At 43.5% G+C, this 576,716-nt stretch overlaps 3 protein-coding genes, 1 long non-coding RNA gene and 1 pseudogene across 11 annotated transcripts; 2 read left to right on the forward strand and 3 right to left on the reverse strand.

Moving 5' to 3' along the window:
* Nucleotides 1-6,811: 6,811 nt before the first annotated feature.
* EGLN1 (egl-9 family hypoxia inducible factor 1) lies at nucleotides 6,812-51,100 on the reverse strand. The gene is made up of 5 exons (XM_053298735.1): nucleotides 49,701-51,100; nucleotides 13,494-13,613; nucleotides 12,825-12,961; nucleotides 10,171-10,238; nucleotides 6,812-9,747 (listed from the first exon to the last, which is right to left on the reverse strand). The coding sequence occupies exons 1-5, from the start codon at nucleotides 50,670-50,672 to the stop codon at nucleotides 9,683-9,685; spliced, it is 1,362 nt and encodes a 453-aa protein (XP_053154710.1). The 5' UTR covers nucleotides 50,673-51,100; the 3' UTR covers nucleotides 6,812-9,682.
* A 6,546-nt stretch (nucleotides 51,101-57,646) lies between these two features.
* Nucleotides 57,647-68,604, reverse strand: LOC128345994 (acidic fibroblast growth factor intracellular-binding protein-like; annotated as a pseudogene).
* On the forward strand, nucleotides 68,351-100,529 carry TSNAX (translin associated factor X). Of its 2 annotated transcripts, none has more exons than XM_053298766.1 (6): nucleotides 68,351-68,659; nucleotides 71,355-71,462; nucleotides 72,487-72,601; nucleotides 76,408-76,538; nucleotides 92,257-92,384; nucleotides 97,952-100,529. In XM_053298766.1, the coding sequence occupies exons 1-6, from the start codon at nucleotides 68,644-68,646 to the stop codon at nucleotides 98,327-98,329; spliced, it is 876 nt and encodes a 291-aa protein (XP_053154741.1). In that variant the 5' UTR covers nucleotides 68,351-68,643; the 3' UTR covers nucleotides 98,330-100,529. The 2 variants fall into 2 exon arrangements, with proteins under 2 accessions (XP_053154741.1, XP_053154733.1); XM_053298758.1 differs by lacking the exon at nucleotides 68,351-68,659 and adding an exon at nucleotides 68,697-68,840.
* Nucleotides 100,530-109,308: 8,779 nt separating this feature from the next.
* DISC1 (DISC1 scaffold protein) lies at nucleotides 109,309-421,165 on the forward strand. 7 transcript variants are annotated; one of them, XR_008316745.1, is made up of 19 exons: nucleotides 109,309-109,438; nucleotides 142,693-143,738; nucleotides 144,884-144,953; nucleotides 177,790-177,937; nucleotides 182,892-183,021; nucleotides 187,970-188,205; nucleotides 200,643-200,697; nucleotides 209,519-209,621; nucleotides 219,105-219,293; nucleotides 282,526-282,586; nucleotides 309,027-309,297; nucleotides 339,670-339,786; nucleotides 348,881-350,716; nucleotides 387,082-387,249; nucleotides 389,215-389,316; nucleotides 389,963-390,059; nucleotides 417,161-417,307; nucleotides 418,875-419,066; nucleotides 420,125-421,165. XR_008316745.1 is itself a non-coding variant. In XM_053298880.1 (13 exons), the coding sequence occupies exons 1-13, from the start codon at nucleotides 109,360-109,362 to the stop codon at nucleotides 349,028-349,030; spliced, it is 2,655 nt and encodes an 884-aa protein (XP_053154855.1). In that variant the 5' UTR covers nucleotides 109,309-109,359; the 3' UTR covers nucleotides 349,031-352,684. The 7 variants fall into 7 exon arrangements, 3 of the variants coding, with proteins under 3 accessions (XP_053154855.1, XP_053154870.1, XP_053154879.1); XR_008316749.1 differs by having other exon boundaries at nucleotides 418,875-419,030; XR_008316750.1 differs by lacking the exon at nucleotides 417,161-417,307.
* Nucleotides 345,001-348,193, reverse strand: LOC128346065 (uncharacterized). The gene is made up of 2 exons (XR_008316762.1): nucleotides 348,109-348,193; nucleotides 345,001-347,367 (listed from the first exon to the last, which is right to left on the reverse strand). It is a non-coding gene; the product is annotated as an uncharacterized LOC128346065 (long non-coding RNA).
* Nucleotides 421,166-576,716: the final 155,551 nt, after the last annotated feature.

The following is a 576,716-nucleotide window of genomic DNA, read 5'->3' on the forward strand; positions in this document are numbered from 1 at the left end:
TGAGAAGCTTTGCATATGCCTCCGTATCATCTTTAAACATTTTTGTTTCACAGGATATTAATTCTTTTGTTTTGTACATGTGTTCTCATAGCCTTAGAGCAGAAAATGCATGTGCTGTTCAAAACACCTGTCCTGCGCAAAAACGACAAAAAATGGAGATGGTTTCATCTGGTATAGCTAGAGGTGGCTCATGCAAAGACATTGAGAGTTTGTTAACATTTGGAGCAGCAAATTTTGAGGAATCATCTGTAGTGTGAAGTTTTAACTTTTAAAATCCTTGTTTACGGAAAATGTTTCTACAAGTGTGGAAAAATGAGAGACCAATAGACACAAGAAGCTGCTTGCCTTGTCTGCTCAGACAGGGGCGTAACTACTATTAGGCAAGGGGAGGCGGCTGCCTGGGGGCCCCCATGCCTTGAGGGCCCCCCCAGAGGCAAGTCACATGTTGTGTGTGTGTGTGTGTGTGCGCGCGCGTGTGCGCGCGCGCGAGGGGCCCGTTTTAAAATTTTGTCTCTGGGCCCACTCCAGACTTGTTACGCCCCTGTGCTCAGAGGCATCTTCTCAGAGGCTTCAGGTGGGCCACTGTGGGAAACAGGATGCTAGCGGAGAAAGGTCTTGGACCTCATCCAGCAGGGATGCCATTGTCCTTGTCTTGACAAAGCTTTTAGTGCAGAGCAAAAAAGAACCAACCTTCTGTTTTGAAGAGCCCTCCAGTGCACATGTCTCTGCAGAAATGTTCTGAGTTACAATTTTCAATTATGCAAAGTGATTCAAGAAGCCTAGTCTGACTGGACAAAGGTAAAGTGTGCCGTTGGGTCCGTGTCGACTCCTGGCGACCACAGAGCCCTGTGGTTGTCTTTGGTAGAATACAGGAGGGGTTAACCATTGCCATCTCTCACGCAGTATGAGATAATGCCTTTCAGCATCTTCCTATATCGCTGCTGCCCAATATAGGTGTTTCCCATAGTCTGGGAAACATACCAGCAGAGGATTCGAACCAGCAACCTCTGGCTTGATAATAAAGTAGGCCAATGTAATTTGATTTCTTTTCTTTTTTTTAAGCTAGACTAGAATATGCAGCACTCCTACCTGCTTAGGTTCGGCTGAAAAAAATTAGTTTCCTTAGCAAAAATGACACACACAAAAAGAGATGTTAGCAAAAATGACAAAAGAATTGAGACCCTTTTGGCTCTTTGTACCAAGAGGGTGGAAGAAACCTGGCTTGAAAATATCTGTTCTGACAAAATGTTCTGCTAAAATGGCTAAAATCACCATATCTGCTATGTTCGGATATATTTTCATACTAATTAACATGGGTTTCACTGATATATCTTATGATAAAATAGAAGGTATAGGAAGACCTTTGAGGATGCCTGATGTAACTAAGGTCCATAGAAATGTCAGTTTTTGTCTAAACATTTCTACACAAAATGGCACCGTTTTAGACATGTAAATTGTGGCATCAGCCAAAGGAATGTGGGCATTCTTATAGTCGTTTTTGTTGGTTTGTTTTGAAGATCACATTTCTTTTGTACGCTTATACAAATGCGTACAAATCTGTTGCAACAACAGGAAAACTATCTTATTTTTTAAAAGTACAGATTCCACCCTTTCAGACACTACGCACAGGCTTCTCCAGCTGTGAGTATTGTCTTGTCTCAACATGCACCACAACTTGCTCTTTTCCTTGACTACACAAAGCATTGGAAGATAAAATGACATGCCCTTGTTTGAACCTTGCCTACCTTCCAAAATAAGCAGTGTTTGTTGGACAGTAAAAGAGCTATCAGTCTTTGGGTATAATGCATACGGCCAGATTTATCACTTGCCACAGGTTGACTTTGCATGGAAAACTAGCTCCATCCATAATAGCTGATCAGTAAGACTTACTTACTTAGCAAATACAGGGTCAGGCTGTGGGGGGAAACCACTAGATCACAATCTTAGCATATTATATTATTTTCTGCCTTGCTTCTTAGGGCCGATATGACTTATTGCGAACACAGCCATTCTGTATGTGCCAAGAACGAAGCAGCGTGTGGATCGACTTCCAGAACTCAACAGGAAGAGGAGGCACTACCAGTGTACATGTATCACACCAACAAACTAAAGTCGTGACACTTCAAGGAAAGACTGGTGCATGATCAACAGTCGGATGCATGAAGCTGAGAAGGGGTGGCTCACCAATGAGGTCAGGTGACAGCCTCAGGTGGCACCTGAGCCCAAGTTGCAGGCATCCGGCCCTGCCCCCACTGCCCAGGCTCAACATCTCATCAGCCTTGCCGCTCTCTGGCCTCACCACTTGCCACAATTTCCTAGCGGCTTAGTGCAGTATACGGTGGTTCAATGGGTTGTTTATTTTCTCTCTCACCCCTTCCCAATAACAAGACCCAGTGACAAGACTTTCTATTTGTCCAGAGCCCTTTAGTCCTACCATATAGTTCAGAAATTACCTCACAGTTGCCTCTTGGGCGAGTGCTGAGCATGCACATGAGTCATCTGCAATTGGAGCCAGCAGTGGTGTCCTGGTTCGAGTGCACACAGTATTTCACAACTATGAAAACCATCCCCTCTTTTGTGAAAATCTGCTTCAGTAAATCAGCGATGGAGTTTACATACATAGTATATTTACAAAGCAGCCTTCCAACATTTGCAAGGAATGAGGAGGGAAAGAGAGGGTGCTGAAAAGAGATCTTAATCTGTAAGAGGTATGTTTTACAGATTAAGACAGCTCTTCTTCTGGAATTGGTTTGATTAGAACTACTTCAGTCACCCTGTTATCAGGAAAAAGGTAGAAACTGATAAGAGCATTGCATGTGAAAACAGAAGCTCAAACTATATAGTTTGTATTAGTTACTGGATGTAATTTCTCTCACCGCTTCTAAAAAAAAACAGGTTTATTTTTTAAAATGAAGAAGTTATCTGCAACAATGTCAATTTCCACCCATCAGTGCTGGGTTCTGGAACTGCCTGATGGTTGGGTACGGGGGTGGGTGGGATGTTGGGGAAAAACTCAGCCATTTTAGTCAGTCTAGGACAGGTTTGCTCAACTTAGCCCCCCCCCCCTCCGGCCGCTGCTGTTTTTGGGTTACAGCTTCCATAATCCCCAGCCACAGTGGCCAATAGCCATGAATTCTGGGAATTGTAGGCCAACATCTGCAAGAGGGCCAAAGTTGAGCAGCCCCAATCTAGGATATGATGAAAACAGCAAGAACTTGTCCAGTATAGCTCCTGCTGAGAATATTCCATCCTAAGCACATGGTGCATGTGAAAAAGCCAACATAGTTCGTTTGGAAACACTGGTTAATAAGGAAACAATTTTATCCATCCAGATTCAGACACGACCTGCATCCTAGCAATTAAACTACTGGAATGCGGAAACCAGCATGCTGCTTATTCCCCAAGTGAATGGATTTGCATGCCAAATGAAGAGCAGCAAGGTGTGTTCAGCAACTACAATCACTTTACTTCTAATTGCCAAAAGGCAGGGAGGGAGTTGTTGGGCAGCCACAGCTCTTCCTCTTCCTGAAGCACTCTTGAGTGGGATCTTCTGCATCTGGGGGACCTTTCAGTGCCTCAAAGATTAAAGGCTGCTCTGATACCAGGATTGTGGGAGGCAGGGAAAGACAGGAAGCACTTATTTGGGAAGGGATATACAACACAGAAAGTCTCAACAGAGAAAGTTGGTTATGAATTGGGAGTTGAAGAACAAAATTCTTGATAATTCTCAGGGAGGGGAGAGATTAAGATAAAAAGGAAGGCAATGCTCAGCTGACACAAAGGGCAAATCTTCACACACATTGCTCAACTCAGAAGGGGTGGGGAGGGTGCGTCAAAGGTGGTTTAGCTGCCTCTTGCTTTTGTCCATGTACACATTAAGAGCATTGGCTGTCATAAGAAAATTACTCAAAAGTAGTCCCATTGAAATTAAAAGCAGCTAGACATTGCCTAACTTGCTGTTTTAATTTCAGTGGGGCTGCTTTGAGTAATGTTCATGTCAGCCATTGAGGATGGTTTTAAAAATATAAATGCTGATTGTAAAATGACACCAGAGGGACCCTTTGTCACACAACTGGCTTGTTTCCATGTAAGGCTTGGCAAAAACAGTGCTGAACACGAGAGAGTCCTCCCTCTTATGCTGAGTCATAAGTGAAAATGATAAAAGTAAGCAGAGAGAAAACTTTTCCAGTGTTTCCTGACCCATCCAGTGAAAGTTATGTCTCATATTTATACATTCCAACTACTAGTACATGTCACTGGTCATTGTTCCTACTTTGCCTTTGAGGGGTATCCAGTTGGTTTTACCTATTAGCATATGCCTGTGCAGAGACTTCTCTCCACCTATCCTGATAGCAAATATTGCTGAATGTCATGCTGGGGGGGGGGAAGATATAGAAGTATGCAAATATTAATCATATTTATATTCCATGAAAAGAGGGATTATAAACATAAGTGAGAGCCCATTTTCACTAGAGATATGGTGGAAGGTGTGTAATATGTTAGTTGTCTGGCCTTAGCATGGGCACCACAAATTTAAGTTCTGTAAGGAACTGTGGAGTGGCGGTGATAAACAATGCAGAAATTTGATTCCCATAGGAGGAAACTAGGCTTAAGGAGAGGTAAAGAGGAAAGTTGCTTATCTAACCCCAAGCCCAAGGAGTAATATTAAGGACTAGAAACATAACAAAAAGACCTCCCCACAGCATATGGGAAAGTTGTGGGAAGGGGGAACTGGGGTCAGGGAATGCATGCCCCATGGCAAACATTTCAAAAATTCCTTCCTTCCTGGATACTTAAGAAAAAGCAGAGTCCCTGACAGCTATTATTTTATTTATCCACTTCTCTAAGCTTTTGCAGTTTAGAATCCTTAGATTCTAAGAATTGAGTAGAAGCACAGGAAGTGCCCTCTCATAGTCCTAATTCTCTCTTTCACACTCACACACTTTCAAGATGACTGGAGCCCTTTAAGGTTTATAGCATCTTGGAGTGGGGAGGGAAGAATTAGGGTGGAGGTTGTATGTCTCAGCATGCATCCCTCAACTCCTATCCACCTCCATGATCAGGATTCCATGAAGTGTTAGCTCACTGAGGCAGAACAGGGTAATAATGGTCTACCTCACAGAATCATTGAAAAGATTAGCAAAATGATGGATGGGTTTATGGAGTAGTTAGAATGTTGACTAGTATTACATGCACTTCTTGAACTGGTAAATAAATGTAAGGACCAACAGATCATGCTGTGCTGAGACAGGCTCAAAGAACCATATGCACAATTGAGCTTTCCCATCCTATCTCCATTCTGCTCGTGCCCCGGCACCTCCTGAAAAGCTGTTGCTGATGGGCACAGGATCCTCTGGAGCAGTATGCAATGCATGGGAGGGGGGCACTTTCCCCTTGCTTGGGCAGAAGTGCTTTTCGCTCATCAACTCGTTTTTAGTAGCTAGTGTTTTCAGCAAACTGAGCACTTTTGCTGCAGTTAACATTTTGTGCGGATTGTGGTGCTTCTTAAGATAATTTGTCTATGATTTTTCAGAAAATATATCTATTGAAAACAAAATGATGTGGGCAATGTCACTTTAAAAATACTTAGCTTGAACACAGGCTTGTGTATATATTGTGGAATGTTAGTTAAGAAATTGCATCTTTCTATAGCAAACAGTCAAGGGGATTGGAGAGAAACTTGAGGAAGATTTAGAGGAACAGGTTTTACTTTTGAGCTGCTAATATCAGTAAGTACAGGTCTTGTAGTGAGTATGGAACACCAACAGGAAATGACCTCTCACAATCGCCCTACAGAGACACTGAGGCCGTTCACACAAGCAGCCCTACCTGGGTAGGGCTGCCCATGTGGAATGCCAGGATTGATTCTGGTACTGACCCACCAGGTAGCCTGGGTTTTTGGCCTGGGCTGTTACCGAGGTAGAAGGGCAAGAGTGCACCCTTCTACTCCAGCCCCTGGTCCTGTGTCTGCTCGGGCTGCCTGCAGTCTGAGCCGCCAGGGCTAGGCACCTAGAGAACCCAGCTTGTGAGGAAGTCTCCCCAAGCACTGTGCTCCTCATGCAGTGCATTGTGAGATTTCTGGAGGCTGGGCTGCATTTCTTTGGCCTCCAGTTTGTCATGCTTCTCCCAGCAGCACTGCTCACATGGGCAAGCAAGTGGTGCTAACAAGACAAGGCTCTTCTGGGGCAGAAGGTAGGTCCGATCCTGCCTTCCCATGCCCCGCGGTCATGTGAGTGACCTTATTCAGTTGTTAAAAGCAGGCTCAGGCAAGTGTTTTCCTTGCACTGCAAAGTAAGACGCTATGCATTGCAATGTGTACAGACTGCACTGGGTCCTTGTTAGAAGCGTGAACCAGAAAGGACCAATAGAAGCATCCTGCCATGTGTGCTACAAGGATCCAGCAATCTGAAACAATGTCTCTGAGCCCCAGAACTCAATCTGAATAGGGATGTTCTCTAAATGCCCTTCTGACACCCAATTATTCAAGAATGGACATTGTCTGCAGCAGGGATATATTGAAGTAGGCTATCCACATGAACAGGGAATAAAATGTTTACACTGGTAGTGCCAAATTACTAACAAGCTACAGTTAGCTTTTCCCCGCCCCAGGCGCAGCCTCTTCTCCTTTAAAAACAATCGCAGCTAGATAATTAAAAACAGAGTTTATAAATGAAACTAACAGGAGTACCTTGACTACAGCTGCAATGTCACTGACAGCTAAAAACAGACACAAACCAACTTATCAGATTACTAATTAGTTGCTGTGCAGTGGGCTTTAAAAAAAGTTACATAATTACAAATAACCACCACATTGTTTCAAGAACCTTTATACATCCTTTTAATTAGATTAGCTTTACAAGCAACTTGAGAGCTCTTTCAGTAATGAACACTGCTTTTCAAAAGTTACATGACTTTATAGGAAATCCGCAAATGAATCTTGAATTTTTTTGCCTGCTAGATAAAAGTCTTGTGTTTTGCAGCTGGCTAATGTCATGAAGTAAAAATAGCATTATGAAGCTTTATCTTTAACCAGGTCTAAACACATATACAGGCCATAAGACAGTTAAAAATAGTCTGAAACAGGTTCCTGCTTGGTGATGCCCAAGGCTGAAGATTTTAACGGACGTGAACAGTTTTCTAAACCAACATTAGAAGACCCAATTTGTTGACCTTCTGTAAATAACAAATTGAGAGATTTAAACACATTTTAAATCTCCCTGACAAGCACAAAAGTAAGACATTGATACTTTGAATAGAGGGACAAACAAAAATGTAAAGGCTTATGTTGTGCATTTCTAACACATTAAACATAATACAAAAGCAGTTAAGTCAGAAATGGTGTTTTTTTAGGCCTAAGGCAGTGCATTGCACTGCAGACCAGACAGTAAAGAAGATTTGCACTCCTTGGTCAGGCTTGCAGAGGCACTTACAGTAGACATGTTTTTTTTCCCAATTTACCAGTATGAAGAGAAGAACCAAACTGCTGACCTCTTGACAGCTAATCATATTGGGGGGTGGGGAGAGAATTCAAAAACCATATACTTTTGCCACAAGTTCCTCTAGTATCCTATCATAATAATGAATTCCCCCCTTCCGCCGGTTGTCACTACAGGTGGCCCTTGTTATCCACAGTTGCAGCACCCTCGGTTTTGTGTATCTACAGTTGGGCTCTATAGACCCGTCCCATTATATGCAGTTCAAAAACAATACTCAAAATTCACCTATCCATGGTACCTGGGTGGCTGGAAATGATTTTTTTGCATCACAAAGCCATTTTGTGGCTCGCTCTTTAAAAAAAAATAAAAAAATTCCTCCCTTTGATTTTTGGCCAAAAGTCAGAAGAATTGGATGGGGTTTTTTTGGGGGGGGGCAGGGGATTGCTGGACAGCTGGAGAGCATGGTGCACTTTATCTTATTTCTGCCTCCTCCCCACTTTTTAAGCCCCTTTTTAAGCTCTAGGAACCTCCCCCCCCATTCCCATTGAATCAAAGTCTCATCCACGGTTGTAGGGCAGAACCCCTGCGGATAATGAGGGCCACCTGTAAACACAATTTTTCTTCATGTTTTACATGAATAGTAAGGTTTTTTTAAAAAATAAAAATTACCAAGCTTTCCATAGAAAAGGTCTCTAATAAGAGTATAAACTATACAGATGCTAAAATTGTCAAATGTGTACATATGAAATATTTCTGTACACTCACATTGTTTTGATTAAGTGGGGAATGAAGGGACAAATGGTGGAACATTTAAGTGGGTGAGCTCAGGTTTTCAAGGCTGGTAGGATGTAGAAGCTTCCCTTCAGGGGATTTGAGCACACACCATCGCTTAAAACATTTTTTAAAAATCTGGTTGAGTGAACTTTATTTTCTATTGCTTCCTTGCCTAAAATATTATTTTTCCTTGTCAAACAGTATTGATCAGAGGTCAGTGCTTTTACTGGGGAAAAGTGTCTCAGGAGTATGAAAACTTTTATAAATTAAGCCTGTAGTGATGCACTTCAGTCTCAACAAACTGTAAATGAGAAGAAATGCTACTACTTTGAGAAAAAAACTATCTGTGATTTTAAATTCCATTACTTTACATGAAGTGGCAGAAAGTAAGCTTTTAAAAATGAGTCAAGACAGAAGTACCCAAGTAGAAAGCATCTTGGTACATCTAGGAAAGCCCTTAGGTTATAGGGATCTTATGGTGCTTATGGGCACAATCCACCTGGTAGTTCATCTGCACAAGCCCCAATGAAAGGAGTAGCACAAGAGAACAGCTGTGTTCTTCAATGATTCTCAATCTTGTCAAATGGCTTTCTGAAAAGAAGTTCCCTGGGGATGGCACCCACAGTTTCCAACACCAAGGACAGTACGGATAGCTAGCGTTAAGTTCACTTAGTGCCAGTCAGTCACTTAGAAAACCCAAATGAGACAGATACAGAACACTTGCTCTCTGGATTCAACATATAAAACCACAAAATTTAAGAAAGTAATTGACAGTAAGATAGGCATCTGTTTCAGTTAAAAAAAGTTTCATAGAGGACATAGTCTAACAATACAGCAGCAATCTCCTTAAAAAGATTCAGATTTAGTGTAAGATATGAAAATAAGAATAATTGGATTTTTAGCTGGTAATTAAAGTGCTCCATTTCAGACTTTAGGTGTAAATACAAAGTGATCAGTTACTGGCAATTCTCATTTAAATTCGGTTTTACATGGTAAGGAGAACTGTGTGAACGTCAGGTTTACAAAAATAGATAAATGCTGTTTGAGAATAATTTTTGTTTTGCTCAATCTTGATCAGCTGTACCTTTTATACAAAAATTATCCAAGATTCAAACTTTGACCACAAAAAGGGAAAGATGACTAGCATTGAGCTGGATGACTGATCAGCAAAATATAAAGGATGGAAAAATTCTATGTAGGGCACTTCATGTGTAAGCTGTTTCTTCTCAATGCTTATCTTCATATAAGCAGTCATAGGACTGGAGTCACAATCATGTAGTACAATGCTTCAGCAGTTAGAAATCCATTTGATACAACACTGAAACCCAGTATTTGTTTATTCAAAATGTTGATTGGCGTTGATTTTCCTTTATCTTATTATTCACATTCAAATGTTAACAGAGTCAAAGTCTGTTTGTGGGGAAGGAGAGAAGAGATAGGACATAGCAAAGGGAATTGCTAGAGCAAAGGCTTTATAAAATGTCTTTCCCATTTGAATCGGAAGGTTTATTAAGTTCAACCCTCACACCTTTTTCACCTGCAAATAAAGGGAAAAAATTATTAAGCACAGAAGAATTATGCAAAAACATGTTCTAGAACGGCTTTTTATTTCTGCTAATAGATATTTAATAATATATGCACTTTATTGACCCCCTAAATGAAGTTTCAATTCAGATAAAACACATCAAACTTTAGCATTTAACCAAATGACTCCTCGATACCTTTAATAACAATATTAAAATTGTTATTGAGAGCTCTGAGCCTCTAGGGGTGTGGCAGAAAAGGAAATTAAAGCTATATCCATTTCACTACTCAAGGTACATGTTCTGTTCAAGTTAATTAATGAACTACAACAGTAACATCACTGTTTTCAGAAAGTGTTGTGGTCAGTAACTTTCTCAGCTGCACTTAGTAAAATAGCCGAGTGAGCATGCAAACACACAAACACAAAGCAAAGTACCTGTTAAATATTTTACTTTAGCGCGTGCTCTTTCATCTGCATCAAAATACCACACTGTTATTGCGTACCTATAGAAGGAGAAAAAAGCAAAGCAGTAATACATTTTAAAAAATGCAACACATTTTAGCATTTTCTAGGGACCCTTCTCCTACTGCACAAAGCTTTACTCTAGGATCAGCTAAACAATTTGTTTTGTGTATATTTAAAAGAAGAAACCTGATTATTCTGTGTACTACTATTGTATTAATCACTTACAATAGTTCTTACAATATGTAATCATACTACTCTGAGCTGTAATTTCTCATTTTGTAAACAGATAGCTCAGTTCTTGACTAAGCTGTGCTTACTCCACTTACTGGGCAACTATGACTTATTCACAGGGAAAAGGAATTAAAATAACAAAGCTACTGTATACGCATTGCATACTGGAGGTACTGCATTGAAGCACAGCTGACAAGTAAGGTCCTTCCACCATTTCCCCTTTGAACAAATGCCCTTCTAGTTTTTGCAGTGCCAAACAGCTGACTCCACGAGGAAAAACAAACTCGAGTTTAGATAATTTCCTGATCGAAGAGAGAGATGAAGCTGCAATCCTAGGCACACTTACTTGGCAGTAATTATTTCTAAGTATGTTCCACTGAACTAGTGGGACTTACTACAGCAGAAGTATGCATGGGATTGCAGTCTAATGAATCCTGTGCATAATTACCTGACAGTAAGTCCCACTGAGCTCAACAAGACTCATTTCTGAATAAGCATGCACAGGAAAAGGCTGCACATTGTTATTTTACTTGAGAATAGAACTGTCTTTTAGCTTAAATACAGGCAAAGAAACCTCGTTATCTGCGGTTTCAGCACTTGCAGTTTCGCATATCCGCAGTTGGGGAACAGACATCTGACCTCGGCTTACGCAGGGGGGAAAAGAGGGGGGGAAAGGACCGACTTGCATATCTGCAGGTTGGCCACGGCCATACTTGTAAAGGGGAATCTGGCAAGGATTCCCCTTTACAAGTAAAGGGCTTGGGTTGGAGCAGGGGTGAGGGGAAAGGAGGCAACATTCAACACTTAAAAATCACTGTGGATAGCAGCAGAATTGTGGTGGAGGTGGTGCATTCTAAAATCGCTGTAGATGAGAGCACAGGCAGCAGCAATGTGCAGGTGCTCAGAGAGGCCTCAAATGGGCTCAAGACCATCCCCCACAATCAGATGGAAGAGAGGATAGGAGGGAGAATGAACTCCCATTTCTGCCTCCGCAACAATCCCTGCTGCTGCAACCACCTCCGAGGTGATTTGGTAATGCAAAATGCACCACCTCCTCTATGCAAGCCCCACTGTTACCGCTGCCTGTGCTGTCATCTGCAGCAATTTTAGCAGGTAAAATGTGCTGCCTCCATGGCAATTTTTTTTAAAGGTGTGGGGGGAAAGCCATTTTCACCTGATTTTTGGCCGTTTTATGGCCAATTTCTTTAAAAAACCAACCCCCAAATACAATTTTTGGCCCATTCTCCCCTGGAACCTAACCACGCGTTTCCATAGCCCCAATTACCCAGTATTCGCAGTTTCAGTATCCGCAGCACTAGCCGGAAACAGAGTCTCCACGATTACAGAGGTTTTTCTGTACAACATTCAAAATTTCGGGTGAAATAATAGTACCGTGTGGGAGTCTACATGTGTTTAGCATTGTAGAATATTTTCCATGTAATTATGACCAGATTTTTATAAGGAGAAGAAAGGAAGCAGCAACCTTTTACCACTGATATGGACTCCCTGTCTGCAGCAATTTGCATCTGCAGTAAGGGATGATATATATGCAACACGATCTCCTGAGCTACTCTAGGTGCCCAATCCTTCCATGTACAAGCTAACTGATTAGCAGACACATACTCTATAAATCTTGCCCTGTGTATCATCTCCTAGTCATGGTACCCAGGCATGAAAACCCCCACCCCCCTAATAATACATTTTTAGTGTAAAGAATGTTCCTCTGGGAACCTTTCCAGGTCAACTCCTGACAGCTGCCTTGCAAGCAAGTTCATACAAGTTACTAGCCTAGCCTATACAAATTAAATTTAAGCCAGAAGTGTTCTATGAATGGCGGGCAGCAGGAGAAGACCCAATGTACAAAAGCTTTCCAGTCTGGCTGCCAACTACTGACCCTTCTCACCATAAGCAACTAGTCAAGTAAAGATTTACGAGCCATGTCTTATTAGCACAGCTATACAGTTATTCATGTCCTTTTCATTTAAACGGCACTTGTGGCTGGTGACTGGGCCCTGTTGCAAGATACGAGCAAGCTAAAACTAGGATCCTCATTAACTATGGTTTCTGTTGGTTTGTGACCAATAACACAATATAATTATACTAATAGCTATATTGATAATTAATAATACTTAATTTAATAAAATTAATAATTACATTTACATTAATGATACAATACAATGGCAACCGGAGCATATCACTAATCCACTTGACTCCGTAGGCAAACACATTCAGAATACTTATGGAATCCTTGTTTGCTTATTGATTTCCAGAGATAAATCTTCAAAAGTATGACAACAGCAATGCAGTAAGTAACATTTTTGCTGGCTTCCGATTCCCTTCCACTCCTCTTATAAGCTTACTGAAGTCTGCATGCACACATTCATTCATCTTACCTTGTAGCAAATGCAGGCTGCACTTCATGAGGGTTGCGGCGGTCAGACCAGAAAAACAACAGTCTATCAAATTTAGGTTCAATGTCAGCAAACTGGGCTTTGCCTTCTGGAAATATTCGAAGAATACCTCCACTTACCTTAAAAAAAATCAATTTAAAAAACAGAACTTCACATTCATAGTAGCTATAAATCCAAGGCATTTACAGTATCTATAAATCACTTTCCTTAAACCCAAGAACTTCTAGAATAACTAAAGAGCAGCCAGTAAGGCCGCTGCCTCCTCCTCCTCCCAGTGATCAAAAGAACAGAACTTCATCAATGGAATCCTAACAAATTCATATAGTGGCTCTATATTCTAAAATGAACTAGTATTCATTTTAGTAGTATCATTCCAACACAACCAACTCAAATGTTTGTAACAGACATTAAAGACTATGTTTTAATGCACATTTAAATATTAAATGTTCTAAGGATAAACCTTTGCAATATCATACATTAGTGTTTTAGAAACAAAGACATCTGCTCTCGTGCAAGAATGTTTCTACTCAAGATCTCTGCACCAACACTGTTAACTAGAAATTAATGTCAAGTTATTCAGCTATTCAAATGAATTCCACAATAAATGCCTGTTTACTCAAGCATGCAAAAACTTATCTGAAATATAATTACCTTGGCATCCCAGTCTTTATTAAGGTAATATATACATGTGACACATCTTCCATCACCATTTGGATTGTCAACATGACGCACATATCCTGTTCCGTTGCCTGGATAACAAGCCACCATTGCCTGCAATTAAGAAAAATCAAATTTATGAACAAAAGCAACTTTTCCTTCTATACCCTCAACTACCTCTGCATTCAAGGATTATCCACTCCTTTTAATATCTATTCAAAAGGTGGAAACATTGCAGGCCTATATAGAAAGCCTGAACAGGGTGCAAACCAAATTCAGAGTTTATTTATCAACAGAGCTCACAAGAAGAAACCAACAACACTGTAAATGATTATTAAATACATTTCACTGATGTTCAAGAGGCTATTTCCAGTCTTGACCACCAGGTACTTAATTGCATCAATTTATATGGCCTTATATACAAACGTTAACATCACAAGAAGACAGGTCCCTGCCCCAAGGAGCATGCAATCTACATTTCAACAAAGTGGGGAACAGAGAGAGATTGGGGGAAGGGAGAGGCACAGGTGATACACATCAGGAAAGAGCATAGAGGGTCCCCCAAAAGTTCAAGCATCTACTTATTACATACTCTCTTTGCTCTACTATTATTTTGTGCCAAGCAGGAACTACTGGTCAGTCTCTCAAGCTAATTGCCAGGGAGCTGAACCAAACCCCAAAACCAATTCAGAGAGGGTTTTTTTTTCCAGCGAACCTGAATTGAAATCAAACCTAAAATTTCTTGGTTGTCTTTAATACTCTACACCACACCAAGAATGGCAACAGGTTTCATAATTTATTTTTATATACCACCCTAAGATCCCAGGACAGTTAACAAGAACCACTCTGGGACTTTTTTTGTATGGGGCAGTATATAAGTGTACTAAATAAAGATAAAAACAATTCCATAAAAACAGAACAATTACAGCTAAAACTTTTAAAAGAGCAAAGGACAGCTCATTGGCCAAAAGCCTGGATAAAAAAGGCAGTTTCACTTTCCTCCTAAAGGCTGGAAAGAGCAGAAGCCATGCAGGACTCAGCTGAGAGCAAGTTCTACAGCCTGAGGGTAACAACTGAGAAAGCCCTGTGCCATGTGCTCGACAAACGGGCCTCAGCAGGTATTGGCACCCGGAGCAGAGCCCTCCCAGCTGATCTAGACAAGTGGGTAGATTCAGCAGGGAGCAGACGGTCCCTACGGTACCAGCACTCAGGAGATTCTTTTGAGGAGTGGTGAGGGTTCCTCTCGGATTCATCTGTATTTGGAGAACCAGTGAGTCATCTGAAAATGGGGGGTGGGAGAGAAAGACTGGCAAGCTAAGGCCTAGGACTGAGTACTAATGCTCTTGTTGCCCACCCATAGGCTGCTGTCCAGCATCAAGGCCTCAGTATGGGAAATTTTTGAACTGAGGCTAGAAGTGTCTTCTTTCCTTGGCACTGCAATTCCTCCTTGCTGCCATACATCCTCAACAAGATATTTTCCAATAGCAGCAGAAACCCTTGCAAAAGCACCAGTCTCTCCCTGCTCACAAAAGGAACTCTCAGTGATGGAGCAACATTCTGTGAAAGGCAAGGACACAAGGCACTTTTTTTTTACAGTGCAACAGTTAAAAAATGACAAAAGTATGACTGAATTTCAAGGTTCAGTTTTCTCCCTAGAAAGAACACCAAGAATTTCAAGCAGCAGAGATGCATGTTCGTAAAATATTTGACAATTTCCATTGTGGAACATCCCGCAGTGTAACAAAGGGATCAGGGAATGGTTATATAACCACCACAAGCAACTGGTGAGCACATATATTGCTTTCAAACAGAGACACATTTAACTGCCTTGAACTTAAATTATGGGGAAAGGCAGATAAAGGAACTCTGCAGGCAGTGTGTCATTTAACAACCTGTTCTGTACTTTTGGAACTGGATGGAATTTTTAAAAAGTTTTAAATAAATGAATATTCTACTTGTTATTTGGAAAAAAGAAAGTCTCCTTACCATGAATTCCTGTTTTCTTAGACTCCTAGAGAGCAGTCCAGAACCTTCAGGATGGCCCTTCCCTCCTGGTGTAATTGGCAGGGCCAACAGCTTTTGATCCTCCACAGGGAGGGGTCTTCCAGACCAGTTGGAAAATCAGAGCACCCCTCAACCCAGAAAAAATACTAACAACAATGAATCTAACTCCCAGGCCTAAAATGGAAAAAAAAAACTGGGATGAAGAATACAGAAGGTGCAGATGGAGAAAGTCCCCAGGAATTATGTGCAGCGCAGGCAGAACCTGAAAACACAGAACAAAACAGAACACTGGTCTAGACACTGCAGAGGTGGGGTGCAATGCTCTCCAGGAGTCTACCATAACAGGAATTCACAGTAAGGAATTTTCCCTTTTCTCCACAGACTACAGAGGGCATTGGAACCTTCAGGATGTAGAACAGCAGTAACTTCCTAAGGTGGGCATCCTAACCGATCAGAATGGAGGAAGTGAAACTGAGGATGCAGATCCTGAGCCAAAGGATGATCCGGAACCTGAAAGAGAACTACAGGATTGGGACCGTCTGCCACACTTTTGCTTATGTCTGCCCCTGCCCTCAAGGAGTAGCTATGCTTTATCATCTTAGATTTTGGGGGAGGGGCTTCCTGTGGGAAGACCTAGAACTTCTTGGGATCCTTTTTATTCTCAGGGAGGGCTCCCCTTTGCCATCAATTGCGGATATGCCTTGTCCCCAAGGAGGTTAAGAAAGGACACCAATGTAGGCATATCATTTACCCCCTCACCACTTGTATTTGCACCATCAAAACATCTCTCCTGTGAAATGGCATTTGGGAGCCATTCCATAGGCCTGATGCTATGCCCTCCACTACGCACAGTTCTGTACTATGCCCTTGTTATCTATCTGACCTGTAAGAAGGGGATTCAGGAGGTATAACAAGGCAGATGGCTGTGGCCCAGAACCAGCCCGATTGGCCCTGGAGCTTTTGTCATGCTAAAGTCAAACAATGGAGCACAAGAGAGGACACACCACCTGCCGAGAAGAAGCTGCTGCAAAGGATGAGTGGCCTGAACCACCACAAGCCAAGCAGTACAGAGAAAGAAGGAGTGAGAAACTAGGGATGTGCATGGAAATGGTTTGGCGCTCCTTTTCTGGAGCACTGAACTGGTTCTGTCGACCAGCATTCAAGCCTGTTCGGAGGGTGCGCGGGGGGGGGGGTTTGCTTTAAATGAAAAGCACTGCCTACCTTTCAACCCCTGCCCCACCACTTCCCCCCCGCCAGCGCTTTCCCAAAAAGCCATGTTCCTCCTTGCAGCATCACCATGTAAATGGCCGACACGCATACAATAAAATTATAGCTGAGGATTCAGCAACATTTTGAGGCCCCCAGGTTGGGAACCAACGCTCTAGAGCAACAGAAGTTACTGGCCCTGCCTATTGCTCTCCATGTTATATGGAGAACCTGTATTTGTTTAAAACACACAAAACTTCAAGCTCTTAACAGCTAATCTTATGTTACATGGCTGATATCTAGAACAGATGTTGCATCTCCCCACTAGTGAAGTATAACCATTCTCAATGAGGTAATGGCAAAGAGGCACCTTTTAACGTGTCGATTCTCTATATTCAGCAGGCGGAGAGTAACTGGCCCTATCCACCCCCAGCACAGTACTTCCAGTGACTATTGCTGGTGTCTATCTTATGTTTCTTTTAGAATGTGAGCCCTTTGGGGACAGGGATCCATCCTATTTATTTGTTATTTCTCTGTGTAAACCACCCTGAGCCATTTTTGGAAGGGCGGTATAGAAATTGAATAAATAAATAAATAAAACTAAAATATCCAAATCATCCAATACTGTGTACATTTGCTTACTCTGTATGTACTTCAAGAAAACAGCACTGCCAAAGAGAGTAAAACACCCTAACAATGAATGGCATCCACTTTATGAGTACAGTTTCCAATCACAGAGCAGACATTTGAACATAGGGCAAAATTGTTATGCCATGTTATCTAGCAAAGCTCAACATCACAGTAATTGTGACTCAGCATAAAACTGTCACATGAAAAGGAAAATATCAGACTTTGCACACACTCTGCAAAGTTAGTTTACTACTTCAGGAAAACCACAGCAGAACTGCAGTGTCATGACTTTCCTTGCATACACATTTACACATACAGACTTCTATATTTTAAATTACAGCACACACTTAACAAAATGAAGTATAACAGGAACAAACAGATGCACCCACACATGAGAAATCACATTATATTCTTCCACTTCAGGCTCTATGTATGTGCGTGTTATAAATAAAAATGGAACACCTTTTAGTGACCATTTTAAAAGCTGCAACTCAGAAATCTAGCAGACTGTTTTTGATATAGGTTAACAGCCTGCTTTATTTCCTGCTTGACCATTTTGTAAACAATATATCAGACAGCATCAAAATTGCCATACTTATACATTTTGCAGCAGCTAAATTGCAGTAGCTAAATTCTGTAGATAGCTAAATGGCCATACTTACACATTTTGCAGCATGAAAGAGCACAGTTTATTCAAAATATTAATGGAAAGCCTACCAAAATGTCTTGGTGTTGTGAATATACACATTCAGTCCTGAAATGCTAATACCACCTTATCATAACTGCTGCACCTGCATAAAGCAGCCAAATATTACGAGAATACACAAGCTCTCACCACATTTGGAGTCATTTAGACCCCAATAGCTTGCATGTGCATTGTTTACTTTGAGGGATGGACACCAACAACCTTTGAAACAGGGTGAAACAACCTTCACTTTAGGGAAATAAGGACTATGGAGTGGAATGAGTTTTTATATACTTTGGTATGACCTCAGCTGCATAGAAGGGTTAATAGTCATACTCATTGCAGACATGCATCTGTCGGGAATGGCAGCAGCTTATAAAGTTTCAGAAACAGGGTGTCATGATCAGATTACTTAGCACTTCTTCCATTGCTACTAATCTTCCTATTCAATATCTCCATGTTTGTTTGCTTTTTACTCAATTTGCAATCTCTTCTTATCACACATTCTTTTTAAATGCACACTATAAACAAACACATTCAAAGTTTGTTTGTTTATTTATTCAATTTCTATACCGCCCTTCCAAAAATAGCTTAGGGCAGTTTACACAGAGAAATAATAAATAAATAAGATGGGTCCCTGTCCCCAAAGGGCTCACAATCTAAAAAGAAACATAAGATAAACACCAGCAACAGGCACTGGAGGCTATAAAGTTTACTGGCTAAACAATTTGTTCTCTGTTCAGACTGGAAACTTCCTAAACACAGGGTGGCTTCACATGATCTGCCGAAAGTAGGGAAGTTGGGAACCTCTGGTTCCCAGCAAGTGTGCGCTCCCACTGGGTGTGTCATACAAACCCACACAAGTTCCCAAGCTGTCTGCCCGGCATTCTACTGACTTCTTCTGCCCAACTTCAAATACTGGTTCCAAATGGGTGATGAATGTTGGGCGGAAATCAGTAGAGTGTTGGCTGGACGGCTCAGGAACTAAAAACTTAGGTGGGTTCACATGACATGTCCATCAGGAGTGCACACTCACTGGGAACCAGAAGATTCTGCCTTCCTTACTTTTGGCAGAGCTTGTGAAGCTGCGCACAGAAAATGAAAGGCATGTGGTGGTGGTGGCAGCAGCAGCAGCAGCAACAGCGGTGAGAGGCATGAGATGGTGAGAAAAGACAATAAATACATACAGCTCAGGCTACATTGCAGTATTTCTATAAGAAGAAATTTTCTTCAGGCTAGAATGACCCATACCTTAAAGCAATGCCAGGTAGAACACAAAAAAACCAAAATTTTTCCTACAGTTAATGTGTTGCTTTATACAAACTCAACATATCCCCAACCAAGTCCCCCAAATGCTCTGTTCTTCATAATAAGAATTAAATATCTTACTATATTGTAAACAGACTGGGGGGGGGGGAGGATACCAGAAATGCATACATGTATACCCTTTTTCTCAAGTCATTAAATAACTTTTAAAAAGTTAAAGGTTAATAACACAGAAACAGCTTGAAAGTACATGGGCAAACTTTCATTTCATATTAAAAAAGAAATACTAGAAGGAGCAACTGCCACAAAATGACTATTTAAAAATCTAGAAGATACAGGTGATTAAAGGAACAAGCACAGGATGTATTAAACATCAATCCAAAAGGAAGTTAGTACAAGAGTAAACTGAAGAATACGCTGCTACATGTAAACTAAGTAAAGTTTGATTAACCGTTAACTTGAAAAACCGAGCCCATATCCATGAATAAAAAGCAGAGACCAAGTGATTTTAACAGCTTAACATGTGTCACTATCACCTTCTGGGAGCAGAGGTTTGGTGGTTAAGAGTGTTGGGCTTTGGCCATGGAGGTCAGACTTCAAATCCCTGCTCAACCATGATCTGCATGACTCTGGCTCGGTCACTTTCTCAGCCAACTAGGGGTGTGCAAGCCGGCTCGGTGGGTTCAGAGTCGAAGTGGGTCAGAGTCCAAACCAGGCCCGGTTCGAACCGAGTTCCTTTGGAATGCTAGTGGTTAAAGAGGAATCCAGTGAGGATTCCCCTTTACCAGTAAAGGGGGATGTCTTAAGGGTAGAGGGGACAGGAGGGAAATAAATAACCCCTGCTAACTTGGCAAAGAGGCACTTTTTAATGTGGTGATTCTCTTTTATTTAGCAGGGGTAGAGTAACTGGCCCTATCCACCCCCAGCATAGTACCTCCAGTGACTGTTGATGGTGTCTGTCTTATGTTTCTTTTTAGATTGTGAGCCCTTTGGGGACAGGGATCCATCTTATTTATTTATTATTTCTCTGTGTAAATCACCCTGAGCCATTTTTGGAAGGGCAGTATAGAAATCAAATAAATAAATAGCAACTTGCAAGTGCTGCTGGTGTTGGCTGTGGGGAGGCTCCCCCCACCCCCACCGGCCTCCCCCAGAGGAGGCAGGGCTGGTGGCAGCCGGGTTTGGGCCTCTGCACATGCACCCTTCTTCACAGGGTTTTTGTGAGGCACCCGAATTCCTGTTCTACATTTGAGCTTAATGGAGGAAGAATGGCACACAAATTACATTTAGCAACTACTACAAATATTTATATTGTGCTCTTCAATCAAAGTTCTCAAAGTGGTTTACACAGAAAAAGAAATAATACATAAATAAGATGACCCCAAAGGGCTCACAACCTTTAGACTGAATCCTTAATCTTTAAACATAAGGAACAGCAGCCACTGGAGGGACGCTGTGCTGGGATTGGATAGGGCCAGTTGCTCTCCCCTTGCTAAATATAAGAAAACCATCACTTAAAAAAGGTTTCTCTTTGCTCTGTTAGCAGGGATAATAATCCATATGCGGCAAATCTACCACATTAGAACATAAACCGACACAATCATTTCAAAGATACAAACTTACAGCCACAGTCCTATGCATACTAACAAATAAGTCCCACTGAAATCAGTAGGATTTTGTTCCAAGTAAACATGTGCGAGATCAGGTTACAAGATGCTTAAAACATAATTTAGCCCTGTTATCTTCCTACTGATTATAGTAAAGTCTGCCAATATAATCCCTGGTCAGGTCAAATCCTCAAATTTCATGGATGGTGCTATTAATGTTGTCAAAACAACACAATGAGACATGATTGAGGAGCAGCAGCACAACCTCACTGGAACTAGCAGAAAGATCTAGGTGCTTATTGTTTCTAGTTTTAATGGGTAATCTGCCCAAGATGAGACATGTTAGAAATTAACAGAGTGAATAAATTAGTAAGACATGTCTTGTATTTGTATTCTAACATTCTAGTAAATTGGAAACCAAAATCACACCCCACCCATGAGTTAATACTCTAAAAGCTAGGACAAACAGGAAAGTTTTTAAAGAACGCCCGAAGACTGGAAGAGTGGAGGCAGTATGACTCTCGGGGTGGGGAGTTCCACTTGACAATAGGAGTAGCATGCAGAGCAGAGCATCCCCTGAGGACCTAACAGGCAGTCCTTAAAGTACTTGGAAGCACAAGCCATTTAGGGCTTTAAAAGGTCAAACACAGAACCCTGAATGACATCTGGAAACAAATAGGAAGCCACTGCAGATCAAACAGCACAGAGGTGATATGATCCAACGCAAGAGACTTCCAATCTGCTGCCAGTGCTCTACATCATTTGCAGTTTCCAAATGATTTTTAAAGACAGCAACATAGAAAGAGCATATTATGTTCCAAGTATTCAAAATTCATCTTCCAACTATTTTTGCTTTATTGAGATAACCTAAACTTTTAGAGGTCTGAAGATTTCATTCTGTGTTTTTCTGGGCTAAGTCCCACAAATATTTTGAAAAGACTGAGAGCAACACATTTATATATTTTCTATTCTTCCTTCTTTAAGGTTGCCATTACCAGAAATAAAGGGAGAGCACAGGTGCCTATAAGACATGTTAACAGTTCACTAGCAGATACTTCAATATGTGATTTTCATATATTTGGGATTGTTTATTTATTTATTAAACATTTCTTGTAAACTGCCTTCTCCAAAGACTCTAGGCAGTAAACATCTATCTATCTATCTATATAAAAGGGCAAAAGCCTGGCAAAAAAGGTGGGTCTTAAAAACCACTTAAAAGGGGGCTGAACAAATCAGGGGGGGGGTCAAAAAAGGGGAGGCAGCCACAGAGAAGGCCCTCCTATGGGCCCAGGCACCACACAATACACCAGGGCCCGGGACACTAAGGAGGGCCAACTCAGAGGACCTCACAGGATAGGATACAACTGGCTGAGAGGATTATGCATAAAAGGTACAGTTAACTTGTTTTAATGTAATACTAATTATCATGTTCCATTTGGCAAGTTGCATAGTTATTTTGCCTAGATCACAAGACCACACAAAGCAAGCCTCCGAAGCTTGTCAGTGACCATGAAAGCTTGAGTTACAGGGTGGAAACTGCAATTCGTTTCAATTGATCTGCATCTCTTTTTAGTGGTTTAAAAATATGAAAGTAAATTGTATACAATTTTAAAAATTTGTAGTACAGTCTCACTAAACTGTTGGCCTTGCTTCTGAATAAACATGCTTAGGATTGCACTATTGGTAACTGCAACCATATTTCTTGGACTTGTATGTTTCATGGAGATATACCTATAAATGGTTACCAAAAAGAATCTTACTTCCCAACATGTATTTATAGTATCAATGTTTGAGACTTTTCTACTTCTAAACAAATGTCTGATCACCACAAGATGCTACAGAACTGTTTCAAACAGTTCATATGTACAAAGACATCTATTAAGGAAAAATGACTGATGTTGAGGAAAATTACTCAAAGTAATCCCATTGAAAAGGACTAACTTGTCCTTTTAATTTCAATGGGACTACTTTGAGTAATTTTCCTCAACATATTAAGAACATAAGAACAGCCCTGCTGGATCGGGCCCGGGGCCTATCTAGTCTAGCATCCTGTTTCATACAGTGGCCCACTAGATGCCTCTGGGGAACCACCAGGCAAGAGGTGAGGGCATGCCCCCTTTCCTGCCATTGCTCCCCTGCAACTGTAATTAGCCAACGTAATTAAAGATTAACTGGTCAATTGAGAACATTTGTACAAACACTTAAAAGAGGTATGATAATTAGTTGCTATGTACACAAGACTGCAGAAGTTTAGGTTTCCAACAATGTTTTGCCTTGTTGAGGCACAGTTTGGAAGATGAACATAAAAGCAGAGTTCAATGTTTGTAAATAATAACCCACAGTAGTTTGAGAGAGAGAGCGAGAGAGCGCGCGAGCACACAAGCACAAAGAAACAGAACTCCATATCCTATGTTGTAAGCTTTAACATACCGTGGGAAACTGATCAGAACAATGTCTGGAATATTTCTGTAAGCCATTAAATACTATCTAAGCTTACTTAGAAAAGCCACAGGCCAAAGATTGTGTTTCTCTCTCAATGTTATCGATTCTACAAAAATAACTCTTATTCAAAATTAATATATACTTTTCTCAATATTTATGAAACAGGCAATATGCTACATTATGATCACATGATCCAAACATGTCAGAATTAGTGTGGTTTTAAAATATGAGACATGTTTATATAGAGAGCCATACAAAATCTAACTCAAAAGCTCTTTTCAATCTATGATTTTGAGTTGCTTATAAAATTAAAATTTTGAGTGTACATGATTATATAAATATACAAAAGTATTCCACTTCCTTTAAAATCCACATCTGCTACCACACCCCCTTTATGTCAAAATAAGCAGGTTTCCTTCCCTGTAGAGAACAGCTACAAGGCCTTTTCCTGTCAGGCACTGAGAAAGCATAGCAGTTGCTTAAACAAGTGTATAAAATCCAGCAGCATAGAACTAAGGAACTACCAATTAATTTTAGACCAACAATACATTGCTAGAAAGTCGGGGGGGGGGGGACACACATTTTTTTTTTGTAATGATCAACAAGGAAGATTGACTTGAACAGTAACTGTGTAGTATGAAAAGGACTCTATTTTAGTAAACGACTGTTAGATATATGAATACCTTTCAAGCTTCAAGGACCCTGTTCCACAGCTCTGATGGCAGGCTTCCCTCCTGGTTGACAGAGAAATCACAGGACATGAGGCGGCAAAGACAATTGCTGCAGCAGAAGTGGCAGAGCCGCTTCTTTAACACAAGATCTGAAATTATGCACAGAATCCAAAGGGCACATCATGGTGTGGCTGGCAATTAGAACCTACCCCACCCTTCACTGCATCTGTAGTATTCCATCAATGAAACTGCTTTTAGTAATTAAGATTGTTTTATATTCTTGTCTCTTCCTTTCTGTGTATGGTAACTGATAGTGCACCACTACTGTCCAATAAGAAGGGGTGTTTTTTAAAAAAACAACACCGTATCCTATGTAGTAAGCTTTAACATACCACAGTAATTTAGAAGGCCTACTAAACATTGAACCTTGAAAAGACATCACCAAAGCAGCTTAACTTTTCATCACAAGCAAATTATCTACTGAGTGAACAGCACACCTAGAATTTTCATTTAAGAATTAAAGAGTCAATTCCACCAAGATCGGGCTGTAAATTTGTTTTTGTTTCATGAGATTTTTATTGTATTTTGTGAAATGTTAACTGTTTTTATTCCTTTTTATATTGTGTTTTAAATCTTGTATACCACCTAGAGATGTACATATCAGGCGGTATAAAAATATGATAAATAAAATAAATAAAGGCACTTTTAATCTAGAAATAAAGGTTGCTACAAAATTCTCACTTTAAAAAAAGATAAACAGCATCTATTGATTCTGGTAAGTTGCAGGATAGTAGAGTTAAACTTTATACATGTTGAAATCACACACGTCAGGCTGTCTAGATAAGCTTTCCCTAGATATGCTGTTCAAGTGCATCAAAATCCTAAAAAGGAATCTGTCCTTTTCCTCCAAGTCCTGGGGTTTAGTTGATAATTTAAAACAAAGACACGTCTCTAGAATAAAAGAAAGCACTTGTGACATCAGAAAAGGAGGAACATAGGTCTCTGGCACCACCAAGTAGGATGCCTTATTAAAGCCACTCCTTTTGTTAAAATACAGAAGCAATAAATAAAAGTGACTGCGTTGAGCTGAAAATCTTTTAACATGAAAGCCAGTCTTTAGTTCAACTACAAAATAATTAACACATACAAATGCAAAAAGCCTGAGGAAGCAAGCTTTGGCATTTCTTATAAAGAATCAAAGTAAACACAAAACTAGAACACAACTTGTCAAATCAGATGTGGGCTACAACTGTTTGTCACACACCAAAACCTAATTTCTTTAGAGAAGCCCTCAGTCATTCCCTGTAAAGAGACAAAGGCAATGCTCATCATATATATTGGATGGGTATGCAACTTTGTGAACTGAATAACAAAACTGTAAAACATCATTCCAATGACTTGTGTTTTTATAACCTTAGATATTTTTTTACAAGTTGTCTGCACATAGCAGAATTACAAATCTAACAACTATGGCACAAAACCCATTTCAGGCTGGCTTTCGGGAGCGCTATGGGGTGGAGACTGCCTTGGTCGGCCTGATGGATGATCTCCAATTGGAAATTGACAGAGGAAGTGTGACTCTGTTGATCCTTTTGGACCTCTCGGTGGCTTTCGATACTATTGACCATAGTATCCTTCTGGAGCACCTGAGGGGGTTGGGAGTCGGGCGCACTGCTTTGCAGCGGTTCCGCTCCTACCTTTCGGGCAGGTTCCAGACGGTGGCCTTTCAAGACTGCTGTTCTTCAAAATCTGAACTTTCCTATGGTGTCCCTCAGGGCTCCATATTGTCTCTGATGTTGTTTAACATCGACATGATACCGCTGGGAGAGATGATCAAGAGATTTGGTGCAGGATGTTATCAGTATGCAGATGATACCCAAATCTATTTCTCCATGTCAACCTCATTGGGAGAAGGCATAACCATTCTAAATGCCTGCCTAGAGGTGGTGATGGGCTGAATGAGGGATAACAAACTGAGACTGAATCCGGATAAGACAGAGGTACTTATTGTGTGGGGTTGAAACTCGGGAGATGAGTTTGATCTGTCTGTTCTGGATGGGGTCACACTTCCCCAGAAGGAACAGGTGCACAGTCTGGGAGTGCTTTTGGATCGGAGCCTCTCCCTGGTATCCCAGGTTGAGGCAGTGGCCAGAGGTGCCTTCTATCAGCTTCGGCTGATACGCCAGCTGCATCCATTTCTTGAGACAAACGGCCTCAGAACAGTGGTACAGATGCTGGTAACCTCCACTCTGGATTACTGCAATGTGCTCTATGTGGGGCTGTCTTTGTATGTCGTCCGGAAACTACAGCTGGTTCAGAATGCGGCAGCCAGGTTGGTCTCTGGGTCATCTAGGAAAGACCATATTACTCCTGTATTGAAAGAGCTACACTAGCTGCTGATAAGTTTCTGGGCAAAATACAAGGTGCTGGTAACCTATAAAGCCCTAAACGGCTTGGGCCCTGCGTATTTAAGAGAACGTCTTCTTCGTCATGAACCCCACCGCCTATTGAGATCATCAGGAGAGGTTTGTCTGCAGTTGTCACTGGCACGTCTGGTGGCTACTCAGGGACGGGCCTCCACTGCTGCCCTGAAGCTTTGGATTGCGCTCCCTGCTGAAATAAGAGCCTCCCCATCTCTGACAATTTTTAAAAAATCTTTAAAGACATCTGTTCACCCAGGCTTTTAATTAAATACCATTTTAATAGTTTTAACATAATTTTTAAAATATTCTTTTAAGGTTTTAAATTGTTGTAATGTTTTAACTTTTTGCTGTCATTTATTTTAACCAATGTTTTAATTTCTCTGTTGTCATTTATTTGTTTTAACTAATGTTCTAACTTTTCTCTTGTCATTTTTTGTTGTAAACAGCCCAGAGACACAAGTTTGGGGTGGTATAAAAGTAAATAAAACCCTGCATGCTTGATTATCATTAATATTATTATACTGCTTTTTAATCAAAAACGTTCTTAAAGCAGTTTATATAGAAAAATAAAGAAGATAGTACCCTGTCCTGAAAGGGCTCACATTCTAAACAAAAACATAAGGTAAAACACCAGCAGCAACTACTAGAGGAATGCTGTACTGGAGTTGAACAGGGCCAGTTGCTCTGTCTCTGCTAAATAAAAGAATCATCACTTTGAAAGGTGTCTTTCTATCCAGGTAGCAGGGGTTATAGTGTTGAAAGTCTACCATTTTTACATCACTCCTATAAAATTTTTGCATAAGAATGTGAACATAAGAGCAGCCCTACTGAATAAGACAGAGGTCTATCTAATTCAGCAACTCACTTTACATAGGAGCCAACCACACTATAGACTCCCAAAATAGCAGATTCCAATACTTTCTTTAGTGCTCACACTACTGTGTTCTATTGTGCTTCATTTGGGATGTGCAGTGTTGGAGAGGACAAAGAAAAGGCAGTAAAAAAAACACACAACACAACACACACTCTCCAGTATAAGAAACAGTATAAGTACTATTGAATTTGTGCCCCACACTGGCTATAACTAACTTAGGTCTGTATTGAGATGGAAATGATTGGATAACATTTACTATATATTCTTAGTTTCCAAACCCTTGAAAACATCTTAATCTACAGTGGGGTTGCCTTGGTTCTTCCCAATGTCTGACCCAAGAAGGTCAGAAAAATCAGTCATGTATGGATTGAATACAAACAAACATGCTGCAGGAAAAGGAGAATGGGGGACTATTGTTTACAGATCTTCTATGGGGAAATCTGCAGTTTGTATTGTAGTGTCTCAGTGAAACATTTCTGACAAACCATATTTGTTGTAAACTGAAATTGAATTGAATGGATAAATTTGGACAGAGGTGCTCTCATTCTTTATATGCAAGGTGTGTTGACTTTTGTAAACAAATACAACATGCTGGGGGAAACACTAAAAAGAAATCCCCTTAAAACATTTTATCAAAAACTATTTTTTCTAATTATTGATTAGCATGCAGGACACTATCTCTCATCCAAGAACGAACAAGTATTTGACAGCTTCAAAAATAGAGCAAGCACTAATTAAGCTCTCTTATGAGCTGTGTGGTGTTGGAAGGCTGAGAACACAATGTTCTGGATTCTGTCCAACAGTATGGGATCAAGATACACTCTTCCATCCTCCCCCCTGATTTACTCCTTCAGGAAGAGGAAGTTGCTACTAAAAATCCAAATAGTAGGAGCATTTTCAAACAGCAAGATATTCTGGATTTTTCAATACAATGTAATTCTTCAAGAAACATTTACAAATTAGATTTCCAGTATAACAAAAAGCCCAGATATTTAGTCCAGTCCATATAACTAAGATAATTCATGCTTGTATTGGTTCCCCCTTAATGCAATAGAGATAATCTTAAATAAGAACAGGTTATTTGAGCTAATCTACCCCAAGTTTGGGCCAGCTGCATTTAAAGCAGTCTTATTTGGATGAGAGACTGTTTAGTTAGTGTTCCCTTATGTAGTGCCCCTGGTGGCGCAGTGGTAAAACTGCCGCCCTGTAACCAGAAGGTTACAAGTTCGATCCTGACCAGGGGCTCAAGGTTGACTCAGCCTTCCATCCTTCTGAGGTTGGTAAAATGAGTACCCAGAATGTTGGAATATGCTAAATCATTGTAAACCGCTTAGAGAGCTTCCAGCTATAGAGCGGTATATAAACGTAAGTGCTATTGCTATTGCTAGTGAACATCTAGAGCACAAAAGCAAGGTGAGAATCAAGGGAGAAGATTAAGAGAATGAATAAGATAGGAAGGAAGCCAAAGCTATGATTTATGCATGTTAGAGGAAGATACCAAGTTCCTTCCCTGGCATTTCCAGATAGGGCTGAGAGATCCCTGCCTGTAACCTTGGAGAAGCCACTGCCGGTATATGTAAACAATACTGGGTTAGATGGACCAATGGTCTGACACAGTAGAAGTTCCTATTGTTCCTATTTGTTCCTGTATGTTCCTATTACATACTAAAGTAGAATTCCTTTGTTAAAATGTTTGCTTATTTGAAGATAGTTATGACTACTTTGGGGAATAATTGCCCTTAAACCCCAACTAATCTCTATAAGTATGAAAGCTAGTATTAACATCCAAAAGATTAGAGAAAGGAGAAACAGAACATAAGAACAAATCAGGCCCAAGGCCTATCTAGTCCAACATCCTGTTTCACAGTGGCCCAACAGATGCCTCCGAGAAGCCCACAGACAAGAACTGAGGGGGCATGCTCTCTCTCATGCTGTTGCTCCCCTGAAGCAGGTATTGAGAGGCATCTTGCTTCCGAGATTGGAGGCAGCCTATAGCCACCAGACTAGTAGCCATTGATAGACCTGTCCACTATGAATCTGTCTAAGCCCCTTTTAAAGCCATCCAAGCTGGTGGCCATCACCACATTCCATGGCAAGGAATTCCATAGATTAATTATGCACTGTATGAAAAAGTACTTCCTCTTGTCAGTCCTACATTTCCCAACCTGCAGTTTCATGGGATGAGCCTCATAAGGAAGGTGCTCCAGGCCCTTGATCATCTTGGTTGCCCTCTTCTGCACCTTTCCCAGTTCTACAATGTCCTTTCTGAGACATGATAACTGCATGCAGTATTCCAAGTGTGGATGCACCATAGATTTGTATATGGGCATTATAACACTAACATTTTCATTTTCAACCAACTTCCTAATGATCCCTAGCATAGAATTTGCCTTTTTCACAACTACAGCGCACTGAGTCAAAGAGGTACACAAATAAAAGGTAAAAAATGGAGGTGATGGGATTTTGGTGGTCTGAAGCAGCAATATGACCCAAATTACTCATATCAGAGGAAGGTGGAAAGGGGTTCTGCTAGATTTCATACCTCACCAACTACAGAACCCACAGCTAGTAAGGAAGAAAGCCTGAAGAACCTATTAAAATTTTGTAATAAATTACAAATGACTAATCTCTCAAGGCTTAATTATGGCCATAAGCAGCTATGACCAATAGCAGCTTTTAGGACACATCTCTTCAGTCAAGCTTTTGAGTTAGTTGGTGTTTTTATGGATACTTTAATCTGGATTTTATATGTTTTAACTGTTACATTCTTGGTTTGTCTTCCTAGAGACTTCGGTAGTGGGTGGTATACAAATTTATTAAATAAATAAAGCTTGCCTCCCATTGTGACTAAGGAAAAATTTAATAAAGTACATTTATTTATATGACCACTTTTTGCTTAAAGGTCTATGGCCATCATTTGCAATACATTTATTCACAGCATTTATTACATTGCCTTTTTGTCAAGGCAGTTTACGGTTAAATAAATGCTAATACAACAAGAAAAATAAATGCTAATAAAACAAGAAGATAAAACAGAGTTGATTTGTCTCAGGCTGTTGGTAGCTCATTCATCTTGTGCCCAGTTGTGGTTTGGCATTACACCTGTACTGAACCGCTGTCACTACTTGTAGTCTTGCTTTGCTTATTGATGCTTTCAGCTCAGTGTAGAAAATACTAGTAGGGTTTTTGTTTTTTAAGTTTGCTAAGGTGTTGAATAGTAGTGGTGTGCACGGAACCACTGCAGCACGGTCCGACACTGAGGGGGGTCTACCTTTAAGGGCGGGGGGGGGGGGGTAGTACTTACCCCTCCCGCCCCTCTTCCCCCTCTGGCGCTGCATTTAGGATTGAAGTTTGGGGGGCGGCAGCGTTCCTCCCTGCCACCCCTGCCCCCATTGTTGCCCGGAAGTCGCGTAAATACGAGCACGCATGCGCCTGTCGCCGGCGCATGCATGCACGGCGGCGACAGGCGTTCGTGCACCAGGTGCATGCATGCTCGTATTTACACGACTTCCGGGCAACGACGGGGGCAGGGGCGGCAGGGAGGAACGCTGCCGCCCCCAAAACTTCAATCCTAAATGCAGCGCCGGAGGGGGAAGTACTAACCCCCCCCTTAAAGGTAGACCCCCCTCAGTGCCGGACCACCGGACCGCTCCGATTCCGAACTGGTTCGGAGGCCTCCAACATGGCCTCCGAACCGGTTCGTGCACATCCATAATGAATGGTTTTCAGTTGAATACTACCAAATATTCAAAATACTACAAAATAAAAGTGCAAATAAGTAAGCTTTATGCTAAAAGACTCTCAGGCTCTATAGCTCAAACAATTGGCTCCTGTAGTTGCTTCTGCACATTCTCAATTTGTCAAATGGGGCAAAACCATGCAGTTTTGCTCCACGACAGCACAACCTCCACTGAAGCCTCTTTACATATAAAAAGCAAGTCGGGGTGTTGCTCTAACAGCCTTAGGTTGCTGCATGGTCTTTCACTATCCAGTATGCCCAAAGTTTTCTTCTGTAGGGTAGGGAAGGAGAAGCCCTTACTTGAATCCTCATGAATACTGTCATGATCAAGCTATACAAATGGCTTCTAAAATTTAAACAGTGTCTTTTTCACAAATCTCTACACAGAAAGCAATGAGTGGTCCAGCTCCCAATTGATCACAACAGGAGGAGGCAGCATCCCTCAGTCTATTTTTAAATGAAATTAAACAACGAAGTATATATTTATTTTTAAAGAAAACAAGCACCCATGTTTGTTGATTCTTTGGCTAATTGTTCAGTAACAAATATCTGCAAAAAAGGGACTGTTTCAAAGAAATGGTTCTTACCTGGAACACAGTACTATATTTACTTGAATAAATCTGTGTGATTTGCCATGCAAGCATGTGTTTAATGTTTATATGAAACTTCAAAGCTGTCCAGATCTGTAAACCAGAAGTTCAAGTTATGTTTATGCTTTAACATAGTGAAGGTAAACCCCATGCTTTATTCATTAGAGCAAGACATCAGGTTAAATCCCATTTATAGCATATTTTTTGAAGAGGATCACTGAAGAATGTCAAGAAACAAGAATTGTGCAAAATTAATGGCAAACTGATTGACCAGACCACTCAAGCAACAATCTCAGTAATTGAGGAGGGTCTTGCCTATTTTCTAATATGATCAACAATTGTCAAGTTTCATCCTGCTGTACAACACAGAAAATGTGTACATAATCTGAGTCTAAATTAAATAAGATGGAGGTGTTAGTGCTTTATAGACAAGCAGAACAAAAAAAATATATCTTGCTGTTCTATAGAGAGCGCGAGTGAACTGAGAGTGCATCTGTGTTCCCCCTTCAGCTCCATCCTTACATGCCAATCCATCTGCTTTGAACTTCAGAAAGCATCTAATTAAGAGACAGGTATGCAGTGAACAATCAATAGTAAAGCTTCCCTATATCCTTCTCTGCCAATATTCCTCATTAAGACAAACAAATTCCTTATTTTCCATTTTGGGCTTTTATCAAAGGAAGACTATGCAATGGAGACATAAGAACAGCCCTGCTGGATCAGGCCCAGGGCCTATCTAGTCTAGCATCCTGTTTCACACAGTGGCCCACCAGATGCTGCTGGAAGCCACAGGCAGGGGTTGAGGGCATGCCCTCTCTCCTGCCATTACTCCCCTGCAACTGGTACTCAGAGGCATCCTGCCTTAGAGGCTAGAGGTGGCCCACAGCCCTCCAACTGGTAGCCATTGATAGACCTCTCCTCCATGAAGTTATCCAAACCCTTCTTAAAGCCATCCAGGTTGTTGGCTGTCACAACATCCTGTGGCAGAGAGTTCCACAAGTGGATCTCGCGTTGTGTGAAACAGTACTTCCGTTTGTTGGTCCTAGATCTCCTGGCAATCAATTTCATGGGATGACCCCTGGTTCTAGTGTTATGTGAGAGGGAGAAGAATTTCTCTCTATCCATTTTCTCCACACCATGCATGATTTTATATACCTCTATCATGTCTCCCTGCAGTCGTCTTTTTTTCTAAACTAAATAACCCCAGGTGTTGTAGCCTTGCCTCATAAGAAAGGTGCTCTAGGCCCCTGATCATCTTGGTTACCCTCTTCTGTAGCTTTTCCAGTTCTACAATGTCCTTTTTTAGATGTGGTGACCAGAATTGTACACAGTACTCCAGGTGTGGCCGCATCAGAGTTCTGAATAAGGGCATTATAATATTAGCAGTTTTATTTTCAATCCCCTTCCTAATGATCCCTAGCATGGAATTGGCCTTTTTCACAGCTGTCACACATTGAATCGACACTTTCAATGAGCTGTCCACCACAAACCCAAGATCCCTCTCCTGGTCAGTCACCGACAGCTCAGATCCCATCAGTGTATACTTGAAGTTGGGGTTTTTCATCCCAATGTGCATCACTTTACACTTGCCAACATTGAACTGCATTTGCCATTTTGTCGCCCACTCACCCAGTTTGGAGAGATTCTTTTGGAGCTCCTCACAATCCATTTTGGATTTCACTGCCCAAAAGAGTTTGGTATCATCTGCAAATCTGGCCACCTTGCTGCTTACCCTTACGTCTAGATCATTTATGAATAAATTAAAAAGCACCGGTCCCAATACAGATCCCTGGAGGACCCCACTTCTTACTTCCCTCCATTGGGAAAACTCTCCATTTATACCTACCCTCTGTTTCCTGTCTTTCAACCAGTTAGCAATCCACACATGTACTTGTCCCCTTATCCCATGACTGCTAAGTTTCCTCAGGAGTCTTTGATGAGGAACTTTGTCGAAAGCTTTTTGGAAGTCCAGGTATACTATGTCAACTGGATCACCTTGATCCACACACTTGTTAACACTCTCAAATAACTCCAAAAGGTTTGAGGAAAGATTTACCTTTGCAGAAGCCATGCTGGTTCTCTCCCAGCAGGGCCTGTTCTTCTAGGTGCTTCACAATTTTATCCATGAGGATGCTTTCCATCAATTTTCCTGGAACGGATGTTAAGCTAACCAGTCTGTAATTTCCCAGATCACCCCTGGATCCCTTTTTGAAAATCGGTGTTACATTTGCTACTTTCCAGTCCTCTGGTACAGAACCCGATTTCAGGGATAAGTTATATATTTTAGCAAGCAGGCCGGCAATTTGACATTTGAGTTCTTTGAGGACTCTTGGATAGATGTCATCCAGCCCTGGCGATTTGTTAGTTTTTTTAGTTTTTCCAGACTGTTTAGAACATCATCTCTTGTCACTTCTATCTGACTCAATTCTTTAGCCTCTATCCCCAAAAAGCCTGGTTCAGGAACAGGTATATGCTCAGTATCCTCTGCCATGAAGACAGACGCAAAGAACTCATTTAGCTTCTCTGCAACCTCCATATCCTCCTTAATAATCCCTTTCACTAACTCACTGTCTAATGGTCCAACTGCCTCCCTGGAAGGTTTCCTGCATCTGATGTATTTAAAGAAGGTTTTTCCCCTTCATACTTTTAGCTAAATGTCCCTCAAATTCTCTTTTTGCATCCCTTATTGTCTCCTTGCATTTCTTTTGCCAGAGTTTGTGTTCCTTTCTATTCTCTTCATTTGGACAGACCTTCCAATTTTGGAAGGAAGTCTTCTTCCCTTTTATGGCTTCTTTGATGGTACCTGTTAGCCATGCTGTCATCCTCCTGGACTTAGTGGTACCTTTCCTCCTTTTGGGTATACAATCGAACTGGGCTTCTAGTATTGTAGTTTTGAGTAAACTCCATGCACTCTGGAGCGAAGTGACTCTCCTGAGTTTCCCTTTCAGCTTTCTTTTCACCATACTCCTCATTTTGGAGAAGTTTCCTTTTCTGAAATTCAAAATGTCTGTTAGGGGTGTGCACGGAACCACGGAGCTGCGGTCCGGCACTGGGGTGGGGGGTTCCATCAAGGGCGGGGGAAGGCTTCCTAAAGACTTCTGCAGCCCGGCAGGGAGGGGGGCGGGAGGACATCCCCCTGCCGCCCGCCCGTTTCTAGAGAGCGAGCGGTCGGGTCCGGGGCGAGATTTAAGGGGGCGGCAGGGGGCTTCAAGGGGGCGGCAGCAGCAGGATCTTCAAGGGGGCGGCAGGGAAGTATCCTGCCGCCCGATTTTTTTTAACACGGAGGAGCCATCGTCTTCGATTGAAGCGAGCGGCGAGGGATCCTGCCGCTGGGTTTTTTACAATAATTACGGCACCAAAGGTGGAAAGCGCGGGAGGGGTAAGTAAAGCCCCCCCACCCTTAATGGAACCCCCCACCCTACCCTTCCAAACCCCGAACCGCCCATGTCCGGACCGGTCCGGAGGCCAGTAGAATGGCCTCCGAACCGGTCTGTGCACATTCCTAATGTCTGTGTTAAGACTTCCTTGGTGATTCTCTCCCCGCATGTATGCTGAATCTGATGGCCCTATGGTCACTGTTTCCTAAAGGGTCGATGACACTGACATCACGCACCAGGTCCTGGGAGCCACTCAGGATTAAGTCCAAGGTCACCTTCTCTCTGGTTGGTTCCAAGACCAACTGTTCCAGGGCATAGTCATTCAGCATATCTAGAAATTTGACCTCTCTGTCATTACCTGACTGTGAATTAAACCAGTCTATGTGTGGGTAATTGAAGTAACCCATTATTACAGCCCTGCCTCTCCTTGACGCCTCCCTGATTTTTTGCTACAACTCCTAGTCACCGTCAGTGTTTTGATGTGGTAAGTAATAGCACATTCCCAGTAGCATGTTTCCTTTCAGGCCTTGTATTGTATTGTCAGGGTTTCTGTGGAGGACTCCAGTCCACCTAGGTTTTCTACCTTGTTAGATTCTATCCCTTCTTTAACATACAGTGCTACTCCACCTCCAAGGTGCCCCTCCCTGTCCTTTCTATAGAGTTTATGTCCAGGGAGAACAGTGTCCCACTGGTTCTCACTGTTCCACCATGTTTCTGTTATGCCCACTATATCTGTTTCTGCGTTAGCAACCAAGCACTCCAGCTCACCCATCTTGGCTCGGAGGCTTCTGGCATTGGCACATAAGTACCTATACTCTGAATCTCTCACCTGGTGTATGTTATCTTTCTTTTGACTCTTTGACCAGCTGGCACAGCCTTCTGTCTGCTCTTTATGTGGTTCTGCTCTGTTCCCTTCTGTTTTATCTGAATTCTTTGCCCCCTCGCACGTAAGCACCAGCGGTTGGGTTCCATCTTGGTTCAAGTGCAGCCCATCCCTTTTATACAGGCCTTGCTTCCCCCCAAATGCCTCCCAGTGCCTAACAAATCTAAACCCCTCCTCCTGGCACCAACATCTCATCCACGCATTGAAACTCCTTAGCTCTACCTGTCTCACTGTACCTGCATGTGGAACAGGTAGCATTTCTGAGAATGCTACGTTGGGGGTCCTGGACTAATACAGCCTAAATTTGGCTACCAGGACCTCCCAACTACATTTCCCCACATCGCTGGTGCCGACGTGCACCACAACAGCTGTCTCCTCCCCAGCACTGCCTAAAAGCCTATCTAGATGCTGTGTGATGTCTGCAACCTTCGCACCAGGCAGGCAAGTCACCATGCAGTCAACACGTGTATCACAAACCCATCTCTCTATACCTCTAATGATCGAATCACCCAGGACAAAGAGGCCCCCACCCCCCCGGAGGAGTATCCCCTGTGCAAGAGGATATGGGCTCATCATCCACGGAAGGGGTACCTTCTAAAGGAGCATTTCCCGCTTCCTCAGACCGATGTCCTCCTTGCCCAGGACTTTCATTCTCCCTGACAGCAGAGGAGCTATCAGCCCTGGAGTGGGATGCCTCTACCCTACCGCGTCCCTGAAGGTCTCATCTGCAAACCTCTCTGTCTCTCTGAGCTTCTCCAGATCCGCCAACTTAGTCTCGAGGGAACAAATTTGTTCCCTGAGAGCCAGGAGCTCCTCGCACCGAGCACACACCCTTGACTTCTGCCCATGGGGCAAACAGTCATACATGCGACACTCTGTGCAATACACTGGGAAGTGCCCCCTCGTCTGCTGACTTTCTATCTTCATATTGGTTTTGTTGGCTGTTTACAGTATTTGGAGATAGTTTATTAGAAGGATAGGTTTCAGCTATAATGGTCAGCTATTTAACTGTCCAAACAACCTTTCTCAAGAATATGAGGGAGGGATTTGTACTTACGTTCTCTTCTCCACTGGGCTCCTTGTGATCAATGGGGCTTGTTCTAGGCTCCCCTGCACACTTCCTGCTAAACTCCAACATCCTGTTTGCTAACCCTGCTGGCTATGCTCTGTTATAGACAAACTCCTATATCAGTTTAGAACAATTCCTTAACAAAGATAATGAATCAAGCTACTATACTTTTTTTTAAATTTTAAAAATGCAGTTACTACTAATGCCACTATTTATGTTTAAGATTCTCTCTCTTAAATATTCCTTTAAGGGCAATGAAAGTCAACAGGCAACTCAATGACAAGTTCACATCCTGCTGTTTTTAAGAGTTAACTTTGCCTTCTGAATAGGAGCTCAAGTCTGGGTACTAGCCTAGTTCAGCAACACAACTACATAATAAAAAGTAGGTAGGGCATACTGATAAGTGTGAGTGGAGCTGTGCTAGCATAACCCATGGAACACCCACTACACACTCTGCACAAAGCACTTTGGATGGATTTGTAACAGGGGCCTCTATAATGCCACCTCAGCCACCCTTAACTAAACTTTTGCCCTCACTTCCATACGGCACGGAAGTTAAGATGGACATCTTAACTTGCAATTTCCATTCTTTTAAGAGCACGAATGAACATGTAAAGCATTTTAACTCTCATCTCAAACTGAAGGTTTTTGGATTACTGAATGTCCAGGCATTTTAAAAAGAAACTAGCTGGGCCGGATGCAGAGCATCAGTGCCTCTAGTTCTCCCCAATTCCCACCGCTGCTCCCTCCCTGGTGCTATTGCCACCAGACCCCTTCCTTTTGGCCGGCAGGCAGACCGGAGAGGGAGTGCGCTGCCCTCTCCTCCACCCTCCTGCCGGTTTTGCCAGCCCACCGCTGCCTTCTTCTGCCCGGCAGCTGGTCCATCCTTCCTTTTGGCCAGCAGGCAGGCTGGAGAGGGAGTGCGCCACCCTCTCCATCGCCCACCCGTTGCCTTCTTCCTTCTTCCACCCCCCACCAACCCGGCGCTGCTGTTCTCTCTTCCTGGTGGTGGCCAGCCAACACCATTTATCACTGTTTGCCCCCCACTGGCCGGCCATCTGCCACCACCATCTTCTTCCCCCCACCCGTACCCATCACAATCTGGCAGCTGCTCACGAACTCTCATGAGAGCTGCCATGCATGGGATTAGCCATGGGTACGCCTTAGAAAAATATATATATAAAGAAGAAGATAAATTTATTAAACAGGCACAATTAAGTGTTTTTAACAATAAATTATCTGCCTATGGTGGGTTTTAAAACAGCAGTAAACATAATGCTAGATTTAATCATGCACAGAGTCCCACTAAAATAAATGATATATAACTCAAGTCAGTGGGGCCATATATACAGTCGGGCATCAATGATCACATATACATTTGAAGACTGATTTCTTGTCATATGCCATTCTAGAAATGGAACTCTCATAATCACAAGTCCTTGATAGGAGAGGGACTTCATTTACAACAATCCCTGTATTACATTCTCATGGCCATTGCTGCATTGTTATCCCAAACTGTAGTGTCTACGCTTAAAAGATTAATGATATGACATGATAGCTACCAATTTAAATATCACATATACCATTAATACCATTAATATGTGAGGGTTCTGTCCAAGAGTGTTATTGCTTTCCATACTTGAGTTTTACAATGCCTGTGTCATATACACATTGAAAGGAGGAAGGTTAACACAACAAAAAATGATGTACACCAACAGGAATCTGAAATGTTCAGAAAACATCACACTTACAATTAGGTTCTATACATGCTTATTCAGAATTAAATATCACTAAGGTCAATAGATCTCACTTCAAGTAATCATGTATAGGATTGCATTGCTGTATTAGCTTTCAGGCCTGTGAGAGCCAGATCAGTTCATCTCAACCACAGGATGGCTTATCATTGCACTAGACAATGCTTAGAAGCGTCTCAATTTATCCACAAATGCCCTGCTAACTGTATTAATGGACAAGTCCTCAAGCAGATCATTTTGACTTCAGGATCACTGTGTCAGCAAGAAGCTTTAGCAAAACTTCTACACAGCAAATATAGGTGAAACTCGGAAAATTAGAATATCGTGCAAAAGTCCATTAATTTCAGTAATGCAAATTAAAAGGTGAAACTGATATATGAGACAGACGCATTACATGCAAAGTGAGATAAGTCAAGCCTTAATTTGTTATAATTGTGATGATCATGGCATACAGCTCATGAAAACCCCAAATCCACAATCTCAGAAAATTAGAATATTACATGGAACCAAGAAGACAAGGATTGAAGAATAGAACAATATTGGACCTCTGAAAAGTATACAGTGTACTGTGCTTGATTGGCCAGCAAACTCGCCTGACCTGACCCCATAGAGAATCTATGGGGCATTGCCAAGAGAAGGATAAGAGACATGAGACCAAACAATGCAGAATTGCTGAAGGCCGCTAATGAAGCATCCTGGTCTTCCATAATACCTCATCAGTGCCACAGGCTGATAGCATCCATGCCACGCCGCATTGAGGCAGTAATTGCTGCAAAAGGGGCCCAAACCAAGTACTGAATACATATGCATGCTTATACTTTTCAGAGGTCCGATATTGTTCTATTCTTCAATCCTTGTCTTCTTGGTTCCATGTAATATTCTAATTTTCTGAGATTGTGGATTTGGGGTTTTCATGAGCTGTACGCCATGATCATCACAATGATAACAAATTAAGGCTTGACTTATCTCGCTTTGCATGTGATGCATCTGTCTCATATATCAGTTTCACCTTTTATTTTGCATTACTGAAATTAATGGACTTTTGCACGATATTCTAATTTTCCGAGTTTCACCTGTATAGTTACAGTTTCTCTCCTGCTTTATAAATTAAGGTCTAACTCAGCAAGACTTGGCAACACATGACAACAAACAATTATCATGGGCATGGGGTCCCCTTCTCTTCAGATCTGTTAAGTGACCGGTTGCTGCTGTGGAAACCGTGAAGTCCAAACAACAGAAGGGTTTTTTAAATTTACCTACTGTGGGGGCTATAAGTGGGAGGCACAAGACGTTCTCTTTCCCCTCTCCTGCATAGTAGTGGTGGTGTAAGGTGTTTTTAAAAAAATATGTCAGCCAAGGGTCAGTGCCAGATTTTGGTCATTATAAAGCACCAGACTGGTTGCTGTCATAAAAGGCCAGGGGTGGGGTGGGGGTAAGAAGAGCATCAGAGTGCTGGAACACTGATGGACAACAGGAAGGAAAAGTGTCCCTCGGTCACAGGGCGAGCTGCTGCCCTGAGAGTTGGCTTGCAAGATGTCATTCATCCCATCCCAGAAAGGAATCAAGTTCTTGCCGAGACAGCCACCTGGATTCTGTCCATAAATCCCTAATGGTCGCACACCCTCCCACCCACTGCCCGCCCTTTAATGCCCTGCAGCTTCCCTCAACGACACCCGCCCTGTCACATCCCCTGATGGTGGCAAGGTCATCAGCTGGCCCCAGCCCACTTCGGAAGATAAACCAGATACAGAAGATGAAGCACATAAACCAGAGACAAGGAGGAGAAAAAAATGAGGCCACTGAGGGAGCTGATCCCTGGCTGAGGCGGCAAAGGTTCTTCTGTTTGAGTGTGGGGAACAGTGATTTTAAAAAAAGACAAATGCCTTTTTTGAATAGTCGTTTCCCTACCTTGGAGCATTTGGCCCCGCCAAAGCAACAGCAGCATCAGGCGAGTGAGCACAGGAGTGGTGGTGGTGGCCCAGCAGAGGCGAGTGAGCACAGGAGTGGCGGCCCTGAAGAGTGTCCACTGGTCAGGCAGCAGGGTCAGCGAGCCTTTGGCATTCCTGTAGCAACTGTGGCACCGGAATCCTGCTGTAAGAGCAGCTGCAAGGCTGATACAGAGAGCAGCTGCAACGCCACTGCATGGCATGGCCACCACAGTGGTGGCCCAGAAGAAAGTCCGACAGCAGCGAGAGTAAGGTTGGTGGCAACAACTACACTGGGCCAACACTGGAACACAGCAGTGTGGCTCTGAGGGGATTGAGTGGTCATCGGGCCAGAAGAGCAGGGTCGGGGCTGGGCACATGGAGGGGTAGAGCAGCAAGTTAGCCACAATATTTATTGTGGGCAGCGCTGTGGGCACTGTACTGTAATCTCAAACTTGCTACTGCACAGACTGTTTTAGAACTAAAGATCCATTTTTCTGCTTCTTAAAACTCAACTTTGAGGATTGATTGGGAAACAAAAATCAATTGGTCCCGGGGGATATCCAAAAGGCATTTTTCTGGCATGTAGTAAAGCATAGAACTATGCAAATAGACTACAAAACCATTTAAATACCACTTCCTCAGTCTGAAAAAAATGTCACCAACCCTTTAAACCCCTGTTCAAAAGAGAAAAACCTTAAACTGCTCTATCTAAGCCATTTTCCAACAAATCTTCACCAAATTTGCAGGGGAGGTGCCACTTAGTGAATGTGTGTTGATGGCTGGGCAGATCCGACAAATGGTTTTGATTTTATAAGCAACAGAATGTTCAGGGCTCATAATGGTGGAATGCTGAAAACACTCTACAGCTTAACTATACCAACACAATTGTGCCAGTATAATTAGTTTAAGATGTTCTTATCAACTTTCCCCCCCTACATTATGGCACAGCTAGATAGCAACTCTCTTAACAATGGAACTTTTAATTACAATAAAAGAATGGCTTGGTATTATCAAGCAAAGATAAACTGAACAAAAAGTCATTTCTGCATTTTAAATTAAACTGATCAATGGAGCAAGACAAAAGCTCTAGTGAAAGCTAACCATTGTTCAAATGTATACCCCAACTTTCAGCTTAAAAACCTATCAAACAGACTTACATATAATAATGTAAGCATTAACAGAAAAAAGAGAGGTGCATCATAAATAAAACCACAGAACCTAAGAAGCCAAGGCAAATGGAACAATTTTCCAGTAATACCTAAGTTACTATAAAAATGGCACTAGGCAAACTTTCTTGAGGAGGGAGTTCTGCAGACAGTGTGCCAGAAATGAAAAGGTCCTATCGCTGGTCACCACCCTCCTCATGTCAGATGAAGGACTCAGGTATTCAAGGACAATTTAGCAATAGCAATAGCACTTACATTCATATACCACTCTATAGCCGGAGCTCTCTAAGCGGTTTACAATGATTTTTAGCATATTGCCCCCAACATTCTGGGTACTCATTTTACCGACCTCGGAAGGATGGAAGGCTGAGTCAACCTTGAGCCCCTGGTCAGGATCGAACTTGTAACCTTCTGGTTACAGGGCGGCAGTTTTACCACTGCACCACCAGGGGCTCTTTAAGAGTGGCCCTGGTGGAGCCCCTGGAGAGCCCTCTTTATTTAAGAGAAGATGGCTCATTAAGCACCTTCAGCACTTTGAACTGTGCTCAGAAACAGACCAGGAACCAGGATAGCTGTTTCAGAATTGGCACAAAGCCATATTTCCAGTTAAGCATGCTGTAGTTTCAGAAAACTCTTCAAAGGCAGCCCCATTTACATCTTGCAGTAATTTGATCAAGATGTTGAGAGCCATTGGCCAGGCTATCTCTGTTTAGGAGGGGCTGTAGCTAATGCAGGGCTTGACAATTCCCAGGTACCAGGGAGCCAAGGCACCTAGAAATTTAACTGTGCTGCCTAGTCAGGATTTTCAGAGGTAGAGATTTAATATAATCTGCCTAGTCAGGATTTTCAGAGGTAGAGATTTAATATAATCTATCCCAGCCACCTAATGGCGCAGCGGGGAAATGACTTGATTATCAAGCCAGAGGTTGCCGGTTTGAATCCCCGCTGGTACTTTTCCCAAACTATGGGAAACACCTATATCAGGCAGCAGCAACATAGGAAGATGCTGAAAGGCATCATCTCATACCGCACAGGAGATGGCAATGGTAAAACCCTCCTGTATTCTACCAAAGACAACCACAGGATTTTGTGGTTGCCAGGAGTCAAAACCGACTCGACGGCACACTTTTACTTTTATGTTTGTCCCAGGCAGCCCTGTTTCTGTTTGAAGTATGTTACTTGTAAAGGGGATAAAGAGAAGCCCATTTACCCTCTCCCTCCACAATGTCTGCCACCACATCCAATAATTTTGTCCAGGGTCCTTCATCTGTCTCATTCATTTTGGGGCAGGTTCCTAGATCTATAGACATAGCGAGATACAATGTTGAGATCTGGCATAGCGGAACTTGTACAAAATGCAACAAAATCTATAAGCCAGGGCTGTCAAAGTCCTAGCAAATGGGCCGGATGTGGCCCGCGTAGCCCCACTGTCAGGCCCCCAAGCCCTGAGCTGTTTCTGTTGCTGCTGCTGCCAAGCAGCTATTGCTGCTGAGAAGAGGCATGCCCAAGAAGTGCTGCCCACAGCAAGAATCCACCGCAAGCCAGAAGCTTCAGCCGCAGAGGGACTGGTGACAGGCTGGCTAGGGCAGCATCCTATTGCTGCTGCTGGCCAAGAAGTAGCGTGGCCGAGAAGCACTGCTCACAGCAAAAAGCTGCTGGGGGCCAAGAACTTCAGCCGCAGCAGGGCTGGCAAGGACGGCATCATTCTTGGCAAGAAACCAAGAAGTGCCCAGTGAGCACTCGGAAGTGCGGCAGGGCTAGCGAGTGAGAGAAAGGGGATGCACCAGGAGCAGGAAGAAGTAAGGCTGCAACTTACTTATGGCAGGGCTGGCATATATAAAGGGATCTTCACTCCTTCCCAACCTCGGTGCCATGCTTCTCTCCTCCCTCCCCCACCCCCTTCCCCTCCACTCACTCACCCACAGGAAGGAAGACAGATGGCACTAGGTGGGTGCAAGGCAAGGCTAGGGCGGTGGAACGAGGTGGAAGCACGAGGCAGCAGAAGCCCCCTAGAAATGCACTGGAATCAAATATGACCCACCTCCCAATTAAGGTTCACACCCCTGCTATAAGCTATAGTGAATATTCCATCTGGACATGCCTCATTTACCCAAGCTACTAAAACCAAACTAAAGTATATTGGCTCCGATGCTATATAATAACTTGCATAAATTCACAGGTAAGTCTTGTAAAATCTAGGTGCCTCCAAACAAACTGCAAGGCCAGGGACAAGAAGCGACTTCACCTCTTGTTACAGAAGGTGGGCAGTGTACGAGAAAGCAGACATTTTAGGATGGGTACCAAGCTAGCAAAATAATGCTCAGGATCACCCAATGCAGATTAGAGCCCTACGTGGAAAGGGAAATGCTGGATGTCCAAGTTGGTTTCAGAAAAGGCTGAGGAACAAGACACATCATTGCTGATGTAGGCTTGATAATTGAGAAAGCCAAAGAATACCAGAAAGAAGTAAATATGAATACAGAAAAGCCTTTGATTGCGTTGACCATGTCAAGTTGTGGAATGTCCTTAGGAAAATGGGCGTCCCAGAACACCTCATTATTCTAATGAGAAACCTATACACAGGACAGAAAGCCACACTCCAGATAGAACATGGTGGTTCCAGATCAGCAAAGGAGTAAGACAAAGCTGTATACTTTCTCTTTCTTTATTCAATTTATATGCTGAACATATTCTGAGAGAAGCTGGACTGGAAGAAGATGAGTGTGGTTTTAAAGCTGGAGGAAGAAATATCAATAACTTACGCTATGCGGATGACATCACTCTGATAGCTGAGAATGTGGATGATCTGCAAGCTCTAGTAATGAAAGTCAAGGAGCACAGTGAAAAATGGGACTATGACTAAATACAATGGGTACAGCAACCAGCCTCAGAATTGATAATGAAGTGGTGGATAGCTTCTGCCTTTAAGGATTGACCATCAACAGTAAAGGATGTTGAGGATGCTTTCGCATCCGTACTGTCATAGTGTCGGACAATCGTCACGGGGAAAACAATTGTCCGAATGATTCTAATCTTAGTAGGTGTAGACACATCACAACATCTAAATATCCTTTCCAAGACCTTCATTGCAACCCTACCAAGTGCGAGTCTGCAGCATATTTCTTGACTGCTGGATCCTTTACTGTTGACAGTTGATCCTAAAAGGCAGAAGCTATCCACCACTTCAATGTCTTCATTGTCAATTCTGAGGCTAGCTGCTGTACCCATTGTCATTAGTTTAGTCTTCTTGACATTTAGTCATAGTCCAACAACCACCAACAAGATTGGGCAATTATTTGGATACGGGAAGAAAAAAAGATGCTAGAGCATTGAAGATTAACTCCAGGTTTGCAGGCCTCAGAGAGATGACAGTATATTAAACAGTAGCAGAGAATTAGAAAGCGGAGATGGCAGGGGAGATTTATATACCCCCACTCATTCCACACAGAAAGACTGCTGTTAGAGAAACAGGAGGAACCAGAAAGGGAGAGTGTCTTGAAAGCTCAAGAACATGTCAAAGAGTATGACTAAAGCATCAAAACTGACCAGGTTCAAAGAAAATGAAATTCTTCAACCTGGCCAACAGGCAATCACAGAAAAACATTATGAGTGGAGTTTCAGCAGAGTGGGAAGTGTAAAAACTAGGTCAGAGGAAGAGGTCAATCTTCAAGAAATGTGGAGGTGATGGGAATGATGGTAACTGGAAGCAGTTACAAAGGAAAACACCTGAACAAGTGGAGCTGGGAGTATATTGATACCCTAATGGCTCCCCCAGCCTTGTTGTTAGTGTTCATGGAAACAGACCAGTGCTGTACAAAAGAAATCTAGGGAGAAAAGTGATAGTGAAAAATCAGAAAAACAAATAAGCAGGTGAACATTACAACATACTAGGGAGTAGGATTTCTCATCATTATCTGCCCCAGACAAACTCTCAGATTCATGGAGTTCCCTTTCATATACAGAACAGGGAACACATTTCTGTATTCATGCAAAGACTAAATGAAAAGAAAGTAAAGTTTAGAATCTGAAAGTCTCAAAGTGAAGGCATCCCACCCCTTTCTCCACTATAAGTGACACAGAAGCACATACCACTCCATGCCCTGTTTGTTTCTACATAACTCTGAACACACTAAGTCCCAGAAGTGTTAGAATGACCAGAAATTTTCACCACTCCTGCTACAATGAATATCTGCCTACACCAACATGAAGCAACACTTACATCTAGGAGAAGGGAAGTAGGTCAATGTTGAAAAAAGCTTTGTAGTTCAAGAGCATATACTGTATGAGTGGTCAGTTTTAGGATACAATGGTATGCAGAGAATCATCACAGTTCATTAGACAATCACAAAATTTGGGCTAAGGGACAGAGTCTCTCACTTCATGGACTGAGATAGGACAGCACAGGATTGGACTATGTGGAGTTTTGCTGAGCATGCATCCACCAATCATAGATGCCAAGCTCAAACACCTTCATGAAAGGCTCAGTGCTTCACATCTGCTTACCTATATACACACCTTAGGCATACATATAGCAATAGCAATAGCACTTACACTTATATACCGCTTTATAGCCGGAGCTCTCTAAGCGGTTTACAATGATTTATCATATTGCCCCCAACATTCTGGGTACTCATTTTACCGACCTCGGAAGGATGGAAGGCTGAGTCAACCTTGAGCCCCTGGTCAGGATCGAACTTGTAACCTTCTGGTTACAGGGCGGCAGTTTTACCACTGCGCCACCAGGGGCTCAGATATCAGAATTTAACTGGCTCATGCTGACCATCAAACCAAAGCTTTTAATGCCAGAAACACTAGAGCACAGACTTCATAATCTAACAATAACCCCCCTACAGGAGTGCCCAGGTTTTGCTGGCTAACTAAAATCTGTGGTTGCCACAACCCTGCAGTTCATTAACAAGAGAAGAACAGGTCTTGTCTCCAACATCACACTGAGCTTTGAAAATGCTTTTGAAGCATCTCCAGGTACAGTGTGATGGCTGGGATGACTTCCTCCTCCCTACAGGTTTAAGATCAGTAGAAAGATGGTGATAGGGACACTTCTTCTCATAGTGAACACATTTGTGAGCTCTTTGTCATCAAAGTGAGAGTTCCAATGACTTAAGATATTCAGAGAAGGGTTGATAAAAAGCGATGATTTTTTTTTAAAACATACATCCTCATGAATATTAATCCTAACTTCTAATTGTATTCTATGAGCATGATCACAGCAGTATAAAGGGATGGAAGATCAGGCCTGATCAGTCCAATTCTGCAGGTGGTGTACATGCAGTGCGCACGCGCGCACATGGTCATCAAGCCCTTGCCCGCCCCTCCCCCCACCCAAAGTACAAAGACAGAGAAGGTTAATGAATGAATAGAGGATTTGGCAGGGGATGGAGTAGATCTGAGTGAAGAGGAGGAGTCTAGATATAAATGGGGCATGGGGAAGGGAGGGGAATAGAAAGTGAAACCAAAAGTGAACAAAACATATTCACGCAATCCTGAGGAAATATTTTCCAAGTGTATCCTCCACTGCAAAAGGGAAACATCTATCATGGTAGCAGGCCATAAAAGAGACCAAATTTAGGAATATTTTAATGGAATTCCTGTACTTGTGACTAAGAAAGACACATGTGCAAAAGGCAAACAGTGCAACAACGAAATGCAAGGCCCGGTTGCCAGAATTAAACAGCATTATGAGATGTACATACCAAGTTAGTTAGTTGTTTATTTACGATCTTAGATCAAACAGTACATACCTATTATGATGTGTAAAATTATACACTTCTAAAAATGAAACCTACATCTCTAAATATATATTAAGGTTATATTAGACAAAAAGAATATACTTTTATAGAAAATGATGATTAAATAGAATCTTCCTGAGTAGTAATTTAAATTGCAATTTAAATCAGTAAAATTGAGTTCTCCTGTGAAGTGATTTAAATTGATTTGATTTAAAATCAACCCTGATTCAAAGCACCCTCATGTCCTGTCTAAGCTTCTGTTCTAAAAGTTAATATTTGACTAAGTATTAACTGTTGCACATTTATCTCTTTTAACTGATATCAGCAATGATATAATTTTGTTAAACTAATAATGTAATTTCAAAGTTGGGTATATCATACTAGACAAAGTTCAAGCTTTCAAACAATTATATTTTGAGGCTTGATTACATGTTATTCAATAATAATATTGTTATATGGGATCAAAAAGTCTTCCTAGAGCTTAAATGGTGAATGTTCTCAAAATAAAAACAAATGATGAATTACTTCCCACTAAAAGGACCTTTGTACCGGCTGCTCTCAAGCAATAGAACAGTGTCCAATATTTACTCTCATCCAAGTTAGCCTCTCTCTCATCAGTCAGATATAGAGAAACAACCATAAAATGCAGTTCCTGCACCCTCAATTAAATTCTTAAGTTGGTGAAAATGTGTTTGTATTAAAAAATAAACATTGTTTTTTATGAAAATGCCCGGCTAACAGTGTACAAATCAATGCCATGCAGCTGCAATGCAAAGGAAGATTTATATAATAATATTCAATCAGAGTGCAGTTCAGCTAACAAAGAAATGTAAAGTTAACACTAAAAACTCTACTCCTGTATGCCAATATTATATGAACCAACAAATCATTGCCAAAATAGTTATTAATATGCCTACCATGATACCTAACTTAAATGATGTAACTTCAGTCTACAAGCAGATTTACAGCATCAACTAAATATCAGCAAATGTAGTTGTTCAGCCACATTTCTGGCATCAAGACTTTTGATATGAAACCCAACATGACCCATTCTGAATGCCAACTTATTGATATAATGAAGGAGGGGAAAGCAAGGGGAAGGGGGACCACCTTAGTAATGATTCTAATGTTAGTGGAGCAGTGCTGCATTATGAACATATTGGTGTTATGCTTCTGGTTATCAAGAGCTTTGATCTGATGATTAAATGTTGATATGTGCCTATGATACATAAATAGGGTGAGGAACATCAAGCCTCTAGGAATAGTTTCGTGATGATGTGCAATAAGTTGTCACAATTCAACAATACCACACACACACCACTATTATCACAAGCTGATTAGGACTATCTATTCCACAATATGTGCTCTTAGACTATGGGTTTCTGGAAAGCGTTATGATTTTCCTAAAATGTTTTAACATTAAAATGTTAAATAGAGCAGGGAACAACAATAAAACATCTTGCAATACTTCCACTGATAGCATGGAAGAAGTAAGCTACCAGAAGTTATCAGTACTAAAATTGCTACATAACAGCTTCAGTCAGGACTGAGATCTCTTCTTTAAGGGGTTTTAACATGACTGTAGGTCATAGATGCAGTTGATAGGAAAATAACAGCTCTCCGTCATGAAGGACTGATTCTACACTACTTTCTCCCTGACCACTTCCATTGTGACTTCCTTGATTTGACTAGAAGCACTGTCAACTTGCTGGGGCCTCCTACCAACCACTGGAACAGTGCACAACCAATCAGCTGTACTGGAGTAATCAACGGAGTAAACATAAATTTCTGCAACCTTTGTGTTTTCTCAGCATTCCTCCCTTGCAATCTTGAAAAGCACAACATGGATCCATCTGTTTGAGTTGTGCTCAAGATTTAAATGGTTCAGTTTAACACTTACTATACAGTCTGATCTTATACTAGAAGCAAGTCCCAATAAGTTCAATTTGGCTTAAGTAAACGTTTCTTATCATTTACCCCTCACCCACTATTTGAGAATCTTGCCTTTTTAAGTCACGATGACCTGAAATAAGCGTTTGTGACACTCAAAGTAGTGAGAAGGTGAAGCCCCCTGGCAGGTGGTGAACTGAGAGAGAGACCAGTATAGGAATGGTGAGAGGAAGGAGGGATTATCACTCACTTTCGTCCTGCCGTTGATTTTGTAGTCGCCCAGTTTGCCATTGCAGTGGCGAATGAGATCGTCCATACTGTTCATGAGCTTCCCGATGGTCTTGCAGCCGGGCTCTTTGCCTTCTACCCAGGTGATTTTGTCACCGCGAATGTCTCTGGAGGAATCGCTCTTCTGGCTGACAAGCTGCCCATCCGTGAAGCGGCCGGTGTCGTGCAACGCGCGCACCTCTTGCGCGATCTGCCCGCCCAGCTCCTTGCCCAGGAACTCGTCCACCACACAGATGCCATGCTTGTTCATGCAGGGCACGATGTATTCCAGCGCTAGCCGTTGAGGCACCAGCGACTTCATCTGCCCGTTAGGACGCAGAGACGCCTCGCCAGTCAAGTTGGACTTGTCCCGGTAGAGGAGCCCCGCCTCCCCGGCCGGAGCCGCCGCAGCCACTGCCGCTTCCTTCTCCTCCTCTTCCTCCCCTTTGGATTCTGGCGCCCCTTTGGCAACGTGGTTATTCGAGACCACCACGGCGGGCTCCTCCGAGTTGGCGTCCGGCTGCCTCTGGGCGGGCAGCGTCGTCACCTTCTTGCTTGCCGCGACGACGGCGGCTGCTGCTGCTGCGGTGGCCGCCAGCAGCGCCGCCGCCTCCGCTCCTTCCCTGCGGTCCCCTCCTCCTGCGGCGTGGTGGTGGCCGCCCCCGCCTCGGTGCTCGTCCGCGCCCCCTGCCGCCCCTCCGGCGCCACTGCCGCTTCCCCGGCAGATGAGCTTGTGCTTTTTCCAGTCCTGGCGCTGATGCTCTTTGCTACAGTAGAAGGAGCTGCGGCAGCGCCCGCAGCGCAGCAGGTTCTCCATCTTCCCGCACAGCTCGCAGTACTGCCGGTCCCGCTCGCTGCTGGCGTTACTGGAGCTGCTATTGCCGGTGCCGCCGCCTTGGCCTTGGCCTGCCCCGCCGCTGCTGGTGCCGCCACTCCCACCGCTGTCATTGGCCATGTTGATGCGCCCCTCGCCTCACTCGCCCTTGTTCCTCCGCGGCCTCCGAGAGGGAAACGAGCGGCTCACTGCATCATGGCCGCCCCCGCCAGGGCTCCGCTGCGGCCCCAGCTGCCTCGCCCGCCTCCCGCTCTGCTCCTGGTGGGCGGAGGACAGCCACCGAGTCCTCACGCCGCCGCCCTCTTGCCCCCCGCCTCGGAGGCTCACTGCTAGCACCGCCTCATGGCAGCTTCTCCCGCCGAGACTTTCTGCCTCCCCCCCTCAGCCTGAGGGAGCGAAGGGAACATCTCCCTTCTTCGCGGCGGCCGCCTCCCCCCCTCCCTCCTTTGCTGTAGCCTAAACTGCGGCGGAGAGGGAGGAGTTTGTGCCGCCGCCGCCACTCTCCGGCTCGGATTTGCACGTACGCCACTTCCAGTCAGCCAAGCAGGAGGGGGCTCTGCGCTCGCGAGGCGGGGCGGGGCGGCAGGCGAGAGAAGGGGGGGGGCGCTGGGGGCGGGGCTGGAAGAATCACCACGCGCGTGGCCAAGGGGAGTGGAGCTCCTTTCCCCCTTCTGTTTCTTCCTGGGAATGCGCGTTGCGTTGGGTAGCTGAGGGCTCCTATATGGCCCTGGTTTATAAAAGGCATGCATGTGTTGTTTGGGTGGGACGCTGGTCGTCCTGAGAATGTGGGGGTCTCGCGAATGTCTCCTGTTCTAACGACTTCCACCACCACAACCCCAGCATCGCACGTAGTGGACCTCCTTAATCGAAGCCCGGGCGGGGCACATCCTATGGCGCACGTGCTTAGATCTGCAGCATGGTGGTAGTCCATTGTTATCAAGTCGGTTGGCTGGCCACCCTTAATCTTCACTTTGCGCTTTTAGAGCCCAATGCACGAGCTAGCGGCTCAACTACACTATTTGGATTTGAACGGGTTGTTGTCATGTTTACTTGGCGATACAAATCCATTGAACCATTTGCCGTGTATTGCCCCTCTTGCAGTTCGACCCTATCAGTATTTAGTTTCGAAGTAATTGTCCAATCCTATGCAGCTTTGGCCAGAAGTAAGCCCAGTTGCTGCAAGGCTGTGGGCACGTTCTTGGAAGTAAGCCCCATTGAATGAATGTCTGTAAAACTTGCATAGATTTGGGCTGCATGACTGCTGCAATAGTACGTGCCTTTACCTTAGATTGGAAGGCAGTGTGCCTTTCCTCTGAGTAAGGATGCATAGGACTATAGTACTCATATGCATAGGATAGCTGGATACAAACATTCTGGTTGCTTCATGCCCGCCCTAGATTTTATTTCGGAGTCTTGCGTGCTCTACCCAGGCAGTAGAAGGGGCTGGAGAAAAGGATAGCACTTCTACTGACTGCAAGCGGGTGTCATTTTTAATCCTCCCCGCCGTGAAAAACTGCTTGCAAGTAAACATCTAGGAGAGCAGGACAATAATTTTAATCTAGTCTGTTCCGCTCCCTACTGTGCTAGACTTTTACTTTCCTTTTTAAACAATGAAATATGTGATTCCCCCCCACTTGAGATTATTCAGCTACCTCAGGTTTCTGCCACATAATTCCCATTTTGTGAGATCCCTCATCTCTGCTATCTTGGGAAAGTTCAACCTCTAGGCTGGCCTTCTCCTCTTACTTGCTACTTTTCAAGCAAAGAGATGCTGCAGAACATTCTGCACCTGCAGTTTGAAATGGTACAGTCCCAGGACTATGTAATTTATCTGCATGTGTCCATTAGCTAGGTGGCAATCCATAACATAGAAATAATAGTGACTTAGCACATTGTATTGTAAACACATCATAAAAGAGTGCAACTGACTGGCAATTTGAAATGAGTGATGTCATGTTCAGAACATGAGGGGGGAAGCCCAAATCCTCCATGCAGATTGACTGGTTGGCATTTCCTTATATTAGTCTTCCATGGAGAATTGAGAGAGCCAGCCTTCATGAAATCATCCTGCCTCCTCTTTAACAATCGGCTCAGTCCCTGCTGAAGAAAATAAAACACTATACTTGGTCCCTGGTGTCAATCAGGCCCTTGAGCACTAGATTCTAGGACCAATAAAGCTCAGACAGATTCTTGTGAAGTACCAAGTACTGCACAGAACCCATTGCTTCCTTAGTCATCACCAATGTGAAGTAAATATGTATGTTGGCAAAGAGGACATGTCCTAAGTTCCTGGGAGTTCCCCTAGTCAGAACCACTCTTTAGGCTGAAGCTGAGTGGCTTCAAAATAACTTTTAACACTAAAAAAAACAACCAACAACCAGCTGTTGAAGCTATGCCCTATATCAGTGAACTTCACTATTTTTCAAGTGGGGGCCACTTTGGCAAACAAACAAACAACAACTCTTCAATGTGAGACCCATTTTGCATGATGCTGACCTCTGCATAGTACTGTGCTTTTCTCAGTCTGGAAGGCCGTTTAAGAGACAGAGGAGCCCTCTCTCAAGAGCTCTAGGAGGAAAGCACTGGGGAAGGACTACGCTTCCCAGGATACTGTGCAGGCCTTCCAAGGTGGTGCAGGGGCTCAAGAGGACTCCATTTCCCTTAAAAGAAAGGAACCCAGCTGGTGCTAAGCAAAGTGCATGGTGGGAATGGTCGTTTCCACATAATGCCAGAGACTACGCAGAGTATTCAGCTTTGGCTGAAGCTTCACGCAGGCCCGATAAACAATGAGTCAGGAAGCTGTGCTTAGGGCTGCCTTTGGTCCCCAGGGCCTTACAGTGAAGAACACTGCCCTACGTGAGCGTGAAGGATAAACTTAATGACCACACTACCTAGAGGCTCAAAAACAGAAGATTAAAAATGAGAATTCCCAAGTGGCCATTTTGCAAGTTTCTTTATTTGAGCTCACCCTATTTTTGAAGAGTTGTGTTCAGGCTTTTTGAGACTGAAAATTAACTCCTCTAGAGGGGAAATGCATGCCATAGCTGTGGCTTCCATTGGGTTCACAGAAATGGCATTTACTAATTTTTGCATTTATATCTTGCTCTTCCTCCAAGGAGCCCAGAATGGTATACATGGTTAATTTTACCTCACAACAACCCTGTGAGGTAGGTTAGGCTGAGAATTAAGTGACTGGCCCAGAGTAACCCAGTGAGTTCTGTGGCTGAATAGGGATTTGAACCCGGGTCTCCCTGGTCCGAATCCAGCACTCTAACCACTACACTACACTGTAGATTATGTCAGTGGTGTATCATTAAACTAGAGTCCAGTTGGACTCCTAATCCTCAGTAGAGATCTCCCTGTTCATCTTTGATTGCAGCCTGCTTCTACACATGTTTACTAAGGATGTGCACAGAACCGGCTCGGAGGCCCTTTATGGGCCTCCAAACCAGTTCGACGCACATGTGTTTGTGCCAGCATGCGCAAGCGCATCTGGAACTTCCAGCCGTATCCAGGGAGGTACGCTGCCGCCCCGATTAGCTGTTAGAGAAATAGATGCCGGCGGGGGGGGGGGGGGAGCAGTGGGAGGGGTAAGTGTACCCTCCCCCGCTCTTAAAGTGGCACTCCCACTGCCTTCAAGCCTCCTCGCTGCAGTTCTGTGCACATCCCTAATGTTTACTTGGGACTTAAGGCACATATTTGGTTGTGTAGAGCTTACTCGCAGTAAGTATCCTTTACTGTTTGATTGCATTTTTAACTAGCTCTTCCTTCAAGGAGAGTCTAGAGCAGTGTTTCAGTCTTCTAGCAGCTATGTGCTTAGGGATGAGGAGAAGCTCAAGATCAACCTGTGAGCTTCTTTGATTAATGAACATTTGAATTAAGCTTCCCCTCACCCATCCTGGATGTTGTAGCCACTGCCCAAGGCTCTGTGATGTGATTTCCCAGCCTAGAAATGTTGCAGTGCTATTCTCTATTCTCTTTCTCCACCCTCTTTTGGGCTATTCTGACTGCTCTCTCCGAGCTTTAGAGGGCTGAATTGGGAATCCAGCATATAATAGTAGTACTGTGTTCTTTCCTTTTGGAAGAGGAGAGCAAGTGGGTTGGCAGTGAGAGGAGAGAGGTGGCTGGTGATAGATGGAAGAGCCTTGAGGCATACTTTTATCATCAATTTGCAATGCTGAATAGATCAACTTTGGGCTAAATGCTTGAAGTATGTGGTTTACAGAGAATGTATAAAGAAGGAAATTCCTGAGCTTGAATAGCCTTCAATACAGCAGGATTCACGCTTTGATAACATTTATTAATTATTTTATTTATTTATCATATTTCTATACCGCCTGATATGTACATCTCTAGGCAGTGTACAAAATTTAAAATATTTAAAAGTTACAAATTAAAATACATAAAAGGACAATAGAATAAAATAGATATTAAAACAAGTTTTAAAATTATTAAAATTAATTCTAATTAAAAGCCTGCAAAAACAGGAGAGTCTTGAGGTTCTTCCTGAAAACAGACAGATGCTCTTATTTCAGTAGGGAGCATACTCCAAAGCCCTGGGGCAGCCACAGAGAAAGCCCGGTCAGGGGTCACCACCAAATGAGCCGGTGGCATCCATAACCGGACCTCTCCAGAGGTAACAGGCTTGAGCTATATATACTCAAGCTAGTGAATAATGCTTTAGCCCTTCCTTGAATGTCCAAAAATTAATGTCTGAATACAGCTGAAGTTTTAGGGTACTAGCAAAATGTTGATCATTATGACAAGCAAGGGTGTAGGACCCAGGGGGAAGTACAGTTTGTACACACAGACAAAATGGATCATGAGGTGGGGGTGGGGCTTCTTCTTCATTGAGATTGGGCCACTTGGTGTTAAGGGCAAAGGACTGGTTTTGCCCCAATCACATTTATATTCTCTAGATGGGGAAGAATAGATGTTAAGGCTCTGTATGCTTCACCAAGGCCACATCGCCATCTCCCCATTAGTTCACTCCACTCTCATCTCAAAGCAGTTACAGCATGATGGAACCAGAAATGCTTGAGCACACAAGAAGTCGTTCACTGAAGTTCATACTTTTGTATCACAAGATGCCCACCATTACAGTGGGCAAGATGTGTGCAGGGCAGAATGGGTTGCAAAGCATCTATGCCCGCTGCATACAGGGACAGCTTTTGGGTGGGCCTGCCTGCCCCCTGAGTCAGATGAGGAACCAATTAGGCCTCATCACAACTGTTCCCACACAGCAAACTGTTTACATTACCCCGTGGAATTCAATGAGCCAACAACTCTTTGCAAGGCTTCATCTCTTCATCTGTCCTCCCAAGGTTCTCTTTTTTCCATGATGCTGGAGTGTGAATTTCTAAGGGCATGACAAGGAAGACGTTGAAAATCTTTAAGTCACTCTTCTTCCCCTCTCTCCCTCAGCATTTCGTTTCCCCCATAGGACTGAAAAGCATCCATTCATGTATAAGGGACAGTCAAGGGACATATCTGGGGGCACCCTTTGCATGGGAGGCTAAACATATCCCTGCCTATGTTGACCTCTGCCCTTGAGAAATGAACTACAGTTGGCATAGTTCTGTTTGCATGGCCCTGTCTGGGAATTTTCTTGAGTGGGATTTAGTTATGGGAACTAGATTTCATATTAACAGGTGATTATGACTGGTGAAGTGAGTATTGTTACAGTTAGTGCACTGAATGTACTTGTGTTTTCTTTTAAAGAATAAAACATACTGCATGTCATTGATATAGCTTGCTTTTGTAGTTACGTTTGTAGCTATTCTGATCAGCTGGTTGTTATATCTGCACCTCTAAAACAATGTTGGAGATTAGAATTTTGCAAAACCTCAAGGCATTCTCATACTGCTCTTGTCCTCATTTTATACTTTGTACAGTGAAAGTTCAAAGGCACACACCACATTGCTGGGGAGGTTTCTTAATTAGCTGTTGCTCTTGCTGTGGGGGAAAAGCCCAGCCTACATGTTTTTACCCTTTGGGGAACATAGGAAGCTGCCTTCTACCAAGTCAGACCATTGGTCCATCTAGCTCAGTATTGTCTACACAGACTGGCAGTGGATCTCCAAGGTTACAGGCCAGAGTCTATCTCTGCCCTATCTGGAGATGTCAGGGAGGGAACTTGGAACCTTCTGCATGCAAGCATGCAGAGGCTTTTCCCAGAGCGGCCCCATCCACTAAGGAGAATATCTGACAGTGCTCACATGTAGTCTCCCATTCAAATACAAACCAGGGTGGGCTCTGCTTAGCAAAGGGGACAATTAATGCTTGCTACCACAAGACCAGCTCTCCTTTCTTTGGCTGTGTGGCTCTCACTAACCCTTGAAAGTGTCTCAAATCTGGTGATGGGGCATGAGAAAATGCCTGTTAACATATGAGGAGCTTATGATTTTGTATGAGATACAACAGCAACAACTTTTAGTGTTGCTCATCTGCTAGCCTTTATCCTGTGGAAAACTGTTGAAACGTTCAAGTGAATGTTGCTGTAAGCAATGCTTACTAAGAGAGTGAGGCTTAGTTTTGGGGATGGGGTCATGGGGAATTTTGTGTGCTTCCTCTACTTTCAAAAATTTATCTTCCCCTGAGGGGAAGTGAGAATCATTATTTTTTGTCATACCTGATGTCAACTTTAGTGCTTTTAACACTCATACAACCACCTTATATCATCTGACAGTGACAGCCAACAATCAGAATGTTTAACTCCTTCAGACCCTGCAAGAATTCTTTGTCAGGGTTGATGATCCTATCATATGTGTGTACCAAGGTTGGAGTGGGCCCACAGATAAGATTTTAAAATGCCCCCCCCCCCGAAGCTCAGCTCATGAAGTAAAGAAATCTTAAATGAGGCTGAATAGTGGTAACAGTTTCAGAGAATGAATACAACTGAAGGAAGCCCGGGCGGGTGTGTGGCTGGGGGAGTCAGTCATGTGACTTACCTCTGGGGGGGGCCTGCAAGGCAGTGGGCCCCCAGACAACTGTCTCCCCTTGCCCTATTATTGTTACACCCCTGCACTGCCCCCAAAGTTCAGTTTTGAATCATGTACTCAGCACAATATGCAAGATCTTCAAATGTCAGGTACTGCTTCTTTTTAAACATCTTTAAGTAACTGCTGCAAAGAATACAATGGTCACATAATCCCTGGCTAGCTGGTCTGAGATCAGAAAGTTCTGTTTGATGTTTTCCACCAGGACCACAGAGCAATTCCACAGCTTTGAAGACCTACTCAACATTGTCAAACTGCCAATGGCAACTCTTGAGAATCACCCCAGTTCTAACACGGCTGTTGTCCAGTTCTTTCTTGACGTCCTTGGAAAATTTCTTGCCCAGTACCTCCTGCACAAAGGCATTATCAAAAGCATGATCAGCATGGTCTAGAAACAGTGAGGTATCTGGAAAAGTCAATGTTTCAGTAGCTTGGGGGCAAATGAAGGAGATGTTCTAGCATGTAGAAAGTACAGTAGTGGCCCATAGTGTTGCTCTGGAGAATGTTAATTGTGGTTCTTCTCAGCTCCAAAAGCCCACTGCACTGCACATATGAAGTGACATATGACATACGGCATAATTTGTTGAGTACTGAGAGCTGGTAGATCTTGTTGATCAGCTTGGTGTTTCCCACAAAGATATCTGGATTGTTAGTCATGGTTCACAAAGCTGGATCCTTTCAGCCTGGCCTCCATGATGAGCTCTGCAATGCCCAACAAAGACCTCAGATTAGAGAGGCAGTCTTTTCCCTCACAGGGAGCCGAGGTTTCTGAATCTTAGCCCCTCTCCCACTTGATGACCATTTGCCCTGTCCTAGCAAAAGGATCAATGCCTTCATTAGCATTAATGGCAGCAGTAGCGGAGAGAATTGTGTCAGCAGTAGCAATTTAAGTGCTATCTGTATGTGCCTTGTGTCCTTTTCAATAATAGAGCTGTTCTAGGTGCCTTTGCTGAATGAGTTTTGGTGAGCTATTAGGAGCAGAGTCTTCTTGGTGGCACCAGCATTGTGGAATGCTTACCCTGTTACCCTCCATCACTGTGTGTATTCAGGCATCGGCAGGTGTCACCCTTGGACAACTGCTGGGGCTCCAGCAGGGTCCCCTATTGACCTCTGCTGACACCTTTCCTTAAACTCCCTGGGAAATATGGGGTTTGGCTGCTGCTGGCTGCCATTTTTGTTCCCACAGTGCCCTGAAACCGTGCTATGCTGGGAGCATCGTGGAAAAGCATAGCTGCTGAGATGAACACTGCTGCCACCACCAGTCAGTCCCCCTCCTTAGGGGACCCACCAGAATATGGCATCTTGCCAAGGGCCCCTCAAGTCTGGAGCTGGTCCTGCTTAAGAAGGTAACTGGGCCCAGCCGATATTGTTTACTACTGTCTATATTAGTGGGGCGGGGGGGGGGCCCTCAAGATGTTTCTGAACTACAACTCCCATCATCCCCAGCCACAAGAAATTGGGAACTACTTGTCTATATATTTTATTGCTGCTCTGATTAGTTGGCTATAACAGTTTTAACCACAATTTTGGCTGACACTTTGTTTTGATTTTTTTTTTTAATCACTGAATTTTGTATATTGTCCATGGTGAGAATAAAGATCTTTTAAAGGATCTCACCATGATAATACAGATCTTTAAAAAGAAATAAATGAAACCTAGCAACCATGGAGGGAAGACATCTGTTTGGCCCACACCCAGAGTGACAGAGGCACAGTGATTTAGATTTTGATCTAGACAAGCCTGAGGAAGTACTGTTTTGGAAGGGGAGTACATTATTGAATGCAACTACAATTGGAAATTATTTTCTTGCTAGGTTATTTTCAAATACCACAGGATCAACAGATTTGTACTTTCCCAAATCTGATTCCAGGTGACTGTATATCACAGAATGCTTACAGTTTCAAAAAATGTAAAATAACTTCAGCAGTAAAGTGTTTTTCAGAGAGGTGCAAAGTGATCATAACATGACTTTCTTTGCATTGTGATGTTTACTTAATGCAGTTGCATCACCATGACTCAGCATATCAACATGTTGATGGTTCACCTTGTGAAAAAACAGTAATAGAATGCCAACCCCTCCTCTGACTTGTTTTTTGCATACATTTGTTTAATCATTAGCTTCTGTCTCTCACTTCCTCCTATAAGGTTGCTGCTCTGACCATGTTTTCTCTTTCTCTTTATATTATTAATTATTATTTCTTGTTTACACAGTCAGACAGGTGTTATTGACTGGTTTGTTTTATCCAGACATCGAGTCCTTCCCAAGGACCTGGGATGGCTGAATTTTATTATCAGTATTGTTGCTGTTGTTATTATAGATATCATCGCAGAATATAGGCTGTTCCCAGTAAAGTTGCTTTTTGTAATTGGCTGATGGTGATTTCTGTGGACCCTATGGTAGAATTAATAATAATAATAATAATAATAATAATAATAATAATAATAATAATAATAATGAAAAAAAATTCAAGTTACTGCAAAGAAAGGATAGAAATACTTTCTTGCTTTTACACTCCCCCCCGCCCCACTGCTACTGGAAGAAAATTGGGGGGGGGGGACACCTTGATGCACTCACTTGTTTGATGAGCAACTCTTGCTTTAACAAAACTGAATGTTGTGTTGAGCTCCAGTTACACCCAGGAAAAATAAGACATCCATATACAAGGACTCACTGATAAAAATGTGACACATAATTCACATCAGAGTTGCTTCAAAAGGCTCAGTTTTTCCTAACATAAAGATGCAATGGTGGGAAATGCTTCATCTATGGAATTTGTCTGTCTTGCAGCTTTTAAAGGTACAGAGGTCCTACACATATGGATGGATGTATTTATTGCATATTATCTCATGCTTTCTTCATGGTGCTCAGAGTCTCTCTTCCCCTTTTATCCTCACAACAACCTTGTGGGATAAGTTAGGTGGAGAGAGAGTGCCTAGCCCAAGGTTAGCCAGTGAGGAGCTTTACGACTGAGCAGAATTTGAACCCACTTCTCCAAGTCCAACCAAACTAGCTCTAAGCTCTGCATATAGGGAAATGATGAAGGCTGAATTTCTTAAGTGCCTTCTGTTTCTTAAGTGGCTATTTCATCATCTTCTGATGACTGGCATCATTAGCAGAGTACCACAATGTTTGTATGTGTTGTTGGTGGGAGTACTAGGGGCAGAGGAGGGTTTAATGTAGAATAAACCAATAACAATTAACCTTCCCATAGATGTTGACAGATTTCTACCTGTATATTTTGTTGAGGGGTGTGAGGAGAAACATTAAAACCCCCACACAGCAGAGTATGCATTGCTCTGGTGGTAAAGAAGTTCAGCCTAAGAAATTATCTGGAGACATTAGGTTGAGTAAAACAACAAAATAAATAAAGCTGTTTTAAGAAACTAAAACATCACTTACTGAGAGAGAGAGCCATTGAACAACATATGCAAACAAGCACTAGCCTTCAACAACTGAACAATTCTGACTCTTAATAGGGTTGTGCACGGAACAGGGTCCGTGCATTCCAGGGGGGACGGTTGCTTTAAATGGCAGGAAAAGCAATGCCTACCTGCCCGCCCCTTCCCTGCCACTTCCTGCCCTCCCCGGCACACTTCCAAAAAGCGGGCCCATGGAGTTCCAGCGTGCCTCCTTGCAGGCTGGACCAGTGTCGCCATGCAAATGGCTGATGCGCTTGCACAAGTGCATTGGCCGTTAGCGTGGCAACGCTGATCCTGGTTGCAAGGAGGCATGCTGCAGCCCCGCGTGCCCGCTTTTTGGAAGAGCGCTGGCAGGGGGAAAGCAGTGTGGCAGGGGCTGGTAGGTAGGCAGTGCCTTCCCTGTCATATAAAGCAACCCCCCGCCCTCCAAACAGGTTTGAATGCTGGTTGCCGGGACTGGTTCTGCGCTCCTAGAATGGAGTGCCTAATGGTTCCATGCACATCCCTAACTCTTAACTGACCAAGAGAGACCTATTAATATAATTCCTCATGCCTCTAATGGCCAGAAGAGGTTACTGGTGTGCTAAGAACAATGCTTTAGAATTCTCACTTCTAACTTTTTTTTTTTTTTAAGGGTCATTTTTTTGTTCTTAAAAACCAAAACCAAACTGGTGAACTATCCATCACAGCTCAATCTGACGGATCTGAACCTGAGAGATATATCCCGTTCTATATTTACTGCTGTATCTGACCAGGCTCAAACTATCATACTTTGGACACATAATGCGAAGATCCAGCTCCCTTGAGAAGTCCATAATGCTGGAAAAAGTTGAAGGAAAGAGAAGAAGAGGACGACCAGCAGCAAGGTGGATGGACTTGATTGCGACAGCAATGAATACACCACTGCAAGACCTTAAAGGCCAAGTTGAAGACTGGTCATCCTGGAGAGACTCTATCTATGTACGTAGGGTTGTGCGGTTTTTTCCCCTGTTTTGTTTTTGGCCTGAATCCAAAACACCCCCATTTTGTTCTTTGTTCGAGATCAGCCAATCCAAAACACCCCAATTTTGTTCTTTGTTCAAAATTGCAAAATCCGAATCTGAAATGTTTTGGATTTTTTAAAAATGGCCCTGGGGGAAAACTAGTGGGTGGTGGTGGTAGTGCCCAATGGGTGGAAACTACCACCCAAATTTCAGAGGAATTGGGCAAAGGGTTGATTTTTGGTGAATTTTTGAAGTATAGGATTTTTCCCATAGGGAAGAATGGAGGTTTCAGCAAAAGTATAGGTTCATATTGGGGGGAAAGGGGTGGCCCAGAGCAGAGTAGGGTGGGTGGTAGTGCCCAGTGGGGGCAAGGAAGCTGCCAGAATTATTTCAAAGGAATTGGGCAGAGGGCTGATTTTTAAAGATGCAATGGAGTTTGCGTGTCTGTAAAGTTCTTCCCCATAGGGAATGATGGACCTCCATAATTCCTGCCCCATAACTGCACTTGGGGGGCACCAAGGTGGCCCAGAGTGAGTGGTGGTGTAGAGCACATAGGGTGCCAACCACCTATGGTGGATACTGGGTTCTGTTGTTTCTGAGATGTTTTGAGTGTAGATTAAGATTCTCTGGTAGCATATGAGAATGGATTCATGGTTTGTCGTTGAAAATCTCATATGCTACCAGAGAATCTACACTCAGAACACCTCAGAGACAACAAAACCCAGCACCCTATGGGTTAGCAACCCATGGGGGTGGTTGGCACCCTATGTGCACTACACCACCACTCGCTCCCGGCTACCCCAGTGCCCCCCAGGTGGAGTTATGGGTCTTCTCAAACCTCCTTTATTCCCTGGGGGGGTGGACCTTAAAGAAGCGTAACCTTTGACAATTCCTAAGAAATCAGCCCTTTGGAATAGGGCAAGTGGCAGGCACCCTTTGGAGCACTGCCACCCAACCCACTGTTTTGCCCCTCAGGCCCCCTTTCTGCCCCAAATCTGCCCCAAAGACATGTCAACTTCAGAAATTCTTTAAAAATCAGCCCTTTCCCCAATTCCTTTGGAATCTGTGTGGCAGCAGGCACCCATTGGGGCACTACCACCTGAACCACTCTTCTGCCCCCAAAGCCCGCTTTCTGCCTTGAATCCACCCCAAATAACATCAACATCACACATCAACAACAGCAGATCTTTGGAAAATATCAGCCAGATTTCCAAAGGTCATGCACATCCACATCCGCCCCACCTGAAATGCAATTAATCTACACACAACAGTGAAACAACAATGAAATGCACACTGCCCCACTTGTCAGTGAGGGTAAATGCACACTGCCCCACTAGCCAATGAGGGTAAAATTTACCCTTAAATTTGCTTAAAAGGAATAAAGCGGCAATTGCCAGCAGATCAGCCCATGCTTTCGCTGGCCAGTCTGCGGGCTGGAAGGGCTGGAAATTCAAACAGATGTCAAAACTCAAAATGGAGACTGAAGGAGAAAGACTTTTTGTGATTGCAAAATGGAGTTCCAAAACAGCCGAAACAACAAAACATTTTGTATCCGAAGTAGGGACGTTTTGTTTTGGCTACAAAATTTTCTGTTTTGAGCATTGGGTGTTTTGTTTTGGCTACAAAACAGCCGGAATGGCCTGTTTTGTGCACAAAACGTTTTGTATCCGAAACAAAATGCACATCCCTACTATGTGGTCACTAACAGCTGACACCGACTTGACTGCACTTAATCAATCAATCAATCAATCAATATTTACTACTAAATTATCAGTTGATGGGATCAAACACATTCCTCTTGCTTATTTTTGCAGGATTAATTGTCCCTTTGTCTGATCTTTTCATTGTTATTGAGATAGTTGTTTTATCAAGTATTATGCAAATCTTCTGAAATCAATCCTTCCAGGTAAAAATGTCACTTCAACAGTTGTTATTTAACAAGAGGCAAACTGTGTGGTACACGTCTCTAGGACTGCTAGATTTTCAAGTGGCCACTAAAACTATTCCATTAAGAGGGCCGAGATAGGACAAGCTTAATGTAGCATGTAGTTTGGCCCTGGTTTGCCTTTTGCGCAGCACTTTTTCAGGCCAGCAATGCCTTTTTTGAGACATGACAATCAGAATTTTATCTAGTGTTCTAATTATAATCACAGAATAGATTTATATAATGGCATGATAGTTGCTGCTTATTTTCAGTCACTCTCCTAATAATCTCCAATGATGCATTTGCCTATTTGACTGTTGTCACACATTGAGCTGATGTTTTTGTTTAGCATTCCAAACTAAATTTATTTATTTATTTATTTATTTATTTATTTATTTATTTAACTGACTAACGTATTTTTATACCGCCCAAAACTTAGGTCTCTGGGCAGTTTACAACAAGATATTTATTTTGCTCCAAAGGCATGCCAGGCATTGCACAGAAGTTACACATGACACCACAGACTACAACAGAAAGACAAGAGAGGCTGAAGTTAGGGATTCACCACAAGTGTAAGGAGTAGAGGAGAGAGTCAAATGGCAATGGGGAGGAGCAGAGGAAGTTATGTTTAGGTCTGGTGATCAGCTAAGGCTTTGTTTAAAAGATGAGTTTCATAGAAGAGAGAATAAGCATGTGGATGGAGATTTAAGCACAGAGAACATAAGGTATGGGATGAGTAACAGAAAGGGATAATCTTCATGGCCAACAGGAAATAAATTTGGATAGAGGGTGTCAAAGGGAATATAAGAGGAGAGGTACAAACATATAGCCACTTTTGTTTCTGTTTGGGAGACTGGATAAAGATAAGTCTAAAATGTTCATAGGAAATAGAAGATATTTGTTTTCTAATAAATAGCATTAGCTAAACCCAATTTCTTCCAACTCTGAAAGCCTAGCTTAAACCATATCTGTCACAAAATTCCACTTTTTTCCACCAGATTGGTACTCTAGAGTGTGAATTCCTTTAGTAGATGAAGGATTTAAAACTGTACAATTAACCTACATGCAAAACATGTCTAGAACTATTATGCTGCTATTTACCTGCTATCTTGTTGGAAACTATCATTGTCAGTTTTCATAAACTGGGAAATTTGGGAATGTCCTTGAGGAAATGATGCAAAGCAGCTGAGTCAAGCACCGCAAGTGTAACCTGACAAGCCAGATAGGTGGGTGGGTGGAAGTGACAGATATATTTATCTGTTCAAAACATTTTGAACAATTATGTTTGGTGCCAAATAACAATGTATGTAACTTTCTTCAGGTTGTAGGTTTTTAGACTGCAACTGGGGAATTCTTCCTGTACTTTTAAATTTGCTTCTGCTTGGGGTAATAAGGAGCATCTTATATTTTTCCTCTGGTCTTTATGACTGAACCTTCCTTCCAGGGCTGTATTTAGTGGCAGCAGCTCTGACAACCACCTGGGTAACTGGACTTGGGATGGAGGGAATGCCAAGCATTTCAATTATTTAAAAGTTCCTGTAAGACTAGAGGAAACAAATTTGTTTATACCTGGTATGAATAAATGCAAACTTATAGATCTGTGTATGCAAATTAGCAATCATATATGACAGGAGTAAAACATTCATATAGATCTTGCATCAGAGTCCTCAAAGGGGCTACAAAGGTATTCGAGGGCTAAACAAATGAAGGACACATTGACTAAATATTAAACAAATAAATTCCTCTCATGTGGCACCATTTGGTCTAGAGCTTGCCCTGTCTCCTTCCTAGCCTGAGGCAAGCAAAAATCCAGGAGTGACATATGGCAGAAAGAGCTGTTAAATTATCTTCTGTTCCTGATAAGATTGCCAACTTTTATTTAATTTTTTACGGTGCCTTTAAAAGAAGCCTGACTAAAATAAATCTAGCTGGTGAAGCTTTTTCCTTCTGTGGAAATAAACTGATGAGAAGAGTTCACCTTCTTAATCTCTGCATAGCAGGTTGAAGTTGAGGGCACATTAAAAAAAAAAAAGAGTTGGCAGCTCTATCAGGGACAGAAGAAAATTTAACCATCAGCAAAGCAAGAGAAACCATATCTTCCTTCTTCACCATGTGAGGTGACCCATAGGGATTTTCAGATTGCCAGATTTTCAAAAGCTGGTTCTTGTCTCTAAACAGCTTTTAGGGACTGGAAGTTCTGGATACAAATCTTAAATTCCTGGGAAGTTGCTATCTTTATCTACATCTATATCTATCTCCTTGATTTGCTAATGAAATTTGATTATGGTTAATTTCCTGTTTGAACTTATTCCAGACATTCCTATATGGGGAGTTATTTCAGGACAGACCTGAGGAGGACTCAGCATAATGTAGGAAAACAAGTAGAGAAGGATAGACTGGGGTGGGGGGTGGGGAACAGACTATTTCCCGTCACACCCCATTTCATTCCAGTACTTAATAGCAGCATCCCTGGTTTTGTGGTGAGAGCTGGTCTTGTGGTAGCAAGCACGAAATGTTCCCTTTGCTAAGTAGGGTCCACCCTGGTTTGCATTCGAATGGAGTACTGTAAGATATTCCCCTTAGGGGATGGGAAGGCTCTGGGAAGAGCATCTGAATACTTGCATGCAGAAGGTTGCAAGTTCCCTCCGTGGCATTTTCAAGATAGGACTGAGAGAGACTTCTGCCTGCAACCTTGGAGAAGCCACTGCCAGTCTCAGCAGATAATACTGCGCTAGATGGACCAATGGTCTGACTTGGTATAAGGCAGCTTCCTGTGTTTCTATGGCAAGAAGAAGAAAACTTAGAAGCAAGATTGAGAGTCAGGAAGCCACAACATTATGAACTACTTTAGTCTTGAGCATCATATGCTGAAACAATGGTGATTTTTTTAGACATTGGACATGTCAGCTGCAACTTGCACATATATGGAATTATATCTGAGCATAGAGCTTTGCTGCATGTCTAAGGTCTTGGGTTCCAGTCCTGACAACTTCAGTTAAAGAATTTAATTTTCAAAAGGCAGAACTAGGAGTGATATTTGATATATGTAGAGCAGGGGTTCCCAACCTATGGTCCTTCAGATGTTGCTGAACTACAACTCCCTTCATCTCCAGCCACAATATTTGTGACTGGGGATGATGGGGATTGTAGTTTAACTTCTGGAAGACCAAGGGTGGGAACCTGTGATGTAGAGGATTGGGCTATGTGTGTGAGTGCACAACTAGCCAATTCCTCCTCACTTGCCAGGCATTAGCTCTATCTTTATCTGCAGAGGTGCAATAACTGTTTGTGCCATAGCACTTGATCAGAATCACAAAGCTTCAGAGAAGTGGTAAAAGGCACTGGGCAAAGGACTTGAAAGACTAGACTAGCCTTAATGGGACCTCTGTTCAGTCAATTCATTTGAGTTGCTTATTGAGAAGATCAAGATATCATAAGGTGGAAACATTTTAAAAAGTGGTGGATGTTTTAACAAACTTAACAGATGTCAGGGTCAGCCACCATTTTGAAAAGGAAACTTTCTGAGGTTGGTGGAACTGAACCAGGGGAACTTTGAGCTTCTAAGTCCACAGTCGTGATGAGCTTCCTCTTGTTTTATTGCTAACATAAAATAGGATCTTGTAGTACCTTAAAAACTGACATAATTACTGTGGCATAGACGTTTGTGGATTAGAGGCCGCTTTATCCTGAGTTGACTGATATGTACACAGATGGCTTTTATTGGGGTGGGGAGTGGGTAAATGAACAGTGGGGTCAAAGGAGTGGGCCATGAAATGCAAAAGAGCCAGCATGGTGTAGTGGTTAGAGTGCTGGACTAGGACCGGGGAGACCCAGGTTCAAATCCCCATTCAGCCATGATACTTGCTGGGTGACTCTGGGCCAGTCACTTCTCTCTCAGCCTAACCTACTTAACAGGGTTGTTGTGAGGAGAAACCTAAGTATTTAGTACGCTGCTCTGGTCTCCTTGGAGGAAGAGCAGGATATAAAATGTAATAGATAAATAAATAAATGGTACAAACTTATACCAGCTTTACTCAGAAATGTCAGTCTGTCAGCTAAGATTTATAGTTCACTAATCTGATATTGGACTGTCGCCTGTGAAAGCTGACACCACCACAATAGGTTTAGTCTTCAAGATGCTAGAATATGTTTTGTGGTTGCTTGCTGTAACAGACTAACACGGTTAATCTTCTGGAGTTCTATCGCTAATGGTCTAAAGAGCAGTCAAACCATAGAGAGATGGTGAATAAGACACACTTCTCGCCTAACTGTTGAGTTGAGGTTTCCATGTGATTTCCTTATGAGCTTAGCTGTTTAAGTCGTTTCCAGAGGTGAACTACATTTCCCATCATGCTTTGTCGGAGGTCTTGGAGAAGTAGAACACACGGGAAATAGCTCACTGCACTGTGCCTTTTTCGGAAAGTCAATAATTCCCCCCTAGCCACAGAGGTAGCTAAATATTCACCAAGGGCGACCCCTTTCTTTGCTGTGGCTAGGGAGGACATCAAAGCCAACGCAGAAGTACTTGGCATCCTAACGTCACATTCTGCTGTCAGGAACTTGTGCTGGACACCGAAGACGCAGGGGTCGGGGCCTGACTAGCCTGGTGGTGACCAAAGAGGGGCGGTGTGAGCCGCATTGAAGCGCAGCTTAGCCGGGCGGGAGCTGGTGACGTTTGGCGTTGGCTGCGCGTGGCGCTCGTTGAGTTCGGCAGGGGCGGGGTCGTTGCCGTTGCCTCCCCCGGTAGCGACTGGAGCGCCGGCAGCATGAGCGGCAAAGAAGGTGGCTGCAGGGCGGGAACAGGGATGGCAGGGGGAGAGAGGGGAAAGACAGGAGGCCGGCGGCCCCTTCCGCTGCTCCCCAGTCCATTGTTGTTGTTCTTAATATCGCACCATGCACATGCATGGTGCTTTTACAAAGATTGGGAGCACAGGTCCCTGCCCCGAGGGGGCTTACGATCTAGGTATCGGCACAAGGGAAATAACAGAGGAAGGGGAGGGAACTCTTGGCTATCTTAAGTGAAGTTTATCTTGACGTTAGTCTTCCCACCGCCTCCCGGCTTCCTGCTTGATTTTATTGCTGTTACTGCTGTTTCTCTAATTTTCCCTCACCATGTTTCATCCCCAAACGAGTGTCGGGAAGGTAGAGTATCAAAGAGGTTTTGCTAACGTGACTTCCACCTCCCGCCTGAATCTTGACTCTTAGAGGCCCTGGGCCTTTAGTAACTGCGTGACATGCAGGAGGTAAAAGCTCTTTCGAGCCCAGAAAGTGCAGTGAGGGGAGACAGTGGTAGCTGTTAAAGTAAGTGCTCGGGATTCTGCTAGGGGGAAAGTGGCAGCCTTACTGTTCCTGCTGTCTTCCTACAACCTTGTGGTGAAATAATAAGCTCGCCCTTAAAAGAAGGGATACCTGCCCCAAACACTCTTTCCCTTTGTCCTCTCTACCAGAACTGGTGAGTAGATTCCCCCCCATCCCTTGGTTGACCACTGCAGCTGTCCTCAGCCTCATAGATAAAAGGGTCAGTGGTATGTAGTGGTTCCTTTAGTGGGCCTCATTTTTCTAAATGTTGACTCATTTAAATAGGGCACTTGAGCAATGTGAGTTTTGTTTCATAATTTCAAGTGCTAAAGTGCCACAAATAGGCCTTGTAGAAGTTTAAAGGCCAATAGATTTATTGTGACAAAAACTATAACAGACTAGAGCTCATCTCTTCACCAGATGCATAAATGGTGTTCTTGGTTGAGAGACATATACAGCATAGGAGAAAACTGGGCCAAAAGCCCATGGAGAGTAAGGCACCCACGCCGATATTTCTGTGTGTTACCATTTGAAAGAATAAATTAACATCAGCACCTGGATTGTGGCCTTTCTATATGATAGGTTGCAGCTGTGTGCATTTGTTGCCCATTTGTTGCAAATGGTGCAGACATCACACTTTTGTTGCAGGATAACATTCTCTCAGCATGCAGCTTGTTATTTTGTGTGGGAGATGGCAATGATAAACCCTTCCTGTATTCTACCAAAGAAAACCACATGGCTCTATGGACGCCAGGATTTGACACCGACTCAGCGGCACAACTTTACTTTAAAGTCTGTTTATTTTAAGTTCACAAAATGGCAAGGCCATAGAAAGGGGCAGTCATGCTGATTTGTTACCATTTATGTCCCATTGTCCAATAAGAGTTCATGGTATTCCATGATCCATTGAACCCGTTCTTTGCTATAGCAATCACTAACTGGTGGATGAATTGTCTTTTCCTTGAGTGTCCAGAAGACAAACTCTTCTCAATGATTCTGTGCTGCCCAGGACATCACATTTACTCTGGACTACTTTTGTCCTAGTTTGAAGATCACTAAAGATATTCATTTGTTCTGCTAGCAATTTACAAATGTCTATTTGTAAGGTTATACTTTATTATCTTTTTGCTAGCTGTTCAACCTCTTAATGTACAAGGGGGTTCAACTTTACTGTACAACTAGTATGGGGGCATTTATCTAGGGGTGGGTGGGTGTGTGTGAGAGAGAGAGAGAACAGACTGTCTTTCTATGGGGAAAGGAAGCGATTTTATGCTGCTAGCTCTGGACTGGTTGTTGAATATAAGTTTTTAAAAATGTGTGGAGAAGCCCTTAGGTTTCTCTTAGCTTATGGAAGGACAGAACCCTTGACAGCAGCATTAGAAAGTGTACTAAAATCCAGAGAGACTTGCTCTCAAGTAACTGTGCACAGCATTATAGCCTCAAGCTGCTCTCATATGCACACTTAATTTGGAATAAGCCTCATTGAAATAATGTGTGTAGGATCTTGTATTCAGATTGATATCCCAGTAAAAGGTACTAGATACATATTTGTTATGACTGATAAGTTATAACTGTAACAAACTTTTATAGCCACATGGCCTGTTAGACACACAGACCACTTCTAAGATTATGTTGATTTTAGTTAGAACACTGTGAGGCCCCCTGTTTTCAAGCCACTTGGCTGAATTCAGTGTTTAAATTAATGGTACTGAGGCTGGATTTTTAGCTTCATGAATGCACTATTGACCTCGGTTGTAGGTGTGACCACACAACTTTTAAAACATATTGTTATCTTTGATAAGAGTCCACAGATGTGCTCACTGATGCTGAGTGTTATCTTCTGTTTCAATGCAAGTCTGGAGATCGGCAAGAGGAATCCCTCAGAGCGAACACTGAGTCTCTCTGTGCTAACCCTGACTCCTGTATCCCCTACCTAGCTTAAAGCTGGAGAGGAAGGCAGAGGTTTGCCCCTACAATTGTGCTGGGCTTTTAGAGGTGATTGAAATGCCTCTGATGCTCAGCAGGCTGTCATTACCCTACCCATTCCTCCTCTTGCAGGGGAGAATCAGGGTTGGTAGAAAGCACATTTTTTGCTTGCACCAATGCCAGCCAAGGTTCTCTGAGATATACATTACAATTTGATAATTTAATTCTCACTTATTGTCTCTTATCTTTATAGGAACAGGTGGTTTCAGAAAAAGAAAGCATGACAATTTTCCTCATGGTAATAGAAGAGAAGAAAATGACAACTGTAATTCTTCTTCAGCTGTAATTTTGTCTTTTAAGTGTAAGTAATTATTTGCAGGCCTGAGGACTGGTTCACAGAGGCAAACTGACTGCTCTTTCTCCATGCCATCCCTATCATGGAGTAGGGTGCATGGGCTGTCATGGAAGCAGTCGGTGACCATTTCTGCAGTTATGGCTACTGTGATAGTAAATGTGACTGCAGACTCTCTGCTTATTGCTTGATTCACATTGAGGGTTTAGAACTATATACAGGAGGACCTCGATATTTGCAGATTCAACATCTGCGGATTCGTGTATCTGCAGTCAAGTAATGGACACTTGACTGTGGCATACGCGGGGGTGGGGGAAGGGGAAAAGCACATCAACCTTGTGTATCCACCAGTCAGGGGTGGCCAGAAATGACCACGGAGGTAATTTCTGGCTGCCCTTTTGTATTTAGGAGCCTCAAAATGGCTCCACTTTTAAAAAAGAGAAAAATGGTGATTTGGGGCCAATTTGGGGCATTCTAGTGCACAATGGGACTCTGGGGAAGCTGTGTGTGGTAGGAACTTTTCCTCACATCCACCCCCCACCCCCATTTGATATCTTAACTATGTCCCCCCCGCCCCCCAGCCAGGAACCTAACCCCCAATTCTCCATTGCCACAATGATTCAATATTCATGGTTTCCGTATCTGCGGTTGTATTGTAGAGCGGAACCCTCACAACAATCAGGGAGAAAAGAAGCAGCAACTGATTTGCATTGTGAAGAAAAAACAAACATTTCAGAGTCAAAATAGATACAAGTCAGATGAATCAAAGCTGATAGTTTGTTTTACAGTATTAAGATAAGAACTGAAAGATCTCAGTAGTCTCATTGGTTCCACAAAAGAAACTGTTTGCTTTGAAACATCTGTGTGTGAAGAATACTTTTGTGTGACTTGAAAGTTCATATTCAGTATTTTAAATATCAACTGATCTATTAAAAAGTATTGTGGTATTTGCTAATTTAAGATTTAACTTGTGGAAGTCCCTTTGTGTTATTTACAGCATATGCTTGAATGATCTGCATTTTGCTCTATTTAGCATTTCAACTGGAGCTTGATACAAAACATGATAAATACGAGAGGCTCGTGAAACTTAGCCGTGATATAACTATTGAAAGTAAAAGGACCATTTTCTTCCTCCATAGGATTACTAGGTGAGTGACTATGTTAAATGTTCAACTTTTATGGTAGACTGTTTTGCTCCTCTGTATTTTACCCCTTTCCTCTCCCTTCCATGATAAATGCTTTGTACAGAGTGACCAGATACATGGGATGAAAAGGCGTCTGTTCTTTTTAATAGTGCATAAAAGAGAGAATTTGGGCAGGGTGGTGATGGTGGTAATAATGCACAAACAAACAAACACACTTTATATATGTTAGCCACCCCATAACAAATTGTTTTCTGGGTGGCTCACAACATTAAAAAACAGACAAAACAAAAAACAATACAAAATATTTTTTTAACTTGAAAAAATATATATTAAAAATCAGTTTTTGAAAGCCTGAGTGAACAGAGAGCTCTTCACCTGGCATCTAAAAGAACAAAGTGACAGTGCCGGGTGAGCCTCACTGGTGAGGCTATTCCATAAATGGGATGCCACGACCAAAAAGGCCCTCTCCCTAGCAGCCACCTGCATCACCTTGTTTGGCAGGGGCACTAGAAGCAGGGCTTCAGAAAAAGATCTTAAGGTCAGAGTCGGGACATGTGGGGCAAGCCACTCTCTCAGGTAACCTTGTCCCAAGCCATTTAGGGCTTTAAAGGTTAAAACCAGCACTTTGAATTGGACCCAGAAATGGACTGGGAGCCAGTGCAGCTGACAAAACGCTGGTGTGATATGATCAAAATGCCCAACCCCACTTAATAGTATACGGGGGTGAGAAAATCAACACTTCCTGAACTTTCCACTTCTTCACAACTATTAAAGGTTAAGGATTCCTATTTCCTTTTTCATCTGGTTGTCCTAGTCTTGCAGTGTTTCCTGTTTTTACTGTACAAGTACAGTGCTATATTTATTACACAAGTAGAATGGCTTATTTCAGGTTGGGGGTGGGGAAGAACGAAAAGGAAACTGGCAAAATAACCTCTCCATAAATTGGTTTCATTTGCTTTAAAAAAAAAAGAAGACGACTTGCAGCTATGAGGAGACTCATTATAACAAAGTTGAGGAAAAAATGAAGCTGGATGACAGTACTCTTGTTACAAATCTGAGGGCAATTGGATCAGTGAAAGAAGGGAAAAGCCAGGAACTTGCACCATCTGGGTGTTTCTTTAAGGGTGATATCAAGGGAAGCCAAAGGCCTATGAAACTTGAGTGGGCTCCTATTATGACGGCTGACAGCTCTATACAGTTGCCTCTGTGGAACTCAGCTTCATGACGCTTTAACCTCTAGCTTTGCAGGAAGGGACGAATGAGAGAGGAGCATAACACTGTGTCCCTTTGAACATAAGAACAGCCCTGCTGGATCAGGCCCAAGGCCCATCTAGTCCAGCATCCCGTTTTGCACAGTGGCCCACCAGATGCTGCTGGAAGCCACAGGCAGGAGTTGAGGGCATGCCCTCTCTCCTGCTGTTACTCCCCTGCAACTGGTACCCAGAGGCACCCCGCCCCCGAGGCTGGAGGTGGCCTACAGCCCTCCGACTAGTAGCCATCAATAGACCTCTCCTCCATGAAGTTATCCAAACCCCTCTTAAAGCCATCCAGGTTGTTGGCTGTCATCACATCTCGTGGCAGAGAATTCCACAAGTTGATTATGCGTTGTGTGAAAAAGTACTTCCGTTTCCTGGTCCTAGATTTCCTGGCAATCAATTTCATGGAATGACCCCTGGTTCTAGTGTTATGGGAGAGGGAGAAGAATTTCTCTCTCTCCACTTTCTCCACACCATGCATGATTTTATAGACCTCTATCATGTTTTCCCGCAGTCGTCTTTTTTCTAAACTAAATAGCCCCAGGTGTTGTAACCTAGCCTTATAAGAAAGGTGCTTATGATTTGTGCTTTGAGAGGCTTGTGATTCTTCAAGCAAACCTTGAGATGTGTAGTGGAAGAGTGGATGTCAGAGCCTACTTCATAAAAGAATTACCTGATTAACTGCACATCTGTGCAAATACTAGGCTTTGCTGAGATACCTTTCCCCCCTACTTTTGCACGGACATTCTAACCTCAGTTCTGGTGGCAGTGCTGCTGTGAACAGTGGTAGCTGTTGGCAGCTTTAACAGTACTGCTGTCTAGACTTGCTTACAAGCATCGCTGGACAACGCTGCGATTGTAATACAGTAGTTCTTTGATGCAATTGTCACTGGTGATGTATTTGAACAGATGATAGTTTTGAAATTCTAGACAAATAAAAGCTTGTGTGGAACTCTGTGATATATCACCATATTGTGCCCATATTTCCCTCCTTGTGTTTCAATAGTAGAGGTCTTGTGTTCTGTTGCATTTAGTAGTTCTTTAGCAGGGGAAGGATGAATTGTCCCCTTTGCTAAGCAGGGTCTGCCCTGGTTTGCATTTTAATGGGAGACTACATATGAGCCCTGTAGGTTATCCCTCTTAGGGGATGGGGCCGCTCTGGAAAGAGCATCCACATGCTTGCGTGCAGAAGGTCCCAAGTTCCCTCCCTGGCATCTCCAAGATAGGGCTGAGAGAGACTCCTGCCTGCAGCTTTGGAGAAGCTGCTGCCAGTCTGGGTAGACAGTTCTGAGCTAGATGGACCAAAGGTCTTACTCAGTAAAAAGCAGCTTCTTACGTTCCTATATTTTTAAAACTGCCAATCAGCTCACTTTGCTTTATAGTGTTTTTAATCATTCCTTGCCTCATTATGCTCTTAAAATCTTCCAAGGAGCCCTAATATTTTGATAATTAATAGGGGTGTGCATGGACTGGTTTTTGCAGTTTGGATCAAAAGAGAACTGCTGGTCCACAAACTGGTTTGGTTGAACTGACTGTCTGGTCCGTTTAATCGAACTGGTTCAAGGTGCATTCTAGTAAAGGGGAATCCACTTATTTTGGATTAATATTTCAAATAACTATCAGTCTCAACTTATATACTTGTGTGCATAAGCACTGTTTAGAATAACGTTTGACCCCTTGAACCACCAGTGAGTAGTTCACTCAATAATGGTGAGGGGTGGAGTAGATAAGGAATGTTCAGGAGTAGTTAATCTATACTAGCCGACCCCGCACAGAGCATCTGTACGGTGCTTTGGGGCCGGCTGTTTCCCCCTCCCTCTTCCTCCTGCCCCAGTCTCTCCTCTCTTCCCCTTCCCTCTGGCCCGCGCTCTTCAGCCCTCCTCCCCACACACAGAGCCTTGGCGGGTGGCCAAGAAGGGCCCCCGCCGCTGATTTTTTCTCCCTCCACTCCGCCCGCTGCCGCCTTTCTCTCCCCGCTGCCCGCCACCGCTTTTCTCTTGCGTGCCCGCCGCCGCCTTTCTCTCCCTCCCTGTTGCCGCTTTTCTCTCCCCCCCCCCCCCCCGTCCTCTGGCCAGCCACCGCCGGCACTTTCTTGCCCCTCTCCTTCTCACTCCGCCGGAACTCTCACAGAGTGTCGTGAGAGTTCTGCCGCCAAATCCTGGACACGTACCGGCTAAGAGAATTAATTATATAGATTGATCTTGAGTCTCTGCCCCAAATTGTTTGCCTTCCTTAGTTATATATATTCATATTTAATATTGATAGGCGTTTAGGGTTATAGGCTTTATGTATAGAAATACGATAAATAAATAAGGTTTAGATGCTCATATTTATTTATTTATCATATTTTTATACTGAGATATGTACATTTCTAGGCGGTAAACAAAATTTAATTGTGTATAAATTTAATTTAAATTTGTGATTTAGAAGTTAAAATTTTCAAACTAGCCATCTACAACATGCTTAAACTTAATTGAACATTTAGCTTCTGTGTTGCTGTTTTCACAGCTGACACTTTATAATTATAATTTGATTTGTTTTCTGTGATCACAGTGCTCCCAATGGAGAGGAAATACTAATGGAATCTGAGACCAAGTTAGATTTTGTGAGACAGAAGATTAAGCAAGTAGCACAAGAATTGATGGGAGAAGATATGTATCAGTTCCACAGAGCCATCTCTCCAGGTAAGTCCAAGAAATAAGGCATTCATCTGAAGCAAAATTCAGATAAACTCAGAGGACTTATGTGACGGGACGGTTACAACTTGGTTAGGTCTGCTTTTACTTATATGAAAGTCAATCTTTGATTATGTTCCTAGTGGATAATTGGCTAATATGCCTTGATCCTATTTGGGACTGGGATTTAAACAGTCATTGAATTGGACTCTTGTTGTAGAGATCTTAAGTTCTTAATGCTACTAATCTCCAGTTGGTTAGATGTGAGGCGGAACATTTTTATGTTGAAAAACTTTCATTTCTAAAATTTCTATTTGGCTACATGAAAAATATTGATACACAGTGAGGGGAAATCAGTGTGGTGGAGGTGGGTTTTTAAAACTATAAATAGGTCAAATAACACAAAATCTATTTATGGCATCAGGAAAATTTGTATAATTTTTTTTTTTGGTGTAGAGAATGAATTGAAATTTACACAAACAACAGGGAAATTTAAATGGGAAAATTTTCCAGAAACCCCCCCCCCCCGCATCTTTGATAACCAGCAGTCACTAGGGGTGGGCAGGACTGCTTCAAACTTTAACTGAACCAGCAAGAAAAAGGTGACCAGTTTGAACTGGGCTTGATCCGTTACAGACCAGTTTGACGGGCTATGCTTGTAAATGGGAATCCAGGCTTTAAAAGGCTTCTAAGGGTGACCGGTGGGGGTGGGGGGGGGAGAGGGCACCTTACTGGTGGTGCCGGCAGCTCCTCTAAACCCCGGTGCACCCCTACAGCATTGCCTGCGTGCCAGTGGCACGGTTTCTTCCTCCGTGCATGCACGGAAGTCACGGAAATGGCCTCTGTGCATGCGCGGAGGCTGGAACTGTTCCACTGCCACACAGGCCACACTGCTGGGGGGAGCATGGGCCTTTCGTACCACCCTCTTGTACCCTCCCCACCCTGGCCACCCTTAGAAGCTTTTAAAAAGCATAATTCCCTTTTACAAGCACAGTCCATCCAACGGACTGAACTACTGTTCAGTGTATGGACCACCGGTTTGGTTCAAATTGGAACCGAGCTGCAAAAACCTGTTCCATGCACACCCCTAGCAATCGCCACCACCTTTGTGCTAGTTGTGATTGCTGACACTGATTTGATCTAGAAGAGAAATGTACATGCCCACAAGAGATTTATATGAGCATTCAAAGTGGCTCAGCAGTATTTCTCTGTTTTGTGGTTCAGATGGGAGAACCACAAAAATTCTACGTGTGCACACACTTTGCACACTAAGTATAGAGATAACAGTTTCTTTTGTATTTTCTGTTGTTGTTTAATAGACATTTTGACTCTGAGTATTTGGAACCAGGTATCTGCATTTAATGTAGCCCATATTTAGCCCACAGGAACATAAAATGTGCATGGGCCTTTCATTCCTACTCCCTGCCTATTGCATTATATCTATTTGAAGCACGCTCTTGAGTTTAGAAAGGCATGGATGACTGTTCACAGATTTTTTGTTTCAGAAGAATGTCATTAGTTAAAAGCAATCAATATATTCATCTACCCACTTGGAAGTGATGGTCCAGCCACTATAAACTCTGTACTATCTGGATTCAGTTTCAGATGGCTTATTCTTCTATTCAGTCCATCACATTATAAGTCTATAGATAGGAATGGTCTCTCTCTCTCTTTTTTTTAAGGCTAGTGTCATTATTCATCTAGCTGGACCCTTGGTTATGCATTGGTATAGTATCAAGATCACTGTCTCTTAACTGGTAAAATAAACAACAACAATGTATCATTGACATATTGATAACTGCTAATGCCAGCCTTTCACACAATGCCTTCCACTGGCTTCATACAGTTGGGGAGAGAGAGAACAAAATTCTAGGGCATCCTACAGAATCATCACTGTGGTAAAACAGAGTTACCTTCTATGAATGCTATGATGACTAAGAGAAAAACTGTTGTAATAAAACAGCTGGAATCCCCACAAGCTTCTTCAGTTATTCCTATGGATCTAGTGGTCTGTTGTATTGAAACCTGTTTTGAAATCCAGTCATATCAACAAGGTAATATTACTTTGTTGAACTCTAGATGAAGATAATCTGCTCCAAACTGGGCAAAAGCCACACTGTAGCATATGGAAGTCTGTATCACTCATGTGTTCCTGGAGCAGAAGTCACCTTCTCCAAGAAAGAGAAGATGTTAGATGTTCGAATAACTATGTAATTCTTAAAAGAATATGCCTGATATCTGCTTCCTTGACAGATGTTGGCATCTGTCTGTTCCCTCCAGAAGCATTTATGGTGCCCAGCAGAAACCCTACCAATTTTATTTTAAAAATTTATATCCTGCCTTATCAAATTTGAAGCAGTTTACAAGGAAAAACTAAATTCATAATATAAAAAAATTAAAAATTAGAAGAACATCAGACCAGATGAAAATCAGTTAAAGGAAGGTCAGTATAAAAACTAGTGGGGTGAGGGAGAATGGCAACTGGAATAAAGATATCTTAATAAACCAGCAAAATACCAGCAAGGATGAAACTGGGTGGGTCTCCTGAGGGAAGGAGTTCCATGGGGCAGGATCTACCACTGAAAAGGTGCCCTGTTGCAATTTCTATTGACATGTTTTTATCAGCCAAGAAAGGCGAGGGTTGGTGGGGTCGTGTTGTGCACATATCTCAAGCAACTTTTCAACACCTGAGAAAGTGACAAAGTGATCTAAGCAATTGTGACAAGATGGTACTACTGACATATCCACCCTTTGACTCTGTTTTCATTTGTGACTTTTAGGATAGCTCATATCTGAAATATTTTACCTGCAAAATGTTTCAGAAATATATCAAGTTGGAATAATCAATCTTTGCAAAGAAAGATTGGGACTTAATCCATTTATCTACCCAACGGGTCCACTGGTTGACACTGCAGGCGCAACTGTAGTGTTGCCATCTTTTATTGCTTATCATTTACCACTATGCAAGAAATTAAAATATATGCTTTTGTCTTCAGTGTGCAAGTTTACAATCTAATTGATGCAAGAGGGAAGGGGAATTTAGGAGGGAAGAGAGTATATGCTAAATGTCAAATCAAAAGAAGACCAAAAGGATCATGGATAAGAAACAAGTAGATATAGACGAGTTTTCAATATTTCCTTAAATAAAGGAAGAGAATAAGCTATCCAGATTGTTTCAGGCATACGAAGCAAAAAGATTAAAATATTATATAAAGTTGAGAAATGGTGATGAGGTTTAAAAGCAGATTAGTATAATAAAGGCAAACAAATTGATGAGGAGAAATATGAAGGGATAGTAAGAACCAGGCATCTACCAATCTGCTTGCCAGTGATGAGTGCCCCCAGCCCTCTGGCGAGCAGGACACCCAGCACTACACAGCAATCCTTACCAGAAATCTCAGATCCACTACCATTTTTGAAAAGGTAAGAAACAGGAGGAATCCCTTTTGAGCAGTAGAAGAGAGCTCCTACTGTTCCTTAATCTTCATATTCCAGTGAAAATGACAGAAGACCTAGTTCTCTCCTTAACCCTCTGCCTGTGTGCCCGAAAAGGATTTGAGGGAAGGGATTGGTGGCGACCACAAATAATGGCTGGCAGTGAGCCAGGCCTAAATTTATGGATCCTTGGAAGAACTAAGATGATGAAGACACTTAACATGAATACCAGAAGCTTATACTTAATATTCAGGGTTGCCTAACAATGAAAAATCTTCCTTTGCTTTTCTGTCATGACATTGTCAACAAAATAAGCTTTACACTATATTCCATAGTTTTCTGCCACCTCTACTTTAGTTGGTACCCTTTCTGTGTTGTTTACTTTAACTCTTTAGAAAACCAAGGAGAGGTTGGCAAAGGCACTGAGAAGCTATGTTGATGGCCACAGTCAATATCTTATTCCAGAAATCAGGAAGGTCATTAACTTCTAAGGATTAATCTCCCAGAGAACGTTTTGGAGATGGATCAACAGCAGGGTTCTGCCATTATTTGAATATCCAATAAAACCACTGCAGGATTTTCATAGTTTAAGCATTGAGCTTTCACAATATTAAAAATCTATTCTGTTTCTTTTAAGGCCTAGATCCATTTCTTAACTGGAAAAGTTATTGCTTTGTAAAAAACAAAACACACACAACACAAATTTGCAAATGTTCTCAAATCAGTCATGTAGGCTTGAGACAGTAAAATACAAATCCAGGGTTCATATTCTAAAAGCAGCTTGCCTAATTAACCTCAGACTTCCTAAAAATGTTATCCGCCAGCCTGCCTGATTCCAGTAATAAAATATCCTCCTCCTCCTTCCCTTCCCCCATACATCCCTTTAAAATAGTTCAAGGGAGCTCATATCAGCCTTGCCTTGGAAAATGGTTTAATTTTTTAATGGAGTTATCAGTAGTGGGTCCATTTAAAAGTAGAGAGAGAAAAAGTCCAACAGTCAGGGAAGTGTTTGTGTTTGGTGCAATTTAAACTGTAAATCTATAAATAGAAGTGCTACAAGTATGATGCTTGGGAATATTGTTTGCCATTTGTAATTGTTAAATGCTTTTTTTGGGGTCACTCCAAGCTGTTGTTTTATTGTTAAATTGAAAGAACAATTCTGGCAGAGCACTAAAGAAGCTTCATGCTTTCCCTCATTAAGAATAGTGCTAATGGCATGCAGAATATTTCCCCAAAGGATTCTCATATGAGCTCAAACTAATAACTGAATAACAACAAAAAGGATTCCTGTTTTCCACACGTTTCTTAACAGTACAGATTGTCCCAAGGGATGATTATACAAGCAAACAAAGAGATACTGAAATAACCAGTTAAAAGAAAAAGAGCTGTTCTTGCATGCTGTTATGAAACCTTTTATGATGACGACTGTAAAAGGTCAAACACTTGTAGTATCTAATTCTTTTCTCCTAATTTATAGGAAACACATCTTTGTGAGGATGTGAATAATGTGACTTTAAAATTGAAGTAGTACTAGGAAAGCCAAAGACTGAATTTGGATCATAGGCATGATTTAACAACAGATGTCTTCCTTATTCTAATGATACTGTGACATAATGTTGTTGTTATGCAAATTGTATTCAACAAACTCAAGATAAAGGAATCATAGATGTGGAATGGTACACTTATTGAACAGGATCCATTGTACCCAAAACCTTCATAATGTATGAACCATGGGAACCACTAGTGCAGGGCTGCACAACTTTGGCCCTTAACAAATCCCAGCATCTCCAGCCACCATGGTCATTAATGCAGGGATGTTGGAAATAGTCCAATATTTGCAGGAGATCCAAAGTTGTGCAGTCCTGCACTAGTTTTTTTTAACAATCATTTTTTATATCCCGCTCTTCCTCCAAGGAGCCCATAGTGATGTACTGCATACTTAAGTTTCTCCTCACAACAACCCTGTGAAGTAGGTTAGGTAGAGAGAGAAGTGACTGGCCCAGAGTCACCCAGCAAGTATCATGGCTGAATGGGGATTTGAACTTGGATCTCCCCAGTCCTAGTCCAGCACCACTAGTACAAAAGAATTTAAGAGCAAAGAGCATATTAATGAGACTGCTCCGCAGCGTGGGCTACACTCAGATCAGGCTTTTGGGGCAAATGTGGAGAATCACTGTGATTATATGGAACAGTTCATTACAGAATAAATTTGTTTGTTTTGGTCTGGAAAATGAGGAGGAGATGGAAATGTGGTGCAATCAGATTTATTTAGGGATTATTGGGGTACAGGAAGTAGGCAAGATGAGGAGGTAATACAAAATCGTATTTACTAGGGTCTCACGTAGAGGCTTTTAAGCTTAAGGTCAGAATTAATTAAATCAGCTTAAGGCTTTGCTTGAGAAAGGACCAAAATATAAATTTAAAGTGGGGAGCAAGGAGATATAAAGGGATATGCAGTTAGTATTACCAGTCCTGATCCGTCGGTGTGTTTATTACACTTGCAGGTTGGAGTGTGCAGGTAGACTTCCTTGCAGGGAGAGGGCAGCAGAAAAGCAGGAAGAAGAAAATTTGAGGTGCAGAGCACTACAACTCGAACCCTTGAGAACCAGCAAGGCAAAGATCCATGTGGAGTCAGATTCCAAATCTGACCCAGAGTCTGATCTCCAGGCCATGTGGCCAGGGCATGGGTTTTTGTACTTAGAAACATATCCTGAGGCAATGCATAAGTCAAACGACCTGAGGCAATGCATAAGTCAAACGACCTGACTGCAGGGGCTGAAACTCACATGAAACAAAGAGGTTGTTGGTTTACCGTCCACCTCGCTGCCCAACTGACTCCCCAACTGAGCTGATGGAGCTGGTCTTGGAGTTGGTGTTGGAGTCACCCAGACTTTTAGTGCTGGGGGACTTCAATATCCATTGTGAGACTTACTTATCTGGTGTGGCTCAGGAGTTCACAACTATGTATCACAACTATGGGCCTATCCCAAATAGTTTCGTTGCTGGCCACACACTTGATTTGGTCTTTTGTTCGGATCAGGGGGGTTTTCCATGGGTAAGGTTGGTTTCACAGCGACAACCCAGCCCTGCAGGGGTTGAGGATCCATTAAGATGGTCCATGCAAGATGGCTGCTGGACCCAATAGGATTCCAAAAAGCCTTAGAGGGTTTTAATATTGGTCCTGCCAGTGATTCTATCGAGGCCCTGGTGGTGGTGTGAGCAAGCTACAGTGCCCCTCCCTGCAAGGGAGAGAGGGAGCACACAGCCCCTCCCAACTTAAGCCAGCAGAGGCTATCCCTGGTTCAGTTCTAAGGTCATGGGGCAGTCAGGAGGGAAGGGGGAGAAGACACATCACACACGATTGTAGCTTTAAAAGCGTTATTAAGGCAAAATGGTTACATCTAAGCAATTAAGTACACAAGCAAAATCAATCAATTAATTTCTTCCCCAGTGTAGTGTTTTCAGAGTACAGAGTGGTTTGTAATTGATGCTTAGCAATTGGAATTCATTTTCACTCACTAAAACCCAGTTCATTATCTTTATTTAAGGCTGCTAGCAAAACCCTGTCTCCTTAGCAACCGTCTGTCTTATCTCCCTGTTCCCATCACAGAATGAACACATTTTGTAGCTGGCTTCTGGTTAAGGGTCAGCTTCAAGCATGAGCAGAGGAAGGAGGGGAAGCGGATACACAGTCTGTCTTTTAATGAATGAGCTGAAAAGCAGTGCTCATTCTGATGCATTAATAAGCCAAAAGCAGAGGGAGAGAAAGATGGAGGGAGCAGGAAGTGGGCGGCAAGGAGAGCAAGCTGAGACAGGTATGCTGCTAAACCAAGTAAAAGGGGCAGAGAGAGACCTTTCTGGGAAGCAAGGAAAGAAGAGCGACAGTTGGAAAGGAGGGAAGACAAAGTGGGGGAGGTAAGTTAGTTCTGGAGGGCTGATCTGAAGGCATTTCTTGTAGGTAAATAATTACAGGTCACATCAGTTGTAGTCCTCAGGAGACCTTGAGGATGCGCAGATTGGCTGTGGGCTGTCCAGGCAGCGTAGGTGAGCTATGCAGGAGTGGAAGTCCCCCTGATGTAGGGAGCTGAATAGTATGGCAATCTATGAGGCACAGGTTGCCTTTACAGACTAAGGTTTACATACTACCTCAAAGGGTGAGAGCATGTGTCTCCCTTGATAGGGCCCACATACTACTTCTCCACTGGGGTCTGAATATGTTTTCCTTTTTGTGTGCGGGAGGGGTATGTCCTTTATACCCTCTCCCCAAGCCCGTTGTCATATCTCAAATCAAAGACAGTCACATCAATTCTTCTATGTCTCCATTCTAAGGTAAACATCCTCATCTCCCTCCCTGACTCACCATATCGGTCAGGAGCCTTTCTTGGGGGGGGTCCGAGCCTGACATTGTTTACTAAACCAGATGGAAACATCCCTGTTTATGCCCAGCTTGACTGGTTTGTGGTCACTCTCAAGACTTAGTAGGGGCCTTCCAGTCCCAAGAAACTGTTATTAAGAGATAGCATGCAAAGAGGTTAGCAGCTAACTATATGAATAATATCTACCCCTAAAATATATAGGTACTGATGTGTGCGGTTTCCTAAGACCTTCTAAATATGATTACTCTTAGCAAGTTTCAAGCTAGTTCCCATGATTACCCCTTAGCATAGCACAATGCACAAACAAGCTTCAAGGCAGGAAGGGGTGAGTCTCCCCTCTGGCCAGGCCTTGACTACAGAATAAACAACTCCATTTAGTTACTTTGGCTCAGCAGAACCAAAGTTCACACTACAGTTTCTTGCAAACCAGCAATCCCAGACACAGGCCTGAGCTTAGCCTTTTTAGCTAGCAAGGCTGGTCCCAATCCCATCAGTGTGCTCACCACAGTGGGAACCTGGAATAGGGAACTCACCAGGGCAGTAGACACGATCGCACCTAAGTGCTCCTCCTGACCTGCTTTAAAAGTGGTCCCTTGGTATACAGAAGAGTTGCAGGGCTCTGATGCAGCAAGGTAGGGGACTGGAGTGCAAGTGGAGGAGAACTTGGCTCGAAATTGACAGGACACAGCATAGAGCCCATTTGAAGGTTTATGCGGAAGTGGTGTGTGCAGCAAAACACCAATTCTGGTCTGCATGCATTGCTTCTGTAGGTTCATGTTCAGCAGAGCTTCCCGGGTTGTGAGGAGTTTGATTCAGGCTTCTTCAATTTCAAACCAGTCCCCGGAGACTTTGTTCTGCTGCGATGTTTTTAATAGGTTCTTTGGGGACAAAATCTCCTATATTCAGGCCGACTTGGACTCCACTGTTTTTGCAGAGTCTTGGTATCCAGTAATCCCTCTTACAGTATTAGATTGGATCAGTTTCAATCTGTGATGCCTGAGAATGTGGACAAGCTGCTTGGGGCGGTGCAGCCTACCATTTGTTCTCTGGATCCTTGCCCGACTTGGCTGCTTCTATCTAGCAGGGAGATTGTTGGAGATGGCCTAGTTAATATCATTAACTCTTCACTGAGGGATGGTAGGATGCCTCCTTGTTTGAAGGAGGCTATGATTAGACCACTTCTTAAGAAGCCTTCCCTAGATCCCTCAGTGATGGATAGTTATAGGCCGGTCTTCAATCTCCCATGGTTGGGCAGAGTGATTGAGAGAGTGGTGGCTAACCAGCTCCAGGCAGTTTTGGAGGAAACCGATTATCTAGACCCATTTCAAACTGGCTTTAGAGCGGGCTATGGGGTTGAGTCTGCCTTGGTTAGCCTGATGGATGACTTTTACCAGGGAATTGACAAAGGCGCGTGATTCTGTTGGTTCTTTTGGCACTCTTGGCAGCATTCAATACCATCGACAATGGTATCCTTCCGGATGTCTTGGGGGAGTTGGAGATAGGAGGCACTTCTTTGCAGTGGTTCCGCTCCTATCTCTCAGGCAGATTCTAGATGGTGGAGCTTGGTGATGGTTGCTTTTTGAAACAGGAGCTATTATATAGAGTCTCTCAGGGCTCCATTCTGTCACCAATGCTTTTTAACATCATGAAACTGCTGGGTGAGGTCATCAGGAGATTTGGTGCAGGGTGTTATCAGTATGCTGATGACACCCAAATCTCCTCCTCCTCCTCATCAGAAAATGGCATTCACTCACTAAATGCCTGCCTATGGGCAGTAATGGTCTGGATGAGGGATAACAAATTGAACCTGAATCCAAGCAAGATGGAGGTGCTCATTGTGGGGAATTTGAATTTGAGGGATGACTTAGATCTTCCTGTGCAGGATGGGGTTACACTCCCCCAGAAAGAACAGGTATGCAGCTTGGAAGTGCTTTAGGATCAACACTTTACCCTGGTATCTCAGGTGGCAGCTATGACCAAGAGTGCTTTCATTCAACTTTGGTTGATTCTACAGCTGTGTCCATTCCTTGATGAGAATGATTGCAAAGCAGTGGTACATCAGTTGGTAACCTCCAGGCTTGACAGTTGCAATGTGCTCTATGTGGGGCTGCCTTTGTAGTAGTTCGGAAACTACAGTTCGTTCAAAATGCGGCCGGACTGGTCTCTGGGTTAACCTGGAGGGACTGTATTATGCCTGTTTTAAAACAGTTGCACTGGCTGCTGATATGTTTCCAGGCAAAATACAAAGTGCTGGTTATTAAAGCCCCTGAACGGCTACCTTAGAGAGCACCTTCTTCTGTATGATCCCCATCCCACGTTGAGGTCATCTGCAGAGGTCCGTCTCCAGTTAACACTGGTACGTCTGGTGGCAACTTGGATCCGGGCCTTCTCTGTGGCAGCTCCTGGCCTATGGAATGCACTCCCAGCAGATATCCGCAGTTTAGGCTCGCTGTTGGCCTTTAAGAGAGCCCTGAAAACTTATTTGTTTGGCCTGGCCTTCCAAGGTTTTTTATTTGTTTTTGGATGTTTGAATTGTTTTTAAATGGTGTTTATATTGTTTTAAGTAGTGTGTTTTAGATGGTGTTTGTGTCTTTTAAAACTTGTGCAATGCCCAGAGCCTTTGGATGGGGTGGTCTGTAAATGTAATAATAATAATGAAATGATAAAGTTCATGTTTACATGAACCAATCAAGTGGGTGTGATCTTTAAGGAACAAGATCTGGACTAGCTGGTGGAGAGGTGTGTGTATGGTTACTGTATGGGTGAACTAAAAAGCCTCATTGGAGATCAAGGCATCTCTTCCAGAGCGAGAGAGAGAGAGGTTTCTTTTTCTGTTAATGGTCCTGACCTTGGCCTGGGCCAGCTCATCACTGAGGTGATAGGATGCTGGGGGTTTGCCATGCTTATCTGAGTAGTTGTGAAAGTGATTATTACATTTATATACCGCCTCAACCAAACGGCTCTGGGTGAAGCTAATTCCATTGTTAAGAGAGTTAGCTATTTCACTTGTGACTGTCTCATTGACCGAGTCTGCTTGCTTGCTAGCTTCCTCCCTTTCTGCAAAAGAGAGGCAATGGGGGTCACCCTACAGTTGTTTGCTAACCTGACCTTCGGCAGTGCTGCCCCATGTTTGCTTGTGCTAAGGCATCTCCAAACTGTGGCCCTCCAGATGTTGCTGAACTACAACTCCCAGCATCCCTAGATGCAATTTTTTGTGGCTGGGTATGCTGGAAGTTGTAGTTCAGCAACAACTGGAGGGCCGCAGTTTGGAGATGCCTGTGCTAAGCGACCAAACTTCTCATTTGCCAAATATGGGCACGTGCAGAGTTCACGATTCCATGAGCTTAAGTAGCCAAGATGGAGGTTGCAAGCCTGCAACTCCAAATCACATATAGGGGTGCTGTTTGCATCCCCGAGACATTGTTTCTGTAACAATGTGCAGAAAAGAGCAGTTAAGATCAAGACGACCATCCTATGAGTTCAGAGACTCTGCTTTTTCTTAAAGTCCTACCTGTGTTTGTTTGGAAGTGCCACTGACTTCAGTAAGACTTGCTTTCTACTGAAAGTACCCAACCCAATGTACTGTCTTGTAGTGTAATATGGTGTAGTATTTGTGAGAAGCCCAGGTTCAAATTGCTGTTCATCAATGAAGCCAGTATTGGGTGGTCTGGGGAAGTCATTCTCTTTTAACCTAATGTTTTTCAAAGGATAGCAGTGAAGCTAAAATGCTGCTGTATGCTCCTTGGAAGAAAGACAAGCTATATATGTAACATGCAATTGCTCTGTAAGTATGATAAGCAATAGTTTTATAATGTGCTTCCTGAACAGTATTTTGTGTGTGTGTGTGTGTGTGTGTGTGTGTGTGTGTGTGTGTGTACACAGGTACTGGTTGCTTCTATCTTAGTTTATAGTGGATGCATTTATTAAAAAACACTTTTTTTTAGTGTGTTAGTTTTGCTGTGTGCACACAGAGAAGAATCCTGGGGAAAAAAAGCAAGAGAAAAATACAGTTGGAGACTGTATAGAATAACATCTATGTAACACTTTGACTGGATGGCTCCTGAGGGTTCTCCTCAGTTCTTCAAAGACCAAATGTCAACATCTCTTTATTGTTCTTCTAGCCTTCCTAAATATGTGAGGAAGCACTGGCAGATGCAATCATCATGGATTTTAATTGGGCTTGTCAGGAAAAACTACACAAAAGCAGCCTTATAAATGATTCAGTTATTGGCAGGCTTTATACAAAAGTAACCTTTTCTTGGAAAGAACCCAAAACTAAGAGCAAGAGGAGGAACATACTGTTGGATGGAATTCTGAAATGGGATGGGATTTTTTTTCACCTTTGGGATTATTTGCTGAAAGTAACGGATGTCCTTCCATTAAGTTACCATCTAACATTTAAACATCCTTTAACCTGCTTATTAAAAACACCTTATGTCAAGGTCTGGGGTCATTTTAAATGTCATTTTCAAGCTGCTTTCTGAGAAGACGGTCTTCTAAAAGGCACGTATTTCATGTCAAGCATGTTTGATCGTAATGAGGAAAAGTTTGCAATGGTCATTAGTATGAGTCTAGGACTGCTTAGTTTGGAGCATGAAAACTCATTTTTATTTATTTAGTCACTATCCTGCCTTTCTCTTTGTCAAAGGGTTCAAGGCAAGTGTGACTCTAAAATAACACTCATATGTTATCTAACCAAAAGACTACTCATATTCTGAACAAGAAAGAGTCTTGTAGCACCTTAGAGACTAACAAATTTATTTTAGCATAAGCTTTGGTGGACATCTTATATCAAAGTATGGGGCCATTTTGTATTCTGAAGTCATAAATTCTGTCTTCAGACAAATAGAGGGAGGAAAGGACCGCCTGGGGTAGGTAACCACTCAAATTTTTATTTGGAAAGTTGGACTAGATATCAACACTAGAATTTTTACATGATCAAGAACCAAAAGTCAGTGTTTTACCTGTTGCCCTCTTTTCCCATTGTTCTCTTGCCACTACTTTTTCTTCTCTCCCTTCAGCTCATGTGCTCTATGCTTTGTCTCCACAAATAATTCTTCTTTCCCCATGACATTCTTGATGGCTAGAGGAGTCAGAAACATAACAAACAATAAATTTCAGCAGTGAAACAGTTTGAAAACATGAACTACTGCAGTTAAAACACAGTCATAAATATATCTGAAGAAAACAAGAAATCAAATCTACCTTCAACCAGTTCAAAACACCTTCAAAACATAAAAGAGCTATGTTTGAACCAGCAATTGAAATGCCACCAGAGAATGGCTAAATGTGCTTTCAGTTGGAGCTTATTGAAGAGCATTGCTGCCAACACAGAGAAGGCATTCTCTTTGCCCCTGCATTACCTCATACAAATCTAAGGAGAGGAACATATATAAGGAGTATTCAGATCATAGAATATGGAGACATTAGAGGTGAACACCAGCCCATAGAGGTGATCACATAGTATACTTGGATTTCCAAAAAGCTTTTGACAAAGTTCGCCACCAAAGGCTTTTGAGTAAACTTAGAAGTCATGGGATGAGAGGACAGGTTCATGTCTAGATTGGTAACTGGTTGTTGAAGGACCGGGAACAGAGGGTAGGAATAAATGGACAGTTTTCACAATGGAGGGAAGTAAGAAGTGGGGTTCCCCCAAGGAACTGTACTGGGACCAGTGCAGTTAATAGGTTTATATCATAAACTTATAGTGCCACAATCAGTATTAGTTGCAGCTTCTGAATTGGCTTCAAAGGCAGTGTCATGCCTTTTCAATAGTGTATGCATTGGCGTGAGTACATTGCAATAGTTAATAAAAATATCAAAAACCTGGATGACTGAGGCCAAATACTTGTTGGAGAGAAGCAGAAAAAACTGGTTCGTTCCCTGAAGGTGGTAAAAAGAAGTCTAGTCACTGCTGCCAGCTAAAAATCCAGTAACAAATCAAGGTTCTTCTGTGTGGAGTGTAACCTCAACCAGGATTGGTAGAACATTCTCTGGACCTAGTGTGACCCTCCATTCTTACCTCTGTCCTATCTTACTTAGCAGTGCAATCCCTACAAAGGTTGGAGGAGGCCAAAATCTGCACCGTAATCAGGTGGTGGTCTATTCACAACAGCACTATTACTGATACTCCCCATTAGATCAACATCATTATAGCCAGTGGAGAAGATCAGATCAAGTTATGTCCTGCTACATGAGGGGCACTCTTGAGAACTTAGGAAAACCCCATAGTTGTCACAGCAACCATGCAATCCTGAGCTGCATCTGAGAAAGTGGCCTTATTTATTTTAAGGTTCCCCAGAACCAGTGCTAGGGTACCACAATACAAGCTCTGCAGTCACCTCAGCAAGCTCACGCAGGGAATTGGGCAGCAGCATTGACTGGGCAGCAACAAAATGCCTAGGTTTTCCCTGGCAACTTCTGTTGGCACAAACACTTGCATCCTTTTTCTTCAGGCATTCACTTCTGGCATTATGGTGGACAGTGGCTTCCCTCCCCCACCCTCCTCTTGAGGTTTGTCTGCTCCTGAGCTGGTGGTACTTGGCCTCAGCTAGAACATAAGAACAGCCCTGCTGGATCAGGCCCAAGGCCCATCTAGTCCAGCATCCTGCTTCACACAGTGGCCCACTAGATTCTTCTGGGGAGCCCACAGGCAAGAGCTCAGGGCCCTCCCTCCTACTGTTGCCCTCCCTCCTACTGTTGCTCCCCTGCAACTGGTATTTGGAGGCTGGAGGTGGCCTATAGTCCTCAGACTAGTAGCCATTGATTGACCTGTCCTCCAGGAATTTGTCTAAGTCCCCTTTAATAATTAGGTTTCAGTAACACAGGCCAAGCCAGCAGCAGCTTTCACACTCCTTTCATGGCAGATAGCTATTTCAGGGCTAACCTTTATGTTAATTGCGGTTTGTTTTTTTCTGATGTGCTTATTTTTTTTCTTGTTTTAATAAGAACCGTGTTGGGGGCTGGGGATCCGATTGAGGTGTGTGTGTGTGGCTTTAACTCCCCCCCCCCCCCCGCCGCCCTATACTCCCAATCTGAATCATGCCCACCCTGGGAGGGAAGCCTTCATTGGCATCAATAGAGGAATGAACAGCCTGTTATGACTCTGGTCTTATTTTTTATTTGAAACACAATGTAACAAAAATTGCCAAAGAAGCAAAAATGCCTAGTACCCTGATCTCAAACTTCATATAGAAGAAACCACATTTTATTGTCATGATATTGAATTGCTCTGTACTCCTTGTCCTAAGTACATTCTGTAGGAGAAAGTTTTATTAACAGCTCATTCTATGCATATTTGTTCAGAATTAAACCATCTTTTATAATGGTTTAAAAACAGTTTAAGTCTTCTAACCAGCTTAAAGTTTAATCTCAATGCAGCAATAACTAAAGAAATATACAGTATGCGTGAAGTTATAAACAAAGGCCAGATTCCAGCACAGAACTAAACATATTTAGATCAGTTGTGTTCTTAGGACCTAGTCCCAACCATTTAACGTTGGAACAAGCAACATTAATTCGAATTGTCAGTACAATGTAACACCATGTGTGCAGCTCTTTCTTTCTTTTGCCTTCAGTGCAGTGTGAGTGATTTGTATTACTAAGTCCAGTTTGAAGGGTTAAGAATTGGCAGAATAGAGTGGTGGGCCAGTACCTGAAGATTATGCCTTTTTTGTTTTTTGTTTTTGTAGAAAAAGGTCTATTGTAGTAGGTGACTTCAAAAAAGTAACAAGAAATCCATAGATAATATGTTCTTGTATACTGTTTGACTAATGGAATATCCATATGCCTATTCTTGGCTCTGGAAATTATTTTCTCTTTGCAGATACCTTTCAAATATTGCCTCAATCATTGTCATTTTATTGTGAATGACTAGAGCAAAATGTCATTTATTTTGCTGCTTTCAACTTCAACAGGTCTTCAGGAATATGTGGAAGCTGTCTCATTCCAGTATTTTATCAAAACTCGGTCATTAATTAGCATAGAGGAGATCAATAAGCAGCTAATATTTGCAGAAGACAACAAAGAAGAAGAAACAAAAGTGGTAAGAACACTTGATGTGTTAATTTAATTATAAAATATGTTCACTATTTGGCATTTCTATCTTAAGTATGACTTAATTGGTGATATTGGTTAAGTCACATGCATCTTTTCTTATAGGAAAATAGAAAAATGTTTTTCTCTAGTCTTCATTGAGACACTCTAGAAGAGTATATTTTAACAGCTTTATTAAAGCTGTATGCAAAAATATTGATTTTGGGTATGTTATAGCCCTTTTGGTTATCTTGTATAGCCTCTCAGTATTTTTGACACTCAGTAATGGAAAATGAAACTTTATTTGGTAAAGGCACAGAAACTTGATGCTTTCTTAATGAAAAAGTCCGGTCTTGGAGACTTTTACCATCTGATAGCCAGCACTGTGGCCTCCATTATAAATTGAGCATTATGTGAATTACATAAACACAGTGTTGCACATTAACAGAGGAGACTCGGATTCAAATCTCAAATGGGTCAAGATGTTACTCAATATTCAGTGAGTAAGTGCCAATCTCTCAGCTTAAGTTCAGTAAATTCCTTATTTCCAGTTTACAAACTATCTTGAAAGGATGATGGATAAGATAAAGAGTATAAACAGTGGTTCTGCCAAAGCTGGCAGAAGCCTATAGTGCAGACCCATTCTGCCCCAAAGCAACTCTAATAATCACACCCACAGATACAAAATTGCAAATCACTTGTGAATCATGTCCCCTGACTATTCTGGAGCCTTGAAGGAATGGTCAAAGCAATTCTCAGCCCATACATCCCATTCTTTGGGCTTGGTCAGAAGTTAGATATTGTGGTTAAGTGAGATGATCAATTGTGTTTTTTTTGTGTTTAGAGAACTTGATTGACATAAACAGCAGTTGTGTGCTTCAGTTACAAAAGTATAGCATAAACATACTCATTATTGGCACTATCTTTTTCAACCTTTTGAAAAGCAAAATAAGTGGTGCAATACAGTAGTGTACTCCAGAAGAAAATGCGACCTTCAGAATTGAGTCATCAAGTGCCACATCCTCAAAAAAAGTGACCAGACTGGTTTGTTGTGAGGCAAAAGCTAGTTTGTTACTAAAATATTAACCAGAAGACTTACAAAAAAGCAAGCACGCTAGCTCTGATACTGGCAAATCACTCATGCAACCAGGTTGTTGCTTATATCACATAAACAGGGGTGTGTGTGTGTGTTCAATTATTCTGTGACTGACCTGCAAAAATGTAGGCATTGACTTGAATTAAGCATTCAGAGAACCACAACTTCTTAAAAACAGGAAGTTTCTAGCCCTTAAGACTGTGAAGATTTATTTATTTAACACATTTATATACCATCCTGTATAAAATCTCAGGATGGTTTACAAATCTCCTGATGATCTCTCCCAGCAGTTTCATGTTGATGTCAAAAAACATTGGAGATAGAATGGAGCCCTGTGGGACTCAATAAAATAGCTCTTGCTTTGAAGAGCAACAATCTCCGTCTGGAATCTATCCGAGAGGTAGGAGTGGAACCACTGCAAAGCAGTGCCTAGGGGTGTGCATGGACTGTTTGCCATGGTTCGGTCTGAATTCAGACTGAACCACAGGTCCCTATCAGCTGCGCCATTCAGGTTGAACCAGTTTGAAATGGTTCACGCTCAAACTGGCCCGGTTTATGGTGGACCGGTTCACAATCTAACCAGTTCTGCACATTCCTAGCAGTGCCTTCCACCCTCAGCCCCCTCAGGAGGCCCAGAAGGATCCAAGAAGACCAACAGGATCACACTCCCTCTATTAATTCCCAATTGGAATTCATTCGTCAGGTTGACCAAGGCAGTCTTTACCCCATAGCCCTCCTGAAAGCCGGTTTGAAATGGGTCCAGATAATCTTCTTCCAAGACTGTCTGGAATTGAGATGCCACCACCCTCTGTCATCTTGCCCAACCATGGAAGATTGAAGACAGGCCTATAATTGCCTAGCTCTGCAAGATCCAATGCAGGTTTTTTTCAAAAGTGTTCTAACAGTTGGCTTCTTAAAAGGTGGCATTCTGTCCTCCCTCAGAGAGGCACTGATGATACTAACAGGACCCTCTCCAATAATTTTCCTGCTAGATTGTATGAGCCATGTAGGGCAAGGGTCAAGAGAACAGTTGGTAAGGCGAACTTCTCCAGTAGCCAGACTCCTCAAGAGTCACAAAACTGATCCAACTTAACCATACAAAAGGAGAGGCTGGACACCTCCCTAATATTTTTTATTTTATTTTATTTATTTTTTATTTTTACATTTATATTCCGCTCTTCCTCCAAGGAGCCCAGAGTGGTGTACTACATACTTGAGTTTCTCTTTCACAACAACCCTGTGAAGTAGGTTAGGCTGAAAGAGAAGTGACTGGCCCAGAGTCACCCAGCTAGTTTTATGGCTGAATGGGGATTTGAACTCGGGTCTCCCTGGTCCTAGTCCAGCACTCTAACCACTACACCACGCTGGTAGCTGGAATCCAGTTTGGCTTGAATCCAAAAGACTTTGTCCCCCCCAAAATTCAATAAATCTGTCCAGTGTTCTCTCTACTTTTTTTAATATCTGTGCAGAATGAGTTTATCAAGGCAGTGTGTGTGCACATGCATTCGGAATGGGGCCTTCGTGATTCAACCTGAGTGGGATCTAAAATTAACTGAGAGGACATCACAAAACTTGTGAGTGCGCATATGTGCGCATGCCTTAGAGGGAACACTGAACGTGTCACAGCAGGTCACTGATGGCTCTTAATTCTGATTCAAGAAAGAAGGGGCACATACTAGTCTCCTCACAACCCTAGACAACTCTGCTGGACATAAGCTTGTGGATGCAATAAGTGCAGAAAAGAACTGCGTTTTTAATGCACTTATTAGGTGAACATAGGTCTTCATATGCGCTCTATGCTGTAATCTGTCAGAGTTGAGTCTTTCTCCACCTGTGCTCTAACTGCCTGCCTTGCCGCTATAGGACAGACATGTCCTTTCTGTGGACTTTCCAGAAGCATTTGGGAAACAGGATATTGAACCTTTTGGTTTCATCCAACAGGGCTCTTTTGGAAAGGTGCACATTAGTAGTCAGTTCTTTCACCAATCTTTATCTTTTGGAAATATCACAAAATAGATAATGTGAAAAGTATTTCAAAAATACTGTGTATTTCAAGTTGCAGTTTCACAAAAGAAATTCCAGTGCTCCTCCAGGTCCTTCACATATATTATCTTAGTTTAAGATAAACGGATTAAAGTTGATTGATTCATGAGGACTTGCATTCTGAGAAATATCTTTTGAGTTTGGAACTTGAGTAAGCAGCTGCTTAATGTCTTTGAAAAGCTAGAATTGAGTCATAGGTATAAGATAAGCACATTGAGTCATCTCAAAACCTGACGTTTGAACATCTTGATGTTTTCCAAATGGCTATGCTTAACTCCAAACATTAATCATAATGTTTGTCCAGTTTGAGCTGTTGACAAGGGAAAGGACATGACTCCTACTAGAATAAGCAGCATACCCAGTTCTGCTGCTGTTGAATTCATGGAGAGTACTTAGGCAGAAATTTTATTTCTGTAAACTCCGATATCTTCTGAAGAAAAGCACTTTAGGTATTTGCAGCTCCAAAAAATGAAGCCTCAGGTTGAGGATTTATTACTTCAGGAGCACAAAAATAGCAGAAGGAAAGAGATTCTTCTTTTTATATATTTTGAATATCCTTCCAAATACAGTATAGGAAGGAAGATTTAGGTAGGAATGTTGGTGGGATGTGAACCAGGAAATAAGATATTGGTTTATATTAGTAAACTGATAGAATGATGTGTTTGTGGGGAAATCCCATAGTAAAGACTGATAAGTGTTTCTTATACTATTAAAACTTTATGAAATTGTATTTCATTCCTATAATTACTAGATCTTTCAGGACCTGCCTTTGTCTCTCCTACCCAGCAATTTAATTGGATATTCTTAGAATTGTGTATGCCATGATTCAGATATCACATTATGCAAGTGCAAAAGTTGATAGAGGACTCAGAAATCCGCCTCCTCCACATCTTTGGGGATGTGGAAAGTAAATTTCAGGCCTGTAAGGCTGCAAAGATACATAGTCATTGCCCAATGAAATGTCAAGCTTCAGTGGGCAGGGTTACAGTGCATTTCATAGCGCTTTGCTTCCCCCATGACAAACAGAAGCAGAATAAATTACAAAACAAATATATACAGATTTGTTCCTGCATGATTTATGCAAAGGTTCATAATTCATGCATGTTTACATATGTTTACCAGTGCTTTCACTGGCTAACATCCAGACTAAAACCAAAAGTGACCAGCACCAGAAGAGTTCCAGACACAGCATTGGTGCTTGAGCATGGGTGTTGTGTGCCTGTAATTTCAATGACCTCCCTTCCCCTGGAAGCACTGTGTACCACTTGAAAATATGTTCCTAAGGGCTGCATACCCCTCAGGAACATATTTCTGGGTGGCACAGAGTGTTTCTGGGGGAAGGGGAGACAGTTGAGATTCTTCCAACCTCACTGCTTGAGCAGTGCAGCTGAGTTGGCTGTACTCTTCAGAAAGTATAAGAGAAGTACTTTCTCTTGTAGCAGCAGTGCTTTGTTAGTCTAGATGTCAACCACTGATTTTAATTTCTTGAGATTTTCATGAAATGTATTTGTTTTGCCATTTTAAGGGTAGAATATTCAGCAGTCTGGGGCTCAGGTTCCAAATCCATCACCTCAGCAGTTCCATTGGGATCACAGTTCCACCCAGCCCCAAACTATGAGCCTTGAATTAGGTTGCTATCAATAAGATGTGATCAGTTGTTTGGAGCCCCCACCTGCTGGTGTCCAGTGCCAACTAAAAGGGACCCAGCATCACTGTCAGAACTCTGGATTATTATATATTTAAGGAATAATGACTTATTTCTTAGTGGACTACATCTCCCCATTACCAACAATATCTCCTTGCATTTATTCTCCTCTGCCTCTGAGGGTTAACATCAGACTGTATATCCACAGTATTTATTGTGAAGGCCATCCACCTTGTTAACTAAGTCTGGCTGTAGGACTTGGGACATGATGGGGGTAGATCAGGGTGTTGTTAACCAATGGGAGGACATTGTAATGGCTATCAATACTGGAGACTCTGTGGGTTATATTAAATAAAAGTTTCAGATATTCTCTGAGCTATGCTTAATATATAGGATATATTCTACTATTTTTATGTAGTTAGGCAGGTATTACCCCTTGAATTGTACTTCCTGTTTACTAAGAGTTTAATAGAGCACCCAGATGGTGCCTTTAGATATAGAATCAGGCTCCACTAGCACTACACTGAATCTGGAACACTGACCAGCCTCTCTAACCAGCAGGTAGCTTCTCATGAGCGATCAGGATTCCTACCTTGTTTCTCTTGTACTACTACTTCTACTACTTAGCCCTGTATTAATTGGTGGTATTAATCTCAATGGTCTCATAGCCATGTATTAATTGGTTCAAAAGCAAGACTTATGTTTCTAATAATCTCTAATCACTGAACTGCTTAATCTTTATTCAGTGAAGTGCTTTAACTCTCTCTCTCTTTTTACTCTGTTTTGTTTTTAGCTGTCCTCTGACAGTCACAATAAGCAACCTCACATTTGGAGCTTGAAGGTGACTCCGGTAGACTACCTCCTGGGAGTGGCTGATCTAACTGGAGAACTTATGCGGATGTGCATCAACAGTGTTGGTAATGGTGACATAGATACTCCCTTTGAGCTAAGCCAGTTCCTACGTCAGATTTATGATGGTTTTTCTTACATTGGCAACACTGGACCTTACGAAGTTTCTAAAAAACTCTATACCTTGAAGCAGAGTCTGGCCAAAGTGGAGAATGCCTGCTACACTTTGAAAGTTAGGGGGTCTGAGATACCAAAACATATGCTAGCTGATGTGTTCTCCACCAAGACGGAAATAATTGACCAAGAAGATGGGCTTTCCTAAAATACTGAGAACCACCTGACCCAAAAGGGAGTGCAGAGCAATTCTGTATATAGGATTTGCTTATGAGAAATCAGAGAGAGAGAGTGTGTGTGTGTGTGTGCGCGTTTCTTTTAAACGTAGTCATGTTTTGAGATCAGCTGAAGAAGCAGGATAATTTGTTTCCCAAAACTACTGCTGCAAAATTTATTATTAAATCCATTGGGCTGATTGTTCAGTGAGATATTTGGTTTTTCATGTTGTTTGCTGCCATCAGTTTAATATTATATGCCTATATTTTTAATATGGGCCTATTTCAGTCTGCGTTGGTCATTAGACCAAGTATCAGTTAAGACCCTGGTGCGCACTATATTCTGAATGTTATATCACCTTTCCCCCTTAACACTGTTTCTTCTTTCTTTTAATATCTGAATGATTGATTTCTCTGACAGGTGATGGACAGCAAGTTGGGGTGGTGGTGGTCTTAATCAATATTTTGGATTCCAGGGGGTTGAAGAGAAGTGAAACATACTTGGATGAAGGGAAAACGTACTTTGGAGAGGTTAACTAAACTTATATATGTAATTTTGCGGGGGGGGGGGAGTTCCATACCACTGTTTGAACATCTTCCCTTAATGCTGGTTTTCTATTGCCTTGGTAGAACATAAAGCCAAGCAAAAATAAAAACTGGAAAACTTGTAATAATTTAGCATACTTTACAAAAGAAATTGTCAGTTTTTAATACAATTAATGCACACTTCTTGTTTCATAGTCTACAGTCTATGCCAGGGTTTTTTAACCTTGAGTCCCCAGATGTTGTTGGACTACAACTCCCTTCATACCCAGCCACAAAGGCCATGGCTGGGGATGATGGGAATTGTAGTCCAACATCTGGGGACCCAAGGTTAAAAAAATCCTGGTCTATGCAGAAACATCTTTTGGCATCTGTTGCATTGTGTTAAATTGTTTCTAACTTGTCATTAGGCTAGTATATTGCAAATTGTTGCTATAGCTACATGTAATCACTCAGCAATGATAAAGTAATGATTTTTGCTTTCTTATTGAGAACTTTTTATTGAAGCATAGTGTTAGTACAATGATCAGTATATGCTTTTTAGGATTATTTCATATGTTACCAAGGTTCGCTCTGTGCAAGAAGCTGAGGAATTTCCATATGTTCACATGTGCTGATCTGTCATGCAAATAAACTTTTGTGTATTCATATGCTGAGAAGCTACTGTTGGCAGCAGTTTCCCAATGTATGTACACACAGAAATTTACACATACAGACTTCTTGACCCATTATGATCCACATGGAGTAATTACTGTTTTCTGTAAGAATTTAATCACCTGTGCAATATGTCTTTAAGTACACAAAAGCCCAAGTCAGATTCAAAAGATCCTTCCTCAAAGAGCATTTGGTCTAATACATTTGAGAGATTAAGAAAAACTATTTCATGGTAAAATATTTGAAAGACAAGATTAAGCTTAATTTGGCAGTATATGTAAGGCACATACCCAAGTTTGTGCATCATTTGTGGTGTTCAAAAGAGTAGGATACCAATGGTAGGCAAGTTCAGTTAATCACTTGCTCAAAAATAAAAATGATTCTTGATTTTGCTGATTTATTGTATACATTATGGAAGGAGAAAAATGGAATGTTAAAAAAGGCAATTTAAATAAATATATATATATATATATATATATATATATATATCTTAGGTTGGATCCAAAGGTGGCTTATGCAAGTAGAAAAGCACTTCTGCTCACACAAGGAGGCCCCCTGATTTCTGCCAGCCTCCCAAGCCCCATCCCATGCTCTTCTGGAGGGTTTCTTGACCCCTAAGCAGACTTTTGGAAGAGCACAGGGAGCCTGCTGTAGGGAGGAAAGGGACAGAAAATCCTGTTGCATGACCTGAACTCCACTTGCATTTCTTTAAATCTAGCTCATTATTTTAAAGAAGTTCAGGAAACAGGTTTTTCTATTACACATGAAAATACTGAGATGTTCCCCCTAGTCTCATATACGTCTTAGCTGAAAATACTTCTCCTGTTAACATGGGATGTTCTACTTCATTTGAGATGTACTATATAATGAAAAGAACAGTTATATCTATATTCAGGGGTTTCTTGTGTAATAAAGAGTTTTAATAGGATGTTTTTTCTGTTGAATATAATGTTGGTGTTTCTACGTTTTTATACAATAAACTGATTTTAAAAAGTACCTTTGTCATGAATGTTAATTATTTGATATGCATATTGTCTGATTATTGTGATTATTCACATAGTTAAGCTAAAAAAAAAAAAGATTTACCCTGCATTTGTTACAGAAAAAAATTAAAATAAAATCTTTGAGGATACAGTAAGCCTCAGTAGTAGTATTTTGAACATTCATGACTTCAGCTTAAGTGACCAAGATAAGATAACTTATGTTGTCTGTAGTATGCTCATTTCCAATAAGTGTTGACAATATAGGAGGTATCCTTTGGGGGTGATAAGTGACATCTGTAAAATTGTAAAAAAGCAGTGTATTTCCTCCTGCAAAGATACAAATAATTGTATAAGCATGGAATCTGATGGTTATATTTTCTGATATTGCAGTGCAGCTCCAATTGCACAAGTTGAACTGACCTGTTGTAATGAATGGGAAAGAGCCCCTGGTGCTCCTGGAGCTGCATCTGCTCTAGCCAGAAGTGGGTGGTCTGTGTCTACATTGGGACCCTTGTCTTTCTGTATGGACATCTGAGAGCAGAATACTTTCTTCTGGTGGCTGCAGGAGAGCATCTTTTGGAAATTACATTTGAGTATAAATGTTTTGGATCCTACACAATCAAAACCATAGCCAGGAGGTCTAGGACCAACAAACGGAAGTACTTTTTCATACAACGCGTGATCCACTTGTGGAACTCTCTGCCACAGGATGTGGTGACGGCCAACAACCTGGATGGCTTTAAGAGGGGTTTGGATGACTTCATGGAGGAGAGGTCTATCAATGGCTACTAGTCGGAGGGCTGTGGGCCACCTCCAGCCTCAAGGGCAGGGTGCCTCTGAGTACCAGTTGCAGGGAGTAATGGCAGGAGAGAGGGCATGCCCTCAACTCCTGCCTGTGGCTTCCAGCAGCATCTGGTGGGCCACTGTGCGAAACAGGATGCTGGACTAGATGGGCCTTGAGCCTGATCCAGCAGGGCTGTTCTTATGTTCTTATAGCTAACTCCTAGCAGATAGTGGTGAAGGGCTTAGAAATGGTCCTGGTGGAACTAGCTAGGGATTTGGATGAGGTCTTGCCCCTCTCCCTGTCCACAGTTATTCAGACCTGCAAAAATCAAATTGTCTGGTGGTTGTGGACAACAGCATTTTCTTAAAATGTTGAGAATTGCATGTAGAGAGTCCTGAAAAAATAACTGTAGCATGTGTCCTAGGCAATCCTGAAATGCAGCCAGTTTTACGCTATACCACCTCCAAACCTAGCTTCTGAAGCAGTGCTACTCAAATCACAGCCCAAGTGTTCTTACCTTTACACTACATTGACTTTAATATTCCAATTAAGACAATTCTATAAAAGGAAATGCTTCTAGTGAAGAGAGTAGGGCTTGGACAGGGGAAGAAAGGATGGGGTAGGAGCAAATGGGAGGATTTATACATTTATTCTATTTGCACTTTCTCACATTAAGATTGTCACTCAGAATTCAATCAGTATTTTAAAAATAACTGGATGCACCCTCTACTTCCAAGCTTTCTGTAAGAGTGCAAAAGCAGTTTGGAAGGGGATCTATTTATGGGGGGGAGATATTACAGAAATGTTTAATCTGCACACACAGCACCACAGTCCCAATTCAACCCCTCCCAGATTTTTTTTTTTAATGTAGAGATGGGAGATCTGATCTTGAGTCACAACATCTCATCTAGTTTGGCCTTTGCTTCCAAGGAAATCCATGCCAGATCTGAGTTGCAAAAGTTAATTCTGTTTCCATAATAGCTGTGGATATTTAGAAAAGTGACATTTAGCCACAAACAATCAATGGCAGTGTGCCCATTTCTTAAGCAGTTTTAAAGTCTGGTAGCAGTCATATGCTTGGTATCGGGCCAAAACCAAAGCATCGTTAAAACAGATATCCTGCAAAGGCTGTCTTGCACGCTAAGATAATCTGTCATCATGATAAAGTTCTGCACATTGGACGTGGGCTTCCTTTTGAATCCAAATCAATTACTACTTGAAGATTGGAGTCACTGAGCTCTCATAGTTTAGGAGAGATATCTGTGAATTTATTCAAACTGTGTGATAGCCAGGAGTGTCTACTGCAACACATGTCACTAGCTTAATGTTTTACTTTGGAATGAGAGCCACTCATTCCAGGAGATGAGAACTGTGCACTGCATTCCTTGTATCATGTTACTGCCTGTTTAGGCCTGGCTTGCTTATTTTTACATTACAGAACCATCCCTGGAAGTTATTTCCATGTCTGCAAATATCACATCTGAAGGCAGGAAACATTTTCCAGAGTTCTATATTTTGATATTATAGCAGGGAAAACAGCTCCTGGATAAACATATAGTACACATTATGAGGTACAGCAATTGTATTTGATGCAGTTCAACACTGACATCTTGTGGACAGTATCATCTGCTGTCTCAATATGTCCCACTTCAGCCAACTTTCTGACCTTGGTGTACAATCATAGAATACTTCTACTGAGTCAGACCATTGGTCCATCTCGCTCAATCTTGTCTATACAGACTGGTAGCGGCTTCTCCAGGGTTGCAGGCAGGAGTCTCATTCAGCTCTATCTTGGGGATGCTCGGGCAGGATCTTCGAACCTTCTGCATGCAAGTGCTCTTCCCAGAGTGGCCCCATCCCCTGAGGGGGATATCTTACAGTGCTCACATGTAGTCTCCCATTCAAATGCAAACCAGGGCAGACCCTGCTTAGCAAAGGGACAAGTAATGCTTGCTACCACAAGACCAGCTGCTGCATACCAATTTATACAAAGCTAGCAGAGTGCCTGCTTTTTATGGCCACTCTAACCATAGATCTGTCAAAATCCAGTAATGCTGCCAAACTCAAAACTTCTGGGAGTGTTTCTGTATTTTGCACATTTTGTGAGACAAGTAATTTTATCTTTCCAATAATCTCTGTTGTCCTAAATATAACAAACAATATTTAATTAGTAATGAAAGTACAGACTACAACTTAAAATGTAAACCTCCTCCCTTTTTATTTCCTGAAGACTACTTTTGCTAGCAATTGACAAGACGAGGAGTGATTAGTTAGAAATATCCCGGAGGACATGCAAAGTGCTATGATCTTCAGGGACCTGCCTGTGTCTTACAAAATCCATCAAATGCCACCATTCCTTCATGGAACAACCTGCTCAATGTAAAACTTCCATGTAAAAAAGATGATCCTTCACCACAGTAGAATAAATTGTCTGAGGGAGGGATAATTTGATTTTTATGACATTTTAGTAGAAATAGTACCTAATTGCTTTAAAGAGTTTTATGAGAGGACAATTTTATCAAACGAGTGAAAGCATTCTTCTTGTTCCAAAAATGAGAGACCAGTGGTGCCTTAAAGATTTAACAATGTTATTGTGCTATAAGCATGAAAGGTAGTGTTTTTCGTGCTACTTGTCAGATGCATTGAATTGGTAGGGGAAATTGGTACATCATGACAGATGAAATTGGTGCATCATGACAGAGGGGATGGAATAAGCCCAACCTTAACATGGGCTCACATCCAGTGCAGTGTTAGGTATCCATAACATTGCGCTGCAAGCTGCTGTGCCCTTCAGAGGTAACGTCGGTGCTGTGCAAAATGGGTGGTTGTGCAAGAAGTGATTCCACAGATTCCCCTATTGTCTCAAATGGAGATATCAGCAAAAGTGCTGCTTGCACAACCACCCATCTGGCATAGCCCCAATGCTGCCTTTGATAGGGCACAGCAGCCTACAGTACCAACCTTACTGGATCAGGTCCAAGGCCTATCTAGTCCAATATCCTGTTTCACACAGTGTCCCATCAGATGCCTCTGAGAAACCCACAGGCAAGAGCATGCCCTCTCTCTTGCTTTGCTCCCCTGCAACTGGTATTTAGAGGTGGCCAATAGCCACCAGACTAGTAGCCATTGATAAACCTATTCTCCATGAATTTGTCCAAGCCCCTTTTAAAGCCATCCAAGTTTAGTGCCAAGGACTTCCATAGATTAATTATGCATGGCGTGAAAAAGTACTTCCTTTTGTACTTTTGTTGGTGCTAAATTTCCTGGCCTTCAGTTTCATGGGATGAGCCCTGGTTCTAATGTTGTGAGAGAGGGAGAAAAATCTCTGTCAGCTCTCTCTACTCCATGGATTATTTTATACACCTCTATCATGTCTCCTTGTAGTCACCTCTTTTCCAAACTAAGAAGTCCCAGATTCTGTAGCCTTGCCTCATAAAGAAGGTGCTCTAGGCCCCTGATCATCTTGGTTGCCCTCTTCTGCAGCTTCTCAAGTTCTACAATGTCCTTCTTAAGATACAGTGACCAGAACTAGTATACACAGTACTCCAAATGTGGCTGCACCATAGATTTCTATATGGGCATTATAATGTTACTATTTTTATTTTCAATACCATTCTGAATGATCCCTAGCATGCAATTTACCCTTTTTACAGCTGCTGTGCACTGAGTCAACACTTTCAACAAGTTCTCCACCATGACCCCAGGATCTTTCTCATGGTTGGTCACCAACAGCTCAAACCCCATCAGTGTATATTTGAAGTTGTGTTTCTTTGCCCCAATAAGCATCACTTTACACTTGCTTACATTGAACTGCATTTGCCATGTTGTCACCTACTCATCTAGTTTGGATAATTCCTTTTGGAGCTCCTCACAATCTCTTTTGGATCTCACTACCCTAAATAATTTAGTGTCATCTGCAAAATTGGTCATCTCACTGCTTACCCTAACTTCTAGATCATTTATGAACAAGTTGACAGCCAGCAACCTGGATGGCTTTAAGAGGGGCTTGGATAACTTCATGGAGGAGAGGTCTATCATCGGCTACAGGCCACCTCCAGCCTCAAAGGCAGGATACCTCTGAGTACCAGTTGTGGGGGAGTAACAGCAGGAGAGAGGGCATGCCCTCAACTCCTGCCTGTGGCTTCCAGCTATGCAAAAACAGAAGGAGAAAAACCCACCCATGACTAAAGCAAAAAATATATATGAATCATTTATTATGTTATAACAACTAAAAATGTATACTAATGACCAATCAAACAATGGTTAGAAGAATAATAGCTAGAACCATAAATTATAAATAACAACTTATACTGGAACATAAATGATCATTGCCAAAACCATCTAGTGGAGATACTACTGAACAAGACAGATGTGGGGCTGCAAAAGAACAAAACGAGGCAGGCAGGGCTCTAAGCTAAAAAACTGGAGAACTGGGGTAAATAACCTCAATACTGTGAACGTCTATAAAGCTCAAAAAGCAAAAAAACCATAGCATAAAATAATGAGAAACCTTAACATGAAGCAATATAATATGTAACATAACCAGTTACTAAAGAACTACATGAGCAGTATAACAATGAACAGTTAGGAACTAATGGCAGCCAGTACCGAGGGACAAAAAGAGGGCAATATCAGAGTGCGGCTGCCATGGGATAAAAATACTGTCAATGGCGCTGTCTCAGTTGCATCCATACAAGGGTTAAGAAGTGCAAACTCCAGAGATGAGTCCAGCTGTGGGTGTTGCCTCAGTAGAATGCAAGTTCCATACATCTCAGGCAGTAGCTGTAGAGTGCTATGAAATGAGTACGTTGCAAAAGCAGCACGTGTCAGCCTCCACATGCCATAGTAGATAAATCCAACCTTCATATGATAAGATATGTATATCCAATCGGGTATATGGCTCTGTCTGGATATTTAAACAAGCCATTTTGCAAATAGCTTCATCAGCCTCTCCTGACACCAATAACTCACTTCTCGGGCTAGCCAGAGCCTGTCTGTGGCTTCTAGTGGCATCTGGTGGGCCACTGTGTGAAACAGGATGCTGGACTAGATGGGCCTTGGGCCTGATCCAGCAGGGCTGTTCTTATGTTCTCTTAAGTTAAAGAGTCCTGATCCCAGTACAGATTCCTGGGGGACGCCATATCTTACTCCCTTCCATTGTGAAAACTGTCAGTTTATTCCTACCTTCTCTTTCCTGTCCTTTAACCAATCCACACGTGAACCTGTCCCCTTATCCCATGATTGCTAAGTTTACTCAAGAGCCGTTGGTGTGGAACTTTGCCAAAAGCTTTTTGTATGTCAACCATATCACCTTTATCCACATGTCTGTTCACACTGTCGAAGATCTCTGAAAGGTTAGTGAGGCCAGACTTGCTTGCCCTTGCAGAGCCATGATGATTCTCCTTCAGCAAGGCCTGTTGTTCTATATATTTCTATATGCAATGTTATGGAACCCTAACACTTGGAACTAAAAAGCTGTACAAACAGATTATATCACACTGTACAAATAAATTAAAAATCCAGCTTGAGTAGTGTGATCTGCTCCCACTACAGACAGAGGGTACAGTGATACATCTGCATAGCAAGATAGGTGGGCCATTGTGTGAAACAGGATGCTGGACTAGATGGGCCTTGGGCCTGATCCAGCAGGGCTGTTCTTATGTTCTCTTAAGTTAAAGAGTCCTGATCCCAGTACAGATTCCTGGGGGATGCCATATCTTACTCCCTTCCATTGTGAAAACTGTCAGTTTATTCCTACCTTCTCTTTCCTGTCCTTTAACCAATCCACACGTGAACCTGTCCCCTTATCCCATGATTGCTAAGTTTACTCAAGAGCCGTTGGTGTGGAACTTTGCCAAAAGCTTTTTGTATGTCAACCATATCACCTTTATCCACATGTCTGTTCACACTGTCTAAGATCTCTGAAAGGTTAGTGAGGCCAGACTTGCTTGCCCTTGCAGAGCCATGATGATTCTCCTTCAGCAAGGCCTGTTGTTCTATATATTTCTATATGCAATGTTATGGAACCCTAACACTTGGAACTAAAAAGCTGTACAAACAGATTATATCACACTGTACAAATAAATTAAAAATCCAGCTTGAGTAGTGTGATCTGCTCCCACTACAGACAGAGGGTACAGTGATACATCTGCATAGCAAGATAGGTGGGCCATTGTGTGAAACAGGATGCTGGACTAGATGGGCCTTGGGCCTGATCCAGCAGGGCTGTTCTTATGTTCTTAAAGATAAACTTAACATTTCAGTGGGAATATCACTTCTAGTCATGAGAATTTACTGTAATTTTAGAGCTGCTTCAGTTTTTGGCTATTGGTGAATGTGTGATGAAGAGGCACCTTTTAAACTGAGGCTCTCATATTGGGTAGGCAGAAAGCAACTGTCTCTATTTTATTTATTTATTTTATTTTTATTGTTAAATTTATATACCGCCTTTCATTAAAAACAATCCCAAGGCAGCCCAAAATAATGGCCCTCCCGGAGGCTGCCGCTTGTCCCCCCCTTTGAGTTTCTTTTTGGACTGTGAGCCCCTTAGAATCAGGGACTCTTCTCATCCTGAATGATCTTCTCATTCATTTTGCTATGTAAACTGCTTTGATAACTTTTTGGTTGAACTGTGGTATATCAATCTTTTAATAAAATGATTTTCTATAGTCACAGTGAATACAAAATGCAACTTTTTTACATTCTTCATCATCTTAATATAGTGCCTAATATGGTTTGAAAGCTTGCACAGTTTAAACAGTAAGTGCAAAATATTAGAGCTGCAACATTTAATTAATTGGCTAAGTGCTTTTTAAAGTTTGACTGATTAGGCAGATTTAAAAAAATATTTTAACACAAAATGTTTTAAAACATCAATTATTATGCACCCTTTTAGAAAGGGGATTTCTGTTTCTCTATCAAAGTGAAGATAATGCTTCTATTTACAAATTTATCAAACTTTAAACAACTAAGGTTTATTTAACTGAGTGCCTTGTAAGATATTGGATAGCTTTCAGAGTGAAAGTTGCAGGAGTGGAACACTTCAACTTGTGCAAGCGAGGTTGGGCTTTCTGGAATCCCCCTTTCCCTCCATAGCATTCATATGTTCCCTAAAAATCTATTAATTGCAGAAAATTACAACTCCCATTGCATGAGTGGGAAGCATTCTATTTGGGCAACTTTTACTGTGGATGTTACCCAGTATCTCAGTCTCTTCTGGGTTATTGAACACAATCAATACATCGATGGCACCACTAAATGCTGGTGTAACATGGTGGTTTGGTGGCTGTGAGCAAGAATGATCTTAGCTCATATCTGAAGGCACCTCAGCCATGAACGATTTCAGTAGCTTTAGGTAAGCAACATTATCTCTGCCTTAGCATTCATTCTACCTGCAATATAGAATGAATAATGCTAAAGACCAACAAGGATGTCCGTGTGAAATAGGCAAGATTTGAAACCCATCCATCACAGGATGGAAACAGGATCGACACTACAGCTGAACACAAGCTCAAATTCATACCTACTTCAACTCGCGCTTTTGGGCAACCGCCTGCATCTTCCTTAGTCCGTAGCCTGAAATATGCGAAGGGCAGGAGAGTCCGGTTATGTGTGTATGTGCCTGCGCACTTTTAACAGCTGCACGGCAGGCAGACTTTCCACGGGTGGAGTCGTTTCCAGCAGGGGAAAAGCCGCCTTCTGCTGAATGTCTGTCTGCTTGTCATGCATTTACTAAATTTATTTATTTTTTATTGATCTAGCACATTTCTACACCGCCCTAAACCTCTCTCTCTCTGTGTGCCCAAAAGCCCTGCTAGGGGGAGGAAGAAAACCGGCCGAAAATGGGAACAGGCGCCCTGCGAGCGGCTGCAGCCTGGAGGAGAGACCTCCCCCGGCTCGTTTCCTTGCCCGGCGGAGGCGGGCTGCCTGTGCGGCCTTGATGGGTCCCTCCCGTTTGCTCCAGCGGATGCGAGTCCCAGGCTGGGGGCGTGGAAGGGGCTGTCTGTGGCCCACGTTGGGGCGGCCCGAGAAGAACAGCTGGAGGAGGAGGAGGAGGAGGATGTGGCGCGGCGCCTCGGGGGAAAGAAGGCAGCCCCAGCGCGGCCCCCCCAGCTCGGGCAGTGCAGAGCTGAGCCCAGGTGAGGATTTCGGGCTTCTTGGGTCGAGGGGAAGCGGGCCCGCCATCCGTCCGCTCCGCGGGGAAGAAGAGGACTCTCCACTCAGGCAAGCGGCGTGTCCAGCCCAACTTTTGAAAGTGACCCCCAAGCCGACTGCCGCCGGGCTGGGCGAGGCGCCGCCTTCCGCCCGCTCCCCCGCCGCGGCGTTGCGGGTGGCGCTCACGCGCCCCTCCCTCAATTCCTCGGGCGACAACCGCACTCGCCGCTGGGCTGCTGCGCTACCGGGCAGGAAGGAAGCATCCTCGGCGTTGCAAAGTTTTGCTTTGCTGCTGAGGGGAAGTTCGCTTCTCCGTCCTTCCAGGCGCTCCTTCGCATCGCAGCCGCCGCCCGCTCCGGACAGAAGCTATAAAAGCGGCCCGAATGCGGCCGCAGATTAGGACGGAAAGTAGCTTCTTGCCTGACCCGCTTCCCCTCTCCCTACCTCTCGGGCCTCTAACAGTCGCGTGAAGTGCACAAGCTCAACCGGCGGAGTCTGGACTGACTGACCGACCATGCTGTGGTTGGGCTTGCGTGCGTCACCTGTTGAATTTCAGGCGGGGGAACCCTGCACAAAAGAAAAAATGCAACCCGTAACGGAGGAGGAGGAGGAGGAGGAGGAGGAGGAGATGCAGAAGAGTGACAATACTGAATTGACAATACTGAATGAGAAGGACTCGTGGGCTGACTCAGGACAAGGCAGCGTCCCAGAATGTTGACTCCTCTAGAATTCTTGCGGGTTGCTAAATACCATGACATTTTTCTGTTGATGTGCAATAATGAGAAGTAAGTGTCCAATCAGACAGACAAATCACTTGAAAAGTACCCTGTAGCTCTGGTGGTATTTCTCTAACTTCCCTGTCTTCTCCCGCAACAGGTCCCCCCCCCCCCCCACACACTTTACTGCACAAAAATGATGCGAGAAAGTTGCCATATGAGGACTTTATCAGGTCATAATGCCTTAATCAGCTCTTTAAATTATTATCGATAATAATTCCCCAAGCCAGTGAGCCAACTCTCAGGAGAGTCAGGATGCTTGATAGGTTGACCTAGGCAAGTTTGTCCACACAGATAATACTTTTTTTTTTTTTTTTGCAATTTCTTCTTTTAAAAAAAGGAAACTGTAGAGTTTCTTCTTTTGACAAAGAAAAGGGATCAATGTCTCAGTATCAAAAGGGATGTTGTAGAACTGGAAAAAACCACCTAATGGTGCAGTGCGGAAATGACTTGACTAGCAAGCCAGAGGTTACCACTTCGAAACATCTGTATCAGGCAGCAGCGATATAGGAAGATGCTGAAAGACATCATCTCAGACTGCGCGGGAGGAGGCAATGGTACCCCGCCCCCCGTATTCTACGAAAGAACAGGGCTCTGTGGGTGCCAGGAGTCGACACCGACTTGACAGCACACTTTACCTTTAGAACTGGAAAAGGTGCAGAAGAGGGCAACCAAGATGAGCAGGGGCCTAGAGTACCTTTCTTATGAGTCAATACTACAACACCTGGGCCTTTTTAGTTCAGAAGAAAGACAACGGCCATGATAGAGATCTATGAAATTATGCATGGTATGGAGAGAGAAATTTTTTTTGCTTTTCTCACAACACTAGACAGAACCAGGGGTCATCCTATGAAACTGATTGCCAGGAAATTTATGGCCAACAAAAGGAAGCACTTTTTCACACAGTGCATAACTGATCTGTGGAATTCTCTGTGACGGGATGTGGTGATGGCCACCAGCTTGGATGGCTTTAAAAGGAGCTTAAACAAATTCATGGAGGACTGGTCTGATGGCTAGTCTTGATGGCTATAGGCTGCCTTCAGGCTCAGAGGCAGATTGCCTCTAAATACCAGTTGCAAGGGAACAACAGCTGGAGAATGGGCATGCTTCATCTCTTGTTTCTGGGCTTCCCAAAGACATCTGGTGGGCCACACAATGCTGGACTAGATAGTTCTTATGTTCTTAGAGTGTTAAGCATGCAGACATTTTCAATAGCATCTTTGATGCATGTATGTTTCCCCCTCTGGAGCTATTTAAAAGAAAGTAGGGATGTGCCCAAAGTTGCTTCGGTGCCGGTGGGGGTAGTTCTTTAAGGGTAGGGGAGGAAGCACTCACCCCTCCCGCTGCATTTCCCCTGCCGGCGCTCCGTTATTTTCAAGTCCCTCAGGGCGGCAGTGTTCCTCCCTGCCGCCCCATTGTCCTCATTGGCTGGAAGTGGCTGGAAGTACCAATCGCGCTTGTGCCCGTCGAATGTGCACAGCAGACGGGTGTGCACACGTGCACGCATGATCGGTACTTCCGGCCAATGAGGTCGACGAGGCGGCAGGGAGGAACGCTGCCGCCCCGAGGGGCTTGAAAATAATGGAGCGCCGGCAGGGGAAATGCGGCGGGAGGGGTGAGTGCACCCTCCCCCACCCTTAAAGAACTACCCCCACCGGCGCCAAAGCACCAAAATGATCCCCGGAGTCGAAATGTTTCAGAGGCCTTTATAATGGCCTCCGAAACGTTTCGGGCTCAAACCTAAAAGAAAGTGTAAAAGTAGCCATGGGGCCCTAATTGGGTTGGGGCTGGGGGTGAAGTGGTTTAGCCCTATCACTTTGCAGCAGTTTCTGATTGAAATCCCGCCCCCCCAAAGGCTGAAGTTAGTTCAGCAGGGGAAAACATATTGATACCATGCAGGGTCTGCGATAAAGTGCTTGGCATTTTTTGGTTTTGGCATGGCTTGAGGTGTACTCTCTATGTCATTCTCAAAAGTTCAGGAACACTGAGAAAAAGATACCGGGATTGGCACAATGCTGTACCCTTGTTTGCCGTAACTCTCGAGGCCTATGCAGTTGTCATCTGCATGGAGAACCACCAAGGGGGAAGGGTGGAATGGGAGTGTGCCAGCAAGCCACATTCCTGTGCTACCATCTCAGTGGCCATGCCCCCTGGGCATACCCATGATCAGCATTTGTCTGCAGAGGAAAGCACTGAATGTAGGGAAACACCTTCAGCAGATGCTTCCATAGATAAGTGTTGAATTTAGGGATGCCTAGTTGTGTGACCAGTGGTATGGCTAGCTGGCACTCTCCTGTCACCCGCCACCTGCCACACACATACATTGGCTCGCCACAGTAATTTCTGCATAGGACTTTAGATAGAAAGGAATATTGTCATGGAAAGGCCAGAAGAGAACTTTGGCTGGAAAATGTTCTGCTGAGCATGTAAAATTCCTTGGGGAAATTAAGAAAAGCAAGACATGCTGGTTTATGTTGTTCTTTATGTGTTTCATGTACAGTAGCCGGTGCATTTCTGACCTTTAATGAAAATATAGATTAGTTCATTGTATATGTTGCGATAACCAATGCTTTTAGTGTCGGCTGGGAACTACATAATGTTCAACACAAAATTTTTGCTATATGCTAATTGGACAAGGGATGCTGTAAATGGTTACCAAATTCATTAGCTCCTCATCAAAGACGCTTGAGAAAACTTAGCAGTCATGGGATAAGGGGACAAGTACATGTGTGGATTGGTAACTGGTTGAAAGACTGGAAACGGGGTGGAGAGTTTTCACAATGGAGGGAGGGAAGTAAGAAGTGGAGTGCCCCAGGGATTCTGTACTCAGACGAGTGCTTTTAAATTTATTCATAAATGATCTAGAAGTTGGGATAAGCAGTGATGTGGCCGAATTTGCAGATGTCACCAAATTATTTAGGGTGGTGAAATCCAAAACAGATTGTGAGGAGCTCCAAAAGGATCTCTCCAAATTCGGGGGAGTGGGCGACAAAATGGCAAATGTGGTTCAATGTTGGCAAGTGTAAAGTGATACATATTGGGGCAAAAAGCCCCAACTTCACATATATGCTGATGGGATCTGAGCTGTCGGTGACTGACCAGGAGAGGGATCTTGGGGTCATGGTGGAAAGTTCGTTGAAAGTGTCGACTCAATGTGCAGCAGCTGTGAAAAAGGCCAATTCCTTGCTAGGGATTATTGGGAAGGGGATTGAAAATAAAATTGCTAATATTATAATGCCCTTATACAAAACGATGGTGTGGCTATACTTGGAGTACTGCGTACAGTTCTGGTCACCATCAGAGGTGCACATAGGTAATTTTGGAGCCTGAACCTAAAGGCCTTTGGAGGTCCCCCTCCTCCAGCAAATTAAGCATCATCATGCTTAGCCAGGCAACCACACCACCTGGGACAGACTAAAGAGGATTTGTGGGGCCCTAGGGGCTGTGGAGGCCCTGGACTTTGGCCCGGCAGTCCAGGGGTAAGAGTGCCTCTGGTCACCATACCTAAAGAAAAACATTGTAGAACTGGAAAAGGTGCAGAAGGGCAATCAAGGTGATCAGGGGCCTAGAGCACCTTCCTTATGAGGCAGGGCTACAACACATGGGACTTTTTCATTTAGAAAGAAGACGACTGCGAGGAGACGTGATAGAGGTGTATAAACTTATGCATGGAGTAGAGAGTGCAGACAGAGAGATTTTTCTCCCCCTATCACAACACTAGAACCATGGCTCATCCCATGAAACTGAAGGCCAGGAAATTTAGGACCGACAAAAGGAAAAGATAATCAATTTGTAGAATTCTCTGCCACAAGATGTGGTAACAGCCAACGACCCGGGTGGCCTTAAGGGCTGTTTGGATAACTTCATGGAAGACAGATCTATCAACGGCTACTAGTCTGAGGGCTATAGGCCACCTCTAGCCTCAGAGGCAGGATGCCTCTGAATACCAGTTGCAGAGGAGTAAGGAGAGAGGGCATGCTTCCAGCTCCTGCCTGTGGGCTTCTCAATGACATCTGGTGGGCTACTGTGTGAAACAGGATGCTGGACTAGATGGGCCTTGGACTTGATCCAGCAGGGCTGTTCTTATGTTTTTATTAGATTTTTCCAAAAGTGATGTCTGGTATATGTAAATTTAGTCCTGGTGTTCCTGCTTCTGATATGTGTCTGATGTTACTCTCATTGCAAGTTTCCTGTTTAGGTGTTAATCATGGCCATTTCTGAAATTTTGAATTTTCTTTCCCCCCCTCACATTTTATACCTTTGAATGCTAACCTGCAGATTACTAATTATGTGAATATGTCCTTGAGGGAGTTATCTCACATAACTCTGTGTGGTCATTTCTAGCACTGAAATAGTTACTCTTGCTTCTCTAGTCAGGGTAATTAGACATCCTAGAAGATCAATATGAGAGAGATCAGTATAAACATATACTAAAAAAGGCCATGACAAAGTATTTTCACATACATGAAATTATTCATGGGACACAATCCAACACAGAGTCTAATGGGCTTAGTGCTTTGAAATCAATGGATTTAGAAACATTTAATTGTTGGATTGTGGCCATGAAATACAGTGAAATCACAATGTCCATGCTAAAATCACCTTTTCTCTTCATGCCTTTCCTGTACTTCCTCCCTGCCACCATGAATTGGAGAAGTGCCTTTGGTTTCCTTTTTTGTTTTCTGGTACTTGATTTGATATTTATCATTGTAATCTAATGTGGAAGGGATGCCTTGGATTATATAGCTCTCTTCCTCAATAGTGCTTTTCATAATATTATTTCTGGCAAGTTGTGCAGCTAAGTAGTGGAGAAGGGAGTTCCCTCCTAAAACCTGCATTTCTTTTCTGTCTTCTTTCAACCTACTTTATATTACCTAGGCATGAGCCAGACTATGTTCACTGATTTGGAACACAGAGTAGCTTAAAAGAATCTTTTTGTGGGAGTTGTTTAGACATTTTGAAAGCTTTCCCACCTCACACATTTCTCCTAAGGCGTGGCTTGCAAATGGGAAAAAAAACCCCTAATGTTTTAGACTGGTGATTGGCTGCATGGACATGCTGTGGTGTGAATAAAGATTAAATGACTTGCACAAGATACTATACAAATTATAAAAGTGTTGGTGTGAAACATTTTGATCTTTCCCTTCCTTGCCTCTCTAACTCTTGTGCTGTATAAAACCATATGCTTTATCTGAAGATATTCACCAGCTGGAAGTCATGTTTGCTTATTCCTACAGAGGGCATTCTAACCTCACAATAATTCTGGTTACTGTCTTCTTTTCAGTCCTAGGTGTCTGGGACATTTATTGTGTGTCTGAGTGGAGAAGAATTTTTTAAAATCACATTTCTTACCTATTCTGAGCAAAACCAAAATGAAATTCTTATTTAAGAGCATTTTGAAGCAGTCACAGCAGACCGTAACTCAAATCTTCTCAAAACAAAAGTGTTAGCACTTTTACACATCTTCCTGTTTCTATAGTCATGTGAACTGTGCTTGCCAAGAGAGGAATTCTTTAAATAGTGGAGTCTTTGCAATCCTTTTTAAACCTTCTTTGGGTGTTCCTTTTTCACGTTCATTCATAGTTCCCACAAGAGTCAAAAGGCTTTCAGTTCCAAGATAATGCCTACACTGTTCCAGTTGAATTGGGGGGTGGGGGGACCTCTGTCAATAGATCTCTTTGTCTCAGCAGTGGAAGAAGCCCCAGGAAGTCCTTAAGCCAGACAGATACTTTATTAAATCTCCATCACCCTATCAAATGCCCAGCCCAGTAAAAGGGCATTATGCCTTGTTTCTCTGAACACTCTTCATAACAAAATATTGCCTAAGTGAAGAATCTTATTTAAATCAGTGATTAATAGAACAATCTTATGCATGCATAGTCAAAATAAAGAATTGCTGAGATCAAGGGGTTTATCCCAAGTAAAATAAATGTCTGTAAGGAAGGCCTGCTCAATGGATCCTTCCACTCAGTTTTTCACAGTGGAATAATTGGAAAAGAACCTACATATACAGGTTTCAGCTCACATTAAAAGTTATACACAAAGGTATGTGAGTCAGAGACTCGTGCTCTCTGCAGCATCTATAACCTTCATGCCTGCCCATGTGTGACCCATCACATTCTGAAATCCATTTAGTATTCCATACTTTGTGCACGAATTAAGATTCATGCACTGATTCGAAGGGCAGTTCAGGCACCTTTTAAAAGTGAGGAGAGCAGGTCCATATCTTCTTCTCTGCTGCTCCACTTCCTGCTGCAGTGGCATGTCCCCCAGCACTCCTCACGCAGCAGCACTCACATGGCCTCCATACATTTGCAGCCATTTGCGTAGTAAGCAACCATGCTCAATTCATGCACATCCCTACTTGATATTCTTATTTGCATACCAGCTTACAGGAATGAACAAGCAAGAGGTAGGAAAGCAACTACCAAGTATTATACAGTACAAGTAACTGGAGTTGCCAAATGCCAAGGTCTGACTATTAGTGTTCAGGATATTGCAGTTACTGCGGTCATGCAAACCAAGTGCATTGATTTAAATCAAGGAGATTTTTTTTAAAAAAATGATTTAAATCACCAAAAAAGTCTGGCTGACATCCTGACCAATGCAGCTGTTACAACAGGAGAAGTACTGGTGCTTCTGAAATGTTCAACCAACACAGCTCCATTGCTGCCTCAGTGGTGGAGGTAAATTTCAACATTCTCCCCGTTCACTTTGTGCCACCCAAAAAATATGCCCCTGAGGATCACAAAGCCCTCAGGCAATACTTTCTGGTGACACAGAAAGCTCAGGTCTCGGGGGAAATTCCAACACACTAGTGCAACATTAGCCCGGAACTCTTCAGAAGCACTGGTTTTGTGCTGTCAGGATGTATAGTTAGTCAGGTTGTCAGCCACTGATTTTAAATCACTGATTTAAAAAGTTTATTATTTGAGATTCATAGATGTAGACTTCAGATTGCAGAGAAGGATATAAGCATGATGGTGGAGTGTGTACAAGCCTGAGGCTCACTCCAGTGCCCTGTCATATGTGAACTGACCCTGAGTTACTCTGGAGTAAGGGTTACATAAGAGGGTTGAAGTGTAGCTGACATTGCTCCTTTACTGGGAGACATATCTTCCTTCTGATTCCTCTTTAGATCACTGATTGAAATCAAAGTGTTGCAATTTAAAAAAAATAATTGAAAAGCTAATTCAAAACTGGAATGCTGAGAAAAATGTTCAGCACTTTTTGTATTTGGTCTGTTTTTGTATTTTGGTCTACATCTGATCTTGAAGCTTCACTTAATCAAATGTTTATCAAACACAATATATTGTTTGGTCCATATAAAGGTATTACCAATATCTTCTAGTGTTTTTCTGATTATAGAAACTAATTGTAAAGCTGAGCAATATTCGGACAGGTGTACATGGCTCAAAAGACAGACAAATTTGTTTGGTATCTGAACTGTCTGCTACCTTGGAGCAAGAGGTTCCAGCTGGTGTTCGATGCTGACTAGCTGTTTGTGTTGACTGGCAACAGCTACTCTGCACTAAACCTGTGGAAAATACATGCCCTCAGGGCCAGGAGAGCTCTGTCTCAGCTGGGATTAAACTATATTCTGTCAAGTCTCGTATGCAACTGCTGTATGGGACGCAAATTGGGCCTTACACTGAACCCACAAAACTAGAAGCAGAATTTCTAAGGAGTTTATTCTAAATCCCATGTTGTGTTCCAAGTGCTGCACTTCGACTGGAGGTGGATTTAAGAACTGCTGGATAAGGCTGGAGGCCCATCAGCATCCTGTTTCACACAGTGATCCACCAGATGCCTCTGGGAAACCCCTAGGCAAAAGCTGAGGGCATGCCTTCTCTCCTGCTATTACTCCCCTGCAACTTGCCCCTGATGCTGGAGGTGGCCTAGAGCTCTCAGACTAGTAGCTGTTGATCGATCTGTCCTCCATGAATTTATCTAAACCCCTCTTAAAGCTATCCAGGCTGTTGGCTGTCACCACATTTTGTGGCAGAGAATTCCATGGGTTAATTATGCGTTGTGTGAAAAATCACTTCCTTTTGTTGGTCCTAAATATTTTGGCAATCAGTTTCATGGGATAACTCCTGGTTCTAGTGTTGTGTGAGAGGGAGAACAATTTCTCTCTATCAACTTTCTCCACACCAGGTATGATTTTATAGACCTTTTTTCTAAATTAAAAGGCCCCAGATATTGTAGCCTTGCCTCGTAATAAAGGTGCTCTAGGCCCCTGATCATCTTGGTTGCCCTCTTCTGCACTTTTCCCAGTTCTACGATATCCTTCTTAAGATACGGTGATAAGAACTGTACACAGTACTCCAAATGTGACCACACCTTACATTTGTATAAGGGCATTATAATACTGTATTCACACTTTTATTTTCAATCCCTTTCTTAATAATCCCTAGCATAGAATTTGCCTTTTTCACAGCTGCTGTGTACTGAGTCAACACTTTTAATAAGCTATCTATCACAACCCTAAGAACTCCTGGTCAGTCACTGACAGCTCAAGACCCCATCAGTGTATATGTGTGGTTGGGTTTTTTTGCCCCATTATGCATCGCTTGACACTTGCTAACATTGAATCACATTTGCCATTCTGTTGCCCACTCCCCCCATTTAGAGAGTTCCTTTTGGAGCACCTCACAATCTGTTTTGGATTTCACTACCCTAAATTGTTTAGTATTGCTCTTAGAGAGCGCCTTCTTTTACATGATCCCCACCGCACGTTAAGGTCATCTGGGGAGGTCCGTATCCAGTTACCACCAGTTCGTTTGGTGGTGACTCAGAAGCGGGCCTTCTCTGTAGTTGCTCCTGGGCTGTGGAATGCACTCCCAGCAGAAATTCGTAATCTTAATTCTTTACTGACCTTCAAGAGAGCCCTTAAAACCCATCTGTTTGTCCTGGCCTTTCAGGGTTTTTAATTAGTTTTAATTGTTTTAATGTTAACCTGGTTTTCAGGTTTTAATTGTTTTGATAGTTTAATTGTTTATTAAGATGTTTTTAAATTGGTGTTTGTATTTCTGTTTTAATTGCTTTTAATGATTTCTGTTTTTTAATTGTAAACCGCGCTGAGCCAGCTTGGAAGGACAGTATAAAAATCAAATTAATTAATTAATTAATTAATTAAATAGTATCGTCTGCAAATTTGGCCACCTCGCTGCTTACTCCAACTTCTAGGTCATTTATGAATAAATTAAAAAGCACTGGTCGCAGTACCAATCCCTGGGGGACCCCACTTCTTACTTCCCTCCATTGTGAAAACTCAGTTTATACCTACCCTGTTAGGGATGAGCGGACCGGTCCAGCGGTCCGGTCCGGGGTTTCGGGGTCGAACCAAACCACCACCCCCGGTTCTGTCGGACCGGAACCGGACTGCCGGGTCCGGTCTGGCCAGACCGCAAATTTTCTTTATTTTTTTAAAAAATTAAAGTATATTTAAAATACCTTTAACCCTTCAGGGGGCTTGCTGAGGCCGTGGGGTGTGTGTGTGTCCACGCGGGTTCCCTCTCCCCTCTTTTGAGCTATGTAAAAGCCAGTTTAGTGATTAGACAACAAATGATTAGGTTTGTGATTAGACAAACGATATGGGATGGCAAACAAATTTAAGTCATGTACCAAGAACTGTTATCCTAGAAAATTGAACTACAAATATCAGTCCTGCCAGGTATCTCAGCATGATAACTGTGCCGAAATATCGTGGAGCATTATCACTAGCTCATCTTGACGTGGTATATAAGGCAGTGCTTGAGGGAAGATGTAAGAAAGTGCTGTATGCTGAGCGTCATTGCCCATGTAACACAGAAAGCACCAAGACAACTGCCCATGTACTGCTCTATTGTAACTATTCTAGAGATATTCGCAATTATTTTCTCCTTCTTTTTTGAAAGATTGCCCAGGATGCTTGGCCAGTTTTTGTGTGAATTTTCTTTTATCAGATGAAAATGTTTTAATACATTTAAATGCTGCTAGGTTTTGTGCAATGGCAAGCAAAGTGTGTCACAAAATGACCACTTCACTTGATTATCAAACATTATGAGATCATTTTATGTAGGCATAGGTTGTTTTTTGTTTACCTTGGGTAATTTCTCTTGTGCTTAGATTCAATTTTCTGAGGGGTTATTAATTAATTGGTGGTAATTTGTAATTGTTTGTTCTGGTCGTTGACCGAAATAAAGATTCATTCGTTAATTCAGATACCCTCAGTTAACCTATGAAAGTGAAGAGAAGTGACTTCTGTCATTTCTGGTGGTGTCATGGCAGGACATCTGCTCACTTGTCTCCAAATGAGTATATTTGAAGCCTATTCTCAAGACACATTCAAATATTTGGATAATTGAGGTTTGCAATGGGCTTGTAATCTGCTAAAAGAAGACTCCTGCCTCTCTACTCTGCACAAGAATGTTTCTAATTCTACATCCCTTCCAAGGAACCATCAGAGGCAGGGAATAATGGCATAGGCAAAAAAGGATCCAGTTCCCACTTGTGGCCAGGCAGCCTTCCAGTGTCCCCTCTAACAGGGATTCCCAGATGTTGACTACAACTCCCAGAATCCTCAGCTGCAATGGCTTTTGCTTGGGGGTCATGGGAGTTGTAGTCAACAGCATCTGGGAATCCCTGTTAGAGGGAACTCTGCAGCCTTCTGGAGATCCTGCTGAAGTCTCTGCAGGGCCCAGGCTACAGCCTTAGAGGGAATGGGTCTGTCTGAGAATAGGGAGTTCATGATAGGTGGCTAGATGTTGGTGCTGCCAAAGATCAATGCCAAGATAACCCTTCAGCAGTGCTCTTTAGCAGTGTCAGAGACAGGAATGCAAGGGGATGTGAATTTAAATGTTTTAGTGTAGTGTGCGGGGGGAAAGGCTTTTAAAAAAACCTATACATGCTTAAAAACCTAATGTGTGAAGTGGCTCCCAGGCACAAGGAATGAATATGTAGGCTTTCAGTTTACATCTAGATATGAAGACCCAAACCAAAGCCCTTTACTCTTGTTGCAGCTTGTCTTATCCACTTGCATTAGCTTTGTCAGCTCATGGCTCTGTGTGGCTCATGTTGTCTGCTGCTTTTGCAGTTTATGAGAAACCAAGCCAGGGACAATCTTGAGCTACTTCTCCTTTGATGACATTGCAGCAAGACTGCCACTTCCTTTTTGTGATGCAAACCAGCAATTTGTCTGTCATGGGTTCCAGATATGGGTTTTGTTGTTCTCCAGTTTGAGTCCGTTTGATCTCTGTGCTCTTCTTTGTTTCTTAAAATGTCATCCCATGTTTTTGTTTCTTGTTATAGGAGGTCAGCTTTTTTCACAGCTAAGTGACAACAGCTAGCATACACATGATCTACAGCCTCCACTTCAGGCAAAGTTGCTTCTTTCCTAGAGAGAAACGTTTTGCGACTGTCATACTGAGTGCGCTTTGGAAATACAGAGAATATTTTCCTCTGTTTTTACTGAGTTGCCATTTCTGAACTGAACAGAATGTGCTATTTTGTCTATAGTTCCATCATTTGACCTCTCTATGGGTGTCTGCATCAAGCAGTTTTGACATAACCTTTGTATTATGTGTTTAGACATACATAGCTTGCTTTATTGTGTGCACAAAGTACATCTTCATGCTTTATGTGTGCTCTCAGTTAATGAACGATTGTAACTGTTTTTGATTTTATATATGTGGCTTTTGCTCTTAAGCCAATTGTTATCTGTAGCAATCCCACTTTGTTTCTTTTAATTAGAGGCATCTGTGGATACAAATGCTTTCTCCTAGGTCAGTGAGTCCTATGTCATGGCTGGGTGTTTAATTCAAAGTGGTAGTAGCGTGGGTCACCACACTGTTGTGTATTGGTGGAGCCAAGGTAGGAATGCTAAAAGAGGAAGTGTCTTTTGGGGCAGATCATGATGGTGGGATTGACAAGCTAGCAAAGTATCACATTTGTAGCTGAGTCCTGCATGCCATTTTCTGCTTTCTAAAAATTGTTCCAGCATTTTCACATCCCGTACAGTAATTAGCAGTTTTTACATGACATTCATTAATTACATGTAGACATGTAGCATTAGATCTGGGGTTCATTCACACATTATCTTTTCATGGGAACTGTTGCAGGCATGACTCCTGTGAATATTTATTGTGGCAGAGAATCTGTATGGAAAGGTCCACTCAAGGAGGCATTGAAGTTGATAAAATGAATACTTTGTGTACCAACCAATTCTCTTAGATAGGTTTCTGTGAGGAAGTCACCTTAAATGGCGCAGTGGGGAAATGCTTGACTAACAAGCAGAAGGTTGCCGGTTCAAATCCCCACTGGTACTATATTGGGCAGCAGTGATATAGGAAGATGCTGAAAGGCATCATCTCATACTTCGCAGGAGGAGGCAATGGGAAACCCCTCCTGTATTCTGCCAAAGAAAACCGCAGGGCTCTGTGGGCACCAGGAGTTGAAATTGACTTGACGGCACACTTTACCTTTACTTTACCATAAGGAAAAAACTGTGGAACAATGTTTGTGGGAGGGCGGGTGGAGGGAATGTAAAGCCTTTATATTTAAAACAATTTAAATTGTGTTAATTCTTTACACTGATCTATTCAGAAGCTTGAAAGAATAGCAAGGAACATAGGAATTGAACACAATGGAGCAGGCTTTGGAGGTTCTGAGTGAAAGTCTATCCAGGCAGCAAATGTAGTAGGAAGCAAAGATGCCACAGCAGGCTAGGAAATATGATAGTATCACAGGAAATAAAATATGGGTGCCAGGATCCCAGATGCAGAGCCAGTGAGAAAGAGAGACTGTGCACCATTGCTCAGCCTCAGAATTAATGCGGTCAGTGCAAGGAGTCACTCTATTACATGCAGAGTAATAATAGTAGAGTGTACTTCGCAATGGATGCAAAATGCATTATTGCACTCATTGCAACTTACCTCCACATACCTGGAAATATTGAGCACAGCTTCTGGATTTGTGATATGGCTTCCAGGCAGACTTGATCCTCAATTATGCTAATTGTAGAAAGTAATCACTGACTTTGTTCACAGACAAGGGCCCTACAACTGAGAAAAACAAGATACTTATTTGTATCAAGATATCAGGGGAAAATAATGGGACAGCAGCAAGCAGGCTGCTGTTTGAAGCTACCTGCAGGAGGTGGCTCTCAGGAAAAGGCCTGGATAGGCACTGGGTCATATATGGATTAAAAAAACCCTACACACCCTCTCAATATTTCTGGCAGCTGGAACACCTGTGAGGTAGAAGCAAGCAGGTGGCAGAATAGGTTGGATGTCATGGTGTTGCACTGGGGAAACTAGTACATGACAGGAAGAAAGGCTGAATTTCCACTGGAGGAGTAGTAGTTGTTGTTTTACCAGCTGATGAGCACCAGGATCAGGCAGACAGTTGGTTTGGGGGCCAGAACATGTGCAGCCCTGGCTAGAACTTCAGGCACACTCTGTAACTTTAGAAACTGATTCACTGCATGGAACTTCAGAATAATTGGACATTGTACAGAAACTTCTGTCAGAGTTTGTGGTCCATTGTGGACAGAAGTCAGTTGCTTAGCTGCCATTTTTCTAGGTTAGTAAATTGTTGAAGGTTTAATCATGCTGACTCTGAGCTGGTCAATGGCCACCTGTCCTTTAGTTTGTTTTGTAAGGTGATATTGGCAAGTTCTTACAGTCTCAAAATGGATAAGAATCATTCTGATTTGAAGGTATATCCAAAGTCAAAGTCACACTGGTCAAAATGGTGAATTCTGTAACTTATCTTTCAGGATGTTTTAGGAGCAACTTCACATATTTCTCTGTATCTAACTATAAGTTAATTTCCCTATCCAGCTCTCATAAGTAGTTTACTGGAGTAATCACACCACACTTTAGATGGATGTGTGTGGTATTTTTGGAGAAAGGAATCTATGCACATTTATTCAAATATCAAGGCTTTGGGCCGCTGAGCATTTCTTCTGTGGATTATGCCATATGTGAACCAAAGTATTTTAAACCTTCAGCTGATATGCCAACTGTGACCTTACCTGGATAGAGATAGCTTGGCCACAGTTACTCATGCTCTGGTAACCTCTTGCTTAGATTGCATTGTATGTGGGGCTACCTTTTGAAAATGGTCCAGAAACTGCAGCTGGTACAAAATAGGGCTGCAAGATTATCAACTGGGACTGGATATTTTGATCATATTACGCCAGTGCGTCATCAGCTGCACTGGCTCCCAGTCCATTTCTAGGCCCAATTCAAAGTGCTGTTTTTCACCTTTAAAGCCTTAAATGGCTTGGGACTGGGTTACCTGAGAGAGCGCCTTGCCCCATATGTCCCGACTCGGACCTGAGAATCTTCTTCGGAGGCCCTGCTCAGAGTGCTCCTGCCAAAGGAGGTGAGATGGGTGGGAATGAGGGAGAGGGTCTTTGGCTGCAACGCATTTTTGGAATAGCCTCCCCAGTGAGGTTTACCTGGCTTCATCTCTTTGTTCTTTTAGATGCCAGGTAAAGACCCATTTTGTGCACTCAAGCTTTTAAAATTTGATTTTTAAAAAACTGACTTTTAAAAAAAGTTTTGAAATTGTTTTGTATTTGTGTGTGTGTTGTGATTTCATGTGTTATGTGTTTTTACTTGATATTTTAATCTTTTGTTGTGAGAACAATTTGTTATGTATGGGGCAGCTAACAAACAGTGTTTATTATTATTTATTAAAGAGTAATTAATATAAGTTAAATGATTTGGAATACACATCCTTTTCTCATTCCCCCATTCCCATCGTTAAGTTTGGGGTAACTTGAACTGATTCCATCACATTATTTTTATGGATGACACTGTAGAGTATTTTTTAATAAACATCCTGGGAGAGCCAAAGTGGTATCATCTTGGTAGCCAGAAATCTGCTGCAAAGTTTGAGAGTATCTGGAATCTGAATCTTTATTAAATTAATCTGCTAAACTTTAGACCTATCTGACTTATTGCCCTTGGTGAAATGGTGGCTGCTGTGTTGTCTTATTCTCATTATGTGCAATCACTTTTGAGTTGCTAAGAGAAAATTACTTTCTATTTCAGTAAACTCAATTCTGGTTCCAAATGGACTGTGTGTCAGATGCTTAATTTGCAATATATTCCCTTGGTGAAATTAAAAATTCAAATAGTTGAGCTGGAACACTCAAACTGTGCTTGCCTCTCAAATTGGCTGCTGTCAGTGTGCTGTCATGCTGCCCTTTATTTGCCTGATGAGTCTTATACTGATGCACTCGCCAGGTGTTTTGACAGGACAAGGGGGTGGAGATAGGGCCAAAGATTTGTCACTCAACAGATAGAAGAAGATAAATAAAATGTGACTTATTAAATACTCCCTAAGAGGAAACAAACATACAAGCCCATCACTTTTACCTAGCCTATTAGACAGGGTTCCTCCCCGCCCCCCGCCCCCGGTAATGTTACCACTTAAAATATTGTTAAAAGTCCATTTTGAGTTTCAACAACATTAATTGTCCAGACCCTATACAATTTGACTCTGTGCAGATTTGAATTAGCCTAACTAAACTGTCTTGAAATAAATTAAAGTGCATATTTTTCAGGTCATTTTCTGCCTGGGTCTGCCACTGGCATATGAAGATGAATCATTTGGTGGAGGACAAGTAAAAGATGGAGATTCTTCATTTGGTTTTGTTAGGTTTATGCAACTGAGCAGAATGGTGTATCTATACTGTATTGAAAAATTAGGTGAAATAACTACTGTATTATGTACAGAGTTGGTCTTCTAATTGTGTGGAGCCATGTCTAAGGTAGATGGTGGAACCCCCTTGACACATTATTTAAGTAAGTGCTGTTATTTATTTAGTGCCTGTTTTAATAAGGTCAAAGATGTGGACCTTGACATTCAGAAGCAAGGACTGAAGTTTTCTTCCTTAATGAGGCCCCTACTTCTGTCAGTTTACCTGTATGTCTTCTGTATTTAGTTCTTCTAAACTAGATGTACATTTCTTCTAGACTAGATGTACCCCAGGTTTTTCTGCGACAAGAATCTTTTGTTTAAAAATAAGAGCAACTGTCAGCTCTTTATCTTATGAGAGATGAGGAAGGGGCTCTGTATGGCACATCTGCTGTATCACACATACAGTAGTTCTACATGTGTGGGTATACATCTTCTCTTCGTTCTCCCTACCCCACCCCCCCTTACATTTTTATGACTCTGCCTCTGAGGAAGCAACTATTTTTCCATCTTTGTCTGCTGCTTGGGTTTGCCGGGTCGGACTCTTCTGTGATGGTGGAAGGTCTTTCTTGGGTGTGAGAACATGCGGTGGAAACTTCGTAGGGAGAAGTGCACTTGTGTTTGTCGATACATACTGTATCATTGTGATTTGGTTGTGTCTAACTATAAATTTCAAATGCACAACGGTGTATATTTTGAAAAGTAAGTTAAAATATGTAAACATCCTTGTTCCTGGCCGTTGGTGCCTCTCTGTGGATGAGGAGCTGGCTCTGCCCTTGCTTTCTTTTCTCTCGGCATTCCATCCATTCACCTCTCCTTCCTACTCTAGGCACAAAGGCCCTCCTCTTATTCTGCCTTAACCTTTATTCCCTTTACTGCTGCTGGTTAGGAAGCAGAGGTTTTTCATTCTGCTGGGTGGGGTGGGGAAAGTATATTTTATTTGCTTATTTTTAAATTATGCCCATTTTTTCTACTTGTCAAAGGCACTTGGGGCAGCTTACAGTAAAACACCTTGGCTGCAGATTCTCATCCTTGCACAGCAACTTATGGCAGTCCAAGAAGAGGAAGGAGCCAATCGCTTTGTGTCGATTATGCCTGAGAGGCATGGCCACACTAAGGTGTGCACCTCTTGCAGCACTGGGGACTGTGCCAAATGTTCCATTTGTCTGATAGATAGGATGCGCCTATGGAAAAAGGAAACGGTGGGTGGCCAGTTTAATCGAGCTTTATAATTCAGAGAATTAATAGAAAATAGGGATGGGGTGGTGGGGAGTCAAATAACCCAGCTCTGAACTTAGTTTCTTAGGGCAGAACAGTTGAGAGGTGGGAGATCCATAATCAGATCTCCCATATTTTCATTGATGGATAAAAGTAAAGACATATAGTTTTGTTGTTTTTTAAAATGAGGATAATACGGAGATGTGTCGGCTCTTCTATGGATTCATTTCCTGAACCAAGGAAAAGCTGTTTTGTTCCATGGTATCATAGGGCCAGGGTGATAGGATATTATAGCATGATCCACAAATGAAGCTCTGGCCAATTGCTGGTGAGCCACCAAATTGTTGCTGGGATGCTTGCAAAGAATGCTGGATTGTATGACCCTTGGGCTGATCAAGTGTGGTACTACTTCTGCTCTGATCATAACACAGTCTGTGTTATGATCATGCAAATGTGCTTTGAAGGAAGAGGGCACATTTGTGTGATCATAACAGATTGTTATGCCTTAACTTTTAGGCATTCTGGATATGCAGACCTGCTTCGCAAATGTAAAAAAGAAAAAAAGAAAAGAGGAAACAACGAAAGACTGAAACCACTGTTTCTAGTATAGGATCTCTGAGGGTACAGTCCATTTTAGGATGCATTACATTACCATTTCCCTCCTTCAATATCAGTGCATACACAATAAGCACATATTTTGGTGCATGTATGCTTATGAATTAACCAAGATGTATTTATTTTAAATTTCACCTTTCCTCTAGGAAGCTCAGGATGATGTGTTTAGGTTTTCCAGGTGGTCTCCTATCAGGCACTGATCTCACCCAGAACTGTTGCCTCTGTATCATGCCTAGCACCAGCAGAGGAGGGGGGTGAGTGCTGGTGTAAACACAGAAGCCAGCACTGGACCCCCTTGTATCCAGAATTTCAGAATGTTAATGTAATTCAGAATTCAGTCTTGGCTCTGGAAGCATAATAATTAGCTGGGGAGGGCGGAATCTTTCAAGATACATCCAGAATGTTGCAAAGCAGCTCCTAGTGCAGATGGTCTTTCCTACTCAGGTCCTAGAACTCTGATCCCTTTAGGTACCTAGATGTCAAGCAAGATAAAATGAGTCCACATTAAAAAACCCCGTTTAGCTGGCTTGCTTAAACCAAAACTAATTACAGCAGATGGTTTCTTCTGGGAATAGGAAACTTATGAGCAGGATCTTTTCTCTAGTTAGAGTAATATGAATAACAGGAAGCCACTTGCCAGCTGGTGTTTCTCCTGTTTTCAGTAGTGTCCAGTGTCATTGCCTCTTGAATGTGTACTTTGCTACTGTAGAATACCAGAAGGACATGGTTCAAAGGAACCCGCTCCGCAGGAGCAAAGGATTTTCCAGTCTATCAGATGCTTATATTTCACAGTTATTGGGAACTTATTTCTACATGCTGTTTTATTTATGTATTTCCTTTTTAAAAAAGCATCAAATGGATATTGTTTTAGTTTTTGTAACAGCTGCTTTGTAGCAGCTGTTACTATAGGTGTGCTGACCTGTAGTATATGAATAAAGGAGCATTAGTCAGTTTATTATGCAACACATCCCTACGTTCTACATAAGAGGAGGCAGCCAGGGAGCTTTCCAACCAGAGATTAGTGAACAAAAATTAGCAAACAGGTATAATAGGAGTTTTGCATGGGGTTTAGTGGGGAAGTGTGCAGGAGCCCCTCTTGATCACATGGAGCCCAGCGGGAAGAGAAGGTAAGTACTACTCCCTCTTGTATATTCTCGGAGGGGCGGGGAATAGTTGACAACTTCAATTAATACCTAACTAAACTAAACAAGGTGAAGCTCAGATTCAGAGAGGTACATGGATGAGACCTTCTGGGATGTGATAGAGGGATTCCACTCCCAGGCTGACAGCTCCTCTGCTGCCATGGAAAATGGAGGTCTTGGGGAAAGAGGACATCATTCTGAGGAAGAAAGAAATGCTCCCCTAGAAGGGACCCTTTCTGTGAATGATGAGCCCATATCCTCTAGCACATGGGATACTTCTTCAGGGGGCAGAGGGTGATTTGATCATTAGGGTTATAGAGAAGTGAGTCTGTGACCTGCATGTAGACTGCATCGTGACTTGCCTGCTTGGTGCAAAGGTTGTGATCGCCACGTGGTGTCTAGATAGCCTGTTAGGTAGTGCTGCAGAGGAGTCAGCTGTCATGGTGCATGTCGACACCAACAATGTTGGGAAATGTAGTTGGGAGGTCCTGGAAGCCAAGTTTCGGCTGCTAGGTAGCATATTGAAGTCCAGGACCCCCAAGATAGCATTCTCAGAAATGTTACCTGTTCCACACGCAGGGCCAGTGAGACGGAAGTGCTTGTTGCTAATGAAAGAGAAACATGGTGGAACAGTGAGAACCAGTGGAGCATTGTTATTCCTGGATATAAACTCTATAGAAAGGACAGAGAGGGAAAATTGGAGATGTAGTAGCACTGTATATTAAAGAAAGGATAGAAGCTAATAAACTAGAAAACCTAGGAAGACCAGAGTCCTCCACAGAAACTCTGTGTGTGACAATACAAGGCCTGAAAGGAAATGTGCTACTAGGAACGTGCTATCGTCCTCCTAATCAAAACACTGACAGTGACTGGGAGTTGTAGAAGGAAATTGGGGAAGTGTCAAAGAGAGACAGAGCTGTAATAATGGGTGACTTCAATTACCCACACATAGACTGGGTACATTCACACATTCACACATTATTTAATTTAATTAATTAATTTATTTAACTTGTATGCTGCCCAAACTTTTGTCTCTGGGCGGTTAACAATGTTTCTTCTCTGGGAGGTTAACAATGTTAACAAGTAATAACAAAGAGGTCCAGTTTCTAGATACGCTGAACAACTGTACCCTAGAACATTCAGTCATGGAACCAACCAGAGAGAAGGCGACCGTGGACTTAATCCTGAGTGGTCCATAGGAATTGTTATGAGATGTCAGTGTCATGGAACCTTTAGGGAACAGTGACCATAGTGTGATTAAATTCAGCATACATGCGAGGAGAGAATCGCCAAGGAAATCCAACACTGACACTTTGGACTTCAGAAGAGGAATCTGGTCTAAAATGAGGAGTTTGATGAAAAGAAAACTGAAAGGGAAAATCAAGAGAGTCACCTCACTCCGGAATGCATGGAGTTTATTTAAAACCACAATAATAGAAGCCCAATATACCAAAAAGGAGGAAAGATACTACCAAGTCTTGGAGGATGCCAGCATGGCTAACAAATAAAGTCAAGGAAGCTATAAAGGAGGAGAAGAATTCCTTCAGAAATTGGAATATTTAGCTAAAAGCATCAAGGGGAATAACAAAAACTTATTTAAATACATCAGAAATAGGAAACCGGCCATGCAGGCAGTTGGTCTGTTAGATGATGAGGAAGTGAAAGGGATTATTAAGGAGGATATGGAGATTGCAGAGAAGCTAAATGAGTTCTTTGCATCTGTCTTCGCAGCTGAGGATACTAAGCATACCTGTGCCTGAACTGAGCTTATCAGGGACAGAGGCTAGATGTAATGAGAGATGATGTTCTAAACTGTCTGGAAAAGTTAAAAATAAACAGTTTTCTAGGGCCAGGTGGCATGTACCCAGTAGCCCTTAAAGAACTCAAATGTGACCTCCTTGCATATATGTAACTTATCCCTACAATCAGGCTCTGTACCAGAGTACTGGAAAGTATCCAATGTAACCGCAAATATGAAAAAGGGATCCAAGGGTGATATGGGAAATTACAGGCTGGTTAGCTTAATGTCTGTGCCACGCAAATTAATGAAAAGCATTCTCAAAAATAAAAGTGTTCTTTACAAAGAACTTTGTAAACTGCCCTGAGCCATTTTGGAAGGGCAGTATATAAATCAAATAAATAAATAAAAAATAAATAAATAAAAGTGATCCAGTTGATAGAGTATACTTCAAATTTCAAAAAAATTTCAAAAAAGTTCCACATCAAAGACTCCTGAGTAAACTTAGCAGTCATATGTATGATAAGGGGACAGGTTCATGTGTGGATTGGTAATTGGTTGAAGGACAGGAAACAGAGGGTAGGAATAAATGGACAGTTTTCACAATGGAGGGAAATAGGAAGTGGCGTCCCCCTGTACCGGAACCAGGGTTTTTTAAATTTATTCTTAAACATCTAAAAGTTGAGGTAAGTAACAAGGTGGCCAAATTTCTGGATGACACCAAACTATTTAGGGTAGTGAAATCCAAAACAGATTGCAAGGGGCTTCAAAGGATCTCTCCAAACTGGGGGAGTGGGCCACAAAATGGCAAATGTGGCTCAATGTAAGCAAGCATAAAGTGATGCATATTGGGGCAAACCCTGCCCTCCTGAGCTGTCGGTCACTGATCTGGAGAGAGAGCTTGGGGTTGTGATGGACAGCTTCTTGAAAGTGTCGACTCAGTGTGTGGCAGTTGTGAAAAAGGCCAATTCCATGCTAGGGATCATTAGGAAGGGGATTGAAAATTAAAATGCTAATATAATGACCTTATACAAATCTATCATGTAGCCACATTTGGAGTACTGCATACAATTCTGGTCACCACATCTTTAAAAGGACATTGTAGAACTGGAAAAGGTGCAGAAGAGGGCAACCAAGAAGATCAGGGGTCTGGAGCACCTTCCTTATGAGGCAAGGCTGGCTACAACACATGCGGCTTTTTAGTTAGAAAAATGATGTCTGAGGGGCAACTTGATAGAAGTCTATAAAATTATGCATGGTGTGGAGAGAGAGAAGTTTTTTCTCCCTCTTGCATAACACTAGAACACAGTCATCCCATGAAACTGATTGCCAAGAATTTAGGATCGACAAAAGGAAGTACTTTTTCATACAACACATAATTAACCTATGGAATTGTCTTCCATATGATGTGGGGACAGCCAACAGCCTGGATGGCTTTAAGAAGGGCTTAGACAAACTCATGGAGGACAAGTCAATCAATGTCCACTAGTCTGAGGGCTATAGGCCACCTCCCATCTCAGAGGCAAGATGCCCCTCAGTTCCAGCTGCATTGGAGCAACAACAGGAGAGAGGGCATGCCCTCAGTCTTGCCTGTGGGCTTCCCAGAGGGATCCGTTGGGCCACTGTGTGAAACAGGATGCTGGACTTTGGGCCTGATCCAGCAGGGCTGTTGTTATTATGAGGTAGGCCAGTGTAGCTGGCCAATGGTCTTACTCGCTATAAGGCAGCTTCTTATGTTCCTTTGTACCTGAGTTCTTACTAAGAGATCCTTCAGAAAATTCTGTGACCCATCCAACCCTTTCCAACCTCCTTTACCTCAAGGTGGGGCATCTTCTTGCTTATTGTCTTGTATGATGCACAAGCCCCATGCTTTTTAATGGCTTCTCATGGTAAAGGAGGCTTACCTTTGGCAAAATCTCATCCACTTCTCTATTACTAGTACCCTAGTACTAGAGAAGCAGATATATAGATATAGATATAGATATAGATATAGATATAGATATAGATATAGATAAAAGCAGATATATATATATATACACACACACACACACACACACACCCCAAAGATATATGCAAGTGCAGTGTCTCTTCCTGTCACAGCCATGCTATAAGGGAAGGGAAAGAAGGAAATAGCATTGGTTCACTGTTTCTCATAGTCTGGCAGAGGCGTATCTAGGGAAAATGGCGCCTAGGGCAAACACTGAAATTGTGCCCCCTGTCCAAACATCTGACACCCACCTTTCAGATAACTTTACCATACTATTAGCTGAAAAATACAAGTCAAGCTCATCAATCTATTAATATTTCAAAAACTATTTAGCAGTGGACATAGCCAGACCAAAAAATGCTGGGAAACTACAAATTTCAGGATGCTGGGGCTCATGAAATACCCAAATACTATGTGGAGGTGTACTTGGAAAACGAAACAGAAGTGCCTGTCTAATTCTCTACTATGCATTGTAGCATCACTATTACATAAGTTTTAAAAATAAATGGTGAATTTGACTTTTGCCAGATACTCTGAAAATAAAGGATATACAGAATAAACTGTGTCACTGCTAGAATATATTCTAGTATTTCAGAAAGACAGTTAAAATGAGAGAAAGAGAGCAAGAAATTCCCAGTGGGCCTTAATACTAAGGATTTCACACTGATTCAGAGACAAACTCACCATTAATAGCCATATTATTAAGACATCACATTTAACTCACTTATCACAAGAAGCAAAGTAAGAGCAAATGAATACAATCCTAGCTCATAAGCTTCAGCTCAATATTCACAAGCCCTGATTCTCTGTACATAGTGGCAATCTGAATATGTGTACAGTGACATATTATATTAAAATTTAAAAAAAATCTTTTACCTGTAGACCTTTCGGGGGGCTTCCTAAAGGCCATGGGGGGGTCTGCAAAGGTTCCCCCTCCCCCTGCTGCCCTCTAGGGCCTCACAGGGACCATTTGAGCATGTGCAGTGGCCATTTTAAAAACTTATTTTTTTAAATGGCCGCTGAAAACAAAATGGCCACTATGCATGCTCAAATGGCCTCTGCAAGGCCTGGCATGGCCTAGGGTCTCACAGAGGCCATCTGAGCATGCATGGTGGCCATTTTGTTTTCGGTGGACTTTTATTTTAAAAAATTGCGCCCCCCTTCAAGTGGCACCCGGGGCACGTGCCCTGACTGCCCTACCCTAGATACGCCCCTGTAGTCTGGTCCAAACTGGCAGGAAGTCTGGCGGTGTAGTACACTTGTTAGAGCACATTTTTTAAATGCAGAAGATTCCAGGCTCAATCCCTGGTATCTCTAGGCAGAGCCGGAGAAGCCTTTTTCTTAGATAAGGCCCTCTGCATGTCAGTGTAGACATTACTGAGTCTGATGAACCCATGATCTGACTCAGAATATGGTAGCTTCATATAAGAAAAGCTAATGTTGGATATTGCAGCAATTAGAGGGAAAAGTTGCAGTTGCACAAACCCTCAGTTTGTTTATTATTTATTCATTTATTACTTTTAGGGATGTGCACGAACGGGTTCCTGCACTCCTGGGAGGTGGGGGGGCCTTTAAGGGGCTGGGAGGGTGCCCTTACTTTCCCCACCACTTTCCCCCCACTGACGCTGTGCCCAAAACCACTGGTCCGGGGCTGCAGCGTAGCTCCCTGCAGCCCCGGTCAACGTCATGCCGGACGTGGCTGACACACGCGTTTGCCACTTCCAGTATGACACTGACTGGAGCTGTAGGAATCTACGCTGCAGCCCCATACCAGCAGTTTGGGGCACAGTGCTGGTGGGGGGAAAGTCGCAGGGAAGGGAAGCCCCCCCCTCCAAACCAGCTTGAATTCCTCTGTAAAAGGAGTGTCGAACCGGTTCATGCACATCCCTGGTTACTTTTATATCACCCTCTTTCTGAAAGGCTCAGAGTGGCTTACAGCGTTCTTTAGAATTAATAATCCTGCCCCAAAAGGGCTCAAAATCTTTTTAAAGAAGTCAAACAAAAGTTAGAAAGTGGGGGTTGTCAGAGGGGAGGGTCCAGAAGGGTCTCTCCTCAAGCCGACGGAGGGGCTTTGCTGCTTGCTTCACCCTCTGTTGCAGTCTGATGACAATGGCCGTTGTTGGACCTACAGGGAAAAGAAGGGAAAGTTGGGGTGGTGGGGGTCATAGAACTGTGAATAACTGGGGTTGACTGGGCATGTGTGACTGGCAGATTGACACTAGCTGGGTGTATAAACTGGGGATAGATAGGGGTTTGGGACATTTGGGGTTGGCTGAAGGCCTGGGATGGCCTCATTAGTCAAAAAGATCTCAGATAGAGGACTGGAAAAGATCTTTGCCGTGCCTGGTACACAGTGCATGACAATTGAACCTGTGGTCTGACTTGCTATGAGGAAGATTCATATTCATAAGTCCAGAGGAAAACTGAGAAAACCCAGGATCCTGGATGGATAATAATAGTAAAGGGGAACCTGAGAACAGGAAGCTAATTTGCTTATTTCATCTGAATGTTTTTTGTGTGTGTGTGTGGGGGCGTCTATACAGTTATTTGTAAAGCAATATAAGGCCTACAAAATTAGTGAAACAATGATAATAAAGTTGCATGATAAAAAATAGAGCAAGGCAACCAAAATATGTTACGGGGCTGAGGCTTATGTTGCAGTGGAATTGTCTGTGTCAAAGAAGTTAATGTGAATGGAGTAACAGCTGGACCATGAAACATACATGGGATTTTTGCGATTGTAAATTGAACAGAAGCACTCTTTGCAAGTTTCATGCTTCTCGAGTGAAGTGTGCTTGAAACTCTCTGTGTTGATGGCTGGCAGTCTGAGCTTTACTACTAAATCTGTGAAATAATTGACTAGTTGGGCACTACAGTTGGAAAAAATCACATTTAAGGCATTAGCTACAATATGCTGTCCTGCTCTTAGTTGCAAATTCAAAAATGTTCCTGCCTTCTGACTTAGAAGACTAAAATATTCTTGAGAGACTTTGGATTTGTTTATAAGATTGGGGGAGCCTGAGGCTGACTGAGAAGCTGTTAGCTGAGGTAGCTAATCTGAATCAGCAGTACCTGCTTTTCATAGACACAGAAATTAAGGGCATCTAAAGAGACATGTCAAGGACATCTGATTTTTATCAGTTGCATTTCCCTCCTGTTTTGATTAATTTTGGCTGTTTGTTCACCCCACAAACATATTAAAAATTAGAGATGGAAGTAAGTTTTAGTTATCTTGGGATAACTGTCTCTACTCCTATTCGATGCAGTTCGTTGTAAGAGGAGCCCTGCTGGCTGCAGTCCCACAAATGCAGGTAGGATTCTATTGTGCTCTGGTGAGGCCAATGTGGAGCGCAGCCATTTTTACCGTTGAGCATCAAGCTAATGGTGCAGTAGGAAAGTAACCTGCCTAGAGAGCAGGAGGCTGTTGGTTCGAATCCCCGTGGGTGTGTTTCCCACACTCCTATATCGGGCAGCAGTGATATAGGAAGGTGCTGAAAGGCATCATCGCATACTGCGCAGGAGGAGGCAATGGTAAACCCCTCCTGTATTCTACCAAAGACAACCACAGAGCTCTGTGGTTACCAGGAGTAGGGATGTGCATGGAACTGGCGGTTCCACTGGTTTGACGTCGGGGGGTGTCTCGCTTTAAGAGTGGGGGAGGGTGCACTTACCCCTCCCGCTGGTTTCCCCCTGTCGGCATCCATTTCCGTAAAAGTTCATTGGGGCAGAAGCGTACCTATCTACCACTCTGTTGCCCCCGTTGTCCAGATATAACCGGAAGTCCCCAATGTGCCTGCGTGTGCCAGCATGGGTAGGGGCATGTGCATGAGTGTGCCCGTGCTAGTGCACACAGGCGTGTCGGAGACTTCCAGTTATATCCGGACAAAGGGGCAATGGGGCGGCAGGGAGGTACGCTGCCGCCCCAATGAACTTTTATGAAAACGGATGCTGGTGGGGGGAAAGTGGCAGGAGGCGCAAGTGCACCCTCCCCCACTTTTAAAGCGGCACCTTTGCCACCTTCAAGCCTCCCCGCCACAGTTCTGTGCACATCCCTAACCAGGAGTTGACACCAACTCGATGGCACAACTTTACTTTTCTTTTCCAAGCACAGCATCCCACCTATTGCCGCAGCTGGCCAGATATTCATGGCTCCCTTTTTTCTGTAGGATCAGAGCCAGGGTACATGAAGCAGAACAAATAGTAACCACAGAGGTCCTGTGTAGCTCCCTAGAGTGGATGGGTGAATATTATAGCAGTAACTAAAGTGGCCCAGCTCAGATGCAATCCAGAGCCAAGTTTTCATCCTAGCTTCGGGCGATGTCCTCTTGCCTTGGGTACTCATGCTGCTTCCTCCGCCTTGTATACAAGCAGAGGAACAATTCTACATCTGATCCTGACAAGACAGGGACTGTTGTGTCTGAACCAGATGATTCTAATTTATTCTAGCCAGAGTTTCAAAGTAAACCAGGATCTGGAGCTAGTCCCAAAGAGTCAGTATTTCCTCCACATTCCATTTGCATCCCTTATCTTTCCCAACCAGTGAAACCTAACATGTATCCATCAAGACGACTGCCAATGGGAGAGAATGCGGAGCTAGCCTTGGGCATACTGAATGGAGGAGGATCTAGGTGATAACACCCTTTCTCATTAACTCATTCTGCAACCCCTACTGAACTAATCACTGAACTATCCATTGCTGCTTCTAGTTATTTATTTATGTTTATTTACACATATATACTTCTCTTCCTCCAAGGAGCCCAGAGCAGTATACATGGTTATGTTTCTTCTCACAACAACCCTGTGAGGTATGTTAGGCTGAGAGATAAGTGATTGGCCCAAAGTCACCCATTGAGTTTCATGACTGAGTGAGGCCTTAAACTTGGGTCTCCCCAGTTCTAGTTCAACACTAACCACTGCACCATGCTGCTACCCATTACTCATTATCATCCTGCTGTTTCTCTTGTCTTCCCACAGGCAGCCAGGTAGCCATTCAGTATGCATAGAAGCGAGGATGTTCTCCACCCCAGCGCCATGCTAACTACCATGAGTACTGGCAGTGACCATAGGAAGTCATTTGTCTGTGAGGTTGCCACCTTTTTTGTTCTGTCCCTTTCTATAGTGCATGGTGGACAGTAATATAGATGTGGTATTAGCCAGCATAGAGATATGAGGGTAGCTGACTCTGTTGTCCCTTCACCACGCACCTTTCAAAGGCATAGGGGCCCTGATCAGCATGAACAACAACAACAACAAAAAGGATGGCAACATCATTCTTCTGTAATGCTGTCAGAACTCAGTCCACAATGAGTTCAATATAATTTGAGAGTGTTCAATTGTGTGTTTGTATGCACATATACATTGGGATAAGGCAGTGGGTTCTCCACCAGAACATCACTCCAGGGCTGAGGGTCTGGCATCTTGATCATGACCTTGGCACTAAAGTACAAGGAAGGATGGTTTCCTTCCTAGTGCTCCAGCTTACTGACCTTCCTCCTCCTCCTCACCAGTTACTGCTAATGTGAAAATGAAACATCATGGAAGGGTGGGGTGGGAATGGATAACATACTGGGAAAATAACTAGCAGACCCTGACAATCATCCTGATGAACATGGATGGATAGGCTAAAGGTGGTGGTGCAAAATGACAATAATTCTGGGGCATGGATGGACAGTTACCTGAGAGAGGCTAGTGGTTCATATGTGATCCTATGATTGCTGTCCCGCTGTACTCTGGGTCACTGAGTACATGATTGTTAAATCATTGTTAAACATGATTGAGGCAAACCTGTTTGTTTTTATATAGTAATTAACAGCTGCATTGCACACCCCCTCCCTGCAGATCAGGATGTGGGGAAGGGGGTGAATTTAACTCTCTGTCCCGGCACAGTCTCTGGATCACACACCCTGTGGCTTCTATTCACCCTATTAATCTTGTCCATTTAATATCCATTGCAAGTCCTGGGTAGGAAAATATGCCTTTACACACAATTATGTTCAAGGATAAAATCATTGGCTGAGACGGAAAATTATTTAGAGTACTTCTATTGAAATTAAAAGAACAGGTTAGGACTACTCTTGAGTAATTTCCCTCCTGTCAGCCATCATGTATAAAATTGAACTGTTTTGTGCAGGGGATCTCGTGCCAGGGGATCTTCTATTACACATAGATGTATATTTAATTAATTTGTAAATACCAGTAGTAAGCCTAGTATAGTACAATGCATGTCAGCTTATAGTCTGTGATAGTATGCAGCCTATATAAAAATCGTTCAAGGATTCAGAATGTTTTAATGAGGCTTTTATGCTTCCTATTGCACTGATGATTAGGAAACAAAGAAAGAGATAACATGGATTATCCTAAGATTTGTGATCCAAAAATGTCAACCAAATAATTATGGGGTGTGTGGCCAAGATGGCGACAAGCTAGCAGCACAATCCACATGCTCCTGCCCTAAAATTGGACTTCTTCCTAAAGGTAAAGTGTGCCGTTGAGTTAGTTTTGACTCCTGGCTACCACAGAGCCCTGTGGTTGTCTTTGGTAGACTACAGGAGAGATTTACCATTGTTTTCTCCCGTGCAGTATGAGATGATGTCTTTCAGCATCTTCCTATATCGCTGTTGCCCGAAATAGATGTTTCCCATAGTCTGGAAAACATACCATTGGGGATTCGAACCAGCAACCTCTGGCTTGATAATCAAGTCATTTCCCCGCTGCACCATTAGGAGGACTTCTTCCTATTGGGGCTGAAATCCCCAACACAAACCCCCACTATGGCAAACCAAAGGAAGAAAAGAAACTGGAATCGTCCAAGTGGTCACCATTCAGCCAAGGGGAAGCACATGAGTATTGATTCCTTCCTCTCCACCAACAAAGCGAATGGAGCCATGAATACATCTTTTGCAATCCCTATGAAGAACAGATTTATGATCCTGGGCACAGAGAACTCTCCCTCTAAGAAGCCTGCTGATAGAGAGACTGCATTACACCAGGCATCTCCCTTGCCATTTAACAGAAAACCCCCTGAGAGACAGGAGAACCAAGAGAGCCATACGCATCCCCCGTAAATCCCTTTCAGAATATTTGGGCTTAGTCTGCCTCTTAACTGTGGAAACTGTCCTTCAAGTTTTGGAGCACCTAAACAATATTTCAGCAAAGGCAGATAAGCTCAGGCATGCCATTGATGCATTTGTAACTTGTAAAACAGTTCCCATCAGCGTCCAGGCAGCTCCTTCTTCACCTCCTGACAGAATTCTGCCAAAACTTCACACAGGGCTGCCAAATACAACTCACTTATCTATTTATTTTATTTATTTTTTATTTTTATTTTTACATTTTATATCCCACTCTTCCTCCAAGGAGCCCAGAGTGGTGTACTACATACTTAAGTTTCTCCTCACAACAACCCTGTGAAGTAGGTTAGGCTGAGAGAGAAGTGACTGGCCCAGAGTCACCCAGCAAGTATCATGGCTGAATGGGGATTTGAACTCGGGTCTCCCTAGTTCTAGTCCAGCACTCTAACCACTACACCACACTGGCTCCAGATCTAAGTACTCCAAACCACCCAGGTGGTGCTACAAATAGCAATGAATTACATTAATGTTCAGAGATAGTCATCCTGCAAAATAATAATAAACTCCCTAAGTCTACTTCTAAACTATCACCTCCGATTTATAGATCTGGACTTGTTTAAATTCCTTCCTAGCTGTTCAGAGACAAATAGAATTCTGCTCACTTTTAGCCAATCCACTCTTCCACTTACGTTAGTTTGTGTGTGTGTCTGTGTGTGTCTGTGTGTGTGTGTGTGGATCTTTTCCATAAATACAATATAAGAGCTACCAGCGTGTTTAATATTGCCTTTCGTTGCAGGCAAAGTTAGGAGCAAAACTGTTCCCTCAGAAAATGACCTTGTCAATAACATCTCCACAGAAATGAACTTAGTCAATAGTAAGCAACTAACAAATGGCCTCACAGTCATAGCTGATTAACCCGGTGTGGCCTGGAGAGGTTGAAGATTATAGGTCTATAGACAGAGGCCTTGCTGAACTTAAAAAACTACTTGCAGCAGCTCAATATGAAGTGCAGCCATTGACCACTCAGACCCCAAACTTTCAGAGAGCGATATGGAGGCTATTCCAGGACTCAACAGTGCTACTGCTGAGGCCCTCACCAACTCATGCTCCAAGGCTACCATCATACCCAGACCAATGAGGAAACTGTCAGTTCACTACTTGGACTTTAGTTCTGACTCTAACTCCAACTCTGACTCAGAGGCTGGTTACAGTGAAACCAGTGCACCCCACACCTCCACAGCATGAGTCAGAGGAGTGGGGTAACCTCTGAGCTTGCCCATTCCAGGCTTATAAAACCTGAATGCATGTTCCCTCACAATGCTGAAGAGCCCCAGGCAGATTACATAGATTCAGCAGCCCCAAAGGAAGGAACACCCACATCACTCATACCACCCGAAGAGCTGCAGTCACTGCATGCAAGCCCCTGGGGATCAAGGGACAGGGATACATGCCCACCATCTCCCCCACTGCTACAAGACACAGATACAGTAATTTCAAAGGAATCAGTCCCCACACCATCCACACAAACTCAAGACACAGCCCCCAGGAGTCCACTGGAGTCATAGACATCAGAAACACCCCATAATGATCCTGCAGCAATACCAACAAATGGGGCCACATGCCCATCAGCACCAGCAGAGCCACAAGGGCAGTGTCTGACTGCCAGTAATCTGGCCACCTGGTAGGGAAGTCTAGGATGATAGCTCACAAAAGACTGATTCTAGCTGTGCCTGCCACCTTGTGACCGGTCTCTGCTGTGGAGTCAATGGGGGTTTCCTGCATAGCTCATCCTCCAGTTCATCAGTCCCTGTCTCTGCTGCCTCAGACTGCTGTGCATGCTCTGAGACATCAGCTGGACCTGCCTCAGCCGTCTCTTGGGAACCGACAGCTGGGCTCTGCCCCTCAGGCACCCCTGCATCAGCTGAAGGGCTGTCAGCATCCCCTTCCTCCTCACTGTCTGAGAGCGAGGGCGTGACACTGACCAACGTGCCCTATGGAATACCTTCTGAGCCAACCGCATCAGAAACTACCCACTTTGATTCTGTGTCCTTGAACACTCAACCTATCAGTCCACAGGATACACCTCTGGGAACCCCTACACTGGCACACACTAATACAACCATAGATTGACTCTCCAAAGAACAGCATAAGGTCTCCCTTCTGACCTGGAACATGGTAGGTTGGCACTCCAGCTGCAGGGAAGTATCCTTAATAGACTTCCTATCCAAACACAACATCATAATGGTGCAGGAAACCTGGACATCCGAAGACCTCACACTCAGTGGCTTAAGTGCACACTCATTGGGAGCAGAAGGCAGAATGGGAAGGGGCAGACCTAAAGCTGAACTGGGAATGCTAGTTTCTACCACCCTGCATGCTAAGTCAGTAAGACTCTCATTTAAATAATACACCATGGCTGTAACAATATGAATACATCAAATATTTGTATACCACTTTTCAACAAAAAGTTCCCAAAGTGGTTTACAAATAAGTAAGTAAGTAAATAAGACTCCTTGTTCCCAAAGGGCTCACAATCTAAAAGAGAAACATAAGTTAGACACCAGCAACAGCCACTGCAGGGGTGCTGTGCTGGGGATGGGTAATGCCAGTTGCTCTCCCGCTGCTAAATAAATCAAATCCCCACTTTAAAAAGATGCCTCTTTGCTCAGTTAGCAGTTGAGTAGTGGCCAAAAATGAGTAGTGGCCAAAAATGGGAAACATGGAAGTCCTATATCAGAATGTGTAGAGAAACATGGGCATAATCTATCAGAGGAATTTATAGAAATGGCTCGTTGACTAGACGGGGAAAATATATACAGACATTATGAATTTACGTTCTTTCATTTGTCAGTCCCTTAGTCTCTGTATTTCAACAGAATTATGTTGCTCTAAACAAAGCCTATCTCAGTGTTTTGCAAGCCTCCTACAGTTTTTTTCCAGATGCTACTCCCCTTAATGCAAAATCTTTTTGTGATCGTTTTGTCTTTGGTTTATTTCAGAGATCCAGATTTGCTCGCTGCCTGCAGGCTCTCTTCACAAAAAGAAGCTGGCAAAGAGGCCAGGATACATGAGAACTGAAGTGCTCCAGCAGATAGAATTTCAGCCTCCTCCTGACTGTGAACCGGTCAGCCCAAGGGGGCTTGAGTATCATGGCAGAAAACAGCACAGCAATTTCGAGAATTGCTCTCTGAAGAGACAATGCCAAAATAACTTGGGATTACTTCGTTGCGATGCATGTGTAAACAGTACCACGGTTCACTCAAACGTAACAACTGGATCGGCTGAGGCTGAAAATACAACAGGAAGCCTCAGAAACCAGGTTGATCACAGAGTGAAGCAATCAGAAAACCCAGCTCACCCTGTTAGTTCTGTGGTTGCCATATCTAAAGAAGAAGTGTCGCCTGTGTGCAGCCTTTGTTCATGGCAAGCCAATTTGCTAGACCCGGTGACAATCCCTAACCATAAAAGTGAATCACAGGAGGAGGAGAAGAGAATGCATGCTTTGGGTCAGAAGGAAGTGAACAACAACCAGGAACCTGAAAAGAAAGAACTTGCTTTTGACCTTTTCAGTCCTCAGGATTACTTTAATTCAAGTTTTAGCTTCATTCAGCTCTCTTTAAATTCGACTTTTGAAACTAGGGATAGTAGAGGCCCATCAGACTGCAGTGAGGCTAAAGATTGTCTGCAAATATATGGAACAGGAAATGCAGAAAATGTTAATTTGCATGTACCTGGGGAGAGACAAAGAACTTCAGGGAAAGAACCTTGGGCTTCATCCAACTATATGTGTGGCGAAGATAGTCAGTGCCCAAGGGAGACTATAGAGGATGGTAAATTGCAGAATTGTGTGGCACGTTCACTTTTACATGCAAATGCTGCATTTTCGTGTTCCACTGATTCTTTGGAGGCAGCATCTGCTGGTTCTTCTTTGACCTTGGGCTACGAAAGTAGCAACACTGTTAGTGATCACAGCTGGGATTCTCTCCTGAGGAAATATGAACCTGTACTACAGGACTGCTTGCTGGGTAACCGACATATATTAAAGGTTGGAGTTTTCCTCGTGCCCATTGTGCTATGCAGTTTTAAACAAATTGATCAAAAGGTTATAATGGAAACTAGGAGGCACTTGTAGCTCTTGTTTGTAGCATTTCTGGTACAGATCTGAAAACATGGTTATGAAGTTTTTGTTGATTTGTTCTAATCAACCTGCAAAATTCAGCCTCAGTGCTGACCCACCGCTGCCTCTTTGGCCTTCTTCAGACCAAGCTGTATATGGCGGTTAAAGTGTTACTAGCTTTATTAGTTTAGTTAGTTTAGTTTTTCTTTAGTGAATAGTAGCTGGACTAAGGGCCCCTGTGAATCAGGACTGTGTTGATGGGGCTCTAACCCTACCCCACCACACTGTGGTCCCATTCCGTGAGCCCCAGATCTGGTTGCTGTTTACTCTGAACAAATGCTCACATGGATAGATAGCAGCTGGATCTGCTCCTCTATGGATTGGGACCATGGCAGGTCCCAATTGAGCTGCTATTTATTAAAGCAAAATTAAGCCTGTTGGGGTGAATAATATTTTAAACATGATGTGTTATTTCATCCTTAATTTCAAGATGCACATTCTCCTTTCCTCTGTCTATCTCTCGCCTGTCCGAGAGTACCCAGCCTTTTCTGCTCTGGACTTTATGTTACGTTTCCCCTCATCCCTTTCACATTTCTCCCTTCATATCTCTGTTACCCAGTTTCTCATTGGTCTTCTCTTCTTCCCTTAAGTCTTTGCTTCTTGGCTCACAGATGACTATTAATGTTTTTAACTCTGTTTAAAAACAAGGCAGAATTGCTGCCATCTGGGCTTGTATTTCTCAGTTGACGTGTGGAAGGTTTGAGATGGATGGAACTAGCAGCTTGTGCTGTACTTGTGTTTTCAGACTTGCATATGAGTGGACATTGTGATACATTTAAAACATGGAATGCTTCTCATTTACAGCTTCAGGAATGCTCTTTTAGTGTGCTGCAGCTTTTTGCTTCTTCCACTTTTGAAGTCAATGTGAATATCACATATATAAATATCTGCTGAGGTTTGTGAGTAAAGCATGGTGAAACTGACACATCCCCCATAGTCAGGATGATATTCGTAGATTCAAAATAACAAATAGATGCCTAGGAATATTGTTAATTGTCTTTTAATTAATGCAGATAGAATCCTTAATAAGAAAGCTTCAGAGGCTTCAAGAGAGAGCAGTAGCTGAGGATGACTATGAGCGAGGTAAGTGTTTTTCTTTTTCTGTAGGAATGCTTTACTTGCCTTCTCTCCTGTTTTCCACAATGGATAGAGTTGTGTAGAGATGACAAGGTCTCAGTCATCAGCTGGCTCTACCGTTTCTGTAATTTACCTCTCCACCGCCCCCAATCCAGGGCCTCAGGATGAATGACCATATTATCACAACAACTGAGAGAGAGGGAGAGAGAGAATGACTTGCTTCAGGTTGCCCAGCGGAGCTTGAGGACAATAGGAATTTAAACGTCGCTCTTTCATGTCCCCCAAAGAAAGAAGTCTACCCAAACAAACTGCCTAAAATTAACTATCTGTTACATCTGAAGTGGCCCATGAAGAATAACAGGAAATCATGGTTTTCATTGTATGAGCATGGCTTTTCACAATCCTGAGCCTGCACGCACCCTCCTCAGCTCTATCGGGGAGCTGTGACATCAGCATCCTGGTTTGTTTAAATCCCAGTTTGTGCGAAGCCAGGAACTCTGCTCTAACTATAACTTCCAAACCAGGATCTGAAGCCAACAGGGAGCATGTGGATTGGGAAGATTAGACATTGTGTTTATATAGTGCACATCCATAGTCCCCTGTGGTATTTGAACTCAGCCCTGTGATGGAGCTCTGACTTTTCTGTTCTGTTCATCCTATGCTATGTGCTTTGCTATGGACGGCCATTCTATCCATGCCATGTTAAGTCATCAGCATTTCTAATCTCCCCAGATCTGGATCTGTGGCCTTAGCATGGGACAAGGTCACCATTTTCTGAGGAGATGTTTATTGCATAATGTTTGAGATGCGATGGTTTGCACTCTGGAGTCTCATACATGTCTAAAGATCTGTGAAAATGCAATGTCGCAATGTCACACACTCTCTTGGAGGGAATTTTGGGTAATTTCCAGAGCGGCCTCTAAAGTTTTGTCTTACACATCTGTTCAGGATGCAGTATGTTATAGTTCTGACGTTACATTTTCATGGATCATTTTACTCGGGTGTAACTCCTGTCAGGATGTAGGTAAGAAGGCAGATTTAAGGCTGCAGAAGCAACATTATCATGACTTTCCCCTAAGTTTTTACTGCTTGACCTAGTTCTCTCTCTTCTTTCCTCCTGTTGCTGTTCTCTGCCAAGTTTTTGGGACTGATTTTTTAATTTTTTATTTTGCTGTCATATGAGCATACCTCTCAGGATCTTTTGTGAAATCCATATTGTTCATCTCAAGGGAAAGCTTCTGATCTTGAAAACTGAGAGCAGCAAGAAGAATTAAAATCCTGACCTTCCTTTTCCTTTGCTGTCATATCAGTTTCGACTCTGTTTTCAGAAACTACTTTGTACTTCATTGAAAATAGTAAAGTTGCACCTGGTGGGAAAGTTAGGTTTTAAAACTCAGCAAAATACTGAAATGATTACTTGCTACCAGTTTTCTTTGCAAAATGACTGATTTTCTGCAAATATTTTTGTAACGTGGATAATATGTTACTTGATGGAAGAAATGCCTGAATAGAACTTTTAGGCTCCATATAATATAAAGGAAACATTTTGGGGACTTGTGTAGTGAGAGGGGCATTAAAAAAACCCATAAGTATAGTGAGAAAAAGTGGGGGAGCCTACATAATAAAGTAGAAATGTGTTTAGAACAACATTCTGTTTCCTCTTTACTAATGTCCTTTACAAAATGTCATCCAAGGTGCTGGATTTCTTTTGCCTATGAACAATATTTTCACTGTGATCCAGTGTGGTAGGCATTCAGTTGGGTGATACTGCCCAACCTGCCCATTAAATTACATGTGGAAGAGTATGTGCACTTATGTCTGCCTTTTACCTGTTAGACCATTCCACAACCTCATAATTGTGTCCAAAGTGCCAATCACCACATGATGAAAATTTCTTTAAAGTCATTTTTAAATCATGTGATGCGGAGCAGTTCAGATGCTCCATTTGCGATGTGGTTATGTGGTGGCAGAACAGCATGCTGGGGTGGTGTTCAGGGTGCACACACATGCACATTATTGCACATTTAAGCAGACTTGTCAGGCAAAGTTGTCTGAATTGGCCCACTGCTGTAATACTTTTCACCCATGCTTTATGTGTTTGCATTGAGTTGGGTCACAGCTTTTGGTCCCCTTCTTGCTGTGGACTACATTGCATTTAAGACTGGCATGTTGGTCACAGAAGATCTCATCCATAGTGAGAATTGCTTACCAGAGAGAGGGAATGCAGCTTGGCCATGGCCATCAGAGATACTTCTAATCTTAGGGAGGGACTCCATCCTTGACCTTCCAGAGGCATGTCATGAGACCATATGTAACATTTCCCTGGGTCTGGTTTACTTCTTGAACTGTAGCCAAGACCAGTGGAATGAATTAACTCCATACCAGTGAGTTAACTGGGAAAAGCTATCTGCCTATGGTAAGGGGCCCACCAGCACTTGACTCATAGAGTTGGTTGCCTAGTGACTTGCAGGTCAAATTAGGGCTGTGCTCTCAGACACATTATGTTTTCTTTGTCAGACTTAGTAAACCTGACACCATGCAATTACAGAAGGCTCTGTTTTGTACTGTAGATTATATTTTTTTTGTATACTGCTGAATTAGTATGATTAATTACAGAATTTTTGGACCTATTTCAGTAATTAATTAAGGAAGGAGGACCATGTCAATAAAAGTAATATTTGTCCTTTTGAGGGGTACATTCATTAGAGCGTCATTTTTTTTTTACTGCATTTGGAAAACTAATTGTATTCACTCTAGTTCGTATTACTGGATCAATTCGGTAAATCCGATTTCAGATAAAATAATTCTGCCTTTCAGTAGCAGAGGAGTGCATTTGTTATAATGATTGACTGAGAATCCTCTTAATTACAAGATCCAATTCTCATCTGCTAAATACGGTGTCTAATGAGGAACTTATTGCAGAAGCTGATTCATTATATTCCTGTTGTCTAAATTCAGGGTTTATTTATTTTAACAATGTGAGGAGAAAATTCTATTCTTGAAATGGGTATTCATTCTATATAACTGATGTATGTCTGGAAATCTCTCTGGGTAACATGGTTATTTTCATTATGCCTTCTCAATTCCCCAGATGCTTCTGGCATATTGAATATTAGACTCTTTCATATCGGGATATCTTTCTAATCCAGATGCACACACACGTATTGTCTTCCAAAGATGTCTGGTCACATATCTTGGCATGATTTCCAAAGATGGATGAATTAAAATTGTTTTTACCTGGCTGGCCCGGGAGAGACCTTTTAATTGTTTCCAGTCTACTAGCTGTGCTTGACTTTCACAAGGAAGGGACTGATTCATTATTAAACATTTCTGGAAGAGGCTTTCCCAGGATAATAAACTGGGAATTAGGCAATACTGATTGTATAGAGATTCTGCTTTTTAACAATAGAGGAGCAATGCTTTCTGATGGATTTGTGCCACTGCTTCCAATTAGCAAGCAGCAAACTCCTTAGTATTATATGGCTTGATAGGATTTTCCCTAACGGTATTGTTTCATTATGGTGGATTTTGGGGTGATATTTCCCTCTGGGCTAGGTTATATTCTTTCCAGTGTTTATTATGCCCTATCTGGGATAGTTCTGCTGTAATATAAGGTAATGAATATATTTTGATTCATTCTCTCCTCCCTCCTCCCATTCCTGTCCCTAGTTTCCTTGGTGACGTTAATGGAGATTTGTCTTCTGGCAAGACCGACCCCATTGGCTATTACTTATTTATTTGCAATAAGATGCCATAGTAGTAAATGATTAATTCATTGGGGCTGATGTAAATAGAACTAGTTTCCCAGGGAATGTTGATGTACTGGTGATTGCCCTCATTGCAATACAAGACTGATTTGATTTGTTGGCAGCAGCTGCCTGAGTTTACATGGGGCAAGTTTGGTAGAGAACATTAGGTCTATGAGCTGTATCTAGCCACCAAGATTTTCCCCTTTTGCTTGCACAACCTTATACTGTTGCTATTCACTCATGGTGTAATACCCATGGTGTAATACTTCTGCTAGAAGTAGCAGAGACGGTAGGGAGAGCTTTTCTGGAGGCAAAGCTTTGGTGGGCCATGATAGCTTGTCTCAGTCTATTTTCTTTACCATCAAAAGAGCTTTGGGATCATGGACTGACATCCAGACCACTCAAACATGGTCAGAATGGAGAGCTGCATGCCCACAGTGACAGCCTTCCTGACAAAACAGCACTCAGTGTGCAATGGGGCATGTCAGGGTTCTGCTGCTGCTCTGGGGGGTGGCATGGGAGAGAGGGGCAATGCTTGGGGATTCACCCTTCCCAGGGAGGAGGTGTCAACCCCCCTCTGCCCTGCAGCCACCGATGCGGCCGTCTCCCTTGCGCCGGGAGCATCTGACCGGCCCCCGACGATCACTGAGATAATGCTGATTGGATGTGGCCTGATCTCAGTCCATTCTCTGCCCATAATCTTATGAGAGGTGGGAGTCTTGTGAGAGGTGGAAAACTTTGTGGCCACTGAATGTCCAGATGGTGGGTGGGGGAGTGGGAAGGATGTCCCGGGAGGACCCAGACAGCTAGGCCCATGGGGGCAAGGAACACCAAAAAGGCCATGTCAACCGTTGGTCCCAGACTGGCCGATGATGAGGGTCCAGTCCAGGAGGCAGGGGCGTAGCAAGGTTGGAGTGGGCCCAGAGACAAGATTTTAAAATGCCCCCCCCCCCTCGCTGAAGCTCAGCTCATAAAGTAAAGAAATCTTAAATGGTGTTTTGTAAATTGTGGACGATGCAAGTCATTTAATGGTACTAGAGAAAGACATGCTGTTCTGGTAGCTCCAGGTCTTAACACTCACATCAGTTTCGGAGGATGAATACAACTGAAGAAAGCCCGAGCTGGTGGGTGGCCAGGGGAGTCAGTCATGTGACTTTCCTCTGGGGGGGCCCAAGGCAGTGGGCCCCCAGACAACTGTCTCCCCTTGCCCTATTTTAGTTACGCCCCTGCCAGGAGGAGAGCTGCTGAGAGCAGGAGCTCTGTGACTCCCCAGGACTACCTGGAGCAGTGACTGGGCAGAGCAGCCAGTGAGGCTAACAGGCTGCTCACAGGGCAACACTGCATTCCAGGAGCCAGACCTCCAAGGCTGGCATAAACTGGGGCAGATGGCAGCCTCAGACCTGACAACTGGTGCTGAAACCAGGGATCCGCACAACCACAGGGAAGTACCCTGGGAGGTTTTTTCTTGGCATTGCCAGAAAGGGGGGGGGGCATGTTTTGCAATTTTGGATATTGCGCAGTTTGGCCAATGGTTGGTCAGACAACAGGCCAATTCTACCAGGGAGCTCATGCTGCAGCAGCAAGCGGCATAGGCAGATCTATCAAGAGTATCTGCGAAGGGCTGGTGGCCTGGCTGCTGGTGGTCACAGGAGACTCTGTGATTGAAGGTTGGTGCCCTTCCGTATTCCAGCTCAGCAAACTGATGGCGGAAGATGATGTGGAGGCCTTCTTGGTCACTTTTGAGCAAACAGTGGAAGCAGCATGCTGGCCCCACCCCCAGTGGGTGACCATACTGGGGCCGTACTTAACGGGCACAGCCCAAGCTGCCCTGCGAGTGCTCCCCACCCAGAACATAATTGATTATGAGGTGGTGAAACAGGTATGAGATCACAGAAGAAATGTACAGGTAACACTTCCAATCCCAGGACAGGTCATCGTGACAGAGTTGAAGGAAGCAGCTGTTAAGTGATGCTGGCCCCAGACAGAGGGGAAATCCACACTGGTCGATAAGGTGGTCATTGAACAATTGCTGCACATATTGCCCCAAGAAGCCTATTCCTGGGTATCTCAAAATAAGCCCAGTTTCTCCAAAGTCGCAATCCAACTTTTGGAAAACTTTGTGGCCACTGAGTGTTCAGATGGTGGGCGGGGGAGCAGGAAGGATGTCTTGGGAAGACCCAGGCAGCTAGGCCCATGGGGGCAAGGAACACCGAAAGGGCCAGGTCATCTCACAACCCTGCAATGTGGTCCCAGACCCATGCTAGTGACTGGGCGTGCCTGAGTAGGGGCAAGGGGGAGGACCGGCCCCCTTCCCCTGCTGGGAGATCTAGTGGAGGCAACCTCTCCCACACCAGGCTGCTTAAGGTGGTTAGCTAGCCCGCTGGCCCCTGAGGGGCCAGAGGAAGGCAGAAGCGGTGGCCTCTATTGGATGCAAGGACTCTGCTATTTGTGTGGGCAGAGGGACTGCCCCCAGATGGAGTGCGAATGACAGGACTGGGTCACCTGGGGACATGAAGAGACCATGGGAGAGAAGGCACATTTGTGGGTCCCAGTGGTAGTATTTGACATGATCCCTCCAACCTGGACAATTATAGACCTGTGTCTAACCTTCCCTTCTTGGGCAAGGTGATGGAGCGTGTGGTGGCGTCCCAGCTGCAGAGGGTCTTGGATGATACGGATTATCTGGACCCTTTTCAATCTGGCTTCCGCCCCAGGTATGGGACTGAGACTGCCTTGGTCACTCTAGTGGATGACCTACGCCGGGAACTAGACAGGGGGAGTGTGTCCCTGTTGGTTCTGCTGGACCTCTCGGCGGCGTTCGATACCATTGACCATGGTATCCTTCTGGGCCGCCTCTCGAGTATGGGAATCGGAGGCACTGCGTTGCAGTGGTTCCGGTCCTTTCTTGAGGGGAGGGTCCAGAAGGTGGTGCTGGGGGACTACTGCTCGGCCCCGTGGCCGTTGGCCTGTGGGGTCCCGCAGGGTTCGGTCTTGTCCCCCATGCTGTTTAACATCTACATGAAGCTGCTGGGAGAGGTCATCCGGGGATTTGGACTGAGTTGTCAGCAATATGCGGATGACACTCAGGTATATCTCTCCTTGTCATCTGATCCTAGGGAGGCGGTGGATGTCCTGAATCGGGGGCTGGAGGCCGTGATGGGTTGGATGTGGGCTAACAAACTGAAATTGAATCCGGATAAGACAGAGGTACTGTTGGTCAGTAGGAGAGCCAATCGGGATGAGGAGATTTTACCGGTTCTGGATGGGGTTGCAGTCCCTTTGAAGGAGCAAGTACGCAGCTTGGGGGTACTCCTGGACCCGGCTCTGCTTTTGGAGGCTCAGGTGGAGGCAGTGGCCAGGGGTGCCTTTGCACGGCTTTGGCTGGTGCGCCAGTTGCCTCCCTTTCTCGAGAAGGCAGATCTGGCCACGGTTACCCACGCCTTAGTCACGTCACGGCTGGATTACTGTAATGTGCTCTACGTGGGGCTGCCCTTGAAGAATATCCAGAAACTACAGCTAGTGCAAAACGCGGCAGCGAGGGTTCTGTCCAGAGCTGCCTGTTGGGAACATATCACCCCCATTTTGAAAGAGCTGCACTGGCTGCTGGTTTGTTTCCGGGTTCAATTCAAGGTGCTGGTTTTGACCTTTAAAGCCCTAAACAGTTTGGGCCCGGGGTATTTGAGGGACCGCCTGCTCCCAAGGGTTGCTGCCCGCTTGACTAGGACATCTGGGGGGGGCCCTGCTCCGGGTGCCGACAATGAGGGAGGCCAGGCTGTCGTGCACTCGGGACAGGGCCTTCTCTGTTGCTGCCCCTAGACTCTGGAATGCTCTCCCGGTGGCCATTCGTTCCTCGGACTCCATCACAGCTTTTAGAAAGCTTTTAAAGACTTGGCTTTTTACCCAGCTTTTACATAATCGTCTTTTACTGCTGTTCTTGTGTGTTTTTATCTGTTGTCTTGTTTTTATGCCTGTTTTTAGCTTGATGTTTTTACTGCTTTTTACTGTATGTTTTTAATTTTTGTAAACCGCCTTGGGGTTTTCTTTTAACGAAAGGCGGTATAAAAATGTAAAAATAAATAAATAAATAAATAAAATGCTGGTAGAGGCTCTGTTGGACTGCAGCAGTTTGGTATGGATGATCAGGGAGTCCCTAGTACCACTCCAGATGCCACACAATTGGTCGGGGTGAGTGGCCTGCATACATCTCCATTGACAACAACTAGACATAGTGCAGGTACCAGTGGTCCTGGGGGGAGACTTGTGAGTCCTGGCCCTTGTGGTGATGCCTGGTTTGCCGTGTGCTTTGCTGTTGGGGTGGGACACCCCGGGCTTCTGATCCATCCTGCATGAGGCAACACAAGCAGGAGCATCAGAGGTCCTAGCCACCGAAGATGAGGAAACAGAGGCCCACACGGTGGCAAACCAGCCCAGGGCCTGTCCCCACAATTCAGTGAAGACAACCTACCACCCCTAGCGGCCGATACAGGCTTTCAGCAAGCTCAAGATGGCGACCTTTCCTTACAGGCCCTCAGGGACTGCTTGGCCATTGAAGTCAGGGAGATCTGGGACCACTGATTGGCAGACTGACAACCCCAGATAGAATGAGTGAATAAAGCATGGTGGCGGATGACCCAAGATATAAATAAAGGGCCAGATGTGAGGCAGCTGTTAGTCTCAGAGGGGTACCGCAAGTGGATCCTTGAATACACCCATGACTCCCCATGGGCTGGCCATCAGAGATCCCGGGGTATGTTGGCCCGAGTGCTGGGGGCGCGCGTGTTCTTTTGTCCCTCAGTGTGTGAAGATGTCAGTGTCTACTGCTGATCCTACTCCATATGTCAAAAGAGCCACCAACTGACCTGTGTCATGCACCGTGCTGCAACCCCTCTCTGTGGTGGGAACACCAATTGACAGGGTTTTATGGATTTTATTGGTTTCCTACCAGGCACCTCAAGGGGTTTCAAGTTTGTCCAGTTTGTCCTGGTCTTGATGGATTATGCCACCTGATATCCCAAGGCCATGCCCATGAAAACCATGGCAGCTCCCGCCGTTAGGCTTTGCTGTCCTTTTTCTTGCAGGAAGGTTTACCCCGAGAACTATTGTCAGACCAGGAAATCTCATTCCAATTGGCTGTACTTCAAAGACTGATCCGGTTACTGGAGGTGATGGTGAAACAGTTGTTTACCTCAGTATATCATCCCCTGAAGGATGGGCTGACTGAATGCCTGAAGTAATGCTGAACAAAGCGGTGCTGGCGAAACCACATAAATGGGATCTGTACTTGGGCCCTCTGAAAGATTCCACAGGCCTCCTTAGGTTATACCCCATTTGAGCTGCTGTGTGGAAGGAAGCCCAGGGACATCTTAGACACCAAGAGGGAGTCCTTTGGCACGCTCAATGCACCTGCCCTGAAGCCCGTGGGGGTATACATGGAGCAGTTACAAGCACAACTGTGGGCCGTCCAGGTGGCCACATGACAGAACTTCTATGTGGCCCGGGAAAAACAATGGCAGTACTACGACCAATCTGCCCAAGATGTTTCCCCCCAGATTCCTAAGTCTTGGTATGAGCAGGAGCACTCCCTGGACCCCAGGCTAGCCAGTGGGTTGGCCCTTTTCGCGAAATACGGCAACTGGATCCCATCAACTATGAAGTTGCGTGTGGGCGAGGGAAGGGCTATGAAGCAGTTCCATACAAACCACTTAAAGCAATGAATAGAATGAAAGGGCAACAAGGCTGGCCTGTGTTGGCAGATGGAATGCGCCACCCCAGAAGCAACCCACCCCAGGGTGGACCCGGGGTTGATGGAGCCCCAACAAAAACAACTCCAAGGAGTGTTGGCCGAGTCCCCGCACCTGTTTTCTATCACCTCCAGCTGGACTACAGCGACCAGACATTGGATTATAACACCTCCAGGGGTAGTCATACTCACTGCCTGGTGACCTGTGCTGTGTAAGCATCGAGAAGTCATAACAAACAAAGTGCAGGCCATGCTAGCCCTTGGGGTCATTGAGCTGTCACATAGCCCATAGTGCAGCCCCATAGTATTAGTGCCTAAACCCGATGGCTCAACCTGCTTCTGCATAGACTTTCTGCATAGACTGCCCCACGCCGATCAGATGATCGAACCATTGGAAGCCTTGGCCTACTTGCCCTCTGTTGACCTCACCAAGGGTTTCTGGCAAATTCCCTTGCTAGTGGAAGACGGGGGAAAACGCCTTTGCCAGCCCTCAGGGCCTCTTTCATTTTGTGACTATTACATTCGGCCTCTGTGGGGCTGTGGCAACATTTCAAAGACTAGTCGATCGAATATTTTACCATTGTCAAGACTTTGCGCTCGCCTTCTGGGATGACATCATGGTCTTCAGCCTCTCCTGGACTGATAATCTAAAGCAGGGTTTCTTAACCTTGGGCCCCCAGATGTTGCTGGACTACAAATCCAAGAATCCTCGGCTCCATTGGCTTTTGCTTGGGGATTATGTGAGTTGCAGTCCAACAACATCTGGGGACCCAAGGTTAAGAAACCCTTATCTAAAGCACCTACAAACAGTATAACAAGCACTTATGGAGGCAGGCTTGACCACCAACCCTATGAAGATGTTACTGGCAGCTTGAGAATTAAACTACCTGGGGTATGTTGTAGGACAGGGTTTGATACACCCTCAGAATGCCAAAGTAGCAGCCCTCCAATGGATAGACTGACCACAAACCAAGTGACAACTCAGAAGTTTCCTGGGGATGGCCAGTTATTATCAAAAATTCATACTGCAATTCGCAACACGGGCCGCCCCACTAACCAACCTGTTGTGAAAAGGGATACCCTCTCAATTGCCCTGAACTGCCAAGGCTGGCCAGGTCTTTCTTGATCTGAAGAATGAGCGATGCCAATGCCCTGTACTTCAATGCCCAGACTTCGATAGACCGTTCATATTACAGATGTGTCAGTGTCTGGGATTGGTGCTGTACTCTTCCAAACCTGGGATGGCAATGAGCATTCCATTCTCTATCTGAGCCACAAGCTGCAGCAGTCTGAACAAAAATACTCCACTGTGGAATGGGAGGCGTTGGCCATGAAGTGGGCCATATTGTCCCTGCATTTGGATCATAATCCATTCGTCCTGGTAACTGACCATGCCCTGCTCCAATGGCTGAACCCTATGAAAGACAACAATCCATAGATTACGGTGGTATATTTCTTTTATGCCATACTGCTTTAAGGTATGTCATTGCAGGGGGCCAGACAACGCAAATGCGGATTTCCTTTCGTGCCTCTCTGAGGAGGCAGACAGACCCCCCAATAAAGGTCTATATGGGTGTGGGTGTCAGGGTTCTGCCATCACTCCAAGGGGTGGCGTGGGGGAGAGGGATGATGCTTGGGAGAGAGGCAATACTTGGGGGACCTTCCCAGGAAGGAGGCATCAAGCTTCCTCTGCCCTCCACTGGGAGCATCTGACTGGCCCCCGACAATCACAAAGACAACGCTGATCAGATGTGGTGCAGTCTTGTGAGATCTGGGGCAGTTCTCATGAGATCTCAATATGAAATCTCGCTAGAGGTGGGAGTCTCGCAAGAAGTGCCCCACATGTCAGGAGCTATTTAAACCCAGACTGGCTGATGATGAGGGGCCAGTTCAGGAGGAGGGCTGCTGAGAGCAGGAGCCCTTTGACTCCCCAGGACTACCTGGAGCAGTAACTGAGCAGAGCAGCCAGTGAGGTTAACAGCTGTTCACGGGGCAACACTGTATTCCAGGGACCAGAGCTCCGAGGCTGGCATAGTCTGGGGTGGACGGCAGCCCCAGACCTGACAGGGAGGGTGAATTTTAGGGATCCAGTTTTCTCTTCAAAGCACTCTGTGCCTGGTAGATATATGTCATTGAGGGTTGTGGATCCCTCAGGGACATACTTTCACGTGGCATAGGGTGCTGCTGGGGGAAAGAGTAATGAGGGTATTGACTGTTGCCCATTGCTTCTTCCCCTAGAAGTGCTCTGTGCCACATAAAAGGGTATCTCTGAGGGCTACGTGAGCCTCAGGGACATATTTCTACCAGCACAGGGGCACTTTGAGAGAAGGTAGGATCCCTAAAATTCACCATGCCCACTTTACTCTGGGCACTTCACAGCTACAATAGGTTTTCTGCAGTGGGTGCTCAGCTCATGTTTATGCCCACTTTGGTAGTCTGGATTTCAGCCATGGACAGCAAAATGGTTGATTACTGGGAGAAAACTCTCTGCTTAGTTGCAGAGACTCGTATAATAGAAATATAAATATACACACACACGTGTGTAAGCGTGCACACATATACATACATAAATTCTTAGTTTGGAGATATTTCATCTCGATGGTTCCATAGTCTGAAGGTATTTTATTCCAACCTGGAGCACTAGAATATGCCAAATGCTACAAATAACATGCTTACGTTTTTGCAAGACATGAGAAACTGCATTTAGGTATTTGGCATTGCATAAATTCAAATGTCATGCTTTTGCCCTAGTAATGCCTGGCTGTATTTGATATTACCCTGGAAAATGAAATGGCTGAAGTCTCTTCAGGATTGTATTACATGCATGAGAGACATCAAACCAGGCTATATGATCAGCAAAGGCAGATGGTAGGGCCCTTTCCTCAGCTATACTAGTCTGGTCTGCAGGGAGTGTAATGCTTTTCGTAATGCTCCACCACATTAAAAAAAATCCTTGCATATAGCTAGCTAGCACATTATTGAGCAAGATTGTGTGTGTGTGTGTGTGTGTGTGTGTGTGAGAGAGAGAGAGAGAGAGAGAGAGAGAGAGAGAGAATGTGGAATGCATTTAAAACAACAGTCATCCAGCTATATTCCATAGTGGTCATGTTCAGTAAGAACTACATGCTGAGCATGTGGTTATGCTAAGCATATAGATGAACTTATGGATGATAAAGAAAAAGGTAGTCACTTTCAAATGGAATGCTACTGATGTACAAAAGAAGTACTACTTTACACAAGACATATAGAGGTAATGTCCTGAATGCGTGGTGTAACTACACATATTTGAAATATGGGGATATTTGAAATCCCCCAAAATGGTGGCGATAGCTGGAGTTATAGAACACATACATTAAAAGATTGCAGACATCCTAGATCTTAACATCTTTGTGTGGAAGTTGATTCTCTTTATTAAAATGGAACTGACTTCCAAATAAGTGTGCTTAGTATTATCCATATTTGGAGATTTTGCCAAACAGTGGGGAAAAGTTAGCAGCATTAATTCATCAGCACAGGCACTGGACCAGATGCAATATGATGGTTTTGAGTTTGGCAAAAATAAAAATGTTTGAAAGAGAGCACTGTAACAGGGGTGCCTCTGTTGTTTATTATGATGCGGTGGTACAGGATGAACTATAAATGGGAATATATGACAAATATGATGAAAATTTATATACTTTTTAAAAACAAAATTTCCTGAAGCAGTTTACATATAAACAAACAAGCAAGCAAGCAAGCAAGCAAGCAAAATTAAATAAAATGGCTCCCTGTCTCCAAAGGGCTCACAATCTAAAGGACAGATATAAGAGAGACATCAGCAACAGCCATTGGAGGGATGTGGTGCTGGGGATGGATAGGGCCAGTTGCTCTCCCCCTGGTAAATAAAGAGAATCACCACTTTAAAAAGACATCTCTCTGCTCTGTTTTATCAGGGGATATAGCTACCTATATCCCCTGCTGAAACAGAGCAGAGAGACATCCTTTTAAAGTGGTGATTCTCTTTATTTACCAGGCAAGATCGGTAATATTCATTATCGCATTACATATTTTCACTACTCCCCACCCCCACCCCTCAAGGGATGGGCTGAACCACCCAGTTCTGGCTGTGCTGAGCTGGCAGAGGGTGGAATGAATTCATTCTGCTCCACCAAAACTATGGGGTAGATCATGGTTTTTGCAATGGCTTCCATAATTCACTTCACAACAATACCCTTGCCTGTATCTGAGACTGTCAAATGCAGCTAAGGGTACGGGTTTGTTTGTTTGTTTTACTTATCTCTCTCAGTGCACTTCTCTGTACTTGGAGAGGCAGCTCCTTGTTTTACTTAAAATGATGAGCTAAACAGTTCATTTAGGATGTAATCCATGGCCTTGCAAACCCCATTGAAGTGATAGATTGCATCCCTAGTAAACAAGTGCAAGTTAATTGGATTTTACAGAAAACCTCTATTATCAGGAGCTTCACAAGAGTGAGAATTCTTGCTTTATACTTTGCTGCATTAAGACAGTCCTTTCTTATAACATTTGTAAGGTTTGGAACACTGTGAACAATATGATTTAATCAGCAAGTAAATGGGATGTCTCATGCTGTTAGATGAATTTGGGTGTCAGTCATCATTGGTACATAGGAAGCTGCCATATACCAAGTTAGACCATTGGGCCATCCTAGCTCAGCATTGTCTGTCAATGGGCTTCTTCAAGGTTACAGACAGGAATCTCTTTCAGCCCTATCTTGGAGGTGCCAGGGAGGGAACATGGAACCTTCTGCATGCAAGCATGCAGATGCACTTTCAGTGCTCACATGTAGTCTTGCAGTGCTTACATGTAGTCTCCCATTCAAATTCAAACCAGGGTAGACCCTGCTTAGCAAAGGGAACAATTCATGCGTTCTACGACAAGACCAGCTCTCCTCTCCCTATCATGTCCCTAACTTACTTGCCTATCAGTGACCATGAAGTACCATAGCTATATATTTAATTCGCTTAGCCGGCATACGTGCCCAGGATTTGGTGGCGGAATTCTTGAGACAGGTTGCAAGAGTTCCGCCGCCAAAGGGCGAGAATTGTGGGCAAGAAAAATGGCAGCGGGCAGCAGTGGCGGGCCGCAAAACGACCCGAGGAGGCAGGCTCGGCTGGCTGCCAGGAGGCGGTGGGACGGCCTGGCCAGGTCAGGCTGTCCCAGGTAAGGACAAGGAGGCAGCGGTGGCCCAGCCTGGCCTGGCCGCGGGGAGTGGGAGGCAGCGCCGGCGGCAGGACAGCCAGAGTAGGCGCTGGTGAGAGGGGTGAGTGGGAAACAGGTGACGGCGCGAAGCTCTGGCTCCCATTGGAGGCTGGGGTGGGAGGGAAATGGGTGGTGGGACTTCGCCGCCTGGGAGAAGGTTCCCTGTTCGCCACCCACTGAGGTAAGATGGACAGTGCGGGGGGGGGAGGGGAGGAAGAATGGAATGGAAGGGGAGGGAGGACAAGAGAGAGGGGGGCAAGAGAGTGTGGGGCAAGAGAGAGGGAGCAGGAGGGAGGGGGAGAGGGGTGAGAGGGGAGGGCAGGGAGCAAGAGAGAGGGGAGCAGGAGGGAGGGAGCAAGGGGAGGGAGGGCAAGAGAGAGTGGGGCAGGAGGAAGGGGGAGGGAGGGCAAGAAAGTGTGGGGCAGGAGGGATGGGAGGGGGAAGGAGGGCAAGAGAGAGTGGGGCAGGAGGGAACAGCCGGCCTCAAAGAGCTCACAGATGCTCTTTGTGAGTAGACTAGTATGCATTATATTGCTGATTGTTTTGTAATGAGGAAATACACTACAGTTATATATATTACTTATAGGTTGTATGGATTCTATAAATATTTGATGCCAGTGAGAAGGGGGGTTATATATAGGCATAAAACCTGGATTATTTTAATAGACTACTTAGACAACAGTATTTTCTCTACTTTATGTGTGTGTGTATATTGAGCAGCATTTCCCAACAAGTGTGCCACAGCACACTGGCCTGTGTGCCATGCTGATTCGCTCTGAGTAAGCTCCAAAAGTGGGGTGTTTGTTCCCTGTGTTAGGAGCTGGCTTAATGTTCCCTGTTTTAGGAGCTTAATGTTCCCTGTTTTAGGAGCTGGCATAATGCACCAGGAAGAACATAACACTCCTGGTGCATAAGGGAACAAGTGAGCTCCAAAACAGGGTGCTGAAATCTCTGACTCAAAATAATGGAGCTGACTCAAAATAAATAAAAATCATGTGACAGCTTTGCTGCCACAACAAACACCCCCCCCCCCAACGAGCCAGCGTGGTATAGTGGTTAGAGTGCTGGACTAGGACCGGGGAGACCCGAGTTCAAATCCCCATTCAGCCATAATACTTGCTGGGTGACTCTGGGCCAGTCACGTCTTGCTCAGCCTAACCTACTTCACAGGAGAAACTTAAGTATGTAGTACACCACTCTGGGCTCCTTGGAGGAAGAGCGGGATATAAAATGTATAAATAAATAAAAATCAATAAATGTGTTGTGGGTGCAACATGCACCATTAAAAAAAAATTAAGTGTGTCTTGAGATGCAAAATGTTGGGAAACACTGACAAGACTCCTTGAAAAGCCTGAGAGTTCCACATGATCCTGCTGGATTATGCCCAACAACTTGTTATCACGTGTAGCTCCATCAGATTCCCCCCCCCCCGGCTTGCTACATGTAGTATAAAAGTGCATATAAGGGGAGATGGATTGTTTTGCTCTTTGCTTTAATTTTAAATGTAACATGTTTTAAGTGTTAAAAGTATTACACAGTTTATTACCCAATTTACAGTCTAGGTGATGAAACATAATGAAATGTCTCATTTGTCTTTGTATTTACTTGTAACTTCCTCTTGATGGCCACATTACCATATATTTTCCTAGCAGGTAGAATGCCAAATGAAAGTAATAACAACATTTTGCCTTACATAGCATAGAAGAGAAATTATTCTATTTTTCAGGGATGTTGGAGTGTTGTCACAGCTCATTATTCATGACAGAGTTTGACAGCTCCAAGGTTAAACTCGTTGCTGAGATTTTTTTCTTTTCTTTAAGCAGGATATCTGTGGGAAGTAGACAGAAAGGGTAGCTTGTATTTTTGTATCAGTTTGGACATTTGTATAAGATTCTTGTAGATTGAAAATATTTTAAGATTATTTTCTCTTCATTACGGGCTGTGGAAATATGTAAGTGTGAGGGGGCATCATTTAGAGGCAAGAGTGCTAGCTAGATTTTAAAGTAGGAACTCAGAATGTGGATCCCAGGAGGCATGGCCTACTATTTACTAGTGATGAGCAAGCTCCCCAGCTGCCCTGTAATTAGCTGCTCCTTCCAAGATTTCCTAGTAAAATCTCAGAGAAAGCTTTGGGTCTTTCTGAGAGTTTTCTGGTGAAACTTAAAGAGTTCAAGCTTGGAAGACCTTCTTGCCAGTCCTTGTCAGTACCTCTGTTTCTCAGTGTTTTACATACAGGTTGCCTAGACCTTTTCACTTCATTGTACCCTAAGATCCACACACATGTTAGTCATTTATTCAGCAAAATGTATTCTTTTTGTCAACCACGGATGTCACCCTTCTCAGGAAAGAGGAGTGGTCCACAGATAGCCGGTGGTCAGACCTCTGCCTGTTTGTATCCCAAATCCCATCAGTGTGTCTCTTCACCAAATTCCCCCGCTGCATGTACTTGTGTCTTGGCATCAGCTATTCCATCCAGCTGTGCCTTGGCCCTCGCGCCCATTCTGCTTCCAGCCTCCAGTTTGGACCTACCCCCAGCCCCAATCTGCACAGCCCAATCTTTGCTGCATTAGAGAACTGGTCTCTTGAGATCACACCAGCTTTAGACTTTTCCTGGCTTCTTGGCTTGCAAGTGGTATGCTTGCCTCCACACCTGCATCCTGTTTTCCTGCTTGTTCCTGGAAAGAGGTTCCTCAGCACCTGCTGAGCAACAAGTGCTCAATACACCATTGGAAGGATTCAGGTTTATTAACCAACCTATGCGCCAGACTCTTTTGCTCCCCTCCTTCCTTGCTCTCTTTAAAGTCTAAAACTCTTTTCTAAAGGCCCATTTCTCTGGCCAGCCTTGAGCTGATTTCAATTTGGGTCTCAAGCTAAAACACCTCTTCCTGAGATTCAGTTTATGCTTATTAGTCTTACCAGTTAATATTGTATTGCTTATAATCAGTTTTTACTTTCTGTACCTCTATTATCCTTCAATAAATTTAAATGTATTTTGACTCCAACTCTCTGCCCTTGATTTCCAAGACCAAAGCTTTGCACAAATTTATTCTGTAATGGACTGCTCACTTTAGAGTTGCTGATTCATCCACCTCAGTCCAAAGTTAGTCAAGAGTGCATAGCCAGCACTCCAGAGTAGTTTCATTAACAGCACTCATATGGAAGGCTGCAGTTAAGGCTTTAATGTTAAGGCCAGGATTGCTTTGTGGAGCATCTGTTGCCATCAGGGAGCCTGGGAAAAAGGAGTTCCCCGTGTCTCTCACCTCTCCATTAAGCAGACAAACTTTTTTTAAAAATCTGCCAACTTCTTTACTAAGAGTTTGTCAACTATTACTCTTTTCAAAATACTGATAAGGTAGAGAATATCCTGTCCAATATTGAACATATTATTTCCAATTTTTTTCTTTTTTCTTCTTAATCTTAATTGGGCGGGTCTGGATGATACTCTTATTGACCCAATTCAATGAGTAGGAGAGGAGCACGGGTGTGCATATCACCCATTGCACCACCCTCTAATTGCCAGAAATTCACTTGTGGCTTTGGAACAAGGATATTCAGAGCTAGAGTTCATTTAATAAAATCTTAATTTTATTGTTGCCCTGAAAATGTTGTTTCTATTCTAAGTATGTTACTTTTAAAGGGGTTAAAGAGAAGCCATTTTGCTAGGGATGTGCATGAATCACAATTTGTAACACATCCTCTGTACCTTTAAAACAGAGGAGAGCACGTATGTGCTGGAGAGTGCACATGCGTGCCAGCATCACATAGGGGCAGCTGAGGGAGAGTGCCCCTGGCGCACAAAGATAGCCGTTTGCAGTGCCGCGATTCAGGAAGTGGTGACGAGCGGTGGAGGAGCAGGTATATACCAGCTTTCCTCCATTTTAAAGGTGTAAGAGATCTGTTGTGAATTGTGATTTGTGCATATCCCTACAATTTACCCTCATGCTCTATAATATCTGCCACCAAGCCTGGTAATTTTAATAAGTGTCCATTGGCTGACTCCTAAATGTTTGGGCTGGTTCCTAGATCCAAAGAAATTGGTCAAAGTCGAGGTTTATTGAAACTGTTGGATTAACTAGGTTGATTGAAATTAATTGAAAGTACAAGGATGGGACCATAAGTCAGTGGCAGAACATCTGCTTGCATGCAGAAGGTTCCATCCAGGTTCAATCCCTGGTGTCTCTAGGTAGGGCTGGAAATATCCCTCAGACTGGGTGTGTGTGCTGTAACTGGGGGTTCAGAGTTTTCTGGCTCAAGGGCCTCCTGACTGATTGATTCAGTAGTGTGACCTGGATCTAGCATCTTTGTAGCTGGTGCTGTCTTTGAGTAGGCTAGCTGCTCCTCCTCTGTCTGAATTCTGACTGCATGACTTGGGGCCAAGGTCACAACAGAGTAGAAAGCATTTTCCCTATTGGCTTGGTATTTGGGGCAGCTTGGTTTGACTTGCGGCGGGAAAGGAATAAGAGCGTACTGTATTCTAATTTCTCGTAGAAGCATATTTCAGCATTTCCTATATGTCATCGTTAGATATTTTATATAAGTTTTATGGAACTTTCATTTATCTCATCTTTATGTTAATTGAGTTTGTTGCGTACGGTTTATCTTGTGTACTTCATGTCAGTGCGATCCTGAAGAAGCATAATTTCTGTTTATCCAGACTTCTGGCCATGTGAATATTTGAGATGACCCTAAGCATAAAGAAAGCAGTATTATAGTTTCAAATGGAAGTGTGCTCTCTTTGCTTCAAGGAGGGAACTTAAAAATTTGCTTGCAAAGATTGCTAACTACAGAGCCAAGGATCTGTTGAGAGTATGGGCGTCTCAGAACAGATGTTCTAACATCCTTTAATTATACTCTATAGAAATATTCAGTGATTTTATAGAAAAATATGCTGAGATTGATATCATAATCTATTTCAGCAAAAATTAGCGGTACATTTTTAACTGCTAGATAATTCTGCAGGTATTTTAATTGTGATTGATTGATTAAGTGACCTCAAGTCAGTGTCGACTCTTAGCAACCACATAGATAGATTCTCTCCAGGATGATCTGTCTTCAACTTGGCCTTTAAGGTCACTCAGTGGTGCATTCATTGCTGTCGTAATCGAGTCCATCCACCTTGCTGCTGGTCATCCTCTTCTCTTCAACTTTCCCCAGCATTATGGACTTCTCAAGGGAGCTGGATCTTCACATAATATGTCCAAAGTATGATGGTTTGAGCCTGGTCGTTTGTGCCTCGAGTGAAAATTCTGGATTGATTTGTTCTGTGATCCATTTGTTTGATCCATTTTAATAGTACATGATACAATTAAACTGAAATTTAATTGGTAACAAAAAGTGATTTAAGATTTGCAGCTGATAGATGACTTTCAGTGAATCTCTTTGCACAAATTAAGCAATATTTCTTATCAATAAAAACAGATTATCAGTGCAATTAAAAGGGAAGTGTTAGGGCTTATACCTTCTTGGCAAAATCTTGAAGCCCTCATTCTCCTTGATATGTTTGCTGTATTTGACACTGTTGGCCATAGCAGCCTTGAATCCCTCCTCTTCCCCACATTTTTTTAAGGCTCTGTGATACTGGTTTTTTGCAGCAGAAAATACATGTGCACAGTCAGCTTAAAATGTAAAGCAAAATGAATATTTCCTCAGGCTAGCAAAATTGCATACCCCACCTTCAGTATTTGAGTGGGAGTGGTGATGAATTAGCTGTAGTTCTCTGGACATGGTGCCTCCTGGCTTGAGGATGCCTGGTTTCTTTATCAACTGTAAACCATTATGTATGTGTGTGGTTGGGAGCAGGGGCATGCAGGACCTTCTGGGATGCTATCTCTTCAGACAGCACATTTTCTCATTTGTTGGTTTTCTTTCTTTCTACCTAAACAATTATGTTTCATCAAATGAAATAGATGAGGATAAACATGATGAATGAACAGATTGCTTGAATTCTTCAGGTCATGCACAGCTGATTGCGCAATTTGTCAAAGCTGTTCAGCAGGTGAGACTGAGAAATGAGCAAGTAAAGGCAGATATGGTGGTGCTTTGTATCATTTTGTCTGTAGACTCTTGCTAGGCATTAGTTATGTGTTGTGCTGTAATGCTGGGTTTCTCAGATTGGATACAAGACATATGAGAGTTTGCTGAGTATTTTGGAAATGTAGACTAGTGCATTGTTTATAGAACTATAGATAGGTGGGTGTGCATTCTCATCAACCCAGCAATGCTGGAAAACCCACTCTTAAGGAATGTGACAAACCAAAATAACTCCATCTCAATCCCTGCCATAGTGGGATCATGAATATAACATTCAGAACCAGTTTTGATGGACTAGGAGTGAACATGTCTGACCTAAATGGGTCAGCCGTATGACTTTGTGATTAGGTGATCATGTTGTATTTCTGGGTAAGTATTCTGACTTGCCTTTCACTGATGAGTACTTAACTTGTGTGACAAGAACATTTGCAGGAGCTAATTTTTGCAAGGAACATTTGCAGAAGCTAAACTTTTAAATCAATCAAGATTTTAAGTGTTACTGCTACTGCTTCTATATAACATGCCAAAGTTATGGAATTGGATTGCAGCCTGTTAATTCCAGTGAACAGAAGATGCTATGTGGTTGAAGCATATGAAGCTTCCTTTTACTGAGTAAAACCGCTGGTGTGTATCATCTGCTGTAAGTGGTAACAGTTCTCCAGGATCTTAGGAAGAGATCTTTCCCACAAGCATCTTTGCTGCCATTTAGCTATGGTTGCTTCCAAGCAAAACAGGTTTTGAATAAACTTGCAGAGAGAAATAATGTAGACAAGAACAGACTTTAGGTGCAGCAAGAAAGAAGGCAGACTGAAACGGGCAGAGCCACTATTGGGCGCACAGGTTCAAGGATCCCGAGCCACCACCAATTAGGGGCCATAAGCATGGCCCCAGATACGCCCAGCCTGCATCTGACGTCAGACACGGGGGGCATTATTTTGGTCCCAAATGTGGCTGCACAGCCGTGTTTGGAGCCAAAATTGGCCCATGCTGCATTGGCAGTGTGGCCGGAACGACTCTCCCTGCCTTAAAGGGAGGGAGAGCCGCTCCTGGTCTCACTGCCAATGCAGTGGGGCCGATGAATCTCCCTCCCAAATGGGGCCACGCATTTAGGAGAGAGATTGGCCCATGCTGCATTGGCATCGTGGCCGGAACTTTAAGGCAGGGAGAGTTGCTCCGGCCCACGCTGCCCAAAGCAGCACGAGCTGATCTCCCAAACGGGGCCACGCGGCCCCATCTGGAAGGGAGACCATGCACCCTGCATCTGACATCAGATCCAGGGGGCATGGCTAGCTGGGCCCCTGTGTCTGACATCAGGTGCAGGGGGCGGGGCCAGGGGGCTTCAGTGGTGGCTGCACACGGGCTGCCGCCAGCCTCCCTACGCTGCTGGACTGAAATGCCAAAAGGTGCAAATGATGAGGGATTTGTTTATTTGTTTATTTAACTAAAACATTTATACCCCATCCCTCCAGTACATTACTGCTTGGGGCGGCTCACAGCATTTATAAAAGAGTTACAATATAAAATCAGACTAATAAAATTAACTAAGTTAAACAAGTTATAAATCCAAGCTAAAACCACAATCAAAATTAGCTTTTAAAATTCCATATTAAAAATTTAAAGCTAAAAACTAAGAATTATAAAAACTAAAGACTAAAGAACCTACCAGATATATACAGCAGGTGAAACATTAAAAAACCTCTTTTAAAAGATGTGTCTTAAAAACACTGGGAGAGGAAGCATGGCGAAGCTCTTCAGGGAGGGCGTTCCAAAGCTGAGGGGCCACAACTGAAAAGGCCCTGTCTCTAGTCCCCCACGAATCACATCTCTGTTAGTGGCAGGGCCTGAGATGATGAGCAGAGGGCCCTGGCAGGTTCATATGGATTACAACACTGTTTTCTCTAAGTCCATTATGTTTCAGAAATTTGCCTTCTACAGGAGCACATAGATAATTTTTAACGGTATAAAAACTGTGACAATCCTGGTAGGTCTCAACTTTTGTGATCCCCAAAGTAGCTGCTGCTGGGTTTTTTGGGGGTGGGTAGGTTGGGGGCTTGTGCTCTTAATAGACACCCTTGACCTGCAAGAGGCAGGTGGAGTGGGCAAGCTGAGAAATATTTCACATTGCTTCTGATTTTTTTGGATACTACATGGGGCAATGCCTCTTTGATGGTTTTGGGACCATGGCAAAAACCTGGCCTTGACAACACCTGGAGCTAGCTCCAATTGACAGAATTAAATTTTCATTAAAGATGTCACAGCTGAGAGATAAGGCTCTCCTGGCTCATAAATCACATTGATAAAGATCTCTCTTTTAAGTGGTCAGAATAATATGTGTCCTGCTCCCCATCCCCTGCTTTGTCTCCTGAGTACTGGAGTGAGCAAATGCAAAGGAGAACTGGGCTTCTGTACTTCTACTGCAGGAGGTTCTGGAGCCTTTCATCCAAGCTGCCTTCTATACACCCATGAAAGGTACAGGGGCCTTGTCCTTCTTTGCCTCTGTTCAGCAGCTGGGGATTAAAAAATTAACTTTGTTGTTTTTCCAGAATAATGCATTACACTGGTCTTAGGAGAGGAGAGCTGGTCTTGTAGGAGAGGAGAGCTGGTCTTGTGGTAGCAAGCATGACTTGTCCCCATAGCTAAGCAGGGTCTGCCCTGGTTGCATCTGAATGGGAGACTTAATGTGTGAGCACTGCAAGATATTCCCCTCAGGGGACGAAGCCGCTCTGGGAAGAGCAGAAGGTTTCAAGTTCCCTCCCTGGCTTCTCCAAGATAGGGCTGAGAGAGATACCTGCCTGCAACCTTGGAGAAGCCGCTGCCAGTCTGCGAAGACAATACTGAGCTAAATAGACCAATGGTCTGACTCAGTATATGGCAGTTTCCTCTGTTCCTATGTTCCTACAGAGAACATGGACTCTAGGTAGGGATGTGCCCGAACTGGCTCGGGTAGGGATCAGTTCATTTTAAAAAGCAGGTAACCTGTTCCTCCACTGCCCCACTGCTTTTCCAGGCGCAGTGCCCGCTTTCCAAAAGGCCACGTGCGGCTGCAGCACTCTCCCAGGAGCCTGCACGGGCGTCAGCACGCATATGGTTGCTGCACATGTCTTTTGGAAAGCAGGCCCAGAAAAGCAGTGGGATGACAGAGGAGCAGATAAGGACCTGCTTACCTGCTTTTTAAAAGAACCGATCCCCGCCGAACTGGTTTGAATGTGAGTGCATGAGCTGGTTCGGTGCTTTCCTATGTAGGGACCGAACCGATTTGGGCACATCCAAAGGTGTGCTTTGGGTTTGCTCCCATAAGGGAACTGAGCACTTTTTAGTAGAACAATAAAGCATTTGGCCTTTTTTAATACAAGGTGGGGGTGGGTGGGAGACCATTTTGATTTGTAGCTCAAAGGAATAATGAATGAGGAGCTGGATTAAAGTTTTTCACACCGTGGAGAAAGGATTATCAGAAACACTCTGATGTAGGAGGAAAGACTTCTGCTGTAAAAGGGGGAGGTATAGGGAGGAATACTGAAAAGTGAAATTCTCAGCTTGTCATATGTTTTGGTTTTGGAATCAAATCCAGGAAATTAGAGATCTAATTACATTTTTCTTTCTTAAGAAAGGCTTTGCAGAATATTGAGAATCTGTCTTAAAAAACCCACTCTCCTAATGATGACAGTCATATACTTAAATAAGGAGGGTTGCCAGTGATATCTTTCTGTACTTTTACAGTGTTACTCAGGTAGTTGGCATTGACTCTAGTTTTGAGAGATATGTTTAGAATTTTAATATGACAGGACTGTACAGCCTGATGGAAAACCCCACAAACTTTTATAGGGAATCTTAAAGGACCGGGGGCGGGGGGGCTGGCGGCGGCATGCAGCTGCAGTATTACTGCAGTATCATTTTCTTCCAGGCTAAAAAGAAGAGTGCAGGGCTATCCTGGCTGCCTTCTGTCCTTTTAAAACACTAAGACAGGCAGATGGGATGGTGAGCAGCTGATTTGTATCAAGTCAGTCCATCTAGTTCAGTATTGTTTGCAATGGCTGGTATTGGTTTTCCAGGTTTTCAGACAGGCGTTGTTCCAACTTTATAATGAGACAGCAGGGATTAAGCCCCTTCTTACATGGGATTGCAGCAAACCACCTTTTCCAACTCAGTGTGTTGGGGATGCTGTTTGCTATTTATCTGCTCACCTATTCATCAACAAGTGTGTGGAAAACCACAAATTCATTGTACTCAGTGTGTGGAGGGTGTTACCAGGTTGGCCATAGATATGATGCTGCAAAAGCGGTACTGTAATCCTCAAGTTATGTAGGTTATTCAGAAACTTTTAATGCAGAAAGCCCTGTGGTTGCCTTTGGTAGTTAAATTACCTTGTTTACCTGAATCCAAGATGAGTGTTTTTCCCAGTTCTTTCCTGTTAAATATAGGGGAATTCATCTTGAATTTAGAATCCTCTTTCTTTTGGGTAAATATAGGTATAACTGTATTTGACCTCTCTCTTTTAAGGTATCATCTTACATTCAGAGTTGCCTTCTATTTGGGTAAATATGGTAAATTAAAATTTAATTGAATAACCAGTTAAAATAAATTGAATTTATCAGTTAAAAGGCTGGTGATTAATCAACTAAACAGTTCCTGTTGGTTCAATAGCCCTATAAACATATTTTAAAAATAAGTCTGCCAAAGAATGCTTATTGAGAAAAATAATCTGCTTGAGAAGCTATATTGTTGTACCCCGAAGATGAAACCAACAAGCAGTCAGACAATAGTAGTATCTGAAGATGATTTATTATTTTCGTTTTGTTTTGGGCCACTTTGCCGTAGGAAGTTAATTGCTTGGCTCACATATGGTTCCCCCCGCTTCAGATTCCCTGGATTCTTTGATCAGTTTTACAACTTTGGATATTCATAATTTAGGGTGTCATCTTACTGCCTTGAGGGACTGAAAATGAAATTTCCCACCAATAGCACCATGCAGCCTATTGCAGGAAAAGGCTCGTTTAATTGCTGGCATGGTTTCCCCCCTTCTTCTTCTGAAATATTGAGCATTCAGAACTCACTGCTGCTTTAGGCAGAATACTGAACTAGAGTGACCTGTAATCTGATTTGGAATGTCACCTCCTGTCATTTTAAGACTTGGGTATTTTGATCTTGTCCTTGTGTAAATACTTGCATGCAGTATAGTGTATTCTTATGCAGCAAAGCAATGGACTATACTTGCAGATGACAAAACACTCGGTGTGTTTTTGTTCTTGGTTTTTTTGGTGTGTGTGTTTGTTTTTTGCATTCTGGTAGATATCTGTTTTATAATAATAAAGCATCTGGACTTGAATGGTGCAACTGACCATGAAAATTTCTTGCTTAAGCCCCATTGAAATGAATGGGACTTTCATTGTTGTTCTCTTATACAAAACTCCCATTCATTTTTGTGTAGAAAAGTTCTTTGTGAATGATGTTCTAAGGAAAATGAATGTTTGGAAAACATCTGCCTATATTACTATTTAGACTTCCAAATAATAAAAGGTGTTGGGCTGGGCTCCACAGCTACCTGGACTTCATTGGGAATCTTGTATGCTTGGCAGCTATATAATGTTAGTGAAATGTTTAAGTGGGTATTACAATAGCCACCTCGGAGTACCTAAATTTGAAAATGTTGCCCCAAGGGAAATTTTCTTTTTTTGATAATATATTTCATTTAATTGCCTTCCCAAGTAAATCTTGATTTCTGTAGCAAGAAGAAAGAATAGTGGCTTGCTGTGGAAGCAATGATGCTGTTATAACCTGCCTCCTCCCATGTCTCTAGGGAAATTTTGCAAATGCAATTATAAGAGATCCTAGAAATCTGAGACTTTCTCAAGAAAATTCCATTCCTTGTTCTGCCATGTTAAATTGGAGGGAGGAAGAAAAGATTTTTTTTTTTTAATCTTGCAGATGCTGGGCCTGCATGCATGCTATTCCATTGCCTAATCAAGCAAACCAAACCACTAGGCTGTCAGTGAGGATCGAAAATGGCAGCTTCTCTTAACAGTTTCTAGGCTGACAGCACATTGATATTGCCATGATTAAGCCTTTATGAACACTCAGTTAACTGGTCCTTACTATAAACAGATGTTAGAGGGCCAAGCCTCCCACAGTAATGGATGTCAGATGTCCACATTGAACTTAGCTGATGGAAAAGTTCTATATTTATCTCATGGCATTCATTTTTAGATTTCTGGATCTTGTTATTGCTGATAAAGTTCCATGGAAATAGACATGGGTTACGGAGTAGTTCTGCAGTTTCAATTTGAACAGGGTATCAAACTAAGGAATCCTCAGTGCATCATGTTTTGTGGAGGGAAATTGGCTGACATCCATACTAATGTTGTGTGTGCTGGAAAAAAGTTTTGTGCATGCAGTGGTGGGAGAGCTACTTTCATCAGTCTCTCCTTTCCTCTGCAGCTCATTGTACCTCTTGAAATATGTCGCTGAGGATCCTACAATCCTCAGGGACATATTTCTGGAAAGCACAGTGGGCTTCAGAGGGAAGGGGAGATCTGTGAAAATAACCCCTCCCCATTGCACGTGTGAAATGTTTTATGGTGTGTGCAGCATTGTTTTGGATGTCAGCCACTGCATATATGAAAGACATACAATGCAATTCTTTGCATGTTTACATGAAAACCACTGTATTCAAATCCTTTGTGCCTAGGATTGCAACTTAGCCCTCAAAATATGGAATTGTACTAAAATTATAGATTTCTTAGGTGTTCACTGTTTTTTTTTTAATGAATCTTTTGTTTTGGTAGCACTTTAAGATGCATATAATTTGGCATAATTTTAAGAACAAATGACATCCCATAGCTGGAATGTTCTCATATTCATGGCATTAATGAAAATGCTACTTATTGGCTGAAACTTTTATCATTATCATAATGCGTGTTGTTCAGTCCTATGCTTCTTTACTAAGAACTGTGTTCAACAGGGTTTCATTTTAAAAATTCTTTTTTCAGTGTAAAACACTTTGAGAATTTTGTGTTGGAAAGCCATATGTAAATAATAGCAATAATAACTCCAATCCGGTGTGTGGGGGACTGCTGCCGTAGTGCTTCTGTAGCTATAAGGAGGGCCAGTATTATTGTCCGCAGTACAAGATAAGATCACATGGTACCGCCTCATAGTGCAGGTGGTGTGTGCCTTGAATCTCTGTGGGTTTTTGGTTTTTTTAAAAAAACTTGCAACTTAGAATGTGGTTTCAGAAACAAGCTGATGATTTTGATGTGAAGGTCAGTGTGAGTTGTTATAGTAGCAAAGGACGGAGAAATCCTCAGAATAGTTCTGTCCATGAATACATTGCTTTAAGGCAGGGTTGCACAACTTTGGCCCTCCAGCCCTTGTTGGACTATTGCTCCCTTCATCCTGACTGTTGGCCATTGTGGTTAGGGGATGATGGGATTGTAGTCCAACAGCTGGAGGGCCAAAGTTGTGCAGTCCTGCTTTAAGGCTTTAAACCATTTAAAGAACAAATCTTAAAGCAATGCAACATATTTGTGCTAACCATTGACGGGGTAATTCAGCCTTTTCCGCATCCATCCCTTCCCATGACCAGGTCTCTGTACAAGTGTAAGGATTCCTGTACACGTGATCTCTGCTGCATTGTGCACCCAGAGTACTGCTCAAGATGCACATTTCCCCATCTGTATGTGTGAGAGACTATTAGGTAAAGGAAACCTTTGACATTCTGTCAAGAAGGTTTTAACTATTACATACCCTAGATGCAATCCATTCTATGAAGGTTTATTTGATGTAATTAACTACACTTCCCCCAAAGGGGGAAAAAATATTAGCTTGGTCCTGAACAAACATTTGGATGAGACAAAAAGGCTTGGATAGTTTCCTCCTCATGTAGACTTTTGTTTTCCGTAGCAGCAACTATTGGGCGGAATGACCTTTACCAACTGAGGTTGATGATGTAGTGGAAGGGACATTTTTCCACTTGACCTTTACACAATGTGTCATCTTGTCCTGTAGCACAAAAAATGAGATGCAATTGACAGATTTGATGGAATGCTAACCTGACAGGAGCTTATTGTTTGGAAGGATATATGTGTTGAAATGTAGACCCCCATAGCTATAGCATGGCAAGTTTTTCATGTAGCAGTCACTACAAAGGGACTGATGGCATAGAAATGGCTGTTAGCTATATCCTGGTGGGACATTTGATTTTAATTAAGAAGCTCATCTTTTTAAAAAAATGGATCTCAGTATCCCCCCCACCCAATATATTTGACAGTGCTTATTCTATTTGGGAGGTTAACTGAGGAGCACTTGGAGCAGGTTAACTCCAGTTCTGCTGTAACTTCATTGGCCCCCAGTTGGTTTCTGGGCTCAATTCAAGGTGGTAGTTTTGCCCTTTAAAGTGCTAAATGGTCTTGGACCAGCATACCTTAAGGACCAGCTTCTCCCTTATGCACTCACCTGCACATTAAGTTCATCTTCAAAGGCTACTTTGTGTATCCCTGCTGTCTGAGGTATGATGGCTGGTTATGTGAGAGTGGGCACTCCCGTTCAAGTCTCCAGTTTACTGGGTAAACAAACAGTAGAACATTTTCAGATTTTCATCTGTAGATGTGATGGGAGGATTGATATGATAGGAGAGGATGTGAAAGAATACCTCCACTTTAACAGATGGCTAAAAACTTGGCACTGGGAATTGAAGAAGCAATTTTGGTGAGATGAGCAGCTAACCTCCAAAACATAGGAAGTAGGAACCAGTTCATATGAGCCTGGATTATTGTTGGTCAGCAGGTGAGAATTTCAGCAAAGTGTATGATGAAACAATTGTTTGATTACTTCACCAAGCACCCAAATGGCATCTCAGCATGTTACGAACTTCAGAACACAAAATTGCAAGTGGAAAATCCTTTGTTTTTACCATGTTGGGTGCGTTTTGCAGCCACTGTGTTTGGTGCCTGCCGCATCAGTGTCTCTCCCCCCTCCCCGCTTTTGATCTTTTCTTTCTGGTGGGCCTACTGGGGACTATCTAATGAATGTGCTGACGTTATTGAGGCAAATATAGTTGGAATGTGGGAAATGCGTTCCGGACTGGGTGATCCAAACCACCTGGGAGTACATTAACTCTTCTCCAAGCTGGCAAAGCACTTGCAATTGACAACAGAGAGGGAAGACTCACACTGTGCATTACACAGCAGATCACATTCTTTGAACTGTCAATTTACAAGGCCTTTGCCAAGAGAAAGGGGGAGGTGCAGAGTGGTGAGCTCCACACTGTGGAGTTCACTTCTTCACATTGACAAAGTATTTGCAAATGGACGAGAAAAGAAAGAAAAGCCTTCCTCATTGCTCTCTGGGTTTCTCTTGGCCGAACTAGATGAGAGGCAGAATACATGAACAGTTTTCTAACTTGTTTTTAAACAAACCTGAAATGGAGCTATGGGGAATTGTGATTTTTATTACAGCACAAGGCAGGGTAGGGAAAGGTGTTCTAATCATTTCCCTCCAGGCTGTTTTTCAGATAAAAATTGTTTTCCTGCTGCTTTCCCACCCTTAGGGGAAAAAAAGATTCTAGGACCCCATATCTGCCTGTGGAAAGGAGCAGCTGAGGGGGAAAATGGGCTAGAAAACTGTCCTTAAGGGTTAGGCATGCACTCTCCTGCCAATGCTCCAGTCAGATTTGCAGGCCACTGCAGATGTATTTCAGGTTTGTTTGTTTGTTTTTTAAGTTGGAAGAATGTCCATGCTTCTCCCAAATACTGTAGATTGACCTTCTCATTCTAGGTGAAATTTTTTCCTTCATCTTGCAGTGACCTTCTTGAATTCACCAAAACTGGGGACATTTTTTTTTTTTGCACCTGATGAAAATATTCACAATTCTTGTGCCACCCCCACCCCCCGCCTCAGATAAGCCCTAGTTCAGATGTCTTTTCATTTCCCCTAAGCACCTGGGCAGATTTACCTCTAAGAACGTAACAATAGTTCTGAGAAAAGCTTCAGAACTGAGCTGATAAGCATATTATCAAAATGAAAAAGAACTGATCGTGGTTGTAAATGATGAAAGAACTGGAGGATCTTTTGTTGCTCAAAGATGAAAAAGAAATGAGTTTTACTTTTATTTGAAAAGAGTATATTAAAAGGCATCCTGAAATTATAAAAGAACAAAAAGAGCAGTAATCTTCTAAAAGTGTCACTTACTAAAGGAAAATATGCACTTCCTTTTACAAAGAAACATTTATATATTTTTTTCAAGTATTCTTTTTATCAAGTTCTCAAAGTTTCATCAATGTTAATTCTGCCTAAGAGACAGAGATAAGTATTCAAACTGGGAATTTAGAGTTGACTTCCCCAGAGTGAGAAGACACAGTTAGAAGAGGGTCAGAGCTGAGAATATGTTTGTGAAATTTAACAAACAGGTGGAATAATGCAGTTCAGTTACATAAACTACCAAACTCTTAAAACTTCACATTGAAGTATTTACTGCAGTATCAATAACCATAGCTTGTTAGGCTAAGATTAGGGCTGCCAGATCCAAACTGCATATAATAGTGAAGCTACACAACCCTGGCATATATTATATGGGCACAAATGGAACATAGGAAGCTGCTATATATTAAATCAGACCATTGGTCTATCTAGCTCAGTATTTTCTTCACAGACTGGCAGCTGCTTCTCCAAGGTTACAGGCAGGAATATCTCTCAACCCTATCTTAGAGAAGCCAGGGAAGGAACTTGGAACCTAGATGCTTTTCCCAGAGCAGCTCCATCCCATGAGGGGAATACCTTGCAGTGCTCACACTTCTAGTCTCCCATTCATATGCAACCAGGGTGGACCCTGCCTAGTTTAAGGGGACAAGTCATGCTTGCTATCACATGACTAGTTCTCCTCCCTATGGAACTATGGACTCATGTTATCAGTGTTGTCTCTAAGGTTTTGTTTATGACCTTCATGGTTACAAAGTGAGAAGAACTGTGTTGTTTTTGTTTTGAGCCTTGCTGGTCTTGAGGACCCAGGTAAAAGGAGCATAGCAAGTTTGGTCCTAGAACAAGAAGTGAAGATAGGCCCCTTGCCCCCAGCTTCTTTTCTCTTCTCATGTCTTTGCTGTTGAAGAGAACTGTAAGGATATGGTGAAAAATAAACACTATTGGCACAGCTTTTCTCTTGTTCCTATGCAAATCATATTACACACTCCCCATGCACACACTTTTACACACATCCCTGCACATTTCCCTGGCTCTGAAACATTTTCTAATATGTACCTTCTACAATAATATACAGTCATCCCTTGCCAACTGCAAGGGTTCCTTTCTGGAAAAATCTTGCGGTTGGTGAATGTGTGGTTGGACAGCCATTGAAATCAATGGCAAATGGAGTTAGGGGAATCGTGGTCATGAAAGGACTGCAAAATACAGTGAAAAATAGGGAAGAAATCCCTCCAAATCACCAGGAGTCAGTAAGAGGAGTGAAGGGGACCCCCAAAAATGACCCTCCCAAATCATGAAACACCACCTCAAATTGCAAAAAATTCTCACCAAACTGTGGGTACTCAATTTTCCAGACGCAGATACTCAAAACTTTGATTGGGAAAGCCGCGGTTGGCGAGGGTTGACTGTATTCATACTGTTGAGATATGCGACAGATGAACATTAGCTAGTCAGGCATGAAGAGAGGCGGAGGGAGGGATGCTGCCTAATACTCCTTCTCTGATGGCTTCTAGAGGACTCCTCCCATTTGAAGTCCTCTGATAAGGAGCCAGCAGCATGTCAGTGAGTCCGGGAGATGGGAGAGCAAAGAGTGAGCAGAGAGCTGTTGCCCACATGGTGGGTCCTCACTTCCCTCAGGGGCCCAGGGACTTTTGTATTCCCCTTTGTTCAATTGTATCTATGCCCCCCTGCATTGCATCCTCTGGAACAGAATAAACTAGTTTTGGCAACCAAGGTGATTTTCATGCTTTGCAGATGTACTCTTAAAAATGTCACCTTGATTTAAAATATTTTAAGAAAGAAAGGTTTTTCTTCTGTAATACACCTCTTTGTTTTTCACACCACCAAACTTTCTTTAAAACAAAATATAGCCCTTTATGTTTTGGTAATGTGTCCCCCCCCCTTGTTTTCCTAGCTGATAAATTCAGAAGAAAATTTGAAGAGCTCAAGAAAGAGAGAAATTCATTAACATTTCAGCTTCCTTCACGGCATCCTTCAATTAGCAGCTTTTTGGACAGATTCAGAGCCCAGGTTCAAATGGCCTTGTGTGGGGATGCTATTCGGTAAGTTTGCTGGATCCTGACAGTGCAGGATAATCATTTTGGTTTTTTCAGAAACAATATAATTTGTAAACATAGAATGTTACCTAGCACACAATTATAGTCAAGAGGACTTGGTTAACTATGCTTATGTGATATTGAGATATGAATCGAAATCTTGTCTCTGCCATTACTCACTGGATAGATCTAAGAAAAACTACTGTTTCTTAGTTTCATTTGAAATATTGAGATAATGATCCCGACTTATCTTACATGGTTGCTAATACAAAATGAAGTGTTTTGAATACTTTAAAATATTATTTAAGTGTTAAGGATTTGTTTATCATTTATTTTATTACACGATTCCTCCAAGGAACTGTGAGTGTCATATATTTGTTCCACCCTTCCTCCAAGGAACTCTGAATGACATACTCTTCCTCCTCATGTTATTCTCACAAAAACTTGTGAGGTAGATTAGATTGAGAGATTGTGACTGCCCACAGTAACCTTCATGGCTGAGCAGGGATTTGAACTTGGGCTTCTCTGGCCCCAGTCAGACAATAATAACTAGGGCTGTGCATGCTGAAAAATGTTGGATGCGACCCAACTGTTGCCCTTCTTTCCCTTCCCTTCATTTTCCAGGATGCAGCCCCTCAAAACCACCCATGCCCCTCTCCTTTCTCCCAGCAGGAGACTCACAGAGGGCAGTGGGGTGGAGGAGGCATGTCAGAATTTTTGACAGAGTTCTACAGAGTTAAACAGAGTTGTGAGGAGTTTGATTCAGGCTCCTTTCAACTCAAACCGATCCCTGGGGACTTTGTTCTGCAGTGAAGCTTTTAATGGGTTCTTTGCGGACAAAATCTCCTGTATTCGGGCCACTGTTTCTGCAGGGTCTATTAAGGTGGTGTCCAGCAATCCCTCTTGCAGTATTAGATTGGATCAGCTTCAATCTGTGATGCCTGATGACATGGACAAGCTGCTTGGGGCGGTGTGGCCTACCACTTGTTCTCTGGATCCTTGCCCGACTTGGCTGCTTTTATCTAGCAGGGAGATTGTTGGGGATGGCTTCGTTAATATCATTAACTCATCGCTGAGGGAGGATGAGGATCATACCTTGTTTGAAGGAGGCAATGATTAGACCACTTCTTAAGAAGCCTTCCCTGGACCCCTCAGTGATGGACAGTTATAGGCCGGTCTCCACAATCGCCCATGGTTGGGCAAGGTGATTGAGAGAGTGGTGGCTAACCAGCTCCAGGCAGTTTTGGAGGAAACAGATTATCCAGACCCATTTCAAACTGGCTTTAGAGAGGGATATGGGGTTGAGTCTGCCTTGGTCAGCCTGATGGATGACCTTTACCGGGGAATTGACAGAGGGAGGGTAACTCTGTTGGTTCTTTTGGATCTCTCAGTGGTGTCTGATACCATCTACCATGGTATCCTTCTGGATCACCTGGTGGAATTGGGGATAGGAGGCACTGCTTTGCAGTGATTCAGCTCCTGTCTCTCAGGCAGATTCCAGATGGTGGAGCTTGGTGACAGTTCCTCTTTAAAATGGGAGCTGTTATATGGAGTCCCTCAAGGCTCCATTCTGTCACCAATGGTTTTTAATATTTATATGAAACCACTGGGTGAGGTCATCAGGAGATTAGATGCTTGGTGTTATCAGTATGCTGATGACACCCAAATCTATTTCTTCTTCTTCTTCTTCTTCTTCTTCTTCTTCTTCTTCTTCTTCTTCTTCTTCTTCATCCCTGAATGCCTGCCTACAGGCAGTAATGGGCTGGATTAGGGATAACAAATTGAAGTTGAATCCAAACAAGATGGAGGTGCTCATTGTGGGGGATCGGGATTTGAGAGATGAGTTAGATCTTCCTGTGCTGGGTGGGCTTACACTCCCCCAGAAGAAACAGGTACGCAGCTTGGGAGTGCTCTTAGATCCAGGCCTCACCTTGGTATCTTGGGTGGAGGCTATGGCCAGGAGTGCTTTCTATCAGCTTCGGCTGATTCAACAGCTGCATCCATTCCTTAAGAGAACTATCTCAAAACAATGGTGCATCAGCTGGTAACCTCCAGGCTCGACTACGGCAATCCACTCTATGTGGGGCTGCCTTTGTATATAGTTCGGAGACTTCAGTTAGTTCAAAATGCAGCAGCTAGATTGGTCTCTGGGGTAACTCAGAGGGACTATATAATGCCTGTCTTAAAACAGCTGTACTGGCTGCCGATATGTTTCCAGGCAAAATACAAAGTGCTGGTTATTCCCTTTAAAGCTCTGAATAGCTTGGGTCTGGGTTACCTTAGAGAGTGCCTTCTTTGGTATGATCGCCATCGCTCGTTGAGGTCATGCTAAATCATTGTAAACCACTTAGAGAGCTTCCAGCTATAGAGCGGTATATAAATGTAAGTGCTATTGCTATTGCTATTGCTATCTGAAGAAGTCCGTCTCTAGTTAGCACCAGTACGACTGGTGGCGATTCGGAACCAGGCCTTTTCTGTAGCTGCTCGTGGTCCAAGGAATGCACTCCCAGCAGCTATCCGCAGTTTATGCTCACTGTTGGCCTTTAAGATTGCCCTAAAAACCTATTTGTTTGTCCTGGCCTTCCAAGGCTTGTAAAGTGTTGTTGTTTTTGAAAAGTATTTTAATTGGTTTTAAATGGTTTTAATAGTTTTTGAATTGTTTTTATATTGTTTTTAGCATTGTGTTTGAATTGTGAGTTTTATGTCTTTTTAAAAAGTTGTTGTACACTGCCCAGAGCCTCTGGGTGGGGCGGTTTATAAATGAAATAAATACATAAATACATACATACATACATACAATGACAGGAGGGCATTTAATTGGTGTTCCAACTCTTGGGAGTCACTCCTGTCATTGAGGAACTCATTCTGCAAATGTCTAACAGAGGGTATATCAGGGCTGACATGGCTCTTGGGCCCAAGACAACACCCAGCCCTACTAATCACTACATCACATTGGCTCTTACAAGTGTGTTTGTTGATACTCTTGCTGCTGCTGTTTTATGGCACAGCCTTTCAGGAAGTGTCTTTGCACATCCCATTGAAAGACTGGGAATTGTGCACACATCCTATGTATTTCCATTCAGTTTGCACAAGAGAACATCTCAGTGGGTTGTGCCCTTGTGATATGAATGTAAAATGAGTTTTGTTTTTTGTTTTGTTTTTTAGTGGAAACTTACTTCCACTATCCCTTGATTTGATGTGCCTCCTCCGTAACCTCCCACTCCAGGAGATGAAAATCTTGTCCCTCATTCCATATGGCTGTTTTGTGTGTGTACCAGAATCATTTCAGGTCCTCTGCTTTCCAGCTGTATGTTATTGCTCTTGCTTTCCAAATTTGCTTAGCCAGCTTTCAGCAGATAAATCAAGAAACTGTAGTCTATAACATTTTAATCACGCATCTGTATGGATTCCCCACATTGTATTTTCAAGCCCTCTCAGCAGGTCAGGCAACTTACACTCTTGGAAACCTTGATCTGTTCAGGTCCACATGGCTTTATAGGTGTCTTTGGAAGGTATACGACTGAACCTTGAAATAGTAGAGCGAATTGTAGTTCTCTTTTAGGAGCAATGAAAGAACACTTATCTGCAAAGGATGTATCACCTTCAAGAGGATACTCTTGGAGTGATCTGCATTCTTGCTTTTGTGCCCAAGTAATGTGTTCAGCCTTACACAAACCACCAAAGTCTTTTATTTTTCATTTGCTAACAGCGGAAAAATAAAACCTTTAAAAGAAAGAGAGAGAGAGAGAGAGAGAGAGAGAGAGAGAATGGGAGAGAGAGAGAGAGACTGACTTGCGGCCAAGATAACCCAAGGGAATACACTAGTTTTTGTGCTTCCTGGGAACTCTTCTGCATAGTTTCACCCCCCTTAAAAAAAGTAGTGCTGCCATAGGGTGTTTAGTTAGCTAGTAGCATGTCCACTTTTAAATTCTGATTTCTTCATGAATGATTTTCCTGTCAAGAAAATCTGCCTTCTTACTATGGAGCTTGATATCTGGAAGTAGGATACAAGTCTTCCCCAATCAGAACCTCTTTTGAAAGCTGTTTAAAAATTTTAAACAAAAAGCTCTTCAGAGCTTCTGGTGGTGGGGTAATTGGTCATAATCACTGTGTGGTAGGGACAGCACACACCTGTTAAAGGGGCTGCATGTTGAGGAAAAAGCTGCATTTGGGTGATTTGTGGCATTTTTTTGAGATACAGTGCTTATTGCTGAGGATGGCTGGTGAGCACCCTGGGGAAGAGCCTTTTCCGTTCCTTTGCCCAGCCTATGGAAGGCCGTCACTTGGAAAATCTGAGCTGCCCTAACCCTCTTTGAATTTTGGTGATAATTGAAGACATGACTCTCTTGCTGAGGGCATTCAGTCTTTGATCTGTGTTGCTACTGATCTGCATTTTGTAGTTCTTGTTTTTGTAGCTGGCATCCAGACTAACAAAGCACTGGCTTTGTACTGCACAAATGCTCTAGGAGAGGGGTGATTTTTTTTGTCTATTTCCTCTTCCCTCTGAAGCAAACTGTGACCTCCAAAAATATGTCCCCAAACTCTCAAGGCAGCTCACAACATAAAACAACTAAACTACTACACAATTCAAACACATTTGGTAGCATCATCCAGAGTAATGGTGCCATCACATGAGAGTTTTAGATGTGCTCCGTAATGTGTGCTGATTCCCCCCTTTCCCCTGCAGCCCTTGATGTTTCCCCAAAATATGTCATTGGCGGCCGGAAAACCCTCAGAGACATACATTGTGGGGTAGCAGAGGTAAGGAGATTGGAGAAAATCATTGTGCACATGTAATGTATTAAAATGAGGGCATTAGTCTTGATGTTGCCCACTGTCAGGCTTGACACTATGCTATTTTAGGTAATGAGTTGTCATAACTTGGCAGGCAGTATGTTTTTCTAAATGTTTAAAAATTTACTGTCAACTTGTCAGTGTAAAAAATGTCATTTTTTAAAAGGTTTAACAAAGATGAAGCACAACCCTTGCAGAGAAGTGAAGAGAATATTTTAAATCTTCCTTACCGTGAAAAGATACAGGTTTCAGCTTCAAAACGAGAGCAGTTACTTGAAGAAAAAAAAAGGATACAGGTAAGAGGAATGCAGTGCCTTAGTTTGTGTGGAATAGCATTTGCACAGAGGTAAACAAATGGATAGTAAAGTCAAGTGGATCTGCTGCAGTGCAACAATTAGAGCCTTGTGTTTAGCCCAGCTGCTTGTATAAAAAAAATAATGGAGAACTGTGACTACAAGAGCTGTGTAAATCTCCTCAAAGGCAGGGTGATATTGAAGATTCAGTTTTTCATGAACGTATCTTGACTTTTCTACCTATTTTTCAAACATGTACTGGTGCCCACCAGTGTAATTTATTTTCTCTATTTTTAACCGCCCATTAGAAATGCGTTGGGGAGAGAAGTGAGTATTGAGGATTGTTGTTGCTTATTTGTTTCTTGTTGGATTTGAGTATCTGATCACCAGTTTGAATCCATGAAATAGTTATGTAAAAGTTTTGGAATGCACTGATTATTGTTAAAATGTCAGTATTGTCACCACTATTTCTCCGACCATGTTTCCATTGTTTCGACCACTATTTTTCCGTCAGGGTTCCACAATCTCCCAGATTATTAGAGCTACCAACCTTTTTGTTAGATAGAAAGTAAGGTTGTTCTCATGACCAAATGTGGGGAGCAGAAGGGAAGGCAGCCTTTTACCTTCTTGCTCCCACTTGACATGAACCTCCTCTGGGCTCTGCTGCTCGTGCACCCATACGGGTTACGTGGCAGTGAGTAGGGATGTGCACAGAACCGGCTTGGAGGTCCCTTTATGGGCCTCTGAACCGGTTCGAAGAATCGGCAGTTCCACCTTTTTGATGGCAGAAGGCATACCGCTTTAAGAGTGGGAGAGGGTGCACTTACCCCTCCCACCGCTTTCATCCCACCAGCGTTTGTTTCTCTAACTGCTAGTCGGGGCAGCAGCGTACCTCCCTGCCACCCCGTTGCCCCCATTGGCTGGATATGGCCAGAAGTTCCAGACACATCTGTGTGCAGCGGTGCACACATGCGCAGGGCAACATGCACACTCCTGTGCCAGCATGCGTGGGTACATCTGGAACTTCCAGCCATATCTGGGCAAAGGGGCGGCAGGGAGGTATGCTACCACCCCGATTAGCTGTTAGAGAAATGGACGCCAGTGGGGAAAAAGTGGCGGGATGGGTAAGTGCACCCTCCCCTGCTCTTAAAGCTGCACCCCCACTGCCTTTGAGCCTCCCCACTGCGGTTCCATCTGCATCCCTAGTGGTGAGCTCTAAACCTCAGATGGGAGGGGGAACACTCACACTGGGTCCTCTCAGATCCCACAATGCACTGTGCAAGTAGCGGACTGGCTGCCTTCAGCATTGCAGCCGTTCAGCTATGTCTGGCCCCTCTTTCCTCCCAATTCTCTGATTAACATGGCTGCTGGCTGCCCAGGAACAATTTTGCAAATGATGGCAGCACAGACTACCAGATGAGGAGGAAGGAAGGTGTTTGTTCTCCTCCTACCTCACTTTTAACCTGGGTAGCTGATCTGGGCTACCCAGTAATGGAGCTTCTGGGTCAGGTTGTCTCCTGGTACCCATATGGTTAGAGCTACCTGAGATAACCCTCTCCTACCCAGATAGTTCTGGTTGAGCGAGAGTAGCCCCAGTATTTTGTGGTCATAACTTGTAAATGTAAATATTAGTGTTGACTCCAAACATAACTTTTGTTGTAATGAGAATTAAAAAATAGGTACAAGCTTTTCACAATTTATGTATTCTTCTTAAAGAAGAATTTATAGGTAAGAAGTTGGTTTAGATTTCAGGAAGCCAGCAGGGTTGCATGCCCATGGGTCAGTGCAGTTATAAAGTAGCCTGCCCCTCCACCATGGTTCAAGGATTGGTAGTGGGGCAAGGGATTGCATACTCCCTGCTCTTTCCAGTGTGAATTCTTTCTACCTTCCCATCATCAGCCTTAAATAATAGTTGGCATCCACATTAACCACAGTTAACACTGTAACAACTAGGTTACAAAGTGATTTTTCCTGGACGTGAAGATTCTACATGGGAGAGATATGCCTTATGTTTCATGTTTTATGGCATGTTAGTCTCAAGCCATTGGCTAAGAACGTAACAGCCCTGCTGGATCAGGGCCAAGACCCATCTAGTCCAGCATCCTGTTTCACACAGTGGCCCACCAGATGCTACTGGAAGCCTACAGGCAGGAGCTGAGGGCATGCCCTCTCTCCTGCCATTACTCCCCTGCAACTGGTATTCAGAGGCATCCTGCATCTGAGGCTGGAGGTGGCCTATAGCCCTCCGACTAGTAGCCGTGGATAGACCTCTCCTCCATGAAGTTATCCAAACCCCTCTTAAAGCCATCCAGGTTTTTGGCTGTCACCACATCTTGTGGCAGAGAATTCCACAAGTTGATTATGCATTGTGTGAAAACGTACTTTGGTTTGTTGGTCCTAAATTTCCTGGCAATCAATTTCATGGGATGACCCCTGCTTCTAGTTTTATGTGGGAGAAAGAAAAATTTCTCTCTATCCACTTCCTCCACACCATGCATGATTTCAGAGACTTCTATCATGTCTCCCCACAGTCGTCTTTTTTCTAAACTAAAAAGCCCTAAAAAGCTTATGTTGCAGCCTTGCCTCATAAGGAAGGTGCTCTAGGCCCCGATCATCTTGGTTGCCCTCTTCTGCTCCTTTTCCAGTTCTACAATGTCCTTCTTTAGATGTAGTGTCCAGAATTGTACGCAGTCCTCCAATTGTGGCCGCACCATAGTTTTGTATAAGGGCATTATAATATTAGCAGTTTTATTTTCAATCCCCTTCCTAATGATCCCTAGCATGGAATTGGCCTTTTTCACAGCTGCCACACATTGAGTCTACACTTTCAATGAGCTGTCTACCACAACCCCAAGATCCCTCTCCTGGCCAGTCACCAACAGCTCAGATCCCATCAGCGTATACTTGAAGTTGGGGTTTTTCATCCCACTGTGCATCACTTTACACTTGCCAACACTGAACTGCTTTTGCCATTTTGTCACCCGCTCACCCAGTTTGGAGAGATCCTTTTGGAGCTTCTCACAATCTGCTTTGGATTTTACTATTCTAAATACTTTCGTGTCATCTGCAAATTTGGCCACCTCACTATATCATTTATGAATAAATTAAAAAGGACTGATCTGAGTACTGGTCCCTGGGGGGACCCCACTTCTTACTTCCCGCAATTTTGAAATTTTTGTACAACTGAAATAACCGTGGAAATTTCTTTCTCTAAGCAGTTCAATTTTATTTCCATATCAGCTATAGCCCATAACAAAAATACAGGACACAATACATAAAATAACAAAAATTGCTTCACTAAATTAGATTTTTACAAATTGAATGTACTTTTCTGATTTACATTCATGTGATATGAGAATTTTTGTTGAAAAGCGGAATATAACTAACTAAATAATTATAATTACTCATGTGCTCCACGGCCTTCATATTAACAATTCAATTATCAAATATTTTACTTTCTAACACAAGAAATACTTAAAACTGGGTTTCTTCCCAGAGACCAGGATTTCTTCTGGTTTCTGCCTGCCTGCCTTCTTTCCTTACTTCTTATTTCTGCCTGTACTTTCTGTACTTTATTTCTTTCTGAACTTTCTCCTTACGAGTTTCTTATTCCAACTAATGGTAATTAGTACACTTCAGTTTGGAGAAGGATTCGTTGTTAACTGATTGCTATTGAATTTCTGGCAGTATTCCCAAATCGGTAGTACAGAGAATGAATTGTTTCTGCTTACAAGCCTGATTTGACACTCAAAGTAACAAACCTGATGTTGTCCTGATGACCTTTGTTATCTCCTTGACAGATGCCTGTGTGTTCTGTTGAAACATTAGCTACCGCATCTTAAGGCAAGGGGAGTTTTGCAGTGAGTAACAGATCTTTCAGGCAGCATCAGTGTAAATTGAATTTCTTGGACCAGTTCTCTCAGTGGAGAAAGAGAAGTGTTTCTTCCCACACTAATGAGCAGAATTGCAAAGTGCATTTAGCATCTACAGCTTGACGTACCTTCAGAAATGTGTCTCCAGAAAGTGACCAACTGTTGCTGCATTGATTCACAGTGTTAGCTTGTATTTATTTAAACAATGGCCCCAATCCCAAGCAAGTTAGTAATGTCTAAGACCTCTCAAAATCAATGGGGCTCCTGCTAACCACACCCAACTTCTTGAATTTAGTAGGACAAATGCCAACTTGGTCCTTTTCATGCACATACTCAGCTGAGTGGGAGCCAGGGTGCTGCCTCATTTGGCTGTGATGGGTTTGTGCATATTACAACCATGTGAGTGGGGCTGGTCAGATGGGAAAGACCTATGCAATCAGCTCTGTCGATATTTACCAGTTGATTATGTCCATATGGGATAGTACCATGGAGAAGAGGTTCTCATGTGGCGAGCATGAGTAAGGAGGAGGAGGACTGGGTTTCTCTGGATCTGGGCAGAGGTGCACCTAGGTAATTTTGGAGCCTGGACCTAAAGGCCTCTGGAGGGCCCTCCCCGCCAAATTAAGTATCCTTCACACAATCACACACACACACACACACACACACACACACACACACACGAGTATTTTTAACACATAGGGCACAAACAGCAACTGAACTCATAAGAATGTAAGAATATAAAACAGGTATATTTATGCAAATGTGCATTAGTGAAGCATTTCAATACACAACTTAACATATTCCCATCCCACATATTTCTTTCCCCACTCCCCCCTCTGTCTCTAAAGCAGAGGTCATGCTTGGCCGCCCGGTGCAGATCACAGTCACACTGGCGGCGCAGTGACCTCATCACCTGGGACAGACTAAAGAGGATTTGGGGGCCCCCGGGGGAGGCCCTGGACCTCAGCCTGGAAGTCCAGGGATAAGAGCATCTTTGGATCTGGGCCATTTTATATTATTCATTGTACATTTTTTTCTTAAAAAGAACACGCAATATATTCTGTCTCCTTTTCATGCAGAAGGAAATTGAAGTTCTTAGAGCGAGGCTGGTTGTTCTGGAAGCTAAAGATCAACAATTAAGGAGAGCAATTGAAGGGCAAGATCAGTTCATTCAGGCACACGATTGTGAGTTGTCTACCTTGCTCAGCTGGGTATCATTTGGAGAATTACAGGCAATAAGTAAGGCTTTGGCTGATACTTCAGAGGCATCACAGCAAATTCCATGCAGTTTGGATTTCCCAGAGCCCATAAGAAGGTATTTATTATTGTATGATATTGTAGAATATTTTAAAGAATTCTGATATATTGCTTTACCACTGATTTATTTGCTCTTATACAGATGTATTTTGTGTCCCTTTGTTGTTTTGTGTTTGTGCTGTTTTATGAGCATTTGGGATCTGTTGTAATGGACAAACTGTTGTTTTAATGTTGTACTTATATGATTTTTTAAATAATTGCTAGCTGCCTTATGGACCCAATATATAACAAATATATTAAGTAACATAAATGAATGAATGAATTAATGAGTACACTGATTGTATGCTCCAGTGCAGGTCTTTGGTCTTGACGATGGCATTTAATATTTCTAGATCTTCCTGCCCCACCATCCAGAGAAATAAAGAAATTTAACCCTAGGATTTAACCCTGTTCCCATGTCTCGGATCCTAAATAGTATTGCAGTTGGGGACTCTCACAACTGCAGAAGAGCACAAATGTAATAGTGAGTGAGGTGATTCCACCTTGCCTGCCACATTCGAAGGCAAGGGTTACTCATTCATGCTGGAAAAGGATGCTGTTAACAGACAGCCTCCCCCCACCCCCCGCTTTGGGAAATGCTCTTTTTCTACAGCCACTTGGTGCCAAAAAGAAATTGGCCTCTGCTTGGATCAAGCAGCAGCGTTGTGCAAAGGCTGAACTGGTGCAAAATCTGCCTAGCAAAAGATGACGTTCCGCTGCCCCCACCCTGAATTCTGTGCATTCTGGAAGAAGCCAGTGTTCATGGCACAGCAAAAGGATCTTTAGCACTGAAAAGTATTTGAGGCTGGAGAGCCTTTGAATCGTAAAAGCACCCCAGAATGCAATCAGGCTCAAGTCCAAAGTCAGTTATACAGGTTTGGCATAAAATCGAGAAGGCAGATCTGGCCATGGTTACCCATGCCTTAGTCATGTTGCGGCTGGATTACTGCAGTGCATTCCATATGGGGCTGCACTTAAAGAATATTCAGAAACTTCAGCTGGTGCAGAATGCAGCTACAGCCTGCCAGGGTTCTCTGTGGAACTGCTCGCTCAGAACATATTACGCCTATTTTGAAAGAGTTGTTTCCGGATCCAATTCAAGGTGCTGGTTATTACTTTTAAGGCCCTTATCAGTTTGGGTACTGGATACCTGAGGGATCGCTTGCTTCCAAGGTTTTTGCCCACCTAACAAGGTTTTCAGAGGGGCTTTGTGCTGATGTTGAGAGAGTATGTGCTGATGTTGAGAGAGGCTAAATTGTGCACCTGAAACAGGGCCTTCTCTGTTTTTAACCCCAGGCTCTGGAATGCTCTCCCAATGAATGTCTACTCTTTGACATCTGTAGCTGCTTTTAAAATATCCACGAAAACCTTTTTTATTTGTTCATGCTTTTACCCCCTTAGGGACTGCAAGGTGTCTCAGCTCTCCTGCTTCTGTTTGTCTTTTTTATGGTGGTTGGTGGTTTTTGTGTGTGTGTTTTATGGTTTTTGTTGTTTAACTGATTTTAAGGTTTTAAATGTGATTTTTATGGAGTTTTATTATTTTTTAACTTTTGTAAACTGCCTTAGGATGCCTTATGAAAGGTGGTATAAAAATTGAACAATCAATCAATCAATAATAGAGCCCTTTTGTTCTATGCTTCCTCTGAATAGCTGACACCACACCCACACCCTCCTCGAGTCTGTTTGACCAATTTGAAACCTAAAGTTTTCCCTGCCATTGGGACTTTGAAGAGGTCAGAATGATATAAAAGTTCTTGTCTTCCAGAAATGTGTGTGAAATATTTTTGGAGACAGCTTTGCTGTTGCTGGTGGCCAAAGTGCTTGCTACTGCCCTAGAGGTTACTGCTATTGCTAACCTCCCATTGTGTACTGAAACCCTTTCCCTTTAAGCTGAGCCACTGGGCTGCTGAGCCCCAAGATGGAAGAACACTGAACAGAATAGTACAGAATCACTACTGAGTGGAAATCCCTATCCATAAGTGTTCTTTGCATGGGATTATTTTGAGAAGATTGCACTGGATTACCCTGGACACTTGTGGAAACCAGAGTCTTTGGGTCACTCTTTGCATGGCCTTGCCACTGGACTGTTGCTTGCCACAGGACTCCATGGGCTTGCCGCAGGACCCCAAAGGGACCTGAGAGCCCCTAGATTCCTGAGTAGAACCCTAGAGACCATGAGGCAGAGTTATTCCCTGTGTAGGCTTGCTGTGGACTAACCCCTGTGCCTGATGGCTTGGGAACGCCAGTGCCCCTTTAATTATTTAATATTTGTCCTAAGACCCCAGGGCAGTTAACAACAAGATAAAAACAATAATAAAATTTCAATAAAAACAACCTGAAAATACAGCTAAGCCCTAAAAAAGAGTCAGGGGCCACTCATTGGTCAAAAACCTGGATAAAAAGGGCAGTCTTCAATTCCTGTCAAAAGGCTGGGAGAGGGGGAGTTATGTGGATCTCAGCCACAAGTGGGTTCCACACTCTGGGGGCAATCTCTGAGAAGGCCCTTTTCTGTGTGCTTGACAAACGAGTCTTAGCAGGTGTCAGCACGTGGAGCAGAGCCCTCCTAGCCAATCCGGTCAGGTGGGTAGGTTCAGCTGGGAGCTGGTGGTCCCTAAGGTAACTGGGGCCCAAGCCATTTAGGGCTTTAAAAGTAATAACCAGCACCTTGAATTGTACCCAGAAACAAATAAGCAGCCAGTGCAGTGCTTCCAAGATCAGTTTTGCTAGCTGTGGGCCTAGTGCCACAGACCTTGGTGCCACCCCAGGACCTTGCTACCTCTCCGTGGTCTTGTTTGCAAGGGACCCCAGTCTTCTCCTAGTGGGAAGCCATTGCTTCTGGCATTACGTACAAAAGCAGCAGGTATGGACGGGTATTAAATTGCTATTAATTCTCCATCTCAGTGGTTCCCAACCAGGGTTCCTCCAGATGTTGCTGAACTACAACTCCCAGCATTCCCAGCCACAATATACTGAAGCTGAGAATGATGGGAGTTGTAGTTTAGCAACATCTGGAGGAACCCTGGTTGGGAACCACTGCTCTATCCCTTTCTCCTTCCCTTCTTCTGTCCACATTACAATGCCTGCCAGCTGCTAGACTATTAAAGCCTTCATTCCCCCACTCCCCTTTCTTCTCTCTCTAGTTCCTGAGAGCTACTTTCATTCCCAGCACAACTGTGACAATATCAGGGTTGTCAAATACTACTATTTGCATGTACCTCTGCCTTATCAATGCATTTTCTTTATTTGTTTCAAAAGCCTTGTCTCAGAGTCTGTTGCTCTTGTAGGGTACCCTAATGTTGGTATTTGTCTCTGTGGAGACTGCAGTTCATTTGTTATACACTTGGCAAATTAACTTTTGAGCTAAATTTCCCCAAGTCAGTCTGTGATACACACATGGGTAGTGCATGCATGTGTGGGGTTACAGTGCCTTGTCTTAGTGAGTACTGGATGGTCACATTTTTCAGTTTTTGTAGTCTCGATTAATTTTATGATGGTCATTGGCAGCAGTATTTTGTCTTATGTTTGCAGTAATAATCAGTCTGTTCAGCTGCAATAACACTTGTGGCCTTGTCTGATCAAACTTAATTCAGTGAGGAGCTTAAATGATCAGGGTTTGAAAGGATTATTAGTTGGAGTATTGTTAAGCCACTCAGCAATTCTGGTTGAAGACAGGGCCTGCTTGAGCTGACAAGTCTAATTTTTAGAAAATTTGCTTGAGGAAATTAGAGGAAAGAGAAGATTCTGATTGTTCAGTATGTTTGTTCACACAATGAAAACAGAGCAACCCTTTAGCCTGAACTCTGTAAATGTATTGTTTGTCAGTAGAAGGGTTTTGTCTCCATAGAACTTTTTTTGGGGGTAAAATATACAACATGCCACTTTCATCGGAGTCTGGCCACAGTTGTGTTCAACCAAATATGTGGTGTACAAGGAGATTAACCTGCCGTTCAAATAGTTGGCACTTTTATATTTAGCAGGAGGAGAACTGTCACAGCAGGTAGCCAGACCTTGTACGGCTGCAATTAAGATTTGCATATGGTGTGTTAGAAATGGTTAATTTAGGGGTTTTTAAGGGTTGTTTTAACTTATTTTATTTTACTTTTATATAATACCTTCTATATGTATTCACCCTTATATCTGTATTTACCCTTAAGGTTATTCTCATTTGGGTCTGAGCTGAAATCTGTATATTTGATCAAAGACTGCAATGAACTGAACGGAACTGAAATGAGCTATTCAGCCCTAGCACAGCATCCCCCCAGTGGCTTTTGCTGGTCTCTCTCTCTCTTTGTCTCTCTCAGACTGTGATCCCTTTCAAGACAGGGAACAATCTTATTCCTTTCTCTGTGTAAACTGCTTTGAAAACTTTGTTGTTGTTGAAAAGCACTGTATACACATTCTTGATAACAGAATAATAGAATATGAGGCTATTCTGACGATCAGGCGAAAGTGGGCTAAGAGAGCCTAGCCCGATTTTGCCTGGCCGAGTGAGCCACCGGGCTCAAAGGCGAGCCTGGTGGCTTCCAGGCAGTTAACCCGCCTAACTACCCCTCCCCTTAAACTGGGTTTGTGGAGTGAGCACTCCGCAAACCCGGTTTTCAAAATTGTGGGTAGCTGTGGTGCAGCTCCGCACAAGTAGACCGCCAGCCAGGAGGCTTAAAAGCAGCTTCCCGGCCCGGGGGTCTCTATACTGGAGCTTCCGGGGGCCATGCGGCCCCCGATCCTCCCAGCCCCTGCCGGCTCCATCATAGAGCCGGCAGTTGTGTGGGCAGCTGCTGCGGCCGCCCAGAGCAGACTATCTGCTCATCTGCAAGGAGAGCGGGACTAGCCCGCTCTCCTCACAAACCGCCTTGAAGCTCTTCTCACCAATCGTGAGAAGAGCCTCTAAAAATCTCATAACAGTATAGGTCAATACAAACCTGCAAAATCTAAAATATTGAATCAAACTAAATTTCCTTACTCTCATACCAGTGTAATTCCAGTCTCTAGCCAGAAAAAAATTAGAATAACTTGTAGTGCTGGAGGAAAATGTTCAGATTCATATTTTGGCAGATGTCCCAGGAAATGAAATTTCATTGTTATGGAGCAGTTAGGCTAGGATGTCCCTTTTTAATGCCATCTTTGTGCAGATCTGGGGTATGGATGATGTGAAAGAGCAAGGGTTTTCTCAGACATAAAGAGCTCAAGGCAGTCTTAGGTTTTGAGTGTCTGCTTTCTGGTTTATTGCTTTCTAGTTTATTGATTGCCACAAAGAAAGAAATGAGAATGAAAAAGCCCTATTCATTTCTCCTCTCTGTGGTTAGTCTATGGCCCAATTCAGACATAACACCAAACCTCAGGTACACGTAGCTGAGGTAGGTGTTTCTGATTGAATGTGTGAAGCTGCAGTTCCATCACCCAACCATGGCTCTATTTTTGCCTCCAGACCTAAGTTTGAACCCTCGGTTTGTAGTGAGTTTTGCTGTTGAAACCAGAGGTTCTAAGGCACCACTGTGTTGTCTGAATCCTGCAGCTGCTGTAACTTGGATTTCGTGAGGAAGCTCCTCCCACTACCAAAAAGAGGTCAGCTCAGAAATGCCACCACCTCACTCCTCTTGCCGCTGTTTGGCAACAGGGATGCTGCATCCCTTGAGTTCTTGCAGTTAAAGGGACAGATCTAGATCAGAATAAGCCTGCTTTCCCCTGCTTGCTTTGGACCTTACGTGCTCCTGAGCAAGAAAAGGATGTTTAACTTGAGTCTGTCATACCATCCAGATTGGAACCTATGTGCAGCAACCCTGCAAGTGGATACACCCTAGGGAGATTCCACTTGTTGTAGGCTCCTTTCCAATGTTTGGGTATGGGTTTGCATCACCATCCCTGCTGAGGGGTGTCTTGATGATTGCCTTCTGAAATCCAGGGAGCCTGCACTAATTCCATCAAGCCCCCTGCTCTTTGAAGTAGGGTGCATTGAATCCAGATTTATTCTCCTGACTGAACATGGTGCTCACCTGGCTGCCAGGCGCCACCTTCCTGGCCAGGTAACAGGTCCCAGAACCACCCACTACATTTACTGTGCATAGTATCTGCCTTAGACACTGGTAGCAGTTTTGCAGCTAAGTCATGGCATGAACTCTACTGAAACATTCCTTCTCTCATCCACCCACCCACCCACCACCACCACCTCCTCCTCCTTCCTATTTCTCAGTGAGTCTTCTGTGCTTCTCCCCCAAGCTTCCTTTCCCATCTGGAAGAATCCCTTGCCATCCTGGGGTATCACTAATTGTGCTTATATATGGATGTGTCGCTTAGGAATTCTGGGAAGGTCACTGCTATAAGGAGTGACAGGAAAGAGTTAATATGTTTTTTCTCTGCCAAGGGTGGGTGATCAATGTTGAGAAGACATGATTGCATAGAGCACATCCCTCTCATATTGTGGCTAATAGTTGCTGAGTGATTGACATGCTGACACAATGCCCACAGTCTGGCAATGCAATCAAAATGGGGATTTCGGGGATGGAGCCTTGGCAGACTAGGAAGAGGGAGGGGCTAGTCTGGCCAGCAGCCAGAAACATGGAAGTGTTTCTGGGTGTATAATTATGTGATGCCATTTGGATTAAAGAGTAGCTTTTTATAAGGTGATAAGATATACAGGCTGAGTGCAAGCATTTGCACATAACTCCGTTTGTTTGTTTGTTTGTTTGTTTGTTTGTTTAGAAGAATACATACATACATTACACTTACAATGTAAATACTTCCAAAAAATCAGACCAGATCACCTCATACTTTGAAGAACAAGATCTAGTATTAAATAAGGAATGTTCATGGGCTGCCAGAGTAAGTAAATCAAGAAACTATTTGTCAATATCTGGAGGATATTGTGCAATTTTGTAAAATAATGCATTTAGCTACCAGAAAGGCCCTAGTTAGCCATTTCCATTGATTAAGGGTTTTTCCTTCAGCATCAGGAGGCAATCCTAACAAAACTGAAACAGGGTCTAGAGGATAGTCCCTCGCTATAACTAAATTGACATAGTCACTTATCTTTTTCCGGAGTGGAGATATAACCTTACAATTAAGGAACAGATATAAGAGTTCTGCCTCTCCTTCCCCACATCTCCAACATTTATCAGATTTGCTCAGCCCATATTCATGGAGTCTAATCGGAGTCCATTAAGAATGATATATTATTTTTTGTTGAACTAACTAGCCTCAAATCATAAGATACTTTGGCAGTTTCAGCCAAAATCGTGTCCCATTGATGTTGTATAATCAGAACATTCAATTCTAAGCTCCATTTAATTCTTTCAGTATTGAATGGAGGTGCTACCTGGGCTTGGATAAAATTATAAAACATATTATGAGCCCGATTAAATTCACCAATATGATGATAGAATTTAATGATATTCAGAGCTTCCAAAGCACTAATAGTATCAGGACCAAACCTTTTGGATATGCTATGTCTCACCATAGGAACATAGGAAGCTGCAATATACTGTCAGACCACTGGTCTATCTAGCTCAGTATGGTCTTCACAGACTGGCAATGGCCTTTACATACATATGCCTTTAACTCAGTCTGCCTTTATCTCATGCTTGCTACTTTTTCACATTACCCAGTACAAAAGTTGTACAACAAGGATTATTTTTGGTCCAGCTTGTGGTGAACAAAAGTACACCTGAATCCACCAATAAGTACACAAGTGGTACTTAAATTAACATTATACATGTAACTTTAGTTGTAAACAGCAGTAGTGATTTGCTTGTTAAAAAGCGGAATCTCCGACAGATTCCAAAGTGGGAAACTGTAACAGTGCCAAGGAGTTATTGATTCCTTGATTGACTCAAGTTGTGCAGACTTTGCTGAAGGGCAAAGAAATCACCCTGTTTCAAACTTTTAATAGAATTTTGCTATATATTTTCCACTGATGTTAGCTTCAGCAGATAGAATCCCCTGGAGTATTGTGCTTTTCTTCTTTGAAAGCGTTGGATTAGGTCTGTTTTGAAGGTCACGGTTTTCTATATGCCATTTGTGGAAGGATTTCTAAAGTCTTTGGTAGCACCTGTGTTCAGTTGTATTTTGGAGTCTGAGTAAGGAAAAACAAGCTTCCCTCACTGGGCACCCATACCTGTTTTCTTCCTTCTGCTCATCAACAGTTCTCCTCATCTTTTTATGAACTTTGGATGCTACAGTTTCTGTTGCTCCCGTGCTAGAAACAGGTTTGATTTGATAGGATGGTGGTTAGGCAGATGGAGTGAAGTTGCCAAACCTCCAGGATTGGGCCTGGAGTCTCTGGGAATCGGCATCCATGTCTAGGTGACAATTGAAAGCAATTGTGGAGATTGTAATGGCTTGATATTGTTGTGGAAAACATTGGCTAGGTGGCTGGCTGGCTGGAACTCTAGATATAGTTTCAGTTAGATTTGGAAACCCTAGAGTAGGCCCATGATCTGGGAAAATGCAGGGAAGGCATTTCCCTTTCTACTTGTGTTCCGTGACTCTAGATTATCATGGGTTTCCACTTATTTTATTTTATTATTTATTTAATTTATCATATTTCTATACCACCTGACATGTGCATCCCTAGGAGGTGTACATAAATTAAAATGCAACAAATATAAATACAGGATAAAATGATTAAAATAATTATGATATAAAACAAATTAAAATTAATTATAAGCCTGAGAAAATAGATGTGTCATAACCGGACCTTCCCAGATGATCTTAATAGGTGGGAGGGTTCTTAACAAAGGAGGTGCTCTCTTAAATGCCCTGAATCTAAGCCATTTGGGGTTTTATAGGTAACTAACTGGGCCAGGCGCAGAACATCTGTGCCTCCAGCTGCCCACCCATCGCCGCTGCCTTTTTCTCCCGCCGCTGCCTGGCTTTCTGACCGGCCAGTTCACTTCTCCCCTGCCCGCTTCTTGGCCCACCCTGTGCTTTCTGTCCGGTGGGCTGGCTGGTCAGCCTGCTTCTTCTCTCCCCCTTCTCCCCACCGCACTTTCTGGCTGGCGGCCTGGCCAGAGAGCCAGCCTGCCGCCACCGCTTGCCCACCCGCCACCTCCTGGCAGGGGCCGTCTCCTCCCGCTGGCCGGCCCGCCGCCACCTCCTGCTCTCACCAGCCGGGCTGGCCCGCCACCACTTCCTGCTCCTGTGGACCAGGCCGGGCCGCTACTGCCACCTCTGGCCGCCGGCTGGCATCCCTATTTTCTCCCCCGTCCCCATTGCTGTCCTATCCGGCAGCTGCTTATGAACTCTCGTAAGAACTTCCACACATGGGATTAGCGACGAGTACATTTAAGAGAATTATATATAAAGAAGATAAGCAGCACTTTGTATTTTGCTCATAAACATATTAGCTGCCTGATTCTGATTATATGTATGTTCTTCTGAAGATTTCGAAGCAGCATATCAGGGGTTTCAAGGTGGCCTCCATGCAGACACCTAGCCAGGCACTGCCAAGTCCTGGCCATGCTCCCCAACAGCCACTCTTAACCTTGCAGTAAGTTCTACTGAACTTGATGGGGTTATGCTTCCGAATAGATATGTATCTGATCAAGCTGAAAGCCTCAGCATATTAATGTAGACAAAATGCAACTCAGACTTTTTCTGCTCTTAGAGGTTTTATATCAGAACGCTGCAGTCTCCATATAGGGGCAATCCAAAAGCACATCCATGTGGCAGCCTTTTAAAATCCATAATCTGTTTACCTAAATCCTCAAAATGGTTGTCCAGTCAAAGTTTATTCTTGCTCTTTGGGGCTTGTCTAATCAGTGCTTATCAGTGACACTCAACAGAGCACAATGGGAAGTATTATTTGGAAGGAATCACCAGTGGTCCCTCTAATTTTTTTTCACCTGTGTGCGGAATGAGTTTTGTTCTGGGCACCAGTATCAAGGCAGTGTGTGTGCACCTGCATTCAGAATGGGGCCTTCCAGATTCAACCTGAGCGGGATCTAAAATTAACTGAGCGGACATCCAAGAACTTGTGAGCGCACGCATGTGCGCATGCCTTGGAGGGAACAGTGGGAATCACCCTTTCGAACAATGACAAAGGATAGATTTATTTAAATTTCTATCCTGCCCCAACCTGAAGCTTTCAAATAGAAAAGACCACTTTTCCATTTGGAATAATATACTGCTTAAAATATAAAACACTTTGTGCAAGATCCAGACTAACGTATTAACATAAGACAAGAAAATAGGTGCCTATGTGCTGCTCTGCTGTGTTGCACAACACCTATCAGAAGGACTTCTGCTGGTGGGAGAAGGTTGTGTAAGAGGTAGCTAAAAGTTGTGTAGCATCTTCCCCTAGTACAATAGCAATAGCACTTACATTTATATACTGCTCTATAGCTGGAAGCTCTCTAAGCGGTTTACAATGATTTAGCATATTGCCCCCCAACATTCTGGGTACTCATTTTACCGACCTCGGAAGGATGGAAGGCTGAGTCAACCTTGAGCCCCTGGTCAGGATCAAACTTGTAACCTTCTGGTTACAGGGCAGCAGTTTTACCACTGCGCCACCAAGAGTTAGTTTGGAACAGAGGTTTGTTTCTTTGCATATTGTCCTTACAATATGTCTTTTTGCTAGCAGAAGAATGTGATATTAGCACAATTCCAGTCTGGATGCTGTTGTAAAGATGCAGGCTAGCTAGTCTTGTGCACTTTTGAGTCCCATTAACTTTGGTGGTGGTGGCGGGTGGCGGCGGGAATCACAGCACATGCATAAAACTGAACCCAGTGGCTGATATCCTAACTAAATTTACTTGAGGAAGTCCCATTGAAATTAAAAGGACAAGTTGAGCATGCTGAACTTGTCCTTTTTAGCCTACTTTCCAGTAGGCTTATGAGATCACCCGGCATTGTGTATGTTTGTCCATGTGTCCCCCCCCCCCCCGCCGCCATCAACTTCAGAACGCCTGGACCTATATAAACCAAATTGGGTACAGTTGTAGGGACACATAGGAACACCTCAACGGTGTAGTTTGTGTTGATGTAATCCACCCCAGTCTAAGATGGCGAACGCATAACACTTTTGAGGCTCAAGTGGGCTAACGTGAACTGCCTAACTGATTTGAACCAAATTTGCTACAGATTTAGGGACACATAGGGACGCCCAAAGGGTGTGGTGTGTGATGATGTCATCCATTCCAATTCAAGATGGCAGCCATGTGAACCTCTGAGGTGCAAGCAAGCTAATTTGTGGACTGTCTAACCAATTTGAACCAAATTAGGTACAGTTGCAGTGAGTGACACATAGGGATACCTCAATGGCGTAGTCTGTGATGATGTCATCCACCCCAATCCAAGATGGCAGATGGCTAAACTTTTGAGGTGCAAGTGGGCTAAGTTGTGAACTGCCTAACCGATTTGAACCAAATTTGCTACAGAGGTAGGGACACATAGGGATGCCCAAATGGCGTATTGTGTGATGATGTCATCCACTCCAATTCCAGATGGTGGCTGCATGAACATCTGAGGTACAAGCAGGCTACGTTGTGGACTATCTAACCAATTTAAACCAAATTAGGTACAGTTGCAGTGAGTGACACATAGGGACTCCTCAGTGGCATAGCTTGTGATGATGTCATCCACACCAATTCAAGATGGCAGACACATAAACTTTTGAGGTGCAAGTGGACTAACTTGTAAACCTCTTAACTGATTTGAACCAAATTTGCTGTAGCTGTTGTGTTCATAAGGTTTAAATCAATGTTTTGAATTATTATTATAGCAAAGGTAAATTTTATAGTTGATGATTCACGAAGAGGTGTGAGCGGGAAGTCCATATTTGTTTATTTGTTGTGAATGTTAATAAGAATGTTGTTAAAATCAATAAAAATTTAATTTGCAAAAAAATTTTTTTTGCTGTAGCTGTAGGGACAGATAGGGACACCTCAATGGCAAAGACTGTGACAATGTCATCCACCTCAATTCAAGATGGTGGACACGTTAACTTTGGAGGTGCAAGTGCACTAATTTGTGGACAGTCTAACTGATTTGAACCAAATTTGGAACAGCTGTAGTGAATGACACACAGGGACACCTCAGTGCTGAAGTTTGTAATGACGACATCCACCATTATCCAAGATGGCAGACACATGAACATTTGAGGCACAAGAGATCTAACTTATGGACCTCAATTTGCACCATATTTAGTCCAGATGTAGAGATAGTGAAAGGAAAGTAGGCTGATTAGTTCTTACTAGAACAACTTGTAATTTTAATGTAATGTCCTCAAGTGAATTTAGGCAGGATATTGGCTGGTGTGAGTGAAGAGTGTTAGACTTTGGCTGGATTTTGCCCTATATACTAAAACAAATAAATGAATTATCTAGAGTAAGAGGTGAAACACATTCATTTCAAATGCTTGAGTTTTATCTTAACAGTTGAATATTTGTTTTGGTTTTGATAGTGTTTAATATATCTTGATGACATCATGGCAACTTTCACATATCGGTTTAATTCTTCTAGGCTTCAAGAAAAAGAACAGTCACTCAGTCTGACCATTAAAGATACTGCTGCCAAAGTAAGTGCACTTCAACTGCTATATTTGTTTCTTGTAAATGTTAAGGTATCAATGAGGCAATTTAATTGCATCAGTATAAGTACATGGTTTATGAGTTACTTTCTAAGAATGTTGTTTTTAATATAATACTCAGTGATAATGGGAATGTTTACATTATCCTAATCTGGTGTGAAACTGCATCAGCAAGGAAGAGGGCAGAATGACACATTATTATTATTCCTTTATTTTACAGTTTTTCAACAAAGTTGTCAAAGCAATTTACATAGCAAAAGAGAAGTAGATATGGTTCCATGTCCCACTAAAGCTCACGATCTAAAAAATCCCGACACACACAAACACTCCACAGCAGCAGCAGCAGCAGCAACTAAACAACCTCCACTGGAGAGATGCTATGCTAGGTTGAACTGGGACAGTTGCTCTCCCTCTGCTAAATACGAGTATAAAAGATCCACTACCGAGAGCAGCCAGTGAGGGCAGCACCTCCAAGCTGTTGTGCTCTGCCTGCAATACCGTACGGGGTGGCGGCGCTCTGCCCAGCGTTTGGTGTGGCCGCAGCATCTGTTCATGTGTGGATGCTCCATGCACGGTCAGAGGCTAGGGTCACACTGCGCCAGATGCTGGGCGGAGCACCACTGCCGCACACGGGATTGCAGGCGGAGCGCGGCAGCTTGCAGGTGCTGCTTACACGCCGGTAAGCACCTGCTCATTATTCCTTAAAGGCGCCTCTCGCCCTCCCCAGCCGCTCCTGGCTACTAATTTGAAAAGGCATTTCTTGCCCAGTTAGCAGGGGTAAATGTTTACGTAATGTTTTTGTATTTTTGATATTGTCTTCTGTTTTTAATTAGTTGAAAATTGCCTTGTGCTTGTTTTAACATGGAAAACATAAGCACATAGGGAAATATGCTGTATACCATTGGTCCATCTAGCTCAGTATTGTCGACACAGACTGGCAGCTGCTTCTCCAAGATAGAAAAATAAAGTAATAAAATACTACTTGACTTGTGCAAAGAAGGAAAGCTAATCAGTGGGCTTCAAGCTGGGAAACTTTCTTGGCTTTATGAAACGAAAGTAAGCTCTGGTCAGAAATGAATGGCTTCCAGCTTGCTGCTATCCGAGTGTAGCCATTGCAGCAATCGCTAGTGTGACGCTTACAAGGCAAGCACAGTTGGACAGCTCTGTCATCTGCTGATATGTGCAGTAGGAAGCCCCATTTCTAGCAACCTTTTGAGTGCATTGTAAGGGGAAGAGTTAATGGACCTCCATTCCTTCCATCTCCTCCCTACCCTGCACTGTATTCTTTACCATATTATCCTGCCATCAGAGGAGCAGTGCCAATATCTGCTGTTGTCCCAGTGCAGGGTGGAGGTCAGGCTCCCAGTGAAGAGGCAAGACATCTTCCTACTCTAAGGCTGGGAATCTTAGGCCCCATACTATGTCCTGCTGCCTCTTGACAAAAGCAAGTGGCATCTTGCCTTTGAGGCTGGAGGTGGCCTGTAGCCACCAGACTAGTAGCCATTGATAGACCTGTCCTCTGTGACTTTGTCTAAGCACTTTTTAAAGCCATACAAGCTGGTGGCCATCACCACATCCTGTGGCAGAGAGTTTCATAAGTGGTTTTATTTTATTTTATTTTATTTTATTTTATTTTATTTTATTTATTTATTCTATTTCTATACTGCCCTTCCAAAATGGCTCAGGGTGGTTTACAATTGAAACAAAACAATTAAAATCAATTAACAATAAAAACAGAGATTATAAAAACACCATGAAACAACAATTAATGAAAACAATGTAAAAACCCTGAAAAAACCAGGTTACAACATTAAAAAAACCCTTTAACTATTATGCTGTGTGAAGAAGTACTTCCTTTTGTAGGTCCTAAATTTCCCAACCTTCAATTTCATGGGATGGCCCCTGGTTCTAGTGTTGTGAGAGAGGGATAAACATTTCTCTCTGTCCACTCTCCCTACTCCATACATTATTTTATACACCTCTATCATGTGTCTCCCTGTAGTCGCCTCTTTTCCAAATTAAAAAGCCCCAGATGCTGTAGCCTTACCTCATAAGGAAGGTCTCCTGGCCGCTGATCATCTTGGTTGCCCTCTTCTGCACCTTTTTCCGTTCTACAATGTCCTTCTTAAGATATGGTGACCAGAACTGAAGACAGTACTCCAAATGTGGCCACACCATAGATTTGTTTAAGGGCATTGTAATGCTAGCATTTTTATTTTCAACTCCCTTCCTAATGATCTTTAGCATGCAATTTGCCTTAAAGAAGATCATTTTACAGGGTACTAAATGCTCAGTTGCTAGCTTTATTGCAAGGGATCCAGTCATAATCCCTAAAAAGTCACATTTTCTCAGCTGAATAAGCAATATTTGGTTTCTTGGAACTGTGAGTCTTCTCCTGGCTAGTGTATCTATTCCTTTTTGAGTGTGCTGTGCAGAGCATGTAACCTGACTGCTGTGAGCATGGGGTACCTACTGGGTTGTGACTGTGGCATCATTCGTATCAAATAATACAACCCTTGTTCTCTAGTTCTGCATCATTTCTTTTTTCTAAAATGTTTGTCTATTACTGGTAGCTGTCTTCTCTCAGTATTCTATAGCAGCATGCAAGTGCTAATGCAGCATTAGTTTAAAAATGTTGCTGATGATACTAAAATGTAAAAACAGTAAGGCTACCCTTTCTCCTTGCTTAGGTCTACCATTTCAGGCACACCCCCCCCCCCCAAAAAAGAGGGTTCTCCCCAAATGCACAGCTAGCCTCGAGGTAATAATTATTTTTAAAAGAAATGGGTCACCCCTCCCCCTGCTATATGGGTAAGACAGGTAATCTGCACTACTCATGCTGTATTTGATACAATGATGAAAATGATAAAAACCACTTGTTGTGTGCTAATAGATTGAGCAGTTGTGTCCAGCCACTTCATCCCCCTAAAACATAGAAGTGCCTGGTCTGATATGAATTGATAAAGCCTTTGTACCTCACTTGGATACACAGTGCTGATGGATAAGCAGAGCTTACATCTTCCTGATTTTTCTAAGCAATTGTTACAGCAAATACTGAAAGTGGCATGACATTTGGAAAGAGTGCGTTAATCTTAGTATTCTGTCCTGCACTTCTACTTCCTCCATATCTGCCACTGTAGATTAACTTCACAAGCAGAGGATATATTGTAATAAGCCTGGCTAACTGAATTTAGAACACTTGTTCTGCTCTGATTGGCTGGTTTCAGTGCCAGGATTCCTCCATGGAACTAAGGCTTGGTGGCAATTAACTGAAGAAGGCAGTTGGTATGAAGAGCGGGATATAAATGTAAAAATAAATAAATAAATATGGTGGGCTCAGGAGGCACAACAAAACTTTGTATATAAATAGTTAATATTGGTGTTGTGGAGCAGTCTCTTGCTCTTAAACGCCTTATTGTACCTACATAAGAATATGAAATGATATTGTTTTTATTAATTTAATTTATTTTTACATTTATATCCCGCTCTTCCTCCAAGGAGCCCAGAGCGGTGTACTACATACTTGAGTTTCTCCTCACAACAACCCTGTGAAGTAGGTTAGGCTGAGAGAGAGGTGACTGGCCCAGAGTCACCCTGCTAGTATCATGGCTGAATGGGGATTTGAACTCGGGTCTCCCCGGTCCTAGTCCAGCACTCTACCCACTACACCATGCTGGCTCCATATATGTGTATCTCAAGGCGGTGTATACAATTTAAAACAACAAATATAAAACAGAGGGTTTTTTTAAAATTTAGCTGTTGAATTGTTTAATTGGTTTTATTCTGTTTTTATAGTTTTGATTTTAACTGTTAACTGGTTTTAATTGTTTTTACCTTGTTGTAAACCACCCTGAGTCACTTTGAAAGGATGGTATATAAATCGAAATAATAAACAAATAAATAATAAATAAATAAATACAAACAAACAAAAGCATTTCACATAATACAAAAGTTAAAACAATTTCATGGGATAAAAACAAACAGTTTAAAATTGCATTTCCTAAAGATGGAAGATTCAGAGAAAGGCACTAAAAATTATTGTACCAAGACAGAAAATCCAAATGACACTCCCCCATGTTGGTAAAATGTGATTATAAATAGAAACACTGGCTGACATCCAGTCTAATGAAGTACCAATGCTATGGGAGAAACACAGCACCAAAGCTTCTGAAGAGTTCCATGCTTACACTGCACCGGTCCTTGCATGGGGGTTGGGGAGAACAAATTTTATTAACCTCCACTTCCCGCAGAAGCACTCTGTCCTGTGCAAGCTTCAGGGATATATTTTTTTTGGTGGCAGAGAGTGTTTCCGGAGGAAGGGAGAGTTGCTGAAATTTGCTCCAACTGTTGCATCAGCAGTGGAACTGAGTTTGTTCAACTTTAGAAGCTCCAATGCTTCCTTCATCTGAATGTTAGCTATGGACAGTTTAGTGCCGCAGGGGTGAAACGACTAGATTAGCAAGCCAGAGGTTGCCAGTTTGAATCCCCACTGGTATGTTCCCCAGACTATGGGAAACACCTATATCGGGCAGCAGCTATATAGGAAGATGCTGAAAGGCATAATCTCAAATGGCGCAGGAGATGACAATAGTAAACCCCTCCTGTATTCTACCGAAGACAACCACAGGGCTCTGTGGTTGCCAGGAGTCGAAATCGACTTGATGGCACACTTTACCTTTAGTAGTACCTACTAATCGAGGTTATACTCATGATTGGGCGGGCAGTGGGGAAGGCAAGGTTTCACCTACCTTCTCCCAGAAAACCTTTTGACTTTCTCTTCTTCATGCTACTGTGCAGCTGCACGATCTGCACTACACAGAGCAACATGTATCTTTGGAGGCCAGGACTCATTGTCCCAGCCTCCAGGAATCCCTCAGTGCACCGCACAATGAGCATGGTGCCTTGGGGGATTCCCCTGGGAGTTGGGCACTCTAGGCACTCGACTCGGTGTACGCTTGCGCTGTGTGCAGCCCGCGCGAATACACGACCCCATACTTGGGGTAAAAGGTAAAAGCTCAGGTATGTAACCCGGGCTTTCAAGAGAGGTAGCGCTGAAATCGGCCTCTATCCTGGTGCTGGACATGAGCAGCCCTACCCAGGTAAGCATTCCCTAGCCTTATCCTCTTTAATGGTGGGGCCTACCTTGACAAGTTTTGTGTGTGTGTATATTCAGTTTCTTTCTAGACAGTCAGTAAACTTACAAGAGGAAGACAGGTACAAGAAAATTGGTTTAAAGATGGGGGTGGGAGAAATTGGTGACTTGAAGGAGAAATTCAACCATCTTCTGTTTCTTGAAGCTTACCCAAGCACATTTTATGTCACTATCATGATGCAATACAATTACCTGAGATATTTAGATAGAAAAAACAGGGGAAAACAGAGTAGAGTATCTAGAAGCTGAAAATAATTCAGTAAGGTACAGCATCACAATTTAATAAGAGACAGTTTGAAGAATAGATTTGTTGACTAAAGGAATAACAAACCCAGAGTTTTCACTTGAAATTTCATTTTGGTTTTGGCTTTTAGAAATTTACTTGTATTTTTAACCTACTTCAAGAGCACAGGGTGGTTAATTCCAGCTTAATCCTAGCCATCAAATGCTAACCCAAATGTTTGCAGAGATGTGAAGACTCAGCCAATCCCTTACTATTGTGGATAGTCACAGCTGAACACTCTTCGCCCAAGTACAAAACTCTACAAAAGATAATAGGTTTTGGGAAATGTTACCATGATCAGATTACTTCAGAAATTCAAAACTTTAGCCAGTCACTTTTAATATAAAATGTACTGTACTTAAGAGTTTGTATCTGCTTCCATATTTATTATTTATTACATTTATAAACCGCCCCATCCAAAGGCTCTGGGTGGTGTACAACAAATTAAAAAGACATTAAAAACATACACATCATTTAAGACACAGTATTAAAAAGAATATAAGAAAAATTCAAAAACAATTAAAATACCCCAAAACAATTTAAAGACCTTGGAAAGCCAGGTCAAACAAGTAAGTTTTTAGGGCTCTCTTAAAGGCTGACAGCAAGCCTAAACTGTGGATATCTGCCAGGAGTGCATTCCATAGGCCAGGAGCAGCTACAGAAAAGGCCCAGTTCCGCGGCGCTGCCAGACGTACCGGTGCTAACTAGAGACGGACCTCTCCAGATGACCTTAATGTGAGATGGGGATCATACAGAAGAAGGCGCTCTCTAAGGTAGCTTGCACCAAAGTCGTTCAGAGCTTTAAAGGTAATAACTAGCACTTTGTATTTCGTCCAGAAATATATCGGCAACCAGTGCAACTGTTTTAAGACAGGCATAATATGGTCTCTCCGGGTTACCCCAGAGACCAATCTGGCTGCTGCATTTTGAACTAACTGAAGTTTCAGAACTACACACAAAGGCGGCCCCACATAGAGCACATTGCAATAGTCGAGCCTGGAGGTTACCAGCTGATGCACCATTGTTTTGAGATAGTTCTCTTCAAGGAATGGGTGCAGCTGTTGAATCAGCTGAAGCTGATAGAAAGCACTCCTGGCCATAGCCTCCACCTAAGATACCAGGGTGAGGTCTGGATACAAGAGCACTCCCAAGCTGCGTATCTGTTCCTTCTGGGGGAGTATAACCCCATCCAGCACAGGAAGATCTAACTCATCTCTCAAATTCCGATTCCCCACAATGAGCACCTCTGTCTTGCTTGGATTCAGCTTCAATTTGTTATCCTTTTTCCAGCCTATTACTGCCTATAGGCAGGCATTTAGGGAGTGAATTCCATTTCCTGATGATGATGATGATGATGATGATGATGTAGATGATGATAAGGAGAAATAGACTTGGGTGACATCAGCATACTGGCAACACCCTGCACCAAATCTGATGACCTCACCCAGCGGTTTCATGTAAATGTTAAAAAGCATTAGTGAATGGAGCTCTGAGGGATTCCATATAATAGCTCCTGTTTTTATGAGGAACTGTCACCAAGCTCTACCATCTGGAATCTGCTTGAGAGATAGGAGCAGAACCACTGCAAAGCAGTGCCTCCTATTCACAATTCCCCCAGGCGATCCAGAAGGATACCATGGTCAATGGTATCAAACGCCCCCGAGAGATCCAAAAGAACCAGCAGAGTCACATTGTCATTTCCCTGGTAAAGGTCATCCATCAGCCCAACCAAGGTAGACTCAATCCCATAGCCCCCTCTAAAGTCAGTTTGAAATGGGTCTGGATGATCAATTTCCTCCCAAACCTCCTGGAGCTGGTTAGCCACCACTCTCTCAATCACCTTGCCCAACCATGGGAAATTGGAGACCGGTCTATAACTATCTATCAGTAAGGGATCTAGGGAAGGCTTCTTAAGAAGTGGTCTAATCATAGCCTCCTTCAAACAAGGAGGCATCCTACCCTCCTTCAGTGATGAGTTAATGATATAAACTAGGTCATCTCCAACAATTTCCCTGCTAGATAGAAGAAGCCAAGGTAGGCAAGGATCCAGAGAACAAGTGGTAGGCCGCGCTGCCCCAAGCAGCTTGTCCACGTCATCAGGCATCACAAATTGAAACTGATCCAATCTAATACTTCAAGAAGGATTGTTGGACACCACCTTAATAGACTCTGCAGAAACAGTGGAGTCGAAGTTGGCCCGAATACAAGAGATTTTGTCCGTAAAGAATCCATTAAAAGCATCGCATCCTTATGTTGTATGTTTTATAACTAGCTTTTTTGCAACATTCATTTCTTGTTTTCCAGAGCTTTGTGTTTTTACTGTATTATCTGTGTGCTGTAGTCTAGTTCTTTCACTTAAAATTCTGTAGTATTCTTCAGCCTTTCATCCTGGGATTCAGCTTTAATCCCAGCTTGCAGCATGAGACTCATTTGCTTGTTAACTGCTTGTGTCTGCCTCTTTCTTTTGAATGATGAGATGCAGTGAGTGGATGATGGGACTCTTGTACCTCAGCCTCTTTCCTCCCCTTTATTTTAAAGGTGGGGGGAAAGGCTTTAAAATTAAGGATCAGGAACTCGACAAAAAATAAAACAAGCACCCACATAATCTTAACTAGGCCTTTGCTACCATTCTTGGTTACTCTATAAAATAATAATGTTTGTTTTCGGATGAGAAGGGATTGAGCAGTGTTCTTTTGCAAATGTTGTTTGCATTCCAGTTCTTACAGTTGTTGTATTGACTCAGGTGCTTGGTTCACTATTCTGCCAGCATCTTACAGCATTTGAGCATTTCAGTTCCTATGCACCAGCACCGATTTGTGCTAGCAATTCCCTGCAATAAGAGCTCTGTTTTTAAGGAATGTTGGCCCAGACAGCATAGCTCTGTCTGCTCCATAGGTCTTGCTTAGGATACCATTTTAGCTGCTCAACCATGGCAGCTAAAGTAAAGAGTAGGATTGGGTTGTTAATCTGAATTTCCAAGTCTTTGTTTATTTTGATTTCCAGCAGTAACAGACTGTCAACAAGATATTTACACAAAGAGCGAACATCTGCAATGGTTTGCCATCCTTGGCTTTTTGCCTGAAACACAGTCTTGCAGTTTATCTGCACCTTTGCTATGTTTGTGATTACTTTTCTCCCTGTTTGGGGCAACTGCAAACACAGTTGCTGTTTCTGTAGATTGGGTAACAAAGCCGTTGAGATACAGGATCCATGTCTTGCAGCAGTCTCGCACATCACTTTTTATTAACCTCTGTTGTTGTGCTGTGTAATGATGTGTCATGTCTGTAAAACCAAGACCATTTGAAGTCCTTTTTATATTATCTGATATTTTTACATGAATGAATTATATATCATGGCTGTCTGCCTCTGTCTAGGTATGTACCAGTCAGAAGCTGTGCAGCACTTTTAGGAGGAAAGTGAGTGATATTGACACGCAGCTCCCAGCTCTTCTTGAAGCCAAAATGCTTGCTTTATCAGGTAAATTTTGATGGAATACATTTATGATTGAGATATAAATTTCTTCATCATAGCCTAAATGTGTAAAGAAATCAACAGTGAATTCTTCTAGTCTACAATGATTTGGTTTCATAAGTAGATGAACACAAAGGCATACAAATTAACATGTATTGGGTTTAAATGACACTCCTCAATGGAATTCAGTAGCTGGCAGTTTCTGAATATTCAGATCAATAAACAGCTAACATTGGCAGTAAAATAACTGTTTGTCTTGGGAATGCCTCTGCATATTATTTACAGCCAAAACACTGATACATGAGCCTGTAGTTGGTGGCATATAAAGCTTGTTAGGAGTTCTTAAAAACTCCTAAAGGCTTTTTATGCCATGACAGTTTGATTATTGTTGTACTCTTGGGTTTTTTGTTTTTGGTTGGGGAGGTGAGGTGGGGGGAATTATTATGCACAGTCATCTTTACAGTTTGTAGAGCTGACAAGCAGAAAATCTTTCCATTAGGCCATGAGCCAGTACCATGAATGGTATGACTCAAGCAGGTCTTTCGTCAAGGAAAAGTGTGGTATCTTTTATGCATGTCAACAGAGTGCATCTAGCCTGTTATTGTGTTGCCGTAGAGCAGTGCAACATCAGGGGACCAGGGCATTGGCAAAATGGTGCCTCCACACCAGCTGCAGGACTAAGGGCTAGGTGTGCTTCCTGCCATTGTCCACTCTGCGTGCCAGGTTGTTTTGGTGAGCTTATTAGGTGGTGGTGAGCAGCAGCAGGAGGAGGCACTCCTTACTTTTAACACCATGGCTGGAATGGAAGCACCATTTTGCCAATGCCCTGGCCAGGATCCCTGATGCAATATTACTCCGTCATGGGGTTGTGCCAAGGCGTTCTGACCAAATGGCACCTCTGCTCCAGCTGCAGCAGAGTGGAACATGGTGGTCCGTCGAGATCGGAGGTCCCGGGCAGTAAGAATGGATAGCAGACATGGTAGTGCAGCTGGAAAGATGCAGTGGTGGGCCCTCTGAAGATGGTGTAGGGTGTATGCTGCATGTTGCTATTGGCCGATGATGTAGGGTGTATGCTGCATGTTGCTTGGCTGCTCCTATTCCCACTTCTCTCTCAACTTACCTGCTGTTGCTTTCTACCTGTCTTGCTAAGCAATTATACATTTCTTGTCTCATGAGTGAGTTTTGTCTCTGCTTTGGAAAGCTCTCCTTGCCTCCGTCAGAGGGGATTCAGGTTGAGGGGACCTTTCTGCCTAGAGTATAATACAAAGTCAGGAGTAGATTACAGAAATAAATCTGGACTGAGGGTGATTAGTCATTATTATCCTAATGTTGCCAATGAGACCTAGCCAAGAGGCTTGGATTCATCTTCAGCCATGCTTTTTCTATGAGCTCTCACTCTCCTATGGGGTTCAGGATACAACCTCACTTGCTAAGGTTACCAGATGGCTTGTCTTCTGTGTAATTCCTGTTTAGGTGGCTGCTTACCGATTTAGGCCATCATACTACAGCCCTGTTAGTACCATGGCTGGATTTCTCTCTCCCTCCCTCTTCCTTTCTCTCTTTCTTATTAGTTGACTATAGAGTGGTGGATAGAGTTAAGATTGTCTTGTGTTTTGCTTTTTAAGTTGCTGAACTGCATAGGACTTAGTTGTATTTGCTATACTACTGCTATCATTTATATCCTGCTTTTCAACAAAAACAGTTCTCAAAGTGATTTACATAGAAAAAGAAAAAAGACCCACAGTCTGAAAACGAAACACAAGGTAGACAACTGGCAGCAGCCACTGGAGGGATATTGTGCTAAGGCTAAATAGGATCAGTTGCTCTTCTCCTACTTAACAGAAAGCAAATCACCACTTTGGAAGATGCCTTTTTGCCCAGTTAGAAGGGATCTTCTTCTATTGCCTTCTCTGAAGTTGCCCCAGAGCAATGCACTTCTTGCTGAGATTAGAGCTGCTCCATCCCTATTGACCTTTAGGAAACAGCTGAAGCCACATCTCTTCAGCCACGCTTTTAAGCTATTTAGTGGTTTTTATGGGTAGTTATTTTAATCTGAACTTGTTTTAAATTTTCTTGGTTTGTTTCAATGTTGTAAACCGCCTAGTGACTTTGGTAATGGGTGGTATACAAATAAGCTAGCTAAATAAGTAAATAGTAAATATTCTTCTGTTTCATCATTACAAAGCACGGGCACCTTTTATTGTCTGAATGCTTTTAGAGGTCCACTGTTGGTTTCTCTTTAGTGTATTTTTTGCTTTTAACAATATATAACGTACACAATTTTGTTTTACTCAGCAACGTATTCTTCAAAGTACAGTCACCTTAAGTGGCGCAGTGGGGAAATGCTTGACTAACAAGCAGAAGGTTGCTGGTTTGAATCCCCGCTGGTAATATATGGGGCAGCAACGATATAGGAAGATGCTGAAAGGCATCATCTCATACTGCACGGGAGGAGGCAATGGTAAACCCCTCCTGTATTCTGCCAAAGAAAACCACAGGGCTCTGTGGATGCCAGGAGTCGACACCGACTTGATGGCACACTTTACCTTTACTTACCATCTGATTGGTGTGATATATCAATCAGTTTTTTCTCATTATTACTACTGAGTGGTCTGTAAAGTGGCAGTGAAGGAGAGACAGGGTTTGTCCAGAGGCAGCTGTTGTTCATTCCAACCGAGCACCCAAGTGGTGAACTGCATGGTTGAACCGAGACTACACTTTCCTTCAGCAGAATTATGTAGGTCTTCATCATGCTGTTTGTATTTTGGCCCACACTGGCACTTTGCTCTGAATGGCTCAGAGACCAGATTGTTTGAACCCAGGTCCAAGTGCCTGACAGTTAAGTGAAGATGATTTGCTCATAGGCAACCAAGGTGTCTCTGGGTGGGCAACGGTTTGGACCCAGGTCTCTCATGTCCAGATTCACCACACTGTGCCACAAATGTGTAGGCTTTTCAAAATGATGTATTTTATTAAAAAATAGGCATATACTACTTTAGCTCTGAAGAGTACCCAAGATGGACAAGGAAAGCCATTTCAGAAACAAAAAACACATACAAACCCCAAACCAATAAAATATCAGTTGAAATACAGACTCCAAGCAGAGGACAACTTCCTACTGCCATTGATCTCCCTCCTCCATCAGGCACATCTGAACAAAATTGTTTGTTTGTTTTTTGTCTAAAAGATAGGACGAAAGTGGGATTAGACTTCAAAAGTCTAAGTATTGCTATGGTGTTGTCCTTGTGTCATCTCTTGTGCACATTAAAAGATAACATATAGATCATCAGCAGTGAGAGAAGCACTTCTGCATAGCTTTGGAAATATGTGGGTGTCCTTCTGGAAATACGTGGGTTTTAATTACATTCTCATGTCACAGCTGTTGCTATCTCTCTCTTTCCAAAGAGTCCAGCAATAAACAACATTTTAAAAGAATAAATGGTTAAACCCACTGGAACCTTTGGAAAGTTAGAAGATTTGGAATGTTAGAACATTTGCTTAAATCCTGAGGACTCTGGAGAACTGAAAAGTCATCTTTACCTCATAATAGTTAAGGGCTAGTGGCAGTGCTACCTCTTTCAGTTCGGGACATAGTCAATTACAATATGTATTTACAATTGTGGTCATAATGTGGGGAAATTGTTTCAGGAGATTTCAAAACATATTTATTTATTTATTTTATTATTTATTTATTTTACATATTTTTATACTGCCCAGAACTTATGTCTCTGGGTGGTTTACAACAGCTTTTTCTGTATAGGCAACATATACCCAAATAAATAAAAAAAATGAAGCATACAAAAATACTCAGCAAATATGACTAAATTTGCCCCTTACACCCTAGTGCATAGAGATAAATAAATTGGATTTTTTTTAAAAAAACCACCTAAATCTCCCCAAACTCTGGAATAAAAGCACTGCATTAAGCCTTCTTTTAGAATAGGTTTAAATAGTTTGAAAAATAATAATAAACACAATTACTTTTAATACAGTTGAGACACAACAAAAATACCCTGTTGTAAATCCTTACTCATTTTATCCTTTTCAAATGAAAAATCTATTTGCCTGTGCGTTTATTTTATCCATGCAGACCAGATTAATTTGAGAGTGTGTCTATAGGATTTTCTGGAATGCTTGTACAGTGGAATGCTTGTACAGTGGAACCCAGGCCTCTAGTTCAGTTGTGTTCTGTTAGATGTAATCCTGGGGGCATGGGTGTCAAAAAGAAGGCTTTGACTGCTTGTTCAGTAGTATGGAACTAACTACATGGGAATAAACATATTCATGGAAAGTGGTGCCGTCACACTGATTATCACACAGATTTTTTTTCATGAAATTGTATCAAGAACTATGTGTGTGTGTGTCTTGTGTCTCTCTGTGTGTAGATGGGGGAGAGAGAGAGAGAGAGATTATTTGAATGCATCATTTCTTAACTATTTTGTTTATCAGCAATGTGTATTGTGAATGCTGGCTGGTTATTTCTTTTGATAATCACTGGACTGACTGGGCTGACAGTTCTTTAATGGGAGCTAATGTTTGGAAGATGGTTGGTAATTGTGCTGAGTGATTTGAATGGGAGAGAGTTTGAGGAAGGTGACAAATCCCACACCTTCTAGCACAAGGGAGGGAGTAGATGAGAGAGAGGGGGGGGGAGAGAGTAGGATCAGCATTTAGACGTTCTTGGAGTAAATTTAGAGAATCCTTTTGGGTGCAAGGTCTTTTTCTCTGGGGATCTGATCTGATATAGGGTAGCCTGTCTGCTGCTTGAGAGGAGGACACTGCTGCATGACTCCACTTATGCTGTACTTCTGTATTTGTAAATAAAGCAAATAGTATGCTTTACCATAAGTCTCCAGTGCTCTCTCTTCCAAAAGAAACCAAACCTGGGATGATAATTTTTTACCCTTTTAAATAAAGGACCTCTTTTCCATGCTGGAACTGAACATGGTACATGGGGTTCCCAGGCAACCTGCCACAGGCCAGACTCAGGTTTGCTTGGCTTCACCAGCCTCACATGGGTAGACTTAGACCTTGGCACTCTGTGTTGTGCTGCCCCTGGAATTTGTCTCTGTTCAGTGAAGTGGGAAGCTATTCCCAACTTAATAGCAATTTAAAGCTATTAATCTGTGTTGTAGGAGGCATGCAAGGTGTGTGTATTCTAATCTGTGGGGAAAACTGTGTACCTCTTAAGACTTTGCATATTGTCAGGACTCGAAGTTGTAATAGGTTTTGAGCTGGTGACCTGAGGGATGCCAGGCAGGCACTTTGTCCATGCATCACTACCCATCTAATAAAAGGAGACAAGGCACACCAAGGAAGCTGCATTACACCAATAGGCCAAAAGCAGTTCAAGGTGACTCCTATGTCCATCAAAGCTTCCAAGCTCGCTCACTTCCCTCCAAACCAAGGGAATATGCACCTGATAGCTACAGACAGCCTTTGCCACACCTTCCCAGCTCTGACACCTGTGTGTTCCACATTTAATCTGAACTTGCAAGTCTTGCAACAGGAAAATGTTCGAGCCTGTTACATTTTTAGTCTCTTCTATTAGTTCTCACCAAGAATTCATTCATTCATTCATTCATTCATTCACTGAAGGAATATGATAGCATCCCATGAATGCCACCTGGAGTCACATAATGGAAGACAGGCAGGAGATACAAGTCATTACATGTATCTCCTGCCTTTCTTCCATCATGTGACTCCAGGTGGCATTCATGGGATGTTATCATATGCCTTCAATCCAGTCCACATACAGGGACCCAAGAATAATGGTTATAGACACCCTGTAGCTGCTCTAGTGTCTTCATTTGACTATACCACCAGATATGGGTCTGGAAGAATGCCCTGTCTGTGGCTCTGGTCCTTTGCCAAGAACAGGCATTCCTATTGCACTTTTCTCCTTTGTTTGGATTTAGCCTATTGATTCATTCTCTCATTCAGCTCATAACTGAGTCCAGATACCAGCTTAGGGAACTAACCACTTTTCTTGGATCTGAGATAAACAAAAGAGTCATCAGCACATTGATGGCACTACACACCAAGTGACTGCAATAATTAGTTTAAAAGGGTTGGTGACAAGATAGTACCCCTCAGGATAATTCTCATGGGATAGATCAGTAGTCAGTCATTGCCACCATAAGGAATAAGCCCAACCGTGACTGAGATGAAAATATATAAAAATCATATGGTCAGAGAAATCAAGGTGGGGTAGTCCTATAAATAACAGGACAGGTCTAAATTGGTATTGAGCCCAGACAGCTCTACCGTCTGGTATGCAACTTTATCCAGCAGCCCATTTTTGCCCTGTTGAGTAATATCTCCTCCAGATGCTTTTGATTATTATTGTATATGTCATCATTTGTGCTGCATTTTGAATTGTTCTGTTTGGTTCAATTATTTATTTTCTTATCAGTGTAAGAAATAAGATACTACCTCATTATTGGTCTACTGTATATCAATACATATTTTCTATTGTTAAAAATATTTTTTCAATTGTTTGTTTGCTACATATGATTTTTATATATTTTCATCTCAGTCACGGTTGGGTTTTTTCTCCCCTCTTTTTTGCTTGGTTTCTTTTCCGTGAGTGCCCTTGTTTTTGTTTCACCATAAGGAATAGCCTGGAAAGGAGAGATCAGAGTGGCTAAAAGAACAGTGATTACACTGTGATTTTAAATTAAGGAACTTTAGTTTTGTATAGAACCCTGTACAGGAATAGCCTCAGCAGCAGAGGCGAAGCCCCCAGATTCTAGTCCTGCTGAGGAGGGAATTGACTTGCCTGAGGAAACACAAGCACAACTCACTTTACCTCAGCCAGCAAAAGGACAGGGCAACTCGGGATCCTGAGAGCTCTGATGACCCAGTGCCAGGGTTTCCAGGATTCCCCTGCCCAGGTGCTCCAGTGAACTGGCACATGGGAAGACCTTAGTCCTAGATGCTGAATCATCTGCTGCCAACTGCTAGCAGAGGGTGCAGAGGGTGACAGGAAGGAGTAGGTCGGGTGAGGTAGTGTAAGTGGGGTGCTAGGAGTAAGAGGAGTGGAGGGCATGCTGGTTCAGTAGAATTGATGATCCACAGTCAAAGGTGTAGCTATGGGAGAGGGGGCCTGTGTTTGCCCCTCTCCCTGGTGGCCCTTCAGAGTGAGAGAGATAACGAAGAAAATAGGGAGAGGGGGAACTGGGGGGGATGGGCTCAGGAGCTGGGGGCCCAGGTTCTTTGAACCCAAGCACTCAGTTATAGCTACACTTCTGTCCACAGTAATGAAAGCTGGAGAGAGGTCCAGAAGTAGCAACAGGGTAAGACAGCTAAAGCAGATTCTATCCCAACTCAAACAAGACTAGATAATAATCTGTGTCATCTAGGACTGTCTCTGCCACCACTACTTGATTAACTTGTCCAAGAATGGAAGACTGGAGGTGGACAGATAATTGTGTTAAATCCATCTGATCTAATGATGGTTTCTTAATAAATGGATGGACAACTAACAGTTTTAGAAACTAGATACCCAGCAAGCCTCAGCTGGGTTAGCACTGGAAACATAGGTAATAGCACATTGACTAGAGTTGCTGCTTAGAGTAATCCCTATTTATACTGGTGTACGGAAGTTGCCCATTCAAATTCCCACTGGTATGTTTCCCAGGCTATGGGAAACACCTATATCGGACAGCAGCGATACAGGAAGATGCTGAAAGGCATCATCTCATACTGTGCGGGAGATGTAGAATTCTCCTGTATTCTACCAAAGACAACCACAGGGCTCTGTGGTCACTAGGAGTTGACACTGACTCGATGGCACACTTTTGCTTTACAAAGAGATTGTGTGTGTGTGTCTTAGTATTAAAGAAGTATTGGAAATGGCTAAATGCATGCCTTGTAAGATCTGACAAGTTTTGTCTGAGGTGGAGAGTTTGCAACAAGAAGATAAAGGAAGAAATGACTCTGTGCAGTTTACATAAATTTGTGATGGAAATGAAGAATTGTAGTAATTGAATTTTATTAAAACTGATGTTTCCCTTGAAGAATATATTTTCAGCCAATTAACATTTTTATTTATTATTTATTTTATTTAAAACATTTTAAATAAATATTAAATAGACAAAATGATTGTTATTTATTTTTTTTCCTATCCAGGACACCATAATTATGTAGCAGTTTTGACAGAAAGACAGATTTATGTGTATATTTAAAAAGCAACCCTCATGTGGCATTTAGAAAGTGCCAATTTTAGTTACTGTGATTGAGGTCAGTAGTTCACCGCTGGCACTTCAAGAGAGTAGTGTGTGGATCTCTTTATGAGTTCTTGATTTTCATCACTGACTTGAAGGCATATTCCTTCTGTCAGGGAAAAAGCTACATAGGGCAGATTTGCCTCATGGGCATAAATTAGAGGCAAAAATGCTTCTAAATTATTAATTTGAGTTATGGTATTTGTTTCATTTTAGCTTCAAGTTTTGATATTAACCTCCCTCCTGGGAATTAATAAGCATTCAGTGAATATAAAACTTTAATAGACAGGGTAGAATCGTCTCCCTAATTTATTGTTTTTATTAGGGTGGCTTATTAGCCCTATGCAGGAAGAGCCCCAGTCAGGTGCTAGTCCTTATTCTGTTGAGAAACAGAATGGTCTTGAAGGCAATTGGCTTGACGCATAATGGGGTGACACTTTCTGATTTCTGATTCTAAACTCCTTCAGTCATAAATTCACTCCCATTACTGCACACAAGGAACATTTGTTCACTGTGTTGTAGTGTGATTGAATTCTGGCGTGCTTTAAATGGAACCCTAAAGCTGAGTTGGCTCTACTGTAAAGGAAAGAGACGGGAACCAGAAAGGATTCCTTTATCCAGACTGTTCTGCTGTGTATCACCATTGCAAACACAACAGAGGGAGGAAGATGCATGCAGCAAGGAGGCCAGTGTGGCTCTCTGGAGCATACTGACTAATGTTTACAAGGCCATTCCAGAAAATGAGTGTTATGGGTTTCAGCTTAAGATTGGCATGCTGGCTGACCGTGTGTGTGTGTGTGTGAGAGAGAGAGAGAGAGAGAGAGAGAGAGAGAGAGAGAGAGAGAGATGCTTGACATAATGGACAAGGGGGCTTTATTTTAGTGTGTCTAAGGCATCCATATAAATAATTAGTTGTGATGTTGTGGTGGACTGCAGGATAATGATCCACTCAGTAGATAATTGTTTTTATTTTATTTTTAAATGAATGAGGAAGCTCCTTAAAATAATAATAAAGTATTAGTTTGGCAATCTGAGACAATCTAACCTAAATTCTATCATAGTCTGTTGCATGGGTTATATAGGTTTCAGATAATGGAAAACCGTGGCGACAGAACAATTGGCTTTAATATAGATTTCCTTCATTTCATTATTCAGGCTGTATCTCCTGTTCAAATGATTAGCTCTTTGATTTTCTGTTTGTTTTGGTATCAATACCTTTTCTTTCCTCTCTTCCCATCGTCACCCTTAACTGAATCTGCAGGAGGTAATTTCTGTACCGCTAAAGACCTTGTCGAAGAAATTAAATTGTTAACTGCTGAAAGAGAGAGGCTGGAGGGTCATCTCAATGAATGGTTGACGCTGAGTGCCAGAAATGTCCAAAAATTGGAGAGAATGAAAGAAGGCTATAAGAGACTGAAGGAAGAAATGGAGCAAGGGGAGAATGCCTTTGGTAAGTTTGGTAAGAGCTGTTTGCCAGCTGTTGGAGTTGTGATGGCCTGGAATTTTTTATGCTGTATGCCATTCATTATTCTGCCTGATTTGATAAACAGTCATCTAATTGATAAGACACACACACAAAAAGAGAGTTCTTTGATAGGCAATTCTGGCAGAAGCTTTGATATATACTAGGTTGAAAGTTCTGTCAGCCTCAGTCTTTGTCATTCTTGAGTGACATTTTCCCCTGGCTTTGTATATGTTGATGTTGTAGTATGCTTTTGGTTTATCTCCCTTGGCTCTTTCCTTCTTAGCTGCCAGCTAACTCACATTGAGAATGTCCTGTGCATGCATAGCTCTTACATAATATGCTAGTTCTCTGAACACATGATCATTCCTGCTCTGCGTTATAAGATGTCCTCAAGAGCAACAAGCCCTCCATAAAGCTTGGACACCACTGGTTTCTGTTCCCTAATCATGTTGCGTAAGGATGTAATCCACATCATCACGTGTAATGTTTTGAAAGCAAGAACCCTTTATACACATGAAAGTTGAGGTAAATTTCCAGTTTCAGCACGCAGACTGCCCTGGTAATGTAAATAGTGGCTGACATCCAGACTCATCCACCGCTGCAATGCACGAACCATTTGCCACTGAACTGGTTTGGCGGCTTGATTGTGAACAAAACTGGAGGCAGTTCGGTCTGTGATCAAACCAGACCAAGCCTGATTCAGGCGAACCAGTTTAGCAGCAAAGGGATGGTTGGGGTGGTGGTGAGAGAGGTAGAAAGGCCCTTACCTGGCCAGTGCAGCCCCAAGCACACATTAAGCTTTGTTTCTGAAGTCACTCACATGGCAGCGGTGTGGTTCTGGCCTCTGCGCATGCACAGATGCCACTCAAATGGCCTCTGTGTATCAGCGGAGGCCAGAACTCTGCCACTATCATGTGGGCAGCTTCAGAAACAAAGCTTCATGTGCGCTTTCAGCCTGCAGTGGGGGTCTGTGAGTGGTGGTGCTGGCAGCTGGGCCAGCTAGGTAGGGACTTTTCTACCTTTCTTGCCACCCCACCTGTCCACACCTTAACATGTGCTGGACTCCCCATCGCTTTACTTGGAACGTATTAGCCACCCAAACCGCCAAACTGGTTCGGTCAAACAGATCGGCCAGTCAGTTCAACCAAACTGGTTCAGCAGCACATGATTTGGCTTGACTTCAATTTGAATTTGAGCTGAACTGTGTTTTTTGGTTCGTGCATACCCCTATCCTCCACTGAAACACCAAAGTGTTCTGTTGCATGAAGTGGGAGAGCAATTTTGGACAGTCTCCCCTTCCCTCTGCAACTGTGTCTGTACTTCCTGAAACTATTTCCCTGAGGGTCTAGCAGTCCTCAGGGACATAGTTTCAGGAGGCACAAGTGGTTGCACAGGGAAGGTGAGGTTGCCCCAAATTTCTCCCCATGCTTCATGCAACAGAATACTCTGGCTTGTTAGTGGAGGATTGGATGTCAGCCATTGTTTGTTGCATACTAGTTTCCAGAGTCAAAGGTTTGGGGTGGTGTACAAATTTGTCAGACAGACAAACAAACAAATGAAGAGTGAAGACTGTTTTTGATCTGTAATCTTACGAAAGGTAATAAGTATGCATTGGAAAATTAACATGTTTTTTAGTTGTGTAAGAGGGACTTTGTTTATATAGGTATATAAAACACACAGGAGACTACAAAAAGCTTTAGGTTTGTGGTAGCCAGTGCTGCTGTACCAGAATGAGTCACTGAAAGACAAGAAATATAAATGCGGTAGCAGAAAAACAGCTCACAGAAGAGCCTGATGTAGCTGGGACAAAGAACTAAGGACATAAGAACAGCCCTGCTGGATAAGGCCCAAGGCCTATTTAGTCCAGCACCCTATTTCACACAGTGGCACACCAGATGCATCTGGGAAGGCCACAGGCAAGAGCTGAGGGCATGGGCTCTCTCCTGCTTTTGCTCAAAATACCTGCTAAACTGATATTTAGAGGCATCTTCCTCTTAGGCTGGTGGTGGCCTGTAGCCCTCAGACTAGTAGACATTGATAGACTTGTCCTCCATGAATTTATCTAATTTCTTCTTAAAGCTACCCAGGCTGGTGGCTGTCACCACATCTTGTGGCAGAGAATTCCATAGGTTAATTATGTGTTGTGTGAAAAATTATTTCTTTTTGTCGGTCCTAAATTTCTTGGCAATCAGTTTCATGGGATATCCCCTCGATCTAGTGTTTTGATGTAACAAAATTAATTCCCTCATGAATGATGGAGAAAAAATTATCTCTATTTACTCTCTCCACACCATGCAGAATTTTATCTCCATTTATCAGTCGTCTTTTTTCTAAACTAAAAAGCCCCAGGTGTTGTAGCCTTGCAATGTAAGGAAGGTGCTCTAGGCCCCTGATCATTTTGGTTGCCTTCTTCTGTACCTTCTCCAATTCTATAATGTCTTTTTGAGCTATAGTGACCAGAACTGTATAGGGATGGGTCCAGACCGGTCCGGAGGCCATTGTAAAGGCCTCCGGACCTGGGCGGTCCGGTTCAGGTGGGGGGGTGCCTTTAAGAGCGGGGGGAGGGTTTACTTACCCCTCCTGCCGCTTTCCCGCTCTGGCGCTGTAATTTCAGTAGTAATTGGGGCAGCAGGATACCTCCCTGCCGCCCCTTCCCCGCTGTCGCTATGAAAAACTCCCAGGAGTCCTTTGCACATGCGCACGTCACAGAGACTTGAAGCGCACGCACAATGTGCACGCGCACAAAGGACTCCTGAGAGTTTTTCATAGCGACAGCAGGGAAGGGGCGGCAGGGAGGTATCTTGCCGCCCCAATTACTACAGAAATTACAGTGCCAGAGCGGGAAAGCGGTGGGAGGGGTAAGTAAACCCTCCCCCCGCTCTTAAAGCCACCCCCCACCCCAGTGCCGGACCACAGTTTGGTGGTTCTGTGCACACTCCTATTTGGCGGTTCCATGCACACCCCTAGAACTGTACATACACAGTAGTACCCCAATGAGGCTGCACCATAGATTTGTATAAGGGCTTTTTTATATTAGCAGTTTTATTTTCAAACCTCTTCCTAATGATTCTAAGCATGGAATTGGCCTTTTTCATAGCTACTACACATTGTGTCAATACTCAATGAGCTATGCACCTGACCCCAAGAGCTGACAGCTCAGATCCTATCAGTGTATATGTGAAGTTGGTGGTGGGGGTTGCACCAATATGCATCACTTTACAATTGTTAACATTGAACAGCATCTGCCATGTTGCCTACTGCCCCAGTTTGGAGAGTTCCTTTGGAGCACCTCATGATCTCTTTTGTATTTCACTACCCTAAATAGTTTGGTTTTATCTGTAAATTTGGCCACTTTCCTGCTTAACCCAACTTCTAGATCATTCATGAATAAATTAAAAAGTACCATGACACTGACATCTTGCACCAGGTCCTGTGCACCACTCTAGGATTAAGTCCAAGGTCACCTTCTCTCTGGTTGGTTTCATGACCAACTGTTCTATTTATTTATTAATAAATAACCCAATTTTTAAACCACCCTTCCAAAAATGGTTCAGGGCGGTTTACATTAAAACAAAACAATTAAAAACAAAGATTATAGAACACCATAAAACAATTAATCAGTTAAAACATTCAAAACAGTTAAAAAAAAAAAACAAACAACCCTGGAAAACCAGGTTAAAACAAATTAAAAACATTTACAACAATTTTTAAACCTTGGAAGGCCGGGCCAAACAGATAGGTTTTGAGGGCTCTTCTGAAGGCCAGTAATGAATTCAAATTATGAATTTTTGCATGGAGTACATTCCACAGCCCAGGAGCAGCTACAGAGAAGGTCCACCTCTGAGTCACCACCAGATGCACTGTTGGTAACTGGAGATGGACCTCCTCATATGACCTTAAGGTGCAGTGGGGATCATGCAGAAGGAGAGACTCTCTAAGGTAACCTGGACCTAAGCCATCCAGGGCTTTAAAGGTAATAACAAGCACTTTGTATTTTGCCCAGAAACATATTGGTAGCAGTGCAACTGTTTCAAAACAGGCATAACATAGTCTCTCTGGGTTGCTCCAGAGAACAATCTGGCTGCTGCATTTTGAATTAACTGAAGTTTTCGAACTACATACAAATGCAGCCCCATGTTGAGCTCATTGCAACAGTCAAGCCTGGAGGTTACCAGCTGATGCACCACTGTTTTGAGTTCATCTTCTTCAAGGAATAGATGCAGCTGTCGAATCAGCCGAAACTGATAGAAATCACTCCTGGCCATAGCCTCCACCTGAGATACCAGTTTGAGGCCTGGGTCCAGGAGTACTCCCAAGCTGCATACCTGCTCCTTCTGGGGGAGTGTAACCCCTTCCAGCACAGAAAGATCTATCTCATACCTCAGAGTCTGAGCCCCTACAATGAGCACCTCCGTCTTGCTTGGATTCAGGTTCAATTTGTTATCTAGCCCATTACTGCCTGTAGGCAGGGATTTAGGGAATGTATGCCATTTCCTGATGATGCAGATGAAAAGGAGATGTAGATTTGGGTGTCATCAGCATAATGATAACACCAAGCACTAAACCTCCTAGTGACTTCACTCAGCGGTTTCATGTAAATATTAAAAAGCATTGGTGACAGAATGGAGCCCTGGGGGACTCCATATAACAGCTCCCATTTTGAGGAGCAACTGTCACCAAACTCCACCATCTGAATCTACCTGAGAGATATGGTCAGAACCAGTGCAAAGCAGTGCCCCCATCCCCAACTCCCCCAGGCGATTTAGAAGGATACCATGGTCGATGGATGTGAATGCCACCAAGAGATCCAAAAGAACCAACAGAGTCACACTCCCTCTGTCAGTTCCCCAGTAGCGGTAATCTATCAGACCGACCAAGGCTGTCTCAACCCCATAGCCAGTTCTAAAGCCAGTTTGAAATGGGTCTAGATAATCGGTTTCCTTCAAAACTGCCTGGAGCTGGTTGGCCACCACCCTCTCAATCACCTTGCTCAGCCAAGGGATATTGGAGATTGGCCTATAATTATCCATCATTAAGGGGTCCAGGGAAGCGGTATAACCATTACCTTCTTCACACATGAAGGCACCCTCCCCTCCCTCAGTGATGCATTTATGATATTAACTAGGCCACCTCCAACAATCTTCCTTCTAGACAGAAGCAGCCAAATCGAGCAAGGATCCAGAGAACAAGTGGTAGGGTGCACCCCCCTAAGCAGCTTGTCCACATCCTCAGGAGTCACAGATTGAAACTGATCCAACCTAATACTGCAAGAGGGATTGCTGGACACCTCCTTCATAGACCCTGCAGAAACAGTGGAGTCCAAGTCAGCCCGAATACAGGTCCACAAATAACCCTTTAAAAGCATCACAGCAGAACGTTTCCAGGGACTGATTTGAAGCAGAGGGAGCAGAGATTAAACTCCTCACAACCCAGGATAGGCTCTGTTGAATACGAACCTGCAGACATAATGCACACTGACCAATATCCCATTTTTGCAGCACGCACCGCTACTGCATAAGCCTTCAAATGGGTCCTTTGCTACATCCTGTCAAATCCAAGCCGAGTTCTCCTCCACTAGCATTCCAGTCACCTACCCAGGCGCTTCAGCCCTCGCAGCTCCTCGGTATACCAAGCGGCCATTTTTAAAGCAAGTCAGGAGGGATGCTTAGGAGCAATCATTTCTACTGCCCTGGTGAGTTCCCTATTCCAGGTTCTCACCAGGGCATCGACAGAATCACTGGCTGCACCAACTTCAAAAGCTCCCAAGGCCTTTTGGAAACCTGCTGGGTCCAGCAACCTTTTTGGGCGGACCATCCTAATAGGTCCATCACCCTTGCAAGTGTGGATTGTAGCTGTGAAACCAACCTTAACCAGGTAGTGGTCCATCCCTCCGATCTGAACAAAAGACCAAAATGCGTGTGTGGCCAGCAACATGAGTTGGTTCAGAAACTAATTGGGATAGGCCCATAGCTGTCATGGCTGCTATGAACTCCTGAGCCGCACCAGACAAGCCAGCCCCAAAGTGAATATTGAAGTCCCCCAGCACTAAAAGCCTGGGAAACTCCAACACCAACTCTGCGCCCAGCTGCATCAGCAGTTAGGGAGCCAGTTGGGCAGCGGGGTGAATGGTACACCAACAGAATCCCCAATCTATCCTTAGTTCCCAGCCTCAAAAATACACACTCAGTATAAGTCAACTGTCTCACAGGGGCCCTGGTAAGGGAGATAGTATTTTTATGGACCACAGCCACTCCACATCCCCCCCCCACTTCCCCTAGCCTGCTCCATAACAGAGTAATCTGTAGGGAGAAGCTGAGCCCACACTGGACCACTTGCCTCCCCCAACCAGGTCTCACTTATACATGCCAGGTTGGCTCCTCATCCATGATCAAATCATGGACAATTTTGGTCTTATTCTGAACTGACCTGGGATTGCAGAGGAGCAAGGCCAGACTCTGTGGGTCATTGGAGCTGCTCCCCAAGGCCTGAGAGCTGACAAGGCATTTGGAAGTGGAAACAGTTACTAAATTACTGATTTCCCTTCCCCTGTAATGGCCAGCTGCTCTGCCAGTGCCAATTCTTCTATTCCCTCCGCTACAGCAATACTCGCCTCCCCGCACCATCCCACTCAAGAGAGCTCAAACACATATCTGCAAGAAGGCCTGGCTCTACCCAGTACAATAAAAAACCAACAACCTCTAGCCTGGACCTCCACCCCACTGCAATATAACCTGCCCTCAGTCCCGCCCCAAAGGGCCCAGCCCCAAAGGCCGGCCCCCTTTGGTGGCCACCTACAGGTGGACCTCCGGCTATGCCATTGGCCATGCTTCAGGCTTGCCTTCCAGAAATTTCAGCCTCCAACAGCCCCACAGCCCCTCCTCTCATGAGACACTGCTGAGCCAGCGGCAGGTGTTCAATGTCAGGCAATCCTGGAAGGCAGCTAGCTGGAACGACCCTGGAACTACACGGCAGGCCGGCAAGCAGGCAGCCCTTCGTCCTGGCTGGGAGGTGGAGATGAAGCGTCCAGAAACAGAGGGGGCCAGATGACAAAGTCCAGGCAAGGTAGAGGGGCCGACACAAGCTGAGCCCTCTCACCCTGCTCCCCCCTTAGCCGCCTCTAGGGCTCAGTTATTCAGTGTATCTAGAAATTTGGCCTCTTTGTCATTTTAGGTCCCATAGACAAGTCAAGGTTAAGGCTATGATAGCCAAGAGAGACAGCTGTTGCACTGGACTAATGACATTTGAGGCTCAAGTACTGGTGAGCCAGGGAAATAGTATTGTTGATGGCCACATTCCCTTTTTCTGAACAATTATGCTCCTTCTAAGTAGCCAGCTGAGTACTTCAGTGTTTCTGTGAGACTCCAGCTTGAACTCATTTGTGCCATGCCATATCTCTAGCAGTCTTGAAATTGACTGGTCAAGGCAGGATTCACAGCCATGGTACTGGGTAGGTTATGGCAAAACATCTGCTTTTAATTTAAGGAGGTCTGGGTTCCACTGGATACCCTGAAGTCTTGAGGCAGCTTGGGAGTCTGAAATTCTCCTCTGCCTTTAGGCTTTTTAATCTACCTAATCTACCTAAAGGTAGATTGCGGAATGGGGGTGGGGGAAGCATGGTTCACTGTGAAGGTTGTTGAGTTGTTTCCTAGGTGACCAGACAAGACAAATGCAGTTTCATAGACTGCTAAAGAGATTTAAAGCGACAGCCCTTTTGGTTTCTGTGTCTTTACAGTCAGTCATCCTCCTTTTTGTTCTTTCACTCTTTCTCTGATTCATATAAATAATACAAGGACTCTCATTTTCCTTCAATATATAAAGTGAAATGAGAAACAAAGTAAAAGAAGTGCTTTCTATTCTGCTAAAGAAGCATTTAATGTGTACTTGGAAAAATAGAGAGAGATCTAGAAAAGCAGAGCCAATGTTTTAGAGGCAATCCTCCATAATATGACATGCAAATTTGTTTGGTTTGCAAGTGGATATTTGGACTTTGATGTCTCTCTTAAAAAACAATGCTCTGTAGCATTTTCTTACGGGTACTTCCCTCAGGTCTGATCTCATTTTTCTGAGAGTTTGCCTCCAGTGGAACTCCCAAGCTGCTCTTTAAACTCTCTTGAGTTTAAAATTCAGTTTGGGGATTTAGTATGAAGGATTTTTAGTGAGGAAACAAGCACACTCTAGCTCAGTTTTGCCCTGTAGTGCCAGATTCTCAAACTGGTTTTTGAACTCAGGGGAATTTATAAAATGGTTTTTGGAGGGAAGACCCTTCTGAGAGGAAAAATGCAGCAAAATTTGGGTGCTTGCATTCATGCCAGTTTGGATCATTTCCAGTGCTTGATTTTTACTGAAGTCTCATCATCTTTTGGTTATGGTGTGAACAAATTACAGAACATACAATATGTGTCACTTTTTATGTGTGTGTGTAAAAATGAATCTTGCATTTCTTGTGATTCTCAAAGAATGGCTGCAGAGAGTATGTTCTTCTGTATAATAAAGCCCAGTGGGGCACAAATTGCTCTAAGCAGTATAAATAATTAAAATGTGTGATTTCTTTTCCCGACCCCTACTTACTACTGCTGTCATCTACAGCATGTCTCTCTTTAGGCTATGGTAATTTGTTTAAGTCTAATTACATTAAGCATGTGATGGGTGTAACAAATTCAGTTTGAACAGACTTGTGGTGTCATTTTAAGGATTCTTGAAAAAGATGAAATAAAAAAACCAAAGCAAAATCAACATTAATAAAATACTGCTACTATCATTATTATTATTATTATTATCTACATTCTACTATCATGTTATGGATAATTTTTATGTTGATTTTGTTTTCTTTCATTTTATCTTTTTCATAGAGCAGTGTTATAAAATGTGTGTCCTAAAGAAATATTCCCAGGGTTTAGCTGCATGGTCTAGTTGCTGTTCAAATAAGTTTCTGCCATTGCAGACAGTATTGTATCTGCACAGTCCAGATAATTCGGAATGCAGTGGGTGGAATGCTCTTGGAAGGGAGTTATAGAAAGAATGTGACTCCCTTATTGTATCATCTACACTGCCTCCCAATTTGTTTCTGGGCACAATTCAAAGTACATATCATTACCTTTAAAGCCCCAGCAGTTTGGGGCCAGAATAAGGACTGCCTTCTCCCATCTGCCGAAGCATTAAGATATTCGGACTGTTCTTGTTCCAGGTTCCACTGCTTTCTGAAGCATGATTGGTGGTGCCCTCAACAAGCCTTTTTGGTTCATACTTGCTTTTCAAATAATTGCAGAATGTATTCTCAAAGTTAATGTTTTAACATAGGTGACTGGCCACCAGTACTTAAAGTGGCTGCAAATAGTTGCATGTGTTGTTGCACCAGTGGTTGGTTGGTTGGTTTTGTATGTGTGTTGGTGTCTTCCCACCACCTGTCTTTCAAAGGCAGCAACTCACCTGCATTTGGTTGATGCTTTCCTATTGTTGATATCTTTACTGTTGCTCAGATAGAGGGAAGCAGGAGTCTAGGGAAGAGATTTAATCACACAATAATCAGGGCTGGAATTCTAAATGGAACACTTCATTAGTATGTTAATGAGTTTTCTTGCTTGATGCCAACTGCTGCATATCAAAGGTTACAGAAGTAATGGTGCAGAGATGTGGCTCTGCAGAAAATGTTTGTCCTCTGATCAGCATATACAGTACTTTGTAGAAAAGAACCTGTCATATTTTTGAAGTGTTTTATTTCCTTTTGAATAAGTATAGCATCGACTCATGATGCAAGTATACAGACCACAACCTAACGTGACAGCTAAATGCTTGTATAAACCCATTAGGCCCAATCCAGCGGTCAGTTCTCCTGTGTAAACCCTGCTAAAATAATGGAGGAAGGGGAGCTGTGCACTTTGAAGGCTTCCCACTAATTACAAATGGCTGGAGCAAGACAACTTTGTGCTGGATTGCACCAATTGGTGTTAGCATGTATCACTGTGAACTGTACCCAGACTGTGTAAGTACTCCAGTATGGCATGGACTCCTATTAGAGCTTTTCAGATAGCTCTTGATACTGTAATAAATTCCAGAGGGCCAGCCATGTTAGTCTCTTATAGCAAATACAACAAGTTGTTCTAGTAAGAACTAATCAACCTACCTTCCTTTCACTGTCTCCACAACTGGACTAAATTTGGTTCAGATCGAGGTCCACAAGTTAGACCTCTTGAGCCTCAAATGTTCATGCATCCGCCATCTTGGATTGGTTTGGAAGACATCATCACAAACTACACTACTGAGGTGTCTGTATGTGTCCCTACAGCTGCAGCAATTTTGGTTCAAATTGGTTAAGTGGTTCACAAGTCAGCCCACTTGTACCTCAAATGTTTATGCATCCGCCATCTTGAATTGGCATGGATGACATCATCACAAGCTATGCCACAGAGGTGCCCCTGTGTGTCACTCACTGCAACTGTACCCAATTTGGTTCAAATTGGTTAGACAGTCCACAAATTAGCCCGCCTGTGCCTCACATGTTCATGTGGATGCCATCTTGAATTGGGGTAGATGACATCATCACACACCACACCATTAGGGCATACCTATGTGTTCCTACAACTGAAGCAAATTTGGTTCAGATTGGTTAAGCAGTTCACAAGTTAGCCCACTTGCACCACCAAAGTTTACACGTCCGCCATCTTGGATCAGGGTGGATTACATTATCACAAACTATGCCATTGAGGTGTCCCTATGTGTCACTCACTGCAACTGTTCCTAGTTTGGTTTAAACTGGTTTGACAGTCCACAATTTAGCCCACTTGTGCCTCAGATGTTCACATGGCCACCAACCTGAACTGGAGTGGATGACATCATCACACACCACACCATTTGGGCATCCCTATGTGTCCCTACAACTGTAGCAAATTTGGTTCAAATTGGCTAAGTGGTTCACAGGTTAACACACTTGTGCCTCAAATGTTTATACGTCCGCCATCTTGAATCGGGGTGGATGACATCTTCACAGACTATGCCATTGAGGTGATTTATAGGGGTCAGAGAATATCACCTGTCTCACTCTAGTTTATTAATGTAAGGAACCTTCAGTGGGCTTCAGTCTTGACATTAGGATTCAAATATATACATGGTACAAAGATCTTAATATTGTCCACTGCTGCGTACTTGTTACCCATACTGGGAAACTTTTATTTTATTTTATTACATTATTATACAATCCCATCCAAAGGCTATGGGTGGTGCCCAACAAAAAACAAACAATAATCAAAAACAACTTAAAACAATATTAAAAACAGATTTAAAACTGTTGAAAACCATTTAAAAACAGATTAAAACAGAAATGTTTAAGAACAATTTAAAAACCTTGGAAGGCCATACCAAACAAATGTTTTAAGGGCTCTCTTGAAGGCCAACAAAGATCCCAAACCATGAATTTCTGCCAGGAGTGCATTCCACAGCCCAGGAGCAGCTACAGAGGCCCGGTTCTGAGTTGCCACCAGACATGCCCATGGTAACTGGAGACGGACCTCTCCAGATGAATTTAATATGCAATGGGGATCATACAGAAGAAGGCGCTCTCTAAGGTAACCCAGACCTAAGCCGTTCAGGACTTTAAAGAAAATAAACAGCACTTTGTATTTCCCCCGGAAATGTATCGGCAGCCAGTGCAATTGTACAGGCATAATATGGACTCTCCAGCTTATCCCAGAGACCACTCTGGCTGCCGTATTTTGGACTAACATAAGTTTCTGAACTGCGTACAAAGGCAGCCTCATGCAGAGGACATTGCAATAGACCAGCCTGGAGGTTACCAGCTGATGCACCACTGTTTTGAGATCGTTCTCTTCAAAGAATGGATGCAGCTGTCGAATCGGCCAAAGCTGATGGAAGGCATTCTTGGCCATACCCTCCACATGAGATACCAGGGTGAGGCCTGGATCCAAGAGCACTCCCAAGCCGTGTACCTGTTCCTCCTGGGTGGGGTGTAACCCCTTCCAGCACAGAAAGATCTAACTCATCCCTCAAATACTGATCCCCTACAATGAGCACCTCCCATCTTGCTTGAATTCAGCTTCAATTTGTTGTTGCTCATCCAGCACATTACTGCCTGTAGGCAGGCATTTAGGGAATGGATGCCATTTCCTGATGATGCTAAGGAGAAATAGATTTGAATGTCATCAGATTTGGGTGTCATCAGCATACTGATAACACCTAGCACCAAATCTCCTGATGACCTCATCCAGCCGTTTCATGTAGATATCGAAAAGCATTGGTGACAGAATGGAGCCCTGAGGAACTCCACATAATAACTCCCATTGATTATTATTATTATTTGCATACAAATACACAATTGATCCTTGTATAATTAATATTATAATGTTTTGTCATTAAAAATGCTACAAGAGAATCAATGTGAGCGGTGTTGCAATACTAAATATTTCTTTTGAAAGTGAGGTTTACCAGATTGTGGTTGGATATAACCCAAGTATAGCCTTTTATATGTAGATTATTCCTGGCTGAGACTGGCTTGTATGTGTTGCTGCATCTGCATGTAGTCAGCATCTTTTCATTTCCTAGATTCCATTTTATGCTTGATAGGGGCTATCTGTTGCTAAATTGGAAAGATGATAATTCTGATTGCATCTGCCTAAATAAATCATTAAAAGAAAATCACACAGCTTATGTAACAGATGGGTTTCCATCTGAAGGCAACAGCTTTTAGTCACATTCCTTTCCTTATCTAAATCTCATTTGAGAGAGGCCATTGCATTCCCTTACATCTCTGTCTACATCCAGAAGAGATGGTCTGAAAAGTCTGTTTTCCCCCCTTATTGATCAAGGAAGGATGCTTTGTTACTTTTATCTGAAGCCGTCCCAGATGAAATAAAAGATTTTGCCAGATTGTATAGATGCAGAGTGATAGCTAGAATTATAGACTTGTTAGCAGCTTGAACAAAACAAAGAGTCAGCAAGTAGGCTTCTAGTTTTCTATAGGCAACCTCGTATCTTGTAACTATTTTATTATAATTGGAGACCACCAAATGTGCATCCTGCTCTTGTATGTGCCTTCTGTTTCTAAGTCTTGAAGATGGGCACATTCTCATGTAACACAGAACTGAGGGTTCAATGGACCTGTGGTTCTGTTCTCTCCACTGTGCACTTACCTGTCCATGTTCGGACTAAATGGATAGGAACCGAACTGCAGTCAGTGAGACTGTCTAGAGGAGGGGGACCTGGATGTGCGGGCTTCCTTCTGGCTCCCAACAGCTAATCACAGCCAGAGAGAGGGAGGAGCGTCCTCCCTCAACTCCAGTTACAGCAAGTGTAGCCTGCAGTTCAGCATTCAGATGTAATGCTGGCAGCGGCTAACCTCCGGTACAAGCAGCAAAACTCACTACAACCCTAGGTTTCAAATTGGAGTTTGGGAAGGGAAACCTTGGGTCACTTTCCTGACGGGATCAGGATTTCATGAATTCAGACATACAAGAAAGTCAATCTCAAGCTCCTTCACCTCTGGTTTCCCATTATGTGTGAATGCGGCTGATGCCTTGTGTTGTGGGAAACATAAGAAGACATGTATTTTCCAAAGCACATTACAGCTTTCCTTGGCCTGTCTTGAGCATGGATACATGTTTTGATATTGTCATAAATATATGTGATGGACCAAAGAAAGCATTTTTCTGAAGCATTTTCTTTTTCTGAAACTGAGTCCTTTTTAAACCCGATAGTTTAAAGCATTTCAAACAAATGAAATGGTCTGCTGTTCTCCAGATATTAATTATTGTTATGAGCATAAAGATTGGAAGCAGTTATATTTTGTCATATGTCTCAAGTTACTTGCAATAATTTTTGTCATAAGGACTGATAAACATGGCATCCTGTTTTGTATTTTCACTTTAAAAAGTGCTTCAGAGCTATCTTTGCAAATTATTCCAAGGTGCTTATGAGGGAGGTTACAAAAAGTAAGTTTTGTGTATCTCTGCATAGAAGATAAATATTAGATTAATCTGATCAGGGTCAGGCTTAGTCAGCATTCATAAGCCAATTTGCAACTTTCCCTAGTTTTGGTACCAGTTTTGCTCTTTATTCAAGACAGAATAGGGTAGGCTGTGCTGCTTCCTTTTCCTAAGTACTCCTCAGAAGATATGCTGAAGAATACTTTGATATTATCACAGTCCAGGCTGTTGTGAAGAATCCTGAACCTCATTTGGCTTTTATACAGATTCCCTGATAAGGAATGATGGACTTTTCTACCTAATGTGGAACTTTTTGGACTACCATCCAGGACCCCACCTCTGCACTCTTCTTGATGCTCACTCTCTTACCTCTCCCCAGAGACTTTAGTAAAGTGGTAGCTTCTCAACTCCAGGTGGTCTTGGAGGAAACTGATTAACTAGACCCATTTCAAACTGGCATTCAGGCGGGCTATGGGGTGGAGACTGCCTTGGTCAGCTTGATGGATGATCTCCAATTGGGAATTGACAGAGGGAGTGTGACTCTGTTGGTCCTTTTGGATCTCTCGGGGGCTTTCAGTATTATTGACCATAGTATCCTTCTGGAACATCTGAGTGGGTTGGGGTGGGAGGCGCTGCTTTGCGGTGGTTCTGCTCCTGCCTCTTGGCAAGTTTCCAGATGGTATCCTTCAGAGAATGTTGTTCTTCAAAATCTGAACTTTATATGGTGTCCCTCAGGGCTCCATATTGTCTCCAATGTTGTTTAACATCTACATGAAACCGCTGGGAGAGATCATCAGATGATTTGGTTCAGGGTGCTATCAATATGCTGATGATACCCAAATCTATTTCTCCATGTCAACATCATTGGGAGAAGGCACAACCTACATAAATGCCTGCCTAGAGGAAGTAATAGGCTGGATGAGGGATAACAAACCGAGGCTGAGTCCAGGTAAGATGGAGGTACTTATTATGCAGGGTCAGAACTTGGGAGACAATTTTGATCTGCCAGTTCTGGATGGGTCATGCTCCCTCGGAAGGAATGGGAATGCAGTCTGGTAGTGCTTCTGGATCCAAACCTCTCCCTGGTGTCCCAGGTTGAGGCAGTGGTCAGAGGTGCTTTTTATCAGCTTTGGCTGATACGCCAGCTGTGTCCATTTCTTGAGATGAATGACCTCAAAACGGTGGTACATACACTGGTAGCCTCTAGGCTGGATTACTGCAATGTGCTCTATGTGGGGCTGCCTTTGTACATAGTCCGGAAACTGCATTTGGCCCAGAATGCGGCAGCCATGTTGGTCTCTGGGTCATCTAGGAGAGACCATTTTACTCCTGTGTTGAAAGAACTACACTGGCTGCTGATACGTGTTTGGGCAAAATACAAAGTGCTGGTTATTACCTATAAAGCCCTGAACAGCTTAGGCCCTGGGTATTTAAGAGAACGTCTTCTTCACCATGAGGCCCATTGCCGGTTAAGATTGTCTGAAGAGGTTCCTCTGCAGTTGCCGACACCTCGTCTGGTGGCTACTCAGGAATGGGCCTTCTCCGTTGCTGCCTCTGGACTTTGGAACGCGCTCCCTGTTGAAATAAGAGCCTCCCCATCTCTGGCGCCTTTTAAAAAGGCACTGAAGACATATTTATTCACCCAGTCTTTTAATTAGATTTATAGTTCTAATATTTTTAATGTTAGGTTTTAACTGATTTTAAAGTTAAAGATTTTAATGTTTAAATTATTTTAATTGTATAATTGATTTAATGTTTTAAATTATTTTAATTGTAAACCACCCAGAGATGAAAGTTTTGGGCGGTATAAAAATACGTTAGTTAAATAAATAAATAAATAAATAAATAAATATCCGTTTCCCATCTCAAAAACTCTCTTCATTGTGACCAGGTCTCAAATGATCTCCTCAGCCACCTCTTTCTGACTCTTCTATATGGCATGGTGTACCATACTACACCGTGCAGCTGTCAGGAAGCCATGTAACCTCCTGATGTCTTGTTAGAGGCAGGGGCTGTGTCCTGGGCACCAGAGTGAGCAAGCCATGGCCCACACCACTGTACAGAACTTACACTTGCTGGTAGGCTGATTGGACAGCAGCTACAATCCAAGACATTCCATTTCTAGGGTAGAAATATTTATCACAGAGACAGCTTGTAGTACCAACAGCCTTTGCTGGTACAAATGTTCTATTTCAACCCATAAATCACTGAAATTGAGTACATTAAATAATTTAGAGGCTTTAACTTCAAGATAATAGCTGAGGAGTTGTAAGTGAAATTACTACAACTTCAGGGATCTTGGATTATCATTTTAGTGTACTTCTTATGCTACAGAATTTTGTCTGGTAACAACCTTAAACAAATCTACTTACTGGATATAGTTGGTCTTCCATAAATACAAGTTCTCAGTGTGGTCTTCTGGGGATGGGGTTGCTTTTGAATTTTGTTGGAAGTCATTTTCTCAGCCATTCTGCTTTGGAAGTCTTCCATGGCTATAAATCACCTAAAGGGGGGTGGTCCATTCATGAGGCTAGGCAAGGCAGTTGCCTCAGGCAGTGGATTACTGAAGTGCCAGATGATCTATTTATTTATTTATTATGTATTTATTTGATTTATATACTGCCCTTCCAAAATGGCTCAGGGCGGTTTGCAATTAAAACAAACCACTAAAACAGTAAAGAGCTAAAACAAATTAAAAACAACATAACAGCAATTAACAAATTAAAAAACATTTTAAAACAACAATTAAACAATTACAGTGATTAAAAGCCCCGGAATCAGGTTAGAATACTAAAACCGATTTAAAAACCCTGGAAAGCCAGGCCAGGTGATCTATGCCATCACCATTGCAGCAGCTCTTTGAGACCAATTTGTCCCTTGCAGGCTGGGCTACTGGAAACCTCTCCTCCCTGCCATGTCACTTTCAAAACTTGCAAGGTTGGTTTTGAAAGAGGGGTAGCCTCCATCAGTAGTCTGGGCCAAGAGAGCATTTGGTGCCTTGCCTCAGGCACCACAGTACCTTGGGCTACTCCTGCTTCTTGTTGCTTTCTTGGGATGCATCTTGGTCCATTGTCAAAGAAGATAACCTCAGTCCAATTTTATTCTTTGGACAGCTTTAAACAGAGCATTTGCTGAACTTTGATAAAGAAGGGTTACAAGCATGTTCTTAAAACCTGGAAGAGCTTCAAACACCATTTTGAAGCATCCTTCTAAACTGATGTAATAAGCTTCACATGATTCAGATTATTAAATTCAGTAGAGGCCTCAGAGGTGGATCCACCCCTCCAACTCGAACCATATACAAATCAGGCCACCTAAAAATATTTATGTAAAATTTGTCCAAAGCTTGCTTTTCAGTTCTAATAAAAACATGTTTTAATTCCAGTATTTTTTTATTCTTGTAATTCAGTGTAATGAGAATAATAATCCAATGCTGATAATGATTCCAAACTCAGTAGTAGCCTATTTAGTGTTAACTATTTGTCCACATATTTAAATTCATTGGCAGACATACTCAGTGGTGCAGAGGCACAGCACGCCAAGTTCCTCCACAGCATTTAGTAATCCAGAGCCGTACTGCACTCATGTGGGATGCCGATTTTTGCTGTTTCCCCTCCCCCTGGAACTATTCCCTGAGACCCAAAAGTAGGTCTCTGAAGGTTGTGCGACCTTCAGGGACCTACTTATGGGTCACAGGGAGTGCTTCTGTGGGGAGGAGAGATTGGCGAAAACCACCAGCCCCCACATGCAGTTTGCGTGCTACATTTCTGCACTGTTAGTGAGGATGCCAGCCATGGTATTGATTTAAAAATTAAATTACAGTTAAAAAGAATATTTTCTAAATGGGTAGCTGATCGTAACAAGCTAACAAATCCCTTTTGTTGACTCTGATGATTTTCTCTCATATGTTCACATTCACAAATGTCACTGGCTCTTCCCAAAATATTGAAATAGGAAAGATTCACACCTGACCCAAGGAGTTATGTATAAGGGTTAACAGAATTGTGCACATTTTTCCTGACAGTGAAATTGATTCTTTGTGTGAATGAAAATTTGATCGTTTTCTGGCATATGAAATTTCATCTTTGCTCTGACTGGAAAGGTGAAACATCAGCTGGAGGCATGAAAGTCAAGGCCAAAACAACCCCTTGGGATCCTTTCCTGTATAAGTATAATACAAGGGGTCGTTCATTTTATGAAAAATTGTATTAGGTTTCATTGCTGTTGATTGCTTCACTGTAAGGAGTTGGGCCTTGAGTTGTGTTTATAGAATATGCTTCATTTTTGCTTATTAGACTTATTAACATTTTAATCCTGACATACTTGAATATTTTTTTAAATTCTAAAAGTTTCTTTAAAAAAAAATACTCTTATTGTCAAGATTTGAAGTTGTTTACAGTTCTCCTCAATTATCCTCACAACAGCTTAGAGGCATTGTGAGATGAGCGAGAGATTCTGGCTGAATTTGGAAGTTAGGTGAAACTGGAGTTAAACGGGGCAGAGGTTAGAACTTCATTAGGTCCGAATGTGTGCAACTGTGGTTTTGAGCCTAAAGTGACCTGCGGTTTGCCTCTCCAAACTTCAGATTCAGCCTCCAGTTTGCAATAAGATTCGCCATCAAAAACAGGTTAGGCCAGTACGTCCAAAGCAGTACATTCGAATGCAGACGGTGCCATAACCGCAGTTCAATGCAGTTTTGGGAACAGCAATCATAGAGACAGTGACACAAATCAGCCCACTCCATGCCTGTGGTACTTCTCGCTTGCAGCCTCTGAGCACTCGCCCCACCCCTCCTGTCTGTGATCCTACAAACCAGTTGTCTGGCATTGTCAAGCAGCAAATTCACACAGGGGCATTCCCTCTTCCCACTCTATCTCTTGCTCCCTCCTCCAGGCAAGCAGGAGGGGGTGGGATGACGTGACGGGCACTAAGTGCTTTGCTCTCCATGAATGAAGTAACAATGATGTATGTTCACAAGCACAAATACTCAAGGTGGCAACATAAGCAGGGCACCCCATTATAGTGCTGGGATGGGAACACATGGCAGGGCAGGGATACCGAGGTCAGGTTTAAAAGGCAGCCCCAACCAGGGGAAGAGGACCCCAGCCCCTCCCCTTTGGCAGGGGGAGCTGTGCGGTTCCTAGGCTTACTCATGAGAAGGGCTGGGCCAGCATTGCACCAGTGAAAGAGTGGTTCAACAGCTGTGATAATGATGACAGATGCTGATCCTGAATGGACTGCTCACTCATGGGAGTGTAAGGTCATGGGGGCAGCCCCTCACACCTCATGAGAAGGACCGTCTGTGGGGACAGGGATGTTGGGCAGAATTGCTAATAATGTGTGATAACAATCGCCCTTCTCCCATGGACTGTTCTCTCATGAGAGTGGCAGGACATGGGGGCCTGACAGCAGCTGCCGCCCAGCCAGGTTGCTCTATACAAGCAAGCAGCGGAGATGGGCACCCCGGCAACAGCTCACCTTGTCTTGGTGACTGCCACCAAGAACTGTCAAAGCATGCCCTCTGCCAGCCCATCCATCCATCCATTTGGACATATCCACCTTTGATTGTGCCCCGAAATGGTAGCCTCGCTCTCCTGTGGTCTCTGGAAATCAGGGCTCCTCTCTCCTGAGATTCCCCATGGTGGTTGATCTGCATACGGCACAACGCCACCCCGAACCTGGGAATTTTGAATGAGAGTAAAGATCAATTTCTCCACCTGTTGTTCCCCTGTCCACACACACAGCTAGGTCTGACACATGGAGCATCACAGTCTCCTTTGGGTCCATGCAAGGCTTCTCAGGGGAGAAGGGGGTTTCAGTGCTAAAATGCTATTGTTAACCAGAGAGAATGGGGCCCCCATACAAGCAGGATTAGCTCAACTCATTCAACTCATGTGGAAGACTGAGGATGTTCTACACTATGGTCTTCCCTAGTAGACCAGCCCTTTCATGAGAGTACTAGTCAGCCAGCAGCAAGCTGCCAGGAGAGCAGGTATGGTCTGCATGGACTGCTTTACTGGGGTGAGCCCTTGCAAGAGCATCCTAGGTCATTGCAGGACAGATCCTCCAGGATTCTTTGCCCTTTCTCATTTACATATCCCCTCCTAGGAAATCATCATGTTCCCTTTCCTTTCCTGAGTAACAGGGAAATAGTGCCACCCCAAGATCCCCTCCCCCAGAAATTATGCTTGTATGGGGCAGTTTTGTTGCTGGGCTCTTAGGAGGGTGGCAGTACTTTCACTATAAGAAGAAGCACTGGCAGGCATGGCATTTAAAGAGATTTAAATGCCCTTTCCATGCCATGGGCGGACCATTCCAAAAAGTCACAATTGTGCTTGACATGCCCCCCCCCCTTTAAGATCATGGCCAATGGCAGCTGCTGTGGTGACATGCTGATGCCTTACGCACACTCTGGTGATGCGAGTGCTAGGGAGCTTGTTGGGATCAGCCTCAGTGGACCAGGAAGAGAGACGGGTTCCCTTCCTGAAACAGGAGGATGCAGGACAGCGGTTGGATGAATGTCTGCAATGCGATTTATGGTTTGAGATTGTAACCATGGGTTTGTCAACCTCTGGTTTCACATTATGTGCAAATGCAGCCACTGGCTTGTTCTTAGGCCAATAATGAACCTCAAAGTGACTTGTATTTGAACCTGGATTTTCCAGTCCCAACTATTTTATATGTGTATTCTTATACTTAACAATCATAGTGTGTGAATATATGTGGACCTACTAGTGAATCATTTTGCATAATTATGGTTCATTTCACAACTGATTGTTGTGAAGTGAACCATACTTTCCACTCATGCAAGGCACTTTTGGAAAATACCTTCAATTTTTGAGTGATTTGAACCAGGACACTTGAAATCTGCAAGCTACATGGGAACTGTGGCAATTCTTGTTCTGAAGACTTCAACTCCAAGTTGACTTGCGGGCATAGCGTGGGCAGCATCAAATCTCAGCTATAGTTACACCGAACAATAAGTGTACAAGTGAACAACAAATGAGGTACATTTGTTAAGATTTCTGTGTTGTACCTGATGCTACATAATTCAGCTTTCTTTACACCTGATGCAAGAACATATTAGGTGAACATAATTCATACTTTAAACACATTGATGGTTGTATCTAGTTGTGCAGAACATTGCTTCACACTTTTTCCAAGGGAAGGCTCCATGCTTCTTCCTCTTCATTCTTTTTAACTTTAAGAATGTTGTGGCTTCTGAATTTAAACTAATATAACTATTATTAAAACTGTGCAAATGTTTAAGCTGCCTACAGGGCTGGCAGACCTGCCCTCTGAATCGCTGCAGTGGGACTTTCTGTTAATTGCATCCATTTTTCATTCAGTGATGCATGCTTGATCATGCTGAAGTTATTGGGTGGCATCCACAGTTTCCCTTAGTCTGGAACAATGACTTTTTACTCCAGAGTGAGACTCCTTGTTCCAAACTCTATGGATGCCACCTAGTTGAATTTTATTGAGGCATAACTGGGTGCAGGATGCAAGCCTAAGGGCATTTTGAATTTTATTAGTAACTATTTTCTGTACAGGATATCTCTTAATTAGAATACTAGTCATAATTTATATCCTGGAAGAGAATATTGAGAAAATATTCTCAGTCGGCAGTACCTGAGGGTCAGCTGCTCAGAGTAGCCATCTTTCTGGGCTTATAAAAGGACTGCTGCACTGTGGCGGCAGGCCCACCACCGGAGGGGTGACACCAAAGGGAGTCGCCCCTTTGGGGGAGCCACTTCAGGGGGCAACAAGGGTGAGGGCCTGGTGATATTTGTTGGCTTCTGTTGTTGTTTTTGGATCCTGGGTGTTTCAGATGTGTCTTGGTTTGTCCAGGGATGGGGAGACAGAGGGTGTGTCCACTGACTGTGGGATGGCTATTCAGGTAGTGGTCGGGAATAGAGGAAGTAAAGTTGGCAGGTCAGAGCATCATTACAGGGAAAGGGAATTCAGAAATCTATTAGCTGTTTCCCTTTCCGGATGCCCTGCCAGCTCTTTGACCTTGGGGAGCAGAGCCAACCTCCCACAGACTCTCACCTTGCTCCTCTGTAATGCCAGGTCTGTTCAGAATAATTCGGAAACTATCCATGATTTGATTCTGGATAAAGGGGCAGATCTGGTATGTATTACAGAGACTTGGTTGGGGGAGGCTGGTGGCCCAATCTGGTCCCAGCTTCTCCCTCCAGGGTATTCTGTTGAGGAGCGGGTGTGGGAATGTGTGAGGGGAGGTGGAGTGGCTGTGGTCTATAAGAATAACCTTTCCCTGACTAGGATCCCTGTGGAAATGTCTGACCATATTGAATGTGTGGGGACCAGGGATAGACTGGGACTTCTCTTGGTGTACCGATCGCCCCACTGCCCAGTGGAGTCTGCCTTTGTATGTAGTCCGGAAACTGCAGTTAGTCCAGAATGTGGCAGCCAGATTGGTCTCTGGGTCATCTTGGAGAGACCATATCACTCCTATCTTAAAACATCTACAGTGGCTGCTGGAAAATTTCTGGGCAGAGTACAAGGTTTTGGTTATAACCTATAAAGCCCTAAACTACTTGCGCCCTGGGTATTGAAATGAACGTCTTCTTTGCTATGACCCACACTGCCAATTGAGATCATCTGGAAAGGTTCGTCTGCAGTTGCCACCGTCTCGTCTGGTGGCTACTCAGGGACAGGCCTTCTCCATTGCTGCCCCGAGGCTTTGGAACACACTTCCTTGTGAAATAAGAGCCTCCCCATCTCTTACAACTTTTAAAAGGGCAGTCAAGACACATTTGTTCACCCAGGCTTTTAATTAGATAGTGATTTAATTGTGTTTTAATAGTTTTAACTTCTTAGTTTTAATTGTTGAAATGTTTTAATTTTTTATTGGCTGTTTTATTGTTTTGTAAACTGCCCAGAGAACTTGCATTTTGGATGGTATAGAAATGTATTAAATAAATAAATAAAAATAAAACTTCCCTTGACAGTTGTTTTAAGGATTCCTCTTAGTCTGGAGCTGATCTTTCATGATAGTTTATTTGCTTAGTAAAAAAGTGTAACTTTTTGTGGGGTTTTCATTTTAGATGTTAAAAACCAATGTTCATTAGGCATATAGGGTCTTAATATCATGAGACAGTTTACACAGTGTATTAATAATATTTAATTGCAGTAGTATCTGAGTAGTAAACATTCATATGTGATTAAAAAAAACTGTGTGCATATTTCTTTATTTGTTTGTTTGTTAGTTAGATTTGTATACTGCCCTTCCAAAATGGCTCAGGGCAGTTTACAGCATGATAAAAACAATTAAAACAAATTAACAATTAAAATCAAACTATTAAAATACAATAAAACCTATTAAGCAGCTAAAAACCCTGGAAATCAGGGCAACAATTTAAAACAATGTAAAACAGTTAATCATTTAAAACCCTGGAAGGCCAGGCCAAACAGATAGGTTTTAAGGGCTCTCCTGAAGGACAGCAATGATCTCAAATTATGAATTTCTGCCGAGAGTGCATTCCACAGCCCAGGAGCAGCTACCGAGAAGGCTCGCCTCTGCATCACCACCAGACGAACTGGGGGCAACTGGAGATGGAGATGACCTTAACATGAGGTGGGGATCATGTAGAAGAAGGCACTCTCTAAGATAACTCAGACCTAAGCTGTTCAGGCCTTTAAAGGTAATAACCAGCACTTTGTATTTTGCCTGGAAACATATCAGCAGCCAGTGTAACTGATTCAAAACAGGCATGATATGGTCTCTCCGGGTTGCCCCAGAGACCAATCTGGCTGCCACATTCTGAACTAACTGAAGTTTCCGGACTACGTACAAAGGCAGCCCCACGTAGAGCACATTGCAGTAGTCAAGCCGGGAGGTTACCAGCTGATGCACCACTGTTTTGAGGTCATCCTCTTCGGGGAATGGGCACAGCTGTCGAATCAGCCGAAGCTGATAGAAAGCACTCCTGGCCATGGGCTCCACCTGAGATACCAGGGTCAGGCCTGGGTCCAGGAGTACTCCCAAGTTGCGCACCTGCTCCTTTTGGGGGAGTGTAACCCCTTCCAGCACAGGAAGATCAAACTCACCCCTCAGATTCTGAGCCCCCACAATGAGCACCTCCATCTTGCTTGGATTCAGCTTCAATTTGTTCTCCCTCATCCAGACCATTACTGCCTATACGCAAGCATTTAGGGAATGTACGCCATTTCCTGATGATGCAGATGAAAAGGAGATGTAGATTTGGGTGTCATCAGCATACTGGTAACACCCAGCACCAAATCTCCTCATGACCTCACCCAGCGGTTTCATGTAGATATTAAAAAGCATTGGTAACAGAATGGAGCCCTGGGGGACTCCATATAACAGCTCCCGTTTTGAGGAGCAACTGTCACCAAGCTCCACCATCTGGAATCTACCTGAGAGATAGGAGCGGAACCACTGCAAGGCAGTGCCCCCTATCCCCAACTCCCCCAGGCGATCCAGAAGGATACCATAGTCAATGGTATTGAACGCCGCCGAGAGATCCAGAAGAACCAGCAGAGTCACACTCCCTCTGTCGATTCCCCGGTAAAGGTCATCCATCAGGCCGACCAAGGCTGTCTCAACCCCATAGCCAGCCCTAAAGCCAGTTTGAAATGGGTCTAGATAATCAGTTTCCTCCAAGACTGCCTGGAGTTGGTCGGCCACCACCCTCTCAATCACCTTGCCCAGCCAAGGGAGTTTGGAGATTGGCCTGTAACTGCCCATCGCTAAGGGGTCCAGAGAAGGCTTCTTTAGGAGTGGTCTAATCAATATCTCCTTCAAACAAGGGGGCACTCTAACTTCCCTCAGCGATGCATTTATGATATTAACTAGGCCATCTCCAACAATCTCCATTATGTGTGTGTATGTGCGTGTGCGCATGTGTGAGCAGGAGGGGTGAAAATGTACACATTCTTGTGTTCCCTGAGTACTCAAAAGTTACATCTGTACCAGATTAAATTGGAGGTTCAAATCCACCCTGCTTCTTCTCTGATTTGCATCTGACCCCCAACATCTGCATTCCCAATCTTCTCCATACTTGCACTGCAGATGAGAAGTATTAGGTACTAGTGTTTTCAGGCCCGTTGTGATAACAGGCGCTAGTAGGGGAGAGTTTCCCCCCCGCCCCACTTCCTCTGGCCTCCCCCCCCCCACGCCCTCCCAGCTGGCCGAGACTTCCTTACCCAAAGCAGCCCGCGACAGTCGGGCGATCAAAAATCCATTTTTTGCGAAGAACAGAGGAGCTCCCGAACAGAGCTCCTCTCTGTGCTAAGCCAATGCCCAAACTGCTGCTATGGACGCAAAGGACGCAATAGGCGTCCTTTGCGTCCATAGCAGCAGTTTGGGCATTGGCTTAGCACAGAGAGGAGCTCTGTTCGGGAGCTCCTCTCTTCTTCGCAAAAAATGGATTTTTGATCGCCCGACTGTCGCGGGCTGCTTTGGGTAAGGAAGTCTCGGCCAGCTGGGAGGGCGGTTGGCGGCCATGGCGGCGGCCGCGGAGGCATTCTTCTGGGCCGTTTTGGCCCTTAATCATTTGCGGGGGGGAGCGGGGAAGGAGTATTTGGGCAGCTGGGAGGGCGGGAGAGTGGGCGGTGGCGGCGGCCGGGCAGACTCTGGGGGCGCCGCTGCCGGTCTGGTCCGTCCCCGCCTCACATTCCCGGCCGGTCTCCCCGGACGGGCAAGGGCCCCAAGGACTCGCAGCTGCCTGGCTGCGGCGGCGGCGCCAGGCCTCGGCGGCGGCTCTGCCGCCACCTCGGCCAGCTTACCCCGTCGCCTCCTCCCCCCGCCCGGCTTCGGCGGCGCAGCTCCACCGCCGCCTTGGCCGCGCTGCGTCCTCTGGCCGAGGCGGCGGCTTTGCCGCCGCCTCGGCCAGTCTCCTCCTTTCCCGCATTCCCGGCTTCTTCGGGGCGGCCGCTTCTGGCCGCCCAAGATGGCCACCAGGTGCCGGCCGTCATGTCTCCCTTGCCCTGTTCTGCGCCTGCGCTTCGCGCAGGCGCAGAACAGGGCAGGGAGGCACAGACACATGCTTGGTGTCCTTCCACGGACGGACACCAAGCGTTTTATTAGAGAGGATGACACTGAAAAGACAGCACCAATGTTGCAGTGATGTCAGGGCAGGTTTCCCAGGGCTGCATGCTTCCTTCTTCAAGATTTGATTTCCTCTATTCTTTTTGTACTTCTGCTTCATTCCAAACAAGAGTGTTAGAGATCTCTAAGAACTCTGTCCCAGGCAGAGAGTGTATGCTGAGATAGTTGTGCATTTCTTGTGTATTTTATTATTCATTCATTCATTCATTCATTCATTTGATTTATATATTTCCCTTGCAAAAAAGGATCAGGGTGGTTTACATCAAAATAGAAACAACTAAAACCAATTAACAGTTAAAATCAAAACTATGAAAACAGCATAAAACTCATTTACAGTTAAAACATTTAAACAGTTAAAAACCCCGGAGAACCAGGCTGAACACTTACAGCAATTAAAAACAATTTACAACAAGGTAAAAACCCTGGAAGGCCAGGCCAAACAAATAGGTTTTAAGGGCTCTCCTGAAGGCCAGCAATGAATTCAGATTACAGATTTCAGCCGGGAGTGCATTCCACAGTCCCGGGGCAGCTATAGGGATGTGCACGGACAGCGAAGGCGCGGTCCGACACGGGGGGGGGGGGAGGTTGTACTTACCCTTCCTGCTGCTTTTCCCCCTCTGGTGCACCAGTTTTCAGCAAAATCTTCGGGGCAGCAGCAATCCTCCCTGCCGCCCCCTGCCCCCTTGTTGTTGGCAAAATGTGAAAGAAACATGTGTGCATGCGCCTGCTGCCGCCGTGCGTGCCATGCACGTCACAGTGACATGCTTGACGCACGCAGTGGTGGCGGTGGGCGCATGCACGCGTGTTACTTCCGCGTTTGCCAACAAGAAGGGGGGAGGGGCTGCAGGGAAGACTGCTGCCGACCTGAAGATTTTGCTGAAAACTTGAGCGCTGGAGAGGGAAAAGCGGCAGGAGGGGTAAGTACAACCCCCCCCCACCCTTAAAGAAACACACACACACCGGCGACGGTCTGTCAGACCGCCAGACCAGCGAACCGGTTCGCAGGCCTCCAACATGGCCTGCAAACCGGTTCGTGCACATCCGTAGGCAGCTACAGAGAAGGCCCACCTCTGAGTCACCATCAGATGAACCGGTGGTAACTGGAGATGGACCTCCTCAGATTATCTTAACATGCAGTGGGGATCATGTAGAAGAAGGCACTCTCTTAAGAGAGCAAGTTTCAATAGCAAGATGACAGTAATCTGTTCTCGAAGTGTAATGGATTGGATTGGATTTTTAAACACCACATTTGGAAAGTTGTTCCTCTAATGCAAGGTATGTGTGTCTATGATTGCTGCTCACTCCCTCCTCCAGAGTCACACCCCCCCCTTCATCCCATTCTGTTCTTACAGGGCTCCTGATCTTCAGGAGCATTTGGGTGGGGGGGCTTTGCTGTTGTGGGGAAAGGGTGGGAAAGCCCCATGTATTAAGTCTTAATGTGTTAGTCTCCTCTAGTAAAGATGGATTATTTTTGGGAGAGATGAGGGGTATAATGGAAAGGTTTTTCAATAATGTACTGGAAATGACAAGAGTTTTTATATGCTGTTGAACCGTTATTGTTCCTGTTTAGTAAACTGTTAATAAAAATATATGGATTTGTTGAGTTAGCATATGATGTGACAATAAAACGCATCTACCTCCTAATTGGATCACAGTAAGTAACTAGTTGACTTGTTTCAGTGTATTGTGCATGTTTGGTGGAAAGACTGACATCAGTAATCTTTAGAGGAATATGACTTTTTCCTGGGTAAACGGTAGTAAATACCAGCCAATTTATGTTGGAATGGTAGCCTCATTCTGCTTAATTTTGATTTTTGTTTATAGCGTTTTCATATGGCACAGTTGCTGTTAGAAAGAACTTATATTCCCTAGAAATATTTCAGGAAAATATGCTACTTTCAATTTCATAGGAAATATGCTTTTCTTTTCTTTTCTTTTTTTAGGAAATCCACTTTTTCCTCTAATTCTGCAGAATATTCAACTAGGTTTGCTCCAAGAACAGTTGTTAAGGGGTTTCTATAAATGAAGTAGGCAAAAGTAACATTTAGGCTGAGATCTGGTTCTTGTCCAAGAATAACTTTGTCAAGGTGGTTTTATTGGAATTTTATTGAGGCAAATTTAATTCAACTGGCTGCCAGTCAGAATTCACTAATCCAGGTGGGATTAATTTTAATGCTGATATAACACCACTTTGCTACTGAATATATCAATAATACCAAAGTGATGTGTGTCTCTAAGCATCCCTTTCCTTCTTTTATATTGCCTAAGGGTAAGATGACTCTCTTTGGTATCTTTTGGAAAGGTGTACAGTATTTTAAAGCAGCCCAGGTTCTAGCTGTGCTCAACTGTCTTGATTATAGTGTAGATAGCACATGTTTTAGTGTGACATGTTGGTGACGGGAAGTTGGATTTCTAGGACTGCAGCATTTGATTGTTTAATGTGTAAAAATTGGCACGAGCCAAAGTTCTGTTGGGCCCCCAGTACTCCATGGGTGCATGTGCTGTTCTGATCTTTTCTTTATGTAATGAAATGGGAGGTTGTGCTTGTGTTGAGTGCACTGTACATGCTGTAACCTCTACAGGGACTCCAAAAGGGAAAAATACAATACAAAGCAATTTAAAAACTTCTGTAACTTGCCCAGGAAGATAATACTGGCCACAGACCTATAGTTGTTTACATCCTCTGGGTCCAGACTGGGTTTCTTAAGGAGTGATTGAATCAGGGGCGTATCTAGGGTAGGGCAGGCAGGGCACGTGCCCTGGGCGCCACTTGAAGGGGGGGCACCATTTTTGAAAATTTTTTAAAAAAATAGCCACCAAAAACAAAATGGCCACCATGCATGCTCAAATGGCCTCTGTGAGGCCCTAGGCCATGCCAGGACTCGCAGAGGCCATTTGAGCATGTGTGGTGGCCATCTTGTTTTCAGCGGCCATTTTAAGTTATTTTTAAAAATGGCCACCACACATGCTCAAATGGTCCCTGTGAATTCCTAGAGGCCAGTGGGGGGAGGGGGAACCTTTGCAGACCCCCTCACGGCCTTTAGGAAGCCCCCCAAAGGGGCTACAGGTTAAAAAAAAATAATTTTTTAAATATAATATAAGTCACTGTACACATATTCAGATTGGCAGAACCAGGGCTTGTGAATACTGAGCTGAAGCTTATGAGCTAGGATTGTATTCATTTGCTCTTATTTTGCTTCTTGTGATAAATGAGTTAAATGTGATGTCTTAATAATATGGCTATTAATGGTGAGTTTGTCTTTGAATCAGTGTGAAATCCTTAGTATTAAGGCCCACTGGGAGTTTCTTCCTCTCTTCCTCTCATTTTAACTATCTTTCTGAAATACTAGAATATATTCTAAGCAGTGAGAGAGTTTACTCTGCATATCCTTTAATTATTTTCAGAGTATCTGGGAAAATTCAAATTCTCAATTTATTTTTAAAACTTATGTAATAGTGATGCTAGCAGATGCATAGTAGAGAATTAGACAGGCACTTCTGTTTAGTTTTCCAAGTACACCTCCAAATAGTATTGGGGTATTTCATGAGCCCCGGCATACTGAAATTTGTAGTTTCCCAGCATTTTTTGGTCTGGCTATGTCCACTGCTAAGTAGTTTTTGAAATATTAAAAGATGAACGAGCTTGACTTGTATTTTTCAGCTGATATTATGGTAAAGTTATCTGAAAGATGGGTGTCAGATGTTTGGACAGGGGGCGCAATTTCAGTGCTTGCCCTAGGCGCTATTTTCCCTAGATACGCCTCTGGATTAAATAATAGCTTCTTTCAATGCAGCTGGGACCACTCCCTCTCTCTCGAGGCATTTAGAACCTGCTGGACCTAGCTAAAAATTTCCTCCCTACTAGATTTAATAAGCCATGAAGGGCAAGTGTCAAGCAAATACGTGATCAGCCTGACTCAACTAAACACTTTGTCACATCCTCGGGCACCAATAATTGAATGTCCTCCAGCAAAACTGGTCCAGGTATTACTCTGGACACCTCTCCCAATTTCCCTGCATCAACTGTAGAGTCCAACTCATGGTGAATGCAAATGACTTTAACCTCAAAATTGTTGTGCAAATCTGTCACAGTGTACTACCAAGGGTTCTACTACATCTTGCCTGGGGCCAGATTTCAAGAAGCCCCGCGCCACCCAATAATGGAAACCTCCATTATTCCCTATGGGGAAAATCTTGAACTTCAAAAATTCACCAAAAATCAGCCCTGTGCCCAATTCATCTGAAATTTGGGTGGTCGCTTCCACCCATTGGGGACTACCACCCCCACCCACTAGTTTTGCCCCGGGCTGGTTTTTAAAATACAAAACATTTTGGATTCGGATTTTGCAATTGCAAACAAAGAACAAAATTGGGATGTTTCGGATTGCTTGATTTTGAACAAAGAACAAAATGGGGGTATTTCGGATTTAGGCCAAAACAAAAGAGAAAAAACAAACAAAACGCACAACCCTAACCCTATGGTGGTTATGGCAGCCATAAATTCCTGAGCCACTCCAGACAAGGAAGCCTCAGCATGGATGTTAAAGTCACCCAGAACAATCATACTGGGAGTCCTCAACATCAAATCCGAGACGAGCTCCGTGAGCTCAAACAGCTGGGCAGCAGGGTGGGCATTACACCAGCAGAATCCCCACTCTGTGAATTCCATGTCATACACATGGAATTCTTTGTTGTCAGAGTTGAATATGTTGAAATTTGCATGTTTAAAAGTTGGACAGTTTTCAACTGTACAGTTTTCTAATCATCTTAACCTTTATGATGAGCTCTATAAATACTCTTTCTGACCTTGCTGGAAGGTGGTAACGAATCTATAAAGTAGTAATAGGTTTTCATTGTATATAGAGAGGCATGTCACTGCTACCCTTCGTGCAGCAGAGGGCACTGTTGTAGCACTATAGATACTCACTAAAAATTATTTGCAGATTAGAATCTGGCTCATCATATGCAACTCAAAAGAAGTAGCTCATCTATCAAGTTCCCAAAGTTAAGTTTGATTTCCACAAAATGCAAGTGTGTGAGGGGATAGCAGATACATCTTCATCTGTTTGTCAGTAATACTGCTTCTCTCTTTTAAGAGAAGCAGTACTGTATTACTGTTTTTGGAACAATGATATATTGTTTCAAATTTCAGTGTGGTTTTAGTGTGGATATTTGTTTAAAACTCACCTTGCTGTAACACCCCATATGACACCGTCTTAACCAGGCCTGGTCCAGACCTTAACTTGGCTTGAGGTGGCAAAGCGCCCCTTCATCCCACACCAGTGCTCATAGCATGGCACATAGAGCACACACACTATGTGCCACTCTTCTCCCACCCCTTGCCAATTGGAGGGGGGGCTGTTTTCTTCCCCACAGCACTGGTGAAGAGATTGCTCTTGCCTTTCCTCCTTCCAGTGGAGGGGGAGCTCTTTCCTGCTTCCCTTCCATTGTCTTGCCCCCCCCCTCACTCCCCTGATTTCAGAGGCTGACGAGTGTGTGTGGAGGACTCGTGTTGCTACTGCTCAACTCCTCCATACTTCCTTCTGTTTCCCATGCGCCCCCCCCGCCCCCCACCTCCAGCCAGGCCTTTTCAAAAGCCAGAGATCAAGCAGGAGGTGGTGGGAGAGCAGCCACGATGACACTGCTACTGCCGACTAAGGGGGCTCCAGGGTGGGAAGCACAGTGAGGCAGGTTGCTGTCAATGGACCCAAAATACCACCTTTGTTGGTTCACCTCCTGAGGCAACTTCATCACTTCACCTCATATGTGGTATTTCCTATGCCTGTCTGACAGGATTCATTTGTCCAGATTCTGTTTTCTAAGCCAATGGTTCCCTAGATGTTGCTGATGTTCTAGATGTTGCTGAACTACAACTCCCATCATCCCCAGCCACAGTTTATTGTGGCTGAGGATGATGGGAGTTGTAGTTTAGCAACATCTGGAATACCATAGGTTGGGCACCTCTGTCCTAAGCAAAAAATAACAGTAAAGAAGCTATGCTTTATTTTACATCTGGTCATCTCAGAGATGAAAGATGCACGCACAAGTAAAAAGTTAAAATGGGTCCCTGGTGGTCTAGAGTTAAAGGTGAATCTTCAGTCTGAAGACTATTGCATCACATATACCTTTGGCTGGTGTATTCTTTCTTTATCTTTTTTAAAATGGAAGTGATAGGGTGGGTGGATGAGTGACAAATTATTGTGAAGAAAATAAGGCTACTATTTAATGAGATTGGGAGAGGATGTACTTTGGTCAATTGTGCTCATCATGCCTTGGTGTGTGTTGCAGAATGAAATGCTAGCTTTGAGCTTGTGTTATGTTATCCATTGTTAACTTCCATGCTCCCATTATTATACCATTTTAATAAAAATATAAATAAATAAACAATTTTATTTGTCTGCTGGCCCATAACAAATCATTCTTTTTAAAAATGAGCAGCTTATTAAGTTTTATTTTATGAAGCCACTCTTGAGCACATCCTTTTAAAAACATGTACTTCCCCTATATCATGCAGCACATGAAACATTGCACTGGATACCATCTCCAAGCAGTAAAGTGCCAACATTGCAATTGCGGTTCATAATTATGGCTAAGCTGCTCTGTTGTGGAAACATATCCCTGCTCCGGGCAATGTGGATGGAGGCATAAAATTAAGGCCCTCCAAGCAAGGATGTTTTCTTCATGCCAACTGGCATGAGTGAGCCCTAGAATAACATTTGTATTAATGGACCTTTTGATGGGTTGGACTTGAATCAGCTAGTGAATGAAGAATGACTAATCATCAGAGAATTAATAACTTCAGCGTTATGGAGCTATATTATCAAAACAAGCACTTCCTCATATTATTTTGAATCTGCTATGGATATTTATATGATCAAACTGAAGTGATGAATAGAGCTTCTCTTCTCTGTAATGATTACAGTATTATGATTATATAGAAATCAGGGGTGTCGCTATAATTGAGCAGATGGGTTCAAAGAATTGGGGGCCTGAGCTCCTGAGGGCCCCCCAGCTCCACCCCTACATATTTTCTTCATCTCCTTCACTCTGAAGGGCCACTAGGGAGAGGAGCGAACAAGCCCCCCCCTTTCCTTAGCTATGCCCCTGAAATAAATAATATAGTAATGTTGTAAATAGTGGCTGATATTTCTCCACAGGGCTATGGAAATTGAAATAGCCCTGCAGAGACTCAAAAAGCTTAGTTGCTCTATAGTCTTCTGTCTGAGATTTCTGGAGACAGCTGCTGCCAGTCAGAGTAGAGAATTGACCAACATTTTGACTCACTATATGGCCCCTTCCTGTATTCATATATATGTAACAGTATTCCCCTGTGGGTTTACATGTAACAGAAGTCCTTAAGTCAAAGTTATAAAAGTTGCTTCTCCAAGAGTTCTCTGGAAAGCACAATGAACAACTCATTTCTGTCTTGAAAGTAAATGCGAGCAACCTCTCTTAGCATCTTCTACAAGTGGTCCTCTTAGCAGCTTTAAAATTAACACTTGTGCTGCATTAGCTCAAACGTAATGTTGTTGCAGGTTCCTTTTTTACAACTGCAGATGTGTTCTATCTTAATATGTGTGCAGTACTATTTCTGTGACCAGCAAATATACACTTAAATTTGCTCTAGTAAGCTGTTCCATGGACCACCATGGACCAGTGCAGCTACCTATGGAGTGTTTGTATATGTGTGTGTGTGTTCAGAAGTCCTGCATTGTTACATCTTGGAAAATCTCTCCTTACAAAACAGATAAACTTCATTTAAAACAAGTTATTCAAACTGCTCCAGGCATCATGTCAGTATTAAAGTAAGTGAAATGCTCTTGGGATTCAGCTGCGTTCTAGTTATTTGGCCTACACTTCTTACCTCCTTTCTGAACTTGAGACAATTGTAGTGTGTACAAGTGTAGCACAAACTCTCAGCAAATTGATTCATGCCTTCTCCTAATCAATGGAGTGATGACATGAAATATGTTTTAGGTGAAGGTATTATTGTCTCTAGGAATCAATAGAACTGTCTCAGACAATCATTTGTTCCAAAACTTATTTGGCATGATATGCTGAGTTATCCATCTATTTGTCCCCCTTATATGACTCTTCATTTCATTTGTTACTAATGAAAAAAATGTGCCCTATAGTTCTGTATCATACAGTTATTCTTTTCAATTTGTCCAAAATACCTTCATATATTTCCAAATCCATTGTATTGATTTTACTGTATCAGGGCTCTGCAAATGTCGGCCATTGATCCAGTGTTATGTATTATAGTCCCTTCTTGTGAGCCAAGGTCACTCTGATTCTTATCCTGTTCTTTGTCTACTTTTACTCATGAGAGAGCTCTTTCTGCAGTTGGCAGAGAATAAAGTACAGGGCTCTGCTGCTAAGATGGATAATCCATTATCGTTGGAAGGCTGAAATAAACATGTTAAGGCTATTTTAAAGTGCTCCTTTTCACAGAGCTTTTTTCCGAGGCTTCTGTGCAGTCATGTTCTGAAATATTTCTCTGAGAAAGGTTTATAAAGTTATACACATAGGTGGAGAGAGGAAACAGAAAGCAGTTGCTCCCTCTTAAAACATTAGAACTCAGGGTCATTAATTTGGTAGTAGTTAAGTTCAAGAGAAATAAAAGGGCATTTTTTTTCCTGTAAGGCACAACTAACTTATGGAATGTATTGCCACAAGGTTTGGTGATGGACACTTGGTTAGTAGATTTTGAAAATGATTAGACACATTAATGAAGGATACATCTGTCAATAGCTAGTGCACCTCTGACTACCTTATGCTGGGCAAGCAAGAACAAGCTGCTGGCTCAGTAATACCCTGTTTGTGAATGTCCCACTGACAAGAGGAAGAAGTGTTGCCTAATGGCTGTAACTTAATTAATCAGTGAGTAATGTTACTTGATTTGACTTCTCTTTTCCTTGTGCACTATCAGGAATTCATCTCCAGTGTTGCTAATATAAAGACCACCACTTTCTTCTTAACTTTTGCTCTCTGTCTTTGAAGAGACCTCTGTGTTCTGATTAGGGTTGCAAAGAGAAATCCTACACTGTGTGTGTGTATATATGGGAGAGTGGCCATTTTGTTTCTTTGCCCCAGTAGCCTTCTGTCTTGCACCTAGGAGAGGCTAATCAGATTAAGTGTGCATAAAATCTTCCGCACTCCTCCTTAAGCCTGTCGTAAATTGTGGGCCTTGTCTTTTTTCTATGATGCGCTCATTTGTCTCCCCGTTTTTGTTTTGTTTCCCTTAATATCTAGCTCAGAGAAGAGTTCTGGAGAAAAAAGCTTGCTGGCTGCTTTGTGATATTTTAGTTGCTCCGACCAAAGGTGTTCCCCTACTTTGGCTTTTGAATTTGTGTCTAATGGACTAATGTGGCTCCCTACAGTAGTTGTGTGTTTCAGAGCTGACTAGGTACACTTCCCTAGTTTGTCCAGCTAAGCTCTTCAATGGTTAATAGTCTCTCCCCCTCACATTCCCCAAGTAAACTTGTTTGCAGTTCTCTTTTGTATGAAACCATTTAACCATCAAGCAAGCTCAGCAAAGTTAAAGGGGAAAAAAATACAGATAATTTTCATAGCACTATCATACAGACTGCTCCTTTTTTACTTTCAGGTTCTTAGGAGCCATTCTGTGTTGTTATTGCTTTCCTGTCAAATAAAGATGAGATTAAAGCCGTGAAACTATTTGCAGAGACCTCTGGAATTTGAAATATAATTAACTTTCTCCTCTTGAAAGAGTTCATGACATATATTTATTGCAAGATGCTTAAGGAGTGCCCAGCCCTTAGTGTACAGAAAAATCAAGCAATTGTAATTGAGTTTAATGTTCTGGGCACCAACATTTAAACTCTTAACATAAGTTAAAAGTGATCTCCTCTAGAATAATGCAGAAGGCACAACATTTTATACATTAACCATATTATAACCTGAGGTCTATTACTTGAGAGCCTAGCATGATTTTTAACCTTTTCTTATTGTTAAATGAAGCTGCTAAATTAAATCATTGTTAAATTAACATCTACTGTACTGATTAGGTTATAGTGCTGTTGCTGCCAATGCTTCCTGCCAAATATTGCCAGAGATTTTGCAATCAGTACGGAGCTTGTAAAGTAAGTCAATTTATATAAAAGTACACACCTCATTCCAGAATTGACAGTTTGTGAGAGCAGAAACTAGGGTGTGCTTCCTTCAGTTCTAGCTCAGGATCAATGTTCTCTCGTTTTAGTTTTTTTTCCATTTGTGTGCCAAACACGCTTCCCTCTAACAGGGATTTCCAGATGTTGCTCACTACAACTCCCAGCATCCCTAGCTGCAGTGGCCTTTGGCTGGGGATTATGGGAGTTGTAGTCAGCAACATCTGGGAATCCCTGTTAGAATCCCTGTTACTGGTGCCAAATGAGTTTTGTTCTGGGCAACAGAATCAACGCAGTGTGTGTGCATATGTATTCAGAGTGGGACCTTCCAGATTCAACCTAAGCAGGATCTAAAATTAACTGAGCTGACATCAAAAATCGTGTGCCTGAACGCACATGCCTTAGAGGGAACACTGCTCAGGACTGCTGATAATTAGGCTATAAGGAGGATATAATTAGGAATAGGATGTAAAGAGTAGCATTATACTTGTTAGGCTATAGGTCCATCTCACCTATAGCTGTGTGCTCTGATTTGCTTTCCAAAATTTTGTACAGCTTTTATACAGTTGCTCAGCCCTGCCACCTGGAACCTTTTTTGAAAACCAGAAATGATTTTTCTATTTTGGAATCTGAAACCAGGGCAGATAGTTTTGACACCAAAGCTCCAGAGACCAATACTGCACCTGATGAAGTGGAAGGTTGTTGAAGAGACTGAACCTTGTACATGTGCAAAGCAATTTCTTTACCACTGAGCTATTGTACATTCCTCATTAAATCTGGGCCAAAGTTCTTCATGGTTTCGGTGATGTTGTACCAATGGGACCTGCACCTGTGCAGAGCAACTCTGAAAGTACCTCGAGCTTTAACCAGGAAACTGATGTTCACCCATCCCACCGAAAAGCAGAGATGCCCATGTCTGAAGGAGTGAGGTGAGGCCTTCCTACTTGTACATCTTCTGACAGCCAAGTGAGCAGCAACTTTAGAGAACGCTTTCAGAGAACGCACACTGACAACAAACTTGCTTTAGCAAAAGGATGCACACCTGCAGCAGCTCTGCTTCCATTTCTGAAATGTGAGAGTGCTCATGTGGAGGAGGCCATTTTTGCATCTCCCCTTAACCTGGAGATGCTCTGTGTGAGGGCCATGTGGTCCTGAGGGACATAGCTGCACATTGCACAGAGTGCTTCCAGGAGAAGGAGAGATTGACAAAAGTTGCTTCCCTGGCACAAGCACCTGCACTTTAGAAGTGGGGGCGGAGCTGCTGCAGGTGTGCATTCTTTGGCTGGATGCCTGCAGATTTAGCATGTCAGCCAGGATTCCCTCCACCCTGCTTCTTCTTTCCTTTATTTGTTTTGGCATCTTTGGGCTTCCTTTCTTTCTGAGAAATCAGGAATTACTTTTTTCTTCTTTCCTACATGCATGTCTGTAGCAAAGTGACTGAGTTGCAAGATGTGCATTCATATGTGGGGGAAATTCCCTTCCTAAGATGGTCACCACCATGGTTTAGGAACATAGGAAGCTGCCTTATACTGAGTCAGACCACTGGTCCATCTAGGTCAGTATTTTCTACACAAATTGGCAGCGGCTTCTCCAAGGTTACAGGCAGGTGTCTCTCTCAACCTTATCTTGGAGATGCCAGGAAGGGAGGTCTTTTACTTTCTGGTCTTACAAGGTTTACGACTTGAAGAACCATAAACACTTGGCATCTGAAGAGAGGGGCCTCCTGCAAAGTGCAAGAAGAAGCACCACATTGAGGTCTCCCCCAATGAGGACAACAAGCAAGTATCACTAGTGTGTTTGGACACCCAGCTTATCTCAGCTACACTGGACATTTTGACCATGGGCTTCTGAGACTGCCCTTTCTGGTATTCTGCCTCTTTCAGGCCTGACTCAGTCCCTTAACTTCTGGTTTTTACTCTCCTGAATCTGAGGGTTTTGGATCAGAACAAGTCTTCCAATCTGGCCATGAGGCCAAGACTAGCTTTTGGCCTTGATGCTGCTGTCCTCAGGCCACACGATTCCTGAGGCTTTGGTTTGGGATTATTATCCTCACCCAGAAGACCTCCCACCTAGTCAGAAAATTAGGTCTGGATCTGGATAGGATGAGAAGAATTCTGGGCCGGGGTTTGGGGAATGGTGGTTGCCAGTGTGCAGCTGCAGGAGATGTATTGCCATTACCACCAGGAGAACTCTCACAGCATTGAAAGCAGCAGCAGCAGCAGCAGCACCGAAAGAAGTTGGGGGGGCGGGGCGCTGGGATGATTTTGGCCTCCATCTCCTAAATTCAAACTGAAAATTCTCAGTGGAGAACGTTTGGCTCATCCTTACCCCCAGCTATGTTCTCTGTGATTATCCCCCTGTTTCTATTGGCCCCCCTGACATGCATAATTCCAGCCTACCTGTCAGGTCTGATAGTGACCTCTACAGTTCCTTACCTTTCAGTTCCCTCCTCACTTTCTGCCCTTTCCTTGATGTCTGCTCTGACTGTACCTTTGGTGCTGGTGCGTCTTGTACCTGCATTCTCCGATTTGGCCACCCCTTTGGCGACTCCGCTGCTCATTACTTTGACTACCTTGACCTTGGTACTGCTGGGGGCTTTCACCTCTTCCTTGATAGGCTTGTTCCTCATGCCTGAGGGAAACTAACAAACTGGAGATGCACAGGATGGGGAAAGAGGGTTAGGTGAACCTGTCAGGATGTACATGAAGGTTGAAAGGGGAAGGTAGGTAATCAGAAGCAGGGGCAGATCTCTCTTTGACCGACTGTGTACTCTGCGCACAGGGTGCTGGGGGCCTCGCCTGTGTGGGCTTTGAGGAAAGACATCTCAGGCATTGCCGTTCATAGCAAGCCATCCCACTATTCACTGCTCTCACATCCTCCCACCTCCCCCATGACCTTCTCATGTCCCTGGCCTCTGTGGCTCTGCTATATCCCAGGGATAACCATCACACCATGCTGCAGCTGGCAAAAGGAAGCACACTGGCTGCAAGAGGCCAGCGGCAGGTAGGTAGGGACCTGTGGTGACAGTGGCGAGGGCCTGCCAAAAAATTTGGACCTGGGCCGCTACCAGTGTCACTCGCTACACTGCTGATCAGAAGTGGGCTTTTGTTTACTCTGTATACTGCCAGCACTTTGTTACAGAGGGTTCTGTACTTATATTCTTTGAATCCTTGATGTAGATAGTGGGCTGTGAAAAAACATTCCACACTGTTTAAGTTTCGTACACATTTCCATGCAAACGAATTCACAGGCATGCTCATGAAGCAGACCTTTCTTTAAACATTTGGAAGCCCTAGATATTTGAGCTGAGCATTAGGAACATGTATTTTAGATGGCTAAATGACAGTGAGAATAGTGCATTGTGAAGATGACAGTCAACAGTGTGGAGTTTGTGAATATAAACTGAACTGTATTCACAGAAGCAGTAATTGAACCATTTGACTTTATGGCCCTATTTATAAGCATGAAAGTCCATAGATAAGAATGCAGAAATAGCATTGCTAAGGCAGACAGATGGTCTGTGAGGCTGAGTATTTTGAGAACCCAGCAGTTCTGATATAGCAGAATTCCTGTTAGTCCAATTATCTGGAACATGTTCTCCCCCACTATATATACACTACTCCTGCTCCAAATATATAATTAAATCATCTTTGATGTTCCCAGACCATTAGGCAAAGTGCTGTACTGCATTTCATAAATGGGAAGAAATCTCAGTAAACATGGGAGAAATCCCAGTAAACATGGGAAGAAAAATGGGAAGAAATCTCAGTAAACTACTGACCCATCAGAGTACAAAGCAATCTATGTTTATACGGACTCTTGATATTCTAGGGTTTAGACATTGATCTTTCTATCAACACTTCCAGTAAGGTTTGGAAGTTTTATTTCTATGCATTTGACTGCCTTCATTACTGTGGGTAAGGAAATAAGGGAAGGGAAGGGAGAAGATGATAAATCACGATATAGAGAATATAGGATTGCTACTGTGAATCCTCTGCCCTCTCTGCCCATTTTTCATGGCCATGCCTTATATGAGTCTTTCTCTGTTCACCAACTTTCTGATATGGCTGGCAGGACATAATATAAAGGCACAGTCTCACTCAACTTCTGATTCATTCAGGAATTGCCTAACACCAGAAGCAAAGTACAAACCCTTCTTCAGGCCTGAAAACCACCACTCCTTCCCCTAGAGTCTCTAGAAAGTAAATCTTGAAGTGGGTTAGTGAGTGGATGCATCTTGTCTCCAGTGCACCTGCATGTCAATGGGTGTCCAACGCTGGGGCAGTCTCCAGTGCACAGCATATAGTGGGTGCGATTCAGACTGTCTTCAGCAATGTGTAGTAGTGTATGGAGGGCTTGGGCAGTGATCCTTGGTTTGGGTTTAAGGAACAGACCCAGCTAGCCAACTCATGTGGGAGGAATTATCTCTGAGTCGCCTCTCCCTGCTGCCTGGCAAGCTGACTGGGTTTTAAATTAATTAAAAAGAAAACCCTGCTAACTTGGCAAAGAGGCACCTTTTAACATGGTGATTCTCTTGATTTAGCAGGGGGAGAGTAACTGGCCCTATCCACTCCCAGCACAGTACCTCCAGTGACTGTTGCTGGTGTCTATCTTATGTTTCTTTTTAGATCGTGAGCCCTTTGGGGACAGGGATCCATATGATTTATTTATTATTTCTCTGTGTAAACTCCCCTGACCCATTTTTGGAAGGGCAGTATAGAAATCGAATAAACAACAACAACAGATAATAATAATAATAATAATAATAATAATAATAATAATAATAATAATAATAATATTACAAAAATAATGACAAAAAGCAACTTTACTGGGAACAGCCTATATTCTGCGACGATATCTATAACAACAGCAACAACATTGACACTAAAATTCAGCTATCCCTGGTCCTTGGGAAGGACTCGATGTCTGAATAAAACAAACCAGTCAATAACACCTGTCTGACTGTGTAAACAACAACAACAACAACAGCAATAATAATAATAATGATAGAAGAATCTCTGATAGATTGTATCACTGCCACCAATAACTCCTTAGTAATTTGCCCACATCTTAATTCGCCACATCGCCTACCCAATCACAGGAATGTCCTTATTTAATGCAGTCGGCACACACACCTCACAGTAACGTGTAGCTTCTGTGGCGTCACAGAATGAGTGTTGCAGATCTGGACTGCTACATGTGTCTTGTACTGAGATAGCCTCCCCAGTGGCTTGGATGAACTGGAGGGCAGAACCATGAACCATGAAAAGTGTGTCCTCCGTGGCATCGCGTATGGAACAGATCTGGACTGCAACATGCATCTTGTACTGAGATAGCCTCCATGGTAGCATGGATGGACTGGAGGGCGGAACCACAAACTGTGAGAAGTGTGTCCTCCACAGTGGTGCAGATAGAGCAGATCTGGGCTGCTACATGTATCTCGTAATGCGATAGCCTCCACAGTGGCATGGATAGGCTGGAGGATGGAATCACAAACCATGAGAAGTGTGTCCTCTGCAGCTCGTGGATGGAGCAGATCTGGACTGACAGAGCCTCCACGGAGGTGTGGATGGGGCTAGAGGGCGGAACCACGGACCATGAGAATTGTGTGGCCACTGCAGCATCACAGATGGAGGGTTGCAGTTCCAGATTGCTGTATGTGTTCCTGGGGAGTGAAAGGGGCACCCACAGCAGCGTGGATGGGCTCAGTCATTGACCTGCATTCCATTTATTTTATTTTATTAATTCATTCATTTAATTTAATTTTTATGCCTTCTTTCATTAAAACAATCTCAAGGCAGTTCACACAAAAGTTAAAACAAGACAACAAAAAATACACAATTAAAATATCAGCTAGAATATAAAAATACAGATCTGATTAAGAGATTAAAAAAACAAGTGCAATGGTGACCCAGTGGCCAGCTTTGCTGTTGGTATGGTCCAATGGGAAATTGATGCCACATCTGGTGGCCCAGTGGATGGGTTGGCTGTTGGAATGGTCCAACAAGATGCCACATTTGGTGGCCTAGGGGCCAGAGTTGATCAGAATGCCAGGGACTGCCTTTGGCATGGCCTAGCTTAAATTCACAACTGCTCAAAAAGCAAACAGGAGATTGGCAGGTGGTGGAGAAAGGAAGTAATGGAAGAAAGGAAGTAATGGAAGTTACAAGCATGCCAGATTTGGAGCCATCATGGGAAACTAAACTCTAATAAGATTTCTGCATTAATTGAAGTGAGTATTCCTTTGGCTGTAAAGGGTGGATTGCATACACCTCTGGGATGGGGGAACAACGTGTTCCTTTGGGACTTGCAACAGGGCCTTCATGAGGTATTAGAATGGTGGGGGAAGGGGGATTAAATAGAGGTTTGCCCCCCTTCTGTGGCAGCAGAGTGAGGGTGTGGATTGGTAGGATGCCTGATGGTGTTCTGCTGGATGGCCATTGAGGTGGGCGGTTGCCATGGAACAGCCCTTCAGGGTTATGTGGCCCAGTGAGTTCGGAATGGCCCCTCTTGGCAGGTTGCTTTGCTCACCACTCAGAGTTTGTGTGGCTGGGGTCGGGGTGGGCCAGTAGTCCTCCCCTCAGTGTGGGAATCCAGATGGTGAGAGGGTGTCAGGACTTGGTGCCTGACACAATCAACATCTGGCCAGTTGCCTTTCTTTGGGCTTAGGAGTCATGCCTCCCAGGTTGCTTGGCCACATCTCCTACCCATTCACAGGCATGTCCTTATTTCATCAGTGAAATGTTGGGGTGTATGTCAGCCACGAATTTGTTTTCAATACCAGAACTGCATTCACAGTTTTGCACAAAAATCCACTCCTGGTTAGGGGTGTGCACAAAACTGGTTTGCCCAGATCACTTTGAATTGAACTGAACCAGGCATGACTGGGTCACACAAGGGTCCATAGTGCATATGTGCCAGCCTCCAAAATGGCATTCTTGCCTGATTATGCTGAATGCAACAGAGTTTGAATACAAAAATGCTGGGTGGAATTTCATTCCCCAGCAAAGACGATACCTTTATCCCAGAGCTAGCATCTGACTGATGAAGAATTTAGATCTGAGATTATGGGAGATAAAGGTACTAAAACTAGTAAGGGGGCGGGGGGCGGGGAATTACATTTTCCAAAAATAAAAAGTTGAAAATCTTATATGTACTTTTTTTTTTTTGGCAGAATAAAATCACTTCTTGTTGGAGTGCTTGCTATGTTGGTTTACCTGTGGCTTCCGTTGACATTCCAGTAAGCTGTGCTTGTAAATGCATCCCCCCCCGCCTTGCTCTCATATGGATTATCCTATGTTTCCTGTAGATGGTAAATGGACAGCATTTTTCTGTCTCCAGTGTAGCTCTCCCACAACTTTTCTGTGTTGCCCAGTGATTCATGATCTATAGGATATGCTGCAAGGGCAATTTCAGCATCTCTCCCCCATTCCTGTTGGCAGATCATAAGAAATATTTAAATTTTTGTGGCCTTTTAAATTTTGATTTTTAAATTTTATTTTTAACTGATTTTTAAAGAGTAATTGCTTTGCATTGTAGTTTGTATTTTCTCCCCCTGCCCCCTTTTGGTCTGTTATGATTTAATGTCTTCTGTGTTTTTATTGGATGTTTTAATGTTGTGTTGTGAGCCTCCCAGAGAACAATTTGTTATGGGGTGGTTAATAAATAGAATAGAACAATAAATAGAATAGAACAATATCGGACCTCTAAAAAGTATAAGCATGCATATGTATTCAGTACTTGGTCTGGGCCCCTTTTGCAGCAATTACTGCCTCAATGCGGCGTGGCATGGATGCTATCAGCCTGTGGCACTGATGAGGTGTTATGGAAGACCAGGATGCTTCATTAGCGGCCTTCAGCTCTTCTGCATTGTTTGGTCTCATGTCTCTCATCCTTCTCTTGGCAATGCCCCATAGATTCTCTATGGGGTCAGGTCAGGCGAGTTTGCTGGCCAATCAAGCACAGTACACTGTATACTTTTCAGAGGTCCGATATTGTTCTATTCCACAATCCTTTTCTTCTTGGTTCCATGTAATATTCTAATTTTCTGGGATTGTGGATTTGGGGTTTTCATGAGCTGTACACCATGATCATCACAATTATAACAAATTAAGGCTTGACTTATCTCGCTTTGCATGTAATGCGTCTGTCTCATATATCAGTTTCACCTTTTAATTTGCATTACTGAAATTAATGGACTTTTGCACGATATTCTAATTTTCCGAGTTTCACCTGTAGGGGAAGGAGGCTCTATGTTTCATTGAAAAGTTCATCAGCTGCTGCTCATTCCTAGGGCAAAGTCATTGTTCCCTTTTGTGGGAGGCAGGCATTAGAGATGTGCATGAATCAGCTCGGCTGTGTGCAGCTGCTTCCCTGTTCCAAGTAGCCCATGTGCTACTTGGCACATGGCTACTTGGCGTCAGCACGTACATGGCCACCGCACGCAGAGTGCTGGGAGCAGACAACCAGCTGCACACGGTCTTTTGCACACCAACGGCAGTTCCAGATAAGTGGTGGGTCGGCAGAGGAGCAAGTAAGGACCTGCATTCCTCCTTTTTAAAGGAACCGATCCCCACCCCACCGGACTGGTTTGGGTGTACCCACCCGAACCACTTTGGCACTTCCATCCTGAGCCACCAAACTGGTTTGGGCCCATCCCTCGCAGACGTTCTGCTGCTGGATGACAGAAGTTGCCATCATATGTCCAGGGCTGGTGCAGTCCAAAAGGTAGTGCAGGCAGCTGCCTGAGCAGTAGAATTTCAGGGGCACCATGTAAGTTGTGCTCTTGAAGTGCCCACGCACAACTTTAAATATTTGCACACTTGCGTTCTTGCACAAGACTTTTGGTGTTCCTTTAGGTACCCGCAGCAATGTGAGACAATTAGAAACAGCAGTGTAAGCCTGTGCACCAGTTATTCTAGTTAGCCATTTACTGGAAAGAAAATTGCTTGGATGTCACTGTAGATGTAGAAGCTGTAGAGAATAAATGGGAAAGAATTGTTTTCTTATGCCTAAACAAGTTTTGGGTTACATATCAAAAACAAACACACCACTACCACATTGTTAATGTTAATTTTCTTTGTTCTGTGTGTGTGTGTGGGGGGGTGTTTGTGCTGGCAGCACTCTATTTTTATCACTCTTAATTTTCTTAGTTTTTCGGGTAGTGTTTGATGCACTGGTATTTTATATGAATGAAAGTGTGGTGGTGGGGGAACACATGTTTTGATGAAATGCTGGTCATTGTCTGCATACAATGTGTTGACTAATTCTTCTCTCCCCCACTTCCTTAGTAGCAAATTAGAATTATCAGAACTAATTCTTTCTTTCCTTCTTTCTTTTCTTTCTTTCTTTTCTTTCTTTCGTTTCATTATGTAATCTTTTCATTTGTTAGCATTCTGCAGCCAACATATTTCAGTTTGTAGTCACTTCTAATTTGCTGTTTGAAAAAGTCCCAGTTCTTTTATATATATTTGCGATAATATCGTCAGTCAACTGGAACAAGAAAAGAAAAAGATATTTTAATTATTCCCACTGTGGGGATTAGAACTTCACATGAGCTTCAAACCACCCAGAAATGCAACAAAGGACAATAATACAAGCTATTAAATCATCCCTTCCCCAAATTCTTCTTCATGTTTATGGAAGACATTTCTTTCTCCCACAGAAAATGTGTCTGAACCAATGGGATTCCCCCCCACCCTTGAATAGATGACATTGATTATTTAAACAGACGTTCGTAGCGGAAACCTATATGCTGCCTTTATACTGCGTCAGTCTGTTGGTCCATCTAGCTCAATATTATTTACACTGATAATGGTTCTCCAGAGTATCAGACAATAGTCTTTCCCAGTCCTTTCTGGAGATGCCACATATTGAACATAGAACCTTCTGCAAGTATAAATCATGCTCTACGACTGATATGTGTGTTTCACTGTTGCTTTTATTGTCTTTTGCTGATGAAAGTTCTCCTTTGTGCTGAGTAACTAAACATGGAAAGCTGTACCCATACCATGTGTAGTTGCATGATACTTTATAGTCCTAAAGTTATAAGCATATAGTAAAAATGGATGTGCATGTATCTTCTTTCAAAACCACCATCTGGCATGAAGATGTAACAACCTATGCTCCAGGAACATAGCTTTAGCAGGCACAGAAAACTGCAGAGAGAAGGGAAGAGTGATGAAAATCATGTGTTTCCCTCATAGAATGGGAAACCATGGCATGTTGGTGGAGGGTTAGTCTGGATGTTGGCCAGTAACTACATTACTCAGTGGGTCGGTTCATGTGATCCGCTAACTATGGTTAGTATTGACAACGTCACCTTGAGCCTAATGAGCTGGAGCACAGATCCATGACATTTACTTCCTGATTTCTAAACCAAGGCTCTGTGTCTTGTGTGAAACAGAGCACTGTGGCTTAACTCTGACTGACAAACCAGGATGTTAAACTAACTCCAAACTTGCTTGTCACAACCTGACTTGTTTACCAGAGTTAAACCACAGTTCCCAGCTTCACGTGAGCGGTAGGGCTGTAGTTTAAAGAAACTATGTGAGCAGAAGGGGTAGGAGGAAACGTGCAGGCTTGTTAGACTTGAGGTCACATGCCCCAACCTAACTAACCTTAGATAGCTGATTATGTGAGTTGACCCCCCCTGTAACATGACTGGGAACATCAACCGAGACAATGTGACCAGTGGAGCTGTCAATAAAATGAAGCTGATTTCTCAAAGTTACACTTGCTGACTTGGCATACTGAAGTCTTCCTTTGCTTAAAAAATAAATAAAAATAAATTCCATGTGCATAGGGGAGGGCAAAGACTTGATCTCTTCTGCACGAGAGGTCAAGACCAGATCAAAGAGGCTTAAGTTACAGGAGAGTAGGTTGCAACTGAATGTTGGGAAAAACTTCTTAATGGTAAGAGCAGTTTGACCAACACCCCCCCCCCCAAACAAAACAAAAAACAATTGCTTGCAGAGGTAGCCTCTCAATCCCTGGAAGTTTTCATGCACAGCTTCGACAGTCATCTGTTGGAATGCTCTAGCTCTGGGTTTCCTCCTTTCTTGCATCAAGAAAGTAGTTGGATGAGATGGCCCTCCAACAGGATGATTCTATTATGTATCCAATAGAAGTCACCAGTCTCTTTAAACAACTGAAACCTGCCTAGACCCCACAGAAGGTTTGAAACTGTATAAAGGAGAAGCTCTATATTTGTCCAGTCGCTTTATAAATCCCTGTGCCCCACCCCTCTCTCCACAAAGCTATTGACTAGGCTTCAGCAAATGTAATAGGGGCTTTAATGACTCCTTGGTTTGAGACTGGCCTTCTATACCCAACACCTTCTTCAAAGTTTTCGGCAATTTTTCATGGGCTTTTTCTGTAAGTGATGAGAGTTTTTTTGTATCAATCAGGTGTATCAATATGTTTTATTTAATTAATGTTATTGAAATCCCAGATTTTTTTGATTTAATTTCCAATTCTCTCTCACGCATGCATACATTTAGCAACAACTCATAGATTTATTTATTTATTTAGTCAGTCAGTCAGATTTATATGTCACCCTACTCCCATAGGACTCAGGGCAGCTTACAAACAATAACGTATACAGCAACACAATTCTATAAAATACATCTTACATAATGTCATAACCCGAACCCCATACAGTACTCATTCCACATGACATAGTAACCATGGATTACAAGATCACTCTGCGACCAGCTATCCCAGCGACCGAACACCCGACAGAACATTTCAGTCTTATATGCCTTACGGAAAGCCAACAGATTGTGGAGAGCTCTGATATTATCCGGGAGTCCGTTCCATAGACCGCTCAATAGATTTACCTCTTTCATTGTGGGCACAAGTACCACAACTGATTTTAAAAATGCTCTCCAGATCAATTCCAAAATCAGCAAGGCTGATTTAGTTCCTAATTCATTTGTTAAAGCTATTAGTGTTAGCTACATCACACACGTTTGCTATTAGTTCTGGGACAAGCTGTGTTAAATCTTAAGTATTAACTTGAAAGCTGCACTAAAGTTCTCCTCATTTCACCAAGATTATTTTTATTTTTATTTTGCCTTCATTTTCTGAATGCTTAAATGATAAATCAACTTATACTTCACAATAGGCACAGCTATATTTCCTGTGTAGTTATATAGAAAATAGCAATATACCTTATTCAGGTTAAAACAATATTACATAACTTGTATTATGATGAAGATGTTCTTTCAAAGATATTAGTGCCATTGGTTCAGCATAAATATGTAAGTTTCATGCAGTAGAGAAAAACCTGGTTCACTGCTTCTTGAAATTATAATTAAGGGCAGATATGCACCTTACAAGGAATCCAGGGCTGATGCTGAACACCACCAGAGGCCACCAGTGATGTTGCAGGGACAGAAAAATGTATAGCCTCTTGAAGGGTAGGGGAACCACAAAATATGGAAGAGAAGGGGAATCTCAAGAGAGGGCTGCATTTAAAAATAATTATTGCAGCATTCATTTTTCATTTTATTATGGGAAATGTATAATGAGATTTGGAGAAGATAGGCGAGAAAAGTAATGGAGGTAAGAGAGAGGGGAAAGAAAACTGAAAATGGGTAGAGAGGAGAAAAAGATTTGGAAGTGAGATGGAAATGAAAGAAGAGCAACATCTTTCGCTGGAATATGCTGACCATTTTAAAAACATAATTCTCAAAGTTTTGGTATTCTGCATAGACTGTTATACCTCATAAGCTTGTGTAGACTTGATATGTGCATGACTGGTGTAGACTTTATCATAATGTTACTTCCCATGCCAGCATCAGTGATATTGATAAAGAGGAATACAGACACTGAATGTCAATGTCTGGTCTGATCTACCCATATGAAGAAAAGGGCTATGTAGCCAATGCATGAGGGAGATTTAGCACTCCCTGAAGCCATGGTTTTTGAACTCAACATACAGCAACAGATTCAGAGGCATTCCTACCTCAGGACTTTAAATATGAAGTCTAGGGCCTCCACAGCCCCTGGGGCCCCCCATATTCTCTTTAGTCTGTTCTGGGTGGTGTGGTCACCCGGCCAAGCATGAGGATGCTTAATTTACAGGGGTGGGAGGCTCCCAAGGCCCTTAGGTCCAGGCTCCAAAATTACCTAGGTGCAGAATTTTTGTAGTAATTGAACAAGAATGGAGCAAGTATGCAGCCCTGCTTAACACCTCTCTGGGTCACAATGGCACGCGTTAGATGCCCTTGAAGGCTGCATCTAACTTTAAGAGAAGTGTCCAAATATAGCACTTGGAGCAGGTATAACAAATGCCAGTCAATGGAAGAAGTCCCCAGTTTTCCCCAAAGCTTAACCCGTGAAATAGAATTGAAAGCTGCCTTCAGATCTACAAAGGCAGCATATAAGGAGGTCGTACCCAGGGAGGAATATTTCTCAGTAAGATGTTGCAATACTAAACAGTGATCAGTAGTAGATCGACCCTCCCTAAAACCAGCCTGTTCGTCAGCAAGAAGAATGATCTAGCCGATCCTTTAACTTATCATGTAAGTGTCTTGCATAAAGCTTACCAATGACGTTAAGTAAGCTGATGGGTCTATAACTGGCTGGGTTCTTAAAAATCAGGACAACAACCACGACCCTCCACATTTTGGGGATTTGACCAGTCCTGTCTATATAGGTGAAAAGTGAGGCCAGGATTGGTGCCCACCAATCTGGATTATTTTGAATTGCCTCTGGGGGAATAAAATCCTCCTCCGGCGCTTTACCAGGTCTTAATTGCACAATTAAAGAATGAATTTCAGAGATTGAAACTGGAGCCCACAAAGGTGTAGACTCAATCTCATAAGAAAGGTGTCCAGAGCAAGCATTGGGGTCACTATACAGATCAGAAAAGTATTTCTCCTATACTTCAAGGTGGATGTGACAGTTTAAGGGAGTGAAATTATAGCTGGAGGAGTGTTTTACTAAAGGCCAGAATAACCATGATTCTTTGGTTCTAATAGCCTGGGCTAACCTCTTCCAATTCTCCATCACAGCCTCTCTTTTTAAATGCACTAACAAGTGCTTATACCATCTTTTTTCCTGCAGCAGAATCTGAGCATCGTGCCTACTAGAGGTTCTTTTGTACTTCTGGTAACTATAGTAAGGGCTTTCCTGGCACTGACACATTCTCTATCAAACCAAGATTGGGAGCCCATTTGACAGTGCCAAGAAGGCTTGAAAGTATTACTACATAAACGCTGTTGGCATTCAAGAACTAAGGAATTATAAGATGCCAAAAGGGTAGATGATGAATCATTTTACTAAGAATAGATTCACGTATATTCCTCAAATGATCAGAAACTAACAAATCTTTAAACACTTGATCCAATTGAGTTGACCATCTTTTTCGACAGAATACACCCCCAACCTCAACAGGAAGTGGGTACAAAGACTTTAAATGTGGGTGAAGGAAAGGGGACTTGAGACAAAGAAAAATGGGTAAATCGCTACTTAATCTGGGGGTAACCTCCAAGCTCTCCACATAAGGGAGAAGATTTCTTGAGGAAATGAAATAATCAATAAGGCTCATCATAGAACCTGCCAGGTAAGTAAACTCAGCAGGATGATCTTTAAGAACTGAACCATTCAGTATAGTAAAATTGACTCTAAGAACCATGCAACTTAAACACAAGCCTGCATAGTTAGATTTCATATCCTTAGAAAGACGAATGAAAGGGGGTTCGTCTGCCCCTGAACTATTAGGGTAGGCCTTCTGTTGTAAATACAGTATAAGGTAGAATCATCTGGAGTGTCTGAAAAGGCAAAAAGGAGGTCTACAATATAATTTTCAAGTTCAGACCAAACTGCTCCAATCTGTGATTTTCTGTTTAGTGGAGGGAGATAAATATTAATGATCAACACTTTATAACAAGTAAATTGAATCAAGACAGCCATAGCGAATGGTGTAAGAGAAGGGAGGAGTCTTGAAGAGGCTCGCAATGAGGTGGCAACAGGAACACCTAATCCACCTTTACATCTACCATGGCCAATCCCCAGTGACACTTTGAGTGTGTAAGAAAGAAAGCCATCAAGTATTAGGTCATCCAACGTCCAGGTTTCTTGTAAAAGAATAATATCAAAGCTAGCAAGAAATTCCGTAAAAGAGGGGTCAGTTATAGAAGAATACCAGCCCGATATATTCCACATTAGAAGCTCTATTTTACTTTGTCATTGCATAACTGTCAGTGAATCCTCAGCAGCTTGATAGGAACATAGGAAACTGCCATATACCGAGTCAGACCATTGGTCTATCTAGCTCAGTATTGTCTTCACAGACTGGCAGCGGCTTCTCCAAGGTTGCAGGCAGGAATCTCTCTCAGCCCTATCTTGGAGAAGCCAGGGAGGGAACTGGGAACCTTCTGCTCTTCCCAGAGCGGCTTCATCCCCTGAGGGGAATATCTTGCAGTGCTCACATATCAAGTCTCCCATTAAGATGCAACCAGGGTAGACCCTGCTTATAGCTATGTGGACAAGTCATGCTTGCTACCACAAGACCAGCTCTCCTCTCCTGATCATCCTCCCTGTAGGCAATATTTGAATGGAAAATCTCATCAGATTGACTTGATGGGCCTAAAGGGACAGAATCCATCCTATTATCAACCGGGGGCGGGGTGATCATAGGTTGTGTTACACCTGAGGAAATTCTCTTAGAGGGCTGAAACCTTCCCTGCATAACACCATTATTCAGACATGAAATCTGGCATCAATTATAAATCTGATCTGGACTTGGACCACATTTTCCCTTCCATCAACTTTGTACTAATATTAACTCCCCTCCCCCCACACACACAAAAGAAAAAAGTATAAAATAATCCATAGCAATTATACTTTCCCCTCCTTTGGAAACTGAGGCCCACATTAGGTGTGACAGTGAACTATGTGTGTCAAAACATGGGTCTGTCAATTATGTAGAAAGAGGAGGGTGAGAATCCATTTTTAAATAGCAGAAGAGCCACATGGATGAGGAGTGTGCAGCCTTCACCCCCACTAACTGCTTACCACCTTGCAGCCCCTCCGCCCTCTAAGCACTTTCAAGCACACTTCTGGCATCAGAGCTCAGCTGAGGGTGAAAGAATGCAGGAGATAAGCTGTTGAAGTGGAAAGGATTCTGCATCCTCCCCAGCATGCCTCTTTTGCTGTTAAAAATTGATGCCCTCTCTATATAATCATGGCAGAATCATGTTGAAACATCCAGACCTGCCTCTGTCAAGTCTTCTTTGGCTCTCAGAGTGCTCATTTGAATTTTAATCACTATAGATCTTTTTCCCCTTCAACTCTTTTGGCTTAGCTGCTAATTGACCTGATGTTCTAGTTTCAGATTTGTGGTTGTAACCCTCTGAACTAATTTACACACTGTGCTTTGAACAGAACATTCTAATGCAAATATAATGTCCTATTAGCAAACGATGAATGGTTACTATTGGGGTTTGTACAATGATTTGAGTTCATTATTACTGCCATTCAATATTGCAGATGAGCGGAAGAGAAAAATAATTAAGCAAAATAGCAGAGTAAGCCCCATAAGGAACATCAAATCAACATAGATTAAATCCTAGCAGGCTTAACTTGTGTTTAATATATATGATCCTCTGGGAAAGGGAAGTTGTGAATATATGTATGTACAGGATATAGCTGCCAACTTAATTGGATAAAAAAATTGCTACCAAGCAAGTAATTTCTCCATAATTATTCAACTTCTGCATAACATCTAATGTGTAATGTTACAATGAAATTGGTTTAAAAATGTTCCTCTGTAATAGAATAGAAGTTACATTTCTGAATGACTGCTTGGGGATTTAGCCAAATTAGGACACTGAACTTTACTGAGAATTTCATGGCCATAATTCACGTACTGATCTAAAAATGCTTACAGTTCTAGTGAGATAGCAGTATACACTGTGGTGTATAAAAGCATAAAAGCTTATACAGGTTGAACTCTTGTGATCAGTCCAGGCCAGAAGCAAAAGGGAATGTGGACATCTAAATATAGAATTCAAAGCACAATACGTGGGCTCATGGATGGTGGAATGGTTAACTTCAAGAAGATTGTTTGACAGCTGTAGTGGTCCCTCTGTTCACAGGGTGGTATGTTTTCTCCTGTATCTGTGTATTAATCTGTTGGTTTCAGTCTTGCCCATCCACCAGACCCACATCAGATATCCAAGAAATGGGCCACACACTGCTAAATGGTCACAAACTGAGCACATCACCAAGGGCAGATACAACACTATGAATTAAGAGTGTCTTTAAGGGGTCCTCCAGACTCCTCCAATTCCTGCCTTGTGACAAGGCTCCAATCCTCAGCATACATTTAAAATAATTAAAAACAACTTTCAGTTTAAGATGAGAGTTAGGGTTCTTTCAGTCTTCACTTGTGGCTCCAAAAAGTGTGGAAATTGCATGCTAAGCAGGTCATGTTAGCTTCTGTGCCATGTAAGCATAAAGACTGAGTACAGTCTCCTATATTATCCTGCCTTTCCAAGTTAGAATCTGTGCCTTGGTCTTTCACTGAGTTGGGGAGGGATGTGTCCAAGCAGAAATTCAACATGCAGCTTCTTCAATCACTTGCTAGTGGTGCACCTATTGAATTTCTGCCTGATGCAGCTCAACAAGACACAGTGCCACCTATTGTCATAAAAGCATCCTTGTTTTTCATAATGCATGGAGAGCTAGAGAACCCGCAACTCAAAGATGCATGGGAAGACACATGAGTAGCTATCTTGAAGTAAAAGTGTGAATTACTCAGGTTCAGCATCTCCACAAATTTGAGTGTGTGTTTGTGTTGTGCAGAAGAAATGGCACAATTTTGCTAAAGTGTTGTGGGGTTCCATAACCATGAGTGTCTTCTCTGCCACTTTCATTGGCTGTTCTTGACACCATGTTAAGGACAGGATATCATTTTCCAGATTCCCTTCTTTTCTGGACTAGTTTGGCTCTTAGATATTACTGTAAAAGAGCTTTTGTGGTATAATTCAAATAAATGATTCAGCTGGTCCTGAAAATGTCCATTACAATCCAAAGGAAGATCTTTTTGAACATGTAATAGGATTGCTTCTTTCATTATCTCTTTAAACCTAAATATTATTAGCTGCTGCTGCTTCTTTTTTTGGTCAAAAAGGTTACCAGGCAGCTCAAATATTTCATCCCCGATGATAAGGGAAAACTGCAAACTTATCTCTAGCAGTGGTGACAGCAAAGTATATCAAAACAGAATGACCCCACTACGTTGAAATAATATGCAATCACAAATGAAACTTGTACTTTCTTCCATTAAAATTGCCTTGTTTTATTCTCTGGGCCGAACAGGGTATATAGGTTTCCTTTTTGAAGTGTGCATTACGAACTTATAAAAAATCCCTATGCTGGGACCACTTAAAGCTGCTGCAATCTATAGGGCCCAACATATTACTCATTTGCATAATATGGCCGTCAGTTCCCGCCGTCAAAGCTCTCTTAAGAATTCTCATGTTTATAGTATTGTTTTTAAATCAGCTGATTATTGTGCATTCACAGACATGTTTGAAAAGCAGTTTGTGCCCTATTTATGTGAACCCTGTGCCTATAAAAACCATTATTTATGTGATTGGGAAGCATGAATACAATTAGCAAGTCATTAACACTTCTTCCAGAAGGGTAGCTGTGTTACTGCTGGAACAAAAACCTACCAAGAGTCTTGGGGCACATTAATGACCAACAATTAACGACTAACAAATTTATCGTGGCATAAGTTATTGTTAACTAGAGCCCCCTTTGTCAGATGCATGAAAAGTTGTCCTTGGTTAGCAGGATTTGGATGCACACATACACGGGTTCAGAGAAAACAAGTCTGTAAAGAATATCCATGTTTACCCTGGAACTTTGCATTGTTGGAGTTCCATACATACAGAATGCCAATTTGGATGATTTGACATTGGACATAATCCAGCCACTGGCCATGACATGAGGATATAAGATGTGAAGTTTCTTACATATACAGAGGATCCAGGAGGTTGTGCTGTGTATGCAGTGCTGTCAGCACTCACATTCAGTCCCCATGAACAGTGATCAAGTTTATGTGCAGGGAATAGAATTTAGAGACCAATGTGCATTGACCTACATCCCACTCTCAGCACATGGCATGCATCCTGATGGTGCACATTCACTAGTGCTGCTGCAGATGTTAATGATGTTCAGTTATTGATGTGAAAAGTGCCATACTGGGTACTTTGGGTGACTTTGGGCCAGTCACTTTAGCCTGCCTTACAGGGTTCTTGTTAGGATAAAATAAGGGACAACCATGTATGTTTTTATTTATTTATTAATGTATAAACAAAAAGGGCAGGATAAAAATACAGTAATATTTCAATGCTGTATACTGTAAATTACTCACTACTATGAGGTTTTCTATTGTAATGGCTACACAATAAAATGCTTTCTTCAGGTACAATAATAAATAAGTAAATATTTGAAAACTGCAAGAAACATCCATGGAAGAAACATCTCCTACCTTCCATTCTTTCACACACATTTACGCCTTTATGCACTCATTGTTTCCTCAGTCTGCTCCTGCCTTGGCCATTTTGTTCTTAACTTGAAAGGACATTGCCTGCACTCTTTCTTTTTGCTCAGTCCTATTGCTATCAGCTGATAAGCATGGCAAGGCACTTTAAACAAACAAACAAAAAACAAACAACCACCCTGCTGTGTACTGATGCTCATAAACACTTGGCTTTGGAAACAGTTGCCAAATCAAGACTATTTTTAAAGGCTTGTTTCTGTGCAGTAGTGTGTAATAGAAGGCCTTTTAAAGCCTGTTGCTAGGTACATAGGCACATAAATGCCAAATCTGAAACAAAAATTCTCCTTGCCACCCCAAAGATGTCTTTCAAATACCCCCTGAAATGGCAACTTAAAATGGTAGAAGTTTTTTGAGGGTACAAAAGTGGCCTTGGTTAACTCTGTACGAATGCTCACCCTGAGAAGAGCTGAAGATCTTCTCCCCTAGCTTAGAATCTCCCCTAGCCTGGAATTCCTTTTCCTGACTGGAACTGTCCCTCCACCTGGGCTTCAACTGACAAAGGGCCATAAGGCACAGCTCTGCAATGGTATTGCCCAGCCTCCACACAAAGGCAGGATCAAGTTCATTGCTCTTTACCCGTGCGTGGGCAGGTTCTGTACTCATTCCCTTCTGTATGAATGATTCTGGGTTTAAGTATCATAGAGCATGTATTGTTGCTTCTTGCATAGAAGTACACTTTGAAATTTGTTTTTTTAATTATAAAGAAGATATAAATTAGACATACATTAAATTACTTCTACAGTACATACAGACTCAAAATCAGACACGTCTTCCTTCCAGTGTCTTCACATAACCCCTGGCATCTTTAACCCATGGCTCTGTCTCACTGAATTTATACAATGTTAGTCAATTGAAAAATACTGAAACTTCTTCAGCTGCATTTGGTTGTCAGTTTGCATTTCCATTCTGCCACAATGCTGGTTAGTAGTAGATGCTGATTGTTCCCAGCTGTGCACCATAGGAACCAGCTTTTGTTTCATTGTGGGTGGAATTTTTGTACTTGTGGGGTCATTGCAAGGCAAACCATTGCTGACATGCCACAGTTATTGCTGTCTTTTAGTTAAGGGTGTTAACATCTTGCTGTGGCTGATGTCATCTCAAGGAGCCCCCTCCCCAATAATCAACATTATTGACTGTTGTTTTCCTTATGGCATTTTGGAGATGTGCCACTTTGCAATTCATATTATTTCTAACCTTCAGGATGTATTTTTGAGAGATTCTGGTCCTTGTTCCTTTTTTAAAATAACTGGAAGGGACAGTGGTTTTTTTCACCATTTGCTTCTCTTGGGCATGGACATGTATGTGTCAGTTTCCTTTGCCAGTTGCCAATGACAGCTTTGACTTTTATCAGTTACCCATATGTGACACTGATGCTCGTTCTCTTCAATATCTGCTTGAATGGCTAGAATTTGCAAATTAGGGAGATATCGGTTTCCTCCACACACTTCTTATTGGCATTGTCATTCCTTATATGACTCAGTAATGAATGAAGATCTTCTGGATGAGTAATGTTGCAGCACAGAACTGCATGTTGTTCTCTTGGATGAAGAAGAGCCTCTGAGTGCCTGGAATGTCCCCAAGTGCATACACAGAGTAGCCAGCCCACTGGATAGTCCTACAGTTCTCAGGAAGGAGGAAAAGGAGAACTAGGCATGGGATTCTGCCCGCTGACTTATCATTTGAATGAATTTCTGGAGGAGATGCTTCTGACTGTGATTTGTATTTAACAGAAAACCTGCTGTATAGTTATTCGTGTGAAATGGTATAATCCAGAATTTAAGACCAAATGACATTCTTGTGCCTCACTAGTTCCACAATAACATTTGGCACAGTAATAAGTATCCCTAGCACACCTGCAGACTAATTGTAGTGATGTCAAATGAAGAGTTTCAAGGGTTGCCATTGGTTGATGTATACTTCAGCTATGACAGTACAGAGCAAGCCGCTTTTTGAACTGAAGAGCAGCTTGCAACTTTGACAGTGGGAGCAGTTGCAGCAGAAATCTCAAAGAAAGATGTGCCTGAGTATGTGCTTCTCACTCACACACCTTATCTCATTTCTATTGATGTCCTTAAGCTAACCATTTAAAACCGGTTTCATGCATTCCTATTCCAAAAATGGACTTTTGAGCAAGTGGAGATAGAGGCTTACATTCTGCACAGTGCTTTGCCAATCCAAGAGCAAGGCATGCACCCTGATTCCGTTCAAGCCCCATGCTGGACCTGTTAGTAGAGCAAATATCTCACTACTTATAGCACACCATAGGAACATAGGAAGCTGCCATATACTGAGTCAGACCATTGGTCTATCTAGCTCAGTGTTGTCTTCACAGACTGGCAGTGGCTTCTCCAAGGTTGCAGGCAGGGATCTCTCTCAGCCCTATCTTGGAGAAACCAGGGAGGGAACTTCTGCTCTTCCCAGAGTGGCTCCATCCCCTGAGGGGAATATCTTACAGTGCACATACATCATCTCCCATTCATATGCAACCAGGGTGGACCCTGCTTAGCTAAGGGGACAAGTCATGCTTTCTACCACAAGACCAGCTCACCATGGTGGATCTGGTGGGCGACTAGCAGTGTTCCCTCTAAGGTGTGTATCTGTGTGTGTTCATGCACGCACACACCATTTGATGTCCACTCATTTAATTTTGGATCCCGCTCATGTTTAATCAGGAAGGTCCCACTTTGAATGCATGTGCCTTGATACTGCTTTCCAGAACAAAACTCAATCTGCACACAGATGAAAAAAATTAGAGAGAACACTGGTGACTAGACAGGCCTTTTAAGTGGAGACTGAATCCAGTGGTCTTTTGACCTACTTGTTTCTGTGATCATAGAACCAAAGTTGCCAGCATGATCTGAGCTGGGATAATTCAAAATATCCTGGTTACTGTGACCTGGATGCTTTTTCATTTCTTGGGTCAATTTTGACCCACCATGTCAAAATTTCTAGCTTTAGAGAAAGTCGCAGGTAATTGTCCCTGCCCCACAACTGTTTCCTTTGGTCACCATTTTGCATGTGCCAGACATTGTGCAAAGTCACAAGCAATTTTCTGAGGAACATGTCAGTGATGGTATATCTGGTAATTATGAATAAGTAACTAAAGACAAAACACAAATTTCAATATTTGGGATACAGAACATCTAAATACCAGATGCTAGGGAAAACGACAAGGGAGGCCTGTTGTCTCCATGCCCTGCTTGTATGCTTTCCAGACGTATCTGGCTGGCCATGTGTAAGATGCCAAGCCGGAGAGTGGGGTGGTGGTGGTGAACTGGGAAGGTAAGCTGTGCTACCTTACCAGTGCTCTGGTCTTACCCTGTTACCCTGAGCTCTGTGGTTCAAGGGTGCCATCTTGGTCACACCAGCCTGCTGGAGCATTGCCAAGTGATCTCTGAGGCCAATCCTGATACTCCAAGCCTCATAAAGCCCTGGCCTCAAAACGTGTTTCTCTGTCTAAGTAACTTAGCTCTGGTGGGAAGACTCTCCCTCACTCTTGCTTCCTTTTTCCTGATTGCTGCCTGCGGTCTTGACCTCTCTCTGCCTTTGACTAAGTACCCCTGTTCCCTCTGATCCTTGTTTGCCTGCTCTAGAACCCAACCTCTTCCTGTTTGGGACAATACCATTGCATGGATTGATGGCCTGCTTCATTCCTCCTCCCTGGGTCTTAGTACCCAATAGCCTAGATCCTTATCCCTGCTGCATTCTTATACACGGTTGGAAACCAGCTGCTGGTCTAAGTAGACCTTTGATCTGTTTCCACAGGTTATCTTCTTTTGCTCATATTATGAGGTACACCAGAGGATACACAGTGCATACAGATGAAAGTGCTGATTTCATAACATGTGAAGTGGCCTGTAAAGCCATTGCACAAATTTAAGGTGGCAGGAAGTGCAACAGAGAGGTGAATATTCTCAGTGGCATATTTGCAAATCCTAGGAGTTCTCAGAGAATCAGAATTCAGCAGCCAAACAGGACTCAGGAGTACTACAAATGAGAGAAATAATCAGATTTTGGACTCTTAATCCAACTACCAGCACAGATACTCTGGTGACTACTACGGACATGGGTCCAGTACAGATCTGACCCTCATCTAGCTTGTTATTTCTTATACGTAGGTCAGAGGCATAATAATCTTTTTGTGTCACACTGAAGGGGAAAAAACAGCTTTTGAAGCTTAATCAAGAAAGCTTTTCACATTTATTAATGGGTTTTTTTTGACTGGTATGGTTTATGGGAGTTTAGTACACAACAGTATGGCTCTGAAATCTAATTTGGACTACAGTTAGAGAGCTCTCTGCCATAGAAATTCTAACTACTCAAGGCAGTCAGAGACATGATGAACAAGTTCAGCCAGCCAGATTTGTGGCAGCTGCCTGGTGGTGCTTAACCCTATGTAATATTCCCTTTGGATAAAATGAACAAGTGCCATGACCTCAGTGAGGAAGTAACCCTGTATTGGGCTAACTCTTAACATCCAAAGCTGCCCTCAGCATTGCATTATTGTTTCCAGAAAAATTAACACTATAAAAGCCATCCCTAAAGGCATATCATGCATACGTATATCTATACCTAATGAAAATGTGTATGGCTCACAGTGTTTCCCTTGCTGAACAACTTGGCCTTCCTCATTACAGCAGCAAAAAAAAAAAAGGGGGAGTGAACAACATAAGCAAATCTTGAACTGTGATTCCAGGGGAAAAACCTATTTTTGATTGCAACTGATGCATTTTGATTGCAACTGATCTTCTTTCACCAGTATTTATAGAATTTACAAGAACTCCCTTCAGTACCAAAAATTGCTGAAGATATATATCCCAGGAGATATGGACCAAAAGAAACACTGTTTGCATTTGAAAACCAACTCTTTGACATGTTTACACGGTGAAGGTAAAGTGTGCCGTCAAGTCGGTGTCGACTCCTGGCGACCACAGAGCCCTGTGGTTGTCTTTATTTATTATTTATTTATTCAATTTATTTATTTATTCAATTCTTTGGTAGAATCCAGGAGGGGTTTGCCATTGCCATCTCCCGTGCAGTAAGAGATGATGCCTTTCAGCATCTTTCTATATTGCTGCCGCCCAATATAGGTGATTCAAACCGGCAACCTCTGGCTTGCTAATCAAGTCATTTCCCCGCTGTGTCATTCTTAACCTACCCCTCCCACCCTTATATGGTACTTTCTTGGCTATACTAAGGAGGTTTGTACTATGGCTGTTTGCCCCAAGTAGCAGCAGTTGAATAGCATTAAATGACATCTTCAGATTAGTGACTTGTTCTGCATTCTAAGTAGTTCAGAGGTGAGAACAATCCCGATATGTTTCATGGTGCTTTCTTCAGTTCTAGCTGGAAAGTAGAATCATTAGGATTTTATCCCATTATCTATCCTGGAAATCAAGGAAGGCAACATATATTGCTTATAGGTAAAGAGAATGCTATTATGTTCTTGAGCTTTTTTAATCGAGTTGAAATGTTTGACGGGGATGTGTGCATTTCCTACCTGTGTTTCCCATGGAGTTTATAGCTGACCTAGTTTTGCCTAGTGATGGTCTCTGATGCATTACTTTTTTTGTCATTGAACATTGCTGATTTATTAAGCTATAGGCTTCAAGGGCATTGTACAACTGCATGTAGAGAATAGGACACAACTGTGAAAAGTGAGAATTACTGTATCAGATAATATCCAATTAAAATCTAGCTAGCACAGCAGGAGAAATTGGAACTAGAGTTTATCATTCAAGTAACATAATACATTGTGGTATTAGCTGGAAACAAAGTAAGTGTGAAACAGATTCCCTACCTTCTCCTCCAATTATTAATATCTATTGACATTTCATAACAGGATGAGAGAGAGACGGAGTTGGAATGTGTCGTGTTCCAAGGGCATAAAGTGATGGGGATAGGACTAAGAGCACTAAAGGCAGGAACAGAAAAACTACCCATTATCAAAGAACATATCACATGCTCAAGTGAAAGTATTTGCAACTGACACATAAGTACAGGCTGACAAATTGGTTTTTACTTTTATATGTGATTCAAGGATGTGATTATATGCTTGCCAGATTTCTGTAGTTTCACAATCCTGGACTGAACTGTGGAAGAAAGAAGACTAAAATTTTAAAAAGAATTAGGGGTGGTTTATGTATGGCCCACGGGCTGTACATAGGTTGCCAGAACCTAAGGGGTATACTCATGGGTCAAATGGGCCGTAACCCAAAGTTTGGCTTACAAAAAGCCAAACCTGTAGGGTATGGGAATGATCCTTGAGATCGTGAACACACAACTGTGAACACATAATTCACATAGCATGCTGAACCTTTAATATGAACTGGGGCTTTTGTGTGTAAATGTTTATACACACAGGCCAGGCCACCACATTTTTTCATGGCAGAAGTATCATATGAGAAGGGCCTGCTTGTGAAAGAATTTACATGTGTAAACTCCAGTTTCCCATGGGAGAATACATGAACTTAAGAATAAGTGTTGCCCCTTGTGCATTGTTCACAGGCAGCTAACCAGTTCTAAATCATCTTTTAATACATTTTTGGTTATATAAAAAAGAGTGGATCATATGGCAACACAAGGCCTATCACACCTTTAATCAACAACCAACAAGTCAACAGCTAAGTAATTCTGGCACTGAGAGCCATTTGGGGTCCACTTCATCAAATGCTGGAATTGTGGCTTAGGCAGCCAAGGTCAAATTCTAGCTCTTGTTTGTGTGTGACTGGGAATGTGGTGAGTGGAGAATTCCATGGACACATTAAAGCTGATGCACTCTATCCGATCATTATTGTTTATCTCTCCAATGCTTTAAACATGGTAATTCTTCATGAAATCTCTGGAATGTTTTACTTCTATTCTTTGGTACCCTAGGGCAAGCCACCTAATGACGCAGTGGGGAAATGACCTGATTAGCAAGCCAGAGGTTGCCAGTTTGAATCACCTATATTGGGCTGCAGCAATATAGGAAGATGCTGAAAGGCATCATCTCTTACTGCATGGGAGATGGCAATGGCAAACCCCTCCTGGATTCTACCAAAGACAACCACAGGGCTTTGTGGTCACCAGGAGTCGACACCGAATTGGCACACTTTACTTTTACTTTACCCTAGGACAGCTTCAGTCTCCTCTAATAGGTTTCATGCCATTCTACATATCAAGCCTGGCATTTGTGTCCTCCTGCTAAATGAGTATTTTAAATCTGAAGGAAGTTCTTTCTTTTTTTCTTTGGACAAATGGATGCACTCCTCCTGTAGTACTCAGCAGGCTATGTTTTGGAGCACACTTTTATTAAAATATTTGTTTAAACATATAGTTTAGGTCTGAAACAAAATGGGAAAGGTTGAATAAAACTTTGGATTTCCTCTGATGCACAAATCATAATAAAAGTAATTCGTACAAGATCTATGTTACTGCTCTGCTGTCTCTTTTCCTTCCCTTAATGAAAAGAACTGTGATTTCTATCTTACAGAGAAGAAGTTGAAGGAAAATGCTTTCAAATACATGGAAGTGCTGGAGGAAAAACTGCAAAGGTAAAAGCATGATAGGATCTTTAAAATATTTTTTAAATTCTCATTTTCAATTTGTCCCTTGGGTTTTAGTTCTGCCCTGGTGTCTATGATGTCTACTTTTGTTCTTCTGGGTATAATATAAGGTGCTGGTTTGAATTTATAAAGCTTTTAATAGCTTTGAGGCAACATTCCTTGCTTGCTTGCTTGCTTGCTTTATTTAACAACACCAACAACACAGTTTCAGTCAAGGAGATCAAGAAGAACAAATCCATCATGAAGATCTTCATGACATGTTTTAAATCACAGAAAACATATAAGATTGAATCTGGCCATTAACATTACTGCAGTAATTAATAAATAAAAGCAATTTCTTATCAAGCCTATCTATTGTTATTTTCTGTGGCATTTTTATAGTGGATCAGCTTAATTATAAATGCCACTTCCCCTACTTGATGCAACCAGTTCTCTATAGTTGGTGGGGATGTCCCCATCACCCATGCCTGAGCTATACAAAGCCTGCCTACAACTAAAAGACAGATAACAAGTTCTCAATAATCTTTTAATTCATGTCCTCTTATATAACCAAAAAGAGTTACTTTGGGGTCATATGGCAATGCAAGTCCTATCACACCTTTAATCTCTAAAATAATTTCTTTCCAAAAATTTCCAATAGTAGAGCAAGTCCCCCAAATATGAAACACATCAACTGCTGTCACTCCACATCTCCAACAGCTATTGTCAGGTAAATGATAAATATGTTTCAGATGAGATGGTGTAAGATACCATCTAAATTGCAGCTTATGTGAGCTTAATCTCAAGGGGGGGGGAATTATAGTATTCTTCAGACATCTCTCATTATTAGAAATAGATTTTGTTAAGTCTCTCCCTCCCGCACCCCCATGACAAAACAAAATCCAGTTTTCAAAAAAGGTCAGAAGTCGGTGTTCTGCCTCTAGTTTTTCAAAAGTTTCTTTGGAGAAATTTGGGAGGTTGCCATGAGAGGCACATCTTCCTTCCTCCCCTCTTTGCATGGCTCATTTTCTGTGGGCATTGTGCTGACTAAGAAGAAGAGAGGGTATGGACTATGTACCTATTGCTATAGCTGGAGCTGGCTAGCCTATGAGCTTGCCATGGCCTTCAGGGCCTTAAATGACTGACATCCAAGGCAAGGAACTGCATGCAGAATCAGCACTGTTGTGCTAGCAGAAGAAAATGGCCTATTTGTGCTAAAAATGGGGATTGCATAAGAGCACTATTGCTCAAGGACATTATGGAGCTCTTGCTCAAAAGTTACAATTGAAATAAATTAGACGCAGTACAGTTGCACTACTGTTTCACAGCCTCAAGCATGTTTGCGATAGCGAAATACTAGTCTATAATGCAAGCTCTAGACTTAGTGTTCCAAGTTAGTACAACAGTTTTGCACTAGCATAAGGTCCTTCTGCAAGTGGCTTGTTGCTCTGGATGTCAGCCAATGAAGGGCCACCAGATGGTCTTGTTGGTCACATTCGCACGTAACGTGAAACTGGAGGTTGCCGAACCCACAGTTTTTGTAACCATGAATCACGTCACAGACAGTCCAACTGCAGCCTGGCAACCTCCGGTTTGAAGGTAGGGTAGCCACTCCCTCCTCCTGGTCTGCTGAGTCTGCATCCCAGCAAGCTCTGTAGTGCTCATGTCGCCAGACACTGGGCAAGGCATAAGAATGTCTTCAGGGCAACAGCCATTGGCCACAATTTAAGGGGGCATGCCAAGCATGATCGTACCTCTTCCGAATGGATGGATCACCTGCCCTCAGCAGAGAAAGGGCATTTAAATCCCTTTAAATGGCATTTAAGCCCTTCTCCTGATAGCAGTTGCACCACCACCCTTGTAAGAGCCCCAGACCAAAACAGTCTCACATAAGGAAAATTGCTGGCAATGGTGGGGGGATGCAGGGGGGCACTGTTTTTCAGTTACTCTGGGAAGGGATCATGATGACTTTCTAGGAGGGAGGTCAAAGAATCCTGGGGTCTGGTCCACTGTGACCAAGGATTATCTTGCAGTGGCTGATCCCTGCAAAAGCAATCTAGGAATACCAAACCACACTCCTGCCCCCATCTCAGCTTGCTGCCCAGAGATGAGAAGGGTCCTCTCATGAGAGGGCCAGTCCACGGGGAGGACCAGAGGCTCCAAGACCTTTGGTCCTCCTGCTCTCATGAATTAGGCCATCCAAATCAAGGAGGCTTATGTGGGGTCCCCATTCTCTCTAGTTAATGATAGAACCTTTACACTGCAACCCCTTCATCTCCAGGCTGCCCTTTCATGCGCCCAAAGGAGCAGTTGTCGCTCCATGTGTCCAGGCGGTACCAGAAGTGCAGACTAGGAGAACACCAGGACCAGGGATCAATCTTTACTGTCATTCAAATTCCCTGGGTTTGGCCTGGCATTGTGGAGTATGCAGACTCGGCATTGTGGAGTGCAGGAGAGAGGAGCCCTGATTATCAGTGATTCAAGGAGAGTGAGGTCCATGCTGGACAAAAACAAACAAGGATGTGATTGAATGGAAAAAACGGACTGGCAGAAGGACTGTTTGGACTGCTTCCTCGTGGCAGTCACCAAGATAGGGAGAGATGTTGCTGCGGTACCCATCCCCACAGCTTGCTTGTGTCAAGCAACCAGGCTGGGTGGCATCTGCTGTTGACCCACATGCATGTCTCCATGGCCTTTCACTCTCATGAGAAAGCAGCCCTTGGGAGAAGAGACATGGTCACTCATTATTAGTAATTCATCCCCATGTACCCCTGGACAGTTCTTCTCATGAGGTGACAGGGTCTCTCCATGGCCTTCCACCCTCATGAAAGAGCGGTCTGCTCTGGAGCAGCATCCATCATCATCACATAGGAAGAATCTCTCCTGTAACTGGAGGCAATGCTGCTCCTGCTTGATGGCTCTTCTCATGAGTGATACCATAGAATACATGCATTCATCCAAGGGGAAGGGGTTTGGCCCCTCCCTTCCCCAACGTCATTGTACAAAAAATAGAGCAGAGCCATTAGAAAATTCCTGGTTGCGCTAGCCCTTTAAAGCTGACCGTGGGTATCACTGCCCTGCCATATGTTATATTTGCAGTGATCACATCAAGTTTCCCAGTTTATGATGCCACTGTGATTGCATGTGCTTGTGAACATACGTCTTAATCGATTTATTTTTGGTGGACAAAAAGCTTTGTGCCTATCTTGCCATCCCATCCCATTTTCTTCTGAGTGCCAGAGTGGGCCACACACTCTGAGTGCCAGAGCGGGGGAACAATAGAGACAGTGGGAAGCGGGCATTCCCCAATGTGACTTCTTCCAGAAGCGTAGGGAGGCTGGCGACAGCCCACGTGTGGCGGCTGCAGCGGCCTCCTGGCCCTGCCCCCGCATCTGATGTAAGACTCAGGGGGCTGGCTAGTAGCGCCCCCATGTCTGCCATCAGATGCGGGGGCGTGGTGTTCCTCCCAAATGGGGCTATGTGGCCCATTCGGAAGGGATATTGGGCTGGAGCGACTCTCTCTGCCTTAAAGGTAGAGAGAGCTGTTCCGGCTGTGCTGCCAATGCAGCATGGGCTGATCTCCCTCCCAAACGAGGCCATGCAGCCCCATTTCGGAGGGAGATCAATTGGCCCCACTGCATTGGCAGCGAGACCAGGAGCGGCTCTCCTTGCCTTTAAGGCAGGAAGAGTCACTCTGGCTGCGCTGCCAACAGAGCGCAGGCCAATTTCGGTTCGAAATGGGTTCACATGGCCCCGTTTGGGACTGAAAATGCCCCCCCAGGCATCAAACACGGGGTGTCGAACACAGGGCACATATCTGGGGCCACACTTGCAGCCCCGATTGGTGGCGGCCAGGGTTATTTGAACCCGTCTGCCCAATGGTGGCTCCACCCCTTACTTCTGCCTTTTGACAGGCTTAGTAGCTTGGGATGGGACAAGGTGGCATCCTTGTTGCTGGGCAACAGCTTGAGTGGTGCAGAGATGGGGCGAGGCAAGTGCTCAGAGAGGCAGCTATCAAGAAGCGTGGCAGGCATGGAGCTAGTACGTTCCTCTGTAGGTCTAGGATGCCCTTTCTATGATTTCAGATCCAGAAACAGAATGAAGCCGTGGTTATGGTGGCATCTGCATTCGGATATAACACTGCCGCATTCAAACCTCAGGTTGGAGCAGTGAGACTCACTATAAACCGAAGGTTCAAATTAGAGTTTGGAAAGGGAAACAGCAGGTTATTTTTGCCGTGAAACCACGGTTTCACACATTCAGATGTACACCTTTCAGATGTTCAGATTTCCAACCTCTACCCCATTTAACTCTTGTTTGATGTTACGTGCAAATGCGGTTGTTTTCTCCTCTTGTTTGCCTACCTTTGATTTTTGCTTTGTGTTTCTTTACCTTGAGGGAGGCAATTGTTTGAATTATTCAGAAATACTTACTATTAAACAAAGAAAGTGGCCTGCAGGGGGTACAAGGCACTGGCTGGTCAAGAAAATGGATGGGGCATGAGGAAAAGCCTCTGACTCACATCAATCCACTAATCTACCTGTATGTTCTTTGACGCTGCTGTGGCCTGTGCTATTATCTAGTGTATCTGTCTGCTTTTTTAGACTGGGGGGACAGTTGATGCTATGCCATCTTGTGCCGCGGTTATGTCAGTTTTGAGATGGGGTGGGCTCTTCCTTGTTTTCTAACAGGTAAGAGCAGCTATCCCGTGGAGCCTGTCAAAGGCCTCAAGTCTTTGCATGTGACATGGTAGGCGAATGTTTAAGAATGCTTGTACACTTTGGGTGGGGTGGGGGTGGTGGAAGCAAAATTAGAAATGGGCATAAAGCATCTGTGTAATCAGGGGAAATCGGCATTGGAAAATCCTCCATGTCTTTTGCATATATTGGCCTTTCCCTCAGCACAGTTCAGGTGAACCTTTGCAAGACTCTCTGACCTTCTCATACTTTGTAAGTAATGCCCCATTTGATTATTTGTAAATCATGAAGAATTCTCATCTTTATATTGCATTTCCAAAAATAGAAAGCAAGAAAACACTGTCATTGTTTGAAACATTTAATCCTTATTGAGAATGTTCCTTTTTAATTTTTTAATTTTGTGTGTGTGTGTGGCTGCTGAGATTAATATTTAATCTTCTAGCTTTGAAGAGCTCTTGTGCTTCCCTCAAGATTTTGGTTGACTCTCAAAGCTTATCTTTTGGTATTGTGTTGTGTTTATAACAGGATCATCCCAGTGTTTACATTTTTTCAAATGCTCCTCAGATGCGACAGTTTATATTTTGGAAGGGTTTGGGCCCTGTAACTAAACATGCATCATACATGCGCAAAAGTTTTAGGGGTGTGTGAAACTATTGTTTGTCTGCAGCATAGCATAAGGTTTACTACTGAGGTAACTAAAGGCTCTATGAATTTGAGATAACTGAAAGATGTCTGAATGGGGCCATCTGCAAAGTTGGCACATTATATAAGGTTAGTATTACTGCACTAAAAATTGTAGCAATTTAAAGAGAAGCTAATTTCCCCTTGAGAATGTGTGTGAATGTTAATGCTTTGAATAGGTCAGCATGACACTGGCACCTGTGAATGAGACTGAATTTACTCTGCGCTTAAAAAATACATCAAAATTCTCATCAGCAGCAGCAGCTCCTACATCACTAAGGTAACATTGGAAGGGGCCACTTGGCAACTTGCTGAGTAATAATTGATTTTCTACCTGGAAGTCACTTGATTACAAACTGAGCTGTAGCAGTGATAGAAGTTATATGTATGGGGGGAAAACCAGTTAGACAATTTTCCAGTGTCAACCGATTCAGGAAACTTGCTTGAAAACTAACTCAAAAGACTAATATTGTCTGAATTGTTCCCGAAACCACAGTAAGAATAGCCATATGAGTACCACATTTGCTCAGGTGCGTGGTTGTTATGACTCCCTGAAACTATACTATTTGTGAGGGGAATTATCTTAGGAACATAGGAAGCTGCCTTACATCGAGTCAGACTATTGGTCCATCTAGCTCAGTACTGTCTACACAGACTGGCAGTGGCTTCTCCAAGGTTGTAGCTTGGAGGTGCCAGAGGGGGAACGTGGAACCTTCTGCATGCAAGCATGCAGATGCTCTACCCAGAGCGGCCCCATCCCCTAAAGGGAATATTTTACAGTGCTCACGCATGTCTCCCATGCAAATGCAAACTAGGGTGTACCCTGCTTAGCAAAGGGGACACTTCATGCTTGCTACCACAAGACCAGCTCTCCTCCACTGGATTGGTACAAACATGCTTACAGCAGTGGACAGTCCTCCACAGTGATCTTTTATAGGGTAGCTGGAAGGCTGATTGTGGGTAAAGGCAAGTCAGAGTTAGGGGACCCAAATGGGAGTAAAGGACCCAAGATAGAGTTCTTTGAAAACAAAGATTACATTTCTTAAAGAACAGAAGCACACAAGATTAAATCTGTAGTTGGCAACAGGGAACCAGACAGAAACAGCTAACTACAAGACGCTGGTCCTGAAGCAGAGCCTGGGTTCTATGGAAAGCAAGCTTGAGAGGATGCTAACATAGAATGGAGGGGTGAGAGAGATGGAGGTGTTAGACAAAGTGGAGAAAGACAGTCTCCAATCCTGTTCTAAGTTCTGTGTAGCTGGAGCACAATGATTTCAAAGGTAGTTGGTTTTCTTTCTCTGGGTGGAAGGACATAAGGCTTGTGGAAATAGGACCCCTATGAAAATAGGAAGCTGGGGGTCCTGGACAGTCAGAATGCAAGTTCTGAAGATTCACGCTGACCCACTTCAGGAAGACGTGATGGAAGTTTGTGGAGAAGGGAAAAAGAGGTCAAGTCAGCAAGCGCTCTCATGCAGTAGAAAGGCAGCTTGGGACCACCATCCCCTCAACAATAGGATCAGAGTCTTGGACTGGACTGGGGGCACTTTGTCCATAAGAAAAAAGCATGTATGCCATGCAGGTGCACACACAGGATCTGTGCTATACAAATTGAGGAGAAAAGGGGCATCTCTCATACAGACTTTCTGTCTTAAGGGCAGGGTTAGGCAGGTGCCTGTGCTGGAAATCTCTCTCAAATGGCTGAAAACAAAGGCTTGATTAAATTAAGGCTTATGATGTTCCTTGCTCTTATTGAATTCACTCTCATTTGCTACCAGAGAATCGGCTCTCAGAACACCTCAGAAACAACAAAACCCAGTGTTCCATGGGCTTGTGGGTGGTTGGCATCCTATGTGCACTGCACCACCACTCACTCTGGGCCACCCTGGTGCCCCCTAAGTGGAATTATGGGGCTGCTGAAATCCCCATTATTCCCTATGGGGGAAAAGCTTAAAGATGCACAAACTTCAGAAATTCTTTAAAAATCACCCCTTTCACCAATTTATTTGAAATTGGGAAGGTAGCAGATACCCATTGGGGCACTACCACCTGATCCACTCTTCTGCTGCCCTTGAAACCCCTTTTCTGACCCAGTCTGCCCCAAAGACATGCCAACTTGAAAAATTCTTTAAAAATCACCCCTTTGCCCAATTTCTTTGAAATCTGTGTGGTAGCGTCCACGCACCCATTGGGCACTACCACCCAACCCACTTTGGCCACAAAATGGAGGTCCGAATCTCTGAATTTTTGGATCTGAATCGTGGCTGATTTGTTTTGTACCCGAATCAGGGCAATTGAGGACAGGGGTGATTTGTTTTGTCTACAAATCACCTGAATCGGCCAGATTTGGGTACAAATGATTTTTGTATCAGTGGTTTTCACCCCAGGGTTCCTCCAGATGTTGCTGAACGACAACTCCCATCAGCCCCAGCTACAATTTATTGTGACTGGGGATGCTGGGAGTTGTAGTTCAGCAACATCTGGAGGAACCCTGGTTGGGAACCACTGCCTGGATAATCGACAGGCGTAGCAGTTTCTTATAAGCATCCATGAATGTACTGATGACTATAATGGCATCGCTATTTAGAGCTCTGAAAAAATCCTTCTTTTAAATTTAGCACTTTTCATTCATTAACAAATCTGGAGAGTGATATCTGCTGGATGCATAATGGGCCATTGAATTCTTTCATGCATCAAATATAGCTCAACCCACATTTCAAGGTAATCTGGTATCTGTGAATGTTATTCACATCCTCTGCCACTCTAAGCGTGACTAATCTAAGGTGCTAATGGAAATTATCAGCTCCTACAACATACATGTGACCAATATGAGGCACATAAATTAAGGATTTGAATATGCTATGTGGCTCAGAGGTAGAAGCTGTGAAAGTGGAAAGTAAAATTCTGCAAAGAAAAATATATTTACAGGACAGGCAAGTTAATTCTCATCTGTGAAATGGATGTGTTTAGGCAAGTTATTTTGATTTCCTGTAGTACTCTAGTCATATGCTCAGTGTTTTAAAAGAATGCTTTATATACAGGCTTTAGACTGTGTGCCTTAGGAACACTGGACAACATGCAGACTAGTTAGTCATGACTAAGCACCATTGAACTTAATGAAATAAATTTGTTGTGGCTAACTTGTCCCATTTATTTCAGTGGGACTTAGTCATGACAAACTGGGTCTGGGTGTTGTCCATTAGCTTTTTTTTTTTTTTTTTTTGGAAGCCCAGGAATTCAAACTAGTGTCACACACCTTGGCATACATCCCAACTCTTGTCCTCTAAACTGAGGGACAGAATCCGTTTATGGACAGATTCATATGTTGCAAAGCAGTATTCACCTTGGATCTGGTGCCATACTCTTTGAGCAATAAGAATCTAGCCTAAATGAGGGTCAGTCAGGGACAACTCAGCTTTATATAGACATCTCTTTTTTCCTGACTGAGCCACTGTGTTTTTAATAGCTGCACAATAGTCAAATTGAACAGGTATCACTGCAAGAAAAACTACACTTTTAAAATTTCTGTCTGTTGTAGTATACACTATAGTTGCATATGAGTTTTTGTTTAAAAGAAATGTAGTCAATAGAAAAGATCAAACTGGATTCCATGTTGCTGTGATTGGTGTAAAAAAGGCTATTTGAATTTGTTTCTGAGTTTACATGCTTAGTCTTGGAGTACTCACAACAATCCTGTGGGGCAGGTTTGAAGGGCGGGGGGAGAATGTGTGTGTCTCAGCTAAAGTCCCACAGTGAGTTTCATGATTGAATGGGTAATGCAGATCTTCCAATCCTAGTCTTAACACTCTGATCAGTACACCACGCTGTTTCTCAACTGTGTGCGTATTGTTTGCAGGAGAAAAAGATTCACTTTTAGGGTGAAGCAAACTACTGGAGAGCAGAGTGTTGAATATCTTTAAGAGAGCATGAAAGGGTTTAATTATCAAAATGTGGGGAAGCCGTGGGCCCCAGCCCTTTAAATACCTAGCAATACCTCTGTTAAGGGGGAGAGGAAGAGTGGTAGGATTGTCCATGCAAAATCTGGTATTGTCAGGTATGTTCAGAATTTCTTCCAAAAATACAAAGAGAGAGAGAGAAGAAAGAAAGAAAGAAAGGAAAAGAAAAGAAAAAAGAAAAAAAGAAGAGCAATCTTTCCCTGAGTGTATTTTAGTGTAAAAAGTAGTGAATTCAGCTAATTTAAAGGGGGAGGGGAGAGAAAAGGAATGAGAGAAAGAGCACAGAGGAGGAGGAAGACCGAAGGTGGCATGAGGTGGGTGCAAGGCTATGTGTGGCTCCCCAGAGGTGCATCAGAATCTAATCTGGCCCACCACCAGATTTGAGCTTGACACCCCCTGACATGGTACATTTGCAAGAGAGAGAAAATCCAAGCCCCAATATTTTTAATACTGGGGGGGGGGAATCTTTTATGGAAACACAAATTCCTGTTGCACCCCCTGTAATTTCCTGCTGGATCCATCCCTGATTGGGTTGAAGGTTAAGTGTCAGGGTTCACTCAGACACTGACCTGGAGGAGTCTCCATCAGAGGAGGAGGAGCCCACCTCAACCTGGATTCCTGGGCCAGATAACCACCCCTCCGATCCTTCAGGCCAGCTGGCCCCTCAGTAGAGCCCTGGAGAAGTGTGAATCTAGTGCCACCTCAATGAGACTCCAGCCCCTTCCTTAGCAATCCCTCCATTGCCCTTGAGTTCCTGGGAGCCCTTGCCAGAGAGCCCGTTCCCGCTGCTTTCCCGGATGGACCATTCTCCCTCGCTCCCCTTAGTCTGCCACTCTCGTTAGAGCGTGGGCTGTGGGGGGATGGGCTGGCAGTTCAGCATGCAACATGAATACCATTGTGTAAGTCTGGCATTCGATCATCACCCACAGATGGTTCTTCTCATGAGTAAGACTTAGGGAGCAAACATCCCCTCCTAGAGGGCCCCCGTCCCCACCTTTACTGGGTGAAAAATAGAACTTGGCTGCTCTGAAATCCCTTCTGGGGCTCTGCTTTTCAGAGACCCCGCCAATAGCACCCCCCACAGGAACCATTTACATGGGCACTGGGCTGCAGAGTGGGCCCTTCCAGCCATTCAAAATTCCCAGGCCAGTGCCACTGTTTTGGCATATGTCGATGAGCCATCGTGGGGCACCCCAGGCAAGGGGAGATGGCATTTCAAGCAATCCCTGCCAAGACGCCTGAGTGGCAGGCAGAAAAACCCATGCATATGTGCTGTGGGGGGACCTGGCTGCCAGGTGAGTGGTTGTGATCCTGCTGTCTGCCATCCACCGAGACCGGGAAAGGTGTTGCTGGGGTTCCGTTCCCTGTGGCTTGCAGGGACATAGTATCTCACGTGTGCCACCATGGCCTGTCACTCTCCTAAGAGAGCAGTCCTGATCTGTAACGGCAGGGCATGACACCATATGCGCTATATGGAGGCCACCCAAACATCACATGAGAATTCTGATTGATCGCTTGGGTGGTTGTTCTAAAGAGTATGATTCAGGGAACACACATACCTACCACCCAGGGGAAGGGTGAGGCCCCCCCCTTCCCCACCCTCTCTGTGTGAAGAACAGAACTTGGCTACTGCTTGTGCTCGTGGACACCTGTGCCTGTTGCCCTGTGGCCGGCTGAGTGGCTTGACAGGCTGGCCAGTCCGGGATGAGGTGTGCTGGCATCTCTCTAGCCTGGCAACTCCATCGCTGCACGGCTGACAGGAGGGGTTTTCCAAGCGGCTGCCAGCAAGAAGTGCCGGAAGCCTGGAGCAGCCACATCCTTTGGTGGGTCTGTGCCTCCTCTTCTATGATTGGAGTTAGGAACTGGCTGCTTAACTGTAGTTAGGGACGGGTCTGGGTTTGGGCATAATGCTTCGGTGGCATAACCCCAGTTATCAGCGGCGAACGATGGGGGGGGGGGAATCTCAGGTACAAATTGCAGTTTGTCTGGACAGACAGTTTGTCTGGGCAGATTGGAGTTAACTTCTGAGGCTTAACTGAGGTTTTTCGCGTTTGGGGGTACTGCTGTTACACTGAGATTTAATGCAGTTAAACGGTACGTGTGAACCAGCCCATTAGCTCTGAATGCAGTGGAGTCAGAGCTTGTTTCCCAGGTGCCTCAAGAAACAACAGGGTTATAGAGGGGCACTTAAAGAACATAAGAACAGCCCTGCTGGATTAGGCCCATGGCCTGATCAGTCCATCATCCTGTTTCCCACAGTGGCCCACCAGATGCCTTTGAGAAGCCCACAGGCAAGAGCTGAGGAAATGCCCTTCTCCTGCTGTTGCTCCCCTGCAACTGGTATTGAGAGGCATCATGCCTCTGAGGCTGGAGGTGACCTATAGCCACCAGACTAGTAGCCATTGAAAGACCTGTCCTCCGTGAATTTGTCTAAGCCCCTCTTAAAGCCATCCAGGCTGGTGGCTGCCTGTCACCACATCCAGTGGCAGAGAATTCTATAGATTAATAATTATGTGTTGTGTGAAAAAGTGCTTCCGTTTGTCAGTCCTAAATTTCTTGGCAATCAGTTTCACTTAGAAATGGTTCACCATTTATCGACCTTATTAAGTACTGTTTGCAATAGAAAAACTAAAGCTGATCCATAGGATTGATCTGCAGCAAACAAGTCCGCCCGGCTTAGGATCCATAAACAAACACAGCCAACCAACTACAGTACATATTGTGGCCTACCAGGGCTTAGCAAATCTCCTGTTTTTTGCTGCCTGACCAAGACTGCAAAAACCTGTGCGTGTTGTCATGCACTTGGCAGGCCACAGCACTTGCCTGTTGGGCTGCTTTTGGCTTGTTTGCTAAGTCTTTACAGACCTGGTTTACAATGATTTCTTTTTCTAAACTCTAAACTAATCTTTTTTCTGTATTCCGGTGTATTGCAACATGTTCTGGTCATAAAATCAAAGCTAGGTGCTGCAGTCATCTGTGGAAGGAAAAGAACTGCATTCTTTGCTGTGAAAGAAGATCAAGTTAGCCACACAGCTCAGCTCACTATGGTGGCTCAGTTAGTCCACATGGCTTAGAGTAGGGATTCTCAATGTTGGGTCCCCAGATGTTATTGGACTTCAACTCCCATAATCCCCAACCAAAGGCCGCTGGAGCTGGGGATTATGGGAGTTGAAGTCCAATAACATCTGGGGATCCAAAGTTGAGAATCCTTGGCTTAGAGCAGGGTTTCTTAACATTGGGCCTCCAGATGCTTTTGGACTACAACTCCCATCATCCTCAGCCACAAAGGCCATATCTGGGGAAGATGGGAGTTGTAGTCCAGCATCATCTGAGGGCCCAAGGTTAAGGAACCCTGACTTAGAGCAGGGCCATACAACTTCAGGTCTCTAGCGGTTTTTGGACTACAACCCCCATCATCCCCAGCCACAGTGGCCAGTAGTCAGGATGATGGGGGTTGTGGTCCAACATCTGCAGGAGGGCCAAAGTTGTGCAGCCCTGGCCTAGAGTAATGGATATAGCAGTCATCTCTATTGAAGGTGAAATTGCTGCTCGGAATTGACAGTCATACCATTTGACATGTGCTATGAGGTGTGCCAGAACCTGATTACCGTTATAATGGGAACTTCACAGGATAATAACTTGAGAAATACCCGATGCATTTTTTTTCTGAAGTAACAAAAGAGCATACCCCCTTATGGATCAGAATTTTTGAATATGTTTAAAAGGCAAGGGGGAAAGTAGCAGGTTACATTTCGTAGAATATAGCCACTTGCATGTGAAAAAGGGTTTCCTAGGGGTCTCTTTTCAAACTGCTGTTTCTTGGTTATTTCATAATTGATCTGTACCACATTTACGCAGCTGGGGCAATTGTCACCTGATTTCTGAATGCCAGGTTTTCGGTTGTGGCCCCTTGGCTTTGGAACACCCTCCCTGAAGAGCTTTGCCATGTTCCCTCCCTCGGTGTGTTTTAATTTTTTTTTAAACGTCTTTTTAAAAAGGCTTTAAAATGTTTTATCTGCTCCTTATATCTGGTAAGTTATTTAGTTTTTATAGTTCTCAGTTTTTAGCTTTGTATTAATACCTTTTAATTTGAAACTTTCTAAAAACAGATTGTAATTTTAAATGTGGTTTTAGCCTGTCTTTTAACTTGTTTAACTTATTACTATTTTATTTTACCTTTTATCTATTTTATTAATTTTGTTAGCCGCCCTGAGCAGTAGTGTACTGGAGGGGTGGGGTACAGTGTTCCCTCTAACAGGAACTGGACTACAACTCCCATAATCCTCAGCCTAAGGCCACTGCAGCTGGGGATGCTGGGAGGTGTAGTGAATAACATCTGGGAATCCCTGTTAGAGGGAACACTTGTGGGGTATAAATATTTCAAATAAATAAATTAGTTTCAGGCAGAATGATTTTATCATCGGAAGAGTGTTTGGGGCTTATAATGGAGGAATGCAGTTTTTACACTGCATCTGAACTATGCAGCCACTATTGTGCCTATATAATAACTGATTATTTCACATATTTCTAGCTATTCAATTTTGTCATTTAAAAACTCCAGTTTTAATTGTTACCAGCACAATTAAATGTTACCCTACCAGTTGCCCACCCTATGCAGTTAGGTTAGAACAGGCTTAAAATATTAATCAATAACAACAACAACAACAACAACCCCCAGTGAGGCACTACCTCGGCGTGGTTGTGGGGCTTGCGAGCTCTGAGGAAGGTGAGAGCTATGCCAGAGGTCCAACCATACTGGACAGGTCTCACCAGAGGAGCCAGACAAAGAGTGCCTCTCTCATCAACAATATGGTGAGACATAACTTTAATAAATCTATACTGGATCGGTCGTCGCCCGCATCAACAAGGACCGTGCCAGGTGCTGGAGTCCCTGGACATCTGGTGGCAAGTGGGCTACAGGACTTAGGATCTTCAGTTGAGCAACCAGGGCTGGAGACTGCAAGGTTACTGGAAGAAACGTCGCTTAACCGAAAAAAATATATGAAAAATGCCAACAAGGAAATAATGATCTGCTATTACAAGTCTAGTCCAACTAGAAGAGGTTATTTAAAAAGAATGTACCAAATCTGGAAAGAGAAGCATCAAGATACAGAAATAACAGAACAAAGGCTAGCAGAAACTGCAAGAAACTTAGAAACACCAAATAAAGAAGAAACCGTCCAATTCTGGGAAGAATTCTGGGACAATACAATAGATTATAAATTTAAAAAGCACATTGGGTAAAAGAGGTCGAAAAATGTAACCAACAAATGGTTATTATCTAATAATAACACCAGAATTAATAAGTGAAAGAGCAAAGAAAATTAAAAATTGGACTGCACCAGGCAATGATGAACTACATGGCTTTTGGCTTAAACACCTAACAAGCCTTCATAAACAACTATCAAAACAGTTCAATCACATTTTGCAAGAAGGTGATATTGAACAATGGTTAACAAATGGCAAAACTCATCTCATAATGAAAGACCCAGCAAAAGGTGCAGTTCCAAGTAATTATAGACCGATAACCTGCCTGCCAACCATGTTCAAATTATTAACTGGCATAATAGCAGATGAAATAATGCAACACGTATTAACTAATAAGCAGCTTCCAGTTGAACAGAAAGGAAATTGCCCGAACACCAGAGGCACAAAAGACCAGCTGCTGATTGACAAAATGATTTTAGAAAATTGCAAGAGAAGAAAAACAAATCTAAGTGTTGCACGGATTGACTACAAGAAGGCCTTCGACTCATTGCGTCACATATGGATACTAAAATGTTTAGAAGCAACTGGTGTCAGCAAAAACATTCAGATATTTATTTTAAAAAGCAATGAGCATGTGGAGTACACAGTTAACAATCAATGGCGAGACACTTGGACAGGTTAGCGTTAGAAGAGGCATTTTCCAAGGGGAATCACTATCCCCTCTGTTGTTTGTAATCGCCATGACCTCACTTTCACAAATACTAAACAAAACAGGCCTCGGATACCAAACATCTAAAACATCAAGTAAAATAAAGCATCAGCTCTACATGGATGATTTGAAGTTGTATGGAAAGTCCCAATCAGAAATTGAATCACTGCTAAACACTGTCCGTATATTCAGTAGCGATATAGCAATGGAATTTGGACTAGACAAGTGTGCTGCAGTAATAATGAAAAGAGGAAAAATAACAAAAACAGAAGGAATAGAACTGCCCAATGGAAGCAAGATCAAGAACCTGGAAGAGAAAGCACATTACAAATACTTGGGCATTCTCCAGGCTGATAACATTGCACACACTGAAGTTAAAAGAAAAATTGGAAGTGAATACATCAGGAGAGTTAGAAAAATCCCAAACTCAATGGCGGGAACACCATACAAGCCATAAACACCTGGGCTATACCTATTATTAGATACACTGCAGGAATAATAGACTGGATCCAGGCAGAGCTAGAGACGCTAGATCGTAAGACTAGGAAAATCATGACCATCAATCATGCTCTGCACCCCCGCAGTGATGTAGATAGGCTATACCTCCCTCGCAGCTCAGGTGGAAGAGGAATGCTGCAAGTCCATCAAACAGTAGAGGAGGAGAAAAGAGGCCTTGAAGAATATATCATGGACAGTGAAGAAGATGCACTTCAAATGGTCAATAACTGGAAACTATTCAACACCAATGAAACAAAGCAGGCCTACAAGAAAGAACAAGTCAAGAACCGAGCAGAAAAATGGAAAAATACACCACTGCATGGTCAATACTTGCACAATATAAGTGGAAAATCAGACATCAGCAAGACCTGGCTATGGCTTAAGAATGGCAACTTGAAGAAAGAAATAGAGGGTTTGATACTGGCTGCACAAGAATAGGCACTAAGAACAAATGCAATAAGAGCAAAAGTAGAAAAGTCAACAACAAACAGCAAGTGCCGCCTTTGTAAAGAAGCAGATGAAACAGTGGACCACCTAATCAGCTGTTGTAAAAAGATCGCACAGACTGACTACAAACAAAGGCATGACAAGGTAGCAGGGATGATACACTGGAACATCTGCAAAAAATACAAGCTACCTGTAGCCAAAGATTGGTGGGACCATAAAATTGAAAAAGTTGTCGAAAATGAAGATGCAAAAATATTATGGCAATTCCAACTACAAATAGACAAGCATCTGCCACACAATACACCAGATATAACTGTAGTCAAGAAGAAGAAAAAACAAGTCAAAATAATCGACATAGCAATACCAGATGATAGCAGAACAGAAGAAAAAGAAATAGAAAAAAATAACAACATACAAAGATCTGCAAATAGAAATTGAAAGGCTGTGGCAGAAGAAGACCAAAATAATCCCAGTGGTAACTGGCGCCCTAGGTGCTATTCCAAAATAACTTGAAGAGCACCTCAACACCATAGGGGCCACAGAGATCACCATCAGCCAATTACAAAAAGCAGCTTTACTGGGAACAGCCTATTTTTTGCGGTGATATCCAGGGGCGTATCTAGGGTAGGGCAGGCAGGGTACATGCCCCGGGTGCCAATTGAAGGGGGGCGCCATTTGGTTAAAAAAAAAAAAATTAAAAATGGCTGCCAAAAACAAAATGGCCACCGTGCATGCTCAAATGGCCTCTGTGAGGCCCTAGGTCATGCCAGGCATTGCAGAGGCCATTTGAGCATGCGCAGTGGCCATTTTGTTTTCAGTGGCCTTTAAAAAAAAGATTATTTTTTAAAATGGCCACCTCACATGCTCAAATGGTACCTGCGAGGCCCTAGAGGCCAGTGGTGGGAGGGGGAACCTTTGCAACCACCCCCCACAGCCTTTAGGAAGTCCCCCCAAAGGGACTACAGGTTAAAAAAAATTAATATAATATAAGACACTGTACACATATTCAAATTGACACTATGTACAGAGAATCAGGGCTTGTGAATACTGAGCTGACGCTTATGACCTAGGATTGTATTCATTTGCTCTTACTTTGCTTCTTGTGATAAGTGAGTTAAATGTGATGTCTTGCTACTATGGCTATTAATGGTGAGTTTGTCTTTGAATCAGTGTGAAATCCTTAATATTAAGGCCCAGCGGGAGTTTCTTGCTCTCTTTCTCTCATTTTAACTGTCTTTCTGAAATACTAGAATATATTCCAAGCAGTGACACAGTTTACTCTGCATATCCTTTAATTATTTACAGAGTATCTGGGAAAAGTCAAATTCTCCATTGATTTTTAAAACATATGTAATGGTGATGCTACAATGCATAGCAGAGAATTAGACAGGCACTTCTGTTTAGTTTTCGAAGTACACCGCGACATAGTATTTGGGTATTTCATGAGCCCCAGCATACTGAAATTTGTAGTTTTCCAGCATTTTTTGGTCTGGCTAAGTCCACTGCTAAATAGTTTTTGAAAGATTAAAAGATTAATGAGCTTGACATATTTTTGAGCTGATACTATGGTAAAGTTATCTGAAAGATGGGTGTCAGATGCTTGGACAGGGGGTGCCATTTCAGTGCTTGCCCTAGGCGCTATTTTCCCTAGATCCACCTCTGGTGATATCTATAATAATAACAACAATATTGATAATAAAATTCAGCCATTTCAGGTCCTTGGAAGGACCCGATTCCTGGATAAAACAAACCAGTCAATAACACCTGTCTGTGTAAACAAGAAATAATAATAACAAGAAATAGTATCTCAGCTAAAGCTAACTGCAGCAAAATATTAGATATAAAACAGAGAGCAGCATCCACTCTATATACTGTAGCTGCATTCCTTAATATCTCGTGGGCCACATGGTGATTGGTCCTAAATCCCTTATCATAACTGCCACAGGCTTCAAACTAGTTTTTTATTTGTATCAGTCCACATAAATATCACATTTTTGAGCGGAAGAAATATAATGTGATTATGTTCTACTCCAAATCTCAAAAAGATTATTCTAAGGCTGCTAGTCATTGTAAAAAAATAAAATAAGGACATTTAGTTGGTCTTCTTAATTCCCTGATAGAAATCATACAATTATTTAGGGGGATGACATACTTTGAAGGATGATAAACTAGTGACAATGACACAAAGGAGCCTTAGCTATTCTCTTTAAGCATTTGGAAAGTGGGAGAATAAATGAATGTGGGTTCTAATATGCTCCGGCATGGAGATGTACATTTGCTTTGCTGCTGGAGATTGACAGTGATGCAGTACCCTATAGCTTTGCAAATGAATATGAATCCTTCCTCCTTTAACTGATTTCCTTGCTATTTGTCTTCATTATTTCAATTCAGCTTTATCTTTATTTAATTTAACTAGCACACTTGTCAGTTCTTGGGAATTTATCAGGATTCTACAATTCTGAAACAAGACAGTGTGCACACGTGCATTGTATAATGCATAAAAAAACTTCTGTGTATTGAAGAGAGCTCATATTCAGATACAGAAAATGAGCATAAAATGTAGGTTGCAGAGGATTTCCAGTCTTGTATATCTTTATATGATTAAATGGGCTGTAGCTCAGTGACTGGATTGTTTTGAACGTAAGACATTTGATATCTGCTTGAGTTCCTAGAGAGCTCCATCAAAGTTGACAGCAGTGGGCTAGATTGTCCACTGCAACGTCACAGCATCTGGTGGCTCCTTGTATTAAATGTGTATAAGGAGACAAATATAATTGAATTAATTCAGAACAAATCTGATTAAACCAGAAGCTCCCAGATGTATTTCTTTTTTTTGCCAAAGCCCAATCTTCAGAGCCTCAGGACCCCTGCCCCATGATACTCTTTCTCCCCTTACTGTTTGGAAAGCCGCCACCAAAAACTGCAGTGCGCTGTGAAGTCCCCTCCTCCCTCTTTCTGTGTTATGGTCAGTTGTACCATCTGTAACATTTTAGCTCTCAAAAGAAGGGATATATTGTTCAATTTAGAACACCTCATTTGAGTCCCATGTTTGTACCAAAAATATAGGTAGGGCATGTTTTTCAAACAATTTAATCTTAGGTCAGTTTTTACAGAGGACACATGTCATTTAAATTTCCATAGCCATGCTTTTACAACCACTGCTACTGTCTGGCAGGGCCTTGGCTGAACTGTGAACCCCAGTCAGTTGTCCCTCTCTTGATTAATTAAGGTATTATATTTCTGTATAACTTAAAACACACTGGCCACATTCACATGTAACATGAAACCGTAGGTCCCTTCACCACCGGTTTTCTAGCCATATGTCTGAATGGAGTTAAGTGGGAAAATGGACCCATGGTTTCCCTCTCTGAACTCCAATCTGTACCTTCAGTTCAGAGTGGCGTTTTGCCACCTTTAACTCTGGTTGTGCAGTGCCAGCATTGCATCTGAATGCTGGCACCACAGTTTCCCGCTCATGAAACCGGAGTTGAGGGAGGAAGCTCCTTCCTCACTCCAGCTGCCATTGGCTGCCAGGACTGTCCTTCATTAAAGAAGGAAGTCCTGGCTGCCAGTTCCCCCTCCTCTCTGCAGTCAGCATGACTGCAGTTAGATCGCTCTCCATTTCATCTGAATGTGGATGGGAGAGCAGTGGCGGGGTGGGGGAGGAACTGTGGGTCCCTTGGACCTGCGGTTCCATGTTATGTCCACTGGTTTGGAGAGGAGAGCTGGTCTTGTGGTAGCAAGCATGACTTGTCTCCTTTACTACGCAAGGTCTACCTTGGTTTGCATTTGGATGAGAATTTACATGTGAGCTCTGTAAGATATTCCTCTTAGGAGATCAAGCCATAGCTTAGTGGAAGAGCATCTGCCCCAGGTTCATTCCCTAGTATCTCCAGGTAGGGCTAGGAGGGACTCCTGCCAGTAACCTTGGAGAGCTGCCTGCTGCCAGTCAGTGTAGACCATACTGAACTAGATGGACCAATGGTCTGACTCAGTATAAGGCAGCTCCCTATGTTCCTAGTAGGGCACCGGGTGAAAAACTACAAAAAAGGCATTATCTTTGTTGCTCTAGAAAGGTCAAATATGAATCCAACACATCTGGCTCTTGTGGTGTTCAGGACTATACTGAATGGAGTGCAGAGTTTCTGTTTAGGAAGATGGCTCTTAGAAGTATTTTTAAAAACATAGTAGGTTAGTGTGTTGGTCCATTAGAAAAAATCCAGAAGGCACAGTCAAATAATATCTGCCTTAGGACCAACCCAAAACACACTGTTCACAAGAGCAGTCCTACCCAGGCTTGCATAGCCCTATCCAGGTAGGGCTGCTTGTGTGGAGTGCTGGGATTGGTCTCGATCCCAACGCTGTCCTGCCGGGTAGCCCCCCTTTTTTTTAACCTGGGCTAAAAGTGCAGGAAGCTTAGGATAAATGGTCAAGAGAACGACCTTAAAATCTTTTGAGTTCTCTAAAGCCTGCTCAGATTGCCATTAGGCGGGATGCTAAGCCAAGCAAAAGGGGTGAGGCAGGGTGGCTGGGCATGGTGAAAAAGCTCTGAAAGGCTGCAGCTTATAACTGCCTTAAGATTGTTAGGAAGAGTTAAGCAGACTCATGTTGAGCTGCTCCACTCGGTCCTAGAGGTTATCTCAGGCTGCACCTGGGGCTTTTGGGACGAAGAAGAGACAATAATGGCTATTCCTCTGTTTTTAAGAAACATGGAGTCCAGCAGTTACTCTGTGCAATCCTCAGTGCTAGCTGAAATACCAAGAGGGCTCATCAACATGACTCTTTAATTCTTGCTCCAGTTCAATATTGTTAGAAGCTGAAGTTTTTCTGGGCTGCTTCACCAAGCTACTCCATCTCCTATCTTGCTTTGCTTAACATCCAGTCCAGTGAAGTGTTCGGGAGAACCTGAAAGCTTGGTTAAAATTTGAGGCCTTTTTCCTTGGTCCTAAAAAAAGTATTGACTGTGGCTTTTAGAAGTCTTTTTGTTTCAAAACTTTACTTTTGCATATAAAAAAACAAGACAAATAGCAAACTTTTTGTTTCTGATGTCTGTTCCCTCCAGTGTTCCAAAGTCATGAATGCTGGACTGGCATCATTGATTATTTGGAAAATAAAGAAAGAGCTTTAAAGCATCTCAGAGCTAGAAAATCTATACTACTCATACGTTCCTGGTGATGTAGGTCTTTCTATCAATACAAGAAGTAGGTCAGATTTTGGGGCTCATTGTCCTTGATAGTGCCTGTTGAAGTTTGCAAAGTGGCAAAGCAGAGCCATTGCTGCTCTTCTTCAAAACTGGTCCAAAGTTATCTTTATCCAGGCTGCCCAATTGAGCTTTGCTCTCTTTATATTTGATTTCTGATCCCTTTCAAAATACTGATTGTTTAAGACATGGTGTTTAGGGATGTTATTCTCATTTATGAAATCACAGGGATTCCCCCCCACCTCCTTATGTAGTTTAGAAGCACTGTGGAGAGGCAGCTGACGTATCATTCTTACCTGAGAAATATCAGGTCCAGTCTCCATTGCAAAATTGTTTGGGGTTTTTAAAGAAAGCAGCAACTGTGAGTTGATCTCCCTTTTCTTCATTTTTCCTTGGTTAAATCTGCACTTATAGTTCCAAAGGAAGTGCATGTGATGCATGCATCTGCTTTTCATGCTTGTGCTTGTATGATTTGAAGAAAAACCTGTCCACGGAAGGTTTATAAGCAGGATCCGAACACTTGCAACAGCACTGAGTCAGGGAATAGATGTCCAGGGTTTGTGACCAGCTTTTCCTGGTCAGAGTAACAACACTGGAAGGAGCAAAGGAGCTGGGCTAGGCAGTTTCTGGATCCCTGGTATAGCTGAAGTTTGCAGAATCTGAAGCACCAGGGTGAATCTAGATAGTTCCCTGCAATGATGCTGCTCTGTGCAGAGTTGCGAGGCTTTGGGGTGGGGCCATAACTTGGTGGTAGAACATCTGCTTTGCATGCAGAAGATCTCTGGTTCAATCCCTGGCAACTCCAGGTAGGACTGGGAAGAACTCCTGCTTGAAAACTTGGAGCCACTGCCAGTCAGTATAGACCAGGGATTCTCAACACTGGGTCCCCAGATGTTATTGGACTTCAACTCCCATAATCCCCAGTCCCAGTGGCCTTTGGTTGGGAATCATGGGAGTTGAAGTCCAATAACATCTGGGGACCCAATGTTGAGAATCCCTGGTGTAGACAATACTAAGCTAGATGGACCAATGGGCTGATTCTATATAAGGCAGTTTCCTATGCTGTAGTGGATCTGGCCCTAAATAAATGTTCCCATATTGGAGTTATCCTATACACTTTCATCCCAGGAACCAAACCAAATGGATGGGGGCATAGCTGAATGGTAGAGCATCTGCTTTGCATGCAGAAGGTCTCAGCTTCAATCCTTGGCCTCTCCAGGTAGGTCTGGGAAAGACTCCTGTGTGAAATCCCGGAGAGCCTCTGCTGGTCAGAGTAGACAGTACTGCGCTAGATGGACCAATGGTAGCTGCCTAAGTTCCTGTGTTACTGATTGCCATGCAATGACTCCTTTTGACCTTGGTTAAACTTAAAGGCCCTGTATCAGTAGGATCCTGATAAAATAAAGCTGTAAAAATGACCTTGTGTTAACCAACTGCTGCCAAAACTCCCATATCCTACAACTTCAGCAAGTCATTGTCCTGTCAAAATTTGTAGGACGGACTTTTGTGGAGAGAAGTATTTCTCTGTATTTTTCGGGAAGTGTTAGGATAGCCCTTTGTGCAATTAATTCTGTACATTATATCCTAGATAATATCCTTTTAAAAAGATAGAGTTAGTATAAAATAAACCAATTACAAAGTAAGCTTTTACAAGATGCCTTGCTGATTTCCTTATAAATTAGTTAATTTCCTGCCTTTGACAAGCCAGCTCTACAAGCTTATCTTCCTCACCTTAGGAAAAAAAAAAATCAAAGGAAAAACAATCAGCTGCAACAGTCTGTCATTTTGTGTTTCCCGTGGAGATAATTTAACTATAACACAGTGACATTGAACATTGATAGGAAAATGACAGGCTGTGATTAAAGTTTTGTCCTAGATGAAATGAACGTCTGGCAGATGAAAGAATACAAAAAACTAATTCCCGTGCCTGACTCTTGCTCAAATGCTTTTTTATAACTGTTATTGCCCAGTATTATGTGGTATGTTGTTTTTAATAACCATAATCAAACATCCATTATTGGTTTTCAGCAATAGAAAAATTGTTCGTCCCCCTTTATTTTCTCAAATGGCCTTATGGAGCATAAAGTGTGGTTACATAATCTGTTCTCTGGTATAAAATCCAAGAAGTCTGCTCTGCCCTGAAGATACTGATGTCAGGTGTTTTTTTTTTTATTCTTTTGAGGGCAGGAGGAAAAAAAAGTGAGGATATTTTTAGATTTCGATTTCGATTTTGCACTTACCTATTGTACTCTGTGGGTGCAGAAGTAGCTATTTGTTATAGGCTAGGAAGCTGAGGATAATAATTGTTGTTAGATGTTTAATATTTAGTAAGGGAAGAAGGCATTGTCAGACATGCAGAATTCACTGGGCAATACATGCTTTGAAAGCCGAATGAGAAAACAACAGCTTTTACGATAAAATACTGCATTTCAATTCACTTTGCTGGAATGTGCATGGAGATTTTGCTCCTGCCTTACATGTGAGAATTCCTAATTTCAACAGGACTTTGAAATGGGGCACTCTCATCCTACGCAAATACTGTAGCAGCTCTCTGCAATCTTCCTTGTGCTATTTTTTCATTGACACATATGTAGATGGTCTTGTGGATGTGGGAGCTCCATATGAGCTTTAGGGGCTCTGGGCTACTAGGAATTGTTGGATCAAGGTGATTGCATGTGATCCAAATGTGCACAACTCTGCTTTTGCAGAAGCTTCCTGTTCTGTTCTAGGAGGGGAGAAAGCTTGGTGTGTACATTTGGGAATGCCCATTTGTGATTAGAGTTCTAGAGCACTGTCATGTCCTGGAATCAAATTTCATTAATCTCAGTGGGGCTTATTTTGTTTTGTGCAGATCTGAGAAATGACTTTAATCTCTTCACTTGTAAATCTGTCTATGGTAATTACATCAGTTGCCCCATCTAAAAAATTTAGGAGAAGCAGTCCTACGGAAAAGCTCCGTAAAAACAGAGTTCCTGATTGCAGCCTATTTACTTTCTCCCATTTTGGTCACTGGTTCCTGTGATAAAAACTACTATAGGCATAACAGGCACTTCACTAGTTTCTTACTATTAGTAACTTTAGCAGATTTTTTTTTAAAAACCCATAATTTTATTGAGCGTTTTCATAGTTTTTAAACACAACAGTAAACATATAGAACAAAATAATTCAGAAGTGGTAGAATAGGGGGACAGGGAGAAGAATTGACTAGATGTAATAGGTTTTAGAGTCCATAATAGATGGTTGGAGTATTTGTTTTAAACTTACATGTCTGTGTAAGCTGTCTAAATGTCTGAGCACATATCCATGCAATATTGCCTTAGTGACTTTAGAAGTTGAGATTATATAAGTTTGGAAACCAGTTATACAAAATAAAAACCGAAGCTCACTTTAAAAAAAAAAATAGGCCATGTCAATACAAGATATCTGAAAATTCCTGTTGGAAAGATCCCTGGAGGTCAAACTGTGGATGGGCATTGCATAGTTAACCTACTGTTGTAGAATTCTGAATGAAAACAGAATTTTCCTTCTCTCAAAGAAAAGTTATTCATTTTTCAAGATCCAGGTACTGCTATTTCAATGTCATCTCTGACCTTTTCTGAAAAGTAAGGATTAAATTTTCAGCAGAAAAAATGGCCAATAAACCAAGGCAGACTATAATAACTACAGAGTCAAGCAACTTCATTCTGTTTACTGGTTTCACAGTTGTTGTTTTTTATCAGCTGATTTGTTCTAGCAATTTAGAAGCATGCCTTTGAAAATCAATATTTAATTGTACTGCAGCTATGAAATACATTTATAACAATAGAAGTGTGCATGTCCTTTGCTTCCAAAAGTTAATCTTATTAAACTAAAGAATATGCTGGGCTTATCTATTTTCCCCCATGATGGTTCACTTTTACACAACCATTTATGTATGTCACCCTCTCATATACATTGATATCAGAAAGCTCTTTACAATACGAGAAAAGAATCCAATTAAAAGTTCTGACAAATAAACCATTTTAAGATGAATGTGTTTTGTATAATTTAGCTCTCATCGTCAAGGCCAATTATGAATTACAATAAAAATAATTGGTGCACCACTTTCATTCAAACATAATTTCATTTTGAAAAATCTTTAAGATATAATGCATATTGGGGAAGAAATGCTTTAGGAAGAGTTTTGTTATTAATCATAAACCATACAGTGGAAGGAACCAAACAGTCCAGTCAGAATAGACAGGACCAACCCCATGTCTTAAGAATAAGAACTTTTAAGTTTTAAACAGGCTATTTTATGCAAGCATATAATTGTGCTCCTCAGTTTTAAAGCAGTCTCTGTTCATCACTGATTGGATTTGGGGAAATGATGTTATAAATGGAGAATTTTGGCAGCAGTCCCTTGCACAGTTAAGCCTTCCTAATTCCTTCAGAAATCAGGACTGTTGAGTCCTGCCCATGGACTTCATGTAGCTGGAAAGCCATGGGATTTATTTACACAGTTAGAAATGTGCCTAGAACTGTAGTTTTATTCCTTATTCAACAGGTGCAAAGGACACACAGGGACTCCAAAGTGCATTTAGAGCTTCATATAAGTAGGGCCTGGCCCATGCTTTGCACATGTATTACTCAACACTGAAAATTGGAACCTCTGCTTCTGTGGAGCTTCCATTGATGTTCCATAGACACTGGGTGTTAGCCACTGCAGGAATAAGAGGAAATTGTGTTGGGCCATTTTAGGCTTCTGTGTGATTGACTACTGTGAATGAATGAGGCACAGAATTCTCAAAATAACTGTGGAATTTGGAGGGCAAGCCAAGATCTACATAACCTAATAAGCAGCAGACATAACCATTGCAGGGTCTCCATTGACATCTAACTGGTAGCAAGCTAGTTTACTATTTCAGGCTGAAATAATTAGTTACTTCTTTGAAAAACAAAATCTACTGAACTGTTTATGATAACTACAACTTTTTTTTTTTAGTAAAGCAACAAAAGAAGAGCCCCAACGCATTACGTAAAATATGAACTATTCTCCCTGCACAAAGTTCTTATTTTCTTTTGGCTTTTATTTCAGCTGTGGGAGCCAGCTTCTCGAAAGAGTGTGGGAAGTTGACTTAGAGGCCTGTCAGCTGTTGATTCGAGCGTTTTGGCTGAAAGAAACTGGTTGTTATGTTTCTGAAGGAGAAGAGAGCCAAACTGATGAAGTAGAGGATACTACTGATGCCTCTTTAAGGATCAAGCGAAGACAATCAAAACACTTTCCAATTAAAGACTCTGAGTGGAGTGCTCTCCAGCGTCCAGTTACCCAAAGCAAACACCCAAGTGCACATTGGGAACTGAAAGAGGTATTGAGGTTTTGTTTTTGTTTTGGTTGTCAGTTTGTTTCCCACTGATGTCATTCTTTTCAGTTGTGAGAGGGAACATTCCACTCTCGCTCAGAAATCAGCTGCACTGGTTAAGAGTGAAAGTTACTCTTGGAGTCAGATCATGACACCAATAAGGGCTGCTCTACACATGAAATTCCAAAACTGAAGTTACTTTGGCATCAAAAATGTAGAGATCATAATGCATGGGACAATCCTCTCTACATGTAAACAGTTGTATACACAGACAGTGGTAGCAAGAAGAATTTGGTGTAGGAATTTGGTAACTTCTAAAATGGCCCTTAGATTATTACAATAAATAGTTTTGGCCCTCTTCTTGCTGAAGAACATGATACACTGTGCCAAGTTTTGAGCAGAGCTGGACAAAACCCAAAAATTCATATCCATTTGGAATGCATTGGTCTTTCCAGGCTCTGTTGTCTCCATGTATCCAGTCTTCTCTGGCACTCTTTCCCAAAATTGCCTGGCGAAGGGTGGAGGGATTTGGCTGCAGCAAAAACTTCTCACCCTCAATCCTTTTGCAACCTCTTCCTCAACCTCTTCCTCTACCTCCTCCTCTAAAACTTACCTTCCAGCAATAGTGATGATGGGACCCCTTCAAACATTAAGGCAGCTCCTTGGGTCTTTATTAATCCCTAAAGCCTTATAGTAGGAGCTTCAGAGTGCAAGGTTTCCTGGGACATTTAGTTTGTCAGGGCTTCTGGGCTGTTAATAAAGACCTAGAAAACCTGGCAGACTACAGTATCCAGAGAACTTTGTGCTATACAATTATTGTTGGTTTTCAAAGCCGACAAGGTTTTCAAGCCTAGCAAAAGTTGAAGGGATAATCCTCTGTGTTGTGCTTCCCCATTGCCAGCCTGCACCCCCTCCCACTTGGCAAGTTGAGCCACCACCAGTGGCATATGCCCACACTCCAAACTTACCAGCAGTGAAAGGAGACATCTTCTCCCACCCTCCCCATTGGTGTGTGGAAGAGCTTCCACCCTCATCCACCCACATTTGCAGATTGGGATGGAAGATGGGGAAAAAGGAGAGTTCCCAAGTTGTTCTCACCAAAATCACTGTTCTCATTCACATGCCGGCCACAAGGGTGGGAGAAATGCTTGGCCAGGGTAGGAGAGCCATGTGCATTCCTGATCGGAGGTTATGTTTTTGCAAACCTCAAGGTAGGAACTGGGGAGCATGATTGTGTGCAAGGCAGGAGCTGGGTCAGATGGCTTTTGTCCGCCCTCAATCAAATGCTGGAGACCGTCTGAGTAGGATACACACGTCCAACCCAAATCCTGCCTTGCACACAATCACCCTCCCAACTTCCTACCTTACAACAAGCACATGACCTCCAATCGGGAGCGTGCCTGGCTCTCCTATCCTGGCTGGACAATTCATAAACATAGAACAAACTTTCAAACAGATGTGCTAATGATGTTTCAGCCTAATTAAAGCTCCACTTCTGCCAGGGTTGGCCTGGGAAGGAAACTGATAATACTTACTTAGATGATCCCACATCAGTTGTAGCAGTGTTCCCTCTCCCCTAAGCTGCTTGCATGAATCTATATCCCTAAATCCAGTAATTCAGCAGAACATTACAGCTGTCAGAACCTGTTTACGATTCCTTCTTGCTCTGACGCATATCTGGAGTTTTACTCGAGCCACGGCTGCTGGCCCCAGTTCAGACTCTCTGCCATGGAAGTTATTTTAATAACCTCTGGCAAGCCACTCCAGTTCAGATTAAGGCCTAGACCACATTAGCCCTCAGCAATCCAATCATTCCGTAACTTTCCCCACATGTTGGCAGTAGAATCACTGGTTAGAGGAGAGCGTCTTTGCAGCAGGCAAGAAAGATAAGAGAAATTGTTTTGCCTGCTGTGGTGGGAGAGCAAACATGAAAGGTATGGCTAAATAAGAACATAACATAAGAACAGCCCTGCTGGATTTGGCCCAAGGCCCATCTAGTCCAGCATCCTGTTTCGCACAGTGGCCCACCAGATGCCGCCGGAAGCCACAGGCAGGAGTTGAGGGCATGCCCTCTCTCCTGCTGTTACTCCCCTGCAACTGGTAGTCAGAGGCATCCTGCCTTTTATGCTGGAGGTGGCCCACAGCCCTCCAACTAGTAGCCGATGATAGACCTCTCCTCCATGAAGTTATCCAAACCCTTCTTAAAGCCATCCAGGTTGTTGGCCGTCACCACATCTTGTGGCAGAGAATTCCACAAGTGGATTATGCGCTGTGTGAAAAAGTACTTCCGTTTGTTGGTCCTAGATTTCCTGGCAATCAATTTCATGGGATGACCCCTGGTTCTAGTGTTATGGGAGAGAGAGAAGAATTCTCCACACCATGCATGATTTTATAGACCTCTATCATGTCTCCCCTCAGTCGTCTTTTTTCTAAACAAAAAGCCCCAGGTGTTGTAGTCTTGCCTCATAAGAAAGGTGCTCTAGGCCCCTGGTCATCTTGGTTGCCTAACATCATTCAGTCTAATAGTCTAATATAATTTCAGGAAGGAGTGCTTGGAAGATACTCAAGCCTTTTTGGAGGAAAAAAGTGAACCAATAAAACTAGATTGGACCCTAACTTGATCGTGCAGAATGAAGCTCACACAAGGGATCTTCCCCACTCTCCTCCCCATTGCACCCCCTGAACCCCCCCGAAAAATCACTCCTTGGTGTCAGGGGACCATCAGGAATGGCATGGGTTATGGTGCAAGGGACTTCAAGGAGAGGAAGCACTTGGCACAGGCACCTTTGAAAAGCAGAGGTGGTGCCCAGGAGTGGCTTTTCAGGGGGCTTAGAGGGTTGTAATGGGGAGGAGAGGTGGGGAAGGTCCCTTGCATGAATTTGATTCCATTTGCATCAGGATTTGATCCAATCTTAGAGAGGCCGGGCATGAGAAGTAATATTGGCTGACATTCTCTGCAGCCCTTCAAGGGCAAAGCAAGAGCTCTGTCCTCGCAAAGAGCTGATAAACAGGCTGCACCAAGGCTTATCTTGCGATGCAGTGCATGGGGTGGGGGAGGGTTGAGGGGGACACCGTTTTTGCTTCTCTGAACTCCCTGCAAAAGCCCTTTTTTATTGCCAGGAATATGTCTCTGAGGGTTGTGCAGCCTTTTGCAGGGAGGGGAGAAACAAAACTAGCATCCTCATCCGCCTCCCCATGCACAACACTGTGAGACAAGCCTTGAGCGCATCTAGTTTACAGGCTTTGTATGAGAGTGGAGCTCTTTTTCTGCCCCTGCAGGGGCAGAAAATTTTATGCCCCTGCAGGGGCAGCCATTATTTTATGTAGTTTTTAATAAATATATATCCCTGCTTTTCAATATAAAAGCATTTCTAGGGTGGTTTACAAGAAGTCATTAAAAGGTTCTGGGGGGGTGATCAAATGGCAGTAGATAAAACAGAGGGATAAAAGCAGCAGCATTACGACACAGATATAGTGGTTAGAAGGTGATCATCCTCAAAAGGTCCTTGCTGTCTTCCATTCCTGGCATGGAGGGAAAGAGTTAACCTTCCCCTTCCCACTCCCCTTATCTTTAAAGTAACTTCGTGGGGCTCTGAATTACTAAAAAGAAAAAAATAGAAAGAAAACTGGGAGATCCTATCTCCCATTCTGCTAATTTAGACGCATGCTACAGCAAATAATGGGTTAAACTGAGGTCTTTACCAGCTAATATGCCAGAAGCAATTCCACAAACTTGCAGGGGATTTATGGTGCTCTTGAAGACAAGTGTTTAGGATCAGATTTACAGATCTTTTGGCTCACAGTGGAAATTGAATATTAACATGTATTTTTTAGTTTTTATATGACTTGATTGCTTTGTGGACTGTGCATATATTGATGTGATAGTTTATTTATTTTTCAAATTTGTATACCGCCTTGAACTTCCATCTTTGGGCAGTTTACAATAACGTCAAAGAGTTTAAAAATAAAAACCTTAAAACAATGTAAAACCACAATCCAGTTAAAAGGCTTAGGAGAAAAAAAAGTCTTTAGAGACTTCTTAAAAGTTGTCAGAAACTCATTTCAGCAAAGAGCATTCCAGAGTCTTGGGGCAGCAATAGAGAAGGCCCACCCCTGTGTAGCTACCAGACAAGCTGGTGGCAACTGCAGACGAACCTCTCCAGATGATTTCAATGGGTGATCGGGCTCATAGTGAAGAAGACATTCTCTTAAATACCAAGGGCCTAGGCTGTTTAGGGCTTTATAGGTTATAACCAGCACCATGTATTTTGCCTGGAAACTTATTGGGAGCCAGGGTGGCTCTTTTAGTATACGAGTAATATGGTCTCTCCAAGATGACCCAGAGACCAACCTGGCTGCTGAATTCTGTACCAACTGCAGTTTCTGGACTATGTACAAAGGCAGCCCCACATAGAGCACATTGCAATAGTCAAATCTGGTGGTTACCAGCATATGTACCACTGTTCTGATGTCATTTATCTAAAAAAATGGATACAACTGGCATATCATCTGAAGCTGATAGAAGGCACCTCTGGCCACCACCTCAACCTGAGACAGCAGGAGAGATTTGGATCCAGAAGCACCCCCAGACTACATATCTGTTCCTTCTGGGGAAGTGTAAATCCAACCAGAACCAGCAGTTCAAAATAGTATCCTGAGTTCCAACCCCATGCAATAAGTACCTCATATTACATGGATTCAGTCTCAGTTTGTTATCTCTCATTCATCCCATCACTACCTTCAGCCAGGCATGAGGATATGCCTTCTCCTGATGATGTTGACATGGAGAAATAGATTTGGGTGTCATCAGCATACTTATAACACCCTGCACTAAATCTCCTGATGATCTCTTCCAGTGGTTTCATGTAGATATTAAAAAGTAGATTATATGGAGCCCTGGGGGACACCATATAAAAGTTCAGATTCTGAAAAACAACAGTCTCCAAGGTAGGAGCGGAATCACTGCAAAGCAGTGCCTCCCACTCCTAACCCTCTCAGACTGTCCAGAAGGATACTATGGTCGATAGTATTGAAAGCTGCTACCAACAGAGTCACACTCCATAGCCCACCCGAAAGCCAATTTGAAATGGGTCTAGATAATCAGTTTCCTCCAAGACTGCCTAGAGCTGAGAGGTCACCACCCTCTAAATTACCTTTCCCAGCCACGGATGGTTTGAGACAGGCCTATAGTTGTTTAACTCTGAGGGATCCAAAGCATGCTTCTTCAGAAGTGGTCTAATGATTGCCTTTTTAAATTTATTTATTATTTATTTAACACATTTCTATACTGCCCCAAACTCACGTCTCTGGGCGGTTTACACCAAGCAAAAAAGAAGAAGAAGAAGCTAAAACATTAGTTAAACTAAATAACAAAAAAACTTAAAACATTAGTTAAAACAAAATAAATGACATAGTAAAAGTTAAAACATTGCAACAATTTAAAATTTTAAAACAACATTTTAAAACAATGATAAAACTGCTAAAACAATATTTAATTTAAAGCCTGGGTGAATAGGTGCATCTTTAAAGACTTTTAAAAAGACTTCTTAAGGCAAGGTGACACCCTGCCCCCCCTCAGAGAAGCATTTATAATATTTACCAGGCCTTCTACAACAACCCCCCTTCCAGATGATATAAGCCATGTTGGATAAGGGTCAAGAGAACAGATGATAGGCTGCACTGTTCCAAGCAGCTTGTCCATATCTTCACGAGTCACAAATTGAAACTGATCCACATAACCTAACCACATAAGAGGAGTTGTTGGACACCTCTGCATCAGACACTGCAGTAATTGTAGGGTCTAAGTCGGTCTGAATATGATATATTTTATCCACAAAGAACTCATTAAAAATATCACAGCGGGTAATTGATGGTTCCAAATTCTGAGGATTCAATAGAGGAGGGGCGCATACTAGCCCTCTCTCAACCCTGAACAACTCCGCTGGACGTGAGCTTGCGGATGCAATAGAGGAAGAAAAAAATCGCTTCATTACCATGTATTGCCTGAGCATAGATCTTCAAATGCGCTCTATGTTGTAATCTGTTGGGTTCTCTTTGAGTCTTTTGCCACTGACTCTCCAGTCCTTGCTGTTTTGGTCCCTGTAGTTCTTCCATGTACCAAGGGGCCAGTTTTGAAGTGGGTCGGACAGGACGCTTAGGAGTGATCATGTCTAGTGCCCTGGTGAGTTTGTTATTCCAATTCTCCACCAGGGCATCAATAGAATCACAGACCTAGGAACTTACATGTGTGTGTGTTCTGGTTATGTGGTAGTGGTGGGTGGGTATTTTATATTTTAGCTTCTGTTATTTTAAGTCTTGGGTGAGATTGGTTTATAATGTGTCTAGGATTGTCTGAAGATGGGGTCGTTTCCAGTGATTATGGGGCAGCTATATTGGTGGTGGTGCGGAATAGAAGAAGTAACGTTGACAAGTCAGGAGGCTGTTACAAGGGGAGGGAAATCAGAAATCTACTGGTTGTTTCCCCTTCTGGCTGTCCTTGGGGAGCAGGGCTTGGGGAGCAGGGCTAACCCACCCACAGAGCCCCACTTTGCTCCTTTGTAATGTCAGGTCAGTCCTGAATAAATCAGAAATCATCCATAATCCAATTATGGATGAAGGGGCCGACCAGGTATGTATCACATACATACCAACCGAGTATGTATCACAGAGACTTGGTTGGGGGAGGCTGGTGGCCCAGTCTGGTCCCAGCTTCTCCCTCCAGGTCACTGTTGAGGAGCAGGTGAGAGGCTGTGGGTGGGGAGGCTGTGGTCTATAAGAACAAGATCTCCTTTACCAGGATCCCTGTTGAAATGTCTGACCATATCAAATGTGTGTACTTAAGTTTGGGGACCAGGGATAGACTGGGACTTCTGTTGGTGTACCGATCACCCCGCTGCCCAGCGGAATCTGTAATGGAGCTGATGAACTTGGTCTCAGGCTTGGTGTTGAAGTTCCCCAGGCTTGTGGTGGTGGTGGTGGGATTTCAATGTTCATTTCAGGACCACTTTGTCTGGAGCATCTCAGGAGTTCATAGTGGCCATGACAACTATGGGCCTATCCCAAGCGGTCTTGGGACTGACACACATTGCTGGTCACATGCTTGATCTGGTATTTTACTCTAATCAAACAAACAAACAACAAATATTTATATACCACTTTTCAGCAAGAATTTCCAAAGCGGTTTACATAGAGAATAAATAAATAAAGATGGCTCCCTGTCCCTAAAGGGCTCACAATCTAAAAAGAAACATAAGATAGACACCAGCAACGGTCACTGTAAGTACTGTGCTGGGGATGGATAGGGCCAGTTACTCTCTGCCTGCTAAATAAAGAGAATCACCATGTTAAAAAGGTGCCTCTTTGCCCAGTTAGCAGGGCTGGTAGTATTCCGTTTGTTGGGGACTCCTGTGATTTCCCAATTGTCATGGATAGAGCGCCATCTGGTTAAGGTTGGACTCACAACCACATCCCACAACCAGATCCCACCTCTGCAGGGGTTAGGGGCCTGTTAGGATGGTCCACTCAAGAAAGCTATTGGATCTAATGGGATTCTAAAAAGCCTTGGAAGGATTTAGTGTTGGCTCTGCTGATGATCCTGTAGTTCTCTTGAAGTATATCTTATTTTAATCCCAGATGAAGCAGTATGGATGAAGAAGAGAGGATACAAAACTTCCTCTCTTTTGTAGGAATAAATAATCATAAGGGAAATTGGTTTGTGCATATTTCAGGTTACATGCAAAAACGTCTTGAAGGAGATACTAGCAATTGATTAACTTTACATCAAAGTGTTGGGTTTAGCTGCCCTTTATTTGAGTACTTTAATTAAAGTTTCCATGACTACTTAATATACTTCCAATTTCCATACATTTACTTCATTACCTGCACTGAACACTGTAAATTGGAGACTAGTTTCAGGGCATAGAACTTTAAGTGCATCTTTCACACATAAAATTAGATTTTATTCAGGTATGATTAAACCTTAGCTGTCCTTATTCAGAAAACACTGAGATATTGAGAAGAGGAGTAATAATATTTCAAATTCTGCCTTATATATACTATTTGACAACAAAACTAGCATCATCTTTTATTGGCAGAGTTCTGTTATTATATCATCTAGGTTATAGTGGTTCAGATCTAGATTTGATGTAATGAATTTATTGGCTATCTTGAATTTATTTTCTGAATTCTCGGAAACCTTTTAAGCTTGTCTGTATGCTTAGCAAAGGCGAGTTATTTTAGCTTTATCTGTGAATGCATGTGTTTATTTTATAAAACTGGTCCCTTACCAGTGCACAGACCATAATCCCTTTAGCTTTGCTGTACTGAACTCTCAGTAACTCCCGTTTTACTATTCCATTTTCATCAATCTTATTTAAAATATAACTCAACTATATATAATGGGAAACATCTAAACTGGTCAGGCAGAGGTATGAAGTACAGTGGCTGTGACAACCTGACATGAAATGCAGTGGCTGACAACCTGACTAGTGGTGTGCACATACAGCCAAAAAAATAGTTTAAAAAATAATGCATGCACCACTTTCAGCCCTGCTGCTGAAGTCTGAATGCTTGCACGGGGTGGTGTGGTTTTCACTGATCCCCCCCGGAGATGCTCAGTGACTTGGAATTAGGCCTCTGAGGACTGCCGCTCTCAGGGACCTGCTTTTGGGTCTCAGACTCACAGACTGCTCCTAGCAGGAGGAGGCTCAGAAATAATTGTCCCTCCTGTGAAAGCACCTGCCCATCAAAAGCAGGGTGGGTAGTATGGCATATGTGCTGTCTTTTGGCTGCACATGCACACCACTAATCGGGATGTCAGCCAGCATCTGTAGGGCCAGGTTGTTCTGACTGGCATTCAGGCTGATTATTCTCAGGAGATCTGGGAGCAGAACTAGTCTTCTAACTAGGCTCAGTGAAGCGGTTGGCTCAGGCAGCAGATGCAGGTGGGGAACAGGACCACTACCTAGACTGCAGCAAATTTAGCTATAGTACTCACCTTGGTGCAGCTGGGTGAGACAGTACAGCTATGTCTGCTGCAGCCCAGACAGTAGTAGCAGCCTGTTGCCACCTGCTTAATGCTCCGCCTGAGGCAGCCACTTTACCAGGCCCATTTAGAGGGCTGGCCCTACCTCCAAAGCTCCTGAGAATAATGTGACTGAAAGCCAACTGGTACAACCTGGTCCTACAGTTACTGTACTTCACTGTTGGTATTAGCCTAATGTTTGCTTCTTCCCCATTGATCTTAAAGGGCCTGTCCATGTTGTTTAAAAATGGTATTATCAAAATGCTCTGTGTTTCATCAAACACTGGGTGACATACCATGCACGCACCCTTCCAGTAGCATGAGAAGATGTGCTGGTGTGAAGGAGAGCTTCCCCACTACTCCTGTAACTGCACAGCCTCAGGCATGCAGGAGGGGAAGCAAATTTGGATGGTTTGCTCTGGCTCCAGGAGTGCCCTCTATCATCTGAAAATGTGTCCCTGAGGGTTGCAAGACCCCAGGGACACATTTGGGTAGCAGAGAGCACACCCAGAGCCAGAGTGAACCATCAAAATTCACTCTGCACTTCTGTGCACCCGAGGCTGTGTGGCCCCCAGTGCACCTCACACTGGTGTGCCCTCCTTTTACACTACTGGAAGGCTACTCAGCATGCCAGCCAATGTGTTTATACATTGTGCATTTGTCCATGAAATTACCTCTCTTTGATTATGCTTTTGATTATATAATATTTGCTTCCTGTAATGTTTCTGAATATGGCAAACAACCTATCATCTCAAAGTTGGCCAATATATAAAACACAACTTTCCTTTATGAGCCAGAAGACCGTTACTCTTTTCTGGACAGTGTATAAATGAGGAAACCCCTCATAAGTGATGCAATATGACACACTGCGGGATAGTTTTCATAGTACAACATTTCTCATGCAGTGTTCCCTGTAACACGATTACTAGATATTGTTGACTAGAACTCCCATAATCCTATCAATGGCCATTGCAGATGGAGATACCGGGAGTTGTTGTCAACAACATCTGGGAATCCCTGTTACAGGGAACACTGGTCTCATGTACTCTTTAGGTTATGTTATGATATCCCTCCTTCCATGAACTGATGTTCCTTACATCATTAATGCATGTTGGGAGCATTCTGATAAATTCCATATCCCTATAAAAATTGTCCATGAAAATCCAGCTTGCCTTTTTTCATCACAGTACTATAAACTGGTGTTTCTAGGGATCAGCACACGAACTTCATCAGCATCAAATATTCATGTTCTGTCTAAATATTTTACAGCTTGATGAGAACTGTTTTGACTTTTCCTTACCCCCATTATCTTGCCCCTAGCAATGTATTGCAAGAAATCTTTGAGAAATGAAAAGGAGCTGGCCCATTTTGGTCAAAGCCATAAAGGGATTGTGAAACAAATTGTGAGAAAATGAATGCATAAACCATGATGATGTAAAGTGGGTTCCACTAGGCAGTAAAATGTTTCGACAAAAACAAAACAAAGCACAGACGCTGGAAAACAAGTGTAAGCTGATAACTAGGCAAGCAAAACAAGAATTTGAGAAACACATTACTAAAAATATTAAGATACAAAATTCAACACAATACAAAATTCTTTAAACATTGGTCAAACTGCTCTGGTTAATAGATAACTAGTTCTCTATCCTGGCTAAATGCTGGTTAAACAGAGTGGTTTGAGCAGGATTGCCCAGAAATTCTATGTTCTGGCAACTTTTTTAAGTGAGCAATGACATGCTAAAGGAGAAGGTGGGAAACCCAGTGGTGTGGGGCAGAATGCATTCCAGCCTCTGGAAAACAAAGTGGAGAAAATGGTACCACATCTTGCAGTACATAGTGGCTATAAGCCCACTGTAGTGTTTTTGTCAGATGACAACAGCACATTCCTCTAGATTAAAATAGTCCTTAGTCCAGGGAATTGGTATATAGGGGTATAAAGGGCAACACATTTGAAATATCAATGTACTTTTAGTTTTAGTTTAATTAAATTTCACATGTGTAGAGCTCCAAATAATTGTTTTGAGGCTCTACTTTTATCACTTTTTAAAATGTCAGCAGTAAGCATCAGTGAAGGTCAGGATCTAAATCCAATTTCAATACCCATAATCCTATATTGTAAAGGGATTTGGTAACAAGGCACTTGGCATGTATACAGTGGACTGTGAACTACTAGAAAGCCAGGATGTCCCCAGCATTGCATCACAGTCATACTGAGAACACTGCCAACACTTGTTCTCACTACTAGGAAAGCCAGCTTTGTGTCAGGTACCACTACCCAACTCTGCCTTTTCACTGTTATCTCTGTGAGATTATTGTTTGCCGATTCACCTCTGCCATATCTATATTACCAGTAAACATAGGAAGAAAAGAGCTTAAAAGCTCCATGGTAAACATCTTCGGCTGTATGTAAAATACAGTCATTGTTTCTTTAAAATTGGGACTTTGTACTAGTCTAATGGGAAGTCTGAAATGTGCAAATTCTACCTTCTAGCCAGGCCTTCACCTCCAAAGGACTCAATGGCATCAGTACTCGTTTGCACATCTATTTTGATCACAATGTGAGATCAGTGGGACTCCTTCCCAAGCAAGCATTTTAGCTCATGGCAGCTTTATGACACATTTGAACAGTAGTCTCATATTCTCAGTTTAGTATTTCAGCATACAACCCTGGAAGGATGTTTCCTACCAAGAAATCCCTAGCTCAGCATTGGGAAGCCAGGTGAATACAGCCTGAATGGTTCCTGAATCACTTGGCACTTCAGACTGGAATCAGCATTTGTGTGTTTACTGTCTGTATGCCTGCCATCCTGGAATTCCAATTCTAATATTACAAATTAACACATTCATGGATGATCACCCATAAACATTATCATATGGATCAGCTCTAAAATACAGAATTAGAACTGCCCTCTCCCACTTCTTCTGATACATGATACTTTCCTCTTCCCTGAACTGCTCAGCTTGCTTCTTATGGTTTCCCTAGAGCAGGTACAACATTGTAGAGTTACTTCAGTTTTAAACAATAGGCTAGTTCAACCAACCGTTTTGAAGTGGGTAGTAGAAGCCCAGGTGAGATGTTACCCTGTATGCAACACATGAGCATCTCCTTAGCTGGGCCATACGAACCCAGCAAGCCGATGACCATGGCTGCTGAGGGCTTTGGTGCTGCAGTTGACAGCTGCAATCCCAGCCTCTCCATAGAAGGTCCTCCAAGGACCCATAGGCCTTCCCATTTTGCTTTGCACTGCCAGCAGACTGGAAAACCTTCCTTTATGATATCAGTGGCTGCTAGAGTTGCCATGCCCCCGGAAATCCTAGGTTTCACCTGGATTTTAAGCATCTCACCCAGATTGCTTAGGCCAACCAGATTTGCCCAGATTTCAGCTTTCATTTTAAAAATAAATAAATAAAATAAAAGCTAAGCTCTAGCCCTTGTAGAAGAGGAGTTATGAAGCAAAACAGGCCGTCACTATTCTGCTCAAAAATTATTTTCAAACCAGTTTACATAATATGCAAATTAGGTACCCGGATTTGGAAAGCCAGAATATGGCAACCCTAGTCGCTGCCCTCCCATTGGCCATGAAGGAGCAGGAGGTGAATGCAGTCCTGCCAAAGCTGCTTCAAACTGAAGCAAGAGCTTCAAACTCAGGAGCATGGAGTGTACTTTGGATGCTAGCATGTCCCTTGCTGATTGCCACGCTGGCCATAGATGACTATAGTTGCTGTGTGGGTGTGGGCGCAGTGTGTGCTAGTAGCCAGAATAGGAGCAGTGGGCAGATTCCTATGATCAAAGGATCAGAGTGTTGCAGAATGTGAGGTGTCTGCGTGGTTTAAGAACAAACACCAGAGAAAGGTTTAAGGAACTTTACTTGAGAGACAAACAAAAGAGGCACTTAGAGATCCCTATAGAACTTGCTGACTCACACACAGAAACAGGAACAGCAAGGAGAATAGAAACTCCTAGCTAGCCCAGGCAGTACTGAGGAAGCTACAGTGACCCCTCTGGCTTCATAGCAGATTACATGCAAACTATAAATTAGAGTGCAGCTGTTGCATATCCCAACACAGGGTAGGAGGGCTCTTCTCTCCTCCACCCTTGGTAAAAACCTGGGTAGAAAGCTGGGTTAGCTCTGTCAGGAGCAACCTGAGCTGGAGGGAAATGTGTAAGTTCTGACAGTCATACAAATCTGGGTAGCCCACATCCTACCCTGATTTTAATGGTTGTGTGAACCAGCCCCATAGCTTACAAACACTCGTGCTGATCCTTGATGGTCCAAATGCATTAGTAGTCCATAACAAAAAAGAAACATGATATTCTTTAGGTGCCTTCCTCCTCCCAGTAATAACAATGTTGTAATAATGGTGCAAGTTCATATTACTCAATTTGTTTTGTTGTGTCCTTATGCCTTTATTTATTTATTTATTTATTTACACAGTCAGACAGGTGTTATTGACTGGTTTGTTTTATCCAGACATCGAGTCCTTCCCAAGGACCTGGGATGGCTGGATTTTATTGTCAATGTTGTTGCTGTTGTTATAGATATCGTCACAAAATATAGGCTGTTCCCAGTAAAGTTGCTTTTTTTAATTGGCTGATGGTGATTTCTGTGGCCCCTATGGTATTGAGGTGCTCCTCAAGGTCTTTTGGAATTGCACTTAGGGCGCCAATTACTACTGGGATTATTTTGGTCTTTTTCTGCCACAGCCTTTCAATTTCAATTTGTAGATCTTTGTATGTTGTTATTTTTTCTATTTCTTTTTCTTCTATTCTGCTATCCCATGGTATTGCTATGTCGATTATTTTCACTTGTTTTTCTTTCTTCTCGACTACAGTTATATCTGGTGTATTGTGTGGCAGATGTTTGTCTGTTTGTAGTTGGAAGTCCCATAATATTTTTGCATCTTCATTTTCGACAACTTTTTCAATTTTATGGTCCCACCAATCTTTGGCTACAGGTAGCTTGCATTTTTTGCAGATGTTCCAGTGTATCATCCCTGCTACCTTGTCATGCCTTTGTTTGTAGTCAGTCTGTGCGATCTTTTTACAACAGCTGATTAGGTGGTCCACTGTTTCATCTGCTTCTTTACAAAGGCGGCACTTGCTGTTTGTTGTTGACTTTTCTACTTTTCTACTTTTGCTCTTATTGCATTTGTTCTTAGTGCCTGTTCTTGTGCAGCTGGTATTAAACCCTCTGTTTCTTTCTTCAAGTTGCCATTCTTAAGCCATTGCCAGGTATTGGTGCTGTCTGATTTTCCACTTATATTGTGCAAGTATTGACCATGCAGTGGCGTATTTTTCCATTTTTCTGCCCGGTTCTTGACTTGTTCTTTCTTGTAGGCCTGCTTTGTTTCATTGGTGTTGAACAGTTTCTCGTTATTGACCATTTGAAGTGCATCTTCTTCACTGTCCATGATATATTCTTCAAGGCCTCTTTTCTCCTCCTCTACTGTTTGATGGACTTGCAGCATTCCTCTTCCACCTGAGCTGCGAGGGAGGTATAGCCTATCTACATCACTGCGGGGGTGCAGAACATGATTGATGGTCATGATTTTCCTGGTCTTACGATCTAGCGTCTCTAGCTCTGCCTGGGTCCAGTCTATTATTCCTGCAGTGTATCTGATAACAGGTATAGCCCAGGTGTTTATGGCTTGTATGGTGTTCCAGCCATTGAGTTCGGACTTTAGGATTTTTCTAACTCTCCTGATGTATTCACTTCCAATTTTTCTTTTAACTTCAGCGTGTGCGATGTTATCAGCCTGGAGAATGCCCAAGTATTTGTATTGTTCTTTCTCTTCCAGGTTCTTGATGCTGCTTCCATTGGGCAGTTCTATTCCTTCTGTTTTTCTTATTTTTCCTCTGTTCATTATTAATGCAGCACACCTGTCTAGTCCAAACTCCATTGCTATATCGGACAGTGTTTAGCAGTGATTCAATTTCTGACTGGGACTTTCCATACAACTTCAAATCATCCATGTAGAGCTGATGCTTTATTTTACTTGATGTTTTAGATGTTTGGTATCCGAGGCCTGTTTTGTTTAGTATTTGTGAAAGTGAGGTCATGGCAATTATAAACAACAGAGGGATAGTGAGTCCCCTTGGAAAATGCCTCTTCTAATGCTAACCTGTCCAAATGTCTTGCCATTGATTGTTAACTGTGTGCTCCACATGCTCATTGCTTTTTTAAATAAATATCTGAATGTTTTTGCTGACACCAGTTGTTTCTAAACATTTTAGTATCCATGTGTGAGGCAATGAGTCGAAGGCTTTCTTGTAGTCAATCCATGCAACACTTAGATTTGTTTTTCTTCTCTTGCAATTTTCTAAAATCATTTTGTCAATCAGCAGCTGGTCTTTTGTGCCTCTGGTGTTCGGGCAATTTCATTTCTGTTCAACTGGAAGCTGTTTGTTAGTTAATAAGTGTCGCATCACTTCATCTGCTATTATTCCAGTTAATAATTTGAACATGGTTGGCAGGCAGGTTATCGGTCTATAATTACTTGGAACTGCACCTTTTGCTGGGTCTTTCATTATGAGATGAGTTTTCCCAGTTGTTAGCCATTGTTCAATATCACCTCCTTGCAAAATGTGACTGAACTGTTTTGATAGTTGTTTATGAAGGCTTGTTAGGTGTTTAAGCCAAAAGCTTAAACATTAATTTAATTTAATTTAATTTAATTTAATTTAATTTAATTAATTATGATGATGATTATTTCAATTTCTATACTGCCCTTCCAAAAATGGCTCAGGGTGGTTTACACAGAGAAATAACAAACAAATAAGATGGATCCCTGTCCCCAAAGGGCTCACATTCTAAAAAGATTCACAAGATAGACACCAGCAACAGTCATTGGAGGTACTGTGCTGGGGGTGGATAGAGCCAGTTACTCTCCCCCTGCTAAATAAAGCAAATCACCATGGTAAAAGGTGCCTCTTTGCCCATTTAGCAGGGATGAATATTATGCACATGAATCTCTTTTGAACAAGCTGACATAAATTATTTTCTATAAAATATGTTTTTGTAAACAAAGGTATCAGAGCTTGCAAGCAGTGGCCATAGTTCTTTCTTCACTTATTTCTGCATTTCCCTATTGACGCTGAGATTAATTTGGAGTAGGGATGGAATAGGTCTCCCCCCCCCCCCCCGCCGGCGCTCTGTTAGCAAAGAGTCTGTCAGGGCAGCAGCATACCTTCCTGCTGCCCTGTTGCCTTGTCGGACCTGACATCACCAGAAGTACCCGACGCACCTGTGCGCATCAGTGCATGCACCCTCCCCCATCCTTAAAGTTAACCCCCGCCTTTGAACTTCCCCAACCCAGTTCCATGCACATCCCTAATTTGGAGTAAGTTGTTTATAAAGATCAGCATAGGTCTATGAAAAATAGATCAAAACTAGCTCAGAAATAACATTTTCTTAAAAAAACAAGTGATGCATATTCTGTTGTACAGATTGGATAAATATATAATACATGTAAGAATAATACAGATTGACTGTGGCACTAGTTGTGTGAGTTCCAGCAGATGAAAGGCTGTACCACATGGTTGGTCTGGAGTTGTGTGCTTGTGTGTGAAATATTTTACATCCATAGTATTATTATGGTTGATAAAGACACACTTCTTGACTGCAGTTATCTATGGTTAATCTCCTTGACTTTACTTTGAATGCCTGCAGCCCCTGTTACCTAAATTTGCAAAAGTTAAAAAATCTTGTACCAAGTCTTTCATTTGCCGATCAGAATAATATTCATTTCACTTAATATTCTAGGAGCTATGTACAAACAGGACCATCAATGTGGAATAACTCTTTCTCAGGGACCAATACTAATTCTTGCTCATAGCCTACTCATGTAAAGGGCAGCTCATCCACAAACAATGTGGAAGGATATGACAGGAGCAGTAACAGCTTTGGAGTAAGGGGTTTTCACTTGTATCAAAAAATGCACAGAAGGAGAACAAGCAGGCTATCTTATGTGAAGACACAAATGTTCTCATGAGCTCTACTCAAGAGGAGTGCCCATAGCCCCATAGGTACCAAGATAACGGATGCACCTGTTGTCAAAAAAGAATCACAACAATAGTTCATGGATGGTGTCCAGCCATCAGCCATTGGCAGCTGCCAAGGGAGCATGAGCCATGCAAGGTAGCAGAGAAGAGAGCATATGGTCTCCGAGACAAAGGACGTCAAACCCCTCCAGCAAAGTGGTGCCCATCTGTGAAGCTCACAGAAAGCAGCAGGCAGTTCAAGAGCCTAGAGGGGGGACCTATCAAGGCACCCCCATCACAAACAAGCCTGTCAAACTGCAACACATGAACTGCATCACATGAAGAACTGAACCAACAGTCACAAGTAAATTTCTGCAGAGGTCACTACTAGTAAGATGATCATGTAGAAATTTCCTCTGCCACAGGGAGCATATCACATCCAGAGTTCTTATACCTATCCTCCCAACAAGGAAGGACTTTTTGCAGTTGTATTTCAACCACAATTAAGACTGATATTATTAGTCTTTTTTCATTGATCCTAGTGATTAGGCACAGATAAAGAAAGGATCTACACAGAAGCAGAAACAAACGATTTGTAGGGATGCTTGTTAACATACCGTGGTATCTGGAAAGGTTGAGCAAGTTTTGAATGAGTGCAAGGCATGTCATATTTGCAAAAATTTGTTGCTAACTGCATAAGGACTAGGGACTGGAGAATTATATTTCTTTTAGTTGCTTGATTACCATGCAACTTCTATAATGCTATGGTATAAATGTGTTTGTGGGATGGTCTATATATAAATTTGGCATATACTTGCCAAATATGAAAATATGTATGACGTTTTCCCTTCAAAATGTATTTGTTGAGCTGAATGGCAGATAAACAAGAATTTTCAGCATGGGGAACTGAGCTTCTCTGAAATAATCAAGCTGTAAAGGTAAAGTGTGCCGTCGAGTCGGCTTCGACTCCTGGCAACCATTACCCCATGGTTGTCTTTCATAGTATACCGGAGGGGTTTACCATTGCCATCTCCCATGCAGTATGAGATGATGCCTTTCAGCATCTTCCTATATCACTGCTGCCTGATATAGATGTTTCCCATAGTTTGGGAAACACACCAGTGGGGATTCAAACTGGCAACCTCTGGCTTGATAGTCAAGTCATTTCCCCAGTGCGCCATTAGGTGGCTAATCAAGCTGTAATGTTCTGCAAAACAAAGCATGCTGGACTCTGGGATGGGGTGGGGGAAGGAACTGCCATTTAAAAGCCTCTTTGGAATCATGTGAAATATAGAAGTTAATCCAGTCTCCTTTGTGATTCACCACAGGGAGAAATGCCTGGCAGAATAGCCCTCATGTGTACTTGAGTGACTTCTAGAACTGTGATGTTATGTTCCATTCACTGTTATGTTTTTAGCCCAGGGATTCCCAACCTTGGGTCCCCAGATATTGGACTACAACTCCCGTCATCCCCAGCCACCATGGCCTTTGGACATAGTGGCTGGGGATCATGGAAACTGTAGTCCAACAACATCTGGAGATTCAAATTTGGGGACTCTTATACTAGTACAGATTGCCATACAGCAGAATATGTATCCTGTATAACTGTATGATCACCATGTAAGCACATAATCTGGTATCTCTGGTACAAACCGCCCAGAGACTAAAGTTTGGGGTGGTGTACAAATTTGATAAATAAATAAAAAATAAAAGTGGCATCCTAAGAATCCAAAAACTGATTCTAGGCCTTATTGCTGGAGACAAAAGTAAGCAATTATGATATATGGCATTTATTTATTTAACATATTTTTATTCTGCCCAAAACTTGCATCTCTGGGCAGTTTAGAGTGTTCAGACAGCAGCACATTCATAAACCATATTATCCTCTTATTCCAGATGAATAGGAATATGAAACCGAAGCAACAGTGGCTCGCCTAATGCCACCTAATGATTTCAGGGCAGATTGAAGTTTTAATCCTCAATAGAATTTGGGATAGATTGCACCCCATTTAAGAAAGAAAATAACAATAATACTTTGTGTTCAGTATTCTGCAACGCCATGTTCCTAGTCAAGATCAACCTTGTTAACTGTCCTGTGTTGTTTCATCCACATCCCCTTGTAATACCGTTTAAAATTGCAGTTTTTACTAATACAGATATTGGGATAATGGACAACCCCTATCGCATTGCATGGGGAAATGAAAATACAATGCACTTAATGGTGCTAGGGGTCAAAGAGCCCCCACACAGTGCTGATGTTTCCCCTTATCAAATGGGGTACAATCCACCCTGAATTCTACCAAGGATTGAACTTGGAACTTTCTATTTACAACTCAGTCCATTAGCCATTGTGCTGTACTAAACTAGCTCTCAATGTATGGATGTTATGTGCTGAAGGCTCAGAGAGGTTTTTCCTGTATTTAGAGGTTTAAATGTCCAGCATGGCTTCCCCTCCATCGACCACTCTACTGGCCATTAAAGTTGAGGTCTCCTTGCCTTTGTCTTCCTGCATTCCTGCTCCACAATTTGTTACCAGTCTTTGCTGGACAATTCCAAATCCAACAGTTTGGGAAACCTGAGGGTTGGAATTAGAACAAACCAGCTTGCCAATTAAATGTGCACTTTTCGTACCTTTACATAATTGATTATGTGCACCAGATTTCAAATACTTTGGCACAGGGCATAAATATATCAGATTTGATTAGCTGTGGCTTCTAAAGCTGAATTTGAGCATGAAAATCTGAAGAAGAAATAATCTAGGCCTATGCATGGCTTGAATCTGCATGCAGCGCTAGTGAATATCTTGATATCTGCCAGTGGCGGTGGAAGGAAATGCTGTTGAGGAGGAGGATGCTAGTTCCCCATCGGCAGCAACATATGCTGCATAGGAAGAAGAAAAATTAGAATGTCTGCTTCACAGTGGGAAGCAAAGAGCATCTTCTTTGTTGCCACCAACGAAATCTTACAGTGGCTGTCTGCAGTTTATACAATTTTTCTGACTGCCTTGAGAGCAAGGGCAGGGGATGCGTTTATCAAATCTTGACCATCAGAAGTCAGACTTCATAAAAACACATTTCAGCTTTCTCATGGCACACCAGGCTTCCCCTAGCAAATAGTATTCAGTTTCCCCCAAGTGCTGTCTGTGTGTGTGCACACATATGAGCTAAACAAGACTGGAAATGCTTCCAGGGTGACAGATAGTTGCTTGTAGTCCTAGACGAACCCTCCAGCTTCAGGATTCCCACTTTGTTAATGCATTGAGCTGGGGGCAGATACCATTTCCACCCCCTCAGATAATTCTCTGCAGTGTACACTGAGCAGTATTCCAACCAGGAAGTGTTTAAAATAGTTTCTGTGTCACTGGCACTGCTTTGCCTGCTTCCATATATGTGTCAATCAAAAATATTAGTAGTGACATTAATAGGCGTGCAAGAGGCCAAGAGGCATTTTCTCTCAATTTTTGTAAAGTTAAAATGAGCGGGGATTTGCGGGGAAAGAGAATTGTAGGATTTATTTCCGAGGTAACACAAGAATGTCAAACAATTTTATTAGAGCTGTCATCCAAATTAAAGAAATCACCAGTCCAGTTGACCAATCATGTGAGTTTTAATTGAGGAGTCAGTTAAATTTGCATAGAGTTGGATACAGCTAAAACAATCATTCTCAAGAGAAAGCATCCTTTCTATTCTCAGACTGTGTGTGTCTCAAGCATCATGAGAGAGAAGGGGGGATGCTTCTTCTAAACAACCTCTATTTTTGTAAGGAGTTGTATTAAAAACAATACATATATTATTAAAATAATATACTTTATTTTAATGTAATCCAGACTAACTCTGACCTCGCTTTAGAACGTTGCCTGTACACAACAGTTTTTCCCAAGCCCCTTTCCCTCTGCTGCCCCAGATGCTCCCTGAAAGTATGTCCCTGAGGCTAAAGGACCCTCAGGAACATACACTGGGAGCAGCAGAGGTAAGGAAGCTCATGGGGAAAAGTTGCATGCAGGCAACATTCTAATGCAAGGGCAGTATTAGTTTAGATGATGTCCACTAACTTAAAAAACAAACAAACAACTATCTGCTCAAGTAAGTGTACAGATTAATCAATAAAAAGATTTTCATTTGAGAAAGCTAACTGATTAACCTTTGCAGCCATGCTTTTTAATAGGGACATAATTGTTTTTCTCTTAATGCCATGTAATTAAAACTACAAAGCCATTTCTTCCCCAATCCTCTCCAGTATTGTATTATAATACATACAAGTGATTTTTGGCCCATTAAATAACGGGCGCTAGTAAGCGCTCCGGGCCCCCCGCCGCCATTCCCCCTCCCGCCGCCGCCAGCCTCCATGCCGCGGCCAGTCTCCCCGGCCGGGCAAGGGCCCCAAAGTCTCCCCCCCCTGCCCGGCTTCGGCGGTGCCGCCAGGCTTCGGCCATGGCTCCGCTGCCGCCACCTCGGCCGCACCGCGTCCTCTGGCCGATGTCCGCCGCCGCCTCGGCCACTTTCCCCCGCCGTCTCTTCCCCGGCTTCACAGCGGCCGCTTCTGGCCTTTCCGCGGCCGGGGAATCAACCGCCAAACATGGCCGCCTGGTGCTGGCGGTTGTGTCTCCCTCGGCGAGTTCTGGGCATGCGCTCCATGCATGCCCAGAACAGCCGAGGGAGACACGGACGCACACCAGGAATTTGACACGGGCGCACACTTCGCCTTTTATTATAGAGGATAAGCTGTGTATTATGAGTTACTTTTGTATCTTTCCTCCATGAGCTCAGATCAGCATTTTCTCCTCACATCAAGCCTGTGACATGGGTTGGATACAGTATTGAGTTCTTGCAAATTTCATGGCTTGGCAGTGATTTGAATTTGGGTTTCCCAAGACTGAATCCAGAATTCTAGCCACTGGGTTCTAATATGGCCATGTTGGAGCCCAGGACAGTTGCTAAGCCTACACATGTACAGTAAGGCATGGCTCAGCCTTAGGTTTCTTGAACATACTAGACCTGCCAACAGATTCTGGTAACTCACAGGCGTTAGTGGCAGAATCCTAAACGTTTTGTGAAAGATCAAGTTAAATAATCTTCTGTGGCATCCCTAAGCCTCAGTGCCTGCGGCATCCCTAAACATCAACCCTTTCTGGAAGCCTGAGGAAAAGTGAGGGATAGGTAAGAACTGGATGTGATCTCAAGCTGCTGTCCCTGAATTGGCCAGGGGAGTAGCCATAGCTCAGCAGTAGAACACACGGGGCGTATCTAGGGTAGGGCAGGCAGAGCACATGCCCCGGGCGCCACTTGAAGGGGGCGCCATTTTTTAAAATTAAAATTTCTTTAACAGGGCTGCCAAAACCAAAATGACCACCGCACATGCTTAAATGGCCTCAGTGAGGCCCTAGGCCATGCCAGGCCTCACAGAGGCCATTTGAGCATGTGCAGTGGCCATTTTGTTTTCAGCGGCCTTTAAAAAAATTATTTTTTAAAATGGCCACCGCACATGCTCAAATGGTCCCTGTGAGGCCCTAGAGGCCAGTGAGGGGGAGGGCAAACCTTTGCAGACCCCCCCCCATGGCCTTTAGGAAGCCCCCTGAAGGGGCTACAGGTAATTTTTTTAAAAAAATTAATATAATATAAGTCACTGTACACATATTCAGATATGTGACTTTTATGTGACCTTCAGACTTGAATTTTTCAGCTGATATTATGGCAAAGTTATCTGAAAGATGAATGTCAGATGTTTGGAAGGGGGGGGGATTTCAGTGCTTGCCCTAGGCGCTATTTTCCCTAGATACGCCTCTGAGAACACATGATCAGCACACAGACAATCTCAAGTATAATCTCTGGCATTTTCAAGCAAGGCTGGATAACACCTGTCTGAAAACTTAGAGAGCTACTGTCAGTCAATGTAGACATTTTTTAGTTCCTAGTGGTCTGACTCATATGCAGAGGTGTACTTAGGCAATTGGAGAGCCTGGACCTAAAGGCCTTTGGAGACCCATCACCCCCTCAACTGCCTCTGCAAAATAAGCTGCAGTGCACTATTTCTACACCAGAATATGTTTAGGGGGAGCTGGAAACATTTTTTTTTTTTAAAAAACCCTGAAGTTACTTTCCTCTGACCTGCACAGACATATATCATATTTTGCATTGAGAGTCCTGGCACTTCAATCCTGGCTGATTACACACCTTTCTGTCCATTCATCACAAACCTACAGGTGTGGGCCAGAGTGCATTTGTAAAAAAAAAAAGACTGTGCAACTCCCAATGGATTCTTGACCATTCACAAACCAACTGGAATACAACACATGTGTCCTATATGGCAGCCTGTGGAACAGAGTCTTCTTCTGGAAGTCAATAGAAGAAGAAACAAAGCTTGATGCCATGCATCTCTTAATCAAGAAGTTAGCATGCTTTTCCACTCTGAGGGCACATCCGTACAACACTGGAGGTTTGTTTTCTGTGCAAGAGGTTATTTTTTTCACTGCCAGTCAAAGAGCACTCTTGCACATTTTGCCCTTAAACCCTGTCTGCTGGCATGCTAGATGTGGGAAATCTCAGGCAATGTATGGCTACCACAGTTCACATGCAGGTTTGTTTGTTTGTTCAGCATATTTGTATTCTGCTCGAAATGCAAGTCTCTGGGCGGTTTATAATAAAACAACACAGATTAAAAACAAACTTAAAACATTCAAACAATTTCAAACAATGATAGATTCTGTACATCTAATTAAAACACCTGTTTGCTGAACTTTGCATGGCATCTAAGTATAGTGGCTGACATCTAGAGACTACTGCTGTACTATTGCAACACACAAAGATGCACCCATGCAAGAAGGTCACATCACTCAGTGATTAGTCAGAGGCGCTCTGTCTCTTGCACTCTTGGTTGATTTATGAACTGAGAAGAGATTTCACCGCAGAAGGCACATCACAGGTTGTGCACGCACACTTCATTGCAATAGTGCAATACTTGTCTGGAATCTAGCTCCCACCTTAGCGGAATTAATTAATGTAAGATCCTTGCACTAGTGAAACATGTTTACACTAATGCAGCATTAATGTTAGCAGGTGACCTTCACCTGAAAAATAGGCACTGGCACAAGCCTTAGATACCTGTCTAGAAAGACTCCCAGGATGTTCTCAGCCATTGAATAAATAAATAAATTGAATTAATAACAACAACAACTCGATGTCTGGATAAAACAAACCAGTCAATAACACCTGTCTGTGTAAACAAGAAATAATAATTTGCATTTCTTGGACTTATATCTGTTTCCACATTAAACAGATTTGCAGCTTGGGCTTTTTTCATTATACGCATAGCAAAATGTAATGTAAGAAAATGCTGTAAGGTTGTGATCTCCAGCCCACTTGGCACAGCAGTACAAAACCACAGGGGGAAGAGAGAAGCAGCCATAGGAAAAGGAGCATAAGTAGAGGTCAAATGCCTGAATTAATCTTTTAAGGTGGCAGACCTAACATCTGGGTTTCATAATTCAACAGTAATTCACTGTTCTCAAATATTGGGTAATCATACCAGTTTTATTGCTGAACTATACTGAGGCTGGCACAGGATATCAGAATTAATTAATGTGCACAATAATTTGCAACTTGTTTACACCAAGTACGACTTTCAGATCATCCTCAGAAGTCTCTTATATGGCTGCAACAGGAGGCTGATCTATAACCTAATGCATTAACAGCCCTTCATTACAACCATGCACTTAAGTCAGATTCAGCTAAACTGCTCAATAATTAACACTTTAAAATTACAGCTCGCTTTTTGTTCACAAAAAACAAAACATCCCTTCTCCATGCCATGAATTGTGCTTATGTTACAGTTTTGTATGAGGGCTAGAACTGGAAAACCTTGTTCCATAGCTTTCACTTATCAAAACAGACCTACATTTGTGAGTTTATGTGTTGCAGCTGAAAGCTTTCCATGCTGAAATCAACTTCTCAGATAATGTTTTTTTAAAATAGATCTGGACAGAGCTATCATCTTAATAAGTATGTGAGGGTTTTGCCTAGCACTCAGTTATTTGTAATGCTAAGCAAAATGCTCTCACACTTAAGAAGATTACTCTATCCCAATCTAATGTTTTTGAAATGAATGATTGAACGTCTTGGATAAAATTGGTATTCTGAGATGGATGCTCCAGCTAGTAATCAGTACTTTTAGGTATTTGCAGAGCAAAGAAAAGAAATGATTTCAAGACTGACCTCCTTGCAAACCAGCAACATAGCAAAGTTTGCCAAGAATGCTGCCGTATCTTATTGTATGCTAGTCACAAAGGTTTTTTCTATTAGCCTTCCAATCTTGTAAATTGTTCAGGTGTTTTTTGCTTCTTAAAATATGCAGGGCCTTGCTGGGTATTGAATAACAATTTAACAGCTTGATGGTTGAGTTGTTCTTCATTGTTTTCTTTCACCCCAGACAGATGCAAGGACATTTACAGGCAATATAAGGAGGTCCTTCCCTACCCCCTCAGTCTGACTACCCATGGATTTAAAAGCTTAGGCCATATTGATTCTGGGTATAAGCTCATTCTCATTGGAGTTTTGGAATGGTGCATTCTGTCAAAAGTGATTAGAAACCATTACAGAAACTCTGCAGAAACCATTATTGGGGAGCCAAATGGTTCAAGATTTTCTTGTATCCATTGATGCTCACTCTAGTCTAGAATATGAAGATAGCTGCCCCTTCCATCTTTGTTCCCTGATTCACAAGTGTTGAATTTTCCTCTCCTTGGCTGTTTTCAAACTGCTCATTACATAGGAATGAACTCAGTGGGAACATATGCAAAAATTTCATCTCCCTTTTCAGGGGATATGGTGAGCAGATAAATAAAACTGGAACTGTGTGAATCTAATTTGAAATGGACATAGTGAAGAATGTCTTGCTGAATCTGTTACTGATGTACAGGGCCTTCTAATTATCATCTGCATCTTGTATGTGCACCATGTTTTAGAATTTCTGTGAGCTTGCCCATGTCATTTGTTGCAATCAGCAACTAACTGCCAACACCTGAAGGATGTTCAAGTGGCCTCCTGCCTGCCAGCCCAGCATGCTTTTTGCTTCCCTGAATTCTGGAGCCCAGAGGCAATGGTCTCAAAAGCACTTCTAAAGGAAGCAGGCTGTTTGTGGCCAATCATGACCCTTGAAAGTAACCAATCTTCCAGAATTCTACTTTTACCTTGTTCTTCCTCAGGCCACATGGCCTGTTCACAAAGGACTCCATATTCCTGCTGTTCTTTCATTGCCACTTTCTTGTATCCTGCCGCTCTTCGATCAGTAAAGTTCTATGTTGTGAGCCTCCCAGAGAACAATCTCTTATGGGGTGGCTAACAAAGTTAATTAATTACTTATTTTTATTATTATTTTTATATTATCTGCAGGTAGATCTGTTCATCTTACTGACACAAAAAATGTAATGACTATTTGTCATAACTTGCTTCTGCTTGGGGGTTTGCTGGGCAGCGACTGGTTCTAGTGTAAGGCCCCTAGCTGCTGTCCCCTTCATTGGCTACTCCCTTATTCTGCTGCCCCTGATTTTCCATATGTATATTTACTGTATGTGTGTGCATACAGTATAAAAATATTGTTGAGTAAAGTTTTGGGTTGTTTAGAAATACTCACTGTGAAATGAACCACACAATTCTCTAGTTTCATTTGTCTAGATTACCATAGGTACTGAGCCCTTTCTCACAATCAGTGAGAAAGGGCTCTGATCTTCAGGGGAGTAAGCCTTAACATGCTTACCTCCCCGGCAGATTATCAAGAGCTCCTTCCTGGGTGGGCAGATCACCCGCCCAAATGATTGCTGGCTACACTTGGCAGCATGGAGGGTCAGCGGCTGGGATGTGTCTTCCCAGCCCCTGGAACTTCTATAATGCACCGCACAAGAGTGTGGTGCATTATAGGAAATCTCCTGGCACGGGCCAGTAGGCTACTCGCATGTAGGTGCTGCATGGAGCCGTGCAGAACCAACTCATGAGCACTAAGCCCTGTTTAATGGTGCCCTTGCGCCCCAAACCTGGACTAAGCAGCGGGCTCCAGTGTTCCCTCTAAGGGGTACAGACGTGCGTGTGCTTACAAGTTTTTTTATGTCTGCTCAGTTAATTTTAGATCCCACTCAGGTTGAATCAGTAAGGCCCCACTCTGAATGCATGTGCACACACAGACTGTGTTAATACTGCTGCCCAGAACAGAACTCATTCCACACACAGATGAAAACAACGAGAGAGAAGACTGATGGGCTCCCTAAGTGCGTTTGCCACCACCGGGAGCCATGTGGCTCCTGGTGGTTCACATGCATCAGCAAAACTGGGCTGGGCTTCCTTAGCCCAATTTTGCCTGCCCCACTCAGTAATGTAGTCAGCAGAAGCTGTAGCTTGGTTACAATGCAAGGTATTGTGATTTCAGGGCCATGTACATGATTACAGAGGTACTTATTGTGCGGGATCGAAACTTGGGAAACGATTTTGATCTGGCGGTTCTGGATGGAGTCATGCTCCCACAGAAGGAACAGGTATGCAGTCTGGGGGTGCTTCTGGATCCGAACCTCTTCCTGGTGTTCCAGGCTGAGGCGGTGGCCAGAGGTGCTTTATATCAGCTTCTGCTGATACACCAGCTGCATCTGTTTTTTGAGATGAATGACCTCAAAACAGTGGTACATCTGCTCGTAACCTCTAGGCTGGATTACTGCAATGCTCTCTATGTGGGGCTGCCTTTGTATGTAGTCCAGAAACTGCAGTTGGTTCAGACGCGGCAGCCAGGTTGGGCTCTGGGTCATCTAGGAGAGACCATATTACTCCTGTGCTGAAGGAATTGCACTGGCTACCAATACGTCTCCAGGCAAAATACAAGGTGCTGGTCATTACCTATAAAGTCCTAAACAGCTTAGGCCCTGGGTACTGAAGAGAACGTCTTCTTCGCCCTGAGCCCCACTGCCTGCTAAGATCATCTGGAGAGGTTCGCCTGCGGCTGCCGCCAACTTATCTGGCAGCTACTCAGGAACAGGCCTTCTCCATTGCAGCCCCTGGACTTTGGAATGCACTCCCTGTTGAAATAAGAGCCTCCCCATATCTGGCAACTTTTAAAAAGGCATGGAAGACACACTTATTCTCCCAGGCTTTTAATTTGATTTATAGTTTTAAATAATTTTAATATAGGGTTTTAAATGTTTGTAATCTTTTAAATGATTTTAATTGTTAATTGATTTAATATTTTAAATGATTTTAATTGTAAACTGCTCAGAGGCACAAGTTTGAGGCAGTATAGAAATATTTTAAATTAAGTAATTAAAGTGGTCCCTCGACTTACGAAGTACTCGACATCCGAAGATTTCGACTTACGAACGACAAAAAATACCGGAAGTCGTTGCCGGTTTAGATGCGGCTTCCTCGACCTACGAATTTTTAGATGCGGTTTCCTCGACTTACGAATGTTTCCGGACCTCCGTGGATGCGCTTTTTGACTTACGAAAATTTCGACCTACGAACGTGCGTTCGGAACGGATTATCTTCGTAAGTCGAGGGACCACTGTAAATAAATAAAATTGTGCTCAGTATACTACAGTATAATATTACCTTAGGCAAAAAGAGGCAGAAACATATTAATGTTATATTTTAGTGTAACTAAGCAGACACTTATCGTGTAAAGTATTCCAAACCTGATTCATCCATTGTTTGCCAGATGACAGGGTAATGTTGGCCATGTTTCTATAACAATCAAATCCTAACCAAAAGTCTGACTCATGTGCAAAGCCCATGAGAGTTTATGGGAGTGAGAGTGAGTTATTTTCCAAGAAGGTTCAGGTGCACATTCTAAGAGGTGGCATTTCCAATAAAGCTTGCAGATGCAGGCATAAGTGTGAAGGCAGCTAAAAAGCAGTGACTCACAGAACTGGCAGACAGGTCTGCACTTAAAGGAAACTTATGAAGTGATTGCTCTGTAGAACTGAGCCTCACCATCAGTGAACTGTTTTTGATGCAGTCAATATAGTTGGGATTAAATCACCCATCACTTTCTGAAGGCCTCTTGCTGTACAGTGCCTCCCTACTTGGCACCTGGAATGCTGCCACAGCATTCCACATTCTAGGGACCAGGATCCCTGTGAAAGGTAATTCTTTACGTCATCTGTGTCCATTTTATGGATTCAGTGCCCTGGAGAACTACATCTCCCAGGCTTTCTTATGCTTGGGCTAATGCTGTGCAATGTTCTGGTACCAGGGAGAGGTGTCTGCACAGACACCTCCAGAGGAGCCTTGCTGCTCCCCACCCCCAGCCTGCCCCACTGCCACTTAAACTTAGGGGAAAGGAAGGGAACAGCAGTGTAGTGATTTCAGATATTGGACAAGGAGATACAGCCTAACTGAGTATATTAGTTTCAGAGCAAAATTGCTGGCCGAAGAGATACATGTTAAAAAACAAAACACCTAAGTGCCAGGAAACATCTAGTTTTCTACCTGGAGGAAATGTTTTGTATGTTAGGAGCATTCAGCCATGTGTGCCCCAGCCTTCAGTCAGTGGGATAACCCAGGCACACATTCCCCACCTCAGTGAGATCCAAGTCTGAGTGAGCTTGTCTGGTGGCCACACGGAGACGGGCCTTCTCGATTGCTGCCCCGAGATTATGGAATGTGCTCCCTGCTAAGATGCAATCCTCCCCATCCCTGACTATTTTTAAAAAACATCTGAAGACCCACCTCTCCACCCAAGCTTTTTCAGCTTTTTAAATTTGTAGTTTTAATTTTATCCTGTTTTAATTTTATACTGTTTTTAAATTGTTAAACTGTTTTAACCTTTTATATTTGTTTTAATTGTTTTTATGTTATTGTTAACCGCCCAGAGACAAAAGTTTGGGCGGTATACAAATTAAATAAATAAATAAATCTACTGTATGAGGCTGAAACGAAGAATAACAGAAGGACTCCATGACCCAATCACTTGCAAACAAGGACTTGAAGACCTGCTTTTAAGAGCATAAAGGGTTCTGAACCCTCTCCTCCACCCCCCCATGACTTACTTCCTTGCTACCCCCCTCCAGGCACTTGTTCCCAGTTGAGGACTGACTTTTGGTACTGGGGTGTGACTGTGAGAAAAGTATTGGGAGATTTTGCAAGGAGGTGAACTGTCAGTACAGGGGAGGATTCAGGGCTCCTCACCCATGCACCACTTCTGCTCATACAGTTGAATCCCCAGCCCACTTTATACAGGATTGGAGCAGATTTCTGTATTTAAAGAGAAAGGTCTGCCACCATCATGACAACTTTGCCTCCGGAATAATGGAACATTATAAAAATACTGACTGAACTGCTGTTTAACATGATCCTAGTAATGGTAATGGCAACCACAAGTGTAAACACTTCGTTTCATCTGCTTGTAGGAATGTCATATCCTTTCTGCAGAACTTGAAGAAAAATGTGAAAAAATAAGCGAGAAGCTGATGCACCTGGAAGATCAACTTCAAACAGCAATCTGCAGCTGTGACGAAGGCCTTGTTCATATCCTTTTTTTGATACATGGTGTTTGATGCTCCAAGTAAAGTTTCACTGGCACATGTGTGAAACTGAAATTGTGTTAATCCTGCCATAGAGAACCATGTTGATATAGTCTGAACGTTGTTTTCTAGAAAGGTAAAGTAGTAAAATTAGAGTAATCCTCAAATGAATGGTTGGGATTGACCAGTAATTTGAAAGAATCTGGTCCAGCAAACTGTTTTACATAGTAACACGTAAGGGATGATGATTTCCAAATTATGGTGTGGGACCAGATGGTGGGATCTGAACAAATACAGGTGCCACAGGTTTGTCTCTGGAGGATACACTGATGCAAGGATTTTTGCAGCGATCAGATTAGCCAAAGATTCTCAAACTTGGCTATTGTGGTTTAAGATTATGGGAGCCTATATCTGGGGGCCTAAGTTTGAGAAACCCTGGATTAGTCCATGCTAAATATCCACTTCCAGCAAATCACACAGTATTCTGAGCTCAACCCATGCTGGCTCCCTATCAGGGGTTGCTGGTGCCTCCAAAAACTCTGTGTGTGTGTGTGTGTGTGTGTGTGTGTTTTCCATCTACTCTGTGTCCCGTGCAGCCATCAATCCTTTCCTCCAAGGTTGAGACAGCAGGGCAGGCCACGGAGACGGAGATAAGCGGTGGCCAGGGGAAAGAGATGAACAGCCCGCAGGCAGGCAGGAGTCAGAGCACTGAGGCCCCAGACAGGCTGAAACAGGTGGGCTCTACTGCCATGGAACCAACAGGGGCCGAGCAGCAGCAGGGAGGGGTCAGGTGGGAGGCATATCCAGATGATGTTAGCGGTCACCTCCTGAACGGAGAGGGCCAAAGAGGGAGGGAGGTCCAGGGAGGCTTTGAGCAGCAGCTGTAGGGGATGAAGGATTAGGGGAATAAAGGAGGGCATTGTCCCCAGGCAAGGAGCAGGGAGGTGTGTAGCCTGTGAAGAGGCATTTAAGACACTAGCCAAGGATGAGTGCTGGCTAGTGGGGAGTGTCTCGGCCCCTGGTGAGAGGCGGGCACCAAGACTGACCAGCTAAGGCAGGAGGAGGACTAGGGTGACGCTCAACTCCCTCCTCTGCTTTGACTCGGAGGTCTTGGTGCACTGTGCCCTTCCAGCTGGTCTGCAGGGCAACGGGAGAACTCGGCCAGACACTCTGCCAAGTCGCTCTCAGCACACTTTACCTTTCCTCCTCCCTTCCTCTTCCATGTTCTGAAGCAACATGCCTCTGAATGCCAGGTACTGGAGGTAATAGCATGGGAATACTGATGCCCTTGTGCACCGATTGTAACCTTCCCAAAGGCATTTGGCTGGCCACTTTTGGAAACAGAGTGCTCTGCTTGCTTCTGGTTGATACTTGAGTCTGGGGAACAGCCTGTGTGAGGCATTGAGCTTGGGAGTGGGGGTACTCCGAGAGAGAAGAAGACACTCAATGTGGAAGAAAACACCTGCTGACCTAACTCTAGCCAGCCAGCCTGCTGCATCGCCCAGCCCACCTCTGCTCCACTACCCCTCCAAGCCGGACCACCTCAGAACTGTGCAGGTGCCAGTGCAGCACTCTCTGGCTTGCACCATAGAAGCAAGGAGGGAGCAAACACCAGGAATCCTTGTTGTGCCCCGGTGCTGGTGGACTGGCCCTGGAGCCCCAGAGCCCAAAAATATCTCCAAACATCCAAATTGGGGGGGGGGGAGTAAAAAGGATGGTAGTTGACTTATACCTACCTACCTACCTACCTATCATATGTATTTATTTATCTTGTTTATAAATATTCTTTATTTATAAATCTTTCCTTTAAGATGGCAGTTTAGCACACAGTGCACTTCCAATGACAAAATACTTGTGCTGCCTGCATTTTGGACAGGGATGGTAGTGAGCCAAGTGGAGGCTGTGCCATCTGCACTGAGCTTGCCACGATGTGCCTCTTTTGCTCATGCCTTTTCTGCCATACATGCAGTTTAGCACTAAATGTCCGGATGCATATCATGGAACGCTCCTGTGCAGAGCTGCCCTCCGAGAACAGCCAGGGAGCCATTTGTCTAGCACTCTCAGAAACTGAGAGGAGTCTTGTCATTGACTTGCTTCAGAATTAGGTCAGAGTGAATAGATGTTGCTTGTTTTCGTACACGTTCAAAGTGCACTTGAACCTCTTTCATGCCATTTGTGCCCACGTGTTAATATGCAGGAGAAACTGCAGAATAGAAATCCAGTGTACATTCTTGGCAATTCACTTTACTGATATGTCACATACAAAACAGTCCTCAAATGACATTGTGCTAATCTACTTTGTAATATTTAGAAGCACATACCAAGGGGGACACATGCACCATACATCCAGAAATTTGCACTCACAAAAATGAACTACTTAACCAAATTGTGTGAATTTTGTGAATCTGCAGCCAAATAAAGAGGATGCACATTTTGGCAAGATATCACTCTTTCACCTAAAATATTGAGGAATTGCTTATTATATATTGTCCTGCAGTTTTATCTGCATAAAATGCAGTATGGCATAAATAACCATAGCAAGATGAGCATTTGGTTCCCTCCCAAATGAAATCCATTGCATGAGGAAAAAAGAATAGTTAAAAGTTAGCTTAAATCAACTGGAATTTGGGTAAAGCTTGCTGAATCTTTGCTTAACTGCTATCAAGCCTGTATAGGTAGAAAGGTGCAAAGTTTTTAAAAATTGGAGCAAATAACCTTTTTCTTCCACAATCCTACCACAAATAATTATCTTCACAAGGGGAAATACTGCTTAAAATGGAGTGCATACAGAAATGTAGAGTCAGTTAATATATATGAACTGTCTTCAGAATTTGCTGTGCAAAAACATGCAGGTACCAAAGTGAATAGATGCGGAGATAAAAAAAATTATAAAAATTATGCTGCTGTATAGGATCAATACTGGCTGCCGCCACTGTTGTCTAGCTGCCATGTTTTTTCCTGGTGTCGTCTTATTTTATGTAACAGATGACATTATATCATCATGCTGTGTATTTTCTCACACAAATCATTTGCTATAGAACAAAACAGCAGGAAAGAGACAAGGTGCAGCAGTGATTCTATGTCTAAAGGTAAAGTTGTGCCATCAAGTTGGTGCTGACTCCTGGCGACCACAGAGCCCTGTGGTTTTCTTTGGTTGAATACAGGAAGGGTTTACCATTGCCTCCTCCCATGCAGTATGAGATGATGCCTTTCAGCATCTTCCCATATCACTGCTGCCTGATATAGGTGTTTCCCATAGTCTGGGAAACATACCAGCGGGGATTCAAACCAGCAACCTCTTGCTCCCTAGGCAAATTATTTCCCTGCTGCACCATTAGGTGGCTCAGGCTCTAAAACACCAGCTGACATCCAGGGCTTATGGGGATGGTAGTGTTCCCAGACAGAGAGGCTGCTCCTGACTTAGAGTCTTGTTGAGTCGCAGAGCACAAACTGGGGAAGTGGGTTTTGCTGTTCTCCCTTGCCCCCATAAGTGCATTTTGCCTTCCAAAAATATGTCCCTGAAGGTCACACAGTCTTCGGGGACATTGGGAGCGGGGGAGCTTTTACGGGAACTGAGGATCACAGTGAAAATTGCATATCCTGTTCCTCCACTACACATATGCTTTACTGCAGGGGTTCCCAGCTAGTGGTATCCCAGATGTTGCTGAACTAGAAGTCTCATCACCCAAGCCACAATAAAGTACCTTAGGCAGACTTCCATTCTGGCACTTATCAGGCTGAAACTTTCTTAACTTTAAGAACAACATAATTGTAAAAATATTTGTCCTTGGGCCATTATTTGGTCAAAGGGATCACATCTGCACAGTTGTGCAAGGGAGTCATAGCACCTTCAAATTAGGTGGTAGATAGGCTATTCTAGGTGCAAATACCTTTTGTGTCTGATGGAATGGACAAATGCAGGAAAGGACAGAAGAGAGCAGCATTTTTATATGGTGTTAAAACCCAAAACCAGTTTATTTATTTATTTTTATTTAATTAACAATATACTGCCCAAAACGTATGACTCTGGGTGGTACGATGTTAGTTTAGATGTTTGTTAGTTTTACTTGCTCCCCTTGCGTGAACGTGTAACAAAGGAAGAAGTGGGGACTCAGAATTCAGCAGATGAGCTTCTTGAGCAAGAGTTTCTGGTTTTGGAGCAAATCCTGGTTGTAGAAGATGGTCTGCATAGTTCTGATAGTACTATCAACCAAATTTACACTGCTCTCACAAATAGATAACTCACATGAGGAGCTGCAGTGTTCTGGCGAAAATAATCAGCTCTCAGCAAGAACAGTTGTCCACACTTTAAAGTGATAAAACTTTGATGGTGCCAAAGAAATTTCTGGCAGCACCTAAATATATATTCCCATATATTTCCATGGCTAAATCAGTCCGTAAAACAGTCTAAAATTAAGCAGAGTGGGTACCAAGAAGCATGATCTTCCAACAACCTGAATGTAAGTATGAATACTTTGGTTCAAATGGGATGGAGATTGCATCCATTGTCTCTTTAATGAAATAAAGAGAGATTAAAAGGTTTCTTCTGGGAGAACCAACTTCCTGGTGCTGTCAAGCAGTTCTGCCAATATTTAAGCACACATTGTGGTTTTGATTAATAATTAAACTTCTGTTAGAAGAAATAAATCCCAGATGCCATTGTTTTTTATTATACAGTTTAATGGCACTGAATACTGGAATAAACCAGCTTGCTAGGAGGACATGAATAACACCCAACACAAATGAAGGCAGAAGCCAACACTGATGCTTAGCACTGAATATTTACACAGATCCACTAGGGATTTTTATTTAATATTGTAGCTTTCTCAAAGCAAATACTAAGCAGTTGATTTTGCATTGGGGAATGGGTGAGGAGAAGCAAACCACGAAATTAAGGACCAAACTTGCACATATCTCTGCATCTGATGAGTTTGTTGAATAATAGGTACCATAGAGAAGCAAACCCACAAAAGAGCCAATGACTATTAATCAGTGGCAAGCATACGAAAATAATCTGAATTGTTAATTGGAAGAACCAAAGGCGGAGAGGTGACTCATTGCTGGTGTTTGAGGAGTCGATGAGAGGTGTTACTTTACTGACAGGAATGGCCTAGCATTCCCAGTGAAATTACATGGATTTTATATTTCAATTTCACAGTCGTTTTGGGTCTTAATTAGCAGTTATGGTTTGACAGACAATTTGAATGCATGTAATAGTTTGAGATAAAATGCTTTATTTTTGTTACAAGAAATGGAATGGCTATTTGAATTTTGCATACATAATATACATCTTTCTACAGACTGCTAAAAACAAGTTTCCATTACTGATTTCGAAGCCCTCAACAGTGAGCTTGAATTGCCAATGGAAATGTAAGTGAGCAAGCCATGCATTTCAGCTCCATAAACCTGGAACTTGCCTCCTTCTCTCTCCAGAGGGAGTTCTTCCACACCACTGAGTGTACCACTCACTCTCACAAGATGGTTCTCCCTGAGCTACTCTTAGTCACACACACCTATAACAATTTCTAAATTCTTCTCCCTCCCATATAACTTATGCAATACGTGTATATTTTGTACTGTTGTTAGAACCCAGGTACCGGATTCAATCTGCACTCCTGTCTTTAACATTAAGAAATAATCCTGTCTACTAACGACTGATTATTGGATCAATTTGCCTAATGCTAAACCATTCAAACTGCACACAACAAAATAAACTGGACAAGCACAATACCATTCGACCCAGGCAGCAATTGTCTTTTCAACAAAACAGTAATTCAAGCCAGCTGTAGCCCATCTAGTCTTGAGGGACGGTCTCTCCACTGGATTGAATTTCCTGCACAAAAAGGAGTCTCCAGCACTTCCCACTGTAACAAAAATCCATTTTTTACCCTACTCTCCTTGAGGAAAGTAAGCTTATGAGATCACCTGGCATTCTGTATACATGCCCTTGTGTATCAACTTCACAATGCCTGGACCAATGTGAACCAAATTAGGTACAGTTGTAGTGACACACAGGAATACCTCAACGCCATAGTTTGTGATGATGTCATCACCCCCAGTTCAATATGGCAGATGCATGAATGGTTGAGGCACAAGTGGGCTAACTTGTGGACTGCCTAACCTATTTGAACCAAATTTGGTACACTTGTAGTGAGTGACACATAAGGACACCTCAATGGTGTAGTCTGTGATGATGTCATACACTCCAGTTCAAGATGGCAGATGTGTGAACATTTAAGGCTGAAGTGGGCTAATGTGAAGATGGTAATTATCAGTTAAGATTATAGTGAAAGCAAAGTAGGCAGATTAGTTCTTATCAGAACAACTTGTTACTGTAATAAATTCACTTCTTTTTCTAGTGTCTCCTTCAGTACTTGCTTTTCTTTATTTATGCTCTGGTTTGGTCTTTTCTTTCTTCTTATATTTTTCCCCTTTTATTTCTTTGTACCCAAGTTCTTTTTTTAATAATTTAGCAGATTGCACACGTGCACCCCACCCCCTACTATGTCATCTCAGAAAAATCTCAGAATGCATATCAAGAGTAATTAAACCTCAAGAGGTATTTGGTGCTCATAAACTGCTTAAAGGTCTGCTCCTGCCACTTGTGATTTCAGCAGAACTTCATGACTGAACAGCAGCTTTGTGCTGTGGGAACCTCAGATACAGGGCAATACCATTTTGCTACCTCTAAGGTGTCATGAAGAGTTCATTTATTTTTTACTTTGTACCGTGTTTTTGAGAGTTTACCAGAAATGTATTTGTTCAGCATCTTCTCTGTATCTTGCCTCTAGATTGAAAAAGTAGTTTTAAAATGATGGCAAAGTTTGATTTATTTTTTAAATATATATATTATTTCCCCTTAAAGTAAAACAGAAAGACTCCAATATCACAGCACAGTTATTTAAATTACTCAAAAAGATGAAATCTTGAGCAAGCTTTCATAGAATCGGAAGCTGCCAAAAGGCTTTTCAAATTGGTATGTGTGGCAGTCTGGCACGAAAGTTATTTGCATAACTTTCCCATGATTCCCTATATTTACTCCCCCCCCAAAGGATTTTTTTTTAATCTGCTTTATAACCTAAGGATGTCTTTTCATCTTGACATTGTTCTTGGGTAAGGCAGAATTTCCTAATGGATCTGAAGCCTGAAGAAAGGTAAAAAGAAAGAAAGAACATCAGTGATTACTTGTGCTTTGCCCTCTCTCTGCGTAGGGAGTTTTTAAACATTTGGTTTCAGCTCAAGATGCTTTAATTTCCCTTGAAGTACAGCCTCATAATTCATTATTATTACTATCCTTGTTTGAAATGTAAAGTAACCATTATTTGACTGTTCCCTTGCTGAATTAATTAGGGTTAGCTTTTAGGTCCAGCTTGCCTTTTTTTTCCCCATGATGAAATTTGCTGGCAGTAAGCGGAGTTATTGATCCAAGTGCTGAATTGGAGCTCTCGAGGAAGTAGAGGTTTACTTTCCTGCTGAAGGTCTGCAAGGCTTTGCACTCTTCACTGTGGATAAGTCCTACTGGAAGTAGTTTACTTTTACGTATTTGTAGGATCAGAGCATAAACGTAGATTCTGCTTTTTCTTCCTATAAATCGAAGGCATGAGATGGTCTTCCATTTAATGGAGGAAGGTAGATCTCTCTCTCTCTCTCTCTAGGATATGAATATGGCGGATGTTTATATACCGCTTTCCAACAAAAGTTCCCAAAGTGGTTTACATAGATATACATTTAAAAATAAATAAAATGTCTCCCCAAAGAGCTCATAGTCTAAAAAAGAAACAAAAGATAGACACCAGCAACAGCCACTGGAGGGATGCCATGCTGGGGATGCATGGAGACAGAGAGAAAGAGAATATCTGTCCTCAGTTGGAGGAAAGGGCACAGTGTATGTGAACTCAGACATAGGTGGATTACCTCAAAGGCATTACAGGTAATTGCCTACGGCAGCAAATCCGGGAGCAGTGGCACAAATCTTGGGGCGGGGGGATGTTTTTATCTTTTAAAAGCAAACTTTAAAAAAACTTTTAAATGCCGGCACTGCATGGCGGCGGAGAAAGATTAAGTCTTCTTTTGCCACCCCCACCGCTGCTGCAAGGAGGGTAGTAGGCGTGGCGAGAAGGAAGGAAGCCCCCCCCCATTTTTCTTTAAACGCTGTCGCAGCGACGGGATTGATGGGGTCCGGGGGGGCAGTGCCAGCAGGACGGGGGGTGAAAGGAAAGGCGCCCCCCCCAGTCCTTTTACATTAAAATGTGCAGTGCAGCGGCAGAATCGGGCGGCAGGCAGCAACAAGGGTTGTATGTTGTGGGGAGGAAGTCCCCCGTTTACCTTAAAGCAGCTTCTGTCCACTGCATGCTGGGGCGTGTGGACAAACAGCGAGGGAGAGCTCCTTCCAGCTCCCCTCCTCCCTCCCAAATGAGCGCATGCCCCTGATGTGCTGCAAAGGATCTTTCCCTTCTTCCCCCATCCCACTGGCACTGCCCCCCTGGCCCCCATCCACCCCACTGCTGCAGCAGCATTTAAAGAAAATGAGGGGGGGGGGTCTTCCTTCCTCTTCGCCACCCCTACTACCCTCCTTGCTGCGGTGGTGGGTGCAGCAAAAGGCTTAATCTGCCCCTGAACTCAGGAGGTTTGCTCTTCTGTTGGTGAGAATTACTATCCATGACCTGAAGGTTTGGCACAGAGACAGAAAGAGCTCTTGATGTTCATTCATATTCCTCTCAAGCTGAGAGCTAAGACAATTCCCTCTGAATCATGACTGAAATATTCTCTTTGTATAAAACACTGGGATTTACAACAGCCACTCACACTTATATATGTACACCAAAAGAACGCGCTGCTCATTTAATACCCCTCAAGCAAAAATGCTACATAAAGCTGTTTGTTGCCTACAGGCCCAAGGAACGCAGGAGGGAGGGAAAAGCCGGTGTGAAATATGTATTAATATTTAATCCAAGCAATTTGGGTGAACTTGATCCTGCAATTAGCTAGCAATGCCCATCTGTTGTGCACAATTCAACAACAACTTATTAAATAACTTGGACAGGGGAGAGGAGCTGCCAATTACCTTTCAATTTATTCCTTAATAATAAAGCATATACAGTCTCTACAGAGAGAGATCCAGATGGTGAAGGAAACTCTCCAGGCCATGCTGGTGCAGCTCCAGCCAGCGAAGGAGGCAGAAGAAGACGCTCCTGCAGACTTCCTTGGTGACAGCTGGTGTCCGGGAAAGCAAGGCTTGCAGGAATAATGAGGAGGAAGGTGGAGGTGAAGACGCGGAATTCACAAGAATCGCTTTCAACAACAGAATACGGTCTTAGCAGGCCACAAGGATTCCTCCCATCTTGGCATAACTAATAACAACTAAATCAATTATAAGGGGGAAATGGAGCCTGGAGGTCTCGCCTGACAAGTATTGTAGATTGCACATTTGCTGGCCCAGATCTGAAAACAGCTTTCAAAGCAGAGCTTCCCTCTTGCCCACCCTTCAGCGCAGAGATTCCAAATTAACATTTTTGAAATGAAAGGCAGCCTCACAGGTTTTTGGAATGGAGCTGTGACCTTCTACTTGCAAATGCCTTGGTCTGCCTTTCCCGATTCCTGACCATGGAATGTAGGAAGTGGTGCATTCGGAAGTCACTGGAGCCATTCCAAAGAGCAGGAGCTGCTGCAAGGTCTCCTGTGGGTCTCGCCTTGATATGGTGCCAGTGACTCGGTGGTAGCCCCATGGCTCTTAGGTGGCAGCCTTTTTTTTGTTTAGGGGTTGGAATATTGGGGGCTTGAGAGCAGGCACACACAACCTGGGTGAAGCAGGGAGAGGGAGAAGAATGATGCAAGCTAGGTTGCTAAATGGCAGGGCATTTTAAACTCAAAATATGGTGCATGAGGAAGAACAACCTGTGTCACACTTGCATCATCCACCAAGTGCCTGGGAAAACTCTTACCCTTTACAGTCGTTTGAGGAAGAACAAGAGGTAGCACTGCATTTTCCTGGCTATACAATAGCCTTGTTCAGTTATTTGTCTGCTAATAGAGCTTGTGCCTGAGTGCAGCACCCACAAGAGCATGCCTGTAAGCCCTGCCCCTGTGCTAACAATCTCTTGAACCCTAGCCTAGTGTCTGTCTGACAACCAACCACTGTGCTTGTGGTGGAGAGATCTTTCCCATGGTTAGAACGCTCTGGTGCCCCAGCCTTCTACTATCTATTTGGTGTAATTGTGAAGAGCAGGGATGGGGTTTTAGTGTACCCGGGGTGGGGCTTGCCGGCATATTCTTGGGAGTGCCGTAACCCCACCACCGTAACACCTGAACAGGGCTTGTACTGCTGCTTGAATGCAAGGAACACCAGAATGCTGGGGATGTGCGAACTGGCTCGACCTGGAGGTGGCTCAACATTGAACTTGGCTGGCTCAAGGGCTCACCCCTGGCTTGCCCTTTAGCAAAACCAGACACAATTTGGCTTGAACTCAAGCCAACACACACACACACACACACCCTGGCAAGTCCGGGTTCAAACCAAAGAAATTTTTAAAATGTTTTTTTTTTTTTTAAACCGCTCACCGCCTCCATGGGGCATTGCCTTGGCCATGAGGGGTGTCTCTGGCGGTTCTCCCTCTCCCCGCCAGCCTCCCCTCGGTCTCCAATTGGCTTGATTTGGACGGTTTTCCAGCCATTTTTGGCCCGTTCCTGCCCATTCTTTGTGCTGGCAGTGGCCATTTTGGAGGCCGCTGCACATGTGCACTGGCTGCATATGCTCTGCATATGCATAGTGGCCTTCAAAATGGCCGCCACCAGCACAAAGAGGCCCAGAATGGGCTGAAAACCACTGGGAAACTGCCCAAACTGGGCCAGTTGGAGACAGCGGGGAAGCCAGCAGGGGAGGGGGAATGGCTGGAGACCCTCCCTCCCATGGCTGTGGCAGCACCCCCTGGAGACAGTGAGTTTAAAAATGTTTTAATTTTTTCTCTTGTTAGAACCCCTGGACCAGCTCGAATCTGAGCTGAACTGGTGTGTGTGTGTGTGTGGGGGGGGTCCTGTTTTGGGAGAGGCAAAATCAAACATGCGTGGTTCTGTTTGAGTCAAATTCGGACTTGAACTGAACCGGGCATACTGGTTTCATGCACATTCCAGCAGAATGCACTGCCTGGTGGGATATCGTACGTATTTCCCCCATCTGGAAAAGCTCCCAAAACTTGGGCCAAATGCACTCTGTTGCTTCCTCTTGTAAAGTCTTTCTTCTCCCCAAATTATGTTCAGAAATATTAAGAATGAGAAAGGAGAAAAAGAAGAAGCAATCTACTAAGTTGTAGCTGAAGCTAATAACCAAATTTTGCTAAATGAAATGAGGGCTGCACATACCCTTTGGCATTCAATATTATAGTAATAATTAACATCAAAGCACACCATAATAGCATTTCAACCATTTTCATTTTGTGTTGCAAAATGAGAGCAAATGCTTGTTAATTTGAAGGGCAAACATTATTTAAAGCAATAACCAATGCTTTTTTAATTATTAAAAAAAACTTGAAACTATTAGTGATGCGTAATGTAACTAAAATTGCGTTGATGCTTCAGTATTTTTTCATATAGAAGAATAGAAAACCTGAAACTGTTAGTGATGTGTAATGGAACTAAAAATTGCATTGATGCTTCAATATTGTTCATATAAAAGACTAGCCAATAGTCTTATTCTTCTGATGTTTTCTACAAATGCCATTTTTAAAGAAATATTTTGAATTTGGTATATTTTTAACCACAGATAGCAAAAGAAGATTTATTTACTTGTCATCTGTTGAGTTTAGTTCAGGACCAAAGGAAATCTATACTGAAGCCAGTAGAAATAGAATCACAGGACCAATGAGCTGCAAGTGACGCAACACCAACTAGTCTACAGAAACTAGTCCCTTTGGATGCAGATCTAGCCAGGATTTTGAGGACAGTCCAACATTGCAGTTGCTTCAGAATGTGGCAGCATGGATTTTGTCTGGTACTAACTGCAACAAGCATATTATATCAACTAGCTTATCCTGCGCAGAACATCTGCACGCTAGGACTTTATTGGGCTCCTTTCCCCCTCCGCGGCCACTGCTTTATTGCTCAGCCACCCCACTTGCAGCCACCCCTCCCCCCCCACTCAGCCACTCCCTCAGCTCACCCAAACACTGGCCTCTGATGCCCCGCCAAGTCTTCTTGTGAGGATGGCCGAGCCAGGGTGGAAAAGCACACCGAGGGCAATCCGTGCAGCCTGGACAGGAGGACCCAGCTTGGCCATCCTCCTCTCAAGACTCGGTGGGGCATCAGAGGCCAGGGGTTGGAGATGAGGGAGGGTCTGCTTCTTTCTTCGGCCCTCCCTCCTTCCCTCCTCCTCCACTGCCACCCTCCTGCTCCTCCTCGACAGCAGCTGCCCCTTCATCTGCCACTCAGCCCACCTCCATGCTCCCAACCTCTTGTTGAGTGTCATCAGAACTCTTGCAAGATATTCCACATACCTTGAGGTGTGCTCTGTACCACCTAAGGCTTTTATATATGTAGATACTCCAAGAGATCCAGCACCTGACCAACATACTGTGCAATGTTCCATAAGGGTGCTCTTGCACAAATGCAGGATCTTGCATTAAAGTGGTTACAAGATCGACAGCCATTATTTCTAGTAGCCATTGATCGTGAAACTGTGTTTACACAAGTTACCATGTTTGCACAAGAGAACTCTAATGCAACTGCACATACATTCCACTACAAGGCAGACAGAACGTCATGCAGTATGTTAGCTGTTGTCGATTGGCTTCTGGGGAAAATTCAAGATGCTGTTTTTGAAAAATTCTCTTATAATTGTTTGTTTTTACTGAAGAAAGGAATACATCAGAAAATTTCTACAACTTTACAGAAATAAAACAAGTATGCTGAATGGTTAGTTGTTGGTCCAAAGTATTACACACACACACACACACACACACACACACACACACACACACGGTCAGGGTTAGGGTTAGGGTTAGGGTTTGGTGTTGTTTGTCTTTAAGGTCCAAAATTAATAGGATTTGCTATGCTTCCGGGAGCGCTTGCTCCTCTGTGTATTCCTCTGCAGTGAGCTCAGATCTACAGTACACATGGGGATCTACTTTAGGCTTCAGTATCTGCAGCAAGATTGGGTTGCACTCAAAGTAGATTTTGCTTCTTCAGTGGTGGCACTTTTTGCAGGGTGGTGTCCTCTCTAGGAAACCTATCAAGTTAGTTCAGCTGGAATGTTTAGTAGCACATCAGTACAGATTTTTTGTTTCTCTCCCTGGCTTTACAGAGTTATTAACTGGTTAAATAGGTTTCATCTGACTGTTGATTTTTACTCATGTTAAGCCAAATAGGGAGTGAGGATGAGTTCTGCAAGTGTTTGCTTCCCTCTCAAGCTATTTTCATCCCACATTGAGATAGTGTGTAAAACTGTTTGCAGTGGCAAATATTGGGGAGATGTCCCCATTGGGAAGGAAACTGGGCTGATATCTCCTTGCCCTGATCCAGTTCTGCACAGCTGAATAGGTGAAGCATATGTAGGTAGAGATCCACACTTGGATACATATTTGAGTGTGCATTCCTAGCCACAACCTACCTCAACATCGAAAATAGGTGCCACTAGAACTGAATCAAGGCAAAAATGTGCAGCACTGATGGGCAATGAAACGCCCAGCATGGAAATATAGGCACTGTCCACTCAGTTGCTTGGGCGACAGGGATGTGTTCCCTCTTTCCTCCCTCCAATTCAGGGGGAGGGCAATGGAAGGGCTCAATTTGCCCTCCCATTATGTCATCATGTCGTCAAATCTGGCAACAGGGTGCTGTGATTCGCTATAGTCCTGTTCACACCATCTCCCTGTATATTTACGTAATGTGTGAGGGGAAAGCAATATTATGCCTGCAGGCCCTGCCCCCTTACTTCATATGTTTGGGTGTAGGTGTGCAAGGGGAGCCTATGTTATAGGTGCTCTGCTCAGTCAGGAACCCTGATTGCACAGGACTGCAGATAACGAGAGCCTGCGCATGTACACCTGCACATGCATAGGCTCCCCTGGTAGAGCTTCACCTCGTAAAGGGTTAGGGGTCTGGGCTGGTAAGTGCACTCCTGTTCTTTGCCTCCACATGCTTAATTAACACATGGAAGGGGAGATACGGATATAGGTTATGTGATCCCTGACTGACTGGCATCAGACAGAGAGTGAAGAAGCCCTTTCAGGGAATTTCTTTTTCTTTTTTTGTTTGTTTTTTAAGGGATCAGCGGATTGGGGAATTGATGGACGACATGATGTTCAAGCCCTATGGAGACAAGAGGGACTTGTGTTGCCACTGCCATGGACAAGAAGCAGCAGCACTGATGTAAAGAACCAGGGTTCTGATACAAGTGTTACCACAGGTTTTTTTTTCCATTTATGGCAATGGGAAGAAATACAGTAATGCTTGTTGTGCTGTGCAACCATAGTTCTCCACAGCAGCTCCACAAGTCTCTCCCCCCTACATAGGGCTTGCCACTGACTGCAAATGGACATTAAAAAGAGTGTGCAAAAGAATGGAAGATAGCCTGTTTTTTTGTGAACATTTGCATACAGCACGTTTAAATTCGGCTGTAAACTGCCTTGGGATTGTTTTAATGAAAGGCTGTATATAGATTTAACAATAACAATAAATAAATACCCGTTCCCTGAAATGTTTGCATCCAAAGTCAAATCTCACAAATACTGAACACAACACACTAGTTTCAAGCTCTCCATTCAGAATACAGGTGGTCCTCATTATCCACCATCCCAGCACCCACAGTTTTGCATATCTGCGGCTGGGTCATAGGGACCCAGTTTTTTTATTTGCAGGACAAAAATAAGTTTATTTTTGCCTTTCTGCAGTTCTTCAGAGGCCAGAAATGACTTCTGGTGTCATTTCCTGCCCCCATTTTGTAGTGCTGAGCCATTTTGTGGCTCTTTTCTGCCAAAAAAACAACGCACACTTAAAAAAAATATACACCTTCAAAAAAGCACAATAATTGGAGTATTTGGGAGTGTTGGGGGCATTGCTGGAGCAAGGTACTGTGCTTATTTCTGCTCCCCCCTGCTTTTTGAGATTTTCAGCACACTTCAATGTGCTTAGGAACCTAACCCCACAATCCCCATATGTTAAGGTCTTTTTATTAGTGATTTTGTTATCCACAGAAATAGACGGGGATGGAACCCCATGAATAAAGAGGGCCTCTTGTCACTCCTTGAGAAACACTTCAAATTTATTTGGTTGCATTGTATTGGTTTTATTGCATTTTATTAGGTTTGGCAGAAAAGTCGGGCCTATGTTTTCAAAGTAGCCTATTACCCTGCTGCAAGGTAGGCCTCAACTTTCGCCAGCTTCCCTGCCTTAATCAACCTAGATCACTGGGGCCGGATGGTGCTGCAAGCAAAGCACAGGTAGATCACATACAAGTGCTAAGCCACACAGTACATGGGAAGGCCAGGTTTGCTGTGGCAAACGGATATTTGGGTTACAGTAATCCACCAGTTCCAAAGAAGCCTGCACGGGAGGCTTCCCACACAAACCCTGTTTAGTGAAAGGAGATTGCACAACAGGGTGGATCCCTCTTGTGGGCCCCGAAACACTTTCCCAGTAAGCTCTATTGAAGAGGCTTGGAATGGTGGTGCAGTTTGAAAAATAGACCGTTGCTTAGTGAGCGATTCTCTCAGTGCTGGAAACATTCCTGTGTGTATCCAACATTCCTTTATATATATCATTTTTAATGAGATCATGATTAATCTCTGGGCTCTAATTTAGATGGAAAACTTCCAAAAATTAAGAGAGAGCTTTCAAACATGCTAAGCCAGTCTTTAAATCATTTGCTGAAGCAAACCATTTATAGTGGCGGCATATAATTTATTTTAAACCTGCTACTTGGCATTTTTCATTTTATTCATGTCTTCAAAACCACTCAAGTTTGTGGCATTGCCAGTTTCACAAAGACAGGGCACAGATCCCTGCAATGCCAACTACTGTGCAGCCAATCACAGAAGTGACAAGTGGGTTGCCGCTTCCACTTCTTCTATCCTTTGCTTAAGCCTTGTGCTAAATGATCTACCTCAAAGCATCGATTGGGGAAAGATGCCAGGAAGCTGTGATGCTACAGAGTTACAGTTCCACCCAGGGATATCAAATCATAAGGGCAAAGCTCAAGTGGTTTGTGTAGTCATCCGTCCCTCTGGGTGAAATTAAGGCCCTGTAAGTCAAACATGGCTGGCTTTTATCTCTGCAAAATATATGTTACAGTGGAGAGTCTTGGCTTAAAGCCCTGCATGGGCTCCATTCCTATCTACCTAGCCTCTTCGCTTCTCACTCCCAAGCGTCCATCAACTGTTCATTCAGGTGCCCACTTACGCTGCTACTCTCTGCCCTACATTCTTTCCTCTCCACATTTCTATCCTGCTTCCACCCTCTTTCATTATTCCTTCAGGGAACTCACTAGTAACACCTGATTACTTCTAGACATTTGGGTCTGGTCTAGACGTGGTCAAAATGAATTGTACCACTTCCGACTACAGGTAGAGGATCACACTGTTAATGCTTGCCTATGTCAAGTAAATAGATAAACAACTCCCTACAAGTAGAAAATTAGCACAGGGGAGAATGAGCTGGAACACAACCTTTCTGTCTGCTGTGTTGTTCTCCTTTTCCTTTTCCTTTTCCTTTTCCTTTTCCTTTTCCTCCTCCTCCTCTTTTATCAGCAGGGAGTTTTTGGTTGCTTTTAAATATATATATATATGGAAGGCATTCAGTGGCATCTTCCATTTGTAGTCTGGAGTGGTACCGTGCATGTCACCACCTCAAGCTTTTACTACCTCAGTGATTTTCAAAGTAATGGGTTGCGACCTCCAGGGGCATAGCTGGATGTTCTCCCATCTCCCTGGCGGCCCCTTGGAGTGAGGGAGATAATGAAGAAAATAGGGAGGAGTATTGCTGGTGGGCTCTCAGGAGCTGGGGGGGGGTGTCTTTGAACCCTTCCACACAATTATAGCTACACCCCTGGTGACCCCATACTGGTTCACAGGATATTAGGCACTGAGTCCTTTGCTAATTGAAATGTTCATGATCTCTTAAAATATGGTCCACAACATTTTTTAAAGCAACATGACTGCCTTTCAGATATAGGACTAATCATTGTTTTCTGGTTAAGATTGCAAAATTTATGTTTTTGCATTACGTGTGCAGCCTGGCATTTTTTAATGTAGTTAGTCAAGTAATGAGAAGGCTTTCCTGCTTACTGCTGTAGAAACATAAGCTGCAGGGGAGAAACAGCAGGAGAGAGGGCATGTCTTCCTCTCTTGCCTGTGGGCTTCCCAGAGGCATTTGGTGGGCCACTGTGTGAAACAGGATGCTGGACTAGATCGGCTTTGGACTTGATCCAGCAGGGCTGTTCTTATGTTCTTACAAAACTTAATAAATAAGCCCGGGGGGAGGGGGGGAGAATAAATTATTGTTTAGGGTTCTGGGATAAGTGATTTCCCTTTTTCCTGGGAGAAATAAAGTTTGAAAACCACTGTACTACTTCATTATTCAGTGGTAACCCAAAGCAGACTCATGGCAGCTGCTCATTTATTTATTTGTTTATTACAGTTCTATCCCACTCTTCCTGCAAGGAGCCCAGAGTGGTGTACATGGTTATGTTTATCCTCACAACAACCCTATGAGGTAGGTTAGGCTGAAAGATGAGTAACTGGCCCAAAGGCAGCCAACGAGTTTCATAGCTGAAGGGGGATTTGAACTTGGGTCCTCCCAGTTCTAGTCCAACACTCTAACCCAGAGGTGTCAAACTGCGGCCCTCCTGCAGACATTGGCCTACAACTCCCATCATCCCTGCCTACTGGCCACTGTGACTTGGGATGATGGGAGCTGTAGGCCAACAACAGCTGGAAGGCCGCAATTACCCCAGTTCTACCACACTGGCGCATCCTCTGTTGCTTAGCTAATCACAACTTTGTACTCCTCTTTTGCTCTTGGACTTTTGCTCTTATACGTAATCTCACTTCAGAGCTCCACAGCACATACCATGCACTGGAGCATCCAGGTCTATCACTGATCCCAAAAGCTATATGGGTTGTAGTCTGTGAAGCAACACAGCAGAAAATGTGTGCTCACACCTAGAGGCCATTCTCACGTGCAGTCTAAAGTCAGGCTAGGGAGGCTCAGCCTGGGTTTGGCTGCTCGTGAGAAGTACCAGGATCAGGCCCGATCCCAACAGGCCAGCGCCACCTAATTCCGTTTCTGGCCCCAACTCTTAAACAAGCAAGCGCAGTGCATTGTGGGAGTTCTAGGTGCCAGGATGACAAGCCCTGGCCTCAGAGTGATCTGTCCTGCTCCGTGCTGCACAGAGCAGGGCTGAGAGTGTGGGAGCACACTCTGCGCTCCCATCAACAAAAGGAGGATTGTCGGGGGGGGGGAGGCAAAGTTTGTGGAACCTTCTCCCTACCAGCCCCCGCCCCGGTAGGTCATGTGAATGGCCTCCTAATATTCTGTCATTTAATCCACATTAGTTTGGAAAATAGGGCAGGGTCGGGTGGTGTACTTTAAGGTTTCCTTAGTACTGCTCATGAGATCAGCTTGTCCATGAGGCTGATTAAGGTGGATGCTTCAGGCAAAACGTTGGCAGGGGTGTCCACCCATCTCATCTTGCTTCCAGCCAGCCTCCACCCAGCACCTCCCTTACCTGGTGGTGTGCCAGTGGCACACCAATCACCACTACTGCCTCTCCCCCCACCCCTGGGTTTTACAAAGGAAGAGGTGAATGGAGCAGAAGAAGAAATGAGGAAGGGAGAGAAGAGTAGTGGGCTAGAGCAGAGACACACCTCGAGCTTGTTCTCCCGACCATATTGGTGTGGGGGGAGTTGAAGGGAAGGCAGGATCTTACCTGCCTCTTCCCAGATGACCAAAGCCTGCTCTGGGCTCTGCTGCTCACATGCCCACATGACCAGAGATCTCCAGTACTGAAATGAGTAGCTGAGTCCTCCAGTACACCACAATGTATTGCAGAAGTAGCAGAGAGGAAGTCCAAAATAAAAGGTAGGACAGACTCTCTTCATGTCCTATCTCACTTTTAGCCTTGGTAGCAAATCTGGGAGGCCCAGAGCTGCAGGGTCAGGAGGGCTCCTGCTGCTCCAGACAACCAGCCATTCCTGGGTTAACCCTCTTCTACTCTGGTCATGAGAACAGATCTCTGGTCATGAGAACAGCTCCATCCACTTATGGGGCAGGAGAGGGAGGCACACCACTGGGCATCATTTAGCACAGTAAGGAACCAGAAGGGGGAGCAGTGTTTCACCATGTCACCTCCACCTCAAACACCAGTGGTGCCATCTTCACCCTCATTGTAGGCAATGCAATCATTTAAAGCACTGATGAATGATCTCTGCTTCAGTTAGCATGCAATTACTCAAACTTTCAGCACCCTTAAAATCAGAGTACCTTCTAACACAGTGGCAAGTTCTCTGTCTGGTCACTGATTCCTCATTAGCAAAGCCAAAGCCAAATGCATGCAACATATCAGGAAAAGATTTGAGGGCCTTGTACTGCACAGACTGCATTGTAGGCCACCTTGAAACTGAGACCTAACCATTTCAAAGTCCACTGGAAATTGCTCTGCATTTGTTACTTATGACTACCAGCTGTATCTGGACTGGAGCTGTTGCAGCCCATCCTCTCTATAGCTTCACTTGGATGTAAATCTTGCTAACTTCAGTAAGATTTACTCCCAAGAAATTTCCCTTGAGATTTACTCCCAAGGATAGGATTGTTCTAGTCCTCAGACTGTTGTCTGCTTGTGCACTGAGTAAGGGGGGAAAATGTGCAAAACCTGTGGACAAAAAATAATATGATAATGATGATTTATCAACATAATGATAAATGATGAATGATAAATAATGAATGACCAGCTCTCAGACACATGAGAATAATCAAATGCATCTGTATAACAATGTAAAAATACAATGACATAATACCAAATGAAAATATAACATACAAGGGAAAATAAGAAAACAGTGTATCCGGGTATCCAAACAGAGTCTGAGATGTCTTCAGAATGAGGAAATGATGAGTACATGAGGTACAGGTGATTAGTCCTCCAATCCAAAGGGAGGAAATGGTGTACTCAATGAGATGCTGTAAATGCATATAGTTCAAGTCATGAATCCTTCATTCAAAAAAAGCAAACAACATACTCTGTGATGACTGATAATGACTGATGATGGAAGACAAATCACACCAGGGAAAAACCACACGACAGCCACCCCGGGATAAGGAGCTGTTTCTCCAAAAGCTTCATCAGGGGCTGTTTCCCATTAGTACAGGATAAAGGCAGAAAAGCATTTCGTTACAATTGAACTTATCCAAGCATGTTAAAGCCTCAAGGTTCACCTGAGGTTCACCATTATTACCGTATTTTATGGACTATAAGACTCACTTTTTTCCTCGAAAAATATCCGCCAAAATTCAGGAGCGTCTTATATGTTTTAACAGTTTAATATGTTAAAACTCTGAAAAACTGGATTAAAATTAAGGTGCGTCTTATAGTCCGTAGCGTCTTATAGTCTGTAAAATACGGTAATTATTTTTTGTCCATGAGTTTTGCCCATTTTCCCCCCTTCTCCATTCCATGGACCCCAGTTTTTACTTGCTTTTTGTGCACTGAGTAAGACTGAATTATATGATGTTGGCATAACTAACTCAAGTGCTCAAAACTAAGTTAATACAAGCCTATTACAATGGAGCCTGACACCAATGCTTGAGACTGCAGGCCCAGACCTCTAAGCTATGTCTGTGTATCACTCAGCTAGGGCACAAGAGCCACAATGATCCCACACAGGTCCACATTGTCATGGTGTTTTGCAGGACTAGCTGTATTAGCTGCACAGCTGCTGTCCACTTGAGGTCAGAGATGTCCCAGGGAAGAACAAATTTGTACCTGCCCTTTTCAGTGACCCTTTCCATGGTCAACAGCACCCAACAGAGCGAATGCAGAGAGACACCATTCAAAGCACCCCAAAGAGCATTGTGGCATTTTTAGAAAACACCCTTTCTAGCTGTGTGGCTAATGATGGTTCATGGAGTCTGGCCCAAGCAACTACTGAGATACAGGCTTCTTGCACCAGGGCCATGAAGGGCTGGGAAGCAGGAAGATGGCTTGGGTTGGTTCATGGAGAAATGGCTATCAGCTGCAGTCCTCTGTATTATTCCAGTCCATTGAATGGCTTCTTTTTTAATGTTAAAAATGTATAAAACTACTCTATTGAAACACTGATTTCTAAAAGTTAAAACAACTATCAGTTGATTCGTTATTCCCATTTCATGTTCATACGTTATACAGTGACACCTTCATTTTATTTTTCCATTTACTTTCTTCTTTATCATGAGGAGTTAACAGCCAACCAGAAGTTATTCTTTTTCTAACTCAAAACAACTTGAGTAATAAAAAGGCATATTGTTTGCTACCTTTCTGTTGTTTTTCTTAGATTCTGTACAACCCACACTTTGCTGAATGAAGCCATGCAACGGTTTTCATAAGTATTCATTATTATGGGGAAAGTGGTCAGTAAGTACTTTTTAGTGAAGGATAAATAGTGGCTTAGAGAAGTTGAAAGGCACCTCCACATTCTCCTTTTTAAAAATATTGCTTACATCAGATATTGTTTGATACAAAAGAAGTTAATATTTCAAAAAGATGTTCTTTAGAAGTCCATACATCCTTGGGTTGATTCAGGATATGAGAGCTCTGCAGCACTAAATATTACCTTTTTAATATAAAATATATTTCAAAACTAATATTTTCCAATAAATAATTCAGCTAACTAAATAAATAAAACCCCACAAATCTTAAGGGATGTGTTACTGAAAACAATTGGTTACAAGAACCTTTTTTCTAACAGAACTGGACTTAGCATCAGGCTGGCCCAAGACCCAATTGCATTGAGTGGCGGGGGTGGGGGAGACATGACAGGGTGCCACCTTCCACCCCATCACATCCTCAGCATGACACTCCTCTGTCTCCTCCACTGCTGAAGGAACAGGTTGTTCCTCCCCATACTACTGAAGGGGGAGCTCTTTCTTCCTCCTCACTTCCCTGACTTGCTACTGCTCTACTGCCTCCTCTGCCTCCTCCTTCACCATCACCACCACCACCGTCACTGGCAGTGTGAAGGAGTAGAGTGAGAAGGAGTAGAGTGAGGCTATTTACTCCTGCATTGTTCCTTCAATTCCCAGCCCTCTGCCTTTTGAAAAACAAGAAATGGAAGCAGGAGGGGGAGACAACAGAGTGGAAGTAGCACTGCTATTGCCCCAGGTGAGGGAGGCAATGGAGGTAGGCAGGCATGGTGAAGTGGCCAGCAGAAGAGGCAAGCACTGGGGATGTACATGGAACCAGTTCGGAGACCCTTTATGGGTTCAGCAGGTTCAAAAGGTGGGGAGGGGTCCCTTTAAAGACAGGGGAGGGTGCTCTCCCCCCCCCCACTCATTCCCCCCACCAGGACTACCTTGTAAAACAGTCTGGTGGGGGCATCAGCATACCTCCTTGCCACCCTGGTTTCTCCTCGGACCGGAAGTGACCAGAAGTTGCCACTGTGCATGCACACTGAGAACCCCCATAATCTCTGCCAATCTACCACCTGAGGTGGCCACCTCATCACTCCCAATTAGTGGGCTGGCCCTGCCTGACATTGTGCAATGGAAGAAGCAACAGCCAACAATAGTCCTTAAACAATAATAGTTTGCTATAGTCCTAAGAGTATGAGAATAGTGATAAGCTATCCTGTTCTAGTCTGAGCCAGGGAATCCTGGATACCTTACCAAGGGATCCCAAGGCAGGGATCCAGGAGTGCACCAGATCTGGACAGCCCTGAGGGCAAGAGTTAGAACATCAGTGAGCACTGAGCAGGGAAACCAGATTTGGACACTGCAACAAAGAAGAACCGTTGCTCCAGCAACTTCTTGCGACAGCTGGTTTTTATAGCTGCTACCTTTGCAGAATGAATGGAGGGTGGGCTCTGCTAAGACTGATCAGGTACTCTGAGTTGGAGGATAAAGGCAGGACACTGCCCTTGAGGTGCGGTGGGAGTGCTGACTTGGGTTCCTCTAGTTCTCCTGGGGTGGGTGGGGGGTGGGGCTCCACCTGCATAGGGTCGGTCATCTGAGGTCTGGATCATAGGTTCTTCTCAGCCTGCCTCTTCCCCTGAGAGCTCCACCTCATCCCCTAGCTGAGGGGGCGGGGTCTTGGATCCAGAGTAATAACACAGTGGTCTATTGTTATCAGGTGGTATATTGAAAAGTCTGCATTTGGATTCTTAACACTATGGAGGTTCTGATAAAGGCACAAAGCCATTGACCCAGATGTGGTATGCCTGTGTTCCAACATGCAATACTAGAGGAAATGGGCCCAGTTATTCTTGAGGGCCAACATGTATCATGATGTCTCAAGGCACAGAAGAAGGCTTCCAGGAGGAAGGATGATTAACAAAAGTCTACTGTCCATTTCAGGTCCAGACAAAAGCCCTGTTCACATGTTATATTCAACTCGCATACAGTGTACATACTGATCTACAGGTATTTAGAATTATTCATACATTATTTTCAGTGCCTGTACTGTAGTATACTTCCTATCTATACTTGTATTTGAGAGAGTCTGTTCCCAAATTCACTTTTGAAGTAAATCTATCTATCTATCTGTCTATCTATCAATCATGTTTCTATACCACCTGATATAGAAATCTCCAGGTGGTGTACAAGTTAAAACATCTATCTATATTATTATTTCTCCAAGACGGGCCATGCGTGGCGATGTGATAGGAAGGAAGTGATTGGCAGAGTTTGCAAGCAGAAGCACTTGATTGGGCAGTGGGGATGCCATATGCACCTGATTGGGCAGTGGGGATTCCATATGCAGATAGGGAGAAGGAGCACGACGGGCCATGCGTGGAGACGTGGTGGGAAGGAGGCGATTGGCTGAGTCTGCAGAAGCACCTGATTGGGCAGAGGGGATTCCATATGCAGATAGGGAGAAGGAGCCTGTGAGAGCAGAAGCACCATGGTGATTGGGCAGTGGGGATTCCCTATGCAGATAAGGAGGAGGGGCCTGTGATGGTTAAGGTCAGTTGGAATGCAGCTGTTACTGGTCGGAAGATGTTCTGGATATAAAAGGATAGCAGGCAGGGGTCTGCAGAAAGATAGGTTGTGAGGGAGGAAAGAGCCCCTTCAGGAGAAGGCTGCCGTTGTGTAAATGAACAAAATCTGTTAACTAAGGGAGGGAGGAAGAAAAAACATGAATGGAGGGGGAAGAAAGAGTGGAGAAGAGAGAGTGGAGGAGAGAGAGAGAGGAAAAGAAGGGAGGGGGAAGAGAGACAGAAGGAAGGGCAAGGAACGGGCCTGAGCCTGTCAGCAGCCTGAGGGGAATGAGTGGCCACGGCGGCACTGGCAGCAAGGAAGGGTCCAGGCAACCACTGCTGCTGTTTGGGGCTACTGAGGCCATTGTAAGAGGGAGGCAGTCAGGCAAGGGATGGGCCTGGGCCTGTCAGTGGCCTGAGGGGAACGAGCGGCCATGGTGGTGGCAGCAGCGAGGAACTACCCGATCAACCACTGCTGCTGCTCCTGAAGGGAGGAGCAGGAGCGGGTAGCGGGTGAGGGTGGGGAGGTCTCTGGGGATAGGGGGCTGCAGCTTGGCCAATAGGCAGCAGCAACGCTGCAGCCACGACCAAGAAGGGTGAGGAGGATGGAAGCAACAGGATGGAGGAGGATCAGGAGTTCAGACCAGGTGAGGGTGGGAAAATCTATGAGGTGAGGGGAGCAATCAAGTACTAATGCGCAGATGTTCTAGAGCGTGCAAGAGTTCCAGCATTGAAGCGGAGAGAAAGAATGGCTGCGGTCAGGATGCAGAGGTGGAGGGCTGGCAGGCGAAGCCCCTCCGGCCAGAAGAGGTGGGTGGACAGCGGGTGAAGCCCCGCCGGCCAAGAAGAGGAGGCGGTGGTGGGGAGAAATGATGGCGGTGGTGAGGAGGTGGTCAGATGGCAGGCAAAGCTCTACCAGCCGGGAGGTGGTGGTGGGATGGCCTGGCCCTGGCCGGCCCAATGGGGAGAGCTGCGGGGGGGGGAGAGCGAGCAAGCGAGCGAGCTGTGGGGGGGAGAGTGAGCGAGCTGCAGGGGAGAATGAGTGAGCTGCAGGGGGAGGGCGAGTGAGCAAGCTGTGGGGGAGGGCGTGCAAGCGAGCTGCGGAGGGGGGAGGGCGAGCGAGCGAGCTGTGGGGGGAGGGCGAGCGAGTGAGATGCGGGGGAGGGCAAGCTGCTGGGGGAGGGAAAACTACAGGGGGAGGGCGAGTGAGCTGCGGAGGGGAGAGTGAGCGAGCGAGCTGCGGGGGAGAGCGAGCGAGCAAGCTGTGGGGGGAGAGTGAGCAAGTGAGCTGCGGGGGGAAAGCGAGCTAGCGAGCTGCGGGGGGAGTGAGTGAGCTGCAGAGGGGAGAGTGAGTGAGCGAGCGAGCGAGCTGCGGGGGAGAGCGAGCGAGCGAGCTGCGGGGGGGATGTCACAGGCTCAGTACACAACTGCACCGTTATTATTATTTCCTGTTTACACAGTCAGACAGGTGTTATTGACTGGTTTGTTTTATCCAGATATCGAGTCCTCCTCCTCCTCATTATTATTGGGGGGAGGGGGGAGCTGCGGGGGGGAGGGCGAGCGAGCTGCGGGGGAGAGCGAGCAAGCTGTGGTGGGGAAGGCAAGCGAGCTGCGGGGGGGCAAGCAAGTGAGCGAGCTGCGGGGGAGGGCGTGTGAGCTGCGGAGGGGGGAGGGCGAGCAAGTGAGCTGCGGGGGGAGGGCGAGCTGCGGGGGAGGGCAAACTACAGGGGGAGGGGGAGTGAGCTGCGGGGGGGGGGAGAGAGAGCGAGCGAGCTGCGGGGGGGATGTCACAGGCTCAGTACACAACTGCACAGATGCTCTGTGCGGGGTCAGCTAGTAACAAATAAAAAACAACATAAAACAGTTAAAATCCATAAAGCTGATATATCTTGATGAGTAAAAACATTAAAATTTCAATTTCAATTAAAAGCCTGGGAAAACCGGTACGTCTTCAGGGTCTTCCTAAAACAAACAGAGAAAGAGATGCTCTTATTTCATCTGGGAGCATATTCCAAAGCCAGGAGGCAGCCACAAAGAAGGCCCGGTCCCAGGGCGCCACCAAATGAGTTGGCGGCAACCATAACCGGACCTCTCCTGATGATCTTAATAAGTGAACGGGTTCATGACAGAGAAGGCTCTCTCTTACTGTATGGACATTGGTATGCATGTGCAACATAATGGGCCTGCTCACACAACCATCTTGTGGGGGGTTAAAGGTTCTTACCCCAGTAGCAGCAGACAATTAGAACCTCTGTTTGGGTCAGCAAACCCAGGAAACACACAAATAAGCCAGGCAAGGCATCCATTGCTGAAACTGGGAGTGGCAAGCATGGAAAGTCCTCCAAAGGCCTAGCAGGCCTTCCCAGTATACCTTGCACTGCCAGTAGACTGGAGAGTCTAATTACATCAACAGCTGCCCTCTGATTGGTCATGAAGGAGCAGGAGGAGGACCCAGCCCTCTTGAAGGGGCACCAGCTATAGGATCATAGAGTGTGTTTTGCAGATGGCACATCCATGGACAGAAGCCCCTGTAGCCACAGCTCTCCATTGTTTCCAGGTCCGCTGAGTCCTGGTGGATGAGTACAAGAGGTAAATGAATCCACATGCCCATAAAAGCAAGGTAGGAGAGCTACTCTCTCCTCCTGCCTTGGTTAAGCTGGGTTTCTCTGCTTTGAGCAACTTGAGCTGGAGGGATTTTCTTGAATTCATACCATCATGCAAATCAGGGTAGAATGCCTCCTACCCTGATTTTGATGATTGTATGAACAGGCCTAATGTCTGAATTGGGTTAAAAGAATTGATGTGATATTAATGAAACATTCACCTTGCACTGAATCTTTTCTAGGGGGAGAACTGATCTAAGATGAAGACACGTAGGAAGATGCCTTAGAGATGAACGGGTTTATGCCAGTTAAATTACCTGACTATTTTTACTGCACTGCCATATTTAAAAAAAATCTTTGTGCTGCTACAGATTAAGTATAGCAGATTTACAGCCCCACTTTTGGAATTTCCTCTAGTGGTGTCCAATAAGAATTCTGATTTACACTAAGGAGAAATTCCACGTTCTCATCCCCACGTTTCCCTTTTATCTGCCACCTCCATTAAACAGATCTTTAACGGAAAGCTGTCACTGAAAAAAAAAAGTGGCAAATTCTTAGTCACTTTAAACAGCCGATTATGGAAAAGAAAAACACATTTGGAAGGAAAGAGCTTTTTTTCAAACAGATTATAAACACGTTGAATAAACTGTTTGCTTTGAGCAGTAGAAATGGGAGAAGATAAACCTGCCTGAGAATGCTAGAGATCCATCCTAATATTTTTTGTTCTCAATTAGCTAATCCCTTTTTTTTTGCTAGCCTTTGGCAATTCAGTACTTTATTCTCCTATAATTGCTTTGTTAAATCAAGAGAAGCACCTCTCTTCTGGAGAAGGTAGAGAAGGCCATTATAATGGTTAGCTAAGGATACCCCAGTTCTTGGAGGGAGCTGCTGTGTAGGATTAGAATAATCCTTGTGTATCCTCTTAGTTTGCTATCCTATTAAAAGTGAGAGTGGGACTTGGAGATTTTTCGTTTCAGAGATTAACATATGCCAAATACAAACTCTACAAATTTAGAGGGGGTAGGTGTTCCCCCCCCCACCTGCACTACCAAAGCAGATGGAGAAATAAAATGTGGAAATAAAATAGAAAGGATTAGAAACATGTCTTCTTCATCTACAATCCAGTCAATCCTAAATCATCCTTTTTTAGAAATCTGTTATATAGTACTAAACATATGTCTTGGTTGAAAAACATCTAATGCACAATTAAGCAAAATGATGTTCTTACGATTATGCATTCTGTTCAGTCATGCTGTATGGTGCAAAAGACAGGAAGCAACTGTTGTGGAATCTGATTAGATCAATTATAAAAAGCTACTACTTTGATTATACAAAGTACCACTACAAAGGCAATGGACAAATAATTGTATGTGGGAGAAACTTGAAACAGACAAAGATATAAAGAAGAGAATGAAATAATGAGCATCTGTATATTGGATAATAATGAGTATCTATATCATGGATGTAGATAGGAAACATGGGGTGACTTGGAAGAAAGGGGAAGAAAAACCAAAGATGAGTATGGCAGACCATCATTGTTGCCCTTCCCTGGTCTCTCTAGTGTTGTGCCTAGAACTGGACACAGTATTCCAAGTGAAGTGTGACCAGTGCAGAACAGAATGGAACATTTACTGATAATCTGAACAACATAGCCCTATTCAGACATTATAGAAAAGATACTTCACAGCATCTAAAGTGGGACTAGAAGTTCCCCCCGGCCCCACCATTCACCTCCAGCAGCACATTGCTCTTAGATACAAGGGCATTCATCTCAAGAGGTGAATGTTGTATCCGAAAATGCGGGCATTAACATGATGGGGAGCTAGGACTACCCAACTCCTGATCACAGAGATACCGTGTTTCCCCGAAAATAAGACAGTGTCTTATATTAATTTTAGCCCCCCCAAATGCACTAGGGCAATTAGCGGTACATCAGAAATTACTTCTAGGTCTTACTTTCGGGGTAGGTCTTACTTTCGGGGAAACAGGGTACCCACATTCATGGCTATGGTGTTCACTTCTTCAGATGAACATCACTGCATCCATGAGGGGCGCACTGCCGGAGGTGAGTGTCAGGGCTGAGGTGGGACTTCTGGCCCCGCTTTAGATGCTGCACGCAGCCCAAGCATACACAGTCACCAAGAGTACCCGGCTCTTAGGGGAATCCCCCAATGCACTACACTCATCACATGGTGCATTGTGGGATTCCTGGAGGCCAGGACAAAAAGTCCCAGCCTCCAGCAATACATGCTGTGTGGGAACACACCAGCACACTGAAGAGGGTGTTGATGCTCATCTGGGAGGAAGGTAGGTTCATCCCTATCTCCCCCCCCCCGCCCTCCCTCCCTGCAGGTATTTTGGTCGTGAGCACAACCTCTGTATCTAATCTGAATAGATTAGACATATAACGTCTGAATAGGGCTTTTGCCACTGTTAATGTGGGCTAAGATTGCATCAGCTTTTTAGCAGCTGCATTGCACTGCTTGCTCACACTCAACTTGTGGTCCACTAAGGCACTTAGATCCCTTTAATACTACTGCCAGGTCAGGAAGGGTATAGTTCTTCAATTGGCTGGTAATCTAGCTACCATCTAGCCCACATTTTACTATCATGTTAACAGGGAAATCACAGGAGACTTTCTCAAATGTTTTGCTAAAATCAAGATATACTATGTCCACAGCATTCCTATGATCTACTAAACTAGTAACTCTATCAAAAAATGGGAGATAAGATTAGTTTGACAAGAGGCGTAACTAGGGAAAATAGCGCCTAGGGCAAGCACTGAAATTGCACCCCTGTCCAAACAGGAATGATGGGACTTGTAGTCAACAATATCTGGAAATCCTTGTTAAAAGGAACACTGTAACATCTAGACATGGTTGTTGATCAAAACCTGAAAACATGAGCCATCTCTGTAAAAGACTTAGAACAACAGTCAGGAGTTATGCGAGGATTCCAAGTGTCATTTTCTCTGTCTCATCTCATTCTTTTTAAAAAACATGACTTTGTCCTAGAGGATCACCTGCCGAAATAGCCACTAGCAAAATAGGGGAAGAAGGTGGTGGTGGTGGGGTGTCTGTAAACCAGTGAATGATTCCTGCCAGCCTTTGTCTTATGATGACTGTTGGCTCATGATGGGGTATATGTGCATTCACCACACCAGTGCTTGCTTTGACACCAAGAAGGAGGAGGATACATTAGTTTGCCACACTAGACAGAGGCATTTGCAACAGGAGCAGACAGCTAAGTTCTGCCAGGGCCAAAACCAGCCCCTGCCAGACTAAGAAATCATTGTAATTTGCACCTTCCTGTCACAAGCAGTGTGCTGTTCTGTGCAGAAACCCATGTGTAGTGACCGTCAGGGGCATAGCAAGGTTGGAATGGGCCAAGATGAGATTTTAAAATGGGCCCCAGCCCCTCAAAGTCCAGGGCCTCCACACATCCCAGGCCCCCAAGGATTTAAGTCTGATATTTCAAAATAAGTATGCTGCCTGGAAATACATTTCACTGAATACACGCATGCACACTTCACAGTATATAGTGATATACATTGAGTACTATATATTTGTGCTACTTTTAATGCCTAGTACACACTAGCAATGCTAATTATTAAAATAGCCCCCTCGCTGCAGATTAGCAAAGGAGACTTTCAACCATGCAGGGTGAGCCTATGTTTGTTTTCTCAGAATTCTGAACAAATTCAGTAAAGTTTGATTCCAGGAGGTTTTTCACACGAGACTGTTAAAGCGCTTTAACACACATCTCCTCTGGAATGAAGGTGCTGCATTCACATGTTGGCCAGATTTACCCTGAAGTCCCTGCAAGTTATTGGAGAGCAGTTCACACACAAGAAAAATAAAATAAAAGCACAACACATGCTTCACAGTTCTCACTCAGACCTTCTGGGTTGCAAAACAATTTGAACATAAGTGCATTTATAAATGGATGAAAGAATGAATGAATAAATAAATATTTGTTCCAAAAGTTTTTGTAATTTTCTGACATGAAACAAGCCACTTATAGGCCTTAGATAGTTTTTGTTTTTAAAGCCAGCACATTTCTCAGTCTGTTTTAAATTAAATATTCAGAGACTTCTCAGTCTCGCCCCACCCCCCATATCATAGCCCTATGGCAAGCAGATCCCTATATACGGGGGTAACCACAAAAAGGAATTCACAGCCTACCTGGCAAAGGCTGTGCTGGATGGTCTGGTCTACTGCAGGAAGGGTCTGCTGCAGGGAGCTCTGCCAGCCTCCTTCCTGGCTTGCTGGGGCCTGCTGAGTTCAGGCTTCAGGGAGGCCTACTCGGAGGCCTCTCTGGAAGCCCCGCCCACCCGCCGATCAGCTGAGAGGCGGGGAGAGAAGAGCTCTGCAGTTTGCAGGCTGCTGCGATCCTAGGCTGGAGCTGGAGGCAAGTGGCTGAGGGGCCCTGGGGCTGGGCAGGTGGGCAATGGGGTGGGGGTGGCAGGAACTGGTGTGGCGCCCCCACCTCAGTGGCGCCTAGGGCACGTGCCCTGCCCGCCTCCCCAGTTCCGCCTATGGCCATGACTTGTTATTGACTTGAATCCATGTTTGTTCCTACAGCCTGGACAGCATTACCCCTATTCGCCACTGCAATCTTCCCCAGAGCATTCTGGAATCCTCTAGAACTGGATCAAATTATAGAATGCATCACCCTGGTAGAGGTTGCAACCACATTCCTAAATTTGGGAAGAATACGCCCCCAAATATTCTCCAAAATTTATCAGCGGGGAAATATGAGGGGGGAAATTCTGATAAATTTTTACTGAACTTTAGAATATGCTCTGAAATTACAATGGGGATCTTTCTCTGAAATGCAGCAGCCGACTTTCCAGAAATGACTTTCCCCCCAGTATGATTCTCATTCAGGAGAAGAAAATAAAGAAAAAAACAACAGCATCCAGCCACTACTGAGACAGTCAAGACTTCTTGGCTTGTTGTTTGCTTTCTATAGAGAAATCACTCCACATGTGACTGATAGAATCTGTTTAATTTTATAATCATGTTTATGAACAAGGTTATGACTCTGCACATGCTCAGGAATTGTGGACATAGTTTGTTTTATACAAAGCAGATTGGGGTCAGCACATGCATAATTCAGTAACAGGCCCATAATTCAGTAACAGGCCTCACTGAATGAAGGAAGAGGCATTGATGATGTAAATAATAATACTAATACTAATAAAAATAAATAAATAAACTTTTAGCCACCCCATAACAAATTATTCTCTGGGTGGCTTACAACACAATATTAAAACATGAGATAAAAACACACAACACATTAAATCATATCAGACAAAAAAAAGGGGGGGGGATCCAAAATACAATACAAAACAATTCTAAAGACTTTTAAAAAAAGAATCAAAAATTTTGATCAAAACGAACAAAATTTAAAATTTAAAAGGCCTGCGTGAACAAAAAGGTCTTCTTTACCATTAATGAATACCCACTAATGACTTTCCTTTGATTTGCAAAAGAGCTTTCAGCTGCTCAGGTGCTTTTAGAATTGCAAATTAACATTTTCTGATTGAAATAAAGATTTGTCAGGACAACGAGGGACTTTGTTTCTCTGATCTTGAAAAAAAATATGATTTTGTTCATAAACCTTGTTATAAAATTCATTAGGTTTTATCGGCTGCTTGTGCACTCAAACAAAACAAAACAAAAACACAGAACTCTCAGTTCACTGTCCCCACCCCCACCCCCTTGAGTGTGCTCCTTAAAATATTCTGGATATCTGATCACTCTGTTAGCCATGCCCCCAAGCAGGGGCGTAACTACCATTAGGCAAGGGGAGGCAGTCGTCTTGAGGCCCCACTGCCTCGAGGGGCCCCCCAGAGGCACATCACATGACTCCCCACCCGCCCATGTTGCACCCCCTATGAATTATGTTGCGTCTCTTGGAGATCGGCAGGAGCAGAGAGTAAAAAAACTAGATTCAATGTGAACTAGAGATATTCACCGTATTCATAATGGGGATGTGAGTGTGAGTGCATGATATATTGTGAAGTGTGTTTGTGTGTGTATATCAGCGAGGGGCCCATTTTAAAATCTTGTCTCTGGGCCCACTCCAACCTTGCTACGCCCCTGCCCCCAAGGAGCCATCTATGGATATTTGCATTAATCCTGTGTGAAGAAATTTGTGAGGTGAGGATTTGTGAATTGGAGAATAATGCTCTTAAAGATTATCTCCCCATCCCCCCACCCTCAGGTGAATAATTAAAAAAAACACACACACACATGCAATGATTGGATTCTAATCCATTCACCAACGCCTTTACTAGATCAAAATTCATCCTTTATAAGACCTTTATCACCTGTTTCTGGGTCACCAGTTTCCTGCCAGCATTATGCAGTAAATCTAGAGTGTGACCTCTTTTATGTATTGAACTACTACTAAGCTGGGACAGCCCCATAGTTGCCATGGTGGCTCTGAAGTCCTAAGGTAATCTAGACAAGGGGGCCTTTGTATTGATGTGAAAGTCTCCTTGGGCAAGTTCAACCACCACCAGCGGGATATAAAATGTAAAATAAATAAAATAAATAAAAAATCATGCAACCAGGAGAGGTTTGCACTGAGTGCGTGACTGCCCTGAAGTCACTGAAGGATGTCCTGACATGCTGTCAGGGTGCCCTTTAATCGCATGAGAGGGTGTTTGTCTGAACCAACCCTCTACACGTGCTCCAAAACCCAGTTTAAACAGGCTGGGCCCCCAGTTTAAGAGGGCCCAGCCTGGTTTTGCTTGCTTGTGAGAACCAGTGGGTCAAAGGGTGAGTCCAGTGGCTCCATGGCAGCAAGCCCGCCTAAGAAGCCACCCACTTAAACAAGGTTAAAGGAGCAAGCACTCAGTTACTGTAACCTCGTTTTTGGGATCGTGTGTCTGCCGTGGCTGCTTGAGGCTGCAGCGGACGCACTCAGGGGGAGGGAGGGAGATCCCAGAAATGCACTGTGCACTTGCACGGTGCATTACTGGAGCTCCGGGGGTGGGGCACAGTGTGGCGGTGCTTCCCTGCGCCTGACCCCCGGGGCTGCTGGGCGAAGGGCAGCACGGGAGAGCCGCCGGCGAGCTGTCACTCGTCTGGGCAGCCGATCCGCCCACCCAGCAATGAGCGAGTGCTCGTCTGTGGGGGGCGTCAGGCAAACCTACTGTCCCTGCAGACCGCCGAGAAGCTCTTCTCACTGATTGTGAGAAGAGCTTCAGTGTCTCAAGGGAAGCAGGACAACCAGTCCATGATTCCCAGTCTCTTTATAAAGCCATCACCTCGAGTTATCTATTGCAATAAGGTGATGATGATGATGATGATGATGATGATGATGATGATAATGATGCTGCTGCTGATGATTTACATTTATATCCCGCTCTTCCTCCAAGGAGCCCAGAGCGGTGTACTATATACTTGAGTTTCTCTTTTCTCTCCTGAGGTTTCTCTCTTGAGGTTGTTCTCATGGCCAGCTCTGCCTGGATAGGGCAGTGCTAGTCCAGGTAGGGCTGGTCGTGAGCACCAATGGGATTGCTCCTGATCCTGGCGCTCATCTGCCGGGTAGCCTGGGTTTCAAACCTGGGCTAAAAGTGAGGTAGGAGTTGCGTGGACGAATGGGCTGCTAACAACTCCTTTCAGGCTGTGGCAGCCATTAGAACCACAGATGCCAATGGTTAGGGAAGGAGTGACCCAACAGCAGGAATTCCCCACAATGCACTGCACTGCTCATGCAGTGCATTGTGGGATTCCTGGCAGCCGGGCTACCTTCTCCCAGCCTCTGGATTGCCATGTCGCTCACTGCAGCACTAATTGTGTGGGAGCGCGAGTGGCAGCCCCCAGCAGAAACAAGAGTAGTGTGGAGGAAGGTAGGAAGGATCCTACCTTCCCCCAAGCCCTACCTAGTCCCAGTAGTCATGTGAATGACCTTACAGTTTATGCAACCATTAAATACCACCCTGTTCAATAGGGCTTACTCCCAGGTAAGTGTGCATAGCATCACAGCTAAATTGTAACTAAATTGTGAGCTACAAACCACAAGGGCTTTTCAGAGCCCTTTCACTCAAGGCTACAGCAAACCTGGCAGAACCTGTGCAGGGATAAATGCTGCATTATAACTTAAATCCATGTCATGATCCATGTCATGAGATGTTTGATGGTCTAAGTATTGCCTTGATAGGTACCATCTCAGTGACAATATACAAGTTAAACGAAGAACCCCTACCCTTTCTCTTCTCCTTGCATTTGCACTACAGCTGCACTGAAGTACAGAAATAATTGTGTTTTAACTTGGACGCCTTTCAAATGGGCTTCAATATGGCAAATGTGATGGTTTGCCAAGAGCAAGTAAACCAGAACAGTGATCTGCAATGTAGGGGAAGAATGGCAGTTCAGTCCCCAAACAGCAGTATTGAAGAACTGCAAGGATTTATTTAAAGAAAAGGTTACAAACAAATGCTTAAAAGGCCTTAAGCTTAATTTCAGCTGTAGCACATGGCTGAAGAGAGAGACCAAAACAAACAGCCACCTCTGGAGAGACAAAATGGAGTCTCTAACACTGGAAGAACAAAGCGGGGAGGAGTCTGGCACTTTTATCCATGACCCTAACCTTAACCCTCTCCCCAGTGGTCACTATGAGATTTTGCAGCTGAGAGCTGATGCTGCCCAGCGTCCTAGCTCCAATATGCAATACAACAAAATTTAAGACTCTCTGAGCTAATATATTTGAGCAGTGGTTGCAATCTGTGGAATGTGTTTAAATACACAAAGTCAAATGAACCATTAGTTCATTGCAAATTAATCCATCTAGTACTTGCACTGATAGTCCACAGACAGTTGATTTCCCCAGTGTCAGAGTTGGGTATTAAAAATTAACAAGCATTCATATCTCCAGTCAATGAATGCACAATAATTTACTGTCACCAATAACTTCTAGTGCATGTTCATAGTGCTTTAAAAACTTCTCCATCCTCATCAAACCCTGTTAAAAGAAGAATGTTTTAATTCTATCATGCAGTTGAAGAACTGAACCTTTAAAACACCTTAACCTAAGCCAGGTCATAAGTCCCTGAGTGACTTGAGATTTTTCTCCAAGATCTCTTGAGCTCAGCGTAGTTTACTAACTAGCTGATCAAGCTGGCTGTCAATATTGTTAGGAATAGAGGAAGCTGCCTTCTACCAAGTCAGACCATTGGTCCATCTAGCTCAGTATTGTCTACACAGACTGGCAGTGGCTTCTCCAAGGTTGCAGGCAGGAGTCTCATTCAGCTCTGTCTTGGAGATGCCAGGGAGGGAACTGAACCTTCTGCATGCAAATACTCTTCCAAGAGCAGCACCATCCCCTATGGAGAATATCTTACAGTGCTCACATGTGGTCTCCTATTCAAATGCAAATCCTCCTTAGCAAAGGGGGACAATTCTTGCTTGCTACTACAAGGCCAGCTCTCCTCCCCGTATGGTCTGTCTGCAGCAGGTTTTCAAATTCTTTGCAATTGCAAAACCACGAAAAACAAGACCTCCAATGAGGAAAGATCTCGAGATCATGAAAAAGCAGCCAGTTCCAAAATGCCCTTATGCAAATCAATAGTGCAGCTGCATTTGGAGCACTGTGTACAATTCAGGTTGTCTCATCTCAAAAAAGAAACAAATGCATAAAGTATGCTGGGAGAGGTGCAGAAACAGGTATCCAGAATTACCAATAGGTTGAAGCACCATCTCTTTGAGGAAAAGCTATTCTGCTTGAGGCTTTTTCATTCCGAGAAAAGATGAAGATCAGGGAGGCATGAACAGAGAGTTAGAAAAGAATAAATACATAGTTTAGAACAGTGGTTCTTAAACCTGAATCTTCAGCTTATGTTGGACTTCAACTACAACATGGTTAATGCAAAATGGCTCTTCCTCCTTAGGTTCTTATATATCCTGCATTTGATAGTGAACTATAAACCTGATTAATGGCATTCTCTCTCTCTCTCCCCCCCCCCCCGCCTCCAATTTGCTTATGCAAACATGTCCAGTATTTCAGACTAGTCCTAGTTGTTTACATTATTAGAGAAGAGAAGAGAAGCGTGGATGCTCAGCATCCCTCCTGTGGCCACTTTTGGTATCTACCTTATGTTTCTTTTGAGATTGGGAGCCCTTTGAGAACAGCGGGGACCGTCTTAATTATTTATTTATGTATTCCATGCAAATTGCTTTGGAAACTTTTCTTCAACAGCAGTATATAGTAGTAACAGAGACACAGGGAATAAGGGGCTTCCCAATCATCCTGTGATTGTTTCATGAAAGCTTCTCAGCAGCTTCTCAGCAGCATGGAAATACAGTATTGATTGGTTCTGCTACGATGCCAGTGTTTAATAAACTCATTAAATATAACATTCAATTTATGTAGTGGAAGAAATGGAGGGCTGATGTTGCCTCTTGGATGATAGATTAATCACTATTTCTAATTAGCCTTCACTCCAATGCAGTTTTAATACACAAGGAGAGCAGAGGTTTGAGCAATCTTTAGAAGTGATCTATAGTGAGGTGAGATGTTAACATCCAGTGGTATCACTAGTTATTTTCCCCACAGACATTCTTGGCAGGCTATCTATGATACACAATCCCACTTTCTATTATCAGGTAAAAATCCATCTGGCCCTTACCTTACCTAGCCAACTACACTCATGTTATGTTAGGGTGAAGAGATATGTGATATTTGCAGAACAGCGTGGCCAGTTTTGAAGTGACTACACTGGAGTCAATATAAACATACTTTTTCATCATTTCTGTAAAAAATGTTTTTGCAAATTTGCGGCAAAATTGACGAATGGTAATGAGTGGATCATGTTAATACCTCCATAATCCCAGGAGCAGTTTTAAAATTGGTATTTAAAGTGTTACAATTTTTTTAAAAGGTAAAGCTACATACAAATGTATTCATATACATAGGCTGCTTTTTAAAAAGTGGCAAACAGTGCATTCGAAGTATGGAGTGAGAAGTAAGGCTGATCTCTGACAGGGGAAATGTCAGTATTTGGCCTGGTTGGGCGCTGGTTAAGGGTCCATGCCCATCAGAAGACCCTCCTGGTGGACTGACCCACTGAACCTCCAGTACTAGTGGCAGTGATGGGGCAAGTCAGCTGAGAAACTCATGCATCCAATCTACAAACAGAAGCATCCCCTTAGAGGCCCCTATGCCACTGTAGGGACTCTACTGGACACACCCATTGACCAGTGGGGAGGGTGGGAGAAGGAGCTGCCACACAAGTCTCTTGGTGGCTGCTCTTTTTTCTCCCAATCTCCTCACTATCCTGAAGGGGAGTTGCTGCTCATGTCAAATAGCAAAGGCCTTTGAGAGAAATCCTGTTGGCCAGTTGTTAGGGTGGGGGACAAGGAGCCACCAAGGGATTTTGCTGCAGCAGCTCCTCTTTTCCCCATCCTGTGTCCCCATTGGCAAATGGGGGCAGGATACAGCTGCAGCCTGGAGAAGGGCAGGGGCTCCCTCTCCCATGGCTCTGGGCCTCGGACACTCGTGGAAAGTAGAGTGGCATCTTGCTGCTTTTCAAGTGTCTCTCAAATTGGTATGAAGTCTGGGAGAAACCCTGCTCTTCCTTACAGTTGAGGGCAGGGTGTGGGCTCTCTCTGAGTCTGTACTGGGCCTCAGAAGCAAAGCAGCAGGCTGGCCCACGAGGAACATAAGAAAATAGGAACTTTGGAGATGCTCCAAGTGCAACCCAAACTAGAATCAGATAACTAGAATGCCTTCTACCAAATCAGAGCATTGGTCCATCTAGCTCAGTATTGTCTACACACAGGGGCGTAGCTATAATTGAGCGAAAGGGTTCAAAGAACACAGGCCCCAGCTCCTGAGGGCCCTTCAGCTCCATCCCTCCCTATTTTCTTCATTGTCTTCCTCACTTTGGGGGGCCGCCAGAGAGAGGGATGAACACAGGCCCCCTCTCCCCTAGCTACGGCCCTGTCAGCCTGGCAGCAGCTTCTCCAAGGTTGCAGCCAGGAGTCTCTCTCAGCCATATCTTGGAGATGCTAGGGAGGGAACTTGGGACCTTCTGCATACAAGCATGAAGATGCTCTTCCCAGAGTGGCCCCATGAGTGTCTCTGAAATTAGCATACCAGGAATGAGACCTCTGTCAGGGCTAGGGAGGAGGAGGAAGGACTACCTTGCCGTCATGCTCACTTTGGAGATGCTCCAAGTGCACCCAAAAGAAACAGGGAGAAGACTGTTGAAGGGTGCGAGGAGAAACATTAAAGTCCACACACAGCAGAGTATGCTCTGGTGGTATAAGAAGTTGAGCCCAAGAGATTATCTGGAGATACATCACATAAAGAGAGACATAGAACAACACACCCAAACAGGCACTAGCTGTCAACAACAGAATAGTTCTAACTGACTGTTAACTGACCAAGAGAGACCTATTAATTTAACTCCTCATGCTTCTAGGTTACTGCAGTGCTAAGAACAATGCTTTAGAATTCTCACTTCTAACAGAGCTCCTGTCCCCAGGTTGGAACTAGGGTGCAGAGGCGTATCTAGGGAAAATAGCGCCTTGGGCAAACACTGAAATTGCGCCCCCTGTCCAAATATCTGACACCCATTTTTCAGATAACTTTACCATAATATCAGCTGAAAAATACAAGTCAAGCTTGTTAATCTTTTAATATTTCAAAAACTATTTAGCAGTGAACATAGGAACATAGGAAGCTGCCATATACCGAGTCAGGCCATTGGTCTATCTAGCTCAGTATTGTCTTCACAGACTGGCAGTGGCTTCTCCAAGGTTGCGGGCAGGAATCTCTCTCAGCCCTATCTTGGAGAAGCCAGGGAGGGAATTTGGAACCTTCGGCTCTTCCCAGAGCAGCTTCATCCCAAGGGGAATATCTTGCAGTGCTGCTTACACATCAAGTCTCCCATTCATATGCAACCAGGGCAGACCCTGCTTAGCTAGGGGGACAAGTCATGCTTGCTACCACAAGACCAGCTCTCCTCTCCATCTCCAGTGGATGCAGCCAGACCAAAAAATGCTGGAAAACTACACATTTCAGTATGCTGGGGTTCATGAAATACCAAATACTATGTAGAGGTATACTTAGAAAATTAAACAGAAGTGCCTGTCTAATTTTCTACTATGCATTGTAGCATCACTGTTACATAAGTTTTAAAAATAAATGGAGAATTGGACTTTTCCCAGATACTCTGAAAATAATTAAAGGATATGCACAGTAAACTGTGTCACTGCTTAGAATATATTCTAGTATTTCAGAAAGACTGTTAAAATGAGAGAAAGAGAGCAAGAAATTCCCAGTGGGCCTTAATACTAAGGATTTCACACTGATTCAAAGACAAACTCACCATTAATAGGCATATTATTAAGACATCAAATTTAACTCACTTATTACAAGAAGCAAAGTCAGAGCAAATGAATACAATCCTAGCTCTTAAGCGTCAGCTCAATATTCACAAGCCCTGATTCTCTGTACATAGTGCCAAACTAAATATGTGTACAGTGACTTATATTAATTTTTTTAAATTTTTTTTAACCTGTAGTCTCTTCAGGGGCTTCCTAAAGGCTGTGGGGGGTCTGCAAAGGTTCCCCCTCCCCCCATTAGCCTCTAGGGCCTCACAGGGACCATTTGAACATGTGTGGTGGACATTTTTAAAAATAATGTTTTTTTTAAATGGCCGCTAAAAGCAAGATGGCCACTGTGCATGCTCAAAGGGACTCTGTGAGGCCTGGCTTAGGGCCTCACAGAGGCCATTTGAGCATGCACGGTGGCCATTTTGTTTTTGGCAGTCATTTTTTTTAAAAAAAATTAAAAAATGGCATCCCCTTCAAGTGGCGCCTTGGGCACGTGCCCTGCCTGCCGCACCATAGATATGCCCCTGCTAGGGTGGTGGTGGTGGTCTCATCCCTACAGTCATGTTGGGCCTTGGGAGTACTCTGGGGTCCTCTGAAGCTTAGTGGGACATCAGAGGCAGCAATCCTTCTCCTTTGGGCAGGAATAAATTGTTTAGCTATTAAGGCCAGCCCAAATGTGTAGGCCACTGGGCTTGGGGCAGCAATTGTCTGGTGCAGCTTTGTGCTTCTTGAAATAAACTGTCAAATAGAGTTAATACCTGAACTTTAGTAGCTAGGGTCAACAAACCCTTGAAGGGCCAGTTGTTCTCTGAACACACCTAGAGGCTGCAATATGTTCAAATTTTTATTCATTGACTTACAAAAAATAGTGGCAAGCTGGCTAACGTCAGCCATATGTCCAACAGCTGGTTCTCATGTAAGGTGCAAAGATCTGTGCCTCAGGGCAGCCCACACAGCCATCCCATCCATGAGGGCAAAGGCATGACCATATGCTACACTGCTTCTTCCCTTTGGTCACTGTTGACTGACAGTGGGTGGCTCACATGAAATGGGAGGGATCATACTGTGTTTTAAGCGACCATAGCAGCACTGCTGGGGAAAGAGGCTCAATTACTCTAATGTCCTAGATTTATAGCTTTCCCGAAGACATCGCTGTGGGTGGATACGAAATGCCCTAGAACAACCTGAAAGAGCAGCAGTCAGCCAATAAGACTACAATTCTATGGATGTTGGTTGCCAGCAAGTCCCATTGAATTCGGTGGGATTATTTCCAAGAAAACATATAGTTTAGCATTGGCTCTGGCTGAATGTTAAAAGCAAGACTCTTGCCTGTTGTAATAGAAGGTCTTTATCACCAAATAAAGTGATACTTTTAAATATTTTAATATAAATAACATATTAATATTTTAAATATTGTATTCGCTTGAATACACACACACACTACACCAAAAGGGACCATTGGTATGTATATGTATATAGATAGATAGATAGATAGATAGATAGATAGATAGATAGATAGATAGATAGGGTTTTGGAATATGCTTCCTGCTGAAATAAGAGCATCTCCTTCTTTGTTGGTTTTCGGGAGTACCCTCAAGATTCTCCTGTTCTCGCAGGCTTTTAATTAGGATTAATTTTAATAATTGTAATAATTTGTTTTAATAACTGTTTTATGCTATTGTTTTATTGTGTCGTGTATTTTAATCTGTGTTGACTTTTAAATATTTTAAATTTTGTATACCGCCTAGATATGTACATATCAGGTGGTATAAAAATATGATGAATAAACAAACACAATAACAAACAAACAAACAAACAAACAAACAAATGCTTTGTTTTACAACCCAGCACTGTGCTTTATGAGCTGTGGAGGCACATTATTGACTCATTAAAAAACACATACATACACAATACCACATTACGTAGGATATAAAGTCAGGCCCTTGTTCCATCTGGTTCAGTATTGTCTACACTGACTGGCAGCAGCCCTCCAAAGTCTCAGGCAGGAGTCTTCCTCAGCCTTGCCTGCAGCTGCCAGAGACTGAAGCTGGGACTTCCTGATGCAAAACCGGTGCTCTACCACTGAACTATGGCCCCATCCCCACATTTCATACACTGCGTTATGAAATGTGGCTTAAGAAGAACCAGTGAAAAACCACACAGGAAGACAACAAATGGTTAATAACAGAGTCTTCTACCATAGGTAGAGCAGTGCTCCAATTTTCTATTGAGTGCTACGCCTTAAAACGGGTCTCGAGGGAGCTCTTCCTAGCTCCTCAGTGTGCAGAAGTGATTGCAGGTTCACCTCACCCACAGTTTTAGCAGAACTTCCTAATAAACAGTGTGCCTCTGCTATTACTGCTAGGAAACGTGATGGGAAGGTGACTGCAGAGAATTAGGCAAATGTGCAACTACTACTTGCGTGGTGGGTTGTTGGGTTTTTTTGCCACTTCAGCAGCACTTCATATAATTTGATGAACAAGAAAAAAGAATTTTTTTAACTCTGGTCCCAGACAGAGTGTAAATAATTGTGCAGCATTCCAGCAGGTGCCATTCTCATCCGTTAGTTTGGCAGGTGGCTTCCCCTCCCTGTTGCTTTCCCCACTCTCTCATTGCCTGCAGTTGACGTCCTGCTGTCCTTTCCATCTGTCTGCTACCTTCTGCTGCCCTTTTGTTACCAGTCCACTCTCTAGCATGGAAGACCACCAGAGCACTCTTCCAGAGGCTACATTGTGACAGACTCCTCTCTGGATAGAGTCCACAGATGAAGTATATCGCAGGCAACAGCCTCACCTACATGGCCCCCACAAAACAGGGAAGCAAAGTAGGATTTATTTATTTATTTTATTATTTATTCAGTTTCTCTACTGCCCTTCCAAAAATAGCTCAGGGCGGTTTACACAGAGAAATATTAAATAAATAAGATGGATCCCTGTCCCCAAAGAGCTCACAATCTAAAAAGAAACACAAGATAGACACCAGCAACAGTCACTGGCAGTACTATGCTGGGGGTGGATAGGGCCAGTTACCACGTTAAAAGGTGCTTCTTTGCCAAGTTTGCAGGGGATTGATGTTGGCATAAGCATGAAGATTATTTGTGAGATGTCTGTACACTCATACATGTGTTAGTGTGAATGGCTGTACTCTGTGTTCATTTTAAAAGTGAGCCTGGATTGATTGATTGATTAAGTGCTGTCAAGTCAGTGTCGACTCTTAGTGACCACGTAGATAGATTCTCTCCATGATGCTCTGTCTTCAACTTGGTCTTTAAGGTCTCTTAGTGGTGCATTCATTGCTGTCATAATCAAGTCCTTCAAATGCATGGTATAGGGAAGAAGTGTACTTCTGTACCTGCACTCAACATGTGAATGACTATACCTGTGTACACTGTACACTTGTTGTATGAGTGTTGAACATAAGGTGTGAATGAGCCTATTGAAACTAGTGTTAAACATAGGTTTTTGATTGCACAAAGCTACCTGATGGTGCAGTGGGGAAATGACTTGATTATCAAGCCAGAGGTTGCTGGTTTGAATCCCTGTTGGTATGTTTCCCAGACTATGGGAAACACCTATATCGGGCAGCAGCGATATAGGAAGGTACTGAAAGGCACCATCTCATACTGCATGGGAGGAGGCAATGGTAAACCCCTCCTGTATTTTTTCAAAGACAACCACAGGCCTCTGTGGTTGCCAGTAGTCGACACCAACTCATTGGCACACTTTACCTTTTTGATTGCACAACGAACATATGACAAAGTAACTTTACATTAGTATATTCATAGCTCCTCTTCCAGATATAAAAACTGCACAACTTGTGTGTTTCCATGCCCCAGGAATGAGAAATGGACTCACTTTGTCGGTGTTAGTTTGACTCTGCTGAGTCCTGAATGTAGAGCTCGTTTTTCTGTGGGCCTCTCACACAGAGGCTCTATGGGCCAGCACTCAGAAATGCAAGCACATCTACCTTAAATGATTCACAGTTTCACTTGAGGACCCTGAATCTCTGTCTCTCAGGTCCAAGCTGCTAACTTCTGTCTCCCTCCCCCTCCCTCTGCCCGCCATGTCTCTTCTTCAGTGACAGCTGATGGTTACTCCCTCCAATGGTTACTTAGCAACTCAGTGAGAGGGGAGACGGAATCCTCAAAGGGGAGTGCCTGGCGGCCTGTGTCAACATGACAGTGTTTTTAGAAGCTGCCCTCTTAGTCTAGGTGAACAAGTCACACTAGTAAATAAAGATTTGCAAGCAGTGATGGGGATTTGGGACATTCCTTCTATTAACATCAGGTTCAGAAATAGCCTCTTTTTCTTTGTGGGATGAGTGATCCCCTCTCATGCTTTACCTGACAAAATGAATGGTAAGATGGATAATATGGAATTACTATAACAAGAAGGAGGAGCTTTAGCAAAGTGTTCCTGATTCCTGGAGCTGGCTGCATTAGTGTAAAGCTCCTTCAGATCCAGTTCAGACATCAGTCCTGCTCACACATTATGTTCAATGCACATACAGTCCTGGTACAATATGTGTACAGTCAGTGTACACATGTACAGATCTGTATGCACATACAGTTATTGTGTGTTATGTTCAATACATGTACAGTCTTGTCTGTTCCCTGCATTTGAGGCACATGAATGCATGCCCAGTCATTCACACTATGTGCATGTACATCTGAATGCACGTAGAGTCATTCACATGAACATGTGTACAGACATCTGTTGGTACATTCAGTGTAATGTCTGCATGGGGCTAATGTGAACAGGCTTCAGGTTCATACATCCGAACCTGTGCTTTGATTCTTTCTCTCCCTCCCTGGTTTGTGGTAACTATAGTTTGCTGTGACATTTACGCTGGGCACACCATGATTTGTACATGATCAGAATTATGAATCCTGTTCAAACCATTGAGGCAAACACTGGCTTGTGTTAACCATTGTTTTCCCGATTCTGACAACATGGAAAACTGTAGTTAGTAAAAACAAAGAAGGGAAGAAGAACATGGAATGGGAGGAGGGAACATGCAAGCTAACACCCATTCATGATAGCCAGTGTGGTGTGGTGGTTAGAGTCCTGGATTAGGATCGGGTAGACCTGAGTTCAAATCCCCATTCAGCCATGAGACTTGCTGGGTGACTCTGGGCCAGTCACTTCTCTCTCAGCCTAACCTACTTCACAGGGTTGTTGTGAGGAAAAACTTAACTATGTACGCCACTCCGGGCTCCTTGGAGGAAAAGCAGAATGTAAATGTAAATGTAAATGTAAATAAATAAAACAAATAGCCAAATGGTTTGGCTATGCTCTCTAGTGGCAGCAGGTCCTAAGGAGTCTGGGGGGTGCCAAAGGTGGTGCAGCTGCCTCTGGTTCCTGGTAGCAGCTTGGGTTAAACCAACGGCCAGCCTGCAGGCACTGCAGCTCTTGGGCGGGGTGGGAGAGAGAGGAGCCACCCCAGCTCTTGCTGGGAAGCAGAGGCAGCTGCGCTTCCTTGGGTCCCCTCCCCCGATTGTTAGGACCAGCGCTACTGGTGACATCTGAAGTGAGGATATACTTGCCCTGGATTGCCTTGAGCATAGAGAAAAGGCAGGGTAGACTCTCTCTGTGACGTTTCAGTTCATTGTTTGGTTTCCAAATACTCTCCACTGTTTTGTATCTTCTGCTAGCCTCCCCCGCCCCCGCCCCCCCCGCCCAGAGTGGCATAGGCCACTACTCTCTTTTCTCCCACCCCACAAACCCTCTAATTGGTGGGCCTCTAACTGGGCAAAGAGGCACCTTTTAAATGTGGTGATTCTCTTTATTTAGCAGGAGGAGAGCAACTGGCCCTATCCACCCCCCCCCCCCCCGCAGCACAGCCAGGACCTCCAGTGGTTGTTGCTGGTGTCTGTCTTCTGCTTATTTTTTAGATTGTGAGCTCTTTGGGGACAGGGATTCATCTTATTTATTTATTATTTCTCTATGTAAACTGCTTTGGAAACTTTTGTTGAAAAGCATTATATAAGTTGTTGCTGTTGCCGCTGCTGTTGTTTGTTGTTGTTTTCATTTGCTTTACGTAGTTGCACCTGAGGCTTCCTCTTGATCGTCTTCATCCCAAGTCCCATTCAGCTGCAGCTTCGACTAGCCTGCCCTTTCTTAGAATGGGGCCTGTCAGTGATTGCTTTGAGCAGACTTCATGCCTTGCAGCAGTCATCACTCTTCTCCAGAAACATCCAACAGAGATGTTGCCAAGACAATATCAGGGTCCCAGGCCCACAGATCCTGGCTCAGGCTCCAACTCTCCCCCTCCACCGGTTAATATCTATTTTGTGGTGGTAAAACAATCACACTCTGGGTTTTGATTACTTGCACCTCCTCCACAGGCACTGCATGGTTTTTATTTTTTGTTTTGCCTCTCTCCTGATCTGAACCTCTCGTTCGGCCCAGCAGTGTGCATTGCTGCTGGACGCAAATTGCAGGGCCACTGGACCTGGGACGCTGAGCTAGATGGACCTTTGGTCTGACTCAGTTTATGGCAGCTTCCTACGTATGTTCCAATGAGGACCCCCAGCCCCAGCAACTCTGCCTCCTCCTTTCAAGCCACTATGAAAGCCTGCAGGTTGCCAAGTCCACCACTGCAAGAGATAGCCCTCCCAGGATCACAGAGCTATTGGGGCAAGGGCCAGGTCCACAGTCCCACAAAAGCCCACAGCCCCAGCAATCTCTTTTCTTCCTTCCAAGCCAGCATGTACTGTAATGGAAAAGGGGACAGGCATATGGAGTCCCTCTCCCTTCCCCATTTCAGCACAGGAGGAGGAGGACAGGTCACAGCTGTGGTAGGTGATGACAAGGAGCATCTCCTGAGTAGGAATTAAACACCCCAGTCCAGTGTGCACCCAGCCAGCTACCACCTCCTCTTGGTGGGATGGGTGGGGGATCCCAGAGATCTGGGAAACTCAGCAAAATATTCTGGATACATGCCCCAGGGGGACCCAGGGCTATCTGTGTCCATGCTAGTTAATATATCAGTCTTGGCTGGTCCTCCTTTCTACTGAAATCACTTAACACATTCTCCATGGCAGCACATTTCAAAAGCCTCAGATTTACCCTTTCCCATCTTGCCTCTGGTCTCGGCTTCACTTCCATATAGGGTTCTCATGTACATTGGTACAAAATAAAGATTACTCAGACATGGCCTCTGCTGAATCCCTTCTTTCTATTTTTGCAGGAAGAAAGCAAGGGGCACAGACAAAGCTGGTATTGCCTGTTAGGGCACACAAATCAGTGTGAGGAACTTGTGAAAAGCAGGGACTTCAAAGACCAGCCACTGTATTGGACATGGAGAAACAATAACCAAAGGCTACTGAGGTCTGGACAGTCCAGAAGGACTAACGAGGTAGGGGTGTGTGTTTGTGTGTGTGTCTTTCAGAAGTAGCATTAGGAAGATATGAAGCTGCCATATACCGAGTCAGACCATTGCTCCATCTAGCTCAGTATTATCTTCACAGACTGGCAGCAGCTTCTCCAAGGTTGCAGACAGGAGTCTCTCTCAGCCCTATCTTGGAGATGCCAGGGAGGGAACTTGGAACCTTTTGCATGCAAGCATGAAGATGCTCTCCCCAGAGTGGCCCATCCCATGAGGGTAATATTTTACAGCACTCACATGTAGTCTCCCACTCAAAGGCAAACCAGGGTGGACCCTGCTTAGCAAAGGGGGAAATTAATGCTTGCTGCCACAAGACCAGTTCTCCTGCATTCCAGGAGACCAACCACCAGATTTCAGTGGGATGGAAAAGCATAAATTTGTGGGGACAAGATGCACAGCAAGATTCAAATTACTGCTCAAAGACTGCATTGCAGGGAAGGGGAGAAAAAAGGCTCAGTGGCTGATATCCAAACTAATGCAGCACTTGTGCAAACATGTTGCATTAGAGCAAGGCTGTTGTGCTAGCCATTTGTGCTACATCTGGAGCTTGTGTCCTAGTGTTGCACTAGTGCAAACATGCTTGTGCTTGCACAAGTTGCTCAACTTTTGCACAACAGCACAAGACAGGAGTGTAGCGGGACTGCTGGCGGCCTGTGTACGGCCGCCACCGTGCGGCCCCACTGACCCCGCGTCAGACGTGGGGGGGTGGTCTGGCCGAACGGAGCCTGGAGGCTCCGTTCGGCTGAAAGACCTTCAGTTAGTCTTTAACTGCCGAAAGGGCCGCATGGCCCCTTCGGCAGTTAAACGAAGGCTGGTGCTGCTTTTGCGGCACAGCCCAGGAGCGGCTCTTCCCTGCAGAGAAGAGCCGCTCCTGGGCTGTGTTGCAAAGGCAGCGCCAGTCTTTTAGCTCCTGAAGGGGCCGAGCGGCCCCTTCAGGAGCTACTTAGGCTGGCGCTGCGTTCGCAGCACTCAACCAGGAGCAGCTCTTCCCTGCCTTTGCAGGGAAGAGTCGCTCCTCCTGGCTAAACTACCGCCCCCGCATCTGACCTCAGATGCGGGGGCGTGTCAGGGCCGCAAATGGCGGCTCCTGATTGGGCAGGGCCCGGGTTCTTTGAACCCGTTCGCCCAATTATAGCTCCGCCCCTGGCACAAGAGCAAATTCCGAGCATCTCTGTGACTTTGTGCAGCTACATCATCCACTTGCACAAGCGCAACTCTGTCCATTGTGCAAGTGCTTTGTTAGTCTGGACGTCAGCCAGTGTATTTTAAGAGGCTTTGATGTGGTTACCTTTTTATACCTCACAACTATAGCGATATTATCAACACAGGACAAACATGCCCCCCCCCCCAATCACACACAGAGATTTTTGCTTTGGCAGGCATGCTGAGGCCTATTTCATTGTTCATAGCAAGTCGTCCTGTGTGAGGAACCAGTGAGCTGGCTGGAGTGACTGGCACTTCTAAGGAATAATCATCACAAATGGCCACAAAAACAGATGGTCCACCCCTGCTACCATCCCTCAATGGTGCTCCTAGTGACACTTTTCTATTTAACCAAAGTTTCATTCATGTGTGCAGTGATCAGAAAATATTTTTGTACAGCTTACAATTACATTTTTCCCAAGGGGAAGAAACTAATTGGTTTACAGTGGGAACCACAGCAGCTGAATTTAACAGCACAAGAACCTTATATCGCTGTTCACCAGGGGCCTCAACATAACCATTGGATCCTTCAGTGAGGGCAGAAATCAGAGAAAGGAAAATCTATGCTTCCTCAGTCCTGTTAGACCTGGTCCCAGGGGGTTACAAGTTCATGGATTATACTAATCCATATAAATGTAATTATACATCTTTATGGCTCTCTGAAATCTCTGCACATTAGCTCCACACAGTAGTATGATCATGCCTCTAATCCCATTATTCTGATCTTTGCAGAGCATATCACCAGGGGCTTTGCTGAGAACAAAATTTGATACTTTTTATCTGGGTGGATTTATGGTCAGCTGATTCTAGCTGACTGATGGTGTGAATTTGAAGGTCAGTGCATTGCTTCTCCTTAGTTTACTTAGGGAGACCCCTGGGAAAGGGTAATGGAAAACATCCAGACCAGATGACAGAAAATATATAAAGAGAAGCTGTTTGGATATGAACTGGAGCATATTATCTTGACTATGTCTGTTTCACTTGTGTCTTAGGAAGCTCTGGAGCTTGGAAAAGTCACACCTGGTGCCAGTGGGGATGTAATGTAGCTCAGCCTTGTGGGGAGGGCTGCCCATAAAATTTAATTATTTTAAAAATGTATAGCCACCTTTCTTCCAGAAGAACCTCAAGGTGGCTTACAGCAACAACCATTAAAAAAAAAAAGTCAGGATAACAATAAAGAAAGGGCCCTTAATGGTTGAAGTGATGCAAGATAGTGTCTGAGGTCTCTGATGGCTGTGTCAGATGCCAGTTATCATTACCTGATGCTGTAGCCACTGAGGGGAAAAACATGTACATGTGCATCCACCGTTAGTCTCCTACAGATGTGAAGAGTCAAAACAAACACATGCCCTCACCCCATCACAGGCTTGTGATAGCTGATGCTGGTAGCAGCAGCATAGTTTTTCTTGCTTAAAATATGAACAATGCACAACAGTGCTTAAGTCAACGTAGCAGAGTGTTCTGTGACTTCTTCCGACAGATGGTCTTTTCTACTTCAACTGCCAGAATAGCAGCATGACCAAATGGTTAAAAACTAAGCAGAGGCCAACCTCATCTTTGATCTCAGAGAATAGGAAGTAAGTTTTTTTCCTTTATTTCTACCCAACAGTAAATTTGAAATTACAAGGTTTTCTGCTGCTTTTTGCTGTATCAATGTAATTCAACAGCCCATTGACCAGTAGCACCACCAATTAATTTCATATTGAAAGTCAGTGCCCAAGATTGCTACTCTGAATTCTAGGCCCAGCCCCACCTGGAGATGTCGGGGATTGAACCTGGGACCTTCTGCATACAAAGCAGATGCTCTACCACTGAGCTATGGAGGACAGCCAGCTGAGCTGACACCTGACTCTGCATTTATTTATTTAGCATATTTATATACCGCTCCAAACTCACATGCACAATTTTCTGTTGTCCATTTTAAAACAGCACATAGAGTATACCTCATAAATCAGAGCTGGTCTAAAGCACATATAGCACATCTCACCTCATAGCCAGCGTGCATAGCCAGCGTGGAGCCAGCGTGATGTAGTGGCTAGAGTGCCGGACTAGGACCGGGAAGACCCGAGTTCAAATCCCCATTCAGCCATGAAACTAGCTGGGTGACTCTGAGCCAGTCACTTCTCTCTCAGCCTAACCTACTTCACAGGGTTGTAGTTGTGAGGAGAAACCTAAGTATGTAGTACACCGCTCTGGGCTCCTTGGAGGAAGAGTGGGATATAAAATGTAAAATAAATAAATAAATAGATAGATAGATAGATAGATAGATAGATAGATAAATAAATAAAAATTTACTCCATCATGGGGGTGGGTGTTGGATGCGGGCACCTCATATGACTAAAATTGTATATGATTCCCTAATGCAAAAAAAAAAAAAATCCCTATCAATGGGATGCTAGCATTTTAGGGATAATAATTCTTGATTTTTCTGGATGTGTTGCTTGGCTCAGCGCACAACTAATCTGGCAAATAATCTGGAGTAATACATAAATGCAACAATAAATGAGAATTACAGATTTTGTTCCTTCTCTAAATGTCATCTGATATTTTCCTTTTGCCGCTGCTAGAAAGAATGCTGCTTTCACAGGTTTGCAAAACGTTAACATCTGAGTCCCTCTGAGATCCCTGAGGTACCATTTTGCTATTAGAGACTAGGGATGTGCGAAACATTTCAGGTACAAAATGATTTCTAGCCCAAATGGGTCATTTTGGGTGATCTGTCAACAAAACAAATCGCCCGTTTGCACCTTCCAAATGTTTTGGTGCTCCGAAATATTTGTTGTTTTGGAGCTCCATTTTGCGATCTCTGAGTCAGTAGTCTCCTTCAGTCTCTATTTTGTGTTTGACATCAATTTGAATTTTGCACCCTTCCAGCCTGCAGAGTGGTAAGCGAAAGCATGTGCTGATCTGCAGGCAATTGTCCCTCCAATTCTTCCTGGTTGGCTCTTTTTGGCTTGCAAGAGTTAAATTTACTCCCATTGGCCAGGAGGAGGTCAAAGAAGTGGCAAGGGTGTGTGTGTGTGTTGGGGGGGAATTTTTGGACGGGTTTTGCACAAGGGTATTTAAAGGGGCAGCAGGCGCCATTTCTGCCTTTCTGCTGCCTTGTGTGGGAGAAGAGAGAGCTTTTGCCTAATTGTTCAGCCTAGCTACCACCATTGTTCAGCATTGCCACTATTGTTCAGTCTTGCTGCCAGCCTGCAGTGCCTTTTCTCCTGCATTTTAACCTTTTTTTTTTGTTAAAGGCTACACACCTTTAATATATACTCATGGAGGGAACAGTTACTAGTGGGATGAATGAAACGGATTTAGCGTTTCATGTTGGGTTCAAAATGAAATGCAAAATGCTCGAAATGTATTGTCAAAACAGAGGCAGAGCTGGCTGTTTCGATGAAACAGATTTGAAATGTTTTGAGTGTTTCATGTTTTCAGCAATAGGGAACAATGGTGAACTCGAAACACCCCATTGTTCCCCATGAGTAGCTCTTAGGGACACCAAAATAGGTTGGGTGATAGTGCATGATAGGTGCTACCTACCACCTAACCCACAAAAGAAATTGACAAGCAGGCAATTTTTTTTTAACCTTACCTCAACTTGAGGTAAGGCTTAGGATCCTATGGTGAAAGGTTAAACATTTGTTGAAAATTGCCTGCTTGCCCATTTCTTTTGTGGATTGGGTGGTAGGTAGCACCCATAATGCTCTATCACCCAACCCACTTTGGTGTCCCTAAGAGCTGCCCATGGGGAACAATATGATGTTTCGAGTTCCCCATTATTCCCTATGGCCAGAGGAATAATGTACGAGCAGAGTGTACATTTTTGCAACCCTGCCTTGAAAAACACAGTAAAGGGGACTCTATCCCTCCCAACACAAAACACACATTTCAAAGACAGTCATAAAATGCCCAAAAAAGAATCACTGACCCAGAATCCACTGCCAACCACAGTGCCTGAGCTGCAGTAACATCACCGGCACGTCACTCTCTCACACACAGTTATGACTCCTTACGTTCCTACTAGCATTACAACAGCTGTCAAGCATAGACACACAATTAACTAGCAGCAAGCATAGCCACATACTTAACTAGAGCAGCTTCAGCCACATTTTGACTGAGTATACCTTGCAATGCATATTGCAGAGCAGACCAGAACAGTGAGTGAAGGCCAGGTATGGCACTCATAACAAGGCTAGGTATGGAGCTCATCACAGCAATCACCAAGAAATATTACACACACACACACACACACACACACACACACACACACACACACACAGAGACAGTCCATTTCTTGCCACAACACTATCTCACAAACAAAACAAACCACAATTCAAGTTCTGCCTTTGTCAATCTGAGATCAAGCAAAACCAGATAATTATAGCAGCAATAGCACAGTAAGCGTATTATACTCAGTGCTGAGAAAAGAAAACGACAACATTAAACCTTCCTTGATCCTTCCTCCTCTTGTGATGTAAGGGCTCTTTCTGCCTTCCAGTCCCTCCCTTTGAACGTATTTTAAAATTCCCTCCTTTTTTGTCCCATGTCAATCTGGAGATCCAGCAAAACCAGATAGTTATAGCAGCAATAGCACAGCATATTATACACGGTGCTGAGAAAAGAAAACAACAAAATCAAACCTTGCTTCTTCCTGTCCTGATGTATCCCCTCTTCAAGAGAGGCATAAGGGCTCTCTCTCTGCCTCCCAGCCTCTTTGAATACATTTTAGAATTCCCCCCAAAAGCATTCCCACTTCTTGCCTCCCTCCCCCCCAGCCAATAGGGGCACAGTTGCCTATGACAACACTTGATTTGGATGCTAACAGGCCAACCAAGAAGCAAGGAGATTGCAAGTCAATCAGAAGCCAGCGCCAGAAAACCAATCAGGAAGGGAAAAACAGCCCACCAAAATGGTGCTCAAAACACCCAAAACATTTCAAGTCAAAACAGGGTAATTCCTTTTTGAGCTCGAAACAGGCTTTTATTTGTTTTGAGCTCAAAACACTTCAAACGCCCTGTTTCAAGCTTGAAATGTTTTGCACATTCCAAATAGTTACACCTGGATTTGAGCAAGGTCATACAATATGTCTCTTCCAGTTTGGTCCATCATATGCAGGGCTTTCCTTAGGGCATGGCAAGCAGGGCGACTGCCCCAGACCCCGCTCTTTTAACCCCCATTAGAATTAACAGGAAGGGGGCCCTGCACTGGCTGATTTGCCCCAGGCCCCGCCCCCCACCAGGGCTCTCTAAGGACCGCCCTGATCACATGGGGAGGGGCAGTCATGTGCAGTTCCACCACACCTGTCTGCCATGCTTTTGCCATTCTTGCTTTCCCACATGTGGACACATGGGAAAGGAATATACAAATGCCACCTAACTGTGTGGTGGATGTAGTGTTCTATGGGGCTGGAGGCAACAAATTGAGTTTGTAGGGAAGAGCAATGCACACTCATTCCTCTTCACAGGTGATGGGCCAGGTGAGGGAGATGGGTCCAATGCAGTACAGTGTCTGCACATACAGAAAAACCTTTTGATACATTTGGAATGCGTTCATGAGTTCCAATAAGGTGTTAAGATGACCAGAACCAAGATTTGATCCCAGATCTTAAAAAAATATGAAAAAGCTTGCTTCTAAATCTTCTATGTATAAACAGGTTGATAGTGACTAAAAATAACTTTAAACTCTGTCTGTACATAATTTGCAAAAATTACAATTTTATTGCAATTATTGAATTAATTTGCTGAATTGCTCATATTTACACCAGTCTTTCTTTTTAATAAGCAAAGCACATTTAGTGTTTAGTGTTCTTTGTTCTAGAGAGGCAGCATGTATAACCAAACACAAAGGGCTTAGAATTTTGCAGTCTTTTTTGCCTATGAGAAAACCACAAACAGTTGGATTAAGCTGGACTCCCCGTAAACCTTTCGACACTACGTGGTTGCTGGAAATGTTAGCCCACAGTTGGATGCAGATAATCCATTGGAGCACACCATGATGTTAAGCCACTATAAAAATAGCTTTAAGTCCAAACTTCAGAGCAGATGTCAGCCTTTGAAGATCCTTTCAAGTACAAAGTGAATGGCTCAAATCAATCTCACCACAAACAAGAAAAAATAAACTATAGACACAAATCAGCCCCAAATTGACACAAGGTAGGGGGAAGTCAAGCAAGGCTTTGAATCCTTTAAAGCTCCACCTTTGAAAGCAACTGTATATACACAAATATGTCAGCCCTCCATTATTTGTACTTCTCATTTAATTTCCTTTGTCACTGCTGCAGCAGTTGGATTCCAAAGGGCAGCACAGATATACATAGCCTCTGGGACAGATCATCAGGAGATTTGGTGCAGCATGTTATCCATATGCTGATGACACCCAAATCTATTTCTCCACATCAGCTTCATTAGGTAATTGAATAATTTCCCTAAATGCCTGCCTGGAGGCAGTAATGGGCTAGGTGAGGGATAACAATTTGAAACCAGGGCCAGAACAGTCACTAAGGCTGTAGTCCTATGTATGCTCTGGCCTAAACTGCCTAGGGACGTATAAAAATATGTTGAATTTTTTTAAAAAGCTTATCTGGGAGGGAGTCCCATTAAACATGTATAGGATTGCACTGCACACTTGACAGTACAAGGTATACCGACATCCTCTGGTGACATCCCAAAGACCTCCAAGAATCTCTAGGCTGTGATAAGCCAGGTCTTGCCCGGATTGCACAGTAGGCCACTGTTCCAATGAAATGTGATGTCATCACCCTAAGCAGTACAAAGCTCTTGCTGTGTGCTCACAGCAAGGACTAGAGCAGTCTGAAAGATTCCGTACTCAGCAAAGTCTGATAAATCTCCATTCTGGAAATAGTTGCTCCCTAGGTAAAGGTAAATGTCATCGAGTCGGTCGAGTCGGTTTCGACTCCTGGTGCCCACAGAACCCTGTGGTTGTCTTTGGTAGAATACAGGAGGGGTTTACCATTGCCTCCTCCCATGCAGTATGAGATTGATGCCTTTCAGCACCTTCCTATATAGCTGCTGTCAGATATAGATACCAGGGGGGTATCGAACTGGTAACCTCATGCTTACTAGGCAAGTAATTTCCCACTGTGCCTGGAAAGAACCCTAAAAGCCAACTCACTTTCTGATTGTGGAGAACATTGTTGTGGTCTGTCACTGAGATATGCTTGTAGATCTCAAGATGGCTGAAGAAGCTTGAGGGAATAAATACTGTAAAGAACACAGAGGAATTTTCCTCAGGAACATATATCATTCTGGTAAGGTCAATTGACCCTTGCATCTTGCACCTTTCAATTCAGGACTGATTCTTCAAAATAATCTCACTCATTCTTCATTTAATTTTTGTACAGTATTTCTAGATTTAAACAAAAAACACCTGATGGGTGGCGTAAGATTCCTCTGATCACACTTTTGACTGGGTTCATTTCTTTCCCCCTTTCCTTTTCTCTCTTCTTATAAGGCTAGTATTCTGAGTAAGATGCATGCAGTTTCAACAGCATTTCCTCCCCGCCCCCCGCCCCGTCCCTGTATTGGGCAAGCTCTCTGAATCTTCTTGCAGTTTTATAATACATCTGTTAGAGAGGTCTATATTAAGGAAGTCTTGGCATTTCTACAGACAGATAACCAGTTAGCTTTTCTTCCCCACTAAGTTCAATGGGCACCATCTCCTTGTTCCTCCTGGTTGCCGCAAATCCTTAAAAGCAGTTTAGTGTGGAGGCTTTTTGGCAGCAGCTCAACGGACCTCTTATGCCCAGGAATAGTCTCCAGGATTCATTAGAGAAGGGCAAGTTCTTTTATAACATGTCCAAGTAATCTAGAACAACAGAACAAATATCCAGTTTACCCTATAATAAAAAGTGGCTGCAATTTGGCCTACATGGACATCATGTAATGTAGTGGGCCTCGTTTGATGTAACAGACTGTGTGTGGTATAGCATTTTATGGTTGTTACCTTTGTTAGAAATTATGATGGGCTGTGGACTTTTTCTGTCTTAACATCTGTAAACTCAGTCCAGTTGAGATGTTGCAGAAGGAACTTCTGCATGGCTACATCCCACATCAGTCCAATAGCATTTGGAAAACTACATCATGTGGGGTCATTAGTATCACATGAGTACTTTGACACCACTGATTCTGGTGAAGTTAGTAACCGTGCAACCCAAGCAGTGTTCTCTCGCATTTTTTTCATCTGAGTGTGGAATGAGTTTTGTTCTGGGCGGCAGTATCAAGGCAGTGTGCGCGCACCGGCATTCAGAGTGGGGCCTTCCTGATTCAGCCTGAGTGGAATCTAAAATTAACTGAGTGGACATCAAAAAACTTGTGAGTGCATGCAGGTGCACACGCTGGAGAGGGAACACTGAACCCAAGTGACACCATGTGACTAGTAACATATTAATTGTGACTGAGAGCCATGCTGCACAATCATTGTTGCATTAGGTGATGATGTGGTTGAGTGAATGGCATTTCAACCTTTCTGCCACTGGATAGGTTACATTTCAGGGTTCCTTATATGGATGTAGGTTACCCCATTTTATCCTCACACCAACTCTGTGAGGAAGACTGGGCTGAGAGAGAGTGAATGGCCCAAGGTCACCCAGTGAATTTCATGGCCAAGTGGGGGACTGAACTCGGATTTCCCTAGCCAAAGTCTAACATTAGTCTAACCACTTTAACAAAGTCTAACCACTTTACCACACCAGCTCTGAACTGTAGGCCTGTTAATCAGACAATCAATTTCTTTAAAACAAACAAACATGTGGCCACATTTTATTACACCTTTGCTCAGCCCATTTTCCAAACGTTTGTGGTTGTGTAAGTCAGCAGAAATGATCTAAGGTGTGACATTTCAGCTAGACAATGGAGCATTATTTACTGAGGTTTTCAAATCTTTTAAGATGTTTTAGAATTTTCCAGTTCAAATCAGAAAAAGAATTCATCACACCGGTAGACAAGTGAATGTGGAAAAAAGAGTGCTAACAATGAATGTACTTTAGATGGTATCTGAGGTAAGATTTATTATAATTTGTTTTTGTGGACTTGAAGGAAAGACTACGGCTTTCTCTTACAAAAGGGATTTCTTATAGTAAATTTCTGATGGGTGAAACTCCTTGACATATGATTTCCACGCAGTTGCAACCTAGGATAATTCCTCATGCTATACAAGGGTATTTCAGAACCCATCAAAAGGTATCAGACTCTAGGAGGAATGAAAGCAAATCTCTTGTACAGGTGGACCTTGTTACCCACAGTTTCAACAACCACAGTTTTGTATATCTGCGGATGGGTCTTAAGAGACCCGGTTTCTTTATCTGTGGTATAAAAATAGGCTAAAATTTGCCTATTCATAGTTTTGAGTGGCCGGAAATGACCTGGGAATGCTTTTTATTTTGATAGAGAACATATTCCAAAGCTCTGGGGCAACCACAGAGAAGACCCAGTCCTGAGTCACCACCAGATGAGCTGGTGGCAAACATAACTGGTCCTCTCCAGATGATAACAGGTGGCAAGGTTCATGTCAAATAAGTGTTCTCTTAAGTATTTTGGACCCAAGCCAGAGTTGAGGGCTTTATAGGTAATAACCAGCACGTTGTAGTTAAAGTTGAGGGCTTTATAGGTAATAACCAGCACATTGTAGTTAAAGTTGAGGGCTTTATAGGTAATAACCAGCACTTTGTATACCTTAACAACATAGCAGCACCCAGTGCAGTTCTTTTAAAATTGGTAATTTCCGGACCCTTTAGGTTGTCCCAGAGGCCAGTCTGGCTGCCACATTCTGTACCAATTGTAGTTTCTGGACTGCATGCAAAGGCAGCCCCATGTAGAGCGCATTACAGTAGTTGAGCCTGGAGGTTACCAGCATATATTTGTTGGGCCCTGCCATCAAGGTTGACTCAGCCTTCCATCCTTCCGAGGTCGGTAAAATGAGTACCCAGAATGTTGGGGGCAATATGCTAAATCATTGTAAACTGCTTAGAGAGCTCCGGCTATAAAGTGGTATATAAATGTAAGTGCTAAGTGCTAAGTGCTGTCTCCTCCCAAAGGGGCAGGCCATTTACCAGGTTGCGTGGTGGCAGGAGGGGAGACTGTGATGTGTCAGGGCCCAACAAGAGTCAACAGTGCCCTCGTGAGCATGGGGCAGGTGAGGAGATCAAGAGGCCAGCCACTTATGGCTGGGATGCCATGGCCCAACAGGCAATTGCTGGGTTGCAATGGCAGGAGGGCTTGCCCGCCCCTTTGCTGCAGTGCTGCAAGATGACACCGGAAGTGGGGGCGCAGCCCAGCCAAACGGCCACACCAAAGACTGCGTGGGGGACTAATGGAGAGGCAACAGAGCCAGTGGGAGAGGAGACAGGAGGAGGGGCTCAAGAGTGTCGTGAATGCAGACCTTTATTTAAAGGGCATTGGGCCAAGGATGAAGGGGTCAGAGGAGACATGAGCTGGTAGGCCCTGGAGGCTCTTGTGGAGGAGCAGGGCAACCCCTCTCCCTGACGGGTAGAGGAGGACCAGGGGGGCTGACAACCTCTTCCCCACCCCTCTGAGACCTATACACCCTGTGCAGCAGGCTAGTAATGAGGGGGACAGGAAGCCGCCACATCACAATACACTTTTAAGGTCATTTACCTCCACAAATGGGTGAACTGATATATCAGCCAAAGCTTATAAAAAGCACTCCTGGCCACTGCCTCAACCTGATGAACCAGAGAGAATTTTGGATCCAGGAGTACTCTCAAGCTACATACCTGCTCTTTCAGGGGGAGCGTAACAGCAGATCTGAACAATCTCTTGGGTCCCAGCCCTCCACAGTCAGTACTTCCATCTTATTTGGATACGACCAGTTTGTTATCCCTCATCCAGCCCATTCCCACTTTTAGGCAGGCACTTAGGGAAGTTATGCCATTTCCTGATGAAGTCAATATGGAGAAATATATTTGGGTGAATTCGAAGCAGTTTGTCCACATCCTCAGAAATCACAAACAGAAAGTGATCCAATTTAATCCTATGACAGGAATTTCTGGACACCACAGTAGGCTCTGTAGTAACTGTGGAATCCAGTTCAGCCCAAACAGATAATTCATCCGCAAACAAGTCATTGAAGACATTACAGTGAGTGAGTGATTGTTCAAATTCAGGGGGGAGGTGATACATACTAGCCCCCTCACAACCCTAGACAGCTCCGCTGGATGTGAATTTGTGGAAGCAATGCAAGCAGAAAAGAACTGCTTCTTTGTCGCCCACACTGCCAGATCATATATCTTCAAGTGTCTGTGTTGTGATCTGTTAGATTTGCACCAAGTCTTCCTCTACTTGTACTGCACTAACTGTCTACCTCACTACTTCAACTCCTGTAGTTTTTCCAAATACCATGGGGCTGACTTTGAAGTAGGTTGAAGAGGATGCTTAGGAGCGATTGTGTCTACTGCTCTAGTGAGTTCATTATTCCATGTTTTCACTAGATCAAAAACAGAATCACTAGCAGAGCCCACTCTAAACCCTTCCAAGCCTTATTGGAATCTTATTGGATCCAGTAACCTTCTCAGGTGGACCAACCTAATAGGTCCTTCAACCCTGCAGAGGTGAATTGTGATTGCAAGTCCTACCTTAACCAGATGGTGGTCTGCCCATGACAATGGGGAGATTACAGGAGTCCCCACCCACAAAACACCACCCTGATCAGAGCAAAAGACCAAACTGAGTGTGTGATCAGTATCATGTTTCAGTCCAGAGACCAATTGGGATAGGCCCATAGTTGACATGGCTACTATGAACTCCTGAGCCGCTCTGGACAACCCGGTCCCAAAATGAACATTGGTCTCCCACCACCAACAACCTGGGCAACTCCAATGCCAACTCTGCAACTAGTTATGCCAGCTCAGACTACAGCCACCCTACCTCCCTGCCCATATCCTATGACTTCCTGCTCCAATGACTTCCAATGTCATTTCTAGCCACCATTTTACAGTGCAGAGCCATTTTGTAGCTCTTTAAAAGTTCCCAATTTTTTTGGAAAAGTATCAGAGAAATTTGTGGGGGGTGGTGATGCTTGGGAGGCATTGCTGGAGACCTGGGGAGCAAGGTACAGTACTTTATTTCTCTTATTGCTGCCTTCTCCCCACTTTTTAAGCCCTTTTTGTGGGTGTAGGTGTTAGGATTTATGTGTATACTAGCTGACCCTGCACAGAGCATCTGTGCGGTCGGGCACAGAGCCCATGGCATTCCTCCCACAATGCTCTCGCTTGCTCTTGTGGCCCTCTACAACTCTCTCGCTCACTCTCACCACCCCCACCTAATAAGGGCCACCACGTGTATTACCCAAGAACTGAAGTAGTCCGGATACATTATCCTCCCTTCTTTCACTCATACACTCAGGAAATAATTAGGTTGATTCATACAATATGTTCCCATTTTGAAACTATTGCACAACTTTTCAAACCACTGGAGAATTGCAGAAACCATGTGTCATGTTTCTTTTGGCAAAACTGAGCATGCCATAACCTGAAAAAGGAACCCTTCATCATTATACAGTCTTGACTTTTTTCTTATTCAGGAGAGACTCCCATGTACTTTAGGGAAATCTTTTGCTTGAATAAACAACTTGGTATTTGACCCTGGATATTTTTGAATTATTGTTGCCCGAGAAGAGACATCCAGCACCTCCCTGAGTTAAATGGGATAATTCATTTATAAATTCTCATTCTGTGGGAAAAGAGCAACTTAAAATTCAACACAACACAGAATCTTGTAATTATATCAATGCTTGGTACAAATGCCATAATATTGTGCCTGCTAACATTTTGCAGATAAAAACAGGAACACTCATGTGCATGTGTGGGTGGGGAGCAGATTTTGGCAACTCAGTGATGTGGTTTGGTAGAAATGGCAGGACCAACACAATTCAGACTCAAATGTGTCACAAGCAGAAAGCAGGCATGAAAAGCACATGCAAGGAGACAAGTCAAATACCTATGCTACATTTAGAAAAGATTGACCATAGTTTACAGCTGAGGAACATTAAGGCATAAAAATAAGTGACTAGCCCAAGATCAGTCAGTGAATATATGGCAGAGCGTTCTTAAGCAGAAATAACATTTAAGAAATGCTAGATTATGAGAGAGAAAGCGAGAGAGAGAGAGAGCATGCTTGTAAAAAAAAGTTTTAAACTTGTTTTGTACTGTATTTTGTATTTGTGTATGTGTGTTGTGATTTCATGTGTTTTATGTGTTTTTATTCAATTTTTTTAATGCTGTGTTGTGAGCCACCCAGAGAACAATTTGTTCAATTTGTTATGGGGCAGCTAACAAAGTAGTAGTAGTAGTAGTAGTAGTAGTAGTAGTAGTAGTAGTAGTTATTTCTTGTTTATACAGTCAGACAGGTGTTATTGGCTGGTTTGTTTTATCCAGACATCGAGTCCTTCCCAAGGACCTCGGATGGCTGGATTTGATTATCAGTGTTGTTGCTGTTATAGATATCGTCGCAGAATATAGGCTGTTCCCAGTAAAGTTGCTTTTTATAATTGGCTGATGGTGATTTCTGTGGCCCCTATGGTGTTGAGGTGCTCTTCAAGTTGTTTTGGAATTGCACCTAGGGTGCCAATTACCACTGGGATTATTTTGGTCTTTTTCTGCCACAGCCTTTCAATTTCCATTTGTAGATCTTTGTATTTGGTGATTTTTTCTATTTATTTTTCTTCTATTCTGCAATCTCCTGGTATTGCTATGTCGATTATTTTAACTTGTTTTTCCTTCTTCTCGACTACAGTTATATCTGGTGTATTGTGTGGCAGATGTTTCTCTGTATGTAGTCGGAAGTCTCATAATATTTTTGCATCTTCATTTTCGACAAGTTTTTCAATTTTATGGTTCCCCCCCGCAATCTTTGGCTACAGGTAGCTTGCATTTTTTGCAGATGTTCCAGTGTATCATCCCTACTACCTTGTCATGCCTTTGTTTGTAGTCAGTCTGTGCGATCTTTTTACAACAGCTGATTAGGTGGTCCACTGTTTCATCTGCTTCTTTACAGAGGCGGCACTTGCTGTTTGTTGTTGACTTTTCTACTTTTGCTCTTATTGCATTTGTTCTTAGTGCCTGTTCTTGTGCAGCCAGTATTAAACCCTCTGTTTCTTTCTTCAAGTTGCCATTCTTAAGCCACTGCCAGGTCTGGTGATGTCTGATTTTCCACTTATATTGTGCAAATATTGACCATGCAGGGGCTTATTTTTCCATTTTTCTGCTCGGTTCTTGACTTGTTCTTTCTTGTAGGCCTGCTTTGTTTCATTGGTGTTGAATAGTTTCTCGTTATTGACCATTTGAAGTGCATCTTCTTCACTGTCCTTGATATATTCTTCAAGTCCTCTTTTCTCCTCCTCTACTGTTTGATGGACTTGCAGCATTCCTCATCCACCTGAGCTGCGAGGGAGGTATAGACTATCTATATAACTGGGGGAGGGGGTGCAGAGCATGATTGATGGTCATTATTTTCCTGGTCTTAGGCGTCTCTAGCGTCTCTAGCTCTGCCTGGGTCCAGTCTATTATTCCTGCAGTGTATCTGATAACAGGTATAGCCCAGGTGTTTATGGCTTGTATGGTGTTCCGGCCATTGAGTTTGGACTTGAGGATTTTTCTAACTCTCCTGATGTATTCACTTCCAATTTTTCTTTTAACTTCCGTGTGTGCGATGTTATCAGCCTGGAGAATGCCCAAGTATTTGTAATGTTCTTTCTCTTCCAGGTTCTTGATGTTGTTTCCATTGGGCAATTCTATTCCTTCTGTTTTTCTTATTTTTCCTCTGTTCATTATTAATGCAGCACACTTGTCTAGTCCAAACTCCATTGCTATATCGCTACTGAATATATGGACAGTGTTTAGCAGTGATTCGATTTCTGACTGGGACTTTCCATACAACTTCAGATCGTCCATGTACAGCAGATGGCTTATTTTACTTGATGTTTTAGATGTTTGGTATCCGAGGCCTGATTAGTTTAGTATTTGTGAAAGTGTTGTTGTTGTTTTTAAAGTTAACATTCTACTCCTAGATTAACAAGCCTGAGCATTATTTTATCTTACCATTGAGCGACTGCAGCTTCTTCTCTCAACAAAACTAAAGAGCAGTATGCCTGAGCAACTGTTAAGAATATATGTTAGGAGGTCCAGAATTGGACCCCTGTACACACATCCCCATGCACCCTTAAAGAGGCATGCAGATAGGACTTGCCTGCCCCAAGGAGTTAGACAGTATTTACCATGGTGGCCAAAGTGCAGCATTGGGAGACTAGCCAAAAGGGAAATGCAGCCAAAGTTCTCCATTCAAGAAATCCAGAGGTATAGCTAGGGTGTGTGGTTTCACCAGACTTGGCTAAGAGTCCCCCCCACACCACATTTATATCTATCTTTCATCAGTAAAAGTGGGGAGAGCAGTCAACTCCTCTGGTTAAAAAGGTAGCTCCCAGTGGGGATCGCCAATCCCCACAGGATCCACCCAAGACCAGTTCTCTCTTCTTCGGGTAGAAGCTGTAGGTCCCTTGTTAGAATAACACATTCTAGAGTATAGGGCAAAGCCCATGGAAAATAGCTTCTAGTTGAATTTTCCATCCAGAACCATCCAGTGGGTTTCCCATTCAAATCAGGTGACCCAGCTTTGACATCTCTCTTCTTCTCCCTTCCTCAGCTCATCAAACTGCAGACACTCCTATCCCATTCACCACTTTCCCGAAAGCAGTCCGTGGTGGTGTGAGGGACTTTGCCATTCTCACATTTCTCTTCCTGGTTCCCAGCAACCTCCCAATATTTGCATAGTTCACCCTTTAGGTCTGCCATCTCACTGAGGAGCTGGCAACTGGCTTTCCCCTCATAGTAAAGAGGCATTGCTCTTTGCCCTTGTCAAGTTCCACCAACTGACTCCTCTTTCCTTTCCTGCCCAAACTCAGTCTTTCTTTCCCTCAGACTTTCTGCTGGTTTTCCTGACCCAGAGGCGTAACTATAGGGGGGGCAGGGGGGGCACGTGCCCCGGGCGCCATCTTTTCTGGTCACGTGGGGGGCGCCGCCATGACCAAATTTTTAAAACATTTTTTAATTAATACAAATGTTTCCTGCTCAGTGCAGCAGCGCTGCAGCAGTCAAGGGAACGCGTCGGTGCCCCCTTCACCACAAGCGGTCCCTTCCGCGCCGCCTGCACCCCCCCATTGCTTTGGTGGCGCCTGGCGGCCAGTCAGTGGCCTGGCTTGGTGGCGGCGGCAGGTGCTTGTGAGAAAAAAACCTAAGTATAATGTAGTATGTTGGGGGGGCGATGGGGGGGGCACAGTGGGGGGGGCGCCATTTCAGTGCTTGCCCCGGGCGCCGTTTTCCCTAGTTACGCCTCTGTCCTGACCAGCTCTTCCTGTTCTCCTTACCCAAACTCTTTTGGGTTCTTTTCTCTTTGTTTCTCGGTCTCCTGTCCGTTCTCCTGATCAGCTCCTCCTTCTCTCCTAACTCAAACTTGTCCAGGTTCTTTTCTCTCCTTCTCCTGGTTTTCTGCCAGTTCTCCTGACCGGTGTTACCAGCCACGCTTATTTTACCTGGCTCCCAGGAGCCTCCCTGTTGGCTTGCATCTCCAGGCTTGGAGATTGCACTTCATATATGCTCAGGAGCTGCACTGCAACGTGAGCTCCCAGTTTATGGTACACATGGGGACAAGTCACTTAATTGGTAGTGGGCTAGTCATGCCTGGATTTGGCTGCAAAGAAAGCAAATTGGAACGGGGATAAAATGCACCTCCCTCTCCGCAGATGGAAGCCCCAGCTAAATAGACTCGAGAGTTATCTGTATCAAGTTAACCTTCAAGGACACCCTATACTTTGAGTGAACCACCTCACTCCCCTCCTTTCACAGGAGATAAAACACACTAATGAGCAGGAAGAATGTATATAAGATGGTGGAGTAATGTTCTCCCCATCACAGAGGAAATGAGTCAGTGCTCAGAGGTGCACCCATTGAAACTATTGATAGGATTATTGGAGAGCCTATCCCAACACAGTTATTCTTTCACACACCTGCATACTCTGATTTTCATCACAAACAGCCTTACTTGCAAAAGGCACACCCCCATTGTTACACTGAGGAAAGAACAATTAGAAACAATGCATTCCGAACAGACCCATCTGGGCCTTCTACTCAGCAAGGCATGACAATAGGCATGCACCCCCAAGGCAGGTTTTGGGATATAAGTATCCCCAGTTCCATGATCCATTGCAACAGCATGCTCCCTTGTGCCTCTCACTTGGAACTCCATCAGACACTTCAAAAGACCATCTTTGTGGTCCCTTATATGCAATACTTGGGACTCCATTGGGCACTGCTTCTGCCCTCCTGCACCTTGAAAAACCGTAGAGCTTGAAATCACTATCTGGATCGGTCCTGGTGCCAATCCATCCAGCTTGCCTTGCACCTATAGGAAGCTAGATCCATGGAGAAGTCATTCTCATGGGCATCATACTAATCCTTGCAACCCTCCTGCTCTCATTGTCCCCGAAGAATGGAAGTCTCCAGCTGCTCATAGCCCCGTTGCCTAGAGGCAGGTACAGTGTAGCGGTTGTCCAGTTCTCAGGATCGCAGTCTATAACTTCTTTTCAAAACTTCCCTTCCCCCTCTCTTAGCATCTTTCCCTAGCCCGCCAGGGAATTTACACATAATCTGGAACTTTAAGCTAAATGTGCCTTACAACAGTCTAGTTTTGAACATATGTATTGCATTCAAGTTAGGACCGCCTTGGAACTTAGTCTTATTGCTTTTATTATTTCTCTTCCAATAAACTCCTTTTTGTTAATTAAAATCTCTCTTTCAAGCTGGTTTCTTGAGTTCAAATGCTTGCACAAATTAAAATTGCTTGGAACTGTCTCCCTTTTGAGCTAAATTCCAAACATCGCCCAAACTTGGGGGTGCTGACCAATCACCCTTGATGCAGTATCATCAACACCGGTTATGCCTTCCTCCTCTCCCTGAACTCGATCAGCTCTCTCTCCTCACCACTCTCTATCTCTGTCTGGTTCTCCTGACCGACTCTGTCCTCCTTTCTTATCTGAACCCTTTCAGACTCTTTTCTTCTTTGCCTTTGGCCCTCCTATCGGTTCTTTGACCAACTTTTCACTCTTGCCCTTCCCAATTCTCCCTGGGTCCATAGACTAGATACTTCCACTACACAGACCACCCAGTACCGCTTCCCTTCTCCATATCCCTCAGTAACAAACATATGTCAGTTATAGCAGAGGCAAAGCAGTTAGCTCAGACAGATGTACATCCTGCATGTCTGCGTAACGTGGGAATCCCCTCATTAACAGCATGGTCAACCCTCTTACTTTGTAATCAGTGACATATACTTTTATCTGGACTTTTAAACCTGTGGTTGTGGCTTTCTTGGGAAGCAGCCTCTTTTATAACTGCAGTTACAAGTTTTCTCCGCAAGGGGAGAAAAAGTTTGCCTTCTTACATTTCTATACCACTTTTCAGCACAAACATTCTCAAAGCAGATTCATAGCAAAACATACACAAAGAAATGCTTGACTGTCCCAAAAGGACTACAAAAGTTAAGATAGAAACACAAAAGAGACACCAGCAACATCATGGGAGAGATGCTGTGCTGGACTGAATAGGACTGTGCTGGTAGAGTGCCCTTCTCTTAATGCTGTGCAAGTGCAACCTTTGCAAACATTCTCAAATTAAGAAGTAGGGCTTACAGAGTGATGACATCTTTTCTACCCCAATTAAAATGCCAATACCCTTCTAATTAGAAGGTAAGTGCTGACACTTCCTCTATGGCCAACAACCTATAACTGGAGAACACATACATTAAGGCTACCCACACGAGCAGTGTGAAGAGCCTAAAGGGGTTTTGTGGATAAAGTGGGCTTGACCTGCTCTCCCCGCAGGCGAGCAGGGAGCCCTCCCTGGGCGGCTGGATTGGCTGCCCAGACAATTACTGGCTTTGTCACAGAGCCGGTTGGGGCATTGGAGTTTAGTTGGGGGCTACCCGGCCCCCGGAAGTCCCAGAATGCCCCGTGCAAGTGCTCTGGCATTCTGGGGAGCCTCCTGATGCCAGGAGGCTTGTAGCCTCTCCTTCAGGGGCTACTCATGAGTCACAGTGACACACAATTGTTCAACCTGCTTTTGGGGAGCTCTTGCACCCGAAACCCAGGTTAAGCGGTGGGCTACCCAAGAGGGTTTGCTGCCATATTGCCGCCGGGAGCCACATGACTCCTGGTTGTTCTCACACTCAGTCAAAATTGGGCTGGGCTCCCTTAGCCTGGTTTCCACTGCGTGTGAGAATAACCTCATTATGTTCTCTTCCACACCATAATCTCTTGCTTTTCCTTCTCACTTTCCTTCCAGCCACTCTTTACAAAAACAGGTTCTTTTTTCACAGCTCATTTTAACTTGCTTACTATAGGCGTGCTTCTCCCAGAGGCGGCCCTTTCATGTGGCAAAGGGAGGCAGTTGCCTCAGATGGCAGATTATTGGTGCACCAACAGGGTAGCAGGATGCCCCCCCCCTTGCCATTAGAGGAGCTCATTGGGACTAATCTGAGCTTTGCAAGGAACGCCTCTTCTTCCACAGCCTGCAAGAAGTACGAGGAGAGAAGAAGAGGCTGCTGGCAACCTCCCCTCCTCCTTGCCCCCCCTGCATTTCCAAAGCTTGCAAAATTTGGTTTTAGAAGGGGGTTTGGGCAAGGCAGCAAGGCAGCATTTTGCACCTTGTCTCAGGCACTGCAATACCTTGGGCTGCCCATAGCTTCTCCAAGGTGCTTCTAAGTGTATGCAGAGTGTCTTTCCTTCATCACTGAACAACTGCTGTATCCTGCCACGCCCCACTTAGAATTCAGGAGTAGGTTGCCTCAAAGCACATGCTTAGCCCTGGAGTTTAAAATGTAAGGGCTGAGACCACAGTTGCTTCTTTCCATAAAACAAACAAACAACAAAATGTTGTTCCTCTTTTTCTCACTCCCTCCAACATCCCTTCTTCCAGCAGCGCAATTCATGTCTTCTCTTTCTCAACACTTTATCAGCACAGTGGAAGATGGCTTTTTCCTCCATCTTTTAATTTTCATCTTTGATTTACATATCTTATCAGTAAATTAAGGGAATGAATGTTCAGTGGTGGGGAAAGCAGAGAGAACTAGTCAATAGTAAAACAGTAATGTTCTGATTTGCATTTGCCACTGAAACAGTGGGAGGAAAGTTCAGAAAGGAAAAAAACAGTCCTTGCATTAAAGGAGAATTTTTATGCCAGATTACAGCGAGAACAAATATAGTTATATAACTGACAATCAATCTTTTCTAGCATCCCTAGAAGGTACCAGAGGTTGGTTTACAACTCTGGTAAATTGTGCTTTTATGATGCTCATTATCTTGGCTTCAACTTTTAGTTTACAAAGCTGAGAGTGCAAAATAAAGTAAGAAATGATTGGAGGGTGGGGTTTTCCCATGTCAGACATCTGAAAGTAGTGACTGATCTAACTAAATTCAGGCAGTAATATTCAGAATGCAAAATAGTTTTATTTTTAAGTACCTTGATTTGTCAGATACCTATTCAAATGCTGGAATCAGATTATGCAATATGAAGTGAGATGTGAAAAGTGTTTGTGTGTGTGTCATAGACATAATATAATTAGCATTTATATAGTAGCTTATTGTGTTCAAAGCACTTCACATACACTCTCTCAGTAAGCTATACAACAAACCTATGAAGTGGGTTAGAATTATTATTATACCTGTATTGAGAGGGATGGAGATAAGGTTGAGAGATAACAGCTTGCCTAAGGCCTCCAGTGAGTACACTGCGGAGAGGGGAATTTCCCCCGATTCACACACAGCTCAGAACTCTCAGCCACTAGATTCTGCTAGCTCTCCCATTCAACTTTCATAGGGAATTATATAATTTGCATAGGGAAAATATAGAATGGCATCTAACTGTAGCCATGAACAAAGGTCTCTTCTTTTTGAATTTCCTGCATATGCTTCATCTGGGAAGCAGAATCATGCCAAGGAACATAACATGTGTATCAGCTTGCATTTGGTCTCTGTAAGTCTTCAGTGTTCTCAGAACCCTAGGAAAGCCTATCACCCTGCAGTTCTTTGGTCCCACTGTGCTCAAAGGAGCAACAATATAGTGCCTCCATTCTGGGCTGCTTGTTGCTCATGTTCCTGAAGCCAAATTTAAATAACAAGTTCCTTCTGAAAATACCTCCTTTCTTTTCATGCACCCGGACAAAGCTTCCTTTAGAAAATGTTTGCAGACACGGTATGTCAAGATGAAGAATGGTTTCTGTGAAGAAAGTACATTTATATCAATTATTAATATATAAGGTCGGTACATACAAAATAGCCACTATGCAGAGAGACTTTAAATTGTACCCTGTGGCAGTTGTCTCTCCATACAGCATTATTGGGCGGGTTTACGCATAGTGCAGCAAGTAAGGTTGCTGTGAACCACCAGTTCCCAGAGTGCATACAGGAGCTCGACTTGCGGTGTTGGGAAGGCTATGCCAACAATGGACATGTCATCCAAATCTGCCAGTGTCAGCATATTCTACCGTACTTGCAGTTCCCAACCTGACATCTGTAACCAAGATTTAAAGTTAGTTACAGATGACAGGTTCAGAACTGCAAGTAGGGTAGTATCAGAGGTGCACCTAGGTAATTTTGGAACCTGGACCTAAAAGCCTTTGGAGGCCCCCTCCCCTGCAAATTAAGCATCATCATGCTCAGCCAGGTGACCACACCACCCGGGACAGACTAAGGAGGATTTGGAGGCCCCAGGGGCTGTGGAGGCTCTGGACTTCGGCCCCGAAGTCCAGGGATAAGAGCGTTTCTGGGTAGAATATGCCAATGTTGGCAGGTTTGGGTGACCTGCCAGTGTCGGCAGAGTCTTTCTGACATCCACAAGCAGGCTCTCACACTCCAGGAACTGGCACTTTGTGGCAATCTTACTTGCTGCATTATGTGTGAACCTGCCCATAGTGATTGGGGTTTTTTCTCTGTAGCTTGAGGGATTGTGTGTTGACAGAATTTTGTCTGAAGCAACCTCTCCCTCCAGTGGCAGTGGCACAGTTGCATTGCAGTGGCATGGCTAAAGGCTTCCAAATCCAGATGGTGAGCCGCTGCATGCACATTGCTTGTCACAAGGTGAGAGTTACCACCGAGAACCTGTCCCTCAGCCTTCGGTGTGCGTTCAAAAACTCATAAATAAATGCAGGCTTTAGTGTCAGTCACAACATGACCTTGGGAAGGTAATATAGAAAGATATTCCCCAGAGAAGCTATTCAACAAAAGCCATGAAAAATGTATGCCATTTCAAAAACCAGAGCCATTATGAACACCCACATCGGTTGGAGAAAGAACAGCTCTTCCTCTTTTATAAATATTATTGAAATGTCATGTTCACAAACCTGAAATTCCATTCTTTCTAGCACTGAAGCTGTGCTTAAAAACAAACAAACAAACAAACAAACAAACAAACAAACAAACATCAAAGTGCCCATTCACCAATGTTCAGGTCATTTTAAGTCAAAGAAGGTCACAACCCCAATAACATATTAGAACATGATTATGCAGTTACAGCAAGTCTAATGCAAATGTTTGCATTAGAGCTTTGAGTGTTAGCCAATAGTTCCTCCAGTATAAAGGCTGCTTGATCCATGGGCGTCACTTTTTCAGCATTGCAAGAAATTTCAGCATTGCAAGAAATAACATTCTATTGTAGGAAAACATCCTCCCCTTTCTCTTATGGTGAGAAACATGTCGTCGTCATCGTCATCATCATCATCTCCCCCACGAAAGGCTTGGCTTTGAAAATCCTCAAGAGCTTCTTTTCCTCTGTAGATTTTCCTGATGTGTCAGTCACCAAGGCATGGAAGGTTGTGCTCTCTCACGCCAGGGTAACTTGACCATATGGAACAGCCTTCCAAGGGATTTTACTACTCCAAGTGCAGATGTGTGCTCAAATGCAATGGTGGCTGTTGAATTTTGGAGTTGGTGGCACTGTACATGATGTCCATTTGCTACGTGAACATGTCCTGTGTTATGCCTGTAGCATGTGCTGCTTTGGCCCTCACTGGGCAAAGAGCCCCCTTTTAAAGCAATGGGAGGGCAACTGTCCACATTCAGCCCCAACACAGTGCCTTTTCCTGTGGCTGTTGCTGGAGTCCCTCTTTTGCTGCTGCTGTTCCTTTTATCTTTATTGTGAAACCTTTTGGGCAAAGGAGCCATTCTCTCACATATTTTGTTATGTAAGTTGCTTTGAGAACGTATTGTTAGTGTATAACATTTTAAATAATGGCTTAATATAATATGATTCACCACGAGTGAATAACTGCAGCCATCCCCATCCCACTTCAAAATCATAGCAATGAAATCACCAAGAGCTGCTTCGGATGAGCGTCTGTTGGCTCGTGTGTTGAGGGTGGGGATGCAGCAAGAAGGTGCCTGCCTGATGTCAGTAAAGAATATCCTGACATGCTGTTGGGATGTCATCTGAATCGCCCCTCTACACACATACTCCAAAACCCTGTTTAAACAGGATGAATACTCACAACGTGCTACATGTACTTTTGAATACAGAACGTTTTCCTCAGGCAGGGTGCAGTTAAAAAGGGGGAGACAGATGTTTCTGGGATATGACATAGCATGTAGCCCAATTTGTGGTCTGTTTCATTCTCAGGGTGGCAGTTAGGGATGTGCAAACATGTTCAATATCAAACCAGTTTCTTATTGAACTGGTTTGGTTTGAAGGCTCAATGTCAAGCCAAACACCCCTGGTGGTGGTGGTGGGGTTTGGTTCAATGCCGAGCCAACCCCACTGACCTGTTTGGGGGGGGGGGGTGGTGGTGTTCAATTTTTTTAAAAAAATAATAATTATTATTTTTACTCATCCCCTTCAGGGGCTTCTCTGAGGCCACGGGAGGGTCTCCAGAGGTTCCTCCTGCCCCGCTGGCCTCCATTATGCCTTAAATTGCCTGGTTAGGGCAGTCTTCGTCCCATTCCAGGCCTTTCCCCCATTGTGGTGACCATTTTGGAGGCTGCCACGCATGCTCAATGGGCCCAGCCCATGACCCAGGCCATGCAGAGGCCCATTACGCATGTGCGGCGGCCTCCAGAATGGCTGATGTGATGGGGGGCGGAAAGGGCCAAAGACTGACCAAATTGGGTGATTTAAGGCATAATGGAGACCAGTGGGGGGAGGGGGGGACCTCTGAGGACCCCCTGCCCATGGCCTTGGAGAAGCTGCCGCCTCCCCCCCCCCAAGGGGATAAGTAAAAAAAAAAACTGAATCAAACTGGAGTGGGTTTCCAAGAGGGGCAAAACCGCACTGGCCTGGTCCTGAACTCAACCGGCCCAGCTAGTTTTGTGCATAATCCTAATGGCAGTAAACTGCAACCCGTGCCTTATTTATTTGTTTAAACATTTCTATTCAGCCTTTTGCCCAGGCAGCTCTCCAAATGTGTTTACATAAGAGATCAATAAATAACATCAAAATAAAGTGATAGAACAATACAATATTCGCTTGTATTAAATGCCTCAAGTATTATTACATTCAGGCATGCTGAGCCAGAAAACCAAATTAGGAGCATTATCCTATGCACATCTACACAGAAATAAGTTCCATTATTTTCAAGAGGGCTTTCTCCCAGATAACTGTGCTGTCAGAGTCCTACTTTGAAAATACAAAAAATAGCAGTTATCAGATTCCATCTCTTTAATCAATGTTCTTAACTAACCCAAGATAAGGATTGATTTGAGTCAGGGCTTGCTAGGAATTTGATCCCTCAAATACAGAAGACATCCAAAGATGTCTATCCTGGAAATGGGGGAAGAAAAATTCTGGAGGCTGCTGTTAGTAAGTGGTGTTCAGGATTTGCCCAAATTTCTTTGCATTACTGAGTATTCTCAGCTCCATCTTTTGGCCCTTGGAAATAGGACATAATCCACTCACTGGGAGGCAAGTGCCAGAACACTTCCCAGAAACTTCACCCAATGGCTAATTGGCTATGATCCTTATAGGGATCACTATTGGGTGAAGCTTCGAATTCAAGGGCCAAGAGAAAACAGAACTTGGAGAAGTATGAATGGCCAATAGGAGGAACGGGGCCTGCTCAGATGATAACCTGCCTGCCTTATTAGATGCAGGGGGGAGGGATGTGGGCATGCCTTTCTCCCCACACCCATTGTGCCATCTCACTGCTTGTTAATCGTGTCTGTGGGGGGGGGGTATGTGCAGAGGTTCACCTAGGTAATTTTGGGGCCTGGATCTAAAGGCCTTTGCTCCCCCCCCACTGCAATTTAAGCATCATCCCCCTAGACACACCATGACACACGCAGTATTTTTAACACGTGGGTTCTTGAGGGCCCAAACAGCAACTGAACTCACAAGAATGTAAGAATATAAAACAGGTATATTTATGCAAATATGCATTAGCAGATACTTTTCAATACACAACTTAACATATTCCCATCCCACATATTTCTTTCACCACCCCACAGGTCATAATCACACTCGGCCGCAGGGGCAGTGCAGGCCAGCAGCAACTACAACTACACCACCCAGGACAGACTAAAGAGGAACCGGGGGTCCCCAAGGGGTGTGGAGACCCTGGACTTCAGCCCCAAAGTCCAGGGGTAAGAGTGCCTCTGGGTGGATGGGTGTGTCTGAATTGTTCAATCTCATGCAGAGGTGCTCCTATCCCTGGACTTCGGGGCCGAAGGCCAGGGCCTCCACAGCCTCTGGGGGCCCCCAAATCCTCTTTAGTCTGTCCAGGGTGGTGTGGTCACCTGTTCAAGCATGATGATGCTTAATTTGCAGGGGAGGGCGGGCCCTCCAAAGGCCTTTAGGTCCAGGCTCCAAAATTACCTAGGTACACCTCTGATCTCATGCCTCTCAATACGCAGATTAAATACACCTCTAAAGTAGCATCTGAAGTATCAATCAGGCAGCGGTAGGATGGTGCATGAGATGTGTGTGCTCATGCTCTGCCTCCATACCTTTGAGAGGGCCAGTAGACATATCATCTGAATCAATCCAACAAGGTCATCATGCAATTCTCTCTGCAAACACTAGTAGTCTGAGAGGAAGACAAAAATGAGAAGAACAACATGATTGCTTAGTGGAATGACTCTATGCTTTAGTCCCCTCCCACGCAGTGCTGGAGCCTGAAGGCAAGACTACACATCAATGGGGGAAACCATGCCTTTGGTTAATGCAGTGACTGCTCATACAGAATGGCCTTTTTCTTTGCTGTCAGAGAGGTCTGTACAGCCAATAATGGAGGAGCCTTGCTCAGTACTATGTGTGGCAAATTGGTCATCTCAATTTCCCAGCAGTGTTCTCAGTGCAGCTGACTCCAGGCATTTTGTCTTGATGACCTGCAGCTATATGTGGATTGTTGTCAGTGAAAAACCAGGCCTCCTCTCATGCGCCCATGTATTCATGAACATATGAGGGAGGAGTGGGATTACACCCACTGGCTGTGTTCTGGATGCTGACTTACTCTAAAACACAGGCTCTCTTCTCACAGTTCCCTCCACCCCATGCATGTAGTGAATGCATGATGTGGGAGTGGGATAGGCTCACCGGCCACACCCCTGAGGCTGCACATTTAGTGGTGTACCTGTGAAGGCTCCATTCCTCACTAAGGTCAACTGTACAGCCACCAGGGTTGGGGTGGAGTGGCCGGTGGGCAAGTCTTACTCCCACCGTATGTATTCCCAAAATGCTTGGAGTGATGGGGAGTGTGAGAAGAGGGCTTGTGGTTGAAGAAATGTCAGCTGATGCAATAGTTCTCTTTGTGGTATTATATATATGGTAGCTGAATAACTTATGCACATCATTACTTCATGTCGGAATCATCAGATGATGAACATACATGTATAATTACACCCTGAAGGCTGGCTGTGCTCTCTCATGTTTGCATATGCTGAATTAGGAAGTTGTCTCTAAGCATTTTGAGAATACCACGAGAGCCAGTGTGGTGTAGTGGTTAGAGTGCTGGACTAGGACCAGGGAGACCTGAGTTCAAATCCCCATTCAGCCATGAGACTAGCTGGGTGACTCTTGGCCAGTCACTTCTCTCTCAGCCTAACCTACTTCACAGGATTGTTGTTGTGAGGAGAAACTCAAGTATGTAGTACACCGCTCTGGGCTCCTTGGAGGAAGAGCGGGATATTAGGGGTGTGCATTTTGGAATTTTCTTGTTTTGATTTATATCCGAATCGAAACACCCCTGTTTTGTTTTGTACCCAAATTTTCTGAATCCAAATCAGCCCTGTTTTGTTTTGTAGCCGAATTTTCCGAATCAGAATCTGAATCGATTTGGATTTTTAAAAAGGGTCCCAGGGCAAAAAGAGTGGGTGGTGGTGGTAGCATCCAATGGTGGACGCTAGCAGCCAAATTTCAAAGGAATTAGGCAAAGGGCTGATCTTTTGTGAATTTTTAAAGTTTACACATCTTTAAGAATTTCCCCATAGGGAATAATGGAGATTCCAGCAAATGTATCACTTCAAATCAAGGGGAAAGGGATGACCCAGAGCAGAGTGTGGTGGGTAGTAGTGCCCAATGGGGGCAAGGAAACTTCCAGAATTATTTCAAAGAAATTGGGGAAAGGGCTGATCTTTTGTTATTTGATGAAGTTTACGTGTCTAAGATTTCTCCCATAGGGAATAATGGAGGTTTAGGTTTCAGCAGCCCCATAATTCCACTTGGGGGGCACTGGGGTTGCCCAGAGTGAGGGGTTGTGTAGTGCACATAGGGTGACAACCACCCCTATACCCACAAGCCTGTGGGGTACTGGGTTTTATTGTTTCTGAGGTGTTCATTGTAGATTCTCTGGTAGCATATGAGATTTTCAGTGAAAAACACGAATCCACTCTCATATGCTACCAGAAAATCTACACTCAGAACACCACAGAATCAACAGAACCCAGCACCCCATGGGTTAGCAATCCTTCCCCTGGCCAATGTGGGGTCAGTAAAGAGTGGCAAGAAGCAAAAGAGCCAATGGGGAACAAGGAGGGAATTGTCAGCAGGTCAGCCCATGATTTAGGTCACCTATCAGAAAGCTGGAAGGGTGGGAAATTCAAAGAGATGTCAAACACAAAATGGAGACTGACTCAGAGATCACCACAAAATGGAGGTCCGAAACAACAAAACGTTTTGTAGCCGAAACAGGGACGTTTTGTTTTGTATACAAAACTTTTGGATCTGGAAAATGGGTGTTTTGTTTTGTCTACAAAACACCCAAAACAGGCTGTTTTGGGTACAAAACGTTTTGTATCCGAAACGTTTCGCACATCCCTACGGGATATAAATGTATAATAATAATAATAATAATAATAATAATAATAATAATAATAATAATAATAACAACAACAATAACAACAACAACAACAACGGAGGCATAGCATGTATTTTTAAAACCGCTATTTCCATGTTGGCCTGCATTAGACTGCTAGGTCACAATGACCAAAGATGATGTGACTCACTCTGGTTTTCAGGCAGCCTGTCAAATCTCACTCTTGTGGTCACATCTCTGATGATAATTTTACCGTCTTCTCTGGCAACTCCTCTCATTTGCACCTTTTTGAAGCCCGTTTACTAGAACCTGTGTTTGCAACTTTGCTGCATTTAAATGTCATTTCTGTTATTCATTCCTTCCACCCTCAGCCCCCCTCTCCCCAGGCATGTTCTTTTATGCAAAGGCTTCAGGAGTGTGGCCTCATTAAAGCCAATAACAGAAGTGGATGGCATATGAAGGTGCTGACAGCAGAGGCAGCAGAATTGTGTGAAGCCAACAAGAACACAGAGGGAATGGTGTGTTAACGCTGTGCAGAAGGCAGCATGCATTGATATGAAATGCAATAAATCACCTGATTGGAGAAGTGGATTAGATTTAATCCCCACTTAGTTTCTTCAAGCCTGACAAAATAGCAGGCTTTTGTTTCTTAGTAGGCTTCAGGTCACCCCCTTTGTGTCTCTCTTTTGATGCATTAATTTGTTCCCTAACTCCTTGTTTATGCAATGTGGGTGAAGAGCTGTCTGGATGCAGGTAAAATGACTCCTCAGAGTCTCGGCTGTCTTGATGACAAAGCAAGGAGAATATTCCTTCTTAGAGTGAGTCATACTGGATGTGAAGACACATCACATGCTTGGTATATTCGGAAAAGCCAAGGGAGGAAGCTTTGCAGCTCGATTTCAGACATACTTGCTCAGAAAGAAGCCCCACTGGATTCATTAGGACTTATGTATGCTCTACATCCTAACCATGTTGATTCAAAAGTAAATCCCATTGATTCCAGTGGGCCTTACTCACAAGTAATTGCACATAGTTTTGCTGATTAGGCTCCTTCCTATGATCTTTCCCTCCCCTCACTGGCCCATCATTCAAGTAAAGCCAAAATATTAGTGTTTTTATTTATTTTATTTACCACATGATACAAATATGATTTAAAATATGATAAAAATATGATAAATTAGTGTATTCAGTACCAAACTACATGCTCCAAAATATGCAAAATGGCCTTTTCTGTACTGTGCCTCTTCAGAGTGCAGGAAATGCAGACTGAATTAGTATCTCCCACCCCACCCCACACCAACTGGGAGAGCTCCTTTGTTATAAGTGTCATAAGTAACTGGATGATAGCCAGAAGTTCAACAGGTGACGAATTCCCAAAATAGAAACAATGGGAGGATTCACACAACCACCTGTAAGTACTTTCAAAGTAGGTATGAGAGGAACCAGAGGTCACGAGGAGCCCACGTGCCTGTCGGGCATAGTGCCTGAACCTGCCCAAGTCCAGCTCCCAGTCCTGTTTACCCACTTCCACCTTAGATTTTACTGACTTTGTCAAGCCAACTTAAAATTAGGGATTCAATTCAATGCAGAAAGTCAGTAAAATCTAAGGCAAAGTGGGTAACCAGGATTGGGAACCAGATTTGGGTAGGTTCAGATATCACACCTGATGGGACTGTGTGCTCCTCATGACCTCCAGTTCATCTCATACCTGCTTTGTCATCCACTGTGACAGGGCCAGCAGTCACTCATCTGTCATGCAGCTGTTAAAGGCACATGAGCTCTGCCAGGGGAAAAATGGCAACATGAACGGCATTTCTGTGAACAGACACACCATAAACAAGCATCCCATGTATCTGTATGTATACTCTATTCATAACAGCCACCAAAAAGCACTTGACTTGAGTTGCTGTGGTATTTCAAATAATCTTCTAATTAATCAACTATTAGCTAATCAGTTAAAAAGCAGAGAGGTAATTCAAACAAAAGCAACTTTAATCAGCTGATGACATCTCCCCACCTTCTTTAATCAGCTTTAATTGGGTTTGCTCTTTATTCACAGTGATTAAAGGTTCCTTTCCTTTTAAGCTTCCAGGAGATCACTCAGCAAAGCCCTTCATGATCAGACAAATGAAGCTATACCAGCATTCACCTGAGTCACCAAGCGATAGATTTATGCCAGTCTAAGTGCCTATCTGAAAAAAGAAATGGATCCCGATCAAGAGTGAAACCAGGGTACTTAAGGTGCATCACCTCATACAAACTCTTTCCTTGGAGGAGGTAGGGCTTCCAGCCTCATTTGCATAGATATCTTCTCAGAGGTGCTCTTACCCCTGGACTTCAGGGCTGAAGTTCAGGGTCTCCATATCCTCTGGGCCCCCCCCCCCAATCCTTTTTAGTCTGCCCCAGGTGGTGTAGTTTTGTTAAAAATACTGTGGGTGGAGGGCTCCAAAAGGCTTTAGGTCCAGGCTCCAAAATGAACTAGGTGAACTTCTGTATCCTCTTACTAAATGGGAAATGCCAAAGCTTTCCTTTACTGTTGCAAAGAGCACATCTGTCTGTTGAAAAACATCCTTTTAAAACAGTCAGTCCCACAAAACGTGCAAAAGTTTCCAACAAAACTTACATAACAGAGCCTCCTCCTCAACTCTCAGATGAGCTCTTCCTCGTTCCTCCCCACAATCCAATTAATAGTTCTAGAAGCGAAATATGTGCTTGAGAGGCTATGACTTTGTCAAGGGGACTTCACAAAGGCTGCAGTACAGGGCAGACACTGCATTCTGGAGAAAGGGCTATGTCTTAGTGATTACTAGAGAGCCAATATTCCAAGAAGTCAAAAGCAGGCCGCCACCCCCCATATCTGAGGTGCTGTGGTAAGCCGCCACTCTGTGCACCATGTACCAGTCTCTTCACTCAAAATGCACAGAGAACACTGTGCACCTGAATTTCCCTCCTCCATCTCCCCTCATCTGGCAGCTGCTGCCCCCGCTCCTCCTCTTTGGACTTGTCCTATTCCCTGCCTTTTGAGAACTGGGGAACAGGATGAAGGAAATGTGGAAAACCAGGTCACTCTACTCCTCTATGCTTCTTTCCACTCCATTTCCCACTCCCTGCCTTTTCAAGAGGGAGGAACCAGGGTGCACAGGAAGAGGAAAGATCCTGGCAGTGATACGCCACTGCTGGGTACTATATTTACCTGAATCCAAAACTAGTCCCTCCCCCTCCAAAGTTTTTTGATATTAGAAATTGGGAGGTCAACTTAAATTCAGAGTCCTGTTCCTTTTGAATAAATGCAGGTATAACCTGTATTTAACTTCTGCTTTTTATTTTAAATTTAGAGTCATCTTCTATTTGGATAAATACAGTAAGATGCGGCAGTCAGTGGAGGCAGTTGAAGGGCGTCCCCCACACGTGTTGCCTGAGGCAGCCACCTCACCATTCCTCCCTAGCAGGCCAGCCCTGGACAAAGCAGAATGAGGAGTTGGTGTGGACTTTACAACTTTAAGCTGCAGGGGAGGGGGGAAATACCATTTTTGAATCCTGCTCCTTTTTTTTTAACCTCCTCCAAGTATAACAAAAACACATCAAGGAGAAAGGTTCTTGTCCAATCCACTCCCTACCATGCCAGTTTTTTTTATTTGCAGATTGTTTAAAACACAACATTCAAAAGTGTTATCACCCACCTGAGGTGGTACAGCCTGTTCTGCTACTTCAGAACTCCACCACCTCACCCCTACCTCATTGTGCTGCCTATGGAGACCAGGCCGGGGCAGGCTTCCTGGAGGTCTGCCAGCAGCTCCATTCAGCAGCAGCAACTCCCAAAGAAAGTGAAAGAGTTGAAGCTAAGAGCACATTGCTGCAGTCGCAAAATGTCAGATCAGCCACCACTAGATCCCTGTGCTTATAACTAAGAGACCAGAGCTATAACCAGTAGACCCTCAGGTCTGGTCTACTGCTGGCACCAACCAAGTAAGGGCATCATCACCTATTGTTGGGACCCTGGGCCAGTATGTCAGCACTCAGGAGAACCCCCTTTACTGTGGCAAAGACCTGCGGAGGGGTCTTTGTGCTACGTCCTGAAAGTGCCAGAGGAGCCAGTAAGGCAGAAGATGGAAGAGGTTTTCAAAAGCAAGTGGAACAAACTGGGGAGCTGCCCTTCATAACTAGCAGGACTGCACCATGGAACTGAGCCTGAGCAATTCCGTATCATATATGCAAACACAAAATTATTTTTTTTTTTTTACTATCTCCTTTAAGAGATTATTCACACATGCATGTTCATCACTTGGCACCTTACAGCTCAATGACTCAAAACTGAATGTGTGAACAACTTCCATTAAAAGTGTTGAGTTGGAGGGGATATTAAAGTTCTGACCAGAGTGTTTGATCTGTAATGTTTTTTCCATACATATAAATCATCATTTGATGTTGCTCACCACTGAGTGAGGGACATGCATGTGTGCGTGAAGGTGCCCTAGCAGGAGAAAACAGCAAGGGTTAAGCCTGTCAAGGATGAGAAATGCAGGTCAACAGACAGCTGGATGATTTGATCTGCAGGAAAAGATTTGCATCGGGTAGATCAGTCTAGTGATAGTCTACTTTGGCTAATACAAGCTACAAAACTGACCCAATAGTTAATGAGATAAGAAGCTTTGGTTCAGTGTTGCCTTCCTCCTGTAGAGTGTCAACCTCTTTCTCTAAATATTTGGATGAGCCAGTCACCCATTAGCCACAGAATCATATAATTACATTGGATGCAGTTTTTAAACAGATGGCTGCAATGTTTCGGTTTACAGCATAACATATTTTCATATACTTCTTCCATGACATCAGATTCAGCACATCAAGATGAAGGCCCTCTTTTCCCACTGGGAGCATGGCCAGGCCCACAGCACCCAGCTCAAACCAGCCAGCTTCAGAAATGAACATTAAAAGCAACAGCAACAAAGGCAGTGCTTAAATCATGGCAAGTAGCAGTGAGAAACAAGCCCCTCTAGAGTTCAAATGAGATACAAGAGAAGCTTTTTAAAAGGTCTGAATGCTGGAAAGGGGTTTGATCTTGACTGAAAGCACATTGCAATCTAAATGAACTACAAAGGCAAAAGGATTCGGCTGGCCCAGATTGAATTTATTAAAAACAGCTTCAGGGTTCAGCGTCAAGTATCTTTGTTGGCAATCTCCCATTTAAAAATAAAAAAGAATAGGGGCCCCGATACTAATTTCACACCAGCTGGAAGCAAAATGAGAAGGGAGGCTCTGCTGAAGTGCACCAAGTTACAAGAGCTTAAAATTGAGATCTAATTTACAGTTGGGTGCTCAGCAAAGCTAAGGCCCTTTCTGGCTAGTTGTGTGGCAAACCGGTCATCTGATTGCACCATTTTGCAGCTAAAATGATTCAGAGTGCACACTGAGGGGAATAATGTTGCTATTTGTCCTGACACAAACTCAAATTAGTCTTGAGCAGATAATGGAGAAGTGGTTGCAAGAAGGCTTCACCACAGTGGGGGAAAATGCAAACCACATTTGTTCTGCCAGTACTTGGGGAAGCTTTGCAACGGATCATTAAATGTAGGTTGATTTTAAGCGCCAGCAGTCTGGTTCCATCTTGGTTCAAGTGCAACCCTTCCCTTTTGTACAGGCCTTGCTTACCCCAAAATGCTTTGGCACTTATATTACCAGAGACTTAGAGCTCTTTCAAATGATGCTATATTGCAGTTTGAGCATTGATTGATTGATTAAGTGCCATCAAGTTGGTGTCGACTCTTAGCGATCACATAGATGGATTCTCTCCAGGATGATCTGTCTTCAACTTGGCCTTTCAGGTCTCTCAGTGGTGCGTTCATTGCTGTTGTAATCGAGTCCATCCACCTTGCTGCTGGTCATCCTCCTCTTTCCTTTCCTTCAACTTTTCCCGGCATTATGGACTTCTCGAGGGAGCTGGATCTTCACATAATGTGTCCGAAGTATGATAGTTTGGGCCTGGTCATTTGTGCCTTGAGTGAAAATTCTGGATGGATTTGTTCTATGATCCATTTGTTTGTTTTCCTGGCTGTCCATGGTATCTTCCAAAGTCTTCAGCACCAAAGTTCAAAAGCATCAATGCTTTTTCTATCTTGCTTCTTCAGATCTTGCTTCTATCTTGCGTCTATCTTGCTTCTTCAGTTTGAGCATAAACAACAATAAAAGATCAAATGGGAAATCCACACTGTGTTCAAGGATGTTATGTACAGTGGTCCCTCGACTTACGAAGATAATCCGTTCCGAACGCACGTTCGTAGGTCGAAATTTTCGTAAGTCGAAAAGCGCATCCACGGAGGTCCGGAAACATTCATAAGTCGAGGAAACCGCATCTAAAAATTCGTAGGTCAAGGAAGCCGCATCTAAACCGGCAACGACTTCTGGTATTTTTTGTCGTTCGTAAGTCGAAATCTTCCGATGTCGAGTACTTCGTAAGTCGAGGGACCACTGTAATATTCTTGCTGGCAATCTGCAGCAATTTGTAAAGCAACTGAGAGACAACTGTGGTTTTTCAAAATCCTTTTATTCTAATTTTGGGGGAAACAATTGTTTAAGGATTGCCACAGACTGCAAGCAGACAACACTAAGAACATTATGGGATGCTTGAACATAGTGTGGATTTCCTGTTTTATTTTTCATTGTAATTTGCACACAAGGGATACATCAATGTCTGGAAGAGCCCTTACCCCATCTGAAAGGGAGTTCCCAATTAATTAAAACTATATAAGCTTAGCATAATATAATGCATTGCATACTCTTAGAATAATTAAGATCTCATCTGGGCTGAATAGATGAGATTAATAGAATAGGATGGAGTTCCCTGTACACAGCCCTCAAACCCAAACCCTGCAATCCAAAACTGACTGTGAGGAGCTCCAAAAGGATCTTTCCAAACTGGGTGAGTGGGTGACAGAGTGGCAAATGCAGTTCAGTGTTGGCAGGTGTAACGTGGTGCACACTGGGACAAAACTGCCAACTTCAAGTATACGCTGATGGGATTTGAGCTGTCGGTGACTGACCAGGAGAGGGATCTTGGGGTTGTGATGGATAGCTTGTTGAGAGTATCGACTCAATGTGCGGCAGCTGTGAAAAAGGCCAATTCCATGCTAGGGATCACTAGGAAGGGGATTGAAAATAGAACGGCTAATATTATAATACCCTTATACAAAACAATGGTGCGGCCACTCTTGGAGTACTGTGTACAATTCCGGACACCATATCTAAAAAAGGACATTGTAGAACTGGAAAAGGTGCAGAAGAGGGCAACCTGTTCCAGGTTCTTTAAAGACGCATCTGTTCACCCAGGCTTTTAATTAATATTGTTTTAATGGTTTTAATGCTGTTTTAAAATATTGTTTTAAAAAATTAAATTGTTGTAATGTTTTAAACTTTTTGTTTTTGTTTTAACTAATGTTTTACTTTCTGTTTATATTTGGTTTTAAACTGCCCAGAGACATAAGTTTTGGGTGGTATAAAAATATGTTAAACAAACAAACAAACAAAAAAACAAACCAAGATGATCAGGGGCCTAAAGCACCTTTCCTATGAGGCAAGGCTACAACAACTGTGGCTATTTAGTTTAGAAAAATGATGTCTGCAGGGAGACATGATAGAGGTCTCTAAAATAATGCATGGTGTGGAGAAAGTCTCCCTCTCGCATAACTCTAGACCCAGGGGTCATCCCATGAAACTGATTGCCAGGAAATCTAGGACCAACAAACTGAAGTACTTTTTCACACAACGCATAATCAACTTGTGGAATTCTCTGCCATAAGATGTTGTGACCACCAACAACCTGGAAGGCTTTAAGAGAGTTTTGGATAACTCCATGGAGGAGAGATCTATCATCAGCTACTAGTTGGAGGGCTAAAGGCCACCTCCGGCCTTAAAGTCAGGATGCTTCTGAGTACCAGTTGCAGGGGAGTAACAGCAGGAGAAAGGGCATGTCCTCAACTCCTGTCTATGGCTTCCAGCGGCATCTGGTGGGCCACTGTGTGAAAGGATGCTGGACTAGATGGGCCTTGGGCCTGATCCAGCAAGGCTGTTCTTATGTTCTTATTACACAGCAACAACCCTGGAAAGAGGCAATCTGTGAATCTCTATTCACTTATTGAACTACTCCTCATTCTACTATAGGAAAATCACCTTTTGAACTACTGAGAGGACCCAAAACTACCACCAAACTTACTCAATGGCAAAAACTGATGGGGCTTTCCTTGCCATCTCACCCTGAGGATGCAGAGATTCATGGTAAAGGAGAAACAACGAAAAATATAAATTGTATGTGTTGGGAATTCTCTCTGGTAAGAGATACCCTTCTATTACAGCAGAGTGCACTCACTGAGGCACAACACAGCGGAGTCTGCCTAGGCATGCATGTATGCTGAGAGTGAAAGAAACTTGGAGCCAGTTCAGTTCATCATTTCAAATCAATATAAGGAGACTTTATTGGAGAACTCCATTCTAGATAGTAAAGTGGAGAGATAGGATCTCTAATCTAGCTAGCTAGCTGGATGCAGAGAGATGGTTTCTGCATCTCTGCGCACATGGTGCAGGGAGAGAGGAGCGTGCGTGTTGCAAGGGTAGAAGAAAGGGAAGAGGAAGGGGCAGGAAGTAAGTAAGTCCCTGAGAGCAGTAATCTACATATCAAAGGGATAGTGTCAGAGCAGTAGAGAAGGGATGACAGATGTCTTGACCCCTCTAGCCCTCTGACTCACTAGTCTGTTCCCCTCTGTCATTGAGACATGAGACAGTGCAGAGTCCTTCACTTCCAACAGTATGTAGATTAGAAAGGGTGTGAAACAGTGAACATTTCAGGTGGGGGACTTTGAGTACGACTGCCTTATAAGGTGAGAATGGAGTGTTCTCAATATTCTGGACCAAAACAAATAATCAAAATATGTGAGTATTCTATCCTATTGGATGATGGAAAGAAATAGAACAGTTCAAGACTTTCCAGCATGCATACTATGAGAAGAGGGAAGGCAGTCTGATCTCAAAAGCGGAACCGAAGAGGAATTTGATCTTGCCTCCAGTTTTGACCTCACAGATGAGGCTGATGAAAGTGATGAACAATCCTCAGTAATCCAAAGAACAAACAGCTTGTGTGCCAGAGAACCCAAGACTTAGGAGAAGTGGGCCTGACAGGAGACCACCTAAAAGACTTCAAGACTTTGCCATTAACTTTTAAATCAGTTCAGTTTTTGGTTGTCATACAGGCGCGGGGGGATGTGTTGAATTATATCCAATAATCTTTTGCAGTTTGTTTGTTTGTTTGTTTGGACATTTGTCCCAGGGGTGATACAGTAGAGATGGTGTGTGTGTGTGTGTGTGTGTGTAGAAGTTAGAAAGTAAAAGGGAGGGAAAGGAGAATGAGAAAATGGGGTTGTTGCTGAATAAACATTTAGTTAAATCTGCATAAGATTTCCATGTATGTATGAGGGAAACAGTTATATAAAAGGTGTCCATGCTATTCATCCACATTTAAATCCAGTTTGCTGGTGCCAGGAATAGAATCCAAAATATTGTATATTCCAAGTTCCTCTATAAACTCATGCACTAGGGCAGCAATTGTATGACACAAATAGCTGATGAATAATTGCTGGCTATTGGAAGGCCATAAATACTGTGCATTCCACACACTCTCTCCATATATTCTCCAAGGGATGTCAGTCAATAACCTCAGTCGATGTAATACCCAATTCAGGAAACCAGCTACATTTCCTTTGTGGCCTTTGCCCTCTATTCAGTCGTACTCAGACAGCATTGTGGTCTTTATGTGGCAGATTCTTTTCATATGTGTTGCTGTATCTGGATATAAGAGAAAACCGCAGTGTAGAAATCACCTTTGCCGATATGGTGGAGACTTTTAAATTATGTATCTTTGTACTTCTGCTGTCTCCAACTGTTGACTTGGTCTTGGTGGGTACAGCAAAACAAACTTTAGTTTAACTGGAGCGGGGCTACAACTCAGTGGCACAGGACGTGTTTTGCATGCATAAGATCACAAGATCAGTAATTGGAATTTCAATTTTTAAAAGATCATAGGAACATAGGAAGGAAACTGCATTTTACTGAGTCATCTAGCTCAGTATTGTCTACATGGGATTATCAACGTTGGGTCCCCAGATGTTATTGGACTTCAACTCCCATAATCCCCAGCCACAGAGGCCTTTGGTTGGGGATTATGGGAGTTGAAGTCCAATAACATCTGAGGACCCAATGCTGAGAATCCCTGGTCTACACTGACTGGCTGCAACTCTCCAAGGTTTCAGGCAGGTCTTTCCCAGCCTAACTGGAGATACCATGAATTCAACTCTGGACTTTCTACATGCAAAGCAGGTGCTCTACCACTGAGCTCATCTCATCTCTCAGGTAATAGGCATCGGAAAAACCTCTGCCTGATCTTGGGTAGCCATTGCCAGTCAGAATAGATAGCACTGGACTAAAGAGATTCAAATGCTCTGACTGAATGGGAGACCGCTGCATTTCTTCATGTTCTTGGACATATCCATATCCCACCTCCAGAGCCTATTGGTGAATCAAAAAATAAAATATTCTTGCTTGTGCTTTGGATTGGCTCATAGCACAGCCTTCCTAAGCACTCAAAAGCTCAACATTTGTCATAACATGGGAATTCTTGAGCCAGAAACAAGCACGAGGATCATAATTTGGGTTTCTGTAAGAGCTTCTGTGGCCACTTAGATTATATAGCAAAGACAGATGATAGGCAGTAAATAATGGACAGATAATTTGTTTAGCACTGGGGCATGTGGGAAATGCATCATGCACAAATCCCCATTACACAGCAAGGACCTGTTAGGGATGCAGACCATCCAAGCAGATCAGCTGCAGATGACAGGAGAATTAATAAGGGTGTTCAAACCAGAACCTTTCATATTACTTGCCATGATGAGCTGGCTCATCAGTGGCTCATGTACTGAGGGCAGGAACATGGTGATAATGTCCTACCTGGATGAAGGATGATCCAACGCACTGTCAGGGCATCCTTTAATCACGTGAGAGGGGCATAGATCCAAATCACCCATCGACACATGCTACAAAACCCTGTTTATATCTGGACTAGTTTGGATGATACTGTTCCAGCCTATGGGATTAGGAAAGGGAAACAATATCTGGTCAGACTGTCTTCCATAAACATCCCTGTGCCCTCCTGTCTTGGCTCTTTATTGTGTGGGGATGGGCTGTTCATCCAAATGACCACACAGTGGCTGTTCAGATGAACAGCTCACTTCCATGTGATAAAGGGAAATACCAGGAGGGCACTGGGACATCCACAGATGACCTGATGGGTGTTCAAAACATGTGGGCAGGTAGGGTCTTGTCTGAGCTGACCACCTATTGGGCTTGAATCTGATTATTCTGCTACTGCCAGTGCCAGGACATGTGTTCTGATTCTTCTTTTCCCTTCACTTCATGCAGTAGTGGGGGAAATTACATTGGGTTGTATAAACAGGAAAGGGCTCTATAGGTTCTTGTCTCCAGAGAAACTCTGTTTTAAGTCACTGAGGCCATTCACACAATCAAAATCTGTGTTCTGCCTGGGTTTAGGAGCTGTGTATACTCCCAGTGTTTGGTTGTGTGGAAGCAAAGTAGGAGGAAAACCTGGGTAGAAGTGATTGGGGTTATTCTCACAAGCAGCAAAAATCGGGCTAGGAGAGCCTAGCCCGATTTTTGCTGCTCGTGTAAACCAACAGGCTCGCAGGCAAGCCCGGTGGCTTACAAGCAGCTAGCCCGCTTTTGTAGCCCTCCCCTAAGCCCAGGTTTGCGGAGCAAGCGCTCCACAAACCCCAGCTTCCCGATCGTGAGTAGCCATGGTGCGGCTCCGCGCCATGGTTACTCACGAGTAGACCCCCGGAGGGGAGGCAAAAAGCCACGTCTCAGCTCTGGGGGTCTCCCCAGTATGCTCTGCGTGCTCGTGAAGGGCATACTGGAGCTTCCGGGGGCCGTGTGGCCCCTAAGCTCCCTAGCCCCCACCAGTTATGATCCGGCCGCCCAGGGCTCCCTCACTCCCCGCGCACCCTTCTAAACCGGGTCTCACTGATTGTGAGACCTGGCTCGTTGTATGGAAGCAAGGTAAAAGGAAAAGCTACCCAGGTTTTCCTCCTACCTTGCTTCCACACAATGAGGCTATTCTCACGTGCACTGGAAACTGGGCTAAGGGAGCCCAGCCTGGTTTCCAGTGCACGTGTGAACCGCTGGGAGCCGTGCAGCTCCCAGCAGCAAGCCCACTTAATTCCTTCACTTAAACGAGGTTAGCGGAGTGAATGCTCCGCTAACCCCATTTTTCTGATTGTGTACTGCCGCCGCACAGCTCCATACCACAATGACTCAGAAGGAGACCCCCAGCCAGGAGGCTACTACAGTACAAGCCTCCTAGCATCGGACGGCTCCCCAGCATGTCCCGTGCACTCAGGCAGGGCATGCTGGGACTTCTGGGGGTCAGGAGGCCCCCGATCCACGCCACCCCTATTGGCTCCGTGATGGAGCCAGTAATTGTGTGGGCGGCCACCCAGGGCAAGCTGTGTACTTGTGTGTGGGGAGGGCAGGTCAAGCCCATTCTCCCCGCAACCCTGCTTCAGGCTCTCCACGTTACTTGTGTGGACAGCCTTAATCACGTTGACCCAGGTTTCCCCCCTACCTTGCTTCCGCACAACCAAAAATTGAAAGCACACACAGCTCCCAAACCTGGTAGAACAGTTTTTGATTGTGTGAATGACTTCATTGTTTTATTGTAAGTATCTAACTGAACATTTACTGGAACACTAGATTTCTTTTTATTCTGGTTGTGATAAAAATTTATGCTGGAAGCTGCCTTGAGAGTTTTATTAAATGGAATGGTGAAATATAAAAGTTTTAAAATAAACTCCAGTAAGTAATACATAAATAAATGCAAAGCCAGGACGATTTCACCACAATATATGGGGTGGGAGTGAAAACATGCTCTCATTACACCAACATAGCTTTTCAGGGACTGTTTTGCACCACTTGTTTTCCCCAGGATGGGCCTTGGATGGAGCAAATGGGCAACAGCTGCTACTGCCTGCAGTGGCCGTGCCTCTGACTGAGGCATCACTTCTGGGTTTGGTCTTGGGAATGCCAGCTGTGCCGCAAGAAAGTTGCACTAACTGTCCCGCAATGTTATGATGTCTGGACAGAATGCAAATCTACATACCAGTAAATCTATGCTAGAGACTTTGCGTAGGCGCCTCAAGTCACTTTATTCAAATTGCACATTTATCTTATGTTGTGCTTCTCACATTGCTCATTATTCCTGTACTGATTTTTGCGTAGGGGTGCTGCAAATTCATCAACGATACAGGAGAGACTAATGGAAAATGAGGGACTAATCAAGGCTGGAGGGAAAATACACACACTCTACAGAATAGCAACAGCTTTTTTGGTGTGTGTGTGTGTGTGTGTGTGTGTGAAAGAGACAGAGACAGAGACAGAGAGAGACACGGAGAGATCAGAACATACAGCACACTGCTTTGTTTTGTTTCCAGCAATCTGGCTGCTAGCCACATACAAAATGTGGGCTATGACATTCTATGGGGAAATGACATCCTCTTTATGCAGGTGTTGCCATGCCATAGAAGGTACGTGTTTGCAAATGCTTTCAAAAGCCTCTGCTGGGAGCATTTGAGGCCATTCATCCATCTGGCAAGATTGCAAACATTTCAGTGCTGCCTGGAACACAACATGCTTGATATAACATTCCCCCCTCCCTGTAGCCTCTGCACCCTTCTCACAATCTTTATTTTACACTGAGGAACCAAACATTGGAAAGCAGACTCAGTGACCCTTGAGAAAGCAGTGGGCCCATACAGCTGGCTCTCATGGGAAAAAGGATGGGGGGTGGGTGGGAATGAAAGAGAGTGCAAAAACAGAAAGTTCGTCAAAAGCAGGAGGAGGATGGCCAATAAGGTGTGCATTGTAGTTCCTGTGTGTTTCAGATTGAATTGCTTATTATATCATGTATGCTCCATCTGCCAGTGGTTCAGCATGCAAATTTTTGCACAACATTCAGCACCATGATATCATTCTTGCTTTTTAGCCCAACTAATATTTTTATTAGACATATGTTTCCAGAGCCTTCAAACCACCTCCACCCCTATTCCCAAAGCGGTACAACAGTTTGCTTGTAAAGACTGTGATGCTACAAAGTTCTGAAGGGGAAAAGTGGTTTGAGGGCTCTTTTAGAGTGTAAGTGCAAAAACAGTAAAAGATGCATTGCCTAGTGCTATGAGATCATGGCAGTGTCTGGAAGCCATTTTTGCTACTGAATTATTTGTTTGTTTGCTTGTTTGTTTATATACCGTACTGCCTCACTCCAAAGGCTCTAGGCAGTTCACAAAAATAAACACAACAAAAACAAAATAAGATAAACTGTTAAAACAATTTAAAATAATTTAAAACATTCAAAAACTATTAAATGCTTGGCTAAAAAGATGTGTCTTAAAGGCTCTTTTAAAGGCTGGTAAAGATGTTAAACCACAAATGTCTATAGGGAGTGCTTTCCATAGCCCAGGAACGATTACACAGAAGGTCCATGTTCCCTCTAACAGGGATTCCCAGATGTTGTTCACTACAACTCCCAGCATCCCCAGCTGCAGTGGCCTTTGCCTGGGGATTCTGGGAGTTGTAGTCAACAACATCCGGGAATTTCTGTTAGAGGGAACACTGAGAAAGACCTCTCTTGATGACCTTAATGTGCAGTGGGGATAGTGCAAAAGGAGGTGCTCTCCCAAGTAACCTGGTCCTAAGCCAATTAGGGCTTTAAAGGTAGTTACCAGCACTTTGTATTTTGCCTGGAAATCTATTGGCAGCCAGTGTAATTGTTTTAAAACAGGCATAATATAGTTTCTCCGAGAAACCCTGGAGACCAATCTAGCCACCGCATTTTGGACCAACTGTATTTTTTGAACAACATACAAAGGCAGCCCCACGTACAGCATATTACAATAGTCAAGCCTAAAGATTACCAGAGAGTGCACCACAGTTCTGAGATCATTATCATCAAGAAACGGATGTAGCTGCCGTATCAAATGGAGTTAGAAGGTGCTCTTCCTTACCTTAATTTAACAGCAAACAAGCACTGATGGTGCAAACATCCTGCAGAGGCAGAATCAGCAGCTCGCGTAAAACTACTCAGTGGGTTCATAGCCAAGGTAATATTTGAAACAGGACCTTCCTGCAAGTGACAGTGTAGCTGCTTGCTATGGTGCAAGAAACACATCTGGCATTAAAATTTAGATTTGAAATTGTCAACATACCATTATTAACTGTGGTAGTGAAACATGCCGGGCAGTGGCAACTTGGATGAACCAGTCTTTTGGGTGATCGTTCAAATGTTTAGTCCAAATTTTATGCCATCATGTGCCTTAAGATCCAAACATGTGAGTCAGAGGCTTTGCATTATATACATTGTCAGCACTGCATGCATAAGTGCTTTATTGTAAACCACCCAGAGACATATGTTTTGGGCAGTATATAAATTTGTCAAACAAACAAACATAATACTAGAATTCTGTGAAGATTTATATTCAAAGCAGGGAGTTCCCAATACCGATAGCAGGAATTCCCCGACTTGGGTCCCTAGATAGTGTTGGACTACAACTCCTATAATATCCAGTCACAATTGTCTTTGGCCAATGTGGCCAGGGGGTGATGGGAATTGTAGTCCAACAATATATGGGGATCCAAGTTTGAGAACGCACGACTTATTGAAAACTGCAGCAGCAATCCAGGATTAGCCTATTCAGGCTTGTCCTGCTAAGGCTGTTCTCTATGGTCATTTAATTTTTTTGCTCCTGGACACAGCTAACCTTGTGGTTTTCAGATCAGTTAAAAGTGACAAAGTCACATTTGCGGAATCAGAATTTGCACATTCGGGCAAAGAAGTAGCTCAATGCAACATTCCATAACTGCAAAACCTGACCCAGTTTGCCGGCCAATAAACAAGAGGTGGGATCACTGGTGTGGTAATATGACTCTGTTTCAAGGCTCTTTACAATTTCCTATTGTCTATGGGGAAAAATACACCCTGCATGCATGCAGCCCTTATTAGTCACACATTTCCTTCAAGAAACAGCCTTAATTACAATAACGAGGTTTTCATCCCTAGCATATCCAACCCCTTTGCTTTAGAACCTGTTATTTTCAATCATGGCCCCCAAAGAAGCATCTAATTATTATAACTGTGTTGCTTCTTCTCAGAATACCATGAGGTTTATTTTCCCTCCAGGCTGGAGAAATTGAAGCATTTTTCAAACTGTTTTGTTTGGCATAGTAGTTTTCTTGTTGTCTTGCTATCTGGCAAACAATTCAAACATAAAATAATGCTGGAACAACCTTCCTGGCTGTTTTGTGAAACCCTCCAGCTTGGAACAGGAGTTAGACACGGCGATAAAAGTCCAGCTACAGTAGCTTTGTGTTCTAATTAGATGCGATGACATAAATTTATTCATCTACAAAGCTCAGGAGCTCTTGGATGTGTGACTGCTTGCACCCAGAAACCTATTGTATAATGAGTCAGCATTGTAATTTCTGCTACCTTATACAGTAGGCGACAAGCAACTGTTTCTACCTAGTCTCCAATATGACTGAGATGACTGCTTTCTTAAGGTTGGTTTGTTGTTTTAAAGAAATCCAGCATGTTTACCCTGGCGCAGCACTCAGTGAAAATGTTTATAACCCCCCCCCCTTTTTTTTACTGCATTGAACCTTCAACTCTTGTTGAACTTGTTTACCGAGTTGTTGTCAAGGAAACATGTTCAGTCTATTTTACATGGCCTCTTTCTTTGATTGAAAACATGCTTTTTGCAAGTGGTTTCTCATCAAATGTCAGGTTCTGATGGACATTGAGAAAGAATCTGTTGATATCTTCATTTATTTTTCTTTAGAGCAGTATTTGAGCTTTTAAAACAAAGTGCATATGCAGGCTCATTTCAGGTGCTAAGAGATGCCAGGAGTTTGGGGCGGAGCCTGCCTCTGTGATGCCACCCTCACTCAACATGTTAATTTCACCACACACTGACATCTGAAAATGACTAGATCTACACACAACATCTCCACATGATACATTCTTTTGCAAATGCAGGGTGTGTGCATGCGTGCGCACTTCACCGGGCAGGCAGGCAGGCAGGATTCCTTGCTGCTGAATGAATATGTGAACCAGCTCTTAGTAGCTCCAGGAGGCCCTTGTAAGATTTCTCTCTCTCTTTAAAATGAAATTAAGGTTGTTTTTGGTCTCGCAGCTAATTTATGTGCAGAAGTTATTTTATCCATAAAGTTTAAAATAGTAACAATAAAACCACAGCAGACAATTTCCCAAAGGCCACCACCATTAATCTTGAAAATAACTGTAAATTGTAATGCAATTACCATAGCCATGTGAGAAACGAAGAGACTGAAACCGATTGAGAAGTCTGCAAATGTTTTTGCTGGCTTTTCCAGCGCCATCATAAAATTCCTCCAAAGCAGGAACAGGAGTTGTACTCATCAGGCAAGGCACTCTACTAAGGCATTGCTGGTTTACCAGATGAGTGGCCAGAATCAGAATTCCTCTAATAGCCAAATATTGACTCCAACAAATCAACGAAAAGCACACAAACATCAGTCTTTGAGGCTATTCACATGTGCAAAACTGGGCGAAGGGAGCCCAGTCTGGTTTTGTATGTGCGTGTGAATGGCCGGGATTGGGTCCGATCCCAGCAGCACCACAGTGGCAACCCTGCCTATGAAGCCTCCTCTCAAAATGGGGTTAGGAGAACCCCTAAGCCCATTTTGCCCAATGGGGCCATTTTGCCTAAACCCCTAACCCTCTCCTAACCCCATTTTGCTGATTGTGTGTCAGCCGCGGCTGCTTGCAACCGCAGCTGGCAGACTCGGGGCATGGAGGGTGGATCCCCAGGATGCACTGTGCACTCATGAGGTACATTATTGGAGCTCTGGGGGGTGGGGCAATGCAGGGTGGCGCATTCTGGCACTCCGGCCCTCAGAGTTATTGGCAGCAGCCAGTGCACATCTGGCTGCTGCAGGGGAGGTAAACTGATGGTCTGCAGGGAGGTAAACTCTTCTGGGCTTGCTCCCTGCCAACCCTGTTGATGTATCTCACTGCTCGTGAGAAATGGCTCTTTGTTTTGTAACCCACAACAGGGCTGGTCCCAGGTTTTAAGGGGCCCTTAGTAGACAATGAGGTAATTTGCACCATCAAAAACTGTGGGGCTATTCTCACGACCAGCAAAAATCGCAGGTGAGCCCCGTGGTTTACAAGTGGGTAACCCGCTTAATTGCCCCTGCCCTTAGACGAGGTTAGTGGAGCGAGCGCTCCACTAACCCCATCTTTGTGCTCGTGTGTTGCCATGGTGTGGCTCCGCACCATGGCAACTCACGAGTAGACCCCCGACCGGGAGGCTAAAAAGAGCCTCCCAGCTTGGGGGTCTCTCCAGCATGCCCTGCACACTTGCACAGGGCATGCTGGAGCTTCTGGGGGCCGCACGGCTCCTGATCCTCCCAGCCCCCACTGGTTCTGCTACAGAGCTGGCGGTCATGTGGGCGGCTGCTTCAGCCGTCCGGAGCAGACTGCCTGCTCGTGTGCGGGGAGAGCGGGCTAAGCCCGCTCTTCCCGCTAACCCACTCCAGGCTCTTCTCACTGATTGTGAGAAGAGCCTCTGAAGAGTTTGTAAGAGTGAGGGGGGAGAGTGAGCTAAGCCCGCTCTCCCTGCACACGAGCAGGGTGGGAGCCTTGGGCGGCTGGATCGGTCGCCCACATTACTGCCGGCTCCGTGACAGAGCCGGTGGGGGCTGGGGAGTTCGGGGGCTGCGTGGCCCCCGGAAGCTCCAGTATGCCCTGTGCTAGTGCGCAGGGCATACTGGGGAGACCCCCGAGCTGGGAGGTTGCTTTTCAGCCTCCTGCCGGGGGTCTACTCATGAGTAACCGCTGCACGGAAAACCCGGTTTAAGGGGCGGGCTACTTGAGCGGGTTACCCACTCAAGAACCACCGGGCTCGCAGCCGAGCTCGGTGGTTCTCACAATTGTAGAAAATCAGGCTAGCAGGGGCTAGCCCGATTTTCTACAATCGTGTGAATAGCCTCCGTGTGTTTTACTGTGTGTGCCCTGATTTTCGATTGTGTAGAAGCAAGGTAAGAGGAAAACCTGGGTAGCTTGTCCCCTTACCTTGCTTCCACACAATAACTTCTGTCTAGATTTCCCCCCTACCTTGCTTCCACACACCAAAATATTGGAAGCACACACAGCTCCCAAAGCTTGGTAGGTCACAGATTTTGATTGTGTGAATCTCCTCAACCTTTCAGGAGCCCCTTCAACCCGGCTGAGCCCTAAGAGAGTCACTCCTCCACCACCACAAAAAGGCTCTGGGCACAGAGACAGCAGTGTGTCCTTCTAAGGTTCCTGGCCTTCAGCAGCTGCTGCCCAGCATTGCCATGACCCTACATGGAGACTGTGATCCAGCGATCCCCACCTTGAGGCATATGCCAGGAGGACTCGAGGAGGAAATATGGGAATTTGGACATGTGTCACCTGAGAACACCTGACTGGACCTGTAGTGAGTGGGAAGCCCACCGCTTTTATGGTGAAGGGGATGAGAAGCTGATATAACATCCTCAGCTTGGCAGGCAGTCACCTGGAGACCTGCTGATAAGACAGCAGGATGCCCCGCTGAGGAGGTTGGAGAGGAGGAAGCAAGCAAAAAGGACCTTGGCCCACAGTTTCTGAGGAGCCTTGCTGTCCACTTCCACAGGGCTCACCCCACATGTCTCCAAAAATAGGGGGGAAGAATAGTGAATCAGTTTGGTTTAACTACACACAGAGAGACCTTGCTCAGCCCTGAAGAGAACAAGCTTGCAACAACAACCATATTAAAAACCCCATAGCCAACAGAACCTTTGGGGGACTATGCGGGGAGGGAGTTGAGAACAACCATGTAACACTTGCAATAAAGACCTTGTAACATTATTTCTGTGGCCTGTGTTGTGCACTCTTCTGGTTACCCCCATGGGGAGGATACGACCCAATGATAAAGTCATACCAAATTGTATAACTGAGCAAAATTTGCACATAAAGGAAAACAAAGAGCTGCAATGGAGGGGGTGAATTTTGACATTGCAGAAACAGCACCAGGAGTATATTATTATTATTTCTTGTTTACACAGTCAGACAGGTGTTATTGACTGGTTTGTTTTATCCAGATATCAAGTCCTCCTCCTCTTTATTATTATTATCTATTTACACACAGTCTACCAGATATTATTGACTGGATTTGGTACTTTATTTATCGGGCCCTTTCCAAGGGTCTAGGACAGGCCTGCACAACTCAAATGACCTGGCGGGCCGAAACCAACCGTGACTTGGTTCATGGGGGCCGAGGTCAATTCCTAGGGTGCTGATTATTAGAGTAACACTTAATATCAATCAATCAACCAAATTAAAGAGAAATGAATTTAAAATGAATTAAAAATGAATTTAATCAATATTTAACTTTTGATGTTCTGGCAGACCAAGATTGATTTAAATTAATATGAAATAAGTTGAATTAAAATTCATTCTAATCATATAAATATTATACAATCTGTACAAAATAAATAATAAAATGCATTGTTCTTCCTTTCCACCTCTGCCAAATCATTATACAAAACATGGAAGAGAACTTCTTCTCATAATTTTGGAAAAGAAGGGAGAAGGGGAAAGAAAGATGGAAAGGATGCAGCAGGAGGCTTGGCTTGAGAGAGAGAGAGAGAGAGAGAATGAGAATGGAGCAGTCCTGATGGGAGAGGAAAAGAGAGAGAGAGAGAGAGAGAGAGAATGGAGCAGTCCTGATGGGAGGGGGAGAGAGAGAGAGAGAGAGAGAGAGAATGGAGCAGTGTGTGTGAGAGAGAGAGAGAGAGAGAGAGAGAGAGAGAGAGAGACTTAACTATGTAGGCGCACCTTGTAGTTGGGAAGCAACGCTGGGGCCAAATGGCAGGCCCGAGTGTCACTCTGGTTTCTGCCACTGTGTGCCGCTGCTGCTGTGGGGGAGGGTAAGAAGAACACCCGCACCCTGCAGCCATTTCCTCAGCCGCATAGCGGCTGGAATTGTGGGGGGGGTTAAGCAGCAGGGGGAAGAAGGGGAAATAGCCCCGGGGGCCAGGAAAAAACACCTTGCGGGTCGCATCCGGCCCCCGGGCTGCATGTTGTGCAGGCCTGGTCTAGGATAACTAAATAAAAATTAAAGATAGCATCGTAGTATTCGTGCTCTCCCAAGTAGTGTGGCCTTCTGTAGCTGATGAGTTGTAATTTTATCGATGCCCAAGGTGTCAAGATGGTGTTCAGGTTCTTTTGGTACTGCACCAAGGGCACCAACAGCTATTGGCACCACTACTGTTTTCTTTTCCCAGAGCCGCTCAATTTCAATTTGAAGGTCCTTGTATTTAGTTATTTTCTCCAGCTGTTTTTTGCCAACTTGTCTATCCCTTAGGATTGCAATATCAATGATCAGAACCCAATTCTTCTTGATGACTGTCAGATCTGGCGTATTGTGCGCTAAATGCCTATCAGTTTGTATTCTAAAATCCCCAAGGATTTTTGCCTCCTCATTTTCTGTGACCTTCTCAGTTGGATGATTCCACCAATTCTTGCTTGCTGGCAATTTGTAATTCTTGCAAAGTTTCCAGTGGATTATTGCAGCAACTTTATTGTGTCTTTCCTTATAATCAGTGTGTGCGATTTTCTTACAACATACAAGGTGCTCAACCGTCTCATCCACTTCCTTGCACAACCGACACTTACTGTCTTTCTGTGTCTTATCAATTTTTACTTTTATAACATTTGTCTGTAGTGATTGTTCCTGGGCTGCAAAAATGAGACCTTCTGTTTCTTTCTTCAGTGTCCCCTTCTTTAACCACTGCCATGTTGTGCTACTGTTGACTTTTGATTGTATGTCATTAAAGAACTGACAATGCAATGGTTTGTTGTGAATTTTTTCTTGTCAGTTCCTCATCTGCTGTTTTTTGTATTCATTATTTGATTCCTTTATTTTCAACATTCCTGTCTTACTCACTTCCTGTAGCATTTCTTCTTGGCTTTCATTGATGTATTCCACCAATGCTTGTTTTTCTTCTTCAGCAGATTACTATTTATTTTTGTTTACACTGTCAGACCGGTGTTATTGACTGGTTTGTTTTATCCATACATCGAGTCCTTCCCAAGGACCTGGGATGGCTGAATTTTATTGTCAGTGTTGTTGCTGTTATTATACATATCGACGCAGAACATAGGCTGTTCCCAGTAAAGCTGCTTTTTGTAATTGGCTGATGGTGATTTCTGTGGCCCCTATGGCTTTGAGGTGCTCCTCAAGGTCTTTTGGAATTGCACCTAGGGCGCCAATTACCACTGAGATTATTTTGGTCTTTTTCTGCCACAGCCTTTCAATTTCCATTTGTAGATCTTTGTATGTTGTTATTTTTCTATTTCTTTTTCTTCTATTCTGCTATCACCTGGTATTGCTATGTTGATTATTTTAACTTATTTTTCTTTCTTCTCAACTACAGTTATATCTGGTGTATTATGTGGCAGATGTTTGTCTGTTTGTAGTCGGAAGTCCCATAAGATTTTTACATCTTCATTTTCTACAACTTTTTTGATTTTATGGTCCCACCAATCTTTGGCTACAGGTAGCTTGTATTTTTTGCAGATGTTCCAGTGTATCATCCCTGCTACCTTGTCATGCCTTTGTTTGTAGTCAGTCTGTGCGATCTTTTTACAACAGCTGATTAGGTGGTTCACTGTTTCATCTGCTTCTTTACAAAGGCGGCACTTGCTGTTTGTTGTGGATTTTTCTACTTTTGCTCTTATTGCATTTGTTCTTAGTGCCTGTTCTTGTGCAGCCAATATTAAACCCTCTGTTTCTTTCTTCAAGTTGCCTGTCTTGAGCCACTGCCAGGTCTTGGTGATGTCTGATTTTCCACTTATATTGTGCAAATATTGACCATGCAGTGTCTTATTTTTCCATTTTTCTGCTCTGTTCTTGACTTCTCATTTCTCGTTCTTGACCATTTTAAGTGCATCTCCTTCACTGTCCTTGATATATTCTTCAAGTCCTCTTTTCTCCTCCTCTACTGTTTGATGGACTTGCAGCATTCATCCACCTGAGCTGCGAGGGAGGTATAGACTATCTATATCACTCGGGGAGTGGGTGCAGAGCATGATTGATGGTCATTATTTTCCTGGTCTTAGGTGTCTCTAGCTCTGCCTGGGTCCAGTCTATTATTCCTGCAGTGTATCTGATAACAGGTATAGCCCAGGTATTTATGGCTTGTATGGTGTTCCGGCCATTGAGTTTGGACTTTAGGATTTTTCTAACTCTCCTGATGTATTCACTTCCAATTTTTCTTTTAACTTCAGCGTGTGCAGTGTTATCAGCCTGGAGAATGCCCAAGTATTTGTAATGTTCTTTCTCTTCCAGGTTCTTGATGTTGTTTCCATTGGGCAATTCTATTCCTTCTGTTTTTCTTATTTTTCCTCTGTTCATTATTAATGCAGCACACTTGTCTAGTCCAAACTCCATTGCTATATTGCTACTGAATATATGGACAGTGTTTAGCAGTGATTCGATTTCTGATTGGGACTTTCCATACAACGTCAGGTCGCCATGTAGAGCAGATGGTTTATTTTACTTGATGTTTTAGATGATTGGTATCTGAGTCCTGTTTTGTTTAGTATTTGTGAAAGTGGGGTCATGGCGATTACAAACAACAGAGGGGATAGTGAGTCCCCTTGGAAAATACGTCTTCTAATGCTAACCTGTCCAAGTGTCTCGCCATTGATTGTTAACTGTGTACTCCACATGCTCATTGCTTTTAAAAATAAATATCTGAATGTTTTTGCCGACACCAGTTGTTTCTAAACATTTTAGTATCCATGTGTGAGGCAATGAGTCGATGGCTTTCTTGTAGTCAATCCATGCAAAACTTAGATTTGTTTTTCTTCTCTTGCAGTTTCCTAAAATCATTTTGTCAATCAGCAGCTGGTCTTTTGTGCCTCTGGTGTTCGGGCAATTTCCTTTCTGTTCAACTGGAAGCTGCTTATTAGTTAATAAGTGTTGCATTACTTCATCTGCTATTATTCCAGTTAATAATTTGAACATGGTTGTCAGGCAGGTTATCGGCCTATAATTACTTGGAACTGCACCTTTTGCTGGGACTTCCATTATGAGATGAGTTTTCCCAGTTGTTAGCCATTGCTTAATATCACCGCCTTGCAAAACATGATTGAACTGTTTTGATAGTAGTAGTAGTCGTTGTTGTTGTTGTTGTTAATTATTATTAATTATTATTATTATTATTATTTTCTTTTTGATTAATTGGACCCTAGGCAATCATTTAGCTTTAGAGATGTAGTTATTGTAGAAGTACTAAGAACATCTCAAAAATCTTTTGACAGATCATCTATCCATTTGGCATAATTCCAATATATCTAATAAACTTATTGGGACAAACTAACTCTAACTTATGATGTTAGATTCTGGGGAAAATCCTGTTGCTAAAGGCAGTGAAGGCTCTTCCCACTCTATGTGACACAATAGGCATACTGCATGGGGGCATTCGCAATAGTCCCCACAAAAAGATCAGTATACTCAGCTGTCCTAAACCAGATCCCACTTTATACTTCCCACATTCACTGAAATGGCAGAGAACTGTCTTTTATGTGTTATTTTATGTTGAGCTGCTAGCTCCACTGAAATGAATGGGGAAACTCCTGTGGTAGGAGAGCTCTGTATCACACTGGAAATCCTGCACTTACACATCATTGTGGGTTGCTTGCAGGCAGTGCCTCCCTCTTTCTAAGAACAGGAGGAAACTCCATGTGCGCACAGTAGAGTATCCTGTACAAGAACTTGCCCTTCAGAGAATGAAGGTAGAAGTTCCTTGCACATTCAAGGTCTGACGTCATGCCAGATACCAAGAAAACTGTACTACTACTACAACAAATATTTATATAGTGCTCTTCAACCAAAGTTATCAAAGCAGTTTACATAGAAAAATAAATAATACATAAATAAGATGGTCCCCTGTCCCCAAAGGGCTCACAATCTAAAATGAAACATAAGGTTAACCCCAGCAACAGCCACTGGAGGGATGCTGTGCTGGGGCTGGATAGGGCCAGTTGCTCTCCCTGCTAAATAAAGAGAATCGCCACTTTAAAAAGATGCCTCTTTGCTCAGTTAGCAGGGGTTAAGAAAACAGAAACAAGTGGACCTTGTCACTCGTGGTCTCTACACCTGTGGTTTCTCATATCCACGGTTGGGCAATGGAGACCCAACCTCCATTTATGTTTTAAAAGGGTTAAAATCCATGTATCTGCAGTTCCTAGTTGGCCGGAAATGACCTCTAAGGACATTTCCAGCCACCATTTTGTTGAAAAGAGACATTTTGTGGCTCTTTAAAAAAATGACCCCCCCCCTGAAAATTGGCTGAATTGGGAGGTGGGGGGGGGCATTGCTGGGCAGCTGGAGACCTGGAGAGCATGGTAGGTTACTCCCTGCCCTCAGTTCCGATTAGTTTTGCAGGCGATACCAAGTTTCTTTGTTAGTTCTACATTTTCTGTAATGCATACAAAACAAATATGAGGTCTCTTAATTGAATAGTGTGATCAATTAACATCACAGTCCTAAAGATTAATGATTGCATTTTGGAGACAAGGGAAAATACAAAGTGAAATTGATTGTATTATAATTGTTTATTTGGGAACCTAGGTTGTTCAGCATAATCCCAGAGCGTACTCTGTTGTAACATCAAGGGTGTCTTGTTGTCCCCTTTCTTTTAGGTTTTGGCACTTTGGCATTATTACATTTATTTTTAAAGCAATTTCCAAATCTCTGGATGACAATAATTGTTCAGAGATTCTGATAGAGAAAATGATAAGCTAAGAAACTTTTTGGAGTGGAAATCTTGGTTATTATTAGATCACTCAGGAGAAAGAGACAGAGCATGAAATAGGACAAGAACGACCTGTCACGTTGGCCTTAAACTTAAAATGACACATCTGTTTCTTTACTTCATGTACCAGAATTTTGCTTAAAGTATATTGCCAGCTAAAGCATTCTCCTTGTTAAAAGAGCCTCCCCATCTCTGACAACTTTTTAAAAGTCTCTAAAGACTTATTTTTTCACCCAAGCTTTTTAACTGGACTGTGGTTTTAAATTGTTTTAAGGTTTTTATGTTGTTATAAAATGCATCGATGCTTTTGAACTTTGGTGCTGGAGAAGACTTTTGAGGATACCATGGATAGCTAGGAAAACAAACAAATGGATCATAGAACAAATCAATCCAGAATTTTCACTCGAGGCACAAATGACCAGGCTCAAACTATCATACTTCGGACACATTATGTGAAAACCCAGCTCCTTTGAGAAGTCCATAATGCTGGGGAAAGTTGAAGAGTAGAGGATGACCAGAAGCAAGGTGGATGGACTCAATTAGGACAACAATGAATGCACCACTGAGAGGCCTTAAAGGCCAAGTTGAAGACAGATCATCCTGGAGAAAATCTATCTATGTGGTCGCTAAGAGTCAACACCGACTTGATGGCACTTAATCAATCAATCAAAAACAAAAATACCCAGAGAAAGAAGTTTGGGGCAGTATACAAATTTGAAAAATAAAAATAAAATGAAATAAACAAACAAATAAAATGTAGACCATTAGATGGAAGGAAAAGAGACAGCTCTATCTTGCATCTCAGAAGTGATTTATTTATATCTTTCTTTTCTTCCATGATGGAACTCAAGGCAGCATACATAAGGTTAACAGGTAATCTCCCATACAGGCACTGACTAGAACTAGACTAGTTTAGCTTTAGCAAAACTGCTATATCACATACCTTAAAAACCACATCCACACTAGGTCTAGTCTACTATGCTTAGCTATGAGTCCTTGCAGGCACAATTCAAGAACAGACTTTAAGCAGTACAGAGCTTTATCATCTACATGCATGGCATATGAGAGTGGATAATGATGAGCCAGAAAGTCACAATTTCAAATCTCCAACAATTCATTGACATTAGGGAAGTCACCATCTTTCAGCCTCAGCAACCTTCCTGCCTTGCCCCATGTAAGAAGTCTCTGGCATGATATTGCTGGACTAGCATAATCAGGAAGTTTGATTCTATTCAGTTAGGACTTAATCACAACCAAGGTCTTCCTTTCCATTACAAGTATTAATTAACAAGACACGTTCATGTAGAAATGTCAGAATGTGCCTCTTGCATTTCATGACTTTTTGGACCCCTTGTTTCCAATTATTTTCTCTATACTTTTGTTTTCAAAAATTTGAACACTCAAAAGTGCTATAATAATGTTAAGAGTTGTCAATATTCAATTGTTCTTGTAGCTGTGCCTTTAATCACAGCTTTATCTGAGCAATTAGCAGATTATAACACTTATCTTCATGCTATGAAAAGCTTCATCTAATTCCTGAAAACCAAACTGCTGTTAAGATAGTAATAATAATTGCAATCACTGCTGTTGTCTATACTTACCGATGTAATCAAACTAACTAGAAGCCTGCAGTTGTGGAATTGTTCCCTGAAATTTTTGGCCTTCTCTTCTAGTCTCCACCTACCCTTTCTTCAGCATTCTCTCTTTCAGTCTCTTGCCTATTCTGCATTCAGCCATGTTCCAGCTGATTTCCTTACCCTTTAACTTCCCTATGTCACAGAACTTCTTTCAAGTCCTTAGCCTGCTCCACAAAATAATTCTAGTACTTGGGGGAGATTCTAATCTCAGCCAAACTGACAACTTTCCTTTACCTCTCAGAAAATATACTGCAAACATTCTGATAGCTTTAGTCTCAAAGCCGCTGGATTGTGTGTGGACAACACTCAGTGCTATTATAACAACTCAACCAACTGGTGTCGGAAGCTTCACTGTCAGAATTGGAGCACAATATAGATATTGCTAAAAAAAAAATTCTGCTGTGTTCTACCTGAGTGGGTAAATATTATCTTCTCTTAGTGCAGTATCATTTCCTTTGCCATCCAGCTGTGTGCCTTTTTGTCTGGCTCCAGTGCATAGGAGATAATGTGTACGGAGAATTGTTCCTTTCAGTGATACTACTTCATTGGGTTAGAAAAACCTATGACCCTGAAAAAATGGAGGTTTTATATTCAAAGATTAATTAATCATTATGAGTTTTTAAGGAAAAGGTCAAGGGCATATTTTCCCCTGAAAAATCCTCAAATCAGCTTTGAAATGACCTAGTGATCAGCCTGCATCCAAGCAGAATACATCACTAAGGTAAGGCCTTGAGCAGGGGCGTATCTAGGGTAGGGCAGGCAGGGCACGTGCCCCGGGCGCCACTTGAAGGGGGGGGGCACAATTTCTTAAAATTAAAAAATAAAATAAAAATGGCCACCAAAAACAAAATGGCCACCGCACATGCTCAAATGGCCTCTATGAGGCCCTAGGCCATGCCAGGCCTTGCAGAGGCCATTTGAGCATGTGTGGTGGCCATTTTGTTTTCAGCGGCCATTTTTTTAAAAATGGCCATTGCACATGCTCAAATGGTCCCTGTGAGGCCCCAGAGGCCTGCGGAGGGAGGGGTAACCTTCTCAGACCCCCCCCACGGGCTATAGGAAGCGCCCCGAAGGGGCTACAGGTAAAAAATATTTTTAAAATTTAATATAATATAAGTCACTGTACACATATTCAGTTTGGCACTATGTACAGAGAATCAAGGTTGTGAATATTGAGCTGAAGCTTATGATCTTGGATTGTATTCATTTGTTCTTACTTTGCTTCTTGTGATAAGTGTGTATGTATGTATGTTTGTATGTATGTATTTGTTTATTTCAGCCCAAGCCCAGCATAAATACAAGAAAAAGAAGGGCAACAACAACAACAACAACAAAAACTTGTGATAAGTGAGTTAAATTTATTTATTTATTTATTTATTTATTTAATTAATTTTTATACCGCCCTTCCAAGCTGGCTCAGGGCGGTTTACAATTAAAAAACAGAAATCATTAAAAACAATTAAAATAGAAAAACAAATATAAACATCAAATTTAAAAACATCTTAAAAAATAATTAAACTATCAAAACAATTAAAACCCTGAAAACCAGGTTAAGATTAAAACAGTTAAAACTAAATTAAAACTAAATTAAAACTAAATTAAAATTAAATGTGAGTTAAATGTGATAATATGGCTATTAATGGTGAACTTATCTTTGAATCAGTGTGAAATTCTTAGTATTAAGGCCCACTGGTAGTTTCTTGCTCTCTTTCTCTCATTTGAAAAGTCTTTCTGAAAGACTAGAATATATTCCAAGCAGTGACACAGTTTACTCTGCATATCCTTTAATTATTTTCCAGAGTATCTGGGAAAAGTCCAGTTCTCCATTTAATTTTAAAACTTATGTAATAGTGATGCTACAATGCATAGTAGAGAATTAGACAGGCACTTCTTTTTAGTTTTCCAAGTACACCTCCAAATAGTATTGGGGTATTTCATGAGCCCCAGCATACTGAAATTTGTAGTTTTCCAGCCCTTTTTGGTCTGGCTATGTTCACTGCTAAATAGCTTTTGAAATATTAAAAGATTAACGAGCTTGACTTGTATTTTTCAGCTGATATTATGGTAAAGTTATCTGAAAGATGGGTGTCAGATGTTTGGACAGGGGGCGCAATTTCAGTGTTTGCCCTAGACGCTATTTCCCCTAGGTACGCCCCTTGAGGACACAGAATGAGTACAAGTGAAGCATTTTATTGTACTGTTAGTAGCCCCCAGTGACATTTTGGTGAAATATACTTCTCTTTTGGAATTCAGTTATGTTAGCCAAATTGAAAAAGTTGTCACAGATTTCATGTTATTTAGCACATTTATAGCCCTCCTTTTTGTGCAAGGAGGAAAGGGCCATTTACAATGGGGCTATTTTATCCCAATAACCTTGTGAAGTAAGTTTAAAGTTGCCAACGTTTGGTTTAAAATAGTTGGCACTCTGAATGGAACAATCACCTGTGCTAACTAGGTAAAGAGGCACTTTTTAACGTGATGGCTCTTTTATACTTATAGAATCCTTGTTCTGGATCTTGGAAGGGAACTTGGAGGTCCTAACTCAACCCCTGCTCACTCCAGAAAGCTAATAGGTCTGTGCCACTGGATAGTTCTCATAGGCATGCAGGACCCAATAGTGCCCATGTGGAAACTATCAGAATTAATTCCAGATACAACATGGGGAAGCCCTGACAGTCACAACTCTGACTAAATTCCTTCCTATCATTCTAGAATTAGTCCAAGTTCTGACTAGTGCCTGTTAGAACTACCCCATTCTTTCCCTGCCTTCCCTCATCCTTATCATTACATAGGTCCTCTTCATCACTCCTCCCAGAGCACTAGTAACAGCCACCACTGCCAGGTTTGGGTCTCCACTGCTGCTACCACTGACATTTAACTTAAAGAAAAAACTGGCATTTTAAAAAGGCAATCACCATACACTGCACTCGCCTTTTAGAAATGCCCAGAAGGACCTCGGGACATGGTGCATTGTGGGGAGTGTAGTTCCTTTAAGGGTTGCAACAACGGTTGTTATGTCTGAACCAGACCTAACTGAGCTTTTGTAGGCAACATGTTGCATGAATTTTTGTAGGCAATAACGTATTTCATACTATATTAAGCAAAATGAGAAGGATACACAAACACATGTAGTTGCTTTTTGATGAGTTGGCTAGAATGTAGATGAAGTACTTGTTAGAAAGCAGGCTTGCACAATTGGTGACCCATGAAGCTAAATGCAATCCATCAGAAGATTCACAGCCCCCCTGCTTTTTGGAGCAACAAAGAAGTTCACTGAGCCTGTCATTCAAGGCTGTAGGGTTGTGTTTGCTTTAATGATCATACTTTGTTCAAGCCTGAGTTACAAGGGCAGAGAAATATGATGGAAACTGTGAAAGCGTCTCCTATTCTTAGAGGACAGAAAGTGGACATTCTGCAATCTGCATTGACAGCTTTAAGCCATATTCATCTTGCAGGACTTCAGTAATTGGGAAGAATGGAGACTCCCAAATCTCCTATTACAGACCTAACCAGCAGGAGAAGGTACAGAACCATGGCCACAATGCACTGTCCCATACACTAGCTTTGTTTTTCTATGCTGAGCATGACATGTTGATGAACCAATAGGTGCATGCCACAGTCATCCAGGCCATCCTGAAGGCCATCCTGAAGTACTGCCCCACTGGGCATAATGTACAGACACATACTGTCCAGTGGTTTTCCTTTGAAGTGTTTCTGTTGCTGTTCTTGTATCAATAGTAGTAACTCACCTACTTGCCAAAATTCAAGCAGCTTTATAGGATGCTGGGTTTTATTGTGATGGGAGTAGCAGTAGATCCTATTAAGGGTACAGTTTCCATCATTATTCTGAAAAGGCTCAACAATAGCACCAACAGCTGCAACTTAGATTTTTCTTTAGTTTAATTCCAGATGTACCTTAAAGAACAGGAGAAGTACTGGGGAAAATCATTTTTCTTGTGCAAGAAATGTACCCTATATATATTTATTAGTAATACTATCAGAATTTAGCTCTGCTCCTCTTAGGACGGTACAGGGGCTGCCTTCAGCTGCTTAGCCTAGCAGCTCCTTTAAATGTGATCTTTGCTTTACTATTGCTTGACTTCATACTGCAGCTCCTTTGGAACGATTGCCGTTGTAATCAACACACAAGCACCCAGTATAACAAAGTTTGGACATTTTATTATATAAAAGCAAAGCCCCATCCGACTCCAGCATGAATAGAACTGCTAAAACAGATTGGAAAGTGAAACTAATTTAAAGCAACTCTTTTGCCCCTATGGGGCCATATCAAAATACAATTTAGTAAGGGAACACCACTAAATCCACAGCTTTACCTATAACATTAAAACATGCCAATATCCCCGATCTTCTGTATCTGTGCTTCCCATTGGTGATGTCAGAAAAAATTAAGGTAGGGGCACAGAAGGGGCAAAGTGAATTTATGGGTAGGCGAGCTGCGTCCCACATATTACATTTCTGAAACAGAAATGGGGGGCAGGTGGGGGGCAAACTACTTGTCTGAGGGGGTGCTTGCTCCCTTGTTCCTCCTCTGGAGCTGCCCTTGGTGCTTCCTTTTATCTGTTCTCTCTAGAATGGTCATGAATATCCTGCTAGGCACAACTTTAGTATTGTATTACCTGGCTTCAGATGCTAGAAAGGTCTAAAATGAGGATTCAATTGTCCAGTGTTCATGAATCATTATCTATGGAGTAGCTCTTATGGCTATATGAAAATAAAGATATATAAACTAATTCCATCCTGCAGGAGGTTGTAACAGTGTTAAGGAGAGTTCTGTTTTCAACACCCAGCTGCGCTCCTGTATTAAGAGTAAAACTCTTAGCTTAAGCCATTAAATGTAATGTAAATGGATCAGCTGAGCCATCACTCTAGTCTAGTCACCTCTGGAGTGAGATCATCAACCCTTACCAGCTGTTTAATGGAGATGATCTGATTCAATTAATCTAGGAGGAAATCTTAAATATGCAGACTATGATGACCCAGTTGGAGATGAGCCAAGACACTGGTGCCAGTACCCTCAGGTTTGATTGTAATGAATGACATGGGATTCTTCCTATCTCCAAGCAGTAAAATTGCCAATCTCAGTTTTACAGCTCATTAAGAAGGCAACACCTCCAATAAAGCTGTGTCTGTTAGCACACTGCCAGGAAAAATAACCAGCTATTCTTCTTCAAAGCAACTTTGCCTCCACCAGAGTAGTGAGAAAATGCAAAACTACTGAAATTACACAAATTGACAAGATTACACAAGGGTGTGTGTGTGTGTGTGTGTGTGTGTGTGTGTGTGTGTGTGTGTGTGAAGAATTCTTGGCACCTGAGATGAAAAACACAAAGATTCTTGCCACAACCCCATTCCTTGAGATCCAAGATTGATGATTAATATGACTATGAATCTGACAAAGGGAAGGAAATGTCTTGGGCGGGTAGTGGGCATAAGTTTCATTATAGTATCCAGAATGGAGGGGTATACAGCTGGTATACTGTATACCCACAAGAAGGCCTGCACATCTAGTGACTCACCATGACAAATACATTGTAGCCTGTCAGTGTTTGACATTTCCCCTGCTTTTGCAGATCTTGGCCTTTGTGAATCTTCGATATCTCCATTTAGCTCACCTACTTCATGGCGTGCACATTATGTACCTTGACCAAATGCTGGGAGTGGACCAGACAGGGACTGTCCTTCCCCTCACCCCCTGTCTTTCTCATAAAAATATTTCTTCTGCAAATGCTGAGGGAATGTGGGGGAAAGAGGATTCTTATGGCAATACTTCTATGGGTAGGTGCCGCACCCATGGGGCACTGGCTTGAACACAATGATGTGAATAGGCTGCCAGTGCATTTTCTTTTTGTAAATAGCCCAATTTCTGCTACGGCCACCAAATACTAACTGGAGCTATTCTTGGAGATCACCCCATTCCCGAGAACATTTCACAATATCAAGCCATCACAATCTCCAGGATTGCTGGAGTGATCCAGACATCAATCCCTGCTAACTTGGCAAAGAGGCACCTTTTAATGTGGTGATTCTCTTTATTTCGCAGGGGGAGAGTAACTGGCCCTATCCCCCCGCAGCACTGTACCTCCAGTGACTATTGCTGGTGTCTATCTTATGTTTCTTTTAGATTGTGAGCCCTCTGGGGACAGGGATCCATCTTATCTTATTTATTTATTATTTCTCTGTGTAAACCGCCCTGAGCCATTTTTGGAAGGGTGGTATAGAAATCAAATTATTATTATTATTATTATTATTATTATTATTATTATTATTATTATTATTATTATTAAATAAATAAATTTCCATAGAGGCCACAGAAATCACCATCAGCCAATTACAAAAAGCAACTTTACTGGGAACAGCCTATATTCTATGACGATATCTATAATAATAACAACAATGATATTGATAATAAAATTCAGCCATCCCAGGCCCTTGGGAAGGACTCGATGTCTGGATAAAACAAACCAGTCAATAACACCTGTCTGACTGTGTAAACAAGAAATAATAATAAATTAATAATGAGGAGGAGGCAAGTTGGAAACTCCGGGCTAATCCTGGAAGGTGGCAGCTCCAAACTCTATTAATACTCAGAGGAAATGAACTCACAGGAAACATTTTAAAAATGCACATAAGAACATAAGAACAGCCCTGCTGGATCAGGCCCAAGGCCCATCTAGTCCAGCATCCTGTTTCGCACAGTGGCCCACCAGATGCCGCTGGAAGCCTCAGACATGGTCATGAGGATACCAAAAAACAAAGAGAGGACTTCCTAAGATGCTAGAGGTCAGAACATCAACCGAGGAATGCAGATGACACCAAGAAGTATCTGTCAGGCTTCTGAGAGAGACGGCCAGCAATCAGAGGTCTCCTAGCCAAAAGGAATAGCTTCTTAGTGCTGAGCACTCAGATCAATGGTGCTGCCTTTTCTGCCTGCTTAAAAATCTTTGCATGTGCGAAGCCTCGCCGTCTTCTGCTCCGTAGCAAAGCTCTGTGTAGACGCTGGGATGTGAGATTCTTCTGCTTGAGGTAGTCCATAATGCCTCTGATGTTGTTCTTTCACCTTATAATAAAAAGATGATATTGCATATGCCAGAGGAAAATGCATGCTGACGTAAAATTCTTAACCCTTATTGATCATGCTGGACTTACACACTGACACCACATATGCCTAACCAATGGTTTGTTTAGATATATTTGGGGATGAGGAAGAGGTTACTGAAGCTTGCTCAGCAGAAGAGATCAGAGAAAGGCCAATGAAGATAAAATCTTAAGGCTCTCACAGATAAATGAAAGGAACAAAACAAAAACAAAACCCGAGGGCTTCCCCTGCTATGGCTGAAATCAATATCAAAACATGAACTGACTTTCATAAAAGGCAGAGTAGGCCCAGGAGAGCAGGGAAGGATGAATAGAACGGATACAACCTGCTCTCTAGGAAACAGGGCAGGGTTCAGTCTTCGAAAGGCTTAGACTTTTTTATAGCCTACTTCCCTTAAGGAAAATAAGCTTATGAGATTGCCTGGCATTCTGTGTCTATGTCTGTGTCCATGTGTCTGTGTGTGCGTGTACAATACTTGACACCTGAGATGAAAAAAAAATTTTTTTGCCACAACCCCATTGTGTGAGATACAAGATTGATGAATAATATGATTATGAATCTGAGAAAGGGAAGGAAATGCATCCTCTATCAACTTCACAATGCCTGGACCAATATGAACCAAATTGGGTACAGTTGTAGGGACAGAAAGGGACACTTCAACGGCATAATTTGTGATGATGTCATCCACCCCAATTCAAAATGGTGGACTGTGATGGAGCTGGAGACTGACTGCGTGAGAGTGTGTGTTGCCATAGTAACCAGGCATGGAATGTTCAGGGGGAGGAGGTACAGGTGAAACTCGGAAAATTAGAATATCGTGCAAAAGTCCATTAATTTCAGTAATGCAAATTAAAAGGTGGAACTGATATATGAGACAGATGCATTGCATGCAAAGCGAGATAAGTCAAGCCTTAATTTGTTATAATTGTGATGATCATGGCGTACAGCTCATGAAAACCCCAAATCCACAATCCCAGAAAATTAGAATATTACATGGAACCAAGAAGACAAGGATTGTAGAATAGAACAATATCGGACCTCTGAAAAGTATAAGCATGTATTCAGTACTTGGTTTGGGCCCCTTTTGTAGCAATTACTGCCTCAATGCGGTGTGGCATGGATGCTATCAGCCTGTGGCACTGATGAGGTGTTATGGAAGACCAGGATGCTTCATTAGCGGCCTTCAGCTCTTCTGCATTGTTTGGTCTCATGTCTCTCATCCTTCTCTTGGCAATGCCCCATAGATTCTCTATGGGGTCAGGTCAGGTGAGTTTGCTGGCCAATCAAGCACAGTACACTGTATACTTTTCAGAGGTCTGATATTGTTCTATTCTACAATCCTTGTCTTCTTGGTTCCATGTAATATTCTAATTTTCTGGGATTGTGGATTTGGGGTTTTCATGAGCTGTACGCCATGATCATCACAATTATAACAAACTAAGGCTTGACTTATCTCGCTTTGCATGTAATGCGTCTGTCTCATATATCAGTTTCATCTTTTAATTTGCATTACTGAAATTAATGGACTTTTGCACGATATTCTAATTTTCCGAGTTTCATCTGTATTTAAATAAGGACAGTTGGTTAGGAGAAGACAGTGGTGTTGGTGTTAGAGTAGGAGAGTTGGGGCTGGCTGTTAGGAGTGAGAGGTTGGACAGAGTGTAGCAGAGAGATTGGTTTATGTGATCTGAACAGGAGAGATTGTTCAGGGGGTTGTGTGGAACTTGAATGGTGAATGTGTGGAGACTGTGGAACCAGCAGTATACTGGGCAGTGCTCTGAAACTGGGGGAGTGTTAAGCCTGGGAAATGAATCTTGAACGTAAAAGGTGCCCAGAGGTTAAACCTCCTAGTAACATACCAGAAAGTCTGGGAAAATTCACTAAGTCTACAAACCAGGTTTTATTTACCTCTGTCCAAGTTATCTCACCTTCCCAAATGTTACATTTTATCAAGAAAGAAAAACCACTCAGAGAGTTAAACAGCTGATGTACTTAGCAACTTTGTAGAGATGTTTATTTGCCCTGCCTTGCAGAGATCTTTATTCCAATCAGTTGTAAACAATAAACTTATTTTTGTTTTTGTTCTACACCTCAAGTTTTGTTTCATTTGTACACTGAACATATACACCTATCCTTCGCTTGCGAGGTTACATAACCAAGGTGTTGAGTACTGAGAGCAGGATAATAAGTAATCATATGGTGGCAGTGAAAGAAAGTAAACACTGAATAAATTCCCAGAACCTGGAGACTGTTGTTATAAAACAATATAAAAACAATTCACCTCCCTGGACTTGAGAGGGGCATCAGGGTGGGTTCCTGACACTGACGCATAAACATTTGAGGCACAAGTGGGCTAACTTGTAAACCGCCTAACTGATTTGAACCAAATGTGCTACAGCTGTAGGGACACACAGGGACAGCTCAACGGCATCTTTTGTGACAATGTCATCCACCCCAGGTCAAGATGGCAGAGGTGTGAACATTTAAGGCTGACGTGGGCTAACTTGTGATGAAGGTAATTATCAATTAAGATTATAGTGAAAGGAAAGTAGGCAGATTAGTTCTTTCCAGAGTAACTTGTATTTAGAAGTATTGGCCTTTGAAAAAGCACACAGGTCTTTCATTACCCTACCTTGGCTGTAGAAGTTGTGCATATGAGATCAGGGACTCGCAAACCAGCGTGTGTTTCATCAGTGTGTGTTCTATCATTTTGATCTGATTCATGCCCCCCCCCCAATATTATTTTGTATGGAGTATGTTTCATACCCTCCAGCTGTCCCTATTTACTGGGGGACAGTCTGAGGTTATTCTCACGATCGGCTAAAATCGGGCTAGGGGAGCCCGATTTTAGCCGATCGTGAGAAGCACTGGGTTTGCAGGTGAGCCCAGTTGCCGCAAAGTGGGTAGCCCGCTTGCGAAGCCCTCCCCTCAGCCCAGATTAGCGGAGTGAGTGCTCCACTAACCTGGGCTCTATGATTGTGTGTTGCCACGGCAACTCATGAGGAAACCCCTGACCAGGAGGCTAAAAAGCATCCTCCTGCATGCTCTGCACACTCACGCAGAGCATGCTGGAACTTGAACTCCCAAGCTCCCACTGGCTCCGTGATGGAGCCAGCAGTTGTGTGGGTGGCTGATCTGGCCACCCGGGGAGGGCTTAGTGATCATCTGTGGGGAGAACGCAAACCCTCTGGAGGCAGGTCTCACCGATCGTGAGACCTGCCTCTCTGTGTTTTCTTAGTGAGGGTGCCTGGTTAAAAATAGTGCGAGTGTGAGTGGCTAGAAATAAAAATAGTGTGAGTGGCTAGAAATAGTGTGAGTGTGAGTGTCTAGAAATGTCATTCTTTGGGTTTAGCTATCTCCTCAAGGCTAGACGTGAAGTGTCTGAGTAGGTATAGATGCATCTTGCCCATTGTGAACATGAACACTGTTTTAAGTACACATGAACACTAAGGCACATATAGCCTGCCATTTCACAAATTTATACAAAGCAATTGCTAAGGTATGCTTTTATACTGTTGATAACAGAACACAGGACAATTATGCTTCACAGATATATTTTCAACCAACTGACCAAGTACCCTCTTAGCTTTGAAATTAAAGGAGGACTAGGAATGTGCACGGAACCGCCTGTGCATTCAAACCAAATTTGAACTGAACCACTAATCCAAATTTGCATGGTGTCCAAATTTGCGTGGCGACATAGATTACTTCCGTGCATGCACGGAGGTCACACAAATGGCATCCACACCAGTGTTCCCTCTAACAGGGATTCCCAGATGTTGACTACAACTCCCGTAATCCTCAAGCAAAAGCCATTGGAGCTGGGGATTCTGGGAGTTGTAGTCAACAACATCTGGGAATCCCTGTTAGAGGGAACTCTGTTACACACATACATGGAGCACGTAACCGGGCTGCAGGTTGGCCTGTGTTCTGGTGGGGGAATGCTGGTGGGGCCAAGAGGGCTGCCGCTGCTGAGGATCTGGTGCTGTTGGTGTGCCGAAGGTGCCAATATGGTGCCCTCTTATCCACCCCCCATCTGCCCCTCAAACCCCTTTTTAGCTAGAGAATCTCCTTAGAGTATAAAGGGGAATCCTTATTGGATTCCCATTTACAAGCATAGCCGAAACAGTCAAACCAATTTGAACTGGGCCCGGTTTGGCTCGAACTCAGACTGGCCTTCTTTTTTGTGGGTCCAGTCCAGTTTGAGCTTGAACCGGTCAAAACCGGTTGATTCGAACTGGTTCTGCACACCTCTAAGGAGGACAGACAATTGGAAACTAATAATAGAACCAATATAGGAGACAGAACAAATCTTTCCGTGATATATAAAAATGTTTGAGGGAAGGTGGTAGCATTCAAGTGATGATCTGTGTGAGACTTGGTGTATTACAAGCTTGTTCTTGTTTTCATCTGTGAAATGTTGGAGGGTATGCCTGTTCTGGGGGTTTAGAGATATCAGTAATAATAGAGATATCAATAAGAGAGCCAATGTGGTGTAGTGGTTAGAGTGCTGGACTAGGACCCGGGAGACCCGAGTTCAAACCCCCATTCAGCCATGATACTAGCTGGGTGATTCTGGGCCAGTTACTTCTCTCTCAGCCTTACCTACTTCACAGGGTTGTTGTGAGGAGAAACTCAAGTATGTAGTACACCACCCTGGGCTCCTTGGAGGAAGAGCAGGATATAAATGTAATAATAATAATAATTATTATTATTAACGCGAAACTATTCAACACCAATGAAACAAAGCAGGCCTACAAGAAAGAACAAGTCAGGAACCGAGCAGAAAAATGGAAAAAGAAGCCACTGCATGGTCAATATTTGCACAATATAATCAGAAAATCAGACATCACAAAGACCTGGCAATAGCTTAAGAATGGCAATTTGAAGAAAGAAACTGAGGGTTTAATACTGGCTGCACAAGAACAGGCACTAAGAACAAATGCAATAAGAGCAAAAGTCGAAAAGTCAACAACAAACAGCAAGTGCCACCTTTGTAAAGAAGCAGATGAAACAGTGGACCACCTAATCAGCTGTTGTCAAAAGATCACACAGACTGACTACAAACAAAGGCATGACAAGGTAGCAGGGATGATACACTGGAACATCTGCAAAAAATACAAGCTACCTGTAGCCAAATACTGGTGGGACCATAAAATTGAAAAAGTTGTCGAAAATGAAGATGCAAAAATATTATGGGACGTCCGACTACAAACAAACATCTGCCACACAATACACCAGATATAATTGTAGTTGAGAAGAAAGAAAAACAAGTTAAAATAATCGACATAGCAATACCAGGGGATAGCAGAATAGAAGAAAAAGAAACAGAAAAAATAACAACATACAAAGATCTACAAATGGAAATTGAAAGGCTGTGGCAGAAAAAGACCAAAATAATCCCAGTGGTAATTGGCGCCCTGGGTGCAGTTCCAAAAGACCTTGAAGAGCACCCCAACACCATAGGGGCCACAGAAATCACCATCAGCCAATTATAAAAAGCAACTTTACTGGGAACAGCCTATATTCTGTGACGATATCTATAACAGCAACAACACTGACAATAAAATCCAGCCATCCGAGATCATTGGGAAGGACTCGATGTCTATATAAAACAAACCAGTCAATAACACCTGTCTGATTGTGTAAATAAATAAATAAATAAATAATGATTAATAATAATAATAATAATAATAATAATTGATGGATTTGACACTAGTTTTAATGGTTTTATCCTGCTCTTTTAATGTTGTTGTGTTCTGTTCTGTTTTGTAGAGCCTTTCCCCATTTTTATGGTTTTCTTTTTGGACATTACTTTTTTTTATTTTTAAAGGTAGCATATAAATATTTTAAGAATATAATGCAATGGATCTCCGAGAGTTTCTTTTCCCATGATGCATCAAAGACCTCTGTGTCACTTTATAGTACTTTTCACAGAAAACAATGGCTGACATCCTGACTAAATTTATTTGAGGAAGTCCCATTGAAATTAAAAGGACAAGTTAGGCATACTTAACTTGTCCTTTTAATTTCAATGGCACTTCCTCAAGTAAATTTAGTCAGGATGTCAGCCAATGTTTATAGATGTCATAGGGTAGTTGGAACCTTCATGCTGGTAACATATGAAGGAGCTACATGGGAAATGCTCACGTCATGTGAATGCTGTCGTCGTTCTCAGCTGGGCAGTCTCTGCATGGGGGGAAAAACCATCTACTTGGCCTTGCCATATGCATACCTGCCAACAAGTCCCTATTTTTTTCCATTCAGGTGAATGGTAAAATAGGGACATGTTGGCAGGCATTTATATGGTTCCTTCAGTCATACACTATTTTAATTATTTCCAGTGGGCTTACTCTTGTATAACATCATTTGCACATTTTTTCATTTGCATAATTTGCATAGTTCCAAGTTCCTCAACTTGCATGCATGGAATATTACTGGGCTGATGTATCCTTGTGAGGTATGTCAATCCATGTCTGATCTGGCATGTTTAATAATGTTTATTTATTTGGCTATTACAATATATATATCCCATCTTTTGGTCTCAAAGGGCCCCCATGTGGCTTACAACAATCACATTGAAATATCAATAAATAATTATTTAAAAGCATTTTTTTAAAAAAAATAAATAAAAATATTAAAAAATCAATGGTCAGATCGAAACACCCAGTAATATAGTATCACGGATTGTGGATAGGGGCAGGGGGAGATCTACCTAACCCAAAAATAGGACAAAACAAAATCTTGTTAACAGTATGCTGAAATGTTAATAGAGAGGAGGCCAGTTGGACCTCCCAGGATAAGGAGTTCTAGACATCACAGGTGAAAAAGGCTTCTCTTGCATCGCAAACAACTGCAGTTCTGATGCTGTGTGTGTGTATGTGTGTGTGCCAAATACAGTCCCCACTGATGACTTGAGTGAGTGGGCAGGATCATATGGAAAAAGGCAGTCCTTTATTTATGCAGCTACAGGATTGAAATAATTTTTCAAATTCTTATGAGCCCGTGTCATTTAGATTGGCACCAGGCCTGCAAAGAAATTGAGATAACAAGTACAAACAATTAGGGACCAGAGTCAAATTACTGTTCCCCAGTTGCAGGGGAGTAACAGTAAGAGAGAAGGCATGCCCTCACGTCTTGCATGTGGGTTCCTCAGGGGCATCTGGTGGGCCACTGTGTGAAACAGGATGCTGGACTGGATGGGTCTTGCGATGATCTAGCAGGGCTGTTCTTATATTCAAATATTTAGACAGTTGGGATATTCATGGGATTTTTCCAGACCAGGGTATGTATTTTTCCACATTCACCTTCTGCACTTTCTAGTGATAGGGCAGCTCCCTTGTCAAAGGCACAAGAGCACCCTTCAAGGTCAGGAACAATTATTGTGACCACACCATATGTAGGGGTTAGGCAACTTGTACAAGGTCATGTAGCAAGCTTAGCTTGGCTGTTAATCTGGCCTTTATTGGTTGGGATAATAATATAGGCATCCCTGAGAGATTACTGCATTCTTCAAACCTATTTCTTTTTGAGAAGTTAAGCTCTGATCGGCTCTCACCTGGCCATCATCTTATGCATAGCCAAGGTAACTATGAACAGTAAAATATGAAAATCTAATCTGGTTTATTTACACACAGTAACTTCTTTTCATATGTGACCTCACACATTCAGCCGCTCAGCTAGAACAGGCTAAAGATTGCTTTCAAAGGCTTAATTCAATTTCAGAGAGCTTGATGTGAAATCTCTCAGAACAATAAGGGTCTCTCTAAAAGGAACAGACCACAAAGCTGTCCTTGATGAGTCTTTGATTTCATATTCACACCATTCACCATAGACACTTCCTCCAAATCATCTGAGGATTTGAGCTCCATACAACAATGCATATTATAATATTGCTGCATTTTTATATCAAGGAAAAAACTTTTCTGAATAAGTCCTCACAGCTTCTGTAGGCTTCAATGAACAATGGAAAAATTAATTGTTCCTGTTTAAGGAAGGAGACCATTGTTTTACTTTTATCCTAACAGGAACACACACACAAATCTATAATGGTACCCTGAGACAAAGTAATCTCTAAACATTGAGGGATCATTTCTATACATTCATATTTCATTATCTTTATAGTTTCTCCTAGTGCTGGCCCAGAAGTATTAAACATAATTTGTTTTGAGTAGTTTGGGGCCATGATGGGGCGGCAGGGGCGGGGTGGGGGGTGGGGAATAAAGAAAAATCTTTGCTTTTGTCAGGGGGACCCACAATCATCATGAACAATTTGGAGCAGGGACCTCTTCTGCAGGCAATGGCAAAAACAGTGCTTGAAGTGCAGCTTCTCTTCCTGGTGACTGGCCCCCATCATCCGCCATTTTTAAAATCCTGGAATACACTGGTGAATGACATTACAAGTGTCATTCCAGAAAAGAAATGTCAGTCCCTTATGTCCATGCATACTATCCCATATCCTTGCCATTAAGAGGAGTGGAGCACACAGACATCTCTACCCTGCATTCCAGCCTCCATTTCCACCAGCCTTCTGCATGATAGGCCAATATAATGTGGTCAGTTGCCTGAGGGAAAACAAAATCTGGTAATCAACTACACAAGGTTGATCTATCTGCTTAGGCTATATATAGATTTCAAGGGATGGTGGAGATACAGTTGGCATGTCAGACAGGCAAGAAGAACACATGCATTCAGGTTCCTTGAACTGGATAGGGAATGGGGTGGTTGTGAGGAAGTATAATTCAATCTGGCCCTTTGGCAGCCACTTGTCTAACCTGGAATACCATTATCATACCATTGGCAAGACAATGGTATCCAGGACACCTTAGAGTAGAGGCTCTAAAAACAATTAGTTAATTGCATGGTAAAACTGAACTGGACCCTCCAGACTGCAGGTGGAAGATTATATGACTGAATATCTATCTATCTATCTATCTATCTATCTATCTATCTATCTATCTATCTATCTATCTATCTGCATTAGAGACAAGGCTAGGATAGAATGCAACCCTTCTCCCTGCTATCTGGCCTCCTATAGTGGCCATTAATTGAAGCACGAGATACAGTTCAGAATGGTACAGCCCCAGAACAGTTTTATTTTGGGATGAGTTCCTTTTCTAGAGAGCAGACAGCCAGTTATGAGGAATCCAACTAGATAGCTCTTGCATTATGGTTTATTGGCAGAAAGTCCAGCAAGCAAGTAAAATTTGTTTGGAGGATACCCTTGCACTGTTCTCAGGGCAAGCCTGCTAATGCAGCTGGGTGAATCAGCTGCCTCAGGTGGTGAATTGGCAGAGGCAACAGCAGGACCGTTGCCAGACTATTTTGCACCCTAGGCAAGGCTAAGTACTTGTACCTCCCCAAAAAAATTTCAACTTCAATTTTCAAAAACAGACGTTTTGTAGAAAAAATGAAAGGCACAAAACTTGAAACTGCTAAATTTATTTTAAATTGCAAGAATACTGTAGGTAATACATCAATTTTTGATTATCTTTCTCAAATACAAAAGAAAATATTTTGGCACACAAATCATTTTGATTGATTTGATACTAGATGTGGTACTGATGATACAACGTTGATGGCCTCCCATTTTTGGAAATGAGGTGACTTTATAGACAGTGCTCCCGTTTCCAATCATTTTTCTAAAGATAAAGCCATCAATTCATCAGGAGCCCAACTGATCTATCTATCTAGGATATTTGAGTTGACAATATTAAATGGTACTATACCCCCGGATATTCCTGGGGAATACATGTTTCTTTCCTTGCAGGGCAGTAGTGTTGTGGATTATGTTATGGTTTCTAAATCTATTCTTCCTTGTGTCACTTCTTTTGAGGTGGGGGAGCAAATTTTCAGTAACCATTTTCCTATGTTCATTTATCTAGATCTTCCCCAGGAAAGGAGGAATAATCCTTTCCCCTGTATTTTTGATGATAGCTCTATAAATTCAAGCTGCAAAATAAAATGATCAAAGGAAGTAGAAAGTGAGATATCTATGTTCTATGACTCTCCCAAAGGTAGAAATCTATATAACTCTATTGTCCAAGCACATTTGGGTCTGCAAACCATTACTGCTTATGGAAAATTAGAAGATGCTCTTATACAAAAGTTTTCATGTGTGAGCAAGTTACAGTCTTCATATGCTCATTGTAAGAGAGCAACTAATAATTCGTTTGACTCACGTTGTAGGACACTATGTAAACAATTGAAGAGTATTTACAGACAGTATAGATCGGGCTCAGAACAAACTCTCCCACCAATCTATTTTCAGATAAAGAAAGCATACAAAAGCAGTCTCAAATTTGCTAAGCATCAAGCCTCACGAAATGCCTGGAATAAGCTTATAATGGCTACTAATAATAAAGATAGCCACACACTTTTTGGAGAATTGTCTCTGTAACAAGCCAAGTTAACATGCCTTGTAGGATTTTGGCTAGATCATGAGAAACCCACTTTTTTACAGTTTATAATGATGCACAGCCTAGCCAGGTTTTTGCATCACCTTTGATTGATGTGTTACCCTGTTGCCCCCCTGTTACTCCTGCAGAAATAACGAATTTAGTAGGATGTTTAAAAATTGGAAAAGCCCCTGGTCCAGACCTTATTCTTCCCGAACTATTAAAAGTTAATATAGAATGGTGGGCCTTAGTTTTAGCCAACTTATTTACATCTATTAACAGCATGGGAATTATACCAGAGCAATGGAAAACAGCAATAGTTGTTCCCATATTTTAAAATGGTTCTCATTTGGATCCATCTAATTATAGGCCTATAAGCTTGCTGTCTGTGGTTGGTAAGCTATATGCTCTTTATTTATTGGACAAGCTTGAGGCATGGATCTCAGAGAACCAGATTCTTGGGATTGAGCAAGCAGGTTTTAGAGCAGGCTGCTCTACTCTAGATCATTGTATGATCTTGTATCTAGCAAAAAAAAAAAAACAACCAAAAAACTCTAGTGGCCCTAAAGGCAAACTTTTTGTTGCTTTTATAGATTTAAAATCTGCGTTAGATTCAATTTCCAGACACTTATTATGGTCCAAACTTGAAAAAACTACAATAGACAAGAGACTGTTATTCCTGTTGATGCAGCTCTATTCCACATCTTCATTACGGGTTAGGTATGCCACTAATGGGGCTCTAACTGATTTAATTCCTTCTACTCATGGGATCAGACAAGGCTGTGTCTTGGCCCCTACATTGTTTAATCTTTTTATTAACGATTTGGCCCAATGTCTGGAAAAGGTGGATTCACATGCACCGAAGCTGTCTGATAAACGAATGCCGGTGTTGTTATACGTGGATGACGCAGCTGTATTATCTCAGACTAGACTAGGTTTGCAAAGATTGCTGTATGTTTTTGCCTGCTACTGCAACGATAACAAGTTAGTTATAAATGATAAAAAATCAAAGGTCCTGGTTTTTTCTAAATCCAGGAAAGTATACAAATGGGTAGTAAACCAGAATCATATTGAGCAGGTTTACAAATATAAATATTTAGGCATTTTCCCCAATATAATCTTAACTGGAATACCCCTAGGCTGTCCTCCATCCATATAGCCCGCAAAACTCTTAGTGCCTTTTTGCACTTCTATTATTCTAAAGGAGGCCAGTATATACCTATGGCAGTATATACCTATTTTGGGCTAAGATTGTGGCTCAATTACTTTTTGGAGCCTCATTATGGATACAGGGGGTAACAGTTGAATTGGAAAGTGTACAGTCTATATTCCTAAGAGCAATCTTTGCAGTGCCTAGGTGTGTGCCATATTCTGTTCTTTGCCTGGAATTTGGGTCTTTTTCTACAGTCTGTAAAGCTTGGGAATTACTTTTGCTAGATGGATTAAACTCTGTTTAGAGATTCAGGGATTTTCTTTTTTCCGTTACTTATGGTTGGACTCTTATCCAAACCCCTGGCTATCTTATGTAAACAACAAAATAATGCAATTGGGACTGTCTCCTTCTGAACTATTTACTCTGGAAAATAATAAGGTGAAGGAAATACTATTTCTACGTTTGCATGACATTGAACGTCAGGAACTTACGTCTTCGGCTAACAGGACCTGCTCTCCCCTACATTTTGGGATTCCCCCCCGCCCCCAGGAGACAGAGGTGCAAATTATCTAACAACGCTTCACTTCTCCAAGTTTCAGGTTGCGTTTGCTCGTGCTTGCTTAAATGTGCTGCCCTCCTCTCTTTTGTAAAGGAGGTTTGCTAAGGATTCTTCAGTTACAGTTTTCTGCCCCTGTGGCTCTGGCTTCCTGGAAACGGTTTCCCGTGTATTGTTATATTGTTCTTTGTATCAAGGTTTTAGAGAAGAACTTATTTTCCCCCTGCTAGCTAGATTTCCTGGGAGGTGTGAGCTTTTTTATACACAATATTGCCTTGCAGACACAAGCTGTGAGATCACAAAAGTGGTGGCCAAATTTTTTTATATTGCTATGAGATTAAGGTCTCAATTTTAGTAGTTGTTTTACTGTTTTTAAAGTAATCTATCCTGGATGCTTGTATACTGTTTTATTGTGTATAATTATCAGCCACTATTTGTGTGTATTAGTTACATTTGTTGTTCTGTTTTTTTAATCTTTTGGCTGGCCAATGGCTGTAATAAAAATTGACTGACTGATTGATTTGATACACTCTGCGCCCCTCTGAGGTCTGTGCACTAGGCGGCTGCCTAGTCGGCCTAATGGTAGCACCAGCCCTGGGCAACAGATTAGCAGGGAGCACCCCATGACTCCTGCCACCTAAGCCTTTTGGGTAGTGACACAGGCTGCCACTGCTGCTTTCTCCCTCCTCCCACACCCACTCCTGGTGTTTTCAAAAACAGAAAGGAAGAGAATGGAAGTAAGTAAGTAAGTAAGTAAGTAAGTAAGAAGGAGAGTAGATTGCTTGGCTAGAGCAGAGACATTCTAGCTCAGACTCTATTCTCCTTCATGCTTCCTTCTATTGCTTCCCCTCTGGCTTTTGAAAATGCCAGAGGTGGGAGTGGAAGGAGAAGAAGAGTAGTGCCCCCAGTATGGTACTAAATAAGAAAAGGGGATGAGGAGGATGGGAGGAGGTAGGGGAAGATAGAGAAGGAAGGAGAGCTGGTGGGGTAGGGTGGGTGGGGAAGAGCTGGGGTGGGGAGAAGAGCAGTGTGCTACCTGTCATGGTGGAAGCAGGGGGAAGTGGCAAGGTACCACCAGGTGCTTGCAGGCCAGCCCTGAATATTCTGTATGCATTATCAGCATCTGCTTTCATCTGGTTTTCGGACTGGGCCATGAGACAGCTGCCACAGCTGTCCCCTATCACCATACCTACCTTTCTTCAGTAGGATTTATTGGAAGAAGTTCATTCACACTTGCTCTCTGGCAAACTGTTCCCAAAAGCACCTAAACTACCACAAATGTCCTGCAGTTGTACAAGATGCTCTGGGGGTGGCTTACTTCAGGACATGTGCAAACACATTAGAGTAGGGGCACCTTCACAGCGAAGCTTGTAATAGCTGTTGGTGTGAACTCATCTGCACGGTGCTCATTAATAGGAAGTGCCAGACAGTTGCTTAAAAAAGAAAGAGAGAGGGACTGGACCTAGCCCGAAACCCCCTAGCCTATGCCTTCTGCTTGAAAGACACTGAAGACCTTCATTTGACCTCCTTGCCATCAAACCATATATTGAGCCGGGTCTAACAATCAGTGAGACCCGGTTTGCGAGAGTGAGTGGAGAGAGTGGGCTAAGCCCGCTTTCCCCACACACAAGCAGGGTGGGAGCCCTGGGCGGCCGGATCGGCCGCCCACATGATTTCCGGCTCTGTGACAGAGCCGGTGGGGGCTGGGGGGAGCGGGGGCTGATTGCCGCCTGGAAGCTCCAGCATGCCCTGCGCAAGTGCACAGGGCATGCTGGCGAGACCCCCGGAGCCGGGAGCCGGCTTTTTGCCTCCCCTCCGGGGGTCTCCTCGTGAGTAACCGCAGCATGGAGCCACAGTGCAGTTACTGAAGATTTTTTTTAAAAAAACAAACAGGTTTGTGGAGTGCTTGCTCTGCGAAACCGGTTTTAGGGGCGGGCTACTTGAGTGGGTTACCTGCCCAAGAACCACTGGGCTCACAGCCAAGCCCGGTGGTTCTCACGGTTGCAGAAAATCGGGCTAGCAGAGGCTGGCCCAATTTTCTGCAGTCATGTGAATAGCCTCATCCAGGGGTTGCTGCTGCTGAAGTCTGAAGTTGTGTTTAGAACTTTGTATTTCATTCAGAAACTTATCAGCAGCCACTGCAGTTCTTTCAAAATCAGAGTTATATGGTCCTTTCAGGTTGACCCAGAGACCAATCTGGCTGCTGTATTCTGTACCAATTGTAGTTTCTAGCCTACATACAAAGACAGCCCCACATAAAGTGCTTTACAGTAATCAAGCCTAGAGGTTACCAGCATATGTGCCACTGTTTTAAGGTCATTTACTTCCAGAAATAGACGTATCTTCTGGCGTATCAGCAAAGCTGACATAAAGCACTCCTGGCCATTGTCTCAACCTGGGAAACCAGGGAGGGTTTTGGATCCAGGAGCATTCCCAGACTAGGTACCTGATATTTCTGGGGGAGTGTAATCCCAAATTAATGAATTAATATGTCGTTAATTTATTAATTATTATTAGGTGGATATTTTCCACTTGGTGCTCACAGTGACATGTTTGATGTGTACCCTTAAGAATGTAAAGTGTGAATGCAACACATATTAAAGACTTGTCAGGAAACCAGTGATTAGCTACAGTTCCCTGTTTAGCATATTTTTGATGGCTGATGAGTCTACTCCCTGGCTTGTCTCTGTATCATGTGTGTCCAAAGTCTAGGGATAAACTCTGGGCCTAGCATTAGAGTACAACTGAGAACAACTGAGGAAGAGATCCAAGAGGAGGTCTGTCGTGCTCCCCAACAGTCACTGCCTTGCTAGGCCCTTTTCTCAGAAAGATGCAAGTTCAAAGCAACCGTGAATGGAAGCAGCTGTGGGGTACCTTTTAGTGGAAGGAGTCTTATCTTTCTTCACTTTGCTTTGCAGGTTCACAAAAACTGTCTTCACCGCTGGGGAAATGGCTAGAGCTGAGTTTTTTTAGTTTCCCACAAATCTGGTTATTCAGCTATTCCCTAGATGGTGCTCATTCATAATGTTTTCCTGCAGCTGATTTATAAGAGAAAAGGAAAATTAATGTAAGTGATCTTACATTAGATAATACTCAATTGTGTTATTTTCTCAGTTTCTGACATGTTATTATCGCAGACAAATTAGTGTCTAAGATGTAGAAGATGCCAGATTGTTACTATACTACAACCTGTCTAATCTACCAATTACCAGCTTTTTTTATTTTAGCATCCCTTATGGACATGCCTGCCTCATTTGGACTTCTCAGTGAATTACTGCTGGCAAGAGGAATGGAAAAAGTAATAATGTATTCCCTCGCTGAGGACCTTGAAGTCTGTAAACCACATTTTGGCCACATTGCTACTGAACATTCTCAAAAAGCCTTCAGATGATTCAAGGATACTTTGTGAACAATATCCTTAGATGTGGGTATCAAAAATCTCCCACGCTGCAACATCACATAGATTCTCAACCAACCAGGCACTATTACTGTAGTTTGGCTTAATTACGCCATAAGTATATTTCCGCTTGCTGTATGTAAAATTTAGAAGCTAAGAGGTGTATATGTGTGTATGTAGGGTGTATATGTGAATCCAAGTTTAGAACACTTATAATTGCTGAGTAAAAGCATCACAATCTTCTGCTTTTGCCTAAAATGTCTCAAAAGTACAAGAAAGCCCCTTCTCGAATTCCAGCTAAAAGAGATTGTGCTGTGCAGGCACGTGAAGTCAAACCACCACACCACAGCAGAGTGGCCTCAGGCACTCTCCTCAACGGAATGCTGAAACAACAACAAATCTTCCCAGCTCTGCCGTAACCATAGCATTGCCTACAAGAGGCTTCAGATTTTTTCCGACAAAGCAGTTCATAGGCACAAGAGCAGCAAACGTGCTCACAAAGACATGACGCATTTTATGGCCAGAAGGGCAATCAACTGTATTCACACAAGATGTGTAGACTCCTAGAATTTATTTGGCCTGCACATGGATGAAAATATCAGATCTGATACAATACTTATCCAATGTAAATGATTATTGAATTGTGCCGCTGATAATTGTACCAACCAGGATTGAACTGCTCAGTGTCCTGGTACTGGAGTCAGTGCATAGGCCCATGTGATATAATGCCATCATCAGATGTCTATAAAGATATTGTGACGTTTCTTGTTTGTTGCCCTCCTGCAGCCAGGGGCAAACAGGCCTCAGGAGGGTGGGGAGGGGGATTTCAAGCACCCTAGTTCTCCTCTACCAGACAGGGAAAAGGAATGCCCTGCTCTTCCCTGGGAACCTACAAGGGCCATCACCCTCCATCTCCACTGGCCTCATCACTGGCCATGGGCCCACTAAATAGCTTCCTGCAGCAAAGGCAATCAGCTGCCTCCCTTTCTGGCCCCTCCCCTAATATCTGCTCAACCCCTCCTGTCTTTCACACAGGCAGTCAACGACCATTGGCTGTTTCATACATTTACTCTTGGCTCAGGAGCAGGCTGTAACTATTTTGCTAACAGTTACCAGGCAGCACAAATGTCTACTAAACTGAATTAGTTAGCAATATGATAGCAGCTTGAAGAGATAGCCTAAAGGCTGGGGGTTTTTTTGTTTTGTTTGGCCTTCGGTTATGTAAGGATGGCAAAAATTGCCAGGAAGGCTGGTCTAGACAGCAACGGCACAAGTATATTCATGAAAGAAAAGTTTATTTGAGGTGCTAATATAATTAACAGGTATCCCTAGAAGGGCTTTAAGAAAGAGAATGAAGAGATGTCATAGGTTTAGGGTTGCCAGCCCTCCAGGATTGGCCTGGAGTCTCTAGGAGTCCTCGTCAATCTCCAGGGAGTATTGACAGTAGTCCTGGAAATGTTAATGGCTTGATATTGTGGAAAATGTTGGAGTGGCAGGGGAGGGGGAAATCTCTGAGAACAGCTTCTGTCTGAGTTGGCAGCCCTGCACGCATTACAAAATGGACATTATGCCTCAAGATGCCTACTTTCTGTTAGTGGTCTGAATCTCATCCATTAACATATATGTAATTTACTGCATTGGTTGTTTACAGAAATGACAAGTATGACCAAGCTGGGAGATAATTATTTCTGGGTACCTTCATAAATAAGATACAAATGTCAGCTGGTCTTGTGGTAGCAAGCATGATGTGTCCCCTTAGCTAAGTAGTGTCTGCCTTGGTTGCATATGAATGGGAGACTTGATGTGTGAGTATTGTAAGATATTCCCCTTAGGGGATGGAGCCACTCTGGGAAGAGCAGAAGGTTCCAAGTGTTGGGAATTCTCTCTGGTAAGAGAAACCCTTTTTCATTATAGCAGAGTGCACAGAGGCACAAAACAGCGGAATTTAGTTGGGCATGCGTGTATGCTGAGAGTAAAGTAACTTGGAACCAGTTCATAGTTTCAAATCAATATAAGTGATATTTATTAGAGAACTCCATTCTAGATAGAAAAGTGAGGAGTTAGGATCTCTAATCAATCTATCTAGCTGGATGCAGATGGATTCTGCATCTCTGCACACATGGTGCAGGGGAGAGGAGCTTGCATGTTGCAAGGTAGAAGGAAGGGAAGAAAAGAAAGGAAGAGGAAGTGACAAGGCAGGTAGGAAGGAAGTGTCCCTGAGAATAGCAATCTACATTCAAAAGGATAGTGTCAGAGCAGTAGAGAAGGGATGACCAATGTCTTGACCCTCTAGCCTTCTGACTCACTACTCTGTCCTCCTATGTCATTGAGACAAGAGACAGCGCAAAGTCTTCACTCCCAACACCAAGTTCCCTCCCTGGCATCTCCAAGATAGGGCTGAGAGAGATTCCTGCCTGCAACCTTGGAGAAGCCACTACCAGACCAGTCTGTGTAGACAATACTTAGCTAGATGGACTTATGATCTGACTCAGTATATGGCAGCTTCTTATGTTCCCATGTAGTTGCTTTCTTGGTATTTGATTACTCAGCACATGAGGCCAATTCACATGATTCTGCTGCCAATGATCTTTTCCCCATGATGGAGGGAGCATACATCCTTCCTCCATCAGGCAAAGAATGAGTCAGTTTAGAAGATACAGTCTTTGCCCATGTGATTAGGAGGAGGATGCACCAAGAGCATGCCTGTCACGATTCCTTCTTGGCATGTCCCTTTATCACATGGGATAAGCTGTCCATCTGAATGGCCCCTCGACATGTGCTCCATATAATTATTTAAATAGGTATTTGGAGTGTGTGTAGAGGGACCATTCAGATGAACAGCCCCCTGTGCCATAAAGTAACTGCTGACAGGACATCCTGATGCATGGAAGCCCATACATGTATAGGCCCATTTTGGGCAATCCCTTTCCTTTCCCTCCCGCTCCCACTGCCCCCCCCCCTCTTTTTGAGGAGTAAGAACTTTTTGAATTGGGCTCCACCTACACAGAGCTTGCATTTCACAGGCCACAATAAATCCCCCACAACCACAACTGGAGTTGGTCAGGTTAGCTGAACAGGCCCCCTAATGACTTACAGTCGATTATGTGAATCCTGCTGGAGAGCAATTGTATATGAGGTGATGTGAGGTAAAATGAAAATGTCTGTTCCTAGTGCTTGTTCTCTGAGGATTCATGGGCACATGCAAGTCACCACCTGATGCTAATCAACTGGTGAACGTGCATCTGAGTGATAGTAACCCAAATCGTAAAGCTGTTGTTCTGGATCAGGTTGAACTTCCACTTGTCACTTTTTCTTAGAAAGCCTATTAGCACATCTCTCCATTTGTAAAGTCACATAAATAAAAGCTCTACAGGCATATATGTATATAATGAAGATATCTACAAAAACTACAGAAATAATTTCAAATAACTTTTCTGAGATTTGTGGTGGTGATGCAATCTAGGAGCAATCTGCATTGCCTCTTAAATTTTTACTTTGGGGATAATTTTGGCCATTGGCTCAAACTCACACACTATTAAGATGACTCACTGGCACTATTTATTCCATCACTATTTGTGTCTGAGCAAAGCTATTCTAATGTGGTGAGAATGTTGTCTAGACAAGCTAATCTAGGCATAAATAAAGGGTGGGAGAATCAAGTAAATTATCTATTTTCTTCCTTAGCGTCTCCTATATTTCTTTACACTGCAACCTCATTTAGTGAATTGTCTGAGCATCATTCAAAATGTCTAGTAAACAACGAGATAAAAGGGAATGCCATGTAAATCGGTTTGTGCTGAATGAGAATATGTAGAATATATAGAATATACTTATTGGTACTAAGTAATCCTTTTTATAACACAGGCTCAGATAATGAGGCATCTAATGTATCTCTCAGTGTTGACTGACACTGTGAGTTGGTTTGGACAATAATCCAACCAGCCCAAACTAAGTATGCAGAGAAGGAGCATGGATGTGTACATCTCCCCTCATCTGGGATTTTTACACACAGCAGGCTTTACTGGGAGGCTTTACTGCGAACTTGAAATTGTCCCAAAAAACAAACGCAAATAGTGGATTTTTAAAAACCTCGGATATAAACTGGGCTATACTCTAACCCGCAGTTAAAAATCCGAATTGTGTGTGAACTGCTCCCTGATAACTCGCAGGGACTTCAGGGTAAATCTGGCTGATATGTGATATTCTGGAGGAGAGGCAAGTTAAAGAGCTTTGAAAGCCCCGTGTGAAAAACTTCCTGGCATCCAGTTTGTCCAAGCCATCAGCACAATCAAATGCTAGCTCCCCAGGTGATGGAGGGAGGCATGTGTACCCACAGTTCTCCCCCATGCATTAGGGTGGGTCAGTTGGAGTATTGTTCAAGCTAGGGTTGGGTCCCAATATGTCCCTGTTGAATAACCCCACAGTAGCATTGCATTTTGCACATTGGTAGGGAAGCTCTGTCCTGGGACAATGAAATAAATCAATCCAAGGCTTGAGGGTGGGGGTGGAAGGAAAAACAGGCAGGGCAGAGCATTGTGTGCAGGCACACTGCACAACCACCCCTCTCCTCCCTAGGAGATCTATCCAGCAGTGACCTGCTTTAAAACCTCTGAGGCAACAAACAGCTGTGCCAGCAGCTGTGCCTCCTACATGATTTCTACACTGATGCTCTTCACTTTTCTCCCTGTTATAGTGATGTTTATGCTGGTAGTCAAATATGCCAGAGCTCAAAACTCAAAAGAGAGTTTCCCCCAAGACTGGGCACATCAGTTTCACAATGTGTACCCTAACTTCTTATTGATGTTCAAGCAATACATTCTTGTGGTTTAGTTACATTTTTGCACTTTATATATGTTTGTTAGATGTAAAACTAAGTCAATCAAAAACAAACTTTGGCAAGCGATGAGTCCAAAACATACAAAGCTTAATTGTGATGAAAGGCATCATCATCTGACATGGGTTGTTTTTAAAAAATGCTTAACCGTACAGCTCTTCAAAAGCAGCTGCTCAAATCAGGCTTCACTGAAACGCTTGTTCACACAATAGAGGGTGATGGTTGGTAACAGCTCAAGTATGAATGTGCTCATTAACTGTCCTGCCTACAGAACCATTCTAGGCATTTGGCACAGCAAGAATTGTTGCAGATGAGTAGTAGAAGCTTTAGCAGTTCCATTCATCTCCACTTTTAATTCTTGTGGAGTCCAGAGGGGAGTCCCTGTATGTGAAAGGCAGGGAAGGACTTGGAGAAAAGGGGACATGTAGAAGGAAGAAACAGCTACATACCAGATGGTCTGCTGTTCCTGACATACAGTCCTTGACATATATCTCGAAGATAACTATACTAGCTCTATTTCTGGGGTGGGGGGAGTCACTTCAAAGTTCCTACAAATCTGAGCACTTCACAGGTGTCCTGTCTATTACCTTACATGAAATTGAAGAGGGTGGGACACCTGGTGATCTACAAGTCACATAGAGAACATGCTTTTATGGACTGCTTTCTAATGAGCCAGATTATTGGTCCATCTAGCGTAGAATGGTCTACTTGAGAAGCTTCCCTATAATACATAGAAGCTATTCCCACGATCACTAGAAAGTGGGCTAAGGGAGCCTAACCCACTTTCTAGTGATCGTGGGAACCACTGGGCTCACGGGTGAGCCTGATGGCTCCAAGGCAGCTAGCTCACCTAATTTCCCCTCCCCTTAAAAGAGGTTAACAGAGTGCGTGTGCCATTAAACTTGTTTTTTTTGCTCATGTGCCACTGTGGTGCATGGTGACACACGAATAGATCCCAGACTGGGAGGCTGCAGCCTCAGGGGTCTCTCCAGAATGCCCCACACACTCGCGTGGGGCATCCTGGGACTTTTGTGGGCTGGGCTCCCGCCAGTCTCCACAGAACCCATCGGCTCTGTGACAGAGCCGGTAGTCGTCTGGGCAGCCAATCCGGCCACCCAGGGCTGCAGGCTTGATTATCTGCAGGGAGAGTGGGCTAAGCCCGCACTCCCTGCAGAGCCTGGTAAGGCACTTCACACTAATCATGTGAAGTGCCTCATAATCTTGTCAGTGAACCCTGTGAAGTAGAATAAAGCTTCCTCAGTTAACTAAATGAATGGCAGCAGGTGTGCTATTCCATTGCACCCAGATTCCAAAAAAAAAAAAAAAAAAAAAAAGATAAGCCATGTATAATGGGTTGAACTTGCCTGCTTTACTGATTGTCTACAAGATCTGTAATAGAAATAAACTAACTAGAGTGTGGGCAGAAGTTCACCCCTGCACTTCCGGGCCAAAGTCCAGGAAATCCACACCCCCTGGGGGTCCCCAAATCCTTTTTAGTCTGTCCCGGGTGATGTGGTCACCATGCCATGCCAGTGGCCTGTTCTGTGCTGGGCGGCCGAGTGTGACCTCTGCTTTAGAGACAGAGCAAGGAGTGGGGAAAGAAATATGTGGGACGGGGATACGTTAAGTTTCGTGTTGAAATGTTTCTGCTAATGCATATTTGCATAAATATTCCTGTTTTATACTCTTAATGTTCTTGTGAGTTCAGTTGCTGATTGTGCCCTCAAGAACCCATGTATTAAAAATACTGTGTGTCATGGTGTGTGTGTGTAGGGGAATGATGCTTAACTTGCAGTGTGTGTGTGGGGGGGGGGGCGGGCGGCAGCTCCAAATGCCTTTAGGTCCAGTCTCCAAAATTACCTAGGTGCACCTCTGAGAGTAGGTAATAATCTTCTGGGGGAAACAGCCTTGGACTCAACAACTGCCTTCCTCACATTAGCTCAGAAACCTGTTAGCAGTCATATGACTAGGTGAGCCGAACAAACCCCCAAAGCAGATTCCATTCCACCTGAAAGGGAATTTCCACCTGAAATTCTCCTCAGGGAGAATTTATGCAAGGCAAACAATACTTTGAATAGAAAGGAAGGATCCCTAAAATTTGCCCTCTCTACTATGTGCTGCCTTTATGGGGAAGCTGAACCATGAACAGCTAGAGTAAGTCCTCCACAAGGGGAGTGGCTCTCACCCTCCATGTCTGCTGTGGTAGTCAGATTATAAGCTGGTTTTATTATAACATGTTTTGTAGCAAGAGAGCTAAATAAAACAAGACCCAAGCAGCAGTATAAATCATTAAAACCAGTGCAGTCAGTCAGCTAAAAATCTTTAAAACCAGCAGAAGTCAATAAAATCAATTAAAAAGCAAGTGGAATAAAAGCGGGCGATTTCATAATAGTAGCCGTATAGTAATAAGCTCTGTACCATTGGCTGCATCCAACTCTTAGATGTGGGAGTGATAGTGTTAGGTCTATACATGGAAAAAAGAGAACTGTGTCATCTACTTAGGTAGTGAGTAGGTTAACATGGGCCAGACCCTTCATTTTTGCATTCAGTGTAATTAATGGTTCAGTAGAGCCCTGCCTATAACAAAAAGGCCTAGGTAATTGCTGCGTATAAGTGAGATATAAACCACAAATGTATTGTTAAAAGAGCTAACATGGAAATGGAAATAGCTTTGTGGAAAACCACAAACCCTTCATTTTTAAGCACACCAGACTTCTAGAAAGTGTGTGCACAAAGAGATATCCTGAGATAGGTTGGAAGAATTGTAGCTACAGTTATTTTTTAAAAAATAAATACATTGGTAAACTAGTTGAGATAATCTGGATACTCGTGAGATGCTCCATGTAAAATGGTGAAAACATTTATATTCTATTTAATACACATTAGTATTCCCCCACCTAATTGCAGTTCTCTGGCACAACCGACTTCTAATTAAATGGTACTGCTGACTGATTCTACTACCAAAATTGTATTTGAATTAGTCAGTAATTGAAACAGTCAGAGAGGCTCTTCTCACGATCAGTCCGCTTTCCCCGCACACGAGCAGGCTTTTTAGCCTCCCGAACAGGGGTCTACTCATGAGTTGCCGCAGCATGGAGCTGCGCCATGGCAACATACAAGCACAAAGACAGGGTTAGTGGAGCACTTGTTCCGCTAACCTTGGCTAAGGGCAGGGGCAATTAAGTGGGTTACCCGCTTGTAAACCACTGGGCTTGCCCATGAGCCCGGTGGTTTACACAACCAGCAAAAATCAGGCTAGGCTCTTCTAGCCCGATTTTTGCTGTTCGTGAGAATAGCCCCAGTATTTTTCTGGGGCTTTGGTTGGATTTTGGACACAACTGCTATTTACATGTTTATGCCTGACATACAAACCCTCTTCGGACGTTATGAGCGTCCTGGGTGTGCACGCGTACAATGGCAAAAACAGGGAGGAAGTCCCACCCTGCTGTGCTGTCAGTTACCCCTTCCCACTCGACGAACACACGGCGCTACTCCTCTGAAGGGCGAGGCGCCGTGTGCCCATCAGTGATTCTGTGACCTAGATTGATCCAGGTTGCAGCTTACAGAATCACCAGTGAACATGCCTACAGTGTGTCTCCCTTCAGATAAACAGCACTGTAAGCATGTGTACCTTGTAGAAGGAAGCGAGTGACATTGATGGGGTGAGACTTCCTCCCCACTTTTGCCATTGCAAACAAGAGTGCCCATGACACTCAGTTCAATTCAATTCCTTTATTATGATCACAGACCAGCATAACCCATGACACTCGTGATGTCTGAAGAGGGTTACAGTAGGAAGCATATTTGTGTTATAATCACTGTCATAATTATGGCATTAATTTCTTCAGATGAAGAATATTTTAATGGTACTGATGTTTCTGAGTAGGCAGTAGTTAAAACAAGGCAGTAGATATTTTCTCTTCTGAGTGTAGTCGCTGAAGATCAAAATCCTTGTGTCTGTGCATTATAAAAGCATTTAAAAGCACATTGATATAAAAAAAAACAACCAGAGTTCATAATTCTTTTGCCTACCAGAGTAGAGAGGAGGAGTCAAAACAATAAGATGGGTTTTACAGATATAACCAGAACAAGAGGAAGGTCAAGAAGGCACTCTTTGCCACATGGTGTCCTGCTGCCCCATTCAGACATTATGAAAACTGCGGACATTGTACTTTGGGAAAGTTCCTTGGTGTGATGCAGAATACTGGGGCATCCCAGTTCCCTGATCACAGCAAGGATCTCTCCACAAGTACAGCATTTATTTCTCTAGACAAATGCTCTAAGTGTGGAGAGTGGAGGTGGGGGTGGGGTTTCATGCATGTCACAGTGGGATGCTGTATGTGAGCACTCAGTGTTCTCAGGGATGCTGTATGTGAGTACAACACACACGCACACGCACCCCAGTTTTCCTAACACCTGGATAGGGCACTAGTGAAGGTGACTGATGCTGATACAGGAACATCAGCACCTGGTGTCCTGGCCTAAGAGCCTGAGTCACCTCATGATGCTGTTGCAGCATCAGAAGTTTTAATCCTGGGTAGAATTATGCTCTCTAAGGAGGGCCCATGGCTTTGAGAGGCGGAAGACTAAAGGGGAAGGGACAACAAATTTCATGCCAGGGGCATTTGACTGTGCATTTTGTTAGATACTTGGCCCACAGGTCTTGCACCTAGTCTTGCAACTCCACAGCCTTATTTGCTAAGCACTGACTCATAAGGCTGGACCTCAGGCTTTTAAAAAAAAGTTAAAAGTTTTTTCTTCAATTATATACTGTTAACAAATTCTGATGGGGGGGCGGTAACAATGTTAGAATGAAAACAGCAAGGGTCTGGTTGCACATTAAAGAGTATCACATTTTGATGCGCCAGTTGAGGACAGCACTTCATGCATCTCAAGAAAGACTGTCAAAATCTGATGCAATAAATAATAATAAAATAAAATAATAATTTATTGCGGCAGATTTTGAGAGTCTTTCTTGAGATGCATGAAGTGCTGTCCTCAACTGGTGCATCTATATAAACAGACAGATGGACACATGTACAGAGGCAGGGAAATGTAAACAGTGGAACTATGATATAATATAAGAGGCCATTTCATTTCATTTCATTACGTGTCATGGCTTTAGCTATAGCATTTAATTCCATCCCCCCCATAACCATGTGTGCATATATCTGCCAACCAAGGACAACACTCTATATGTTTGATAATATGAGCTCTAGTCCACAAAAGTTTGTACAACAATAAATCTATTAGTCTTTAAGATACCACAAATCTCTTTGCTGATCTTTAATAGTGAATGTATAGGCTAGTTAAGGCTCTCTGTGAAAAAGTATTTCCTCCTATAGTTCCCCCCCTTCATAACTAGTTGACTGAATGCCTCTCTGGGGGAGAATCAATAGAAGGAGGAGAAAAAGCAATTTAAAGTTGGTAAATAAAAAGTATGAAAAGCTTACTTTGAAGATTGGATTTGAAGTTTTGTACAGCACATCTACCTCTCACCAGGATATCCTGAAAAGCAATTTGTGGCAACTGTGCGCAGCTGTTTAAGGCTAAAGGACTTACCCGGAACAGTTCCAGCTGGTGAAATATTTGAAGGCTAAAAGGACAGAAAGGAGTTGAATGTATTCTCCCCACAAATATAATACCAGCGTTGCTAGGGACCTAAACACTTTGAATGTGAGGGATGCTGGAATCTGGTCACAGAAAAATTCAATAAATAATTGTTTGACTCCTCTAGTTACTTAATCCCTTGAAGTTTCAACTATTTTATCCACCAGGAAAATTGTATCTATAGGACATTGCACGTGTAGTAATGAGACGTCTCACACTGATTGGCTGAGCAGGTGTGATGGCTTAGAATGTTCAGTTTCTCATGGCCAAACCTCACATTATGTTAAGTCCATCATTAAGAGATGCGTTCAAAACCAGAACTGTGAGGGGCCCTAACTGTGGAGTGCAGGGAGGAGGTTTAACACACACCCCCTTGTGCTGTTGTCACTCCCTGAAATGACTATTTGCAGCTAATATCTGTACAGTGTAGTTATTGTTGGGAATTCTCTCTGGTAGGAGAAACCCTTTTTCATTATAGCAGAGTGCACAGAGGCACAACACAGCGGAATTTAATTAGGCATGCGTGTATGCTGAGAGTAAGGTAACTTGGAGCCAGTTCATAGTTTTAAATCAATATAAGTGGTATTTATTAGAAAACTCCATTCTAGACAGGAAAGTGAGGAGTTAAGATCTCTGTCTATCTAGCTGGATGCAGATGGATTCTGCATCTCTGCACACATGGTGCAGGGGAGAGGAGCTTGCATGTTGCAAGGTAGAAGGAAGTAAGTGGCGGGAAGGAAGGAAGTCCCTGAGATTAGCAATCTACACATCAAATGGATAGTGTCAGAGCAGTAGAGAAGGGATGACCAATGTCTTGACTCTCTAGCCCTCTGACTCACTAGTCTGTCCTCCTATGTCATTGAGACAAGAGACAGCGCATAGTCCTTCACTTCCAACAGTTATGATCTCTAAGGAAGGTGCATGACTTTAAGAGAAGCAAATGAAGACTAGAGAAGAAGGAACAGGAAGTCAGTATATACCACCCTGCATTCTGTCTACACTGTTGTAGGTGGCACACAGAGGCTCTTAAGCAGCCTTGGCCAACTGAAAAAGTCATCAGACAGAAAGAGCCAAAGTGTGGATATTTCCAGAGTGTGGATGTTCTCAAAAGAGAACATTTGCACTTGATCTAAGACAAGAGCAGGGAAGCAGGGTGGGGGCAGCTGAAGATCCATGTCTCTGCAATGTCAGAACTATCAGCCATTGATCTGCCAGGTGTATCACCTTGGCCATTTTCTTCCTTGGTTCCCCATACCTGTCTTAAAGATGTGAGTAGAGAATAGAGAATAGTAATATTGGAACCAACCATTAGGAACATGTACAGATGCCACAGCCAGCCCAAACTTTCTCCAAGTTTTGATGCAAGGTGTTAGAATGGTAAAATGGTGCCTCACTGAAAACTCAACTCTGAAGTGGAATCACCACCTTCTCAAATTCTTTATCATATTATCTGAATCCAGTTTGAACTTTTCATTCATCAAGTGTGGATTACATTTTTTCACAGGCAAAACTATAATTTTGCACACATTGCTTGCAGGCAGGGATGGCAAGCAGACAGAATCTAGGTGTATGGTGGATGCTTCAGCAATAATCTCAGCAGGAGGCCCACGCCCTGTTCTCGGTTTCATCAGCTGCCAACTAAAAGCAGGCAGGAGGGTCAATGCACAGGAGATGGGAGAAGGGTTGAACATTGATTATTCTACAATATTCAGTGCAGAATATTGAAATGTAATCATGGCTTTTTACAGACTGATTCTTCCAAACTACTTCCTGGCTGTAAGACAGAAATCTGATGGTATTTCTTAGTTCTGCCTTGTCTCTTCAGGAAAGTGGGAGGTAAGGCCCATGAATTAGTAGACCCAAACATTCTCTCAAGAGGAAATGGTGCCCCAGATAATTATGATAATAAACAAACTTCCTCGTAGGTACCCTTGAAGTCTCTGGGATGAAGATAGAAGGAGAGGTCCTGTAGTTCACTGGGAATCACATGAACCCCATCGCCCACTGAGATCATCTGGAGAGGTCCATCTGCATTTGTCACCGGCTCGTCTGGTGGCCACTCAGGGACGGGCCTTCCCCGCTGCTGCCCTGAGGCTTTGGAGTGTGCTCCCTAGTGAAATAAGAGCCTCCCTATCTCTGACAGCTTTTAAAAAGTCTTTAAAGATGCATCTGTTCACCCAGGCTTTTAATTAATATTGTTTTAATGGGTTTAATGCTGTTTTAAAATATTGTTTAAAATTTTTAAAATTGTGATGTTTTAAACTTTTGTTTTTGTTTTAACTAATGTTTTACTTTCTGTTTTTATTTTGTTGTAAAGTGCCCAGAGACGTAAGTTTGGGGCAATATAAAAATATGTCTAAACAAACAAACAAACAAACAAAATTCTGCCAATCTATACCTCCCCATGAAATCTGTGTGAGGGGTGTGTGTAACTGTGCCCACAAATCTATTAGGAATGCTAGCTATCATCACTGAAGCATGTGAATTAATAAGACAGAAGAGGCTTCTGTGCATCTGTGAAGTAATAAGATAGAAGAGAGTTCTGCATGTGTGAAGTGTCTTTCCCGCGCCACTGAGTAGCCAAAGCTATCCATTACATCGCCTAAATTAAGGAATAGGGCCTCTGGACTTCATAGTTTTCAAGGAAGAATATACAATTAATCAACAGTGTAAGAAGGCAAGACTATGAGAAATGATATCTGTCTGTGCTGGAACACTATGTACTTAGTATGATAGAATCAATATGGTCATTGTGGCAGTGTGTTATCGCTTACGGAGTGTGTTAAAAAAGAAAAGCCGGCGTATGTAGTTCATCTTCCTGCCTATGCACCACTGTTCACGTTAATGCAATTTCTGTTGTTCTATCCAATATAACTTCAAATGTTCCAAGGACTGAAGCACCCCTGCTTTCCCTTGAGATATTAGTTTACATTTTAATGGATCTTGCTGTCAGATCAGGTTTCCCCTGATATTTAGCCTAAGTTTTCCATTTCGTCTTTTCAAGACATTAACTAGAGCTTTTACCACTTCATATCAACCTAAACCTTCCTTCGTTTTCAGAAACCGGGCAAAGACCCATGGGTCTTCATTATTACATTTTTAATGTTGTATTCAGCCAAGTCTTACAGATTTAGTTCACAGAACATGATTTGTTTTAACTTCTCTGAGTATCTGCTAGTTCTGTCAATAACATTATTGTGATGGCGGATACCGAGAAAGCCAGAGTATTAAACTGCTGCAAGGGTACATTCAGACTAATGTGGAATTGCCAGGGATTGTTCACTCACTTTTTACAGGGCATCTCCATGAGTTCTATCTGTCTCTAGATACTGCAGAAACTGACTTTTAAAAAATAAGGAATGGAACAGAAGTGCATTTCCACAGGTGTGGGCATGAAAAAGTACAGTTTGAGGTACCTGGCAGGCATAATCTATTTTGATGGTGTCTTGCCCTTTCCTCTTTTGCAGTGTCACTGTGCAGTGTCCTTTCCTCCATTATCTTTCAATGAGCCTTTGCTGTCTCCAAGGCACTGCAGAGAGAAAACCCAAAACTCTTCAAAATAAGATCAGACAAGAGAGAGAGAAAGAGAGAGAGAGAGAGAGAGAGTTCCAACAAATGCATTAGAAGACAAGAAAGTTTTCACTTGATGGTGCAAGCTATACATTCTAATCCTCCAGGGAGAGAATTTCAAGGAATGGTTGCCAAAACAGAGAAGGTCCTGCTCCAGACTTCCTCAGTTCTAACCAAAGTAAAAGGAGAATCATGGACCCCCTCTGCCATGACCCCTGCATCAGATGTCAGATGCAGGCGGCGTGGCCTTGCTCCCGAATAGGGCCACGTGGCCCTGTTTGAGAACAGATACTGGCCAGCAAAAAGGCAGGGAGAACACCTCCTGGCCATGCTGCGAATGAAGCGCTGGCCGGTATTTGCTCTCAAACGGGGCTGTGTGGCCTCATTTGGGAGTGAAGCCACACACCCTGCATCTAACATCAGAAGCAAGGGGTGTGCCTGGGGAGCCGTGTGGCCCGATATGTGGCGGCCCAGGTTCTTTGAACCCATACACTCAGTGGTGGCTCTGCCCCTGATCTGTGAGAAGTCACTCCCTGGACAGGGGTAGTCAACTTTTGCTCTCTGGCTGTTCTTGAACTACAGTTCCCATCATCCACAGTTCCAAACAGCAGCACAGCACTCTTTTCCATTGATTCCCAAACCACAGTTTCATACATTCAGATGTACAGGAATTCCATCCTCTGCCCCATTTAACTGTGGTTTCATCTTATGGTGAATGGGGCCAGTGTTTCCACTGGGTGAGTTGGAGGTGCATTTCTCAGCAATCCTACCTTCTCTCTGCAGCTACCTGTGCTCCCAAAAATATGTCTCTGAGGGTCCTGCAAAGGAGACACAGCAGACTGTAGAGGGAAGAGGAGATAACTGAAAATAGTGTCTCCCCTTATGTGATGGGAAATGCTGTTGCTGAAAATGCAGAAGTAGTACTGTACACCAGTAGTATCTATGTCAGCCATTGGAACCAAGGGCCATGAGAATTAAGAGGTATGGTCTGTGACAATTCTGTGCAAAGCTTAAATGTATACACAGAATAAGCACAAGGACAACTAGCCTTCAGGTTATCATCACTGGAGCAGGAGCGAAATCTCTGTAGCAAAAACTCTTCTAGCTATGGTATAAGTGTGAATGCTTGAAAAATATGGTTGTGGCTAATCACATGGGTATTTTCAAACCAATAATCTCACCCAGCAAACCCACTTCCTTCTGTGAAATTATCTCTAAAATATGTTTTGTTACATAAACTATGTATGTACATAAACTTTAACAACACTTCTTGTGTTGTTAAAAAGTGGTAAATAAGTAATCTAAACCATAATAATAAATAACGAAAACTCTCAAGTTCTGTATATATTCATAAAGAGCCAGTCATGCTTAACTTTGGCAGGATTGTGCCCACTCTTAGCTATCCTGTCATGTGGCATGCCCATATTGAAAGCTATAAGTGATAAAGTGATAAAGTCATTAGAGTTTTTGATAACTCTAATGACGAAAAACAAAAGAATATAAGCCAGTCTCTTCTCAGACTATTTCAGTTTGGTTAGGAGCAATAGGTTCCCATGGACATTAATCAGAAAATGCATTTTATAATGGTGGGTCCAGGTTTGAAACAAGACTGCTGGATCATTTTCAAAGGTAGTTCCTGGGCCATTCATGTGGAAAAGTGCTTATTATCTTCTGAAATTTCAGAGTGGTGGTGTGAGGAAAATAGATAGGCTTTCCCTTTAAAGAACGCAAATGGTGCTGCGGCAGGATTGCCTCAGCCACAGATGAAAACTTACTGTTATTTTTGCCTCATGTTTAATCTGTTCCTTAGTTTATGGGCCTAAAGGCCTTCAGGGAGTGTCACAAATCCACATGATGTTCTTGCATGCTCCATCTTGCACTTGGAGCTCTGATTTAGATGACAGATGTGTACAATCATATGTAACAGCCAGACAACTCCCCATTGACTCCACATTTGAGGAGGCTCAAGAGGGCAAGTTATTCCAGCTAAGGTTAGCATTAACTTAAGCTCACAAATATTCCTACCACATCCACCTGTTTCTGACAGAAGCATTCCAAGAAGGAGAGGCAGGGGGGAGGGCTTGTTTGTGCCTTTGGCTAATCTCTCTGCCCCACCACAACTTCTCCTTTTCACATTCCCTTTTGGAGTTCCTGCCATCACAGATGCAAGTTTCAGTTCAGCAAAGGATCTGTTTATAGCTATTAAAAGAAAAATTGCAGTTCTTAACACATGGTAGAAAGGTATTATTAAATACGCAAAACGGAGTGTGTGATAAATGCAGAAATATTGTCAATTGCTTTACCTGCTACTAGAAATGCTATTCATAGTGAGTCAATACACAGAAAGCAAACAAACAAAAAGGCTCCCCCCTTCCCTTGTGAAATTATCTTTCAATAACTGAAACCTTTAAGTTCCATACATGCTCATAAACAGCTAGTCATGCTTTCCACATTATTCTTTAAAGACGTGGGATGACTGCTGTCTGTGAGTCACCCTTTTGTCGGAAAGGATGTACAAATATCTTTTTTGGATTGCATTGCTAGCCCCCCCCCCCCCCCCGCAGAAATTTTAACAGCTGCATGAAAAGCAGAAGGTCAACAAGTGGAGTGCTTTTGTGGTATTGAGATGCAGTGATGGAAAAAGGTTCACCTACTGGATTTCTGCTTTGTATGCAGAAGTTAAGGACACTAGGTTCTTCCAGGAAAAAAGCTGGCAACCCCATGTCAAGGTCTGTCCCGGGCTCATATCTAGTCAGATATGATTAGTGATATAATATATGTGAAACACTTTGAACATTGTGCCATTGTGACCAATGCTGCACTTGTGCAACAAAGTAGTGTTAGTGTAAGAAGATTGCATAGCTGTGATCAATCACAGGGATTTTCGGAATTGTGCTGTTGTGCAAAAGTTTCCTGCAAAACATAATGACCCCAGGTTGCTCACCTTGTTGCTCAAGTGCAAATATATTTGTACTAGTGCAACACTAGTCTGGACTGGAATGCAGGCTCCAGATTCAGTGCAAGTAGGTAGCACAACAGGCTTACGCTAGTGCAATGTCCTTGCACAAGTGCAGCATTAGTTAGGAAGTTGACCGCTATTATTACTACTACCCACATTGCATAAAGTCAGTATACAGGCCACCTTCTATATTACCTTCATTTTTAAAAAGAAGCTGGATAATTGGGTTTGGATAACTTCATGGAGGAGAGGTCTATCAATGGCTACTAGTCTGAGGGCTATAGGCCACCTCCAGCCTCAAAGGCAGGATGCCTCTGAGTACCAGTTGCAGGGGAGTAACAGCAGGAGAGAGGGCATGCTCTCAGCTCCTGCCTGTAGGCTTCCAGCAGCATCTGGTGAGCCACTGTGTGAAACATGATGCCTGACTAGATGGGCCTTGGGCCTGATCCAGCAGGGCTGTTCTTATGTTCTTATATTCTTATGTTCTTAAAGTCCTGCAATGACAACTAGTTGTCAACAATTAGACCAGAAGAAATGGCAGCTACTGTTCTTATTTTTTTTCCAATGAAGGGGTGCCTATGTTCAAAGAGTCAAAATGAGTCCAGATAGGACCTACACCTATTACAGGGTATTATTAAAATAGCCTACCTGAAAGTATAAGATGTAACCAACTCGACCATTTCTTTAGAACTGTTTGAAATTACAGTTGTAAGATGGATCAACTTCACTTCAATGATGACAAAAATGTCTTATGCAGAACAGTCAAAGTTGAGGTTCAGATTCCTGCTCATCTCTAACTGCCCTGATTCTCTCAGCAACACTTTCTCCCTGTCAGGATTCTTCTTCATGAGCTTTGTCAATGGCAGATCTTTGCTTCTCCTCAGTCTAACTGTAAATTGATTGCCTGTGGCTCTCAGCTTAATCTGATGTGTGTAGATGTTACCTGACATCCTGACAATGATGTGATACCAGGTGCCCTAGGAATTGGCAATTTAAAGTAAAAACTGAGAGACACCAACATATGGATGAAATCAGGTAGACAAGCACAAAGGTTAACTCTGAGAGACACAGAAAGTAAATTCCTGACACAGAGGTAGCCAGCCTTGGTAAACTGAAATTTCTGGTTTGACATTTTAATTCTACGGCTGAGGATCAGTTTCTAGAATCCATTGAGAGATGATCGTTATCAAGTGAGTGCATCATTGGTTGGCAGTAATTATGTTCTTGGAGAGCTCCTCCTGGGAAAGCTGTTTCACACGGCCAAGCCAGCATGTGATAGTTGCCATTATCAAATCCTAACAGGACTATGGGAATTGTTCCTCAGTTCACAAATTTAAACAGATAGCTGTCGTGTGTTTGGCTTATCAGTTTTTACTAGCTTGGGCAGCCTTTTGTCATGATGATGACGAGCAATGATGACTGATAGTCATGGGTGGGTTCAGATGTCACACAGAACCAGTGTTAAATGTTGGTTTCATGTGATGTCTCTTAATTTAGGGAGCACACACTCCCCCTTCTCTTGCCTGTGCATGAATTGGAAGAATTCCATTTCAACCCTTGAGTTCACATCTCTATTTATTTCAGGTAAGTTGGTTAGAATAAACCAAGGTCAATCAGTTCAGACATCATGACCAATCTTGGCTTTTCTGAACCAAGTAGAATTCTTCTGATTCACACATGGGCAAAGCAGGGAGACAAACACACAAGACAAACACACAATGCCTCAAGCTAGGAGACATTGCATGGAATCAACATTTAACCATGGTTCCATGTGATGTCTGAACCCACCCAATGTGCGGGTTAAGACATCATGTGGAACCTTGGTTAAAGCTGGGCTCTGAGTGGATGTGTCTGAGTCTTGGAAGCACATATTTCCCCCCTCCCATCCCCATGTAAGTTTCCACTTCTGGTCTAGGTTACAATACACCAAGGCCTATCATGATGTCTTAATCCACTGATTTCAATTTTTTCTAGTCTACTTACTTCAAATCAACTGAGATCTGTACCTAAGGTTTGAAGAAAGATACAAATCTTGGTTTATTTCAGGTATGTAGGCTAGAATAAACGGAGATTGGTGGTTTGGATGTCACAATCTATCTCAGTTTACTGTAACCAGTTAAACTTGATAAGTCCTCCTGAGAGATTTCACAAGAGCCCAGAAATCATTAAATAAATGCAATATTTCTCAGTGGAACCATCAGGAGCCCCTGACTCACAGCTCAACGCACCAAGCAGCTAGAAACTGTGGTTGAGACTGAGAAGTGGCATGAGAAATGAGAATTGAGGGGCAATTTGCATATATACTGAAGCAATCAGTGATTGTTCATGTGTCAAACAATGCTTCAGTCTTCTCTACCTGCATTTGCAACCAACCTGGTCATGTGGTAGGACCCTGTCAGTATGGGATTTCCTATGTGTCTTAAGTGGGCTGTGTGCCTGCAGTGTCACAGCTCATATGGCTGAGAGTAAAAGAACAGAACCCCTGGCTCCACTTTCAAGATATCTTCCAAAGGATGAGTCACGATGGCAGTGGGAGCTGTTTGGAGATATAACTAGAGGGGGGAACCACCCAGAATCGTATGGGAAAATAGAGAATATAAAAAGTTAAAACCCAATGAGTCCAATGAGCACTAAATTGTAGCTGTAGCAGAAAGCTGTGCTTGACGTTGCTAAGCAAAGGTGCGAAGTTAGTAAAAAGAAATCCCCAAAGGACCCAAAGAATGAAACTGGAACAGTAGGAAGTAGATTGGATGCCTGTTATATATAATTATGTCTGAGTCTCTTGTGGTGCAATGCCATTACATTTATGCCATCAGTGCTAAATATATATGCTCACACAATATAGGCTTGGATTTGTGGGTGTGTGGGGGGCGGGTTTGGACAGCATTAAAAGTGTAATAGGAACCTATTGAAAATATTTAATGCATTTTTTCCAAGTTTGAACTAAAGGCCTTTCTAGACTGTGGGGGAAACATCCAGTTTTTAAAATGTGACTGCTATAAGCACCTGTAGCATAGTAATCAGAGCCTCATCACATACGGTGGTTGGCTGTCTTATGGCAGGGGAGGATATCCATGCAGCATGGGGATAGTTAGTTTCCTTTTTCAATTATTTTTAAAGATTTCCTCCTGAAAGCCTTCCCATCTAGTCAATTTCCTTAAATCCCAAGGGCTGAGTAGTTACTGTGAGAGCACAGTCACCGCTTCAAGGTTTTTCTTAAATCCGTGGTTGCTGATCACTCTAGCATGGGAGTGAAAGTCTATAAATGATATTAAAAGAGTGAAAGACCTGAGTTTCAAAATACAACATACACAGTACATTGGTGCAGGCATGGAAAGGATAGGTTATCCAGAATGTGCAAACCCAGCATTCCTTCTTTCAGCAGCACATTCACAAGGGGAACAGTTGTGCTTGCTGGGAATGGGGTAGGTAAGAGCTGTGTTCTTATCAATTCAAAATTGTACTTTTAAGTGCCATGAAGATGCCGCTTCTATAAAGCAGTTGCACTACCTAGTGTAACGCCATCTGAACTTCCCCCAACAACTACATTTCTTAAGGTAGGTCACATGATACTAGGGTAGGAGAAAAATGTCCTTACCCTAGTTCAGGAGCTGTGCATGCTTCTGTCTTCTGCTCATAATGAGTCAAAAACAAGGTTGGAGGCACCAACAGTAATCATCTGTTAAACCAGGGGTTCCCAATCTGCAATGTTTCAGATGTGATTGGACTACAACTCCCATCACCCCCAGCTACAATGTATTGTGACTGAGGATGATGGGAGTTGTAGTTCAGCAACATCTGGAGTACCACAGGTTGGAACCCCCTGTGTTAAGCAGCAGTGGTGGTGTAGGAGGGCTTTCCCTCCTACCGCATTACAGAATTGGGTATAGCTCTGGATAGGATGGAGACCTCCTACCCAGCTGCCACTTAACAGACTATTACTGTTGGTGCCTCCAGTCTTGAGCAGAAAATGGGAACATGTAGAACTCCTGAACTAGGGTAGGTAGGATGCTTCTCCTACCCTACGTATCATCCTGTGAACCAGCCTCTTATCTTCTGGATTCTGGAAAGGTTGACCATACTTGGTTTTGCACTTGTTTGGATTTTTGCTGACTCTTGGTTAAGGTTACTAAAATGCATAAAACAAATCAAAGCAAAAGAAGATCTGAGCTTGAAAACAGCCCTTTATTGCCACCAAAGGCCTCACATACTATATCGGAGTTGCCAATAATACACTTGTTGTGGAAGAAAAGAGGAAATGCCTTTGTATATTGTCCTTGGCATTTCCTACTGGTACATAAATACTTATATCCTGTTTCACATAATGTACTGGCCTAGAGGAAGTTGGAGTTTCTTCTTCTTTCCATCTCACAGAATGAAAACAGGCAGCTGAAAAGACTGTAGCAAGTAATTCTTTTTTAAATACTCTGTGCCACTATTTAACTTTATTAGTAGTGCCAATGAAAAAGACTTTGAGGTATGGAGAGCAAAGAACCTCGCAACATGGTAAACATTAATCAATGTATTGTTATTTTTTTTCAACCAGAGTCCAATTCATGAAGATACTTGAAGACTATCAGCTGGATAGTTAGGTCTAGATGCCAAAGAGTACAGTTGTTGTTGTTGTTGTTGTTGTTAGAACTCAAAGGACCAAGCAATCAAGAAACAGTAATAGTGGTCACATAACTATGCAGAGCAAAATGAATATAGGATCCAATCAAGGGAACACAAGATTCAGTCTGGATTATCAACTGACATTGTGTCCTCATAGTCACTTACATAGATCAGGCTTTAATATGTTCTTTTCAAACTGGGAAATCCAGATCTTTACTCCTCTTTAGTAATCCTGACATTGTCAAAGGGAAAAGGGAAATGCTGGGGGAAAGTGTTATGTGGAAACTGATCCATGGAAAGTACTTTTTGTAACTGTTTGTTGTTATTGTTGTTGTTGTTCTTGTTTCATGCCTTAACACAGGGATTCACAAATCTGGGCCCCCAAACATTGTTGGACTACAATTCCCATCATCCAGAGCCACAATGTCAAACAACAATTGGGGGCCCAAGTTTGAGAACCCTACACATAGAAAATTATAATGGCAATGAAAATAATGCCACAAATTAAACCATTTCTACTGCAAATAATAGCCCTTCAGCCAGGCATTTCCCTCCCAACCTGATATCTCTTGACAAGTCAGTACGGTAATTAATGTAAGCATTTTTAGCTGACTGAACCATCCTTGTTGTAAACAACAACAATCACCCCAAGAAGGATATAGATATAGTGATTCATAGAAGGGTTGACTAGTCAACTTCAATCTGTGATCATAATTAATGCAAACATATTTAAAATATATCTTAAGCCTATAAAAATGATAATGAAACTTTAAGAAAATTATATTATAATCACCCTGTCTTAACTTTTAGGGTCTGGATTCTCATTCCCTTGAAAATGTGAACACCCTCCCTAATTTTAATTCCTGAGGAAAACAACTGCCTTTGGCAAAGAAACCCAAAGACCATTACAAAGATTTGCACTGAGATTCTGCTACTATAGATTGCAATATAGTAGCATATAGTCATAGCATATATATATAATATAGTTCACAAACCACAGTCCCTGAAATCCCTTGGAAATCTAGTCAGAGGTAATGGTTCCACATTTGTCTTGGAATACCTTTGCTGAAATCCCAATGATGTCACTCCTCTGAGAAGTACTACAGTAGGAGTGGTTGTTGTAACCATCTCTAACCATCCCACCAGTCTAAGCCAATCTGTTATTATGGTAACTTCCTGCTTTTCAGGAAACAAAGTAACTGTGCATTTGACAAGTTGAATTGCTTGGTGATGCATCACAGAATTGAAGGAGGCCTTTTGGGCCATCTGATACAACCCCATGCTCAATCCAGGAAATCCAGAGCCAGAGCACCCCTCCAGCAGATGGCTATCTGGCCTCTGCTTGAAGATCTCCAGCAAAGGAGAGCCCCCCGACCTCAGTAACTGATCACATTGTTAAGCTGCTCCTACTGTTAAGCCCAAAACAGCCAAAACCTACCCCTGCCCCCTTAAGCCAATGAGATCTAGTTCTGCCTTCTGCAGCAACGGAGAGCAAGTCAGGACAATACCCCCTTCTGTGTGTCCACCCTTCGGGAATCTGAAGAGTTCTGCTATCATGTCCCCTTCTTAGTCTTCTCTTCAATAGACAAAACAAACCCAGTTCCTTCAACCCATCCTCATAGGACTTGTTTTCCACACCCATGATGATCTTTGCACCACGGGATGGCTATTACATTACCAGATAAACAAGGCAGTATCATGTACAATAGTGAGAGTTCAGAGACAAACAAAAGTACAATACTTGTTCCAGGCTAAGTGCAGAGAGGTTTGTATGTCTGTCTCAAATGTCCCCCTCTCTACTGGTGATGATTACCTGCAATGTATATGCTCACAAGTATGTGAAAAGATATCCCTTGCTATTTAAAAGATGTTATTCAGGAATGCACAGACCCTCAAGGATATATAGAAGAGCAGATGTTATTTTAATAAATTCTACCTGGACCTTTGGTCCTCTCCTTTCTAATTTTTGCCAGAGTTTGGCAGTTGATAACTTTTTTAATGAGTTTGATGCACAAAATTCAGGAAGTGATCAACTTTTGATTACTGGAAGCATTAGGATGGCATGGGAATTTTTTAAAAAATATTATTTTATTACATTTTATATCCCGCTCTTCCTCCATGGAGCCCAGAGCGGTGTACTACATACTTAAGTTTCTCCTCACAACAACCCTGTGAAGTAGGTTATGCTGAGAGAGAAGTGACTGGCCCAGAGTCACCCAGCAGGTCTGTGTGCAGTGTTTCCTTCTGCAAAAATAACCTCTTTGTTCTTAACAGGATTATGGACTTGTAACTTTCCCCATGATTCTCCTATGGAAATGTCTTGGACTTGGATTTTAAAAGCTGTGCACAGCTGTTCCAAATTCATTTACAGTGTTCTGAGACTGAAGCTGCTGGCTGAGATCTTGGAAACAGAGTTTTAACATAGAATGTTGGCCAAGCTTTAGCCTATTTTAAGCTTTTAAAAAAGTTTGTGTGTGCATGTGTGTGTGCACGTGCATCCCCCCCCCTCCCGAAACCATAGGGCCTCATTCAGATATTGTTACACTGAAGACAACCAAGAATCAAGCAACATAAATCTAGGAGAATTCATTTTTTTAAAAACAAACACACAGTCATGCATTTGGAAGCTTTATTGCAGACCTCCCATCAAGGCTAGATTCAACCTGTGCTACTTTATCAGTTGAAGATTTCCAGTGTTCCTTGTCCATCCAGATGTGTACTGTTTGCAGGAGATAGTGCCTGTGTGTTACAGGCAAAATCTTGTGGATTTTCTTCATGAATGTGCACTTAAGAAAGGGAATATGCTTGTATCTTCCTGCTCTGTTGGGATTCGTATGAGTCGACTGTGGAATGTGCACAGGCAGGTGGCTGTGCAGGGCCAAAGGAAAACATTGATATGTGTTGTGAGGAGACTCCGCTGCAAGAGAGATAGCTTGGACTGCCTCTTCACAGCAGTCACCGGGACAGGGAAGAGTGTTGCTGGGGTACCCTGCCCTGGGGCTTGCATGGATCCAGCAACCCTCCAGCCTACATATGTGTCTCCATGGCCTTTCATTCTCTGGAGAGAGTGGTCTGCTCCGGAACATTATCTGCCATCACCACACAGGAAAACTGTCTCCTGGATATTATTAGATATTGAATAATCCCTGATTGGATTGAATAATGATCCAGATGGATGGTTCTACTCATGAGTTATGCCAGAGACTGCATGCTTGCACCCAAGGTGAAGGGGCTGGCCCTCCCCTTCCCATACAAACTGGTACAAAAAATAGAACTGAACCACTTAAGAATCCTAGGGGCTATCTTCTGACCCAAACTGGGGAGTAGACTGCCCTTTGATGGCTGATGTTCCTTTGTGGGCACACATGGCACTGCACCAGTCTGGGGCACCTCCATGCTGGGGGGCCAAGGCTGGACATTTGGACACACATACATATGCATACAGTGTTTAGGGGAGCACTCTGTACAGTTGGTGGGAGCAGCACCGTCCATAGGAACCTTAATAATACAGTCGCTGTCCAGGCATTCACGGAATTCAATGCCCTGCTGACCGACCACCACAACTTAGAAAGGATGCTTTTGTACATTTATGTACATTGCAAAACCACTGGGAGACAAAGCATGGCAATGTGAGAAATCAATGTGAGAAATTCATGCTGTCAGTTTCTGTGTGTTCTCCATGCCTTTATGTCAATGTGCACAATCACCATTGCTTATGCATATTCTCTATTGAGCTAAACCCATGCCTCTCTAAAGGCACTGACACTACTCGTGGCAGGTACTGTTACTTCCTGCCATGCTTCCATGGGCTGGGCTTTTCTAAGTAGATTGCTTAGACGTCTGGCTTAGGGGAGGTGCTATCGGTCCATGGCATAATTCCCACTTCCTGCAGAAGGCCCCCAGTTCAGTTTCCAGATAGGGCTCGGAAAGATTCTTGTCTAAAATCCTGGAGAGTTGCTGTCAGTCAGTGTAGATACAATACTAAGCTAGATAGACCAATGGTTTAACTCAATATAAGTTAGCTTCCATGTTAATATTTGGGCAACTGTTTTAATGAGTAAAACCCTAATTCTAGGTATATTATACCCAGAAAGAGGGGGAATGGGAGTGTGTTGACTAACCACACCCTTCCACACTGACACACCTTTTGGCAACGCCCTTTGCTCTGCCCACCCTTGTTTTTCACCTGTCTGTAGAGGCAAGCATGGAAGAATGCAGGGAGTTAGGCTCCTTGGCTCAACACTGCAAACTGCCTAGAGATGTACATATCAGGCAGTATAGAAATCTGATAAATAAACAAACACTTGCCTCAAGAGACATGCCCTGAAATCAGAGAGAACAAGGAGTGTGGCTACAGTGCAGAAGGGCATGGCTAGCCAGTGTGTTCCCATTCACCCTGTACTTAAGTACATTGTACCCAGGATAATAATGCCTGAACGAGGTTTAAGAATCAGAGAGACATCCATAATTCAAATGGTTAAGTGTCTAAATTATTTTGTCATTTGACCAAATAAGAGATTGGGGCAAGAGAAGCATAACTCCTCAAACTGCCTAAATTCCTCAGCCACCCACTCGATGTATAAAATCATACATGGTACTTTTGTGGAAGCTAAAACTCAAATATTCTGTTCAGTTAGTCTTCAGGCTCAATAACTGAATGAAGAATGTAAATTAATACAATGTTGTGGTATTATAGATTCCTTTTTGTATATTAACGAGTCATCATTTCCTTATGTTTTTAATGATCTAGGACTGTAAAGGCAATGAGAAACTCTAGTTATCATCTTTTATCCTGAAAGTGGCTATGTGCCTTTAATTGCCTCATGAAAGGATGATATTCATGAAGTGCAACCTTCCTTGTCCTGGCGATGCAGTGATGGGTTAAGTTGTATGTATCATATTTTGACTTGTAATTCAGCTCTTTATAGATGTACAGCCTCTGCCACAAAAAACTAAAACTAATGTACACATTATGGCTGATTTAGCTACTTTTCTACATTCACTGTGATCCAGCATTGCTGAGGATCTCATAAATTCCTTTTAAGGAATATTGCTAGTCACAGCTAATAGCACAGTATGAGCAAAAGTGTTACATTAAAAACATCTATGCAATGAAACTAGTGAGCATTATGGCCAGCCTCACTGATCCAATTATTTATCTTCTGGTCAGTGGTTTTTAGCTTTATACTGACTTGCTTTGCATATAACCAGCAGTCCACATCCCTATATCTGTAGGTAATAATATGAGCAAGGAAAAATCAAGGAAGCTACAAAAGGCAAGAAGGTTCCTTTTAAAAAGTTGAAATCTTGCCCATATTAAGAGAATGGAAAAGAGTACAAACAGTGGTGAAGCAAATAAAGTTGATGATAAAGCAAACTAAAAAAGAATGATGAAAATATTTCTAAAAATAGTATGACAAATATTTTTTTTAAAGCTTTAAGTACATCAGAAGCAAAAACACAGGGAAGTGGTTGGATCTCTAAAAGACAAAAGATGAAAAAGGAATAGAGAAGAAGGATAGGGAGATAGTGGAGAAGGAGAATTGGTTGTTGAGTTTTTTGGGTTTTTTTGGTAGCCATATTTTCTGTGCAAGATGTTGGAAGACAGCCATGTCTGAATTGTCCCCCACACACACTCTAGGAGGATGTCTGAAGAACTAATGCAAATAGGTATGACAAGAAATGAAGTTCTAGGGTCAATTGACAAACTGAAAATTAACAAGTCAGTGGGTGCTTTAATGGCATACATCCTCAATGTAATGTATGTGTTGATCTCAACTCAAATGTGAAATGTGTTGATCTTTCAACAAAAATCTGCAATATCACAAAAGTCAGCCTCCTTGCTGAAGCATCCAGGAGTAGGGATGTGCGTTTCGTTTCGGATACAAAACGTTTTGTGCACAAAACAGGCCATTTCGGCTGTTTTGTAGCCAAAACAAAACACCCAATGCTTAAAACAGAAAATTTTGTAGCCAAAACAAAACATCCCTGTTTTGGATACAAAATGTTTTGTTGTTTCGGCTGTTTTGGAACTCCATTTTGCAATCGCAAAAAGTCTTTCTCCTTCAGTCTCCATTTTGAGTTTTGACATCTGTTTGAATTTCTGGCCCTTTCAGCCTGCAGATTGGCCAGCAGGGGACCGCGGGGTCTGTGGTTGGGGAGTGCAGTGCGGGGTCTGGGGTGGCAGCAGGGGAGCGCGGGGCTTTGGGGTTGCAGCAGTGGAGCATGGGCTTTGGGGTTGCAGCAGTGGAGCATGGGCTTTGGGGTTACAGCAATTGAATTTAAAAATTTATGTGTGGTGTTTGTTGTTAGTTGTTGTTTCACACTCTTGTGTGTGGATAAATTGCATTTCTGGAGGGGATGTGAATGTGCGTGACCAAAACTTGTTCTTTGCAAAGCTCTGCGGGTGTTGTAGATGTGTGATGTTGATGTTATTTTGGAGGGGGAAGAGTGGGTTGGGTGGTAGTGCCCCCAATGGGTGCCTGCTACCACCTAGGTTTCAGAGTGATTGGGCAAAGGGCTCAATATTATTTGATTTTTGAAGTGAAGTTTACTCTTTTCCCCCATAGTGAAGAATGGAGGTTTCAGCAGCCCCAGAATTGCACATGTGGGGCACTTGGGTGGCCCAGAGAGAGTGGTGGCATAGTGAACACAGGGTTCCAACCACTCCCATGGCTTGATAACCCATGGTGTACTGGGTTCTGTTGTTTTGGAAGTGTTCTGAGTGTAGATTCTCTGGTTGCATATGAGATTTTCAATGAGAAACCATGAATCCACTCTCATTTGCTACTGCTAATAGCAATAAATAAATAAATAAATCTTAAAGACACATAAACTTCATTAAAAAATTTTTTTTGCCCATTTTTTAAAAATTGGGGTGGTAGCCTCCACCCATTAGGCACTACCACCCCACCCCACTCTTTTGACCCCACGACCCATTTTTCTGATCCAAATCGATTCGGATTCAGATTCGGATAAATTTGGATCCAAATCAAATCTGGGCTGATTCGGATGGGTCAGATTCGGACACAAATAGAAACGGGGGTGTTTCGATTCGGGTACAAATCGAATAACAAAAAATCATTTCGTGCACACCCCTATCCAGGAGGAGCCAAAAAATTAGAGGCCTATTACCCTCAAGTCTGCTTCAATAAATTGAGTAAAGTGTAACATTTAATAATTCTGACTTAAACGTAGAAGAACAAGGCTTGCTGAAGAGAAATCAGCATGGTTTCTTCAAAGGAATGTCCTGTCTCACCAAATCTTATACCTCAAATGCCCTTATTTCATTCTAACCAATCATTTTCTGCTACCCATATATTTCTACTGCTCCCTATTTACTAATGTATTTCCTTCTGCTATTACACAACTCAGGCCCAAAGTCTAAATTCTGCAAAAGGTTCAGTTCGGGATAAGCCAATTGCTTTAGGCATAATAAGCAAAACCATGTACTCTACTTTTTTTGATCATTTGTTTTGAGCATGGAAATTGCAATCTCTTGGCACAGAATTTGGATTTTTGTGGTACAGAATTTGGCACCACACCATTGCCCATAGCAAACAGGGGTGGGGTTGTTTTGCATGTGAATTTTAGCTACAAACAGTGCTTTTTGGTGTGACAGTACACATTGGTACTGAGTATTGGCACCTACTGTCTCCATGCCCCACCTGGGATTGTAGTGGCTGCTGCAATGCCAGGCAGGGAGTGAGTTTTTGAGCGCTGTGCTGGGCACTTTCAGAGCTTCACCACACCCCCTGTGTGTGCAACCCATAGGGGGCATGGTCAGGCTTCGAAAACAGTCAGGCTCCGAAAACACTAAGGTAAGAGTATCAGCACCTTCTTAAAAACAAACAATCAAAACAAAACAAAAAACACTGGCCACAACACCAGGTTGCTTATAAGTACAACTGATTGTGTGATTCAAGATGAGGGGACATAATCCAGTTGATGCAACAGTCCTTGTGTTGGTTCCCAGAAAGATTCCCTTAGCTTTGTTACATCTTGCTACTGCTGAAAGATAAATTTCATTGAAAGATATTTGAGTATGAAACAGATATGTCTCTGGTCAAAACTGTGTCTAAGTCTTGAAATGGTTACAGGTGTCCTTATGCTTGTATTTCACAGGATGAGCAGTAAGCTGCTGATTACATCAAACATGACTGTACCATTAATAAAATCGCAAGGCTATGTGCAGTGATGAAGCACCAGTAGCAGTTTCCAGCTTTGATGGGATCAGATATTGTTGAATCATCCCTAAAAGAATGGAGGGAAGGAAACATTTATATTCGCCGTGGTGGCCCATTTTCAAGGTCAACAGTCTGGGAGTTTCAGTATTATTGTTAAAGAGTAGAGTTTGAGTAAGAAATTGAATCGTGAAGAGGCCAGAGGCAAAAAACATGAGTCATAGGCAGGCAGCCGTGTGTCTGAGAGAAGACTTCCCACCATTTGGAGGAGAAAACAGCTCCCTACCTTTTCTCAGACTTTAGACATCCTTGATGCCTGCAGTAAATGAACAGTACAACCTATTGTTTGCCTTCAAGCTGAGATAATCTTATTGAAGGAGATTGTTTTAAAGTAACTTGAGTATTCTAATGGGGGGTTGGTGCGTGGCTGGAAGGGTCTGTGAACCAAGCTGTGAATCAAGGGGAGACTGCTGCTGCTTTATCCATTTAAAAATGTCATTCCCATCTGAATCTTGTGGGCCATAAATTCCTAGACGTCCCTCCTAACCACTTCTGATCCATCCCCACAATGAGGTTTAAGCACCATGACATCAGCATGTGGATGCCATTTTAAAGCTTTGTCCGTAACAACTGTGAGTCATTACTGCCTTGTTGAAAGCTTTTAGACCATCATGGTTCAGACAGAAATGCAGCTCTCCTTTACTTTGATTTTCAACACCAGCCTAAAGAGAATTGCAAATGCAAGGTCTTAGCAATTGTCTCTGAATGCTGATCATATGTGTGCAGACTGTTATGAAAGGCTAGGAGAGTGTTTCAACTTTCCCTTTCCTGGCTGAGGATTCCTGGTGTCTTGAAGCATGTCACACACACTAAGTTAGCATCAATAAATAAAATCTGCACTCGCTAGAGGCTAAATGAATGCCCCCCCCCACTACAAGCACTGTTTCAGAGATTTCTTGGCAGGAGCTGTAATAAACAAGGGCTAAAGATTTTGGCAAAAGTACTATGTCTATTATTCATTTGCTACTAATCCCTGGGATGGTGATGCCATTCAAGGTAATGTACTTTTCCATAATGCATCATTTATGATAAACAATGCAAGACAAGCCTAGCAGAGTTGGCACTATAGAAAAAGAATGGGCCAGATTCTGCTCTCAGCAGTTGACCGCTGAGATTCAACTGACAGATAGATTCAACTGACTGGCCTGCTGTTGTCAAGATAGTATGGAGTTGCTCCTCAAACTTTCCCTCTATTTGCACTCCTGGTCTTATCCAGATTCTAACATTCAATGTAGTTCCAGGTCATGATCTGTGGTTACATGATGCTGCAACCTCGCTGAAGCTAAACAACTCTGGGTCTGGTCAATGCCTGGATGGAAGACCACCTGAGAACACAATGTATACTTCTTTGAGTGTCATCATGGAAGAAAGGTAGGATGTTGATGATGATGGTGACAGTCATCAACATGATGAGCAGTTCTAATGTCTTCTGAAGAACATGAAGAGCTGCTGCAGAAGAGCTGGAAGCAGCAGTGCCATTTTAGAGAACGGGGGGTGGGGGTAGTACTGTGTGTGTTAACATATTTATTCCCAGTCTTGAGAATGGGAAAACGTGCAGTGATGCTGGTAGACTACTGCCTGTTCTCTATATTAATGCCAGTGCTTTTGACTCTGCTGCAGCTCTGCAAGATCTTCAGGGGACATTAGAACTGCACATCATGTTGGCCAATAATAATCATGCCTGACATTAAGACTCACTCAATAATTCACTCACTCAGGAATTACTCTAAAGGACTATTTAATGTCAATAGGACTGTCATTGGGTAATTTAGTCCAGATGTCAGTCAATGATAATAAAAATAACAATTTGCTGTGATTGTGCCCAACTTGAGCAGATCTGAGGCTTCTTTTGACGTGGAATAAACAGATTTGCACAGCTCAAGAACTAGTTCCAGGACATTACAAGGCAGCATCTCAACACACAGTGGGCAGGAGTTTGGCACTATATAGGGAAAAAGAGGATAGTGAACTCTCTCTTTGGGAGGACAAGGAAAAATAAGAGATTGGAAGTTTCTGGGTGAATGTCAGGTACTGTATATGGGGTAGAGTGAGAAAACTCCTTCTCACTCTACTGGACCTTTTACTCCATTGTGTGCTCTCTCTGTCTCTCTCTCGATTGTTTTCTTCTATCCTGAGTGGAGACATCTAGAATGCCACAAGTGACCCAAATCTTGGACACATCAGCTCAAAAACTACAGAGAGACTTGTGGTGGAGAGAGAAGTGCCTGTGTTGCTGCGAGGCTCTACAAAGTATATCAGCACTGTGGAGGCAGGCTGTGCTGTTCCTACTAAGCATTGCACAATCACAGAAGCCCTTTACCCCAGGTCCAGGGTCATTTGAATGACCCCATGACTCCAAGCACACACAGAGTTGGGTGTCTAGAGTGTCTGACTCATGAGGGAATCCCCCAATGCACCATGCTTGTCCCATGGTTCATCTTGGTATTTCTGGAGGCTGGGACTCATTTTCCTGGCCTCTGGTGATCTGCGCTGCTCAGAGCAGCATGGATCATGTGGGCACTCAATTCACATGCTGAAGAGCAGCAGGAAGATCATCTGGGGAGAAGGTAGATTCAACCCTGTCTACCCACCTGCCCTCCCCACCCAACCAATGGTAGTGAGAATGACCTTTACTTTTATTAGTCTGCAATCGTTCAAAATTTAGTTGGAATGGAGCAGGATTTTATTATTTATTTATTTATTTATTTATTTATGCATTTTTATACCGCCTTTCGTTAAAATATAGCCCCAAGGTGGGCTATATATATAAAATATAGCCCCAAGGCAGCACTAATATGCTTAACAGAGCCTCGCAGCTGTGCGGATGCCTGTCTCCACCATCAATGCATCTCTACGCAGTTTGTGAGTGATCATCTATTTTTATAATAATTTTAGATGCTTTGCTCATGGCTAATTGGAATGCAACATTTCTTATAAACATACACAAAGGCTGCATTCTATGTGCACTTGCTTGGAAGTAAGTCTATTTAACTCAATGGTACTTCAAAGTAAATGTGCATACGATTGCACCAAAATGCATACCACATGAGTTGATAACTCTGGTTATTATCAATATTCTACTTTGTCCTTAGTTGTTTTATCATATTAAAATCCACAATCTGCGGAGTATTTTGATTGCCTTTATCTTGAATGTCTGTGGTTGTAAGCTGGCCACTTAGACCCACAGCTCCAAACCTTTATTAAGTTTCAGTTTTACCTTTTTATTCCTTTCATGATCATTAATGCACAGTTTGTATGAAGTCTTTAGTGGTGAATGTCTTTGGAACATCATAGTTGCCCTCACTCTGTTCCCTCTATGGTTGCCACATTTATCAAAGAGAATTCCTGGACACAACCATCAAAAGGTGGGTCGGGGGGCCCATACTAAAAAAACCCTACTGTTTTGACCAAGATTAGAAAGAGTGTTTGACAGTGGAGCTCGGTGCACATTGTTCACTATAGAGTTCCTTGCACAGGAGAGGGTTAGGAGCTCATATTGTTTTGGTAGCAGTAGCTAGGAGGGTGGACCTTCTGCAAAGCTTTATCCTTCGTGCTGTAACAATAAAAGGCAGCAGCTTTTTAAGGCCTGTTGCTCCTTGCATTTCTTCCTGCAACTCCACACAGGAAATCTTTCCTGTTGGGTAAGAGGGGCCCTCACAGGACTACATCAGGTAATGATTGTTCCAGAGAAAAGTGGGACCCCAACAGTGCCACTAGAGAAAAGGGGGCACTCTGTCTATATACTTCACAGTACATGGATATAGTGGACCCACAGGCCCATTACCAGCCTCACTGACTCTAGAGATTATCCAGAAAGGAGGGGAAGAAGTTTACTAAACCATATTTAGAAAGCCAACTTAGCCAGTCAGCAGCACTGGTGCCAGAGAAGGGGTAACAATTGAACACTGACACCATGTAGCTACAGTCTCTGGAGAGAAGCGCCAGAAAAATCTTCCTGCTCAAATTCCTGGACATGTTGTGTCCAGGACAACACTTCCTACCTCATGGACTGATTCTTGATATGTGGCAACCTTGTTCCCCTTCTTGTATTTGGAGAGAACTGCCGTATTCCCCCTCCAATGCTTTTTCTAAGCTAAACTGGCCAAGTGATTTTAAGGTATACATAATGACAGGGAGCCAAGGTGCATTCAGTAACTGCTGATAATGAGATAAAAGATACCATGTACTGCTCTAGATCATTGTTTCACAAGAAGTTTAACAATACTTTGCAAAAAGAAAGAAAGCAGCATAATAACAAGTAGTAATAACAAGTAGTTCTAAGAAGGACTAATGGAGCAATCTTCCCACTTCTTTCAACATGGAAGTCACATTAAAGGTTTAGGATGAGATTCAATAGTATAGGAGGCCCTCATTATACATGGGGGTTCCATTCCTCCCAATTTCCACGGATAACGAAATCACGGATAATGAGACCTCAAGTCAATGGCAATGGGGGCAGAGGTGCTCTTACCCCTGAACTTTGGGGCCAAAGTCCAGGGCCTTCACACCCCCTTGGGGCTTCCAAATCCTCTTTTGTCCTGGGTGGTGTGGCTGTCGCCCTGCGCCACGCCATGCCTCCGGCCCATGCTGCGCCAGGCAGCCTTGTGTGATTGTGATCTTCACTGGGAGCTTTAGAGACAGAGAGTGGGAATGGGCAAAGAAATAGATGGGATGAGGATATTGTAAGTTGCATGTTAAAATGTTTCTGCTACTGAATATTTGCATAAATATACCTGTTTTATATTCTTACATTCTTGTGAGTTCAGTTGCTGTTTGTGTCCTCAAGAACCCACGTGTTAAAAATACTGCATGTGTCACAGTGTGTGTGTGTAGCAGGGTGATGCTTAACTTGCGGGGGGGGGGAGGCCTTTAGATCCAGGCTCCAAAATTACCTAGGTGTACCTCTGAATGGGAGTGATGATGTTTAGGTTTCTGCAGGGCAAAAAAAGCAACAAAAAGGCAGAAATTAGAGAAATAACATACCATGCCATGTTCTGCAGGTCTCCAGCAATGCCCCCCAAACCCCCAATGACCTCAGAGGTCATTTCTGGCTGCCTAGGAACCATAGATAGGTGAATTTTAACCCTTTTTATACCCACAAATTACAAGGTCGGGTCTCCATAGCCTGACCTCAGATACATAGAACGGTAAGTGCTGGGACCACAGATGACAAGGGCCACCTGTACTGTTTTTAATTACCATTCTTGAAAACTAGACTTGTCCACTATTTCAATTAAGTTTCAAAGGGGAGTTGCTCCTAATATGTACTACTGTCATCTGTTTTTACAGTGGTGGACTGTAATCAAAAGTCCCCTGTCAAACTACCCTAGGACCGCCTGTGTGCTGAGAATTTGGTTTGTATCCAACTGTCAACACATGAGCGTAGTAGAGGTGGTGCTTATAACTTGAGTGCCTCCCATCATGAACCAAGATGGCAGATGGGGGGGAAATATCACTGCCAGAGTCCCCTAGGACCCCCTCCACTCTGCTGTAAATTTGATTTGTATCAGACTGTAAACACAAATGTTATTAGGGACACACAGACACAGACACGGTGATCTCATAAGCCTCCTTCCTTTCGGAAAGTAGGCTAAAAATAGAGAAGGTCTGTATTGAGCTGCCCCCTGAGATGAAATGTTTGAGCCTGTGATAAGCAAAAACTGTTTGTTCTTTCCTGAATAGCTGAAGCAGTTTTAGTTAACCACAGATGGGACCTCCAATTCTCACTAAAACCATCCTATCTTGCTTCAGAAACTGGCACCTGGACACTGACTTTGATTTTATCTCTCTCTTAAGCCAAAGCCCTTGAAGCTCAATAGATCTGAATAAAACATTTTTACTTCTGACAATATCAAATTCTCTACTTTCCTTGTTTTTTGCTTGTTTGTTTTTCTATTTATATACCTTTCATCATAAGGCCGCAAAGTAGACATGTACACATACAACATAGGGTTGTTTCAGACAATACTTTGTTGACTGGCCCAACCACATGTGATAAGGATGTGTGTATTCCATGAGTGCGGATGACCTTCCTCACTTTCCCCAGGGCACCAGGGCTCCTTTCCCTAAGTGTGTGTGTGTGTGTGTGTGTGTGTGTGTGTAGGGGGGAGTGGTTTTTCCAAACAACTTCTCTACACATGCTACAAATCAATTACTGAATAAATATGAATTACTTTCATATGACTGAAAGAGCTGAAAAATGTTATGGATGCATAACTGTAGCACCTGCAAGTGAGAGGAAGGTACTGGCAAACTTGGGGTTACTTGTAATTATGTCAGTTTGACACAAATCTGAAGGGATTAAAGCCTAAAAACCAACCCTTCCCTCCCAATGTAACACAATGGAGTGGAATGTTTGCCGACTCAGAAGGCAGTTAACAGAAAACCAAGTGTATGCAGCTAATGGAACTCAGTGACAAGTGCAGAAAGGAGGGCTTGAACAAAAAGAGTGGGGAATTTGTCTGCTTGAATAATGCTCGAGCAAAGTTGTGCAGCCTGTTCTACACCGATATATTAAGGAGGGAGAAGATGATTAGGTAACTACTGGACTGAGGGCAGGGAGACTTGAGTTCAAATCCCTGATCAGCCACAAAACTTACTGAGCAACATTGGGCCAGTCACTGGCTGACATACTGCTCGGTTAACCACGGATCCATGAGGGATCCATGCTTGCCACTTCCGAGCCATTCACCAGTCCATCAGTGCTGCTGGTGACAGCAGGGGCTCACCTGTGCCACCAACGCATTGTGTCATTGCAGCTGCAACCTACTTCCATTGGGAATGACAGAAGTAGGTTGTAGCTGTGATGACACAATGTGTTGGAGGCACAGAGGAATCCCTGCTGTTGCTAGCAGCACTGATGGACTGGTGAGTGGCTCAGAAGCAGTGAGCATAGATCCTCTTGGATCTGCGGTTCATGAGCAGTATGTTCGCCACTCTCTCTTCACCTAACCCATTTCCTAGGGTTGTTGTGAGCATCAAAGTAAGGATGGGCCATTTATGACACCTCGTGCCCTTGGAGGAAAGGTGGGGAAATACATTACAATACATTACACTTTTTATGTAAAACCGAGATAGATAGATATAAGTTTATTTGGTCATTGACCAGCAAAGTAAAACCGAGATGTCTTTCACAGACCACGTAAGCTTGTGGCAGCCATGACTTTTTAGACAGCCCAGTTAACCTCTCTCCTTGAGGCCAGTAAAATAGCTTTGCTGGACTTGGACAGTAATTATGAACCTTCATCCTGCAGAATCAAGATTATCATAGGGCCTAACTGAAATTCAACCCTCAGATGCCACCTGGAGGGGACAGAAATTAACGAGAGCTTTGTGCATGAAGTGCTTGGAGTCATGTGTTGGCATTCACAAGTACATAATTATATGCAGAGGAATGAAATACCAGAGGAAATGTCAGAAACCAGCTTCAAATAAGACCAGAACAGCTTCTTTTGAGGTTAATGCTAGCACTTGCAAATTAGGTGGTGATTGTTCAACTATAATTTACATGACTTGTAAGAAAGCTAGTATTAGAAACTGAAAATGTTCTAGCTAAATAAACGAATGGTCATTAGGATGGTCATTAGGAGTACCGTTTTCTTTGTAACTTCTGTTTGTGACCAGGTACTGTTTCTCCCTGATGGAAGGAGTCTTTTTGTCTGTTTGTTAAGCATATGTAGTACACCATTTATTCCTGGAAACTTGCTGAAATGGTCTTCTTGGTACTTGGTTGAATTGCATCCCATGCTGGAATCTGATTAGTTGTACGTGGTTTCCATTCCACTTGTTTGCATTGCTGAAGAGGCAAGCTGCTTTTCAATTTAGTCTTCAGAATTTAAACTGAAAGTGGCTTGCCATTTCAGCATGCTGTGAAAACTTCTAGTCACCACACTTAAGCCTACACTTCTGCGTGTTTCTCTTTATTTTCCTAATGACCTCAAAAACAATAGTATAAGAAATATAAGAAATACTGAGTTAAATAGTGGCATTTTTTGGTTTCCATTCTCATGAGAACATTAACATAACAGGAACATAGGGACGGCTTTCTCTATTCCTGCCCCTTCACTTTGGAATTCTCTTTCCCCCCCACCCCAGATTTGGTCTGCCTCCTCCCTTTCAGCCTTTAAGATCTTATTGAAGATGTTTCTTTTCCACCAGGCGTTTGCACTTTAAATCTCTCTCTCTCTCTCTCTCTCTCTCTCTCTCTCTCTCTCTCTCTCTCTCTCATTTTAAATCTCGGATTCTGTTCTTGTCTGTACACTACCATGAGTCTGTGGATTGTGCAGTATATAGCAATCCCTGCTAACTTGGCAAAGAGGCACCTTTTAACATGGTGATTCTCTTTATTGAGCAGGGGGAGAGTAACTGGCCCTATCCACCCCCAGCACAGTACCTCCAGTGACTGTTGCTGGTGTCTCTCTTATGTTTCTTTTTAGAATGTGAGCCCTTGGGGGACAGGGATACATCTTATTTATATATTATTTCTCTGTGTAAACCGCCCTGAGCCATTTTTGGAAGGGCGGTATAGAAATCAAATGAATACTACTACTACTACTAATAATAATATTGAACCTCTTAAAAAAAAATAGGATGCTGTCATATCATACCATAGGTCCATCTAGCTCAGTATTGTCTACACAGACTGGCAGTGGCTTCAGGTTGCAGGCAGGAATCTCGCTCAGCCTATCTTGGAGAAGCCAGGAAGGGAACTTGAAACCTTCTGCTCTTTCCAGAGCGGCTTCATCCCCTGAGGGGAATATCTTACAGTGCTCACACTTCTAGTCTCCCATTCATATGCAACCAGGGTGGAGCTTACTTAGCTATGGGGACAAGTCATGCTTGCTACCACAAGACCAGCATCTCCTCCTCCCAGTGGATGTATGCTCCCTCCATCATGGGGAAAAGATCACTGGCAGCAGAATAATGTGAATTGGCCTCATGTGCTGAGTTATCGAGTACCAAGAAAGCAACTACATGGGAACATAAGAAGCTGCCATATACTAAGTCAGACCATTGGTCTATCTAGCTCAGTATTGTCTTCACAGACTGGTCTGGCAGCGGCTTCTCCAAGGTTGCAGGCAGGAATCTCACTCAGCCTATCTTGGAGAAGCCAGGGAGGGAACTTGGAACCTTCTGCTCTTCCCAGAGTGGCTCTACCCCCTGAGGAGAATATCTCACTGTGCTCATACTTCTAGCCTCCCTTTCATATGTAACTAGGGTGCACCCTGCTTAGCTAAGGGGACACGTCATGCTCTCTACTATAACTCTCAATGAGTGTTGCTTAGACACCTGAGAACAATACTGTTGCTTGAAGAACAATAAAGGAGGCCAGAGATTGCAGAAGGAACTAGTTTGTCAAGGAAAGGACAATGGAGACAAAACCACAGGTGTCTCTGCAGAACAATGGACCATCTGTCAGTTGTCCAAGGAAGTGCTAGTGGCTGACACCTTGATTAAATTACTTCAGTTGAAATTAAGTAGTCCTTTAGAGTAACTCTGGCACAGAGACTACTGAGTAACCTTGTCTCGATGTCAGCCACTGTAGAATAATGCATTTCCTACAGTACTAGCCCCGTCCCACCACTACCAATCCTAAATGTTCCTGAAGCTTCAGGAGGTAACCCAAATAATTTAGCCAGGTGCTTCTCTATATTGGTTACTTGCTTTTCTCTGTATATGACATGTGTAAGTTAGCCTCAGTTCCATTAAGCAGACATAGGCAGGCAAGCAACCAATGAAGAAAAGCTGCAGATATTGATGCAAAATAGAGTATCACTTGTACAAGGGCATTGGTGGTCAAAAACACTGTACTAAAATAATGGGCTACTCTGTTTGTTTGCTTATTTGATTTATATACCACCCTTCCAAAAATGGCTCAGGGCTGTTTACATCAAAATAAAAACAAAACAATTAAATTCAAAACTATACCAATTAAACAATTAAAATCATTTAAAACCAACATTAGAAATTTTTTAAACCATAAATCTAATTAAAAGCCTGGGTGAATAAATGAGGCTCTACACATGATCCGTGTGTAGAGCCTGGGAGGCTTCTGCGGGGAGAGCGGGAAGATCGGCCACCCACATGACTACCGGCTCCACCACAGAGACACATTGTGGTAACTCACAGTTGGGGAAATGTGGTTAGCGGAGTGCTTGCTCCACTAACCCCATTTAAGGGGAGGGCTTCTTTGATGGGCTAGCCACCAAAGAACTACCGGGCTTGCCTGCGAGCCCGGTGGTTCTCACGATGGGAGAAAACTGGGCTGGGCTCCTTTAGCCTGGTTTTCTCCCATCGTGAGAATAGCCTCAATGGGTCTCCAGTACCTTTTAAAAAGTTGCCAGAGAAGGGGAGGCTATTTCAACAGGGAGCGCTTTCCAAAGTCCAGGGGCAGCAACAAAGACCCATTACTGAGCATCTGCCAAACGAGTTGGCAGCAACCGCAGATGAACCTCTCCAGATGATCTTAACAGGAGGTGGGGCTCATGGCGAAGAAGACGTTCTCTTAAATACCCAGGGCCTAAGTTGTTTACGGTTGTATAGGTAATAACCAGCAACTTGTATTTTGCCCAGAAATTTATCAGCAGCCAGTATAGTTCTTTCAACACAGGAGTAATATGGTTTCTCTGAGATGACCCAGAAACCAACCTGGCTGCCACCTTCAGGACAAACTGTACTTTCTGGACTACATACAAGGCAGCCCCACATAGAATGCATTGCAGTAATCCAGCCTAGAGGTTACTAGCATACGTACCACCATTTTGAGTTTGTTCATCTCAAAAAACGGACGCAGCTGGTGTATCAGCCAAAGCTGATAAAAAGCACCTCTGGCCAGTGCCTCAACATGGGACACCAGGGAGAGGTTTGGATCCAGAAGCACCCCAGACTGCGTACCTGATCCTTCTGGAGGAGCATGAACCCATCCAGAACTGGCAGGTCAAAATAATCTCCTGAGTTCCAAACCCACACAATAAGTACCTCCGTCTTATTTGGATTCAGCCTCAGTTTGTTATCCCTCTTCCAGCCCATCATTGCCCCCAGGCAGGCATTTAGGGAGCATATGCCTTCTCCTGATGATGTTGACATGGAGAAATAGATGTGGGTGTCATCAGCATATTGATAACCAGGGTGGATTTGATTTAAATCAAACTGATTTAAATCACGATTTAAATCACTAGCAGGGTGGATAAAAATAAAAAAATCCGATTTTTTTCATTTAAATCGGATTTTTTTTTATTTTTATCCACCCTGCTAGTGATTTAAATCGTGATTTAAATCAGTTTGATTTAAATCAAATCCACCCTGTTGATAACACCCTGCACCAAATCTCCTGATTATCTCTCCCAGCAGTTTCATGTAGATGTTAAACAACATTGGAGAGAATATTGAGCCCTGAGCGACACCATAGGAAAATTCAGATTTTGAAGAAAAACAGTCTCCAAGGGACACAATCTAGAATCTGCCCATGAGGTAGGAGCGGAACCACTGCACAATATAAGCAACGTATATTGGCACAACCTTTATAGGCACAATATAGACAACCTGCTCAGCCTCTGAGGGAGGTTCGTGCAAACTTATTACACAAAAGTAACTTTGAGTGATGTCAGGATCAAACAAGAGATATTTAATTTTACTCTCTACTGGTTTTACTTTAAAATGTATTATATGTAGGTATATAATCTGGTAGGCCATTGTGTGAAACAGGATGCTGGAGTAGATGGGCTTTGGGCCTGATCCAGCAGGGCTGTTCTTATGTTTTTATCTCTTACATGTACTAATTCTAATTTCATGGCACTAAAAAAACACCCTGGTAACTTACAAATATATAACTGTTGTGAAAAATTACTTATCCTTGCCATCAGGATGGGTCTCCCCTTACCTAATATCAGTTTTGGGCTGTGCTGAGGTTGGCACTGAAGGTGCTGGGTTTGCCCGTAGGTGACTTTTCCCTTCTTAGGATTAGGGTTGAGTCTATGGCAGCAAGGCTCGAGTATTCCAAGGACAGCATTAAGTGCACTGGGCGCTGGCTGCTTAAGGTGTACAAGTGGCATGTCCAGAAGTGATTCCAGTGCATGACTTGTGTTTTCTTTTTTGGCAGGGCCTGCTCTGCTGGTTTGGTGAGCCAGGGTGCTGATCGTGGGACACTTGATTGTGTTCTGGCCAACAAGCGGGCAAGATAATCCAACTGGGGCACACAGCTTGACTTGGGCCATCTCGCTGTGATCTCACAGATTGGCAGGTGGGGTATGATCTTTGATCAGCTGTTGCCAACTGTTTGGAAATTTTAGGGAGGAGCAGACAGCCTCCAGGCATTCTCATTGTGCATTTGGGGGGAAATGACTTGTGTAGTAAGTAGGGATGTGCACAAACCTGTTTGGAGGCCCTTTTATGGGCCTCCAAACAGGTTCAAATGACCGGCGGTTCAGCTAGTTCAAAGGCGGGGTATACCTTTAAGGGTGGGGGAGGGTGCTCTTACCCCTCCTGTCACTGGCCCTTCTTGCTTTTGCTTGGTTTAACTTCTGGGTTCCTAGCCAATTGTTTGTTTACTAATTTTGAAACGTATTCCTTGCTTGGATACCTGAATCTGTGCTGCCATAAACTCATGCAATCTTTTTGTGTGCACTCACTTGCAATATTAGCTTGCTCATATTTCATTCTATTTGCGTCATTCATTCTATTTGCACCAATTGCACGTCATTCATTCTATTTGCACCAATATTACACTTCAAATAAACCATCCCTTTTCCTTCTGCAAAAATTTGCTGCCCATCAGCAAGGTATCTAGGTCTTGTATGTTTCATTCTTATCTCAGAGAAAGCTTGCAAATTATTGAAGAAATGTGAAGTAGCTCCACTACCCAAATATATTTTGTTTTTACTTTGACTTGCATCAACCCTGCAGATGATTTCTTAGCATTATTTTCATTGCTTTCACTTTTGCATAGGCAAATCCATTTTTTCCTGCAATTTAGTCTTATTCCCAGATATTAAGCAAAAATCCAATATTTGCTGGTTCAGGCATATTTATCTTCTGCAGTTCCAACTATTTCATTATTCCCCCAAATGAGCACATGTGCTCCTGCAAACTCTCTCCCTCTCTGAATCTTTTATTACACAACTCCAGCATACGATAAACTTGATTATTCATGGTTCTTTGTTGAAAGACATGCTTTAATCTTTCCCACATCGCTTTTGCTACATTTTTTGCCTTCTATATGATAGATTAACTAATCACTTGTAGTCAGAGATATGTGTCCCATGGCTTGCTTGTTTGCTGAATCCCATTCTCGTTTCTCTTCATTCTCTGTTGGTCTTTGTTCTTCCAGAACATAAGATAGTCCAAATGTATTCAGCAACATCTTCATTTTGAAGTACCATCTTCTGTAGTTTGTTTCATTGAGCAGTTCAACAGTGGGATGCCTCCCCACAGATGCAAAAGTTGCCATCTCGTCCAGCTTTATTGCCTACAAACTCTTTGTTATCTCACAACATATTGATTCCCAACTAGGCACGTAATCTAATGTTGCAAATAAATTACTTATACTTTATTATTTATCATATTTTTATACCACCTGATATGTATCTCTAGGTGGTGTAAAACATTTAAAATATTTAGAAGTCATAAATTAAAATACATGACAATAAAAACAATAGAATAAAATTATTAAAACAAGTTTTTAAAAATTATTAAAATTAATTCTAATTAGACCTCCTGATCATCTCTCCCAGAAGTTTCATGTAGATGTTAAAAAGCACTGGAGACAGTATGGAGCCTTGTGGGACTCCACACTTCTGTTCTCACTTAGCGGAACAACAGTCTCAAAGTGACACCATCTGAAATCTGCTAGAGAGGAAAGAGCGGAACCACTGTAAAACAGTTCCACCCATACACACCTCCCACAGGCAGTCCAGAAGGATACCATGGTCGATGGTATCGAAAGCCGCAGAGAGATCCAAAATGACCAGCAGAGTCACACTCCCTCTGTCGATAGCCAGTTGGAGATCATCCATCAGGCCGACTAAGGCAGTCTCGACCCCATAGCCCACACGAAAGCCAGTTTGAAATAGGTCTAGATAATCTGCATGATTCAAAACTGCCTGGAGCTGAGAGGCCACCACCTGCTCAACCAACTTGCCCAACCATGGAAGTTAGTAGTTTATTTAAGGTCATGTAGTTAGCTAACTCTGAGGGATTCAGCGTAGCTTTCTTCAAGAATGGTCTAATAATAGCCTCCTTGAGACAAGTTGGGCAAGGGCAAGAGAACAGGTTATAGGGTGCACAGTCTGTCCACTTCCTCAGGAGTCACAAACTGAAAGTGATCCAATCTAATCCCATAAGAGGAGTTGCTGGACACCTCCACAGTAGACTCTGAAGTAGCTATGGAATTCAGCTCGGCCTGAATCTGAGAGATTTTATCTACAAAAAAGTTGTTAACGACAGCACAGTGAGTGACTGATGTTTCCAGGTTTAAATTTTAGGGGGGAGGGGGTTCATATTAGCCCCCTCACGACCCTAGACAACTCAGCTGGATGTGAATTTGCAGAAGCAATGCAGGCAGAAAAGAATTGCTTCTTTGCCGCCCGTACTGCCAGAACATGGGTCTTCAAATGTGCTTTGTGTTGTGCCCGATCAGACTTGCACCGAGTCTTTCTCCACTTGCGCTCTAATCATCTACCTTGCAGCTTCAGCTACAGCTCCCGTAACTCATCCAAATACCACGGGGCTGTCTTTAAAGCCTGTCAGAAAGGACACTTAGGAACTATTGTGTCTACTGCTCTAGTAAGCTCATTATCCCATCTTTGTACCAGAGTATCGACAGAATCGTTAGCAGAGCCAACCCTATACCCCTCCAAGCATTCTTGGAATCCTATTGGATCCAATAACTTCCTCAGGCGGACCAATCTAATAGGTTCTTCACCCCTGCAGAGGTGGATCATGGCTGAAAGTTCTACCTAACCCAGATGGTGATCTGTCCATGACAATGGGGAGATGACAGGAGTCCCCACCCACGGAACACCTCCCTGATTGGAGCAAAAGACCAAATTGAGCATGTAACCAGCATCATGTGTTGGACCAGAGACCAATTGGGATAGGCCCACAGTCATCATGGTTGTTATGAACCGGTCCCAAAATTAACATTAAAGTCCCCCACCATCAACAACCTGGGTGACTCCAATGCCAACACAGCAACCAGGTCTATCTGCTCAATTAGGGATTCCACTGGGCAGCGGAGTGATCGGTACACCAGCAGAGGTCCCAATCTATCCCTGGTCCCTAGGCTTAGGTACACACATTCAGTATAGGCCAAATCCCTGACAGGGATCCTGGTAAGGGAGATGGTATTCTTAGAGACCACAGCCACCCCATCTCCCCGACCACATCCCCTTACCTGCTCTTCCATGGAGTAACCCTCTGGGAGAAGCTAGGACCAAACTGGATCACTAGCCTCTCCCAACCAGGTCTCCATAATACATACCAGGTCAGGTCCTTCATCCATAATCAAGTCATGGACTACCTCAGATTTATTTTGAACCAACCTGGCATTACAGAGTAATAAGATGAGGTTCTGTGGGCTGGTGGCATTGCTTTCTAGAATCAAAGACCTAGTAGGCCTGCTGGAAGGTGAAACAACAATTAGATTTCTGAATTCCATTCCCCTATAACAGCCCGCTGGCCTACCAATGCCATATCTTTGTCGATTCCCCACCATCACTGGTATAGCTGCTCCAGGGTCATTCTCCACCTCCCCATCTCTGTTCAGCTCAAAACACATACCTGTACTAGGCCTAACTAAATACTAGGTAACAATAAAGTGAGCAGCTGTTCAAATTAATAAATCAGCCCCAGCCTTCAGTCCCACCACTGAAGGCTGCCTTCAAAGTCAGCTGCCTGCAAGTAGCCTGTGCCAGCAGCTGCACCACTGGCTGCAGCCCACTCTAATAAAGGCCAAGATCTCAGAAGCCCAATGGGTGTGTCTCACACCCACACCAATCAGGCAGTCTGGCCAGGTGCAGAATATATATATAAACACAATTAGAGTGAACTCAGCCCCTGATGGCAAACAGGCTGCAGAAAGGAGGACAAGAGCACAGAAAAAGCCTTGGCCAGACCCTTCTCCCACCCAGAGGAGAGTGGAGCATAGAAGCCAGAGAAGAACTCCTTACTCCCACAGCTGTCTTCCAGTCACCTTGCTCATAAATAATTTATAAGTAATTGAACAGGAAGCCAACTTTAACTGAGAAACAAGTGTTTGATACTTATTACTAAACTAGAGGCGATTCTCACAGCCAGCTGAAACCAGGCTAAGGGAGCCCAGCCCAGTTTCAGCTGGTCGTGAGATCCACCGGGAGCTATGCAGCTCCTGGCAGCAGCATGGCAGTGAGCTGTCTTAAGTGACCTGCCGCTTAACCTGGGTTTGGGGTGTGAGAGCACCCAGAAACCAGGTTAATTGTTTGTGTGTCATTGCAGTGACTCACAAGTAGCCACCCAACTGGGAGTCTAGAACAAGACTCCCAGCATTGGGAGGCTCCCCAGAACACCCCACACATTCGCACGGGACATTCTGGGACTTCTGGGAGGCCAGGAGGCCCCCGAACCCAGCTGCTCTAACCAGCTCTGTGATGGAGCTGGTAATCATCTGGGTGGCCAATCCAGCCACCCAGGACAGGCTAGCTGATTGTCTGTGGGGACAGCGGGTCAAGCTCGCTCCCCCCGCAAACCCCCCTTTAGGTTCTCCACACTGCTCGTGTGGAGAGCCTTATAGGCTAAGAAAACAATAAACAGACTATCAGTCTCTTATGTAGAGAGAGGGAGAACCTCTCAGTTTGAATTTAAGTCAGCAAGTGGGGAGGAGACAATCACAATGACTCCATCCCCAAGCAAGTATAAAGACACATTCAAATATATACAAGCATAATGTCTATAGCAAATCCCAACAATAACTAGACAAGACATGATACCTAGAGATCATTCATAACCCACAAAGTGTGATTAGATTCAAAGGAGGGCAGTACTCCTATCCTTCTAATCTCTGTGAAGGTTAAAGATCTTGCACCTTGTACATTGCGCAGGTTCAATTATTCTTATCCTTTAATATGCCTGCCAAAATGCCCTCTTTTCTACATGGTGATTACATTTTTAGGAGCCCTGTCTTTCTTTGCATCTGGTTACCTGTCTCCGCCTACATCTAAAGCATGAGCAAATACAACTTTATATCTAGTAGATGAGCTATCCTCTGTGGATCCATTGCTGTGTCTAGGTAAGGGTAAATACCTTTTATAATCCAATTTGGAAAACACCTTAGGGACCATTTCTTATGTAAATTGTAACATTAATTTGAATACTCATTGATGTGCAAGGATCTCAGCACTTTAATGGCTCTTAGGGCGAAAGGTATTGCTGGTAGAAATGCATGTTAAATAATCTGCATTGCTCATACCTGGAGCTGTCAAACCTTTAAAAGAAGAACCTCAACCTTCTGCCAACAGTTCCTGCTGTTACACACTGAAAATAAAATCAGTTTGCTTGCAGATCCATTTCTGTGCACAGCTGGAGGCAGAGTGTGAAGTCTGGATATTATTGGGGTTTGTCAATAGCTTGAAACTGATTCCTAAGGGGAAATAATCACCCCAGTCTTCTTTGTAATTACCAGAGAGTTCCTATGCTCTTTAAAGGACTGTTTGATCAAATCTGTATGCACAATAGTCTGGCTAAAGCTCATGCAGTACTAAGGACTGTCCTGGTTGAACCTGATTGTGTCTGCCTGAAATAGTGCCCCTGCCACCCCACCGCTCAAGATTTAAGAGAAGTTTCTGTTGAGTGAAAGATGTTCACCTTTCCTTTGTAACTAACATAAAGGTCAAGACTAGACTGAGCCTCTCTGTGAATGAGACAAGTGCATTGTGCATCTGGCCTTTACGATAGTCTAATTAGGCAATGCGGCCCATCTAATTACAAGAATATGGTGGGATCTGGTGGGAATATCCCACCATATCCTTATTTGTTCCATCTCTTTGGGGTAGCCCAATCACCACAAACTTTGTTGTTTGAGGTAGTGTTGATTGGCCTCTTTGCATAACTCCATAGATTAAACAAAAGTAGGACATTAAATTCTCTTTCTGTTGTTGAAGCAGAACATTTGTTCAGGATTATTTGTAGGTGAAAGTGGGGTGGAATTTCTTAACCTCAGGAGCCATCATCCCATCCACTTTTAGTCCAAATTGCTACCACTGTTTAGTTTGCAGATGAGTGCATTCTTCTCTAATTTAAGCATTCTCGTTCTTAAAAAAAGAAGTAACCAGTCAATCCACCACTCTTTATTCTAGTCCACTGATAATGAGATTTAAAAATAACAGCCATTTTTCATTCGACATACACTAGAGACAGATGATAGTATTGTTTTTCAGAGAGCTGAAAGTGGTTTGAAATCCAATCATTGCTTGTGTCCTGATCCCATTTTCAAAGGGGTTTTCAACATTTTTCAAAACTCAGAAAGCCCTTTTGACCAGACCAGAGGCTACAGTGGAGCAAAATAAATGTGTGGAACACCATGGAAGCCTATGCTGCCCTGAAAGGACACTCTTGTAAAAATGATTGTATATGAGCTAGTTATGAAGTGTGGGGATTGTCCCACTGATATGAGTGAATCTGGTAGCTTTAGGAAGGCCAATACGGTAATGTTTCAAACATTTGTTTGGACTTCAAGCCATGACAGTACATACAGGAATTTTCTTATTTAATCTATCCAAATGGATGCTGAAGCTCACTGGAGGGAGAAGACACCCCTGGCAACGTCCTGAGTGACAGTGAACACCAGTCTACCATCATTTGCCCTGCTGCTTGTCATTCAAGGACCTCATCACATTAATTTGATTAAAACTGTGCATCGAATTGAGGTTGGCCAAACATTGACCAAAATCTTCTTAGAACTCTGACATATGCATAACACAAGAAACATACATAAAAGCCTTTATTCTAAAAGACAGACTCACAGACTTATATATAACAGTTCTATGCACACAGCTCCATCCCTTGCTTGGGCATCCTCTCTCTCTCTCTCTCTCTCTCTCTCTCTCTCTCTCTCTCTCTCTCTCTCTCTCTCACACACACACACACACACACACACACACACACACACACACACACACACACACCCTACCTCTATCATCTCTGTCTCAATATGCTGATGATACTCAGCTGTATATTGCCATCGCAGACCATTCTGGAGATGCTGTTTCTGTGCTTACTTGATGCCTGGAAGCTGTTAAGGTCTGGATGAATCAAAATAAGCTCAGACTGAATCCCACTAAGACTGAACTACTTATACTGAGCCCTCGTACTGGCCAACAGCTGGATGTGAACCTTGTTTTAGATGGGGTGGCGCTGTCCCCGAAGGAGCTTGTACGTGATTTGGGGGTCCTTTTGGATTCACACCTCCTGCTTGAACAGCAGGTGGAGGCTGCAGCCAGAAGTGCCTTTGCCCAGCTCCATCTGATTCGTCAATTACGCCCTTACCTTGATTGGCAAGCATTAATGACAGTGACCCATGCCCTTGTTATCTCCCGCCTAGATTATTGTAACGCCCTCTATCTAGGGTTACCTTTGAGGACGATCTGAAAGCTACAACGGGTCCAAAATGCAGCGGCTCATTTACTTATGGGGGCCAGAAAATATGACAGGGTAACACCTCTCCTGCAGTCATTGCACTGGTTGCCTATTCGCTACCGAGTTCAATTTAAGGTCCTGGTTTTGACCTTCATAGCCTTGTGGGGTTTGGCACCTGTCTACCTACAGACCTGCCTCTCCCATCCAGTTACATTTCGTCCAGTCAGATCTGCTCAGATGGCCCTTTTGTTGGTCTCCGACTTCTGAGAGGTTTGGGGCACTAGGACCTGTGAAAGGGCCTTCTTGGTTGCTGCCCCACTTCTCTGGAATTCCCTTCCCCTGCAGATTTGTATAGCTCCTACCTTGTTGATTTTTAAATCTTTATTGAAGACGTTTCTTTTTCGCCAGGCTTTTACCCTGCAGTTTACCTATTTGCTCCCCCCGCCTTTTCTTTTTGTTAGTTACTTTAGTTTTATTTAGAATGTAATTTTAATGCTGTCTTGTTTTGCATGTTTTTGTACACTGCACAGAGTCTTCAGAGTGGGCGGTATATCAAATGTTTCTAATAAATAAATAAATAAATCAATCATGTGCACAGACACAGACACACTATCAGTAGCCGCTGGTCACTCCCGCCACTCACCTGGCTTCCACAGAGTTGATCCCTGCCCGTGGCCAGGTGAGTGGTGGAGGTGATCCCCCACCGCAGGGGGTGCTGGGTGGCACACTGCTTCTCCAAGCAGCGTTCGGGTGCGGCGAGAGCAGAGGTAAGCACCTATTCTTTTACTCTTAAAGGTGCCTCTCGCCGCCCCTCCACCGGTGCCCTCACCGGCCGCTACTGCACACTGTTTATATTGATGGCCAGATTCATGGCCATATATTTGTACATGCATACTGTGCATCTGCACATACATCCATAATTTTATTGTATGTATGTATGTATAACTTGCCTTGCACTCCTCAAAAAATTATGTTTAGATGCTCATGGGAAGGAGAGAAGAAGAGTATTTCAAGCTCATTGAATCATGTCTTAAAGAAATGATATTCCATCAGAGTAGACAGTATGAATGCCAACTCCCCCTTTCCCTGTAGAATTCATGGGGTGAGTGAGAGCAGAAAAGAAGGGGATTCTGAGAATTCAAATAAGAGGTGACTCATGGTGAGTAGGAGACAGAATTATGCAGATGTTCAATGTGAGCAGATTGAACAGAGCACACATGGGGGTAGCAATGTAGTGTGCCCCACACATTTCTTCCAAGAGGTCCTCATTTTGACAACCTGTTTCCATGATGGTCAAACTTAATAAGGCACCGGCTAGTTGGGTAGTGGTGCAGCAGGGAAATCGCTTGACTACCAAGCCTGAGGTTGCTGGTTCAAACCCCCACTAGGGATGTGCACGGAACCACGGCGGGGAGGCTCGAAGGCGGTGGGGGTGCTCCTTTAAGAGTGGCATCAGTTTTTTAAAAGCCCATTGGGGTGACCACCCTGTTCCCCCCATTGTCTGGATATGACTGGAAGTCTCTGACACGCCTGGGCATGCCAGCACATGCACAGGCACATCGGGGACTTCCGGTCATATCCGGACAACGGGGGGCAATGGGGTGGCAGGGAGGTACGCAGCCGCCCTGTAGGGCTTTTACAAAAATGGATGTCGGCAGAGGGAAAGTGGCAGGAGGGGCAAGTGCACCCTCTTAAAGCACCCTCTTAAAGCTAGAAACACACACGCCGTCGAACCAGCAGAACCACCAGCTCTTTGTTCCATGCACATCCCTAATCCCTGCTGGTATGTTTCCCAGAGTATGGGAAATACCTATATCGGGCAACAGCGATATAGGAAGGTGCTGAAAGGCATCATCTCCTACTGTGTGGGAGGAGGCAATGGTAAACCCCTCCTGTATTCTACCAAAGACAACCACAGGGCTCTGTAGTCGCCAGGAGTCGACACTGACTCGACAACACACATTACCTTTAGTCGGGTAGCTGAGTCGCTTTCTCCATTATAGATGGAAGCTCCATCCCATTAACAGCTACATGACAGGCAGAAATCAACTGGTGAAACTTTCCCCTTTATTGTATCTGCATGCTGGACAAAGCTTCTTCTGTTGATTTCTGCCTTTGATCCTATGAGCCAGCATCTCTGAAAGCACGTGTGTGTGTGTGTGTGTGTGTGTGTGTTCAGATTGTTTTTGCATCCTTACTGCAGCCATGTACAGGGCTAATTTGGATGGCCTTTCTGTCAAATGTCTTCTAGAAATGATTGGAGGCAGAGTGAAACCTTTGGCAATAAACAGCTAATTCTACACATTTATTATGTATCTGTGCTATGCAGACAGACAGTTTCCCTTTCCAAACTTTGTGACTGGTTGCTAGATCTTCATGCATTAATTAAAGCTAACCTCTAAAAGTTTTTCACCTTGAAGAATAAGCAGTAAACTACAAGTTCTAGCATAGAATATACAATATGTGTCTGATCCAAGAGTTCATCATATACTATATCAGACTTTGTAATTGCTTACATTAATAAGTCACAGCAAAATACAATGTACATCTTTTAAAAAAAATGCCCTCATAACTGAAAAATTGGTGAATAACTTTTTTTCAGTCAAACTTCCAAGAGAAGTGCTAACTTTGCATGAAAACAAGGCATGAAAGTTTCCGCTCTGTGGGAATTATTTTTTTTCATATGCTGACTGATGAGAAACAGAGATTTCTAGTGGAAGTTCCTACATAACCTCAGCTGGAATGTGTAGCACCAAAGAGAGTGCTGTGAGGGAGGAAAACTCAGTTCTCATATAATAAAGTGTTATTGTATTAAAACCCTATGTTTATGTATTTTCCCCTTTGTAAAGGAGCATGTGGACTTTAAAGGAGAAGAGGGGAACAAAGAAATAAATATTATAGATGTCAAAACAAAATAATTTTGAAGTGAATTCAGGCTCATTTAAATGGACTAACCAACATGTGCTGTCCATCAAAACAGTCTGCGGGGAAAAATCTGGGTGACTCTATTAAGAAGGGTATGTTATCAAAACCAGACCAATTGATGCAAATCAAACTGCTGTACAAACTACAGCATGAAGGGGGTTTGAAAGCAGCAAGCAGAAAATGTGGACTGGGAGAATGTGAACAAAACTTCTCTATTGGTTTGAAAGTGTTAGGCAACATATTCATAGAATAATAGTTGGGGTAAGCCTTGTAGACCATCTAGTTCAACACACTGTTCAATGCAAGGAAGCCAGGGTTGAAGCATCACCAACAAAGGGCTATCCAGCCTCTCCTCCAAGATCTCTAGCGAGAGAGAGCCCACTCCCATCACTCAGTACAGGTGGCCCTAGTTATTCGCAGTTCTGTTCCCGACAACAGGTGCAAATAAATAAACCTTACCCCTATGGGAATCCAGGGGTTAGGTTCCTTACTCTTTAAAAATGTCAAAAAAGGCAGGAAGGGAGCAGAAATAAGGGTTGAAAAGCATAGTATGTTGTTCTCCAGGTGTCCAAGAATCAAGGGTGTGCAAAACAACTTGGGTACAAAATGATTTGTATCCAAATCTGGCTGATTCGGGTAATTTGTAGACAAAGCAAATCACCCCTGTCCTCAATTGCCCAGATTCGGGTACAAAACAAATCATCCCAGATTCGGATTTTTTTTAAAAAGGAGATTCAGACCTCTGTTTTGTGGCCAAAGTAGGTTGGGTGTTAGTGCCCAATGGGTGGAAACCACCACCCAAATTTCAAAGAAATTGAACAAAGGGGTGATTTTTAAAGAATTTTTGAAGTTGGTGGGTCTTTAGGCTTTTTCCCATAGGGAACAATGGAGATTTCAGTAGCCTTAAAGCTTCACGTGGAGGGCACCAGGGTGGCCCAGAGCGGGTTGTGGTGTGTGGTAGTGCCCAATGGGTGCAAGGGAGCTACCACCCAGATTTCAAAGTAATTTGCAAAGGGGTGATTTTTAAATGATTTTTGAAGTTTATTCATCTTTAAGCTTTTCCCCATAGGGAATAATGGGGATTTCAGCAGCCTTATAGCTCCACATGGGGGGCACCAGGGTGTCCCAGAGAGGGTTGTGGTGGGTGGTAGTTAATTGCTGCAAGGACGCTGCCACCCAGATTTCAAAGGGCTACCTTCATATTGGTAGGACATACTTCACCCTTCTCCATAATGGCTGGAAGCAAAAATGATGGGGGCACCTCATTTGCCTTTTTCTTTTTTGCACTGGCCTCTCTATATTAAATGGTTTTTGCAGCTTTGCTAGAAGTGCCTTCTCCATGTATCACACTCTAATATTGGCCCCAATGCCTTTGGTTAAATAATAAAACCTAGCCCTTACTAATTTTATGCCAGAAACCTGTAAAAATATGACCTTTTTACTCATTGGAACCGGTCTGTGGTTTATACCATAAGATTTTGGTTGTCTTATGAAAACCATATTTAATTAAAGCAATACAACTCCACAGAACTTTGGTTTACGGTGATAATTATGGGTGCAGCAGGCAGTTTCAACTGAACTGCAAAAAGCAAGAAAAGTTGATGGCCATGATGTGAACACCATGGGGGATGGAGATCTAAAGTCCAGTCTGAGATATTGCTGGCCTGGCTACAACATCATATCTAGGGGTTACTGTTACAGCAATGTTTAGGAAGAATTTGCTAACATGTGCCTCTGAGAACAGGCAACCATTACAATCAGCACATTTAGTAAAAAAGGTAACAGCACTCACCATATGCTCAGAGGCATATGCTGCCAAATGCACCAGCTTTTGCTATTGCCAGTGCCACCAGGCTATGCAGGTAGTGGATTGGCGTATGGAGGACCTAGCCAAATTGTATTTCCATAGTTATGATTTTGTAGATCAGTACAAGATCTTAGATTGGACATTGTCTTAGACCCCCATGGCATGAACTTAATGGGCCATTGAATTTAGTCTCTTTTTGAAGTTCAGTTGAAGCTGTCACACTGATAACTATTCCTGTAAATGAAAGGTTTTTTGCTTTAATTGAATTTCCTTGCTTTTAAAAATGGAGGATCCCATATGTACCACACTTAATATGAGCGTGTTGAGTTCAAGGAAAGTGAAAATACGGCTTTAGTGTTGCCAGAATAAAGAGGCAGACATGACTGCTTGGTTTTAAAACAAGCCACAGCTTTATCTGACAAACATCAAATAAAGTTGTGGTTTGCTTTAAATGGGGTTTGAGAGTACATTATCTATTGTTCTGTGCCTATTGTTTGTGTACTTATATCCCACCCTTTCTTCCATGACACTTCAGTATTCCTAGAATTGACTAGAGTAGACCATCAGGGCTGAGAGCAGACGTAGACTTGCTTAGCTTCAGCAAGGTGGCTGCGTCATGTATCTTCATCATGCCCTGGGACATTTGACACCCTCTGACATGCAGCAATCAGCAGTATTTGATAGTACCAGAGCACCTCTATATTTGTGGGGGTTCCGTTTTCCGCTACTACCGTGGATATGGAAACCATGAATGTGGAGGCATTGGGCCAATGCTAATGTGGAGGTTAGGTTCCCAGAGCTTGGGGAAATGGCCCCCAAAAGGGAAAAATGGCCCTTTAAATGTGGGGGGGAAGGTTCTTCTCTTGCAATAGAATTTAGTGGGTTTTGGATGTTGGGTGTGTTTTGGGTGGTGGTGGTGGGAGATCAGTTTAGTTGTACTTACCGTAATTCATAGATTCATTCAACTAGTCAGGAACCATTCCCTTGGATAGGTGACAAAAACCTAAACAGTTTAATTCAAAACCCATATGGTAAATGTAATATTTATCAAAATCTGAGTTGTGAAATATTTTATTATTTTATGTCAGCACGATTACAATTATATTCTATAAGGTATAAGGGTTTTTCTTGCTCAGAAGTTCAGTGTGAGAATCAGGGCACCATGGAATATGGTGTCAGCTCATTTTCAGCTAGGCTTGAAAGATGAGTTATCAACAGCTTAGGATATATCAATTATTGGCTGCCTGGCTGAGAAATTGCGGAATTCATTTAAGAAAGAATACTGTGAAATGACTAGTTTTCAGTTTGCCAGGATCTTTCCTGTAAAAGCTGATATAATGATATTTATGTTATTTAACTGTGGTACGTGTCGACACCTGTGCTTATTTACTTCTGCCAAGAGAAGCTGCTGTACATTTGGTAAGAGGCAGCAAAAGTGGGTAAAAGTTCTGCCTTTAAGGATTAGGACATAAAGTATTTCTGGGAATTTAATCTGGGAAGATGGATGTGTGCGTGTGTGTGTCCATTTTTCAATAAGGTTTGGACGATAAGCACCCTACAATGTCAATCACTATTACCTACCCAACCAGCAGAGAATTTGGATGACTTCTATTTCTTCCTGCATACTGACTTAGAGTCACAAGTAATAGGCTGAGAGATGATTTTATAATCCCATTTTGAGAAATTCTAATTTAATAACGAATTAACGCGAGTTGCTACTTAATTCATGATGTCTCTGCTTCAGTCTTCCAGTATGACTGAAACATGCTGAAACCAGTCACTTCTCTCTCAGCCTAACCTGCTTTACAGGGTTGTGGTGAGGAGAAACTTAAGTGTGTAGTACACCGCTCTGGGTTCCTTGAAGGAAGAGTGGGATATAGAATGTAAATAATAATAATAATTAAACACTTTGCCCGCCAAACTGTTGTCAGGATGAATGCAACTAAGTTTGTACCAAACTTCGAACACAACAGCTGTAGAAATTACTGAGTATGGCCAAAGACAACTTCCAAGATTCCAGAAAGTGATCTATTCCTGAAATTTTGAGCTCAGGTTTGTGTGGAAATCCCAGGGGACCAGTAGATTTCAGACAAAACTGAAGGAAGGGCTTCCCAAAGACTGCAGGCTTTAGTAGGTCTTCTAAGCAATGGGTAAATATACAGATGAAATCATTCACATGTGCTGGCAGTGTGAAGCTCCTCATTGACGATTTGATACTACTGAAGGCAAGCAAGATGGTGTGGGTTGCTTCCTCCTCCTTCTGCTCTCATTTGCTCAGCCAGGTGATGGACAGATGTGAAGAGGAAGCAGGCAAAGGGTATCCTGGGAGGGGGGGAGGGAAGAGGAGAGAAGATGAATAGTGGCAGTGGGCTCCAGTCCAGCCAGGGTGAGGCCAATGGAATGGGTGAGGCAGCATTTTACTTGCCTGCTCTAGGCATCCATTTATACAGAGCCAACTCTGTTAAATTTGTGTCTCTGGAATTTGATCTGTGATGGCATTTTACACGTGCAAACCACCACTCTGAGGTCATTCTCATGACCAGCCCTACCAGGTATGGCAGTGATAGCCTGGGTAGGCAGGTCATGAGGCGCACTGGCATTGCTCCCTATCCCAGTGCTCTACCCCTGGGTGACCCTGCTCCTTAACCGAGGCTAAAAGTGATGTAGGAGGATGCACGTGTGCCTCCTACCTCACTCCTGAGTAGTGTGGGTGAGCAGGCTGCTGGCAGCTCTTGCTGGGCTGCCAGCAGCCATTTTACCCATAGAGCAGGGGGGAAGGAGTGACTTAGCAGCACACAGGTATCCCAGTGCACTGTGCTTCTCTCACAATGCATTGTGGGATACCTGGTGGCCCAGCTCCCCCCCCCCCCCCATCACCATCAAGCTCGCTGCAGTGCTGATCATGTGGGTGTGCAGAATGTCAGAGTTCAGGAGCAACATGGATTACTTTCTCCCCAGCCTTCCCCAGCCCCAACCTCATGGGTTGTGTGAACAACCTCTCTGTGTCACAATCCTTGAGTGATGAACGCAGGGGCATAACAAGGTTGGAGTGGGCTTTGCAACAAGAAGTGAAGATGGGTTACTGCCGACCAGGCCCCCTCACCAGGCCTCCTCCTCTCCCTCCATGTCTTTGCTGTAGAAGAACTTTTAGGACATGGTGAAAAACAAAACATTCTTAGTCTCCTTTCTCTCGCTTCTATGCAAAACATGTCATACATTCCCCATGCACCAGTCTGAAGAGTGAGCTGTTGCTCAGCCAGTGGGCCCTCCCTCCTTCAGGGGCCAAGGACAATTGTCCCACCTTGTTCAATTATGGCTATGCCCCTGGATGAACAGATATGTGGGAACTCATGCTGATCTGTTTTTCACTGTATTGATGATTGGCGTATCCCTTCCCTTAGCCTTTGCAATGTCAGCTTGAACACAAGAGAACAATTATATAGCAGAGAGTGAGCCTCCTCCAGGCTATTTCCTTGTGCAAAGACATGAAAAAGCTTCCCAGCTGCTTTGGGATCTTACAAAGCACTTAGCTGAAGACAGTGATTAAAAGCCCCACTATCTATCATGGAGTCATTTTTCACATTGTGTCTGCTTTGCTTTGCGTCTGTAAGAAGATGATGTTTACCATTTAATGTCATGAAATACATGTGGTGAGAATAACACACTAAATTTACTTATCTTGCCAGCTTGGCACATTTTCTTCCTTTTATTGCTTCAGAAGTTACCATTGCTAGGGAACATTTTACAGGAAAGCAAAAGAAAAACGTGTTCCTCAAGAGGATCAGGATTGTTTACATGTAGAAGACATCATGTGTGAATGAGCCTTTAGAAGGAATGAGCCCAATTCTTTGCTAATTCCCAAAATTTTAAGTTATGGAGAAAATTATGAATAAACATATAGGGGACTATTTGTTCCCTGATGCCTTTGACAAATATACCACAGAGTTCTTTAATTATCAGGTTCTACAAATGTGGAAGAGACAAATAAACCCAGCGCCTAACTGTTTTCAATTATTTTGGGAAGCAACAAGAATACGTGGGGGTTCCAAAATAAATGGGGATCATTTCTCAGGAAAACAACTGCAACGAAAAAATCCCTTCTTTCTTTCCCAGCAGGCTTATTTCATATCTGTCTGCATTTGGCATCACAGCAAGACAGGCAACATAAAATTTAATTGACATCCAGTTTCAGTTCTATGGCATCATCCCACATGGAATACTTGAACAGTCCTTAGAATAACTAGCAGAACACAAGGCAAGTTCCTGTGGCAGATTCATACATATGAGTCCTTTTCACAAATGTATCTATGTGGTTGCTAATAGTTGACACCGACTTGACGGCACTTCAATCAATCAATCAATCAATCAATCAATCAATCAATCAATGCAATAGATAATGGCTGATACCAAAGCAAAGTTTGTAGATGATGGAGGTGCAGAGTTGGAAAACTGGATCTAAACTCTAAGCCTGAGGTGTAGGGGTGGTTATGACTATCTCAAGGCTTGTTCACATATTATAGGTCCCCAGGACTATGACACTATTTCAATACCCTCATTTCAGGCCTGCTTATATAAATTGAGACTCTTATGTCTGGATCAGGGTCAAGATCCAGAATCAGTAGAGGAGCATTTGTCTGGATCCTCGAAGTCTCCCTTCTGAAGGACCTACTCAGGCGTGAGAAGAAGTGGATGCAGATGCCGGAATGTAGATGCTTGGAGTGGAGGAATTTCCTCATCTTATATCAACCCTTCAGTTGCAGCCACTTTTGCTGGTAAAACAGCTCAACCTGGAAAGTTCTCTGGAAAGCCCATCTGCTGTCCCAGCTTGTCTTTGGTTCTGACACCATCCATGGTCCTGTCTTATTCCACCATCCATGGTCCCTGGTAACCCAGTTTTCTGCCTCAGTTTGCCTCACCAGTCTCTAGCCTAGCCTCAGCAATTGTCCTGGTCACCAGCCCAGCACCTCTGCCTGGTGTCTCTTGCAGCCTTTCTTGCCCTGGCCGTGGACATTGAAATATGGGGGCTCACTTATGTAAGAGAGAGCCTGCCAGAGGATGCGTGCTCTATCCAGAGTGAGCCCTGCTCAATTCTGAAGATGCCATTGGAAGAGTATACTTATTGCACAAATGAACAAACCTAGAATGTTTTGTATATTCCAGTTTACTTTAAAAAATACTTAAAAAAACCCCCCACCAAAAACATTGTTGACATATAACCATAAAAAAAGGATAAAAAGTTATGAGCACAGGTATGAACATCAATAAATGAACTCTCCAAATATACCACAATAACTTGTAATGAAAACACCAGAACAAAACAAAACAAAACAATTAAGCATCCTGCAAGAGCTCATTTCTTTTGCTGCTATGGGAGTTTTCCTCTCTTATCACCCTCTGCTCTGAGTTCTCTGGAGACTCAACATTTCTGCTTAATCTTTTCTACTAGATGGAAAATTCTTAATAACTGGAAAACAACTCTCAAGTCTGAAGCTAAATAGCACAACATATTAGCTACAAAGCTATCAGGACACCCAGAGCCAAATGCATTTTGTGTAGGCATAGGACAACTCTATAGATCTACCCACCCATATTTGCTTTTTTGAGGCTAAAGTAAGGATATATATATCGTTTAATCTTGGAGTCTATCTATCTATCTATCTATCTATCTATCTATCTATCTATCTATCTATCTATCTATCTAATTTGTACACTGCCACCAAACTTTTGTCTCCGGGCGGTTAACAATAGCATAAAACAAGTTTAAAACATATACAAAAACTAAAAACAATTTAAAAATTTAAAAATAAACCAGAAATTAAAACCTAAAAATTTAGGAAGCTGAGATAGCTTGGGCGAAAAGATGAGTTTTCAAGTGTTTTTTGAAAATTGCCAGAGATGGGGAGGATCATGTCTCAGCAGGTAGCGCATTCCGCAATCTTGGGGCAGCGACCGAGAAGGCCCATCTCTGTGTAGCCACCAAACGAGCTGGCGGTAACTGGAGATGGACCTCCTCAGATGACCTCAGTGGGCAGTGGGGCTTGTAGTGAAGAAGACACTCTCTCAAATGCCCAGGGCCTAAGCCGTTTAGGCTCAGGCTTTATAAGTTATAACTAGCATTTGTATTTTGTCTGGTAACCTATTGGCAGTCAATGTAGCTCCCTCAGTAAAGGAGTAATGTGGTCTCTCCGAGATGACCCAGAGACCAACCTGGCTGCCACATTCTGAACCAGCTGAAGTTTCTGGACTAGGTACAAAGGCAGCTCCACATAGAGCACATTACAGAAGTCAAGTCTGGAAGTTACCAACAAATGTACCACTGTTTTGAGGTCATTGATCTCGAGAAATGGGCACAGCTAGCGTATAAGCCAGAGCTGATAGCAAGCACCCCTGGCCACTGCCTCAACCTGAGAAACCAGGGAGAGGTGTGAATTCAGAAGTACTCCCAGACTGCGAACCTGTTCCTTTTGGGGAAGTGTGACCCAATATAGAACAGGTAGATCGAAATTGTCTCTAGAGTTCTGACCCCGCACAATAAGTACCTCTGTCTAGAGGTGTATCTAGGGAAAATAGTGCCTAGGGCAAACACTGAAATTGTGCCCCCTGTCCAAACATCTGACACCCATCTTTCAGATAGCTTTACCATAATATCAGCTGAAAAATACAAGTCAAGCTCGTTAATCTTTTAATATTTCAAAAGCTATTTAGCAGTGAACATAGCCAGACCAAAAAGGGCTGGAAAACTACAAATTTCAGTATGCTGGGGCTCATGAAATACCCCAAAACTATGTGGAGGTGTACTTGGAAAACTAAACAGAAGTGCCTGTCTAATTCTCTACTATGCATTGTAGCATCACTATTACATAAGTTTTAAAATTAAATGGAGAAGTTGACTTTTCCCAGATACTCTGGAAAATAATTAAAGGATATGCAGAGTAAACTGTGTCACTGCTTGGAATATATTCTAGTTTTTCAGAAAGACAGTTAAAATGAGAGAAAGAGAGCAAGAAACTCCCAGTTTAATACTAAGGATTTTACATGGATTCAAAGACAAACTCACCATTAATAGCCATATTATTAAGACATCACATTTAACTCGCTTATCACAAGAAGCAAAGAGCAAATGAATACAATCCTAGCTCATAAGCTTCAGCTCAGTATTCACAAGCCCTGATTCTCTGTACATAGTTTACAAAATGGCGCCCCCCCTTCAAGTGGCACCCGGGGCACGTGCCCTGCCTGCCATACCCTAGATATGCCCCTGCCTCCGTCTTATCTAGATCCAGCTTCCGTTTATTCTCCCTCATCCAGCCCATTACTGCTTCCAGGCAGTCATTTAGGGAGGATATGCCAGTTCCTGAAGAAGTTGACATGGAGAAGTAGATCTAGGTGTCATCAGCATAGTGGTAACACCCAGCTCCAAATCCCCTGATGATCTCTCCCAACAGTTTCCTGTAGATGTTAAAAAGCAATGGAGAAAGTATGGAGCCTTGAGGGACACCATACTTAAGCTCAGATTTTGAAGAGCAACAATCTCCAATTGACATTATCAGGAATCTATCTGAGAGGTAGGAGCAGAACTACTGTAAAACAGTGCCTCCCACCCCCAACACCCTCAGACGTTCCACAAGGATACTATGGTTGATAATAACCCATGTTCTTAAACATGGGTTGGTCACCACATCTAAGGAAGGACATTGCAGAACTGGAGGTGCAGAAGAGGGCAACCAAGATGATCAGGGGCCCGGAGTACTTTCCTTATGAGGCAAGGCTACACCTGGGGCTTTTTAGTTTAGAAAAAAGATGACTGCGTGGAGACATGATAGAGGTCTTGAAATGATGAATGGTGTGGAGAAAGTGGATAGAGAGAAATTTTTCTCCCTCTCACATAACACTAGAACCAGGGGTCATCCCATGAAACTGATTGCCAGGAAATTTAGGACCAACAAATGGAAGTACTTTTTCACACAACGCATAATCAACTTGTGGAATTCTCTGCCACAAGATGTAGTAACAGCCAACAACCTGGATGGCTTTAAGAGGGGTTTGGATAACTTCATGGAGGAGAGGTCTACCATTGGCAACTAGTCTGAGAGCTATAGGCTACCTCCAGCCTCAAAGGCAGGATGCTCTGAATACCAGTTGCAGGGGAGTAACAGCAGGAGATGAGGGCATGCCCTCATCTCCTGCCTGTAGGCTTCCAGTGGCATCTGTTGGGCCACTGTGTGAAACAGGATACTGGACTAGATGGACTTGGGCCTGATCCAGCAGGGCTGTTCTTATGTTCTTATTTGTTCCCAGTTGTTATTGGACTCCAACTCCCATCATTGGCTGGGACCAATGTCACCATTGTGGCTGGGGATGATGAGAGTTGTAGTCTAACAACATCTGGGGACCCACATTTGAGAGTCCTTGGCAATCCAAAGAGGAATCTCTTTACTGAAATATAACATATTCTTATTTGCCCTCTGAAGTCTGATGCTGGTACAGGCAATGGATACACTAATATTCTACCAACATTTTTCCTTGGTTAGAAAATTATTAAGCAGAGAAATTAAGCAGAATATTCATTGTATTAGAAACACAGCTAAAAGCTTTTAGCAATAAATTTGGCTAGATCAAAATAGGAATAAATATCAGCATTTTAATCAAGGATGTTTCATATAAAAAAAAGTCTGACAGGCCACAAACAATGTATTGTGAATCTCTTGATCCAGACAATTCCTCAGAGGTGATTTTCAAAACAATAACATATGTGTCTGAGTTATTTAGTAGAGAGAGAGATTATTGTCTTCATTAAAGAGCTTCAGAATACCACCTATAACAACATTCAATGGTTGTTGGTTTTAAAAAAACACAACCCTCCCCCCGCTATGTTCATTGGAATGAAACATCAAAAGGCATTCCTTGGCATCAATGACTGAATAGTTAATGCCAGATTTATAGTAGTCTTGTGTTGGTGAAGTGACATATGAAATGAAGGGGGCTTGGGATTGTGCCACCGGCCCCACCTCTGACCTCCAGCTTGTATGCTCATGGACTCTGTCCAGAAGGTCAGATGGAATTTGTAATAGGGGCTGTGGGCATGATTCCAGTCCCCTGTCTATGCATTCATTGTACAAACTGTTATCTACACAGAAAAGCTTGTGTATGTGTGTGTGTGTGCACATGCATCCATGCATAGGTGTGTAATCAGCTACAAACATTGTTTACAATACGTTTTAGTCCAACCTATTGCCTAAGCTGTATCTAGTAGAAAACTACCAATTTTTATCCTGTTCCACTATATTTTCTTATGGCATACATTGTAATACGCCCCCCCCCCCCATAATTACAGTACTATTTGGAAAAACATATGCACTCTAATCTCTCTCTCTGTGTGTGTACATACATACATACATACATACATCCTCTCCCTCTCTCTCTCTAAGGGGTAGGAGGAGGTGTGTTCTTGGCCCTTTTTGACTCCAAAATCATGGGGTGAGAACAGCCAAGGTCAGGCTCAGAGTAAGCCAGGGGAGGAGGTTACTTCATCACCTTAGTTCTCCTCTTGGCTTGCTATGTCCAGCCAGTTCCTTCTCCAGGGAGTTATTTGCATGTGGCTTCATGCTGCAGGGTAAATGTTGAGTGAAGCCACTTCACATTTCACTCATGGCATTGAAGGAAGCAGCCCCTCCCCTCTGCTCTCATGTTTTGTTTTTGCATGCCTCCATGTTTTCCTTCTAGCCAATTGGTGTGTGTGTGTGGGGGGAAAGATTACTAAAGCGCTACATCTATATTTGGAAAGAGAGTATCCCTCTTATGCTAATGATTCCACGTCAGTTCCACTCCCTATTTGCTCTGGTGTTTTCAGAAAAAGTAGCTTAAAACCAGCATTTTAAAAACTCGGAAGTACACTGAGATAAGCCAGAATTTGCAAGACAAAGTCCGATTTGTGTGTGGAGTGGGTCCAAGGATCTTGAAGGGACTTCGAGGTAAGTTTGGCTGGTGTGTGAACACACATACTCTCTCCCAAAGGCTATTCAGGGTAGAAGCCCTGTGTATAAAGCCTCCAGGGAAACTCTGGCTCCCATGCTCAAGAGCAGCCCTCATCATCGGCTACCTTGGTTTTAAATGCCCTAGTACAGAACAGACAGGTCTTAAAGCCTTCTTCAAGCCCAGCCCCCTGCCTGGTCTCACTTCCTGCTTCTCCCAACATGGTGTCCCCACTGGAGCTTTTCCTTGCAGCTCTCCCTGCCTCACCTGCTCAACCCCACCAGAACCCAACAGACCTGGAACCATCTCATCCTGCCCCACTCCCTTTGGGGGCAGACAGAAGCCCCAAAGGATGGATGCTGTGCTCCCTGTGTGCCCCTCCAGACTCCATGGGGTCACGCGGGCAACCAGGTAATCTTGGCAATACACGCACACAAATTTCAGTGCATCCGGTTCTTTAGCAATGCCTTAGCCAAACAAAACTATTAATAGGTGCAGAAGTTTGTGAGAATCACAACTAATATCTTCACAGAGGGGAATGGGGGGCTTGCAATCACAATCTTAGTATTCTCTTAAGCAAACTCATCAAATGAATAATAGCCTTGCATGTCTGGTATGAAAGCTATCCGTTGAGTGGCTGGATGTTGTGGATACACTGTCCACACCTCTGTGGGGTAAGATCTATCTGCACAAGGGAAATGGCCACTTTCGATTGGAACCCTTAATGCCAATCAATTAAGTGAGTACTGAAACTCCCTGGAGAAAACTTCAGGGTCGTGCAGACTATAATAAAAAATAGAAATACCTAAGTACTACTTTTGGCCAATCCAGCAAGTGATATCTGTTTGTGCATTTGAGGCAAATGCACATCTGATCCATATCAGGGTAAGCATCATCTGGTTCACATGGATCCAAAAGTGTGTATCTCTGATGCAGACGAAGATAAGTATCGTTATTTGGTGCTCCTAAATCACATGCAGCGAAATATGATTAGAGTTCAGGAATGGCCCCTGCACTAGGTGGACCTAGATGTTTGCCTAGCGTGCTAAATCTTGGGAGGATGTGGATGCCAGGCTAACCCCTCAAATGACTGCTGCACAAATGATGGTCAGCTGAGCAGCAGGATCAGGGTGCACGGCAGGGCTGGAGTCCATGCAGAGCTGGTCAGCAGTGGGGCATCTCACACATTTGTAAAAGTATAATCTGCTTCCTCACCACCATTCCTTGCCCCAGCCAGTGCCAGTCATTATGACTTTGGCGCATGCACACTCACGCACACACCTCACATTCAGTTAAAGTTATGTTCTGTACAGGTCAGCCCTGTTAGAGTTTGTTTGGTGTCTGTTATGACACATAGGGCAAGACATGTGTACATTGTGGGGCCTTTACAGTGAGGGCTAACCTGGGCGTGGATGCAGGGACAATAAAAAGGGGGAATCCACAAGCTTCTAAATATAATCTTAAAAATAGCAACCGAAATACACAATCTCATTGGAGGAGTGAATAATATAGATGTCTAATTGTCATACTAGCTAACGGTAATACTAATTGTAATGCTAGCAACCCAAATCATAAACATGGGGGGGATTTGAAAGATTAAACTCACTTGCAATGAACATCAACCCAGAACAGCAATGCATTCAATAATGATCATTGAAATGAATGGCGTGGCCATAGTTTTTTTAAAAGACACAACTCCTAGTGAGTCTCCTTGATGTTACATGAGCTGCTAGTCTAACATGGTAACACTACATGGGATGGTTCCAGAGACAAGCAGGGAGTTAACTGACATGGGGAACTATGGATCAGAGGAATAGGCTGGTTAGAAAAGGAGGAAATAGGCAAAATGTGTTAATGCAATGCAGCTGCTTTTGTAGGTAGACCGGATGACTTTCATCAGCGGCAGCTGCATGCTGGTTGAAAAGCAAGAGGGAAGGCTAGGTTTCAAGAGAAGGCAAATGCAAGAGGCCAATTATCCTGTGATCACTATAATTTAGGTTGTTAGTGGAGGGATGGGATTTAGGATGGGATTTTAAAAAATAATTTCATTAATCTTTGAGTGTAGTTGGAGAAGCCTATTCATGAATATGGATCTCCACAATGCTTCCATGTGTCAACCACGGAGAGACCATGGATGGGTTTTTGCTTCCATGGAGACTGGATATCTCCATGGATATTGAGGCTGATATGCCTAGATGTTTCTTCCACTGACCACCTATGCTTGTGGTTAAAGACACACACTTAAGGAGTACCCAGGGGCTCTGCCTTTATTAGTGAAAGATACAAAGAAATTGAAGAGGTGGGAAGGAAACCCTGTTCTAAAGTGGCCAATTGCAGGAAGGGGCTATATCCACCTGTCTTGTGGTTTTGCTTGGGTTGGAGTGATGAAGCTGGAGATCAATTTAGGAAGAGGAACTCTGGGCAGCTAGGCTGAGAGACTTACGAAGAATCAAGGAGCCCCAAAATAGTGATTTCCGCTCAGAGATTCTTAGGCTTGAAAATCTCTCGGACTCATTCACAAAATGCACACTTATCTGGGCTTTCAGTGAAGTGGATGGACAAGGTAATGAGAATCAGAGTGACCTCAATCCCCAGGAACAGTGACGTAGGGATAAATCCAAGGTGAGATTAGCAAGATGGGTAAAGCTAACCAAAAGTTGGACCTCAAATGCTGAACAGTATCCACAGCAAACACTGGATGTATGCTGAACAAGAGGGAACACGAATGCTGAAGCATGCTGGACAAAGTACTAGTTTTTCTAGACTAAGACATCTTATCTTGAGTATCGATGAGCAGCATCAATGAAGTATTGTGACTGAGTTTATGATTCAGATAGGCTGAGCTGTCTAAGGGCAGAACTCACTTGGACTCATCTTCCAGCAGTGGAGTAGCCAGGGGAGTGGGGACCTGTGATTGTCCCCATCCCTGGTGGCCTTGCTGAGCAGTTTTGGTGCATCTGGGTGCCAGTGACACCACTTGCACATGACATCGCACGCAAGGGGCATGGCCACAGCCCCGGAGGGCCTGCATGAGCTCTATGGAGCCGATTCCCAGCTAGCATTTGTTTGTTGGGTACATGTATTTTTCTATATTTTGAGCTTGAGAGAGAGAAAGGAAAATACATGTACCCAGCAAACAAATGCCCAGAGGCGTAACTAGGGAAAACGGCGCCCGGGGCAAGCACTGAAATTGCGCCCCCCCCCCCACCGCACTGATGGGATTCACTGCCAGAAGATGAAGGGAGGGCTACTGGGAGGAGACAAATTCACGGAGGATGGGGGGGAAAGGTCTATCAGGGGCTACTAGCAATGATAGTTAGATGGAGCCTCCATGTTCAGAAGCAACATATCTGAATACCAGTTCCTGGGGAGGGACCGTTGCCTTCATGCCCTGAAGGCGTCTGGCAAGCTACTGCAGAGAGTAGGATGTGCATAATGGTCTGGTCTCTTGGTCTGACCTAACAGGGCTCTGGTTATGTTCTTAAACTGAACCTCCAGGTTCAGAGTTGTCTACCAGGGGCTGGCTATCCCCATCAAGCATTTCTTGTGACCTTATTAGGACAGGGGTTCTCAAACCTAGGTCCCCAGATGTTGTTAGACTACAACACCCATCATCCCCAGCACACCAGGTGTATTATGGTATTTCCTTTCAAAATTATTACAGGGAATGATGAGTTTTGCTATGCTTGAGTGATTCTTTTTTCCTTTCCCCTCCTTTGTGGATTTAAAGATTTGAGACATGCCTGTTTCTCCTACCTATTCACTATTTTATTTTATTTTATTTTTTATGTCTGGCTTCTGCATTTTGCTTCTAATGTTCTGAGATATGGACTTATACCAAACTCCTGCTTACATTGCAGTCATGGTGGTTTGGAGTCCCAGGTTGCAGGGAGGGAGAGGCGAGAGATTCTGCTCCTTGTCCAAAGACGGTCCCACCTTCCATGCCACCTCCAGCCAGGCAGCACAAATTCAAACTTCAGCCAGGCAGTCCTAATGTGGCTCGGCAAGAGCTTATTTTGGAGGAAACAAGAGGGTCTCCCTCATTTCTTCCAAGGCAAGCCCTGACTGAGTCATACCCTTAACTGCTTAGCTGGAGGTCACTATACTGAGCGCAGCAATCCAAATGCAGTTCATCACAGCAGCTCAGCCAAAGTGGGGCAGGGAAGCAGCACCCCTTGCAAAGTGGAACCCTGTTTCTTTCTTGGCATTAATCATTCTGATCAAGTTTTAAAACACCCTTACTGGGGAGTAAGCCCCCACTGAGCTCCGGAAGGCTTACTTCTGAGTAAACACAGCTAGGGTTGCGCTAGACATTTAGCAAACATCGGGAGAGAAACAGAACCGCCAGGAAATGATCTGGAAACAGGTTTGCTTTCAAAACAAAAACAGAATTTAAAAAGCCTCTGTTGAGTACCGCGCCACGATACCAGCACTCGGACAACTGCAGGGCTAGAGATCGCCACCGACTGAGCGCTTCCTTGCGAGTAAGCCCTGTGGGGCTTCCCCCTCAGTTCCCAAGAACACATGGGGTGGAGCAAGAGCGGGATCGTCTCTTTTTGTTTTGAACCGGGGAAGCTGGCCCCTCGGAATCGGCGTGGCTTACTTCCGAGGAGGCTCCAATCCGCAGCCAAGAGGCCTCCCGAAGCCGAGGCGACGCCTGCACTGTGCTTCCAGATCGGGACCGCCCACTTTTAAAAGAATCAAAAGCGACCCCAGCGTCTGTCTCCCCGCTTCTTTCCCCCTCCTACAGACAAGGAACAACCCGATCAAGGAGGCTGGTTGTTGTTGTGGCTGCTGCTGCGGTGGTGCTTTTGCGTGCCCGGGTCTCCTCGGAAGTAAACCCCCCTTCCTAGGGCACGCTCCGATCATGGGGGCGGGGGGGTTGCTAAGGGAGAGGGAAGGGGTGTTGGGCTGAAAGCGAAAGTGCATTTGGAGTTCAGCAATTGGGGAGATCCTCAAATGCTTATGGAAGGATCTCCTGCACCCTTGAACAGGGCGGGTGGAAGGGAGGCAGGAAAGAGAACTTTTGCTGCTTGTTGGTGGCAGTACCCAGCCCTTCATTGCGGACGGAGAGGAGGCGGGCGAGGAGAAGGGAGACAGAAAGTAAACTTGAGGGGCGCATGGCTCAGGAGCCTCTTAGCTCTAAAGGGAGTGGCTTTGTGTGTTGGGCGGGCAATGCGCGCCGAGCCCAGCCCCGCGTTTTCCCACCCAAGAACTGCTCCCATTTGCTGGTTAAGGTCCCAGCCTTACTCACTTCAACAGTTTCTTCCTGGGAGCAGCCATGGCTTGGCCGCCACATGATTCAAACAGGCGGTGTGGCCCGCCTCCAGCTTCTGTTTCCTCTCTCCTCCATCCCACCCACCCTGGCAAGTCGCGCCTGCGCCAAGGGGGGGGGAGGGGCGCCGCCGCCGACCCGGACTCAAATTTTAAAAAAATAATTTTTTTTTTTGCAAAAAAAAAATTGGGGGGAAAGGAAGGGGAACGGCAGGGGGACTTTTTGGCGCCCCCTACCAAGTGGCGCCTGCCCCCCCTATCATTACGCCCCTGCAAATGCCAGCTGGGAATCAGCTCCAGATGGTTCATGTGGCCCTTCTGTGCACGCCCAATATGCATGAGCGGGTGCGCATGCACACATGCCTGGCATGCGCATGTGCACCAGCTACTTACAGCCACTTCCGGCCAGGGAGTGGACGGGGCGGGCGGGAGGTATGCTGCCACCTTGTAGGACTTTGCAAATACTGACTGCTGGCTGGGGGAAAGCAGAGGGAGGGGTGAGTGACCCCCCCCCACCATTGAACCACCCTCTCTGGTTCTGTGCACATCCTTCATTTGCTTCCTCACTCCAAGTGAGGTAGCAAACAAATGAAACACATACCCAATAACAAATGTGGCTGGGAAATTAGCTTTGCGGGGAGGCATGAGTCAGGCGACCCCTAGGAGCTGGTTAGCTCTGGTTCTTTGAACCTGACTGCCCACTTATAGTTTTCCCCCTGCTTCCAAGATTGATCTAATCATGAGGTTCTAGTCCTCAAGCTTAATAAGTAATAGGAAATAGATTTTGCACTTGAATGGGGAGATTGCTCTGCTGAGGAATTTCTTTTTTAATGATTACCTTTAACTTATTAATGATTACCCAGCTAACTGAGCAAAGTGGCTCCTTTTTGAAGTGGTGATTCTCTTTATTTAGCAGGGGAAGAAAAACTGGCTCTGTCCATCCCCAGTACAGCATCCCTCCTGTGGCTGTTGCTGATGTCTCTCTTATGTTTTTTAGATTGTGAGCCCTTTGGGGACAGGTGGCCATATTTATTTATTTATTTGTCTGTTTATCCTTATTATTAATTCTTGTAGACATGCCTGTGTGGGGATGCATCCTGGCACCCAGCAGATTGGCTGGGCGTCGGAGGCTCTCCTGATTGGCTGGGTGGCAGAGGCTCGCAGGAGGCCGTTGGCTGCTGCCAGGGCAAATGGTAGTGACAGCAAGGAGGAGGTGGCCACGCCAAGGAGTCAGGTGGCGGCAGCGGCAGGAGGGAATGGGCAGGGAGGCGGCAACAGGGAGGTGGCGCGCTCGGCTCTGATGGCGAGGCGATGGCAGTTTCGGGCCTGGCTGTGGTGGCGAAGCTCCTGAAGAGCAGTGGGGGGGGGGATGAAGGAGGCAGTGGCAGTGGACAAAGCCCCGCCACCCTGAAGAGTGTGAGGTGGGGTGAAGCGGAGGAGGATGCTGGAGGCAAGTGGGGGGGGACTGGGTGGCGGGGGCCCCACGCCCCCCCCCGGCTGTTGGGCCAGCCAGAAAGCCAGGCATGCCAGCGTGGGCAGGGGCGCGACCCAAGTAGCACACAGTTGATCTGTGCGGGGTCGGCTAGTATCTATATAAACCACTTTGGGGACTTTTGTTGGAAAGTGGTACATAAATATTCTTCGTATTTGTAATTTCCTGGGGAAGGCTTCTTAAGATATGCGTACCAGTCTTGTTTGCAGTTATTCTAGAGCTCTCTCAAGTCATCCAATTTACTCAGAGACTTGCTCAGCAATTTTGTTATTCTTATGGAGTATGGAAGAGAGGCACTGATGCCAAACTGTCTCTCACCTTCTATTGTCAGATGTTTGTTGTGTTTGGTCCCTGGTAATGCCAATATGGACCTGAGAAAGTCCTGATACTGCCTGGGAGACCCATAAGCATATAGTCTGAAGTATAAGCATATAGGGCTGAAGAGGGGGTTGCTCCTAACTTATCATTGTATATAAATAATTAACACTTGTCAATTCAACACCCAGAGTAATTGCAAAGACCGCATTCTGTTAAGTACAGAGCTGAGGCAAAAGGTTAGTGACTACTATACTCTGAAGCTGTTCACATGAGCGTGCAAAACAGGGCTAAGAAAGCACAGCCTGGTTTTGCACACTCGTGTGTACCACCAGGATCGGGTCCAATCCCGGCAGCACGGTGGCAGCAAACCCACCTAGGGAGCCACCCTCTAAAACAAGGTTAGGAGAGCAAGCACTCTCCTAACCCTGTTTCTTTGATTGTCTGCCAGCCCTTGCTGCTTGCAGGGCTGGCTAACTGTGGGGCCAGGGGTGGAGCCACCATTGGGCAAACGGATTCCAAGAACCCGGGCCGCGCCCAATCAAGGGCTGCAAGTGCTGTCACAGACATGACCCCCCGCATCTGGCGTCAGACGTGGGGGGCGTTATTTCTGTCCCAAACAGGGCCGCGTGGCCCCATTTGGGAGGGAGATCGATCAGCCAGCGCTGCGTTGGCAACATGGCCGGAGCGACTCTCTCTGCCTTGAAGGCAGGGAGAGCTGCTCCTGATCCCACTACCAATGCAGCAGGGCTGATCGGTCTCCCTCCCAAACGTGGCCACGTGGCCCCATTTAGGAGAGAGATCGGCCTGAGCTGCTTTGGCAGCATGGCCAGAATGGGTCTCCCTGCCTTTAAGCAGCGTGGGCTGATCTCCTTTCCAAATGGGGCTGCACGGCCCCTTTTGGAAGGGAGACCACGCCCCTGTGTCTGACATCAGACGTGGGGGCATGGCTAGGTGGGTGTGTCTAATGTCAGACGTGGGGGCGGGGCCAGGGGGCTGCAGCGGCAGCTGCACAGAGGCTGCCGCCAGCCTGGCTCTGCTCCTGTGTGGGGCTCCCAGTTGAATTTGGGGAGGGGAGAATCCCCATAATGCACCTCACACTCACATAGTGCATTATGGGAGCTCTGGAGGGGGCGATGCAGGGTGATGCATCTGGCACTCTGACTCTTGGAGCTATGGCAGCAGCCAGTAATGATCTGGGTGGGAAATCTGCCCTCTCAAAGGGAAGAACCGGATCGTCTGTGGTAAGCTTTTTAAGGCTTCCTCCCCACTAGCCCTTTCTCACTTCTTGTGAGAAAGGGCTCATGGTGTTCTGTACTCAGAAGGTGTTCTGTGCTCACTGTTTCCTTCACTAAGTTACTGTTAAGTATTTTATATATTCCAAGAATGAGTTGTAGAACTAAGAACAGCTTCTGGGGTTAAGCACTGCTGAGCCCTGGCACAAGTGAAACTCTATATACAAGCTTTCCCCCAAACGTCAAGTGGTGTTTCCCTGTTATTTCTGTGGTGCTTTCCACCTCACAAATGTATCGCTCTCATATCTCTCCAATTTGAAATTTTCGCACTAGAGTGAGGGACAGTATTCTAGCAAAGGAGTGCTCCCCAGAGTTCCATATAAAGGGATGTAAAGTTCCTAATTGCCTGTTTAATACACCACTCTACACATGAGTCCCTTGGGCAAGGTCACTATAAATTTATTTGCATGACTTGTGTGGTGTTGAGGTGCTGCTTTCTTCTTTCTTTACAGCATATACAAAGATATGGCAACCAACTTTTATTCGTAGACCAACAATTTACCTAGGTTGGTTCAGATTAAGAGGGCCCTCAACATGGGATAACATTGGGACTGTGGTGAGAACAGGCCTGCCCCAATGTCACTAAAGGACGTGCTGACATGTTCTCGGCACGGCTTTCAATTCATTGAATGAGGGGTGTTCATGTAGAGCAAGCAGGCTTAACTTAGGCCCCCCAGCTATTTTTGAACTACAACTCCCATAATACCCAGCCATAGTGACCAATAGCTAGGGATTATGGGAACTGTAGACCAACATCTGCAGGAGGGCTGAAGTTGAGCAGCCCTGACGTAGAGGGTTTTGCAGTGTGTGAGGACAGGTGATTCCGATGTTACCCTTCACATACAATTAAGGAGAGCTGATAATACAATGGCACGTCCTTTAGTCATGTTGGGAGAGGCACATTCTCACCATACCTGACTTTATCCTATGTAGATGGCTGTGTTCATCTGAACAAGCCCTGTATTATGTTAAATAATTGCAGGAATGGGAATAATGACCAAGAGAACAACCTACCATCCTTGTGCACACAGGTTCAGTTTATTTCAATGGACCTTGCACCAGAGAGCTTCCCAGTGTGCTGTATCCACCTAAGTTATGTATAACGGATCTCCTATCATATGTCTTACTCACCTAGGAGTAGTAAATCTCATGGAACTTGCTTCAGATAGGCTTGAAGCAAGTATGAAACTAGCTTCATATTACTGAAAGTGTTCCACGTGCTGAAAAGCACTTTCAATGGCTGCCAGTAGGTTTCCGGGCAAAATACAAAGTGTTGGTTATAAAAGCCCTAAAGCCCTAAAAGGTTATAAAATGGTTAAAGCCCTAAATGGTTATAAAAGCCCTAAAGCCCAAAACAGCTTAGGCCCTGGCGTATCTAAGAGAACGTCTTCTTCATTATGAGTCCCGCCTCCCATTGAGGTCATCCGGAGAGATCCGTTTCCAATTGCCGCCAGCTCGGTTGGTGGCCACACGGGGACGGGCTTTCTCAGTTGCTGCCCCAAGACTGTGGAATGCGCTCCCTACTGAGATACGATCCTCCCCATCACTGACAAATTTTTAAAAAGCATTTGAAAACCCACCTCTTCACCCAAGCTTTTTCAGTTCTTTAAAATTTTAAGGTTTTAATTTGTAGGTGATTTTTAAATTGTTAAATTGTTTTAAGTTTTTGTATATATTTTACTGTTTTATGCTACTGTTAACCGCCCGGAGGTGAAAGTTTGGGGCGGTGTACAAATTTGAGTAATAAATAAAATTAATTAATAAATAAATGGTACCAGCTAATTTTCTCTGGTGATCAGATTGAAACTGCTGCATCAGCCATCAAGATAAAAAGTATCTGTAAATGATTTTATATGTATATATTTTTAAAAAGCTTTGCAGCCTTTCATTTTATTCATGTGAAGAAAACTGAAAAGTTCTAATGTTGTCTCATCACATTTAACTGTACTTTTCCTAGTCATTCTTTTTGCATTAGTTTCAATAAATGAAAGAATTTTGCCTTCAACGGCCAGCAATTATCCCCAAATACACTGAACAGAGTCTTAAAACTCTGCCTGTAGATGAAGAATTTTAAAATTTGCATTTTCTTTCAAGCTGTCTGCTGTACCGTGGTAAATGGTTCCTTCATGCTAATTTTGATAATAAAGTATGAAACTAGCTTCATATTACTGAAAGTGTTCCATGTGCTGAAAATCAGTTCATCTGTGGTTTGTATATTTAAAGAAAAAAATTAGATACAGTTAATATACGTGTGGCAATACTGAAGTGTGTAATTGCTTAGTTTGTATAGTGAGAAATAGGATGTGTTTATTACTGATATCAGAGCAGTAGAATATCCAATTTCACTGCTTCAGTTCCACAGCAAATGTGGTTTTCATGGCTCCTTCATAACATCTGCACTGTCCATGACAACTGAATTCTTGCGCACTGTTACCTGTGCAAATGCTCCATTGAAATCCATGGGACTTATGAGCTGCTAACCATGTTCAGGACTGCAGCTTATAATTCCAAGCACCTATTGAAGACAAAAGAAACTAATTAGCAAAGCTTCTCAAGTCTGGTTTTCCTTGAGTCATGATTTTAAATGGAAGCCTTTTGGGAGGTTAACTACAAAATCAAGACAATTTTGAAAAGCACAACTCAAGAAACATCTATTGTAAAGTAATTCTACTGAAGTCAGTCTGGCTGAATTGGAGACTTCTAGCCCTGGAGTGTGCTTGAAGGTGCCATTGGGCAAACTGAACATTGGGATCTTGAGGCTCAACCTCTTGGTATGGATTAAACCCTCCTTTCTCCCTCCACCCACATGTCACCTAGAAGTGGAAGGCTGAGACTTACCCAAGCTATGGGTTATAGTCAGAACCAAAGTGCTTATTATTTTGTTTAGATCATCTCTCTGAATAGTTTTGAAGATCTGAGCATTCAAGTAAGTTTTCCGCTCATTTGGTTATAGTAGATGATTAATCAATGTCCCGCTAAGCATTGCAGCTGAAAAAGTCGTAATTTATTTTGCAGGCTGCAGAAGGGACATGTAATCCTGTTGTGACCATTTTATAATAATCAACAACCTGCCTTTGTAAAACCCTTGCCCCTGCTGTTTGAAGATAGCATCAAGGATCTATGCACGTTTTATAAAAGCTAACAAGGTTGAGCCACACAGGGGGCTGACAGAGCATTGCCCATGGAGTGAAGCTTGCCTGAATCAGCACATTTTGCATGTAATGGAGCACTTGAACAATGCACAGCAGACGAAGGAATGGCAAACTCCTAATCTGGCGGTCTGTGATGATGAGAATGGATGTGATACAAAGAACAGCACCCACAGCATGAAGTATGCTTCTTCATATCAACAACCAGCCTTGACTTGCTTGTTCATTCATTGTCATCTGCCGATGCATGATGTCAAAACAAGGAGTCCATTTGCACACACCTTTAGCATGCTGAATCTGCTTATTTTCTCTGTCTCTGTTATTTGACACCAGGTATTGTCACTTACAACTGTGCATAGCTAGCAGTTCAGCACATCAGAGGAGAGCCAGGCTTGTGGTACCAAGCATGAATTGTCCTCTTTGTTAAGCAGGATCTGCTTGATATGCATTTGGATGGGTGACTACATGTAAGCGCTGTAAGATATTCCCCTTAGTGGATGGGTCAGATGCTCATGCAGATGCTCAGAGGAAGAGCATCTGCATGTCTGCAGACAGAAGGTCCTGGGTTCAATCCCTGGCATCTTCAAGTAGAGCTGAGAAAGACTCAATGGCCAATGGTCTGACTTGTTACAAGGCAGCTTCCTATAGGCTTATGTTCCATAAAGCACCCTCATCTGTGTTTTTTGTGGAGGAATGTTATCTCTGCCTAGCTCCATATGATGAGCATGCAGAATAGGTATCAAGTAACATGCGAAGGGGAAATGAGAAGTTTTAATGAACTGAAGTTACTGTATGTGGGAATGATCTTCTAGGTCATATCTCTACCAATTATTTCCACAACCTGGAGTCTGTTATTTTCCCTCTACAATCAATGCATGATGTCAGATGTAATTTCTTCCCTTCTGCTTATACAGCATGAAACCTTAGTGTATATACAGCAAGTCATCAGTTGCAAAAGTGACATAAGTATCAAAGGCATGTATGGTGGAAGGAAAGAAAGAAAGAAAGAAAGAAAGAAAGATGCTTCTTTCAGAGGCTATTCTCACGACCAGCAAAAATCGGGCTAGGAGAGCCTAGCCTGATTTTTGCTGGCTGTGTAAACCACTGGGCTTGCAGGCGAGCCCGGTGGTTTACAAGCAGGTAACCCACTTGCAAAGCCCTCCCCTTAGCCCAGGTTAGTGGAGCGAGCGCTCCGCTAACGGGGGTTTCTGGATTGTGTGTTGCTGCGTGTTGCATGTTGGAACTTCCGGGGGCCGTGTGGCCTCCGAACTCGCAAGCCCCCACCAGCTCCGTAACGGCCGCCCAGGGCAGACTGGATGATCATTTGCGGGGAGAGTGGGCTAAACCTGCTCTCTCCACTAACCCTGTTATGGCGGGTCTCACCAATCGTGAAACCTGCCTCATTGCCTTTATGTGGCTGCCCCGGGGCACTGGAATATGCTCCCCGTTGAAATAAGATCATCTCCTTCTCTGTTTGTTTTTAGGAAAACCCTGAATATGTACCTGTTTTCCCAGGCTTTTAATTGAAATTGAAATTTCAACATGTTTTACTCAATGAGATTTTTTGTGGAAAAAACTGTTTCATGAATTTTAACTGTTTTATGTTGTTTTTATATTTGTTTTATTTTATCTTGTACACCACCTGGAGATTTCTATATCAGGCGGAATAGAAATATGATAGAATGAATGAATGAATGCAATTGTAAGCTGGGGAACTGGGTTCAAGCTGGGGGATACTTGGGTTCAAATTCCCACTCAGCCAAGATGCTTACTGGGTAATCTTGGGCTAGCCTCTAGGGCTGCTCACATGACCATAAACTAGGTAGGACAAGTGTGGCTCCTACCCAGCTTCAGGAGTGGTGTGCACTCCCATTGTTTGATTGTGAGTAAACTTGTACAAACTTGTAAGCAGGATGAGTGGGGAGTGATCACGTGTGATCCTTGTGCTGGGCTGGAAGGCACCATCCTACCCAGCACTTGTACCCAGCTGTTAGGAACATAAGAAACTGCCATATACTGAGTCAGACCATTGATCTATCTAGCTCAGTATTGTCTTCACAGGCTGGCAGCGGCTTCTCCAAGGTTGCAGGCAGGAATCTCTCTCAGCCCTATCTTGGAGATGCCAGGGAGGGAACTTGAAACCTTCTGCTCTTCCCAGAGCAGCTTCATCCCCTGAGGGGAATATCTTGTAGTGCTCGCACATCAAGTCTCCCATTCAGATGCAACCAGGGCAGACCCTGCTTAGCTATGGGGACAAGTCATGCTTGCTACCACAAGACCAGCTTTCCTCTCCAAGATCAGCTCTTAAATGAAGTAGGAGAAAAAGCCATCCTACCCAGCATGGTTAATACACACAATCGCTCCCCCTCCTGCCTAGGTTTTTACTCACTCATGATCAAACATCAGGAATGCACACTACTCCGGAAGCTGGATAGGAGTCACACTTGTCCTACCCAGTATATGGTAAGTATATGGTACCATAGGGAAAGCATGTTTATTATAAGTCAGCTGTCTGTGAGTTAATGGTGTCAAACATTCAGGTGGCTCAAAGCTACAGGACCACATCTGCAGAATCTCTTAAATTGCCATGATGAGGTCCCCTAATTGCTTTTGGAATTTGGAATTCCCTGCAGCTGTTTAACAACATTGCATAGCGTAAGTGGGTTGAAATTTTAATATGGTTTTATTCATAGAAATACTTCACACACGATTTTTTGTTGCAGGCCAAGAACCCAGATGGTAGCTGATGTACTGCACAAAATTCAGTGTGTATTTTAACAGAATGTACAGACAGCTGTGTACTCCAAGAATTGTGCAAATGCAGAAGCACAATGGACAGCCATTGGAAATAACGGTTGCCCTTCACACAACTGCATCTGTGCAATTCTCGCAGCTTTGCAAGAGGGCTCGTGCACAGTTGCCTGCATGTTCCATTACAACACACATGAAATGTTGCTCAGAATGTCAACCAGTATTATAATAATAATAATAATAATAATAATAATAATAATAATAATGATGATGTTAGAAAAATCCTCAAGTCCAAACTCAATGGCGGGAACACCATACAAGCCATAAACACCTGGGCTATACCTGTTATCAGATACACTGCAGGAATAATAGACTGGACCCAGGCAGAGCTAGAGATGCTAGATCATAAGACCAGGAAAATCATGACCATCAATCATGCTCTGCACCCCCGCAGTGATGTAGATAGGCTCTACCTCCCGCGCAGCTCAGGTGGAAGAGGAATGCTGCAAGTCCATCAAACAGTGGAGGAGGAGAAAAGAGGCCTTGAAGAATATATAAAGGACAGTGAAGAAGATGCACTTCAAATGGTCAATAATGCAAAACTATTCAACACCAATGAAACAAAGCAGGCCTACAAGAAAGAACAAGTCAAGAACCGAGCAGAAAAATGGAGAAATAAGCCCCTGCATGGTCAATATTTGCACAATATAAGTGGAAAACCAGACATCACCAAGACCTGGCAATGGCTTAAGAATGGCAACTTAAAGAAAGAAACAGAGGGTTTAATACTGGCTGCACAAGAACAGGCACTAAGAACAAATGCAATAAGAGCAAAAGTCGAAAAATCCACAACAAACAGCAAGTGCCACCTTTGTAAAGAAGCAGATGAAATAGTGGACCACCTAATCAGCTGTTGTAAAAAGATCGCACAGACTGACTACAAACAAAGGCATGACAAGGTAGCAGGGATGATACACTGGAACATCTGCAAAAAAATACAAGCTACCTGTAGCCAAGAATTGGTGGGACCATAAAATTGAAAAACTTGTCGAAAATGAAGATGTAAAAATATTATGGGACTTCCGACTACAAACAGACAAACATCTGCCACACAATACACCAGATAGAACTGCAGTCGAGAAGAAAGAAAAACAAGTCAAAATAATCGACATAGCAATACCAGGGGATACTGTAGCAGAATAGAAGAAAAAGAAATAGAAAAAATCACCAAATACAAAGATCTACAAATTGAAATTGAAAGGCTGTGGCAGAAAAAGACCAAAATAATCCCAGTGGTAATTGGTGCCCTGGGTCCAGTCCCAAAAGACCTTGAAGAGCAGCTCAACACCATAGGGGCCACAGAAATCACCATCAGCCAATTACAAAAAGCAGCTTTACTGGGAACAGCCTATATTTTGTGACAATATCTATAATAACCAACAGTACTGATGATAAAATTCAGCCATCCCAGGTCCTTGGGAAGGACTCGATGTCTGGATAAAACAAACCAGTCAATAACACCTGTCTGACTGTGTAAACAAGAAATAATAATAAATAATTCATAATAATAAACAACTTTATTTGTTAGCCCCCATAACAAATTGTTCTCTGGGTGACTCACAGCACAATGTTAAACAGCATCCAATAAAAATACATAAAACACAACAAACAAATCACAACACACACACACACACACACACAAACACAATATAATACAAGCCATTTTAAAAACTTTTAAAAAGAATCAGTTTTAAAATCAGTTTTTAAAAAACTGAGTGAACAGAAAGGTCTTCACCTGGCATCTAAAAGAAAAAAGTGATGGTGCCAGGCAAACCTCACTGGGGAAGCTATTCAGGCACCACCTGAAAAGGCCCTCTCCCTAATAGCCACCAGCCTCACCTTGTTTGGCAGGGGCACTTGAAGCAGATCTGAGTCGGGACATATAGGGTGAGGCAGTATTGTTTGCATAGTCCACCTCATGTCATTTTTCATGGTGGGAAAAGATCTATCAATGTAAGACCAGGGAGATGTACCAAAGTGCACTGTTGCATTACATGCCTGGTGTACCATATCCACAAATTTCAATACAATGTCTGTGTCGCCAAAGAAAAGTAGGTTTAGCATTAATTGTGAGAGCAGTCTCGTTGTTTTGTACAGTTTGGAGCAAGGGTTTATACCTGATTCTGTGCAAGTATAGTTTTTCACTACACCATTAAACAGCTCCATACTAGCTCCCAGGGAGTTATTCAGACATGGCTTCATGCCCCTGCTGCTTTGCAGCAGATTTGGAGCTGTTTAATTTGTGGCATTAAATGGACTGTTTGCATTTCCTTGGCTTCTCTCCGCATTCCTGCAGATCCTTTTGTGTGAGTTCCCAAAGCTTGTGCCAGGTTTTTCCTCCCACCAATCACACCCCAGAGGGGGAGGCACGAGACACCTCCCTTCATTATTACTTTTTAAAAAAAAGTTTGACTGCCTGCCGGATTTCCACAAAATCGACCAGCCAAAACAAACAGAATGCTTAACCCGAACCTGCTGAATGAACCAAATCTTTGCTGATTTTTATAATGAACTTGCCTTTGTGACTGTCTTCATCACCTCATGTTCCCACTCCCGTGCCACCCCAGGCCACTTAAGAGCCAGGGAAGTTTAAAGTAGAAATCATTGCTTTCTCTCTGTGATGGAGAAAAATGCAGTCTCATGGAATCAGCTCAGACACAAATGGCTCAGGTTACATCAAACCTGTATTTTTCATTGTTAAGCTTCCAACAACATCTGCATATGTTAAGCCTACCTAGGTTCCTATGGTGACCAGGCTTCAATAAGAGAAAGCCAAGCCTGAAAGCATAGGAAGACCCACATTTTGCATGTGCTTGCATTTAACTTTGGAATTTCTCCTTCCCCCTCCCCTTCTGGACTCCCTCCACAGAATCTGCCACAAACCCCCACCCCACCCCCAACACTCACAAATGTGAATCACTCAAACAGCAGACCAGACAGAGTTGTCAAACTCTCCTTCCTGACACGTGTTGTTTTGGAAATCCACAGCAAACATTTCTTTAAAAAGAAAGTGCCGAGTTTGGAAACAAGCCAAATTATCAGCAGTGGCCCCTCCACACATCACAAATAAGCACCAGGGCATATTGAAGCCTCAGTGTTTTCCCCCCAAAAGTTGCTGAAAATAGAAGATTTTTAAACACCAGATATAATTCGGGCTAAGCCAGAATATGCAGCCATAATTCAGGGGAAAACAGCGTCGTGTATGAACTGGTCCCTGATAGCCTGCAGCAACTTCAGGGTAAATCAAGCTGATATGTGGACTGGCACCCTCCAATCCAGAGGAGATTAAGGGGCTATTCTCACGACCAACAAAAATCGGGTTAGCAGAGGCTAGCCCGATTTTTGTTGGTCGTCAGAACCACCAGGCTCGCAGCTGAGCCCGGTGGTTCTGTAGCGGCTAACCCGCTCGAGAACCCCTGGCAAAAAGCAGGTTTGCAGAGCGAGCGCTCCTGCAAACCTGCTTTTTGTGATCGTGAGTAGCCACGCCGCACCTACTTATGAGTAGACCCCCAGCCGGGAGGCTTAAAAGCAGCCTCCTGGCTCAAGGGTCTCCCCAGTATGCCCTGTGCGCTCGTGCAGGGCATACTGGGGCTTGTGGAGGCCGTGCGGACCCCGCTCCTCCCACCCCCTGCCGCTCCGTCTCGGGGCCAACCATCATGTGGGTGGCTGATCCGGCTGCCCAGGGCTTCCTACCCGCTCGTGAGTGTTCCCGCTCACCGGACAAAACCGGGTCTCACTGATTGTGAGACCCGGTCCTAAGACTAACAGCCATGTGTGTAAAAGTGCAGCAGGGTATTTCTTCTGCTCAGGGGCGTAACAATGATCGGGCAAGGGGAGGCAGCTGTCTAGGGGCCCTGGCCTCTGGGGGGCCCTCCAGAGACATGTCACGTGCCTCCCCCCACCCAGCGCCTGCCGCATTGAAGCGCCTTCAGTTTGAATTATTTTCTTTTTTCTTTTCCTCCATGTGTGCGAGCGTGCGTGCCATATTTCCTTGCTGTCCCTCCCTCCCTCTCCACCCTTTCCCCTTGTAGGCTCCTCCTCCGTTGAAACCCCGCAGCTCTCCTCAGTGCTCCCCCTGCTTCGCCTCCGCCAGCAGCAACACCTAGACACGCCTTTGAGTTGGCTGCATCCTCCTTTTCCGAGGCTTCTTGCCTGGGGGAGCGAGGCGGAGGCAGGGCGGCTTTCCTCTCTCGGCTTCCCCTCACAGCGAGCAACCAGTGCGCGGAGATGGGCTGTGGGAACTCCACTGCCAGCAGCGCTGGCAGCCGAGGAGAGGGGCAGCAACGTGTGCGAGCGTGGCGTGCATGGAAGGCAAGGAGCAGACGAGCAGGGCACACACGCCAGGGGCGTCATGGAGGAGCTGGCAGGGAAAGGGAGAGACCAGCAGGAGGAGAAGAGTGGGCTGGTAGGAGAAGGGGGTGGCCAGAGCAAGAGAAGCGGGGCTGCAAGGGGCGAGGAGGCAGGCAGCTGCTAGTAGGGAGAGCTGCTCAAGGAGCCGGGAACTCTTCCCGAAGCTGCTACCTCGAGGCAAGGACTATCTTCTCTCTTTTGTGGCAGGCAGGCAAGGAGAGGCAGCAGCGCGCTTCTAGAACTGGATCGACCGGCCACTCAGCTGAAGGCTGCTCTGCTCAAGCGGGCTGGCAGGGAAAGGGAAAGCCTTGGGGAGGGGGGAAGGGTGCACGCACAAAGGAATCTCCACCAAAAAACCAAGCAGCCAGCCAGCCAACCGCACCCCCCACAAGACAACACAACAAATGTGGCCGGTCGTTTTTCTGGAAAACGAGAACTGGGAAAGCCAGCATTTTCTCCTTGCTTTGCAAAACAGGCTGTGTAAACAAGCCTCCCCTGAAAAGTGATGCTGCCCGCATTTTGGGATGATGATGATTATTTTTAATCGTTTTTTATATCCCTCCAAGGAGCCCAGAGCAGTGTACTACATACTTAGGTTTCTCCTCACAACAACCCTGTGAAGTAGGTTAGGCTGAGAGAGAAGTGACTGGCCCAGAGTCACCCAGCAAGTCTCTTGGCTGAATGGGGATTTGAACTCAGGTCTCTCCTGTCCTAGTCCAGCACTCTAACCACTACACTACACTGGCTCTCTAAGCACTCTAGAACCACTACACATTATACCTCACTTCGCTTATAAATGCTGCACTGGACTGGTATTTATTTACTAGACATGTGAATAATATTATGAGTCCAAAGAGAGACTGATGGAAAGCAGTTGCAGGTGACCTTTCAGTATGAGTTATCTTTTATTTAAACCTTTTTTGTACTTGGTGGCTCCTCAAGAATTCCCTTCAGCAATTTACAGAACTTTTGAGCTGAACTTCAGTGGGGTGGGGGGCCCATTTTAAACTCTTGTCTCTGGGCCCACTCCAACCTTGCTACGCCCCTGCTTCTGCTGCTTTCATCACCTGGAGTGGGAGAGAAGCGGGCGGCGGGGGGGGGGGAGAGAAGATATTTCCTGATGGATGATCTCCAATTGGGAATTGACAGAGGGAATGTGACTCTGTTGGTCCTTTTGGATCTGTCAGCAGCTTTTGATACTAAGTTGACCATAGTATCCTTCTGGAACGTCTGAGGGGATTGAGGGTGGGAAGCACTGCTTTGCAGTATTTCCACTCCTACCTCACGGGCAGATTCCACGTGGTGTCCCTTGGAGATTGTTGTTCTTCCAAATCTGAACTTTTGTATGGAGCCCTCAGGGCTCCATATTGTCTCTGATGTTGTTTACCATCTACATGAAACCGCTGGGAGAGATCATCAGGAGATTTGGTGCAGGGTGTTATCAATATGTGGATGACACCCAAATCTAGTTCTCCATGTCAACATCATTGGGAGAAGGCATATGCTCCCTAAATGCCTGCCTGGGGGCAGTAATGGGGTGGACAACGGATAACAAATTGATAATGAATCCAGATAAGACGGAGGTACCTATTGTGCAGGGTCAGAACTCAGGAGACAATTTCGATCTGCCAGTTCTGGATGGGGTCACGTTCTCCTGGAAGGTTTACTGGATCCGAACCTCTCCCTGGTGTCCCAGGTTGAGGCGGAGGCCAGAGGTGCTTTTTATCAGTTTCAGCTGATACGCCAGCTGCGTCTGTTTCTTGAGATGAACGAACTCAAAAAGGTGGTACGTATTTTGGTAACCTCTAGGCTGGATTACTGCAATGCACTCTATGTGGGGCTGCCTTTGTACATAGTCCAGAAATTACAGTTGGTCCAGAATGTGGCAGCCAGCTTGGTCTCTGGGTCATCTTGGAGAGATCATATTACTCCTGTGTTGAAAGAACTACACTGGCTGCCGATGTTTCCAGGCAAAATACAAAGTGCTTGTTATTACCTATAAAGCCAAGGTCCTAGTTCCCAGCCAAAATTCTAGTATTCTATGACAATAGTGAGGGCTGGGTCTGGCTTCTGAACAGATATATTCTCATTTGCCATGTAGGGAGCAGAGGACTGCCAGCGGAGGCGGGGGGTGCTCACTCCTTGGCTGGAGCCTGTTATCTGGTAAACGAAAATGACCTTGGATTGCAGTAGCTGCGACAGCAGCATGATGACACTATATCAAAGTTTGCAGCTTATTTATTTAAAATATTTAAATGACACCCTTCATTTTGAAAAACTCCTGAGGGCAACTCACACAATCAGAAACAATACAATAACAAATATAATATGACTCAGTGTTGAAATCTGCAGAAAGCAATTGAAGCACAGCAGAGTGATTAAAAACAATCACCAACCAATTGACGTTGGCATTCTGATGAGTCAAACCACAGTGGAAGTGAAAACATGCAGTTGATAAATGCTGATGAGTTTGTACATAATCAATGTCTGGTATGGTTATTGTGGTCTCATTGGCCCAGATGATTGTAAGAAGCACTGAAAATATTCTCTGATGTTGGCAAAGGCCCAACACCCTCCCATGAATATGTTGCAATGGGCTGTTGAAGATGATGATGAAGGGGATGATGAAACTGATGCAAGTGTAAACGTGCTCCTTCCATAATGTGAATTTGTGCCCTTTACAAACATGTTTTGTCTGTCTCAAGACATGACTTAATGGCAGCTCCTCTATTTTTTGCAGCCTGTCACCAACTCAGCATTTACAGCTCATGGGGAAAGCAATGAAGAGTTACTGCAACCATCGGCATACTTGCCACACACACAAATCACATGCCGTATATCTTTGCACATCTTTTAGCTCAGCGGCTCCACTTTGTCTGTCAGCATGCAATGCATCTTCCAAGTTGGTTTCCACTAAGAGTTGTTATTTTCTCCTCAGCTAAGGAGCTGTTTCTTTCCTGTTTGCTTTATACCGAGCTTATGACACACATTCATAGCATCTCAGCTGAAACAGTTAATGGAAATATAGCAGGAGCAATGATGGGTAATAATGGGAAATGCAATCTGAGGATACTGATGTCATTATACTGCACACACTGCTGGTGAAGTTGAGCAAGCCAGCAGCACGTGTGGACTGCAACAAGTGGGACGGGGCACCCGAAGCGGTGACAGGTAACCTGGGGTGGGGGAGTGGATATGTAGGTGACAGGGGGAGAACAGGGGCCACCACCAACATTACACACACACACACACACACACACACACACACACCCCTCTGCCAAAATGTGAGATAACAATAATTAGCACCTGCCCTCAAGATCCTACCTGGCAGGGAGGCAATTGTAGAGGGCTTGGTAGAGATTACAAATACTTCTCTGAGGGAGGGCAGGATGCCTCCTTGTCTTAAGGAGGCAATCATTAGATCGCTTCTGAAGAAGCCTGCCTTGGATCCCTCAGAGTTAAGCAATTACAGGCCTCTCTCGAACCTCCCATGGCTGGGCAAGGTGATTGAGAAAGTGGTGGCCTCCCAACTCAGGTGGTCTTGGAGGAAACTGATTAACTAGACCCATTTCAAACTGGCATTCAGGTGGGTTATGGGGAGGAGACTGCCTTAGTCGGCCTGATGGATGATCTCCAATTGGGAATTGACACAGAGAATGTGACTCTGTTGGTCCTTTTGGATCTCTCTGTGGCTTTTGATACTATTGACCATAGTATCCTTCTGGAACGTCTGAGGGGATTGGGGGTGGGAAGCATTGCTTATCAGTGGTTCCGCTCCTACCTAATGGGCAGATTCCAGATGGTGCCCCTTGGAGACTGTTGTTCTTCCAAATCTGAACTTTCTTATGGCTCCATATTGTATTCGCTGTTGTTTAACATCTACATGAAGCCTCTGGGAGAGATCATCAGGAGATTTGGTACAGGGTGTTATCAGTATGCTGATGACACCCTCATCTATTTCTCCATGTCAACATCATTGGGAGAAGGCATAACATCCTTAAATGCTTGCCTGGAGGCAGTAATGGGCTGGATGAGGGATAACAAACTGAGACTGAATCCAGATAAGATGGAGGTACTTATTGTGCGGGGTCAAAACTCAGGAGACTTTTTTGACCAGCCAGTTCTGGGTGAGGTCGCGCTCTTCCAGAAGGAACAGATATGCAGTCTGGGGGATCTATTGGATCCGCACCTCTCCCTGGTGTCCCAGGTTGAGGTGGGAACCAGAGGTACTTTTTATCAGCTTGAGCTGATACGCCAGCTGCATCTGTTTTCTGAGATGAATGGACTCAGAACAGTGGTTCATATGCTGGTAACCTCTAAGCTGGATTACTGCAATGCGCTCTATGTGGGGCTGCCTTTGTACGTAGTCCGGAAACTGCATTTGGTCCAAAATGCGGCACCCATGTTGGTCTCTGGGTCATCTCAGAGAAACCATATAACTCCTGTGTTAAAAGAACTACCCTGGCTGCTCATATGTTTCTGGGCAAAATACAAGGTGCTGGTTATCACCTATAAACTCTAAGCAGCTTAAAGGTAAAGTGTGCCATCAAGTTGATTTCGACTCCTGGTGCCCACAGAGCCCTGTGGTTTTCTTTTGGTAGAATACAGGAGTGGTTTACCATTGCCACCTTTCAGCATCTTTCTATATCGCTGCAGCTCGATATAGGTGTTTCCCCATAGTCGGGGAAACATACCAGCAGGGATTCTAACCGTCAACCTTCTGCTTGTTAGTTATGCATTTCCCCACTGCACCACTTAGCTTAGGCCTTGGGTATCTAAGAGAATGTCTTCTTCACGGTGAGCCCTACCTCCTGTTAAGATCATCTGGAGAGGTTTGTCTGTGGTTGCTGCCAACTCGTCTGGCAGCTACTCAGGGATGGGCCTTCTCCATTGCTGCCACTGCACTTTGGAATGTGCTCCCTCTTGAAATAACAGCCTCCCCATCTCTGGGAACTTTTAAAAAGGCAAGAAACATTTATTCCCAGGCTTTTAATTAGATTTATGGTTTTAAATTTTTACTATTGGGTTTTAAACATTTTAATGTTTAAAATTATTTTAATTGTTAATTGATTTAATGTGTTAAATTATTTTAATTGTAAACTGCCCAGAGACACAAGTTTTGGGTGGTATAAAAATATTCTGAATGAATGAATGAATGAAAACTGCAAAAGATAGTATGTGATCCTGTTTGGTCTTGCTGTAAAGGTAAACTGTGCCATCGAGTCAGTGTCAACTCCTGGCAACCACAGAGCCCTGTCTTTGGTAGGAGGGGTTTACCATTGCCATCTCCCGCACAGTATGAGATGATCCCTTTCAGCATCTTCCTATATCTCTGCTGCCTGATATGGGTGTTTCCCATCGTCTGGGAAACATACCAGCGGGGATTCAAACCGGCAACCTCTGGCTTTCTAGTCAAGTCATTTTCCCGCGGCACCATTAGATGTGCAGAAGGTTTCATCCTTGAAACATTTTGTCTTGAAACAGGCCATTTTGAGTGTTTTGAGTTCAAACAAAATGTCCTTTAAATAAAGGGCCTGTTTCAAGCTCAGAACAAAAGAACCCCATTTTGAGTTGAAACATTTTGACATTTCAAGCACCACTTTGGAGGCCTGTTTTCTCTTTCTGATTGGCTTGCAATCTCCTTGCTTCTTGGTTGGCTTGTTATCATACAAATCAAGTGTTGCCATGGGCAACTGTGCCCCATTGGCTGGGGGAGGGAAGGGGAGGCAAGCCCAAAGCAGGAAGTTACTTTAGTTGAGCTTATGTCTATGCTTGCTGCTAAGGGTGCTGCTGTGGCAGCTGTTGCAGTTCTAGGAACATAAGGAGGCTCTTCTCACAATCAGTGAGAAGAGCCTGGAGTGGGTTAACAGGGAGAGCGGGCTTAGCCCACTCTCCCCGCGCATGAGCAGGCAGTCTGCTCCAGGCGGTCGAAGTGGCCGCCCCCACGACTGCGGGCTCCGTTAAGGAGCTGGCAGGGGCTGGGAGGATCGGGGGCCACGTGGCCCCTGGAAGCTCCAGCATGCCCTGCGTGAGTGCACAGAGCATGCTGGAGAGACCCCCGAGCTGGGAGGCTGCTTTTAAGCCTCCCGGTCGGGGGTCTACTCATGAGTTGCTGCAGCGTGGAGCCGCAGCACGACAACACACAATTTAAAAAACAGGTTTGCGGAGCACTCACTCCGCAAACCTGGTTTTAGGGCAGGGTTATTTTAGCGTGTTAACCCCTTGGAGGCCTCCGGGCTCGCCTGCGAGCCTTGTGGTTCTTACAGTCAGGCAAAATCGGGCTAGGCTCTCCTAGCCTGATTTTGCCTGATTGTGGGAATAGCCTCAAGGAGTCATAATTGTGTGTCAAAGAACAACTTGCGCCCATGATATTACAGCCATGCAGGCACTGTGGCTGGCAGTGGATTCTGGGTCAGTGATTCTTTTTTCACCATTTTTGGACTGTATTTGAAATGTGTGCTCCAAAAATGAAGCAATAAAGATGTATGTTTACAAGCACATGCAGTCACAGTGGCAACATAAACAGGGCAACCCCATTAGATCACTGGGATGGTAACATATGGCAAGGCAGAAATACCTGGGGTTGGGTTTAAAAGCCAGCCCCACCTAGGAATTCTTGAATTGCTCAGGTCTATCTTTTTGTACTATCGTGTTGGGGAAGAGGGGAAGGGGGCCCAGCCCCTTCCCCTTGGGTTAATGTGTGTGATTCCTAGGCTTACTCATAAGGGCCATGCAGCAGGGTCAACACTGCCTCCAGTGAAAGGAGGCTTCATATGTGATGAGGATGGATGCTGCTCCTGAGTGGATCGCTCTCTCATGAGAGTGGACGGCTATAGGGATACCCCTTCACAACTCATGAGAATAACCATTAGGGGGGACAGGGTGATCGGACAGAATTACTAACAATGTGTGACAAAATCCCTTATCTCAAGGACTGCTTTCTCATGAGAGTGTTAGGCCATGAAGACCCATGTACAGGCCAGATGGCAGATGATGCCCATCCTGGTTGTTCCACACAGACAAGTCATGGGGACGGGTACCCTGGCAACACCTCTCCCTGTCTTAATGACTGCCATGAAGAAGCAGTCAAAACAGGCCCTCTTCCAACCGGTCCACCCATTTGAACATATCTTTATTTTTACTCAAAATGGCGACCCCACTCTCCTGAGGTCACCGATAACTGGGGCTCTCCTCTCCCATGATTCCCCACAGTGGCAGATCTGCATAAGCCACAAAGCCAGTTCAAACCTGGAAATTTGAATGAGAATAAAGATCTGTCCCCGGTCCAGGTGTATCTCCTCTGCCCACCCAGCAATGCCCAGACTCATGGAGGATCAATTTCTATTTTGGATGCACCAAAGGCTTCCCTGGAGTGTGTGTGTGTGTGGGGGGGGGGGAGGTGTTCCCTGTGCTAGAGTTCTGTCATTAACCAGAGTACATGGGGGGCCCACACAAGCCAGGACTCCTTTTTAATATATATCTGAACTCGTGAGCATGGAGTCCGATGGAAGACCAAAGACTTTTGAGCCTAAAGTCCTCCCCAGTAGACTGTCCCTCTCATGAGAGGGCTAATCCCTGGATGGCAAGCTGCCATGGGTACAGGAGTGTGCTTGGTCTCCATGGACTGCTTTGCTGGGGTGAGCCATCAAAAGAGCATCCTTGGTGGCAGCAAGCCAGACCCCAGGATCCGTTGTCCTGCTTCATATACATATCCCCTCCTAAGGAAGTTATCATGATCCCTTCCCTTTTCTGAGTAACAGAAAAATAGTGCCCTGAAGCATCCTCTCATATACCAGAAATTGTGCTTGTGCAAGACAATTTTGTTTTGGGGCTCTTACGAGGGTGGCAGTGCAATCGCTCTCAGAAGAAGGGCTTGAATGACATTGCATGTAAAGGGATTTAAATGCTCCTTCCCTGCCAAGGGTAGATGGACCATTCCAAAAAGCCACAATCACACTGGGCACGCCCCCTTGAAGATTGTGGCCAGTGGCTGTTACCCTGGTGAAGTTTTGCCACCTTGTCCACAATCTGGCAATGCGAGCACTACAGTGCTTGCTGGGATGCAGACTGGTGGACCAGGAAGAGGGTGGGGCTCCCATGCCCTGAAAATGGAGGCTGCCAGGCTGCAGTTGGACCAATGTCTGCAATGTGATTCACAATTAGAAAAATTAACAACGGGTTCGACAACCTCTGGTTTCACGTTATGTACAAATGTGGCCACTGTCTTCCAAGGCACAAATTAAGGTGACTCGCAAGTATTGCTTTGGTGAAATCAATGAGTAATTCATGTCTGGAAGAACTTAGCTAAGATTTTGGTGGAGGAGACAAATTGCCAGCACATTGCTGTAGTCAAAGCTGGATCAGCAAGAGCATGGATTACTGAAGCCAGGTCTTCTGAGTTCACATATGGTTGCAGCTGGTGCACTCCCATCACTGACACCTGGTCATCCAGGGACAGCAATGGGTCTAGAACCACCACCAAACTGTGTACTTACTCTTTAGGGGGAATGCGGCCTATCCAAAATAGACTGAATACCTACAGTCAGACAAGGAGAATACCAATAGCGTCCCCATCTTATCTGGATTAGGTTTCAACCTGTTCACACTCATCCAGAATAAAATTTCCTCCAAAAACTGATTTAGGACTTTCATTAGTCTTATTCAGATGTTGCTTTACTTAACGCCCCCCCGCCCCCCATTCATGCTTAAAAGAGTCAAAAGGTTCAGATCCGAACCTCTCCCTGGTGTCCCAGGTTGACGCGGTGGCCAGAGGTGCTTTTTATCAGCTTCAGCTGATACGCCACCTGCGTCCATTTCTTGAGATGAACAACCTCAGAACGGTGATACATATGCTGGTACTCTCTAGACTGGATTACTGCAATACGCTCTATGTGGGGCTGCCTTTGTATGTAGTCCCGGAAACTGCAGTTGGTCCAGAATGCAGTGCCCAGGTTGGTCTCTGGGTCATCTAGGAGAGACCATGCTACTCCTGTGTTGAAAGAACTACACTGGCTGCTGATATGTTTCTGGGCAAAATACAAGGTGCTGGTTATTACCTATAATGCCGGAAACAGCTTAGGCCCTGGGTATTTAAGAGAACATCTTCTTCACCACGAGCCCCACTGCCTGTTAAGATCATCTGGAGAGGTTCGTCTGCGGTTGCTGCCAACTCGTCTGCCATTCCCGACTCGGGTACGGGCCTTCTCCGTTGCTGCCCCTGGACTTTGGAATGTGCTCCCTGTTGAAATAAGAGTCTCCCCATCTCTGGCAACTTTTTAAAAGGTGCTGAAGACACATTTATTCACCTTGGCATTTAATTAGATTTATAGTTTTAAATTTTTAATACTGGGTTTTAAATGTTTTCAATGTTTTAAATGACTTTGTTAATTGATTTGATGTTTTAAATGATTTTCATTGTACACCGCCCAGAGATGCAGGTTTTCGGTGGTATAGACATATTTTAAATGAATGAATGAATGAATAAATAAATAAATAAAAGTGGGTCAGAAATCTCACCTCACCACATCACTCAGCTCCCTTGCAGTAGTCGCCAATGAATACCACTCCGGAGAGGGTGGTGAGGGTAGGGGAATGCTACTTTAAACAGTGGTGATTTTACCCACCACCTGTATGCAGGATGCTTTACAAGCATCCTGTGGGAAGGCTGTCCCACCCCCACTGCTTGGTTTGCTTCTGCACATGTGTGGAGTCCATTTGAGGGGTTAGCATAGACAATTTGTACATGCACGGAGGCCACCTGCTGGAGCAGGTGATGCCAGCTCATAAAGCATCGTGGGTACCACTGGTGGGTAAGTAAGTTCATCAGCACCATTCAAAATTGTATCCTCCTGCCCTCACCGCCCTCCCTGGAGCAATGCTCACCAACCACTACTGCTACATGTCACGTTGCTCACAGAAATGGCAGAATATATTCCAAACTCTCTTGCTCCCCTCCCTCCTAGCTCTCTTTAAAGTCTAAAGCTGCTCTCTCAGACCTTTTCTCCAGCCAGCTTTGAGTTGATTTTAATTCGGACATTAAGCCAAAACACCTCTTTGTGAGCTTCAAATTAGCCTTAGTCTTATTAGTTAATACTAGCTTAACCCATACAGAGCATCTGTGAGCTAGTACTTGTTTGCTCCCCTTGCCCTCAGCCACAGCCCCTTCACCCCAGAGACTTCCCCACCCTCACCTGAGCCCTGCTCCTGCTTCTCCTCCCTCTACCTCCTCGCTTTCTTTCTCTCTCCCCTTCTTCCTTCTTTAGCAATAGCAATAGCACTTACATTTATATACCGCTCTATAGCCGGAGCTCTCTAAGCAGTTTACAATGATTTAGCATATTGCCCCCAACATTCTGGGTACTCACTTTACCGACCTCGGAAGGCTGGAAGGCTGAGTCAACCTTGAGCCCCTGGTCAGGATCAAACTTGTAACCTTCTGGTTACAGGGCGGCAGTTTTACCACTGCGCCACCAGGGGCTCATTCTCTTTCTCTTTCTCCCCCTCTTTCTTCCTTTTTCGCTTCCCCTCCCTTCTCTTTCTCTCTCCTCCCCTCTTTCTCCCCCTTTTTCTTGTCACCCTGATGTTATGGCCTCCCCATGCCCCATCAGGGTCCATGCTTCTCACTTGGCCCTTCCCAGTATCCCTCCCCCTACACCCATGCTGATGCTCTTCTCCCCCCCACACTCTGCCATATCCCCTCTGCTGTCATTGTTTCTCACCCAGCCTCTCCCCACTCGCACACCCTCAGTGCCCCCATGACATTGTTTCTCTCCCACCTACCCCTCTCCTACCCATCCCTGCTGATGTCATTGCCCCCCCTCAACATGGGTGGGAGAGTCATTGCTTTGCTTACTCCTTCCTCACTTCATCACTTTCTTCTTCTCTCTCTCTGCCCACTGCTTCTCTTCACATCCTCAAAGCACAAATCTTCCTGTGCGCACTTCTCCTTCTTCCCTCTCAGTGACTCCTCTTCTTTGTACCATGCATGCATGTGCCATGGCTGCCGATTTGGTTTAGCAATGTGAGAGTGAGGTTTGGCACGTACCACTTAAGCAGTTTATATACAGAGAGAAGATATTATTGTTTATCTTGATTAATCAATCTCTTTGCATTCCTGTATCCCTATTACCCTTAATAAATCTGATTGCACTTTATCCCAATCTCTGTCATTCCTTTCCAGACCAAAGCTTTGCACAAATTGAACACTGTAATATACTGCTCCCTCTAGATTCACTGATTCCTCTCACAAGCCCCCAAATTAGTCAGGAGCACTTAGCCAACACTTCAGAGTAGTTTCATTAACACTGAATAGGGCAATTGTGTCTCGAGGATCAGAAGACGGGAATGAGAGATAGATATTATTGTATGTGTCATCAGTGTACTGATGAGATTTCAGTCCAGTCCTCTAGAGGTTTCATGTATTTCAATATATTAAAAACACACACACACACACACACACACACATGGGAGAAGGCCATGGAGTGGCGTAGCAGTCCCTCCAGCACTGCTTTCTGGGACTGACCCTCCAGGAGTGACCAGAGCCATCACAAAATGGTTACCCCCACCATCCCATCCCAGCAATGCAGCATGAAAGGATACCATGGCCACTGAGGGGTCCAGGAAAATCAGCAGGTTCACATCCCCACTCTGCTCTCCATCTCCCAGCAAAGGTCATGAACTCAGGTGCCTGAGGCAGTATTCATCCCAAATCAAGGTTGGAACCCAAACTGGATGGATCTAAACAATCAGTTTCATCTCAAACCATCTGCAGTTGAGCTGCTACTATGCTTTCCATCATCTTGCCCAAGAATAGGATGCTCAAAATTGGACAGAAGTGTTGGCACAGCACCCCCTCCTTGTAACCGAGAAATGATTTAGCATTTCCATTTCCCCTCCTGCTCCCCCACCCCCAATATAGCATGAGTGAGCATTACCAAATTGTTTGCTTTTATTAACTACATCCTCTTGAGGGATGCTCAAAGTGGCTTTTTAAAAATTATTTTTATTAGGGAGGCTGACTAGGGTAAAATTTGAAAACCCCCAGTTCAGGGCCTTTAGTAAATATGAAAGTTGTCACACCTGTCTAATTTGATATTCTCACTATTATGGTTTGAAAATCCATCAAGAAAGATACAATGTAATACACAGAAAAGCAGCTGGCTTTATCATTCTAAGGCTGTTCTCATGCACCTTCCTCCCCCATCCAAAGCTTTTCTCAATTCCTCTTCATTTTCAACAAAGAATTTAAGCCTTTTCAATGGACATAACGATTTAGCAGAGTCTTTTAATTCAGAAATCTTCTATTCACTCACGTGTGGCTACTCAATTAGCATATGGATGACAATGTTATAGTAAGAAAATCTTTTTCCCAGCGTTCAGTACATAATCTCACCTTTCTGTGTCAATTTTCACAGCATGATGCATCTGAAATAATGGAAACAGGACTTGATTTTCAGTCTGTCCTTGAACAGTATTCAGTAAGTCCTTTTGATTGAAGTGTACTTGCTTGAGTTCCTATTAGAATGAAGGCTGTGATTATTCAAGATATATATTTTTGCCACATTATAACATTAAATGTTATTTGAACATTTTAAATTATGCATCTTTAACAGAAAATTAACTACATTATAAAAATGATTTTGCTGTTATTAGGATGGGGTGATTTACTAAGACATCTCTTCTGTTTCATTGTGAAATAGTGTTACTTCATTACATATACTTTTGTAACTGAGAGTCATTTAAAGTAGGGGTGTGTATGGAACCAGCTGGCCCGGTTTGGCTCGAGTCTGGACCGGTCACGAAACCAACCGGGCCAGTTCGGTCCAGCACCCCCTTGAACCCCCCCCCGAGTTCAGTTCAGTCCGGGGGGGGAGGGTTCATGAACATTTTCGGTTAAAAATTAAAAAAAATTTGTTTAACCTTACTCCCTTCAGGGGAGTTTCTGGAGGTGGGAGGGGGGTTCACGGAGGTTCCCCCTCCCCCCGCCGGCTTTCTTTATGCCCCCCTCTGGCCGGGTCGGCCGGCTGTTCGGCCAGTTTTCAGCCCTCCCTGCTTGGCGCAGTGGCCATTTTGGAGGCCGCATGCCTGCTTGATTGGCCTCTCCGTGGGGGGCATAAAGAAACCTGGTGGGTGGAGGGGGAACCTCCGCAGACACCCCCCCCTCCGCCATCACCTCCAGCAACTCCCCCGAAGGGAGTAAATTTTTTTAAAAAAATTATTTATTTTAACCAAAAACATTTGTGAACCCCCCGAACAGTTGGGGGGTGTTTGGTCCAGGATTGGACCGAGCAGGGGATGGTTCCAGGGTCAGACCAAACAGGTTTGATGTCAAACATTTCAAACGTTGAACCTGTTCGCACATCCCTAATTTAAAGTTGAACCTTGTGAATAGTTGACCTTAAATCATATTTGTTCTGTAAACCGGGACATATTATAGCATACTGGGCTGAACTTCTTATGACTCATAAAAGTCGTTCACATGACCGCTGGCAGGATCACACGTACCTTCTCCCCCAGATGATTCATGCTTTCTCTTTGGCTGTGCACCCATATGAGCCATGTTGCAGTGTGCGGTGCAGCCATCTGGAGACCGGGAAATAAAGCCCAGCCTCCAGAAATCCCACAATGCACCTCTCTTCTACCTCATTATTATCCTTCATCCTAGTGAAATATATTGGGACTGATCCTGGCGTTCCACACGAACAACCTGACCCGGGTATGGCTGCTTGTGTGAATGAACTCATCTAATCAAGGACTGAACCATTCCCAAGACTGGGATAAATATAGATATACTCCATCTTCATGATGTGAGTGACAGTATGTTTGCATGTGTGCATGTATACACATATACACTTTTTAAAAATCCATTTGTTGCTGATGGAGGTGTAAGTTGAAATGTTCAACTAAAGTTTGGTTTCCTCTAATTATCACTGTTATCTGTCATGACCTCACCTTGAAAAAAGCATGATGTGAACCCACCTGCCAGAGGAACAGGGGCATATTTTTTCAGGAGAGAGCAGCAGCAAGTGGCATACAATTCTCTTTCCTTCCTGTGACTTGCACTATTAGGCCTGACTCACAGGTTCAGTTGTTCATGGGATCATTGCTGCCTAGCCTAGGAGGCAAAAGGAGTGAGTGCTGAATTGGCATTCATAGTCTGACTATGACTTTCCAATGAAACAACTAAAAACATTGATGGGAGGCAGGTTATGTTGAGGGGTGTGAAGAGAAACATTAAAACCTTCACACAGCAGAGTATGCTCTGGTGGTAAAGAAGTTCAGCCCAAGAGGTTATCTGGAGACATTAGGCTGAGTTAAAAAAACAAAAAACAAATAAAGATTTATTAGGAAACTGAACATCACATAGTGAAAGAGAGCCATTGAACAACATACCCAAACAGGCACTGACCTTTAAGAACAACGAAATAGTTCTAAATGACCAAGACAGACCTATTAACATCTCATCATGCCTCTAGTGGCCAAAAGAGGTTACTGCAGTGCTAAGAACAATGCTTTAGAATTCTCACTTCTAACAGGTTATGGCATGGTTAGAATTGTCCCAAGCCACAAAAGTGCGACTGTACACAGGGGCTAATGTTATATTTCAGCACCTATGCTGAACATATGAAGCCACCTAATGCTGAACATATGCAACTTCCAAGTCAAACCATTGCTGCATCTATCTCAGGATCATCTACTTGAGCCTGACAGAGGACAGCAGTTGTCTGGAGTATTTCCTAGACCTATCTGGACATGCCAGAGATTGAAATTGAGACCTTCTGCATACAAAACATGTGCTCTATTAGTGAGCGTTGGCTCATATTATTTGTCTTCTTGGTTGTAGTCATGCTATGGACATGTCATGTACACTGACTGGGCTATATTCCTAGAAGCCTCAGGGGGACCTCTAGGAGGATCCAGAACAAGCTGGCTCCAGAACCCAGGGGGAACTTGGCAAATTATTCTCCATGGGTCCACTCTTTCTGGTTGGGCCCCGAAACAGTTGCTTCAACAACACCACACAGAGGCTACAGGCACAGAGGTGGTCTCAGGGATCAGCAATGGGCCCTTCTGTGGGTGCTGGTCCTTTGGCAGCTGTCCAGCAATGGTAACTCATGATACCAGCCCTGGATTTAGACTGGGAGAGAGGCTGCATCCAGCTTGCAAACAACTCACCTGGAAATGGGTCATCACTTCTCAAAGGCCTTCCCATTTCAATATGCATGGGGATTGTTATGGGGAACGAGTACAATTTGTGGTATGTGTGGTATTCTGTTGTTATGGGGAACCAGTGCAATTTGAGCAGCTGGATGTGTCTCCAGTGGTATGAGATGTGTCTCACGTGTCTTTGGATGTGTCCCGAGTGGTATGAGCTGGAGCATAAATAGGAGAGTGCCTCTGAACATTGGAAGACTCCGGGGCTATTCTCACGATCAGCAAAAATCGGGCTTGCCTCTGCTAGCCCGATTTTTGCTGATCGTGAGAACCATCAGGCTTGGCTGCAAGCCCGGTGGTTCTAGAGCGGGTAACCTGCTCAAGTACCCCTCCCCTTAGCACGGGTTTGTGGAGTGAGCACTCTGCAAACCCCGGGCTATCTGATTGTGAGTAGCCACGGCTCTGCGCCATGGCTACCCACGAGTAGACCCCGGATTTTATTGTATTTTATTTTATTGTATTTTATTTTTATTTATTTATTTTTATTTATGTTTGTTTGTTTGTTTGATTGATTTATATACCACCCTTCCAAAATGGCTCAGGGCGGTTTACAATTAAAACAAACCACTAAAACAATAAAAAGCTAAAACAAATTAAAAACAATATAACAACAATCAACAATTTTAAAACATTTTAAAACAGCAATTAAACAATTCCAGTAATTAAAAGCCCCAAAATTGGGTTAGAATTTAAAAACCCTGGAAAGCCAGGCCAAACAAATACGTTTTAAGGGCTCTCCTGAAGGCTAATAAAGAATTCAGAATACGGATTTCCGCAGGGAGCGCATTCCACAGCCCCGGAGCAGGTATAGAGAAGGCCCGCCTCTGAGTCGCCACCAGACGAGCTGGTGGTAACTGGAGACAAACCGTCTCAGATGACCTTAATGTGCGGTGGGGATCACGCAGAAGAAGGCGCTCTCTAAGGTAACTCGGGCCTAAGCCATTCAGGGCTTTAAAGGTAATCACCAGCACTTTGTATTTTGCCCGGAAACATATCAGCAGCCAGTGCAATTGTTTCAAAATAGGCGTAATATGGTCTCTCCGGGTTACCCCAGCGACCAATCTGGCTGCCGCATTCTGAACTAACTGAAGTTTCCGAACTACGTACAAAGGCAGCCCCACGTAGAGCACATTGCAATAGTCAAGCCGGGAGGTTACCAGCTGGTGCACCACTGTTTTGAGGTCATCCTCCTCAAGGAATGGACGCAGCTGTCGAATCAGCCAAAGCTGATAGAAAGCACTCCTGGCCATGGCCTCCACCTGAGAAACCAGGGTGAGACCTGGGTCCAGGAGTACCCCCAAGCTGTGCACCTGCTCCTTCTGGGGGAGTGTAACCCCATCCAGCACAGGGAGATCTAACTCACTTCTCAGATGCTGAGCCCCCACAATGAGCACCTCCGTCTTGCTTAGATTCAGCTTCAATTTGTTCTCCCTCATCCAGCCCATTACTGCCTGTAGGCAGGCAGGCATTTAAAGAGTGATTGCCATTTCCTGAAGACGAAAAGGAGAAGTAGATTTGGGTGTCATCAGCATACTGATAACACCCAGCACCAAATCTCCTGATGACCTCACCCAGCGGTTTCATGTAGATATTAAAAAGCATTGGTGGCAGAATGGAGCCCTGAGGGACTCCATATAACAGCTCCTGCTTTGAGGAGTGACTGTCACCAAGCTCCACCATCTGGGATCTACCCGAGAGATAGGAACAGAACCACTGCAAAGCAGTGCCCCCTATTCCCAACTCCTCCAGGCGACCCAGAAGGATACCATGGTCGATGGTATCAAACGCTGCCGAGGGATCCAAGAGGACCAACAGAGTCACACTCCCTCTGTTGATTCCCTGGTAGAGGTCATCCATCAGGCCAACCAAGGCTGTCTCAACCCCATAGCATGTTCTAAAGCCAGTTTGAAATAGGTTTAGTTAATCAGTTTCCTCCAAAACTGCCTGGAGCTGGTTGGCCACCACCCTCTCAATTACCTTGCCCAACCAGGGGAGATTGGAGATTGGCCTATAACTATCCATCGCTGAGGGATCCAGGGGAGGCTTCTTAAGAAGAGGCCTAACTATTGCCTCCTTCAAACAAGGAGGCACCCTCCCCTCCCCCAGCGATGCATGTATGATATTAACTAGGCCATCTCCAACAAGAGCCCATTTTAGGGACTACGCCGTGGAGGTGGGGGTGGCGAAGAAATGTTTTTTCTCCGCCTCCATTGTGTCTGCTCAGTGCAGACAAACAGAGCTGTTTCGTGTGGTGAAAACTTTGCTCCACACGTCCCCCCAGACAATGGGGGAGGAGTCATCTACAGCTCTTTGTGATCGGTTTGCCTGTCGCTTTGCAGATAAAGTCGCTTGCATCCGTGCTGACCTGGACTCCAGAGTTTGGGCAGTTCCGGCAGACGTGCCTTTGGTACCATCTGGTCCCGTTGTGTTGGATTCTTTTCGGTTGGTGTGGCCTGAGGATGTGGACAAGATCCTGGGCAGTGTGCGGGCGACTTCATGCGCTCTTGACCCTTGCCCTTCATGGCTAATAAAAGCTGCCAGGGAGGGGACAGGCAGATGGCTGGAGGTGATCGTTAATGCTACGTTAAGGGAGGGCAGGATGCCATCGTGCCTCAAGGAGGCAGTGGTAAGCCCTCTATTAAAAAAGCCCTCCCTTGATCCCTCCAACCTGGACAACTATAGACCTGTCTCTAACCTTCCCTTCTTGGGCAAGGTGATGGAGCGTGTGGTGGCGTCCCAGCTGCAGAGGGTCTTGGATGATACGGATTATCTGGACCCTTTTCAATCTGGCTTCCGCCCCGGGTATGGGACTGAGACTGCCTTGGTCGCTCTAGTGGATGACCTACACTGGGGACTAGACAGGGGGAGTGAGTCCCTGTTGGTTCTGCTGGACCTCTCGGCGGCGTTCGATACCATCGACCATGGTATCCTTCTGGGCCGCCTCTCGAGTATGGGAATTGGAGGCACTGCGTTGCAGTGGTTCCGGTCCTTTCTTGAGGGGAGGGTCCAGAAGGTGGTGCTGGGGGACTACTGCTCGGCCCCGTGGCCATTGGCCTGTGGGGTCCCGCAGGGATCGGTCTTGTCCCCCATGCTGTTTAACATCTACATGAAGCCACTGGGAGAGGTCATCCGGGGATTTGGACTGAGGTGTCAGCAATATGCGGATGACACTCAGCTCTATCTCTCCTTGTCATCTGATTCTAGGGAGGCGGTGGATGTCCTGAATCGGGGGCTGGAGGCCGTGATGGATTGGATGTGGGCTAATAAACTGAAATTGAAACCGGATAAGACGGAGGTACTGTTGGTCAGTAGGAGAGCCAATCGGGATGAGGAGATTTTACCGGTTCTGGATGGGGTTGCACTCCCCTTGAAGGAGCAAGTACTTGGGGGTACTACTGGACCCGGCTCTGCTTTTGGAGGCTCAGGTGGAGGCGGTGGCCAGGGGTGCCTTTGCACGGCTTCGGCTGGTGCGCCAGCTGTGTCCCTTTCTCGAGAAGGCAGATCTGGCCACGGTTACCCAAGCCTTAGTCACGTTGCGGCTGGATTACTGTAACGCGCTCTACGTGGGGCTGCCCTTGAAGAATATCCGGAAACTGCAGCTAGTGCAAAATGCGGCAGCGAGGGTTTTATCCGGAGCTGCCTGTTGGGAACATATCACCCCCATTTTGAAAGAGCTGCACTGGCTGCCGGTTTGTTTCTGGGTCCAATTCAAGGTGCTGGTTTTGACCTTTAAAGCCCTAAACGGTTTGGGCCCGGGGTATTTGAGGGACCGCCTGCTCCCAAGGGTTGCTGCCCGCTTGACTAGGTCATCTGAGGGGGCCCTGCTCCGGGTGCCGACAATGAGGGAGGCCCGGCTGTCGTGCACTCGAGACAGGGCCTTCTCTGTTGCTGCTCCTAGACTCTGGAATGCTCTCCCGGTGGCCATTCGTTCCTCGGACTCCATCACAGCTTTTAGAAAGCTTTTAAAGACTTGGCTTTTTACCCAGGCTTTTACATAATCGTTTTTTACTGCTGTTCTTGTGTGTTTTTATCTGTTGTCTGTTTTTATGCTTGTTTTTAGCTTGTTGTTTTTACTGCTTTTTATTGTATGTTTTTAATTTTTGTAAACCGCCTTGGGGTTTTCTTTTAATGAAAGGCTGTATAAAAATGTAAAAATAAATAAATAAATAAATATCTCCGCTAGATCGAAGCAGCCAGGTTGGGCAAGGATCCAGAGAACAAGTGGTAGGCTGTACCACTCCAAGCAGCTTGTCCACGTCATCAGGAGTCACAGATTGAAACTGATCCAACCTAACACTGCAAGAGGGATTGCTGGATACCTCTCTCACAGACCCTGCAGAAATAGTGGAGTCCAAGTCAGCCCGAATACAGGAGATTTTATTTGCAAAGAACCCACTAAAGGCGTCACAGCAGAGTATCTCTGGGAGCTGATTTGAAGCAGAAGGAGCAGAGATTATACTCCTCACCACCCGGGATAACTCTGCCGTACGTGAACCCGCAGACGCAATGCGCGCCGACCAAAAACGCTTTTTTTGCCGCGTGCACTGCCATTGCATAGGTCTTCAAATGGGTTCTATGCTGCATCCTGTCAGATTCGAGCCGAGTTCTCCGCCACTTGCATTCCAGTCGCCTACCAAGCCGCTTCATTCCCCGCAACTCCTCCGTGTACCAGGGGGCCATCTTAGAAGCAGGCCTGAAGGGACGCTTAGGAGCAATAATATCTACTGCCCTGGTGAGTTCCCTATTCCATGTTCCTGCGCAGGGCATATTGGGGCTTCCGGGGGCTGCGCGGCCCCCGAGCTCCCCAGCCCCCGCTGGCTCCATCACGGAGCCGGCAATCATGTGGGCGGCCGATCCGGCCAGCCAGGGCTCCCTCCCCAAACCGGGTCTCACTGATTGTGAGATTTGGCTCTCCCTTTCTCTTGCCAAAGAATAAGGGCTCCCACTGTTTGGCACTGGACACCTGGACTTTCAGAGAAGATGTTCCTGGGCCAAACTAGATGTGACACTGGAAGATCTCCAGCAGCAGGACCCCCAAATCAGAAAGGGCTGCAGGGCTGGGGAAGGGGATAGTGTAAGCCCTTTCCCTGAACCACTATTTTCTTCAGTTCTTCCCTGAAGTTGCTGGTTCCTTTTTGTTTTCCCCTGTGGGGCAAATAACACAATGGCAAGAGCAATTTAGGTTGGCATGGAAGGAAGAGTAGTTTCCCTCCCCTGCCCTGTGGCCTTGATCTAAATTGCAACTATTATTGGCATTATTTTAAAGAAGCACAGGAGACTCTATTCATGGCTTTCCTGTATCACATCTAATTTGACCCTAAAAAACCTTGAGCCTGACAGCTTTTTAAAAATGCCATTTAAGCCCCAGTGGATGCCATTTCTGGAAGCTATCACTCTAGGGAGTGTCCCTCTCCCCCTATTTTCCACTGAGCAGGATGGAGAGGACATTCCTTTAGAGTTGTCTGTACCATTTCTCCTCACCAATTATGCCATGCTGTGGCCATATCTGTTTGAATCTCCTCAACATGAAAGTGAGATTCTCCCATGGTACTTATGGCAATAGAGGGCCCAGCCTGGGATCTGAGCTCCATTGGAGCAACTGAATGACTACAGGGCTGTTCTCACAACCCTAAACAAGGTCAGAGGATTGCCAGGGTGGGAGAGCTGATTGAGCTTCCAGTCAGCAGCTGTGTGTTTGCAAAGATCAAGGGAGGATGAGGGGAGAGTGGTTGTGTGGGAGCCAGAAGCTGGGTAAGAAGGGCACGGCCAACCCGTATCTTGTCCCCAGCATTTTAGCGAGGTGGATGAAAAGCCATGTTGCCCAGCTCCCACACAATCACTCTCCCCTCCTCCCACTTTGATCTTTGCAAACACACAACTGCTGGTGGGATGTGCCCACAACTCTGCTGCTACCATGGCTGGGTGCCCCTCTGAGCCTGACTAGGTTTGTGAGAATAGCCCCTATGAATGTGTTTCTTTTGTAAGTATTGGTTTCAATTCAGCGCCGAGCCAAATGCACTTAAGCCCCATTATTACTAGTACTGGATTCTACAGTACAGATGAATTTGCGGCAGCATATTACATTGATGAATGGTGCTGAGCATGCTGTAGCTTGCAAGACAATGCAACAGCAGTGAATGAACAGCACTGATTCATCATAAGCCTTCAAGGCTTGGAGTCCCATTGTAGGCGCAGTTGAGCAAATCTGGGCAGAAAGGGCTGTCAAGAAGATGCACAACTCTTCAATGTGGTGCTCTCCTGCAAATTTTCTCACCATTTCCCCCTGTATGATTCTCACAATAATATAGCCTATTGCAAGATCTTATTGCATAAAATGGATGACTTTTTCCCATAGGGTGTGCGTTCATTCATTCTAGAAAACATCCTCGATTAAGCAACGATACACTGTGCCATGTAATGCTGTTTTAGCAGCCAGCATACAAGTGCATTCTGTGACAGAAAGGGGAAGGGTGTGCTGTCATCCATGGAAAACTGCTATTAAGCCAAAGTGGCATTTTATATACACTACAGCAGTTTAAAGGATCACACAATGATAAAGGTTACAACAAGGTCATATAGTCTTGGGGCTGGTATAGCACTACCTCTAAAACACTCATTGACTGATACTTTCCTAATGTTTATTAAACATAAATTCCAGTATAAAAAATGCAACCATCACGAGAAAGAAGGAGCTGCCTATTAATACGAAGTGAGATGAGCGTTCTTCCAGTCACCTTGGTAAACGAAGCCCCATGTTTATCTCTTCTTTTTAATGAACACAGCAACCATGTATTCTTATAAGTAGTTAGGATATTTAGCTGTCTTTTTCTATTTGTATTTTTAGAAATATGTTTCAGATTCGTAGTTTAAAATTATTTGCCTGAGTCTAGGGAGCATCCAGATTATCATTTGTTCACATGAGCTACTACTGATTAGCCTCATTCAGACATTAAAGAATTGCCCTACTGTTGTCATGTACAGCAGGGTGAAGGGGGAGGAAGTCCCACCCCCACCCTGTCACTCACTGCCTCTCCCTGCTGCTCCTGCTTACAGCAGGGATTGTCTGAAGCAGGAAAAGCCTTAAGTGTGATGGTAGGTGTTTCCATGAACATGAAGCTGGATTGATCCAGCCTTGCAATCATGGAGGTGTTTTCCATCATTTTGGGGGCTCTTCCCTCTTCAGACAAGCCCCACTGTAAGCGGGCGCAGTGGGGGAATGCATGCTGTTAATTGATGCAGTGGGAACCAATCCCCACCCCACTGAACCCATTTGAATGCTGGTGGTGCCTGAACCAGTTCGGCACTTCCCTAAGGAGGCATCGAACTGGTTTGGGCATATCACTACCATGGAGCAGCATTGGAGAAGAAAACCCCCACTCTGCTTAAGAATTTTCTCAGGGACATATTAAGAATCAGGGGAGAGCCATTGCCACCCTTTGCTAGATGGACCAATGGTCTGCCACAGTATAAGGTAGCTTCTTATATTCATTAGAAGCCTGTTCTAGTAAAACTGCCTGAAGTATCCATATATGGCTGCTGCAAAGAGCAGGACATGGAGTTGGATAGTCTTGTCTGTGATTCTGTGTTCACAGTCTCACACCTTAATTGTTCTACAACGTTGTCATGAGTTGTGTAGGCTTGCTCACTGGTAAAAATGCTATGATTTTTTCAATCAGCAGTTGGCAGTTGCACCACAGTTTCCTACAGTGATTTACAAGGAAAGGCCAAGTATTGCACCATGCTTCGCAAAAGTCACAGTCAGTTGAAAGGCTTTGTGGTTTTAGCAAGACCTGGTTTTTGACATCTCAGAAACAAACAAACAGACAAACCGCAAGCCAACTCCTTCTTGAAGTCCTGTTCTAACATCGTTTACCCAGAAGTAAGTCCCATTGATTGCAGGGAGACTTAAGTCAAGTAATTATACTTGAGATTTCAGCCTCCAGCCCTTACCCTCTGTATGTTGAATAGGAAATCAGTTCTACTGTTTAGTGGAACTTCATTCCACATATGTTTTCATAGGGCTGAAGTCTTAGGTTTTTGTCACCCAATCACAATGGCCAATATACTAACTAATGAAGCTTTAGTACTCTGTGAGATGCACTGGTGTTGCAGATGGGATTGACTAACTCAGCAATGGCACTCACACAGGAGGGCCAAATTTTGACAATCACCCCTTCCCTGGAAGCCCTCTATGTTACCAGAAAATATGTCCCTGAAGATTGCTCAGTTCTCAGGGACATATTTGTGGGTGACACAGATGATTACAGGGAAAGGGAAGGTAATAAAAACCATACTCCCTACCGCAAGCACTGGTGCTGTGTTAGTCTGGAATTCATCTGCAGTACAGTGCATCTCATCCAATTCTTCTCACGGAATTCATCTGCAGTACAGCACATCTCACTAGCTTCACTAGTTAGGATATTGGCCAAAGTTAAGGGGAAATATTCATTGTTCTTGCTTTTCTAGACTCATTTAGAACCCCTCATTTTGAACACTGAGAGTCAATAAAGCTTTTGCTCCCAAATAAATGAGAAAGCGTTAAAAGAGGAAAACGTGTGTATTTTGAAGAAGAAACGTGATGCTGACTGATACTGAAATGTTGATTGCTTAGCTGGCAGAACCAGTAGCAGCAGATCCTCCTGATGCCTCTAGACACAGCACAACTGAATCCCCCAACAGCAGTAGAGTAATAGAAATGCTGTGATGAATTGATGTGTTCATTAGTCTACAATTTAAGAATCAATGGACAAGGGTTCATAATAGAGTAGAGCTCAGAAGAGCCAAGTTCCAGACTTTAATTGCAGTAGGAGCTCAATGTCGACATTTATTCTCTTAAATGCTTCCCCAGAACAAAGAAAACAATCAAACAGATTGAGAGGCTGAAGGATAATTTGGTGGCTGTGCATGTGTGTTTGTTTCAAGGAAAGAATGAGTAACTTAACCGGAAAGTCACTTAGAGCAGCTTGGCAGTATTTACTACAGTTAGGGATGGTTCAGATGACACATTTTCACATTATCCGGCCATGCTGTCCTAATGAACACGCAAAGCTCAATCAGCTGCAGTCATAATGGGAAGACGATGAGCCATTATGAGTACTGGAGCTATGGGGGCATCATGTGCATTTGCTGCTGAAACAAAAACAAAAACAAAAACAAAAACTGGTGTGGTCTTATTTGTGCTCTGAGACCCACAGTGTATATTTCAGTGTTATTAAACCAACTCCTGAAGATAGACTTGGGTGTCTCTGTTGCCCATATTTGTGCTCAATTTAATTTTACATTCAGTTTAGTTTTAAATGTATGCTCTGCCTTAAGGCCCTCTGGGGACTTTTTAATGGATTCTATAGGCACTTAGAACAGCCCTTTCCACCACCATTTCTTAGAGTACATAGGAAGTTCCTTTGAAATAAGTTGGTGTTAATAAAGCTGCATCTAGCTGCAGTCTAGAATTCGTACATATCCATATGTGGAGAGCCATAAAGCCCTGGGCATGTTGGTTGTCAAATATGTAGCCCATTGGACCTGCCTTCTTACTCATGTGGCTATTTTGCCAGTTGCTGTAATCATGAGGTTCCCTAGTCAAGAGATGGTTATCTGGCCTCAGTGATGCCAAGGAGTCTTATTCTGGGCGAAGAAACACATTAGGCCCATTTACATATTACGCTCAACACTTGTACAATGAGTGTATAGTGTACACAGGTACAGCTCTTTACACAGGTGCAGTCAACATGTTATGTTGGATGTATGTGCAGAAGTACACTTCCTATCTCTACCATGTATCTGAATTCTGAAGGGCCTATATCCAGGCTCACTTTTAAAATGAACACAGGTACAATCATTCACATAAACATATGTACGAGAGTACAGACCTCTGTACACTCATGCAGCATAACGCAGCATAATAGTTATGCAAACACTGCTGAGCCAGCGACAGGCGGCCAGAGTCAGGCAATCCTGGAAGGCAGCCAACTGGAACAAAACAGCACGCTGGCAGATGCCTGATTTGAAACAGTTGCACTGGCTGCTGATATGTTTCCAGGCAGAATACCAAGTGCAGGTTTGTATTTAAAGCCCTGAACGGCTTAGGTCCAGGTTACCTTAGAGAGTGCCACCTTCTGCATGATTCCCACCGCACTTTAAGGTCATCTGAGGAGGTCCATCTCCAGTTACCACCGGTTAGTCTGGTGTCGACTCAGAGGCGGGCCTTCTCTGTAGCTGCTCCTGGGCTGTGGAATGCACTCCCGGCAGAAATCCGTAATCTGAGTTCATTATCGGCCTTCAGGAGAGCCCTTCAAACCTATCTGTTTGGCCTGGCCTGGCCTTCCAGGGTTCTTAATTTGTTGTAAATGTTTTTAACTTGCTATAACCTGGTTTTACAGGGTTTTAAAACTGTTTTGAATGTTTTAACGGTTAATTGTTTTGTGGTGTTTTATAGTCTCTGTTTTAATTGTTAATTGGTTTTAATTGTTTTGTTTTAATGTTAACCTCCCTGGGCCATTTTTGGAAGGACAGTTTAGAAATAGAATAAATAAATAATAAATAAATAATGCCCAAATCAGGCTATTCTTCCCTAGAGATGTGTAGATTTTCCTTTTTCAAAAAGCATCCTTTTCCAAATATATGTCCCAAGATGTGAATGGCAATCTTCTTACACACTCATCCTCCAAATCATCCAGAGATTATGTTGGTTGTGGTAACTGAGCTAGATGTTTAATGTTGTAAAAAGGATACAGGAGACAACATTCAGAAGAGCACCTGGTGTTCTGACCTGTCCACACACACAGGAAGCCACAAAACACCAAGGGGCAACAGTGAAGATGCAGCAAGGCAGAACTGAGCTTCAGGACCTCTGATAACTTCAAGTGAGTAACTTGCTTCACAAAATCCAGAACTTGGCTGAGGCCTTGTAGGCCCAAACTACCCCACTCAAGCTTTGCCCCCTACCTTGAGAATCAAAAAGAGATAGCCCTTTGGCCTGGAGCCTCCCATTCCTTTCCCTTCCTATCAGTTCCTTCATGGCCTATTGCCAGAACTAACACACAGACACTGGGGAGCTCAAGCTTCCTGGAATTCCACTTCTTTGTGGGGCTGAAGATCTGGAGGTGCTGTCTCTGGGGGCTCCCATTACTTGACATTAGGAGAGGAGAGCTGGTCTTGTGGTAGCAAGCATGACTTGTCCCCATAGCTAAGCAGGGTCTTCCCTGGGTGCATATGAATGGGAGACTTGATGTGTGAGCACTGCAAGATATTCCCCTCAGGGGATGAAGCTGCTCTGGGAAGAGCAGAAGGTTTCAAGTTCCCTCCCTGGCTTCTCCAAGATAGGGCTGAGAGAGATTCCTGCCTGCAACTTTGGAGAAGCCGCTGCCAGTCTGTGAAGACAATACTGAGCTAGATAGACTAATGGTCTGGCTCAGTAAATGGCAGCTTCCTATGACCTGTTAGTCTTTTGGTTAACAGGTTCAGGCTCCAATCAAATTTTGTGACTTGGCCTAAGTCCAGTGCTGACCCTCTGACCCAACTGGTTGCTTTTTGTTGGGATCAGAAGCTGAGCTTCTGCTCAGGGTAGAGTAAAGGTCATGACAATTGAAAAACGTTCTGGAGTCACATGAGGCTGTTCTGCTGTTGAAGGTAAGCAAGTGTGGCCCTGTACACTGCCTGGATGGA

Source organism: Hemicordylus capensis, chromosome 1, assembly GCF_027244095.1.
Source record: "Hemicordylus capensis ecotype Gifberg chromosome 1, rHemCap1.1.pri, whole genome shotgun sequence".
NCBI lineage: Eukaryota > Metazoa > Chordata > Lepidosauria > Squamata > Cordylidae > Hemicordylus > Hemicordylus capensis.

What these genes read in the sequence shown, in the direction of transcription:
- EGLN1 (XM_053298735.1), bottom strand. Translation starts at nt 50,672, where the DNA reads ATGGCCAATGACAGCGGTGGGAGTGGCGGCACCAGCAGCGGCGGGGCA. An exon ending in AAATCAACGGCAGGACGAAA is followed by an intron (nt 13,614 to 49,700) that starts GTGAGTGATAAT and finishes TCTTAATTGCAG; the next exon opens with GCAATGGTGGCTTGTTATCC. An exon ending in CAGCCTGCATTTGCTACAAG is followed by an intron (nt 10,239 to 12,824) that starts GTAAGATGAATG and finishes CTCCTTCTATAG; the next exon opens with GTACGCAATAACAGTGTGGT.
- TSNAX (XM_053298758.1), top strand. Translation starts at nt 68,771, where the DNA reads ATGCACATGCATGGTGCTTTTACAAAGATTGGGAGCACAGGTCCCTGC. An exon ending in TTCCTCCATAGGATTACTAG is followed by an intron (nt 72,602 to 76,407) that starts GTGAGTGACTAT and finishes CTGTGATCACAG; the next exon opens with TGCTCCCAATGGAGAGGAAA. An exon ending in AAGAAGAAGAAACAAAAGTG is followed by an intron (nt 92,385 to 97,951) that starts GTAAGAACACTT and finishes TTTTGTTTTTAG; the next exon opens with CTGTCCTCTGACAGTCACAA.
- DISC1 (XM_053298880.1), top strand. Translation starts at nt 109,360, where the DNA reads ATGTGGCGCGGCGCCTCGGGGGAAAGAAGGCAGCCCCAGCGCGGCCCC. An exon ending in AAGAAAAAAAAAGGATACAG is followed by an intron (nt 183,022 to 187,969) that starts GTAAGAGGAATG and finishes CTTTTCATGCAG; the next exon opens with AAGGAAATTGAAGTTCTTAG. An exon ending in GCAAGGGGAGAATGCCTTTG is followed by an intron (nt 219,294 to 282,525) that starts GTAAGTTTGGTA and finishes TCTATCTTACAG; the next exon opens with AGAAGAAGTTGAAGGAAAAT.